The following is a 576,716-nucleotide window of genomic DNA, read 5'->3' on the forward strand; positions in this document are numbered from 1 at the left end:
ACATGTGCTGTGCAGGCCAGTTTTCTGTGCAGTCACACACAGTAGCTTTTTCGGCATTGGAGGCAGGAACAATGGATCAAAAATGGGGGTGCTACACAAAATGGGGATGGAAAAACATGGAGGGAGCTCAAAGCTACACTCATAACTACAGTGTACATTTGCTTCTACTCCAGGGTTTTAAGGGAGTTATTGCTCCCCCTTGAGATGCCCAGCACCTAGTCCAGCCATTCAGGCTGGGCACTGGAAATAGAATTTGGGGCTTACTATGCATTTTAAAAGGAAATCTGTGAGGGCCTGTTATATCTCTTTATTAATAGGTTTTGACTAATCCTCTATTCATTGATGTCCATTATGAGATTATGTAGCTAAAATGAGGTTAGCACATACAGTATGTCTGTAATGAATTAGATAATTGTGTGTTTATAAAGTAAAAAAAAAATGGTTCAGTTATTAGGGCTGAGACCAGCACCTGACATAATAGCCTTTGTTGGCTGAGGATTATTAGTTAAGTGTTGCAGCCTTGCTTTGTCTTTGCAAGTTAGAAAGGATCAAGATCGGAGGTCGTTCTGCTCTGTTGCAAGAAATATAAGTTCTGTGCGCAATGCACAAAACATACATTGTGAGAAGGAATCAAAAGCTCCAAGCTGGCATCAGTAACAAAACAAAACAAAAATAAGAGGCTCTATTCTTGGAGGGGAAGAGGACTTATTAGTTGTTACATGGTTTATTTCACTCAAAACAATTTGTATTATGGGACAATATGTTACATGTGTTAAACCCTTTTTCTAAACAATGATATAAGTAAGTGAATAACTGTATTTCTTTACATAATCAGACATATAGCATGTATTATTAAGCTTTCTTAACATACACATTTCCGTCAGGAAATATGACCATATCTAAAAGCCTGATAACATAAGTAATGAACATAAGACTGGCCATACTGAGTCAGATCAAAGGTCCATCTATCCCTGTAGCCTGTCTTCTGACAGTGGCCAATGCCGGGTGCCCCATAGGAAATAAACAGAACAAGTAACCATCAAGTAATCCATCCCTGTTGCCCACTTCCAGCTTCTGACAAACAGAGGCTAGGGACACCATTCCCACCCATCCTAGGTAATAGACAGTGATGGACCTAACCTCCATGAATGTATCTAGCTCTCTTTTGAATCCTGTTATAATCTTGGAATTCACAACATCCTCTGGCATGGAGTTCCACAGGTTGACTATGCATTGTGTGAAGAAATACTTACTTTTGTTTGTTTTAAGCCTGCTACTGATTTAATTACATTTGGTGTCCCCTCATTCTTGTATTATGGGAGCAAGTAAATAAGTTTTCCTTATTCACTTTCTCCACATCAGTCATGATTTTATAGACGTCTATCATATCCTTTCTTAGTCTTTTTTAAAAAATGAAAAATTCTTATGTTGTTAATCTCTTCTCATAAGGCAACCATTCTGCTTGCTTTTTTGACTGCTGTTACACATTGAGTGGAAGTTTTCAGAGAACTATCCACAATGACTCCAAGATAACTTTCTTGAGTGGTAATAGCTAATTTAGTCCCATTATTTTGTACATATAGTTGGGATTATGTTTTCCAATATGCATTACTTTGCATTTATCAGCATTAAATTCATCTCCCATTTTGTTGCCTAGTCATCTTGTTTTGTGAGATCCTTTTGAAGCTATTCACAGTCTGCTTTGGACTTAATTATCTTGAACAGTTTAGTACTGTTGGCACCACATTGTTTACCCCTTTCTCCAGATCATTTATGAATATGTTGAATAGTATTGGTCCCAGTATGGACTCTTGTGGGACACCACTAGTTCTCTATCTCCATTATAAAAACTGACCATTTATTCCTACCTTTTGTTTCCTATCTTATAACCAGTTACCAGTCCATGAGAGAACCTTCCCTTTTATCCCATGACCGCTTATTTTGCTTAAGAGCCTTTGGTGAGGGAACATCTCAAAGGCTTTCTTGAAATTTAAGTACACTATATGCACTGGATAGACCAGGTTTGGCAGAATATAGCTCTAATAATGGAAATCAACTTGCTGAAATAGTTCATATAAAATTAAAATATAATAGTAAATTCATCCCAATATTAAAACACAGGTGTTTCAGTAACACCAGGGTTTTGACACACTCCATGTGAAATAGTTTCACTGGGAGTTGTGGGCATTGTGCATAATTAAAGCATTTCATGTTACCAGGAATGCTACTTACTTTAGTACAAAAGTTCCTTGTGTTACGCACATACGCCTGCTGTCTCCTCACTTTTAACATTTGAAAAGTATATACAACAGACCCAAAGAATCATAAAATGGAGATTGAAAAAAAGAGCGGGTTACGTTAAAGAATTGAATCCCACGTATCTTAATTATGCTGCATAGATAATATTTTTTTATTGGTGAGCAGAGATGTCCCCAGTGTATGGCAAATCAGGATGACCCCATGCTTTGGGAGGCCCTGTGTTATAGGGTTGGAGCAGCCATCAGTAGCGCCCCTACCAGAACCTGTCCCTCTATCCAGAACTTCCTAACCACTGGTGGGACCTGCTGATACAGCGCCTTCTCCTTCTTCCTTATGTTTACTGCCTGGTGCGGATCAGCTGCTCAAAGCATCAGGAAGTGATGGGCGGGGAAGGGGGCAGAGCTGTCTGGGGAAGAGGTGGAGTGGGGGCCAGAAGGAGTGGGGCCTTGGGGGAAGGGATGGAGTGGGGGTAGGGCCTGGGCAGAACCAAGGGAAGCACCCTTAGCAGCATCTATATCCTGGGCTCTGAACCCCCTAAGGATGACCCTGTTGGAGGGTATCCCTTATTTTGGACCTTTCTCGGATCTTACATCCTACCTTTAGCCCCTGGTAGGTTGGAGGCAGAATACACTAACAGGTAAGGCATTGGACTGGACTGGAAGTCAGGTAGTTTGGGTTCTTTTTCTGGTTCTGCAATTGGCCTGATTTGTGATCTAGGGTTTTGTGGTCTTTCAGCTCTTTGTGCCTCTTTTCCCTCCTACTCTTTCTCTGTAAGCTCATCTGGGCACAGACTGGGTATGTCTACACTACAGCACTACAGAATTAGTTAATTCGAACTAAGCTAAGTCGAACTAGTGTATCTAGACCTAAAACTAGTTCGAATTAGCATTTTGCTAATTCGAACTAGCATGTCCACACTGAGTGGACCCTGAACTGAGGTGCCGGCAGGGCATCAGATTAGGACTTAGAGCGTGGAGCTGCTGTCTCAGGCTAGCCGAGGGCTGTGCTTAAAGAGACCCGACCCCCACCCCGGACAAACAGTTCTCAAGGGTTCCCCGCTCACTTGTCTAACTCGATGGAGGACAGCAAAGCAGTCCTGGCTTGGAGTGCCCTGAGTGCCCACACTTGGCACATCACAGCACTCGGCGATCAGCCCGGCTACACTTGCCGCAGGCTGCCATCCGGGAGGGGGGGGTTAATCAGGGGGCTGCAGGAGAGCTTCCACACCGAGGAGCCCGCAGAGCCACCCCAGTCCTCCCCATTGGGGGCTCGTACCCCATTCCTCCCTCATCTCCTTCCACTTACCCCTCCCTAGCCCCCCTTCCTGATGTACAAAATAAAGGATACGTGTGTTCAAAAATAGAAACTCTCTTTATTTAACAAAATGGTGAGGGGGGGGGTTAACCTCTGGGGAGACTGGGAAAAGGAGGTGGGAGAGGGGAAGAGAGAGGATGGGAGAGGGGAGGGCAACTAAAATGATCAGGGGTTTGGAACAGGTCCCATATGAAGAGAGGCTAAAGAGACTGGGACTTTTCAGCTTAGAAAAGAGGAGACTGAGGGGGGATATGATAGAGGTCTATAAAAGCATGAGTGGTGTGGAGAGGGTGCATAAAGAAAAGTTCTTCATTAGTTCCCATAATAGAAGGACTAGAGGACACCAAATGAAATGAATGGGTAGCAGGCTTCAAACTAGTAACAGAAAGTTCTTCTTCACAAAGCAAATAGTCAACCTGTGGAACTCCTTGCTGCAGGAGGCTGTGAAGGCTAGAACTAGAACAGAGTTTAAAGAGAAGTGAGATCAATTCATGGAGGCTCGGTCCATGGAGTGGTATTAGCCAGGGGGTAGAAGTGGTGTCCCTGGCCTCTGTTTGTGGGAGGCTGGAGATGGATGGCACAAGACAAATGGCTTGGTCATTGTTTCGGTCCATCTCCTCCAGGGTCCCTAGTGTTGGCCGCTGTTGGCAGACAGGCTACTGGGCTAGCTGGACCTTTGGTCTGACCCAGTACGGCCATTCTAAGCTCAGGGCTCAGGGCCAGGGGTCTCACTGGACCACCCTGATTTTCATGCAAACCTGCTCCTGGGTGGCCAGGCTGGCAGCTATCCTGCCCTAGATGGCCACTTTCCTGTGCCTAGTGCGGAAGTCGTCGATGAGGTCCACGATGTCTGCACTAGACCAGGTGGGCACCTGCCTCTTGCAGACCTGGACAGGCTCCCAGGAGCCGCCAGCCTGGTCCCGGGAAGAGGCGGAGGGCTGGGTGGCAGCAGGTGGCTGGCTCGAGCCGTGGCAGGTGCATGGTCTGGTGGCTTGGTGCTGGCAGGCTTGCACCTGGCATGGGCACCATAGCCAGCCTGTGCCCCTTTAAGGGCTCCGGGGCCGGGAGGGGGGAAGAAGAGTTTCCCTGGTGGTGCCCAGAGTGGCCACCAGGGCAAGCTGGGGAGGGCTAGCCTCCCACTAGTTCGAATTAAGTGGCTACACAGCCCTTAATTCGAACTACTTAATTCGAACTAGGCGTTAGTCCTCGTGGAATGAGGTTTACCTACTTCGAATTAAGCGCTCCGCTAGTTCGAATTAAGTTCGAACTAGCGGTTTGTATGTGTAGCGCCTATCAAAGTTAATTCGAACTAACCTTTGTTAGTTCGAATTAACTTTGTAATGTAGACATACCCACTGTGTGTTTGCAGAAAGGCCAAGACAATGGGACCCTGATGTGAGCTTGCTCCTCTAGGTACTGCCTTACACAGAGGTAGGCAATAATTTTTGGTAGGGCGCCACTCCAACATTTTGGAAAGTGGTCAAGGGCCGCACTTTTCTGTGCATAAGGGTGCATAGGGTAATGGACTAAGGTGCAGGAGACAGTGTGAGGTCTGAGAGGGAGTTTGGATGAAGGAGGGGGTTGTGACCTAAGGCAGCGGATTGGGGTGCAGTGTCAGGGAGGGAGTATGGGTACAGAAGAGGATTCCAGCCTGGGGGAGGGGCTCTAGGAGGAGGTGGAAAGTCTGGGAGGGAATTGTGACCTGGAAGAAGAGGAAAAGGGGGTGCAGACTGCAGAGGGTTTAGGCAGTGACCTGGGGCAGGGGATTGGGATACAGGGTCTGGGAGGGTGTTTGGGTGCAGGAGAAGATTCTGGCTTGGGGATGGATGTGGGGGGGAGGGGTACAGTGTCTGGGAGGAAGTTGTGACCTGGGGAGGGGGGTGCAGAGGATTTGGATGGTCACCTGGGGGAGGGAGTTGGGATGCAGGAGGGGCAGAGATGCCAGAGGGAGGCACTTACCTAAGCCAGTAGCCCTGCAGTACCCTCAAGGCAGGCTGGCCTCGCTACCTGCTGCAGATCACTTTAAAGTACAAGCTTGTTCCCTCCATATGGTGCTTAGCTCTGGGAAGGGAAAGAGGCTTGTGGTGCCCCCATCCCGCAGGCCAATCTCTCAGCTCCTATTGGCTGGTTGTTTCCAACCAATAGGAGCTGAGAGATTGGCTGGAGTCAATTCCTATTGGCCTGTTGTTTCCAGCATACAGGAGCTGAGGATTGGGCTGGGGACCAGGAGATCACACGAAGCCTCCCCCTTCCTGAAGAGCAGAGAGCCACATAGACTGTGCTTTAAACTTTGGCAGCTGAGTGCCGGAGGGTCCCGGCAGATTGGTCTGCAGGCCAGTACCGGTGGCTTAGTGGGCTGGATTCGAAATAACTTTGCTGTGTAGACATACCCTTTGTGCCATACTGAACCTCATGAGATCAACTCTTTGTGGGTATGTCTACAGAGCAAAGTTATTTCGAAATAACTTTCCTAGCGTCTACACAGCCAAACCACTATTTCGAAATAAATTTGAAATAGCGGAGCGCTTATTTCGAATTTGGTAATCTCATTCTACGAGGAATAACGCCAAATTCAAAATAGCTATTTTGAAATAAGTGCTGTATAGACACTTATTTCGAAATAGGGGACCTCCAGCCTTCCCAGAGAGCCCTGGTGGCCACTCCAGCCTCAACCAAGAATACTCCACACCCTCTCCCACTCCCCAGAGCCCTTAAAGGACTAGACTCTGGCCACAGTGCCTGTGCCAGCTCCAACCCTGCCAGCCCAGAGCCAGCAGTCACCCAGTGGCCCCAAAACATGAGACAGCAAGCCACTGGCAGCCAGCCCTCCACTGCTCCTCAGGAGCATTCTGCCAGATCCCAGGAGCCTGCTAGGGCCCGGAGAAGGTGGGCGCCTTCCTGGTCCAGGGTAGAGATCATGCACCTTATTCAGTTTTGGGGGGGATGCCCCCAACGTCCATGATCTCTGCACTAGATGGAGGAATGCGGCTGTCTACGGCAGGATAGCTGCCAGCCTGGCCATCAAACGCCACATGCAAACCCAGCATGAAAATCAAGTTTGTCGGGTGAGATGCCCACCCCGAGCCCTGAGCTTCCCCTCCCCTTTCTTCCCCTTTCTTCCCCCTTCCAGCTCCCTCCTCCCAGGTTTACCCCTCCCTTCTCCCACCCTCTCTTCTCACCTCTCCTGCCTCCTTTCCCTAGTCTCACCAGAATTTCATTCCCTCCCCCTCAGTGTTGTTAAATAAAGAGAGTTCGTGTTCATGAAAATACATGTATTTTATTTGACATCAGGAAGGGGGGTTTGGAAGGACGTGAAGGAGGAATGAGGCAGGTGGGGCAGACCAGGGAGGCTCTTAGTGCTCCTCAGGGTGGAAGCTCTCCTGCAGGGCCTCCTGGATACTGACAGCCCTCCAATGGACCTCCCGGATGGCAGCCTGCAGCAAGTGCAGCCAGGCTCACAGCAACGTGTCCAAGAGAAGCACCAGAGTGCCCATGGGCAGCTCTGGCTCCATGTTGCAGAGTGCTGTGGTGTCCCAAGTGAGGGCAACCAGCGCATACAGAGACAAAATGCTTTGCCGTCCCTTATCGATGTAGACAAGCAAGCATGGAAACATGAGAACTGTCTGTCTGGGGGGGGGGGGTCCCTTTAAGCACAGACCTCAGATAGCCTCAGGCAGCAGCCCCACACAGTAAGTCCTGACCTGGTGCCCTGTCGGAACTGGTTCCGGCCAGCCTTAAATGCGATTTAGAGTCCACTCAGTGTGGACACACTATTTCAAAATAGCAAAATATTATTTCGAAATGCATTTTGTGTCTAGATGTGTTATTTCAAATAAGCTATTTTGAAATAACACTGTAGTGTAGACATACTCTATGAGAGCAATGGTTTCTTCCACTATCCTTAACTCTACATTTAAGTTCAGGGCCGACTGGGAATTCTGTAATAAAGCTCAGCCCCTCCAGGGTCTACCATGCCTTTGACAATAAATAGAGGAGAAAATGTCCTGTTGTGTTACTGTGGTGCGCTACTGCTACGTATATACACAACATGGGTGAAATGGTGTATGAATCCAGAGGTGGCATTAGATGCATCCAGCAGGGAAAATAGCACAAAAATGAAAAGCTCAGGGTAAACTGCCAAGAGCACCCTTGCCTGGTATCCTTCACCTGCCAAGAGCACCCTTATCACTATAGGATAAATGCTGGTGAAAGTATAGCCTTACCGCCTGACTAGAGACTTTTGCTGTAGTAAGTTTGGTATCTTATCTCCAGTAATGCCCAATGCCTCATACTTCAAAAGAATATAGAGCTTTAATACACCTGAAATGGCATTGGCCTCCCATTCATTAAAGTCCACTATCCTCAGTACAGTGGCACCAAAAGTGAAAAATCAAGGAGGGGCAGGGGGAGTTCTGAGCTCATCTTTTAACATTAGAGAGTCAAAGATAAGCTTCCTGGCTCCTCCTAACCTCTGCCTGGCTCCTCCTAACCTGCCTGTGCTTTTGTAGATCCTGTTCCATCCTTTCCCAGAAGTGGGTCAACCCAAACATCCGTACAGGGTTCAATCCACCAGTCCTTTCTCAGGCAAAACTCCCATTCATGTAGGAGAATTTTTGTCTGAATGAGAGCTGCAGAATTTGAGTTTCATTATGTTTCTGGTCGCAGTGCAGGGATAGTCTCATAGGAAGGACAACCTGTTTACTGAAGAGAAGGATCATTGTAGAAGCAGAACACAATGGGACCAGCAGAGAGAAATCTAATCTCTCTCTGCACTCTTTTTCAGTGCAATCCTGGCCTCCTTGAAGTTAGCCAGAGTTTTCCTATTGATTTCAGTGCAACCAGATAGTCCACATGTAAATTGCCTTGACACCCCTTCTATGTGAGCCAGAAAGTTTGGCAAGCCAGTCATGCCTGGCTTCTTCTGTGTACGTTATATGGTAATCTCACTGGTGCCATTGGCAAGAATGCTCACCCACCCTGCCATTAGCAGATTTCTCTGCATTCTCTTTATTGCATTTCCTTTGCAGAAAGGCAAAAGGTCTGATTTTTATCTCTGTTAGATGGGTGGAAGTTGAAGCTAGACAAAGTCAGCCTGGACATATTGGATACTTATTTAACAGTGAATGTCATTAACCAGTTGAACAATTGACCAAAGTTAGTGGTAGATTCTCCATCACTGACACCTTTTGTAATCGGGGATGGGATATTTTTTTAAAAGATGCTACAAATTATTTTGAGGAAGTTCTATAGACTCGCCATGGCCTCTAGGCAAGGAGAGGGGAAGGCTCCATGCTCTTGGAAGGGGCAGGGCCTCAGATGGAAGGGGCAGGTCTGGAGGCAGCTAGTCCTCAGGACCACCCGTCCACCCTTCCAGGAGAACCACTGTGTGGCACTCTGGTGGCAATTTAAAGGGCCCACATCTCTGGCCACGGCTGCACCTTTTGAATCAGCAAGCCCTGGGGCAGATACCCCTTTTGCCTCTTCTGCCCTTCCTCCCCTCGGAAGATCTGCCAGCAAGTCCTCCAAATTGGATAGGACCAGCCAAAAATGGTGAAGAAAAAGGAAGGGCAGGAAATATGGTGATGGGAGTATTGTTGAAGGAGCTCATATGGAGCCCTAGTAAGAACCAGAAGATGTTTTCTTCTGAATGAACTCCTGTTGGATGGGGAACATCTGTCATCGCCAAAGAACAATGCCTTCTGTGAGTGCAGTTTGCAGCTTGTATGCCATAAGGATGCCTGGAGTCCACTGATAGCAGTAAATGATAGGTGACTGATGATAGTAACATCAGTAAAAGATGCCAGCACTTTCAGTCAATGCATTTTGGTTGATACAATTTAGAAATATTGTTGTACGTGGGACAGTACACGCTGCTTAACAATCACACAGCACCATGCACAGTGGTCTCAGATTCCCAGGTTAGATCCCTGGCACTAACAGTTCAACAAGACATGCAACTGATCTCAGCCATCTTACTGTGGCTTTATTTCTGTAGCAGTGACGTTTCAGATAAGGCCCGATTTAAGAGATATGGAATAATCAAGTTATTTAATGTTCTAAAAATTGCCTAATCTCAACAGCACACCTCCTCCTAACTCCAAAAAACTGCTCCCCCTTCCGCTTGTGATATTCCCAAGTCCATATGTGCTTGTCAATATCCTTCCCATCTTTGCTACAATTACACTCCTCCAATGAGGTGACAGAATCAATGCTATATGACTAAAGTGACCAGTCACACCGTGATAAAAATGAACAGCAAATACATGATAGATGCAGTTTACAAACAATAGTATACTAAAAAATTATTCTAGTGTGATGTTCACAAAATCACTAAATAACAAACATATGTAAGATGCATAATCTGTCAAAAACTAAAGAACTAAATTCCTCAACTAAAACTTTTTACTACAAATTTGTCCTAGTATAAAACATCCAACCGAGGTTTTAGTGTAAACATATGCAAATGGTGCATGCCATTGTTTGTGGAGAAATAGGACAGTTTTGTAACAGAAATACATCTAAGGGAAAAAATCCATTATTAAAATATTTTATACCATATCACCGTCTTCTTTTGTTAAGAAATAAGTAAAAGGTAGCAGAGCATGATATTAAGATGCCGCTACCTAATAATTTCTTGAAAATTGCCCTTTGAAAGGCAAATGACAATGAACTGTGTCAGATAGAGATTTGACCTCCTCATTCCTGATTAGAGAGTACACATGTCCTTTTGAGTAAACAGTGAAAGGCTTCATACAAATAGTTATAAGGGTTTAGTCTCCCATTGATGTACTAGGGATTTATGTAGGTGAGTCCCATTAATGCTAATGGTAGTTATATGTGTAATTCTCCTTTTTCAGCAATGAGAGAATAGACCTTTATGTTTCAAAAGTAATTATGGCCTTGGCACTGTTCTCATTTTCCACCTCTCTTCTTCCCGTCCCCCAGTAGGTTTTCTCCTTCCTTCCTCTTTGATACTGAGGGGTGGGGAAAGGGCTTTTTTTTCCAATTGAAGAAGAAAAATTAACAAAAAACTGAAAGGTGAAACAAATTTAACTAGATTCACTCATTATTAGAAAGAAATGCTAATGCAGAAAGACAGTTTTACATGTGCAGTGTACACAGTACTTCTTGGGAGCAGCAGTGGTTTGATTTTTCTGAAGACACATGTTGATTTTTTTTAACTTTTGCTTTGTTTATTTTACAGGGAGGGAAACAAATTTTCTGGACCATGTCATTTTAATTAATCTATCTTTAATAAATAAAATGTCTGTACTAGGTGACTGTTTTATAGAAAGTACTTAAAACATGGCTACCCCCTGAGACTTATAAAAAGTAGATAGTTAAGTAGAACGAAGACTTCTTTGAGTGAAGTAACTGGCAGAAAACGTTATAAACTGAGTGTTGCTATAATCATCCCTACAGTTTGTACATTGTGATGCATTGAAATAATCCAGACCTTCGTTACACCAGTGGAGTTTCTCAACATCAACAGGTTCTAACTGGATTTTGGTGGCTAATGACAGGCACCCCAGTTTGAAAAATTCCTTCTAAAACTGCCTCTGCAAGTCAAATACAACCTCTGTACCTTAATTTCCCCATCTATACAATGGAGCTGATAATATTTTCCTATCTGAAAATTTAGTTCATTAGTGTTTGTGAGGTGCATAGATAATAGAAGGATGTCTAATACTTCTAGCAGATAATGTCTACACTGCAGGCGAAAGTCAAGTTAAGATACTCAACTTCAGCTACATTAATTGTGGAGCTGAAGTTGAAGTCCCTTAACTCGACTTTTGGTGCTGTCTACACAACAGGAAGTCAAAAGAAGAACACTCTTCCTTCGACTTCCTCTCTTGAAATGAGGGCTACAGGAGCTGGAGTAAGAAGCCCATTATTTTGAAATTATTTTGCAATAACAGGCTTGCTGTGTAGATGCACACTCTGTTATTTCAAAATAACATGGATTATTTCAAAATAAGCATGCAGTGTAGCCATAGCCCTCGAGTTTACACCCAAAGTGACTGTGCTGTGTACAAAATTTGACACGGGTTATCTTTATTACTAATTTAGGGCTTGATTCTGTAGAGGTGTGGATGAAGAATCCCAGAAGCACTGAACCAACAGCAAGGCTATGGAGCATGGTGCTTGGTTGCAATCCAGATTAATGACATTAGGGGATGGAGGTAGGCACTGCACACTGGTGGGTCTGCAAGAAACCTGTATGTGTGTGTATACAAGGCATTGAGACCAGCTGTGACTATCCTTGCTTTCCATTTCTTTTAAATGTTACTGCTCAGTACACTCTGAGATATTATTACTTACTGACTGACTGTGGGGGCAACTGATGTATTTTTTTAAAAAAAAGAAACCTCCACTCTAACTAACTAAAGAATTTCACCCACTAATTCCTGCATCAAGCCCATAACATTCACTGGCTTGCAGCGGAGAGCAGGGCACCCATGCTCTCTTTATAGCTTCCCTCTCTCTGCATGTCTATCATGTTCACTTTTCTCCTCCTCCACCTAGGATACATCTAGACTGCAGTTTTTCTGGAATACCAGAGGTTTCCTGGAAAAACTCTGCCGCATCCAAGGAACACGCCTGCAGATGCATATTTTCAGCATCCCTGTAAACCTCGTTTTACAAGGAAGAAGGGATGTTCCGAAAAAGGGTTTTTTTCTGACAGTGTAGATGGGCCAAATGTCAGAAAAGCCTCTTCCGAAAAAAGAAGAAAAAGCCATGCAGATTGTGGTTCACAATTGCATATCTTTTTCTGGAAGAACTGTTTAGTCTAGACACAGCAAGAGTGTGGACATACTGTTATGCTCAGTTTGCAGAGCACCATATACCTCTCTCCATTATGGCTGAACACTTCTCTGCTCACATGCCAATCAGATATTAAGTGCAAAGTGCTTGTTCTTTGGCTTTATTTACTTTATCTAATCACATTAAGTCAATGGCAAACCTCTTCTTCATGTCAAGGGGCCAGGATTCCAGCTGCTTTTTTTTTCTGTAGCACCCATCACCCCAATATCTCAGATCAATTCGTTCAAAAGTTCTCAGAAGCCTGCAGGAACCACACGCTTATGTGTTTCTTTGATCTACCTAAAGGCAGGAAGACATAGTATTTCTCCCTTGCCCTTATGCTCTTTCCAACAGTGCCACAAAAGAGCCTTCTCCTCTGAATTATGGTTTCATTAAAGAGTAGTTTATCTATGGCAATAACATGTCACCCTTTAGGAAAATATAGAAAATAAGCGGGGATAAATATTATGCAACATGACATGTTTTTCTTGTTTTAAATGGTGTAAACTAATGAGATTATCACTTTGGAAATATGTATTCATCAATAACTAGCATTAGGCACAGTAATTAGCCTAGATGAACTGGAATCTGCTATTGGATGCATGGGGGCAGGTCCAAATGACATCCCAGAGAAGCTACATCTGCTCATTCAACAGTAGAAATGTTTTTCTAAAAATACACTATGACTCTGTGAGCAGGTGTTAGATTTTTCTTCTTGTACAACAGCACACAGACTGACCCATCCGTACAGTAGATGGGAAGATCGCTCACACACAGCATGTTACCTCAGCTTTTTCATTTAAACTAATGTATCTTTCTTTTTGTTGTGCACTCATGACATTTAGGGCAAAATCTTGTGACCAATTCTACCGGGGCCAAGAATTCTCATTCTCCGCTAAAGTTCATCTGCAGCATTGATACCTTTACTCTGGGCTTGAACAAAGACATTAACTGGTTGGCACATTACAAAGTCAATTTCCCCTGCCTTTAACGTCTGCATTTCCACTTCAAAAGCTATGTATGGGACACATCCGGCCACTTAATTAGCCTCATTAACACAGGTCCTACAATTGATAGGTACTACTTCTACAGTTATATATATATTGGTTTCTGTTAGTTCCACTCCAATTCATCTGAAGAAGTGGGTTTTACCCAGGAAAGCTCATGATTCTATATATTTTGGTGAGTCTGTAAGGCAGTATTTTTCAAAGTGGACTGAAAAACCACTTTGAAAAACTTGTTAACTGGCTGCACCAGTTTGTTTATTTACCGGCACCACAGCCACAGAGCCCTGCAGCTCCTATTGGATCCATTTTGCTGTTTGCAGCCAATAGGAGTCACAGGAAGCAATGTGGGCCAGGTCGTCACTTCCTGCGGCTCCCCTTGGCTGCAGATGGTGAAATGGAGCCAATAGGAGCCACAAGACTCTGTGGCCGCAGCACCTGTAAATAAACAAATTGGCACCGCCAGTTAACAGGTTTCTCAAAGTGGTTTCATGGACCACTTTGAGAAACACTGCTCTAAGGTGTCACAGGACTACTCGTTTTTAAAGTTACAGACTAACATGGTTACCTTTTCCACTGAAGTCAACAATTTTTGGTTGCACAATTGGTACACTTTAAACAAATTTGATTTTTCAGAGGTTTGGTGCTCAGCACTTCCTGAATAACTGCTCCCTTTAAAGTATCTCACGATGGGATGCCTGAGCATTAAAATCTTGACCTCTTGTGTCACTATTAATTTCTCCTTTTTTTTTTTTTTTTTTTTTTGGCCTTTATTTTCACCATCATTTAAAGAGTGAATTAAACAAGCCTCGGTCAGATGTCTTCCCGTAATGATTTCGATTGCTGGGCCAATAAAAGATATCACCTCACCTACCTTGTCTCTCTAATGTAAACATGTTGTAAAGATGGGCATTACAGGCTTTCTACCTGTGTGCTTAGTTTACAGCCAGGATTTGAGTTCTTGTAACTGTTCAGCTCCTAAGTGGGGATATATCCAGCTGGGGCACATTTTATTTGGCCCAGACTTGAAGGCTCTTTTGTGAAGTCATGTGGCTCTGCGTTTGTTTCTAAGACTGATCTTACATCAAAGCCCTTGAGCAGCTCTCCAGAAAAGGAAGTAATATAAAGTGTCAAAGCAGAAGTGGAGATGATGTTGTTGTTGTTGATGATTGTTATTGATTCATATTGAAGGTGCTCTTTGAGGTCACCGATCAAGGATTATTTCTACGTGCTGTATTTTTGTCTTTGAGATATAGAGATTAATATTTTAAGAACATAAAAATGACCAAAAAAATTCCCTCACGGTTCTTCCATTCACAAAGATTCATCATTAGAAAGTCATGAAACTGCAATGCATGGGCAGATGGATCATACATACTTACTGCATCCCTGATATTGTTTTTGTCTTACAGTAAAAATGCTACCATTTTTTTGGTCTTTGTTTCTAGTATCTAATTAAGCTATTGTTCTTTGAGCTGCGAGACTGCACTGGTGATGGGAATCTATTATTTTATACTTCAAATTCTTCCCGGACTGCAGACATTCATTAAAAAGAACATCGGAGCAGCTGTTCTTTGGTGCAAGAATTGTTACAGTATGTTCATAGCTGTCTTTTTGTGTACATTGATTTGCTATGGGAGCTTTTTCATTGGATTTTACATTCAACACCTTGAAATGTTTTCATGAAAGGCGGCTTCTAAGTGTTTTGCCCTTGCCTAGAGCAGTGTCTAATGAAAAATACTCACTATGAATAAATGCGAAGATGAAAATATCCAAGATGTAGTCTAGCTGAAAACTTGGCATTCAGAACGATTATAATAATACACACACTTTATATCTTTCTACTTTATCAGGCTGTGGGAGGCAAACTTCTTTGACCTATGAAGTTGATCTGTGAACTGTGTCAAAAAATTCAAAACCTCACAGTTGAGGTTTGTGCATTCTATTAGCATAATTTGCCACCCAAGCTGTAAATGTATGCTTTGTACAATGGCTTGCTGCACAGATAGTATTTTATAACTCCCTAAGGGAGAATGTGTTTATATCTAATGTTTCTTATGGACCTTTGATTATAAGTTTGTCAGAATAGCTATGCTTCCCCCCTTGCCCCCCTGCCCATCTACACTGACAGTATTTAATGAAAATGTCTTCTCTAATGCACATGCTGGACTTCATTTGCTAGAACAATAGACATGCAGAATAAACCCAGACGCATACTTTGAACTTATCCACTTCTGATTTAGCAAGATGAGAGAAGGGGTTTGTTTAGTTGTTTTGGTGTGTATGTGTAGGGGCGGGGGGTTCTTTTTGTTTTCTGATCCCCCTGCAAACCTTTGAGATATAGAGAAATGGCTTATAGGTTTAAATGGAGTATTTGAGAATCTGTATCTGAAACTGAAATGCATGCAGGCCTCTGCTCTTTGAATAGAGGGAATGTTTGTAGGGCTTCACTGTTACTAAAGCTTTGTATGACTTATTCAGAACCAGACCGGTGATGTGTCCCCTCCCCAGCCCCCCACCTCTCTAGCTACACCCTCCCCTTTTTAATTCCTGAAATTAAAATGTGTTGGAATGCTCAGTGCTGCTTTTCACTTTCTCTTGAATGGGCCCTTTAGTTTTTCACACCAAGGTGTCCTTTGGGGTGCCAGGTCAGGCTACCAAAACAGCTTCTAGGAGGGGATTAGGACCAATTAACATCTTTGTACACAAAAGCCACTGGCAGCTGAACAGGCGGCCTGGTGGCCTGCTCGGGAGCTGCATTTTAAATAGGGGCCTTCTGTACTTGAGCTCAAGTGGGAAGAGGCGGAGAAAGTTTTTATTTATAATTGAAAATGCTGCTCCTGGATAAAGTCTAATGAAAGGCAGAGTGGTGTTCAAAAGTATCTAACAAATACCATTTGAATATTGGCCTTTATTGTAAGATTTCCATCAAGGATACTATAACAATATCGCCGTTTTTCATTACATGTGAGATGAAGTGATTTTTTTTTCTTGTGAAGGAAAAACAGTTTCATCCACACATTGCATCCTCCCCTCTGTTTTTTAAAGGCAGCTATACTTTAAAGTCACCAGGTAGGGTTGTTGCCACCAAGTGACCTATAGTCTTAAAACCCTGTTGCTTTCTGAAGAGACTGCTATGCCAGAGACTCCTGATTTCCCTGAACCCATTGTTTACAGAAAAATGAGAGAATTTTGAGTGGGTGGAAGTAGGAATCAGTTTCTTATATTAGATGATGTTTTTATGCCCCTTCAGTTTGTTTATTTTTAAAAAAGGAAAGGAACTCAAAGACTGAACTGGTCAATTCAACTGAGCCACATCCACAACTGGTGTATATCAACAATGATCTGTTCTTGACCTTAATGGAGCTATACAGATATACATCAACAGAGGAGTTGACTAGATATGTTTACAGTGTTCCTCATTGTTTTTTCTCCATATAGCTTTAAGTCACACATCTGATCAGACACTAAAGGAAAGGAGAAAGTACAAAATATATGGTGTGTGCATTTTTATTGTAAAATGGCTAGTGATTTACAAGCAATTATGGGGGGTTTTCCCCCTGAAATTCTAGATTTATACTGTGTTATAAAGTTAGTGGTGAAGCCCTTCTGCATTTTGGGGATAAGCCCTTTTTCAAACACAACTGGTTTTAATCACATTGTAAACCTTTCCCCCTGGTTTCATCATCGTCCTAATAATGCAATTCATACATTATCAGAGAAGGAAGTCATTACAAGCTCTTCTTTAAACCAACATTTTTGATGGAAAAAAAGATTGTAGATAAGAGTAGTGCAGATTTAATTACTCCCCGAGGGAAACTGCAGTTGTTATCCTGATTAATATAAATTTAAAAGGAGGAATTGTAACGTGGAATGATAGGAAAATGGCGTAAAAAAGATTTAAACATACCAACAGCCAGTGCAAGTAAAGTACCTATCAAAGTAAATAAGAATGCAACGTGCCAGATCTTCAGCTGATGCAAATTGGCCAGCTTCAGTTGACATCAATGGAAGTTGGTCAAATTTACACCATTTGAGGATCTGGTCCCATTGATGTGCATTGTCTTTCATGTTCGGTAGTATTTATTCATTTATTTCACCTAAGTCAGTCAAATATGGATTTCCACCACAACTGAGGAGAACAGAAAAAACATAATTATGATCATTTCCAGCATCGTGTTTTTTATAAATAACTACAGATTCCACTTGGTGTGACATTTATAACAAACATTAATACATACTCTATGTGTGGCTTTACCCCTTCCAACCCCCTCTTTAGTTTCAGATACGGTATTGTATGTCTTCCAACATGTTGATTCTACCTCATGTTAAATGGTAATTGGCAGTAGTATAGGTGGGGATAGAAACATTGTTATATTTTGTTCATTTTTCACACTTCAGCAGTTATCCCTTTCTCTCCCTAGCTGTATGCTTATTAGTGTATGAAATGCAGGTGTGTGGGAAATGGCAAGCACACATTGACAGGTTATTTTGTTGGCCACTGCCTAATTAGTAGCATAGTGGATGCACCCTGCTAAGCTTTAGTGTGGTGCAGTAGAGCTGGTCTGTTCTAATTTCCTCACAGCTTTGATATTCACCAAGAGATTGACGGTTAGCACAAAAAGCCAAAGCGCGACGGAGGCCTGCAGAAACAATGGCCCTTCTTGCTTGTAGACACCACAGATGTGAGAGAAAGCTGACTAAAAACAATTGGCCAACACTGTCTAATTGTCTCCAATGTCAGCATCATTAATGTTTTCCCATGTAAAAAGTAAAAGGCCAAGGCTGTATCCTCCCTTTATTTTGAGTCACATGATTATGTAACTTACTGAGATTCATATTAAGTGTTAATTGTATTTGTGCAATAAAGAAACTGAAGCTACCTTGAATTTAATGAATATGTACTTAATTAATTTTGACAGCCTTTATCTTTATTACCTATTGAATAATCACAATCAGAATTAATAACATTTATAAGCAATTAAAATTACAGCCTATTTAATGATAATATATATTTACGTCTTTTGCTGAGATACAAATTATGAACACTTATTAGTGAAGAAGTTGTTTGCCTGCCAGGAGGCTTCTTGTCTGTGTTAATAGAAACAAACAACAATAATCAGTTCAGTGTGTAATAGTGCCTTTCACATCAGACAATCTCCCAAAGCGCGACACAGCAGAAAGGAGTTTACAGAATTTAAAGGCAATCACTAAATGGCAAGAATTATAATATGCCTGACACAAAAAGGCCCAAACTCTTCGAAATCACACACAAGGCAAGTACAGCAAATCACAATATTTTAACAGTTTCTTTAAGCAGTGGTTTTCAATCTGTGATCTGCAGACCCCCTGGAGGGGGGCAGACTGTGTCTGTTTTCCAAAGGGGTCTGAACCTCCATTTGAAAATAGTTAGGTGTCCACAAATGAGAGAGAGAGAGAGTTTACAACCACCATTTTAAAGCTTAATTTCCTATAGAAAGAAAAAAAAGTCCATGAAGGGTGCAAGCCACAGTCATTTAAAATAACTTCTCCTACGTGACTGGTGAAGCCAATAAGACTCAGACTTCGCTGAGGCATATCTAAACCAGTAATTCTTTACTTTAGTCAGCACAATAGATACAAACTAGCTCCTAGTTCACCTGTATTGACAGGCCACCACTGGGCATGCTCTCCCACCCCCAGGCCAATCAGAGCCTGGGGCGGGGGAGCGCGGGAAGCCTTCTCCGCGATGCCCCCGCTCCGTGAGCAACGCATGGCACTTCAAAGTTCCACATGGTCCTGGCAGGGCGGGAGGAGGCTTTCTGTGCTCCCCTGCCTCCAGGCCAATTAAGGCCTGGGGGCAGGGGAGTGCCCAAAGCCTTCTCCACTCTGCCCCCGTCCTGTGAGCAGTGGAACAGATGACAGAGGAAGGTATTTTGTGACAATTACATACCTATAAATTTTGAGATTCCTCCCCACCCCATAAAAATCTGACATTAAAGTTAAGAGCTTTTCATTTCCTAGTTATATCAGTGCGAATTATGAATGTCAGCTCAGCTTTTCCTTATATCTCTAGCAGGAAAGCTGATTGACCATAACCACAAACACAGAATTAATATGCAACGGATGCAATTTAGGGGCACCACTTTGACAAGAGATTGACTCTTTATCTTGGCCTCCCTGCATATTGTAGAAAAGGAGAAGCTCTTTTAGCAGATGTGGTTAAAATATAGAAGCAAAGGGTACTGTGAAACAGGAACCCATCATATACCCATTGGCACTAATACCAGCAAATCCAACCACCCACCCTTCCACTCCTGTCTTGAAATCGTGTTTGAGAGCTGGCTACATTTGGGATTTGTTGCTCTCTTCTTATACTCACACTGCTGGTTAGAGTTTCCATCTCTTCATCTGAAGTTGGTAGGAGAAGGATATGTGGGGAGGTGTTTGTTTGTTCGTTTGTTTGTTCGTTTGTTTGCTCTGTAGTGTGGAGCCCGCCATTTCCTGAAGACCACCTCATTTTGTCCCTCTTCATTTACATATACCCGTGTGCTTCACTTCAAAGCCACAGAGAAGCAATTGGGCTATGCAGCTTTTGAGGGGATTTTGTTGTGGCTGCTGCCTTGTTCCATGAGGTGCTGGATTAAATGAAGTGATAGAAATGACTCATTCAAAATGGAATCCTGTTCACTACACACATCAGAGTCTTAAAGACTGCCATGGTTGTTCAGTGGTGGCAGATTGCTCTGAAGTATCTTGTTATGCTTACTCTTGAGGGCAAACTGTCTGAAGACCTGCCCTTTCCCCTAGTTTGTTGAGCTGTAGCCAAGTACTGCAAGCACACGACTGACAATGGTAAGAATCACACACTAATTTTCAAAGCAATTGGAGCTTAGGAACATCAATACTACTTAGCCAGAAAGGGTAGGAATGGTGTCCCTAGCCTCTGTTTGTCTGGAAATGGATGACAGGAGAGAGATCATTTGATGATTCCCTGTTCTGACCACTCTCTCTGGAGCATCTGGCATTGGCCTCTGTTGGAAGACAGGACACTGGGCTAGCTGGACCTTTGGTCTGACTCAAGAACATAAGAACAGCCATACTAAGCAATACTTTTCATGTACAGTATTAGTTCCTTAACACATTAAGGCACAGCGCTCATCTCAAGGGAAGTCTAATGTCTTGTCCTACCTTGATAACCTAGCATTAAATAATATATATATATAGAGAGAGCACGCAGCTGGCAAGCGAGGCTTGCCACTGCTTGGCGAGCCCTGTATATGTATATAAATCTAAGATGTGAAGCAAATATTTTCAAAAAAAATGTGTAGTATTAAAAAAAGAGAGAACAAAACTTATTCTAAAATTTCAAAAATATAAATGAATTTTTGTTTCTTTTTTCAAATACCTGTATTTTAAGTGTGAAATATTAATTTTAAAATGGAATTATCATGGCAATCACAGGGAAACATTTTTTTATTTTATAGACATGACCTTCTTTTGATAGGTGCATTTGGGTGAATAGCTCCAAAAGTACTGTGAAACTTTGGCAGAATGGCACTGCTATATTAAAGCTCAGTCAACGTTCTCAGTGGCATGTCTTTAACAGTACATCCAAAAACCAATGGAATAGAAAAATTATATAATCAAGTCTCAATCTCAAATTGATCTCAATGTTATTTAAGTCTCTAAGGAAACCCCCCAAATTGAACCCAACCTTTTTTTTTTTTTTTTTTTTTTTTTTTTTTTGCTGCTGACAACACCTGTTGTAATGGTTACAGGTCCGTTGCTTCCATGGCTGCCTTACCAGTATTTGAGACACATAAACAAAGTGAACCCTGGTGAACATCAGCAGGTCTGTGAGAAAATGGACAAAAGGCCTGTAATATCATACACTCAGATAATGGCAGTCCATTGTAATGTCACTAGAAACAACAGTATTGACTTGTAGTCCATTATGAAGGAAGGTGTTAGCCTAGTTTGATGGTCTTGTTTTTCAAGACTTTCTAGTGGCTTTTAGGTGGTTTTTATTAATATCTTCATTAAGGATTTTAAAAGCAAAGGTCTTTTCTTAACATTTAAAATACTTTTCCAGAGCTCTGAAGCATCATAGCTTCTTGCTAATGGATTTCTGAATGCCATTTTCATTATTCAATTTTTTTACAAGACTCCTCTTTTCCTTTACATTATTACATTTGCTTTTGTTAAATGGCTGAGACTGTCACTTACATTAGATCTTTTTAAAATATTGTGCGTGTTTACCATTAATAGAGAGAGAGTGATTTATTTGTGTAAGAAAAATAAAGCTATATGCCAGTTTGCATTTGGCAACTATGTGTATGTAAGAAAGTTACTACATTTGTTACCAGCATTGATAACAGATGTATCTTTTCTTAGCATAAATCAATAATACAGTTATTGGCTTTGAAGCATTGATCCAATTAAAAGAGTGAGCTGCCTAATGTTTCATTGAGTTTTACACAAGTGTCCAAAGACTCCATCATGCGATAATAAATCGCTTCAAACACTTCTGATAAATCATTTTTAGGGAAAACTATTTCAAGCCTGATTCTCCTCTGCCCTTGTACCTTGTGTCGCATAAGATGAGAGTAAAATGCGGTTATATCCTACACTACAGATCAGTATATAAGCTGATGTAAATCTGTGCGTCATCTATAGCCTGTTACATCTCCTAGGTAGAGGACCTGGAATTGAGCAAAAGATGTAGAAGGCTATGCTTTAGCTCTGGAAGTTCCTAGTGCAATCCCCAATGTCAGTCAGGATAATGATTGTCACATTACCATACTGATTTAGCTCTCATATGCCATGGTGATGGATTTGGACTGAGGACAGAATAGAAGAGACCGAACAGTGGAAAATCAGTACTTTCATTTATTTATCTTATGCACAAAAACTTAAAACTGATTAGGGGGCCTGATTCATAATTGTGCTATTCTGGCTCAACTTTGGTATAATTCCACTGACTTCTGTGAAGTGGTGAATCAGGCCCTATAAACAGATACTGCCAGTTTTCCTTCTTTAGTGCTTGTGATGCCATTTTATGGTCTTGTATTAAGGCATAAGCATGGACAGCAATGATACTGGTAGAGAAAGTCACCTCCATCAATGAGGTGGTTTAAAACTGATATATGGGTAATTTCACATCCCTCTGATCTTGTTCCGTCTGGCAAGGGGGCTACTGGGGTGCTGTTTAGTACCAGCTGTTAGGTGGACACCTTTCCACTTAGAACTGGCATTCCCTAGTGGCCACACAGCAGCTATCAGATGGTAGTGGCTTTCAGTCAATCTTGAATGGCTTTGAAACCTCACGTCAGAGATGAAAAGTAGGGCTGGCTGGAAAGCAATAATTCTGTTTCATGAAAAAATGACCAGGTTTCGAAATTAGTTTTCATTCCAACACAAAATGGAAACGGGAACCTTCCAAATTTTTCATGGGAGGGTGGGGGAAATGGGTGAGACCTGCCCCAGAATAACCAGTAGCCTAATAGGTAGGCTATTGGGGCTGGTCTACTCTATGTGAGAAGGTTGAAGTAAGATATGCAACTCCAGCTACATACACAGCGAGAGGTCGATGGGAGCAAACATTCCCATTGGCTTCCTGTGCTCCTCACAAGGAGTAGGAGAACTCATGCCAATGGGGGTGCCCTTTGAGTTCAATGTAATGGGCCTATATTACACTCACAAAATCAAACCCTGGAAGATTGACCACAGGACTGTCGCTCTTCCATGTAGTGTAGACGTGCCCCTGGAAATCTACATCCAAATCATTGTTCCACATCAGGCAGAGTAGGGCCTGAATTTGAGCCTTTTATGGTCCAGGTGAGCGCCCTCCACTCCCCTGGGAATATTAGTTGTTGGGGTTCCCACTTTGTGATCAGAAATTACATCATGGTCCTAAGAGAGCCTCCTGCTGAAATTTCTCAAAACAGATAAGTTTCCATGGAACATTTTAGTTTTGACAAAATAACATTTTCAACAGAAAAAGAGATTGTTGAAAAATTTTCAGTCCATTCTAATGAAAGTTTCTGTCACCCATTAGCAATCCTCCAATGTTGTAACAACAGCAAAATCTGGATCCTTGTTCCTAACCAATATGGTGTTATGAATTAGTCCTGTGTATGATAGACTGATTAAGCTAATTTTCTTTCTCAGAACACCTGGGACACCCTAAATTCATCTCAGTGGGGTAGTATAAGTGTCACTGAAAACAGAATTCTGCACATAATTTAAATACAGATGTAATTTAAAATGTATGTGATTCCTATCTGTTCAGAATAAGATGCATTTTTAGTGGCACTAGTGATATTTGCTGGCATTCACTGTTTACAAACACATAGCACTTCATAAATATTTAACTGAACAATTCAGTGTTATTATGGCATTTTATTGATGTATTTTTCATTAATGTTTATTTCAATGATTTCAAATATGTCAATAAGCTGGCCTAGTATTCTGTGTTTATTTCTGTCAGTGTAAATCAAGAAGAAAGCAGTTCTCAGGGCTTGGTGAATTATGTTCACTAATTTTAAATATCTTTTAAAATACTTGATTGCTTTGAATTACTACTTTAAATACTCTAATTTCTTCTTTCACTTCAACAGGTTTTTAATTGCTTATGGCAGATCAGTTAAGCTGACTGTGGGATTCATAATTGATAGAGAAGAGTCAATGATAAGAATGAATTATAGAAGCCCGGCACATTTAAAAGCAGACTTAGCTGCTTTCAGGGTATTGTCTCTCAGACATTTAACATAGTCAATGTAACGGTACAGTGCCATGGGGATGGTGTTTGCTTTGGGGGTGAAGCAATGCAAAAGGGGCGTAAGAAAACAGCAAATGAGGTTGTCTAGAGACAGCACTGATGAATCACGATGATAATACTTAAATTTTATATAGGTTGTAAATTCTTCAGGCTGTCCCTCATATACATACATACACTACAGCGTTTAGTAGAGAGGGGCATCAAACTCCAGTAGGGGCTATAGATGCTATTTAATACAACAAATACTTAATCATAATAGCTAAAACCTGAACACAAACTTGATTTCAGGGACAGACTCTGGGAAACACCACTTGCATAATCATAATAAATCAGGAACATCAAAGAACCTGAAACTTAAAGTACAACAAGGCAGTAAAAGAGGAAATCAAATTGGGGATGTGTTTTCTGATAGGCTGAAAGGGCTGGAGGGGAGAAGAAAATTAAAACTTTCATTGTACTGCACCTGACCTAAAACTGCCCAGTTTAAGCTCTTGCCAAGCACAGGAATGGCTATGTTCTGTGGACGATTTCTTTTGTTGAAATCTGACTTTCTCCTTCAGTTCTTCATAAATCTTGTTTGTAAGTAGAGCACTTGAACCTTAGGGCCCAATCTTGTAAACACTCAGGAGCGTACTTAAACTTCATTTGCACTTGACTTCAATGGGACTGTGTTGAGTAAAGAGAGTGCTCACATGCATAAAGTTAAACCTCGGAGTCAGTGTCTTTTGGGATCAGAACCTTTGCATGTGCCGAGGAAAATTGCTGCACTATACTCTGGAAGAGAAGTCAACATTCTGATCTCTTGTGAGATGCAGGAGACATAATAATGGTACATATCCTGAAACACCTGGTTAAGATAACCGCTTCATTGGTGGAATAGCCATGAAGACTGCACCCACTAGGAACACAAGGAAAGCTAATATGGATCATGAGAATTAGCAGAAATAGGAAACTGACCATGCTTCCTAAACATAACCTGGGTTTACTAGTTCAGGAAGTTTGGGTATATATTTTGCAGTGACAGGAAGAAGAAGGACATATATAGTTATATCTTTCTCCTGCACATCACTAGTTCAAAGCTGGATCCAGATAAGTATTGGTTGGGTTAAGATATGGCTAGATATAGTTACAAAAGGTTGCCATCCGCTGACTCTTTACTTGATTCTGTAAAATGGGTTGATGGTCTCAAGCCAGCAAAAGTGACTTATCACTGTTGGTACTCACTGGAAGCCTTAGCTAAGGATTGGATGACTGTAGAGATTTACCTAACATCTTACTTATACAGGTGACTTTATTAAAACAGGTTGGACTCAGAAAACTTGAACTGCTAACCTTGATCTGTAGGTAAAAAAGCACTTAAGTGTACAGCATAATCAATCCAGCACCTTTCTTCAGCACTAAACTCACTTAAAATATTAAAACAAAAGGAAAAACTATGTAGCACTTTAAAGACTAACAAGATGGTTTAATAGGTGATGAGTTTTCGTGGGAAATGGTTCTGGCCATTTCCTATTAAACCATCTTGTTAATCTTTAAAGTGTTTCATAGTTTTTCCTTTTATTTTAGCAAGATCAAACTAACATGGCTGCCTCTCTACTACCATTACAATATTAAGAAATTGGCCCAGCAGAATCCAGGTGCAGCAAGGGACCCATGTGTTTGAGGTGGTTGTGGTTTCTTAAGCCAGCCCTACATTGGTACCTCAGCTGTTCCAGCACATGCTGGAAGAGATCATCTACTCCCTGAAAATAGTTGACATGTACGCTCTTTATGCTAGAGCTAGGAAAGCAAGGAGGCTTATAAGCCTGCTCTACTGGCTCCATGCCACCAGAAGACACATTGCAGGGAGTCTCAGCTGGGGAAGTGGCCCATTTCCAGACCTTTTGTGCCAATGCAGCAGCCTAGAAAATCTGTCCCCCGTTTAAGTGCAGATATTTGTTGTTTGAAAAGACAAAAGCCATTCTGTGGCGTAACAATACAGGTTGTTTTACGTCAGCTGTATGGGCCAAAATGTTAATTATTTTCCATCTAATGCACTGTTGTTTTTTCATCTGCTACTAGTCATGGCAGAATGCTTCTTACACCAGTCTGACAAGCATGTGCTAGCTATTTTGATGGAGGTAGGTTACTCTTATGGAGAGGTACTGCAAGAGATAAAATGGGAAAGCATTTTGCCAAGCACTTGTTCCAAAGAAAAGTCTCTGAGTACTTGGCTGCTTTATTGTCTCCAGAAAAGACTCAGAGAGACGTGTATGGATAGGCTGTTTCTCAAAAGCTTGTTTATAAGTCAATAGAGTCATAGATTATATGAAACTGGAGCCAGAATGCAAGTATTTATAACTGGTACAGGGTTAAATTGTGTAACACTTTTATTCTGATATATCAGTTTTTCTGGCAAATTATGCTTTAAGTGTTCAGAAACTGAGACTGAATTCTATAGGCTGCTAGCTAACTATTCTTTGAATGACCAGTCTCACTGAAGTCAGTTGGTCTACTCACAAGAGGAAGGTTTACTTGTGTGAGTAAAAAAAAAATTCAAGATTAGGTCTGAAACACTCAAATCAGATGCCAAAAAATGAAGTCAATAAGAATCTTTAATCAACTGAAAATCTGTGTTTTGTTAATCTGGAGTAATTGCCTTCACCTCATTGGAATCATTCTGGATTTACACCAATGTAACTGACAAGAGTAAGCTCCTTTGTTCTGAGTCTATGTAGTGCCCCAGTATTCAGGGGACCTGGTCCGCTGCTGGGCTTCTGATTCTTATACATCAAGAGCACCATTTAAAAAAATATGTAGACAGAAAAGCAATGTAAGACAATTTCCCCATCTAATATATGCAAAGTTAGCATTCAGCAGATAGATTGTTGCTTTCACATAATCTATAAGGAATATATGAATCTAAACATGGGAGAAGAATGGGTGAAGCATGAGCAAAAAATGCAAAAAACAACCCCAATAAGTAATAGACAGACACAACTGATAAAATCTGAACATTTTCTATCAAATCAGCAATGTGCTTAGCGAGTGCCACACAGCTTTAATTCACACAACCATGACTTTCATGCCGGAGACCTCTGGTCTCACATGCCTAGGCTTAAGAGCAATCTTTTGTGGAATTGTGAGCTCTTTGCAAACATTTTCCCCTAATGTATTAGGGGCAGTGATGTGTTTTCTTTAAGCAGCCAACAACAAAGTCATCTTGTTTCACCTCTCTGCTTTCTTGAGCTGACATACTTGTTTTGAACTATGCAAGGCACACTTATTTTTTTTCTCTTTGATTAAAAAAAAATACACGAATAAAGCCATATCATTTTTTTTCACTGGTGGGCATTCAAGTAACCCTTGAAATTAAGACAGCTGGGCAGACTAAATTTTCATGCCAAAAATAAAGGACACAGCTCCCCTAGGAATATACATTACTTTCCTTTCATAAATATTTGGTTGTTTTTTTTAACAACCTGTGACATCTGTGAACACTTGGAAGGATCTCCCCTATCCCAACTGAGGAAAGCTTACAGCACTCACTGCCCATGGCTATGTCTAGACTGGCATGATTTTCCACAAATGCTTTTAACGGAAAAGATTTCTGTTAAAAGCATTTGCGGAAAAAGCATCTAGATTGGCATGGACGCTTTTCTGCAAAAGCACTTTTTGCAGAAAAGCATCCATGCCAATCCAGACGTGTTTTTGCGCAAAACAATACTGCGTTGTCTACACTGGCCCTCTTGCGCAAAAGCATTTCCGCAAGAGGGCTTTTGCCCGAAAGGGAGCAGCATAGTATTTCCGCAAGAACACTGACAATCTTACATGAGATCATCAGTGTTCTTGCGGAAATTCAAGAGGCCAGTGTAGACAGCTGGCAAGTTTTTCCACAAAAGCAGCTGCTTTTGCGGAAAAACTTGCCAGTCTAAACGCAGCCCATGTGTTCCACCTGCCCCACTCAGTTTCTGCTGTCCTTAGGGTAAAAACATGTCGTGGCAGATTGTTAAAAGGAACAGAAAGCCTGGTGCATCTCAGACAATGGGGCACCAGAGATGAACTCCCACTGCAGTGGACATCAGCTCTTAAGACTCCTCGCTCCACTAATGTCTCCTACAGAAACATAGTAGGAGACTCTCTCCAACTAAGGATAAGGGGCATACATCACCACAAGTTGTTAGGAAATCTTCCCACTGCGAGAGATGGAATTCCAAACCTGGAAATGCCCCAGGAGCCACCAGCAGTGCAAAGGATCAGTTGAAGGGAAAGTGAGGCTCAGCCCCTGCAACCCGAGGATGGAGTGTGCTCAGTCACTCTTGAGCAAAGGCAGATGCTCAGTCTGGGTGTGTCTACACAGCAAAGTTATTTTGGAATAACAGCAAAAGTGTTTTGTTTATTTGACATGTTTATAATATTATATTCTTATTAGTGGTATTGTTATATATTCATATTTTATTGTGCTTTATCATTGGTAATAACAAAACTTTATTAAACGCATGGAAGAGAGTTTAAAATCGCTGAAGATTAAGTACCTTATAACAAGAGATGACTATTCCAAAGTCTTGAACTTTTAGCATGAAATTTGACACCGTTCCCATAGTGTTAATTAAAGAGCCAACAGTTTGATTTTCAAAGGTACCGAGCACCAGCAACATCCTGAAAAATCAGATATTATGTGAAACCAATCAGTGAGTGAAACATTGCATCTTTTATCCCCATCAAATTACCCATCAGGTAATTATTATTAAAATCAAAGTAACCTGTTTTATTTGAGTTCCCTTTTGTTCTGAATGCAGAATTTCAGGGCAGTAATGTAAAAACAGGTTAATTTTGTATCTTGTCTGCTTTTTTTTTAATGGTTCTTTCTTCTGAAGTCTTGTGCCACAGCACAATCTGCTCTTTATGTTGATCTTCTGCACCAGTAATTCTTTCCTTTCAGCTTTTAAAATCACGTTTCTTATCTTGGCATGTGATGATTCAGAGTTGAGCACTTGGCCCTTTGCCTAAGAATATGCAGTAGTAGCAGTACTAGTGGATGTGAAGGCAGCAGCTTCAGAACATAGTAAGTCAAAGCATCAAAAATCACAGCATGAATAGCGTGCTGCTCAACAAAGCAAGCAGGTTTAACATGCTGTTTTACAAAACTAACCATTCCCATGAACTCAGTGATGACTAAAAATACACAGCTGACATTAAATCTTGCACTGGCCCAAGGCCTGATCCAAAGGGCTCCCTCTCTCCCTGTTTGCAATGTGTGCTTAATTATGGGCTCAACAAACACAACTTGGGTGTCGCGTAGGATGCCAACACTTCAGGATTATCCAAGAATTAAACATTAATCCTCAATTAAAGATTGTGCCAAAACAGGCAACCCTAAAAAGGTGTCCTTGCACATGCTGCGTATTAAAGCCAGGCATGCTACATGTATGTCTTCTCCCTTTTGTGAGAGAAAATAAGAGAATATAGGACAGCAAGCCAGACATTTGATTTGGCATCTGAGCACGTGACTGCAAGTGGTTACCACAGTAATAGAGGGAGGTTGTAATGTTCTCTGTTGCATAGCATGTAATCTTGAGGGCTTGATAAATGAAACAATACAAGGAGTTGATTGCACAGAGAACAAAGAGAAATAAAGAAGTAGATCATGGGCGACAGTAAGAAGCTGTTGTGAATATGGAACCAAATCCTCAGTAGACATCATTGGTGTAAATTTGCAGAGCTCCAAGTTCAATTAAAATGACTGGTTTACACCAGCTAAGGATCTGGATCTCTGATCTGAATCACTGGACATCACAACAGCAGTACTTACTTTAGATTGCACCAGTGTAAATCAGATCACCAGCATCTGGCTCTTACCGTATGTCTACACTGCAGCATGGAGCAAGTGCCACAGACTTGCATGAACTAGTATGTATGAACATTGCATCTCGGGTTCTCAGACTTCCCTGACCCCTTGATTTGAGAGCCCAGCCCCACATGCAATGTCTACTTGTCTAGTTTTAGCAATGAGCGCAAGTCCTGCTAGGCAAGTCTGTCTGCCCAGGCTGGGAGGTTCTCTCTCAGGTGCAGTATAGACACACCATTTCTCATGGTAGTACAGTTGTCTTAGACATCTACAGTGGATGCTGCAATTGCTTGCCAGCTTTGTTCAGATTTCTCTTCTCCCACAATATTTTTGCCCTTCCTAATTTCTCCACCATAGCGTTCCTCTTGATTCTTCACATTTATTAACTTTTTCAGTAAATCTACAATGGTCTTCCATCTTCTCTTGATTTCAATGAGACAAGCTGGGGCAACGCATGGGGAGGGATGGGGGCATATGGTCCTCAAACACTGTGACTACGTCTAGACTGGCATGATTTTACACAAATGCTTTTAACGGAAAAGTTTTCCATTAAAAGCATTTGCAGAAAAGAGTGTCTAGATTGGCACGGATGCTTTTCCGCAAAAGCACTTTTTGCGGAAAAGCGTCCGTGCCAATCTAGACGCGCTTTTCCACAAAAAAGCCCCAATCGCCATTTTCAAGATCGGGGTTTTTTGCGCAAATCAAATCTGAGCTGTCTACACTGGCCCTTTTGCGCAAAAGTTTTGCGCAAAAGGACTTTTGCCCGAATGGGAGCAGCATAGTATTTCCGCAAGAAGCACTGATTTCAGACAGTAGGAAGTCAGTGTTCTTGCGGAAATTCAAGCCAGTGTAGACAGCTGGCAAGTTTTTCCTCAAAAGCAGCTGCTTTTGCGGAAAAACTTGCCAGTCTAGATGCAGCCTGTGTGTGTGTGGGGAGGGGCAAGAAGCCAGAGCCTCTAGGCATCCCTGGGAACTAGCAAGAGTCCTGGAGTCTGTAGCAGGAGTTGGGGTCCCCTGGATTCACCAGCAGTGGCAGGGAGAAGTGAAGCAACACAGTTGTGCGCCTCTGGCTGCTGACCATATCACTCTGGGGAGAGGCAAGCCTGCCGTTCATACTCACCCGCGGGAAGTGGAGTGATGCAGCTAGCAGCTGGGGGAGCAGGGCGAGTTGTGGTTGCGTCACTCCATTTCCCCAGCTCCCACTGCTGCCCATGAGTGTGGGGTGAGGGGCAACCCCAACTGCTGGTGCCAGACCCCCGCTAGTTCCCTGAATGGTACCACAGGGAAGAGGCAGGCAGAGGGTGGAGCAGGGACAGGGAGAGGTGGTGCCTAGGACAGAGGGGGTAGTTTTTCTCTTCTGGGCTGGGGGTAGCACAGAGACGAATCACATGGTGGGGCTGGTCATGTGGCTGGTGCCCCCTCCCCCATGTCCTTCCTCACCAGTCACCCCCTGAAGAAAAGAAAAGTTCAAAAAGCATAGCGTATGTCGTCTATCAGTCATTTCCCAGAGACATTACACAGCGTTTCATGCCCTTAGCTGATGTAACCTTTTGCCAGGTGGAGCCAGCTGCAACCAGGGCCTGGTTCAATAGCTAGAGGTTCCTTTACAACAATACAACACAGCACTGGCTTGAGCCCCCGCCCAGTAACCTAGGAAAAGTACACACCTGACCCAGGTGCGCCTGAGAGGCAATGCATCCTCACTTGCAAGCACAGAATCGGAGTGTAGAAAAGAAACTTTTATTAAAAGGGAAGGAAGTCACCTGACATTAATTAGGGAAAATGCCACAAGCAGGATTCATAATCATAAAACTATGAACAGAATACTCATGCCAGAGTGTGTGGGGCAGAGGGGTTGTCCTTGGTCAGTCCACACCCCAGGATTCAGAGGTGCATCTGTGTGAGTTCTCTTCCCACCTCAGGAAGAATGCACCTTGATTATTCTGCCATCTTAGCATTTGCTCTCACTGGCCACCCTGCCAGTTGCATGTCAACAAAACTATACCTGCGTCTACACTGCTGCCGAGTTCTGTTGACATAACGTCAACAGAACTCAGCAGTTTTGTTGATGGCGGCAAACCTCATTCTACGAGGAATAACACCTTTTGTCGACAGAGTTCTGTCGAAAGAAGGTGTTATTGCATCTACACTGTCCTTTGTGTCTACACTCTCATGTCGACAAAGCGGCTTGCTTTGTTGACAGAACTGGATGTAGTCTAGACACTCTTTGTCTACAGAAGCTTTGTCGACAGTATCTGTCGACAAGGCCTCTGTCGAATAAAGCCTGTAGTGTAGACATACCCAGGGCGTGGCAAAGCAAAATGCTGTTCTTGCATTTCTGATTCCCTCCCACACCGCCAAGGTTTCAGCAGCTGCCTCTCTGTAATAGTGCAGGTCAGCAAAATGGAAACTCCATTCTGGCAAAGTGTATGTCTGTATATTTTAGAAATGTGCATGTCTGTCCATCCATCTGTGAGTCAGTGTGTTCAAGAACTCCTCCTAAAAGGTAAGCACTAGGACCACCAAATTTGGTATTCAGCGTCCTCTTATCATAACTTAAAGCAAGGTCAGAGTTCGGTCAAGCCAGGATAATGGGATACGTATAGAATTCGATTGTTTCTCATAAATGGAAAGGGAGGGGTTTGGCAGGAGGGAGTTATACTGCAGAATTACCATGAGGGGGTAGAAAAGTCAAGAGGTGGAGAAAGGGTCAGCTATCTACTATATATTTCAGGGTTTGTCTGTTTGTGTGTCTGTCCTCCATCCAGGAAACATGCACTCCTCCCCCGGCTGTGCCCGCTGGAACTGCAGCAGCCATAAACAGGCACTTCTCACCTGGCCCCAAGCTCCTGCAGTGAGGGAGGACTGGGGTATTCCTCTCTCCCCAGGGAAGCCTGCACACTGAACCCCTCATCCCCAGCCCCACCCCAGAACAAAGATTTAAATGAAGAAAAACAAAACTTATATGAGGTAAGGACCCAAGCAATGCCAGGTAAATCTTCTAGTGATTCATATTGTTAGTACCTAGATGCCAGAATGTGGGTTGCATTAGAAATACCTTAACAGTTAGGTAGAAATATTTGTTATTGGTTGTCTTCATGGAAACCATCTTCCATATGTTTGTTCCTCCACCTCTTTTCTACCTCATTCTGGAAGGTTGCCCATATTTTCCAAAGGGAAAATGGGACACTGTGTGGAGCTGGCCCTAGCTCCTCCCTCCCCCCAAGAAAGACTGGCCCAAGTTGCTCATCAGACCTTGTGCCCCTCCCCTTGCTCCCCCCACCCCTGCCTCTGGCTGGCAAAAGCCACTTATCCAAGCCCCTTCCTCCCCACATAGGGGACAGGCAAGGCTCACAAAAGCAGCATGCTAGATAGTGACTATTTTTCCCAAAGGCTGGGGCTGGTGTCACTGTTTGCTCAAAGCCAGCCTACCTCCTGCCAGAGCCCTGCTCCCCCACCTGAAGCGTGGGGCTGGGATTGCAGCTTGTTCTCCCCGCTGCATGTTCCTTTGCGCGCGCGCACGCACACACACACACACACACACACACACACACACACACACACACACACACTTTTTTTTAATTAACAAAAGTGGCAATTTATCCCATTTGCTCTTGCTGACTTGAGCAGTTGGCAAAAGCAAGTGGGACAAATGCTCACTCTTGCCAAAGAAGTCAGGGCAGCCAGGACATGGCTGAATAAAGGGACTGTCCTGGCCAAAATGGGATGTATGGTCACCCTACATAAAGGGCCCAAACCAAATTCAATGTAATTCAATCAGTCTCTCTAGTGACTTCAGTGAGCTTTCAGTCAGACCCTGAGCTAATCTGGAGGGCCAGGTGCAAATGAGTGTAGTTTTCTTGAAGGCAAAGGGGCGATGGTGACTTATATCAGACGAGTATGGGGCATATGTATTTTTACTGATTGATTTTTGTCTTAGCAACTCCAAAACTGTCGTCAAGTGATATGCCAGCACAACCACATCCAGCTCCACATGACATGACCACTCTAATTTAAAGGAAACATAAATTTGTGAGAGGGAAAGACCAGGTGCCCTTCATTTCAAACAATAGGTAGGAGACCCTAATTATGTGCTAAACAGAGTATGGAAAATTCTGCAGCAGGGTCAAAAATGCCAAATATTGTTAGGCTGTAAGTAAAGTTCAATTCAAAGAGATAAACGAAGTGTGAAGATAGCTACAGTTGCACATAAATGCATTATAGAATATGTATTATGGAAGCAGGGCAACAGGTTATTGCTGATAAGCTGCAAAATAGCTAATATAAGTGGAGTGATGTGCCCTTCCTGTACAAATTAAATTGTGAAGGTAACTGTTACCTAGCTCTATCATAAAAATTCAGGCAAAGTAACTGTAGCATTGAATTCAATAAATATGCATAATGAATAGCCTATTAACATAATATGAACAATACCAATAGACCTTGACCATAGTCCAATCATGTATTTCAGTCTCCACTAAATTGGATTTACTAGTTTTTGCAACATTACATAAGTTGTTTATCAAAGAATAAGGTCTAAAACCACCTTGCATATTGGAGGGGTAAATTACTACAGGAATAGAACAAACTCTCTTTTTTCAGTGCCACTCATAATATCGCAGGATGAGTGTGTTCTTTTCAAAACAGCCCACAAGGTAAACATCCAGCCATGCAGAAGTCACTCTTAGCCCTGCTTCACAAAGAGACTAGTAGCATTGAGAGCTTGCTACCATGAGACCTAAATGATTAAGATACTTTGATTGGAACAGAGATGCATGTAATTTATTTTCCTTTCTCAAGATTAAAAAGATCTTCTCATTTCCCAAGGGAAAAACAGTGTATTTTTGTGGGGTTTTTTTTTTACAGTCTTTTGGGTGATATTACAATTGTTTAGAAAATATCAAAGCTGTGTCCATTGCTGGTAAGTGCTGCTACAGAAATGTTTCAATTAATTATTTATAAAAGAGCAATATGTAGGTCATTTTCTATTGATATGCAATTTATAAAAATCTCCTATGTTGCCAGAATAAGCTGAGCAGTTTTTGCATGTTAAGGGTCCTGTTCTTTGCTGGCCTAAATGAGTGTGATGTGCAAACACTCACCAAATCCCACCTCCTTTTTGTTTTTTACCTTTCCCCCCTGTGTTTGCATCCCTTTGCAATGTATCTCTGTAGGAGGGAGCACTACTGTACATACTGCATCTGTCTTTATCTTTCAGCACTTCCCCAGAGGGTGAGCATTTCTTTGGTACTCTCTGCATGAAGTCAACCAGTACCAAAGTAACAAAATACAGGACTGTGTAGCACTTTAAAGACGAACAAGATGGTTTATTAGGTGATGAGCTTTCGTGGGCCAGAGTAGTACCAGAGTAGTCTTTTCTAAAACATGATTTATTTAAAATAAAGAGAAAATAGTAGTAAATCACAGTTTGAGGAATAAGTCTGCCAATTTATTCGTTACTTCTGTGTTGTAAAATATTTAGAAGGTAGCCTGCAGTGGGATTAAAACTTCCATGTAGTATCTGAAACAGACTTTTGTCTGGGGAGATGGAACAGGTGACTGTCCACAAAGGAAAACAGCCAGAACTGTGACAAAAATCATGCAAAAAAAAAACCTAACAGGTGTAACAAATCTCATTTGAATATTTTGGAAAATCTGAAGTAAGGAATGTTGCTCTTAGCTTAGTTACAGAAAAAAGATCTTGCATCTCTAGAAATCTGCTCTCTGATGATTTCCTGATTACCCTAGATACAAACTCTGTGTGTGCATGTGTGTGTGTATCTCTCTCGTGTCCAGAGAAGTCTCTCCCTGTCCTCCATCCAATATGCTTATGATGATCCAGGGAGCTTTTTATCAGTTCAAGATGAGGATGCATCAATAATTCTACAGTTGAGTATTTGATGAGTAATACTGCCTGCAGGCAATGCAAAGTCTTTGACCCCTATATAAAGACAAAGATTTTTCCCCCATTAGTGATTTCCCTCCCCTTCTTGTCTCTAATACCAGTATTTCAAAGGCGACCTTGATCTCCGCTTCCTTAGATATAGAATAATAGAAATGTAGAGTCTCCAGCCTCCTGCCCTGAGACAGAAGTAAATAAACATAGATCATCCCTGACAGGTGTTTGTCCAACTTGTTCTTAAAAATCAGAATGGGATTCCACAACCTCCCTTAGAAGCCTATTTCAGAGCTTAACTACCCTTAAAAAGATTCCCCCGCCCCCCCCCAATAACTAATCTTAATCTCTCTTACTGCAGATTAATACCAATACTTCTTGTCCTACCTTCAGTGGACATGGCGAACAGTTAATCACTGAACAATTGAGCACAGGTGTGCTGGCAGCTATAGTGGGGTGAGGAGGCGGTCTAAGGGAGCATCGGGGTCATCATGCCTGCCTTGGATGCTGCTGTCTTGCACGGGGCTTTCATAGCTTGCCACATGGGAGTGTCCACACTAACACTATTTCGAAATAGCTATTTTAAAAATAGCATTATTCCCCAAGGAAAGCGGAAGTACAGATTTCTAAATAAGCAGCCCATCTTTTCGAAATAACGGGCTTGGTAATGTGGACGCTTCTCTTATAAATTCAAACTAAGGGGCGTTATTTTGAAATAACACCATAGTGTAGACCAGGGCAATCTGTCCACATCTTTCCTGAAGTGTGGTGCCCAGAATTGAGCATAGGACTCCAACTAATGCTCCACCAGAGGCAAGTGCAGCAGAACAATTACTTGTCACATCTAATATACAACATGTCTCCTTGATGCACCCCCAAATGGTATTAGCTTTTTCTACAGCTGCATCACATTCAGTTTGTGATCCATTATAAACCATCACCACCATCATCCCCAATCCTTTTCAGCAGTAGTACAGCGTAGCCAGTGATTTCCCATTTTGTTCATTTCCTTCCTAAGTGAATTAGTTTGCACTTGTCTTCATTGAATTTCATCTTGTTGAATTTAGACCAATTCTCCAATTTATAACAAGGTCCTGTTGAATTCTTTGCCTGAGTTCCAAAGTCTTTGAAGCCCCTCCCAGCTTGATGTCACCTGTAAATCTTATAAACATACTCTCTGCTGTATTATCCAAGTCACCAATGAAAATATTGCATAGTACCAGACTCAGGACTGACCCCTGTAGCATGAGATGCACATTCCCAGTCTGACAGCAAACTACTTTTTGTATAAGACATTGGCTGGCTAGCACACTACCTTCCACATCCTAATGACGTAACCAAATAAACAATGGGTACTTAGAGAAGGTGAAAATTATTCTTATCAGCTTCTTGTAACTTAAACACTCTAATTCACATCCCCGCCCCTTTCTCCTCCCCTTCCTCTATTTATTTTTGGATCTGGATTTTTAATACTCCATTCATCTGAAGAAGAGGGTTGTGCCCATGAAAGCTCATGATACCATCTACTGTACAGGTTTTGTTAATCATTAAGGTGCTGCTAGACTATTCATTGTTTTTTAAGTTTTTCCAGTTACAGACTAACTCGGCTACCCCTCTGATACTTTTTGAATATAATCTTTCAACCAGTTGTGCACGCACTTTATAATTATTTCATTTAATTTCATTTCCCTAGTTTGCTTATGAGGATGCCAAGTGTGTCAAAAGAATTGCAAAATCAAGATATATCATGTTTGCAGTTTCCTCTCATCTACTAAATCAGTAATCCAATAAAAAAGGAAATTAAGTTGGTTTCACATAATATGTTCTTGGCTGATCCATGCTGGATATTCCTATTGACCCTATTATCCTCTAGCTGATTACAAATTGAATCTTAGAATCATAGAACACTAGAACATGAAGGGACTTTGAGAGGTCATCAAGTCCAGTCCCTTGCCCTCATGGCAAGACCAAGTACCATCTACATCATCCCTGACAGATGTCTACCTAACCTACTCTAAAACATCTCCAGTGATGGAGATTCCACAGCCTCACTAGGCAATTCATACCAGTGTTTAACCACCCTGACAGTTAGGAAGTTTTTCTTAATGTCCAACGTAAACCTCTCTTACTGCAGTTTAAGACCATTGCTTCTTGTCCTGTCATCAGAGGCCAGGAGGAACACTTTTTCTCCCTCCTCCTTGAAACACCTTTTTAGATACTTAAAAATTTCTATTATGTCCCCTCTCAGTCTTTTCCTTTCTAAACTAAACAAACACAACTCTTTCAGTCTTCCCTCATAGGTCATGTTTTCTAGACCTTTAATCACTTTTGTTGCTCTTCTCTGGACCTTCTCCAATTTCTCCACATCTTCCTTGAAATATGGTGCCGGGTGCCCAGAACTGGACACAATACTCCCACTGAGGCCTGAGAATTGCTTCTCGTGTCTTGCTCATAACACTCCTGCTTAATGTGTCTCAGAATCATGTTTGCTTTTTTTGCAACAGAGTCACACTGTTGACTCATATTTAGCTTGTGGATAACTATGACCCCTAAATCCCTTTTTGCAGTACTCCTTCCTACACAATTGTTTCCCATTCTAGATATATGGAGCACTTTGCATTTGTCCTTATTAAACTTCATCCTATTTACCTCAGACCATTTTTCTAGTTTGTCCAGATCGTTTTGAATTATGACCCTATCCTCCAAAGCACTTGCAACCCCTCCCAGCTTGGTATCATCTGCAAATTTAGTAAGTGTGCTCTCTATGCCAATATCTAAATCCTTGATGAAGATATTGACCAGAACCGGTCCCAAAACAGACCCCTGCCTAATCCCACTTGTTATAATCTTCCAGCATGACTGTGAACCATTAATGACTACTCTCTGAGAATGGTTATCCTGCCAGTTATGCACCTATCTTATAGTAGCCCCATCTAAGTAGTATTTCCCTAGTTTATTGATAAGAAGGTTGTGCAAAACCATATCAAATGTTTTACTAAAGTCTACATATATCACATCCACCGCTTCTCTCTTATCCACAAGATTTGTTATACTATCAAAGAAAGCTATCAGATTGGTTTACAAATCCATGCTGGCAGTTACCTCTCATCTTATTATCTTCCAGATATTTGCAGATGAATTCCTTAATTATTTGTTTCATTATCTTTCCTGGCACAAAAGCTAAGCTGACTGGTCTGTAGTTTCCTGGGTTGTTCTTATTTCCCTTTTTATAGATGGGCACTATATTTGCCCTTTTCCAGTCTTCTGGAATCTCTCTCGACTTTCATGACTTTTCAGATATGATAGCTAATGGCACAGATACCTCATCTAACCGCTGCTCAAATATTCTAGGATGCATTTAATCAGCCCCTGGTGACTTGATTAACAACTTGTTCCAGTGTCTTTCCAAATATTGAAGTTAAGCTGACTGGTCTATAATTCTCAGAGTTCTCTTTGTTCCTCTTTTTAAAGATATTTACCCTTCTCCAGTCCTCAGGGACATTAACCAGTTCTTAGGGACTTTAACTTTTCCATGAGTTCTTGAAGAACTGATAACATGCCGATTTTCATTTCACATCCATCATTCTTGGAATTGTTGTCAGATCCACATCTTGTATTCAACTTCTATTGTAGCTAATCACAGATGCAGCACAGATTTGCATCTTTTAAAGTCTCTCATCAATTTTCCTTGGTCACAAAATAGAAATGATTGATAGCCCCTTTGTCAAAAGGTGAAATTCCACTGAAGTCCAGTTATATTGGTAGAAAATTTGACACTATGGACTCATTCCTGAAAGGTGATGAGCACTTCAACCCTGGTACAACAAAGCATTTAATCCCATTCTGAATTTAAGCATCTGTAGCCTCATTGATTTCACAAGAAAAACACATCCGAATTGGCTGAATCCATTAGTCTATGTTTGTCATAGAGCATAGAGTCTCACAGCAAATCTGGCCCAACATTTCGGATTTATAAGAGATCTATGGCTTCCAAATATGGTGTTATAAATCTGGGTCAAAGCCATTGTTTGACAAGGTTACAGGACTAATAGATGGAGGGAAGCAGTAGATGTGAGATCTTGATTTTAGTAGGGCTTTTGGTACAGTCCCATAGTACATTCTCCTAAGCAAACTGAGGAAATGTAATCCAGATAAAATTACTACAAGGTTACTGCACAACTGATCGACAGATTATTCTCAAAGAATAGTTACCAGGGATTTATTGTAAAACTGGAGGCCCCCTCCAGGGGGTCTCTCCTGGGTCCAGTACTATTCAACATTTTCATTAATGCCTTTTTCATTTTTAACAACACTAATGACATTTTCATTAATGACTTTGATAATGGCGGGTGGGTGTGCTTATAAAATTTGCAGATAACTACCAACCTAGGAGGGAGGTTACAAGCAAGGTAGAAGACAGGATTAGAAATCAAAACAACTGTGACAACTCAGACCATTGGTCTGAACTCTACAAAATGAAATGCAATAAAGACAAGCACAAAGGCAATTATGTACTTAAGCAGAAAAATCAAATGCATAAATAGAAAATGGGAGGAAATGACTACAAAAATATGACGCTGTTGCAAAAATGTCTTATACAGTACTAAGTTATATTAATAGAAGCCTTATATGCAAGAAAGGGGAGGTAATTGTCCTACTCTGCTTGCCATTGCTGAGGCCTCGGATAAAGTACTGTCTCCAGTTCTGGGTACTACACTTTAGGAAAGATGTGGACAAACTGACAACAATGATAATGGTATAAGAGGTTTAAAAAACATGACCTATGAGGAAAGGTTAAAAATAAGCCTTCAAATCTGTTAAGGGTTGTTAGAGAAAGGTGACCAATTTTTTTCCCAATGTCCACTGTAGGTAGAACAAGGAGTATAGGTCTTAATTTAGGTTAGATATTAGGGAAAAAATTCTAACTCTAAGCATTGTTACACTCTGAAATAGTCTTCCAAAGGAGGTTATGAAATCCTCATACATGGTGGTTTTATTAAGAACTGGGTAGACTAATACTGATCAGGGATGATACTATATACTTAATCCTGCCTCTGTGTACAATGCTGGACTATTAAGGTTGACTATTAAGGTTCCTTTGAGTCATACATTTCTAGGTTTCTCTGAAATCCATGAGTCTTTTCCACTGCCTTTGGATCAGGTCAATAGCAAGGGTGTAATGCAACTATGTATGCGCGTATATGTGTTTTTGTAATCCACTGGTGACTTGTATTGCAGATTCCCCTCTGTGCTTGATTCCAAAGAATATGTTTGTTTCAACCCTAGCTATGGATATTTGGGTCTTTAGCTCAGGAGGTCTCTAGCATGTTAGACAAAATGGTATCCATTACATATGCCTGGCTTTTTGTTGAATCACATAATATACTAGTGCTCACAAATGTTTCTTTTCTATTAGTTGTTCCAAATAATAGAAAAATATTAGAGTTGTGCAAATCTCAGCAGTCTCCACTCACAACCACTCTGGTCCTGTAGCTATGGAAATATATGTTTCACTTAAATTACAACACAGGAACATTAAAAATGTTCATAGAAATATGGTATACTGCTTTGAAAGGTAACTAGCTATAATTGTGACGGCACACATATTTTAGTTCTGCATTTAATATGCAGTATAATTAATTGCACTATAATTACAGTATTTTAAAATGCCATACCAACCGTGTTTAGTCTTTTTTAGTTTTATCTTCCAATCAGTGTTCCATCTTCGTTGTCCAGATGGATGAAGCATGCCATGGTAGGAGGGAATGACTCGGAAAGATCATGCCAAGGTCTCTAATCAAATGGTAAATTTTTTCAAATGAATCTGAATTATTTGTTTTTTATTATTAATCATAGTTGCAATCCGCTTATGAATGTGTGTTGATTAGTTAGTTGTCATCTTAGGGAAACAATGAGAGCTTCTATTTACCCAGATATACTGTGCTAGCATTATTATTTACTACTGATTTGATTTGATGGGGAAATTTACATTACCTCTGCAGATAGACCCACTTAATCTTATTCATGATGTTAATTATATACGCATATATTGCAATTTTATTTTTATGGTTATTATTAGGACTTGTTTATCTGTGTAGCAATTATGTATGCACATACACACCATGTCTGTTATGCAAATAATATCTTCAAACCATGACTTTAGTCAGACAGCCATGAGCTGTGATCTTGTCTACTCCTACAAGCCAGGCCTTATCAAATGTTAAATCTTCAAGGAAAAATTGAGGAGTTGCAAGGATTGGTATGGTGGATTCTGTAGGTGGTACTCTTCCATCCGAGATAGTACTGAGAACCTCTGGTGTGGATTTAATTAGATGTAAAACTGAACTCCTGACCATTTGTAACTATCAAAGATCCCATGACATTTCTAGCCAGTATAGAACTTAGCTAACCCTTGCTCATGTGGCAGCTGTATCCTGTCCATCAAAATTCTTCCTGAAATTTCAATTTGGTGAGAAAGTCTTTACTTCTTGCCTTTCACTATTGTGCAGTGTTGTCACATTCTTTTAAATTGCTGATGGAACCTCACCCCAGAAGATGGGTGTACTTCAAGAGAAATTCTCTATTCTGTGAAGAAAAAAACCCTCATCCACCACAGGATTCCCTATTTCATGACTCTGTGTTTCACATCAAATATTCTTAGTTTGCAAGATTTTTTTCTAATTGCCAATCCTTTAAACTCAGGCAAGCTGATTTCTTTCCTTCTTATTCATCACACCACCAAGAAAGGTTTTGTAGGCTAAATTACTGGTATTTCTTTAGTGACATCTACGCAGCCTCATTTTTCATCAGAAATAAATAAATAAATAAATAAATAAAAAGAGAAGATAGGCAGTGAAGGTCGAAGCGCTTGTTATAGCAACACAGAGCTCTGGCAATCAGTCGAGCTAGGCAAATTTTTCATAATGAATAATTTTAGACAAACTGCTTCTTTTTCTGTTTGTGAATTGTCTATGAGTAGATTGTTGTTTTCTCTCATTAAAACAATTTAAAGTACCTAATTTTTTCCGACAACAACTTTTTTATCTGCAAGCAATTTGTCCCAAGTAGTCTGTATTCAAAACTGGAGCTGTTTTTTATATGTGATATGGGTAATGCGTTGGATTCCTTTATTGATAACTTATTAGCTAGCTATGTTCCACCAAGTCTATTAAGTAAACAAGAGTATGTCTACACTACCACCCTAGTTCAAATTAGGGTGGTTAATGTAGTCAATCGAAGTTGCAAATGAAGCCCGGGATTTATATATCCCGGGCTTCATTTGCGTCTTGCGGGGTGCCGCCATTTTTAAATCCCCAGTAGCTCGGACTCCGTGCCTGCGGCTACACGCGGCACGGAGTAAGTAGTTCTAATTAGGCTTTCTAATTCAAACTACTGTTACACCTAAGTTCAAAATCCTAATTCGAACTACCTACTCCGTGCCGCGTGTAGCCGCGGGCATGGAGTCTGAACTACCGGGGATTTAAAAATGGCGGCGCCCGGCAAGATGCAAATGAAGCCCGGGATATTTAAATCCCGGGCTTCATTTGCAACTTCGATTGACTACATTAACCACCCTAGTTCGAACTAGGGTGGTAGTGTAGACATACCCCAATACAGACAGGCAAAGATTAATTTTATCTATTCCATTTAGTTTATCCCCTTCACCATCATTCTCACTTCTGTCTAACCCTTTTTCACATTCATTTAGTCCCTTGTTTATTGGTAGGAAGAAATCCCAAGAGGCCTCTGAATAGCCCTGGGTTTAAAAGGATTTCTGCATCACCATTCCCAGAGCTTTCACACCAATATCTGCAGCCTGCCACTTAGGATAGTGGTTATGTGCAGTTAAGGGCATAAATAGGAGTTATCAAAATCATACTCATGCAGCTGACACAGCTATCTTAACTGTGTTTATATGGAGAAGGAGGTGCAGAGAGGCTTGGTTCAGGTTTAAATGTCACATTTTGCCATCTGAAAACCCATCCATGTTCCTCTGTATTTCTTCTTCGGTTTATAAGTTACACTTTCTTTAAATTCATGCTCCTGAAGAACTCTGTAAGCACTCTTTATTTTTTGTGGTTTCCACTGTAACTTTTCAGTGTCAGCTGTTCTGACATTGTCTCAGCTTACAATTTATCTCTATCAAGCTACACAGGGTATCTTTCCGGAGAAATGCTATGCTACTACTCTCATTTATTAATCCAGAGTTTCTTTTCTGTGAAGATCACAAGTATTTCCTTACATTCAAAGTTTCCATGAACAATCATGTTAGCTAGCCCCCTCATTAGGATATTCATGGATCACAAGATAACCACAAACACAGAATGAACTCTTAAAAAATCTGGACAAGTATCTGCAATTTTTTTCTGTAAGTTGGCTACAATGGAGCTCTGTTCAGGAATAACAGTCCATTTGTGCACAATGAATTGCAGGATCACAGCATAAGATCTATTAATTGTAATTTGTCCTCAATTTCCATGATTTCATTGGGATTTGAGGGTGGTCAGCGCCTCTCAAGATTAGGCCCAATGACGGAAAAAAATAATGAAAAGCTCAGCTTCTCTTAGCTTTTTTACCCCACCATTTCAATATTTGGTTTTTGAGGTGGTTGTGCTTGCTAATCTGATTATAGAATTCACATTCTTATCAATTGTATGCAAAGTTCTGCATTCTTATTTTTGTAACTTGACTCCAAGTGCATGCATCTGCATATGCCCTACTTCTGGGTCTTATTCATTGTTTGTTACAGCTCTGTTCCTGTGGCAATTTCCAAGGGCACAGTTCTTGCAATCTCTAAACTGGGGTGGATGTACTTCCATCGTTGGGCCTCTTATTAGTGACCAGGGCCAGCTCTAGGCACCAGCAAATCAAGCACGTGCTTGGGGCGGCACATTTCCAGGGGCGGCATTTCCAGATAAGCAGCCACCCCCGGCAAAGCCTGGCCCCGTCCCTCCCCTCCCCTCCCTGCCAATTTTAAAAGGCCGTGGGAGACACCAGTACCCACTGTGCAGCGCTGGAACCATGCATGCCCAGAGCTTGCTGGCCACCCTCTGCCTCCTGCTGCTGCCCGGCTTCGCCACCTACTTCGAGTCAGCCCTGCCCACAGAGGGCTGGGGCGGGTTCGCAGGGGAATGGCCCCAGTGCAGGAAGTGCAGGCTCCCCTCTGGCCAGGGCCATGGTGGCTGCAGGGGGACAGGCACCTGCTAGGGCCCCTGCGCTCTGGGCATGGCCACATGGACCGTGCTGGACAAGGCCCTGCAGGCACTGGAGAAGCTGTAGATACTGGTGAAGCAGCCAGGCCTGGGGCTGAGGAACAACGCCCCCTGCCTGCCCCAGCTCCTGCCCCAGACACGCTAGCACCTGCTGCTGATCCGGGGCCAGCTCAGCCTGAACCTGAGCTGCCTCTGGGAGGCCGGCTACTTCCCCGTCTTCATCAGCAACCTCCAGCGCAAGGCCAAGCAGGCCACCAAGCTCTCCAAGGGAGACCCCGAGGGAATTTGTCAGGAGGGGTCGGCCTCCAGGGTGAGGTGGGGATGCCCAGAGCTGTGAGTTGGGAGTGAGGGACACTGGCAGGGCTGTGGGTCAGGTGTGAGGGTCACCGGCAGCTGGTGGGGGGATCCTATGGCTGGCCTGGCTGTGGGGGCTGTGGGTCAGGAGTGAGGGTCACTGGCAGCTGGGAGGGGGGGCAGGGCTGGGCTGGATGTGGGGACTGTGGATCGGGAGTGAGGGGTTCTTGTCCATAGGGAGGGGCTGGACAGGGGAAAGGCTATTGTGACCCAGCAGTGAATGAAAGGGGAGGGGGAGTTTACTTGAAGCGCCTTTGCCTCTATGGAAAAAAAATAATTAAAATTATATTTGTAGGATGAACTAATAGCTTTATCTGAGCTAATAAGTCTTAAAACATTTCCTCTAAAAGTATTAGAATATATAGCAAGAAATGATTTTTTCACTCCAAACACTGCTATAGCCTTATGCATTCTTTTAACATTACCAGTATCAGTGGCTTCTGGTGAGCACAGTTTCTCAAAACTGAAATTACTAACAAATTATTTGAGGTCCACCATGTCTCAAAATAGTTTGTCAGGACTCACATTAATTTCAGTTGAAAGTACCATTGCAAAAAAATTTAGATTTTATTGAATTATTAAAAGACTACGCAAGTATAAAAACCAGAAAAATGCAGTTCATATAAATTCTTTTTATTTATGAGAAACTGGGTGCACCGGAAGACACTAACATTTTTCATTACAGTGTATAGTTGAATACAAATTGTTTGTAATTGTGATTTTGTTAACATTAAATGAGTATACTAGTAGGAAATTGTTTTATTTCACTAACTACAAATTTTCTGTTTTCATTTTTTTTATTTTAAACAGTCAAAAAAAAAAAAAAACCAAAACCAAACCAAAAACATTGCAAAGTGCAAACGTGTAAAAGCCAACTAAAGAGGGCGGGGGAGGAGTGGCCAAAATTTTTTTTGCTTGGGATGACAAAAAACCTAGAGCCGGCCCTGTTAGTGACTTCTTTGAAATGTTTAATGACCCTTTTGAAAGTTTGTTATATTTTGTTCTACACTGAATTTGTGGCCCTGTTATAAAATGTCTATATGCATATGAAAGTTATTTTATAAAGGTACCTTGCAGGAAGGGGACCTGTATAAATAAATACAGGGTGATGTCATGCCAAGAGTCTACTACAAACACCTCCCCAGGAAGATGAGGTGGATAAGGCTTTTTTTTTTTTTTAATAGCTAACAATCATCCAAAGTGCAGGATTTGGTGGTGATGGGTGACTTCAACTATCCAGACATATGTTGGGAAACTAACATAGCAGGGCACAGACTATCCAATAAGTTCTTAGATTGCATTGGAGACAATTTTTTATTTCAGAAGGTTAAGAAAGCTACTGGGGGGAAGCTGTGCTAGATTTGATTTTAACAAATAGGAGGGAACTGGTTGAAAATTTGAAAGTGGGAGGTAGCTTGGGTGAAAATGATCATGAAATCATAGAGTTAATGATTCTAAGGAACGGTAAAAGGGAGAACAGCAAAATAGAGACAATGGATTTCAATAATTATTGGAGATTGATGCTGATTCTGGGAGAGTCCAGGCCGGTCCTGGAAGGTGGACAACTCTTCCTATAACCAGTAGCCAAGGCCTACTCAGTCCTCCTTGCTGCTGCTTCCCTGGGCTACTTCTTCCCGCAGGCTCTCTCTCCCACAACTGCTCTAGGCTCTCTTTCCTCTCAGCTCCAGGATTCTCAGGCCTGATCAACACTAGACAAAGCAGTTCAGCTTAAGATATGCCATCCAGCTACACAAAATGTGTACAGGCAGTCCCCGACTTACGCGGATCCGACTTATGTCGGATCCGCAGTTACGAACGGGGCTGCCCCAGAGTTACGAACGGTCCTGCCGCCCGTGTACTCTGAGGCTTTGCTCTGCGTCTCCCTGGTCTGCAGACCAGGAAGACGCAGAGCAAAGCCGCGGAGGGGCTCGGGCAGCGGGGCAGCCCCGCTGCCCGAGCCCCCCCTCCCCCGCGCGGCTTTGCAAAGCCGCGGGGAAGCCAGCGGCGGGGCAGCCCAGGCGCGCCTGGACTGCTCCGCTGCTGGCTTCCCCGCGGCTTTGCAAAGCAGCAGGGGGGCTCGGGCAGCGGGGCACCCCAGGCGCGCCTGGGCTGCTCCACCGCCGGCTTCCCCGCGGCTTTGCAAAGCTGCAGGGGGGCTCGGGCAGCGAGGCAGCCCAGGCTGCCTGGACTGCTCCGCTGCCGGCTTCCCCGAGGCTTTGCAAAGCGGCGGGGGGGCTCGGGCAGCGGGGCACCCCAGGCGCGCCTGGGCTGCTCCGCTGCCGGCTTCCCCGAGGCTTTGCAAAGCCGCGGGGGAAGCCGGCAGCGGGACAGCCCAGACGCCCCGCGGCTGTCCCGCTGCCGGCGTCCTCAGTGGCTTTGCTCCCCGTCTCCCTGGTCTGCTGGTCTCCAGCAGACCAGGGAGACGGGGAGCAAAGCCGCGGAGGACCCAGGCGGCGGGACCGCGGTGCGTCTCGGTCTGCCGCCCGTGTCTTCCTGGTCTGCTGGGGTGGGGGGGGGGGGGGCGAAGCTAATATGCCCCCCCCCCTGAGCAGACTAGGCTTTTCTCCGGACGCCTGTGGCAGAGCAGCTGGGGTGCTGCCGGTTGGTCCCGCAGCGCCGCTCTGGGCGCTACTGGTCCAACCCAGCAGCACCCCAGCTGCTCTGGTCCTGATTCAGCCACTGCTGGTCAGTTTCAGCAGCGGCTGAATCAGGATTCCTGGGGCAGAGCAGATGGGATGCTGCTGGGTTGGTCCAGTAGTGCCGAGGAGCGGCGCTACTGGAGCAACCCAGCAGCACCCCAGCTGCTCTGCCCCAGGCGTCCTGATTTAGCCGCTGCTGAAACTGACCAGTGCTGACTACAGGAAGCCCGAGGCAGAGTTGCTCTGCCCCGGGCTTCCTGGAATCAGCTGCTGATCAGTTTCAGCAGCAGCTGACTTGGGGACGCTTGGGGTTCTTAAGTTGATTCTGTATGTAAGTCAGAATTGGCGGTCAGTTTCAGCAGCGGCTGAATCTGGACGCTAGTTCCGACTTACATTCAGATTCAACTTAAGAACAAACCTACAGTCCCTATCTTGTACGTAACCCGGGGACTGCCTGTATTTGTATTCAGCTTACTGTAAGCCAAGCCACCACATTGCAGGAAGCTGATGGGAACACATGCTCCCATCACCTTCCCTTATTCCTCACAGAATGAGGAGTACAGGATGCCAGTGGGGGCTGTCCTCAGTGTTTGATTAGGGGAGTCTACACTAGACCCACTAAATCAAACACCTGAAGATCGATCTCCAGAGAGTCAATCTTCTCCACAGTGTGGACGTACCCTCAATGCCCTCCCTTTGGGATCCCCTAATAAATATCTTACACTAAAAGTATCTAGCAAGTATCCACATTCTGTCCTTTTTATCAGGGCTAGCACTAGAGCCTTCTCTAGGTTGCTCCTGGCTGCTTGCCAGACTTGTCTGGCTGTGATCACGGAACTTCCTCTTCACACTCCCAGATTCTATACAGCTCTCCACTCCCAGATTCTATACAGCTCCCTTCTGCTACAGGCTTCTTTTCTTTATACCAACCACTCAGCTCATGCTCACCCGGGTTTCACGAGCATTTAAACTTGGCTCTTCCTCCAGATCCAGCTTGGTATGTTAATTGGACTCATAGGCCCACATTAACCCATTCAGGGCTTGTGTTGGGGATGCATTCCATCACACAGAAAAAAGTGAACACTGAATCCCCGTGAGATGACGTTCATTGATATGTCACAGTGAATATTTCACGGGTAGAACCAAGTCAGTTATCTTAACCCCCAGAGAAGTTAATCAGATAAGCAGGCGTGTGGCTGTCAAATGCTGTTATCGGTGACTGCAATAAAAAGAGGTATTTAACAACATCCACGTTTAGAAAAGAATCTGGAAGATGGCCAGCAAATGTCTCCTATTACGTTGCTCTCGCTTTGAAATTCCAAAGGTTTACATGAGCTGGGAGGCGTGACTAAGGAGTGTCAGGATTAGCTAATGATTAAAGTAGTTCTTGTCGGTACATAAACTGCCATTTTAGGAATGGTGTTATTGAAAACTGCTGAGTCTAGTGCTGCTGCTAGCACTATGCTCTCCAGTCGCTGGACTCAGGGGCTACGTCTACACTGGCCCCTTTTCCGGAAGGGGCATGTTAATTTCAGCTATCGTTAATAGGGAAATCCGCGGGGGATTTAAATATCCCCCGCGGCATTTAAATAAAAATGTCCGCCACTTTTTTCCGGCTTTTAGAAAAGCCGGAAAAGAGCGTCTACACTGGCCCCGATCCTCCGGAAAAAGCGCTCTTTTCCGGAGGATCTTATTCCTACTTTTCTAAAAGCCGGAAAAAAGCGGCGGACATTTTTATTTAAATGCCGCGGGGGATATTTAAATCCCCCGCGGATTTCCCTATTACGATAGCTGAAATTAACATGCCCCTTCCGGAAAAGGGGCCAGTGTAGACGAGCCCAGGGAGTGCAAGGAATGGGAATGGGACTAGCCCTCATGCAAGGGGGTAGTTGGAGTGGGGATAGCTTCTTGGATTTTGCTTGCCCTTTCCCATAGTGGGTCACATGGAACTGGCACTTAATTTTCTTATAGAAATATTAATATATGAATAAAGCGTTTAGAGCTAGATTTTGATTTAAAGGTGAAGCGTGGGCTAGCATGAGCTGCACAGCATGGAAAGCTCCCAGCAGGAGTTTTTGCTCTGGTTGATATTCCTCCCAGGAGTACCCAAAGAGCAGTAACAACACCTGATGTTAACAGTACATCATTCACTTTAGTCCAGGAGTGGCAAGCTCTACTGGTCAATGCAAATGGAGAGGGAGGTCCCTGCTCCTTTTGAGTGCCACTGTTTATGTTAGCAGTGTGAAATTCCACATACCACTGTCTCCTGCACAAGAGTAGAAATTGGTTAGGGGATTGTTCCTTTCATCTCTTTGCTCTTTTTTGCTACTATGAATACTCCAGGCCTTTACACAGTGGTCCTTAAATCTGGTCATTCCAAATGCTGTAGGATTGCTCTACCACACTTCTACAGGATGATCCTAAGTAATTCTCACAACTGATAGAGAAACTGCAGATTATAAGAATATTCTTTCAATTATAAGTCTGTGTCTTGCTTCAAGGGAAGAAATAACAACAAAGATGTCTGAACAAATATAGAGTGTCTTTTTTTTTCTGATATACCTGTACTAAAGACATGTGGGAGCAAAGACCTCTGAACAGTTAATCATTCCTTAAAGAGAACAGACTTTGCAAATCCTTCAGAATATCCACTTCTTATAACCATGTTATTGGTCTTGACTGGAGGGAGACTGATTATTTAGTCCTAGCTTTTGCCCATATTTAAAAAGAATCCTAGATTATACTTTGGGTGCATCATTATGGAAGAAATACAAAATGAAGGACCAATATTCATTGATACAGTAGATGCCTCTTAGTTTATTTCTGCCAAAAGAGAGAGAGTGATATCAGGGGCAGCCCGTGGATGCAGGCAACCTTGGCAGTTGCCTAGGGCGCCATGTTTAATGCGGCGCCAATGATGACATCATGCCATTGAGGGCTATGCAGGCGGGGGCGCCGATTACGCATTCCGCATAGGGCGCCAGTTGCCAGCAGCTCTCCTCGAGCCGCTCCTGAGTGATATAGTTCATGTGGTTGTACATTCTTTCAATAAAGAATGTCACTTATTCGCAAGTTTCTATCAATGCTGATGATCAATAAAATGTATAGTTAAATAAAATGAGCAGCAACAGTTTTAACTAATTTAACATCAAAACCTTGCTCCTGAATTAACTGAAATCTGTCTGTACTGCAGCATCTTCATACTGTCAAAAGAAGAAGAATGGTCCAATGAATGAAGTTCTAGCCTTGGACTCAGGAGACTCTCAGTCAGGACCTTGTTTCCCACAAACTACCTGTGTGACCTTTAGCAAGTCACTTAGGGATAGATTTTTAAAAGCACTTAGATATCTAAAGATGCATATTGTTGCCTAGTAAGATCTTAGGTGCCTAAGTGTGCCTAGGTGCCTAAGTGTTTTTAAAAATCCTACTAGGTGTCTATCACATCTTTAGGCCTCTAAATACCTTTTAAAAAGCTGCCTCTCTGTGCCTCAGTTCCCCATCTGTAAAATGGGATAGTAGTAGTTCCCTCCCTCTTCAGGATGTGTAAGAATAAATTATGAGGCACTCAAATAATGGGGGCCATTCCTATCATAGGCTATTTTAAAAATACTTTGCTACCTTAACCAGAATAACTGAGCAAAATTCTCTCTATTGAATCTCTACTTTAAAAAAAAATGAAGACAATATATTGGGTTTTTCTCAGAAAATTGTTCATATGTATTGCGCTAAAGACAGAACAATGTCTGAAATCCAGGATGGGATATTTGGCCTTGATTTGATCCAAAGGGCTGCCAACAAACCAAATCTCCCATTCCATTCCTCATATAAGGTCTCCAAGTGAATGTGTACACTGCATGCTGGTCCATGTCAGTTGACTTTGACGCACGGGGCTGTAAAATTGTGGGGAAACATTCGGGCTCAAGCTGGAGTCCAGGATCTGGTACCCTCCCCCATCATAGGGTACTAGAGATTGGGCTCCAGAATCTACACTACAGTATAACAGCCCTGCAACCTAACCTCTGTGAGGCTGAGTCAGCTGACAGACAGTCTTCCCCCTCAATACAAACTTTGTGGTGTGTGCGCTACTTCCCACCAGGCCTGCTGACAGGGGTGAGGGGAAAACAGGGTAACCTCCCTGAGGCCTTGCAATTCTAACGGGCCCGGAGTTCTGGCCATCATACCACTGGCAGGGAGGGGCAGGGAGAACTGAGGTTCAAGGCTTCAGGCCAAATGAACTCTTCAGGGGTTCCAAGGTTAGTGGATTTTGTGGGCACTCCTAGGCTCTGGGGTAAAGTAAAAAATGAGGAATCATGCCAGTGCGTGGGATAGAGATGGGAGTGCATGATCTAGATGGGAGGTAGGGTGCTGGAGTAGGCTGAGTGTAGGGTGTCTGGCCAAAGGAGAGGGGGCAGGAGCAGGCTGGGGTAGGTGTCTGGCTAGAGGGAGGGGGCAGGAGGAAACTGGGGGTAGGTGTCTGGCCAGGGGGAGGGGGCAGGGGCAGGATGGGGGTGCAGGGTCTGTGTGGCACTTACTTGCTTTTGCGCACCACACTGTTCTCAGGCTCCCTGTCCCAGACACAGCTTCCCGTTGGTCCATTAGCTGGATTCTGGCCAATGGAGCAGTAGGAAAAGCCTCCAGGCACATGTCTGTGCACCGCTGTTCCCTCAGCTAGTGAAGGGGGAGTGCCTGTGAGTGTGTGTGGCTCCACTTTCTCCCCGATCATGCAGCAAGACTCAGGGCTTTCTCCACCCCTACCATCCCTCAATAGGATGTCGGTGTTGGCTCCAATCTTGCGGGAGGGTGCAAGGCTAGATTGCCAGCATGGGCTCCCCATTGTGAGGGGGCATCGAGCTCAAGCTGTAAACCATATTTGGTCGCTGACCTCTGCTCCAAGGGCAGTGTGTGTCGGGGGGGAGCACACTCTGGGCAATGTTGAGGGCTATGGGGAAGGGGACCAGCATGGTATGCTCGCTATCTTTCTTCTTCTACTTGACATCCTGCCCCTTCCAGGAGTAAGGAGGCCACCTCCCCCACTTTCCTTTCTCCTGCTTCCAACCCAAGGCTTCATAGAATCTCTCTTAAATCGTCCCTGTGAGGAGAGGGCTTCACAGAAAATGTAAAATGAGGTGTCATCAGAGGAGGTTTTGGAACAAATTGATAAACTTTACAGTAACAAGTCAGGTCTAGAGAACATGACCTATGAAGGAAGGCTGAAAGAACTGGGTTTGTTTAGTTTAGAAAAGAGAAGACTGAGGGGGGACATGATAGCCGTTTTCAGGTATCTAAAAGGGTGTTATAAGGAGGAGGGAGAAAACTTGTTCATCTTGGCCCCTGAGGACAGAACAAGAAGCAATGGGCTTAAACTGCAGCAAGGGAGGTTTAGATTGGATGTTAGGAAAAAGTTCCTAACCGTCAGGGTGGTCAAGCACTGGATTAAATTGCCCAGGGAGGTTGTGAAATCTTCACCTCTGGAGATACTTAAGAGTAGGTTAAATAAATGTCTATCAGGGATGGTCTAGACAGTACTTGGTCCTGCCATGAGGGCAGGGGACTGGACTCGATGACCTCCCAAGGTCCTTTCCAGTCCTAGTATTCTATGATTCTAAGTCACCGGGACCAAACAGCATTCAACCAAGAGTTCTGAAAGAACTCAAATGTGAAATTGCGGAACTATGAACTGTGGTCTATAATCTATGCTCTAAATCAGCTTCTGTACCTAATAACTGGAAGATAGCTAATGTGATGCCAATATTTAAAAAGGGCTCTAGAGGTGATCCTGGCAATTACAGAGCAGTAAGTCTATCGTCAGTACCGGGAAAATTAGTTGACACTATAGTAAAGAATAAAATTGTCAGACACATAGATGAACATAATTTGTTGAAGGAAAGTCAACATTGTTTCTGTAAAGGGAAATAATGCCTTACTAATCTACTAGGCTACATCTACACTGCAAGGTTTTTGCACAAAAACAGCTGTGAAAAACAAACAAAACAAAACAAACAAAAGGAAATTTTTCTTCACTCAGTGCACAGTCATCCTGTGGAACACTTTGACAGAGGATGTTGTGAAGACCATAACTTTAACAGGGTTCAAAAAAGATAAATTTATGGAGGTTAGGTCCATCAATACTTATTAGCCAGAATGGGTAGAAATGGTGTCCCTACCCTCTGTTTGTCTGGAAATGGATGACAGGAGAAGAATCACGTGATGATTACCTGTTGTGTTCCCTCCCTCTGGGGCATCTGATATTGGCCACTATTGGCAGACAGGATCCTGGGCTAGATGGAACTTTGGTCTGACCCAGTATGGCTGTTCTTATGTTCTATGTCCTTAAGGAGGTTGAATTATGCTCCCTCTCAGCCCCATTGCCCAGAGATATCTTCCGTGAGTAGATAGTCCCATGATCTGAGAGACTCCATGTGATTCGGGGGCCAATCTGTTGCCTATTCTGGGGAGGAGTATGTGAGTGTGGAACTCTACCTTAATTATCAGAATTCTCCTCCCTAAAGGGCTAATTACTACAGGATTTCCCATGGCAGGCCCCTGGTCCTGACTCTGTTACTGACTGCAGCGTGAACTAGGAAAGATTTTAACCATGCTGCGCCTCAGTTTTTCCGTCTATAAAATGGAGATAATATACACTTTTGCAGAGTTCTTTGGAAATGAAAATTGCTCAAAAGTACAGTGTAATTATTATTAGTCTTTTATGAAGTAATAACTATTTGTATAATTATTTAGGCCTTCTGAAACTCTGTGATGAATGTGAATTTGCTTTTACTCTTCATTTTCTGTTTAAATAGGCTATGACACTGTTTTTGTTTTTTTGCCAATTACAATACTGCCATCTTCTATCTCTTTTAAAAAAAATAACTGAAACAATAAAGTGTATTCATGTTACAGGCTAATATAATACATTCTTTTACAGTATTGGAAAATAATCAAGCTGTCTAGTAGGAGGTTATTTTCTCTTTTGTGTGTTCAATAAAAAGAAACTCTTACAGCAAAATCTCTTTTTGGAACACTTGGTTAATAAGAAACAATACTGAAGGCCTCTTCTGGCTATTATTTAAATGATGGATCTGTGAATGTTTTTGCAAAATGCTTTTTTTCCCAAAGAATTACAACTTGACATAGGTCCAGTTAATGAAGCTCTAATGTGGAATTACAGAAATTAAATATTTTGGCAGAATTCTGTAGTAGTGTCTTAATTTTGTACATATTTTAATGGAGGGGTTGACTGTGTATCTTGTTTCATAGTATCAGACCAGATTTTGTACCTACTCCTGGAGGCATATTACAGCCTCCCGAGGCATGCTGTAATTTATACTGAGGACTGTCATATTAGTTTTGAGATGGTAAAACAAAATGTGATTAAAAATTGATTTTGGATGCCTGAAATTGTGAGCTAGGCCTTGCGAGTTGCTGAGCACCTGCAGGCTATGTCTTCACTGGTAGGTTCTTGCGCAAGAACATCTTGCGCAAGGGTTCTTGTGCAAGAAGTTTTGCGCAAGAACATGTCCACACTGCCATGTGCAAGATCTGCTTTTGCGCAAGAGCATCCATGGCAGTATGGATGCTCTCTAGCGCAATAAAGCTCTGATGGCCATTTTAGCCATAGGGCTTTCTTGCACAAGAACCCCCTGCCGCGCGTCCACAGTGCCATCTTGCACAAGAACTCTTGCGCAAGAGAGCTTAAACCTGTTAGAAAAGAGCGTAGTTCTTGCACAAGAAGCTCTCTCTTACCACGCTCTACTGTAAACCTTCTTGCACAAGAGCAGGTGGGCAGTGTGGACACTCTGCGGAAGAACGGCCATTCTTGCGCAATAATCTGCCCAGAGTAGACATAGCCACAGATGCCTTTTGACTTTGGATTGATGTTCTAAGTGCTCAGTATCTGAAAATCAGGCCCACACGTGGGTTGGTTAATAAAACCAAGTGAAGGCAAGGGAACTTTCTGGTTCTTTACAATGAGGCTACGTCTACACTGGCCCCTCTTCCGGAAGGGGCATGTAAATTTCAGCAGTCGTCGTAGGGAAATGCGCGGGGGATTTAAATATCCCCCGCGGCATTTAAATAAAAATGTCCGCCGCTTTTTTCCGGCTTTTAAAAAAGCCGGAAAAGAGCGTCTAGACTGGCCCCGATCCTCCGGAAAAAGTGCCCTTTTCCGGAGGCTCTTATTCTTACTTTAAAGATTTTGCAGAAACCTCCACAAAGTTGCATTTTGCCTGCCCAGCCATAATGACACCTTACTTTAAAGTAAGAATAAGAGCCTCCGGAAAAGGGCACTTTTTCCGGAGGATCGGGGCCAGTCTAGACGCTCTTTTCCGGCTTTTTTAAAAGCCGGAAAAAAGCGGCGGACATTTTTATTTAAATGCCGCGGGGGATATTTAAATCCCCCGCGCATTTCCCTACGACGACTAGTGAAATTAACATGCCCCTTCCGGAAAAGGGGCCAGTGTAGACGTAGCCTGAGTGTGTAGTTTGGATCCAGAGACTTGGTAGCAGTTTGCAGGGTTTTGTTAAGTAAATATATATTAAATGTTTGAAAGGGAGGTTTACACTGTTGTGAAATGTCTATGTAAGGTTATTTATAGTCTATTGTTAGAAATTGTGAATGAAATATTTAAATATGAATCTGCTCTTTAAACAATGAAATTCCCCAAAGGAGGATTAAGACTTGCTTGTGCAATGGGGTGAGCACTCTTGGCACTAATCCAGTGAAGTGTACTTTTAAACTTAAGCACCTGCGTAGTCCCATAAGCTTTCAGGGTTAAGCCCTCGATGTGTGGCATGATTGGAACATAGCTTATATTTAGAATAATACATGGTTTCTTGTAGGACTTGTACAGTGCAGGTGTCATTATGGCTGGGCAGGCAAAATGCAACTTTGTGGAGGTTTCTGCAAAATCTAACCCGATCTGGAGGTATGCAATCCCTGGCTCTTTTGCAAGGGATGGCAAGTAAACATTGACCTTGATAGTTTTGGCAGCTAACTCCTAGAGCTTCCACCCCCATGACTATGTCATTACATCACTGGAGAGATGGTGGATATTAGTTTTTGTCATAATCTACCTTCATCCCTGATGGCATCAGTGACCTCACCGTATTTTCTTGCTTTAACTCTCCTGCTTCCACTCTCAAACACCTTGTGACTCAGCTACTATCCACCATGCAAACAATTTCTGTTTTCTTAAAAAAAAAAAAATTGTATTGTTTTCATAATTCAAACTATAATATCTTTTGTGTGTTGAGTTTTCATAATGACTAACATGACCAATATAGAGGTTGGCTCTTTGGCTGGCTCTCTTCAGCTCTTCAAATTCCTTTTAGTGTGTCACTGAGTGAATCTGTATTTTTAATGCAGAGCAAGCTTGGTAATTCAAGATAAGAAGCGAGGTAAACCCCAGGAATTTGTATGATAATCTTTTAGAACAAAAAAAAACCAAAATAGTTTATGGCTTTTCCTATTTCATTATAAACATTTTAACATAACATACAAAACATGCAAGTAATAGATATATAAAAGGGAAGGAAATATCTCAAGTTTACCTCAGGCTACCTCTACACTGCAGGCTTCTTGTGCAAGAACTGTTTTACACAAGAGTTCTTGTGCAAAAGGTCTTCCACAAGAGTGCATCCACACTGCCATGTGCTTTTGTGGAAGAGATTTGTTTTTGCGCAAGAGTGTCCATGGCAGTGTGGATGCTCTCTTGCACAAGAAAGCTCTGATAGCCATTTTAGCCATAAGGCTTTCTTGTGCAAGAAACCCCTGTTGCCTTTTTGTGGAAGGGCTCTTGCGCAAGAGGGCTTATTCCTCGTGGGGAGAGGAATAATTCTTGTGCAATAAGTCCTGTTTTCTGATGCTTTACTGTAAATTTACTTGTGCAAGAATGCACGTGCAGTGTAGATGCTCTGCAAATTTTTGCACAAGAACAGCTGTTCTTGCTCAAAACCCTGCAGTGTAGTCATAGCCTCAGAGTTTATTGCAAGCATAGGGGGTCCAGTTCTTTGGTGATATGTTTACTTGCAAGCTGTCATTCACCCACTAACTTTGGCATTCTAGGCTAAAACAGGATATGTTCCTTGATAAACAAGGAAGGAAAAATCTGTCTTTAGCTAGAATTATTAAATTCCTCCCCTGCAAGATGGACTGTGATTTCCTATAGAGTGATAATCCTACTCCCAGGTTAATCAGCCTGATTTTGAGCTTATTTATATTGGTGTAAATCTAGAGTAAGTCCATCAGTCGAGGAGTGAGTTCAGAATTGGGCCCTCTGAATTCAGTGGGAGCAGCCCTGGACTCGGTGTATTTTTAGATTTTGTATGAACATGTGGTTCATAATTTAAGTAAAATCAGACATGTTGGCTCTAGCTAATCTAAAATTTGCCAGGAAATTAATATGTTCTGTTCTTTTCACTTTATTTACAGTTTTAATAATCAGTTACTTATCTTTCTTGCATTTTAGGTGCAGGGTCATGTTCTTAATGGGTGATTGAATCAGTTCCTCGGTCATCTCTAATGTACTCTGCAAATGAAGGGATCAAACCAATATTTGCCCACATCACATTGGAGTTCAGAGAATTTCAGACATATAAAGAATAAATATGAATGTTCCAAGGTAGAAAACAAACTCGCTGCAAGTATAAGTTCATACAGATCTTTCACTTTCTTTTTCAGAATTTGGGCATTAGAACTATAACGGATTAGCTATGATACAGGAATTGGAAAAATACATTGTAGGTGTTTGATGTGCATGTGAACAAACTGAACATCTCACAGCAAGATATCTTACAAGACTGGGAAGAGATGACAAGAAAATGAAGAAGTGGGGAGGAAAAAGAAGCACAGAACAGGTCTTTATAGTTCACGTGTATGAGTTTTTTGTTTGTATTGTGGCTATCTTTATCTAATTGCACCTGCTATGTTTGTGAGCATATTTTTGTGAAACGACACGTATGCCTTAGTAAATTATGGGTCTAGCTAAGGAAGGGAAAGGGAGATGCAATTGATTGGTCAGCATGAGAATAAAGTTCAAATTGCTAGCTACGCCCCTAGTTTAATAGATATTCCTGGAGTGAACACAGAGCTGTAATTCACTTGAGAGCTTTTGCTGATACCATGAACCACAGGACCACAGCTCCAGCAGTTTATGACTGGCAGTTTGTCTCAAGCAAGTTCAACCTTAAATTCATTTTTGGGCTACGTGTTATGCATTATATATATACTACATTAACATCTGTATTTTATGCTGAAAGTGTAACACTTTAAACAGTAAATGTTTAGTTTCTAAACTAACCAAGCTCAATGAACTATGTACCACAGGGTGAACCGAATTTCTGCTACCTTAAATATCGGGAAACACGAACATTACAAGGTAAGCGGGGGTTTTTTCGCTACCTTCGGGTTCAGTGGTACCTTGTAAGGCATGGGCCTGCATTAGTGATAGGGTAGAAGTACACTCTCTCACAATGAGGCTATGTCTACACTAAAGAGTTTTTTTGGAAGAACTTCTCTTATGTCCACACTGGAATCATGTTCTTTTGAAACAAAATTGAAAGAACAGAGGGGGTTTTCCAACATTAATAAACCTCCTTCTACGAGGAAGATGCATTTTTCCAAAAGAGGTCTTTTGGAAAAAGGAGCATGTGGACGGGGAAGAGGGAGTTCTTTCGAAAGAAGAGGAAAGAGGATAAAGTACAGGTGCCCTGGTGGCCACTCCATTCACAGCTAAAATGAGAGAGAGTGTCAATTCAGTGTGGATGCAATCTTTCGAAAAAACAGATCACTTTTTCGATGCACTTTAGCAACGTGGATGCGTGCTCTTTCGTAAGAAGTTTTTTTGAAACATCTCTTCAGGAAAAACTTCTTCCGAAAGAAGCCTGCAGACTAAACGTAGCCTGTGACACTATACTTCAGGAAAGAACAGAGATAGCCCTGAACCAAAATTCTTAAACATCTTTCCAAGTTGTGGGAAGTTTTGAATGCTAGGAAGAATGTTGTGCAGCTGCTCCTCCTGGCCAGGATGTTCCACTGTTGCACTGCTTGTGGGTTTTATTACCATCTCCTCCTACTTTGCCGAGCTCGCTCAATTTTATGTCCTCTTCCTCGCACTATACAGGGGAAAATGTATTGATGATAAATGGAAGTTTGTTATATGTTAATTAGCTTATTAAATGTACACACAGCTGCACTATAGACTGGTATGGAGAGTTTCCTTCCCATCCTTTTCTAGCACAAGAGTAGGCTTGGAAAGGTTAGATTTTTATTGGTAAATGTCAATTTCACCAAACACCCAAACCAATGGAAAAGTATTTCCAATAATAATAATTGAAATGTACAGCTAGACAAAGTAACAAAAATGCTTTCTGAGTACTTACTGGTGTCAAAAATCCAGTTATTTAGATTTTTAAAATTAGGCTTCTCACAATGAATGAATAGTAAAGACAGGTATGATTTGTTGGTGTAAGGATAGTTATTTTGTATATTTTGACAAAGGATGAGGAAAGTTTGTTTTAATATTGACAAAGCTTCAACTTTTTGAATCTCAGCATCTACTGTTAGTAAATTGTCCGACCAGCCCCATAATTTCCATGGTGATATGGGTCACTTATAAAAAAAAAAAGCAAATTCTTCTAAATATACTTAACAAAAAATAGGTGTTTCCCAGGGGTGTGGATTCTGCTATTCTAAGAAATAACTGCACTAGGGAGATACTGTGTTTCTAGCCTACTTCTTCCTATGCCTGATTGAAGTGGTAAGGGGTGCGCGGGGTATGCGTAGCCCCACCCCGGGTGCGTGGCGCTCCTTACCACTTCAATCAGGCTTCCCCCATAGGTTGGTGTCCCGGGCAGCTGCCCAGCTAGCCCCCCCCTCACCTTATTCTGGCCCTGCTGGCACTAATGGGGATGATTATTAAGGCCAAGGGTATATTTAGATTCTCTGACACTTCAGTGTTTCTGTTCCTTTAATAAAAATCAAAATACTAAACTGTTTATATGGCTCCTGATTTCAACTAATCTCCACCCCTCTTCTGCCTTAACGTATGGCATTAAGATTGCCACTGCCCAAGATTACACTGATCTCCATCTGCTATATCTCCCTCTCACAGGCTAGATCTTCCTCCTGCAACCCCCCCCATCTGCTCTGTGCGAAGGCAGGCCACGCTTGTGCTGAAAGCACTGGACTTGGGAGCGCTGAGTGCAGTTCCTAGCTCTGCCTTAAACCCTAGTTAAGCAAGTCAGTCACGTCACCGCCCGGTGCCTCAGTTTCCCCCTCTGCCAGGCAGGGCTAATGCTTCCTTTCTCCCACCCTCTGGATTGCAAACTCTTTGGGGGGCAAGGGCTGCCTCATTCAGTACAACTGCAGAGGGGTGCCAGGCGCATCTCCCAGTAGCATCTTCTGATGACCTCCTCCCTTTGCTACCCACTCCCACTAGCTCTCCTGCTTCCCCAGCCTTGGCTCTTTCCCCCGGGCCCCATCCCCCCGCCGGAGCGTAGACACCTCGCACATGCTCACTGGGGCCGCGGCGGCGCTCTGAGCATGTGCAGGAGGGGGCCGGGCCGCCGCCGCTGCAGCGTGGGGCTGTGTCTGGCGCCCCTCCCGCCCAGGTCCCAGGTGAGGCTGCGCTGGGCGGGGTGAGGTGCGCAGCGGAGCCCCCTTCCCGCCTGGCGGCCGCGGCCTCTTTGCCCCGCGCTGCCCGCCCCGGGCGCTGCAGGCGGCATGAGCGGCTCCGAGGAGGAGCAGCGGCTGGAGCGGATCACCAGCCTGAAAGCGCAAGGTAAGGCAGCGGCGGCCGGCCTGCGGCGTGCGCCCGGGCCGCCAGGGGCTGGTGCGCTGCAGGGAGCGGCTGCTGGGGCAGGCTGGAGAGCCATTGCACCAGCCCGCGTGCGGCGGGACGTGCCCCAGCTGCTGGGCCAGCGGTTGCCAAGGGGGGGTCGGCGTTAGAGCGGTGAGGCTGGGCCAAGGGGTCCAGGCGCTGGCTAGGTGGATCTGGCGCCGCCTCCTTACCCATGTGTGACTCAGCTTGAGAAGAGGGGTGGGGACAAAGGCGCGCTACAACTGCTTACCTTGGCCTCAGCATCAGCCAGGGGAGGTGCGGCCGCACCTACCTGGTTTATTCTCCCTCTGCCACTTCCTTTTTGTTTCCATTTGAGATTTTCCTCTTGTTCCCTATTCTCTCGGTCAACTCCCCGTCGAGGTGTTTTATAGCTTTAATGGCTACACTCTTCCCTTTTCACTGGCTGTACATCAGTAAATCATCTTCCAGCACCCACCTATTTTTGCTTGATTGATTGTAGCCAGGGCTGCAGTTGGCATAGGGGATGATGGATGTGGGTTGATTTGGGCTGACGGGAGAGAGAATAAAATATTTCAAGATGTATGTGGTTTAACTTCTCTCTTTCTTGCTCCCAGCACTTGGGCAGAATAGCCTTTTAGTCGAATGAAAAATAATCCTGTGCAATAAACCCATTATCAGATCCCCAAATAAATTGCCTGAAATGGACCCTGGTGAACCCCAGACATATATCTTCCAAAAGGAGGCACATTAGGCAAAAGATTTCTGAGCAGAAGTGCCATTTGTTTCATGAGGTAAGACTGCAGCTACCCAGGAGTCTTGCAAGGGAAGCAAAAACTAGATACAGTTCCTTGCCATTTCTGAGCTAACTTTCAGAACCTTGTGTTCCCCTGAGGAATGCGGGACGTATTTAAAGTACTGAAGAAATAATAACAACTAAAAGTTTGTTCACTGCATAAGAATCATAGTCCACTCTTGATCTGGGTGCAAACCTCACATAGACATCAGTGAGACTTCTGTTGTGCCTAGAATGTGGTATGGAGTCCCTAGAATGTGGCATGGAGTCCTAAGTTCAACTGAAAATAAAATTTGGCCGTTGCTACCAATGAGTTTGCTACCCCTTCTTTAGTTGCTATCCTCTGCTTTTCATAAAGGCATTTGGTGTTTCAGCTCTGTGGATGTGGAGGTCTCTTGAATGCATGTTGTCACAGTTCAGGGCACCTGCACCTGGTATTTTCCCATTGTTGTGCAACAAGGGCACTTCCTCTCAGACTTCTAACTCCCCAGTTAGTGCAATCCAAGGGGCAGATCCACATGTCTCGCCCTGCTGATCCAGGTATTTGCAGGCTTCATAGTTCCTGCCCTTGCCTCTTTATTCCCAACACTGACAGATTGCCCAAGGACACCTGTTTGCTTTCTCCTCAGAGGTGGTTAATAGGTTTAATTGCTACAGTTTTAAAGTGCTTCCTAGGAAAGCCTGTTCTACTCTTTAGATAAAAAAGTGTAACAGAGAAGATCTATTAAAAACAAATAAACTACATGTATTCTAATGAGCTTATGAGAGTCCACCCCAACTCTATGGATTCTAGCAGGAGCAGTCCTTCAGTTGTGATTGCATTGTGATTGCAAGTGCACCAGTTTCAGCTCAGAACAAGCGCCTAGTCCTATGGGATATGGATAGATCCAGTCCTTTCAAACCTACCCTAAGGATTGGGGCCCTCTGTGGACCAATGATCCTGTCCCTTTGGTGAATCAAGAAGGCGGCCCTGAGCTAGTTTAAAACCAGGTTGTTTTCCAATCACCACCAACAACAAAACTGCCTTTCTTTGTCTCTTGGTCCCTGAAGAATGCATTTGGAACAAGAATTGTGTCTACCGCACCAAGGGAATGGCTTCAAACGGTTGATAATGGGGGAAATACATTAGCATCCACCTCCCTACCGGAGAAGAAACATACAATGCTAAAATAACATATACACACTTCACAACACTATTAATCCTAATTCATTGAGGCTTCTTAGTTCCATGAGGCTTTGTTCAGGATATGAAAGGGTATTGTTAGACTATCGCACTATTATACCATGATGTTTGGTTTAATCTCTAAGTAGAGAAATGACCTCCGAGAACTGGCTTTATCAAATACTTGCTTTACAAATATGCATTTTCTTGAGCATGGCAGCTCATGTCCTCACATACAAAGGATTTGTATCTGTGTAGTAGTCACATACAAAGAATTTGTAGCTTCACCTTTATTTTTTGCAGAAGACTTATGACTTGAGATGCATTTTGTTGGTGTATGTTACATCACATTTCCTTCAGCCATTCTTAAACTACCCTCTGCTGCAGTATGAAATTTTTGTTTCGAAAAGGAACTTTGCACCTACAGCTAGTAGTAGTTTGCATTGCTATATTAGAATAGTAGGATGCAATTTTCTCTTCTATCAAATAGGAATGATGTAGGTCTGGTGGTTGGCATGGGTGCTTATGTTGTGTATGAGTTTAGTCGGATATACATTTACCCCCTCTCCTTCATTGTATAGTAGAAGTTTTGCTATGTCTTTAACCAAAATTCACCTGAATTTTTCTACCATTAACTCTAAGACTTCAGAAAGTTTTAGAGGTGTGTGTTGTTGTTGTTGTTGTTTTAAATTTCCCAGTAACTACCCTAACTACTAGATCCACTACTGCTCTAATTTGTATTCTGGCCTGTGAACAGGTTCAATAAGTGTTTGTTCATGGTTCTTAAGTGGACACATTTTTCTAATTCAACACCAGATACACAAGTGCAAACAAAGTTATTCTAAACAACTAGTCTTCACTGCTTTCCATCAGCACTATTGGTTACAAAATACCAACAATCACTGAAATGATTACACAACTTGGAGTATTCCTGACAGGCACTGGAGGGAAAATCCTGATCTTATTGAAATCAGTTGGAATAGGGCCAGGATTTCACCCTTGGTGTCACGGGATTTCCAGCCAGACAGCCACAACACTGTTAAACATCTAATGGAGCTTACAGCATTCCAGAAAAGAGATCATAACTCAACTATGTGTTGTCCTAAATTCACATCTGTAACTGAATGGGACACTCTTACATGCAAAGTGGAGCCACATTTTAACCTAAATGATATAGTATCAGAGGGGTAGCCATGTTAGTCTGAATCTGCAAAAGCGACGAGGAGTCCTGTGGCACCTTATAGACTAACTGAAGTGTAGGAGCATAAGCTTTCGTGGGCAAAGACCCACTTCGTCAGATGCATGTAGTGGAAATTTCCAGAGGCAGGAATAAATATGCAGGCCAGGATCAGGCTGGAGATGACCAGGTGGATCCAATCAAGGAGGATGAGGCCCACTTCTAGCAGCTGATCTGGAGGTGTGAATTCCAAGAGAATAGAAGCTGCTTTTGTAGTTAGCAAGCCATTCACAGTCTTTGTTTAATCCAGAGTTGATTGTGTCAAACTTAAAGATGAACTGTAGCTCAGCAGTTTCTCTTTGAAGTCTGGTCCTGAAGTTTTTTTGCTGCAGGATGGCTACTTTTAGATCTGCAATTGTGTGTCCAGGAAGATTGAAGTGTTCCCCTACAGGTTTTTGTATGTTGCCATTCCTATCATCAGATTTGTGTCCATTGATTCTTTTACGTAGGGACTGTCCTGTTTGGCCGATGTATATAGCAGTGGGGCATTGTTGGCACATGATGGCATATTTACCTTGTGGTCCACTGTGATCCCTAGATCTCTTTCTGCAGTACTCCTGTATGTGTGAGACTGATTGTTCCTTCCTAAGTTAAGCACTTTGCATTTGTTCTTATTAAACTTCATCCTGTTTACCTCAGACCATTTATCCAGTTTGTCCAGATCATTTTGAATGATCACCCCTATCCTCCAAAGAGGTTGCAACCCCTCCCAGCTTGGTATCGTCTGCAAACTTAATAAGCGTACTCTCTCTGCCAATATCTAAATCACTGATGAAGATACTGAACAGAACCAGTCCCAAAACAGATTCTTGCAGAACCCCACTTGTTATGCCTCCCAGCAGGATTGTGAACCATTAGTAACTTCTCTCTGAGAATAGTTATCCAGCCAGTTATGCACCCACCTTATAGTACCCCAATCTAAGTTGTGTTTGCCTAGTTTATTGGTAAGAAGATCATGCGAGACCATATCAAATGCCTTACTAAAGTCTAGGTATGCCACGCCCACTACTTCTCCCTTATCCACAAGACTCATTATCCTATTAAAGAAAGCTATCAGATTGGTTTGACATGATTTGTTCTTTACATATCCATGCTGGCTGTCACCTATCACCTTATTATCTTCCAGGTGTTTGCAGATGAATTCCTTAATTACTTGCTCTATTATCTTTCCTTGCGCAGAAGCTGAATTGACTGGTCTGTAGTTTCCTGGATTGTTCTCATCTCCCTTTATAGATGGGCACTATATTTGCCCTTTTCCAGTCTTCTGAAATCTCTCTCGTCTTCCACGATTTTTCAGTGATGATAGCGAAAGGCTCAGATACCTCCTCTATCAGCTCCTTGAATATTCTAGGATGCATTTCATCAGGCCCTGGTGACTTGCAGACATCTAAGTTTTCTAAGTGATTTTTAATTTGTTCTGTTTTTATTTCATCTTCTAAACCAGTGGTTCTTAACCTTACTGCAGCCTGCACCCCTTATGTTCTCACACCCCTTATTAAAAATCATTGAAGTAGGTCAGTTCTTTAAGATATATCATAAAAATCTGGCATGTCTTGCACCCCCAGAAAGGGCATCTCACACCCCGAAGGGGTGTGTGCATCTCAGGTTAAGAACCACTGTTCTAAACCTACCTCCTTCCCACTAGCATTCACTCTGTTAGGCATTCCTTCATCATCAGAGTTCTTGGTGAAGACCAAAACAAAGAAGTCATTAAGCGCCTTTGCCATTTACAAGTTTCCTGTTACTGTTTCTCCTTCCTCACTGAGCACTACTCATAGTGGGCCTACTCTGTCCTTAGTCTTCCTCTTGCTACTAATATATTTATAGACACTCTTCTTGTTTCCCTTTGTCTGTAGCTAGTTTGAGCTTGTTTTGTGCTTTTGCCTTTCTAATATTACCCCTGCATACCTTTGTTTGTTTATATTCATCCTTTGTAATTTGTACTAGATTCCAATTTTATATGACTCCTTTTTTATTTTTAGATCATGCAAGATTGCCTGCTTAAGCCAAGGTTGCCTTTTACCATTCTTTCTATCTTTCCTATGCAGCGGAATAGTTTGCTTTTGGGCTCTTAATAATGTCCCTTTGAAAAACTACCTACTATTTTCAGTTGTTTTTCCCCTTAGTCTTGCTTCCCATGAGACCTTACCTACCAGCTCTTTGAGTTTACTAAAATCTACCTTCCTGAAATCCTTTGTCTCTATTTTGCTGTTCTCCCTTTTACCATTACTTAGCATCATGACCTCTATGATTTCATGATCACTTTCACCCAAGCTGCTTTCCACTTTCAAATTTTCAACCAGCTCTTCCCTATTTGTTAAAATCAAATCTAGAACAGCTCCCCTCCCCTCCTCCCCCGTTGCTTTCTTAACCTTCTGAAATAAAAAATTGTCTCCAGTGCAATCCAAGAACTCATTGAATAGTCTGTGCCCCGCTGTATTAGTTTCCCAACATATGTCTGGATAGTTGAAGACATACCAGCTTATGCTGAACTGCCTGTCCTCCGTGCTGCTGCCTCTAATAAATGACCTCCGTGAAGCTGGTGCTCATAGGGCGCAGGCTTTTAAGCCAACTTCCTCGATCACGGCGCCTGCCTGCATGCATACCTTCCTCCCTCCCACCCCCGGTTGCCTCTGTGGGAGGCAGCAAGGGGGGGAGGAAGCAGGTGGCTTGGCAGAGTTGACGTGCGCATTGAGTTGGCTTAAAAGCCAGGTCTCTATGTGTATTTGCTCCTGCCTGCTCCCCTGCTTACTGCCTCTGATAAAGAGGCAGCGGGAGTGTAGTCGTTTGGGTTAACCAACTCTTAATGCAATCTGACAAATTCATTATCATCCTTGTTAAAAGGATGTGTCTCTGAATCTGTAATGCTGTCTCATGATCAAGGTGCGGTGGCTGTTGGGCAGTTTCTTTTCCATATTGAGCATTGCAAACCTTGTTACAATCATTAAGGGGAGCCATTCACCAGTTGAAATCCTGCATGGATGTCTTCTGCGTTTATTGTAGTTTTAACACATTCTTTCATTTAAATTTAATGACTGGTTTTCAAGAACACACAAAGATAAATCTTTCTGCAAAGTCTTAATGGCTAAGCTTTATAATGTATCGATGCACTTAATATACTTCCCAGTGAAGAGACCTGCGAGACTGCAAGATGCTGTCTTGGGGCCTGATTCTGCAAGTGCTTTGCATTGACATACACAGGCACTCAGGTTCACATGCAAGTGAATTTATGCTTCTGCAGGCTGTTAGTCATAGTCTGCATGTATGTGTAAATATTTAAAAGTAACTTCAAATGCATGCGTACAGGATTTTTTAGAAGCACTTGATCCTTAAGGTGATATCAGTGCTTATTTTTCTGGTGATGACTTGGTTTCTAAATTGTACTCTCATCCATAATGTGTCATGAGAAACATTATTTCATGGTTCTCTCTGCACATATGGCTGCATAGGATCCTCTCCAACTCATTCTGATAATGTTCTCCTCCCTAACTTCTATTTCTGACAGGTTTTATTATATTTTTTTAAATTACCCTTTTAAGTCCAGGAGCCTTTTGTGCTGAATCTTTTCCACAAAAGCTACTGCCTCATGCACCATCACTTCTTTTCGAGGTGGTGTTTTTACCACTAGAAAGACTAAAAAACCAGTCCTTGGGGTGTTGTTAAGAGGTGTGACAGTACTTGTGATTCATTGAGAAATGTGTACATAGGATGAGAAATCCACTCAAATGTCAACCAAACATTTTTCTGTTATCTTGATAATTTTTCTTTGTAATGAAGCAAATTCATAGAGGAGTCATAAGTTTTCTCCATTCCAGGATTGTTAGGACAATAATCATATTCCATAAATGAAGTATGTTTGAGTTTTTTTTGTTTGTGGGGAATGGTCTATTGTCCACTTGAAGACTGACCATTCGTTCTAGCTGAAGCAGCTGATCATGTGGTAAGGCTAACAGACCATAACCAGTGAGTTTCTAATTACTTTTTTTCCTATAGAAATGTTCTCTAACTGGTTGGGCTGTGTGTTATACCTTCCTATGGTATAAACTATAGGGTAGGCTTGGACCCCAAGAAACTCCACAAGGTGAACCAGCATGGAAGCTCCCAATTAAAACTCCTCTCAGAGGATATATTGTGGAGTCTCTGGCCCTCCCAGCACCATGGATCCTGGAGAATGGTATAGAGCAGAAGATCAAGTCTTGTGGATGATTGACCACTTTATAGTGTATTCTCTGTGCTGCTTTTTCCTCTTTCTCTTATGAAAGTATGGCTACTGTTATGTCGTGGGGAGTTTCACAGCATAGGAAGAAATCAGTGGAAAGGCAGTGAGCTGGAGTAGGTGCAAGTGTCCATTTTATTGCATAGCACAGAACTCACCAGAACAAGCCCAGACTAGCTGAGCTGACCCCAGTGACCTACTCAGTTACCATAACAACAAGATCTAGATCTACAACCCAATATACAACAGCTACTACAGGAGTTGTGCTTATAAAGCTGCCCAGTGTGCACTTACACAAATCTACCCTCTCTGCCAGAGTGAATGTGGGGAGCATAACATTGTTTTTTTTTTCTGCCAGTCCTAAGTGTGAATCCAAGTTATCTGTGGCTCCAGTGGAGTCCACCCCTGTTCAATCTTACCTGAAACCCTTTAAGGTGTTGACATTGAAATTTGGAAAAGGAGAGGGAACATAAAGTAGAGCCTCAGTTATCCTCCTTTTATGCCCTACCAGCGATTAAGAGTTCTTATCTTTGCTACACTTGTTTTACTATGGTGGGGTAGTTTTGTTTGAGAAATGTGCTGTGTGACAGACCCAGTTTGATTTTTGGACCTAATCTCTTGCATTCCATGCTTGCAGGAACCGCAAGCACAACACCATCACCTCCTTATGGCAGGTCTGCACATAAAACTTCTGCTTATGTAATATTAGTTAAGGATGTGACTTATTTATTTAAATATAATTTCTGTACCAGCAAAAGCACTAGTGTTGATTAGGGATATTAAAATATGCGTTATTGTGTGAACATAAGAATGGCCATACTGAGTCAGACCAAAAGTCCATATAGCTCCAGTATCCTGTCTTCCGATAGTGAGCAATGCCAGATGCGCTAAAGGGAGTGAACAGAACAGGTAATCATCAAGTGACTCCTCTCCACTCATCTATTTCCAGCCTCTTACAAATAGAGGCTAGGGATGCCTTTCCTACCCATCCTGGCTAATAGCCATTGTAGGACCTATCCTCCATGAATTTATCTAGTTCTTTTTTGTACCCTATTAAGTCCTGGTCTTCACAACATTTTCTGGCAAGGAGTTCTACAGGTTGACTGTGTACTGCATGAAGATAAACCTCCTTTTGTTTGTTTTAAACCTGCTACATATTAATTTCATTTGGTGACCTCTAGTTCTTATGGGAAAAAGAAAATAACTTTTCCTTATTCACTTTTCTCCAGACCAGTCAAGATGTTATATACCTCCATCATATTCCCCCTCCCTTAGTCTCCTCTTTTTTAAGATGAAAAGTCCCAGTCTTTTTAATCTCTCTGTTCCAAATCCCTAATAATTTTTGTTGCCCTTTTCTGAACCTTTCCCAATGTCAAGATAGTTTTTTTGAGATGAGACAACCACATCTGTCCTCAGTATTCAAGATATGGGCGTACCATGGATTTATACAGAGGCAATAAGATATTCTCTGTCTTATTCTCTATCCCTTTTGTAATGATTCCTAACATTGTTTGCATTTTGACTGCTGCTGCACACTGAATGGATGTTTTCAGAGAACTATCCACAATGACTCCAAGATCTCTCTCTTGATGGATATAGATAAATTAGTCCCCATCATTTTGTATGTATAGTTGAGATTATTTTTTCCAATATGCATTACTTCCCATTTATCAGCATTAACATTCATTTGCCATTTTGTTGCCCAGTCACCTAGTTTTGTGAGATCCTTTTGAAGCTCTTTACAGTCTGCTTTGTTCTTAACTATCGTGAGCAGTTTGGTATAATCTGAAAATGTTGCCACCTCACTGATTACCCCTTTCTCCAGATCACTTATAAATAGGTTAAATAGGATTGGTCCCAGGCTGGACCTTTGGGGGACACCATTAGTTACCTCTCCCTATTCTGAAAACTGACCATTTATTCCTACCCTTTGTTTTCTGTCTTTTAACCAGTTATCAATCCATGAGAGGACCTTCCGTCTTATCCTGTGACAACTAACTTTACTTAAAAGCCTTTGGTGAGGGACCTTGTCAAAGGCTTTCTGGAAATCTAAGTACACTATATCCATTGGATCCCCCTTGTCCACATGCTTGTTTTGACCCCCCTCAAAGAACTCTAGTTAGAGTAGTAAGGAATGATTTCCCTTTACAGAATCCATGTTGACTTTCCTCCAGCAAATTATGTCCATCTATGTGTCTGACAATTTATTCTTTACTATAGTTTCAACTAATTTAACCAGTACTGATGTTAGACTGATTGGTCTGTAATTGCCAGGATCACCTCTAGAGCCCTTTTTAAATATTAACATCACATTAGCTATCTTCCAGTTATTAGGTACAGAAGCTGATTTAGAGGACAGGTTACAAACCACACTTCATAGTTCCACAATTTCACATTTGAGTTCTTTCAGAACTCTTGGGTGAATGCCGCCTAGTCCCAGTGACTTGTTACTGATTATCAGTTTGTTCCAAAATCTCCTCTGACACCTCAATCTGGGACAGTTCCTCTGATTAGTGATCTAAAAAGAATAGCTCAGGTTTGGAAATATCCCTAACATCCTTAGCTGTAACATGTCCACCATGATTTCAACAGCTTCCACCCCACCATCAACCTCAGCCTGGACCAATCTACACGGGAGGTCCACTTCCTGGACACCACCATACAAATAAGTGGCGGTCTCAAAAACACCACCCTATACTGAAAACCTACCGACTGCTGTGCCTACCTTAATACCTCCAGCTTCAATCCTGGACACACCACATGATCCATTGTCTACAGCCAAGCACTGAGATACAACCGCATTTGCTCCAACCCCTCAGACAGAGACCAACACCTACAAGATCTTCAACAAGCATTCTTGAAACTATGATACCAACATGAGGAAGTTAGGAAACAGATCAACAAAGCCAGAGGTGTACCCAGAAGCCTCCTGCTGTGGGACAAACCCAAAAAAGAAACCAACAGAATACCACTGGCCATCACCTACAGCCTCAGCTAAAACCTCTCCAATGGATCATCAGTGATCTACAACCCATCCTGGACAACAATCCTTCACTTTCACAGGCCTTGGGGGGCAGGCCAGTCCTCGCCCACAGACAACCTGCCAACCTGAAGCATGTTCTCACCAGCAACTATACACCACACCACAGTAACTCTAACTCAGGAACCAATCCCTGCAACAAACCTTGGTGCCAACTCTGCCCACATATCTGCATCAGCAACACCATCACAGGACCTAACCAGATCAGCCACACCATCACTGGTTCATTCACCTGCACATCTACCAATGTAATATATGCCATCATGTGCCAGCAATGCCCCTCTGCTATATACATTGGCGAAACTGGACAGTTCCTACGCAAAAGAATAAATGGACACAAATCAAATATTAGGAATGGCAATATACAAAAACCTATAGGAGAACATTTCAATCTCCCTGGACACACAATAGCAGATTTAAAGGTAGCCATCCGGCAGCAAAAAAACTTCAGGACCAGACTTCAGAGAGAAACTGCTGAGCTGCAGTTCATCTGCAAATTTGACACCATCAGCTCAGGATTAAACAAAGACTGTGAATGGCTAGCCAATTACAAAAGCAGTTTCTCCTCTCTTGGTGTTCACACCTCCAGATCAGCTGCTAGAAGTGGGCCTCATCCTCCCTGATTGAATTTACCTCATTATCTCTAGCCTGATTCTTGCCTGCATATTTATACCTGCCTCTGGAAATTTCCACTACATGCATCTGACGAAGTGGGTCTTTGCCCATGAAAGCTTAAGCTCCAATACATCTGTTAGTCTATAAGGTGCTACAGGACTCCTTGTCATTCTTAGCCGTGAAGACCAAAGTAAAGGATTTATTTAGTTTCTCCACAGTGACAGTACTTCAAACAGCTCAGTACATGGAACTCCAGACAAATAGACAAACTCAAACTCAGCATACAGTATGTTTCAGGCAACCAGCAAGTACCCCCAAACACACACACTACAGACAACCACTTACCTAAGGGTCCTGAAATCACTCCTCCTCCATCTGGAGAACTCCCTCACTAAACTCCCTGTTAGCTACTCCTGTTTGCTAAACCTGTAACCTCTGAAAAACTCCATGGTTGCACACACCTGCAGCCAGCTCCCCGGTAGCCAGTGTGCGCTGCTCCTGGGGCACCGACTACCATTCCCACTCTGTTGCCTCTGATATACAGACAGCAGTGTGAGGTGGCTGCCGGCTCCCCAGGAATGAGGCAGGAGCCTGTGTGTAATGGTGAATGTTATTGATAAGGCTAGGCTTATTGGTTAATGGTTTTCACATTTATACATTCATAATCTTATACTGGCCAAAGTGCTTTCGCCAGTGTAGCTTATTTCATTCAGGGAAACAGTTTAAGCTGTACTGGCAAAAGCACTCATGCCAGTGTATGCTAGAGCTGTTGCAAGACTTTTCTGATATAAATTAGGTATTCATCTGGAGGAGTAGATGATGGACTGAGCTTTGCTTTCCTTGACAGCTCTATTTACAAAGTGATCAAATGACCATTTCAACCCAGTAACACTGATTAAGTGGAGTCTTTGGTTGATTTGACATGGAAGGACACTCAACCATATTCTCTGGAGGTTACTCAGATCTCTTTAAAATAAAAATACAAAAATGTACACAAATGTAACACTGAAGCTACTTGAATGTTTGCAAGTTGGGAAATGTGAAACATTAGAAACACAAACATTGTAGCTTGTGATTTTTAGGTGGTTTTGGTCACTGCCACCTATTGTTAATGTTGCCCAGTAGTTTCCATGATTAGATCCTGTTTTTGCTATTTGTGAAGACTAAAACAAATGAACTGGAATTTAATACCAGGTGTCTGCTTTAGGCTGATTTTTTGGAAAATTTCAGCAATTTTTTTTCAGTTTTCCTTTTCAAAGGAAAAACATGATTTGTCCATTTAGACTCCCCTGCCTCCCCTCTTGCACAAGTGATTTCATTTTAAAGCTTTTGTGCCTCCACGGTCTGGAACAGGGACTTGAAATTTGGCAGTGTAGGGTGGTACAGTTAGTTGGGGTTTCAGAGCGGTGGGTTTTTTTGTTTTGCTGTCCCTGTGAAAATCCACCTGAATCTGGTCAACTAACAAGTCTCTGAAAATTGCAGTTCACACATGCTCAGAAGAGAATTGTTGGAGTTTGCCAGGTAGAGTTCTTGAAGATTCCATTGGTATTGGGTTCTCCATGCTGAGGCTGCAGGGACTGAGCAGAATTCTTCCTGCAGTTGCTTCTTCATTCATCAGGCACAGGAACTGAGGGAGACTGTCTTCTCTGCCCCCTTTGATTCCCATACTAGTGCTCAGGCTGCAAGGAGAAAATAGACTGACTTGAATTCAGATCCGTGAGAAGCCAGGCTTAGCAGGGTGCTGGTGGGGGAGCAGAGACTGGGATGAAGACAGGTTGGGGGCAGGTAGAGAGAGGGATGTACAGAATGGCCTGTAACCACTTGAGCACACTTTTCTCAAACTGGAATAGAACCCAGGAATCCTGCACCTCTCTATTCCATTTCTATGAGGAAATAGCGGTGAAATGTACTGCCAAAGGGTCTCATCCCCCGGACAGTGCTGGCCCACACAGAAAGCCACAGCCTGCTGTTGCTATCAGTTTGTTAGTTCATGTGACAGAGGTCTGCTGTGTGGACCTGAGAGGTCTAACTCTGCTGATGAGCTTTGAGAGAGTCAGTATGGTTCTACATGATATAATTTGTTTGTTTGATTTGTTTCATTAAATCTGAAAAATTACATACCAAACATATACTAATGGAATGTAAGGTGCAAGTCAAATAAGTAAGGAAATGCTGATATAAAGGTTGCCAGTGTATCCTTAAATTGGTCATCTTGAGCATCTTCGCAACCTTAACATTTTCAATGTTTTTTTGTGTGTAATATTAATATGTGATTGTATACTTACCCTATTAGAAGATTTTCATTGGCTTAGGCTTCCTGTATAACTTCTATGTTTTTATGATTATGCATGCACAATACACTTAAGTAGGCTATTTGTTGTCTTGTGTATTTGACGCTGTTACAATTGTTCAATGGTACGTCTTGTAAGCTGTCTCTCCAAGAAATGTTATAAGTTGCATTAACAGTATATATGGCTTATGATTTTTGTTTTACTCCATGTATAAGTTTTCATATGACATCCTTAAACATCAGAATCAACTGAATGGAGTTTGCTAAAACTGAAAATATTACACCTGTAGGTTGAATTTAAGCATGAGACTTTTGGCTCAAAAGATGTTCATTTCAAAAAGGTTATATGCAACTGCCAAAAAGGGTAATATCAAGAGCACTACTAGAGCACTTCATGTAATACATATAGACGTGTCTGTCTAGTGTTCGCTGTAAAGCAAACTTCATCATTGCAAACTTCTGCTTTTATGTTATTGTTCCAGCAGTAAGTCATCTTTTAGCATTTTGTAATAAATTAACATCAAATAATGGTCTGCTGGTAGCAGATTCAGCTCCGGGGAAAATGCATCTTTGTATCTTATCAACGAAACAGTGACCACCACATTTATATTTTCATCTTTTGCTTTAGTTGTTTGCTGAACTTCAGCATACCAGAGCGTCATTAATATAAGTTTCCTGGGGGACCCATTGGGAGCAATTGACTTGGGACCAAATGAACATCGTATCAGTGAACAAAGTACATTGAAGATTTTAATTTAATAATAATGATAATACAGTTACATAGGTGTTTTCAGCAGATGGGCCAGCATATCAGCACTCTTTTTATGGCCCCATGGGATTTTTGCAGACTTGAACAAAAGCAGTCATGTTCCAGAGTCCGCAAACAGCTAGCAGGAATAGTAGGCACCAGGGTCCCCTGTAATCTGTGGGTTTGTGAGACCACCCAGGGGAGGTTCAAATGCCGCCCACCTGATTAGCAGACTGACCACAGCTAGGGTTTTTTTTTTGTTTCTACTGGTGGGGCATGCTTACACATGCTTTGGGTGCACATAAAAAATTATTCTGCACGTGGATGGAAAAGATTAAATGGAACATTGGTATGCACCAGTCTCACTGATTTTTACACTAACTTAAATCCATTGACTTTAATAGTTAATCTTGATTTACATCAGTGTAACTGGAAGTAGAATGACAGTATCTGTGAGATATGTAATGTATCCCTGTTGTGTGTGAGGTGATGACTCTGACAGTTAGGGTATGTCTAGACTACATGGCTCCGTCGATGAAGCCATGTAGATGAGTTTACTAGACATAGGAAAATGAAGCGGTGATTTAAATAATCGCTGCTTCATTTATATCAAAATGGCCACCGCACTGTGCCGATCAGCTGTTTGGCGGCACATCAGGGCAGTCTGGATGCACCGTGGTCGACAAGGGAAACCTTTATCGACCGCCCTGGTATGCCTCGTGAAATGAGGCTTTCCGGGGCAGTCGACAAATTATGGGTATGTTTGCACTGCCACCCTAGTTCGAACTAGGGTGGCTAATGTAGGCATTCGAAGTTGCAAATGAAGCCTGGAATTTAAATATCCCAGGCTTCATTTGCATCTTGCTGGGCGCCGCCATTTTTAAATCCCCGTTAGTGCGGACTCCGTGTCTGCGGCTACACGTGGTACGGAGTAGGTAGTTCGAATTAGGCTCTCTAACTCTAACCCTAACCCCCCCTCCCCCCCCCCCGGCCTACTCCCTATCTCCGAGGCTGAATTCACCCTGGCCCTGCCTCTTTGCTCCCTGCACCTGGCTGCTGGGGATGAGGGCTGAGGCCTGCCTCATTGCTCCTCTCACCCCTTGTGGCTCCTGGATCTCTTCCTCCCCATGAGGGAGGAGGGGACACGACTCCCAGCCGCTCCCCAGAGCACTGGGGAAGCCAGGTGGCTGCCTGCCTGCACCCCAGGGTTCTGGGGAGACTGGGAAAGCTGTGTGGCTGCCGCTCGCCCCAGCACCAGGGAAGTTGGGCCCTCGGCACCAGGAAGGGAGGTAGAGAGGTGGCTGAGGGGGGGAGGGGCTGTGGGACAGAGAGTGACATGATGACATCACTCAGTCATCCAGCAGGAAAAACTTTTTTATATATATAGAAAGAGATGTATAAATTAAAAGATGGTTGATTCTAGTGGTTTGGACTCTGTCTTGAGACACTGAAGATCAGATTCCATGCCCTCCTTTTCCACTGACTTTTTGACCATGGGCAAGTCACTATGGATCAGATTTGTAAAGTTATTTATGTCCAACTCCCAATTTAAATCAATGGAAGTTAAGGCATTCTATAACTCTATTCCCCATCTGTGAATGTATTGTGAAGATAAATATGTTAAAAATTGTGAAGTACTCAGAGATTACAGTAATGGGGAGGAGTCGTAAAAGTATTTTAGATACTTTGAGTCACCAGTCCTAAGGCAGTATCTGATCTCTAATCTGTTCTAATTTGGATTTAAAACTAAACTTGTTGGAGAACACTTTAATCTTCCCGGACACTCATTAATGGAGCTCCAAGTTTCTGTTTTGTTTTAGACCAATTCCACAAGCCAAATACACAGAGAAGGATTGGAACTTAACTTCATTCACACAACTTGATTCACATAAGTTTAATTTTTATGCTAATAGCCATCCTCTATTGAGTTCAGACTATCTTCCACCTTTTAATGACTTAAACAACCAACCAAACAATGGAGATGCTAATGGTTCTTAATAGCCTCTTGTAACTGTTTGTACATTCTGCTCTCTTTTTCTTCCTCCCCTCCTCTTTTTCTCTTCCCCCACCCCCTTCCCTTATTTATTCTTGGTTCTGGACTTACTATACTCTGGTCATCTGAAGAAGTGGGTTTTGCCCATGAAAGCTTATGATACCATCTACGTGTTTTGTTAGTCTTTAAGGTGCTACTAGACTATTTGTTGTTTTTTAAGTTTTTCCTTTTATAGACTAACTCTGCTACCCCTCTGAAGCTTGTTAGTATGAGTCTGTCTAGCTCACTGTTGGTTGAAGAAGCTGATTTTTAAGACCCTGATGCTCCATAGGTTCCTGAAGTCTGATGAGTTGGTTTAATTCAACCACACATTATTGGGTTTAAGACAAGAGTTATTAGGTAAAGTTCTCTAAACTGTGTTACATAGGAGGTCAGATTAGATAACTTTGACAGCTTTAAAATGAATGACTATGGAAGTCAGTTGGATTTCTGTTCATGGAACAACTCATGAGAGTACTATTATACTATGTTAATATTGTTTTTTAATTCTTTTTTTTTGTAGCTATTGGTGAATATGAAGATCTTAGAGCAGCAAACAAGAAAACAAAAGAGGAGGTTTGTACTCTGCAATATGTTTCCTTAAACACCTAATGTACTAGATAGCTGAAGTAAGTAGACAAAGACTTCCAGTGAGTCAAAGTACATTGAGAGGATTTTTGTTGTCTCTTGTAGCAGCTGAAGGCTAACTATACACTAGAGGTGAAGAATAACATACAGCGATGCATATGATTATTGTGAGACAAACACATTCCTCAGTGATGTAGCAGCAAGTTCCTGCTTGGCCTTGTGGCTTGAATACATGGATTGTAAATTTAAAAACTAACAGTTACACAGCCTAGCCTTGTCTACCTTAGACATATTTTTTAACATGTTTTTAACCTTGGTCGCAGCAGCGCCCAGTGTAAAAGTGCTTAAAATGTGAATGTAGAGCAAGAGAGAATGTAGAAAATGTAAACCATTCAAACATGTCATGGGAAGACTTGCTTCCCCTAACTATGAATCTCATTTGTCAGAACCAATTTACCAAATGCATATTTATGATTTAAAAAAAATCTAAAAAGACCTTGTGAACGTAGGCATGCAATACAAAAAATACATTTGAAATCAGTCTTTCCTCCCAGATTTTCCATCCATTTTAATAGAAATAAAAATTATAGATGTGCCCGATCCCATAGGCATGATGAAGTTGAAACTCCCCTGGACTTCATATGGACCAGTCACAACTACAAGACTGGACCTCTTAAAGTAATAAGTAAAACATTGAGGATCTCAGAATCGCTGGTAATCCCCAAAATGACTCGGGTTTAGCCATGCTACTTCCATTGGAATCAGCTGATGGTTCTGCAGCCTTTCAGTGGAAATTCTTAATCATTAAATCCCTGAGTTAGTTTTGAAACCTCAGCCAGTGACTCTGGAAGTGTCATATTTGATGCTCAGGCTCTGAAGTCCTGCTCCCTATCCCCAGTGACAAAATCTGTCTCTGTCCAAGTTAGTTTTTTTTTTTTTAATTTCCATCCTGTTTCTTCTTTTGCTCTGAACTTACGTCTGCCACACCAAAACTCCAACCCTGGTCTCATAGTGATCCGTTCTATAGTCTAGGACAGAGATGGGCAAATTCTGGCCTGCAGGCTGGATGCAGTCTGCAGGGCTAATTTCTGGCAAGCCCCCACTTCTGTATTTACCTGTGCCTCTGCAGGTATCGGGTGGTTGCAGCTCTTATTGCCTGCAGATCGCTGTTCTCAACCAATTGGAGTGGTGGGAAGGGGCACGGACTGGGACACTGATTGCCACTGTTCCATTTGGCCATGAATGGCAATTCGCAGGCAAGAAGAGCTGTGAATGCCCGATACATGCTGAGGTGCAGGTAAATATAGCAGTGGTGCTCTGCCAGGGATTAACCCTGGAAGGACATCGTATTTTTATTGCCCACCCCTGGTCTCGACTCTAGGAGACCAGATCATATCTGCCTTCATAGAGCTTTCAGCAGGACTGATCAACATTTTTTGTCAAAGCTTTCCTCCCTCCCAGCAAAATTAATTTTTTTTGCAAATAAATAATTGTTCAGAATTTCCTCACATTTTAAACAAAAAAAGAAAACTTTGTTTTTTGCTGCCATTTTTTTGCCTACCTCTAGTGTTGAGCATTGAGGTCTTGGTCCTGCAAAATACCTAACCATGTTTAACTTTATTTCAATGGGATTGCTGATATGCTTAGTTATGCAAGTACTTATGTTCTTTGCAGGATAATGATCACAATGCTCTGGACTTTGCTGCATTGATCCCTGAGTGTGAATGGGAGGAAGTGTGGTCCTGTGGACTGGGTATAGAACTTGAAACCAGGCATTCTGATTTCTGTTCTTTGCTGTGCCTTTCTCTCACTGTGTAACCTTGAGAAAGTTGCATCACCTCTCTGCATCTCTGCCCATTTGTAGAAAGGGGATGATGATAGAAACCACTTTGCTTTGAGACCTACATGTGGAAAGCACAATGTAAGATCTAAATGGTGTGTGTGGTGTTCTACCACAGTTTATTGGCCATTTTCCCTAAATGAAGAGCTGTGTTTTTATGAATATGGAAGATGCCATGCCAGATACTTTTCTTTCTTGGGGAAAAAAGGAATTTGGTATATATTAGAAAGTAGAAAGTGCTACATAGTCCTGTTTTTTATTCAAAATGCAAGCAGAGTTCAGTACACAACAAATAGCTTGTTTCAAAAGTAACCTGAAAAGAAAAATGAAAAATAGATCTATGCTCTTTGTACATCTTTACTGCAGAAAGAAGGCTTTTTTGTTTTTGTTTTTGCTGCTTGTTTTTGTATTGGAAAATACCTCAATTTCTATCTTCTTTTCCCCTGGAAGATTCTATGAAGAACTAGACTATGATGTCAGAGAGATCAGGGAAAACTTGATTAAAAGAGGAACTGGTTTTAATAAGGCTATTAGCACAAAAATGTTTTTATATATTAAAACTCAAGTAACAGGAGGAAAGATATCGCAGTCAAAAATTCAACAATTCCCCCCTCCCATCCTACTAAGGTGTACACAGTCAACATTAAGTTCTCCAAGTGAGGTATTCAGCAAAACAAGACTGACATGGCTAATATGTGAAGACAAAAGCAAATAATCCTGACCACCTTTTTCCTCAAAAAATTCCTTTAAAGCATCGTTTATGTATCGTAATGGAGTGAAAAAGGTCCTTTTTATTTAAAAAACAAAACATAATAGAACTAAAGATGTCAAGGTAACTAAGTCATATGAAAATTTACCCTCTGCCCTCCAAGGTACTAAATATGCAGCTCTGAAGAATTCAGAGTCGGGGAATGAATAAATATTTATGAATACTTGCTATAGATAATCACACGGAAACTACTTTTTTGAATCAGCATTGGCAATGTTTTGTCAACCTGACAGTAGAAGAGGGAATAAGACCAATATCTTTCAAGAAATAGTATATACAGTATCTCTGAATCTGTTTTTTAATATTGTTAACGTTCTTTCCTTGTGTTGCTTTCACAGAGAAGGAATAGTTAATTTGGGATATTTTAAATGTCAGTAAAACTAGAATTTCTTAAAAAGAAGAAACAGTGTACATTTTCATTGTTTGCTTGTACGTATGCAGTTTCTTTGAGACCAAATGGCAAATAGTACTGCAGTGAGAAAAGGAAACTAATTACTTGGCTGTTAGAAAATTAATCTCCTATTAGCAACCCTCTATCTAGAAACAAAGAAAAGGATCCCTATGTTGATGACATGCTTCTTTTTGTCTGTATGTTGAATGTGGCAAGTGTCATGTGAGTCCTTCTTGGACAGTGCTTAAATTTTAATTTGATATTTCATTACATTTGTAACATTTTAAAATTCTTTGTAAAATGACCGTCTAAAAAAAAAAAAAGGAATGTTTGGCTATGTAGTTAGTAGCTTAATTCTCTGTACGATGATGTTGTATACTTTGATAAATCCAGACATTTAGGTTAAATAATCACCCGTGATTATTACAGTGAACAGTTAGAATGTACTAAGCCTTCATATCTAATACATGACTCAGAAAGATGGTTCTCTTATTTAAAGTGAAAAATAAGTTGTCTCTTCTTATTTAGGGCTGGATCTTGCACTATTGCAATTAATAGGAGCTCTGGCATTGATGTCAATGGGTACAGGATAACTGAGCTCATTATAAGGATCTAGGGATGAAATTCTGGCTTCATTCCCTCAATGAAAAATTCCCATTGACATCAGTGCATCTCAGATTTCACCCTACGGCTCCAGACTTCCAGTGTGCTTTGCCTGGTGGGCTCATGTGTCCATGCAGAGTCTCATTTAAGTCAGTGGCGTTTCATGTGGGTGCAAGAAACAGCTTAAATGTGTCACATGGCAAGATCAGCGCGTGGGATAGGCAATGACAGTTTTTATGCTATACTGACCCAAGATCCTGATCAAATTTGAAGTCTTTCATCCCTCTCCCAACATGCGCTATACTAAACTGCATGGGTATCTTCGGCATTCACATATTTTCACTTGTAATAATGCCTTCCCTCTTTCCTGGGTGTTGAGACAGAAAGCGTGTGACACTTTCCTACTCTTTGAAAGCGAACATTGGCATGCTAGCTGGCCGATTCCAGGGATACTAGCTAGCAAAACTGAAATTTCAGAAGACCTTTGAGATTACAGTTTTAGACTTGGCCAATGAAGAATTGCTTGGTAACTTGAATAGCCAGAAGGCAGAAATCTAAACTTTAGTATGAGCCACTAGGGATGTGAAAGTGTAATCGTGTACATGATTAACCAATGAGCCCGGGTTCATCGGTTAATGTTCACAGTTACATGCAGGCTCCTGGTATGTGCAGGGAACCAGCTTAAAAATTGGCTCCCCACCTGCACCGACTCATGAAGAGTTGCCTGCCACCCTAAGCTGCTGCCTCGGTATCAGAGTTAGCAGCGCGGGGCAGGAGGTGGGAGCCAGTATGTATGGGGAGCAGACTGCCACCCTATTTGTAACTGCTGACATTTTCAGTGGGTACATGGTTATTTAATTGCACATGTTTTTAACCTCCCTCTTAGCCATTCGCCACATCTCTTTAACATGATTTGTACCTGTACCAGCTTTTGAAAGATCAGGTCCTAGAGAAAAATTAACATAAAATTAATTCAGTAAATTGAACTAAAGTGATCTAATTCTTGAAAATAACAACAGATTTTTATTTGCTTGCTAAGAAATTCAGACTGAGTTGCTAAGCAACAATTATATAATATCATAACTTGCTGCAGTGCTTAATAAAAAACACAAAGACACTATAAATATTACACAACTGACGACATAAACACATATGCCTTAAAGTCATATTTTACTATAGCAAAGAAGCCTTATGCATGTTGGTGACTCATGCATGTTGGTGACTTCTTATGTATCCATTTTGATTTTAATATCTAAACATTTATCCTGTAATGGCTACTGTTAGGGTTGCCAGGTGTCCGGTATTTTCGCCTCCTTTCTGATTTAAAAAAAAAAAATTCAGAAAATACCGGACACCTAAGATGTCCGGTATTTTCTGATTCTTCCCCCCCCCCCAGCCAGGAGGCGAAAATGCCGGGCACCTGGCAACCCTACAAACACGCCTGGCACAAATTTAAACCCTACAAACTCAGCGCCCGGCTTCCCTCCTCCTCCCCCCGAGCCCTCCTGACCCCAGCCCCCATGCTTACCTGGTTCCTCAAGGCTGCTGGCACAAAATGGCTGCCGGCAAAAAGACCAAGGGGAAGCAATGACTCCCCTGGGTCTTAGTGCTCAACTTCTCCCCTATTCCTATCCCTGCACTCACTCTTAAAGGGGACATGCTGTTTTATTTTATTTTTTTTGTTTAACAACTTTGGTTTCTCCCCCCCTGCCCCTTTTTCCTTCAACAGAATTTTTTCCCAGTGTTTTTTTTTTTGGGGGGGGGGGGAAGGGGGGACAGGTGATCAGTATTTTTGCTTCAACCATCTGGCAGCCCTAACTGTTAAATGGGAAATGTTAGTTAATACTGACAGTGGAAAATTTGGTGAACTACTTTAAACTTGTTTCACAAGAATGTCTTATATAATTACAATTAGTGATAGACTTTACACATTAATGGTAATCTTATGTACTTCTGTTCTTGCATTTGATGCCTATTGATATGAACATAAAGTATGTATTTTTAATGTTTCTCTTTCAACAAGGTTATTGTGTTTTTTATTTTATTTTACTTTTTGTTTTGCTTACCCTGAAGAAACAATAGTAGTTTTGGAAGCAACTGTCAGTTTTAGATTTAATGTCCAAAATTAAGTGTGGTGTTCTTTTAAACACAAGGTTGATTAGCTAATTTAAATGTATTATAAGCAAGTAAATGAAGACAGTTTTTGTTCCTCATTTTAAGAAACGGAGTGGGGCAGGGGAGATGGAATGATCTACATAATAAATTCAATGGGACTTTGAGGGGATTGAATCTGGCTGTGGAGGGACTAACTGTGTAGATCTGGTTGCATGGTTGAAGTCAGTGTGCTCAATGCTGCACTCACTGAAATCAATGGTAAAACCTCCTTTGTCATGAGGCACAGCAGCAACAAATGAAATCTTGAGAGAATTATGACTTAGGATGGAAATTGTTTGCAAACTTAGGAGTCAAGCCTGCAGTCTCAATCCTGCAAACAGATATGACTAACAGCGCACATGAGTAATCCCATTGCGTTCAGTGGGACTACTTGTGTGTGTAAAGATTTGCCTTAGAACTACACACATATGAATATATATGTCTAAGTAGGCTTCAGTGGGACTGCGTATGCAAAGACCGGCCTTGTGAGAGAAAGTCTGGAGGACTGGGCCATTAGCTTCTCATTACAAGATTTGGAGGGTGTTTTATCTAGCAGTTAGAGCCAGAGACTGTATTGGGACTTCTGGGTCTTAATCTTGACTGGCAGTGACTCAGTGTGACCTTGGGCAAGTTATAAAGGATCCAAACCGCTTCCCCTTAAACTCGATTGCAAGACTTCCGTTGTTTTCACTAGGCTTTGGATCAGGCCCTTAATCTCTTTACATAGTTACAACTCCAGTAATAATGCTTCCCTGGGAGTTGAGGCAAACAGCTTGTGAAGCATTTTGCAATCCATGGATGAAGTGTGGCAGTACAATGTGCCGTTGCTCTACAGTATTAATCATTAGCTAAGAGTAGATCACACAGAATCCCTGTGCAAGGCAGTGTTGCTCTTCAATGAGGGTGACAAGTGAAACAGCAGTTTTAAAAAAAGATACAAAAATTTTGCTTTTCTCCACTTCCCTTCTCTAGGCCGCTCTCCTAAAGTGAGGTAGGACAGAAGCTTCCTGCTGCAAAAACTGAGAGGAGGGGAAGAAGCAACAAGATGTTAGATTAATTATTAGTAAATAGAAACTGAGGTGTTGCTTTCCTTTCCTTTCCCTTCCCTCCCTCTCTTCCTTTTTTGGGGAAAACATTCAGCCATTATCAGAGAAGTGAGTTTTATGGGCTCATGGTGTCGAGGAACCAGGAATATTCCTAGCCTGTGAGCCCTACTCTAGCAATGTTTAGTTCTGGGACTAGTGATGTAAACATTTAACCAGTTACCCAGTAAGTAGCCATACTGGCATGCTTACCCGGTAACTGGTTAACTGGTGGCCCAGCCTGGCTGGAGCAGCCTGCTGCCCATGTGACTTAAGGTACACAGACAGTGCTTCAGCCTTTTCCCCCTTGCTGGCTCTCCCTCTTTAGCTGCTTTGGGACTGGTTATTCTCTGCTTCCCTCCAACCAACAGTTACAAGAAGAAGGTACCAACCTCATCCTGACAGTCACTGCAGCTTGCTTTCTCCATTCCCTACCTGGCTTCACTACCTTCATCAGAAGCAGCTGACTGTGCTGCAAGAGGCGTCTGATCCCCTCCCCTGCAGCTACTCGCTGAGAGAGGCAATTGTTTGCTCAGTGCAGCTCCTATTCCTCATGGTTTTTCCTAGGATACCCCCAGATATAGTGTTTAACCAGTTAACTTTTTAACCAGGAATTTACATTCCTCGCTGGGTCTCTCCCTGGCTCCACCTGCCACCCCACGCAATCTAAAATGTCCCAGGGGGCCCCTGCCACCACCACCGGCAGCACAGCGGAGTTAGAGTGCCAGCTGCCAGCACATCCCTGCAGCTCCAGAGAGAGGTGGGTGTTCCTTGTGGCCAGTGGGAGCTGTGAACGCGGTGCGTGCAGGCAGCAGCACACATGGTAAGAGCCGCTGCCAGAGAGAGCGTCCCAGTTAAGTGCTGCACCCTCCCCCACTCCATCCCCTCCTACCTCCAAATTCCCTGCACCCCCATACTCTCTCCTGGGCACCCACTTCTGTCCTAAACTCCCTCCCAGAGCCTGGACCCCAATCCCGTGCCCAGCCCAAAGCGTAAACAAATCACGCAAACTCTGTGCCCAAGTCTGCACCCCAAACATTCTCCCATATCTAAACTCCCTCCTAAGGCCTTAGATAGGTGAGGGGGAGCTTGGGTGGGGAGGGGTACAGTCTGGGCATTCAGAGCACCACCAAAATTTCTATAAAACTGCCATCCCTGGACATTACGTATCAATAAAACCCCCTAAGGTACCCAGACAATGCTTCATCCATTTTCCCTCATTCCCTCTTTAGCTGCTTTAGGGCGGGTTATTCTCTCCCCTCTGCTTTTCTTCCAGCAACCTACAGTTACATGGAGAAACTGCCAACCCCACCCAGCTCTCTGCCAGTCCCTGCAGCTTGCTTTCTTCTTCCCCTTCATGGCTTCACTACTTTCCTCATCATCAGCTGACCCTGCTGCAAGAAGGGAGGGTAGGGGGAGGTGGGAGGCAGGATCTTATCCCCTCCCCACCCTGCAGCTACTTTCACTGAGATAGGCACTTGCTTGCTCATTGCAGCTCCTTTTCCTCATGTTTTTCATAGGATGCCCCCAAAAGTGGCTTCTGCAGCCTTTGCTGAGGCCTAGCTCCCTCCCTGGTTTCCCCCTCAGCTGAGTAGTGGGAATGGCCTGATCCATAGCCCATTGGAGTTAATGGAAAGATTCCAATTTTCTTTTGTCTGCTTTGGATCAGGCCCTTTGTTCCTGTGAGCTCCACGTTCAGTTGTCTGAAAGTGGGGTCCCCAGTGAGGAAATTGAAAATAGAAACACAATTTATTTTCAAAAATATATTTTTTTAATTTGGCAGGATCATCTGAAATGTTTAACATGAAATCTGGAGATGTAGTTACACTGTAAGGATACTGATTTGGTGAATCCGTTCCATCGTTAGTTACTGCAGTCCTACCTGTGAGATAGAATGTACTTACATTGAGCATTCAGGATGCAAGGTGGGTGGGTTATTGTTTTTTATTGGACCAACTTCTGTTGATGAGAGAGAGAAGCTTACACAGAGCTGTTCTGTCCCAAACCTAAAGAAGAGCTCTATATAAGCTCAAAAGGTTATGACTCTTGTCAGTAAAAGTTGGTCCAATAAAAAATATAACCTACTCACCTTGTGTCTCTAATCTTCTGGGACCAGCACAGCTATAAGAATGTTGCCTGCTTCCATTGGCCATGTAAGAGATGTTATGTGGAAAGATTTCATGAAGTTCTCTCTGTAATGGTGTCATTCTTCCTCATACAGTCATGTGTTTTCCATGATTTGGATGATCACTTACAGTGTGTGTCATATGAGCTGTGCTCATTATTTCTTGGAATTACATCTATTATATGGAGTTGTGAAAGCTGTAGTGGCAAGTTACCAATTAAGTGTTCATTTGATTCTTCTCCTTTTAAAAAGAATTTCCATCATAAGAATGACACTCAGAACACTCACATCTCTTCTGCTCTAAAACTGAAACAACCCCCAAAGAGAGATTTTAATTATTTCCGCAACCTCTCCACCGCCATGCCAATTTTGAATGGTTTTTCTACCAAAAAGAGAGAGGTGCCAAAGACTTTATGTAGTGCACTAGGGAATTCACTATTGCTGTTGAGTTTACATGGAAAGCACTCGGGTGCTGTGGGGATGGGCAGCAGTATAAATCCCCCAAGTGAGAGAGATTTGTACAGAAATCAAGGAAAAAGTGCAAAAAAGTAGATGGTGTTGCTGATAAATATACGGTATATTTCACATGCCATTAATGTTACTTCTATGATTGTAAAATGTGTGCTAGAATTTACTGACACCTGGTTCGGACAAAGTGACACTCCTAAAATAATTGCAGACTAGCTGTGCTCATTTCAGTAACACTACAGTATAGAAACAAGACTGATTGCACTCTAGTCAGCTGTGATGTCAAACATCTCAGGAAACAACTTACTTTTCACAGATCTTTAGGGGCTGAGGGCAAAACAGCTATGGGTGTATAGGTTCCTTGTCTTTCTTAACCCTCTTTCCTAGGGTTTTATATGAATATTACACATACAATTAATTATACAACTATGTTTGCAGCTCTTCTTGAATTCCTATTTTCTCTTCCCTTATGCAGTGTGACAAAATTAAACAAGAGCGAGATGAGGCATTCAGAAAACTTGAAGAGCTTCAAAAAAGTAAGTAGGCTTTTTCAATGGAAATGTTAACTCTTAGAGTAAGACCTACAAGAATAACACTTGGCTTCACAGTGCACCCTGGACAATGCAGCAGTTCAGGTTCAATTGCATTTTCTCCTTCAAAGCCCAGTTTTAAAGAGGTTTATCACACACCATTTCAGCTTGCATCAGGTTAAATGCTAGCACAGCAGTTGTTGACTCAATCCGTGAACTCAGTTAAGCCATCTTCAGGTGGGAAGCTCTCAAAACGTACTGGCCAAATTCTGCTTTGTCTCCCCAGTATAACGCAGTTGAATTACTCTGGAATTATACCCATGTAAACTGAATAGTTGTACCCATGTAAACTGAGTAGCGGTGGTGTGTGCGTGTGGTGTGTTTTTTTTTTTTTTTTTTTTTTTTGTGTGTGTGTGTAGAGGGAAGTGAGTCAAGCTGGTAAAAGAGAAATGGCATAAAAGCATTCTAGTACTATACACCACAGTCCCTTGGTAATTTTTATAGCAAGTCCTATTTTATCCTGTGAAAAATGTCACGATCCAATTTTACACTTTTTATGGTAATGGTTTTATTGACACTGTATAGTGTCGAGAACTAACAAAGCACAGCTAATGGGAGTGGAAGTATCCTAGTGGAATAGCTCCTCATAAGGGACCATTAAAATAGGATTTTGGTCTGTTACATCTGCTTTATGTCAATGCATGATGAGCATTAGGAATACAGGATTTGGAAAGCACACACACAAATATGCTGTGTGAGACTAAGTTTAATTTAAACTTTTTTTGGAGGGGGGGGCATAATTGCTCATAAATATATTATAGCAAATTAATCTAAAAATGATAACCTTTACTCACCTAAAATGATCTTGTATATTTGCTTCATAAGGGAAGGATGTTCTTAAATAATCATTCCTGTGGAAAAAACTGCAGACTCTTGCTTTTTTATTTTTTTACGATACTGTGAATACCAGAGAGTGGCAAAAATGTCAAGTAGTTAAGGCTTAAAATTCAAAGTAATACTGGATGTAAAAATTTTATAGGTTTCCTTTATCTTCCTTTTAGGTTTTTAAAGAACATACCTTGTAAACACAGTGATAAAATGCCAGGAATATTAGGATTTTAAGGCAATAATAGAGCCCATTATTTAAATGACAATATAAAAGGCAATTATATTGATGAAGAGCTACACCGGCTTTGTGTCTGTGAATAAACTTGGCCTGTACTCAGCTTCTATTTGTTCTCCTGGCATAAACACATATTGTGTGTGATTCCAGTTTAATGGGGCCCCGTTTGTATGCCAAGCAGCTGCATTTTAGGCCCTATTGCGTGATTTCATAGCTCTCTGAAAATTGGTTCTATTCAGCACAAGAGATAGAAGATGGTGGTGGGGGGGCAAGCTTCAACACACAATCATTTCTTTTCAATTGGAGCCAGCAAGGTTGATGACAACATGACCATTGTGTTATAATGATAAGACCACTAAGGATCTGTACCTCTCATCAAGGCTTTCACACAACAGCAGATACAATTTAATTCACTGCTCTGTCAGCAGTGCTGATACCATTATGCCGTCTGTCTCCACAGTTATAATCACTGTCCTCCGAGAAATGCAGTTGAAATGATCTTGAGCAGTCAAAGAAACTCTCAATTAAGGCTGCCACTTCCAATGTGTCAGATTGTGTCTTATGCACTTGGTACAATTTTCACTTCCAATCCTGTTTATTTACAATGTCTACCAGTAATTACGCTTAACGTGTCATTTAGTGAGGGTGCCCCTGCCAAGGAGATTGTTGGGTGCTGCTGTACCATTGAGTGGGAGTTTCTCGCAGTCAATGCCATCAGCAGCTTTTAGTCCCTGATGGGATGCAGTAGTAATGTTGATAATGCAAGTATCGTGCTCATCAAGTCATAATTAGATGCCACTCAAATGTGCCACTTGTAATAACAGTGTTGATTCATGTTTTCTCGGTGACTGCAACTACTAATTAGTTAAGTGGTTTTTGGCTGGCCTGCATTTGCTGCAGATTATTATTACCCCTGAAAAAACGTCAAGGTTAGAGATGTTTCTGGCCACTTAGTGCTGCTTTATGAATTTTAATATTAACATAATAAGAACTTTGGGCAGACTTAGGAAGTAATATATTTTTGTGTTTAATTTGGAGAGAATTTTTTCCCTGAGTTTAATCATAATTGCGGGTTAATTAAGCTTAAGTGAACCAAGAGTAATCTCTAGTTGTACTATCTGACCTGTTCCTTGTTCTCTAACTTTAACTAGTTTCGCATGCAGGATTTTAGCTAGGGTTCTTTCTGTCCTGATGGGTTTACAATATGTCCATCCGTCTCGATTTCTGAGTTTATGATGCAACAACAACAAAAGAAAAAGCACAAATAGTCAATTTCTTTAGTTTCCCTCTCTAAAATATGTTCCTCCACATCCTCCAGTGAAGGGCAGCTGTTTTGCTCCATATCAGTAGTGTAGTCTTTCTGTAAAGCAAGCATAACTAGCCACAAAAGATCACACCAGCATAGGCAGTTCCACAGGGACTGAGAGACTCGTGGTGTTCTTCTCTCTACTGCCAAGTTAGGGAATGTGATCTGAGGATAGGTAGAGGTTGTTGGACAGGTTTCCTCGATGTTTTGCAAATATCCAGCTGTTGTTCTGGCCTTTTCAGGCTGCTGGTGGTCAGTAGAAATTAGAGCAGACTAAGGGCAACTTTGATTTTTCCTGGAAAATGAACCCTGCACATATAGTGGTCCCAGAATCAGGGAATGTCGAGGTGACTTAAAACAGTCACCTTTGTCCCAGCTTGTGTGACCTGCCTTCCACCTGTAGCCACATACTTGGCCCATAATTTCCAAGTTACTTTACATTTCAAAACAAAATGTTCTTGTATTATTGACTCCATAGCATTATTAAAAGCACATTTGTAAAATAATGGTGAAACTTCTCAACTGACAGTGCTTTGCTGTCTTCCTAAACTGTTTAATCTGTGTAGTGTATGGTATCTGGGCACTGGTAGTGCCTGTTCCAATTTTTAACTTGTTTTATATCTGTGTAATGAGCTGCATGGCATGAAAATATGTTTCCAATCACTATTCTCAAGCTTGTTCTGGTGAGAAAATACCCCTATTTCTTTAGTGTATGAATCTGTAAGTTTTAACTCTCTGTCCCTCTGGCAATACATACTATGAATGGATTTTCCAGTTTTCCTCCCTTCAAGCTAAATTCTGCCACTCTAGCTGATGTTGTGTTCTGTGAGTGGTCCTGTTTTCTTATTGAAATCTTGATTCCTTTCTGTGCAAGGAAAGGAATAAGCCAGCATAGTCGGCTGCAGAGTCCCAGTACACTAGAAGGTGTCAAAATTAAGCCCTTAGAATAAAGATGGGACAGTTATTAGGATGCTAACCTGGGGACTAGAGAGACCCAGACTCAGTTCCCTATTCTGCCACAGAATTCCTGTGTGATCTTGGGCAACTCACTTAGAAGAGGGGATTTTCTAAGCCATAGATTATGGTTGAAACAAAATACAGGACTATGTAGCACTTTAAAGACTAACAAGATGGTTTATTAGATGATGAGCTTTCGTGGGCCAGACCCACTTCCTCAGATCAAATAATGGAAAAAAATTGTCACAACCAAATATACCAATTGTGACAATTTTCTTCCACTATTTGATCTGAGGAAGTGAAGTGGGTCTGGCCCACGAAAGCTCATCATCTAATAAACCATCTTGTTAGTCTTTAAAGTGCTACATAATCGTGTATTTTGTTTCAGCTACACTAGACTAACACGGCTACATTTCTATCACTAGATTATGGTTGGTATTTAACTCTCACTGAAGTCAATGGGAGTTAGGGACCTAACTGCCATCTGTGGTCTTTAATCACTCTGTGCTTCAGTTCCCCCTCTGTGAAACGAGGATCATATTACTTCCCTATTTGTGAGGTTTGAGGGTAAATACATTTATACATTGTGAGATGCTTAGATGCCAGGGTTCTGGGGACCATATAAGCATGTAAGAAACCAGATGATCTATTTCACAATCATTCTGAAATAATCTCAGCAGTTCTAATGTGGATCTTTCCAATGTGTGCTACTATCATCACTGTGTCTGATTTTAGGCTCTCCGGTCTCACCAAGGGATCTATGTGCCTGTTGGGGGTTTACCTACATATTAGGGATATTAAAAATCATGTATTTGTGAAACTGCTGAAATGTTTAGCAGTTATATGTTTACACGCAGGGGGCAGGCGAGAGCTGGTGCTCGTGGGGAGTTGGCTTCTAAGCCGGTTCTCCACCTGTATCGGCTCCCACCTGCCCTCCCACGCTGCTGCCTCTGATATAGAGGCCGTGAAGGGAGAGGGAGGAAGGACAACTCCATAGGAGCCGGTACACACAGGGAGCTGGCTTGAAAACCAGCTTTCTGCATGTACTGGCTCCCACCTGTGCCCTTCTCCCCAGTGCTGCTGTCTCTTCATCAGAGGCAGCAGTGCAGGGCGCAGGCAGCTACGCAGGAGTGCTATGTAACTGTTAGGAATAGCTGATAAGCCTGAGTACATGCTAACATCCCCACTATGTATATCTTTGCAGGACTAGGTGCACAGGTTGTAAAGTCTTTGTTTTGTTCTCTCTGTCCCTGGCACTGTACTAACTCCAGCCATAAATCTCTCTCTCTAAAAACAAACAAACAAAAAAAAAAACCACCACCGTTTCCTGTGGGATGACAGAGTGACGGCAGCATGTCACTCGGTGTCTACAGGCACTGTTCCCACCAACTGATCTTGTCCCTACTGTGGCAGGGAAAGTTTGAAGGAGTTTGGGGAGGCGGAGGCAGGAATCTTCGGCAGGGAGGGGAGCCGGCAAAAGGGATTTGTGGGCTTCCACTGCAGCCTGGAGGTGGGGGAAGGAACGAGGGAGGGGATTGTTGTCCCGAGAGAGGCAAAGGCTGTGGAGCCAGACCTTGGGGGGCATCGCTGTGTGCAACCTGGGGCTGGAGCTGCTGCCAGAGCGCAGAGTCACTGCTCTGAAATGCCAGGAGTGCAGAGTGGCTACTGCTCCTGCACGGCCTGGAGACATTTGGGATTTGACATGTGCAAAGGAAAATCAACCCCCCCAAAAAAGCCCAAGAGGAGGAAGGAAGCGTGGCCTAGGGAGGAAGAGGGGCAGGCTCCTGCCAATCCTGCCTGCTGCCTTCTCCTGCTAAGGTCGGGGTGGCAGGGCCACAGATTACCCCTCAGGACCTTCCATCCCACCTGAGGTCCTGCTTGCACCACTTTGGCAGCACAACCTCCTCACAAGTCTGTGTAGATAGGCCTGGAGCTTGGGGGCAGGGAGTGAGGAGCAGCTGGGGGGCTGAAGAGGCAGGACAGAGCCCATATGGTGGGCACATGTGTGGGCTCCCTCCAGAGGGGGGAGGGTAGAAAGCACTGAGGCTGCTGCTTCCCTTCCCGTATAGGAGAACAGCAGCGCAGGGATGTGCTCCAAGAGGCTGTCTGCAGGGCTCGGAGTGAGGAGGATGGGGGGTATGCGGTTTTGGCTTGGGGGGGCAGGCTGAAGTGCCAACGTGGCCCCAGCCCATTCATTCAACACCCTGCTGAGCCCCTGCACCCTGAGCCCCCCTCACACCCACTGCCAAGACCCTGCACCCCCAGCATCCTAACATACCTCCTCCACCAAGACCCCATGCCCCGAGCCTGCTCACTCACCACCCTGCTGAGAGTCTGCAACCCCAGCCCACTCCTGCACCCTTCCTGCTCCTGCATCCTCTTCCCCACTCCTGGGCAGACACCTACCCCTAAAGAGAGGACGGTTGGTGAGCATAGTTCTCTCACTTTCTGGCCGCAAAAGCCAATAGATCCGCGTGTGGGTGTGGGTGTTGGGGGGAGGGAGGAGGGGATTAATGAGCATAACAAACAAGGAGCGCAGCCCCCCAGTAATAATTAAAATATAAAAACCTTTGTTATTGCATCGTTCTGATTGCACAGATAAAATTAAGTCAGGAAATGCCAAAGTTAAAAGTTTCAACAGCAGTATTCATTATGCTGTGTTGCATGCCCATCCTATGGCTTTTATGGTGTATTGTTCATCCAGTAACAGAATTCTACATTATACCTTGAATGGTCTCATTGAATTTAGTGAGCATGCTTGTGGAGTAAGGTGCTACTCCATGTGAGTGCCCTGTGGTCTGAACAAACTCATACTTTGGGTCAGGGATGCACTCTCCCTCGCCTTCCCTTACTTTTCTTTGTACAGCACCTAGTATTATGAAGTTCTGGTTAGGGATGTAATAGTATAGTTGATTAAACAATTAACCAATAAGCAAAAGCTTATTGGTTAATGCTATCAACTACATACACTCCCTCTCCACCTCCCCAGTAAATTTTTTTAGAGGTCTGGCCAGCAGCCTGGCTCAATTTCAGCTTGCACCGGGTCCCAGGAGCTACCCCTGCTGCGGCTTTGCATTCAAAATATTTTAGGAGCTGGGCAGGCAGGCAGCCTGGTTTGCACTGCAGGGCAACTCCTGGGACTAAGCTGGGTTGCTCCCCGGCTGCCTGCCCAGTTCATAAAATACTTCTAATGCAGAGCTGCAGCAGAGGTATCTCCCAGGACCTGGCATGAGCCGGGACTGAGTGCTTGCAGGACTAACCCTTATCAATTAATCGTGTAGTTGACAAAAACTTTGTCAACTGCACAATTAATGAATTACACACTTCTTAACATTCCTGGTTCTGGTCCCATTAGAGCTCCTGTGTGCCATTACAATAAAATGAATACATAATGATCATTGCCAACATTTTCTCTTCTGGACTTAAAAATTCTATCCATTATATGACATGCTTTTTACTGATGAGTAGTTTCTATAATTTTATTGCTAGCATGATTGTTAATCTGAATGTTGCTTACAAAGTATATCTCTTATTCTGTTTTCATAATCTTTCCACTGTACATGCATTCATACAGGCTGTGCTTTTCGGAATTAGCAATACCATTTTTAAAAGTGAGTGATGTGTAGTCATAATCACAGGATGAGTGTGTCAATTACAGCTGACTAGTTTTTAAAAACTTTTAGTAAGAAACATTTTTCCTTTTTCTAGTTTCTCACATGGTTATCGAAGAAGTAAATTGTATGCAGAACCACCTTGAAATTGAAAAGACTTGTCGTGAAAGTGCTGAAACTTTGGCTTCTAAGGTAAGAACAATTAATACAGTTCAGTTGTATTTAAATTCTGATTTCATGATCTCATTCTGAAAGAAGGGTTTTTAGTCTCTGTTAGCACAGCAGATGTCTGTTTGCCTTCTTTTAGGACATGAAATAGCTTTAAGATAGATAAAACTGTAATTCATGTGTGAAATACTGTACAGTATATTTGTTGTTTTGATGGAAGGTGCCTTCTGTTTAGAAGTATGTGTAGTTATGTTTTTGGAACAGCAAGCAAGATAACAGTAATTCACTGAGCATTACTTTTTATAGCCCATTTTTATATGCATTTGGGCTAAATGGTAAACAAGTTTAAAACTATTCCACATCCGACATAAAGGAATAATGAGCATCTCGGTATCTGAATCAAATGAAAAAGTCAGCCAAAGCATTACATTTCAGGTGATTGTTCATGAAAGCTAACCGAGGGCAGGCAAAAGGTGACCTTCAGTGCTCTGTTGATTGCATCTAGTCTGATGAATTTACCAAGTGTGTAATTTTCTATATTCCATCTCATCAGAAGTACATTATTATTAAAGAATGTTTTTATCTCTGTGTTATGTATTTTTGGTTGTGCAAAATGCATCTGAGCCACTTCATCAGAAAATGGATTACAGCAATTTTGAACCAAATTTCATTAGCAATGCCAGCTGGGTTTTTTTGTCTGCCCAAAGTACTTCTTCGGATGTGGCAGAAATCACACCAACAAGAAATCTGTTTAATTTAGATGCATTAGCAATGTACTTTCCAGAGATATTTACTTAATTGTTTGCATAATGACACAGTATTAGAATTCATAAGGTAGTCAATCCGCATATAACTAAGAAAAGTAATTTGTGTCTGTAAGTTTCCTTTCCTCAGTTCATGATGTGTAACATACATAGTGACATATGGCTGGCCGAAGACGAGGACTGTCCAGTGGGGCTGATGTGCTTGTTAGTATGTGTTGATTAAAACATGGAAGGTTCCTTTTGCTTCCTTTATCTCAGTCTTTGGAAGGTAGATGTGTTTTGAAGAGGCTCAAAGCCAACCTCCCATTGTTATGGGTGGGAGTTTTGCTTGGATCCTGGGTTCTTTACCTTTTACCCAGTACAGTAACAGTAGGTAACATCCTTCTACTCAGAGGATGGATGGTCTCTGGCTGAATTTTCTCAGATTGTATAGGCCAGGGTGCGTTGTCCTTGGAGGCAGATCAGGGCCCAGTCTCCATAGGTACAGAGAGAGGTGCTTGGATGTTGTCACATGGGCATATGTCATCCTTTGTGCACCGTGGAACTTTGCTTTGGGGACCTGTGTGCATGCAGGCAGAGTACAGATGTGGAACAACCAAGGAAAGGCTGGGAGAGAGACTTAAGCTAATTTTTAGCTAGCTGGATCCTCCAGTTCTTCCAGTCACCACCAACTCACTTCATGGCAGGGTTCATGTAAGCTGCTTCATTGTGTTTGTCCAGTCATTCATCTGCTTAGCATACAGCCCAGCTACTGGGGACGGGCATAGACCTGTGGCAGTGGTTCTCAGACTTTTTGGCCTGTGGCCACCCTGCACAATGCAAACCCTTCCACGGACCACCAGCCAACTGCCTGTGATGACAAAATGGGTGCGGGGAGGACTGGCCTGGCTGGGTGGTAGGATGCAGGAGTGGGTTGGGAGTGAGGATCTGGGTGGAAGATTGGGTGCAGCGGAAGGCTGAAGGTGGGGGTATGGTTGGGAGGTTTGGTTTCAGGAGCCGCTTGAGGGTGGGAAGTCGGCTGCGAGAGCGGGGTGGAGATTCTGGGAGGGAAGGTGCAGTAGTAGGGTGGGGGAACTTGGTGGTGGAGGATGTGGGAGGGGAAGGGAGTCCAGGCTCTGGGCATGAGGTGGACGGGGGGTGCTTACCTGGCCCCATGCCTCCCATTGACTGTGATTCTGGCCAATGGGAGCAGTGGGAAAAGTCTCCAGGCAAGTGGAGGGGAACTGAAGCACACAGTTCCTTCCTGCACAAGCCAGACCCAGCCCGTGAGGCTTACTCCCCGCCTTGCAGCGGGAAGCCGGCACTGGTGCTCCAATGTTACTGGGGGCAGAGGGGGGGTAGTGGGGCTGGAGCATCAACGCAGGCTCCCTGCTGCATGTGGGGGTGGGGGTGATCCCTGAGCCCATAGGCCTGCCTGCAAGGTGGTCGTGGACCACTAGTGGTCTGTGGACTACACTTTGAGAACCACTGACCTGTGGCTATGACCTATAGTGCATTCAATGTTTTCAATTCTGTGTTATGACTGTCTTCTTACATATATATTATGTTAGGTCACTGGCATGAAAATAATTACACGCTAAGTATGACTTCTATAGGATTAGCACTTTCATTAATACCAATGTGAGGTTAAAGGCAGGAGCTGAGGCAGCTATCACAAAGAATATATAGGGTTTAAGTAAGCGTGTTAATTTGATTTGAGCCTATCTAGGATCTTCACTCACCAGAAGTACCAGAGAGAAACATTTCTTATATGAAGTAAGAAATGGACCTTACTGATCCAAATCACATCAGAGCAGTTGGTGGGGCCATTTTTAGTGTTACATGCTGTATTGTAAAGTAGTATCATTTTGTCTTGCTTTCTGCATGATTGACAAATCTTCTGGTTAAAAAGCAAAGAAGCAGAACACACTTAGTGAGGGTTTTCTTTTCTTTTCAATATGTTAATCTAACCTTAATTATAGCTACATACTGTGTGTATCTTTGCTTTTCAGTTGAATAAAGAAAATAAGACCCTGAAAAGAATTAGCATGTTGTATATGGCTAAATTGGGGCCAGATATCATTACAGAAGAAATTAACATTGATGACGATGATTCATCCACAGAAACTGAAGGTAGCTCAGATTCATGCAGCTCGGTGCATTGTCAACAGCAAATAAAAGGTGAGCTCTGGTTTTGAATAGACTGTGTTGTGAGGATAAGTTACCATATCAAACATATCTACCATAGAACAAATTACAGTGCAATGACCTAGTAATCCTACACACGGGGAAGAGATTTCAGTGTTGTTGACTCAATAAAGTAAACATTTGCATCAGTCTAGTAACTGTGATCGGTCAAACATTTGTTACTTTTTACGTACACAGGAAGACTGAGGGCAGGATCACTTGTGGCATTTTTCCAGTTGCTGTTTGCCTTGCATGCCTGTTCAGGAAACTTTACACACAGTTTGCTGCTAGCTTTCATTGTGTGTGTATCTATTTGTGTCCATCTAACTTCACTGGAGGTATTGTTAAAATGAATGTGCTAAACTGAGATGTTTGCAGCAGGATAAACAGCAAAGCTTGAGGGTGACATAAGGTGTTTGTTAGGGATGTGATGTATGTAAACGGTTTACATTCATGGTTATACACAGCCCCACTCCCCGCTCCTGCAGCAGGGCAGGGAGGAAGCAGGAGCCTGTGTGCGTGAGGAGTTGTCTGGTTCCCCACGAGCTGCCTTCTCTCTCCCCGCATGTGGTTACACTTTTACCTGATTAAATGCATTTTAACAGCCCTAGTGTACATTTTAGAGAACTCTTCTTTATTAATAAGTTTCTGGGTTCCCTTTTCTTTTCATGTAAGCCATCTGTACTGGAGTAAAAGCTTCCCTTCCAGCCCGATTCTGCTGTGAAGTCATAAGTCTGTGTTGACTATGATGGCATGGATTCTGACAAAGGGCATGCATGTATTTCCCAAATTCAGCATTATGAGACAGGGGAAAATGCTCCCTTCTTGAAAGAACCCCCCTCTACTGTTTCTAATCACAATAACTGTAATCCTACGACTTAGTGTTTTATGGTCCTGAGCTTTAATGGTGTTAATAACTCTGTTTAACTTGGGTGACCTCAATTACTGCTGCAGCTTATGTTAGTGAAAGAATGTGGATCTAAAAATCAGGCACTGTGCAGATATTAAACTAGTTAGTTGTGTAGTAGAGAAGTATGATTCTCCCCATTTTACCTATTGAAAAGATGAGGCACAGAACCGATAAATGCTACGCTGCCCAGCGAATCACTGTCAGAGCTGGGATCAAAACTCAAAAGTTCTAGTACAGGTTGAACTTCCCTTGTCCGGCACCCTCGGGACTGGAGAGGCTCTGAACAAGGTAATATGCTGCACCGGGGGAGGTCAGACATTCAGGCTATTCCAGGGCTTCCCTCTTGGCAGCTGCCCCAGGAGAACCCAGAGACCTGATCCCTTCCAGCTCACCTGCCTGGGTCTGCTGCCCCCAGCCTGCTTGTGAGGCTCTGCTCCCTATCCTCAGCCCTATGTGGGGCAGCAGCTGCTCCTGGGGTTATCTGACTCTGGTCCCATGCATGGTGGCGGCTGCTCGCAGGGCTCTCTACACCCAGGTCACTGCCCCTGCAGGCCGCCGTCAACCAAACCAGCTCCGCTCCCAGCTGCTCTCAACCTCTGCAGCTGGGCTCTCTGGTCTAGCAACATCTGTGGTCCTGCCAGACTAAGGGTGTTGCTGCCCAGGGAGTCCTGGACCAGAGAGGTTCAACCTGTACTTTTCTTTGGAGAAAGAAGCCAAGGATCCTGTTGGAGGTTGAGAAGAGAGGGAGTAGGGAAAAGTTGGGTTGCTGAGAAGCTAAGGACGCTGACGAGGACAGGGAGAAAATACACCTCCAAAGGTTCAGAAAAGCATGCCCACAGTGGGGGCCAGAGGGGAGAAGGGTGCATTGTATCTCTAGTCACTGCTGAAGATGCCATTATAAAGGGAAATGAGGTCTGTTGTCCAGAACTTAGAATATCTGGTTTCTGTTCCCTGTTCTGTCACTGACTCACTATTAGATCTTGAGCAAATTACAACCCTCAAGTGCCTCAGACTTTCCTTCTGTACAGTAGAAGAAGAATAAATAATTTTGCCTACGTCACATGGGCGTTGGGAGTCTTCCTTAATATTTGTTACATGATACTGGAACAAAAGTGCAAAGTATTTTAGCAGTGGCATAATAATCACTGTAGTAGGAGGGGATATATTGTGTGTCTGTCTGGAGGGAGATTACATTTGTTTAAAATGGGACATCTTTGCTAATTTGTCCCCAAAACAACACAGAGAAAACATCCCCAATCCTTGCCAATTTATTTGCAAGGATGCCTACATGGAAAGTTCTTTGGGTGCCTGTCTCAGAGCAGGATGGAGGCTCCTATTTGGACAAAAAGAAGAAATGTGAAAAGCCCAGTATTTCCAGGGATTTTAAATAATTTTAATCACCACTCCCAGTATGCAAGATGTCCAGCGATCTCTGCCCATTCTGCAATTGAAGAACAACAGATATTGAAGTTAATGGCTTGGCATTCAAAGAGCAGCAGTAGTATGAAGAATTGAGGGCAGGTGGGGAAGGAGAGGTTTCAATGAGAACGAATACATACCAGTAAAACTGTATCTTTGTATATTTTTTTTGTTTTTGTTTTTTTTAGTGCTAAGCAACTATTCTAAACTAAACCTTTATGCTCCCATTAAGTAGTGTTTGTAATCAAATGTTTTATTCCATTGTAATTTAATTATCAAAATATGAAGTAAATTAAGAAACAAATTCTGAGGAGAAAATTACTAGAATTAGCTCTTCTATCAATAAAAAAGGTTATATTCTGACTCCCGTCAAATTATGTCATAAGGGTTATAAAATTGGCAGCTATTCAGGAGAATTTTTTCACAGAAAACCTCCCAAAGTATTAAGTGCCTGTTGTTTGTTTATATCTTATTGTGACAAGAGATCATGATCTGAAAGGAATTAAAGTGCATTAATTTGTTTTACAGGGATCCTATAAAATTTATTTTTCTATTGCCACATGGCCTCATCTTGTGAGATGTTGAGCATCTTCTGAGAGCACAGAAGGTCTTCAGCAATTGGCAGCATTGGACCCATAGTAGAATATTGCCTTGCAAAGAGAGTTTACTGCAGAATGCAAAAAAAGAGAAGACAAAAGAACAGGATGAGGGAGTTTACCTTGGTAGAGCAAATCTGAAACTGTAGCCACCTTGCAGATCTGTTATATGACACTGAGGAGAAGCACACGTTTGCCTGTCTATTATGCTGTGTACTGTGACTGATATTTTGTCTTTGTAGCCTAGTGTTTCATGCTCAGCCTTAGCCACCTAATTGTTGGATTTCTTCCCCGCCCCAACCAAGCATAAGATGAAAAATATTTTTTTCCCTCTTGAAAATATAGAGCTGCGAGATCAAATTATATCTGATCAGGAGCAAAAGAAGACCATAACTGTTGAACTGGAAAACCTGAGGCGCAAACTTGTAGAAGTAATTGAAGAAGTATGTATTGTAGTGTGGGAAGTGAAGCCATTAGTGTGTATTCAGTACTTTCTGTATGTAGTGTGTTGGTTGAAAACAGTCAGTTGTGAAGTTAATTGAATACTGCCTAATCGGAGGGTTCATCAACCTTGTTGTGCTACGAAGGAGGGAAATATAATGTGAGGTGGGGAACTCCTTTTAACCCCTTTGAAAATTACAGCTTGAACCTGAAAGTATGTTCTCAAATCAGAAATTAACTATTAAAAGTAAATTTTAGCATGTTACGTAAGATGCAATAATATATTATGCTATTAAATAGATTCTCACTATTTTATTATTAATCTGTGTTTTATTTATACTCCTTTTAGGGAAATAAAATAAAGGAAGAAAAAGCTGTTCTTACAGCAGAAGTTCATGAGCAGAGAAAACTACTGGAAAAATGTAACCGAGGTGAGTGTTCTTAATATTGTTTTTCTCCATCTCCCTACCTTAAGCATCTTTTATCTCCAGATAATCAGCAGAGCTTTTTCTTAATTTGTCTTGTAATTTATCTCTGTAGTGACTGAAGTGACATTGGGGCCATTTTGGGCTAGGTACTGTGTAAACCAGGAGAACCTCATGCCTAGGGGCTGGATGCGGTCCCCGGCTTGCCTAAATCTGGCCCCTGAGGTTCAGAGACATCTCCAGCAGTGGGGAGCCCGTGCTGGCACACTAGCCCCTCACTGCCCCACCACAGGCCCTGAGCACACAATCTACTAGGCTGGGCCCCGACAGGCTCTGGTGTGGGAGGGGAATGTGGGGAGTGTCTTTATCCTCAGACGGGGGCCACATCAGTGAGGGGTTTCGGGTTTTTTGTTACTTAACTTCTCACTAGTGTGCGTCCCTTCCCCCCTCCATTTGGCTTTTCTGTAGGTCAGTGGCCCCTGTCCCAAAAAACGTTCCCCACCCCCTGTAAATACACAGTAGGAGACAGTCCCTTTTCTAAAAAAGTCCATTCTTTAAATAGTCAAGGCAGGTGGAGTTTGGTAGTGATGAGGAACCAAGGCACAAAGAGAATTAAATGACATTACCCAGAGTTTCACAGGGAGTCTGTGGCAGAGGTGGAAATTAAACCCAGGTCTCCTGAGGCCTAGTCTGTTGTCTTAACCACAAGGACCAACCTTCCTTTTTACGTAAATACTTAATTTTAAATATCTACAATTTCATATGCATGAGAGTTTTTCATTCAAAATGGCACACCTAAGGGGTTGCATCCAGAGAGCTAGAGCGATCGATCTCCCCCCACTGATAGAGCATTTCCTGTTTTAAGTCTTCTCTAACTCATTTCCTCACAATCATTCTCCACCAACTCCTATGGGAAAACAAGTAAGTAGATCCTGCAATATCCTCCCAAAATCTTCCAATTCAGGCTATTACCGACCAAAGGGCACAGTAAGTTTCAAAGGCCATGGTCGTCTCACAGAATATTCTCCAACCAACTCAGGACCGTTACATCATGAAGAGACTATTAAGTTTATCAGATGGCATGTGTCATACTGGTACATGGATGTGGTCTCCCAAGTAGCTAGGATTCCAGAAAATGTATGACATCATAGGAAGATGTACATAGGATCAGCATAGTCTGTGCCCTTGTGTGTTTGCCTTGTGGGTGTACCCTAAAATAGCGGCATGATGCACAGTACCTAGGAAGTATTTGCTGGTGTGTTGGAATGGATGAAAGCAATAGCTCTTCTTAAAACCTTCTACAATGTTTTGTTGAAATTTCTTCCTGTGCTTGAGCAAAAGGACAATCCGTCTTCCCATATTTGAAGTTTGTACTCAGAGTATCTAATGGAGTAGGCTACTAACAGCCCAAAGCCTAGCTCAGCGATATCTTTGAGTATATACAGTAGAAATGCCCTTCTACCTTTAAGATAGGATACGTAGGCAGACAAAATTACTTTATCATAGACTGATCCCTCTGTACTTTGAGTGAGCTAGCAAAGTGCTACAGATTACTGATTTGCTAGTTGTAATGTACTATATTCCTGTTAGCTTTTGAATACTGTACAACTCTGTTGCAGAGTTCTGTAGAGGTAAATCAATACATTATTTTGGCCAGGAATGGTGAATTATCTTAAGTTTTTCTCATTGTTTTGTTTAAGAATTTTCCTTTTTGTGTAATTTGAAAATCAGTTGGATTTTAGCAGCCTATAATCCACGTCACAAAGTACCACTGACAGTGCTTTGCTTTAGACACAGTTAAGCTTGTCTCCATAGAGGCAGGGGATTTACTGAGGGTGGTGTTAGAAATTGTATGTCATTACTCTTGGAAACTAGTCCTTAGTCAGTTAGAACTGAAGTGCATTGAGAGAACAATGTGTGCAAGTAGTCATTAAGAGACTTTTTTTTTAAAGAGTTTATTGATATTACCCGCAGGTCAGGATTGAGGTGGATGGGCAGAACAATATGAGGAAGCTTGCACACTGCCTGACTTCACTATGGCTAATTTTTTAGCCTGCAATATCAGTCTCATTTGCATGACCATTGTTTTAACATATTGCATTCAACTGTACTGATAATACTTTTTTGTGGCAATCTTATTGGTCTCTGATGTAAAGTGACTCTTTGATACAGAGCCACTAATGTCAGTTTTCTGGAAATACACGCTGCTTTACCAAATGCGCAACAATCTTTTATGGATTGTGTATTATGCTTATAGGGCTAGATTGTGGTGCATGCTGACGTGGGGAAATAGGGGCCCTGTGCTCGTTACCGGGTTATTTGAGTCCAAGTATGACAAAGTAAGTAGATACTGTGCACTTGCTTATTCCTTCAGTAATAAGTGAGTGGGGAAATGGGCGGAGCCTCAGCTTATCCTCTGCTCGCTGGCATGCAACAATGAAATGACCATCTCTGTCTAGAAATACTGCAGCATTGTTACCAGAGAAAGAGGGAGAGTGGAGAGGGGAAAACAAAACAAAACAGAAGCTCAGAAAAAAATCAGCCTAATAGCCTCATGGAAAATAGGAATTAAATTTAAGCCTGTAGCCTGTCATGGATTTGTTTTCAACTAGCTACAAAGATGGGTGCCATTATAAAAGCATGGCTGGATGGATGGTGTTAAGGGACAGCATACTAAGTAGGCCTTAACACTTGAAGAATTATTTTTGGAAATTGGAACAGTTAATTTATAGAATTCACTATGGTACGAAGTCAGCTTCACACCATGACCTATTTCATTGGCAGTACGTGAGACAAATAATAGAAATAATGACCTTTTTATTGTTTATATAACAAGAAACATCCCAAAGTACTTTCCCAACATTACAACGCATAGGGTGCATATGCATGCATGGGGAGCATTTGTGCACCTGTGTTCTAGGGATGTTAAAAATCATGTATTTGGGGAAATGTGTAACCACTGAAATTTTTAGTGGTTACACATTTTCATGCAGAGGGGCAGGTGAGAACTGGCTTTTAAGCCGGGTTTTAAGCTGGCTCCCTGCGAGCATTGGCTCCTGTCTCCTCGCCCCCTTTATGCCTCCACTGCTGCCTGTGTCGGAGGTGGCTTCCGGAGCCAGACTGTGCGGAGAGCCAGCTTAAAAAACAGCTTCCCATGAGCACCAGCTCTCACCTCCCTAATACAAAGGCAGCAAGGGAAGGTGGTGCATGTAACCATTAAGATTAATCGATAAATTTGGGCTTATCGGTTAATCCATGTAAATGGATACATGCTGACAACCCTACTGTGAACACACACAGATGTGCATAAAATGTAAGTAAATTGTGTGTGTCATTTCATCTGCCATTGAAAGGTAGCACTCGTTGTGTGGAATTTAGCTATATAACTGTCCGTAGCAACACTATACAACAGTTTAGGACCATAAGAAAATAATGCAGTACCTAATGGTTCCGTGTTATAAAGTTCAGTATCTAATGGTTCAATGGTATACGAAGGAACTTTTTGGGGAAGAAATCGAGGGCAAACCAAAGTCAGAGTAACACAAGTGGTTGAAAATGAATGCAGAAATATCAACCCATAGAACTGTTTTATATTTTTTGTAAGGACTCAAAATATACTGAGCAGTCTTGGCCTATGCCTTGTCCAGTAGGCTTTTAGCATTAATGTGTAGGAATAGTGTCCCTAGCCTATGTTTGTCGTGGGCTGGAAATGGAAAACAGGAGGGGCATCACTTGATGTTTACCTGTTTCTGTTCATTCCTTCTGTGGCATCTGGAATTGGTCACTGTTAGAAGACAGGATACTGGGTTAGATGGACCTTGGGTCTGACCCAGTACGGCCGTTATGTTCTTATAAAACAAACTGTGTTTTTGTTCATTTTTTTCCTAGCCTTTTAAAAATTCATTTTGTCCTTTTGTTTTGGTTTTTTAAATAGTGTCTGTACTGGCAGTGGAAGAATATGAAGAACTCCAGGAGAACTTTGAGTTGGAAAAGAATCTACGGAAGAAAGCAGAATCATTTGCACAAGAGGTGAGTAGCTCTTATAGAAATCCTGTAGATGAAGCAATTCCATACAATATGGATCTTGTAAAATACAAACAGGGTTTTGCCTGACTTATAGCTAAGGAGAACACGTTTAAGGAGAACACCAAATATTGCAAGAATCACAATAAAATAAGAATTGGCAAAACTGCAGTGTGGTCAACAGTAAAAGCATGTTAGGTCCGATTGGAAATGTCTGTTCCATTTTTAACACATGGGCTCAGGCAAATAGAATGTGCTATCCTGGGTGCAAAATTTCTTTTTATCTTTTTAATCAATTATTTCATGAAATTTCTGCTTGATTACTTCTGTGTATCTAACTACACCAACTGTGCTAGTGATCATATTGTGAGGGCATTTTTGATGGGAAAATATGGAAGGGAGTGGATATGTTTTCTGTATGGTGTGTTTGCCAATTACACCTTTTGTCTTGGCCCAGGTATTCATAACACTTCATAGATGAATAGAGTCATAGAAGAAATTATTTTAAAAGAGAGCCAAAAAAGCCCCCAAGCTTTGTTGGTCTGAGAGCCTTAGGTAGGCTATGAATGAACTTAAAGACCTGTGGGTTCTGTAGCAGAAGATGATGATACTGTGAATGTAACCCACAATCACATAGTTCTGTGTTGTCATCCTCTTGCTAGTGATTGGACCATATGCAGAGGTATACCCGTGGCTAGCAGAGCTGGATTTCTTAGCTCAGTTGGTGGAGGCACATGCTTGTAGAACCAGGAGTCCAAGGTTCAGTTTCCCCTCCCTGCAACCCATAAGTCTGGAGATCTGTGTTGAAAGCATGGAGGGCATTCCAGCTCCAAAACTAGTGTGCATTGCTGTTGTGCACAGCAAATGACTCTCTAGTTCCTGTTCATCTGTGTATTTGAATAATTGAACTAACTATTCATACATACAAATATTCAAGGAGAAAGAGAAGAGATTCAAAGACAAGGTTGCTATGTTCTGCCAGATTCATTAATTCATTCATCTAGGGCTAGATATTGAAGGGTAATGAGATTCCTTAAGACACAGATGGAAGCCTAGCAGGATTTTCAAGAGTATCTCGGCATTTAACTCTCAATGATTTCAATGATATAACAGTTTACTTCAGTGTAGGATATGTTCCATTGACTTCCATGCGATGGCTTCAGTGAATATGGAGTACTCATGTATTTAAGGCTTTGCAGGATTGAACTCTTTATGTATACATGAATGACCTTTAGTGCCTTTGAAAGCAGTATGGGAAAAAAAGGCTAGAGAAGGACACCAATGTTTACCAAAGAAGGGTCAATAGTAGCTTTGTTTAGTTAGGGATGTATCTTAACAACTTGCTGTGGGCTATTTTCGTGTATCTATCTCGGGTGTCAAGTATCAGAGGGGTAGCCATGTTAGTCTGAATCTGCAAAAGCTGTGAGGAGTCCTGTGGCATCTTCAGTTAGTCTATAAGGTGCCACAGGACTCCTCGCCGCTATCTTGGGTGGGCAATTATTTTTGATGGGGGAGCCACTCCAAGAATTTGGTAAGTAGCCAAGGGCCACACTTTTCCATTATATTAATGGAGGAGGTGGGGGTCTGGGATAGAGGTTGGATGCAGAACAGAAGTTGGAATAAGGGATTGGTGTGGAAGAGGGGGAGTGGGGTCTGAGATGGAATTTGTGTGAAGGAGGGGGTTGTGAGCTGGGGCAGTGGACTGGGGTACATGAAGAGAGTACAGAGGTTTCGATTTTGACTTGGCCCAGGAGATTGGGGTGCAGGTTCTGGGAGGGGGTATGGGTCCAGGAGCGGGGGTGCAGAGGGTTATGGGATATGTGAGGTGGGGAACCAGAGGGTTGGGGGAGGAAGGGACTGGGGTGCCAGAGTCTGGCCCTGGTGATAGAGGCTTACCTAGACAACTCCCAGCCAGGAGCCAAGCAGGTTCTTCAGTCAGGCTCCCTGCTTTTCATGCCCCCACCAGCTGCTCAGAGCAGCCAGCTGAAGGGGACGTGTGGTTCTCTGAAGGCTGCGAGCCTGAGACAGGGGGGAGGGGAAGCACTTTGCATGCTATCTGTTCTTCAAACAGGCAGCTCTGATTGGCCATAAATTGGCCAATGGGAACTGCGAGTTTGTGCTGGGGGCAGAGGCCCTTTTCCCCATGTTTGCAGCATTTAGAGATGCACGTGTTCCCGCAGCAAGCTTTTCTCAATGGTGTGTGGGAGTGGGGCAGTCAGGGAGGTTGGCTGAGGCTCCCACTGTCCATGGGTCAGATGTGGTGGCTTGGTGGTCCAGATGCTGCCCTCAACCCTTATTTTTTACCTCTCCTGGTTTATCAGTTTGGAGGTGGTTGGTCTGATTGAGGTTTTGGTTTTTTTTCATATATTTATAATGAAAATGAGCAAATGCAGGCATATGCCATCTCGTACATCACAATGAACTTACCAAGAACATGCTATGTTTGCATTCCTGTGCATCATATCCACATTGAAAACAGAAAAGTGAGAACAGGCTGACAGGGAAGCACTCTGAAAAGAAAAGCCTTCATTAGATAGCTGGCAGTTTATCAAGTGCCATTGGCTATAAATTTTTCAAGGCACAGTCCTAATGAATATGTTAAGAACAACCACATGCTGAACTAGATTTGCATCTCATCATACTCCAGGAAAGAGGTCTTAGGATGTTACTGTACTTTTTTTTGTAAGTTCTTCCCTCAGTCCCAGAAACTGTGGAACAATGTTTCAGACACTTAAACTAGTAACAATATAATATGTCTGAGCGCAACAGCAGAGACTTGTCTACATGGAGACTTTGTACACAGCAAGTTGGGGTGTGAATCTGTCACACTTATTTGCCACATGCTAACTGGCCATATGGACCCTGCTACTGTTCTGTAAAAGTTCCATGGTGTACTTTGCCATTATTGCTATTTTGAAATGGGAAACACCCTAATGTGCCATGCACAAAGGCCCAGATTTTTAAAGGTAATTTGGCATTGCTGTGTTGCAAGGATGACCTGAATTGAAGGCCTAAACTGCATTTTAAAATGGGACCTAGGTGGCTACAAACCTGAATCCAATTGACAGTGTGGACCTATGTCTCTATGAAGACAAGCCCATAATTGTGAACCTCTGCTCAGGGCATATTTCAGTCAAGTACCATTGACTTGCTAAACCCTTAATTATTTAATGAACCAGTTTGTAACGAAAGCAGATTTAGATTTAAGTAATAGCCATATGTTAAAAATGCTCTTGTATATGAATCAGTACCAACCAGTGTAAATCTGGCAGCCCCTCCAAAATGATGATGAAAGAACAGTCAAATGGAAAATAAAAATTATCCATTGAAGAAAACAAACATAATCCTTTCTTATATGTTCCTTACACCTTTCCAACCATAAGAACATACGGAAAGAGATTGTCTTTCACGCTTTTCCTTTGAGACAACAGCTTTGGGCTATTTTGGACCAAAAAGGGAAGTGTTTTCCGAAGTCCTGGATCTCTTGAACAAAATCTTGGTAGCAAACCCTCTTCTTTTAGTATCAAGGGACCTGGAGCTTGAATGCTTCAGTTGGTCACAACTATAGAAGCATGGCAAGGGAAGAGGGCCAGACTCAGGTAGTAGCCTCTCTGGTCATTTATGGTGAGTTGAAATCAATGGGAACATTTCCATTGGTTTATCTTTTCTTTAAATAATTTAGAATCAGGGCCTAATTGGTTTCTTATAGATCAAAAACCATACCTGAAACTTTACTTCAGATTACTCAAAACAAAAGCAACTGCAGATGTGTAAACCAAAGTGAATGCTTGCCTATATATATGTAATAAAAATATTTACCTCTAGATTGTGTTGTCTTGCTTTAAATAATTTGTTCTTAGGACATTTTAACTTACTCATCACATGTAAGAGGAAGTTCTTCTCCACACAGCGCATAGTCAATCTGTGGAACTCCTTGCCTGAGGAGGTTGTGAAGGCTAGGACTATAACCGTGTTTAAAAGAGAACCAGATAAATTCATGGATAAGTCCATTAATGGCTATTAGCCAGTACGTGCGGGTAAGGAATGGTGTCCCTAGCTTCTGTTTGTCAGAGGATGGAGGTGGATGGCAGGAGAGAGATCGCTTGATCATTACCTGTTCAGTTCACTCCCTCTGGGACACCTGGCATTGCCCACTGTCGGCAGACAGGATACTGGGCTGGATGGACCTTTGGTCTGACCCAGTATGGCCATTCTTATGTTCTTATGTACTACAGTTAAGTGGCAAGCATCAATTTTCCTCTTTTAAGTTGTCTTGGACTATACAGTTGCTGCTGTTTTATTTCCATTTTTTTTACCTGCCATTATGTCCATGTAATATTTATATCCTGATCAACATATAGGATTACTAATCATCACCCGACATACCCTACATTTTACCAGGTCTTTCACACTTCGTACCATTGCTTTAATTTTCCCTTCTGAAGTCCAGCACAGTTATTTACTTCTGAATACTGGATTATGCAGAGAGAGTTCCATCTAAGAGTTTTACCTCTGTCAGAGATAAGTAATGTGTGTCTACAGAGCTAGGGTATTTGCCAAAATGTACAAGGGCGTTGTCTGCTGTTATGGGCCCAGAATTTTGAACTGACTGAATAAAAGCAAAACAAATGTACCCACAGAACTGAGATTTTCATAATTAAAATAATTATATGTAAGCTGCTTTTATATAGATTCAAAGTTTGACCTGCAAAGTGTGTTAAACAAACACCGCAGGTATACCAGACCATAAAGGTGAAATTGATGGTAGAAGCTACCATAAAAGTGGAAGTGATTACTTTTTTGACTTAACTGAATTTTGACAATGAAGAGACTAAACAAAAAAAGGCAAAAAAATTATATTTATAAATTAATTTAGCTACTAAGAGTGATTATCATCTTAAAATCGCTTTATTAATTTTTAACCTAGTGTTACAAACGACACCTAATAATTTTCTTCTCCGATGTCTTTCAGATGTGAGGTTTTTTTTTTTTTTTTTTTTCAAGTTTGTTAGCATTTGACAGTATAACCCACTGGTCAGTTTGTATTGCATTTCCTCCTTTGTAGCGAACCCATAGAGAATATGGGTCTGTTACAGCTCTCATATGGAGAGCCTGACTCTCTAGCTCAAGTGCTATACTTAAGCTTTTCAGCACTGGAGGTCCCTGGTTCAATCCCTGATGTGCAAACCAAGATAGCAGCAATTAGTATGAAGTCCATTTTACTGTTACCCCTGTTGATAGTTTGGTTTGCACATAACCAGCAGAGAAAAGAAAAGCATTTTAAAGTATTGGAAAATGTGATCGCAAAATCAGCATTTTCAGATGGATTCAGGGACAGTAGGAGTATATGAAACTAGTTTTAATAATTTTGACATGGATTTCAAGCTGCTATTTCTTTAGTATTCTGAGGAGGTGTTTAATGCATGGGCTACAACCTGCAGTCGCATCCATGCAGGCAGACCTTTGCACTCGTGAAGTTCGGTGAAGCTTCATGTGAGTGCAAGAATCTACTCACACAGCTGATGGCAGAATTGGAATCCGAGAAGGAATATGTTTAACAAAATACAATTTTTAGCATGTTGGTTGGATACAATGTTATAATTACTGCATTATGTTAACTCTGGCATTTCTGACATCACTGATTTCCACAATACCCTAGTTTCCAAGGAATTGCACATGTGGACTTCTGTATTTGCCAGTACTCCTCTCTGTCCCCTCCCCATGGTGGGTGGGGAGGGGTGGAGAGGCCGAGCAGAGACAGAATGTGGGCAGGATTTTGGGGGTGGGGTGGAAGAGGCTGAGTGGGGGTGGAACAGAACAGCAGGTGAGGCTTTGAGGGGCAAAAGGTGGGGCAGAGTGGAGGGCGGGGCCACACTCTGGGCACTGGGGCCCATAAAAGGGTAATCCAGCCTTGTTGGTGCTGAGCCACCTATGGAGTTAGTGCTCAAGCCAGGAACATCTCTTTGGACGTTGTGAAGTACTCTGACATCTCATTTTGTAAGGCAAGTTGTTGGTTTTTTGTTTTTTGGTTTTTTGTTTAGAATTGTAGCATGTGTGTTAAGAAAAATGTTGCTAAATGGCATAGAACTTGCTTTTAGTTTACCAGGAATATACAGGCCAATGGATTCGTTGTGATGAACAGTATTAGGAGTGAGTGTAGACTCTGCTAAAGCCATTTTTTTAATTTTTTTTTCGCTCAAAGTTAATATTAACCATATTTATTGAGAGCTTCAGGGTAAAACCATTCAAAGCATTGGTGCTGGAAATGTAGCCTCAGAGTGTGGGGCTTGTCTCCACTTACAGAAGGGTCGATGCTCTGGGTTTGATTTAGCGGCTCTAGGAAAGATCCGCTAAATCGAATGCTTAGGATGCCCCCTTCAGCCGCAGTACTTCTTGCTGTCGCAGGGACTAAGGGAAGTCAACAGGAGGGTTTCTGCCGTTGTCCTCCTGCTGTGGGGCCGCCTAGGAAAGTCAGTGCAAGATATGTTGACTCTAGCTATACAATTCACATAGCTGGAGTTGTGTATCTTACACTGATTTTCTCTGCCAGTGTAGACCTGGCCTAACATGCATGCGTTGATGCTGAGCCATGAAATAGCATAGTAATGCCAGAATGTACATGTTATCACAGTGCATTTCGGTCTTCTGTATGACTATTTTGTGAGCCTAAAAATATTCTCCTGGCTTTTTATCAGGAGTGGGGATCCTTTTTTGGGTTGGTACTGCTAATCCACGGAAAAATCAGTTAGGAGCTGAACACAAGTGAGAATTGTGTTCAATAAACAAACAAAACCACCTCAGTCGGGTGAAAAGGAGAAAAAACTTAAACAATAACGAATAGTCTTGCAGCACTTTAGAGACTAAAAAAAATGTAGATGGTATCATGAGCTTTCATGGGCACAACCCACTTCTTCAGATGAAGGAGGAGAAGGACACTCCCTACATATTCCCCTTGCACACCAGAGCCCTAGGGGGCCCAGTCTAGTAGATTTTATGCTCCAGTCCCGTGAGGGAATTGGTGGGGGCTGGAATACAACATGGGTTCCCCAATGCTGGAGGAGAGCGCCGAACCTTGGCGGATGGATCTAGGCAAGCCAGCCCCTGGGCCTTAGGTTCCCCATCTCAGATTTAGTTAATAGGGGCTTTTTACCTAGAGGGTCCTTATTTACTTTTAAAAAGAGATTAAACATCTGCATCTCCTCTTAATTTTAGTGGGATATCCCATAGGTGGATATGGAGGACAGGGCCCACCATTTAAAATCTAATCCTCCGTGGTACAATTATGCATCTCCCAGATGACACTCTTAGGGTCTTAGGGTACCATTACTGCAGAGATGGCAGGAGTCAGTAAACCATGCAGGCAGCTGGAACAGAGTGCATTTATGTGTGATGCTCTTTGTGCCCTCTGCCTTTCCTATAAGGGATGAGGATCTGCCACTGAAGTGCAAGCAGTCGGGAGTGGAGTATGTATGCTATGTGCAGGTGAAAGAGAAAATGCGAGAGTGCACATGCATGGGAATGAGTGAACACTTAAAAATCAACGCTTTTGATTAAAAGAAAATCCAATGTAGCTTTAATTATAGTCGTTCTGTTAGCACCACCATAATATGTATTTAGTTAATCAAAAATGATGTAACTTCAAACATTAGAATTCATTCTCTTTAGAGGTTCTAAAGATACTGAGTAAATATTGTCAGCTGCGGTAGGGGGGGCAGGGGAGAAAGAAAAAGGGCTTAAAGTGAGTCATCCTTTGTGAAAGCTACTGGAATCTTCATAAAAGAACTAAATAAATGGCGGGAGTGCGGAGGTGGGGGAAGGGATGGGAGAATGGAAAAATCTGTATCCACCTGAATAAGCCAGGGCTGTTAACCTAGGGATCTTGGCAAACGTAATCAAAATGCTAGTGTCATATTTTAAGAAACATTTTAAGATTCATCAGTTCTTTGTGAAATGCTATACAAGGAAACAAAGGCACAAGGAGGGGATCTTGAAGGCCACAGCTGTAATGTAGAGGCTAGACCTGAAAAGCAGTATTCCACAAAGGAGAGCAAACTGTGTTAGGTACCATGAACACAAATGAAAAGGAAGATATGACAGTCATGGAAGGGGGCGAGGGGAAGGCAGAGCTAAGGATCTTAATGCTGCAGTCACATATGCTCGATAAAATATTTAATACAAAACACGTATTAAGCATATATCTTGCATTGCTGGCACACTTGTAAAGTACTTGTAGTCACTTGGTTAGTATACCTTGTTGGCTCTCATACAATACCTGCACCTGAAATTACTTTTGAAACCTTTCTGAGAAATGAGGAAGTATGTTTCTCCTGGTTAAGAGTACAAGGCTGCTTTATGTTGCCCGTGTCTAAGAAAAATGAGAAACAAGTGGGTTTGTTAGGGCTGCTCTTACTTTGCATATTAGAATGTCTGCTTAAACACATCACTTGGTGAAAGAAGCAGGCTTCTGTAAATGTTTACATTCTGAATAACAGAATGGTTTTCATTCAGCTGGTATATTTTAAGCCAGCGTAGGCTATATCCAGGAGCAAATACACATTTTATAGGCCTCTCTTTAATAGAGTTAAAATAAAACAACCTTGAACCGCACCCTGCATAGAGCTTGCTTTATTTTTCTCTAATTACAGATGAATTTAAGTGTGTGTGTGTGTGTGTGTGTGTGTGTGTGTATAAATCAACTGTACAGTACTGTGTGTGTGTGTGTGTGTGTATAAATCAACTGTACAGTACAGTGTCTGTATTTAACTTTGTTACCTTCAGGATGCCCCATCTCATTATGGGGCCCTGTGGAAGTGCTGGGTTGTCACTTTATTTACTCCAGGATTGAGCCGTTCTATATAAAAAAGGGCAGATGCTGTTGTTGTTTTTGTGACTCTTAAGAAGGACTATCATAATTGCTACAAATGATGAGGACCTATGCCCCTCATGAGATTGCATGCAATTGAGTCAGAGATCTCAGTGTGTTGCATTAGTGATGAGCTGCACAAAAACTCTTGTTTGGATCCATTAATAGCGTTTGAGTCACTTATAATGACCGTGTGGCATGTCTGCAAGTGGATACTGCAAGACCTCCGCTCCTAAAAAGACTTTTCTGTTATGCTTAAGCTGCATCTATGTATTACCAAGGACAGTTAACAAAAGCTGGTGTGTAATAATTATACTTTAATTTTTGATGGTTAATATCTGTTTATTTTTAACCTTTTTTTTTTTACTTTTATCTATTTAAATTTTCACAATTGCAGGGAATTATGGGGGGAAATCAGAAAAGAATTATTTAATGACAGATGTTGAGATTCAAAAAATTAAAGCTTTAAAACACAAATTGTCAACATCTCATGTCAAACTATACAAAGTAAATATTCTTACCTCAAACATTATTTTTTCCAGCTGCATTTTTCTTTGTAAATGTTGATGATCATCTAAGGACATATTTTGTGTGTGTGTGTGTATAAATATGTTGAAATCGACATTTACCAATACGCCTGGAAACAATAATTTAATTCACTGTCTAGCTAGTCAAACTGAAAAGAATTGAAATGGGGAAGGGATATATTTAGGTTGTAGACTCTAAGCTTGGATCTCTGCACCTTCAGAGCATGATACAAGACTAATCTCTCTGATCAAGCTTTCATCTAAGAACAGAGTAGTTAAATGGCCACAGCTGCATGCTAGGAAGTGTATCACCTAAATCTGATTCCTCTAACATCAGCCATTTAATCTGTAGGGAAGAGGGTTAAGAGATTTTTCTTGTGCCTTGCCAACCTTAGAGGGTCTTCAGTGACATGGCTGAATGACCTCTTTCTGCTGGGGTATTAGAATCCAGTAAACAAACCACCTCTCTACCCTTGCTAAGGTCTTCAGCCCTGGCTTGGGGACCTTTAAAATGCAGCCCCTTATTCAGAGTCTCAAATAAGCCCTGTTTCCTTCTTCAGGTTTACACCACTTTACCTATAGCAGTTAGGCCAGCTCAGTATTCCAGATTCCAATGCAGTTGCTACCTGCACAAAACTCTCTCCCTCCCTCCCTCCGGGGGCACCCACTTCCTAAGGCTCAAAGCATAAACCTGTTAATTTAAATACTATCCCCTTATCCAATTCCTAGAGCTCAGGACATAATTTCCTGTGGGTTTGTGGGGCCTTTTATCAGTGAAAGAGCTTTACACTGTAATATCCTTACTCTCTATTTATTAACAGTTATCAAGAAAGCAGGATACACATTGCTTAAAAAAAAAAAAAAAAAAAAAAAAAGCACCCATGGTCAATCTTAATCAAGGAGACAGACTTTCCCTGTTTGCCAAGCAAGGTTAGTCTCCTCATCTGGATTCTGGTTGCTATATGACATGGTCGTGCACAGAATCTTGAGCTGTGTCTTGGAGGTGAGATTGTCATCTTTTTTTTCCAGGTCTTTCCTTCTTATTATTCTGTTGCTTCTTTCTGCTGGTCATCTTCGACTCCAGCTTATATATTGAAACTTGAGAGTCCTGCTTAGCTATATCCTAACCAATTATTTTACCTAGATTTTACTAATCAGTCCCACCATATTATAACATAATTCCTTTACCAGTTATATCCTACCATCTTAAATGATTTGCACCTAGCAAAATAACTATACAGAAGACTTGGCAATTAAAAAAACAGATATACAGACAAACAATAGGGGAGTGGGACCGTAAGGATCAACCAATAAAGAAATGAGGATCATTACTTTCTACTGAAGCAATAGAACTGAGGCTTATAAGCATAAGAGACAATTTTCACATCAGTGGATCTTTTCATATGCTTAAAGTTAAGCATGAGTTTGTGTTTTGCTAACTTGAGGCCTGCATGCAGAACCCAATTATTAGCTTTCCCAGAATTATACTTTGTACATGTGCGCACCCGCTTAAAACTCAAAAAGTTCTGTAGCCCATGCTGGGCTGAGGAAAGTTGAGTTTTTTAATAGGTCAGTATCCAAACAATGAATTTCTTACTGTTTAAATTAAATGTTCCTTTCTAAATTCTTCCATTTAAAAAAAATGCTATGTGATTTGCTGCTGTAATATTTTTATGCAGTGTAGCAGGCAAAGTAGTCCAATTCTTGGTCTGTGCTACAAATGAACAGTTTCAAAGCACATTTTCATAAATATTCTCTTTAGGAAACATTGGACTAAATTGTATGGTACTTTACATCAGTGCAAATGCAAACTAACCTCACCATCATTAATGCTATATAATGCTCTTTTAGGCTTCAGTGTGGTGGGATCATAGTAGTGTCCAAACAATGCAAAACAGCATCCTCCAACCAGCCCATTCCCACTGTGGAGAAGTAGATGAAAGGTTCCTTTAAAATGTAAGATAAGGAGGTAAACCTCTTAGACCTAACTCTCACTAGATCCCACAGTCCCACTTGTTCATGGCCCCAGTGTTCACGTAAAACTATGAAGCCATAGTGTATTAACTGCAAAGGGCATCTGTAGCTCAGGGTTGTAACAAAGCATAGTTAAATGTTCCTACTCCATCAAGGTGACTTTTCAGTTCTTTGGGATCTGCAGTGAGTGGATCAAGTAGCGGTCCTGAGAGTTTGAAAACGGAGTCTATGAGTAGCTTGGCAGGGAGTTAGAATCTTGCTCTTGTTTTCTTATGGAGGTGTTATTTTTGAAAGTCTCCAAATTCTGGATGTTACCTAGATGCAGCTCAGAGTTCTCAGAGTTAAATTTTAACTCTTCTAACCAGCAAGAATTCCCAGTTCAAATTCAGCATCAGCATCAGCAACAAAAGCAAGTGCATGGGATGCAGCATTGTGTAATGGTCAGAGGAGTTGTCACCTCGGAGGAAATCCTAGTCCCACGGATGACTCTGGTAAAACTCCATTGATTCTTGTCTCAACTCTGCCATTGGATTGGTACTTGACCAAGTGGCAGTCTTTCTCTTCCACAGATTCTCTATTTATAAAATTGGAATAATGACATTTAGCATCTGTAATATAACAGGTGGCCTAGGGGCACCACTGTGAAGGTCAAATCAGGGCAAACTGCTTAAAACCAGGCCTGCTTGCAGCCCAAGACTGGGATCCTTCCTATAGGGCTCCAAACTAGTCACACACACAACTTCAGCTACAAGTCTAGCCAGCAAAAAGTTGTACAAGAAAATCCCCTTAGACGTTCCAGCTTTACATGTGCCACAACCAGCACCATTCCTTACACTGGTGAGAGGTTATAAAAACCAGTCTCACCAAATCTGAACTGGTTCTATCAGTCCTAAAGGACCACCCACAGTCCCCGGTCAGTTTATACCTCAGATCTTACCCAAAAGAGCATGCTGAGCCAATTCTTTAGCATCTAAAATCTAAAGTTTTATTGATTTTAAAAAAAGAAAGAAAAGGTTGAAAGTAGGATTGTTAAAGCACATTACATACACCAATCACACATATGTTCTTGATGCAGGCTCTTAGCAGAGAAGTAACAAACTACTAGCTTAAAGTCTCTGAAGTATATCCTGTGTTAGGCTGGGTCAACAAATCCTTCCTGGCCTTCTGTCCGTAGCAAGGATACTTCTGAAGTCAAAAGCAGGATTGAAGGCAAAGATGGAGGAACCATCAGGATCCCTCCCAAACTGGACCTGATCATATGTTCAAGTGACCTGTCCAAATCCTTTTAGGCAGGCAGCCATAGTGTGCCTGCTGGTCTGCAGGTTCCCAGCCGCACTCCTCAGGTGTTCATTGGCAACCTTCAGAGCCATTGTCCACGCAGCATCGTTTTTCAGCACAGTTATTCACTGAATAACCACTCCTCCCAATAGGTGGTCGACACCTATTGCTGTCTCCCAGACAGAACATTTAAAATATAAGTACAAAGCTCATATTCATAACTTCACATATAAACATTATACACGTATATGAGTAGCATGGACAGAATCATCTAAGCATAAGCTTTCATTAGACACTTCACTTGGCCCACTTGGTACAGAATTTGGGGCAAACGTACAACAGTGGGTGCAACAATGATCTGCATTTGCCTGTTACAACTGAATAACGTGACAGCGTCCTCCATAAAACACGTTTAAATCTTTGGATGATGTGCCTTTTATCTTTATCAATCTACTCTTCTCTGTAAATCTTCTTTAGCTGTAATAGTGGTTTCAGTAGATTCTCCCTAGTGCTGGCTTATGCTTCTAGTATTGATTGGGATGTTCTACAGATAATTGTCTGACAAGTGGTGAAGTCAGAACTAATCCATCAGTTACTTAAATTCCATCACAGATCACATAATCTCTTCAAGTAGATCTTTTGCTCTGTCAACAAACACGTTGATATTTTGGTGCTAAATACAGGATTTTGTGCAGTTGAAATTTGTTTTAACTAGCGGTTCCTGGGAACTTAATTTTTTATGTAATAAAAATGAATGTCTTTTATTTAGTGCAGATGAACTGACCTCCCAAGTTAGGGTAGAGTCATATTTTCCCCTCACTTATTCTGTTTTTTCCACCTTATCTATCCTATTCTGTTTTGTTCACTTAATTTAGGGCCTGATCTTGCAAATACTTATGCATAGCATGATATGGGACTACTCATGTTGAATAAATTACTCTCATTCATGATTACAGAGTCAGGCCCATACATGATAAGTATTTTTAAAATCTACATCTCCCTTTATCCATATTTTGTAAGCACTAGGCACAGCATTTATCATGCTAATAAAGTAGAATTAGTCAAAAAACCCAGGCAATTTTCTGTGAAACTTTTTGAACAAAATGTTTTCACTCATTTTTGTGTTTGAAAGTTTTTTTGATTTTCATAGGAAAACCTTGAGATAAAATTAATTGAAATTTTCTCCTCTCCTCCTCTCCCCCCAAACTTTGCTAAGTGGCTAAATTCTAATGTTTTATGTTTTGGATTTTTCAAAATCTGATATAGTCTGAAAAAGCTAGCATGCAAAAAGCAACCTTCCCTAAACTTATAGCCATCATTCATTCCTTTAAATTTGTTGGTAAAAAAGGAATGAAAGTAGAGAGGTGTGGAATTAAAAAAAAAAATCTAAAGTAAAAATTTTCATTTTGCTTTGAAACTTGTCAGGAAAATTTTGAAACATTTTTTTTCCACCTGTAAGCACTGTTGTATTTTGACAAAATCCTGTTTTTCATTAGGAAAATGTTTTGACTGAAAAACTGTGACCAGTTCTGTTAGTAATATATTGTAAGCACCTTAATTTGCATTGATAAACATTTTCCACAACAGAATTATAGAGAAATAGTTATGCTGTTTTCTCATGTTTCTGTCTTTTCAGAGAAGACTTAAATTCTCTGGGGGTAACTATTCTGTATGACTCAGGCCATGTCTTCACTTTCCAGATATCAATCTTCTGGCATTTGATTTAGCAGGCCTAATTAAGTCCCGCTAAATCAAATGCTGAGGGAGGCTCTGGTCGGCAGCAGTACTCCTTGTGACTGCGCCTGTCAGCCTCCCTCTGTGAAGATGGTGCCAAGCTCGGTTTAAGATAAGATAAGCCTACTTCAGCAACATATTTTTTATAGCTGGAACTGCATACCATAACTTGACCTTCTGGGTCTAATGTCGACTTAGACTTAGTGACTTTGTTCTGTGGAATTATTGGTTTCAAGTTTCCGTTTGCCAAATTGATATTGAGTCCTGATTCTTCTTTTACTTTCCTCTCCTTTAAACCACTAACACAAGTGCAAAGCAAGTGTTAAATGCTGCCATGTTTCTCATAGACTTTAGTAGAGCTGGATCAGATCCTAAAGCACAACTTGGGGTTTAGGGCAATTGAAATTCAGGGATCAATTTAATTCCATTACTCTACTTATAGGATACTAAGCTCCCGTTGGTAAAGAATTAAGTCATCTTGGGTTATGTAGCTTCTGAGTAAAGCGTACTCTCTTGTTCCAATAAATCAAGCTTGTAATTCTTACTGGAAATGTATTATCACAGTTTAAGGCTGTTGTCATGCTCTCCATTAATAACCTTTATTTCCATAGGTTTATGGAGGAATTCTAAAATGTTGATAGACTGAAATTAGCCGTAAATTATTTCAGTACAGAAACCATTTTAAATGCACACATTTGCAGTGTTGCTTCACACTAGTATAACTGAAAAATGACACCCTGCTAATGATTAGCCCATCATATAGTCTAATTGCTCTTATATTGTGCAAATCAAAATAACACGACACAGAAATTAAACCTTTTAAAAGTGGCTTCTGTTCATGTACAATAACTGCTTGCTGGATTTTCAGTAAGGCTTTTTTTGAGATCTTTACAGAAGTTTTCACTCTGCTTCTAATTTAGTGCCTGCAGTAAACTGCAGGTAGCATCAATTATAGGCACAAATGAAAGGATTCGGGCAACTAGCTACCAAGAAATCCCAGATGTAGAAATGTGGGTGTTAAATTCAAGCAGTTTTTCTAATCCTTTATTTTCCAAAATATGTGAGCAAGAGTGTCACCTCATTGGAGTCAGTAGGGACCAGCCTGGACAGACCACTGGGTCCATGCAGGACCTCATGAATGTCAGTGGGTGCCATATAGCAGCAGTTCCCAGCAGCCAGGCTGCAAACAGCTAGTTGCCAGGCTGTGGCGGCTGTTGGAGCTCAAGCCTGCTGTTCCTCCAGCAGCTGTGGTGGCTCAGGCGGGACTGCAGGAGGCAGAGAAGGAGGTGCCTCCCCACTCTGTGCTTGGGGAGGGAGGGGGCATGAAGGAGGAGGGAAGCACGCACGCTGCCAACAGCCGTTCCCCCCTGCCCGCATGGCTGCTTTTGTCAGTGGCAGCAGGAGCAGGTGGAGCAGGAGGCACCTCCCAGGTCTCGGCGCTTCCCCCCCCCCCCCCCCCCCCCGCACAGCTGCTTTTGCCGGTGGAGGCGCTGGGGCTGAGGCAGAGTAGATGGCGCCTTCTCCTCCTCCCCCGCTTGTGTGGCCACTTTTGTCAGAGGCAGCTCTGGGGCTGACGCAGCAGCAGGAGGAGGTAGAGCAGGAGGTGCCTCCTTCGCTCCTGCCCCCATATTGGTGGCTGGTCAGAGCTCCACACTCTCCTCCCTTTTATCTGATGGTAGAGGATGTTGATCAGCACGGGACCCCGCTGCCGCTGTGGCTTTGCTCCCGGTGTCCCTGGTCTCCTGGAGACGGTCCCCAGCAGACCAGGGACACCCGGAGCAAAGCCGGGGAGGCAGAGGGGTCCCGCGCCTCTGAGGCTTTGCTGTGGCAAAGCTGGGGAGGCACGGGACCCTGCCGCCTCTGCGGCTTTGCTTCCAGTGCCTCTGGTCTGCTGGGGACCATCTCCAGCAGACCAGGGACACCGGGAGCAAAGCTGCAGCGGCGGCGGAGTCCCGCGCCTCTGAGGCTTTGCCACAGCAAAGCCTCAGAGGCACGGGACCCCTCCGCCTCCCCGGCTTTGCTCCAGGTGTCCCTGGTCTGCTGGAGATGGTCCCCAGCAGACCAGGGGCACCCGGAGCAGCTTTTCTCGCCCCGGAGGTCGAGGTGGCGGGACCGCTGCGCTCTGGGCGGTCCCGCTGCCTGCGAGCTCCGGGGCGAGAGCCCTGGTCGTAAGTGCGGATCCGACATAAGTCGGATCCGCGTAACTCGGGGACTGCCTGTAGTCATAGTTTCTTCTTCACTGAATACTTTTAGTTCCTTAGTGCCTTTGTCCCTGCATAGCTGTACCCAATGAGATGTTCTTTGTTGGCTTTTTTAATATTAAGCCCACATTGCTTCTCTCTGTTCTTGCACTCAGATTGCATTTGTGAGTCATCTCGGGCCAGTCTACATAGAAGAGCTACAGCAATGCAGTTGTCTCAGTGTAGTTGTCACTGAAATGCTTTTGGTGAAGACGTTCTAAGCTGATGGGTAGAGCTCTGCAACTCTGCGGATATACTCTTTATATCTGCAACTTTCTGCATCTCTGGATATGGACGCGGATATATTTACAGATACAGATGTGGATGTGGATACAAATTTTATATCAAGAACCCTGCAAATTTGTGGATATCCACTTAATATCCATAGATATGGATGCAGACATCCACAGTTCATTTTTGTAGATGTGGATACAAATTTAGTATCCACACATTGCTCTAACGATGGCGAACATTCCCCGGTTGGCATAATAAAGCATCTCTGTGAGAATTAACAGCGACGTTGATGGCAGAAGCTCTTCTGCCAACATATTACTGTTGACATCGGCTCTTAAGTTTGTATAACTTACGTCACTCAATGAGATGGCTTATTCACGCCCTTAAAGTTATACCAAAGTAAGTAGTAGTGTAGATGAGCCTGTTAAGTTCAGCAGTTAGCTGAACTTAATAATAAAACATAATGTGAATGGTACCAATAGAGTGCTAGATAGAAACTTGCAGAAGTCAGTTAAATAAAAAATACAGACATCTGATTGCATTTTTTTTAATAACATACAGTTAAGTCCAATAATAATGGATTGGAAGAAATGGTTTGTCAGAATGTTGTGCTGATAACTTTGGCCGGGAAATAAGCAGTGAGGGAAACTGTCAAGATTTCATGGAGCTTGTATTTATAATAATTTGGTCATAAATCATTGTGCTGAACAATGGATCAATTTTTCAGCAATTTGGGGACAATCACTGTATGCAGGGTGTGTTTTTCATGAATGATTGAAAATGTCTCCTACAGGATAAACGATGGCTGTGCTACATTCAGTGTTCTTATAAGAGATCGCCTCTCTTAGTTATAGCTGTCTTTTCTCCTACAAAGTTCAGTACAGCCCTGTGCGGATAAAAATTGGTATCCTCGTCTGCAAAAAATGATCCACAGATAGCTACATCCCTAGCTTAAAGCAGATATCCGCAGATTTGCATCCACATCCCTAGCTTAAAGCAGATATCTGCAGATTTGCAGGGCTGTAAAGATCAGGTTTACTTGGACCATCTTAGATTCCTTGCACACCCAACCCCCCACTGACCTCAGAAACAGTCCCCATCTTAGTGGCTGCATAGAACAGCAGGGATAGCTCCTTGGAGAATTTTATTACAAGAGAGCAGAATTCTTCCTGGAGCTTTCCAGCAGACAAAGGGAAGTGCCCTCTACATTCGATCTATGTGAAGGCCTGTGCAGTGCTTTTCGAAGGCTCAGTGTCCTATTTAAAAGACCTGGAGTAGTGACACTTACCTGATAATTTTCCCAGCACTTGGGAATGGGAAAGAAGTGGATGGGGATTAAAAGGGGATCAATGGCTTTAAGGGTGAGTCGTAGAGCGTGTATGTGTTCCATTTGTGCTAGCCCTAAATCATGCTAAATGGCACCATCTTCCCAGCGGAGTAGGTATGATGACTGATTACATGGATTTGGGGAGAAATTCACCTTTCTCTTTCTCACAAACATGCAGATGTGCACGTGCACACATCACCCAGTAAATGTGCCTTTTGTTGGGAACTAAGCAAGGGATTGGGGGTGGTCTACCACCTGACCATGGTCACTGTTACAGACCCTCTGCTCTTCTGGCTCCTATCCCAGCGACTGAATTTCTCATTTAGTGAAGAACTGACTTTGTAAGTGCTTGTATACTCGGTGAGCTTTAATCTCTAAAGAGAATATTAATTTAAAGCATCTCAGAACTTAGAGTGTTGCAAACACACAATTTTAATAATAAATGACATCGTTCTCTTAAAAAGGAGGCACTTTATGCACTTAGCTATTGTAAACTTCCTTTTTTCACTCTCTGAGTTTCTTAATCAATGCCAGAGGATTTAGTGTGTTTTATTATTATATATCTGATTCAGGTTAAGTTCAAGTTTGCTTAACTATTCAGTTATTGGTGGAGGGTTTGTTTTTTGGCAGATGTATATTGAACAAAACAAGTTGAAAAGACAAAGTCATCTGCTTCTGCAAAATTCTGCTCCTGATCAGCAGCTTTTGAAAGCTTTAGATGAAAATGCCAAGTTGACCCAAACATTGGAAGAAGAGAGACTTCAGCACCAACAAAAGGTAGTGTAAGATTTTTCAACTGCTACAGGATTTTCGATAGTTTCTCAAACACATATTAATTACCACTTATTAAAAGTTATTAGCAGAGTTAAATGTAGAGATCCAGTCCTCTTCCTATACCCTGTCTCTTTGAGTCGTTGGTATGGTTTGAAAACAAAATCTTTAGTCTTATGACCTATTTCCTTTCTTCAAGACAGCAGGTAAGCACATGCTTAGTTTTAAGCATGTACTTAAAATTGCAGATTAGATTTCAGCATTTTCTTTCTTGAGTCAGTTCTGGAAAGCATGATCCTTGAACACTGAAGGTAAAGGAACGACCTCACTAGCTAGTAGTTATAGGAGGTGCTTAACTCTTATGAACTAGCCACTAAACACAAATCAGAGTATGTGCTAGTCTGGATTACCAAAGCACTAGGAAACCTCAATGGATGATAAATTAGAGTATTGTTTTTTAAATTAACATGGCTGATGTCACATTGACAAGTGTTAGTATGTATATACCATGGGGAAAGAGGTGATTTTTCAGGAAGAAATTAAATGAAGATAAAGTAGGATTCAGATATCTGTGATGGGGAGGTGATTCCAGAGATATAGGAAAATGAGAGCAATAGAAGGAAGTATAAATACCACAATATCGAGGAACTATTGAATAAGATAGAAATGGTACAAAACGCTGTGCATATGGGTGCTCTGGAAAACCCTATTGTTATGAATGGTCTGAGGGAGATGTCATCTTTGATCTTTACAGATCTCTGAAGTAAGACTGTGCAGTATATCACTGTATTTATTAGGGATGTAACAGTGCAGCCATTTAGTTAACCCAGGGGTAGTTAACCCAGGGGTGGCCAACCCATTTAACAAAGAGAGCTGAAACAGCTGCGGAAAAAATGCGAAGAAGCTGCACCAGAATTGTCAAGCAAAAAAAAAAAAAAAAAGGAGGCTACCTCTTTAAGGAGAAAGCAAGCTTAGGCTTTTTCAGCCATATCAGGCTCCTGTTGGTAGCCGTCATCTTGGGTGCCATTTTGAATCACTGACCCGGTGAGCACAGGGGAGCCGGGGGTCATGGGAGGGTGGGGTGCAGGAGCGGCTTCATGAGCTGCACTTTTGGTGGGGGAAGAGCTGCATGCAGCTCACAAGCTATGGGTTGGCCACGGCTGACTTAACCTATAAGCATGAGCTTATTGGTTATCATAATGGTTACACGCCACCTCCAAGCCTAGCTCCTAGGGAGCGGCTTAAAAGCTGGCTCCCAGCATGCACTGGCTCCCTGGGAGAAGGGCAGCAGGCAGGAGCCGATGCGCAGTGGGAGCCGGCTTAAAAACTGGCTTCAGGTGTGCACCAGATGCCAGGGATCCAGCTGCCGTCCTGCACTGTGGGCTTTGCAGTCTGATGTTCAAACTGCAGAGCCTGCAGTACAGCTGGCTCCCCAGAAGTGGGGCTGGGAGCCGGCTACCAGTTCACACTGGCTGCTGGTTCTGCTCCCAGGGAGCCGGCTACGCTGCAGTGTAGGCTTTATACGGCAATACCCATAGCACGTAACTGTGTATCCACTAACATTTTTAATGATTACACAGTTTTTAACATCCCTAGAGTTGATGATCATCTCTACCAGCTGAGGAGCTGCACCTAAAACTCACTGTAGTTCTCAGTGTGTGTATATACCATAGGGTAATAGTCCCCCAATTTTTTTGTCCATGAATTCCACCCCCCCTCCCAGAAGCCATGATGGAGTCGAGTCCATGGTCAGGAGTGGGGCTGGTGCTGCATCTGGGGACTCAGAGCCAGAAGCAAACCCCTGGAGGAGCTGGGAGCAGAGCAGGGGCCAGTGGCTGAGTCCGTGGCTGAAGAGAAAGAGACTGAGCATGGGGGCTGGCTGGGTCTTTGCTGCAACCCTCTGAATATGTCCCCTCACCTCCCACCCCATAGTTTGGGTATCACTGCCATAGGATGGTGTTCAGTAGCTGCGTACGCATGCACACACACAGAGAGAGCTTGGTAGTTCATCCATTGATAACTGCATGAACCCCTGAAGGAGTGAGTTTTAAAATTATAACCTTTAAACAGAACCAATTAATTTTAGAAAGCACATTAATATTTTCCTCGAATGAAGAAGCATTAAGAAACCATTCAAGTAAGACGATTAAATCTCGGCAAAGAGAAGAATGCCTTAGACATTGAGCATTGGCCTGCTAAACCCAGGGTTGTGAGTTCAATCCTTGCGGAGGCCATTTAGGGATTGGGGCAAAAATTCATCAGGCATGGTACTTGGTCCTGCTGTGAAGGCAGGGGACTGGACTCGATGACCTTGCAAGGTCCCTTCCAGTTCTAGGAGATAGGCAATCTCCATTATAAAACTATAAAACTTAGACATTCCTGGTCTGGAGATGTTTGCAAAACAAAATTGGGGTTAGATTAGAAAATTAACAATGAGGTCTTTGTGACTGTCTGTCAAAAATATTTGCTTAAAATAAAATATTTGCTTTTCATTTATTTTACTGCAGTTTACAGTATTCCTGCTAATCTGATATTTTGTAAGGTCTGTAGTGTCTGGTAAATTGCCCATCTATTCATCAAGGCAAAAGACAGACTGAACATTTATTTTTTTATTGTAATAATGTCTGGTGTTTGCCATCTGCAGGTTAAAGAATTAGAAGAGAAGCTAGAAAATGAAGCACTACGTAAGGAGATTGGCTGTCTTAAACAGCAGCTGGAACTTCTGGAAGAAGATAAAAAGGAGTTAGAACTAAAGTGTCAGAACTCTGAAGAAAAAGTTAAAAACCTAAAGCATTCAGGTAAAATCACATAATTAAATTAAGTTTAAAAGTGAAATTCTCTCCAGGGTTACTGGTGCACACTTAATAGATTTATACATAATACTCTTGAGATGAAGCCATGAACATCTGTGCATATCTGGTGTTTCACAGTACGAGCTTCAGCAAATCCACTCAACAAAATGTCCAGAATTTATTTAGTAGAAAAATGTCTAAAACTTTTGTGGCATTATTATGGGCATTCAAACCTTCCTGGAGAATAAGAAGTTAAAGGAACTGCTCTGGTTCAGGCAGCCCTGTCAAAGCCACACTTGTAAGGTCTGAAGAAAGTGGAGGTAGGACTTTAAAAAGGGAAGTAAAACAGCTCAGAGGTAGTGGGCAGTGGAAGGGAGCAGACAGTGGCTCTGAGGGAGAAGTGTCCAGGAACTCATTGTCTAAGACCTGACATTGCAGATCTGAGCAAACCCTGTAAAGGAGAGCCAAGTGACTTAGATTGATCTAGGGAGGCTAATGAGGGCAACCGAAATTGCAAATCAGGCCCGGGATTTAAATATCCTGCGCTTGATTTGCATGTTCCTGGCCGGTCGCCATTTTAGAAATTGACTAGTCTGAAGTAACTGCCCAAGTCTACATGTGGCAGTGAAACGGGATTCCGATTTAAAGCCCTAACTTGAATTAGCTGGTATTCCTCCTGCAGTGAGGTTTACCAGCTAATTTGATTTAGGGGCTTTAAATCGGAATCATAAATAGAACATGACTGTTCTTCCCTGAGACACACACGCGGCTTATCATATTGCAACCCTAGTATACAGATGATGGGGATGGCGGGAGAGGAGTTTCCATATGCAGAAAAGTTTCCATATGTGGAATAGGGATGTGAGCGACTAGTAGAGTAGTTGACTCATTTACAAAGTGGAAGTTAAATCCTAGTGAGGAAAATAGAAAGGAGCATAAACTGTGTCAAATTAAGTGTAAAAAATATAATAAAGCCAAAAAGGAGTTTGAAGAGCAGCTAGCCAAAAACTCAGAGAAATAGCAAAATGTTTTTAAATACATCAGAAACAGGAAGCCTGCCAAGCAACCAGTGGGACCCCTGAACAATAAAGAGGCTAAAGGAGCACTCAAAGGTGATAGTCATTGCAGAGAAACTACATGAATGATTGAGGATATTAGGGAGATTCCCAAAAATAAATATTCTCTGTAGGTGACAAATCTGAGGAATTGTCCCAGATTGAGGTGTCATTAGATGAGGATTTGGAACAAATTGATAAACTTAACAGTAACAAGTTACTGGGGCCAGACAGTATTCACCCAAGAGTTCTGAAAGAACTCAAATGTGAAACTATTAACTGTGGTTTGTAACCTGTCCTCTAAATCACCTTCTGTGCCTAATGACTGGAAGATAGCTAATGTGATGCCAATAATTAAAAAGAGCTCAAGAAGTGATGTTGGCAATTCCAAACCGGTAAGCCTAACGTCCGTACCAGGCAAATTAGTTGAAACTATAGTAAAGAATAAAATTGTCCAGACACATAGATGGACATAATTTATTGGGGAAAAGTCAACATGGATTCTGTAAAGGGAAATAATGCCTTACTAATCTACTAGAATTCCTTGAGGGGGTCAACAAGCATGTGGACAAGGGGGATCCAGTGGATATAGTGTACTTAGATTTCCGGAAAGCCATTGACAAGGACCCTCACCAAAGGCTTTTAAGTAAAGTTAGTTGTCCTGGGATAAGAGGGAAGGTCCTCTCATGGATTGATAACTGGTTAAAAAACAGAAAACAAAGGGTAGAAATTAATGGTCACTTTTCAGAATGGAGAGAGGTAACTAATGGTGTCCCCCAAAGGTCCATCCTGGGACCAATCCTATTTAACCTCTGTATAAAAGTGATCTGGAGAAAGGGGTAATCAGTGAAGTGGCAAAATTTGCAGATGATACTAAACTGCTCAATATAGTTAAGACCAAAGCAGACTGTGAAGAGCTTCAAAAGTGTCTCACAAAAGTAGGTGATTGGGTAACAAAATGGCAAATGAATATTAATGTTGATAAATGCAAAGTTAGGCATATTGGAAAAAAAAATCCCAACTATACATACAAATGATGGGGACTAATTTATCTATATCCACCCGAGAGAGATCTTGGAGTCATTGTGGCTAGTTCTCTGAAAACATCCATTCAGTATGCAGCAGCAGTCAAAAAGCAAAGAGAATGTTTGGAACTCCTTGTCAGAGGATGTTGTGAAGACCAGGACTTTAACAGGGTTCAAAAAAGAACTAGATAAATTCATGGAGGTTAGGTCCATCAATGGTTATTGGGTAGGATTGGTTTCCCAAGCCTTTTTTTGTCATCCTATCCCTTTGTAACCTATCCCTTAAATCGGCTTCCGTACCTAATGACTGGAAGATAGCCAACATGACACCAATATTTAAAAAGGGCTCTAGAGGCGATCCGAGCAACTATAGACCGGTAAGTCTAACTTCAGTACTGGGCAATTTAGTCAAAACAATAGTAAAGAATACAATTGTGAAGCATGTGGAAGAACATAATTTATTGGACAAAAGTCAACATGGTTTCTGTAAAGGGAAATCCTGTCTTACTAATCTATTAGAGTTCTTTGAAGGGGTTAACAAACATGCGGACAAGGGGATCCAGTAGATATAGTATACTTACATTTTCAGAAAGCCTTTGACAAGGTCCCTCACCAAAGGCTCTTGTGTAAATTACATGGCCATGGGATAAGAGGGAAGGTCCTTTCTTGGATTGAGAACTGGTTAAAAGACAGGAAACAAAGGGTAGGAATAAATGGTAAATTTTCAGAATGTAGAAGGGTAACTAGTGATGTCCCCCAAGGGTCAGTCTTGGGACCAATCCTGTTTAACTTATTCATAAATGATCTGGAGATAGGGGTAAGCAGTGAGGTGGTTAAGTTTGCAGATGATACCAAACTGTTTAGGATAGTCAAGACAGAAGCAGACTGTAAGGGACTCCAAGAAGATCTCATCAAACTGAGTGACTGGGCAACAAAATGGCAAATGAAATTTAATGTGGATAAGTGTAAAGTAATGCACATCAGGAAAAATAACCCCAACTATACGTACAGTATGATGGGGGCTAATTTGGCTACGACAAATCAGGGAAGAGATCTTGGCGTTATTGTGGACAGTTCTCTGAAAACTTCCACACAGTGTGCAGCGACGGTCAAAAAGGCAAATAGGATGCTAGGAATTATTAAGAAAGGGATAGAAAATAAGACCCAGAATATCTTACTGCCCCTGTATAAAACTATAGTACGCCCACATCTTGAATAGTGTGTACAGATGTGGTCTCCTCACCTCAAAAAAGATATTTTGGCGTTGGAAAGGGTTCAGAAAAGGACAACTAAAATGATTAGGGGTTTGGAATAGGTCCCATACAAAGAGAGGTTTAAGCGACTGGGACTTTTCAGTTTAGAAAAGAGGAGACTGAGGGGGGATATGATAGAGGTATATAAAATCATGAGTGGTGTGGAGAGGGCCGATAAAGAAAAGTTATTTATTAGTTCCCTAAATAGAAGAACTAGAGGACACCAAATGAAATTAATGGGTAGCAGGTTTAAAACTAATAAAAGAAAGTTCTTCTTCACACAGCGTGTAGTCAACCTGTGGAACTGCTTGCCAGAGGAGGCTGTGAAGGCTAGGACTATATTAGATTTTAAAGAGAAGCTAGATAATTTAATTGAGGTTAGGTCCATAAAAGGCTATTAGCCAGGGGATAAAATGGTGTCCCTGGCCTCTGTTTGTCAGAGGCTGGAGAGGGATGGCAGGAGACAAATCGCTTGATCATTGTCTTCGGTCCACCCTCTCTGGGGCACCTGGTGCTGGCCACCGTCGGCAGACAGGCTACTGGGCTAGATGGACCTTTGGTCTGACCCAGTATGGCCATTCATATGTTCTTATCCCTTTATCAGAAGCAGCAAGGGTAGGGGAGCTAGAGGTTGGGGGAAAACGGCTTAAAAGCCAGTTCCCCCAGCACCATCTCCGTAAGAAGCAAGGGACACAGAGGCACAGCAGGGACTGGGCATGAGCCGGAACAACTGAGTCCCAGCTTGCGCTAGTTCCTCGCTGCGGCTCTGCCTTTTAAATGTAGTAAGAGCAGTCTGGGGTTAGCTTATTACAGTTAAAAGGCATAGATGCAGTGGCTCTGCAGTTTCCCCATTTATTGAATAGTTGATGGAAATTCCATCAACTTCTCGATTAGCTGATTAAACGCTAATTAACATCCTTAATGTGGAAGTTATGAAGCAACTTAAGAAACCACACAGTCATTTAGTAGTCTTGATCTAGCAGTTATCAGTAAATTTGTGGGAATGATTTAGCCCTTCAGACTTTGTTGTGAGAAAACACCTCCTGCTGAAGTGTGGTTTTTTTCCTCATATTACAGGCTCTTCTGATACTGACATTTAAAAGGTAAATACTGTATTCAGAGCTCAGTACAGGGAATTAACAACACGACTCCTGTGGGTTTTAATGGCTGAAATCCATGGGAGTTGTGTGTCTTAATTCCTAGTGCATCATGCTAAACATTTACCCCCTTACTATCTGACTGAAAAAATTGTCTGGCTTTCTGACTGCTATTTGTCCAGTTCATAGGCTAAACCAAATCCTCAAGAACAGTGACAAAATTCACTTAAAGTATGTACAGTATGGAACAACTACTGTAATTTAATTATCAGAATCTTATAGGGTAGAATGGTGCCTGACCAGCTTACAGCATCATGCCTATTAAATGCTAAAAACTGTAATTTAATGCTTTTTATTTAAAATTGCCATTTCATAATAAATTCAAAATATAGTTAGCAGCAGGTGAACCACTGTTTAACTGTCCAAACACAGCTGGAATGTGTAGATGGAAAATGTCAGAGAGAAAAAAGCATCCCAGTGCGGTGGTGTGAGCTTCTGGAAAAAATGTTTCATAATTTTGTGTGTGTCAAATTAATCATAGACTCATAGAATTGAATGGAAAGACTTATTAGATCATGGTGTCCATCCCACAATCAACATGGGTTTGTTAGATGCTTGGCTTCCATGATAATAAGCAGGGCTCAACAATCTATGTAATCTACTCGCCCGTGGCAAGTAGGTTACATCCCGAAATAGCCGGGTTCAGGCGATCTGCGCATGCGCAGAACGCTGGACTGCGTGGCTGGCGAGCGGGGCTTGCCGCGGCTCAGCAAGCCCTGATGATAAGAAGGTAAAATTCCCTAAGGAAAAAATATATAATTTTTAGAGCTTGTTTGTTCTGTCTAATTTTAGAGGTCCCACGTAACCTGGTTGTCATGGTATTTTCCTGATAGTCATCCTAAACTTGGCATATAATTAAGTTTTTAAAAACAGAAAACTAAATTATTTATTTAGTTTTACATCTGTTGTATCATTATATTGCACTAGAGTTTCCCAGCATTGCTCAGCTCCTTAGCTCAATTAATTTTCATTTTTCCTCATTTAAATCATTCCTCTTGGATGAAGCTGGGGATGAGGAATTCACTATGCAGGCTGCCTCAGGGAGAGAGGACTACACCCCCCCTGTCCCCACCCCCCCGAAGTCTGTCCCCTCCCCATCCCCAAATTCTGTCCCCATCCCCATACTCTGTCCCCACTCCCCTGTCCCCAGCTGTAGAACTCCATCCCCATTCCCATCCCCACTGCCCGAACTCTGTCCCCATTCCCCTGTCCCCAGCTACAGAACTCGGTTCCTTCCCCATCCGCATCCCCACTCTCACTCCCCGAACTCTGTCCCCACTCCTCGTCCCCATCCCCAGAACTCTGTCCTCATTCCCCTGTCCCGAGCCACAGAACTGTCCCCACTGGCACCCTGTCCCCAGCTGCAGAAACCTGTCCTCTGCCCTCCCAGCACCCTGTTCCCTCTCCCCTGCCTTCAGCTGCAGAACTCTGTCCCTACTGGCACCCTGTCCCCTGCCAAAGCACCCACTAGCACCCTTCCCCAGTACTGTGTCCTCTGTTCCTACTAACACAGTTGGGGCCACATTAGTGAAGCTTGGGGGGTGGGGAGGTGGAGGAAGATTTTTTTGCATCTCATTTGTGTGGCCCAAACTGACTTTTCTTGGGTCAGTGACCCCTGGCTCAAGACAGGCTCCCTGCCCTTCTCAGAAATAAAGACAATTCAGAAACTTTTTGTTTGACACAGTATTTTATTTAAAAATGAATCCTGGCCAACAAACCCCAAATAGGGGCCAAGCTCCCACCTGGCCACAGCATCATAACACTCCTGCACTCCCTTTTCCCCCAGACCCTACATCTGAGCCTATCATACACTGGAACCCCCTGCCCTGAGCCCCTCACATACCCCAACCCAAATTCCTGAACCCTCACATCCAGAAGTCTGTGGCTTGCTTAGTACCCCAACCCTACATCTGACCCCAGCACTCCCCAGCCTGGCGCCCTCTCCCTGAACCAGTGCCCCTTGTTCATCTTCTCCTGCATCCAGATTTTCTCCCAGAGCTTGCACCTCTCACTCCTTCCCACACCCAAATCCCTCATTCCCACCCCAGACCCTACACATCCTGTCTCAACCCAGCAAGTTTACGACTAGACTGCAGAGGAGACTAGAGAGGGCGGAGCTTCAAGGAAGGGGCGGGGCAGTAGATCTTGGCTTGTTCTGTCATTTAAAAAGTCATCTTAGGTGTGAAAAGGTTGGAGACCACTGATCTAGCTGAAGCAGTCTTGGAAGTGATAGTAATCATCGTTGAGAACTCATAAGGGCAAACATGGTACCATTCTTCAAAATGGGAACAAAAAGGATTTGGGGAATTGATTAATCATCTGAATTTTGATACCTGGAAAGACACTAGAGCAAATTATTAAGCACTCATTTTGTAAGCATCTGGGTAGTAACCCTGTCAAAGAAGGAAATTGGTTTGGGATAATTTCTTTCTGACAAATCCTCACTGGCTATTCCTTAGAACCCTAATATCTGCCAGATGCTTACAAAATGAGTAGGGGGGAAGCAGTAGATGTGATATATCTTGACTGTAGTAAGGCTTCTAACCAAGTCCATCATGGCCCTTTTCTTTGATAAACTAGGGAAGTGTCATCTAGGTAAAATTACTTAACGTGAGTGCACAACTGGTTAAAAGTTCCTGCTCAAAGAGTTGTTATGCAGGGTTCACTGCCAAACTGTGAGGATGTGTCTAAGTGTAGTTCTGCAGGGGTCAGTCCGGCATCTGGTACGATTCAATAGTGTCATTAATGACTTGAATAATGAGGTGGGCAGTGTCCTTACAACATTTTCTGATGACACCAAGCTGGAAGGGGTGGCAAGCATGTTGAAGGACAGGATTACAATTTAAAAAGGCCTTGATAAATTGGAAAATTGATGTGAAATCAGCAAGATGAAATTTACTAAATTCAAACACAAAGAACTTCACTTAGGAAGGAAAAGAATCAAATGCTCAAATACAAAGTGGGGAGTAACTGGATAAGTGGTATTATAGTTGACAAGGATCTGAGGGTTACAGTGGATCACAAATTGAGAAATAGTCAACAACACGATGCAGCTGTGTAAAACTGTTGTTCTGGTGCGTATTAACAGGAATATGATATGGGAGATAATTGTTCTGTTCAACTGAGGCTGACCAGTGCTGAATAGAAGTACAGATTGCTCCTCTAAAATCCAGGATTCTCTGGTCTGGCAACATCCATGGTCTGGCATAACCACTGATGTTCCAGGACCAGAGAGTCCTGGTATGATGCAGAGGGGTGAGGATCCAGGGGCTAGTGTGTGGCACAGTTGAGCTGTGAGTGGGGAGCCAGGAGCTGGCTCGCGGCTCAGCTGGGCTGCTTTGGAGGTGGGGGGAAGAGCAGGAAGCCAGCGTGCTCTTTAGGAAGTAGGTGAACATATTGGAGAGAGTCCAGAAGAGAGCAACAAAAATGATACAAAGTTTATAAAACCTGACCTAGGAGGACAGGTTAAAAAAAAAACTGGGCATGTTTAGTTTTGAAAAAAGATGGGGGAAGGAGATTGATAACAGTCTACAGATATGTTAAGGCAGGGCTACTCAACTTCAGAAGCCCTGGGGGCCACAGTGATACAGCAAATACCGAGGGTCGCAACTTAAGTGTGGTTGCATATATATGCAAATAGCTTCTTTCACACTGACGGGCATGAATACAAAGACTAAGGCGAGACTGTACGACATGCAGGCCCCATTTAAGTCAGTTCTGCTGATATTAATAAAATGTAATATTTACCCAATTTCCACCCATATGACAGCACTTTTAATGAGCAATGACAGTCCAGGAATTTAACTACTAAAATTCATATCAACAGAAGATTATTATATGGAGTATTCCTTTGTTTTGGCTCCCACCCGTGGGCCACATGTTCAGCCCCACGTAAACCCAATCTGCACTGTGGGCCGCAAACTGTGGGGGGAGGGATAGCTCAGTGGTTTGAGCATTGGCCTGCTAAACCCAGTGTTGTAAGTTCAATCCTTGAGGAGGCCATTTAGGGATTTGGGGCAGAAATTTGTCAGGGATGTTACTTGGCCCTGCTGTGAAGGCAGGGGACTGGGCTTGATGACCTCTCAAGGTCCCTTCCAATTCTAGGAGATAGGCAAGAACTAATGGGCCAGCCGTATGTGGCCTGTGGGCCACATGCTGAGTAGTTCTGTGTTAATATCTATTATAAAGAGGATGGTAATCAATTGTTCTCCATATGCACTGAAGACAGAGCAAGAAATAATGGACCTAATCATCAGCAAGGGAACTTTAGATTAGATGATATGAAAAGGATAGTTCAGCACTGAAATAGACTTGGGAATCCACATCATTGGAGTTTTTTAAGAGCAGGTTGGACAAACCCCTATGAGGCATAGCCTAAGTTTCCTTGTTCCTGCCATGGAGCAGGTGTCTGGACTTGTTGACTCTTGAGGTTTCTTCCAACCCTACATTGCTATGATTCTATGGGGAACCCATAACTCAGGCTCTGATTCAGAATAGACCTTAAAAACATGCTGAAGTCCATCTGTGTTCAGGCCTAATTGCTTTCTTGAGCAATTCCCAAGCCTGGGCTTATCTGGAAATACTGAGTTGAAGTCATTTCAATTAGGGATGTGAGGACTGGTTGACTATTCTATGAGCAAATGCTTATGGGATATCCTGTTGACTAGTAGCTTTCCCCCCCTCCCCTTGCTGCTTCTATCGGAAAGAGGCAGCAAGAGGAGTGGGGGGGAAGAGGTGGGAGTACTTCAAAGCAGCAGCGCCATGTGGGAGCCTGGGGTCAGTGAGGGAATGATCCAGGGCTCCACGTGGCTCTTTTGCCTTTGTAGTGTAGCTACACCCCTAGGGCAAAATGCATCAACTATTTGATTAGTCAATTACTCGCAATTTCACATCCCTAATTTCAATAGCCTTTAGTGTTGAAGAAAGTTGTTTGGTGCAGTTAATATTGAACACGTTTCGCCTGCGAAGTTCACTTGACAGCACTTGTATATAGTCTTTTCACTGTTTCCCCTGTGTACTGAGCTAGCTTCCCCTAGTTTGTGTTTCCCCTGTGTACTGAGGTAGCTTCCCCTAGTTTCTCTCATGTAGCAAAAGAGAAAAACATGTTGTAAAGAATGTGACTGTAAAACCTGCAGCTCATTATCAAGGGGTTTCTATTTGTTGTGATGCCCCTTTGATAGCTATAAAAACCAGCAGTCATCTGGTTTCTCCTTAAGGCTCCATTCATGGTATGTGAAGAGTTTAATCTTATGCAGCTAGGTTTCAGTTCTCAGAAGCTGACTTGATTGTAGAAATTGTATTCTTCTAGATCAGTGGCGTTGGTACAGATGAATGCAAAGACTGTCACTGTCCCAGTGTGATAGCAGATCTGGCATTGAGACGTGCTGCCATTTTGCTTTTGAATGAATCAGTGGTTTTTCTTTACAGGCAGAACTTCTGTTCTAGTTTCTAAACCCAGTAGCAGATGGGGAAATGCTTTTACTGACAACTCATTCTGCTTTTCTGTTGCTATCATGCAGTTGATGAACTCCAGAAACGAATACTCAAGTCAGAAAATCCCGTACCGCCACCTCCCCCACCACCACCACCTCCACTGCCCCCTCCACCTCCCAATCCAATTCGGTAAGTGCTAGAAGTTGGTCTATTCTGTCATTGGACAACAGATACTGTAAAATATATTTCTGAACAGCCATATTTAGACTCGTGCTGCTTTTACCTTTTATTAGCTCATGCGACTTGCTTAATTCTATTACACAATCGAAATACAGGTTGAACCTCTCTAGTTTGGCATCCTCGGGACTTGACCAGTGCTGAACTAGAGAATTTGCCAAACCACAGAAGGTCAATATTGTCTAACAGCATTACTAACACTTCCTCTGCTTAATGGGATCTTAGAGGACATTTAGGGGTAAATTAGAGCTACATTACAGCACAGAACACTGAGCACCAGGACTGGAGGCTGTAAACAAAGTATATGGGACTGTGGGAAACATGGCTGCACATCCATGATAAGAGGACATCTGGCTAACTAAAATCATACCAGAACACAGATGTTGCTGGATCAGAGTGCCGGACTAGAGAGATTCAATCTGTATTTTATTCAGTTCCCCTGCAACTTATATACACATTTGAATAGAATGTTTAGAATATAAATTCATCCTATGCTATAAACCTCTTGAGAGACATTCCATAGCAAGTCAGGGTGGAAAAGACAATCCATTTTAAATGCCTGAATAACTTTTATATGTGTTCAGAAGCTCAGAAGGAATTTGAAGTGTTTGGAGTAATTATCATAGATAGCTACATTTACAGGACATATTTCATAGAGTGCTTTAAAAGTTGGGAGTTAGAGACATCATTTATTTAGGACAGGTTTCTGGATCTTCTGTTCAGAGAGATCTTTTTTCTTTCCAATAAGGTGTCATTATTTAAGATGGTACAGAAAATGTCAAGCCTAGGCCTTGGATTTGGTGATGAGAGAAATGTTGAAGAGTGTTCTAAAATAAGTAGTAGCTAAATTGTGATATAAACAGATTATTTTACAAACCTATGAACAATTAAACAGGAATTATTGCAACAGTTTATTTCAATCTGTCCTGAACACAATACTGTCTATAGAACCAAAAGAACTTGCATATTATGTAACATCACAAATTGCAAGAAAAATAAAAATCCATAATGACTAATGTGGGCATTTCAAAAGTTTATTTTTAATTGTATTAAACGACATGTATACAGTCCAGTTGCCGTAACAGGTAATCCAAAGAAAGACAGAAACAATAAAGTAAGTATATGCAATGTATTTATCATAAAATGTTATGTTTATGAAATGTAAATATAAATGGATATTTCAAAACCTGACATGAACCAGATGTAAATTATTTTACTTCAATAAGGAAGTAATATTATTAAATGAAAACATTTATTTTTACAACAGTCTCCTTGACTGGAAAAAAATGTTATTCTGAAGCATTCTTGGGATATTTCCTGATAGTGTAAAACAAATACACAAATGAAATGTAGCCATAAGATATTATGTTGCAGTGTAAACATCTCAACATTATTTTTGGCATAATGGTACTGTGCCAAGTTCAAATATATGATTTTTAAAGCAAAATTCCCTATTTGTGTTACTAATACATTTAAACTAAAAGATTTTCATTTGTTAGCATAATATTGAAGTGCTTGTACTGCTAACACTACAGAAGAATGTTTTTGTTTTTTTTTTTACAATCAATGGAATTAAACACATCTGTTGGTCGTAAGTTTTATAAACTTTTATTTTAAAAATAACCCCAAAATACTGCCACTTGAAAGTAATTATATTTCACAGTGCTTATCATGTTTTTTTATATTTTTTTTTTATCAAAACACACAAGCTCTGATTTTTTTCTGTTGATCTAGTAAACGTAGGTCAATATATATTCACTGAAGAATGAGGGAATAATATGCTTACCCTCTAGCAGTGTTCTCTGGTGAATAATGCTTGACATTAATATGTGCAATCTTTCATTCTTTTTATTCTGCGAGAGGGCTTTAATTTGTTGTGTCACAATGCCATGTTACCTTTTAATACTTAGCTCTTAAGTGTGCTACATGATGCCTGGCAACAGTAAAGGAAAAGTAAATAATATCTTTGTATTTTTAGGGTTGCTTCACCTCTGTCTCTGTATGGAAATAAAGATTAACACCTCTTTTGTAAATAGGAGAACTATAAATCAGTGATGCAAGCATTCAGTGCTGGCTTGTTTTATAATATATGACACATGTTCAGGGTCAGTTCTAAAGATACAGATGTTCATAAGAGAAAGCAGGGTGAATATCTTCATTTTAATTGTCCTGAAAAGGTCCCTTATGTCCATGATTCGTAAGAGATCTCATCCTAGCAGCAGTGTGACCAAAAAAGAAAAAGCTCCTCCGCAAGAATCAGGTATGGCTCATCCTATTTCAAACAAATGGGGGGGGAGTGTTAGGGGGGTGTCACTTGTTAGATAATTCAAAAATAAAATAGTTTTCAACACTTGCTTCCACCCGTTTTTGGAACCATTCAACCTTTGGTGTCAGTTTTAGTACAAAGCAGGTTAGTAAAGACTAATTATTGTTACTATCTGTCCATACTAATAGGATAGTAGCACATGAAGGACCAAATGTGCTAGGTGCTGTGCACCTTTGTTGAAGAACAAAGACCCCAGTCTTGTAAACAGTTATACCCAAGCATAATTTTATGCAGATGAGTAGTCCCATTCATACTTGTACACACGAATGTAATTATTTGATGGATTGTCACTGTTTTCTCATTGTGTGTAACTGTCTATAGGAATGTGGACTAAACAGACAAGCCCAAGTGAGAGAAGGGAAATATTATCCCCATTTTACAGATGTGGTAACTGAGGCACGGAGTTTAAGTGATTTTTGCCAAGGTGTCACAGAAAGTTTATGGCTGTTAGCCGTTTACCAGACCACGAGAAATGAGATTACCAGTTACTGGTCCAAGATCATCAGAGAAATGACCTTGTAACCGTGTTATAAAGAGCTAATTGTATTTTCCAGTAACTGTTCAATGATGCTAGACCTATGTTGTCTTCATTTATTGTGGGTTTTTTTAACGGAAAGCATTTTAGATGTTTTGATTACACCTTTTTGTTGACTTTTCCCAACTCTGATTGAAGGAAATACTGTGAATAGTACGCCTCCCTCTTCCATTATTTATTAGTAAACTATTTAACAGTACTGATCTTTTTTCAATCACACACAAATTGCTTCTTCCCCTCATAGTTGAATGGTCATAAAAAAGATTAGAAGAGGTTTCTCTTGATTTGGTTACTGTATCTAACTTCAGATTTAGGACTTACAAGGAGTGATTCCTATTCCTCACAGCCAATTAATCTTTAACATTTGAAACAGACTGGGAAATAAAATCCTGGCATTAAATTGAGGCACAGTGCAGGAACTGCACTTTTATGGATCTTTAGTGTTATTTGGAGAGAGGGTTTTCTTAAAATTCCTGTTCTGTTAGGCACAGCATCAGATTGGAATAGTGTTGACCATATTTCTCTATTTAGCTCTCCTAATAAGGTTGGCCTTTTTTGTATGGTACAATGAAATGGTTTTAGTCCTATCTTCCAGTGCATCAATATATTAGTTGGAAAAGCTGACCTTCATCAGATAAGACTTTCTGTTTTACATGAACATTTCACAGGTCTGTTGTTGGGTTCCTTGAAAGCTAGATCCCTTGATAGTGTTTAGGTGTTTTCATTTTTACAGTTAGTTCTATTGTTTTTCTTTTGAGACTTTTGGGGACAGATTCAGCAAGATTCATGAATACATGCATTACTTTCAGCATGTCGAGTAGCCCCTTTCCTTGAATTTAAACATGTGCTTAAGTTCCTTGCTGAATTAGGGGCTTGATACTTCCTCATCTGTAGGCATCATTGGTTTGACCATCTTGACCAACTCTAATCAAGCCAGTGAGATTATTTCCATTTACTGTGGTTTCAGTGAGATCAGAATATGACCTCCTGATTTAGTTAAGGTTACTATCTTCTTGGGATTTGAACCTAAAGACCTGCAATTCCGACTACTCCGAATAAGACCTGGTTCCCAGTAGGGATGTAAGTGACTAGTCAACTATCCAGTAAGCCAGCGTTTCCCAAACTATGGGCTGTGGCCCAGTACTGGGCTGCGGGAAAAAATACCGGGCCTCAGCATGCCTAGTGGCTGCCAGCAGGGCCAGCCTTAGGGCGATTCGGGCCCCGCGCCCCTGAACTCAGAAGTGCCAGCGAGTTATAGAGCCGGGGGCCCTGCTCCACCAATATGTGGAGCTGGGTCTCTCCCCCGGCTCTGCCTGGTGCTGGCGTGGGTCTCCCACGCAGGCGCATCTTCCCACCCCGCCCCCAGAGCATCCCCGCCGTGCGCGGCTCCTCCTCCCCGCCTGCTGCTGCCCATGTGCGGCATTGCACATGGGCGGGGTGGATGCCCGGGAGTGACATGACATCACGGCCCGGGATTTTAAAAGTCTTCGGAGGCACGTGGCGGGGCCACACTGGCTCCGGCGGCCTCCAGCCCCGCAATGTGGAAGGCAGAAGGTAGGGAACGGGCTTGGGCAGAGGCAAGGAGGTGGTGGCGGTCTTGCACGGAGGAGGAGGAGTGGAAGGAAAAGGGGCTTGGGAGAGGAAGGCACCAAGGGACAGGGTGCAGGAGAGAGAGACAAATGCCAGGGGGCCAAGTATAGACAATGAGGGAAAGGGCAGGAGGGGAGGTGTCAGTGGGAGGGGGGACAGGGTGATGCTGGGAGAGGAGAGGAGAGGAGAGGGGAAGGGCATTGGGGGCTGGAGGAGGAGGTGCTGGGAGAAGGCTTGAAAGAAGGGGTGGGCATGAGAGAGGTGGGGATGGAGCAAGTCATGTGTGAGGGCACAGGGGCAGGAGGGGATGGGGCAGAAAGTGCTGAGGGGGTGGGTATCAGGTAAAGAGAGGGCAAAGGGGGCAGGGACAATAAGGGAAGGGGGAGGCACCAGGAGGGTACAGGGCTAAGGGAAGGTGCAGGTGCCAGAGGATTCTGGGGTGAGGAGGAGGGGAGAGCTGGCCACCAGAAGCAGCACTGGGTGGGGGAATCGGGGCAGGCTGGGGAGATTGGGGGCCAGTGGAAGCAGGGCTGCCGGGGGGTGCGATGTTGGGGGCAGGGAGCTGGCCAGGGAAGATGCGGGGGGGGGGGGGGGGGGAGAGAAGTGGCCGCCGGAAGGAGGGCTGGATGCAGGCAGCGGGGCTGGCCAAGGGAGATTGGGAGGAGAAGCGGGGGGGGACCTGGCTGCCCAGGAGGGGGTTGGGGGAAGTGGGGCTGGCCAGAGGCGCAGCGGGGGGAGCAAAGGGGAGGAATGAATCGGCATGCGGGGAGTGGGACTGACCCGGCCATATGTAGATCTTGGGACGCTGCTCCTGTTCCCCCCCCCCCCCCCCACAAAGCATAAGATAGTCAACTAGTCGTTCTCCTTCCCCTCCCCCCCCCAGCCTTGTTGCCTGTGCCAGAGAGAGGCAGCAGGTGGAGGGAGCAGGAGCCAGTGCTGGGGGGAGCTGGCTTAAAAGCTTGTTCCCTCCAGAAGCATCTCGGGAGTGGGGGAGGAGAAGGAGCGCAGTGAGGAACTAGTAGCGCTTCTGCCTTCAGAATGTAGTGAGAGTGAAGGTCTTGCTTCACTTCAAAAGCAGAAGCGCCGTGGGGAGCATGGGGCCAGTGGGGGACTCAAGCAGTCCTCCACTCGCCTTGTGCTCCCTGCTTCTGAAATGTACAAGAGCCCCTCAGGGCTCATTTCAAAACTGAAGTGTGTGGGGAGCACAGGCTCAGTCGTGAGTCCCCCGCTGGCCCCGTGCTCCCCGTGGCGCTTCTGCCTTTGAAATGTAGCAGGAGCTGGCGGTGCTCTTGCTACATTACGAAGGTGGAGACGCCCTCATCGACTAATCGAGTAGTTGATGCAAATTTAATGGACTATTTGATTAGTTGATTAATGTAAATTTAACATCCCTACTTCCAAGTCTGAACTGGAATCTTGCACTAGCTTAACACACCACCTGGAGAAAATATTGTCTTGATTCATTAGTGGGCTCCTAGGTGCTGTGCTGTTACAATGATTATAATTAGTATAATTATCTGACTGTAAAAGAGCGGAAGGTTTGAAGCCAGATCAGCAACTTGTGTAAATTGATTTAGATCATTTGGAGGCAATGGGATTGTAACAATTTACAAATGAGGAACTGTGTAGGATCCTGCATATGGTTGTGAGGTTCCTGGATCACCCTAAATCCAGGTAGTACAACTCTGTAAAATGATACAAAGTAGATTCTTCTGATGTCGGCTAACATGTGGATCGTGTTATTTCCATCTTACCATACCTTAAGTGATGTAAGGGGTACCTCTCTGGGGAAGGGAGAAGCTAGGGGCTAGGACAGAGGCCATCCTGTGGGAAAACCCTATAAATAGCCAAGATCAGAGTTAGAAACAAAGCTTATGTTGAAGTTTAGTTCTCATTTTTATTAATAATACAGCCAAATCTGAGAGAGTTTGTATTCTATATTGCACCTGCTCACGCTGACATGAGGAATATTTTCAGGTATACAGTTATCCACATTGCATGTTAATTGTTCCTTGATCATTGCTTTTTGTGACTACATTCCTATCTATTTGTAACTTGGAGCATGTGGTGAATGTTACTTCTTTATATATAAAAAAGTTTTTCCTGTGGGACAACAGAGTGACGTCATCACGTCACTCTGCGTCCCACAGCTCCTCCCCCCCTCAGCCTCCCAGCCTCCTCCCTTCTTTACTGGTGCTGAGGGCCCGGTCTCCCTGGTGCTGGGACAAGCGACAGCCATGTGGCTTCCCTGGTGCTCCGGGGATGGTCTGGGAGTTGCGCCCCCCCATTGGTGGAGAGGGTCCAAGAGTCATGCGTCCTTCCCGGGGGGGGGGGGGGGCTGGGAGCCACGAGGCCTCCACCCTTGTGGCCAGAGTCACGGTCAGGCCTCATGCCCCGCTCCCTCCCCCCGGCAGCCAGATGAGGGGGCAAAGAGGCAGGGGCAGGGGGCAATGGCTGGGGTGGCTTTGGCCTCGGGGCAGGGAGGAAGAGCCAGGGTGGCCTTGGACCCTCCTCAGCAGCCGAGGGGTGGGGGAGGAAGGCCTGGGGCCAGGGTGGCCTTGGCCCTTGGCCCTCCCTGGCAGCTGGGAGTGGGAGGGGGAAAGCTGGGCCAGCCTCAGCCTGACCCAAGCCCCCCTAGCACCCAGTAAGCAGGGTGGGAGAGCTGGGGCTGGCCTGGCTTTGCGGGGTCCCAGTGACTGGTTGGAGAGAGCCAGGGTGTGCCAAGGCTGCCATGCCTCACCCTGGCCCTCCCCGGCCTCTGGTGTGGGGGTGGAGCTGGGCAGTGTTCCCTCAAAGCTGCGGGGCGGCACAGCTCCACAGGTGAATGATCAGCCCTGCTCAGTCAGAGACTCAGGGCTCCCTGCATGGAGTTAGCTGACTGGGCAGGGCTGATTAATCACCTGTGGAGCTGTGCTGCCCCACAGCTTGGAGGGAACACTAGAGCCAGGGCTGCCTACCCCCAGAGAGGAGGGTTGGTGAGCATAGTGAGCAGGGGGCACCACCCCCTAGAATTTTTAAAATGTAAAGTATTTTCTTGATCAGATATCTAGCATCTTTAACCTGATACTGTTTATCCCTTACAAACAGGGGAAGAAGTAAAAGATTTGAAGAGACAAGCGGTTGAAGAAATGATGGACAGAATTAAAAAGGGAGTTCACCTAAGGCCAGTTAATCAGTCAACCAGACCCAAGGCAAAGGTTTGGAATAATTAAACATTGGTTTCTTAGACTCCTAGAATACTGGGGCTGGAAGGAAACTCGAATGGTCAAGTCCTGTACCCTGAACTCATGGCACCATCTAGACCAGGGATGAGGAACCTCAGACCCAGGGGCCAGATGCAGCCTCTGACTTGCCTGGCTCCAATCCCCTGAAGCTCAGGGCCCCCACCCAGCATTGGGGAGCCCATGCTGGCATTCCAGCCCACCCCGTCCCCTGTTGGCCTGGTGCTCGGCGCGCACAAAATCTACTAGGCTGGATTTCCCTAGGCTTTAGTGTGCAAGGGGAACGTGAGGAATGTCTTTCTCCTCAGTTGGGGGCCACATCAGAGAGGGTTTTTTTTTTATTTTTGTTTTTTCTTCTCACTTGTGTGGCCCCAGACTGATTTTGTTTTGGGTCAGCAGTTTCTGACCCAAAAAAGGTTCCCCAGCCCTGATCTGGATCATCCCTGGCAGGTATTGTCTAACCTGCTCTTAAAAATCTTCCATGACGGAGATTCCACAACATCCTTAGGCAATTTATTCCAGTGTTTAACCACCATGACAGTTAGGAAGTTTTTCCTACCTAAACCTTCCTTGTTGCAATTTAAGCCCATTGTTTCTTGTCTTATCAGAGGTCAAGGAAAATATTTTTTTCTTGCTCCTCTGACTTTTAGGTACTTGAAAGTTATCATGTCCTCTCTATCTTCTTTTTTCCAGACTAAACAAACCCAGTTCTTTCAATCTTCCCTCATAGGTCATGTTTTTTAGACCTTCAGTCATTTTTATTGCTCTTCTCTGAACCTTCTCCAGTTTGTCTACACCTTTCCTGAAATGTGGCTCCCAGAACTGGACAAAACAGTCCAGTTGAGGCCTAATCAGTGCAGAGTAGAGGGAAAGAATTACTTCTCGTGCTTTGCTTACAACACTCCTGTTAATACTTCCCAGAATCATATTTGTTTTTTTCCAACAGTGTCACACTGTTGACTTATATTTAGCTTATGGTCCACTATAACCTCTAGATTCCTTTTTTCTGTACTTTTTCTTAGACAGTAATTTCCCATTTTGTATGTATGCAACTGATTGTTCTCTCCTAAGTGGAGTACTTTGCTTTTGTCTTAATTGAGTTTCATCCTATTTAGCTCAGACCAGACCATTTCTCCTATTGGCCCAGATCAATTTAAATTATAATCCTATCCTCCAAAGCATTTGCAACCCCTCCCAGGTAGGTATCATCTGCGAACTTTATAACCATACTCTCTACCATTATCTAAATCGTTGATGAAGGTATTGAACATAACTGGTCCCAAAAGGGATCTATATGAAATCCACTTGTTCTACCCATCCAGTGTGACTTTGAACCATTGATAACTATTCTCTGGGAATGATTATCCAACCAGTTATGCACCCACTTATAGATACACCATCTGGGTTGTATTTTCTTAGTTTATTTATAAGAAGGTCATGCAAAACTGTAACGAATGCTTTACTAAAGTTTAGGTATACCACATCTATCCACAAGTTTTGTTATCCTATCAAAGAAAACTATCAGGTTGGTTTGATATTATTTCTTCTTGACTAATCCATGCTATTTCTTACCACCATATTATCTTCTAGATGTTTGCAAATAGATTCCATAATTATTTGCTCCATTATCTTTCCTGGCACAGAAGTTAAACTGACTAATCTGTACTTTCCTGGGTTGTACTTTGTTCCGTTTTTGTAGCTGGATGTTTGCCTTTTTCCAGCATTCTGGAATTTTTCCCGTCTTCCATGACTTCTGAAAGATAATGCTAGTTGCTCAGATATCTCCTCTGTCAGCTTCTTGAGTATTCTAGGATGCATTTCATCAGGTCCTGGTGACTTACAGATATGTAACTTTTCTAAGTAATTTTTAACTTGATCTTTTCCTATTTTAACTTCTGAACCTACCCCATTTCCACTAGCATTCACCATGATATATGTTCAATAACAACCAACCTTCTTGGTGAAATCGTTTTATATTTAATCTTGAACTGGGAGAAATTAGAATACTGTTAGCCTCATATGTTAATATATGCTGGAAACAAATTGCATTTACCATAATGCATTTATCAGAGCACATTTTTTTCTTTTGCTTGTTGTTTGATTAGAATAAGGTAAAGTCGTGGATTGTCTGCTGGACAGTACACCATTCAGCCTGAAAGGTTGAAGGAGGAGAAAATAATTGGGATGTAGGCTGTAGTCATCATGTAGTCTAGCTATAATACTGCATTTTTGTCCTCATTCTAGCCATCTAGCCCTTAAGTAATTTTTGTTGATTCTCTTAGAACTTTATCCTTATTCACAAGGTCTTTTTGGTATGTGAGTATTCAGAAGGGTCTTGGGTGCATTTGCCTTGATTCACAGAGACACTAACAGAGAGCACCTTCTCAAGCGTCATAGTCCAATAGAGCAGCGAGGAGTCCTGTGGCACCTTATAGACTAACTGAAGTATTGTAGGAGCATAAGCTTTCATGGGCAAAGACCCACTTCGTCAGATGCATGTCCAATAGAGGACACACTTTTAGAAATCTCTAAGTAAACATAACTAATATGAAACAGAACTGAAAGACCAAGCTGAAGAAGAATGTGATTGGGTAATGTAAAGACATTCTGAAAGACTTGATCCTTAAACGACAGTCTAATATACTTTTCATCTCATCGGTATTTCTATTTTTTCCCTGTATGCAAGACATAGCAGTAATGTGTAAACCCATCTGCAGCAGCTGTCTGCACAAAAGCTTGAAATAGCCTGTAAACAAAGGGTAAGATAATAGAATATTGGATATGGAGAAAGTAGTGGATATGATAAACTTTGACTTTAGCAAAGCTTTTGATATAGTCTTGCACAGTATTCTTGCCAGCAAGATAAACAAGTAAGGCTTGGATGACTGGATAGAAAACTGGCTAAATCATCGGGCTCAATGAGTGGTTATCAATGGCTCAATGTCTAGTTGGCAGCTGGTATCAAATACAATGCCCGGGGTTACTCCTGGGTCTGGTTTTGTTCCACATCTTCATGAATGCTGTGGATGATGGGATGGTTTGCACCCTCAGCAAGTTGAGGATGACACTATGCTGGGGGGAGAGGTAGATATGATGGAGATAGGGTCCAGAGTGACTGCTCAAAGCAGCTGGCAGCTTCATGTGGCTCTCTGCACTGCATGTGGGAGGATTGAGCATGCTGCCTCCCTTCTCCTGGGATGGGGCGGTGCAGCACAACCTCTCAGCTCCCATTGGCCAGATTCTGGCCAATAGGAGCTGAGAAATTGTGCTGGGGGGTGGAGGCAATGTTCAATGTCTCTCTCCCTTCCGTTGGGCAGAGAGACACATTGAACAATCAGCTGCTCTATGTCCAGACTCCCAGTGGAGTAGGCTGTGGGCCAGATTAAAAGACTTGGCAGGCCAGATCCAGCCTGCGAGCTAAATCTTGCCTGCCTCGATTTATGCAGTGCCTCTAAAATATTGTTTAAAAACTTATTCCCAGCAGCCATTCATGACTCTTGGTACATAACCCATATATATGGGTTTTATTTATATATATGGGTTATCATACAATGCATTCCCGATCAGCATGTCACCAGTTTACACTTGATACCTTGCAAGATATCTTATTTACCAGGCTTTGCCAACAAACCCATTGCAGACTCATGTCTTGTGTTTTAGGACAAACAAAACAAATGCTTCTTCTACAGTCAGTATGTTCACAATCAGATTTGATTGTGTGTTTTGTTTAATTACAGCCAGAAACACCAAAAGCTTCTGAAGGTGCAGTGAAAGAACTAAAGGAGATACTGGTAAGTACACATGTTTACATTCTGTTGTTCTGTTTTCATTTGAGATGAGAGGGCCTTTTGAGGATGGGTAGATATAAATAGAGCCATAGAGATGTTTCTCTCACTACCTTCTTCTTACAGATATTTAAAGAACTAGAATGCCTTAATCTTTCTGTCCATATTTATTTATATAATACATATGCATTTGTTATTAAGTAAAGCATTTATATTTGGTATTTTGCTCAGCTTTGACAAAATGTGTTCAGCTTATTAGTGTTTTGTAAAGTACTTAGTCTGTACATTGTACATGTTCATTAGTTGCGTCTTTTGAGCAGGTGCTAAAATTGTGTTGAATAAAAATTAAATCAGCATCACTTCTTCTACTTGGCTTCTCTAGTCCTGAGAATTAATAGTTGAGGTGTAAGTTCAGCATAGGCATAGGATGAAATCCTGTCCTCATTGGAACCCAGGGGAGTTTGTTCTAGATTTCAGCAAGCCCAGGGTTTTATCGATATATTAATATTGCGCACATGCTTGATAGTCAGTGTCAATAAGCAAAGATTTAAATAACCTGTATTCATATATATTATAATATTGTACAGCAATGGTTTAAAATACTACAGCTGACAGCATTGCCACTGCAGTGTTAGGGGCCTTCACTATGCTATTTTAAAACTGAGAACAATATTTTATGCCATCATCTTTGGCTTACCTGGTTGCATTCTTTTCTAGTCCACGGGACTGAGTTCAAGCCTCTTCTTCCCACCTCTTCTCTCTCCCCCCAGGTGATATGCTGAGAAGAGAATTTGCAGTAAGTCTGCAGTCCTGGGGTAGTAATAGTCTGGTGGTAGTTCTGTCCATCTTTGGCAGAAATTATTCACTAGCTGTAAGTTAAAGATCCAGTAGTGCCTTTGTGAAGAAAGTAGAGGATTATCCTGAAGCTGTGGCTAGTGTTCCATCTGCTAGGAACTAACTTCAGTTGCCCAAGGCTGAGAGTTAGGTCAATGTATGAGATGGCTCTTTCATTTGCTGGAAAGGGCCAGTTCACGATTGAACTCAGCCTTTGCCGTTGACTTCAGTCTGAGCAAGAGGAGACCCCTGATCACCGTGCTATCAGTATCTAGCTCAAGGGTGGGCAATAATTTTTAAGAAGGGGCCACTTCCTAAATTTCTGAAGTGGCCCTGGGCCAGAGGACTTCTCGTGTCCTCCCTTCTTCCCCCAGCCTGGAGTGGGGGAGTACCTGAAGTTTAGTTCTGCAGCCCTCCTTCCCCGCCTCCCCCCGAGAATTGTCAGCTGTTTTAAAATAGCTGGTGGTTCCCTCTAAGTACTGCAATGGGAGGAGATCTTGCACGCTCCCTGGGCCGGGCCTGGGGGTTGTGGGAGCTCGTGATGTCTTTCACTCCCTGCCCCCACCCTGCCAGAGGCGTGCGGCAGCTAGAAAGAGCTGTTGGCAGTATTAAAACATGTGGCGGTTCCCTCTGATGCTGCGTGCACCTGACGGGGGGAGAAGACTTTGCAAGCTCCCCCCCCCCCCCCCCCCGGGCCAGTCAGGGCTGTTTTAAAACAGCTGGCGTTTCTCTCTAGCTGCCGTGTGCCCTTGGCAGAGGTGGGGGGAGAAGAGTTCACACGCTCTCCCATCCCCAGGTCTCGACTGGCTGGGGGCAAGGGAGTGGCAGGGTGACCACGGGACAGATCCAGTGCGCAGAGGCCCCTTTGCCCACCCTGGTCTAGCTCAATGCTCTTTTTGTAACTCTTCAGGCTATTTAAAGTATGAGAGGTGCTATTTAAACTAGACTCTAATCTGTTCTTGAGACTAATCATTATGCACAGTCAGATGACAAACATGGGGGTGGATGCTGAAGAAATAAATACTTACTTGTTTGTTGTTACTTTGCTAATTGTGCATTCCATGCAGACCTCCATATAATTGTGTTAAACACATTTATATTCATTCTGTAAATTGCAGAGTTCAAGGAAAGCAACTCATTTATTTGGTTTAGTTTTAGGTCTGTATGATTAATATACTCCTGAGGAATATTACTTGGTAATAATGCCCCAGCTCAATTAATTTCAGAATATCTAAAAGCTAAAATATATTAACTTATTGAGGGAAAAGCTTATGGAACGGGTACCATATGAGGAGAGGTTAAAGAGACTGGGACTTTTCAGTTTAGAAAAGAGGAGACTGAAGGGGAATATGATAGAGGTCTATAAAATCATGAGTGGTGTGGAGAGGGCCGATAAAGAAAAGTTATTTATTAGTTCCCTAAATAGAAGAACTAGAGGACACCAAATGAAATTAATGGGTAGCAGGTTTAAAACTAATAAAAGAAAGTTCTTCTTCACACAGCGTGTAGTCAACCTGTGGAACTGCTTGCCAGAGGAGGCTGTGAAGGCTAGGACTATAATAGAGTTTAAAGAGAAGCTAGATAATTTCATGGAGGTTAGGTCCATAAAAGGCTATTAGCCAGGGGATAAAATGGTGTTCTTGGCCTCTGTCTGTCAAAGGCTGGAGAGGGATGGCAGGAGACAAATTGCTTGATCATTGTCTTCAGTCTACCCTCTCTGGGGTACCTGGTGCTGGCCACTGTCGGTAGACAGGATACTGGGCTAGATGGACCTTTGGTCTGACCCAGTACGGCCATTCTTATGTTCTTATGTAAGCTGTTTTGATGGAGTCATGGAAATAGTGCTACCTCTGTGACTTAAAAGCTGCTGTTTACTTTTGTAATCTAGTACCCCATTCAAGAGTGTACAGGTGCAGCACTGTAGCTTGTCTCTCTTCACTGATTATTCTGACAAAATGTTCCACTTCCAGATTGCAAAATTTACTGTCACGGCTTCTAAGCTGCCAGGAAGTAATAATTGCTTGTGCCTGTCATGAAACTCTATAGGAGGGCAATACCATGTCAGAAAATAGCGCCAAGTGAGCAGTTGATCCACTGAAGAGAGTGAGTAGGACTGAGCGTTGAAGATACCAGTTGTGTGCTGTCTCAAAATGGTGATAAAACAACTCAAGGTCTGTAAGATGAGCTGGTTAGCAATGAGTTGCACCATGCAGGGCCTTGAAACAGGTGATATTGGTCATGTCCCAAAGATTAGAGCCTGGCCATTCCCCTTCCAGAACATTGCCTTCTAGACTCCAACAAGATTGTCTTCCCATGTGTTGTATCATGCAAGCAAGGTAGTAACAAACTTCAACAGGCCTTTATTTACCAAAGGTGAAACCTCTTTACAAAGCTGCTGCTGCTCCCCTTTGTAGCTCTTACTCAGGCCTGGCCCATCTCCTACCCCCGCCTTCCTGTTTCCTGTGCTTCCAGATTCCCAACAGCCAGTGCTCCCAGTTCTAATAGTTACAAGCAGCATCTAAAACACCACACTATGTCTCTTTAACTGGTTACATGATGCTTTTGGGGAGGAATTGTGAGACACTGACGTTATCAACTTCAATGTCGGTCTCATGACAGTGAGAGACCAGGCTTGTCTGGCAATAGGTCCAAGATTTTGCCTTCTTTACAGTAGGATACCTATGACCACCGATGACAAGGTCTTTGTAGACTCACTCTTTTGGCCTGGCTTTCTCACAGCCATAACTAGAATTAGCAAAGGAGACACAAGCAAGAAGAGTAGCAAAGGGAAGTATAAAGACAAGCAGGCGAGAGGGAAAATAAATTGGAGAAGATAAGAAGGAAATGGGTGAGAGTAGAGGAGAAAGAGTACCCCAAACTGTCAGAAGGAAATAGGGGAAAAAATTAAGGGTGCTCCCATCTGTGAATTTATTTTTAACTCACACAGAGTTAAAAAAGAAATTCACAGATGGAAGTGACCTTGATTTTTTTTTCCCCTCTGCTTCCTTCTGATAGAGTAGTTCTTATCTTATTTCTAGTCCTATATACATGTGTATAATGTTGCAAAGAATGCGCTAGACTGCCATGTTTTAGTAGTCATTTTTGACAGCCAATTCCCAATTATTAATGCAGTTCAACAGTGAATAAATACGTATTGCTGCTTTTATTCAAATGAACTTTATATTCTCATGGGCCTTACAGTAACCCCAATGTCTTAGATTGCTCACAACTCCCCTTGAGTGCATCCACCACTAAGGCCCGTGAACATACAAAAGGTTCTGTCAAACAGGAGGTTGTTGGTTGGGTTATTTGTTTGTTTGGTTTTTTTTAATAAGATCTTGAGGGATTGTTTGTTTGTTTGTTTGTTTGTTTTTAACACTGCATTTTTTACCTAAGCTGAGGTAAGTTTTCTTTTCAGTAACATGCTGTGTGGATCTCTAACTGGTTTTTTGCAACTGCTGGCAAACAGGCTTCACATAGGTCACAAACAATGGTGAGACTCAGAGACAACAATAAATATATGTCCCAGATTGTGAGCGCCATTTATAAACTTTTAGGACGATTTTACAGTCGATTTGGTACTGGACAAGATGGCAGTGTAACTCCAGCTAGACTGGAGGAGCATGCTGAGCATGCTTTGTGTCAGTTAAAATTCCAGTGGCAACCTTTTTAGAGGTTTCAGCTTAAGAAGCCTTTTTCTTAGGAGAGCTGTAAAATAAGGCCCTGCTTCTTGGCCTAAGCCAGAGGTTACAAAAGTGCTAGTCTCCGCATAAGGCAGCAATGGTGTTGGTCTGTGAAAGGAAGCTGTAACCAGACATCTGATACTGCCGCCAAAGGACACAGCCAAGAGTTTTTGGAGAGCAATGAAGATTTGTGAGGTCAGCACAAGGATAGTGAGCATTTCTTTTTGTAAATTAAATGAACCAGCCATAATCATGACTAGTCTGGTAGTGTAGTATGGTTTTGAAGCTTTGTTCAATTATCTTTTTGTAGCAGAAAAAAGAAACATTAATGCTTTCAGTACAGGCAGTCCCCGGGTTACGTGCATGTGACTTATGTCGGATCCCTACTTAAGAACGGGGTGAGGGAACCCCGAACTAGCTGCGCCCCCCCCCCCCAGCAGACCGCCGAGACACACTGCGGCGGTCCCGCCACCCATGTCCTCCGTGGCGAGAAAAGCTGCTCCACGTCTCCCTGGTCGGCTGGGGGGGCCCCCCAGCCGACCAGGAAGACGCGGAGCAAAGACGCGGAGGACGCGGGCGGCAGAACCGCGGTGCATCTGGGCGGTCCTGCCGCCTGCGTCCTCCGCGACGAGAAAAGCTGCTCCGCGTCTCCCTGGTCTGCTGGGGGGGCCCCCAGCAGACCAGGGAGACGTGGAGCAAAGCCGTGGAGGACATGAGCGTCGGGACCATGGCGCGTCTGGGCGGTCCCGCTGCCTGCATCTTCTGCGGCGAGAAAAGCCTCTCCGCGTCTCCCTGGTCTTCTGGGGGGGGGGGCTCCCCCAGCAGACTAGGGAGACGCGGAGCAAAGACGCGGAGGATGCGGGCGGCAGGACAGCGGCGCGTCTCGGCGGTCCCGCCGCCCGCGTCCTCTGCGGCGAGAAAAGCCGCTCCGCGTCTCCCTGGTCTGCTGGGGGCGGGGGCGCAGCCCAGGCTTTTCTCACCGCAGAGGACGCGCCGAGACGCGCCGCCTCCCCCGTCCTCCGCGGCGAGAAAAGCCTGGTCTGCTGGGGATTGGGGGGGGCACAGCTAGTGCGCCCCCTCCCCCCCCCCCCAGCAGACCAGGCTTTTCTCACCACTGGTCAGTTGCAGCAGTGGCTGAATTAGGACGCCTGGGGTAGAGCAGCTGGGGGGCTGTCGGGTTGGTCCCACAGCGCCGAGGTGCGGTGCTGCAGGGACCTACCCGGCAACACCCCAGCTGCTTTGTCCCAGGCGTCCAGATTCAGCCGCTGTTGAAACTGATCAGCGGCTGATTCCAGGAAGCCCGGGGCAGAGCAGCTCTGCCTCGGGCTTCCTGTAGTCAGCCGCTGGTCAGTTTCAGCAGCTGCTGAATCAGGAACTCCTGGGGTACAATATGTACCAGTTCCGACTTGCATACAAATTCAACTTAAGAACAAACCTACAGTCCCTATCTTGTACGTAACCCGGGGACTGCCTGTATACTGACTTGAGACACTATGGGTGTGTCTAGACTACAGGTTTTTTTTTTTTTTTTTCCCAAAGTGGCCTTTTTTCGAAAAAACTTCCTCTGCATCTAGACTGCTGCCACGTTCTTTCGAAAGTAAATCGAAAGAACGTGGCAGTTTTTTTGACAGCGGAAAACCTTATTTTATGAGGAAGAATGCCTTTTTTCAAAAGTGCTCTTTTGAAAAAGGTGCTATGTAATGCAAACTGTGCTTTTTCGAAAGAGAGCATCCACACTGCCTGGGTGCTTTTTTTTTCGAAAGTACCAGTTGTAGTCTAGACACTCTTTTTTGAAAGTATCTTTCAAAAAAGCCTCTTTTGAAAGAGGCTTGCAGTCTAGACATAGCCTATATGTCACCTATGAATGAACTTCATTTCGAAAAGGTAGTGTACTATAGCAATCAATTAAATGTGGTTCTTTGGCCTTCAGCTAATAGAGAAAGTTTGTTGTTAACAAGATATTCCTCTTGTGCAATCTTGTTAAGATGTTCACAGCTTTATCAGGGAAATGTTTTAGTATTTGTGTTAATAGTTGGATTTGTTTCATTAACGCTACTTAGCATATACATTGCTCTTTAGAAATACTCCACCAGATTTCACCCAGAGCCAGCTTGACTCTTTACTGCACAGTGGGATTCACCAAGAAGGAACTTCTTTAGCTTGATCTCAGGGCTTCCTGAAGTCTGTTCAGGGGAAGTACTAAACTGCATAGATATAATCTCTCCTGGGCCAGCACTACCCCCTGTTTGGACAATCCTGATCCCTCCAGGGATGGAATTTCTCCACGGATGGAATTTTCCACTGGCAGGTGCCTTCTTCTGGGCTTCATTATGGGCCAGTAAAGCTCACAAATGCTCTGTACTTACGGATCTCTCCCCATTTTGCCAGTAGATAAATTGGGGTAGAGAGGTTAAGTGACCTGCCAAGTGTCTTGCAAGGACTCTGTGAACATATTAGAATCTGCAGTTCCTGGTTTATAGTGCCGACCAAGCAGAACTGTTACTTGGTAACCGATACCATTTTAGATTAACTATCTCCAATATCTATTTTACTTGCTCAACCTTCTGCAAAGTTTTGGAAGGGCATGTGTTCTTATGATCTATGTTTTGGGAGGGCATATGTTCTTACATCTGTCAGGGATGGTCTAGATGGTACTGGGTTTTGCTGTGAGGGCAGCATTCTGGACTCGATGACCTCTTGAGGTCCCTTCCAGTTCTAGTGTTCTCTGATTCTATGAGCTTCTATGTATATTTCTTATTACAGGATACGCTCAACAAATCTACCAGTTCGAGAAGCTTAAAATCCCTTGAAACAGACAGCAGTGAAACTGAGTTAGAAAGAATTTTACGGCGCAGAAAGGTGACAGCCGAGCAAGACAGCAGCAGTGAGTTGGCTTGATCCTTTCGTAGTCCTGCTATTGAGTTTCAGAGAACTTGTGTTAAAGCTATTTAAACGCCAAATTGCTCTGTCTTTAAGACCTTTCCAGGTTCACCCAGTGTTATTGGGGAGAGCTCTAATTGCTTCCCAACTGATCCATTTCCCCTTAATAGCTGCACTCTGCCATCACGATTTTTTCTACTATAAATGTGTCTCAGTGCTCTCCGCCCACCCTTGTAAACCTTCTGCTCCCAAGCTCAGACAGCATTACTGAAGTCCTTGGGCTGTCTTTGCCTGTCTGTGTTTCCTGCAAAGGTGTACTTCATAAATTAATGTAAAATAGGAGAATGATAACCACCATATTGAATTTACTGTCTCTGAAGAAAGCAAGCACTTGTGGCAATATTTAACGGTTTTAAAGCTTTGTTCAAATATATTTTTATAGCAGAAAAGAAAAACATTAACACCTTCAATATACTTACCATTCCATGCCTCTCAGCTGAGTGAATTCAGACAGCAGCTGGGGTTCTGTAGTTCCCCTGGGACCCTTCTAAAGTCTAGGCTTTGTTGGATTGAGCCATGGCATTTTGACACTGTAGAGAAAAATAAGCTGATTCTAAATGGAATGCATTTCAACACTTTCTGTGAACTGGAAATTACTCTTTAAGGAAATGATTTGACCAAGCTAATTGACTGGAATTATATTGAGCTGGTCTGTGATTCAGTACTCCGGACAACTAGGGGTAACAAATATGCTAAGCTCGCTTTGGGTTTTAGGTCCAGCTGGAGTGTTGGCCACATCAGAATCCAAATCCATGCCAGTGTTAGGCTCAGACTCTACTACAGCAGTGAACAAGAAAACTCTAGAGGCACAATTCAGCTCCGAAACACCCGAGTCAGGCACAGGGGCTCTTCAAATGAAGGAAAGCACAAGTTCCAAGGTTACATTTCAGTAAGTAACGCTATTTATGAACCTCTAGTCCTATGGGAATGCCAGACCTGTTTCACTGGTGTATTTTTATGCCATTTACATCACTTTGTCAATCAGGAAACATGCAATATGTAACTGCCCGTACAAGTTGTCTCAGTCCTGCCTGGAGACTGAACTTTGCATTATAACAAACTTCTTCTCTGCCTAGAGTCAGTGAATGTACTGCCCAGAGAGATTCAGGATCTGTTGCTACAGAAAGATAGTGGGACTTTTTGAGGAACAGCAAAATGCTTCACTTGAGGTATTTTTCCCATTGTCAGTAAGAGGGAATACTGGTGGGCAGTGTAGTATTGAATTTATGAATTGTTTGGTTTTTTTAAACTAACGTTAGTAGTGAATAAACTTGACCAATTGAAAAGCATTTGTTTTGGGTATTTCCCCTCCGTGGGCCAAAATAAATGTACATTTTCACAATTTCATTTTCAGTTTTAAATAATATTTACCAGCAGGAAATGGAAATGTCGAACTATCTGGAAACTACAGGATTTAGCTGCTGAAAGAAAATGTAAAATTGGATACTATTTTGACATAACAGAGGATTCTTTTTGCACAACAGATTGAAGCTTCAAAGTGCCATTTAAGCATCAAAGAGTTAATCCTGCTTCAGAAATATACATTTCAGGCAGATCCGGTTGAAGATCAGTTTGTTTTATAACAATGCAAACCTCTTTTTGAAATTAGTCTGCAGATTTGCTTTAGTTCTCTTGCCAGGATGGTTGTCAGGTAGTCTGTCTTTTAAAGAAAAAGGAAATAGGTGAGACAAATCAGATCAGCAGAATATTATAATCATGGTTAATTAAACCTCTGATTTCCTGTTCCATCAGTAGAGAAAGAACACCTATTCTCGTAGGTCTCCATTGCTCAGTTCAAAGGGGCGAATCAGGACAAATGAACTGGAAATTCAATTCCGATATATTTTTTGTGAACTGGTATTTGCTTTATTGTCTTGTTGGTGCTTTTATCTCTTTCTCTTTGTGTTTTTTTGTTTTGTTTTAATGGAAGGCCTTATATCCTTTCTATGCCTTACAGTTTTATTTAACCCTGATTTGAATTTTAAAAGCAAATTTCCCTGTCTAATTAGGTGTCTTCCTCCACTGAAATATATTCAGTAAGTGTCCTTAACAGAAAGATGATCTATACTTACTCTTTATCTTTCTGATTTAAATTTGTTTAACAGCTAATTTGACCTCAATAATGTAGCTGTATTTTTTAACCAATACCCTGATATAGAGGCAATTTGGAAGAGGTGAGTTAGTTTTTGTGAAACACTGTATTGTTAGTCTATAGATTTTTACATTTTGAACAGATAATCTTAATCAGAAAATTCTGCAACTCCTACCACCTTTTGTCTACCTTTTATTCCAGCAAACTAAGTGGAAATTACATTTGCAAGAAAGGAAATGAAATAATTGCAGGCCCAAGGTCTTACAGAATGCGTGGTGAATTGACAGTGAAAAGGATCTTGTGTTGACAGTCACAGTTGTTATGTGCTGTAAAAGCATATGTGAAGCTTAATTTATTTTGCAGATTGCCTATTCTGTGAGAACCTAAAAGACACATTTAATTTTAATCTGTTAATGCGCCAATACAAATGCTGTGGGCCAGGTTCTCTAGTGAGGTGTGCTGTTCCATTGGTGTTAACAGATCTAACGGGAGGGTGAGGGGGGACACAATCCCAAAGCCATTTTCAAAGAGAGGTCTCCAAGGGAATACAGATGGTGTGCAGGGTTCTTGTGCTGTTCTCCCTTCATGATGCTGGACTGGGAGGGAAAAGAGGAAATGTCCAGGATACCTTACACCCTACTGATATCTAACGGCATTTTTGGTCCCTTGGGGTTATTTGCAATCAGGATCCCTTGAAGCAGCTGTAGGCCTTAGTATACGTTGCTTTAGACCGAGGATTGAAGTGAGGGCAAAGCCATTTTGCTGAACACAGCTGCCAACTTGACACTGTAATTAAGCAACATCCTAGACTTGGCTCTTAGTTAACCATACAGGTAAGAAACAAACAACACTCTGCTTTGAGCAGATACCTAAGCAAGAGGTACAAGTAAATTAACAATCACTGTCCTTCTGCCCAAAGTAAGGGGCTTTATCCATCTCATTGCCATTTAGATTTCTTTAAACTCTGACAAAGGTGTGACCTACGTTGTTGTTGTTGTTGTTCAGTGGTTTGTCAGACCACCTACAGTGAATCCTGTCTTGCAAGAGTATACTCCCTAATTATAGGAACTCTTTTCCAGTGTAATCTTTTTCTGTGATCAAATTTTGAATGTGAAGATCTATAGCATCTCTATCGAAAAATCATATAACCAGTCCTGCATGATATATTGTTTTTGCTTTATTGTCCATCTTCTATAGTCCATAGTCCGAATGGCGCTTAAACACTGTTAGCTATCAGTAAAGGCTCAATTTGACAACCTTTACTCATACTGATCACCTTATACTAATGAAGGGACTCATGTAATTTACTGACACTTGTAGACTCATGCCCACAGAACTCAATGAGAGTTTTGCTATTGACTTGAGTGGGGCCAAAATTTCACTCATTGCATGTGAATGAAGTTTCTTGTTTGCTTACAAGATGGTGACTTAAATAAAATAATTAAGCACTCCTTAATCTGAGCCAGGATTCTAGAACTGGGTCTTACATGAGTAGATGCAGGTCAGTTCTAAAATATCCCTGTAAAACAGAGACCATAACTGATCATATTTCAGAATTTGGAAAAAAAATTAGTTCAGAGGAAAATGTTTTGTTTTTGACCATCAGTTCAGTAATTGCAATACAAAACATTAATAAAATGAAAGGTAGAAGCTCGTGTGGAATCGGTGAATCTGCGTGGAGGGGGGGAGAGACAAAGGAAGGAATGGGTCACAAAACAGAAATTGAGGGCCTTCGCTTAACTTTAAGACAATTCCCCATACAACTGTCCTCCCAGACATTTATCCCAGCAGGAATCTAATTTAATGGCAATTCCTCAAGAGAGACTAGGTGATGTTTTGTTCGGTTGGAAGCCAGGGGAGTTCCCATGGCTCCTGTGGTGTGTACACAGAAAGGAAAGGTGTGCCTCCTTCTCCCACCCCCCCACCCCTCCTTTTTTTTCCACACTTAGTAAACACTTGTTTCCAGGGCTGTAGATGACTCGGTTAACAGAATGAACCACGCAGAGGGGAAGGTTTAATCTGATGATTTTATACAATTAAAGGATTTATTCTCCTTCTCTCAGCTGTAATCTTAGTACCACTGAATTGTCTACTGACACTGCAGGAAACAGCTCGGCCTCAGCGAGACACAACTACAAAGGTTTTCCGTGAGCAAGTTGAACATAGACAATTAAGCTTGAACAACAAAATGAGCAGGACAATGGGATGTTGAAAGTAGAGAATCTTCTTATTTTTAACAAATAGTTTTAAAAGTAACTAACAAAGTCTAGGGGCATCTGTGTGCATTGCGTATACCATGTATAAAAATATCTTAAATTACAATGCAGATAGTTGACACTGAAACAGTATTAAAAACCATTCAGTTTCAGTGACCTTCACTTATTCAGGCTGGTAATGAAAATGGCAATGCTTTTAGGTAGTTTGAAAATCCAACCTGCTATCTATGGGATATTTCTAAAAATTCAGTTCTGTTGAGTGTTCAGTTCTTTATAACAAATACCACCTGCCTAGAACTTTCAGCATGGGCAAGGTATTCCATGAGTCTCTATTGGAAGGTTTCTTTCTCCTGGTATGGGCCACAGTGAGAGATAGGGAAAAGGAACAGCTGGACCAGTGTTCTAATCCATTGTGGCAATTTCTACAACCCAAAACTCACATTTGAAAGGCACTAGAGCGTAAAGAAGTTTCTGTGAAAATTCATTGTTTCTATATACTGGTATAACAGGTGTTTGCCATCAGTTCTTGGCATTTTGTTCACTTCTCTGCTACTGGTTCTGATGTGCCTTTCTGCAGCAGTTGCTGTGTTCACACTCTAAGGTCACATCTAGCGGGTCTAGTTAAAGCGAATGCTGAGGACACCCTCATCAGTCAGTACTTCTGTTCCTCATGAGGAGTAAGGGAAGACAATGGGAGCATTTCTCCCATCAACCTCCTGCTGTGGGGAGGGTGCCAAAGTTCAAATTAAGGTACATCGACTCCAGCTACGCAATTATGGTAACATAGCTGGAGTTGCATTTTTAATTCAAACTTGGGCCAGATCTACACTAGGGCATAAGGGTGAATTTATTCGCCTGCTGATGTGTGCTACACCTCTATAGAGGGCCACTGTGTTGCTTATATGCTTAAATAGCCTAGTGAAGAAAGGAATTACTGGAGGTGGGTCTGGAGACAGGTTATTGATCTCTGATTTGGCCCAAATCCCCAGTTCAGGGAGCTGTAGAGGGCACACAATTTGGAGTAGTAGCCTCTGGAAAGTTGTATTCAGCCTTGTGGATTGAGGGGGATAAATGTCACACATGCTGACCCCTGTTCAGTTCTGTGAATAAAGCTCATTTACTGACATTTTCTAGTAGAGAAATGAATTTTGCCTTAGGTTGTGGGGAGGTTGTACAAGGAAATAACAAACCAAGTATGAGAGAGGCGCTGTGTAGCTGGAAATCATCTTTTTCGCTAACAGAAATTGGCCTGATGCAACCTGTTACCTAACCTAGCTTGCCTCTGGTTCACAACTGTCATAACGCTTCAAACCATATTTCATTTTAGACAAAGAGAGCGCTCTTTTCATGAGATTTTGCTTTGATGTGCTAAATTTAATAGGGAAATCCTGAAATTGTTGTTAATGTAGAATTGTGTTTAATGCCGTCAAAATGTAGAATCAAAACATGAATGTTTCAATAGTGGCTTTTTTTACTCCTTAATGTCCTTTTTGGCCTTGTGCATTTGCAAATGGTCATGGCTGTGTCCAGACATGTATTTAGCAATATTTGGCTTTTAATATCTATAACAAAATTATATTAACAGAAAACCAGATTGAAATAATCTTAAAATTGCAATGCAAACCAGTGTCAAAAAGGAAAATCCACATCAAAGCTGACCGAGTCAATCTTCTGTTTGTCCTGTTACACTGCACCTGCCCCCAAGGTCAGAATCATTGCAAAAGTAACAGTGGCGCTAGTTCTCAGATGCATAGTCAGTCATAACTCTTTGTTTTGCTGCTTTTGTTGGCTTGTGTCACGGTGCTAATGTGGGTATTTTAGGTTAAAATTACAAGCAATCCTACCCGTAACTGCATGGGAGCTGACATATTAGACTGTCAGTTACATTTTTACACGATAAACTGTAATGTATTTAGGTTTCATATCCTAGAAACACTGTCAGTTTTAAAATATTATATGTGTTGAATTAAGCACTATTATTATGTAAATATCAACTCAGAATATTTCAGCCTTCAACATATTTTTTCATAACTAATAATTTGAGTTTGACATCCAAAATAAAATTCTGAATGGAAAGAAGGTTGGTATAGAACTGGAAGTAAATATCTCAGTTGGATTTGTAGTTGTAGTAATAAAAAAAGGAAGCTAACCATACTATGCACTAATTGTTCTCTCAGGCTTTTTTGTGACAATAAAAGTTGATTTTTTTTTCCCCCCACAATGTGTGAGATTTTCTTCGCTTTTTAAAATGACTTTGTTTAGCCTTGGACTGACACTTTGCCATGCCAAATTTCAATTATATTTGAACCTTTAGGAGTGAGATATATACATGGGATTTATAATTTTTTAAACAATAACACTCCGTAGCAGCAGTCCTTCCAAACTGGTGTAGCTATGTAAAGGACTTGAAGAAGAAAATACTAGTAAAATGAACTGTGAATAGTAATTCTTTTACACCAAGAAGTGTAACATTGTATTTAATCACCGGATTTCTCCATTAAACTATTTTATATCGACAGATTTAAATCTTTCATTTTTCAGTACTTGAAGGTGGTAAATATGATTGCAGTTTTATCCATTTTTATTGTAAGTGAAACAGACTTCAGAGTGTTTGGCTGTGCATCAGTTGTTGGATGGCTGCCACACACTAATGCAGACTCCCCGCTGTGAGCCCAGTGAAGAATTATACTTTGATTCACCAGATTGTATTAAATAGTCCAGCTGTTGAGATTTGAAAGATAGTTACCTCCAAAGTGAAATAAAAATGAACGTGGCATTTATGGCTTTGACCATTTTTATAGTGTTGGGCAATCAGCTTTTCAGAGGTAGCACTTTCTAAAATAACCCTCTTGTAGTTACACTGCTTTGAAAAGTTTCATTTACTATAATGCTCAAAATATCCCACCTTGTATTTGCAGCAAAAATAAGCTTGAGTGAGGCAGAATTTGCATAAAATAAGTGTTATTTTCTGTTAATTTTGTGTGTTTTGATCGTATTCCGCATTGTCTGCAACTGCATCAATTAGTGCCAGTTTCAGAATTAATTAATTTGTTCTGAAGTTGTTACATTGCATATGATACTTGTGAAGGGCACTTGAACGTGGAATTTCACTAAATACAGCAGCGATGTGCCATTTGAAATGTAGATGCAAAATATCGCTCTTTTGCATAAACCAGATGAGAAATTTCACTTTTAGGATGTAGAATACAAACCTTCAGTGCAGCTTTCTATTTCTGTGACTTAACTTGCATAAGTTCATGTTGCAGGATTTACTACCTCTGTCAGTCAGGTGGGAGTCCATGAAATCTCATCACTTGAGTTGAGTTTCATTTGCTGAACTAGGAAACTGTACATGCTTGTCTTCTAAAAGGATGTAGCTGCTCCAGAGAAGCCCCTTCTTTCGTCGCCTTTAGGCTAAGCCATAGTAATGCTTGCCCTGTTCTACACCGGTACAGTTCATCGAGCAGTCCTGTGGCACCTTAGAGTGCCACAAATTTATTAAGTCATGAGCTTTCATGAGTATAACTCACTTCATCAAATGAGTTGTAATGGAAAGTACAGAATTTGGGGTATGCGTAACAGCAAAAGAAGTTACCTGTCAATTGTAGGAACAATGTTAATGAAGCTGATTAAGTCAGAATGGATGTGGAGATGCAAATATCAAAAGTGGGGAAATTGGCTTTGTAGCTCATTAATTTAGTTAAGATCTTTATTTAAGCCTAAAGTCACCCTCAGGGGTTGCACTCATGTAGCTGTACCAGTGCAAAACTCCTTACCGTAGCGAAGACCTTACAAACAATGAGGTGTCCTGTGGCACCTGAAAGACTAACAGATTTATTTGGGCACAAGCTTTCATGGATAAAACCCACTTTCTCAAATGCGTCTGAAGTGGTTTTTACCCACAAAAGCTTAAACACAAATAAATCCTTTAGTCTTTAAGGTGCCACAGGACTCCTCATTGTTTTTAGATACAGACTAACACGGCTTCTCCTCTGAGGCCTAATATATGTTGAGCTATAAGGTCAAACTTAAGATTGGTTTTGTAAAATAGAAGGCACATGTCCCCACAGTGGACAAGAATGTGATGTACGTCAATGTATTGTGGTCCCAGTCAGGTGACTGCCATCGACTTTCTGAGAGATTCACTGTGGATAGCTGTCCCTACAGTTCTTGCTGCCCCTTTGCATTGTGAGAGTCTGGGTACATGTCACCATAATGCACTTGTCTCCTACTCTCCCTCCCTGTTGGAAAGACTCCGATAACAGTCTTTTTGCACCTTCCTCCCTCCCCCCAGTTATCTGTGCAGATGCCATAGCAAGGTAAGCTTTAGGGATGTCAACGTGTAGTCAACTAATTAATCTGATCAGCTACACATTCCCCCGCCCCCTTGCTGCCTCTGTATTCGAAGCAGCAATGGTGCCTGTGAGGAGCTGGCTTTAAGCCTGCACCCTGATAGAGAGGCAGCAGCACAGAGGGTAAGAGGGGCAGGCTGGAGCCAATACGTGTGGGAAGCCAGCTTTCAAGCAGGCTCCCTGCACATGCTGGCTCCACAGACCCATATGCGCTCCCCACCCCCATCCCTCCGCTGCTTCCTACAGAGGCAGTGAGGTTGGGTAGGTAGGAACCGGTTTCCCCTAGCACCAGCTCCGCAATGTCGCCTACCAACCCCTCTACTGCCTCTACAGCACTGGAGGGGAGGGCAGGGTAAGCTGCTGCAAACATGGACAGAGGCTGTTCTGCAGCCCCTGTCTATGGGGATCTCATGGAGCAGCCTGTCTTTGGTGAGCTTTGGCCTGCAATCAGAGGCTATTCTGCAGCAGCAGCCCTTGTGCATAGGGGGTCTAGTTTTTAAACTTGCTCTCCTGGCAGCTTTCCACTCTGCGCTGCTGTCTCTGATACAGAGGCAGTGTGGCAGGGGACTCCCTGAAGCAGGCCGGGAGTGCACTGGCTGCCAGCTCTGTCCCCGACTCCCTCCCCCAAGACTATCGAATAGTCATATAACAGCTAAGATTTCATGCGGTTACATGACTATACAATTACACAATATCGAACATCCCTAGTAAGCATGGAATCCATTTTGGAACCTGTTCCGCAGCAAAGTGTTATGGCAATCATGATAACTGTGGTGGGCCTCAGTCTGGAGTATATCCAGGGTCCGCTGGAATGAGGGCAAATCGTGGGAGGCTGTGAACATACTCTTCCTCTTCAAGCACTTGCTCGTGTCTGTTCAGTATCGAGGTGTGTGCCTGCCTCATGCACCGGCGCGGAAGTTTTCCGTAAGCAGTACTTGTAGGGGCCAGGGTCAATTTGGAGTGGGGAAATTGACAGTGGGGTCTGTAAGGAAACGTGAAGGACAGACTTTACAGGAGATGTGTTGTCTTGTAGGGATGTAAAATCCTGTTAATCGGTTAATTGTTACATTCAACTGGTTAACTGCTTAAATCATAGAATAATAGGACTGGAAGGGACCTCGAGAGGTCATCGAGTCCAGCCCCCCGCCCTCAAGGCAGGACCAAGCTCCGTCTACACCATCCCTGACAGATGTCTATCTAACCTGTTCTTAAATATCTCCAGAGAGGGAGATTCCACCACCTCCCTTGGCAATTTATTCCAATATTTGACCACCCTGACAGTTAGGAATTTTTTCCTAATGTCCAATCTAAACCTCCCCTGCTGCACTTTAAGCCCATTACTCCTTGTCCTATCCTCAGAAACCAAGAGGAACAAATTTTCTCCTTCCTCCCTTGTGACACCCTTTTAGATATTTGAAAACCGCTCTCATGTCCCCCCTTAATCTTCTTTTTTTCCAAACTAAACAAGCCCAGTTCATGAAGCCTGGCTTCATAGGTCATGTTCTCTAAACCTTTAATCATTCTTGTCGCTCTTCTCTGTACCCTTTCCAATTTCTCCACATCTTTCTTGAAACTGCTGGGCATCCCTTTTGTGTCCTTTCTCCTCCTTTATGCATAGATATCTGCAGTTCTTTTGCTGGTTCATAGTTCTGTGAGAGCAGATTCCTCTCCTGCATGTTCCATGCTGGTGCTCGTGTGTGACCCTGAGCATTCATAGTCAGGTGTGTTGCTGAGGTGTGCTCCCTACTCTGATGTCTGCTCACCATGCTGTCCACACAGGAAATTAAATTCACATGTTCCCATGGCTTTCTTGTGCATGTGGAGAACAGCAGAGTTGTTGAAAGTCCTGGCCAGAATGGTCACAGCAGGATACCTGTAGGCCAAGAACATCAGCTTTCACAGTGTTGCGCCTCCACTATCCCAAAGTCGACCATGCAAGGTTGAATTTACTGTTACTTCCTGTGAAAAACAAGAGTCCTGAAATTCTCCTTTAATGGCCCTTAAAGTAGATGGAACAGGATTGGCGATAAGGCCTCCTTGGTTAGAAAATCAACCTAACATTGCTAAGTTCAACCTAAACTCTCAGTGTAAACCAGGCCTGAGACTTATAGTTTGCTTTGTGGCTGTCTCACTAGGCAAGTAAACACAACGATCTTTCTCCTTTAAGGATCTCCCCACTGCAAACAATCTGAATATAGTGCTATTACCCTCTGCATATTAGTGAATTTCTTGTGCCTGGAGTTTCAAAAGTGCCTTGCATTGAGAGTGATGCAGAGTGTGAGCACAGTTTAAAATCTGACAACCTAAGCCTACCTCTCTTGCATGGGGCAGAGGGACATCAGAGGTTCTGTTCATCCTCTTCAAGGGTGCAAAATGCAGATGTGGACAAGAATCCAGGTTTTTTTCTACTTTGTTACAGTATTGTGGTATGAACATCCTGAGTTTTATTTACTGCCACCTCCTTGGCTGACGTTTGGAATCTGAAACCTGGGGTCCAGCTATGAATTGTGTAGAAAAATCACAGAAAAGAGAATGCCACTTAAAAACTACTTTTTCCTTCATAGTCTGAACATCCTTGTTTGTTGCTATGTAACTTAATTTTTCCTGGTTTACTTCTTAATATACTACAAATACACTATGAACTGATTATTATACTGCTGTGAAATTGCCTATACCATGCAACTGTCTTGGTCATTCATGCTGTTAATAATTTAAATACATTTCTGCTCATAAATGTGGTGATAATTTCTTTTATCTGTCGATTTATTTATTCTATTTTTCTTTCCAGGTCACCTAGTTACTTGGGATTTGCAAGAAAAGCGATCAGCAGTGAAAATCAAGCAGAGTCCATTGTAGTTTTAGATCTTATTTCCACCAGTGAAGCACAAACGAAAGACAAGATGCCTGAAAATATTATAAATCAACACAAGATGAAAGAAGAAAAAACCAAACAATTATATGAAGAAACTAGTGTTGACAAAACAAAAGACTCAGACAGTTCTAATTGCTAATTGTGATGCTAAAAGACTGATAGTGAATTGGCTGCTTAGGTGAATTGGCAAGGTCTACATTCTGCACTCGGAACTATATTCAGTAATAGTTTACTGGAATGGCCTATTGTATGCAATTCTGTTATTTGCCTTTGTAGGTAACATAACTATACACAACTCAAAATCCATTTTAATTTTGGTCTCCTATGTGTATTTTCCTAGATAATAGATCACTCACAATTTTTCAACTTTATAAAAAAAAAAAATCCCTTCTTTAGTGTAAACACAAAGAAGAATTCTTCCTCATTTACACTGGATAATGTCAATAAAAATCAGTTTTAAACACTGCCTTAAATTTTTTTTTTTTATGCCTGTTTGATACAGGACTCCCACTGATCTTCTCCTCACTAACATCTCCACATGGGCTATTGTAAATAGTTTTAAAGCACAAACATGAAGTGGTTTCTTCAGTAACTGGTTGACATTAGCAGTGAAAATAGGCAATGCGGTGTGACAGTTTGGTACCAACTGTTTTGGTAACTGTTCCAACATATAGAATGCCAAACTGATGCTTCTTTGGCCTGTGGGAATTGAAACTTGTTACGTTCTGATCACACTCCCATTGAAATCAGTGGAAAGATTCTTGACTCCAGTGGATTGAGGCCCTCACTAGAGTGTGAATAGGAAGATAATGAACAAGGCCCTAACCTGCAAAACTGTGCCTACATGCACATTTCCACTCACACGTTACTGGATTGGAGTCTGACAATCCATTCCTGTACATCATTACACATGCAAATAATCCTTATGCATAAGAGTCCATTATAGTCTGATTTTAATGAGCCAACTCCCGCTGAAGTAAACGTAAATCCTTTTGAGCTGAGGGCAAGGGATGGTCCTCCTATATGTTGTTGAGCAAATCACTTAATTTCTCCGTGCCTCAGTTTCCCATCTTGTTCTCTCAACTTTTGTCTATCATCACTGTTTAGATTGTAAGCTCTTCCGAGCATGGATAGCACCCAGCACAATGGAGATTTGAAGTTGGTTGCAGCCTCTAGTGGGCTACTGGACTCCTGTGAAGTAAATTCAGGATCAGGGCTCTTTGTCATTTTGCAATTGAGCTGCCCTCCGCTCCCATTGACTTCAACAGCAGATCCAATATTACTCACATACAAACTTACAACGTGATCCTTGTAAGCTCTTTACTGTGGTGACATGAGTTGTGTTATGGGATAAAACAAATACCACATTTTATCATCACAGCCTTCCTTTCTAATGAACATAAAGAGTGATGGGCACACAACTTACCTTTCACTACCAATCCCCATTCCATAGAAAATTTTAAAAATCAGACCAATATTTCACACTAGTTGTCTATTACATTGAATAAGGCAAATGTAATCAGGGATTTGTTTTTTAACTTAAACTGAAGATTGGTGTTACTGATGTTGAGTGGTGATGTACTTGAATGCACTATTAGATTTTTTTTTATGTCCATAAGAAATAGTGGTGGTATTTTAACTATTGAATGAATGTGTTCAGTTTGTTAGCTTGGCTTTGCATGGATCTGTCTGGTGCTTCTCTTTTAGAAAGAAAATGATAGTCATGAATGTGGTAGTTGTGCCTTTTTGGGGTGGAGCATGTTTGCTAAGCAAATCTTGGTTGATCTAATTAGTCAACTAAATGTATTTCCTAAATTTGGGGAAATTTGTCATTTTATTGTATATCTACAGTTCTGTGAGGGTTTTTTTTTCTAATAGTTAATTTTACACTTTGATATCTGTTTGCTTACACTAAATTTAAAATGTAAAATTTTATAAATGTATTTTTCCTCAAGTTATTATTACTGATGTGTATGTTAACTGCAAGCTGTCCTAAAACAAGATTTTTTTTAAAAAAAATATTTCTTTCATGTAAACTGTTTCTGTTACACTGATGTAAATTATTTCTTTTTACTCTAGCTTATTAAAATATTACTGACAGTTTCCCAGACATTGTGAAATCTTGATATTGTTATTTCCTTCTTGAAAATGGTGTTACTTCTTTTACCTGTGCAAAGTGCAGCTCTTTTTGTCTACACTTGGGATTTACCCTTGTCATCAATTGTTAGAATAAATTCCTGATGTATATCAGGCTAATCAGAGGTGTTGTATGATGAAATGCTGAACAGTCAAGTTTCTTTTTTTCATAAATTGTCCTTAGTTGTTTGTTCTTATATATAAAGCTTAAGCATTATTTTAAAATGAGTAGACACTTATTGTTTAAAAAGTAAATATAGTTATACAGAAATTAGAGAAAATAACGCTAATGCCATTCAGTCCTCCAAAATCTTGGTTTAGACATGTAGAGTAAGATTTTCAAAACTTTTCACTACTATCCAAATTTTGTTTCCACTGAAATCAGTGGTCCACAGGAAGCAGAGATTGGCCAGTGTTGGACAGTTTTTGAAAATCCCATCCAAAGTATCTTCAGATAAATGTTGTGGAATATCTAAAATAGCAAACCACTTATTGTGTATGATTATTTTGTGTTGCAAATTTTCCGAGATTAAAATATACACAAAGACTTTAGTACAGGTTGCACCTCTATAAAGTGAAACTCTCTGGTCCAGCAACATCTGTGGTCCAGGAGGACCACAGATGTTCCAGGATCAGAGTGTTCTGGTGCGCTGCAGGGAGTAGAGGGCCCAATGCTGAGGGGGGGAAATGCATGGCCAAGCTGGGTTGCGGGGGGGAGGTGGGCATATAGCTCAACTGGGCTGGGATGAGTGGGAGCCAGCACATGGCTCTGCTGGGCTGCCGGGAGAGGGGCAGGAGCGAGCATGCGGTTCAGCTGGGCTATGTGGGGATGGTGGTGGCTTAGCTGGACTGGGGAGGGATTAAGGAAGCCCAGTGAGGGAGATAGGGCTAGCAGCAGGGTGGCCAGAAATGACCACTCCTATTCTGGTAAATCTTTCATCCAGGATCAGTCAGGCCCTGATTATGCTACTAGGGAGGTCCAACCTGTGCTACAGTGTCTTGTAACAGTTCTAGAGACAGAGCGAGTGAAGTAATACCTATTGAACCCACTTCTGTTGGTAAGACAGACAACTTTTTGAACTTACGCAGAGCTCTTTTTCAGTCTGGGAAAGATACACGGCATGTCAGAGCTAAGTACAAGATGGTACAGATACAGCAAAATTGGAGACGAATGCCCAGGTACAAAACCAGGACCAAGATAGGGTATGAATGAAAACAAAGTAATCGTTGAATTTCAGGCATTTAAAAATAGTTTATTGGCAGGCAGCTGTAACAAGGTAGAATTAATGGCAATCAAGCAACTGATGATTCATCCACCATGAGAATTCACTAGGGCTTTCGCCTTATTGTATACACTTGAGGGGACATCCCTTGTACTCAAGTGGAAACTTTAGTATGGTTCCATACAAGAATTTATTCCCTCCTCGCAAAACTAATGGCATCGTCAGAGCCTCACAATTCCAAATGTAGGATCTAAGCATAAGTGGTGCTGAGCACCCTCAACTCCTATAAACTTTAATGAGAACTGAGGACTCTCAGCACCTTGCAGGACTAAACCCCTGATGATATCGTAGTGCCAAACTGTCAGTAAGGAAACACTTATGGGTCCATTTTAGAAGCCTCGTTGAGGTGTGGGGCACTACTATGTGAGGAAACAGAGTGCTGGTCCTGGGCCAGCACAGACTGAGAGTGCTGTGAAGGCCAGGGGCCCTGCTCTATGGGAGGGAATGCATTGAAAAGTTCTTCCACTGTTTGTGCTTCTTCAGCAAAATCAACAAATTCATGGTTTTCTCCTGAACCTGCAGTGGGAAAAAAAAGTATGATTGTTTCAAACAAACTTGTAAATATTACACTAGATTTTTAAAATATAATCCTAAGTGATGCATGTATTATGTTTAATTTTAGGTACATTTATAATTTTAATATTAATAATCTCACTATTTCCCATGGTCCTAATCTGCAATTGACAGAGCAGCTATGCTAGACTGTTAAAGATATTAAGACACCTAGAGATGCTGACAGGTGCCTAATGAAATATCAAAAGTGGCATCTAACTCCCAGATGCCCTTTGCACTTTTGAAAATCCCACTAGACAACTATCTGCATCTTTAGGTGCCTAAATATTTTTAACAGTCTGGCCCTTAGAGCCTAATGGAGCTAAATGCAGATGTAGCAGCTCACCCCATACACTCTTGGTTGCAATATTGGATCAGAACCTGGGTCCATAGCAGCCCTAGTTTAACTTTCAGGGCATGTTGACAGGTCGCTCCCTTCTCTCTGATCTATGTAGAGATGGGAGTAATTGGTGAGTGATGGTGATTTTGCTACTGGGGTTTATTACTGCTAGAGCAGTGTTACCTGCAACAAAGTGCTAAAGTTTGGGGTGTATTTTTAAACATTTGTCAATGCTTGGCATCTTTAGTGTACTAAAATAATGCATTTACTTAAATGCCAGTTAAGTTTACACTGCTGTAGTTATCTGCTCTATCATTTGAAATCTACATAAGAAAGATTCATGCATGTTCAAGTAAGTTCCTTTCCTAGTAAAAGGGACATGGCCAACTTATATTTAGGCTATTATATTACTATATTTCTGTTGTTGTAATTTTTACTTATGTAAACTGTTTTTATTTTTGTATAGTCCCAACTAAGTCCAATGTGAGAAGTAATGATGTTGGGGAAAGCAAGTCATGTATTTTTTTAAGAATGTGAAGGGGTGTTAAACATTTTATCCCCCCCATTTACATTAACAGTGTTCCTTGAACTCCCTCACCCTCTGAATTGAATATAAGGAGGGCTATTACTTTTGTAAGGAACATTTTGGGCTCTGGAGCCCTATACATGTGTAAAAATGTATGCGGAGCCCCGGTGGTCCACTGATTGTGTTGTACCTATCGATGTTTCCAGTTTGTCAACCTTGCGGAGCCCTGGCGCTCCATGGAGCACAGTATGAGAAACACTGATGTAGAGTATATGGTTACTGACAGTTATCATCTTAGGCTACATCTACATTGCACTTTCTTATTATTTTCAGGACAGAATGGCTCTTGCACAAGAGGGGGGTTTTGCGCAAGAAGGAGCAGTGTAGATTGCTGCTTGTGCAAAAGCCCCTTGTGCAAAATGGTAGCTCATTAAGTATGCAAATGAGGCATAGTGATATTCATCATCACCATGCCTCATTTGCATATGTTCTTGAGCAAGAAAGCGCAATGTAGACTTACCCTTAGACTATAAGAAAAATCTACAGTTAGTGTAAGTATAAAAGAATGGAAATATACTACATGCTGCACATGTGAATATAAAGTGTGAAAAAACTGAGATATTCAAGAAATAATAGGTCTTTTTTCCTCTGTTACACAAGTATAAATCAAGACTCCACTGATAGTGACGTTATACTAGCATAAAAGTGGCATGAGAGAAGATGCAGGCCACATCATGCATCCTGGTACATACAAGGAGCACAGCTAAGGTTGCACATGTATCCTTAACATTAGAGTTTCCTGATTCTGAGTGCTTCCTCATGCAACATGAACGTTCTTAGCTTAGTTTTTTGTAAAGAATATTACTGTGAAATGGGATATAAACTGAAGCTTTGCAAAAGCATCTGCTTTTGGCTAAAATTTGTGTGGAGAAACCTTCATCTGAATTTAATTGAAATGTTTATCTTATTTTTGCCAACATGGGCTTACAGATTCTACCCAATTAATTCTGCTGAAAAATGTGATGTAGGTTATCCCTCAAGAATGGGACCTTTTTAACATTCAGGTAAACAGATAATCCATTAGAACAACAATATACGTTGTGGCAAGTGCCATCCTAGTTTTTTGTTGCTGCTTATTTATAGTCTTTTCATTCCCCTTCCCTCCTGTGGAGCAGTTTCAATCATTCCTCCTCCAATCTTTGTTCTCTTATTCATTGCATGCTGAAAACAAGTAAGAAAGAAGCTCATACACAGTATTCCGTTCTTGGCTAGTTCTTCCTCTATAGCAAGAAGGCGGTTGTATTTGGTCACTCTCTCTCCACGGGAAAGACCTCCCAACTTGATAAACCTGGCACCCAGGCCAACAGCCTTAGGGCAACAAAATGAATATTTTAAAATTCCACAGTTTAGAAGTTAAATAATTTTCTTCACAGTTATTTAATTTGATATCCTAAAGTAAACCTTACTCTCAACAGTACTTCTTATCTATGTGGAAATAAAATCTTCTTATCTATGTTGAAATAAAATCTTCCTTTAAGTAAAGATGTAGTTGGAGTTGCACACTAATTATCACGGTCATAGGAAATTAAATTTGCAAATGCAATGTCAATATAAACAGACTAACAGAGCTAAGACTTACTATGAAAAATTGTTATTAATACTCAAGAATAATTTAGTAATTCATCTGCATCTTTACAGAACAACATATGCAAATGGAGAACACATACTTTTAAGTAGGTTCTTTTTATCCTGTTTTGGCAATTTTCTTGCTTTTAGAAAAAAATAAAAGTTCAAAGATTAACTCCGTAAAAGGTGATTTTTCTAGGGAATAAATCCATTTAATAAATTATATGCTTTTCTCAAATACAGTTTTTCTCCTAAATACCAGTTCATGATAAAAACAATGGTTTAGCAATTCTGAAACTGAACAATTTTCAATACATACCAGATCCACAAGACTATCATCAGAAGATTCTCCAGCTGAAGTTCCTAATATGGCAATATGTCTTTGACCTATATAATATAATATTTTAGCCTTTATTAGTAATATTTTATATATTTTTTACAAACATGGCTCTCTGAGGTTAAATACAAACAGGGGAAAGATTAGTTAAATTCTCTGTTATAAAGGTACGCAAATATCAATTTAATTGTTGCAATACCGTCTGCATTTTAGGGCTCTCAAGCAATTTAAAAAATGGTGATTAATCGCACTCTTAAACAATAAAATACCAATTGAAAATTACTGTATATTTTGGATATCCTGCTTCTTGCTTACAATGTCACTTGAAAGTGAGAACAGGCATTTTCATAACATTGCAAGCAAGATATTTATGTGCCAGATCACTAAAGAGCCACGTGTCCCTTCATGCGTTAACCATCATTCCAGAGGATATGCATCCAGGCTGATGATGGCTTCTGCTTGATAATGATCCAAAACAGTCCAGACCAACACATGTTCAATTCCATCATGTTAACCAGATGCCACCAGCAAAAAAGGGATTTTATTTTTTTGGTCATTTGAGTTCTTTAATGTCTGCATGAGTGTTGCTCTTAAGACTTCTGAAACCATGCTCAGTAGCTCATCCCTCTGATTCTGGAAGGCACTTCAGATTCTTAAACTTTGGATCAAGTGCTGTAGCTATCTTTAGAAATATCACATTTGTACATTTGCATGTCATCAAAACTGCAGTGAAAATGTTCTTATAATAAACACGTGCTGGATCATCAGCCGAGACTGATATAACATGAAATACATGGCAGAATGCAGGTAAAACAGCATAAGCGGTATACAATTCTCCACGGAGTTCATTCACAAATTTAACTAACACATTATTTTTCTAATGAACCTCATCAGCATGGACACATGTCCTCTGGAATGGTGGTCAATGCATGACGGGGTATATGAATGTTTAGCGTATATGACATGTAAATACCTGTTTGTACTTTCAGGTGACATAAATGTAAACTAATTTGCTTCTTATAGTGACTGGCTGAACAAGAAGTAGGACGGAGTGGACTTGGAACATGGTTTTGTTTCTGAGTGCAGTTATGTTACTGCACAAGGTGAGTAACTTCTTTTTCACAGTCCTTTTCGCTAGTCCAAGGCCACTCGTGCACCAAGAGGGAAGGGAGACCTGGGCCCTCCCTCACTCCAGGTCTCAGCCCAGTACCTTAAGAACAGGGGATCCCCACACATGTGCATGCCGCGGCCTCAGAGCATGCCCTATAGTGCACTATAACACTATAACAAAAAAATTCTACAGTTAAAGTTGTGCTTTCATGATATAGTTCTTGTATGAGATGAATTAAAATACTATATTTTTTGTTTTTACAGTGCAAATACTTGTAATAAAAGTAATATAAAGTGAGCACTATACAACTGATATTCTGTTATTTAACTATGCAATTAGAACTGATTAATTGCGATTAATTTTTGAGTAAATTATGTGAGTTAACTGGGATTGACAACCCTCATTTTTATTATAGCTCCTTTTATCTTAAAACTTTTTTTTTCTTTCAGCATGGCTAAGGTCATGCCCAACATGTGCCCCCTAATTTTTATAATAATGCAGACCATGCTGATCATTCTGGCTATTCTTTAGGGATAAAAGTATAAAGTTCTAGGTTGTGTATTCTAATTCTAAATGTTTTCTCTAGCATAGCAGAAATGATTCCTGTTAACTATGAAAAGCAGCCTTTCCAACTTGTGTGATATAAATCCCAAAGATGAGAGATTTTTTTCTTAATTTGCTTTATTTTGGATAGGAGAGTAACAGTTACATATATAAAAATGTATTCATCAATAAAGTCTTTGGAAATATTTAAAGAACAAAATAACATTCACAGATGTAGACTCCCACAAGTATTACATATAGTAATCACCATGGATCAATAACAGAGAATCATTCATTTATCTGACTAAGCTACATTAGTGGACCAAACTAGTTTTGTTTGTTTATGGAAATGTGACGGGGTGGTAGGGTTTGAAAGGGAAAGCCCCGCTCCCCGCACTGAAACGGCACTTGGCTGGGCATGCTCGGAGGCTGCGGTACGCACATGTGTGAGGATTCCCTGTTCTTAAGGTACTGGGCTGAGACCTGGAGTGAGGGAGGGCCCAGGTCTCCCTTCCCTCTTGGCGCACGAGTGGCCTTGGACTAGCGAAAAGGACTGTGAAAAAGAAGTTACTCACCTTGTGCAGTAACAATGGTTCTTCGAGATGCGTGTCCCGTGGGTGCTCCAACTTGTCCAGACACAGCAGATCGGAGAACTTTTCCAGCCTTAGTCTGCCAGACTGCGCATGTGCGGAGTGCAGCTCGTGGCTTTTCGCGCCATTCGAATGCGCGTGGTCTGGTTCCCACCAGTTCCTCCTGCCTCTTGATCTGAAAACCATAAAATAGAGAAACTCTGAACAGGAGAGGTGGGCGGGTCGTGGAGCACCCACAGGACACGCATTTCGAAGAACCATCGTTACTGCACAAGGTGCGTAACTACTACCGTATTTTCCGGCGTATAGGGCGACTGGGCGTATAAGACGACCCCCTATCTTTTTAATTAAAAGATAGGGTTTCATCTTATACCCCAGCGCCCCTCCGCCTCCTTTGCTCCCGGTGTCCCTGGTCTGCTGGAGATGGTCCCCAGCAGACCAGAGGCACCGGGAGCAAAGCCGCAGCAGCTTTGAAAGCCTCGGGGGAAGCCGGCGGGGGGGCATCCCAGGCCTGGGATGCCCCCCCGCCGGCTTCCCCCGAGGCTTTCAAAGCCGCGGAGGGGCTCCGGCGGGGGAGCAGCCCAGGCGCGCCTGGGATGCCCCCCCGCCGGCTTCCCCCGAGGCTTTCAAAGCCGCGGAGGGGCTCCGGCGGGGGAGCAGCCCAGGCGCGCCTGGGATGCCCCCCCCGCCGGCTTCCCCCGAGGCTTTCAAAGCCGCGGAGGGGCTCTGGCGGTGGGGCATCCCAGGCGCGCCTGGGATGTATACCCGGCGTACAAGACGACCCCCGATTTTTGGGGGATGGTTTTTAACATCAGAGGTCGTCTTGTACGCCGGAATATACGGTACTACTTCGAGCTGTGTCCTGTGAGTGTTCCACTGTAGGTGAAATGTACAGCAGTAGCTCGCGAATGGAGGCGGGTTCGGAGCTAATGTGCCGTAACCATGGATAACATTGCTGACGCCACCGCTGAATCTGGTATTAGGAGATTGGGGATGGCATAATTTGTAGCAAAGGTTGGAAGACCACGTGGCAGCCCTACAAATATCTCTCAATGGAACTCCCTTGAGGAAAGCAGTGGACGTTGCAACAGCCCGAGTCGAGTGGGCCCTCAATGTCGACAGCAGTGGTTTGTTTCGCAGGTTATAGCAACTCCTTATACACTGCATAATAATGGAGGAGATGCGTTGTGCAGACAATGGACGGCCCTTAGAGCATTCCGCTATTGATGTTAGTAGTGAGTCCACGTTTCAAAAGGGTCTGGTTCTTTCGATATAGAAGGCCAGCGCTCATCTGACATCCCAAGTGTGTAGGCGCGCATGTTCGGGCGAAGGGTGTGGTTTAGGGTGGAAGATAGGCAAAACTATAGGCTCGTTGATTTGAAAACGGGAGTTCAGTTTGGGGAGAAAACGCGGCTGTGGTCGCAATATTACTCCTTGGTGCGTGAATATTGTATAGGGAGGTGAGGCTGATAGAGCAGCTAATTTGCTGACTCTCCTTGCGGAGGTAATTGCTAGCAAGAAAATGACCTTCATGGATAGGTTATGGAGGTTGCACATCGCTAATGGCTCAAAAGGTTTACTCGTCAAAGCATTCAGAACCATTTCGAGATCCCAAGGGTCCTTCAGGTTGGGTATAATGTGGATACAAGTTGGCCATTCCTTTCAGGAACCTTTTCATTATTGGATGGGAGAATACGGAGTATCCCTCAACAGGTTGGTGAAAGGCGGTTATTGCGGCGACATGTACTTTAATGGAAGCGCAGGTAAGGCCAGAATTCTTGAGATGCACCAGGTAGTCTACGAAGCACTGTATGGGTGCAGAAGTTGGGTTCAGGCCCATTTGGAAACACCATGACGAGAAGCGAGACCATTTTGAGAGGTAAGTAGTTCGCGTAGATAATTTTCTACTATTTTGTAATATGTGTTTGACAGATTGCGAACATGCTATTTCTGACTGTTGGAACCAACTAGGTACCACGCTATCAGTGTGAGATGGTCTACCTGCGGATGGAGTAGGGAGCGATGATTCTGTGAAAGAAGATCATGTTGTATCAGTAAAGGATATGGAGAACATATCGACATACGATGAAGGTAAGGCTACCATATTTGCCGTTACCAAGAGGGGGCTATTAGGATCACTGTGGCTCCCTCTCGGATAATTTTCTCCACGACCCTGGTTATCAAAGGTATGGGAGGGAACCCATATAGCAGGTGACGTCCTCAGTTGTATAGGAAAGCTTCCCCTTTCAAACCTCGCCCAATTCCCGCTCTTGAGCAATACTGAGGACATTTCGCGTTATGGTGAGTGGCATATAGGTCTACTGACGGAAATCCCCAACATTGAAATATCGCAGAAAGCACTTTGGGATGTAATTCCCACTCGTGCTTGAGAGAAAAATGTCTGCTCAGGGAATCGGCTGTGACATTGTGCTGGCCCGGGAGATATTCTGCAATTAGAGAGACATTGTGATTGTTGCACAGATTCCATAGATGTACCGCTTCTGCGCACAAGGAGTGGGGATCTGGCTCCACCTTACTTGTTTATATAATAAACGGTCGTCATATTGTCGGTGAGGATTCCCTTGAATAATGTGACTTGCCCTTGAATAATGGGAAGGAAATGTTGGCAGGCTTTGTACACTGCCCTGAGTTCCAGAAAGTTGATGTGCATCAACGATTCGTCAGGAGTCCATAGGTCTTGTACTTGCTCGTGCCCAAGGTGAGCGCCTCATCCAATGAGTGACGCATCGGTTGTAAGCTGTGCTGACGACTGTGGGCGATGAAAGGGTACACCCAACATTAGATTGCCTGGAACGGTCCACCAAGCTAGTGACGCTTTGATGTGGGTGGGAATCGTTACTTTCATATGTACGTCACGGACGTTTGGGGGGCATACCCTTGCCATCCAATGTTGAAGGGAGCGAAAACATAACCTTGCATGTTTGACTACATACATCGTGGAAGCCATGTGTCCCATGAGTTGTAGACACCGTAGTATGGGAACCGTTGGACTGATGAGCAAAATCTGGATCAAATCCTGTATTGCCTGGAACCTTTCTGTTGGCAAGAAAGCTCGCTCGTGTGTAGAGTCGAGATGAACTCCGATGAATTGTATTGATTGGTTCTCCAAGGACGACTTCAGGATATTGAGAATGAGAACCAGCACTTCAAAGACTATGTGTGTGGTATCTGTAGCATGGTGTGCTTCCTGCAATGATTGAGCTCTGATTAGGCAGTCATCGAGGTACAGAAAAATCATAATGTGTAGACGACGAAGATATGTAGTCACTACGGCAAGGGTCTTGGAGAAAACCTGTGGAGCCGACGAGAGACCAAACGGCAGGACCTTGTACTGGAAATGGTCTGTGCCAATTTGGAAGCGTAAGAATCTCCTGTGTGCCGGATGAATAGCAATGTGAAAATATGCGTCTTGGAGATCGAGGGATGTGAACCAGTCCCCGTTCTGAAGTGCTGGGATGATTGTAGCCAGGGTAACCATTCAGAATCGTTGTTTTCACAGGTAACAGTTGAGACTGCAGAAATCTCCATCCCCCCGATTTTTTTTCCATTAAGAAATATCGGGAGTAAAACCCTCTGCCCTTGAACTCGTTTGGAAGAGCCTCTATCGCACCAATGGTCTGAGTAACCTCTTGCCTGAGCAAGGACTCGTGAGATGGGTCCCTTGAAAGGGACAGGGCAGGGGTGATGGGGGAAGGCAACGGCATGAATGGAATGGTATAACCAAGCCTAATTGTTTGAAGGACCCATTTGTCGTTGGTGATGTAGGCCCATTGATGGAGATATGGTCTCAAGCGGTGGTGGAAGACTGTCATTGTAGCACACAGACCAGAGATAGTGGGAATGGTTCACAATCCCTCAACCTGCTGTATGTTACCCTGTTGGGTAGACGCTTTAGGTGGTGGATGTCTTTGTTGTTGGTGTTGTCTACTCCTTTGTTGTTCGTGCGGCCTGTATGGAGGAGGCTGCCAGAGAAGGGGTCTTTGCTTTTGGTAGGGAGTGAATTGTTTCCGGCAGTACGGTGGTGTGTACATGCCCAACATTTTTAAAGTGGTCCTGGAATCTTTCCCTGAGAGGAGGAATTGGTCCATCTTATCAGAAAAGAGATGTTGCCTGTTGAAAGGTAGATCCTCGACTTTTGATAAAGTTGGTCCTTAGGGACAGACGACTGCTGCAACCAGGATGCCCTGCGCATAACAACCGATGTAGCAGTCGTGCACACTGCAGTGTCGGCTGTATCCAGGGCAATATGTAAAGCTGTTCTTGAGGCTGCATATCCTTCCTGAATTACTGCCTTCAAGATGTCCCGTTTAGCCTCTGTTAAGTGCTGAAACAATTATACCAAATTTGGCAGGGACGAAATACTTTTTATCTGTCTTTTTATTCGTGGGCGGGGTGGATGCGGGCAACAGCCCACATATCATCAGATATCTGCGGGCAACTGCCAAATATCATCAGATATCTCTAGAATGGCTTCACCTAACAGCAATGAGATTTTTGGGCTGATGAGACTGCTTGATATTACGGAGAAGGTGATGTTGTTTCTGTTGCACATCCCCCATTTGCACCTTTTGGCTCTCTGCCACTCTTTTAAAAAGCTCTTGAAACTGGTGTAGGTCATCCGAAGGTGAGGTGTCTCCTTGAAAAACTGCGTCGTCTGGGGACGAGGAAGATTGGTCCGTAGGCGATCCATCAGGTTCAGGCTCTCGAGTGGAAAGAGATGGTTGTGTGGCTCGAGTGTGTGAAGGAGACCCTGATGGAGTTGGTGGTCTTGAAGATGGGGGAGGAGCAGGATGCTCCCCGGTGAGAGAGGAACGGGAGTGCGCATAAGGTGACCGGTGGTGATGAGACGACAACCTATGGTGATGATAGGGTGATGCAGAACACCGGTACCATCTATCCGTCAGAATGGGTCGAAAGCATGGGTGATCTTAGAGACCGTGTCCTCTCTCTATAATAGATGGTGTAGCTGGATGACGGATGATCATGACGGTAGAGCTGTCCTGATTGTGGAGAAGCATGGCCAGTACGAGAGTACCTAGAGTACGCTGGGGATGGTGACCATACTTCAGGTGAGAATTCTGGGTTTGGTGACAGAGAAAGTAGTTTCTTGGTTCTGTGATGGGTAGGTAATGCCAACAACTGTTCCAGTGGAGAGGAAGTTGGAGTGGAGAGTGCTGTATGAGGAATTATCTCCACTGGTACCAAAGAAGATGGTGCCGAAGTGCCCTCCGGTATCGAGGGGTGGGCCGATGTCGAGCATGTCGTTGCCGGCGATTGTGATGGGCCCGAGTGGCGTTTGGAGGGAGAGGATCGCCTCGGTTCTGGACAGCGTCTCAAAGGAGATGGACATCTTGGTGCCGGTGAGCGCCTTGATAGAGAGAGACGCCTCTGTGACGACGATCGGTCCGGTGCTGAAGGGCGACTCGGTGCTGGAAAACGTCTCGGCAGATAGAGACACTTCGACGCCGGTGAATGCCTCACCAGTGATCGGTGTCTCAGTGTCAGCGAGTGTAAAGGAGGCAAAAGACTCCTCGGCGTCAATGATCGACTCGGTGCCAGCCAGCTTGTAGGAGACGAAGGGCACTCATGTGTCACACAGCATTTGTGCGCCAGTGGTCTTGGTGCCGATTGCCTTGGAGGCGAGGAACGTCTCAGTGCCGCATGTGCTTGGGGCAAAGAGCAACTCTGAAATCGCGGTTGTGCTAGAGTATGCGTCGGTGCTAATGAGCGCTCCTGTGCCGAGGAGCGGCTCAGTGCCGGAGCCAGTGCCGGGGAGTGTCCTGCACCGGGAGAGGTTCTCAGAGCTGTGGAGGTCCTTGGAGGCAGTTTGGAGACTGAGGGAATGGCTGAGACCATGGATCCCGATACAGAAGGGCTTGGAGCTGACTTACTTCGGCTGTCTTTTGGCTCTGCAGCGCCGCATGTGACAGATGCCACTGAGGTCCCTGGCTTATCGCAAATACTCACCCGTGAAGGTGGAAGGGATCGCGCTGCAGATGGTCTCTTCTTCGTCTTCTTGGTTTGTTCTGCATGCCCCTTCGGTTGCCGGGCTTGGGGCTGCAGGTCTTTAGTAACTAAGAACTATAACTATAACTTCTAACTATATATGGGTATGTCTACACTACAATGTTAGTTCGAACTAACATTCATAGCCGCTACACTAGCGCTCCGCTAGTTCGAATTTGAATCGATCTAGCGGAGCACTTAGTTCGAACTAGGAAAACCTCATTTTACGAGGATTAAGCCTAGTTCGAACTTACTAGTTCGAATTAAGGGGTGTGTAGCCCCTTAATTCGAACTAGTGGGAGGCTAGCCCTCCCCAGGTTTCCCTGGTGGCCACTCTGGCCACCACCAGGGAAACTCTATGCCCCCCTCCCGGCCCCCTTAAAGGGGCACAGGCTGGCTACGGTGCCCGTGCCAGGTGCAAGCCTGCCAGCACCCAGCCAGCAGACCCTGCACCTGGCACGGCACAGAGCCACCCACCCGATGTCCCCCAGCCCACCCCCTCTTCCCGGGACCAGGCTGGTGGCTCCCGGGAGCTTGCCCTGGACCGCAAGAGGCAGGCACCTTCCTGGGCTAGTGCGGACATCGTGGACCTCGTCCACGATCTCCGCACTAGACACAGGAAAGTGGCCGGCTAGGGCAGGAGAGCTGCCAGCCTGGCCACCCAGGAGCAGGTGTGCATGAAAATCAAGGGGGTCCACTGAGACCCCCGACCCTGAGCCCTGAGCTTACAATGGCCGTCCTGGGTCAGACCAAAGGTCCATCTAGCCCAGTAGCCTGTCTGCCGACAGCGACCAACCCTAGGGACCCTGGAGGGGATGGACCGAAGACAGTGACCAAGCCATTTGTCTCGTGCCATCCCTCTCCAGCCTTCCACAAACTTTGGGCAGGGACACCACTCCTACCCCCTGGCTAAGACTACTCCATGGACCCAACCTCCATGACTTGATCTCACTTCCCTTTAAACTCTGTTCTAGTTGTAGCCTTCACAGCCTCCTGCAGCAAGGAGTTCCACAGGTTAACTATTTGCTTTGTGAAGAACAACAACTTTCTCTTACTAGTTTCAAGCCTGCTACCCATTCCTTTCCTTTGGTGTCCTATAGTCCTTCTTTAGGGGAACTCATGAAGAACTTTTCTGAATGCACCCTCTCCACCCAACCCTTGCTTTTAGAGACCTCTATCCTGTCCCCGCTCCATCTCCTCTTTTCTAAGCTGAACAGTCCCAGTCTCTGTAGCCTCTCTTCATCTGGGACCTGTTCCCAACCCCTGATCATGTTAGTTGCCCTCCCCTCTCCCAGCCTTTCTCTTCCCCTCTCCCACCTCCTTTTCCCAGTCTCCCCCAGTTTTGTTCAATAAAGACAGAGTCAATGTTGGAAGAAACGTTATCTTTATTTTGTACATCAATAAGAAGGGGGGCTAGGGAAGGGTAAGTGGAAGGAGGTGAGGGAGGAATGGGGTACGAGCCCCCGATGGGGAGGACTGGGCTGGCTCTGCGGGCTTCTGGGGGTGGAAGCTCTCCTGCAGCCCCCCGATTGTCCCCTCTCCCCAGATGACAGCCTGCGGCAAGTGCAGCCGGGCTGATGGCCGAGTGATGTGATGTGCCCAGTGTGGGTACTCCGGGCAATCCAAGCCAGGACTGCTTTGCAAGCGGGGCACCCCTTAGAACTGTCTGTCCAGGGTGGGGGTCGGGACCCTTTAAGCGCAGCCCTTGGCTAGCCTGAGACAGCAGCTCCACGCTCTAAGTCCTCCTCTCATGCCCTGCCGGCACTGCTTCTGGCCATCCTTAAGCCCTTTTCAGGGTCCACTCAATGTGGACTTGCTAGTTCGAATTAGCAAAACGCTAATTCGAACTAGTTTTTAGTTCTAGACGCGTTAGTTTGAATTAGCTTAGTTCGAATTAACTAATTCGAACTAAGTTAGTTCGAATTAACGTTGTAGTATAGACATACCCTATAAAAATTAAGAACAAGCTCTCTCTGTGTCTCTATGAAACAGGAGTTCACGAGAGAGTGATCAGTCCGTCCGTGGCTGAGGACAGTCAGGAGGAACCATGCACACTCAAACGGCGCGAAAAGCCATGAGCCACTCTCCGCGCATGCGCGGTCCGGCACACTACGGCTGGAAAAGATCTCCAATCTGTGGCACCGGGAAAAGCCCAACACCTACAGTGGAGCACCCACGGGACACTGCTTGAAGAAGAAAGGACTGGAGTTGGATGACAGCAAACTACAACAGAAAACATTTCAGTTTCCTCCACATCAGTTTTTGTTTGTTGTTTCAGTTCTGGTGTCTGAATATAACATTAGCCCTAGCTTGAAAATACATTCACATTGAGCACATGCACCCTGGTGCATCTGAAGCACTGGAACATATTATAAGGACTCCTTAAATATTTTCAGAATATATGAACTCCTATATACATATGGCTGGCAATCAAGCCATGAATTTTAAATTTCTTTTAACAAGCACTTCCTAAACTGTCAACTGCTATATTTAAATGTGCAACATTATATATATTCATGGATTACATAGGTGTAGCCATATTATGTATTTGTTATAAGATTCTTGAAAAGATTTTTCTGCCACTCACCATCGAGAAGTCTGGTAAGTTCTGTAAGGTCAGATATCTTAGTCTGATTTGTGTATTTTATTATCAGACCACTACATTTTGGTATATTTATATTTTGATCCTCTAGAAGTTTAGAAATATTTTTGGATGCATCTTCTGCAATCAAATAACATTTGGAACCAAGAGTATCACACATACTGCTCCACTGCTGGCCATCCTGTGTAAAGGAAATGATTAGATATTTAAAGGACAAATTCAGGAAAACAACTTAAAAAAATTGAGGCGTGAAAACAAGGTGTGTAGGGGGGTGGCAGGGAGAGGGGAGAAACACATCCAAGTGTAAAATCTTGACCTCACTAAAGTCAATGGATGTTTTGCCATTAACTTCAGTGGGACCAAGATTTCACCCCACGACTATCTTTCACACAGATAAATTATTTTAAATAAATACCGTCACAAATAAAATATTTCACTGCCACTTTGTTTGACTGTAGGGATTTTGCTAGGGGCAAGAAGAAACCTAGTCACTGGTAAAAAAGCATCAGCTAATATACTACAGGTTAGACCTCCCTGGTACAGCACTTTCAGAACCTGAGTGGTCCTGAAGGAGAGATTTTGCCAGACCAAGGGAGGTAGTTTCTGGTCCCCCTGTCACTGGCCCTCCCCCCGAGCCCAACTCTGCTCCAGGTCCAGCCTCCCGGCCAGTTGTCCACCTGCCACCAGCCCCACTGCCCTGCCATGGCAGCCCATGGTCCTGCTGCTGGGGCTTCCAGCTCCAATGCAGCAGACCACTAACCTGCCACCGGTGCTCCCAGTCCCACTGGCCCTGCCAGCCTGCAGTCCTGCCACCAGAACTCTGATTCCTCCCCCACTCCTGGTCCCACAGTAGATCACTGCTCAGCTGCCAGTATTCCCAACTCTGCCAGCCCTACCTGAGCAGCATTGGCCCCACTGCCAGCGCTCCTCTCCTCACCTTGCCAGCCCTGTTGCAGTAGCTGGTGGTCCCACTGCTGGGGGTTCTAGCCCTACCACAGCAGACTGCTCCCTCGCCCACAGAGCTTTTCTGCCAGAGCCCACTGGCATTCCAGCCACCCTACTACTGGACTCCTGTGGCAAAGCGCCCAGCCGCTGGCCTCCCTGCAACCAGCCTGGCTGGATTCCTGGCTCCTGCCTCTTGCCCTCCCACCAAGTGTCTCTGGTCCAGCAACATCTGTGATTTGGCAGGTGCTGGACCAGCAAGTCCAGGTTGAGAGAGGTTCAACCTATACTGCAAAATGAACTGAATATATAAGTCTGCTAGCCAGATTACTCTCCTGCAAATTTGATTAAAGGAAAACTAATGGAATATAAAATATTTTCCAGTCACTTGATCCAATGTAAAATATGGCTAAATAGCTAAACATTTATTTTAAAATCCACATTTCATTTAAATATGACAGTAGATTTCCCCAGCTCGCATTAGGTAAGTTCAGCATTATTTTTAGTGATCTTGGATTAGCATAGCATACATGTTATACTAAATTTCCTGCCTCTTCTCGCTACCCCAAATACCATTTACTGACAATAAAATGGATATTTTGGAATATATAATTTACCAATAAAGTTTGCCTTTTTTTGTTCATAAATTATCAATGAATAGATTGTAAAATTCTCAAATGTATAAGAGATTTATGAATTTCCTCCATGAATAATTCTTGCTGTACCAAACACAGAATTGTGGATATCTGTAATTAGAAATTTCCACTATGCAGGGCTCCAATTCAATGAAGCATTTAAGCACGTACTTCACTCACATCGAAGGTAATGGCATATAAGCACATGCTTAAAGTTAAGCACACAAAGTATTTTGCTGTGTAAGAATGGAATGATCAAATGGGACCAGATCAGTCATAATACATAAGTGTTCAAATGTTGTGTTGTGTTCAAACAATGTGTTGTGAATTTGCTTTGTATGTTTTTTAAAACTAAATTACTTTAAAATGCTCCATATTTTCAATTTTGATATTCTGCAGATTTCTGTATTGAAAGCACATGACTCCTTCATGGCTGCTGTCAAGGGAAGTTGGAAGTTTTGGCAGTTAGGAACAATTTGGACTTTTGGCACCTGGGGAAGAGCGAGAATCAGTTTAGGATTGTGACAAAAGCAAAGCTAGCTATACATTTCTGCTACGACGATCAGAAGTGAAATAGTTTAAAATGTTTATATTTAAATGATCACCTTTAGGTTTCAGAGTTAACGACTCATTGAGATGAATAGGGCAGTTCACTCTTCTCAGAACTATTGTTTCAGGCTATGCACAGATTCAGGAAGACAACATTGCATTGCATTTACCCTTAGTACAGATTTTTAAGCTTGTCTTCATAAAACATACTAGTTTAAAATAAGAGCTTAGGAATTAGATGCACAATTCTTCTCCAAGGGATGGATTCCACATTAAATTGTGTAGCTATAGAAAAGGAAGTTACCCAACTTGTGTAGTAACAATGGTTCTTCAAGGTATGTGCCCCGGGGGTGCTCCACTAGGTGACTTCATAGTAGTAATCAGGTAAAACAAAGGATGGTGGGCTTTGGAGTAACCGTTTATTGGAGGTGGATACTATCACAGTGGCTAGAGAGGCATCATTGGACAGATGTGGAAGAATGGCGTAGTGCTTCATGAAGGTGTGATTTGATGACCATGTAGCACACAGTAGATGTCCCGAAGGGAGATACACCTCATTAGGAAGGCTGTGGATGTTGATACCCGCTTTGGTGGAGTGTACTCTTGGTGGAGTAATGAGCTTTCTGTGTCAGAGTATAGCATTGTGTAATACAGGAGACAATGATGTTGGAGATATTATGCAATGAACAGGACATCCCCACTCTGGAGCAATACTGGGGGCACTTGGCATTGGTGTGGGAAGCAAAAAGATTGATATGAGGCTATCCCAGTTCCAAAATATGGGTTGGAGTACTTGATGGTTGATCTCTCATTCGTACTTGGTGAAGTGTCTTCTCAAGGTATCCATTGCAGCATTGCTAATTCCAGGCAGATTCGAAGCAGTCAGGGTTATATTGTTGCTGATGCATCAGTTCCACAGACAGTTTGCCTCTGCACACAGCAAGCAAGAACGTGCCCCATCTTGGCGACTGATATAATACATGGTTGTCATGTTGTCAGTGAGTATTCTCACTATGTGGTTGCTGATGTGTGCTCAGAAGTGCTTGCAAGCATTCGCAACCACTTGAAGTTGCAGGAGGTTTATATGGAAAGCTGTTTCATGGCTGGACCATCGATCCTCTGGGAAATGTCCATCTAGGTATGCCCCCCATCTGATCATGGACACATTGGTCATGATCTGTACTGATGGCTGCTCACACTGGAATGGTACTCACACTAAAAGGTTGTTTGGGGCAGTCTACCACTTGAGGAAGGCTAATACATTGGGAGGGGGAGAGACATGCTACAGAGAGAGATGTTTCGCTAGTCTGGTGTGAAGCACCGTAGCGCATGGAGAAGCATGTCATTAACGTCTAACATGACTTGGAGTGGTGTGCGCCAAGGAACCCTCTACCATGCCTGTGAATGCGGCACTGATGACGGTGACATCAGTGCCAGTAATCATATTGGTTCTGGGCAGCACCTCGTTGGACTTGGAGTAAGCGTTGGCCAGTACGGAAGGTTTTGTCGGTGCCGACAGTGCTGGCATGATGGACATTTTATCTGGTTTGCATGCCTTTGCCTGTGTCAGCGTTGTGACCGGCGCTGATGCAGATGATGTTACGTACCAGGACTTTGGTTCTGTCACTGTTGCAGTATGGATGGTTGTGGTGTCGGATGTTCCCAGCTTGTCCCTGGTGCTGACAAGGCTGGATTGCGAAACTCTCTTTTTAGCTGCCATTTTCGGTGTGGGGGAGCTCACTCATCATTTTTCAGCCCTAGGAGGGTCAGAATAGGAGGAAGATTCCCTGGACTCAGATGGTTGAAATGCCTTGTCAAAAAGGATGCAGATGCTTTTGCGCAAAAACTTGCCAGTTGTCTACACTGGCCGCTTGATTTTGCGCAAAAGCACTGACGTTCTACTGTCCGAAATCAGTGCTTCTTGCGCAAATGCTTTGACGTTCCCATTTGTGCAAAAGCCCTTTTCCGGAAATGTTTTTGTGCAAGAGGGCCAGTGGAGACAGCTAAAAACTGTTTTGTGCAAAAAAGCCCCAATGGCGAAAATGGCAATCGGGGCTTTCTTGCGCAAAACCATGTCTAGATTAGCACGGATGCTTTTCCGCAAAAAGTGCTTTAGCGGAAAAGCGTCCATGCCAATCTAGATGCTCTTTCCGCAAATGCTTTTAACGGAAAAACTTTTCCGTTAAAAGCATTTGCGGAAAATCATGCCAGTCTAGACGTAGCCTCAGAATGAGGATTAAGTAAGATATACAGGTGATATATAAGTGTTGTACTGGCTCTTTGGACAGGAGTGAATTTTACCCACAAGTGTTTGTTTATGGCTTTTTATTTACAGGTAGTCCCCGGGTTACATACAAGATAGGGACTGTAGGTTTGTTCTTAAGTTGAATTTGTATGTAAGTCGGAACTGGTACATATTGTAGGGGAAATTCTAGCCAAACATTTCTCCAGAGCTCAGTTTTATTCTCCCACACCTCACTTCCCTCAGTCCTTTATTCTCAAGCTGAGGTGTCTGCTGAGAGAAGCCGCTCCGCATCCCCCTGGTCTGTTGGGGGGAGTGCTAGCTTCGTGTCTCCCTGGTTTGCTGGGGGGAAGCCGCTAGTACGGAGTTGCCTCACCCCGTTTGTAAGTAGGGATCCGATGTAAGTCGGATGCATGTAACCCGGGGACTGCCTGTATTTTAGAAAATACATTTTCCAGAGCATTACTTCTAAGCATTATAGATACCTCTGTCTTACCTCTTTCCTCAGGGGATCTACTAGTGCAATAATAGAAGGATATTTGTTAATTAGGTCCACATACATATCAACCATTTCATCAGGACTCTTGTATGTTCCAGTTAATATTTCATATTTGCCTTTGGTCTAAAACATAAGTTAAATATGTAAAAGATAAAAATGGTGGCAATGTTGTGGTAAACAATTACTATTGCAATAATGAAGCCCAGTAACCACAAAACCCTCCTTTGGTGAGTGCAGGATACATAGCTGTTATTTCAGTACAGAGACCAATAGCTATTTACTCAGGCTTTGTGTGAGGTGGATGGAGTTAACCTCATGTTATTTTTAGACCTCTGCATTTCCTAAAGTTGCCAACTCCCATGATTTTATTGTGAGCTTTACAAAATTGGGGGGAGGGTATTTACTGAAAATTTCTGCTGCTGAATAAAGACACTGGCCAAAAACCTTTGTTTTCAAACAAACAAAGAAAAAACAGCTCCCTCAACCCTTCCCCCCCAAAACACATTTCTATCCCCAATGGCTGTAGAGAAAATCTTGAAATATGAAATGAGGGCAGCCTAAAAACTCAGAAACCAGAAGGCAAAGTAAAAAACAAAATATCTTTGGTTTTGTACCAATCTTATGATTTGTGGGACCAGACTCAGGATTTTTACACTTTTGAGGCTGGCAACACCACGGCTACGTCTACACTGGCCACAATTTCTGGAAAAGCCATGCAAATCAGGTAAGTCAGGTTAGGGAAATCCTACTTCGAAGTAGGAATAAGAGATCCTCCGGAAAAGGGCTTTATTCCGGAGGATCGTGCCAGTCTAGACGCTTTTTTTCCGGCTTTTCCCCAAGCCGGAAAAAAAGCGGCGGACATGTTTATTTAAATCCGCGGGGGATATTTAAATCCCCCGTGGATTTCCCTATACTGACTTACCTGATTTGCATGGCTTTTCCGGAAATTGTGGCCAGTGTAGACGTAGCTGTCACGTGTAGAATTAATGGTAGAATTCCAAACTATAGCCGAAAACTTTTTCATCACTTTTGCATGCCATTAATATTATGGCAGTTTCTGTTTAATCAATCAAGATTCTGTTCATCTTAAAATAGGATTTTTGGGTGTCCCAACTAGCCATTTCTGTTGCACACCACAAGCATCTTAAAAATGTTAAATATTAAAAATGAACATTTTCTGTTATTGACAGCCCTCAAAACACAAAGCCAGACAGACTAGCACTTGATCTTTTTCAAATAAAAAGTATACTGAGTGATTTCTGACCACAGAGTTTCCACACCATAAGGTGCAGGGAATGCAGGCCTGGGTGGCGAAGCCTGCTGAAGTCCCCGGGTAATCAGATCCGAGACCAGTGGAAGTGCACGACAGGCTTAGGTGGGTCGAGAACCAGTGCTGCTTGGGCACGCTGGAGCAATGAGGATAAGGGATGCCCTGAACTCCTGCACCCACAGGAGCACATTGTGGACTAGTGGAAACAGTGGGAATGTGTAGAGGAGACCCCTGGGCCAGGGTATGAGTAATCCATCTCCCTGGGAGTTCTGCCCCAGCCCCATGAGGGAGCAGCACCTTGGGCACTTCCTTTTCTGTCAAGTGGCGAACAGGTTCAGAAAGGGAAACCCCCACTTGCGGAAGATCCAGATGACCACATCCCCCCTGAGAGATTACTCGTGGCTGGAGAATGACCTGCTTAGCCGGTCTGCCATGGCGTCCTGCGAGATAGGAGGCCATTCGGTGAATATCTGCCTCAATGCAGACGTTCCACAGGTGAAGGGCTTCCTGACACAGGTGAGGAGGGTGGGCCCCGTCCTGTCTGTTGATGTATGAAACTGTCGACATATTGTCTGACAGGATGAGGACTGACTTGCTCCTGAGCCAAGGAAGGAAGGCCACACAGGCACAGCAGACCGCCTGCTGCTCCTTGACATTGATTTGCAGGGAGAGGTCATCCTGGAACTACATACCTTCAGTCTTCATGTCTCCAAGGTGGGCCCCCCCAACTGCTGTCTGAAACATCCATCATGAGCAAGAGGGTTGGTATGGGTCTGGAGAATGGGATTCCGGTACAAACCTCCTCCTCCTGGGTCCACCAGTCCAGGGAGTGAAGGACATCAGAGGTAACTGTCAACACCCTGTCCCGCAGTGAAAAGCTGGGGTGTGGGTCCACGCCAACCACATCCGGAGTGCTGCGTGACATAGGTACATGTGGTCATTAGACCCAGAAAGCACATGCAGTCCCTGGCTATGGTTATCGGGAACGCTTGCATGTCCAGAACCACTGATCTGATCACCAGGAAGTGGGACCTGGGGAGGGAGGCCCTGTCCGATGTGGAGTCTAGATTGGTGCCCACAAACTATCACCGAAGTAGGCACCAAAGTCAATCTGGCCACGTTCAGGAGCAGGTCCAACTCCCGAAAGAGGTCTTGGACCAAGGTGACGTGGCCCCATACTGGATTCATGGATCGCCCTCTCAAAAGCCAGTTGTCCAGATAGGGGAACTCCTGGATGCCTCTTTTTTCTCAGAGCAGCGGTGATGACAGCCATACACTTTGTGAAGACCCAGGGGGCCGTGAAAAAACCAAAGAGAAGGGTCGTAAACTGATAGTTGTCCCTGCCCACTGTAAAGCAGAGGAACCGGCGATGGTAGGGAGCAATGGAAATGTGAAAATGTGTCCTTTAGATTGAGGGCAGCGTACCAGTCTCCAGGACTAAAGAAGAAATGACGGATGCCAGAGTCATTATCTTGAATTTGGTCTTGACGATGAAGGCATTGAGATACCTGAGATCCAGGATGGGATGAAACCTACCCTTGGCTTTGGGGATGAGGAAGTATTGGGAATAGAAGTCCCTGCCCAAAACCATGGTGGAGGGGAGGACCAGCTCTACGGCCCCCAGGGTGAGGAACTGAAGAACCTCCTCCCAAAGTAGAAGCTCATGAGAGGAACAGGGGAGGGGAAGAGAGGACAAAATGGAAGGGGATGACATACCCCCTTCCCACCATTTCCAGGACCCAACGGTCGGAGGTAATGGACTGCCAGGCCCGATGGAAAGGGAATAGAGGGTTTTGGAAAGGGAAGGATAAGACTGGTAAGCTGTCCTTGGACGCACCCTCAAAACTCTTGATGGGGCCCCGAGGACTTGGTGGGTGGGCCCTGACCTTGATCCTGGGCCAGCTGGGGCCAGCGCCTGCCATTTCTCCCATTGCTGTTCCTACTGTGATGACGGGAGAAGTCAGGACATGTGCCCTGCTGGGGAAGTCTGGGGGTGTTCCTGCCTGAGAAGGAATGCCATTGGGTTGCTGGGGTGTGAATATCCAGGGACTTTAACGTGGCCTGGGTGTCCTTGAGACCATGCAGACGCTGGTCTGTCTGCTCGGAGAACAGAGACAGGCCCTCAAAGGAGAGGTCCTAGATGGTACTCTGGAGTTCCAGGGGCATGCCAGACCCTTGCAGCCAGGAGCTGCAGCGTAGCACCAGCCCTGTAGTCATAGCCTGTGCATCTGCATCAGCTGCATCAAGGGCTGCCCAGAGCACTGCCTTACAGATTGTTCTTCCTTCCTCTGAGAGGGCTCTAAATTTGGGCTGAGAGTCCCTGGGGAGCAGCTCAGTAAACTTGTCCATGGAGGCCTAGGTATTATAGGCATAGTGAGACAGCAGAACCTGCTGGTTCGCTATGTGAAATTGGAGGCCCCCGGATGTGTAAGCTTTCCTGCCCAACAGGTCCATCTTCTTGGCATCCCTGTTCCTGGGGGTGGCACTTGGCTGGTCCTGCCACTCCCTTTGGTTTACTGCCTGGATGACTGAGGACCCGGGAGGTGGATGGGAAAATAAGTATTTGTTGCCCTCCTGGGACACAAAGTACCGCTCTTGTCCGTCACTGGGATAGAGGCTGGGGTTTGCTAGAGAGACTTCAAGATCTTGGCCACCATTTTGTAGAAAGGAAGTGCCGCTCTCGTAGGGGTGTCAGACTGTAGGATGTTGACCGTAGAGTCAGAGTCCTCCAACACCGTCTCAGGCTGGACCCTGATGCCAGGTGGCAAAGAAGGTCCTGATGTGCTCTCAGATCCATGGAAGGCATAGAGGGAAGAGTATTGCCCAGGGCCTCATCCAGGGAGGAAGATGAGGACTCCTTTGGGCCCATCTCCTCAGGGGCCATGGCTTGTGAGGGGGCCTGAGAGGCCACAGATGAAGGCACTTTAGGTGACTGGGCCGCTGGGACCTCGCTCCCCGACGGCCGTGGGAACACCTGGCCCAGTGGAAGTGACTGCCCTGACATGGGGGACTGAGTCAGTGGAGTCTAGGGCACCTGCCCTAGACCCAGAGAAGACCAACTCCAGCCTAAAGGGGCTCCCACCCTAGCTCTGGTTGTAGGCCTAGGGGGTCCAAAATAGCCACTAACTGGGTGCTTGTGGGGGCCAGGACTGCTGCATCACTGGTATCGGAACCGGCTGCACCCACTGCTGTTGCTGCTGATGAGCGGAGGTACTACAGTGCCGTGTCTGATAGCAAGAACAGGACCAGTGCCGGGACTGGGATCTGTCTCCCCTAAATGACCATATAGATTCCACCTCCAAGTCAGTCAAATAGTCCGAGGCCGATCAGGTTGGAGCTGAAGTGGATGCAGACGGTGACCTTGCTGACTAGAGCTGCTGGGCCATCAATTCCGACTTGCCACAGTGCCGAGTAGGAGGAGGAGGCATGGCCAGGCCCGATGGGTCTTGAGTGGGGCTGGCAGCCACAGAGCTCGGTGCCACACCCGGTGCTGCTCGAGGGCCCTGCCGCTGGCTTCGGTGCCGAGTCACAGGTCGGGGTTGAAACTGCCACCAGTGCTGGTACTGCGGGCAGTGCTATACTTGGTGCCAGGACTGCATGTGGAGCATAGTGGTGTTTCCTCAGCTCCTGTGCCAGGGTGCTGGGTGCACTGGCTACTGATCAGTGCCAATCGGGGTCCTGATCAAGTGCCTAAGTAGGAGAGGTGGATAGTTCAATCGAGTTCCTGGCAGCTCGAAAGCCTCCGGAGTAGAAGGCTCTGGGAAGTCCCCCACTGGACTGAGATCCTGGTGTGGACTAAGTTGCTTGCCCGACCAAGATGGTCCAGGCTTAGCACCTGATGGTGCAATGTGCCCCACTTGAGGGTTAGTGGAGAGCACGCACTGTGGGGGTGACCTGCCCCTGCTCGACCTCTATTTCTGAAGCACTGGGGATTGAGACCAGTGCCGAGGTTTGCGTGGTGCCAGGGAAGGGCGTGAATGTCCTGACATCTCCTGCAGCAAGGCCAGTGCGCTTTGAGTCACCGGTGCCAGGTCAGACATGAGTGCCAGCTGTAAAGCTGCCTCCATCAGGATAATCTTGAGGCGTGACTCTCTCTCTCGCTTCATGCACACCTTGAACGCTTTGTAGATTTTTGCAGACCTCCGACAAGTGGATCTTGCCCAAGCACTTATAGCAGGCAGAGTGCGGGTCACTGCAGGCCAGAAGTCTTTGGCACTTCTTACAAGGCTTGAAGGCTTAGGGCCCGGGCATGCCCTGCCACTCGCACCAGGAGCAAAAACCGTGGTGGGTCCTTAGTGCAGGATAACACCACTTAACTTAAAAGGAAAAACTGATAAGAACGTAACTGAAACTAGAACAAAGAACTGTAACAGTGAGTAACTGCTAAAGGGTGCTTGCTGAGCAAGAGCAGAAGCACATTCCAATATCTGTCACGGGTGGTAAGAAGGAACCGAGGGGGTGGAGGGCCAGCAGGGCTATATATTGGCCGGTATACCACACCAGGGGGCTCCCCTGCAGGCTCGACGGGTACTAAGGGAAAAATTTCAGATGACGCATGCACTCTGCACACATATGCTTACATGGAATGGACATGAGCAGTCACTCGAAGAATATGAAGATATTAAGACACATTTTAAGACAGGGTGGGTGGCAGCTAGACATAAATTAATTTGCATATTGCTATGAAAGAAGGTGCTTTTATAACTTGGACTTGCATCTAGTTTAGTGAAATGTGAAATTAATCTGGCTTGCTCAATTTAATTAGCAATGAATATTTGTCCATGAAAGCAGTTTGCTACAATTAACAAGGATTAATCAGAAAAGTCTCAAAAATTGGAGTAGAGCTGCTTTCCACAATTAGCCTTTCAGTGTTGAAATTCTAAAATATAACGCGATAAAGGGATGGATGATGTTGCCACAACTATTCCAAGTGTCTTTAAAGAGAGCCACGGCTGCTATGCCAGGTCATAAGAAGAAATAGTTGCAGTGGAGCCATCGTGCCTTGCTCCACGCAAGATTTTATTCCCATGTATCCATTTTGTTAGTAGGTATGGGTATATTTTGTCACACTAGCTGCCCCTATCCCTTCTTCCCCATATTCACATGCAGAGAGTCACTACAGAGCTCTGCTGCACAGTACACAAAAGGATGAGAAAACAGTGGTCTCCATGCATTTTGCTTCCTTCCACTCACCTATAACATTTCGCTGTGTTGAATAGTGCATACCACTCGGGGCTACATGTTCAAAGCCTAGTGTAGCAGGGGAGGGAGATGTACTTTTGTTATATGTTTAACAGAAGTGTTGAAGCAAAAGCTTTCGTGGGCAAAGACTCACTTTGTCAGATGCATGACATGCATCTGACGAAGTGGGTCTTTGCCCATGAAAGCTTTTGCTTCAACACTTCTGTTAGTCTATAAGGTGCCACAGGACTCCTTGCCGCTTTTGCAGATTCAGACTAACACAGCTACCGCTCTGACACTTGTATGTTTGTACACTAACTATCACAAAACAAATAATAAATATTAACAATATGAAATTAGCAATCACTTTAAAATCAGTTAAAAAGAGCTTAAATAACTTACATAGTCCATCAATTCATGAGCAGCGCAATTTATTGCTAAATGTACATCTATTCCTAGTTCCAGACCTAGATTCTTGCAAGCTGTTTGCATTAAGATCAGAGGTTGTTCTAGACTATCGCACCCTGTTATTAAGCACCCCAAGTGGGATATTCTTTTTAAAGCAGGTGGCTGGAAATAAAACACAAAGAATGCTTGTATTAACATATGGTAGCTATATGACAGTAGGATTCTAGTCAACCTCAGCTCAGAAAAATATAACATTCTCTCACAAAATACAATTAAAAACCTTATAGACAATACACTACATAATAAGAGGTTCCCAAGAGTTGTTCCATGGAGGGCAAGCTTGTTTGTGAAACTATGGCTGGTCCCATGGTTCTGGCTCACCTGTTTCCCGATGCTACCATTCATTAAAAGACAGCAAACTTGCTGTAAAGGCTCTCTTAATATTGCCTTTCCACACAAGCAAATCCTGAAATTGCTAAAAAACACAGTTCCAAAATTATAAATGGGCTTGGTCTTCACATCTGCGATTACCTTATGGATCTTTTTCCTACACAATGTCCATTAAGAAGTGATGCATACTCTGAAAAAGTTTTCCTTGCTGTGTAGATCATGTCTTTTCTACAAAACTGGTTCCTTTTACTTTCAATGTCATTACTTTTTAAATTCACTTCTATTGTCTCAACACAACACCATTGCTACACTCAAGAAGTAGTACAGCTCACTCAAGCTCTCATGAGGAAACAAAATGTTGTAGGGAAACATAGTTATGATCTTTATCTTGTTGAACATTATGTAATGAACATATAATAATGTTTCTGATATGGGAATTGACTAGCCAGCCATAAGCAGATTTGCACTAAATCAAAAGTCTCAGCTTTGTTTTGGTGTTTAACCAGCTACAAAACTTGTGTTACTTTGTAGACTCTATTACTATGTATGTTATGTAATAAATTTGTTTTGTAGCCTGTTACTCCCAGGATATTAGAGATGAGGTAATATCTTTTGTTGGACCAACATCTGTTGGTGAGTCAGGCAAGCTTTCAAGTGTACAAAAACTCTTTGGGGAATCATTCTTAACACAAATATGTACCAATACTTTCAGAACTTCAGACTTCCTGTCTTCACCTCCATGTAGAGTCTTTTGTACCACAAATTCATTTGCGAGTGCTCTGTCCCACAATGGAAATTGGTCTGCTTCATGTGGGGTAGCCCATGTTTGTCAGGAGACAAGAGAGCATAGTATTTGTCATGACCATGAGGGTTAGCCAGCAACCTGGGGACCAGGGCTGGCCTTAAGCCGATTCGGCTATATCAGGCCCCGCACCTCAGGGGCCCCCGCACCCTACACCCGGAAATCAGCTCCCTCGGCTCAGCTGGCTGGGCTCCTCGCCCTTACTTACGCATGCTGCCAGCTGCTGCTGCTGCCATGCAGGTGAGCAGGGAGATTCCCAGGCATGTCGTGATGTCACGCCCGGGATTTTGAAACTGAAAAGGCGGAGGGGGCGGCACATGCGGTATGGCGTCTGGCCCAGCAGAACATTGGGGAGGGGAAAAACTAGGGGAAGGAGTGGGAGAAGAAAAGGCTTGTGCAGAGGGGGAAGAAAGAAGAAGGTACCAAGAGACAGGGGTGCAGGAAAGACAAATATCAGGGGGCCAAGTGCACAGGGGCATGAGGGGAATGGGGGCAGAGAGTGGTGAGGGGATGGTCATCAGGGAAAAAGAAGGCAGGGGCAGTGAGGGAGAGAGAGGCACGAAGAGGGTGCAGGGCTAAGGGAAGATGCAAGTGCTAGGGGATTCTGGGGGTGAGGCAGAAGGGGAGACACCTGCAAGGGAGGGACCAGCACCAGAGGAGAGAGGCAGGGCAGGTGTATAGCGGGAGGTGTTAGCAGAGAGGTAGCTCACATGATCAGAGTGGAGCTACTGAAGGAGTGGGCACAGGGGAGAGAGAAGGGCTGGTGGAGGGGGGTCGCAGGAGAGCTGAGGGCAGTGAGAAGGGCAGGAGTCAGGACAACAGAGGAGGGTGAGAAGTTTGGGGGCAGCAGGTCCCAGAGATGATGGAGCAAGGAGAGGAGACATGGCAGCAGAGAGAAAAGGGAAAGTTTTATAAAATATTTATTAATAACTTGGTATGCTGCCCACAACCAGTTTGTTTGCGCCCCACGGTACAGTTTGGGTTTATATGGGGATCAACACGTGGCTGGTGAGAGGGAGCCAAAACAAAAAAATAGTCAGTATAATGATCTTCTGTTAATATGTTTTAGTAGTTACATTCTTGGACTGTCATTGCTCATGAAAAATGCTGTCACATGGGTAGAAATCGGGTAAATATTGCATTTTATTAATATCAGCAGAGCTGACTTAAATGGGGCCTATGTATTGTGTAGTCTTCTCTTAATCTTTGTATTCATGCCTGTAACTGTGAGAGAAGCTATTTGTATATATTTGCTTGCATATGCAAACAAATTTAAGTTGAAGCCCTCAGCATGTTCTGTAAGTATCAGTATGGCCCCTGGGGCTTCCAAAGTTGAGTTGCCCTAGCTCATCCCTGACAGGTGTCTGTCTAACCTGGTCTTAAATATCTGCAATTTAAGCCCATTGCTTCTCATCCTAACCTCAGAGGCCAACCATAACAATTTTTCTTCCTTCTCCTTATGATACTCTTTTAGATACTTGAAAGCTGCTCTCATGTCCCTTTTTGGTCTTATCTTTTCCAAGGTAAACAAGGCCAATTTCTTCAGCCTTGCCTCACATCTCATGTTCTCTAGACCTTTCATCGTTTGTGTCGATAGTCTCTGGATTTTCTCCAGTTTTTCCACATTTCCTGAAATGTGGCACCCAGAACTTGACATGATACTCCAGCCGGGGCCTAATGTAGATAGCTCATTCCCTGCCTAGAGGATGTGAGACCGGGTAGGTTAATTTCCAATCCTCCTATTTATTCTTTTCCTAAGTTAGGAGGGCACAGTAGTTCTGATGGAGGTTGGAGAGGGGATGGAAGCCAGATCCAAGATCAATGAGCCCTGGGAAGTGGGCCCATTGAAAGGAGACTGGATCTGTGGATGCGTTGGGGGGTCTGCAACAAGGGCCTTCTTTGGGAAGCCCCCTCTTTGGAGGTGAATGTGGCAGCATTGAGACACCACCCAAAAGCAGGTGCCACAGACACTAACTGCAGATTCATGGGATGGCTCTCACAGATCTTGCACATGCATAAGATGATAGATCTGCCGGGGGGGGGGGGGGCAGTGGCGTAGTCAGGGGGCCGGAGGGGACAGTTCCCCTTGGGAGAAAAATAATATAAAATGTAGTTAAAAATAGATGTCATATATCTATCTCATCTTTACACACCTTTGAAAATCTGGTCATAAGTGTCCTAGTCAGTTCTGAACATGAGATGTAGGAGTCCAGGCCTAATTCCTTCAGGCTTTTTTTTTTTTTTTTGAACATTTATCTACACTCCTTTCTCTTTCACTATCCAATAAATGCATGGATCCAAATTATAGGTGCTTTGTGAATATGCTGACTTGAGAGTGGAAAGATTTCATATTGTCATGTATGATTCCTGGTAACCCATCTCAAATAAGAAAAACTAGGTTGATACCTGTTCAAATCAGGAGCTGTTGAATTCAGTTCACCATTTGCAGTATCTCATTAGGATGTTTAGTGGAGAAGACATTGTTTTGTTTTATTTATACTGTGGGCAAAGCATGGGCTCACAAGAATTCCTCCATTGTTTTACCATGAGTCTCAAAACATTTGGTATTTTTCTAAAGGCCTGCAGTCAATTGATTATGTAGGAATCTGTTTCATTTAAAAAAAAAGTTCTCTATACTTCTGGGCCTTACAGCTAAGAGGAAAGCTTTAAAACATGAACCCTAAATACTCAAGAAACAAAAGGCCAATAAAAATCCAACATGTTTTATTTTTAAAAAATCATATGATTTGTAGACCATTCTCATAACTTTGTGTAGGCGTTCCTTGTGATTTTTGGGTTGGCAATACTGCTCTTTGATTGGTGAATTTAGAGAGGTCTCTCCCTTCAGTTTCCCTTTCCACCCTCCTTTTTTGTCACAGGTCATCAGAGAATCATAGAGACAATGGAGAGGAGGGTGAGTCCATGACTATGGTTAATGACTGGTCCGGGTGACTAATTATTATCAGCCAGTAGTCTGAATGAGCTATCTACTGCCATCTGTTAATCAACTGTAGGAAAAGGCTTCACGAGCAGACCTTATTTATATAGACAACTTACTTTGCCACAGAGATCAGTAGACACACTTGCTGTCTCAAGGTTATCAATTTTGGCTCTTTTGGGTTGAAATTAACTTAAAACTTGGAGCTGGGAGAATTAAATGTTGTTATCCATATTGTATGATTAAAAGACCTGAACTTTATATGACCTGGCTTAGAGTCTACCATAACTTGGACACTAAGCAGAGGATAGTGAGTCACATCTAACTTAAAGTCACAGAAGATGGAAACAGGTTTTATTTCTGGTGGTATGGAGTCTATTTGAGAGTCCTCAATTATATCTGACACTTTACATCCAGAGTTTAAAGGCAGGACTGACTAGAATCAATTGAGAGTCCTTGTCTTGTCTCAGTGATCACTTGAGCAAAAATCATTGATAAAATCTTGTGTAGACTGACCTTGGACTCAACATGCAGGCAATATGTGTTGAAGGGCAGTGCAAAGGAGGCAATGGTGGTGAGGTACCATATTACCTAGTGAAATCATTGGTGCTGAAATAACTAAGGACTGGAATTTGACCACAGAACTGACACTTTCTTAACAAAGACTCCATTTTTGCTATTAAAAAATAAATCAATGTAAGAAAAAACTGCAACACTTGCTGGTAATTTTTAAAAATCAAACTTTAAACTTTATTGAAAAAATTGGATAGTTTGCAACTGAAAATATTTGACTTCCATTTAAGGCAACTGATTTAATTTTGTGTAAAATTTTGCATAATAAAGGATGTCATTTTTTAAAAAAATGTTCAATTATATAGTTACACATTCTGATCAGATCTACTTGATGTGATATTTGTGTGTGGTTGTGGTTTGTTGTGTATGTGTGGGTTTTTTTTTTTTTTTTGCTCCTCAACAAAAAATCCTGGGTGGGGTGGAAGTTGGGGGGTCCCGCTGTTACCTCAGTTTGCAGTTAAGAGTTATAAGGTTGTGTGAAAGAAACTTGTGAGATGTTATGAGTGCGGACCATATCAAACTAAGATATTGGTTCGAACTAAGGGTATTCGAACTAGTAGTTAATTCGGACTATCTACATTAGTCCGGACTAAGGAAAGGGACTAGATAGAGGCTTCCCACCTTTTTGCCCACTGCACATGGCACTAATGCTTTGCACTCAGCCCCAAACAGCTTTGCACTCAGCACCAAATGGCTTTGCACACGGCTCAAAATCTAAGCACACTACCCGCAAAATTGTGCACCCGGCACCCTTGAGGTTTTCCCGCCTCAGAGAGTTTATATACCTTGGCTAAACAGGAGTTCTGGTTCTGGATTCTTCACTCCACCTGAGAGCGACTACCTTGACTTTTGAACCAGTTCCATTTTCTTTTGGTTTCGTAGTTTTCCTTGTCAGTGTGTATGAGAGAGTGAAAGAGTGTGAGTGTAGACAGTCATGTGTTAGTGTGAGAGTGGTGGGTATTTTTGGGGTTTTGGTGACCTGTGGAGTATTCCTGGGTCTGAAGACCAATTGGTTCCCCACAGATTACATTCGGAGAGCGGAAGGCCTTCGATGATAATCTACAGCCTGCCTACCCTAACCCAGAGGGCTTGGTCCAGTGTCATCATGGGACTCCTCACAGTTCCTCTGCCAAGGCTTGCAATTAGCTGCGGCATTGAGGTCGTGAGCTCCTCATGTGTCTACACCACGTGATTGTAAAGTATACTCCTTGTGTATCTAGGGATCTTTTCTATCTTCTTAATTTTCAGGGATAGGGAGGGAACTGTTTAGGAAGTTATTACCTGCTGTTCTGTATTTCAAATTTTACAATATATGGTTGGGCTCCAAATTAAGTCTCTTGTGTCTTATTTCCAGGAAAATCCGTGCCGGTGATAGATACGGCCTTGAGTAATTGGCCTCAGGCAAGCTCTCTTCTGGGACTTGGGACATTTAACATCAATCTCAAGTTAGAGCGCGTCCAAATTAGGTTTCAAAATGAATCATTACTGCGTCCCAGGGTAACACCGCCAATACAGTTCGAATTGGGCCCCACACTTCCTAAAGCAAGCCCTGCTGGGGACTAAGAGGTCAACTGTACCTAGCCAGGTAGCAGGCATCAAATAGAAATGCAAGTACGAATTTCAAACTGGGACAGAGGAATTTTTGGTTTTTCCCTTCTTTGTCCTTGAGCAGTTTTCTCCAGATACTGAGGGGGACAGACAAAATGTCTCTATCCAAGAAAAGATTCTTCACTATATATCAGTAGGGTAAAGTTTAGATAAATCCATTAGGTTTTATTGTTTTATGGTTTGGGAATGGGAATCTGATGACGGTGAATTTAAAAATGGGTTTTCCTCTCCTTTGTAGCTAAGCTTTTGGCCCTTGGGGGTCCTCCATGAGTATATTAATTGGTGACTTTTCCATCTAGTCATTATGCTAGCAACAGGAATATTGTGGTGATAATAAAAGTTCTTTCTCTTCTTTTTTTTTTTACTAACCTGGTATTGGTTAATTTTTTTGTGTCCTGGTTTTAATTTAGGGCTGAGATTTCCTAAGTGATCTCTTCCCTAGTTTTCTTACCATTACTTGGGTGGTGGCAGTGGATTTTTATCCCTCAAAATCTAGGTTTTTAAAATTTTGGGGGGAAGTTTTATACCAAAACCTGGATAGACAAGGTTTTGGGGTACTTTTGTGGGTCCCCACTTCTGCATTCATTGTGCCAGAGTGGGGATTTAGCCTTTACAGTATTGAATATACTAACAAATATAGCTGAAGTCATATACTGGTAACCTGATGCTACCATTTAAACAGATTGAGAACAAGTTATGTGAATGACTATAATAGCTGTCCTGGGTTCTGTTGAGGAAGAATTTAGTTGGAAAGTGACACGCTGTGTCTGCTTAAACTCATGATGCACTAAAGAAGTAAGATCCAAAAGAAGGAGCAGAAGATTAGCTATAGAGACTGAGCTGAGGACTTTCTCTCATATACATTTGGAGAGATAGGTACAGTTCAGATTAATGTGAGAGAGTGTGTCTCATACTAGGTGGAAGAGGTGAAAAGACAATTTATTTCGCTCATAGTTATCTAGATACAGCATTAAGAAAGAATAAGATCCTGCAATGGAGAGTGTATTAGCGAAGCAGTCCACCTGAGTGCTATCAAATTCCCGGCAGAAGGCTTAAGTTTGTGTTTTCATGTGATTTCTCTAAGTTTCTTTTAGATTTCTTGATTTTTGCTTCCTCCTGACCTCTAGTTTACACCTAAAACTTAGCTTGACCTAGCTACATTGCTACAAGAATTAGTTAAGCTGACCTAAGCCCTGGTACAGATACTGTGAAGGTTATGTCTACTACACAGAAGTTAGATGCTTGCAGCTGGTCCTTGTCAGCTGACTTGGGCTCCTAGGGCTGTTTAAGGGCGGTATAGATTTTCAGGCTCAGATGGGAGCCTGAGCTCTCAGACACTTCAAAGGAGAAAGGTCCCAGAGCTCAGGCTCTAGTACAAGCCCAAACATCTACACCACAGTTACACAGTCCCTTACCCTAAACCCTACAAGCCTGACTCTGCTGACACAGGCCAGCCACTGAGTGCAAACATACCTTAAGAGTTGATGAAAAATTCTTCCTAGCTACCATCTCTTGTGGGGGTAGAATAATTCAGTGAGGGGAGAAAACCTTACTGTAATGTGTAGCTATACTTTTGGGCTACAGTACCACAGTGCCAAAGCTGTGCAGTTGTACCATCTGTAGCAGAGCCAAGCCCTTTGACACCAGTCTCTTATTTAATCCTTTTGACCTGTTTAAGTAAAGCAAATACAGTAGAGTCCCGATTATCTGACCTAAACGGGACCGACAGGTGGTCAGATTACCGAAAATGTTGGATAATAGGGAGTACAGGGAGGGAGGGATAGCTGCTGGCGCCGCTTGGTCCCCATCCCTGCCTGGCCTCTTCCCTCCCTGCAGCTCCCGGGCGCGGGCTGGGAGAATGTCTCCGCTCACTGCCCTATCGCTCTCCTGGCGCTGCTGATGCTGCTCCTGCCGGCACCACTTGGAACCCATCCTTGCTTGGCCCCTTCCCTCCCTGCAGCTCCCGGGTGTGGGGCCATTCTCCCAGCCCGCACCCGGGAGATGCAGAGAGGGAAGAGGCCTGGCAGGGATGGGGACCAAGCAGCTCTGGCAGGAGGCTCCAACCCATGGGAGGCTTCTGGAGCCTCTTCAACCGGGGAGGCTGCATGAGGCATAGCAGTGCAGGGTGGCTGGCCTTGAGGGCTGCATACTTGTGCTGCGCTTGGCTGACAATGGTCTGTGGCTATGTCGGATAAAGCGGAATGTCGGATTACCGAAGGTCGGACAATCCAGGCTCTACTGTAAGTAGTCTAAAATTGATCTGCCCTGGAAAACAGGTTGTCAGAACAAGATTATAACAGGGACTCAGTCTTGAATGGTTATACACTAATAGAGTGCCTGCTAGCATTGTGTTAACAAAACATAGAAGTCCCTTATATAGACTATTTACATTGCTAAAAATATATTTTTAGGCTGTATCTACATTGGTGCGATGTTGCGCCAAAGCGGCTGCTTTTGCACAAAAACATGCTGCCTGTCTACACTGGCGGGGAGTTCTTGCACAAGAACACTGACATTCTAATGTGTGAAATCAGTGCTTCTTGCGCAAGAACTATGATGCTCCCGCTCAGGAATAAGCCCTCTTGCGCAAGATGCCAGTGTGGACAGGCAACATGAATTTCTTGCTCAAGAAAGCCCGATGGTTAAAATGGCCATCAGAGCTTTCTTGCGCAAGAGAGCATCTACACTGGCACGGATGCTCTTGCGCAAAAGCGCATCTCTTGCACAAAGGCACATACCAGTGTAGATGCTCTTTTGCGCGAATACTTTAACGCAAGAACTCTTGTGTTAAAGAGTATTTGTGCAAGATCATGCCAATGTAGACGTAGCCTCAGATAAAATAGTATATTGACATTTCATTCATTATGGGGCTTTATATATTGCATAGCCAACTCTCAAAATATCATTTCATCAGCCTCTTCAGGCTAAAAAAGAATGTAACAAATAAAAAACCAACCCTTCTATATTAAGCAAAACTTCCAAAACTTCAGTAGCACATCATGCACCCTAAAATCCATTAAAATTTTTAATAGCTTTGGTTTTAATTATTTATAATACCTAAGTAGATGTTTGACAATAGAATTTACAGTTTCAGAGGGGTGTGGTAAGTCAAGTAGAGTGGTTCCCCATGCAGTTGTGCCACTGGGGTAGGAAGCAATACAGTGGGCATGCCTACACAGCAGGGCAAAAGTCAAATTAAGCTATGCAACTTGAGCTTCATCAAGTGTGTAGCTTAAGTTGAAATAGCTTAATTTGTCTTTTGGCGCTGTCTACACAGCAGGAAGTCAAAGGAAGGACACTCTTCCTTCAATTTCCCTTACTCTTCGTAAAATGAGGATTACAGGAGTCGGAATAAGAAGTCCTTCAGCTCACCTTTATATCAAAATAATGACTTGCAGTGTAGACATGCTCTTTGTTATTTCAGAATAATGTTGGTTATTTTGAAAAAACACTGCTGTACCAACATAGCCAATGGGTCACAAATCATGCATGCAATTGACTCAAGACACTATGTAGTGGGAGGATCACGCTCTCTGCTGCTTCACTGGCCTCCCAAAATCTTCCTCCTCAATGCATCAGGGTCTCCACAAGAAGAACCACATGGAGTTTCTTATCACATTTTGAGGGGTGAGGTTGGTGTTAGTAATATAATCGAAAAAACACTTCCTATTATGCAAAATGTAGAAGTCTTGGCTTTGACTTTTTAAAAGGGCCACTGTAAATGAACATTTTATAACATAGAATGTTTGAGCTTCCTGTTGTTCATCATAATCTTTTAGAAGTTTAAAACTAAAATCTTTTTTCTTACCGGAGTTTTTTTCACTGCACTACGTGCACTGCCTTTTTTATTGTCTGTTAGCTGAGGGCTGGACTGTTGGGGAAAAAGAGCAATGAAGCAGTGTGTTTGTGAAAATTCAAGGATTACACAGTTATTTCAGGGAGAGAAAAGAAAAAAGGAGTTGAACAAACTTTGATTTTGTAAAGTTAAATGTTTCTTTAGATTTGAAAACATTATTTTGGAAAACACACAAAAAAAAAAAGAGTATTCCATGAACAGTATGTTACAAAGAAAATGATATTGTTTTATTATCACACAATAATTCATCTCCAAATGTTCATTTCAAAGAAGAATGTGCATTGTTGCTTTTTCCAGATTTTCACTTGCTATGCCAGCTGCATATGTACTTTCCAATCCTTACGAAATGTATGCATGCATGTAACTTTATACACTTTGGGTGCAGCTATACAGCACCCTAAACTCGCAATAAGATACGCACTTTGCACTACGTAAATTGTGTATATTATTTTGAAAATATTTCTAAATTTGAAGTTTGGCATGTCCAGGGCTCAACAAATCATGTAATCTACTCGCCCATGGCAAGTAGATTACAAGCCGGCACAGCCAGCACCACACGATCTGCTCATGCGGAGCGCGATCTGCGCATGTGCAGCTCGGAGAACCGCGTGGCTGGCGAGCTCTGGGCATGTCTACACAGCATCAAATTTCAAAATAACATGCTATTTCAAGCCATCCCTTATACCTCACGCAACGAGGTTTACTGGGATGGCAAAATAGCGTGCCTATTATTTTGTAAAATATTTCAAAATAATGGGCAGCTTGTGTAGAGGCAAGGTAGCTATTTCGGGATACCTCCGGTATCCTGAAATAGCTGTGCAGTGTAGAAGTATCCTTGGTCAATAATCATATTGATAAATTTGTGTGTAAATTTAAACATGTGTTTGGAGAATCAGGGTCATTTCTTTTACACTGTACTTGGTGCTGTATTGTGGTTCCTTCTTGGAAATATAATGGAAGAGCTAATTGTCTTGTGTTTGTGAAAATGTTCTATCCTGATGAAAATTCAATGTCACCAAAGGTGTGTGTTTGAGAGACAGAGAGAGAGAGATAGAGAAGGCAAAAGACATTGTTAACCCACTTAAGTTTGCCTGTGTCATGCCCATCCAGTTCAACAAATTCAGTAAAACTAAAACTTCGTAAAGCCAGAAAATACAGATAGATACATTTCCCCTAGAGCTGGCAATAATCACTGAAAATTATCTGCATGCACTCCGTTCATTGTGTTGACTGTAGTAGGTGTACTAAATGATGGAGGAAAAAAGTGGAGCAGCTTGGAAGAACTGTGATTTTGATATGAAGAGGTCTGGGTCTGAGTCCCCTCATATATGTTATTAAAGGAGAGATATGTATGGGTGTCAGCATTAGTTCAATTCAGAACTGTGTAGGTTTTGTCAGTAGCAGGGAGTAGAGTTTTATTGCATGGGTATTGTCAGTAGAGAGGTGGGATATGAAAGAACTCTGTGGATTTAACGTTGGGTACGGGAAGGTCCCCATCCTCACCTCCTTGAATTCCAAGCCCTCTTCCCTTCTCTCCACCCATTTCCATGTATTTCCCTTCCCCATAAAACTTACATCCCTCACTGCATACCTGACCCTCTCTTCTCTTTTTACCACTTACTCTTGCAATCTTCACCCCTTCCCTCCCAGTGAGCACTCGGCATGTGTAATTTATTTTCCTTTCAAAAATAGTTACAGAACCTTCTATCTCAAAAATACCCTTGATATAGGCAGCTGTTTCCACAATTGTTTACAGTTCATTCATAGATTTCAGCCCAAGATTTCAAACGTCAAAATTGCTAAGATCTGTAAACTTCACAAAATACTATTTATTATTTTACTTTTCTGGAGCCTGTCTCTCAGATAACCATTTGTTAAATGGCCCCAAATTTGGATCACTGATTTTACCTCACCACCCTCTTAAGCAAACCAAATTTCAAGGCAATCTAATTACCTTACAGATTTTAGGCCACTTAGAACAGTCAAGCTTTAAACAGAAAGCTGGTCTTAATATTAACTATAATAGAACTATTGCTCTGCTATATTGTGTCTATAATATGTGAGCATGTGAAATAAATTCATTGGCTATATTGGACCTAGAGTGATCAGACAGTAAGTGTGAAAAATCAAGGACACTTCTTGAGCGGGGGAGATAGTTGCATATATAAGACAAAGCCACTAATATTAGGATGGTCCTGATAATATCCAGACATCTGGTCACCCTAATGCCATAGAAATGTAACACATGGCCCAATTTTTTCAATATACACAGGCAACAGATATGAATGTCAATACATCTTTTTTCCTGTATTAGAAAGGCCATGTTAAATATATCAGCAGTATTAGCTCAACAAATTGTTAAATTAGGATTAGTTTTTCTTACCCCTTTACCTACAGGATCCAGCAACCTCACCATTTGTTTCTGAATATCCAGAAGCCTTTCAATGCCCTTTAAATTAAATAATAATAGTCAACCAAACCAGATTATTTTGTATTAAGAATGTAAATAAAAACACGGGGAAATTTACTTTTATTTTAAAAAAGGTGTCCTAACGCACACATTCCAATGCAGTTTTTTATTTGGTAGGTCTGATTAGCAGAAAGGAAAAAAAAAATCACATGCTATCCACAGCCTTCTGATTGGGTAAATCTGTCCAATGTTAGAGAACCAGGAGCAGTGGAGCTAGCACCAATGATTCCTTGTCGTGGTGAATGTGAGTATGAAGAAAGATATCCTGTTCAACCCCAAGAAGAACCCTACTTCAATTAACAACGAGCAGACTGATTGGTCTATCCCCTTAAGATCTAAGAAGAGGAGGAAAGCTAGAATACTGCCCATCTCAAAAAGTGATGCAGGCACCAGGAAAGAAAGCCACCTATCTATGCGCCACCCCATGACATGTAATTTCAGCTAAGGGATGTTGTGGGAGAAGTCCCCAATGGATTGAGGAGATGATATTTAGGGGTCAAATATTATCTGTATATCAGACCATGTCTACTAATTAGCACTTTCCTAGCTCTATCTAAGTAAGGGCTTGTCTATACAAGGATACTCTGATAAATTAATCTGAATTAACTTTTAAAGGAGGTTAGTTAAACTGTATTAAATGTCTGAGTGGATTCTCTTATTCAGAATCCAGAATATGATTTAGAGTAATTCACTCCCAAAGTGAATTGTGCTAAAGTGAATTAAGGGCACGTTCTTTCTGAATCAAAGCGTCCACCCAGGATTTTAATGCAGTTTAACTAACCAACATTAAATTCACACATTTAGTTAATCTGGATTAATTTTTCTGAGTGTCTTTGTGCAGACAAGCTCTAAGAAATTGGCATCTGAACACCTCACAAGCACTTATGTTCATCTCCCACAACTCTGTGAAGAAGGAAAGTATTGTGATCTCAATTTTATAAGCAAGGAACAGAGGAACAGAGAAGTTAAGGTAACACAGAAAGGTGGCAATCAGAAACTGAACTCCAATATCGAGTCATAATCTACTGCTTAACCACAAGACCTCTTCATCTTCAACTGAATAAGGAAAAGATTAACTGTCCCTTCCTAAATCATATGCCTTCATATTATGTTAATCATGCCTACACAGGTGCACTAGTGGAAGCAGAGGTCACTGTCGATAACATAACTACACAGGGGGCATGATGTACTTGTAGCAAAGAATCTTCACTCCCCCACTCCAGCACCCAGGAGGTATTATGCCTTTGAAAGGCACAATGTCTGAAACTCCATCAATAGGTTATGGTGGCAATTATAAACAACAAGAGTTAAGATCAACTACTTTGTTCAGGTCACTGGCATACAAAACAGAAGCTACATGCATATGAGGCAGGCATTGTATGAAGATATATTCTGTAATGCCACATATAGTTAAGCAAATAAGGTGTTGACCCAGCCTGCTCTTATCTACCCTTTCTGCCCCTTTAATGGGTTTCTGTTCTTCTTTGCTTTCCCTTCTACACTGTTTCATTTTAAAAACAATTTGTTCCCAAAGATTTTGTATCTTATTGTGTACTTTTTTTAGGGTCATTCTTTTACTGTGTGCTATGCACTGAATGATATTATGATGTATTACCTATGAATGGCAAGTTGCATTTTATATAAGCCATTTTATATGCTTCCATTGTATTTCAGAACTCTGCTGCTGCTTTTAATTAAATTGATTCCTGTGATCCACTAGACACTCATACTTTACATTTGGAGAGCTGCAATATAAAACATTCCATATTCTAACCATTCAGTTCTGCAATAATATTTTGTTAAAGAAAATTTTGTCTCTCCTGCAAATAGAAATTTAAAAAATCACTTTTTTGGAACTGTATCTAAAAGATATGTGGTCAAAATTATTATATCAATTAAAGTGAAAATAGTAGCATACAGTACTTGTTTAACTGTTAACTCTGTGGGTGGGATGAGCATCACTTCTTTCATTAAGTTCAGTTTTCCAGATGATGATTTTCCACAGCTCAACAGAGTGACCATTGGCAGTGGCACAATAAATTTCTTAGGCAAATCCTGAAATTGAGAGAACCTTGTGAAAATAAACTCTTTAACTCTTATTGTTTAACCCAGTGTTTTCTTTATTTTCATTACAGACTGATCCAAAGCCCATTCAAGTGAGTGTAAAGATTCCCTCCATTCACCTCAATGAATTTTGGATTATGTAACATAAGGAGTCATCTGTCTATGGATATCAAACTATACAGCTTTCCGGAACATTGAACATTCCTGAAGTACACAACTTTGGAACAATGACTACAGCTGAGGAAAAATGAAAAGAAAATATAGACAAGTACCTGGTGTTTCATCAATGCAAGATGTAAGTACAAAGGTGTTTTGTTAATGCTGGCACCAGTTTTAGCAACAGCAAGTGATAATCCCCCAATGGCTATGCTACCACAGAGCACAGGTTCAATGGGTTCCGCAGGTGGAATTGGTTTCTCTGCAACAGAAGTCTTCTTCCCTAAGGTGATTAAGAATATTGACTAAATGTTTTCTTGGTTTAAAATTCAGTTATATACCTACAATCAGAATTCTAAAAAAAAGTAAAATATTTCCATTTAAGCATCATGCATATTATATGATGCACTAATACTATCTTAACTATTAATTTGATCTTTATTTCAATTAATGAATCTTTTTCATGTATCTTGCAGTCCTTACCGCTATCCATTCCAACTCCTTTCCGATTTTAAATCCCTCCTCAAAATTCACTTCCTTCAGCTTTTACCCACCAATCTCTATGTTATCTTTTGCCCTTCTCTGTATTTAGATGTAATAATCTAATCTCTCAAGCTCCATACACAAAGGGCTCGTCTACACTGGCCCCTTTTCCGAAAGGGGCATGCTAATTTCACAGGTCGTAATAGGGAAATCCGCGGGGGATTTAAATATCCCCCATGGCATTTAAATAAAAATGTCCGCCGCTTTTTTCCGGCTTTTAGAAAAGCCAGAAAAGAGCGTCTACACTGGCCCCGATCCTCCGGAAAAAAGCCCTTTTCCGGAGGATCGGGGCCAGTGTAGACACTCTTTTCCGGCTTTTCTAAAAGCCGGAAAAAAGCGGCGGACATTTTTATTTAAATGCCGCGGGGGATATTTAAATCCCCCGCAGATTTCCCTATTACGACCTGTGAAATTAGCATGCCCCTTTCGGAAAAGGGGTCAGTGTAGACGTAGCCAAAGTATTCTTTGCACGTTGTTGTAAACCTCATCCCTCCCTTTCTTTTTTGTTCTCATCATTTTCTACATTTATCTAGTTTACATTATAAGCTGATTGAGACAAAGTGCACCTTTTGTTTTCTGCAAAGCAACATGCACATTATGAAGAATAATATAGCACCCTTTAGTTATGAGCTCAGGGGACCTGATTTTCAAGTGTTCAACACCCACAATTTGGGCTAGATTTTTCAAAAGTCCTCAGCTTGCAATATACCTCCTTTGAAAATCCTATCATTATTTTGGTTTCTAAATACATGCTCTTTTGACAATCTGACCCTACATACAAGCATCCCAGAGTAATGTTCAATAACAAAAGAAAAATACAACAGAGTACATTTATAATACTGTAACTGAAGATTCAACCAAATAGGACCTTGACTACATTTACAGCATATGATAGATAACGCCACTTACACCCACAGAGTGAAGAGTCTCACAAATAGGATGGAGTAAGTGAATGATCAAAAGCTAAAGCAAACAGTTATTTTGTTCTGCAACCAGAGTACATTTTAAAACTCACTACTGGAAATTGAGTATCTGCCACGGCTTCACTGTGAGTCACAAGTGGTAGCTATTGACTTCTATAGCCAAAACTGTCTTAAATAAGTGTGAATTTGTCTATTTTTACATTCAGCAAGAAATCAATAATGACTAACTACATAGTCAATGACAGCTGGGTATCAAAACCCCCTAACTAAAACTACTGTGTGACACAAAAGATCACATCTGATGATGGATGTAACTGGGAATAAACATATCTAATAATCTAAGTTGGAAAGTATATGTATATTTGCATTAATGTACACGTTTATAACACAATCTCAAGACATTACACAGATATTACAAAATAAGCAGAAAGACAAGAAGAGAGAGTTACTCACCTTGTGCAGTAACGTCTATTCTTTGAGATGTGTGTCCCCCTGGCTGCTCCACTCAAGGTGCTGGGCTCGTCCTGGTGCTGGAAACCAGAGGATTTTTGGTAGCAGTAGCCCTACTGGACTGCACATGCGCGACTGCTGCCTTGCGCCGCTCAGCTGAGAGCAATCTGGTCTTGTCAGTTTCCCTCTCAACCGGAAGCATCTGAAAAAGAGAAAAACAGAAGCTCCGAAGCAAGGAGGAGGGAGGGACATGGAGCACCCACAGGGACACACATCTCGAAGAACAGACGTTACTGCACAAGGTGAGTAACTCTCTCTTCTTCGTTGAGTAGCGTCCCCGAGGGTGCTCCACTTGAGGTGAGTACACAGCCATGGTCCAATGCTACACGCGTGCTTCAGACTTACTGCCTCTGCACTGTGGACAGGACAGCTTGGGCCACTGCTGAATCGGTCTTCAGTATGTTCGCCAGGGCATAGTGTTTAGCGAAGGTAAGAGCAGACGACCAGGTTGCTGCACGGCATATATCTCACAATGGCACACCCTTAAGATAGGCAGTGGATGCGACCATGCCTCTGGTAGAATGGGCATGAGGTCACGTTGGAAGCGATTTGTTATGCAGAGCATAACATCGTGTGACGCATGTGACAGTCAAGCTGGAGATGTGTTGTGTGGAAAGTTGTTTGCCTTTGGAATGCTTGGCTGTAGACAAGAACAAGCGCTGAGACTTCCTAAAGGCACATGTCCTGTCGAGGTAAAAAGCCAACTCTTATCTGACATCTAGCATGTGCAGTCGTGACTCTTCCTGGGAGGAGTGAAGTTTGGGGTAGAATGTCGGTAGACTTATGGGTTTGTTTATATGGAAGGCAGAATTCACCTTCGGTAAAAAGGTGGGGTGTATGCGAAGAACCACAACCATGGTCATAAAATATTGTGTACGGCAGATCAGCAGAGAGAGCCACTAATTCACTCACTCGGCAAGCTGACATCATGGCAAGTAGGAACACTACCTTCATTGTGAGCATTCATAAGTCACATGTCGCATGTGGTTCAAAGGGGAGGTGAGTCAGAGTGTCCAAGACTAAAGGCAAGTCCCACTGTTCCGGTGGGGTCCTGTGAGGTGGATATAGGTTGTTTAGCCCCTTTAAAAACCATTTGGCGAGAGGATGTGCAAATACCGAATAACTGTCGCTAGAGAGATGGAAGGACAAAATTGCCGCCAAAAGCACTCTGAGGGAAGGAATCGCCAACCCCACCAACTTTTAGGTGCAGAATATAATCTAGCACCTGTTGGATAGGTAAGAAGAGAGGGTCGAAATCTCTTGCTGAACACCAGGACTGGAACCGATACCATTTCTGAAGGTAAGTCTTGCGAGTAGTGTGTTGCCTGCTGTTAATCAACACATGCCTCACCTCCTGAGAACAGATTAACTCATGCTCTTGGAGCCAGCTAGGAGCCACGCCGTCATGTGCATGCGCTTGATGTGCGGATGGATCATTGTACCATGTTGTTGAGACAGTAAACTGAACAGCCTCGGTAGTCATTGTGGCTGGGCCACCGACATTCTCGACAATTGTGTTAGCCACGTTTGTTGGAGCCAAAAGGGCACTATCAAAATTACTGTTGCCCCTTCTAATGTTATTTTATCCAGAACCTTTGGAATGAGAGGGAGAGGAAGAAAGGCATAAAGCAGTTGGTGATGACTCCAGTCAAGGAGGAAGGCAACCCCCAAGGAATCTGTGCTGATGCCCGTCTGTGAGCAATACTGATGGCACTTCCTGTTGTGACGGGTGGTGAAGAGGTCTATATCAGGAAAGCCCCAGAGATGGAACAGGTTGCGAATGACTGTGTTGTGCAACTCCCATTCGTGTTGAGGAAGGAAGTGCCTGCTGAGGGTATCGGCGATAACATTGTCCTTGCTGGGAAGGTAAGATGTGATCAGGGTAATACCCTGCCAATTCACCCAGTTCCATAAACGTACCACTTCTGCACAGAGGGGGCATGAATGTGCGCCTCCTTGCCGAATGATATAATACACCGTGCATATGTTGTCGGTGAGAATCTGGATCGTAAGGCCTCGAATGATGTGGAGAAAGTGTTTGCAAGCATTAAATACTGCTCGTATCTCAAGGAAATTTATGTGCAAGGATTCTTGGGGCGTCCAGAGACCCTGAGCTCGATGTTCCTGCAAATGGGCTCCTCAGCCAAGTAGGGAAGCATCCATTGTGATCTGCAGGGAAGGCCTCTGGCTGTGAAAGGGGACCCCGTTAACATATTTCTGGGGTTGTTCCACCATGCCAGCGAGGTCCTGACCTGTTTGGGAATAGAAAACTGTCCTGTTTGTGCCATGTGTACTGGGCTTGTAAACAATGAACAGCCAATGCTGAAGGCTGCGCAGGTGGAGTCTCGCGTACAGTACCACATATGTGGTGGCTGCCATATGGCCAAGCAGTTGCAGTCAAGTAAGTATGCGGGATCTGGGAGAAATTGAAACAGTCTGTACCAAATCCCGGATTAGTTGGAACCTCTTCATGGGTGAGTAGGCTCTTGTGGTCAGAGAATCGAGTCTTGCACCGATGAACTCTAACTCATAACTCGGTGTCAAGGAGGACTTCTCAAAATTGATTATGAGCCTAAGAGTCTCAAACATTGTCACGGTAGTGGTAACTGCCCATGTGGCTTCATTGAGCATGGGGGCCTTTATTAGGCAATTGTCCAAATACGGAAAGATCATGATGTCGCGGCGACGAAGGTAAGCCGCTTCCACCGCCTGGGTCTTGGAAAACACTCGTGGCGCTGCTGAAAGTCCGAAAGGTAACATTTGGTATTGGTAATGGTCGGCTCCTACTATGAAACGAGGGAACCGCTTGTGGGCAGGATGTATTGTTATATGAAAATAGGTGTCCTGTAGATCGAGGGATGCGAACCAATCCCCTTTGTCGAAAGCTGGGATGATAGATGCTAACGTGACCATCTTGAACTTTTGTTTCCGCAGGTGGCGGTTGAGCCAACGTAGGTCCAGGATAGCCTCCTTCCTCCCCCCCATTTCTTCTGGGTGAGGAAGTAACAAGAGTAAAAACCTCTCCCACAAAATTGAGTTGGCACCCTCTCCACTGTTCCTGTAGTAAGCAAATGAGAGACCTCTTGTTGTAGAAGTGTCTCGTGAGAGGGGTCCCTGAAAAGGGACGGGGAAGGGGGGAGGGAGAAGGGATGGAACTGAAAGGGATGACGTATCCTGAAGCAACTATGTCATAGACCAAATGATTGGTTGTTATGAGACCAACGTTGTTGATAAGGTCTCAGCCGATGATGGAACAAGCCTTGCACGTTGTCTGGAGTCTCCGTCAAAGGGGTGGTACACAGTCCCTTGATTAGCACATCAAACCTGCTGCCGACCTTGCTGGTGGACGGGTGCTTTGTTAGGTTGTTGTTGTCGCTTTTGCGGACGTTGTCTCAGCCTCTGTTGTTCATATGGTCTGGCTCGAGGTGTCGCATAAGAGAAGGGCCTCTGTTTGTTATATGGCAGGTATCTCTTGCGTATATAGGGAGGTGTGTACATCCCCAGCGTTCGCAAAGTAATGTGGGAAGCCTTGCCCGACTGGAATACCTGATCAGTTGACTGAGCGAAGAATGACTTGTGATCAAAGGGTAAGTCTTCTACCTTGTTTAGTAGATCTTTCGGGGAAGCAGCTTGATGTAACCAGGAAGCACGACGCACGACTACAGAAGTAGCTGTGGCATGAGTCGCTGCATCAGCAGTGTCAAGAGTGATCTGCAATCCTGTTCAGGCCGTTGTGTAGCCCTCCTGTATTACCGCCTTTAGAATTTGACGCTTTGAGTCTGGTAAATGTTCTAAAAGGGGAACTAATTTTGAATAATTGTCAAAATCATGATTTGCGAGGGGAGCCGCATAATTACACATTATCAGTGCTGAAGTGGTGGAAGAGTACACTTTCCTGCCCAAGAGGTCTAGGTGTTTGGCCTCTTTGTCATTTACAGTATTTTTAGCCTGTGCTGTCTTGGACCTTTGTTGTGAGGTGTCCATGACAAGGGAATTGGGCTGGGGGTGAATAAACAAGAACTCCATACCCTTCTGGTTTATGAAATACTTCTTATCCGATTGTTTGTTGGTTGGCAAGGACATAGCTGGAGTCTGCTAGATGTTGTTGGCAATTTCCAAAATGGCGTCATAAAACTTCAATTTCTTGGAAGGTTGCAAGTTCTTAAGTAAAGGATGCTGTTTTAGTTGAACATCCGTAGTTTGAGTGTTCTGAGATTGAGCAACCCTCTTAAAAAGTTCTTGAAATTGCTTATGGTCTTCAGTTGGAGATAAATCTCCGGGGAAACTGCGTCGTCTGGCGACAAAGATGAGTGGTCGGCAGGGGAATCCGGGCTCTGAGGTTCCCGGCTTGGAATGTGGTTGTCTTGCTGTTCCTCATGAGTTTGGATCGAGGCAATGTCCTCCTCAGGAGTTGGTAGAACTGTCAGAGGGTGCAAGACATAGAGACACCGGTCTACTGGAGCACGGGGATCACAAACACAGGTACTTCCTGCCAAGTGAGTAATGATGTTTATGGTAGTAACAGTCGTAATACCATCTGTGATTATATGAGCCCGGTGAGCATCTCGGAGAATATCCTAGTAGTGTTACATACCAACGCAAATATCTTGAGGGTCTTGAAGACCCCGGTGAAATAGATCTAATGGAGTAGCGGGAGGGAGATTGAGAGTAATGCGCTTGTTAATATTTTCATGGCAGTGAGTGATAAGGTGACCTGTAGTAATGGTCCCTGGTTGATCTATAACGAGGAGCACGGTGATGGCTGCCAGTGTATGATGAGGTTGGTGACAAAGATCCAGGAGAAGAAACAGAACGGTTTGGTGTGAGCTATGGTGTTCAGACTCGTCTTGACTTGCGCTGTGCCTCAGTCTGCATGGAGCAGTTGAGAGGGGAAGAGGGTGCCACCTGCAATGAGGTGGGTGGTAAAGAAACAGTCTCCATAGACTGGTTGTAGCTCAGCTGAAGCACCGGTGCCACTGGAGTAGGTGCCGCTAGACTAGTGTAGCCAGACAGGAACCCCCCCTTGTAACATCCATTTTTGCTTGCCTGGAGCATCCAGGGCACACAGAGCAGAAAGCCCAGGCTGTGTGACTGTGAATGGCTGTAAACAGAGATACGCCAATTGCTGACCAAGAGGCTGCCAAGGAGTGCCCTTGACTCAAACCCATATTGATACGAACACACATCCGTCCGCGGGGGAAGGAATCTCTCGCCCAGTAAAAAAATGTCTAGTATTCACAATTTAGTTATCTCTCTCTTGCAAGTGTAAATTAACTTGAAACTTGCTTGTAAGAATGGCGCCACAAAACGGACCAGTACAATTCGGCATCTTAGATAAGAAAGAGGATACGGGCCCCAGGGGCATATAGATGGGTCCAGCAGCACATTTTCTCTGAGTGTCAATCTACCATCTATCTGCTGGTCGGGTTAGGTGTTTGATCTCCCGAGGTTCCAGAGGGGACGCCCACCTCGTATTCGTCTTTCCTAGGAATTGAGAGACTGGCCCTGGCCTGACACGCTGGAGTCGAGAGGCACGGAAAGGGGTAAAAATTGTACCTGGTTGTGGTCCTTTGCTTAAGTATATATATACATAGTGTTAGAGCTCTTTAAAGATTAAGCTGTCACTTGGTACCATTATTTCTATTTTCTATCTTTACCTTTTTCCTGTGATCACTTTTTTCCTGTGATCATTTTTAAGACCTATATATATCTATATATATATAGATATACAGGCAGTCCCCGGGTTACGTACAAGATAGGGACTGTAGGTTTGTTCTTAAGTTGAATCTGTATGTAAGTCGGAACTGGCGTCCAGATTCAGACACTGCTGAAACTGACCGCCAGTTCTGACTTACATACAGAATCAACTTAAGAACCCCAGGCGTCCCCAAGTCAGCTGCTGCTGAAACTGATCAGCAGCTGATTCCAGGAAGCCCGGGGCAGAGCAACTCTGCCTGGGGCTTCCTGTAGTCAGCGCTGGTCAGTTTCAGCAGAAGCTGACTTGGGGACGCCTGGGGCAGAGCAGCTGGGGTGCTGCTGGGTTGCTCCAGTAGCACCGCTCCTGGGTGCTACTGGACCAACCTAGCAGCACCCCATCTGCTCTGCCCCAGGGTCCTGATTCAGCCGCTGCTGAAACTGACCAGCAGCGGCTGAATCAGGACCTGGGGCAGAGCAGCTGGGGTGCTGCCGGGTTGGTCCAGTAGTGCCCAGAGCGGGCGCTGCAGGACCAATGGGCAGCGCCCCAGCTGCTCTGCCCCAGAGTCCAAAACAAAAGCCTGGTCTGCTGGGGGGGGGGGGAAGCACACTAGCTGCGCCCCCCCCTCCCCAGCAGACCAGGGACACGGGGAGCAGAGCCTCTGAGGCTTTGCTCTGCCAAAGCCTCAGAGGGAGGGACCCTGCTGCTGCTGCCGCTTCAATCTGGGTGCCTGTGGTCTGCTGGGGACCGTCCCCAGCAGACCACAGGCTCCCGGACTGAAGCCGCAGCCGCGGGGGGGGGTCCCGCGCCTCTGAGGCTTTGCCAGAGCAAAGCCTCAGAGGCGCGGGGAACCGCCGCTGCTGCCGCTTCAATCTGGGTGCCTGTGGTCTGCTGGGGACCGTCCCCAGCAGACCACAGGCACCCAGATTGAAGCGGCAGCAGCGGCGGTTCCCCGCGCCTCTGAGGCTTTCCTCTGGCAAAGCCTCAGAGGCGCGGGAACCCGCCCGGTGCCCCTGGTCTGCTGGAGACGGTCTCCAGCAGACCAGGGGCACCGGAGCAGCTTACGAACGGGGCTTTCTTGCCCCGACTTCCGGGGCGAGAAAGCCCCGTTCGTAAGTGCGGATCCGACGTAAGTCGGATCTGCGTAAGTCGGGGACTGCCTGTATAGATATATATATATTTGCTAGCATTTAAGAAATAGAGCAATAGCCATTGTAACCATATGCTTTTATAAGTCTTTTAATAAACCTGTAACTGTTTAAGCTTTAACCTGACTCCTCCAGTTGCTGTAACAGAACCAAGCACAATTTAAAAGAACTTCAGCCGGTCATAAAGGGACAGACATAGGGAAAGCTTGGGCGTTTGGATCTGTGTCACTCCCAGGTGACAAGATCCGTTGGGGCACCTTTTCAGCCTTTCCTAGGCTGCCCGCTGTGAAGGAACCCCTGTGTTCTAGCAGCTAAAATCTAAGTTGTAATAAGCTCTTCCTATATAACGGGGCGTCTGTTGGCCTGCTGGCCACCCTCTGCGACGGGACCCCGGTCCTAGCAGTAAAGACACGGACGTTAAACCTTTTCTCGGAAACATACACACACACACTGCCCTGACCATCGGCTGAGAACTAGTTAGTTGCGGGACTGGAGGATGCAGTGTCGGTGCCAAGGGCTGTGGAGTAACAGTGCCTGCCTGTGGCACTGATGCCGATGCCTCTGGCACCGAGGAAAGCGGAGGTGCAGTTGCCGGCACCGCTGCTGTGGATGCTGGCACAATTGCACTCATCTGCACATGCGCTGGATAAGCCGGTGCCAGGGCAGCCATTGTTGGCTTCAAACTGGCCATTGTAGCTGTTGCCGGTGCCGAGTCAGCTCGCAGCCCTGTCAATGGGATGCCTTGACAAAACGTGAGAGGTGCCCGATCTGTCTCCGACACTCACCCTCTCAGAGGGGTTAGAGGTCCTGTGAGGAGACCCTTGAGCCGGTGCACGAGCTTCATGCGTCCCTGAGGCAGTGGAAGACAGCTCAGTCCTTTCAGAGGTCTGAAGGGCTTTGTTAAATAAAAGCATCCTCAGCCTCAGCTCCCGGTCATGCCTGGCACGGGCGGTTAATTAGACCCTCTCCAAGGCATTTTATACACCACGAGCGCCCGTCCATGGCATCCTGGCACTGGGTGCATTTCTTAAAGCCAGGTGATCCTGGCATAGTCTTTATCTATTGACTGAAACTTAAAACTTGAACTATGACAAGAAAAATTCTTTTCTTTTTTAATAGAACTGTAACTACCAAGAAAACAACTAAGCTAACTCTAATAAACAGTAAACTGAGGAAAAACTCTATTTCTAAAACTCATCTCCCGTTCTTCTCAGACAGGAGGGGGAGCATGTCCTAACTCCATCTGTGGCTGCGGACAGTTGAAGGGAAACTGACAAGACCGGACCGCGCTCAGCTGAGCGGCGCAAGGCAGCAGTCGTGCATGCGCGGTCCGATAGGGCTACTACTACCAAAAATCCTCCGGTTTGCTGCGCCGGGACAAGCCCAGCACCTCAAGTGGAACACCCACAGGGACACTACTTGACAAAGAACAAGATAAATATGATGGGGGTATCAAAGGTGTTGGGTCACTCTCCAATTCCACAGAAAGAAGATAATAGAAAGGAGGCCATTTCTTTGAGCAAGGGAGGATGGCAACATGTACTGCCTTTTGTCCATATGTTTATAATCATTGGTTTCTACCACCCATTTGCTTTTGCGTTCAGCGTTCTTTTTGTGTTTCCCAATTTCTCTTCTCTTTTCCCCATTGGTTGTTCTCCCCATCTTCATTCCACTCACATTTTCCTGTTTATACCTATGGCTCCCACTTCCTCCATCATTTTCTTTTCTATAATCCATTCAGATCCTCCTTAATCTCATTCCTCAAAATGAAGAATGGACCCCCCTGGCTAGGCCAATCACAACTTGGAAAGAGGCTCTGTTACACTATCCCATGTGGCTGACTGAGCATGCTTTGTTCTCTCCTTTCCCTACCCCAAGTTCTGCAGTGGAGATTACTTATTCTCACTGCAGACTGGTGCTCTAATAGCCTTGGTCTATAACTCCCGTTATTTTGAAATAAGGGGATGGTTATTTTGAAATACTAACTCCGCTTCCCACATAAAATGACTCTTATTCACAACAGGGGTAGTGTGGATGTTCCAGTACTACTATTTTGAAATAACTACTCCCCAGAGTCATTCAAAGTACAGTAAACTTCCGATAATCCGGCACCTTTGGGACCCAGGGGGTGCCGGATTATCAGATATGTCGGACTATCGGAAGGGGGGGCTATGAGGGGTCTGGCGTGGGGGGGTGCCACCCCAGACCTCTCATAGCCCCCCCTTCCAATAGTCCGGCTCTGCCCCAGGCATCCCTGATTCAGCTGCTGCTGAAACTGACCAGCAGCGGCTGAATTGGAGACGCCTGGGGCTGGACTGCTGCCGGGTTGGTCGGGGTAACGCCGACCCTCGGCACAGCAAGACCAACCAGGCAGCACCCCAGCTGCTCTTGGGGACGCCTGGGGCAGAGCAGCTGGGGTGCTGCTGGGTTGGTCCCGCAGCGCCGCTCCTTGGCGCTACTAGATCAACCCGGCAGTACCCCAGCTGCTCTGCCCCAGGCGTCCCCAAGTCAGCCGCTGCTGAAATTGACCAAGAGCTGACTCCGGGAAGCCTGAGGCAGAGCTGCTCTGCCCCGGGCTTCCCTGAGTCAGCCGCTGGTCAATTTCAGCAGTGGCTGACTTGGGGATGCCTGGGGCAGAGCAGCTGGGGTGCTGCCGGGTTGATCTAGTAGCACCGAGGAGCGGCGGTGCGGGACCAACCCAGCAGCACCCCAGCTGCTCTGCCCCAGGTGTCTCCAAGTCAGCAGCTGCTGAAATTGACCAAGAGCTGACTCCAGCAAGCCTGAGGCAGAGCAGCTCTGCCTCGGGCTTCCTGGAATCAGCTGTTGGTCAATTTCAGCAGCGGCTGAATCAAGACGCCTGGGGTGCTGCCGGGTTGGTCCCGAAGCCCCCAGGGGCAGCGCTAGGGGACCTACCCAGCAGCGCCCAGCTGCTCTGCCTCCGGCTTCCTCTATTCAGCCGCTGGTCAGTTTTAGCAGCGGCTGAATAGAGGAAACTGGGGGCAGAGCAGCTCCAATGGTCCGGCTGCGGAGCACTTCCAGGTTCCTGATGGTGCCGGACCATCAGGAATGTCAGACCATCAGATGCCGGACCAATGGAGTTTTACTGTAATTACTTCCCAGTATTTCCTGGGGCTCTAAGTCAAGGTAGTGTGTCTACATTAAGAGAGCCTGCCTCAGACTAATTTTGAGACTTCCCTGTGGTGTGGACATGCTATTTCAAAATAGTTATTTCCAGAGTTAATATTTCTAAATAAATTATTTTGAAATAATTTCCTAGTGTAGACATGCCTGTAGTGAGGAACTGCAGCTACAGGTAGTGGAATATAGTTACAAAAGCACTGTAGAGAAGCACAGCTACCTTCAATGCCCATTGGGAGCTACAGAATGCACGCTACCATCTTTGTTGACTATCTTTTTCAGGAAATATTAGAAGAAAATAAATTAAAACCTAATTTGGGTCCCTTTTTTTTGCCAGTTGGTGTTACAGTTGAAACAGCGGGAACACATGGAAGTGCAGAAATTGCTTCTTTTTGTTCTTCCCTTTCAATTTCCATTCTTTCTTTTTCTTCTTCTACCTTCTTTGCAAAGTATTCTCTAAGAGGAAAAGAAAAGGCACAATGATGGGTTGCTTAAGAATATTATTAGGTAAAAGAGGAGCAAGCATGGGCTACTGAGAAAAATGCATCTTAGGAGATGAAGTAAGATCTATTCATGAGTCTGCTTCTGAGTTCTCATGTAAACCTGGGAAAGTCAATACATGTACACTTTTCTGCCTTAGTCTAGCCAACTCTAAAATAGGTTTAATAATGCACAACACAAAGGGATGTTATAAAGCTAAGTAGATATGTACTTTGAAAACTTTGGACAAAAGAAGTAACAGAAGGGGAAAGTATACCTATCCAAATGAGAGTGCCAGTGCTGGTTAGTAATTACACTCCATTTTAAGCTATTTCAAATAGGAAGCCTAATCCGAACTACCTAGTCCGTGCCGTGTGTAGCTGCGGGCATAGAGTCCGAACTAGCAGACATTTAAAAATGGCGGCGCCCGGCAAGATGCAAATGAAGCCCGGGAAATTCAAATCCCGGGCTTCATTTGCAACTTCGGTTGCCTACATTAACCACCCTAGTTCAAACTAGGGTGGTAGTGTAGACATACCCTGAGGGTCCATGGAAGAACTTTAATGCTACTTATGTCCTGCAGGTCACTTGAAGAAGTAGCAGAGCTTCTGGCTGAGAAAGATTCCAACCTAAGCTCCATGAGCTGCTGAAGGAAAGACCCATGTATTGAAATCAATGGAAAGACTCCCATTGACTTCACTGGGCACTAGATCAATTCCATACATAGATCCAGTGTGTGAGGACTGTGGCTGATTTTCCAGATCATGACCAAAAATGGGGGAGGTACATATGTTGGCAGTATATTCTAAATCTCATCTTTGTATTCTGCACAATGTTGGTTTATTTGGATTTTGTACTTGCTGGAATTAGGGTTGCTAACTTTCTAATCACATAAAACCAAACCTCCTGCCTCGACCCTTCCCGTAGGCCCTGTCCAAGCTTCACCCACTGCTCACTCCATTGCCTGTCTGTCACTTGCTCTTCCTCTCCCTCACTCGCTTTCATTAGGCTGGACAGCGATGGGGTATAGGCTGTGGGCTGGAGGTGCAGGCTCTGAGAGGGCCCAGAAATTAGAGATTCAGAGTGTGAGAGGGCTCCAGTTGGGCAGGGAATACGGCATGGGGAAGCTCCAGCTGGGGGTGCAAGCTCTGGGATGGGGCTAGGGATGAAGGTTTGAAGTGCAAAAGGGGACTCTAGGTTAGGCAGGGGATTGAGGTGTGGAGGAAGTTTGGGGTGCAGGTCCCGGTGATGCTTGCCAGGGAATGGCACCCCTAGGCACATGGTCAGCCAGAGAAGCTCTTTGTGCTGCACTTTACACTCACAGGCATTGCCCCATACAGCTCCTGTTGGTCACAGTTCCTGGCCAATGGGAGCTACAGAGCCCTCACTCGGGGTAGGACCAGCTCTGAGAGCCTCTCAGTTCATGGCAACCCCTACACTTTGGGGTTGCAGAGATCTGGCAGCCACTTCTAGGAATAGCGCAGAGACAGGGCAGATAGGGATCCTGCCTTAGCCCTGGATACCCACTGCGCTGTCGACTGGAGATGCCAGGGTCCCTTTTCAACCAGAAAACTGGACACCTTGTAACCCTAGCTAGGATGAATTTCACATTATATAAACACAGCAGTGGGAAATAATATAGTGTACAGCTTCACGTGGCAGTAATATCCTAGAAATATTGTGTAGAAAGAATCAGGAATAACATTAGAAAAAAATACTGAGATTTTAAATATATTATTTTATTTACAACACAGTTATTTGCATGTCAAGTGCAAGAATTTGTTTTACTACTGTAAAAATCAATTAAATAAATATGCAGGACCTACCCAAGTAGCTCATCAACTTTACACTGGTCAGTAGGTTTCAAGTCTCTGAGCATTTCGTTCAGTGATCCATTTACCCATTCTAGGGCTCTATTAATAGAATCATTTATTTCTTTCTCATCAGCATCAATTGCTTCAGGGGAAGCATTTTCAAGGATTTCAGAGTGAGAAGAGACCATGATAGAACAAATGCTCTGCAAAATGATTGTGAAAAGCTTACAAACTATTCCAGTTCTAAATTTGAAATGTCACTTTAAAAGATTTCAAAGATACGGCCTTAAACATATCCCCTTGCCTGCAACTTAATTGATCCAATAGGCTTTTTCTTGGTTTCTTGTGCTCCTGCAATTATGGCTTTTCATCTAAGATTTTCAAACTATTAATGAGTATTACTTATGTGTTAATTTTCCTGTCACACATTTTTTATATTCATTTTATAGAACAGTAAGGTAAGATTTAGTGTGATTTAGCAACTGGCCCAAAATAAGGCCCTGAGCCTGCATATCTGATCCATGCCAACAGACCCTTAAACCTATGTGGCGTCTCCAATCCAATTCAGTGGGGCTCTGCATGAAAACAGGGATCAGACTGCACCTATGACATTGACAGCACTGGGAACAGAACCCAAGACTCCTAGTTTGTGTTTTAGCCACTAGAATATTGTTAAAACTCTGCTAGACAAGGTGGGGGAGGTAGTATCTTTTACTGGACAAACTTCTCTTAGTAAACGAGACAAGCTTTCAAGCTTTCTCATAAGTCTTTGGCAGGTCTGAAGTGTGAACTTCTTTGCGTAAGTTATTGCTTTTTCAGATCTTTCAGCAATGGAAATTCTTTACAAATATTAGTGAAAATAGACTGAAAAATATACAAAATAAATGTTTTAAAAAGATGACTAGAGGTAACTTTATTTAGGAAAAAATCAAAACATTGCATCTATTTCCTCTTATGAAATAAGCATCTGCACAAGTAAGTTTCATAAGTGCTATTTGCCTGGTAATATGTTTATAAATTGCATTAACAAATCAGACACAAAAAGGGTTAATGACAGTATCAAATATGTATAAATGCTGGTGAACCACAATTAAGGATACAATTCACAGTGGTCATCAATTCTGTGATTTTTCCTGGACCTCTGTGACGACTTCTGGGACAGCTGTCAGCCTTATGACTGCAAGCATAGCTGACTGGCAGTCAGCCCTAGCACAGTATCTCTCAGACTAGCTGGAGAACCCGCTGGAGCAGCGGCTCCCGGCCCGCTGGAGCAGCAGCTGAGGTTGGGTCAGTTCCTGTGGGGCTGGAGCAGCAGTAGCCAGCACCTGTCACAGGAGCAGTAGCTGGACTGGAGCAGCTGAAAGCCCCAGCAGCACTCTATTTGTCCCCCTCTATCCACCCCAGCCACTTTTAGTAAAAGTTGGAGACAGGTCATGGGCTTCTGTGAATTTGTTTACTTCTGCAATCACTATCTGACTTCTTATTAAAAATGCCCATAACAGAATCTTAACCATGTACAGGAATTGTCAACTGTTGCAGTAAAAAAAAAAAAGTCATATAATGGAAATGTGAATTTTAAAATGAACTCCATTTTGACTAGTCACTAATTACTGTGCATCCTTTACAGATTTCCTAAGGGAATGACTGCCTTAAGGAAGTTAAACAAAATGAACCTAAAACACTTTCCAATCTGGATTTTTTATTTATATATAAACACCATCTCCTTTTCTGAGCATCTTCAATTAAGTTAATTATAGTTATATTACTAGGAGGGTGTAAACAGCTACCATCTATAGTGCAATTGAGAGACAAAGTGGATGAGGTAATATCTTTTATTGGACTAACTTCTCTTGGTGAGAGAGAGAAGCTTTTAAGCTTATACAGAGCTCTTCTTCAGTTCTAGGCGTGTCACAGCTAAATATAAGATAGAACAGATTGTTTAGCATAAGCAGTTAACATGTGTTTCAGTGGACCATTCAAGTTGAAGGGTCTGTTAACATCATTCCAGTTGGGGGGGGAGGGAAAGTAGCTTGGATGGGAGGGGGTTGTTAATGGGTTACAGATTGTTGTACTGAGTCATAAACCCAGTGTTTCTATTCAGTCATCTATGGAACACCTTGGATGCTAATACAGAATAATGCTAATGTGAGAGGAATACAGCACTAGTCTTGAACTTCTGGAACACACAATATTTTTGAATAGAGTGAAACACACATTGCACTAAACTCTCAGGGTGAAAACCTGTTCTTTCACATGAACTGTGTTAATATTAGACAGTGTGCTTTTTTTCCCTGAAATACAATAGTGTAATAGGAATAAAAAGATATGTAACTAAAAAAAAATGAGAGAAAATAAATGTAGAGTAAAAATGTTTATACAAGCAGAATTGCCTCCAAGACCAGGAACAGTTCTAATGCCCTGATCCTGCAAATACATATGTATGTAAGTTTAAGCACATGTGTAGTAAGGCTGTGAATGTTTAACTGGTAAGTCTCACCCTTAATGGTTAAGGTTAACTGGTGGGGACTGGAATAGCTTCTCACCTGACACAGGCAGGAGGGTGATCCAGCTCCATGGAGGACCCTCCACGGACAGGGACCGCTCTAGTTTGGCTGATGCGGGGGAGGAGGGGGCCTGCAGCAGGCAGGGGGGACACGCCACTGGGCTGGAGGAGCCCCTCCATTCACCTTTCCCCTTTAATTGGTTAAACAGTTAAACAATATGTTTAACCGTTTAATTAATTAATTGGGATTTTACATCTCTAATGTGTAGTTCTGTTGACTTCAGTGGGATTATTGAGCACATGTGTGTGTGTTTATAGGATTGATGCCTCACTTAGCACATTACCAGTGAAAGAAGACTCAGAAAGGTGCCACTGAAACATTTTTAAAAAAAGAAAAGCAAGACACAAAACTCCAAAACTCGTGTTATGTAGGGAGGAGGAGTTAAATTAGGGTCCAAGTCTAAGAAGTGCTAAAAGCTATATTCTGCCACCAATGGAATCAAGAGTTTTTCATGTGGTTGCTTTGGCTGCATAACAGGATATTTTTTGTGAGATAAGCAAGAGGGTACAATTATATGACAAACAACAACATATATAAATGTAATTTCACATGTGGGTCACAAATTGAAATACAATCATTATTATTCCCAAAACAGTGAATTCTGTATAATATTTGGGGGTAGTGCAAATTAGTTAATTTTCATTTGAGTTTTGCTACTTCTGACTTACAAAAGTAATTATTTCAGGAACTTGATCTACACTTATCTCCTCCATCTTGTCTCAATAACTAAAATGACCCATCACTAACAATGGTGAAGATGAGCATCTCTCTGTAATAATGTCCTGTTTGGATATATAACAAAATAAGATGCAGCTCATACCTTCTCATGGTTTTTAACCGTGCAAAATATTTCCACTTCTAATGTTGGTCGACCAGCTCCATCAAAGACTTTTCTTCCAATTAATTTGCATATCACTGGAGGTTTTGAAAATTTAGAGAAGTAGTTAGCCTTGAAGAAGAGAAAAAGTTTGATTAAAAAAAATCAATTTTCTGTGTAAATTAGCCTTTCATTTTATTTTAGCATTAAATCAATCACTGGGTAAATCTATTTTTGTGCCTTGATAGTCATCAGGGTACTTCAGGTAATAGCATTCTTATTCCTGTGTTGTGTGCTTAAGAATCATTCTAAAACCTGGGCTTACACGACTGTTGACAATCTATATAATATTAATTTCTATTAATGTTCATATTGTGACAGATATTACAGCCCCATAGTGTTTAATTGGAGACTCTTATATTAAATTTATGAATGGTTTATGTATTATTGTGTCCTTCTACATGAGGGAAGGTTACCACAACTCCACCAGTAGTTTAAACATACAACTCTCTGGAGTAGTTTGAATATACTGCTTTAGGCTAGTTTTCCAGAGACTAGGAAAAAAAGAAAGGGCTTTTGGTATAAAATAATTGGTTTTAATTCATTTGTGACCTTCCTTTTGATTCAGCAAATGGACTGGACCATTGCTCCTAGGGAGAAACCAACTCTGGAGGGAGGGGATGGAAGAGTGTTGATCTATCAAGGCCCCCTAAGACTGATGAGTGATTTCTGGCATGTTTAATAAGCATGTTAGACCTTCCATTGTTTTTTTTTTGGGGGGGGGGGGTTCTGTGATGCTTTTATACTAAGAATAAATGTGCACAGCTCAGAAAAAGCAACATGGTAAACAATGTTCCCTCTAATCTTTTCCATCCATGTGTGGATTTTTTCCATCCATGTGCAGAATAGCATTTTAACGTACACTGAAGCATGTGTGAATGCGCACCCACAATAGAAAACACAAAATCTAGCTGTGGGTACTCTGTTAATCATCTGGGCGATAGGGATGCCCAGGCTGAAGCCTCCCAACACAGGTTGGGGGGTGGAGAGACGGGAGCTGCTCCAGCCTGGCTGGGCCAACTGCAATGTGCCATAGGTGCTCCAGACCAGCTGGCTTCACCGAACCATGACACAGAAGACCCAGGCAGGCCACAGCGGCCTCTAGCTTGTGGTGCGGTGGGATCCCTGCAGGCACCAGAGCTTGTCTAGCCAGCTAAGGGCCAAGCTGGAGGAGCCCCCACTGACTGCAGGCTATCCAGGCCCCAGTTAACCAGTTAAAATTATATCATTTAATCAGTTAACATTTTAAAGGAATATCTACATCCCGACAGTAGCATTTGAATGCCTCCTGAGGGGCAGCACAAGCAATAGCTTACAAGGAACAGTGATGGTAACTTGTAAATAGGCTTGGTAGGATTCAGTTTTAATCAGTAAATATCAATTTCAACTGACACGCTGCAAATGACTGAAAAAATATTAATTGGTACAAGACTGAATGTCACTGGCCCTGCAAAAGAGCAAGGAACCCTCTGCAACCATGCTGTCATGGGACTGAATGAGCTGGTGTTCAGCAGTGAAGATGCAGAGGGCTCCCTGAATGACTCTTGTGGCAGTACAGGAACCCCATAATAGATCTCCTGGCTCGGGAGTGCCAAGGGACTCTGCTGTACTCTGCCAGGAACACAGTCTTCCTCACATCTTACGGGGTGTCACCAGCCCTGCAGCTCTGTTATCACCATAGTGAGGAAACAGGGCTATGACACCAGAGCTGCAGAGGGCTTCTTGCCTGGCTGCATGACTGAACCAATCTCCACACGTGCAATATGTGAGGAGGCTGTGATTACTGTGATCTAGAAAATCAGAGACCACCAGCAAGAACCCCCAGCTATGAGGAAGGTCCTTGTAGGAACAGCTCCCACACTTCTGGCTGGTGAGTGAATGAGTCTAGCGACATCCAATTCCTGCAGACACAAGTCACAGAGGTCCCACCAAGGGGAGGAGACACCAATGATACTCTAATTTTTTCCACCCATATGCAGAATACATTTAATTATGTGCACAAAGGTATGACTAATGTGCACCACTGGTAGAAATACATGTTGCTGGCTGGAGGCAATCTACTAATCAGCTGGGCAGCATCTTGAAAGGAGAATGCAAAGTACTCTACTTAGGAAGGAATAATCAGTTTCACACATAAAGAAAGGGAAGTGACTGTCTAGGAAGGAGTACTGCAGAAAGGGATCTAAGGGTCATACTGGACCACAAGCTAAATATGTGTCAACAGTGTGATGCTGTTGCAAAATAAGCAACATGATTCTGGGATGCATTAACAGGAATGTTGTGAGCAAGATATGAGAAGTCATTCTTCTGCTCTACTCTGCACTGATTAGGTCTCAATTTGAGTATTGTGTCCAGTTCTTGGCACCGCATTTCAAGACAGATATGGAGAAATTGGAGAAAGTCCAAAGAAGAGCAACAAGAATGATTAAAGGCCCAGAGAACCATCCTGTGAAGGAAGACTGAAAGAATTGGTCTTGTTTAGTTTGGAAAGGAGAAGACTGAGAGGGGACATGATAGCGGTTTTCGGGTATCTAAAAAGGTGTCACGATGCGGGAGAAAAATTGTTCTCCTTGGCCTCTGAGGATAGGACAAGAAGCAATGTGCCTAAACTGCAGCAAAGGAGGTTTAGGTTGGACATTAGGAAAAACTTCCTGTCAGGATGGTTAAACACTGGAATAAGTTGCCTAGGGAGGTTGCGGAATCTCCATTAGTGGAAATATTTAAGAGCAGGTTAGACAGACATCTATCAGGGATGGTATAGACCAGGCATGTCAAACTGGTGATTGTCGGGGCGCATGCAGCCTGATCAAAATTTTTTCCAGCCCATCAGTACATTTTTATAAAGGAATAAAGTGCAGCCCGCTTGGCATTCACATGGCTGAGTGCAGATCACAGCCAGCCGGGCTGCTCTGCGCTGCAGTGACTGCTCACGAGGCCGCTCTGTGCACAGAACCCAGCACAGGCTCGCGGCCGGCCGGGCTGCTCTGTGCTGGGTGCTCTGCACACGTGCTCACAGCCAGCTGAGCCACTCTGCCCATGGCTCCCAGCACGCTCTCACAGCTGGCCACTGTGCTCATGCCGCCCCAGCGCATCTGAGGAAGAAATGTGTGGCGGCAGCAATAGCAACTCCGGAACCCAGATATTAGATAGGGGGACCTGGATGTGGGGGAGAGAGGCGGCATTAGGTTTGGGGGGCCTGGCTGTGAGGGAGAGAAGTTTATACTTGTTTTTATTTCAACAAAACAAGTTATGTATCATATAAAAATTAAAAAGTACCTTAAATGTATATGTAAATTAAAAATTATTTTATCTGAGCAAATAATTTCACAAATCAAATTATTGTAGTATATTAAAACAAGACATGAAAAAATATTATAAACTATACCTAAAACATAATCTATAACAATAAATAATTACGACTTTCTGATAAAGTACATTTTCTTTGGTGGCCTGAAAGCTATCAGTTTTTGTTTGTGCGGCCCTCAGTAGGCTTCGAGTTTAACATGCCTGGTCTAGATAGTACTGGGTCCTGCCATGAGGACAAGGGACTGGACTCGATGACTTCTCGAGGTCCCTTCTAGTTTTAGTTTTCAATGAGTCTATGAATCTCTCCTGGGTGATCACCCAAGCACATTGCTTAGAGCAGAGGTGGGCAATAAAATGGCGGCAGTTTACCAGGGTTAGCTCCAGGTAGGATGCAGATGCTATACTGTATTTACTTGCACTTCCACAGGTACGGGTGACTGTGACTCCCATTGGCCGTGGATCAGAAAGGAGTGGAAAATTGGTCCCTACCTAACGACAGGTGATGGCTACAAGACTGGGAATTTCTAAAGCAGACCATAGAGGAAGAATACAGATGCAGTTACTCCAAAAACTGACATGCATAACTCGCCTCTCAGGCTGTGTCTACACTACATGCCTCTGTCGGCAGAGGCATGTAGATTAGGGTTGTAGGCAAAAGTAAATGAAGCCACGATTTAAATGATCGCAGCTTCATTTACATTTACATGGCTGCCATGCTGAGCCAACAAACAGCTGATCATCTGTTTGTCGGCTCGCCGCTAGTCTGGATGTTCCCCCTGTTGACATCAAAGCCCTTTGTCGGCAGCCCCGTTATTCCTCATGGAATGAGGTTTACCGGGGCTGCCGACAAAGGGCTTTGATGTCGACAGGGGGAACGTCCAGACTAGCGGTGAGCCAACAAATAGCTGATCAACTGTTTGTCGGCTCAGCGCGGCAGCCATGTAAATGTAAATGAAGCCGCGATCATTTAAATTGCGGCTTCATTTACCTTTGCTGAACAAACAAATCTACATGCCTCTGCCAACAGAGGCATGTAGTGTAGACGTACCCTCACTGTCTGGGGGCCCATTCAGGAGTTCGTGATGCTGCAGGAGTATGGCGTTCTGTTCTTGAAAAAGACATGTAAAAAAAAACGGCACCAGCCTATCTCTAACTAGTACAGGGAAAAAGACAAAGGAGATAGCAGAGTTGTCCTGATTAGGATAACGCCATTTGGAGGATGACTCGTGAAATCTGGCATGTCTTAATTTATTAGTTAAAAAACTACTATCAAGCAATGCTGGAGGTTGAAAAAAGCCACCCTCTTTCAAAAAGAGGTTCTCATATGTGGTGCAATGTGTATACACTGCTGCTGAGTTCATAATGTCTGCCACTTTTGCCTTCACTTAGGCATATGTTAAGGATATTAGAGAAACAGCCTGGGTAAGATAATATCTTTTGTTGGACCAATTTTTCTTGGTCTCCTGTCTCTCTCACCCACAGAAGTTGGTCCAATAAAAGGTAACTAGGGGTCTGCACTTACTGCTCGCTACACTCGCCAACCCCTCTCTCGTGGGGGGTAGGCAACTCCGGTTAACCCGCAGCCACCAAGGAGGGCTACAGCAGCCTCTCTCCCCCCTTCCCCATCTTCAGCCGTGCCAACCTAGGTCCCTTCTCTTTCTCCCGGCCATGCCAGTGTGGGCCCCTTTCCCATCCCCAGCCATGCCAGCCCAGATCCCTTCTCTCTCCCCCGGCTGTGTCAGCTGGGCCCTTTCTCCCTCTCTGCCTACGCCAGCCCAGGCCTGTTTGCCCTCCCCTGGCCATGCTAGCCCAGGCCTTTTCTCCTTCTTTGTCTCCCCACCACCAACTGTGCCCCTCCAAGCCCTTTTAACCGCCCCCCCCCCCCAGCTGCACCCCCCTGGGCCCTTTCTCCCTCTCTGCCCCTACCCGTGGCCGCCCCAGCCCAGGCACTTTCTCTTTCTACCCCAGCCACACCAGCCTGGGACCCTTTTCCCCTCGCTGTACCCCCCAGTCCTTTTCTCTCTCCTGCTCCCAGCCATGCCCCCCGAGCTCTTTCTCTTACCTTCCACCCCCTCTTCAGCTGTGACCTAACCCTAATCCCATCCCTCTCAGCCACAGCGGGCCCAGCTCTCTCCCCCGGGGCTTCTGGGGGAGGGGATAGAGGGGGCCACTCACAGGCCCTACACTCTTCCCCCCCACCAACAGGGGGAGGGGGCCCACTCATAGGCCCCACACTTTTTCTCCTGGCTGCCAGGGGAGAGAAGGGGGACCGCTTGCAGGCCTCATGCTCCTCCCCCCGAACAACAGCTGAGCACCAGAGAGGACTGAGGCCCCACACAGCAGTTGAGAACTAGGGAAAGAAAGGAGGGAGGAAGGGGCTGCAGGAGGCAGAGTGATGTGATGACATCACACTGTCATCCTGCAGGAAAAGGTTTTTTATAGAGAGAAAGAGTTTACCAACCTCATCACTACTGACTTCAGTCACTAATCATATAAGTTAAAGGAAAAATATTTCTAAGTATTTAAAGAGAGGAAGCAAATAAGAGAGCTGACTACAAGACACAGCACAAAGAAAAAAGGATTGCTTGTAAATGTTTCTTTTACCCAACACAAGCACTTCATCTTCTCAGCTTTCTTCAGCTAAATATGTAGATAATGTGACAAGCTGACTAAGTCAAGTTGCTCATAGAGGAATCATTAATTATTTACAGTTGTTCAATCTGCGCTGATACAGTAAATGCCCCAGAGGGACATGCAGGTTGGATAGACATCTATCAGGGATGATCTAGGTTATGCTTGGTCCTGCCATGAGGGCAGGGGACTGAACGATCGCTCAAGGTTCTTTCCAGTTCTTTCCAAAGACAGCTGAAAAGAAACGATCACCAAATCCAGAGTGATTGTAAAGTAGGAAGTGAACTATAGCAGTTTGGAACTAAAGACACCAGTGTAACTATTGATGAAATCCTGATGAATGGAGTGTTGCACAGAGTAGAAAGCTACACTGAGGAGATAGAGGCACACCTAACTAAGAAGCAGAGTACAAAAAATTTCAAATATCACAAATTTTGTACGATTTACCATTTTAATAAAATATAGTCTGAAATTAGTGGTCACATCTTATCCTGGAGAGTAATTATACTTGAGGGCACATGGAACAATGTAATGAATAATGCATAAGTTTCAAGGCTTCATTAGCATAGAGACATTCTTGTAGGAGGAAGCATTGGAAGGTAATTTTTTAAAACAGCTTCTTGTTGGCCATTCCAATGGGTATTTTACTAGCGATGCTAGCTCCTGTGTCTGACTGTGCAGAGCTTTGCTGCAAGATGCTCAGAGACTCTCTGAAGGCAGGGAGGTGGAGTGGCCTAGCAGATACAGCATTTGCCCGGGGAGTGCAGAGTTGAGGGCTTGAGACCCTCTGCCCACCCTGGGAGCACCCAGACAGCCAATACTGACTGCTCACAAGAAGTCATTCTTCTGCTCTACTCTGCACTGATTAGGTCTCAATTGGAGTATTGTGTCCAGTTCTGGGCACCACATTTCAAGAAAGATGTGGAGAAATTGGAAAAGGTCCAGAGAAGAGCAACAAGAATGATTAAAGGTCTAGAGAACACGACGTATGAAGGAAGACTGAAATTACTGGTCTTGTTTAGTTTGGAAAGGCGAAGACTGAGAGGGGATATGATACCAGTTTTCAGGTATCTAAAAGGGTGTCACAACATGGGAGAAAAATGGTTCTCCTTGGCCTCTGAGGATCGAACAAGAAGCAGTGGGCTTAAACTGCAGCAAGGGAGATTTAGGTTGGACATTAAGAAAAACTTCCTAACTGTCAGGATGGTTAAATACTGGAATAAGTTGCCTAGGGAGGTTGTGGAATCTCCATCACTGGAGATATTTAAGTGCAGGTTAGCTAGACATCTATCAGGGATGGCCTAGATCAGTGTTTCTTAAACTTTTTAAGACTGAGGAACACCAAACAATATATATTTTTTTTAAATGGGGAACACCAAGGATTCTTTTTTCAAGAAAAAAAACCCCCGGCCCCCAGGGAAAATTTGTCGAGCAAAACAAAAATAACCACCGGACCAGGAGAGAAGGTAGAGGAGGGTCTCGGGGTAGGGTGTCAGGCCAGAAGGGAGAGTAGAGGAGGGGACTTGGGGCAGGGAGGGTGCAGAAGGAGACTTGGGCCAGGGTGTCAGTGTCAGAGCAAGCTGGGAATGCGGGGTTTTGGCAGGGGGAAGGGAGTGAGGGGGGTCTGGGCATCAGGGGGGATGCTTACCTGGCTTGGCACCCTGCTGCAGCAGGGAAAGCCTCCAGGGAGCATGCTCTTGTTCCTCAGGGGGGAGGTGGGGTGGGTTGTGGAGAGCTCAGTCAACACTCCCTTCCCCTCCTCCCCCCATGCAGTAGGGAGTCTAGCGCAGCTGCAGCACGAGGCCAGGCTTCCCGCTGGCAGGGGAAGAGTAGAAACTCCAACCGTCCCCACCAGATGAAACTCTGCCACTTCCCCAGCAGGCTGGGGAGGGGTGCAGGAGAGAAAGAGCAGCAGTGCATGGGGGGCAGCAGAGCCCAAGCGTGCCCCGTGGGGGGGTACGGGCAGCAGAGCCCGAATGCGACGCATGTGGGGGGGAAGGGCAGTAGAGCTTGAGCCAGGTTCCCTGGAGGCACCAGTTTTAAAACGCCGAGATCCGGAAGCAGCTCCTCATCTCCGGCCACCTTTCCCCCTCCCAGCGGCCGCTCCTCATCTCCGGCCACCGCTCCCCCTTCCAGCAGCAGTGGCCTCTGTAAAAGCAGCCGCCTGCACACGTGGAGGAGGAGGAGGCTGCGCAGCAGCAGAGGGCCGTCCTGAGGGCTAGGGGGAGACAGGACTCTGCAGGGGGTGAGGGAGCAGAATTTTTTCTGTTTTCTCCTCGGCACACCTCTGACTGTCTCTGTCGCGGAACACAGTTTAAGAAACGCTGGTCTAGATGATACTGGGTCCGCCATGAGGGCAGGGGACTGTACTCGATGACCTCTCAAGGTCTCTTCCAGTTCTAGTGTTCTATGATTCTGACAGAGGTGGGCTGATTGTCTGTTTCACCAAGGCCTAAGGGGATCTGATTACCACTAGCAGTGTGAAAACTAACCAGACTCCTTTTATCTTCATTCTGCTGCTGCTTGGCAGAGGTCTGCACAGCAGTTGTGGCTGTGAAAGCATCTCCCTACAGTCACAGAGTGAAATACTTTCCAGTCTTGTTATTCAATCAAGCTATCTTAGCATAACTGAATAGCTCTGTTAAAAGGGCCATCTCATGCTGTCATTCCAGCAGCTGACAAACTCAAACGTTCAAAAATCAAAAATCGTGTCCCTACCCTCACACTGTGACATCATGTTTTCAAATCCGTTTTAAGGTAAATTCAGCTCTGGTTTCTAGGCTAGGGCGCAGGCGGAGCCATTTTTAAAGCTTTGCTCCACTGCCCGAGGATTAAATGCTCTTTTGGTAGAAACTGGAATGGTCACAAAATCCCAAGAATCCAGGAGCTGGGGCTTCATGAAAATCAGCCAGGAGCCAAGCCTGATGCTAATATCACCTGAGCTGCACCCTTACACTGGGGCAGCATGGGGGGGGGGGGTCAGTCATGGGAAGCACCTTCTGAGTGATGCTGTGGCAGGGCCAGAGGCTGAATAACCCCTGGACTACCCCAGGCCTTCTGCCACGGGGGGAGGAGGGAGGGTTGAGCCTCATTCTCGCTCCCTCCAGCACCTAAGCACCCCCCCCTTTGGCCTCCACCTTTCCCACCCATTGCCCCTGCGCGCGCGGGATTATGGGAGCCGTCAAGTGGGGGGGGGGGGGTGAGATAGCGCTGTCCTGGCGCATTAGCCGGCCCCTCTCTGCCCTCCAGTTCGGCGCCTGCGCACTACCTCTCCCTCTGTAAGTACCAGGTGGCCATAGAGGTCCGCGGGACGCAGGTAAAATGTGGCGTTGAGCGCCTCCTCCAGCCGCTGCGGGACCTCGTTGCTGCGATAATACTCGGCCGCCTGGTGCCTGAGATCTGGGAGACACCGCTGCTGCCGCCGCCCGCCTTCCCCACCGGGCTCCATCGGGTTGAGAAGGCTGCTGCTGCTAGGAGACGGGGCGCGCGCGCCGACTTCTCGCGACAGCTGCCGCCGGCGGTTGCTTTCCGCGTGCTCTGTGCCAAGAGTCGACCGTTAGACCCCGCCCTCAATCCCTAATCGCCCCTCCCCCCGCGCGGTTTCCCTCCGGCTCGGGCCCTCCCCGCCTCTGCCAGCGAGCTGCTGCGTGACCCTGGGCAAGTCACTCGCCAGCTCTGAAGCCTTCAGTTTTGCCCGGGAGCCGCGGCGGCTGAGCGTGCTTCCCGCTCTTCCTCACACGCGGCCTTTGGGCTGCAGGTGATGTGCCGTTGCCATGGCTGTGTGAGCAGCTGGGAATTCATCGCGATGGGTGGCGTCGCCCTGGCTATAAACTGTACCACGTTGCTGGGCTGCTTCTGGCTGCCCAGAGAGTCAGATGTTCAAGGTGAGGGTAGGCGCTCGCTCTCCGCCTCTTCCAGGGCTTGGTTATGCACTTGAGGGCTAGACACTTCCAAGCGAGTTCCCGTCTTGTGTTAAAACTGTTTTTGAACAACAAAATTGCGCAAGATTAGCATCCTGAAAGAGAGACAGATTATAGCTTGTGAAATAGCTAGTGAGGACAAAGCTGCCAAGTGCCCCCAGCAACTTCACTTCTGCTTTTAAAAGCCCTTTACTTTCAATGGGGCGGGGGGGAGAAACATTTCACAACCTAAATGATCATTTTTAGTCTACAATTTCTCACCACAAAACTCTCTTCTCGCCCTGTACATTGGTTAAAGTGACTGAAAATGGAGACACTTTAAATGCTATTAGCTGAACACTTCCTCGCTTCTAAAACCAACTTGTGTAGACCTTGTGACTCATTTGTATGTTCACTTATCTGGGGTTGTTGGCAATCAAGAAAAATCCCTACACATTTTTTTCCCTATTGAGATATTCCAGTATTTCTCTGAAAACCTAATCCCTCTTTCTATGTCCGCTGCTTTCTCAGAATAATTTTCTGAACTGACACCTGGTATTCCTTAAGGAATTTGGCTTTCTCCGTCGTCGCAGTTTAGCAAATTTAAATAGTCATCTGAAACTGAGCTTGTGGAAATCTAAAATGTTAATTTCTTGCCTTATGCCTTTTATAAGGGTGTTGATAAAGCATTGATTAACTAAAGTTCTCAATCATATTCTGAGGCTACTTGTAATTGAATGAAAACTTTGAGATTTTTTTTCCAACACTGCTGGTCAACTGTAAGGAAGCAGTGACTAGAAGGCAGTTTTGACAATGATTGGTTCTTCTTGACTAACCCATCTAAAATAACAGTAAATAATCTCTTAGAAATATTTGTCATTTTAATTTATTGATAAAACTAACATGCGTATTTTCTTTAGTTGCTGATAATTTCCATTAACACTAATAAAAGCTGCAGGTATGTAGTAAAAGAAGGATTTATTCTACCTATTCTTGTGGTAACTCATTAATAAAGCCGTTTCATGCTATTAGTGATGTCTATGCAACCCTATTATTGTCAGTAGGCAAACACTGGTGTAATAAATGGGGATTCAGTGAACAGCTGTGTTAATTGAAAGGAATTCAACTCTTTCTCTTAGCTTTGTTAATTCCATCTGTTAAGAGGAGTAAAACACCATTTATAACTTGTATCTGTTTACTTTAGTAACAAATACAGGTTGAACGTCTGGCACTTTCGGGTCCGGTGTGATTTTAGTTAGCCAGATGCTCATATCCATGATTAGTTGACAAGTTTCTTGTGGCAACATAAAGTTTGTTTACAGCCCACAGTTCTGGCTCTCAGTTTTCTGTGCTGCTATTTACCCTAATTTACCCCTAAATGTCTTCTAAGAGTCAAGTCAGCAGTGGAAGTGGTGGTAATCCTACTAGACAATATTGACCTCTCGTGGTCTGGCAAATTCTCTGGTTCGTTACCAGTCAGGTCCCAAGGGTGCTGGACTAGAGAGGTTCAACCACTATGACTAAATATCTGCAAGGAACAGATAAGGATAGAGATGTCACTTGTACTAATTTATGCTGTAAGATATTACTATTGCTGAATGTCACCTCCTTCCTCAGTAGAATTTGGGTGGTGGTTTAACTTCGATGAATTTAGCCTATAGTTCTTTCTTGGTCTTCTGCAATAAGAATTCAAATTTCTGTAATTAAAAAAAAAAAAAAAAAGGATTAAAATTACAAAAAACACACCATGTAAGTTTGCCATCAGTACTATAGTGTGTAAAAATCCATTTACATTACAATAAAGATTATGCCTTAATAAACATGTAAGGTTAAAAAGGTTCACAAATCCTTGTCTTTGGATATGTAGAGTAGTGAAGGGCTGTGGTACAATTTCTTTGTTAGAATGTCTTCAATGCCTAAATAAGTCTAATAGGATTATCAGCTTCCCTCATATGTCACATAATTCAGAAGAATATCTAAAAAGATTTTTCACTTTACATTTCAGAAGTTGGTTGCATCATTCTTTAATGATTACCTAATACAGATAAAGAAGATGGTATGTGTAATTTGTATCATAGTGAAATAATATAAATAGAAAACAATATCCCAAAACCAGATACAGTATGTTTAGATGACACCATCCTTTTTCTTAAAATTGTAAAATAACTCTGTATATTTCTGTCTTATTTGAATTATATCTCTAGCTTCACTGGATATGTATTTCCTTTTTTGTTTATATTATAAGGCACACATATTGGGAAATATACATCATCAAGAACAGAGATGCATTGGTCTTTGTTTGCTTATTAGGGGTTATTAATATGCTTTCTGTCGTAAGTATTTTTATGGTGCCAGTCAACATAGTATAGATAGAGGCACTGTAATACCTATATTTCATATAGACCTGTAAGCAACGAATAACAGATTTATTTTTTGCAACATTATAATTGAGCGCTCAAGACATGAGCTCAGATCCTTAAATCTGCTAAGATCATAGTCTTTCTGTTGTCCATATTCTTGTCAGAGTTCACAATGGGGTACAATGTAATCACTTTCTACAAATAATAGGGTGGTCTTTGGAGTCAAGTCTGAGTATGAGAGAAATCCATGTATTTAGAAATGTAAAATCAGGGGTGCCTTTTCTGCTTTGCAATGCAAATGTTTTCAAAGTACAGTATTGCTCTTTAGTTTCATAAGCAAAGGCAACCTTTATCACATCCGTCAGTACTTTTGTAGAGTTCATCTTCACTTTCATCTTGAGGTAGTCTATTAATGACATGGGCTTGAATCATAAACTTAAGGTTAGTCTGACCTGATTTAGTCCTATATTTACATGGCCAGCCATGAAATTTAAGTTGAGATTCAAATCTACATCTAAACTTTCCCACATTTGGGATAAACTTAAAAACAACAAATAATCTGGTAGAACTTTAAAGACTAACAAAACATGTAGATGGTATCGTGAGCTTTCGTGGGCACAGCCCACTTCTTCAGATGACCATTTGGGAGATATTTGTGTTTGGGATAGTGATTCAGACAGATCCGTCCCAGACAGATCTGTTCCATCCACTTCATTCCCCCTCTCCCATGTTTCTCTTTTAGTTTCAGTATTACTCATATGAGTATTCATTCTCCCCTATAATTATCCAAAACTTTTATGATTTCTTCAAGTTGTGGCTTTCACAACCTCAGGGACACTTGTGGGTCTGTTAGGCTCTACCCAAGGCAGCTGTACCTCAGATTTTTCAAAAGACGGCTTTAGGACTAAAATGTGAGAGTTGGTAGCCTTTGATTTAGCATGCTCATTTTCCAAAGGAAGTTTTAAATAAAAATAGTTAAAAATAAAGAGGTGTTTTAAATTCTAATTTTGAGCTGCTCTAGAGCACTGGAATCCAAAAAGAAATATTCCACCAAATTGTTTAGGTCCCTGTATTGTCACCAACTTCTATGCTTATAGAAAACTGGCCTCAAATTTTTCTAAATCTATTTGTGGATTCTAATGTGTAGATTTTAATTTTCCTTAGTTTACAGGTTATTGAGAGAATAAAGAAGGAGCGGTTTCAGTTTATGCTTTCAAGGCCTACTTACAAGATTTCTTTGTACACAAGTTATGAAGGGGCTATTTATGAGCGATCATGTCAAGGCCTACTTAACGGCTTCTTAGTTCAAGGATCGTTGACACAATAAACCATGACTCTCTTGGCAATGTTATTGTCTGTTGAATTAGTGCACTTGTGAGCATTCACAAAGCCTATACATTAAAGATCCTTGTGAAATTTTCTGTTTCAAGCATATTACTAAGATAAGAAATATATATCTTTATTCATCAGTTATGCTTTTTATACCAAAGTAGCAATAAGATGTTATTTCAAAAATAAGAGCAAGATAGCATTAATAAACTATTTAAAGAGCATATATTAACAAAAAATAAAGAACAAAACCAAACCCCCACAACTAAGGTGAGAGCGCTGTAGAGCAGAGCCAGAGGATCATATATTTGAGTTTGTAAATGGAGGAGTCAGGTGAGCCTCCCTTCAGCTAATCAGCTTTTTACCTGGGAAAAATGGCTGAGAGACAGCTAATCCTTCTTTTTCAGAACACTTTTGAAATGGAGTCTAGACTCTGATATAGTCACCAAATTTTTCACTTCTACAAGCCTATGGTTCTAATTAATTATATGGCAATAGATCCAACACATGTAGATTTTGGGACCTAAAAGTAGTAAGTATCACTATGATTATCCTGACTGATGTCTGGTGTGACACAATTTCTCCTTGCCGTGGAGAGGAAATATACTTCCCTACACCTAAGTGAACTCTATTGACCTCAATGGCTTGTTGTTGAACTGAGGGTATCTTTAGTGAAGGGGACTTATATGTCATGTATGTCCATTGTAAGTCTCAGAGCTTCTGACCAGTGTGACTGAACATTAAACAATAGTCACTAGAAGTGAACAGGTGACCCGTGTAATAGTTATAAATAACTATTATCTATTGAATATAATTGGTTTTAAATTACAGATAACTTCAAGTATATTTTAAAATGAATATCATGATAAAGAAAAAAATATTTGCTCAGTATTCAGCTTTTGGAAATCACTGAAGGTTAAACAGTTTTTATCACCTCTTTTTTTCCTCCAGAGAACTGAAACTTCTGGATTCTAGAGTTCAAAAGGAAGATGATAATTTAGTATTGTTATTTTTACACTGTTTTGAGACAAAATGTGTAATTATGTTTTCTTCTGAAAAGACATTATTTCCCAGGGTACAGCTCTAACTTTTACACTCTTAATCACTTGGGACATGTCTTGAACTTTTAACCTTTTCTAAGCTCTGATGCTGCAAATGATGGTCTAGCCTACTTGACACACAACCAAATTGTAGTTCAAAGTGGATGTCACAAACACTATGGTACCATCTGGAGTAAATATTTGGCTATCACGTTGGGATGAGCCAATAAAATCATAAATTCAAAATGTACTATTTTCTCCATTCCGCTAATTCAGGTTTCTGCAGTATACACACATTTTAATTTTCACTTAACCCCTTTTCCACTGCAAATAATTTTCATATAACATGAATATAATTTTCAGACAAGATATGAAATTAATATCACATTACTATAATACAGTTCCACTCATGACCTGCTATAAGTCAGATGTAAATAGCTTCCCTTAGCCTAGGGAAATGATGTATAAGTCTTGGAGCAAAAGGGTCCTGAATTATGTATCCATTGCTTCCACCGTTGCTTGTGTTTAATCATATCCTGTACTTGATAACCCTTATTAAATGAAACCTGACAGAAGCATGACAAATATCATTAACCCCTTTTTAAAAATCTAGGAAAATCCACACACAAAGCTAAGTGAATGGTAAGATTGCACTGGTAAGCAGTCAGAGGTGAGGAAATGCCAATGTTAATGCTGCGTGTCTGATTTTTAACTGCCTTATTAATAAGAAACTTTAGGACACATGACACAAAAATAGTTACACTTCTACATACACTTAAATAATATACTTTATAAATGCAACTTTGTATGTATATTGCTTTAGTGACTGAGCTTCTAATACAAATGACTGTTCAAAGGCATATCTGTCTGCAAAGAGTCTGTTCAAGGAATAGTTAGTTCATAGGTACTGGTAACATTTATGTAATTACATAATTAATGTGTAAATTATCTCAAGGCAAAATCTTGAGAGGCATTGAGTACCTTCAACTTCCATTGAACTCAGCATGAAGTCAGCTCATGTCATCTCTTAGAAGATGGTTTGAAATCAAAGATATACTGGAATGCCACAACAGGTGAAATTAGCGGTGTATTACAAGATGTGTATACAGGCAGAGTCTAACAAATCAGCAGATATTCTCTTGATATTTGCTGATATGTAGATATCCATGGCTCATTTTTGCAGATACAGATGTGGATTTGGATATAAATTTTGTATCTAGAACCCCAAAAATGTGCAGATATCTGCTTTTGCACCTTGAAAGTTTCCTAAATTTTGAGGACGTAGTAGTGGCTGGTAATCATCCAGTTGGCAGGTGCTTCTCTCTTTTCCGGATTAAAACATTGACAACAATTAGAACACAAGAATCAGATATATGGATAGTTGTAGTAATAGAGAGATTAAAAAGACTTGGACTTTTCAGCTTAGAAAAGAGGAGATTGAGGGGGGATATGATAGAGGTCTATAAAATCATGGCTGGTATGGAAAAAATAACAAAGTTATTTACTTATTCCCACAATAAAAGAACTAGGAATCACCAAATGAAATTACTAGGCAGCAGGTTTAAAACCAACAAAAAGGAAGTTTTTCTTCACTCAGCACATAGTCAACCTGTAGAACTCCTTGCCAGAGGAAGTGGTGAAGGCTAGAACTTTAACAGGGTTCAAAAAAGAGCTAGATAGATTCATGGAGGTTAGGTCCATCAATGCTATTAGCTAGGATAGGTACGAATGGTATCCCTAGCCTCTGTTTCTCTGGAGGTGGGTGACAGGGGAGGGATCACATGAAGATTGACTGCTGTGAGTCGTCCCTCTGGGGCATCTGGTATTGGCCACTGTTGGCAGACAGGATACTGGGCTAGATGGACCTTTGGTCTGACCCAGTGTGGTGGTTCTTATGTTCTGTTGATTTTAGGCAAAGTACAACCTTGCTTTTGCTGCAAAGTAATGTGATTTTTACAGCATATTCTTCAGCATTACTATATAACAACTGAAAACTGCACCAGGAGAGTGAACACAAAATATGTAATACGGCAACTTGCAGGAAAAAATTCTATTGATTATTAACCTGATGCTTTAGTTTCCTAGAATAGTGAAGATATCAAAAGTATAAATTCACAAAATTTTTTCATAAGGACTTGATCTTTCTGTCCTTGGACTAGATAATGCAGTAAGTTGTAGTGGTATAAACCTGGAGTGACCCTCGTGATTTCTGTGCAAGAGATCAGAATCTGATCCAAAGAGTGTAGTAGAAATTTTTCCTGAGAAACAAATGATAGATCAAGCTTTGCATTTTCCGCTCTCAGTATTTATGTATTGTTTTAAAAACAACCATATGTAGCACATTAAAAAACTGTTGAAATGGGAAATATAATAATAGCACTTACAGTGATCTGCCCTGACATAGCGAAATAACTGTTTAAACTAGAGACAATATTTCAGCTTTCTAGTTGTCATTTTTTATGAATATCAACAGTAAACCAGAGTGGAAACACTTGAGAATGAAGCTAAATATGTTCTGACAGGAAACCTTTTTCCTGTAGTGATACAATGCATCTGGTCAGTATTCTGGGGTATATGTGGAGCAAACCAATCAGGCAGTCACAACTTCAGCCATAAAACAATTACACTGTACAGGCAGTCCCCGGGTTACGTACAAGATAGGGACTGTAGGTTTGTTCTTAAGTTGAATCTGTATGTAAGTCGGAACTGGCATCAGCCACTGCTGAAACTGATCAGTTTCAACCGCGGCTGAATCTGGATGCCAGTTCTGACTTACATACAGATTCAACTTAAGAAACCCAGGCGTCCCCAAGTCAGCTGCTGCTGAAACTGATCAGCGGCTGATTTCAGGAAGCCTGGGGCAGAGCAACTCTGCCTCGGGTTTCCTGTAGTCAGCCGCTGGTCAGTTTCAGCAGTGGCTGCCTTGGGGACGCCTGGGGCAGAGCAGCTGGGGTGCTGCTGGGTTGCTCCAGTAGCGCGGCTTCTCGGCGCTACTGGAGCAACCCAGAAGCACCCCAGCTGCTCTGCCCCAGGCATCCTGATTCAGCCGCTGCTGAAACTGACCAGCAGCGGCTGAATCAGGACGCCTGGGGCAGAGCAGCTGGGGTGCTGCCGGGTTGGTCCAGAGCGGCGCTGCGGGACCAACTCGGCAGCCCCCAGCTGCTCTACCCCAGGGGTAGGCAAGAAAAGCCTGGTCTGCTGGGGGGGGGCACTAGCTGCACCCCCTCCCCAGCAGACCAGGGAGACGGGGGTGGCGGGACCGCCCAAGTCCTCCACGGCTTTGCTCCGTCTCCCTGGTCTGCTGACCTGGGAGATGCAGAGCAAAGCCGCAGAGCACGCGGGCAGCGGGACAGTCCAGGCACGCCGCGGCTGTCCCACTGCTGGCGTGCTCCAAGGCTTTGCTCCCCATCTCCCTGGTCTGCTGGTCAGACCAGGGAGACGGGGAGCAAAGCCGCGGAGCACGCCCGCAGCGGGACAGCCCAAGCGCGCCTGGGCTGTCCCGCTGCGGGCGTGCTCCGCGGCTTTGCTCTCCGTCTCCCTGGTCTGCTGGGGGGGTGTCCAGCAAAGCTGCTGGACCCCCCCAGCAGACCAGGGGGACAGGAGCAAAGCCGCCCAGGCGGAGGGACTCCCGCTGCCTGGGCAGCTTTGCTCGGGTGTCCCTGGTCTGCTGGGGGGGTCCAGCGGCTTTGCTGGACCCCCCCCAGCAGACCAGGGAGACCGGGAGAAGCTTTTCTCGCCCCAGAGGACACGGGTGGCGATCCGCCGCCCGTGAGCTCCGGGGCGATAAAAGCCCCATTCGTAAGCACGGATCCGACATAAGTCGGATCCGCGTAAGTCGGGGACTGCCTGTACTTAATTATGACAGATGTTTGAATATTTTATCACAGACAGCAAAGAGAGAGGACAAATACACCGTTGATTTTTCATTACCAGACTGAGATAAGTAACAAATACACACAACTGTATTTACCAATGTACTATAAAACAATTATGTCAAATTGATGTTGCCACTGGTATTACCCACTCCTTTACAAAGTATATAAAAGTTAAAATTAGAATATTGCAACAGTTGGAAAGCAAGTGTAAACTAATTTCTTATGCTATTTACATTTTTATAGAAGTGCAAAGTGTTCATATATAAATGCAAACCTGATACTACTTCAGATCTACAAAATAATCTTTTTAAAGTTTTAACTCAAAATGAATTTGTATGTTCTTGAAGTAAACCACTTTATAATGCACAGCATATCTCTCAGATACTTTTGCCTTATGTTTATTTCTCTGTGATTCTTGTTTGGGTTCTTTCAGAGTATTTCCTATAATGAAGTCAAAATAAAGGCCAGAGGAGCAAATTATATTCTCTAGCTGTTGTCAATAATTTTTATGCTTTTGTTCCATAGGAGGTGGCTGGGCTTTTTCTTTGGTGTTTTCTCCCTGTAAATAATAAGTTCAAGGGTAGTCATGCAATGGTGATTAAAGTGCTCTTGTACCAGCTCAGCCTGTCATGGCAGTTGATTCAAAGGCCTTATAGGTTAAGGACAACCAAAAGTACCAGTTACCACCTCCACTCAAGATGTGTTGCATTTATATCAAGGGATCCAGAGCTAGTCTTCCCAGTTCTTCTGTCTACTCTCCAAACACAAGACTGAAATTAGGTGTTTGTTCTCAATTCCTTGTTTCTTCTGAGAAACATCAGACAGAATTATTTGTACGAGGGAAATGTATTCTCCAGCCCTGTTCTACTGAATCCTCTTTATCTCACCACTGCAAAGATTGAATTAAATTCATCCAATTATTGGCAATGCTACCATTACAGTACAGGCAGTCCCCGACTTACGCGGATCCAACTTATGTCGGATCCGCAGTTACGAACGGGGCTGCCCCAGAGTACACGGACTGTGGGACCTCGCGGTCCTGCTGCCCGTGTACTCTGGGGCTTTGCTCTGCGTCTCCCTGGTCTGCAGACCAGGAAGACGCAGAGCAAAGCCGCGGAGGGGCTCGGGCAGCGGGGCAGCCCCGCTGCCCGAGCCCCCCCCCTCGCGGCTTTGCAAAGCAGCGGAGAAGCCGGCGGCAGGGCAGTCCAGGCGCGCCTGGGGTGCCTCGCTGCCCGAGCCCCCCCCCCCCTCGCGGCTTTGCAAAGCAGCGGAGAAGCCGGCGGCGGGGCAGTCCAGGCGCGCCTGGGGTGCCCCGCTGCCCGAGCCCCCCCCCCCCTCGCGGCTTTGCAAAGCAGCGGAGAAGCCGGCGGCGGGGCAGTCCAGGCGCGCCTGGGGTGCCCCGCTGCCCGAGCCCCCCCCCCCCCCTCGCGGCTTTGCAAAGCAGCGGAGAAGCCGGCGGCGGGGCAGTCCAGGCGCGCCTGGGGTGCCTCGCTGCCCGAGCCCCCCCCCCCCCCACGGCTTTGCAAAGCGCGGGGAAGCCGGGGGCGGGGCAGTCCAGGCGCGCCTGGGGTGCCTCGCTGCCCGAGCCCCCCCCCCCCACGGCTTTGCAAAGCGTGGGGAAGCCGGCGGCGGGGCAGTCCAGGCGCGCCTGGGGTGCCTCGCTGCCCGAGCCCCCCCCCCCCCCCACGGCTTTGCAAAGCGCGGGGAAGCCGGGGGCGGGGCAGTCCAGGCGCGTCTGGGGTGCCTCGCTGCCCGAGCCCCCCCGCGCTTTGCAAAGCCGCGGGGGGGGGGTAGGGCTCGGGCAGCGGGGTACCCCAGGCGCGCCTGGACTGCCCCGCCGCCGGCTTCTCCGCTGCTTTGCAAAGCCGCGGGGGGGGGGGGGGAGTAGGGCTCCCTGAGGCTTTGCAAAGCCGCGGGCAAAGCCGGCAGCGGGACAGCCCAGACGTCCCGCGGCTGTCCCGCTGCCGGTGTCCTCAGAGGCTTTGCTCCCCGTCTCCCTGGTCTGCTGGTCTCCAGCAGACCAAGGAGACGGGGAGTAAAGCCGCGGAGGACCCAGGCGGCGGGACCGCGGTGCATCTCCGTCCGCCGCCCGTGTCTTCCTGGTCTGCTGGGGTGGGGGTGGGGGGCGCAGCTAGTATGCCCCCCCCCCCCCCGCAGCAGACTAGGCTTTTCTCCGGACGCCTGTGGCAGAGCAGCTGGGGTGCTGCCGGTTGGTCCCGCAGCGCCGCTCTGGGCGCTACTGGTCCAACCCAGCAGCACCCCAGCTGCTCTGGTCCTGATTCAGCCGCTGCTGGTCAGTTTCAGCAGCGGCTGAATCAGGATGCCTGGGGCAGAGCAGATGGGGTGCTGCTGGGTTGGTCCAGTAGTGCCGAGGAGCGGCGCTACTGGAGCAACCCAGCAGCACCCCAGCTGCTCTGTCCCAGGTGTCCTGATTTAGCCGCTGCTGAAACTGTCCAGCGCTGACTACAGGAAGCCCCAGGCAGAGTTGCTCTGCCCCGGGCTTCCTGGAATCAGCCACTGATCAGTTTCAGCAGCAGCTGACTTGGGGACGCTCGGGGTTCTTAAGTTGATTCTGTATAAGTCATAACTGGCGGTCAGTTTCAGCAGCGGCTGAATCTGGACGCCAGTTCCGACTTACATACAGATTTAACTTAAGAACAAACCTACAGTCCCTATCTTGTACGTAACCCGGGGACTGCCTGTATCTTAAAATTATTCATCATACTGAAGGATCAGATGTAGCTGGATATCTAAAGTGTGTTGTATATGATATATGTAATAGATGATATATTTAAAATGTTTATTTACAAGGATTTATCTGGGGTTTACTACAGTTTATCCTCATCTTCAGGAAGCTCCAGTTTCTTAACAATGTATGATAAACAATATACAATTTTTGAAATACACAGACCAACACTTTGTCAGCAGACTCCCCATAGAAGGAAAAAACACAAGGTGTATTACATCTTCCTGTTGTCTATGATCCCACCACCGAAAGAGCCACATCTTTCTTTAAGGCTTGCAAAAGGATGAGTTTTGCAATGTACCTGGAAAATTAACAATTTGAGACACTGGAGAACCAATTGTATTACTATCCTTATCATCACCCTATTCCTATTGTTTTATAGATATGATATAAGTGACTCCTAACAGCTATAATGAGTCTTTGTGTACATACTGTGGACTATGGGCCACTGCATTGAAGTCAATAGAGTTACTCTAGGACAAAAACGGATGTATTTAACCAAGATATGTTCAGACGTAGGACGTTTCTATAAGTCTGAGCATATTAAAACCGATCAGCTACTCCTGGGCTGTGTGCCATCAATCCACCTGATCACTTGATTGCCTTACTAAACGCTACAATTATCACTTACATATTTACATTATACATATGACAAAGTGGAGCCATATTGTAAATTACATTGTACTTCTGGCAGCCTCATCTGCACTCTGCCTTCTGATCAATTTTCCAATGATTTAGTCTAAAATTCTGAATGTCTAAGTAGCTACATTATACAGGAAATAGATTATATTTGCTGTGATATAAACGTTTGGGATAGCTATAGTACTCATGAATATAAATGATTGTGTGTATGTAATAGAAAATTAATAGGAAGAAATTATTTTTTGAGAGGGATAGCCAACGTTTTGAGTCATATTCTGAATAAACAAACACACAGATGTTTGCTCTCTCTCTCTCTCATTTAAACTTATCTGCAAGTAGTGATGGTAAAGATAATATCAAAAATCCCACTTATTGCCCACGTCTCTCTCCCTGCAAGATCTCTCAGGGCCAAAAATATATGTGTATGCATATGTCTATGCCCATCTTTCATTATAGACTATATATTTGTTAATAAACTAGGAATACAAAAGTATGTTTCTCCAGTAGGCATGCCCTTAAAATTGTGTAGTGTTACATCTATGCATATGTCTCTTACCAAAAACTCTTAGCAGAAATATATGCTGTCATGTATCGGGAGACAGAAAGCTGAATAAAATATTGGAAGTGAGTTATTTCTGTTCCTTTCATGATTTTATTCTAATTAGTTAAGAACAAGAGTTCTATTTTATTTCAGTAACCTGCTCTCTGCCATAGCATTTTTCTGGAAGTGGTCATTTGTTAAAACCATTGAGCAAAGCTTCCCAGAATGTGGACTTTCTCTAATCTGAACATTTTGTGTGTCACTGCTGCCGCCAAGTGACAGGTTTGGATGGCACAAAACTCAGAATATTTTGTAACTACAGTATACAAATAATCCTCTGCCCCCTTACCTCGTGCTAGACCCTCCCCTCTCACCACTTGCACAGAGACAGCCTTCCAAGGCTACATAGTCAGATCAGCCCTTTTGTGAGTAAATTGTTATTTTAGCAGCAGATCAGGCATCATTAAGAATATATAAATGCAATAGGCATCTATAGTTGTATCATATTCTCCTCCCAAGGTTCATATCCATTGGGGCCAAATGACATAAAGGACTGAAGTAACTGAAGAGAATATTTCCATATCTGGATTTGTGTATGTGTTTAACAACTTCTTTTAATCCCATGCAAATTGCTGATTTGTCAAAAGTGGTTCTCAGGAAGCAAGATTACATGCCAGGGGAACTGGGTCCCAGTAGGCTTATTACATATATAGATATAGATGCATCTACATGCATCAGTTGCTTCTCTTTTGCAACCTCATTGTTGAACTGCACTAAGAGCTTTTCAATTGCTGTGACATTTTCAGCCATAGATGTAGTTGTTTCAGCGCAGTGTTTTACAGGCAATTACTTTATCTGATCACTGGAGTAATACCCCCCAGAAAGGGACCAAAGCGATTAAATTACATCATTAAACAAAGGCAAGAGAAAGAGAGGGATACAGACACACAGAAAAAGAGTCTCATCTCATTAGCTGGTGTTTGTGCTGCAAGGTCCAGGGCTGTACACAACGAGGCTGGTCCTTTAAGACAATGCTGTGAAGTTGCCCCCTATAGCTGTTGACAGGTCTGAATCCTCCCTTCCAGTACCCATTGTGGCCACAGTGGGAGGCACCTACAAAATATGTGACAAAGCTTGGCAGGGAGCAAGAGCTTTTCAATGAGCTCCCCAGCTGGAGAGAAGAAGCCACATTGAACAGCTAAACTGGGAATGGGCATGTGAGGGAAAGGGGGTCAAACATGGCAGCTTAGCACTATCGACTTTCTAAGCACGGTATGGTTCAGGTTTCTGACATCTCTTAACATGCTTTTCTTCAGTTTGCTTAATATACTGAGGTATTTAGGTTAAAAGCACTAAATGCTCTATTATGATGGGCAAGTTGTCTTCCCCACTGATTATTGTCAGTAAGTAGGTCTTGCAGCACTTCATCTCCCTTTACACTACTAATCTGGGGAGGCAGTTAGGAATTTTTTCTCCTTCAGCTTCTTATTAATTATGAGCATTCTGAACATTAGTCAAAATAAGCTACCCGTATGATTACAAAGTGCAGACCAAACTAGACTAGCTGGGTCTGCCCCCAGAGAAGAATTCCCAGAGTTGCTTATTTTTTAAGAAATAGACATATACATTTTTTAGTATATATTTCCAGAGTGGCTTGAGGGGCCTATAAATATTGATTGATATATATACTGTTTATAATACTCAAAACATACAATTTATGTGTGAAATACCATTTTTATAAAGTGATGAGTGGATAAAAAGAGCAAAGGTGTGTGTGTATGTGTATAGATGTAGTAAACGGTATATGATTCCATATTCTGCATTCTGTAAATAAGTGTGGGAATCTCTTATTATTTTTGTATATATTGTAGTAGAGCCTATATTCTTCAGAATCTAAGAAAATTAGGCTTGATCCTGCAAACACTTCTTCACTTTATTAACTTTGCTTAATAAAGTTGGGCTTAGGACAGTGGGTCCTGACTGGGGACTTTAGACGGTATGATAATATAAAAAATAAGATTCCCAAACTTGATTTACATACTCAGGTAACAAATATAATAATAAAGAAGTGAGAGGAGAGGATTGTGGATAATTGGCAAGAAAATACAGTGATATAGTCTAGTTCTAGAATTTTGAATTGAATTCCATGTATATAGCCATTTTTTATATATATAAAATAAAATATGACATGTAGACAGTCCATGCAACATTTGTAGTGCTAGGACACCTAGACGTTCCGATCAGGAATTGGGGTCCCATGCTGTGCACGCATACAACTGAAAAGAACAAATACATATTTCTATGTATATTCCAGCTTGGGACACTGCCTTTGTGGTGTCACAGCAATGTTGGTTGTGTTTAGAGTTTAATTCTGCTTGTAAATTCTCCCCCCCCCCCCTTTCCTAGAAAAGGTAAGAGATTGCCTCATTTCAGGCCTTGTTTATGCTTTGAATGTATCTAGTTCCCTTGGAGAAACTTCCCTATATTCCCATCCCCCTTTAGAGAAAACAAGAGAACTATTCATGCAAAAAAGAGTGGGGGGTGTGGGTGTGGTATGGTGTGAGGGGGAGGATGCCACCGACAAACCCTATTGAGATGTACTGGCTGTTCATTTACATTCACACTATTTAAAATAAAAATGTTAACTAATGATGTTAAATGCTTTGCCAAAGGTCTTGGCGGGTCAGTTGCAGAAGTGCCATTTCTGCCTAATTAGGGCTCTTGTGTGAGCCTGGGGGCCTCCTAATACAGCGGGTGACAAGCCGGGAGCTGACAGCTTCAATCGGCTCCAACAGGAAGGTTGTGCCGGTCATGTTTTCCAACTCAGCCAGGTGTTAGTTGAATGTGGGGGGGTCTTGGTCAGACCTGAGCTCTTGTTTGATCTGCCTTTCTTTTACTCACTCTGTTTCGAGCTCTTCCCTTTGCCTGGCCCGTCTCGTGTCAAGGTCAAGAATGGGCTTGACTAAATCGGCAATTTCATTTATCTCTGGGAGGTGATTAGCAGCCCACCAAATAAATCTTGGGTATTGGTGCAGAAACAACACGGACTCCAGAAACCAGGCACTGCACAGACTAAATCTAAGAACAGGAGAGGAATGAAAGCAGATGTGTCCACACAAAAAATCTTTTACTGATCTGTCTTTATTAGACATGTCTTAGAAACCACAGATAAATTAATAATACCTGCACTTATTAAATACCTCTTCCAAGGCTCCCTACATGCTGTACTATTTAAAGGCTGTCACAATCATGAATAATCTTACAGTTATGTAACCTTTCATTTTGAGACCACACAAATAATTGCAACACAATATTACTTTCAGAATTCAAAATAAAACCTTCTCATCCTTTTGTCAACACTCATAGCCTTTTGTATCTCCCATTCTGTGTTATCCATATAAATTAGATTGTAAACTCATTTGAGGCATGGACTTCCTTACCTTTCGGAAAATCCTAAATTGGTATAAGTCACTGGAGCTTTGTGTTTAATAAAGCTACACTGATCTACAGTAGCTGAGAAACCTGCCTCTATATTTTGAAAACTCTGGGCACCACAGTGGTATTGTATAAATAATAATCCCAAAAGATACTGTTGACACAAAATATTTGAATATAACCCAGATTGTTCTAAATTTAATTCTCAAAATATGATCCATTTTCAGTTTTCTTAACAATTTCAATTAGAAACTTTTTCATTGAGACAGATGTTATTCACTCTTCTCCACTCTTTGAATAATCCAAACTTCACTGCATGTAGGAATCACTATGTATACTACTGAAACACAATCAGCTCTAGGATGAACTGTTTAGCAACACAAAGTGACACCACACAATAATTTAGCACAAGGAATTATTAATAAAACTATATCCTGTGTTGATAATTGCATGCATGATGCATACCTGCAGTGACCTTTTAATGGTAGGTAGGAAAAACATAACTGGAATTAAATAGAATATTGAGTTTCATATCTTTACTCTTTTAAAAAATGTCCCTTGAATTCTTTCTCCCATCGAAAAAACAAGTGTGCCAAATTCAGCACTGGGAAAAACAAATATAACTCCCTTGTAATAATAAGGCCTTGTTTACACTACAAGATGAGGTTGGATTTTTAGCACCTGATTTTGTAAAACTGAATGTGCACGTCCCCACTGCATGCAAGAATTCCACTTAGTTCAAAGTAGTACTTCCACAGTAGGGTGGCTACTATCAACTTTGAGAGTGATGTACTGTAGCTGTCCCACAGTTCCTGCTGCCCCTTTGCATTCTAGATTATGCTCCTATTGCCCACTGGTACCAAAACTGTACAGCGGGTGGTTTTGAGAACATGTTGTCAGCATCTCAGAATGCACTCACCTCTAGGGTTGTCAGATCGTTTAATACCAAACACCCCCGCCGACCAAAAAAAACCACCCAGGAAAAAATTCTGTTAAGAAAAAAGAAGGGGAGGGGGAGACCAAAGTTGTTGAGGGGGAAAAAAAAGGACCCAGAGAGTTGCTAAGCAATAAAAAATAAATTAAAAAAAAAACCAGTGTGGCTCCTTTAAGAAACACTTTTGAAGATTTTTGGCCCTAACAGGCTGCTGGCAGCCATCCGCCGTCTTGCCTCCATGCCCCGGGCCAGACAGCTCCCCTGCGGAGCCCAGGTAAGCACCTGGGATTTTCGCCTCCTAGCTGGGAAAAAATCAGAAAATACCAGACATTTTAGGTGTCCGGTATTTTCTGAATTTTTTTACTGGACAGGAGGTGAAAATACGGGACTCTCCAGTTCAGTACCAGACACCTGGCAACCCTACTCACCTCCTCCTTTCCTCCTACTTGAAAGCAATAGCAAACAGTCTTTTTGCATCCTTCTCCTCCAGTAATCCATGCAAATGCCATAGCAGGGTAAGCAAGGACCCATCATGGAACCTGTTGAGCAGCAAAGTATTATGGCAATCATATTTTTCTGGGGCTTTTGCTGTGCACTTAGAGAGCAGCAGAGTTGAAAGTCCTGGCCAGAGCGGTCACAATGGCGCATTGTGGGACACCTCCCAGAGGCCGAGGATATTGTCTTTAATACTGCTATGTCTGCATTTACTGATACCCCTCCTGAAAAGCAGGAGTACCAAAATTGACTTTCACAGCCTTTAAAGTCAATGGAAGGGGCTTGGTTGTGTGGATTCATTGTTTAAAAAGTCAACCTGATGTGGCTAAGTTCAACCTAAACTCCAAATGTAGACCAGGCCAAAATTGTACCTGTAAAACAGTGGGTAATTGAAGACTTTACCCTAAGTAGATTTGCAGGGCCAATGCCTTTTATAGCAACAATTTCTATGTAGTGAAGCACCAACATTCTGCTACTGAAAGTAATTCAGTTCTAGTGCCCTATGAAATGCTCTCTTCCAATAAGCAGCACTATCCTTAAGGCAGCAAGATAATTATAAATGAGGATAGCCAAAGGTTTATGTACTTTCATTATCTCGACTGTACGACAATCTCGGCAAGTGAGATGTTTATATTGTTATTAAAGTGAAAAGGTAACAACAAGATCTGCATATTTCAGGAGTTACATTATCCAGCCACATTAGGGAAAAAATCCGTCTGATTTACACTGTGGTTCTCTAGTGAATATCCAACATTAATTTCATTGTCATTAATGATCGTTTGTTCAGAACAGATATGGGTCAGGCAAGAAAGATCCACGGTGCAATTTGTGGAAGTTTTTTTACCCCTTTCAACTGGACTATGTTGAAAAAGTATTTTTGCATGTATTGTGAACATGAGAGTACATTGATAGTGCTCCAGTGTCTTGGAGGGCACTGAAATATAAGATACTGAAGCCGACAGCTCAATATTATTGTAATATTCATTGTTACAGCATCCTGAACAGTGGTTTATTTTTCCTACAATAAATTTAGACCTTTCTGGCCAGCTGATAAACATGGCATTGAACTGGTTATCTGCAAACTAATAGCAATGGATTCTAATCCATTAAATGTGCACTTAAATATAGTGGTGGTCACTAGTTTGAACACAACTAGCTGTATGTTCTCTGATTTCTTTACATGAAGTACCAATATCTAACCAACTACTGCAGGAGAAGCAGTAGCCTTGCAAATGGATTGGTTTTAATTTATGTATTTTTATTTAACAAAATACTGATAAACATCAATGTTATTTTTTACAAAATTATCTTTCATTCTTTCCTGTCTTATCTTCTTATCATCTACATACTGCTGCAGATATTAGAGCCTAAAGAACATGTATGATGCATGTATGGAGAGGTCAAGGAAACATGTTATCTTGACCCCAGGGCCCAGGGATCTGCACACATGGTCATAGAGCTGCAGCCTAGTCTCATATAGTTACGTTTTTGTAAAGTAATTACATGTAAAAATCTAATCACCATGTTTTAAGCTCAGAACCTTGGACAACTAGACCCAATGGGCTGAGTTAAGGACAGAGTGCTAGCCTTTAATTTAACTTCTTTTCCATTTGTGGGTTCAAAGCAGAACCTTCACATTATTTCAGCTATTTTCACTTTATATTTAACTGAACTTCCCAGCTGAATTTGAAAATTCTTAAATATATACTGTTCCAACATAGTAGAAAACTTACTTTCCTCTGTTGATAGCTATTTCATGGATACATTGTTCTGGGAAGTCATTTGATTATTTACTGTTGCTTTTCAGTAAAACAATTTCTCCTTCATTTATGCTGTGTACATTAAAAAGAAGCCCCTTTCTGTGAATATTTTTAAAGTAAGTTCTTTTGTAAATGAACACGTAACAAAGCAGACATGTAGGGTTAAATTATGCTATGTGGAGGAGAAGCTGTGCACAGCTGGGAGCATTCTCTGTCACAGGAATCTTTCTATACATGACAGATCCTTATTGCTGGAGGGCAGTGTAGTATTTTGTTTTTTCTCCAATATGGAGGTTGGAGCAGTCCAAGCCTGAGATTTGTCATAGACTTCATCATATGCAGTAGCTATCTGGTGGGGATGCAGTGTACATTATCCAATTTACCCATTACTCACTGTCTGGAATACTATGAAAAGGTTGTGCTAAGCTGCTTCTTTGCAGGAAAATAACCCCCTGTCCAGTATATACCAGAATTGAATGCTAAGGGCCTGATCCAATTTCTGCTGAAGTCAAGGGGATACTTCAATTGTTCTGATAGCAATGGTTCATATTCTTACTAAATTTACATATTTGTCATGTTTTAGACTTAATGTTCATTTTGATATGAAGTTAGCAGCATCTGTTTATTGCTGATATATGTTTACATGAGGTTCTGAAAAGGTCATAAGGGGAACAGATTTCTTTCTTCCAGATGGAAGCTTTAAAACAACAGGGAATAATTACATGGAAATGCAAGAATCCTCAGGTAACTGATTGAATTTTATCTGCCTGATCCTTGCATGATGTGAATAGAAGATCGACCTGGCCCTGAACTCTCTTGGCAGCTTCGCGGAATGACTTAAACAACATCAGCTAAAACAATTATGCTAGATGGGTTTTAATGATCGGGCAAACCAATTCATCAGCTTGTCTCCCATTGGTACTTTCATTCTATTGTGATACACAGTCTGATTTTATAGACTGTGTACAGGTACTTCTATTGTAGATTAAAGCACTAAAATAATTTTAAAAAAAGGCTTTAGAGCTCAACTGATAATTTGCCACATGAACTGAATATTAACACTTCAGCATTATACCATTATTAATAATAAGTTTTAGCTACTAGATTGTTATAATTGTTTTTTTAAGGAAAGATAAGATAATGATGTTCAGCAGTGTACAAGGCAAAATTAGACTGTTCCTGTCCCGAAGAGTATCTGATTTCATCCCTGACTTACACCTGCTGATTGTCTTGGACCAGGCCCTGAATCCCTAGTTGGACTCCTCCATGTCTGGTGTGCATGACTCCAAGGGCCTGTAGGCAGCTGCACACACTAATAAGGAGAAATCTCTTCTGGGCCTCAGAGATGTGCTTCCATACGACCCTTCTGTTCAGTCTGCCTTCAAGCTCTGTTGTTTATCTACCTGCTGAGGGCACAAACAATTGCATCTTGAAACCTGGTGTACACTACACACTGGTATCACTATGTCACTCTGAGGTGTGGAAAATCAACAAAACTGACATAGCTAATCCTAACCTTTTGTGTACAGTGTTATGTTGATGGGAGGGCTTCTGTCAACATAGCTACCACCTTTCAGGGAGGTGGAGTACCTATGCTGAGAGAAGAAACTCTCGTCAGTGTAGGTAGTGTGCTCACTGAGTGGTACTACAGTTATACCACTAGAGCACTGTAAATGTAGACAAGCCTTCAGAGGCAGACCGAAGATTATTTGAAAGACACATCTTCAAAAGATTTAGGTATGTATCATCATTGGTTGGGAAGAGTTGTAATTCAAGAATCTAAGATGGTACAGAAGTTTAGAGAACAGGTTTTTTTTGTTTTTTTTTTTTTTGTTTTTGTTTTTTTAGTGGGTAGGTGTATTTTTATAATTCAGATGTTATAATTTCTAACATTAAAATATCTTGTTTCATATGGTGGCAATACGATTTTTGACTGTTATGTTTTGGCCAATAGGTTAAAATGGTGTTTAAAAACAGTGAAACAAGCTATAACATTTTTCAAACCCTGCAAATCATCCACTGTATTGCAGAAAGTCACTGATACAGAAAATCGGTAATGAAATTATTCTACAACATTCTCACTCTATCTTAGATCATCTGACAAAATAAGCGTAGAAGCAGGACTTCTCATTGTCTTTATCTAAACTTTAGGAGGCATATTGTGAACATAGGGTATTCTAGCTGAACATAGTAGATCAAATTTCAGAATGATTAGAGTCTGTGTTGTCTAATTAATTAGATTCTATGGCAGTTAATTAAGTGATGACATGTGGTTGCAAATAGTATATGAGGCAATAAATGGCTGCTTTTAGCCTTTACAGAACTGAAAGTGATTTGTTGTAACAATATTAATGTTACTACATTGGGGAGAAATTACACATGAACATAGTAATGAATGTAGTTTAAGATTTTAATGTTTTTATTTTTCTGTTTAAACACTAAGGCCATTGATAATGTGTATATGATCAAATCTTGTAGACCTTACTCAAGCAAAATGCATGTTTAAGGAATATATTCTAGTGAATTTTATAAAAACATCCCCTTTGAGATTAACAGGACTACTTCACAAGAAGAATAAGACAGCAGAATCTAGCCCAAAGTCAACGGGAAATTTGCCTGGAAAAGGAATCAAGACTGTAGAATTTGTTGCGTTTATTTGGTTTCTTTCATGTTATACACTAGAATAAATAATAAAGAGTGAGCAAGCACTTCTCCTGAGTGTCTCCTTTCTTGCACACCAAAAATCAGATTTTAATTTTTTAAATTACTCCTAGACACTTATGGTTGCACAGATAATGTGAACCATGATTATAAACCAATGCAGTGATGTTTACAGGAGTCTGCAGAATGCTTGTTAGAATACTTATGAGATCTGTAAACTTCTCCCAATAATTTCAATGGGCTGTCGACTCCGAAGGTTGTTGGCAACATTTTAATGTGTCATCATTACCTATTTCACTGTAGATAAAAATCATGCAGAAAGAAAAGGATCATAGCATAAAGATTTGCACAATTTGCTGGGAGGGGTATCTAATTTTGCATCAAAAGCGGGCAGAGTATTGCTTGTGGGTGGTCTTTTTTCTAATCTGAGCCCTGTATGCCCTGGGGCCTAGCTATGAATCTGCTGGGACTAAATACTCTGCCAGTGTGTATGCAATGCTATAATCCCATTTTGCTTCCCATAATCCATTATATGGTTGCCCTTTAAGCAGTATGTTTGGGCCCTGCAGAGAAAAGCCATGAGACTACCAGGGGAAAAAACTGAACAAAACTGAAGTGGATGGAGTGAGAAAACCAGGCATCCAAATAGGCTGTCTTGTCAGCCTAAAACTGCTCCTATGGATGGAAAATCCTAGTAGGGGGCATCAACCCATAGCTGGTAAATCCGAACACCTTATTTTCTTCCAAAGACAGATGCATCTTCCCTTCCTCCCAGACAGTAACTATACTGTACATTGTTAACCTTTTCCACTTTTCTTTTTTTTGCATTGAAATCTACAGTGTTTTGTAGGAACGCGTTTTTCTTTTTCTATTACTCCTAGCTAAAGACATACTGTATCTCCAAACTGTTTTGATAGATTGCACTGAGAAGAAAATGATTCAGAGGGGAAAAAATCTTTGAATGTATTTTTTGAAATAGATTAGTACTAAAGCTACCTTTAAACTCCCTGCAGGTTTAATGAGTGCCTGTTAAATTTTCTGGATAGAGAAGAATAATTTGACAAACAAAATTCTCACTGTAATACATTGCTTGCTTAACTATCTTTTTTTAAAACTTCAGAATAAATGAAAAATTGATCTGTTTGGTCACTTAAGTATTAAATTGTGTCACATGTTCAGCAATGGCTTCTTAGAAGGGAAAACAACAATCACAATCAAGAGTTCTTCAGTGCCCACAAGAAAATAGAAGCTATAAATGGACAGATGAATTATGTGCTTCCAGTGGTTTTCAAGAGAAGCTTTTACCAAGGGAGAAAATTGTTTTAATCTTATAACAATCAACGAGTTAGAGTTTGTAAAACATGGAACACCTACACATACACTTATTTTTTGTTGCATAGGAACGACACAAAATAGCCTTCAACAAAAACGGATGGGGAAAAAAGGCTTTTTTGTTTGCTATGTTATTTTAAATCCTTAACAAATCTCTGTGAAACACTTGGGAGACCTAAACACATTGGACTAGCTGAATGTTCATCCTTTTACAGTATTCAAAACATGAAGCTATTTCTGGCATTTGCTGAACATTTTATTAAAAAGTGAATAAAAAGTGTAAACTTGAGACATTTGGGGGTTTAATTTTTCTTTATGTGGGCAGGGGGTGCAGATAGCCAAAGTAATGTCCCAAACCTGAGAGTTTGGAGGTGATTGTTGTGTTTACAGGCAGTCCCCGGGTTACGTACAAGATAGGGACTGTAGGTTTGTTCTTAAGTTGAATCTGTATGTAAGTCGGAACTGGCGTCCAGATTCAGCCGCTGCTGAAACTGACCAGCAGCTGACTACAGGAAGCCTGAGGCAGAGTTGCTCTGCCCCGGGCTTCCTGGAATCAGCCTCTGATCAGTTTCAACAGACTGAATCTGGACGCCAGTTCCGACTTACATACAGATTCAACTTAAGAACCCCAGGTATCCCCAAGTCAGCTGCTGCTGAAACTGATCAGCGGCTTATTCCAGGAAGCCCAGGGCAGAGCAACTCTGCTTCGGGCTTCCTGTAGTCAGCGCTGGTCAGTTTCAGCAGCGGCTGACTTGGGGACGCCTGGGGCAGAGCAGCTGGGGTGCTGCTGGGTTGCTCCAGTAGCGCCGCTCCTCAGCGCTACTGGACCAATCCACCAGCACCCCAGCTGCTCTGCCCCAGGCGTCCTGATTCAGCCGCTGCTGAAACTGACCAGCAGCGGCTGAATCAGGACGCCTGGGGCAGAGCAGCTGGGGTGCTGCCGGGTTGGTCCAGTAGCGCCCAGAGCGGCGCTGCGGGACCAACCGACAGCGCCCCAGCTGCTCTACCACAGGCGTCTGGAGAAAAGCCTGGACTGCTGGGGGGGGGCGTACTAGCTGCGCACCCCCACCCCCAACAGACCAGGGAGATGCAGGCGGTGGACCGAGACGCACCGCGGTCCCGCCGCCCGGGTCCTCCCCGGCTTTGCTCTGCGTCTCCCTGGTCTGTTGGTCTCCTGCAGACCAGGGAGACGGGGAGCAAAGCCGCGGAACACGCCGGCAGCGGGACAGCGGCGGCGCGTCTGGGCTGCCCGCGTGCTCCGCAGCTTTGCTCCCGGTGTCCCTGGTCTGCTGGAGACGGTCCCCAGCAGACCAGGGACACCTGGAGCAAAGCCGGGGAGGCGGAGGGGTCCCGCGCCTCTGAGCCTTTGCTTTGTCAGAGCAAAGCCTCAGAGGCGTGGGACCCCTCCGCCTCCCCGGCATTGCTCCAGGTGTCCCTGGTCTGCTGGATATGGTCCCCAGCAGACCAGGGGCACCCGGAGCAGCTTTTCACGCCCCGGAGGTCGAGGTGGCAGGACCGCTGTGCTCTGGGCGGTCCCGCTGCCTGCGAGCTCTGGGGCGAGAGAGCCCCGTTCGTAAGTGCGGATCCAACATAAGTCGGGGACTGCCTGTATTACTTTTCAGCAGAGGACAGAGTTTGTAGGTTTATTCCTATTTCTAGTTCTTTAGGTTTCACATCTTCCAGGGTTCGATTCAGATTTCTACTTTGCTGTCAATCTTCCAGGGATCAGATTAGCAGTTTAGTGAAGACACGCTAATTTGAACTGAGAGGCTCACTCTGGTCAACGCAGATAGTCCTGCTTCCACAAGGAGTAAGGGAAGTCAAAGGGACCGTGTGCGCCCTTCAACTTCCTTCAGTGTGGATAGCGCCAAAAGTTGAGTTAAGGTACTTCGACCTCAGCTATACAATTAACTTAGTTGAAGTTGCATATCTTAATTTGATCTTGTCCCGCAGCATAGACATACTCTTAGAGGAAAATACATGGTGGCAGATCTGCCAGTAGGAGGCATTTACAGCCTCCCAACTTCTGATTAATGAGTTCTGGTCAGAGGAAAGACCTGTATTTTTCCATGCATAGTCTCTTGTATAGTTATAATTGAATTGTATTACACAAAAGCTGCTTTTGCATTTAGAACAAGCATGTGCTAATAGTTAGAACGTTTTTCTCTTTACAATTTGAAAAGAAACAACAATTTTTGGGGAAAAAATCGACATTTTCATAATCAAAAGGATTTAATTCTCTTTTAGAGAAAAGTAAATAAAACCTTCTAACTTTAAATTGGTATCAATTATCGTATGTAAAAAAGGACAAAATATAATCTGTAATAACAATCATATTTAAATCCCTCATCGATTTCAACAGGATTTGACAGGAAAAGTAATAGAGATCTGTTCTATAAAGTATTAATCCAGTTCCTGAATGGATAGTTCAGAAGACTGAATTATTGGCAAGAAAATGAAGTTCTCCTCCTTTTGTTGTATTGTGCTGCAAATGTGACAATGAAATTTTCCTGCTACTGAAGTCCTCTTTGTTAAAGTTTATCAGAAGCCTTTAATTTACCCAAAAGTAGAGAGGGAAAAATGGATTGTCTTTCTGTGCAGTAGAATTACCCGATGAGGTTTAAGGGTTATTTTAGTTCCTGTGTGTATGAAATGGAGATTGCAAAGTTGGCCTTATAGAGCTGAGCCTAGAAATTAGTTCACAGTGTATGGCAGGCAAATATTGTAAGATAATTTTCCTCCAAAGAATTATGTACAACTGAGTATGTGCTTTGCTCATGAGAAAGATTGGAAATGTAGGGCCTGCTCCCTTTGAAGTATTTTGTCATTGTGCAGTATCTTGCTCTTAGTGCTATATGAAGAAAATGTTTGAGATGGGCTAAGAGAGGAGAAGAAAATGAGTAGGGAGGTTTCTAGAGTGAGGGTTCAGGACAACCATGGTGGGTTTGTCTCTGAGAGTTTAATCTTTGTTCCCTCAGCTATTTTCACTTATTCCCAGTAACTGGTAGATATCAACTCAGTACTTTCAGGTAGATGGTTATGGAGAATTCTAGTTGAATCACCACCTGAACAATATATCTGTGTTAAAGCTGGCCAATGTGCCTGGGTAGGTCCTTCTTCAGTTGTTCTAATAAGGCCATTCATTTTGGGGTACATATATACTGGCAAAAAATCCACTGGCTATCTTGTTCTTGGTTGTATGTTAATGCTGGTAGCAAGATAAAGTGTTTGGTGTTTTTTCTCCTGAAATGCTTTGGAATCAGGTTTAACAGAGCATAAGTCAACGTATTGCTAGTAAGCAGAAGGAAGATGCAGATTGTATTCACGTGTAAATACTCCTAGAAGAAGTTTATGAATCATTACCCCGGGTTTTTCTTCGAGTGATGTCCCCCCGGGTGCTCCACTGTAGGTGCTGGGCTTGTCCCTCAGGACGGAGATGTTCAAAGCTGTATCTGATTGGACTGCGCATACGTGGCAGGGTGTCTCACGACGTTTGCATTCTCCTGCACTGCGCGATCCGGTCCCAACCAGTTCCTCTTCAACTTCCTCAGGCTGGAGATGGAGCAGACCTTCTTTCCTCGTTATCCACTGTTTGTGAGACAAAACTGTTAATTCTTCAACTTATTTTTAGTTAATACCTGTTCCCGTTACTGTTCTTCTTCTTCGCCTAAAAAAAAAAAAAGAGTTTTTCTTCATATATCTTCTTTGAACTCTCTACGGCTAAGTTTCCGTTCTCTCCCCCTCCCCCTTACCATTCTTGTTTATAGTTAAAAAAAAAAAAACAGTAACAGAAGTCTTTCACTGTCTGCTGAGATGCCTGGATCACCTGGATTCAAAAAATGCTCCCAATGCCGCAACACCATGCCGGCCTCCGAAGGCCATGAGGACACGGAGAGAGACATGTGCCGCAGAAATGCACCAACCAGAGCCCCTCCAGCACCGGTACTGAACTCAGCACCGACTCGGGCATGGGAGCAAACAAGTGCGATAACCTGCCCCAGCACGAGACCACACAGCACTGTCTACCGTGTGGAATCGAGAGCTGCTAACTCCTCCGCGGCACCAACTGGCACAGTCGCACGCGGCCGTGATGCGGAGCGGAGATGAGATGCACCGTCTCGGCCTCATTACCACGCGTTCCCCCCCCTCCCCCCCCGGTGCCGGAACACACGGGACCAGCTTCAGCATGCTCGGTACCCTCGGCACCGCAAACATCCACACCGGCTAAGGCAAGAGCAAAGACCCATCACCTCTGTAATCCATCGCCACTTTTAACATTCTCGCCAGCTCCATCGCCCTCTCCACCATCACCATTGAGCAGAGGATCTCCATAGCTTTCCTGGAGATAAACTACCATCACCATTCCTAACACCTCCAAGGGCTGCCACAAGGGACTCTCGTTGTTTCTCTGCTTCTCCATCACCTCTTCCTAGACGATCTTATTATCCGTCTCCATCACTTCACTCTCAGAGATCTTACTCCACGCATGATTATACCAGCTACCACCCATATAGACGTTCTCCATCTGAGTCATCATACCATCATAGAGTCCGCTATGGCTATTATTGCCATCGTAGGGACTACTCACCTCGTTACCACCACTCATGTTATTTGCCCACATCCCCACTGAGATCCATGATGGGATATTCATCCGCCAGGCATTCTCCATTCTTGGCTCCTACAGTCTTTGAACAGGATCCACCTCCCACCTACCCTCCCACATCTGAACAGGGTGAGATCCAACTGAATACGGTGGATGTACAACCACTGAAGGGTATCCCCAATGGATCAGTCCTCCTCACTGGATGAGGCAGTTATACCTGGTGATGTTTCTCCACCAGATGATGCGAGGCAGTTTCAAGATCTTTTTAAAAGAGTTGCGGCCTCACAGCAAATACACTTACAAGAGATTAAAGAAAAACAGCATCTCCTGTTAAAGAATTTACAAACAACCCAGAGCTCCAAACTAGCTATACCTCTGGATGAGGCGATATTAGAAGTGGCTATGGAGTTGTGGCAGACACCTGCTTCGGCCCTCCCAACCAACAAGCGTGCCGATAGAAAGTACTTTGTCCCCCCTAAGGGCTCAGAGTTCTTGTTTTCTCACCCACAGCCCAACCCATCAGATGGCAAAGGCACCTCAATTTAAAACTAATCCATCAGACACAGAGGTGAAAATATTGGATTTATTCAGTAGAAAGGTATACACTTCCTCGACTCTACTACTAAGAACAACGAATTACCTTGCTCACCCATCCAACCATAATTTTGACAGTTATACTAAATTGACTCCATTAATTGAAGCATTGCCAGAGTCTAAAAGGCCACTTCTCAAATCCATCGTCCAAGAAGGCTACGCATCCACGTGAGCAAGCCTACAAATAGTGACAGATGTCGCCGACACCGCAGCTCGAACCACAACCACTGCTGTGGTGACGAGAAGGGCCTCTTTCCTGCAGTCAGCTGCAGTTCCTAGAGAATTACAAGCAAAAGTAGAGGATTTACCCTTTGATAAAGACAAATTATTCGGTGAGCAGACAGATTCTGTGTTACATTCCAGTAAGGACTCTAGAACTACACTTAGATCACTAGGAATGTACACCCCACTGTTCAGGAGAAGAAGTTATACTCCATTTCAAAGACGTTATGATTACTTTCCCACCAGACAGCAGTGGCAGCATCAGCCACGACAATTCGAGCAACCACGCCACCCCCAATATCAGGGACCTCTGAGATGTAGGAATTCGGCCAATCATGCACAAACTTAGTCGAGCAACAAGCAGCACGTTTGACGTGTTGGTCAAGAGCAGGCAAACAACCCTATCAAACAATATGTTTCACCATGGGCTGAGGCCTTTCTACCATCAATGGCTCAACATTACCACCGACAGATGGGTTCTCGAAATAATTCGGTCAGGATACACCATCCCATGCTTATCTCTACCTCCCACAAACCCACCATCCCCATCCCTTTTCAGGGACCCAGCTCACAAGGATTTATTACTCACCAAAATTATCCACCTGCTTCATATCGATGCCATAGAAAAGGTTCCTCCTCAATTCCAGGGGAGAGGATTCTACTCCTGCTACTTTGTAGTTCAAAAGAAAACCAATGGATGGAGACGTATATTGGACTTCCAGCAGCTAAACAAATACCTCCACAAACAGTGCTCCAAGATGGTAACTTTGGCCTCCGATCTGCCCACATTGGAGTGGGGCGATTGGTTTGCTGCTCTCGACCTCAAAGACGCTTGTTTCCATGTAACAATTCATCCCTCCCACAGGAGATTTCTATGATTCACAGTCAGTACAGATCACTTTCAGTACTGAGTCTTGCCCTTCAGCCTTGCTTCTGCACCCAGGGTCTTCACAAAGACATTAGCAGTGGTTGCTGCACATCTTCAATGCAAAGGGGTGATAATATACCCTTACCTAGATGATTGCCTCCTGAAAGGAGGCTCATCGACAGAAGCATCAGAAATGCTGCAAGTTATAATCGAAACCTTCCTTCTCTTAGGCTTCTTTATCAACAACGACAAATCCACTCTTCAACCAACTTAAAATATAGAATTCATAGGGGCTCGTCTGGACTCCATTTCAGCAAGAGCTTACCTGCCTACTGACAGATTTCAGGCAATACAAGCACTGTTGGACGAGCTCCTCTACAAACGATCCATCGAGGTTATAACAGTGCTCAGCCTGATGTGCCATATGTCCTCAATGACATACGTCGTACCCCATGCCAGGTTACACTTTCGACCACTACAGCACTGGCTTCTAAAGGTCTACAATCCGACAAGGCACAACATGCACAAAACAGTGACTATTCCTGAAACAGTCAAAGCTTCTCTCCACAACAGCTTGCTCTCCGGTACCCTGTTTCAACAGCCCCCACCTTGGTACCATATAACTACAGATGCGTCTCTTATCGGCTGGGGGCCCTATATGGGCAGTCTTTCCATTCAAGGCCACTGGTCTGTGCAGGAGCCTCTGCTACACATAAATCTCCTAGAGCTCAGAGCAGTTGCCAACGCCTACAGACATTTTCACGGACACCTCCGCAATTCTACGGTCGCTATCTTCACAGACAATATAGCGACCATGTACTACATAGTCAAGGCGGTGCGCAATCCGAATCGCTCTGCACGGAGTCAACCCGATTATGGAATTGGTGCATTGCCAATGGCATAGCCCTTGAAGCATCCTACTTACCTGGCATCACCAACACAATAGTGGATTCCCTCAGCAGGAATTTCGCAACAGACCACGAATGGGAAATTCACCAGGGAGTCCTTCATTCCATATTTCAGTGATGGGGCACCCCTCAAGTGGACTTATTCGTCACCAATACCAACAAAAAGTGACACCATTATTGCTCCAGAGACGGTCTCGGCCTCAATTCTCTGGGGGACGCCTTCCTATACGACTGGGGGGGAGGGGTCCCTTATGTACGCTTTTCCGCCTACGCCTCTTATCTCCAAAGTCCTCCAAAATATCAAAATGGACAAAGCTACCATGATACTAATAGCTCCTGCGTGGGCATGGCAACATTGGAATCCACTCCTCCTCTAACTAGTGCGATAGCCTCTGTACCATCTCCCGTTAATCCCGAACCTCCTCATGCAGGAGCATGGCTCTGTCCTGCACTCGCAGTTACACTCCCTGAACCTTGCAGCATGGTACATAGTTGGCTAAATGATTCTGAGACCCTTTGCTCTGACCAAGTTAAGAACATTTTCATTCACAGCAGAAAGCACAACACACGATCTACTTACCTTGCAAAGTGGACACAATTTACTTCTTGGTGTTCTCAGTGACATATGGATCCTCAGGCAGCCCTCATCCATGTTATCCTGGACCATTTAATGCACCTGAAACAGAGCAGACTAACCTTGGCATCTCTTAGAATTCATCTCGCGGCACTCACAGCCTTTCGGCACCTGATTGATGGGGCATCGGTGTTTGCTCATCCTCTCACAAAGAGATTTCTTAAGGGCCTAATGAACATAGATCCACCCACACGGGCTATCCCTCCCTTGTGGAGTCTAGACTTGGTCCTTTGGGCTCTTACAGCACCACCCTTTGAGCCCCTACCTATGATTTCTCTCCAGACTCTTACAATGAAGTTGGTCTTCCTCATAGCCATCAATTCTGCACAACGAGTGAGTGAGATTTCAGCTCTGATGGCAGTACTTCTGTATACCATCTTCAACAAAGACAGCATGATCCTCAGACATAACCCGTCATTCATCCATAAGGTGTCCTCAGAATTCCACCTTAATGAACCAGTGATACTACCTGCTTTTTTCCCGAAACCTCATGCATCACCACGTGAGACACTCTTGCACACACTTGACGTCTGTAGGGCCCTAGCCTTTTACATCGAATGCACTAAGACACTTAGGAAGATGGACGGATTAATAATCTCCCATGCTGAATGCTCTAAAGGGGAGCCCCTGTCTTCACAGCGTATTTCCAACATTATTGTTTCCTGCATCACCCAGTGCTATGCTTCACAAAACGTGCCACTCCCACAATGCCCTAGAGCTCACTCTACAAAGGAGTAGCTACCTCCACCACTTTCCTAAAGGGTCTCCCTCTTTCTGATATCTGTAGGGCAGCCACTTGGGCTTCTCATGACACGTTTGCTAAACTTTACGCCATTTAGCGCAGATGGCTCCCGGATACTTCTGTGGCATCAGCTGTCCTTTCTTCCATTAATAAATAAGTAGCCTCTGATCCCCACCTTCCTTTCCACGGGTAGGTACTGCTACTCAGTCACCTACAGTGGAGCACTCATGGGGACTTCACTTGAAGAAGAAAGCAAAGTTACTCACCTTGGTGCAGTAACTGTCGTTCTTCAAGATGTGTGTTCCCATGGGTGCTCTATTACCCGCCCGCCTCCCCACTTCAGAGTCTGTTTCTCTCTATTGCGGATCCTGAGGCAGGTCAGAGGAACTGGTTGGGACCGGATCACGCAGTGCAGGAGACTGCGAACGCCGTGAGACACCTTGCTGTGCATGCGTGGTCCAGTTGGGTACAGCTTTGAACATCTCCGTCCTGCAGCGCCGCGGCAAGCCCAGCACCTACAGTGGAGCACCCATGGGGGGGGGGGGACACATCTTGAACAATGACAGTTACTGCACCAAGGTGAGTAACTTCACTTTCTTGAATTCTGATAAGTTTTAGGACTGAATTCAGGTTCTTAAAGGTCAATGCAATACTAATAGAGAAAGTAATTGATGGTGGTGGGCAAGGAGAGGTAAACAAAACTGCGGAACTCTGGAACTTTGGAGAACCAGACCTCCTACTTTGTAACTGATAAATACAGAGGGATGTGGACAGCAGGTAGCCATGCCAGGTGTGCATGCAATGAATATCATGTCCTTGACGCACCTAATTTTGACTAGGACAGCCTATGTTCATTTGTTCATGCACAGAAGAGAAATGTGACCACAGATTCATTACAAGTGGTAGACATTCCACAGCTCTGATATGGAGGAGATAGACTGGTACAATCTATATGAAACTGAATTTAATTTGACAGATAAATGGAGACCTAGTGCAATTCAGTGGACATGAATTCTATTCTAAAATCTGCCATTAACATGCTGTGAGATTTTGGGCAAATCCTCCCACTTCTCTGTTCTTTGCTTTTATCATCTGCAGATTGTGGAAATTATATTTAATCTTTCTTTGAAAAGCACTTTTGAGATCATGATATGGGAGCTAAATATTCTTGATTCTGTTTTGTTGTTTTCAATGTGTATCTATGATATAAAGTAGCTGCCTTTGGGCAGCACTGGGATTTTCAGAGTTGGCAACATTTATATTTAGACTTTATTTACAAGAAGGCTTAGTCTGAATTATTACGTTAGATTTTCAGGCAGACTGGCTATTTGGACTGTTTACTGGACACTTTTATATTTATGATTATGAAAACATAATTCAGTGTTTACTTGACTGGAGGCAAGAGGGTAAGCCATGTATAGATCCAGATCCTTATACGTCACCATATGCAATCTCTTGGCTGAATGAAATTAAAATAATGTGGCAAGGTCACATTTTTCAGCCTTGCGAGTGCTCAGACACAGCACGAGTGCAGTCACAAGTTACTAATATAGAACTAGGCAGTATGCAGGAATACTTGAGGCCTGTAGTGGTACTGTAGCATACTCCAGCAGGGAAAGGGCTACCGACATGCCAGAGGAGGCTTGCCCAACCCTGGCCAATCCGGGCCAGTCAGAGCCTGGCTTGGCCCTATAAAAGGCTGGAGTCTGAAAGGAGCACATTCTTTTCTTGTCCAGGAAGGGAGTAGGAACCACTGGAGAGAGCAGTGCTGAGCAGATTCAGGGAAGCTGGAGAGGGAGGCTCTAGCCTGTTATCTCTCAGGCTGTGCCTTTGATTCAAGGGCCAAGAGGGGTCACAGGGAAGTGGGCCAAGGAATGGGACCAGTAAAGAGGCGAGAAGAAGAGCAGGAGATGGCTGCCACCAGAGAGTCACTGAGTTGGGACTCACAATAGTGGGTGAGCCCAAGTCCCTCTCTTCTCTCTTGCACTGCATCTAGCCACAAGAAGCATGGCCTATACAGACTGTGGCTTCTCCCGAGACATGGGGCTGCAGTTGGCCACAGTGGTAGGTTTATCAACTGAGGACTGCTGATACCCTAGAAGGGGGTGAGAATGGAGTGGTGGGCACTGCCAGAGGGCAGTGTCCTGCAGAGGATGCTGCAGTCCAGGAAGAGACATGGATCTGGAAGGTGGCTATATCAGAACTGAGAGCAACGATTAGCAAGACACCAACCAGAAGGCAGTAATTGGCCTAAACTGAGCTAATTCCCACTGTGACCAGCAGGAGATGCTGTGGCAATGAGTAGATCCGCTACAAGGCCCGATCCTCCATTCCTTACTCTGGCAAAACTCCCCTCTTGGATGTAAGGACTGCAGAGTTAGATTTGTGTTGGAAGGTGCACAGTTCCATTTGATGTAAGAGATTGTGCCTTAAACATCCATCTGTATGCTGCCATTTGTGATACTCTAAGGGTTAATTGTACAGATAAAATGACCTAATCTGTTGTTATATATGGGGATTCAAGTAAGGAAATTCTTTTGCTATGCTAAGCCTCAACACTTTAATTGTTTTCTTAGATCCTTATCTATAAAATGTTTCTCAGAGCTTTTTTAACCACTTTTTTTTTTTAGCTTGCAAAGAAACCCCCTAACATGTACCTATTTATTATGCTTATATTCACCTAGGATGACATTACCTTTTTCCAGAAAATCCACATGAGACCCCGTGCACAACTAGAATCCCATTTAGGCCTTGAAGTGTGATGTAAATGGTGCACAGCACCATGACGCAGGCACTATGCAAAAAGGGTGAATTTTACCCCTAGTGCATTGCTTCTCCGGGCTTCTGCTTGGCATAAGTCTAAATGAGGTGAAAAATCAAAAACAAAAGGAGTGTTGGGAATGAACAGAAGTATGGATAACATACCTACACATAGAGTGCCTGAGGGCAAGGGATTAAAGCATAGGAAAGAATCCAGAAAAGTGGGGTGCAGGAGTAATTGCAGTCCTAAGGCTTTATCAACTTAACTGCTTACCGTTTCTACATTGAATGGCTGGAGCATTTTATAGTGTTGTTCAGGTGGTTGGCATTAAATGCCTCAGCAATGAAGTTCTCATTCTTTCACTTTAGGTAACTATCTTCAAACACTTATTTTTAAATATTATTATTTAATATCCATAAAGAGAAACCAAACAGTAGGCAAAAACTGTATCACAAATATTGCCAATGAAAGAAGAAACAGAATCCCATTCTGTGAAGCATTCAATGCAAATCAAAGAGTCAGATAATTAAAAATGCCCATCAAGCATAGGCAGATAAGAGGGAAATAATTATTTGATTAAATTAATTGCTTACTGGGGAAAAAATGAGCCACGTCCCCAACTCTTTTCCAGTTTCTTAGTGCTACAAAAATTGGCTAGCAATGCTGATATAATGGGAATAAGATCTTGCAACATAAGGGATAAGAAGAGAAGTGCACTGTGCTCTGCCAGTCCTCCTGCCAACGGAACAGACCCTAAGAGATCATGTTTGCTAACTTAGCTGCCTATGGAGACTAGCATTGTTTACTCTAAGGCTTAAATTTGGCCCATGGATGGTATGGGAAGTACCTTATCCATTTTTTTTTAATCCATTACCTTTTTATTCTGTTGGGGGCTCTTTTTAAGTGTTCATATTTTAAGTCAATATAGAATGCTACATGTTTTGACAGGTCTTCAACTCTGTGTGTATTTGAAAAGTTTCTTTGTGTGCCTTCTAAATCGAGAGCTATAATTTGAGGAGAGAAAATTATGGTCCCTAAAGTGTTCCTCTTAAGTAACATGACTATGCTTGGACCACTACAGGATGGCCTACACTGAGAAATGCATATTTCCACACACATTCCAATATGCTGCAGTCAAGAGATCAATTAGAATGTCTGGAGACCAAGACTTCTCAAGTATCTCCATTTAGTCTGCCATTCAAACTAGATGAGAAATATTTCCAAATGGTGTAAAGAATTTGAATTTTCAGAGACTGTGTAGAGATGTTGGAAAGTAGCATTCCCTGCAGGTGGGACAGGCAGAGTCTATGAGATCCAGCAAGGAATTTGTAAGGATTCTACAACCTAACACTTTGTCTCCTGCCAAGAGAGAATTACAGAACCTGCTGCATATTGCAGAAAGCGTGATGGATTTTTCATTGGTCACCACTGTACAAGATTCTGTGTAACAAAGCTACTAGCTAAAACTCTTATATCAAGCAACATGATCAGTTTAAATCTATAGCACCTTTCAGTGGGAAAGAACCCAAAGCACTTCATAATTCAGTAATTGCTTCACCCTCATCTGAAATGCAGTCCATTTCTGGAGTGAAATACAGCAACTTTTTAACAGCATATAACATCATTACACAATTGATGACAGGAAGTGAATACTTTTAACAATCTGAAACTATACAGGGATATTTTCAAGGCAGCAGCATGGAATATCCCCTTTTGTTAAAATTGCAAAGAGATCTTTAAATAGCCAAAAGTTCTCAAGACTTCTGTTTGGCATCTGATCCAAAAAAGTGGTCATCTTGATGAAAGAGTAGCTAAGTTTCTTACCTTTGTACAGAGTCATGGGGCCCAGTCCTACACTTACTGTAATCAGTGGCAAAAATCTGGATATCTGTGGTGCCTGAGGCCTGAAAAGAACCCGACATGAGCAAGTTTAATTGAAAATCCTGCAGTGGAATTTGTGCTTCTGCTGTATCTCATTCAAACTAGATTGGGATTTTGAATGCCCTTGAAAATGAAAGGACAATTGTGAAAAATAGTATGCCGAACACCGAGCTTCTCTAGAGTAATCTGATAGGTTGGAAATATTGAAGGTTGGAAATATCACCTCTCCAAAGGAGAAAATTGGTAGAAGTTTTGAAAGACACCCTATGTAGAAAAGTTCTTCATGAGCATTAAGCCTACTTATTATGGGAGTATACAGTTAAACAAATGAATAAGAGATTGAAAGCAAATTCAGTTTACGAATTGCAAATGTCACTAAAATCAAATGAAACTGGACTTATAGCCAAGTCCTTATGGTTTTCTCTAATGAATGTAAACATTTTATATATATCAATTGCTTGAAATTCACCTCTATATCGTCATTTTTGACTGAAGCACTGAGTGACTTCAAGTATTGTTTTGCAATTTTTAGTAGAACAAACAATTTTCGCGGATGTTAGGAAAGCAGTCTTGACTAGTAAGATAGTATTTGTTCCCTTGCAAAGTAGTGCTTTAACATTAAAAAGTCTGTTAATTTAATAAAACAGAGCCTTGTAACTAAAAGTATTAATTAAAATGTAAAGACAAGGTTCCTTTTCATTTTTAATGATTTGTTATGCATTTGCCCAAAGGCAACATTAAAGAAGTCTCTTATAACTCCTTCAAAAAAGTACTAAACTTTTGGGAGCTTATAATTTGTTAATGGTGGAATGTTAATGCTGTCTGGGGGCACTGGAATTTCTTAACAATGTATAATGCATCTTCTTACAACATCTGTTGTGAAGGACCATCTGATCTTTATGGAAGTATAAGGGCCTGAGGACTAACCCTACAACATTTTTCTTGCATGAAGCATAGAGTTTTGTTCCCATGGAAGCAAGAGTAAGCTCTATAGTAAGCATGGGTTAGGTTTGTAATAAGGTAGACCAAGATTTTCAAAAGTGATTAGTAATTAATTGCTCAGGAAAATAGACCAGGGTGAGCTCTTCAGCCCCTTTACAACCTTGTAAAAGGGCTGGAGTGGCATAAAGGACCCTCAAAAAGTTTTGGTTCAAGCCCTGTGAGGATTCCCCCAGAGAAAGCACTGAGTAGATTAGTTGTAAAACTACCCCCAGGGATGTTCCTGACATGCTGTGAAACAGGGGATGGAAAATGTCAAGGCACCCAGCACAACAGAGATTTGAGGCAGCATGGGTCTGTATTAGGAAGCTTGCAGTAACTTAGTTCCCACAGCTGCATAATCATGCTTTGAGTTCTGTGTTGAGTCTCTTAGAGGCTTACCACAGAATCTCAACCTTGGGCATTGCTGTGGATAGGAAACAAAATCTTAAATGGTATCTGAAAAGAAATAAAGAATAACGCAAAGAATATACAGTGGCATTATATGAAACTATAATATGCCCTCTCCTAGAATAGTGTGATCTCTTTCAGCCACTCTGTCTCAGTACAGATATGGCAAAAATAGGAAAGGACCAGAGAAGAGTAATGAAAATAATTTAGAGACTTTGAAGGACTTCTATGTAAAGAGACTATAAAGATTATGATTATTTAATAGGAAATGACTAAACAGTGATTTGATACAAATACTGATATGCATCATAATGAATGATGGTTATCTAGGCATCCCTATGTATTCTTTTTCATAATCCAAGAACAAGGGATAGAAAGCAACACATTTAAAACCAAAGCAAGAACATTTTGTAATACAAAATGGAATTACTTTGTGGAATCCACTGCTAGGTTGAAACTCTTTTAACTGGGATTCTCTGGTCCGGCAACACCCAGGGTCCGGCAGGATGTTGCAGGACCGGTGAATCCCGGTAGTGGGGGCCAGCAGCATGAATTGGCAGGGCAGTGGGCTGCCCGCAAAGAGCTGATGGCGGGGCCATCCAGCGGATGGCAGTGGGGCTGCCCAGAGGGATTAGGAGTCCTGGTGTGAGGCTGCCTGGCAGGGTTGGAAGTTGCGGTAACTCAGTAGGGCAAGAAGCTGTGGTGCGCGGCTGCCTGGCAGATCCTGGAGCCCCAGCATGCGGCTGCCATTCAGGATCTGGAGTTCCAGCATGGCATGTGTGGTTGTTCTGTGGGTCCCGGAGCCTCGCCGTAGCATGAACAGCTACACGGTGGGTCCTGGAGCCACGGCAGCAATGGGGGTTGGCATGGCCAGCAGGAGGTAGGGAGCTGGCTGGGTGGCCAGTGGGCAGGCCAAGGGGGAAAGCGGCAGGGGTTCAGAAATGACCTCTTCTGATCCAGCAAAATCTTCATCCAGGACTGGTCAGGTCCTGTGGGTGCTGGACCAGGGAGGTCCAACCTGTAGTCAAGGAAGAACACAGGATGTGACATTTGTATAATAATTGTCTAGGGATTACACGGAGTACCAGTCTTGATTAATTGTCAGGAAGAAACTTCTCCCATAGTGTAGCCAGAGCCTTAAGAATACTTACTATGAAATGTTATTAATGTAATTTTTAATTTATTCTGATTATCCAGTGGGGTATTTTAGTTTTTTTCAGACATTCTTACTATATACAATTGCAGAATTCACTAATTTAGTTTTCATGAAGAATAAATCTTATGCCGATGCTTAAAATTTCAGCAAAGTGTATGTGATATTTAAATTTAGTTATACCCAGAAATTGAAGTTAGTCAAATTTTAAAACAAAATTTAAAAGTATAGACTAATTTTGCAATTTTAAAATCTTTACAAGAAGATAACATTGTGCTACTACTTTTTAGTGGGGAAAGTTTAGTATTAAAATAGAAGAATGGGAAGATTAATACAAATAAGACATGAAATTCCTATGAAAAGATATTAAGGCTGATCAATTGCTATTTTATGAGAATTCTGTAATTGATACATTGCACCACATGATGGCAGTGTATTGTAGGATATAGCCTAGTAGCCTGCTTCACAGTCTGAGATTTTGCAAAATGTGCTTTTATTAATTCCTGAGAAACTGCAACTCACAGCCACTGACTGTGTAATGAGGATTTTCACATTGAGGATGTAGTGTAATAGATGCACAAAGAACCTATAAATCCATGAGTATGAGATCAACGTCAAGGGGTTTAATCTACAGCTTCTTTTGAACTCCAGAATATCTGATACCATAACCACTAGAAGATTTTCTGGGACTGCCAAATATAGCTTTGTGTTTCCGCTTCCCGTGAAGCCAACAGCAAAACTCTAATTATCTTTATTGAGAGTTGGGCTGACCCATGATGGAATAGACTAAGGAAAGAGCTGAATTATGCTGTATCTTTACAATATCATTGGATGGGTCTATGTTCCTGTATATAATACTACTTCAACTGTTGGGAAGTCTGGGTGCTTCTATGGCAGGTGCAGTTCTGCTGAGGTGAAGAATAGAAGGAGCATTGATTACATCACAGCCAGACACAGGGATAGTGGTAAAAGACTGGCTGAGTGCTTGAAATATGATCTCTGTTAGCAATGATTAAATAATAATAACATCTGGGAAGAGCATTTCCTGGTAGCTGATGTCTAGTAGGTCACCCTTTACCTTGAACATCAACTGCCAGGAAATGCCTTCTTCATCTCCCACTATTCCTCTTCTAAATTAAACAAATATAAACAGGGGAAGAAGTTATATGGCATATTAGCAGCATTCCATATATTTATTTCAGTTTGTTTTCAAACATGTCTAGCTCCAGCTTGGCGCATTGGTCCATATCAATGAAATAGTGTAACAAATCAGGACAAGGGTTTATAATCAGAGATCCTACTAACCTCAAATTCTTCAGGAATCTTCTTCCATCCTGTTCAATCTACTCAGTCTATATTCCCAGAAAAAAAGTCTGGGATAAAAGATGAGCTTTGCATAAAATCAAAATCTCAATAAATTTGGGTTCTGGTACATAGAGCAAATTTCAGTACCAGGAATCCTTCAATAAGAACACCATGCCTCCAAATCTTTCCTGTTTAAACCCAGAGGTTATTAGAGCAAGAACCTTAACTGATTTCCATAATTATGATACTAAAAGGGGAAAGAGGTCATCTCTCGGGTAATCATAACTCCAAATACTTTAGACTGTGATTTTTTCAGAGGTTATCAAAGAAAGTTGGGCACTTCATTGCCATTGAACTCCAATGTGATTTTAGACCTTAACTCCCTTAGGCACTGGGGAAAAAAATCCCAGTTTAAAAGTTTCATAGGCTAAATGCAAGGCTCTTACTCCACTATAACCCTTTTGGTTAAAGATGAGATGAGGCGAAATCTTGGTCCCTAATTATGACCATAAAAGGGAAATTTACATAGAATTTGCTATGGTAACCCACTGTGCAGCCTCTATATGCAGGTTTTGGCCAAGAAACCATATACTTGAGGACCCACTGGCTGCATCCCCAAATTCCTACTTGAGATACTGAAGAGGTTACCATGAAACTCTGTTCCACAATATGTAAAGGGGTGTTCAGTCCCTTTGTACTATCTCTCAACATCCTGGCCCTTCCCTTGTAGTAGCATCCCACTGTTTCATTGTTATCAGGGCCTTCTACAGCTCTCCAGCACCCAAGAGGGGTTTGCCCCTCACCCCCAGTTTTCAGTCACTGTTACCAAATATTACTGTTCAGTCTCAAATTTTTAAAATGGGTAGTTCCTGTCAGCCAAAATAATGTTTTAATTTTATTTTGAGCATTCAGAGTTTGGCATCCAATTTATTATATTTCTAATCTGAATTAAATTGATTCCAAGGAGAAGGTGGAACCTCCATTTATTTAATAAGCAGTGTTTAAAATTTCCCTTTCCTTACATGCATGGGACTCAAACAATTTTTTTCTATCTTTTCCAGAGAATAATGGACAGAAAGCTCAGCTCGCAGTTAGTCACTAAAAGTGTTGACCAGATTTTCAAAAGAACTCAGCATGTTTGGTGTGGAACACTCCTGAAAATATGGCCATTTATCTTTGGTGAGGATAGCTGAGTTGAAAGTGACGAAATAAGTCTGCTGGAGAGATGATGAAGTTATCAGACATTAGGGTGCATCTCTCCTTCTGGATTTTACCCGTGTGGATTTTGGAAGGTGAGCAACTATTCTCATTAGTTTTTTTTAATATGTGCATATCAAAATACATAGTGCCATTGTGGTTATATTATTAATTTATCTAGCATTCATCAAGTGATTTAAATGCTTTATGATGATGAACAAAAAATACAAATTTTAAAAATTAATCCTGTGGCTGTTTTAGAAATACCTAGATTGTCTGCTGCATAAATATAAACCATAGGGATTCCCATTACAGGGAAACAAAGCAAATAAATGACCTGCAGTTGGAAATGCTACAAGAAGGGGCCAGGGATATAGGTTAATTAAGGAAGAATATTAAATATGAAAATTAAATGAATCTGAAAAAGGGCTCTAATTTACCTCCCAGTCTCTGTGAAGTCAATGGGATTCTTTGTGACTTCAACGTGTAAGAAGTCATCTGAAAAGTCCCTCAGATACTTAATGTTGTTATATTAGAATTGGTCAATTTCACCACTTCATTGACGCTATTGGACATAGAAGCTGAACTTCCATTAAGGCTACACTAAGGAACAATTAAATGTCCTTTTGTTTAGTGATAACTAAAACAATTAAAAACCATCACCCCAGGAATAGACTGCATGCAAGCTAAGCCAATGGCTGGGTCATTAGGGGGCTTTCTGGAGGTCTGATAAATGAAGGGGCAGGGGATTAATTTGATTGCAGCTGTGCGAGACAAAGAAGCAGCAAAAATACCACAGAAGCACCCAGACAAGGCAGCAAAGAAATCTGACAACCAGACAGAAATATATGTAGAATTATGCTGAAAGAGAGCTGAATGAGAAAAGTGCTGAAAAGAGGTTTTGAATTGTGAGCAAAGAAATTCTCATTTTTGATTCCCATTGTGTTCAGGGTAACAGAACTTTATGTACATTCTCTGTAAATAAATAGGATTGCATCTGTAAACTTTCTGCCAGGTAGCACCAGCAGCAGCCAGGGCCGCATTCAATAAGTTCCTTTCATCCATTTCATGCAGAACTGGCTCAAGCCTCCACCCAGTAGCCTGGGTGCCTCCGAGCGGCAATGCTTCCCCACTCGCAAGCACTGAGTCTGAGCACAGAAAAGAAACATTTAATGAAAGAAGAGAAGTAACATGGCATTAGCTTGGGAAAACACTACAAACAGAGTTCATAACCAAACCACGAGTAAATGTCCCAGCTCAAATGGATTGAGCAATGTCCTTTGCCTCTCAGGCTCACAAGTCCAGCAATGTAAGTGTCCCATTCACATACCCAGCCTTTCTCCATACCCCAGTCACAGTTGCTGCCCTTGGTTAGGGCAGACCAGAGCTCAGAGGTGATTTTCAGAGTTCACTTCCCACCCTTGGGGGAGGTGTGGATGAGAGCATCTCACTACTCCATTGGCCACCCGCCTGCTGCTCCCGTCTGCCGGCCGCCTGCTCCTGCCAGCCGCCCCACTGGCCACCTGCTGCTGCCAGCCACCCGCCACTGCTGCTACCAGATGCTCACCGGCTGCTCCTACCAGCCACCTGCTGGACGCTTTGTTGGCCACCTGCTGCTACTCCTGCCAGCTGCCTCCTGGCTGTTGGCTCCTGCCAGCTGCCCCACTGGCTGCTTGCTCCTGCCATCCACCCTGCTGGCCACCAGCTGCAGCTTCCATGGTGGGTCTGGCTCTGGGCCAATCCTAGTGATTTCAGCTCTTTGTCAGTTTCTCTGTGATTTCAGCTCTTGGCCAACCACCTAGGCTGGCCAAAAGATTCCAGCTTCCACTGGAATAATATTTCAAAATAATAAAGAGACTCCTTATGGAGTCTATTTAAGTCTATCTTTAGAATGGGAGGGAGAGGAGGGAAGGAAACAGGTTGAACCAGTCTTACAGCTCATGCCTCGAGGGCATGTAGCTGGCTGGTTCAAGCTCCTTCCCTTCAATTTAGTCTACTTGAATCTGTAAGGGGAAGGCTTCTTCTCCATCCGAGACTCTTTACAATGACAGTGTCTCTCCTGCAAGTGCTGGTGGTCATAGTTTACAATTCCTACATTTAGGATTAACATAGTTTGTGACCCCACTACAGCGAAATTAGTTAAAATACACAATTCCATTCCAACCATCAGGGCCAGCCTTAGGCCGATTCGGTTGAATCGGGCCCCGAGCCTAAGGGGGCCCCACGCCCCTGAACCTGGAAGTGCTGTCCAGCATTACAATTCAGAGCCAGGGGCCCTGTTCCACCAATATGTGGACCTGGGTCTCTCCCCCGGCTCTGCCTGGAGTGGGCCCCAAACCTCCCCACCAACCTCCCTGTGCATTCTCCCACCCCGGCCCCAGAGCGTCCCCCCTGGTCCCGGACCGTCCCATGCATGGCTCCCCCCTCGCCGCCTGCTGCTGCTACCCATGTGTGTTGTTGCAGATAGGCAGGGCATGCTCGGAGGTATGTTGCATGGCTGCCTCCGAGTTCGGACTCCAGGGCCTGAGCGCAGACTCTGGCCCTGCAACGTGGAAGGCAGAAGGAAGGGAAGGGGCTTGTGCAGTGGGGGAGGGACTGGGGAAGGGACTTAGGGGGGCTTGTGCAGCAGGGAGGGGGAGGGGAAGGGGCTTGTGCAGCGGGGGAGGGGATGGAGAGGGGAAGGAGAAGGGGCTTGTGGGGAGGGGAAGGGGGATGGAGAGGGGAAGGAGAAGGGGCTTGTGGGGAGGGGAAGGGGGAAAAAAGGGGAAGGCACCAAGAGACAAATGGCAGGGGGCCAAGTGCAGAAAATGAGGGTAAGGGTAGGAGGAGAGGTGTCAGCGGGAGGGGGGATAGGGTGATGCTGGGAGAGGAGAGGGGAAGGGCATTGGGGGCTAAAGGGGAGGAGGAGCTGCTGGAAAAAGGCTTGAAAGAAGGGGTGGGCATGAGAAATGTGGGGATGGAGCAAGTCATGTGTGAGGGCACAGAGGGGCAGGAGGGGAATGGGGCAGAGTGGTGAGGGGGTGGACATCAGGGAAAAAGAGGGGGAAGGGGCAGTAAGAGAAGGGGGAGGCACCAGGAGAGTGCAGGACTAAGGGCAAGTGCAGGTTCCAGGGGATTCTGGGGTGAAGCAGAAGGGAAGACACCTGCAGGGGAGGGAATATCACCAGAGGGGAGAAGCAGGGCAGGTGTGTAGACAGAGGTGTTGGAAGAGGGGATGAGGAGGCATAACTCACTTGATCAGAGTGGGGCTACTGAAGGAGTGGGCACAGGGGGAAGTGAAGGGCTGGTGGAGGGGAGCAGGTCGCAGGAGGGCTGAGGGCACTCAGAAGGGCAGGAGTAAGAACAGTAGAAGAGGGTGAGGAGTTGGGGGGCAGCAGGCACCAGGGGAGATGATGGAGCAAGGAGAGGAGACATGGCAGCAGAGAGAAAAAGTAAAGTTTTAAAAATATTTATTAATAACTTGGTATGCTGCCCCAGGCCAGTTTGTTTGCACCCCATGGTGCAGTTTGGGTTTATGTGGGGATCAACACGTGGCCAGCGAGTGGGAGCCAAAACAAAAAAGTAGTCAGTGTAATGATCTTCTGTTGAGATGCGTTTTAGTAGTTACATTCTTGGACTGTCATTGCTCATGAAAAGTGCTGTCACATGGGTAGAAATCGGGTAAATATTGCATTTTATTAATATCAGCAGAGCTGACTTAAATGAGGTCCGTGTGTTGTGTAGTCTTGCCTTAATCTTTGTATGCATGCCTGTCAGTGTGAGAGAAGCTATTTGTATATATTTGCTTGCATATACAACCACACTTAAGTTGAGGCCCTCAGCATGCTCTGTAAGTATCAGTGTGGCCCCTGGGGCTTCCAAAGTTGAGTTGTCCTAGCTCATCCCTGACAGGTGTCTGTCTAACCTGGTCTTAAATATTTCCGGTGATGGAGATTCCGCAATCTCACTAGGCAATTTATTCCAGCGTTTAACCACACTGACAGGCAGGAAGCTTTTCTTAATGTCCAACCTAAACCTCCCTTGCTGCAATTTAAGTCCATTGCTTCTCATCCTAACCAAGGAAAACAATTTTTCTTCCTCCTCCTTATGATACTCTTTTAGATACTTGAAAGCTGCTCTCATGTCCCTTTTCGGACTTCTCTTTTCCAAGGTAAACAAGGCCAATTCCTTCAGCCTTGCCTCATATCTCATTTTCTCTAGAACGTTCATCATTTGTGTTGATCTTCTCTGGACTTTCTCCAGTTTCTCCATGTTTCCTGAAATGTGGCGCCCAGAAATGAACATGATACTCCAGCTGGGGCCTAATGTAGATGGCTCAGTCCCTGCCTAGGGGACGTGAGACTGGGCAGGTTAATTTCCAATCCTCCTGTTTATTCTTTTCCTAAGCCAGGAGGGCATAGTAGTTCTGATGGGGGGGCTCTGCAGAAAGGCAGCCCGCACTGCTCCCTGCTTGAAACCTTGTGCAGGTGTTAAACAGTTGTCCAGCCCACCCTAGAGGTGACTGCATTTCAGCGTGCCTGAAGTAACACAGCACCAGCAACAGACAGGGGAATGGCTCCCGGGCATGGCTTGCTCATGACTGCTTCAGTCCCATTGGATGGGCCTCTGCCTCTTTTCTTTCCCTCCCCCGCTTTGCAGTGGGGTTGTAGACTCTGGGGGGAGAGGGGTGGACGCAGGCAGAGGTATCTCCTTGCAGCAGATGTGGACATTCTCTCATTGAAGTTTTTAGCTTTGTATTGAGTCTTTTTACATGGAAACTTTGTATTAAGTCTTGGTAGACTAGTCCATAGGACAAGTGAGGCAGAGACTGTCCCTGTGGGGTTAATAAGGTGGGAATGTATAAGGCGGAAGGTGAGCACCTCTGGGCAGTTGCAAAGATTAGAGACGGGATAGAAGCCAGACCAAAGATCAATGATCCCTGGGAAATGGGCCCATTGAAAAGAGACTGGATCTGTGGATGCTTTGGGGGTCAGCAGCAAGTGCCTGCTTTGGGAAGCCCCCTCTTTGGAGGTGAATGTGGCAGCATTGAGACACTACAGAGAAGCTGGCACCACAGACACTAACTGCAGATTCATGGGACGGCTCTCACAGATCTTGCACATGCATAAGATGATAGATCTGCAGGAGGGGGGGCTGTGGCGTAGTGAGGGGGCCGGAGTGGTCAGTTGCCCCTGAAAGAAAAATAATATAAAATTTAGCTAAAAATAGATGTCACGTTTTTAAAAGGAATACCATATCTCCTGCCTTTTGTCTATTTTTGTGTCTTTAGGCCCCCAGTTAAAATTTTCAAAAGCACTTGAGTGACTAAAGCCATTTTTGAAAATTGGACTTGGAAATCTAAGCTCAGATTTTCAAAGGTAATTAAGCTCCTAAAGAGACAGTTGCCAACTCGGATCTTCAAAGATATCTATCTGATCTTTACACACCTTTGAAAATCTGGTCATAAGTGTCCTAGTCAGTTCTGAATGTGAGGTGTAGGAGCCCAGTCCTAATTCCTTCAGGTTTTTTTTTTAATTTGAACATTTATCTACACTAATTCTCCTCCTTTCTCTTTCACCATCCAATAAAGGCATGGATCAAAATTATAGGTGCTCTGTGAATATGCTGACTTGAGAGTGGAAAGATTTCATATTCTCATGTATGATTCCTGGAAACCCATCTCAAATATGAAAATCTAGGTTGATACCTGTTCATATGAGGAGCTGTTGAATTCAGTTCACCATTTGCAGTATCTCATTAGGATGTTTAGTGGAGAAGATATTGGTTTTTTTAACATATACTGTGGGCAAAGCATGGGCTCACAAGAATTCCTCCATTGTTTTACCATGAGTCTCAAAACATTTGGTGTTTTTCTAAAGGCCTGGAGTCAATTGATTATGTAAGAATCTCAGCTTTAATTTTGAAAAAGTTCTCTACACTTCTGGACCTTATAGCTAAGGAGGAAAGTTTTAAAACATGAACCCTAAATACTCAAGAAACAAAAGGCCAATGAAAATCCAACATGTTTTATTTTAAAAAAATCTTATGATTTGTAGACCATTCTCATAACTTTGTGTAGGCGTTCCTTGTGATTTTGGGTTGGCAATACTGCTCTTTGATTGGTAAATTTAGAGAGGTATCTCCCTTCCGTTTCCGTTTCCACCCTTCTTTTTTGTCACAGGTGATCAGAGAATCATAGAGACAATGGAGAATAGAGTAAGTACATGACTATGGTTAATGACTGGTCAGGGTGCCTAACTATTATCAGCCAGTGGTCTGAATGAGGTATCTACTGGCATCTGTTAATCAACTGTAGGAAAAGGCCTTATTTATATAGACAACTTACTTTGCCACAGAGATCAGTAGTCACACTTGTGTGTCAAGGTGATCAATTTTGTTTTTTTGGGCTGAAATTCACTTAAAACTTGGAGCTGGGAGAATTAAATGTTGTTATCCATATTGTATGATTAAAAGGTAAAAGACTTGAACTTAATATGACCTGGCTTAGGGTCTACCATAACTTGAACACTAAGCAGAGGATAGTGAGTCACATTTAACTGAAAGTCACAGAAGATGGAAACAGGTTTTATTTCTGGTGGTATGGAGTCTATTTGGGAGTCCTCAATTATATCTGACACTTTACATCCAGTGTTTAAAGGCAGAGCTGACTAGAATCAATTGAGAGTCCTTGTCTTCTCTCAGTGATCGCTTAAGCAAAAATCATTGATAAAATCTTGTGTAGACTGACCTTGGACTCAACATGCAGGCAGTGTGTTGAAGGGCAGTGCAAAGGAGGCAGTGGTGGTGAGGTACCATATTATCTAGTGAAATCATTGATGCTGAAATCACTAAGGACTGGAATTTGACCACAGAACTGACACTTTTTGAACAAAGACTCCATTTTTGCTATTTAAAAAATAAATCAATGTAACAAAAAACTGCAACACTCTCTGCTAACTTTTTAAAAATCAAACTAAACTTTATTGAAAAGATTGAATAGTTTGCAATTGAAAATATTTGACCTGCACTTAAGGCAACTGATTTAATATTGTGTAAAATTTTGCATAAAGGATGGCATTTTTTTTGAAAATGTTCAACTATATTGATATACATTTTGATTAGATCTACTTCTGATGTGATATTTGTGTGTGGTTGTAGGGGCGTGGGTTGGTTTTTTGTTTTTTGTTTTTGTTTTTTCTTTTTAGCTCAACAAAAAATCCTGGGTGGTGGAGCCCTGCCAAAACTGTTCGTATTGGGCCCCACACTTCCTAAAGCCGGCCCTCCCAACCATTGACCATCCATCAGGCCTATAACACTAGCTGAACTGAATTTACATAACTACACCCCGGAGTCCTCTCCCATTGCAGCATGACCTATATTTACATATAAACAGTTGATTATCTTGCAGGGCTAAATGACTGAGTGAGTATAACCACACCCAGGGCTCCCTTCCCTTTTCAGCTGGCTGCATTGGAAACAGTGGTTCAGACCCTGCTTCCACATCAAAGAAATACTTGCATCCACTATCATTTTCTTCTCCTAATGGCTAGAACTCACAAGACTGTAGAGTTCTTAGGGCTAATTTCTCAAGCCAAAATGGGTAACAATACCATAAAGCCTTACAAAACAGTGAAGAGAGAGACCAATAAGGTTATTTAATACCCTGTCTTTGCCAGTGTTAGATTGTTTCTTACAAGGTATCTTCTAGTGGTTTGTTGTGATGACTTGTAACTGTACAAAAGCATCTTCTCCTTGAACAATCTCCTGGATCTTACTTTCTGGAAATATCCTGATAGTCACCATTAGTGTTCCCATGGGTGATGGGTGAAGGTCCAGCTCAGAAAGGCAAGTCCCAACTCCACCCCTTCTGCCCAAGTCCCTGCCCCTTCAGCAAACTCCCTTCCCTGCTGCCCCCTGACCTGGAGCCAAGCCCCGCCCAACCCCAGACCAATCCTTTCTAGTCACCTGGAGAGCTGGTGTTGCGGGGGAGTCAGGCTGCTATGCCATGGCCCCAGCCTTCCCTAATTGTCAGGAAGCAGGGCTGATACAGCCCTAGCCCTAGCCTTCCCAGTGGCCGGGCTGACATGGCCCTGACCCTAGTCTTCTCTGGTGGCCAGGACATATAGGCAGTTTTGGGAAGGCAACCCTTGCCTACGATACCAGCTGTCCATGAGTGTTTCCTTTAATTTTTTCCGTCCATGTGCAGAATAAAGTTTATGTGCACTGAGGCATGTGCGGATGTGCACCAGTAGTAGAAACCCATGCTGGTGGCTAGGGGTGTTCTGCTAATCAGCTGGGTGGCATTTGAATCTCTGCTGGGTGGCCGATGAAGAGCATAGCTTCTAGGGAACACTGGCCACCATAAATGTTCTTAATTTCACCCCATTATTCAATAGTTGTACCTCCTTGAAAGGCATGAAATAATTCCTTGGAGTTTATGAGCCAAACAAACACATTGATATCAATTGAGAAACCGTGTTGACTTATAATGGGGTGTCTGCCCCACATTGGTGGGGGAGTGTTCAAGAAGCCCTTGCAGAGGCTGTACAGGACCCTACCCAATGAGAAGAGTGCTTGTAGAGGAGAAGGCTTGCTGGAGCAGCCAATCAAGGCCAAGGAAGGCCATAAAAAAAGGTCTGCTCAGCAGAAGAGAGGACAGTCTGTCCCTGGAGGGCAAGAGAGGAGATCTGGCTGCCTAGAGTAGTGTTAGGGGACCAAGAGAGAACTCCAAGATGATGGCCTGATACTATGGTAGAGAAGAAGATTGGGCTACAGGGAAATGGCTCAGGGAAATGAACAGTAGGGGACTGAAGGAGATGCAGTGAGTGGCTGTTGCATATAGGGTCCTTGTTTTGGGACCTGGAGTAGTAGGTGGACCTGGGTCTCTCTGCACCACACTCTTTGCTCCACTTGCCACAGAGAAGAATGGCCAGTAAGGTTATTTCGGTATACCCCCTCAAAGTTATGTTGGTATACCCCCGCATCCTTTGAATGTGTCCGCTATTTTGCCATCCCTGTAGACCTTATTGTACAAGTAGTAGAAAGGATGGCTTGAAATAGTGCTGTATTTTGAAATTTGGCTCTGTGTAGACAGCACCAAATGTCAAAATAAGCTATTTCAAAATAAACTCGAAATAAGCTACGCAATTTGCATAGCGCAAACTGCGTATTTTATTTCAAGTTTTGGGTTCTGTGTAGAAGCACCCTAACTGAATAGCAGTTTGCCACTGAAGTGAGTGGCTAAGCTGGAAGCTGAAGTTTGCCACCAAGAAAATGGATGAACTAAGAACTGCTAGTCTCCCAGAAGTGGGGAAAGAACCAAGTAACGGCATGGCCAGAGGACTGTGCCCTGAAGAGGACACTACAAACCAGGGAGCAGTGCGGGTCCCAGCAATGGAGCAGACAGAAATGATAGCAGGAGAGACCACACTAGAGGAAGGCACACTGTTGGACTGTAAAGCTAATTCCCATAACAGTTAGTAGGAGGTGCCCCCACAGTGAGTTTGTACCCTGTTATGTAACTTTAATGAAAACATACTGATTTACGGTTACAAGAATCTGGCTCCACATTACTCAGATATTTGTAGATGGTATCTTCACACCACAACCCCACATTCTTTAGACACCACTAATGAAAAACAATTAACTATTTGTAGTTTAATTGTTCCTTGTAGATCAGTCCCTTCACCGCCTTACTCATTTTAGTTGCTCTCCCTTGTATTCCCTCCTATTTGTCATTAGTCTGTTACAATTTTAAAGATTAACATCAAGTATTTAGTTCTGTTTCTCCATTTCAAAGTCATCTTTATATGTAGAACAATTAATAGTTCATGAAAAAGACAATAGGCCCAGCAAGAGATTAAATAAGCAGCATGATTATAAATAAATCATAAGCCAAAAGAGCAGCAAAAAGACCATTGAAATAGTTAATCTGAGAAACAACAAAGCCAAATTCTAAAGCATTCAGAAGCAGAAAAAATCAAAGCATTTTAAATGAAAGATCATACAAGCCAACTAATGTGAAGAGTAAAAGATAAAAATATAAGTTAATTGAGATCCAGGTCTCCTAATTATAATTATAGACCTGTGGTTCTCAGCTTATTATACATTGTAGACTGTATATGCAGGACAGCAGCAACCAGGATCCCAACTCTGGACCCCAGACCTACACCCCATACGGTGATCGGGTGGCTTGATGGGCTGAGTGTCTTGATGGGCTGAATGGCTACTCCAGTCACGACTGTGTAGCTGCCCAGAACCTCGCCGCAATGGGTGGTAGGGCAGCCCTGACCCTGAACCTTCCATGCTGGATAGTACAGCAACCTGGACCCCACCATGCCAGGCAGTCAGGAACTAGTGGACCTCAGCACACAGCTATCCTTTAATACACAGCTGTGCACTAATTGGGCTAGGGCCCTAATTGTCTTAGTGTCTTTGAAAATCTTCCCCAATGAAATAATAGTGTCTGTGATGGGGCTTGGGATGTATGTTTGCTCAGGCACATAGCCACATATTAGAATTAAGGCTCTTCTAGGTTGGCCTAGCGAAGGGCAGAATGCTCTTTGAAAAGCACTGCCTATCATTAGTGGGAGTTACCTGAGGGATGACAAAAGCAGCAGATACCTCCTCATGTGTGGCTGACCTGCGACTGACCTATCAAGCGTGACAGAGAACATTTTCTATCACAGCTGTGTCCTGTGTTATTCCCCCAAAGACCTAGAAACCATTCGAATGTATAATTAGGACATCAAAGTTGAATTATCGCCACAGGCATAGGAAGCAATAAAAGATTAGAATAGCTAGCATGTGAGGGAGAGGGGATGATATGTAAGCCCAAGAATTAACTGTGATAAAGGTGTGAAACACAGAAATATGGATTATTACTATTACTCAGGCCTATGAATGCTAGGCATTACACAAATATATATGTATTTTTCCTCAATCCTAGTTTTTCCCTGAACTTAGTCACTATGGGTATGTCTACACTACAAAGTTAATTCGAACTAAAAGCCGTTAGTTCGAATTAACTTTCATATGCGCTACACAGGCAAACCGCTAGTTCGAACTTAATTTGAACTAGCGGAGCGCTTAATTCGAACTAGGTAAACGTCATTCTACGAGGACTAACGCCTAGTTTGAATTAAGTAGTTCGAATTAAGGGCTGTGTAGCCACTTAATTCGAACTTAATTCCAGCTTGTCCTGGTGGCCACTCTGGGCACCACCAGGGAAACTCGTCTGCCCCCCTCCTGGCCCCGGAGCCCTTTAAAGGAGCACGGTCTGGCTATGGTGCCCGTGCCAGGTGCAAGCCTGCCAACACCCAGCCAGCAGACCCTACACCTGGCACGGCACGAGCCAGCCACCTGCTGCCACCCAGCCCTCCGCCTCTTCCCGGGACCAGGCTGGCGGCTTCCTGGAGCCTGTCTGGGGCTGCAAGAGGCGGGCGCCCGCCTGCTCTAGTGCGGAGATCATGGACTTCATCCAGGTTTGGGGGGAGGCCTCCAACGTCCACGACCTCCGCACTAGACACAGGAAAGTGGCCATCTAGGGAAGGATAGCTGCCAGCCTGGCCACCAAAGGCCACATGTGAACCCAGGAGCAGGTTTGCATGAAAATCAAGGTGGGCCAGTGAGACCCCCGACCCTGAGCCCTGAGCTTAGAACATAAGAACGGTCGTAGTGGGTCAGACCAAAGGTCCATCTAACCCAGTAGCCTGTCTGCCGACAGCGGCCCACACTAGGTACCCTGGAGGGGATGGACCGAAGACAATGACCAAGCCATTTGTCTTGTGCCATCCATCTCCAGCCTTCCATAAACAGAGGCCAGGGACACCATTTCTACCCCCTGGCTAATACCACTCCATGGACCCAACCTCCATGATTTTATCTAACTTCTCTTTAAACTCTGTTATAGTTCTAGCCTTCACAGCCTCCTGTGGCAAGGAGTTCCACAGGTTGACTATTTGCTTTGTGAAGAAGAACTTTCCGTTATTAGTTTGAAGCCTGCTATCCATTCATTTCATTTGGTGTCCTCTAGTCCTTCTATTATGGGAACTAATGAAGAACTTTTCTTTATGCACCCTCTCCACACCACTCATGCTTTTATAGACCTCTATCATATCCCCTCTCAGTCTCCTCTTTTCTAAGCTGAAAAGTCCCAGTCTCTTTAGCCTCTCTTCATATGGGTTCTGTTCCAAACCCCTGATCATTTTAGTTGCCCTTTTCTGAACCCTTTCCAAGGCCAAAATATCTTTTCTGGGGTGAGGAGATCACATCTGTACACAGTACTGAAGATATGGCATACCATAGTTTTATACTTCCCCTCCTCCTTCTTCCCCTGGCTTCCCCCTTCCAGCTCCCTCCTCCCAGGTTTCCCCCTCCCCTCTCCCACCCTCTCTCTTCCCCTCTCCCACCTCCTTTTCCCAGTCTCCACAGAGGTTAATCCCCACCCCACCCTCAGTTTTGTTAAATAAAGAGAGTTTCTATTTTTGAACACGTGTCCTTTATTTTGTACATCAGGAAGGGGGGCTAGGAAGGGGTAAGTGGAAGGAGGTGAGGGAGGAATGCGGTACGAGCCCCCGATGGAGAGGACTGGGGTGGCTCTGCAGGCTCCTCGGGGTGGAAACTCTCCTGCAGCCTCCCGATTGATCTCCCCGGATGGCAGCCTGTGGCAAGTACAGCCGGGCTGATGGCCGAGTGCTGTGATTTGCCGAGTGTGGGCAGTCAGGGCACTCCAAGTCAGGACTGCTTTGCTGTCCCTCGTCGAGGTAGACTAGCAAGCAGGGAACCCTGAGAACTGTCTGTCGAGGGTGGGGGTTAGGTCCCTTTAAGCACAGCCCTCGGCTAGCCTGAGGCAGCAGCTCCACTCTCTAAGTCCTAACCTGATGCCCTGCCGGCTCTGCTTCTGGCCAGCCTTAACTTCGGTTCAGGGTCCACTCAATATGGACATGCTAGTTAGAATTAGCAAAACGCTAATTCGAACTAGTTTTTAGGTCTAGATGCACTAGTTCGAATTAGCTTAGTTCGAATTAACTAATTCGAATTAAGTTAGTTCGAATTAGTGCTGTAGTGTAGACATACCCTATCATAGTTGCAAATAAACATTATTGACAAGGATGGTATCCATACACTCCAGCAGCTACTGTTACATTGCCCAATTTAAAAAAATTCAGGCTATCGATTAATCATAGTTAACTCAAAAATCAATTGTGATTAAAAAATTGAATCACAGTTTTAATCATACTGTTAAACAATAGAATATCAATTTAAATGTATTTATTTCAGTTTTATTTATTAAATAATTTTGGATTTTTTCTATATTTTCAATTAAAAGGGTTTCAGTTATAACACAGAATACAAAGTATACAATACTCACTGAAATTAATATATTTGAAAATGTAAAAAACATCCAAAATATTTAAATGGTATTCTATTACTGTTTAATGGTACAACTAATAACACAATTTAATTGTGATTAAGTTTTAATCACTTGAGTGCCTTTAAAAAATTCAAATAGAAATGAAACAGAAATCATCTAACATCAATAATCTCAAACCATTTTATCAAGCACAGAAATTAAGAGTTCTAGAATGAAGGGCAGAATAGGCGATCTGAGCCTTCCAAACAGATGAGATCATTTTGGCTTTTTTGTCAATTGCTGCTGTCTCTGAACCTCAAGGATTTTCTGATTACATAGCTTCTTTTTGTTCCCAAAACCTTTTGCAGTGGCTGTTCAACTGCTATGGTGGATCCATCTTCTGAAGCCTATGTCTGCTTCTTCTGGTATTTTTCATTGTCTCTAAGTAAACACATATTACTCCTTCCAGCACAGGAATACTGCCAGTAGCATTTTGGATGGCCTCAAGAAACAGAGAGCCAGTGATCTCCTTCATTTCGTCTAGACATATTCTGTTTCTCTTACTGGACTGACCGTCAATGGTGGATTATAATGTATGAGCTTGATGTGTATTGTATAATTGTGAACTTGGCAGGTTGCAAGTCATTCACTCTGTTGACAATCTAACTTTCTTTCCCACTTGCAATGGGGATAATTGTTTGGAATTCTTATATAATTTTTTCTTTTCTAATTTCCTGGCTTTATGACTCTTCTGTAGTTACTTCAGGCGTATTTGTCTCTGAATCAATAAACTTTTTGGCATTAAGATTTTCTCCCTTCTGTTCACAAGTCTCTGTGCCAATGATTCTAATAAACCATTGAGAGGTGCGCTGTGATATTCTCACGGTAGAAATCCAATGACTCTGCCAGACTTTGGTTTTGTTCATAATCTACTATTTGTGTTTTTGCTAAGCCATTTGACTAAGTATAGTGTAGACTTGATGTGAGTTCCTTGCATTGATATACCAAATATGTTTGCTGCAATGAGGTACTCATGAATGGTAGTCCTTTATTTCTCATGAATGGTAGTCCTTTATTTATTATTAATTTAAAATTTGGGAACTCCCAAACTGTGATTTACAATAGATTACATTGCTGCTTGGTGTGGTGTTCATCATTTGAGCATTGTCCTTTAGTTTCATGTTACGTATTCTCTCTACATTCCCTATCTTTACAATCTATCCTAATATGGAAGACTCTCCATACCTCTATCACTATCCTCTGTATCTCCCCAGTTTCTAATATATCTTTTGAAATAGAGTGAGTGAAACCAAATAATATATTCCAGTTAGGTTGAACTCTTGATTCATGTAATGCCTTTATAATATTCTTTGTATTATTTTCTATTTCTTTATACTTTTAACATTTTGTTTGTTTGTTTCTTGTGATAGCTGATGAACATTTTTTATGCTTCTTTGATGGCTACTGCACATTTTGCTGTCCTCAATGACACTGAGGTCTTTTTTCCTGCATAATTGAACTTAATTTAGACTTCAGCAGCATGAGTGGTTCAAATTACACCTTCCAATGTTAGCCTTGGACGATCAAATTCTAAATTTTAGTATGTGGAGAAAGTGGGTCAAAGCTACTAATGCAAAAATATATTCTGCTGATGACTGCAGTGCCTCCTACTTTCGTCATTCACTACTTTAAGTTTGTATTAGTCTTGAAGATACCAACTAGAGATTCCCCATCTAACCTGGGTGGCTTTTGGAAAGACGGATTTTCTTAAGTTGGCTTGAATTCTCAGCAACCTGCACAGCTCTAACTACCAAAAGTTGTCTTCATACTGATGTAAATTTGGAGTCAATGAGACTGCTTCTGACTTACATCACTGTAGCAGTGTAATTGATAGCAGACTTGAGCCTATTCCCTCAATTAGATAAGCTTCCATCTTGATTTTGTCAAGGTAAAAAGGTATAACTAATTGAGCAAGATACTAGATAGCAACCACATATCTAGTGCATATCATAGGCCAGGAGTCACCAGCTTGTCAGTTAGGATTGACTGTTCAATCCTGGAGCCTCAACAAGTTGATCACGATCTCTGGGCTAGCGCAGAAGTGCTAAGGCTACGTACCGGCTGCAAGCTTGTCTCTGTGCTCTTCTTGTCCGGGAGAAGAATAGTGTGTCTCTGCAAGCTGCTCATGCCTGCAGCTCCCATTGTCTTGCTCCTAGCCAATGGATGCTCTAAGGACAGTTCTGGGGGCAGGGGACAGCATGCAGAGACATGCTGTTACCTTCCCCCCCACTCCTCCCAGGGAAGCACAGACAAGTCTGCAGCCAGCCAGCTCTGGAATTGGCATGGAGCAATGGCAGACAGGCAACCTCTTTGAGCCCTGCTGCACTGCCAGCTTGGAGCCACCTGCTCTCATCCAGAGCCTGCACCTTGCATCCCCTCCTCCACCCTTGTTCTAGTTCTGATCCCCTCCCACTACTAACAGCCACACAGTCTACTTGTACCCCAACACTCTTTCCTCAGCCTGCAGCTCCCTCCCAGAGCCAGCACTGCCTTCTCCACCTCTCCTGCACCCCAACATTCTGCCACTGCCTGAAGCCCGCTCCCAGAGCCAGCACCCCCTTCTTTATCCCCTTCTGCATCCCAACACTCTGCCCCAAACTGGACACCCCTCCTGCACCCAAATTGCCTGCCAGAGCTTGCACTCCTCACCCCATCCTCCTTCCAAACCTTTCCGCACCAGGGAAAAGCCTGCAGCCACTGCCCCAGCACAGTAAAATAAGTGAGGAGAGGAGAAAGCACGTGATGGAGAGAGGGGGAATGGAGTGGGTGGGGCCAGCATTCCCTCTAAGGTGCACAGCTTCACAGCTGATTAATCAGTAGGGTTGCCAGGTGTCCAGTATTGACCTGGACAGTCCAGTATTTTTGCGTCCTATCCGGTAAAAAAAAAAAAATCAGAAAATACTGGACACCAAAAATGTCTAGTATTTTCTGATTTTTTTTCCCTGCCAGGAGGCAAAAATACCAGACACCTGGGCAACCCTACACACACTCAACAACTGGGCCCATCCCCTGAACTCCCCCCCCCTCCCCCCCGCTTACCTTGTTCCGCAGGGAAGCTGTCTTCTGGCTCGATCAGGAAAACAAGATGGCCACTAGCAACAAGCTTCAAAGGCTTTTCTTAAAGGGGCCATGCTGTTTTATTTTTTATATTTTTTAATTTGTTTTGCTTAATGACTCTTGGGGTCCTCTTTTTTTTTTTTCTCAACAGAATTTTTTCCCCAGTACTTTTTTTGGGAGGAGGAGGGCAGTATTCAGTATTTTTAATTAAACCATCTGGCAACCCTATTAATCAGTCCCATCCAGTCAGTCAGGGCTAAGCAGGGCTACTTAATCACCTGTGAAGCTGTGCTGCTGTGCAGCTTAGAGGGAACACTGCGTGGAGACTCACGGAATGAGTGGAATCTTGGGGAAGGGGTAAGGAAGATTCCTGGTTGCCCTGAAATTTAAAAACTGATCTTGGACATAAAAAGTTGGAGACTACTGTCTTAGGCACTGCTTGCTTATCAGTTTTTTGATTTTCAGCTATTTCTGCTCCCATCATGAGCTGTTCCTCATGTGTCAGGTATAACCGGGGATGGTAATAAAATGGGCACTGTGACAAAAGAACTAACCATAGTATGTTATATACAGCAAGGAATTGATTGTCTGTTTTTGTTGTTTCACAGTCTGGAGGCAACTAAATGGTAACTAGAAATTAAGGTGCTGGCAGTTTTAGGTCCACAAGAGAACCAAAATCATCAGCAACTGGAGATATAAATCTAAACCATTCAGCAAAGTTTTGAACTGATTCAGATTTGACAGCCAAGTTTACAGTTACAGTAATTTGGTAATTAGTATATTTCCATTTCTTCCCTGGGTTGTGCACTTTTAATTCAGTTGAGTAATTGACAGTAAAGTGAGTTATGCAGGGTTATCTGCAGGCCAAATTGAGCATTCTGTGAACAAATAAGAGAGGAGAGGAGTTAGAGTTGGAGAGGAGTTTCTAAAGATGACATCATGTTATTCTGAAGATGTCCTTGGTTGCTTTGGAACGCTTAGATAGCAGCAGCAGCCACGATTGTTTTTATCATTTGTGTTTGTCCAAGAGGTTGCAATCTTTCCTTTTGTGTATGGACTTTGCCATAGTTTTCTCTGCCTCTGTTGCCTCCAGATTAGATTAGTGCAGTGCACTGTACATTGGCTTGTACTTCAAGATCATTTGGAAACTACATCTGGTATGGAATGTGGCTGCACACTTGTCAAAAGATGCTGATTTTATCCTATAAAGAGCTACATGATTTGAGTTTGGATTAATTCTGAAAGTATCTTTGTCCCATACTGCTGGAGGTAGGATAACCTGAGAGGTTTGGACTAACAGCTCTCTGGTTTAAAGAGAGGGAGCTGGAGCTGGAGTCTTTAGCAAAGGATTCTTGACTCGGCACTTGGTACCCCATTGATCCACCAGTATCTATTAATCTTTGGGTCATAATACAGAGTTTTTATGTTCTCCGAGGTTTTTCAAGGAAATGATTGAATGAGTGAAGGGAGTAATAGAGAGCTGTTGATGTGAGGATTTAGCAAGGATTTTAGTTTTACCTCTTGACCCAGTTGTACAGTGTATAGATTTTAATTAATTGTATATGTGTTCTCAAAGCTTTGGGTAGATGTATTTTAAATCAGATTCAGTGAATAAAGAGTATGTTTGAGATGTGCTGTCTGAGGGTTCCCCAGGGTGTCCTGGGCACCAGGTAGGTATATTTGCCAGCAGAGTAATGTAATGTGTTGAATGCACCAATTCAGAACTTTAGGGCTTCCCTGCACAGAGAGTGTGATCTGGCTCTGCCTTGGCAATTTATGCAGAACATACATGTGTGTTGTCTATGAAAGTACATATGGTCTTGCCTTGTATTATTCCTGTGGTAGATAGTGCTGTGTGGTGGCAGCTGTATGTGGCTCAGGCATCCATGGTGGCCAAAACATGAGATAAGAAGATGACAGGTATGGCCACAGTTGTTCTTACCATTGGTGGGGCAGTGGTCCATATGAGGTCCTTGCTGATCCCCGTTCCCTGAAAGGCCTCCTCTGGGTGGGTGAGGAATGTTGGAAGAGAAGCGGCAATCATGCTCATCTGCTTCAAACACACTATATGGTATGGAGGCGGTGGGGTACTGAAGTGGATGTTCCATTCTGTCAGTAGGATTAAGAGTAGTCAGTGCTGAGAAGTGGTGGTCATTGCCAAGAAGCAGTGACTGCAGAACTGAGTGGACATCTATATCAATGTGGTTCAGGAGCTGTGTTGGTGCAAAGAGGTTTTTTGGCGTTGTCTGTTTTGGTGTTGCTTTGGTAGCAGACGTCAGTGCCAGATGTCCCTCACTGGATAGTGCTGAGCTCTGTGCTGAGCCCAGCACTGGTGGTGGTGGCATCTCTGCACCAGTGTTGTTGGTGCCTTTGTGGAGACCTTGTGTTTCATCTCTGAGTAGGATCATTTGTGCACCATCAGTATGCATACCGGGGTGGTGCAGTAGATGCCAGGTTTGTCAACAGTGCTAACTCTAGAACAGTGTTTCTCAACCTTTTTTTATAAAGTACCTCTTTTTAAAAAAAATTATAAGTATCCCCAGTACATACAGTTTTAAGACACACAACATTTTTTTCTACCATTGCAACACATTTGTTTAAACAATTAAATTGTAACTGGGCAGGTGATGAAATTTTTGGGTGTAAAAAGTACAAAAATAATAAAGCACTGTAAAACTTAAAATAAAAAATCAGTTTTCTCCAACTTTCAGTTGTTTTGACGTACCCCCCAGACTTCTCTCGAGTACCTCTAAGGGTACTTGTCCCACTGGTTGAGAATCACTGCTCTAGCAGATCTCAGCACTGCAGGCCAAGATCTTACCTGCAATTTACAAGAGTCTTGATCTGAGGAAGATGCAGCTCTCTTCCTGGAAGCGATGAAAGTCTGAGCCTTGTTCTTGGATCCAGACTTCAAAGGGTCAGAGGCAGGGTCTTCCTGATTCAGCTGAAGGGATTTTTCTAGGAGAATAATTTTCAGGTATAGCTCCGTATCCCACCTGGTCCTGGCCTTCATGTTGCTACGGTGAGAGCTCTTTGGAGGAATATGGCTCTCTCCAAGACATCTAACACAGGAAGAATGTCTGTCAGAGAATGGCATTGTGTCTCTACAAGTGTCACACTTTTTTAATACCAGGAGAACTGGGCATGGCTCCAGTGGAGACTTTCATCATCTTCTTTCTTTGTGACAAAAAAACTCTTTTTTGAAAGAACACTTATTCCTGATAAAATGAAGTTTACAGGGTTCTTTGGGAAAAGGGTGAGTGTTTTCCCTAAAAGAACCCTGTCTAGACTCCTTTTTTTTCTGAAAAAATCTCTTAAAAAAAAAAAAAAGATCAGAAGAGATTATGCAAATGAAGCGTGATATTTGTAAATCAGCGCTTCATTTGCATTTTCAATTTCCCTCACTTGCTTTCCTCTTTTGAAAGAGGAATGTAGTCTAGACACATGCATAGTGTGTGAGCATCCTCACAATCTTTAATGTGCTCCCCCTCACAATGCTCCAGTGAGGTGGGGAAGTACTTGTTATCTCCATTATACAGATAGGAACTGAGGGTCAAAGAGACAAAGTGACTTGCCCCAGGTAGCACTGGACATCTTTGGCAGAGCAGAGAATTAAAGTAGGGATGTTAAATGGCGGTTAGGAAGCTAATAGAGTAGTCGATGGAATTGCCATCAACTACTTGATTAGTTGATAAGGGGGTTCACTGTGGCTCTAAATTTTAAATTTTGTAAGAGCTACAGAGACAGCAAGGAGGGAGGGGAAGTGACTAATCGAGTAGTGACTTGACTGCCTGATAAGCCTAGGCTCATCGGGTAGTCGACTAGTCACTTACATCCCTAAATTAAACCTAGGTTACCCAAGACTCAGACTTGTGTCCTGACCCATGTACCATACTTCCTCTCCAATTTTATATAGTCAGTGTAAAAACAAAATGAAAAACCTTACTAACTTCCAAGAATGGGGGGATTTGAGGTGGAAGTGAAAGGTGGAAGGTTCTTTGGGAGCCTGCCATAGCCCTGAATATCTTCTCTGTCAGGGCTAAACTCTAAGGTGTGCTGAGAATATGAAACTCTCAGTGAAGCTGTTAGGAGTCAAAGAGGTTCAGCACCTCCTAGGATTTGGCTTCCAAGACAAAGCTCTGTTATTAGGCTGCCAAATTGGCTGAACTAAAGTTCATTGGTTTCAACTGAGCCATTTCTACTCAGTGTTTGGGAGATGTATTGTATTCAAACATATTAACATAATTTACTCAATTTTAGGTAAGAAATCAATTATAAATAGTTGCAGTGAGTGATTGGGAAATACGAGGACTCAGGAGGCTTCTTTTGGACGGGGGATGGACGAGTCGGGAAAAGGGATGGTGAACTAGGCTTTGGTCAGGGGTCAGCAGCCATTGTGGTCAGGCTGCAGCCAAACAGTCTCTTTAGGCATTGTGGCTCTTCTGAGCTGTCTGAGAGCCTGGCAGCCAAGATACAGTTTGTCTTCTCCTGGCCCTGGAGTCCTCCAGGATCTCTCAGGCAGCCAGGAGGAAGAGGGAACGATAAGGGCATTCAAGCCTTCTCTCTCCACCAGGTCCCAGCCCATGGACTCAGGGGAGAGAGGTGAGATATGGCTCAGTCCTATCTTGCTGCCACTCCAGATCAGCATTCCCAAGGCCACTTCCTACCATTCTTGTTTCACTTGTGTATTTAGATCAGATTTGCTCAGATACAGCTAACAAATGGGTTTCAAATGTATACAAGAATACCCTTGATCCTTAAATGTGGTAGCAAACTCTATAAACTGCTGCCTAGCAGGGCAGATCTGACCACATAGGTGAACTAGGCAGTTGCCTAGGTCAGCAAGCTTTAAGGGGCACCAAATTAGATGGAAGAGAATTTTTTTCTTTAAAAATATATTAATATCTTATCTCTTATAAATGAAAGAATCAAATATTGTACATATAATACAATCCATCATTGCAATGTCAGAAGTTGTTATATTATTTGTTTCACAAATGTGAAAGAATGGCTGTGTATTTAAATACAGTTCAAATGCGTCATAGCATAGCTTCAAAAGAACAATTAAAATGTTTAAGGTGCTAAAGGGACTGATTTACAAGGAACAATTAAACTACATATATGTTTAAACTACATATATATTTAATCATTTTCTATAAGGGGTGTCTAAAGAAGGTGGGGTTGTGGTAACTTGTCAGGAAAGATTTCAATAGGCAGAGAGCTACCTGCTCTTTTGTCCCGTGGCACTGTAGTCTAATGGTGGCATAGCAAATTCATATTTTTCTCTTTCCATGCATTATTTATTCTACATGTAATCATTCTGACTAATCATTATTATTAATTTATCTTTTAGTTTAATGTAAATAGTATTCTACTTTACTATCATTGTTTTCTATATTTGATGAGTTAGCTGAAACAATTGCTTCAATATTTTCAAAAAATTAACACCATAACAGACAAAAAGAAACCATCTGAAGCTCAGTGACCTGGGAGTAAAGAGCCCTGGGAACAGCGGCCACCCAGCTACTTCTGTGGTTCCGGGGAGTACTTTGTTCTTGTCTTTATTGAATTTCATGTTGTTGATTTCAGACCAACTGTCCAATTTGTCAATTGTCAAGGTCGTCTTGTCCTGCAAAATACTTGCAACTACTCACCACTTGGGCTGTGTCTAGACTGGCAAGATTTTCCGGAAAATCAGCCACTTTTCCGGAAAAACTTGCCAGCTGTCTACACTGGCTGCTTGATTTTCCGCAAAAGCAATGACGATCTACTGTGCGAAATCAGCTGCTTTTCTGGAAAAGCTTTGCTGCTCCCGTTCGGGCAAAAGTCCTTTTTGCGCAAAAGGGCCAGTGTAGACAGCTAGCTAACGCTGTTCCGAAAAAGCAGAATAAACGGAAAAAAGCGGTTTGGATGCCTGGAGACCCCGTAGGAGCCCCGGACTTCCTAGTAACCCGAGCTCTTAAAGAACACGCAGGCTGCTGAGCGCATGTGGCAGGAGCGTGCCACAGAGCTCTTGGGCCTGAGGTCTGCCACAGCGCCCCTGTCCTGCTCAGCAGCCATCAGAGCCCAGCCATAGCAGCTCCGGGCGGTGAGCCACCTGCACCCCCAGCGCAGGAGGCCCCCAGTGGCCGCAAAAGACGGGCTCCCTCCTGGTCCCCCAGGGAGCTGGAGACCCTCCTTGACCTCTGGCAGGAGGAGGAGGGCCTCCATGATACAAGATCCCGGCGCCGCAATGCCGATATCTTCGGCCCAATGGCCGAGGCGCTGGCCCAGCAAGGACACCCTGCCCGGAACATTGACCAGGTCTGGGCGAAGGTCAAGGAGCTGCGGCTTAAGTATGTGTGGGCCAGCGAGGGCAGGGGGGCAGGACCAGACACCTGCCCCCACTATGACTGGCTGCATGCCATCCTGGGCCAGCCAGCCCCGCAAAGTCCAGACGTGCCTGTGGACACCTGCCAGCGCCCCCCTGTCATCCAAACCACCGAGGCGGGAGAAGGAGAGGAAAACAGCTTCGGGGGACGAGTCTAGCATTGCCACCCAGCAGGCCCCCTCCAGCAGCTCCTCTGAGGCCGGGGAATGATCCACCAGTGAGTCTTTGCAGTTTGCACTCACAAGGGCGGGGGGCGGTGGGGAGAGCCAGGCACCCGGAGGGGGGAGGGGGACAGCACATCACTCAGGCCATGTGAGCTGCACACTGTGTAGCATTAGGCAGCAAGCAGCACGTGCAACCACGTGCAGCCTGGTGATCGAGCGGCACATGGCCGCGGCAGGCAGCTGCAAGGCATGCCTGGGATCATGCTGCTCACACACATGTTGGCAGGACCATGGGGAAGGGTGGATGGCAGCTGGAACCGGCCAGGGCCCCAGGAACTCAGCCCAGAGCCCGCACCTCCGCCAAGGGTGCAGCATGGAGAACAGCACATTGTCCCATGCCTGGCTGTGAGGCACAGCCAGCTGCTCTTGGTTAAACCGCAGCGTCACAGCCCTGTGACCATGGCCCCCACCGAGCCCCTCGCCTGCTCCCGGTGCCTTGGCTGGCTCCCCAAGGGAAGTCCCCACTGTGATCACACATGTCCCTATGTGAGGGATAGTGGGAGGGAGAAGGGGGGGAAGCGCTCGGGCCGCCCTTAGGGCCGCCCTGAGTTTTGCTGCAAGGTTGGGACACCCCCCTCCGCAGTCACTCTTCTGGTTCCATCCAAGAGATATCCCACACGATGGGTATCTGAGATCCCAGACCACCTCTGCCAGATGTGCTCTCAGGCATTGTGTGGGGATGCATCTCGCTCCCTGTCAAACACCAGTGATTAGCCCAAAGCTTTCACAGTCTCCACCGGCAGGGAGTTTCACAAGCGCCCTCCCGCCCTCCACGGGGCCAGGACACAGACCGGTGGTTACAATACATGGAGGAGGACCCTACTCCTGGGACGGTCCTCCTTGCAAACATACAACACGGGGGACAGAGGGTGGGAACCGAGTGGGCCCAAGCCACACAACTGTGGGGTCACCTGGGCTCAGGGGTGGAGGGCATGAGGTGTGGGGACAGTGGCTGGCCTGCCTGACTGACCCATCCTTTCTTCTCTTCCCTGCAGTGGGACCGAGCACAAGCCGGGGACCCTCCAGTCTGGCAGCAGCAGCACCCCCAGTTGCCCAACCATGCAAGCGCAGGCTCCGCCACCGTGACCAGCTCCTTCGCCGGCACGTACAGGCGGTGGAGTTAATACAAGGCTCTATTCGAGAGTGTGTCCAGGGGGACCTGCAATGGCGCCAGGAGCCCTGGGGTGCCTTCCAGGCCCAGTGCACGAGGATGGCTGACTCCATGGCCATCCTCATTGCGCACGCTATTCACTACAGCATGGCCGTACCCCATGCCCCCACCATCCCTCCCGTAGCACTGCCCATGCCCCCTCCTGCCCCTGCAATGTTCCCTGCTCCAATGCCCCCTCCTGCCCCTGCAATGTCCCCTGCTCCAATGCCCCCTGCCGCCCCTGTAATGGCCCCTGCTCCTGCTGCCCCTACAATGTCCCCTGCTCCTGCCCACCTCCCCGTGCAGCCTGCCCTGATGCGGCCAGCCCTGCATGTGCAGGTCCGCCTCCGCAGAAGCGCTCACAGGGGCCACCCGTCCTAGTAGCTCCTCCCCCTCCCCATCCCAGTTGAAGGTCTCCTCCCCCTCCTCCTTGTAAATAAAAAGTCAATTTTTCTGTTGATTATTGTGTTGATTATTGTGTAACTCGAGGTAACTGTAAGAAATGATTTGAGATGCCCATTAGCCACCTAAATTTAAAAGGATTACAAAATGCGGACACCAAATTCTGTATTCTATCACCGGTGGTCCCTTTAAGTGGTCATTGGTTTGTGGCACATAAATAAATATTGAGACTTTTAAGTAAAATTTAAACCACAACTATATTAACATAGATAACAAACAAGCAAGAAAGGTTAAAAGATGCACACAAAAGAATATGTAACATAGTCTAGACGCAGGGGGATAATTGTAGTGTTGCTGGCATCCTCAATCCTTTGGTCCTTCCGGGCCTCGGGAGAGGAAAAGCCAGGAGATCCCTCGACGGAAGATGACGGCGAAGCTGGCAACCTCAATCCTTTGGTCCTTCCGGGCCTCGGGAGAGGAGCAGTCAGGAGATCCCTCGAAGACGACTGGAATCAGGTACGCTGACTCGAGCCTTCCGCGCGAACCACGAATCCTCTTCCTGTTCTTTGGGACAGCTCGGACAGGCGATGGTGGCCTAAACCCTAGCCTAAACTGAAAAGAAAAACCCTAAGTACGTCTGACGCACCTGACAAACAGTCACGATGACGGTCGATGTGCTTGGAACCGACGCTTTACAATTGGGGAGAGATATGGGGAGGGGGTGGGGAAGGGGAGGGGATGGGAGGGAGTCATATGGGGAGACCCAGGCGACCCTACTACGGGGCTTGTGCGAACATGTCCGTCAGGGCCTCTCTGATGCGCACCCCATCCTGGTGCGCCTGGTGGACGGCAGCTGTGTGGGGCTGTTCGAATGTCTGTGCCTCAGCTGCCATCCATGCAGGGAGGAAGGCCTCCCCACTCCACTTCACAATATTGTGGAGCACGCAGCACGTGGCCAGTACCTCCGTTGCATTCCGCTCACCCATCTCAAGATGGGTAAGCAAACAACGGAAGCGGGCTTTCAAATGTCCGAAGGCGAGCTCCACCTGATTTCGGACCCGGTTGAGGCGGTCGTTGAACCGGGCCCGGTTCTGGTCCAGCCGCCCCGTGTAGGGCCGCATTAGCCAGGGCAGCAGGGGGTATCCCCGATGACGCAGATGGGCATAGGCACATCCCCGACAATCAAGTCCCGCCAGGGGAATTAGGTGCCCGCCTCCAGCCTGCGAAAGAGTCCGGAGTTGCGGAGGATGCGGGCGTCATGTGCCCGGCCGGACCAGCCCCCGTAGATGTCCAGGAAGCGGCCCCGGTGGTCCACAAGGGCCTGGAGAACAATCGAGCAGTACCCCTTCCTGTTAATGAAATGGGCTGCTCGATGCTCCAGGGCCCGGACGGGGATGTGGGTTGCGTCCAGGGCTCCCCCGCAGTTGGGGTACCCGAGAGCAGCGAAGCCAGCTATGATACCATCCACGTCGCACAGGCGGATGACTCTTGGGAGCAGGACGTCGTTGATGGCGTGGACGACCTGCAAAAGGGTGCAGAAAAACAGAAGGGAACACATCACATTTGGCAGGGGTAAGTGTGCGCTCCCTTGGACCCCCCCTCCCCCCGGTGATTCCCTCTGTCCTCAAGCACACACACACACACACACACACACCAGGGCCCTCCTCATCCCATGCCCCCCCCCACCAGCAGGCCTGTGCAAGGGAGGGATGGTCCAAACCCCTGGGCGACCCAGCCTGGAGTCTTGGCTGCCCCTGGGCATGGAGTGCAGCACCCTCCCCCGACCACACTCCCCCTGGGACTTACCTCCATGACGATCACACCGACGGTTGATCTTTCCACCCTGAATTGCTGTGCCACCGAGCGGTAGCTGTCCGGGGTGGCCAGCTTCCACAGCATGATGGCGACCCTCTTGTCGACGGGGATGGGTGCACGCAGCCGGGTGGTGGCTCTCTGTAGCGCGGGGGTGAGCCAGGCGCACAGCTCCAGGAACGTCCGCTTTCGCATGCAGAAATTCCGGAGCCATTGCTGGTCATCCCATTGTCCGAGGACCAGCCGGTCCCACCAGTCGGTACTGATGTTCAATCTCCACACTGGCCTCTGCACCTTGGGGTGCTGATGCCACAGGGTCGCCATGGCCTCCCTGGTGAGGGAGTCGAAGGCGATCTCTGCCTCCTGGTCCTGGAACACCAGGGCACCGGCCTGCAGCATGAACTGCAGGCACTTGGACATGGCCGACAGGGGCCAGAGCAGGCACGTGGCCACTCACGGGTCCATGGCAGACAGAGCAGGGCACAAGAAAGAAAAATCAGAGAAAAGCAGTAGGGGGCAAAAGGGTGGTGTCCCCAAAAGTCAGAGGGCAACCACCAAACCTGCTATGTCTGTCAGTCCCTGCCAGAGGTCCCAACGCACGGAGCCGGAGACAAATGGCTATCCGGCGAGACCCCTTTAAGCACGTGTCTGAACAGAGCTCCGGCCCCGCCCCCGCAAAGGTCTGGTGGCCTTTTTCCTGCTTCAAAATGGTTCCGGGCTTCTGCTTTTGCGAAAAAGCACGCCGCCAATCTAGACGCGCTTTTCTGCAAAAGCGCATCGTTATAACGATAACTCTGGGACCAATCTAGATGCGCTTTTCCGGAAATACTTTTAACAGAAAACCTTTTCCGTTAAAAGTATTTCTGGAAAATCATGCCAGTGTAGACATAGCCTTGGTGTCATCTGCAGTTTTTATAAGCATACTCTCTACTACTCTGTTATCCAAGTCACTAATGAAAATGTTTAATAGTACTAGATCCAGGACTGACCCTTGTGAGACCCTATTAGATACATCCTCCCAGAGTGGCAGTGAACCACTGATAAATACTCTTTCAGTTCCATCTTTCAACCAGTAGTGCACCTACCTTATGGTAATTTCATCCAGACCATATAGCTCTAGTTTGCATATGAAAATGTATATAAAGCCTTACTGAAGTCAAGATGTATCACAGTTATTGTTTCCACCCTGTCCACTGGGCCAATAATCATATCCAAGAAGAAAATTAAGTTGGTTTTGCATGATATTTCTTGACAAACACATGCTGACTATTATTTATAATCCCATTATTATTTTGTTTACAAATTGATTATTTAATTTGTTCCAGTATCTTTCTAGGTATGGAAATTATGCTGACTGGTCTCTAATGCCCTGCATCCTCTTTGTTCCACTTTTTTTTTTATAGATAGGTACTGTTTGCCCTTCTCCAGTCATCTGGGACCTTAAGGGTACATCTACACAACAACATTATTTTGAAATTACTTATTCTGCATCTATGCAGCAGGCAGTTATTTCAAAATAATGTCGAAATACTGTCAAGCTGGAGAACTCCAACTCCTGTAATCCTCATTGTATGAGGAGTAATGGAAGTCAGAGGAAGAGTGCTCTGTTTCGAAATAAATGCTGTGTAAATGCTCCCAATTTCAATTTCAAAATAAGCTACGCAATTGACATAGCTCAATTTGCGTACCTTATTTTGAGTTAAGCCCTGCTGTGTAGATGCAACCTACCTGTCTTCCATGAGTTCTCAAAGATAATTTCTAGTAGTTCAGAAATTGCTTCAACTAGTTCTTAAATACCTAGAATAATATGTGATAACAATTGTTTCATTATTCATTGAAACAGCTGCATCACTCCCACACCCACACCCACAGTATCTGTATGTTCAGTTTGTAACTTGGAATATAATTTATAAAAAGTGTCTTTCCAGATTCATTTATCTAAGGAAAAAGCCCTTCAGAATTCACATTAGCGAGCAGAAAGCAGTATCAGACATAAGCAAACTTGTTTCCCTATAGCTATTTATTTCACATCTCATCAACATAATGTATCCATTTTGAAGTTTATAGTCCTCGACAAAGTAGCACCTCAGGGAGGAGAAAGGATGACAGATACAATTTACTTTTACAAAGTCAGTCCTTTTGGATCTGTTTTTGGACAGCTTGATACCAAAGGCTATAAACACAGACAGGAATCTGAAACCTTTTCTGCAGTGACCTTGTTTTGGAAAACAGTATTCTTATCTCCCAGCACTATTCTCTATGCAGTTATTTCTCACTGCATGTTCCTCAGCATGTGTGATTTCCATTTTCTTAAACAGTGATTGCTTTTGTATGTTTCTGTGCTGAACTTATGAATTTAATTTACATATGCTGGGAAACGTCTTCAGCTGGCAGCAGAAGGACTCTGTTTAAATTATTTGATTTCTTGTTGTTCGTTTTTTTTTCTCTTGACCATTTATATCACAGTTGTTCCTGAAGGCCTTATCCTAGTGACAGTCCCATTGTGCGAGGTACTGTATTAACACACTAAATGACTGGTTTTCTTACTTTGCCTCTGCAGTTATACTCTTGGGGTATGTCTACACTACAAAGTTAATTCGAACTAACGGACGTTAGTTCGAATTAACTTTGATAGGCGCTACACAAGCGCTCCGCTAGTTCGAACTTAATTCAAACTAGCGGAGCGCTTAGTTCGAACTAGGTAAACCTCATTCTACGAGGACTAAGCCTAGTTCGAACTTATTAGTTCGAATTAAGGGCTGTGTAGACCCTTAATTCGAACTAGTGGGAGGCTAGCCCTCCCCAGCTTTCCCTGGTGGCCACTCTGGCCAACACCAGGGAAACTCTATTGCCCCCCTCCCGGCCCCGGACCCCTTAAAGGGGCACGGGCTGGCTACGATGCCCATGCCAGGTGCAAGCCTGCCAGCACCCAGCTAGCAGACCCTGCACCTGGCACGGCTCGAGCCAGCCACCCGATGCCCCCCAGCCCTCCGCCTCTTCCCAGGACCAGGCTGGCGGCTCCCGGGAGCTTGCCCAGGACCGCAAGAGGCCGGCACCTGCCTGGTCTAGTGCGGACATCGTGGACCTTGTCCATGACCTCCGCACTAGGGACAGGAAAGCGGCCGTCTAGGGCAGGAGAGCTGCCAGCCTGGCCACCCAGGAGCAGGGGTGCATGAAAATCAAGGTGGTCCACAGAGACCCCCGATCCTGAGCTCTGAGCTTACAATGGCCATACTGGGTCAGACCAAAGGTCCATCTAGCCCAGTAGCCTGTCTGCCGACAGCGGCCAACCCTAGGGACCCTGGAGGGGATGGACCGAAGACAGTGACCAAGCCATTTGTCTCGTGCCATCCCTCTCCAGCCTTCCACAAACTTTGGGCAGGGACACCACTCCTACCCCCTGGATAATACCACTCCATGGACCCAACCTCCATCACTTGATCTCACTTCCCTTTCAACTCTGTTCTAGTTGTAGCCTTCACAGCCTCCTGCAGCAAGGAGTTCCGCAGGTTGACTCTTTGCTTTGTGAAGAACAACTTTCTGTTACTAGTTTGAAGCCTGCTACCCATTCCTTTCCTTTGGTGTCCTCTAGTCCTTCTATTATGGGAACTAATGAAGAACTTTTCTGTATACACCCTCTCCACCCCGCTCATGCTTTTATAGACCTCTATCATATCCCCCCCTCCATCTCCTCTTTTCTAAGCTGAAAAGTCCCAGTCTCTTTAGCCTCTCTTCATATGGGACCTGTTCCAAACCCCTCATCATTGTAGTTGCCCTCCCCCCTTCCACCCTCTCTCTTCCCCTCTCCTACCTCCTTTTCCCAGTCTCCCCCAGTTTTGTTCAATAAAGAGAGATTCTGTTTTTGAACACAATTGTCCTTTATTTTGTACATCAGGAAGGGGGGCTCGGGAGGGGTAAGTGGAAGGAGGTGAGGGAGGAATGGGGTACGAGCCCCCGATGGGGAGGACTGGGCTGGCTCTGCGGGCTTCTGGGGGTGGAAGCTCTCCTTCAGCCCCCCAATTGCCCCCTCTCCCCAGATGGTAGCCTGCGGCAAGTGCAGCTGGTCTGATGGCCGAGTGCTGTGATGTGCCCAGTGTGGGTACTCTGGGCACTCCAAGCCAGGACTGCTTTGCAAGCGGGGCACCCCTGATAACTGTCTGTCCGGGGTGGGGGTCGGGTCCCTTTAAGCACAGCCCTCGGCTAACCTGAGACAGCAGCTCCACGCTCTAAGTCCTCATCTGATGCCCTGCCGGCACTGCTTCCGGCCATCCTTAACCCCAGTTCAGGGTCCACTTAATGTGGACATGCTAATTCGAATTAGCAAAATGCTAATTCGAACTAGTTTTTTAGTCTGGATCCGTTAGTTCGAATTAGCTTAGTTCGAATTAACTAATTCAAACTAAGTTAGTTCGAATTAGCGCTGTAGTGTAGACATACCCTTGGAGCATGTGTACACTAGCAAATTATTTCAAAATAACTTATTTTGAAATAATAACTCCCGAAATAACTATTTTGAAAGAGTGTGTCCACACTACAGGGAAGCTACGAAATTAGTCTGAGGTAGCCTTCCTTAATGTGGATGTGCTACTTTGACTTAAAGCCACACAAAGTACTGGGGAGCAGTGTTCTCACTAAGAATTTCCATTGTTGGGTTCACTGAATTTTCTTTAGTCGCCCTACCCGGTGATCCTGGGGCGGGACTGGCCCGGGTTTAATGAATTACTGCAAGAAGGGAGTGGTCTAAAGGCAAATATTGTCCGGGCACGGCAGGCTTGTCGGGCTGCACTAAGCCCGCCCCTCGAGGTAGCGACGGGGGAAGGGGCCTCACAGCACGCTATGTCCGGAGCCCCAGCGGCGAGCATGGACAGCGACCCTACAGGTGCCCCACCTATCGACCTAGAGCTAGATGGGGACTTCCTGGAAGAGCAACGGAATAACCCCACGCTTAGCCGGGCCTGGGAGCAAGCGGTTACGTGCCCGGATGGGGAGGAGCCAGTGGCAGGTCAACCCCAAGGACCCCGCTTCAGGGTACAGCAGGACCGCCTTTACTGCCTTGTACGGGACCCCCAGAGCCAGGAGGAGATACACCAGCTGTTGGTCCCACACCGTTTCCGCCGGGGCCTGTTACAGGTGGCACACGCAAACCCCTGGGCGGGCCATTTGGGCTGAGAGAAGACCCTACAGCGAGTGGCGCGACGGTTCTTCTGGCCGGGAATTCACCACGAAGTGCGGGAGTACTATGCCTCATGCCCTGAGTGCCAGAAGGCTAACCCCGCCAACATTCCCCGGGCCCCGCTGGTGCCGCTGCCTATAGTGGGGACACCCTTCGAGCGTATCGGCCTAGACTTGTTGGGGCCATTGGAAAGAAGCCAGACAGGATATAAGTATATCCTCGTCGTGGTGGACTATGCTACACGGTACCCAGAGGCCGTCCCACTGCAGATGACTACTGCCCCCGTCATCGCTGGAGAGTTGCTGGAAATATTCTCCCAGGTGGGTCTACCCCGGGAGATCCTCACAGACGAGGGGACGAATTTGACATCACGACTTATGGCGGAGCTGTGTCGGTTACTGAACATCCAGGCGCTCCGGTCCTCGGTCTACCATCCCCAGACAAATGGGTTGGTAGAGCGCTTCAACCGCACCCTGAAGTCAATGCTGCACAAGTTTGTGGAGGACGACGCCCGTCATTGGGATAAGATGCTCCCAGCGCTGATGTTTGCAGTGCGAGAGGTCCCTCAAGCCTCTACAGGGTTCTCGCCCTTCGAGCTCCTGTATGGACGACAACCCCGAGGGGTTCTAGACCTCGTCCGTGAGGCCTGGGAGAAACAAGAAACCCCCGCCTGAGGCTCCGTACACTACATCCTGCGCTTAAGGGAGCAGCTCCGGGAGCTAGGGTGTTTGGCCCAAGAAAACCTACGCCGAGCCCAGGAGAGCCAGACCGCTCATTACAACCAGGAATCCAGGACCCGAACCTTCCAGCCAGGAGACCGGGTACTACTGTTGCTCCCTTCCTCAGAATCCAAGTTGCTAGCCAAATGGCAAGGCCCATTTGAGGTGGTGAGACAGGTGGGGCTGGTGGATTATGCAGTACGGCTACAGGGCAGAGGAAAGAAGTGTGGATATATCATGTAAACCTGCTCAAGGGGTGGAAGGAGCGAGAGGCCCTGATGATCACCCTTTACCCTATGGAACCAGAGTTGGGGCCATCCGCAGAGGCAGACCCCACACCCGCACTCCTGGACCTCAGTCCTGACCTCGAACACAGACAGCAGGAACAGCTCCGCCGGCTGCTGAGCGCCTTTCCCCAGGTCCTGTCGTCAAAACCTGGCCAGACGAATCTAACGAGACACCATATTGCCACCCCCCCAGGGCAGAGGGTACGTGACCACCATCGCCTGCTGCCCAGGAAGTTGTGGGACACGGTGCGAAGGGAACTGGACCAGATGCTAGCTCTGGGCGTGGTGGAAGAGTCCCGAATTGACTGGAGGAGACCCGTAGTGCTGGTGCCAAAAGTGGATGGGTCGGTCCGGTTCTGTGTGGACGTCAGGAAGGTAAATTCCATCTCCCGCTTCAACGCCTACCCAATGCCACGGGTGGATGAGCTGTTGGAACGATTGGGGCACACCAGAGTCATATCAACCCTTGATTTAACTAAGGGCTACTGGCAAATCCCCCTGACACCCGCATCTCGAGAGAAAACGGCCTTCCCAACCCCGTTTGGCCTCTTCCAATTTACAACAATGCCTTTTGGCCTCCACGGAGCAGCAGCCACTTTCCAGAGGCTCATGAATAAAGTACTGAAGCCACATAATGACTATGCAGCGGCGTATATCGATGCTATCGTGGTATACAGCCAGAACTGGACAGAACACCTCCAACATCTGTCCAAAGTGCTGCAGGCATTAGCGGAGGCTGGCCTCACCGCCAACCCAGCCAAGTGCCACTGGGGATATCCGGAGGTGAGCTATCTCAGCTATACAGTGGGAAAGAGGCAGCTCCGACCCTTGACAGACAAAGTCCAGGCTTTACAGGAAAGCCCTACGCCTACCATGAAAAGGCAAGTACGACAGTTCTTGGGGCTGGCAGGATACTACCGCCGCTTTATACCCGACTTTGCGACCATCGCAGCACCCCTGACAGACCTCACGAAGAATCCCCGAGAGTGCCGCATAGAGTGGACCCCGGAGTGCGAAGCTGCCTTCCAGACCTTGAGGAAGCGGCTGGCTCAGGGGCCGGTGCCCGTTCAGCCGGACTTCAACAAGCCATTCATTTTGCAAACAAATGCCTCCCGAGTAGGCCTAGGAGAGGTATTATCTCAGGTGGTAGAGGGGGAGGAGCACCCTATCCTATACCTTAGCCGCAAGTTGTTCCCGCGAGAGACTAAATACTCGACGATAGAGCAGGAGGCTCTGGCGGCGAAATGGGCCATAGAGTCCCTAAGATATTACGTATTGGGGAGCCCGTTTACTTTAGTGACTGACCATGCCCCCCTGAGATGGCTCCATGCCATGAAAGACTCAAATGCCCGGATCATGCGTTGGTACTTATCATTACAACCATTCGCTTTTCTGGTAGCGCATCGGCTGGGAAAAGCCCATACTAACGCAGACTTTTTTTCAAGGACGAATGAAGAGGGGTCGGCCAAAACCCCGTCGCCGACCCTCTTAAGGGGAAGGGTGTGTGACGGGGTGAGGCAGCCCCGCATTGAACCTACAGGGACCAGCCAGGGTTACCTGGCTGCAGAGGCCCCTCCTCCACAGTTCTACCGAGCATGCCCGGGCTGCAGCAGGGCTATAAAAGTCTGGGGAAAGACTCAGTCTGGAGAGACGGCCGGAGGAAAAGGACCGGGGCAGCTGTTGCTGGGGACGCCAGGAGAGGCGGAAAAGGACGCGGAGGCGAGTTGGGGCAACCCCGGGACTACCGACCAAGGGGACGCCGGCATGGAGCTCACAGTCGGCTGGGCAGGTACAGGGGAAGGCACCCCCGGGGACTGGGTAGGAAGTGGCCCAGGGCAGGAGCGGGAGCCGCCTCTCCCGCCCAGAGAACCTTGGTGCGTTTCGGCTGGACTGCCCCGCCAAGGGAGTGACCCGTTATCCGGTCGCTCACAGGGCCCTGTGCTGGGACCCGGTGGAGTAGGGTGGGCCCGGGTCCCCCTACCCGGTGGTGTGCCCCACTATAACCCCTGAACTGCATTGTGACTGCGCTGTGGACTCAGGCCAGAGGGCCTAGGCCTTGTTTAAAGGGCCAGCTATAGACTGTGGTGTGGACTCAGGCCGGAGGGCCTTGGCCTTGTTTAAAGGGCCAGCTACAAACTGCATCGTGACTGCACTGTGGACTCAGGCCAGAGGGCCTAGGCCTTGCTTAAAGGGCCAGCTATAAACTACATCGTACCGGTGTTGGGGACTCAGGCGGGTTGAAATTTCTCATATGCAACACCAATATTGAGGTGGTGTGTGAATGTGCACCCACCAGTACAAACAAAAACCATCAGTCTAAAAATATATTTTAAATAGTCTATAGGCATGGAAGAAAGTATATTGAAACAAGAGATAATTAACAAGGAGCAATGCTTATGATTATTTAATTTTAAATCAAATAAAAAGAAAATGAACACTACCCTTGGCTGAAGAAATGGGTTGTTCCCACAAAAGCTCATGATACTATTTATATATTTTTGTTAGCCAAAATTATAAATATATAAATCCAGGACCATTGTTGTTTTTAAAGTTTTTTTTAGTTACAGACTCCCTTTGAGGCCTTGGAGTACATGTATCATCATCCTTTCTAAAAGACAGATGCATGTTTCAAAGATCTTGCAAATAAGGTTTTATCCTACAAAACAGCTAGCATCACACCTAGTACTTGCTACTTCTGACTCATAAGAGCGAGAACTCTACCAGATAGCAAAGATCTGGCCTTAATGCAATATAGTTTACCATATAGTAATTAGTAACACAGGATTTTTAAAAAAATCCTTAAGATCAAAGTTTTAGATATCTGCAACACTAAAAATATTTGTTAAAAGAATCATTTTCTTTCTTATCTTAAGCCATTAACACAGAGGTGGGCAATAATTTTTGATGGGCTGCCATACCAAGAATTTGGTAAGTGGTTGAGGGTTGCACACTTCCACTATATTAATGGAGGAGGTGCGGGATGGAGGATGGGTGTAGAAGGGAGCTTGAGGTAATGGACTGTGGGATCTAGGAGGAAGTTGAGTGAAGTATAGGGGATTGTGACCTGGGGCAATGGACTGGGGTGAGGAGGGGGTGCTGGGCCTAGGAGGGGGTTGTGACCTGGGGTAGGAGTGCAGGAGGGGGTGCAGGAATTTGGGCTGTGACAGGGATAGCAGATTAGGGTGCAAGGTCTGAGACCGGGTTGTGAACTGATGAGGTGTGTAGGAGGGGAAACACTGTCTGGGAAGGTATATGGAGGCTAGAGCAGGGGTACAGAAGGTTTGGGTTAAATGGGGTAGGAAGGCAGAAGGGGAACAGAGAGTTGGGGATAGAGGGGCTGAGGTGCCAGAGAGAGATTCTGGCTGGGAGATCTTACCTGGCTCCCAGCCAGCAGCCCAGCAGATTCCGTAGCCAGAGTCCCTGCCTTCCAGCCACTGTACATGCTCAGGGGAAAGGGAGCTACAGGAGTCATGTTTATTGCTTTAAACCAGTGTTTCTCAACCAGTGCTACGAGTATCCTTAGGGTACTCGAGAGAAGTCTGGAGGGTACGTCAACACAACTGAAATTTGGAGAAAACTGAATTTTTGTTTTTAGTTTTATAGTGTTTTATTATTTTTGTACATTTTATACCCAAAAATATCATTGCCCGCCCGGATACAATTAAGTTGTTTAAACAAAATGTGTTGTAATGGTAGAAAAAAATTGTGAGTCTGAAAACTGTAGGTACTGGGGGTACTTATAATTTTTTAAAGGGGTATTTTATACAAAAAAGGTTGAGAAACATTGCTCTAAACTGAATGCTGTGAACCCGGGTGATAAAGGAGGAGGTCACTTCACATGCTGCCAGTCCAGCAAACAGGTAGTTGCTATTGATCAAAACCAGCCAATGGGAGCTACTGGGAATAGGGGCAGCATGAGAAACCTGTCTCCCCTCCCTCCAGGCTATCGGCATTTAGAAACATACACATGACCCTGCACCTGGCTTTCCTAAGTGCTGAGTGGGTGCAGAGCAGGCAGCGAGCTGGCTGAGGCTCTTGTGGCCAGATCCATCCCACGGATCATCTTTTGCCCAGCCCTAGAGTAGAGGCTGGAGCCAGCTTCTCCATTTATAGCAGGCAGCAGCAGCTGTTGCTGCTTCCGTTCCTCTGAGAGGGCGAGTGCCCCGCCTCCCTTCCCCAGCCGATCAGCTGATCTTCCTGCCTGTGTGGGGCTCAGAAAAGGACTGCTTACAGGGAATCTTGCTGGGGAGTAATTACTTTGAATGACTGCGGAGTAGTTATTTCAAAACAGCAGTAGAGCGTCCACACTACCACTATTTCAAAATAACCATTTCTAAATAAGCATTATTCTTCATGGGAAGCAGGAGTTCTTATTTTGAAATAACCAGCCTGCTATTTTGAAATAATGGGTTTGGTACTGTGTAGACGTTCCGCCTGTTACTTTTGAAATAGGGGGAGTTATTTCGAAATAACTCCCTACTGTAGACCAGAGCTCGATCTCAAACCCTGACATCCCCATTGAGAAATGTTCCCACTGAAATCAGATACTTCACATTTAATTGATGTTTACCAAAGTAAGAACTGCTTGGCTTCTGATGGGCATGAAGGGTATTTCTTTACTGCAGAGCTAACTTAGATGATTGGCCCTGAAAATAGCCTATCCCAGATGTGAGTAACCGCATTGCAAAGCTTTATCCAAGTTACTGTGCCCTCACTGGTTCTGCACTCACCTGTATGTGTTGCTAGGACTTCAGGGCACACATCCTAATGATTTTGCGTGGCAGTAAGCTGTAGCACTCTGATTCTTTTCCCATGGATAGTAGAATTCGCTTTCTTTGGGGCCCACATCTGGAGCAGTGGGAAGATATTGGAGGACTATCAGCAGTAAAGTGGTTTACCCTGCATTCTCAGTGCAAAATGAGCAGGCTCCAGCAAAGTGAAAGCCTCTTTTGGGTGTTAGCCTATACACCAGGATGGGCCAGATAGCCCTGGTTAAAAGCACCACATACAGTAAACATCCAATAATCCAGCACCTTTGGGACCCAGGGGGTGCCAGATTATCAAATATGCCGGACTATAGGAAGGGGGGGCTGTGAAGGGTCTGGGGTGGGAGGGGATGCCAACCCAGACCCCTCATAGCCCCCCCCTACCGATAGTCCGGCTCTGCCCCGGGGCTGCCGGGTTGGTCCCACAGCACTGAGGTGCGGCACTACTGGACCAACCCAGCAGTACCCCAGCTGCTCTGCCCCAGGCGTCCCCAAGTCAGCCGCTGCTGAAACTGACCAGCGGCTGACTCCATGAAGCCCGAGGCAGAGCTGCTCTGCCCCGGGCTTCCTGGAGTCAGCCGCTGGTCAGTTTCAACAGCAGCTGAATCTGGACGCCTGGGACAGAGCAGCTGGGGCGCTGCCGGGTTGGTCCCCGCAGCGCCGCACCTCGGCGCTGCAGGGACTAACCTGGCAGCACCCCAGCTGCTCTACCCCCGGTGTCTCCAAGTCAGCTGCTGCTGAAACTGATCAGTGGCTGATTCCAGGAAGCCCGGGGCAGAGCAGCTCTGCCTCGGGCTTCATGGAGTCAGCCGCTGGTCAGTTTCAGCAGCAGCTGAATTGGTGACACCTGGGGTGCTGCCCGGTTGGTCCCGCAGCCCCGAGGGGCAGTGCTAGGTAACCTACCTGGCAGCGCTCCAGCTGCTCTGCCTCCGGCTTCCCCGATTCAGCTGCTGGTCAGTTTTAGCAGCGGCTGAATAGGGGAAGCCCGGGGCAGAGCAGCTCCAATGGTCTGGCTGCCCGGAGCACTTCCGGGTTCCTGATGGTGCCGGACCATCAGAAGTGCCGGACCGTCAGATGCCGAACCATTGGAGTTTTACTGTACTTGGCTCAGATATTATATATTTGAGTGGGAAGGGGCCAATGGAACAGCATCGAAGTGAGAGCTAGGACTAACCCTTTTGCGAAGTTCTTCCTGGTATTTTTTAGTTGTAGCCTCTCTTTCCTAGAGTTCCCCCACTGTTTAAAATTATAATGTAAGATTGTGCCCATTATGCTTAGCATTCTAAAATCTCCTGAGACTGATTGATAATCCTTTTTTGGGGGGTGGGAGGAGACAGGCTCACATGCAATAAAATTGGTGTCATTGCTTTGAAGTACATGACTGTCATCAGCAATAGACTGAGAGATATCAAATGTATTGTTAAAATCATTTTATACACATCACTATTTATAAATAGTGTTAACTATTCCTCTTCCTGTGCTGAAAAAGCAGTTATCTTTGGAAACGATTTATTGATTGGACTTTCACCCTGTCTGCACATACATATTTTTTCCCTCAAATCAATTTTAACAAATACTATAAACTCACTTTCAATACATTTTCCTCTTGAGCGAGGTGACCTTATACTAGGTAGGAAAGTCTACAAGGACTGCTCACATAAATCTCCATGCTGTTGATCTGCTTGGGTTTCATAGTGTCCTTGCTAAGATCTGCTGGGCTTGCAAGATCCTGAATTCAGTCTTGTCTCTTTTTCAGCTTATGTTCCCTTTTAAACAATGACCTAGAACAATGTCCCACCAAGCAGCATACTTTAAATTAAAAAAAACCTTTGGTGAAATACAAACTGCATGGCCATTATTTTGACGATACAAAAAATTGCAGTTACTGTGTAATAATTCCCTTTATTAAAGTGATTGCTAAAATATAGCTGTATTGAAAACATATGCTTTTATGTTAACTCTGCCATATTTTGTCCTGATACCCATGCACTTGTAATACTACTGCCTTTGGGCCAAAGCCAAAGTTCATTGAAATCAACTGAAGCCCTTCCATTGCCTTAGGTAAATTTTGGATCAAGCCATGTATGAAAGTTGTGATTATAGTCCTGTGGATCTTGAACATAATAAGACATACGGTGTTTCTGAATAAGTCTATGAGTCTCAGTTTGATCTCAGACTTGTCCATAAAAAAATTATAAAATAATCAGAAGCATACTTTGCAAGAGAATAGCCTGCATAGTTGAAATAGGAAATAGATATTTTGTCATTTGTTGCAACTAGTCATGCCAATATGATGCACTTCTTTTATCAGTGAAAATGTGGATGCACTTTCTATAGGAACTTCAACATCATCTTTCTGATAGGAAAAAAAAGTAGTGGCAAATATTTTAAGGTGAGCATTGGTTTTTCTTTGGAATAAATTCTTGGTTTATTAAATTCACAAAGTAATGCAGGTTAAAGCAAAATGCAGGACAATGTAGCACTTTAAAGACTAACAAGATGGTTTATTAGATGATGAGCTTTCGTGGGCCAGACCCACTTCCTCAGATCAAATAGTGGAAGAAAGCAGTCACAACCATATATACCAAAGGATACAATTAAAAAAAATGAACAAATATGAAAAGGACAAATCATATGTGATTTGTCCTTTTCATATTTGTTCATTTTTTTTAATTGTATCCTTTGGTATATATGGTTGTGACTGCTTTCTTCCACTATTTGATCTAAGGAAGTGGGTCTGGCCCACGAAAGCTCATCATCTAATAAACCATCTTGTTAGTCTTTAAAGTGCTACATTGTCCTGCATTTTGCTTCAACTACCCCAGACTAACACGGCTACATTTCTATCACTATTCTAATGCAGGTTAGAGATAATGCAGGCTAAACATTAGAAGACACATTAACCACACTCTTTTCTGCTGGCATAGATGATAGAAATCAGAAATATTTATTGGGAGTAATGTGAGCACATCCAGTGTATTTAACAGTGTGGAAAGACATTTCTGGTCTTTAAATATTTTAGTGCAATTTTGCTATATTTAAATGATGATACATAAATAGCATACCTATCTTAATCATGCATTACCTACACACATTGTCAAAACAAGTATTTCAGAAATAAAGACCGATCTCAGTTACGCTTATGTAATTCCATTTGAGTGAATGCAGTTTCTCTGTGTTCACACTACTGTATCCAAGCACAGAATCTGTGATTCAATCTAGTAATTCTTTTGTGTTTAATAGTGTTAAAGAGAGAGAGAAAGAAAAAAGGTGTTTTTTCTGTTCTTTGCTTATGTAGCAAAAGCAGCAGTGGTGTCACATTCCAGTGTTCATTTTCAGGCAGACTTTATGTAAAGTTATATAAAAAGTTATTCTATTAAACTAATTCTAATACGGTGACTGGTGTTCCTTAGAGACAGGGTTGTCATGCCCCACTTCTCTTTGGGTATGTCTACACTACAGAGTTAGTTCGAACTAACGGACGTTAGTTCAAACTAACTTTAATAGGTGCTACACTAGCGCTCCGCTTGTTCGAACTAGGTAAACCTCATTTTACGAGGATTAAGCCTAATTCGAACTAGCTAGTTCGAATTAAGGGCTGTGTAGACCCTTAATTCAAACTAGTGGGAGGCTAAGGCTTCCCAGGTTTCCCTGGTGGCCACTCTGGCCAACACCAGGGAAACTCTATGCCCCTCTCCCGGCCCCGGACCCCTTAAAGGGGCACGGGCTGGCTACGGTGCCCGTGCCAGGTGCAAGCCTGCCAGCACCCAGCCAGCAGACCCTGCACCTGGCACGGATCGAGCCAGCCACCCGATGCCCCCCAGCCCTCCCCCTCCTCCCGGGACCAGGCTGGCGGCTCCCGGGAGCTTGCCCGGGACCGCAAGAGGCGGGAACCCGCCTGGGCTACTGTGGACATCGTGGACCTTGTCCACGATCTCCGCACTAGGCACAGGAAGGTGGCTATCTAGGGCAGGAGAGCTGCCAGCCTGGCCACCCAGGAGCAGGTGTGAAAATCAAGGTGGTCCACTGAGACCCCCGACCCTGAGCTTACAATGGCCATCCTGGGTCAGACCAAAGGTCCATCTAGCCCAGTAGCCTGTCTGCCGACAGCGGCCAACCCTAGGGACCCTGGAGGGGATGGACTGGAGACAGTGACCAAGCCATTTGTCTCGTGCCATCCCTCTCCAGCCTTCCACAAACTTTGGCCAGGGACACCACTCTTACCCCCTGGCTAATACCACTCCATGGACCCAACCTCCATCACTTGATCTCACTTCCCTTTCAACTCTGTTCTAGTTGTAGCCTTCACAGCCTCCTGCAGCAAGGAGTTCTGCAGGTTGACTCTTTGTTTTGTGAAGAACAACTTTCTGTTACTAGTTTGAAGTCTGCTACCCATTCCTTTCCTTTGGTGTCCTCTAGTCCTTCTTTATGGGAACTAATGAAGAACTTTTCTGTATGCACCCTCTCCACCCAACTCCTGCTTTTAGAGACCTCTATCCTGTCCCCCCTCCGTCTCCTCTTTTCTAAGCTGAAAAGTCCCAGTCTCTTTAGCCTCTCTTCATATGGGACCTGTTCCCAACCCCTGATCACTGTAGTTGCCCTCCCCTTTCCCAGCCTCTCTCTTCCCCTCTCCCACCTCCTTTTCCCAGTCTCCCCCAGTTTTGTTCAATAAAGACAGATTCCATTTTTGAACACAATTGTCCTTTATTTTGTACATCAAGAAAAGGGGCTAGGGAAGGGTAAGTGGAAGGAGGTGAGGGAGGAATGGGGCACAAGCCCCCGATGGGGAGGACTGGGCTGGCTCTGTGGGCTTCTGGGGGTGGAAGCTCTCCTGCAGCCCCCCAATTGCCCCCTCTCCCCAGATGGCACCCTGCGGCAAGTGCAGCCGGGCTGATGGCCGAGTGGTGTGATGTGCCCAGTGTGGGCACTCCGGGCACTCCAAGCCAGGACTGGTTTTCAAGCGGGGCACCCCTGAGAACTGTCTGTCCGGGGTGGGGGTCGGGACCCTTTAAGCACAGCCCTCGGCTAGCCTGAGACAGCATCTCCACGCTCTAAGTCCTCCTCTGATGCCCTGCCAGCACTGCTTCCGGCCATCCTTAAGCCCTGTTCAGGGTCCACTTAATGTGGACATGCTAGTTCGAATTAACAAAATGCTAATTCGAACTAGTTTTTAGTTCTAGACGCGTTAGTTCAAATTAGCTTAGTTCGAATTAACTAATTCGAACTAAGTTAGTTCGAATTAGCGCTGTAGTGTAGACATACCCTTGGACAGTATTGTTTCTGTTGTGGAAATTGGCTTTTGTGATTATTACTTGCAGTCTTTCATATTAAATTCTTAAATTCACAAGAAGGGACTGACTTTCTGGTTGGTGCAAGTTCTTCCATTTTAGTTCTAGACAGCTATATCTAGGGATCTCTGAAAACTGGCATTGATCTCTTCTTTCAGAAAGGCAGACTATTTGAGTTAGTGATGGAGTGATCTGGGGTTCTGTCTCTGCATGGTTTTAGCATTTCATCAAATACTATGCTCAAGGGAGAAGAAATCTACCAAGTGGTTCCAAAAGCTGACACAAAGTGACAGAAATTTAGATATGAAACAAAGCCTTAATATTTATTTTGGACTTGTTGAAATTGGAATCGGTATGTGTGAGGAAGATTTCAGGAAAGGAAATAAGTGGTCATTGGAAAAGACATGGCAGAAAGCCACATGTTAAGATCTTTGGAGAAACCCTGCTAACAATCATCAATACACTTTCCATTTCAGTATTTCAGAATACCATTGAGCAAATTATTTGTAGTTATTAATTTATAGATAATGGTAGCCCTTTATCTGTTGGCAAACTGTCCTTAATTCTGATTTTTTCAAATTTGTTCTTTTTGAAATTTGTTTTAATACTTTGAACATATTTCAATCCCAAATATTCACTTTTACTATTAGAGTAGTGTCTATTTTCTTTTTCCTGATTCATGGTGTATAATCGATCACTGTAGTCATGTGACAATATTTCCACTTCCTGACTGAATAAATAATACTTGTCATATGAAAACAGTCGTCTCAAATCTTTGTGCAAATAATATTCCACAAACAGCTGACCACCTTTCTGCAAACATTCTTACCAACACACATCACTGCCATAAATGTTAATAGAAAATACATCTTAAAATGCAAAGCCTGTTGACACCAATTCTTAATTTTTAGTCCAATTAATGTTGACAAATATTGCAAAGAAATATTTGCTCAATTCTGTTTCTGACCTGGGTGCTGGCTTTTGGTTGATTAGTCTCTGTCTTCATCTATAGACTACAAGAATTCTTCGAGTTGAAGCTGTATGACTGCCAAATGTCTGGTGGAGGTCAGTACAATTCATTATAAACTCCCTCTTCTTATTCCACGGTCTTTTTAATGAGCACTATCAGACTTTGGATCTTATTGATGTATTTTCTTTCCACACAAAAGAGTATTATTCTCCATCTTTTAGGTCAGTCACTTGGGAAATTTAGTGCTTCAGAATTAAAATGAGGGAGGTGTAGCCTTCATTGCAGTATGGAATGTTACTCATCACCAATTAATCTAGGGCTTGTCTATGCACTAACAATGTAAACAAAATAAATACATGAGAAGATTATATAGCATTAGTTAAACAAAAAAAATAGTAGTTCTGTAGCACCTTATGGTACATCTACACTACATGCTTATTTCAAAATAAGCTATTCCGGAGTAGTTATTCTGAAACAGCTTATTTCATAATAGCACATCTACACTGCAGTGAAGTCACATAATTAGTCTGAGGCAGGTTTCCCTAATGTAGACATGCTATCTCAATTTAGAGCCCTAGGAGGCACTGGGGAAGAATAACTTATAATGGCCCTGGAGAGGGGCTATTTCGAAATAGCAGTGGTAGAGTGTCTACACACACCTTATTTCGAAATAGCTATTTTGGAATAGGCGTTATTCCTCAGAGGTTTACAGATTTTGGAATAAGCTGTCCATTATTTTGAAATAACGGAATGGCTGTGTAGACGCTCACATTAATATTTCAAAATAATTCTAGTTATCTCGAAATAATGTACAGTGTAGATGCACCCTCAGAGACTAACAAATTATATATATAAAGTATCATAAGCTTTTGTGGGCAAAGCCTACTTCCTCAGATAAGAGTGGAGAAAAAAGCGGGAACCTCACAATTTATAACAGAAAAAGAAGGGAGGGGGAAAAATACCTGTCAATTGTAGTACCAGTCCTAATGAGGCTAATTGAATGGGCTGTAAGTGTGCCATACTTAGCTTTTGATGTCATTTGGGTATAGCAGCCCATCCAGTTCATGTCTTTGTTCAGGCCATGAGAGAGAGTGTCAAATTTGCATATGAAAACCAGTTCTGCAGTTTCTCTCTCTCTAGTTGGTTTCTGAAATTCCTTTGTAGAAGAATGGCTACTTTTAAATCCATCTTTTAGTACTCTGGTAGGTTAAAATGTGCTCCTACAGGTTTTTGTGTATTACCATTTCTGATGTCAGACTTGCGTCCATTTAATTTTTGTCATAGAGACTGTCCAGTTTGGCCAATATACATGGCAGAGGGCCATTGCTGGCACTTAATGGCATATATTACTAGAGGATGTGCAGTTGTATGAGCCTTTGATGATGTGGCTTATGTAGTTAGGTCCTGTGACGGTGTTGCTTGTGTACATGTATGGATAGAGTTGGCAACAGAGTTTATTACAGGGGTATGTTCCTGGGTGAGTATGTGTTGTGTGGTAGGGATGTTAGATATCGGGTAATTGAATAGTCAAGTAACTGCGTGAATTCTTATTGGTTACTCGACTATTCTATAGTCCCCGAGAGCAGGGCTGGCAGCCAGTCTCTGTCCACGGAGAATCCAAGCTCCTTGTGGACAGAGGCTGCTTTGCTTCCCATAGAGCAGCCTCTGTCTGCAGCAAGCCTGGGTTCACTGCAGACAGAGGCTGGTCCCCAGCAGCTCCTGTCCGTGGGGGATCCAAGCTCCCTGTGGAGAGACCGTGGATAGGGGCTGCTGCTGGAGCAGCCTCTGTCTGCGGCAGGCCCAGGTTTGCTGCAGACAGAGGCTGCTCTATGGGAGGCAGAGCAGCCTCTGTCCATAGGAAACTCGGACACCCCACGGACAGGGTCTGCTGCCATGGCCACAGGGTGCCAGGCGAGAGCTGGTCCACAAGGGGATCCAGTTTAAAAAACAGCTCCCTATGCAGACCAGCTGCCTGATACAGAGTCAGCAGCACGGGATGGCAGCAGTCTGTCCACAGGGGGTCCAAGCTCCCCGTACACAGAGGCTGCTCTGTCTCCCATAGAGCAGCCTCTGTCTGCAGTGAGCCTCGGCCCATCGTGGATAGAGGCTGCTCCATAGAAGGCAGAGCACCCTCTGTCCATGGGGAGCCCAGGCCTTCCATGGACGACTGCTTCGTGGCAGCCTCCCCTGTCCCCCATCCCTCTTACACTGCTGCCTCTGATAGAGACAGCAGCATGTGGGGGGGGAGGAGAGCAGGCAGCACCATGGCTCCTTCCAGCACCAGCTCCTGCTTCCCCCCTCACTTTTGCTGCCTTTGATACAGATGAAGCAAGGGGAGGGAATGCATGTAGTCAACAAGATTAACCAATAAGCCTAGGCTTATTCAGGTTAGGGGGTTGTCTGTAGGCAAGGATCGGCCTGTCTCCCAAGGCCTGTAAGAGTGAGTTATTGTTTTCCAGGATAAGTTGTAGATTGTTAATGATGCACTGAAGGGGTTTGTTGAGGGCTATAGGTGATGACTAGTGGTGCTTTGATATTTTCCTTGTTGAGCCTGTCTTGAAGAAGCAGATGCCTGGGTACTCATCTGGCTCTGTCAATCTGTTTTTAACTTCCCCGGTGGGTATTTAAGATTTAAGAATGCCTGATAGAGATCCTGAAGATCAAGGCTACTCAACTTTGGAAGCTTCGGGAGCCACAATGATACTCATATCACATGCTTAGGGTTGCAACTTAAGTGTGGATGCATATACATGCAAATATATATGCAAATATCTTATTTCACACTGACGGGCATGAATACAAAGATTAAGGCAAGACTACACAACACGCAGGCCCCATTTAAGTCAGTTCGGCTGATATTAATAAAATGCCATATTTACCCAATTTTCACCCATATATATGACAGCACTTTCAATGAGCAACAACAGTCCAGAAATTTAACTACTAAAACACAGATCAACAGAAGACCATTATACTGACTATGTTTTTGTTTTGGCTTTCACTGCAGGCCACGTGTTGAGCCCCGCATAAACCCAAATTGCACTGTGGGCCACAAACAAATGGGGGCCACATGTTGAGTAGCCCTTCTATAAATGTTTGTCTCTGTGGGACTGGAGCAAATACGGTTGTATATTAGGGCCTGGCTGTAAACAGTTGATCATGTGATGTGCCCTGGATGGAAGATAGAGGCATATAATTAAGTATAACGGTTGGTAGACTTCCGGTATAAGGTGGTGGAAATGTGGCCATTGCTAAATTGTGCTGTAGTGTCAAGAAAGTGGATCTCTTGTGTGGACTGGTCCAGGCTAAGGTTGATGGTGGGGTGAAAGTTATTGAAATCTCTGCAGAATTTTGCAAGGGTCTCCTTCCCATGGATCCATGTGATGAAGATGTTGTGAACGTTGCATTAGTAGAGTAAGAGTACTAGGGGACGAGAGCTGAGGAAATGTTCGAGGTCAACTTCAAGTTCTGTTTTCATGTTACTGGTATGGTCCCTAAAATTACTCTGGATTTTCACCAGTCCAAGAGCAACACTTGGCCCAATAGCTGTTCTCTTTCTCTCAGTGGGAATTGTAGAACTGTATGATTGGAAGAAACCTCAAGAGGTCATCCAGTCCAACCCTCTTTGCTGAGGCAGGACTAAGTAAACCTAGACCATCTCCTGTAGGTGTTTTGTCTATCCTTTACTTAAAATTTTCCAATAATGGAATTCTAGAACCTCCCTTGGAAGCCTGTTTCAGAGCATAGCCTCCATTATAGTTTGAAAGCTTTTCCTTATATCTAACTGAAATCTCCCTTCCTGCAGATTAATTCCACTACTTCTTGTCCTACTTCCAGTAGCTATGAAGAGCAATTGATCACAATTCTCTTTATCTTATTTATCCCATAAAACTTCTTGCTCTGAGAAACCCAAATTTGTAGTTCATCCTTATAAGAAAAGATATCCCTTATGCTCAGGGCTCGCCAAATGATGGTGAGCCCCGCTTGCCAGCCGCGTGGAACCACATGCTGCGCATGCGCTGACCGTGCTGCGCGGCCACACCGGGCTAAAATCTACTCGCCACGGGCGAGTAGATTACATTAACTGACGAGTCCTGCTTATACTTAGCCCAAGGAATGGTGAAATACAATTCAAATTCAAATCAGAAATAAACACCAAATTTTGTTCAGGAATATTCACCTCTGCACAGCTCCATTTTTTTAAACTGAAGGCTCCATTCCAACCAGAATGGTCTTAAAACCAGAGTAACAATGATGACTCAGATCCAAAATGTTTAATTACAAATGTCATTTCTAAGTTTAGTAGTTGTGAGCAACCATGTTGCTAAAAAGTATTACCCTTTCATAGAATGACAATATGGTAACCCTGTATAGAGCTTTTAAACTAGTTACAAACATGTTTTAATACCAGTTTAATTACAGTGTAAACTGCACAAAAGGCCACTCTCATTAAACATGATCAAATAGATTCTTACCTTTGTTAAAAGATCATCTCCATTAACTAAATGATTTGGTCAAACTTTGGTCAGAGGTGCAAGATTCACTGTATGGTGTTAATACCTTGTTTTAAAATTAATCATTTTGTTTCACATATTTATCCAATGCCACTATTGAATGTCACTTGCTTCTTTTTCAATTGACTTTTGAACTTATTTTATTCCTCCACACAAAATGTGTATCTCACTGTTATATCTGTCTTGCCTCCTACATAATCAGTGATACGGGCACCAAGAGAGAGATGGGGAAAGTGAAATTTAATGACCTTTGAAATGCACACTATAAAGCAATGACATACTATTCTCTTTTTTCTTCTATTAATCTAGAGACTCTGGTTGGATATATTCTTCTGTTGTTTTCTGTATTCTAAACATATCTTCTCAGATAATCTGAAAAAAATCTAACCAGACACATGCCTTTGGAAAATAGTTCTTGGGACCTAGATCTAGGACAATATTTTTATCTTATATTATTCAGTTTGTGGAAATTGTATATGCTTTTACTTGCAGATTTTCCAGTTTTATTCAAATTGTTTTGAGCATCATGTGAACCATGCTGATTAACTTGCAGCATTTCTGCTTTTTGTTCTGGTATTTAACATGGGAAATGTGCTTAGATTGAGTCAAATGCTTTATGTATTTCTGTTATGACAATTTTGTGCATATGGGGGAGAGGCCATTGTGTACCTAATATTTGTTGATGTTGCTCAGAGTCTGAATCCCCTCTCCTAAAACCATCCAATGTTACCTTTTTAAAGTCACTTCTTGTGGGGGATATTTTAAAAGATCAAATTCTGCTGCTCTTAATTACATCAGGTACACCTCTACAGCTTGAGTAGTCCTATTCCAATAGATGAGACTATTTGCAGACTAAAACATTGCACAGTGTCTCCTATTCAGCACAGCATTTACACACAAGCTTGAGAGCTTTCCTGAACTGAGGCCCTAGTAAGTATGAGTGCAGGAATCTGGCCTTATCTCTCTAGTGGCCTAATTTTCAGGGATGTTGAACACTCATAATTCCTGAGTTCAATGCGAGCTGCAGAGCTCACCCCCTCTATAATCAGGCTATACATTCTTTAGATATCCTGTAAACAAAACTACGTTTAGCTACTATACACAACACACACAGAGAGAGATTTGTTTAGTTAGGAGCCACAATAAGAAATGTGCTATAAAAGAAGTCACTCCAGAGACAAAATGAAATTGACCTTTTAAAGATCATATAAAACATCTGTTAATTTTTTTCTATATACAATAATGTGTATATACCATGGGTGGGCAATACTTTTTGATGGGGCAGGGGCACTCCAATATTTTGGTAAGTGGTCAAGGGCTGCACTTTTCTATGGAAGGCTGTGGGATCTGGGATGGAGATTGGGTGCAGAAAGGAGGTTGGGATAGGGGACTGGAGTTCAGGAAGCAATGGAGGGTCTCAGAAAGAATTTGGGTAAAGGAAGTGGTTGTGACCTAGGGCAGGGGATTGGGATGCAGGAGGTGGTGCAGGATCTGAGAGGGAGTTGTTACCAGGGGCAGGAATGTATTAAGGAGTGCAGATGGTTTGGAGTAACGACCTGGGGCAGGAGTTGGAATGCAGGATGCAGTGGGGTGCCAGGTGCAGACTCTGACTGGGAGGCACTCACCTATACAGCTCCCACCGAGCAGCCCAGAAGGACCCTCGGGCAGGTTCCATGCCTGTCATGCTCCACACCCTGCTCAAAGCAGCTAGATACTGGAGACATATGTGTGTCTGCAAAGCATACCATGGGCAGAGGGAGGTTCCATGAGCTGCTTGCTCCTGCAAACATGGCCCAGGCAGCTCCCATCGGCCAAAAGCTAACCCATGGAGCTGCGAGGATTGTGCTGAGGGTGGGGATGACATGTGGAGCTCATGCAGAGATGCATAGGCCTGTCTCAGCAGCAGGTTACTTCGAGCAGCGTGCAGGGCATGGTGCCATAGGATCCCACTGGGCTGAGAGATACTGGCTGCCCAGAGGATCGTGGTGGATCCAAAGCTTTGGCAGCCAGATCTGGCCCATGGGCTGTATTTTGCCCACCTCTGGTATATGCTTATAGAATAATGTGCTCACAGTAAGGGTGTGTCTAGACTACAGAGTTTTGTCGACAAAAGTGGACTTTTGTCGACAAAACTATACCTGCGTCTACACTACCGCTGAGTTCTGTCGACATAACGTCAACAGAACTCAGCAATTTTGTCGACGCTGCTAAACCTCATTTTACGAGGCATAACGCCTTTTGTCTTCTTTTATATAAGAAGAATGAAACTGACAACAAAATCTCCCCTCGGGGACTAAAACTCGCTTCAGACTCGCTTCTCTCTCGGCTCCTCAGCTGGAAAAACATATAAACCACATAAAAAGGAAAGGAAAGGACTATAACAACAGTCACAAATAAATAAAACACTGAAAATACCAACAGTTTAAAGAAATAAGAAGCTCCCAAAATATGTCTGCCTCCTCCTGACGGCCATACAAAATGTATTCAGTGCTTGGGGGAAACTCACTCACCCCACAGCTGCACACATTGTGCTTCCCTCACGGCGAGAGCTAGAAAGGACAGAGAGCTCTGCCTGAGGATGATTTTGTTTGAAAAGGCTCTGCAGCCTACAGAGCAGGGGGAACCGCAGCATGAAAACCCCCCGCCGCCAAAAACTACAGAGAGCCTCACCGTCGCGCTCTCTCCCACCTTCTTCCTCCCCAAAGACCCAGGGAGAGGGGCAAGGAAGTCCGAGGACCCCTGCTAGCAAAGCAGAGGGAAGATCCTCGCGTTCGGCACCGGGACTGGTGCGCGCTGCCTCCGAGCCATCCCGGGAACGTGCTAACCACCCGGGGCGGAAAGAAAACCCGGTGCTGCTTCAAACCGTGGCGCCGCTTCAAGCCCTGGCACTGCGGAAAACTCCGGCGCCGCTTAAAGGGACGGCGCCGCTCAAACTCTCGGCACCACAACAAAAGAAGCCCCATGCACAGCCGGCACCGGCTACAACTGGAAACCAAAGTTCTACACCGGCGCCGGCAGCAGACAGTGAAATGCACCCTCATGAGTCTGCTACAGAGCACTCTCAGACAGCGTCTGACACTTACAGCAGGCAACAGCATTCATGCCTGCCTCCCACTAACTGCTCACCTGGGAGATCCTTTACCAGGCATTCCCCTCCCAGATCTATGTCTCCAGTGTCCCTGCAAGACGCTCCCTTACCGGATGATGACCGTCATACGACATATTCTTCGCGACACACGTCGTCAAGGAGGTCTCGTTCCTACTTCCATAGGGCTGGGCCACAACAAAGCCTATGGCACCCTTATTGGTCTTACCCACCCCCACCTTTCCCACCCCAATGGAGGCCCTGGGATCATTGGGACCCATACAGACGTCGGTCCTCAGCCCACTCCACACCATCTCGAAGGAGTCTGCCTCATCTACAGCCCCTACCTCCTGTAACACACATGGAGGAGGAGGAGGAGAAACGAATTTCAGACAATGAATCCGATATTCAGTCAATAAACATCACACACCCAGATGACCTAAGTGCCCAACAGGACGATGCAGTTATACCATCAGATACAGTAGCGATTGACGACCTCAAACAGTTTCAAGAACTATTCAAGCGAGTAGCGACAAGTCAGCATGTCTCCCTACAAGAAGTGCAAAAGAAACATCACTTGTTAAAGAACCTGCATCCTACATTGCATAGTAAGATTGCCCTGCCAATTGACGAGGCAATCATGGAAACATCTGAGGATCTGTGGAAGACACCCGCATCCATCCAACCGACTAATAAAAAGATTGACAGAAAATACTTCGTTCCACCAAAAGACAACGATTTCCTCTTTACACATCCACAAGCAAACTCCTTAGTGGTTGAATCCGCACAGCAAAGAGCGAAGGTACCACAATACAAGAATGGCAATATGGACAAACACCATAAAAAGCTAGACTTCCACCATAAAAAGCTACGATCGCTCACACTCCTCTCCAAACGGCAATGGACGTCGCCGACACAGCAGCCAGGACTACAGCGATGGCGATAGTCATGCGCAGAACTTCCTGGCTACAGTCATCTGGAGTTCCCCGAGAACTTCAGCCCAAAGTAGAAGACTTACCATTCGATAAGCAAAAATTATTTGCAGCTTCTACAGACGAAATGCTACACAACAGTAAGAACTCGAAAACCACACTTCGCACATTGGGCATGTACACACCAACTTTCAAACGCAGACGATACACCCCATATAACACATACAATTGCTACAGATATGGGCAATACAACCGACCACAGAGACCCTATGAAGATACTAGGCCAAGACAACGACCTCAGAGAAGGCACCCTAATCAAGGCCGCTCACCCACTGCTCAGTCCTCCAAGCAGCAAATTTGAAGAGGTGGTCGAGGGTCTGCAATACCTTGCTCACGATCTAGCAACAACGCAACATGGCCATCTTTTTACCCAGCGTTTACGGCCGTTCCTTCCACAATGGGAATCTATAACATCGGACCGCTGGGTTCTAGACATAATTCGAGTAGGCTACACTATCCCATTTACCACTACCCTTCCTACCCTTCCCCCTACCCCATCACTTTTCAGGGACCCCTCTCACGAGACTCTACTAAAACAAGAGATCGATCAACTCCTTTCAATCGGAGCCATAGAAAGAGTACCAGTAGGTTTCACGGGAAAGGATTTTACTCGAACTATTTCTTGATCGAGAAAAAAACGGGGGGCTGGAGGCCCATATTAGACCTCCGCAAACTGAACAGGTTTCTCAGGAAACAACACTTCAAAATGGTCACACTTACAACAATCATTCCTGCGCTAGATCAAGGGGACTGGTTCGCAGCCCTCGACCTGCAAGATGCGTATTTCCATGTAACTATCCATCCTGCCCACAGACGCTATCTATGCTTTACTCTCGGCCCAGATCATTTCCAATACAATGTTCTCCCCTTCGGCCTCTCGTCAGCTCCGAGGGTATTTTCAAAGGTACTAGCAGTTGTCGCTGCGTACCTCAGACGTCAAAATGTCATCATATTCCCCTACCTAGACGACTGCCTTTTAAAGGGCTCGACACAGGACGAAACCGCCTCCATGATAAGTACGACCACATCCCTCCTCAATCGTCTAGGCCTTCTACTCAACGAAAACAAATCAACGCTGCACCCAGTTCAAGATATAGAGTTCATTGGTGCATGTCTGGACTCAATCACAGCTCGAGCATACCTACCTCGACAACGTTTCATAACTGTACACGAAATTATAAGCGTGATGTTTACAACTCCTACCACTACAGTACTTACTTGTCTCCGACTAATGGGTCACATGGCTTCCACCACCTACGTAGTACCCCACCACGCTCGTCTGCATTTTCGATGCTTCCAACTCTGGATAGCAAGTGTGTATATACCGTCACAACACTCCCTCAACAAGACGGTGACTATTCCACCAAACATTCTTGCATCCTTATGATGGTGGATGATACCGAACAACCTCCTGACAGATGTTCCATTCCAACAAATTGAATCCACTATACAGATTACCACAGATGCTTCCCTCCTTGGCTGGGGAGCACATATGAACGATCAAGGGGTTCAGGGAAGGTGGTCCCCATCCGAGGCACGACTACACATCAACCTCCTCGAACTGCAGGCAGTAAGGAATGCCTGTGCACACTTCACCTCCAACATTGCCAATCAGATGGTCCGCATCCTAACGGACAACATCTGCACAATGTTCTACATAAACAGGCAAGGCGGAGCCCGCTCCTGCTCCCGCTCCCTCTGTGCGGAAGCTATCCGCCTGTGGAACTCATGCATCCGCAACCATGTCACTCTGATAGCATCTTACCTGCCCGGGGTGAACAACACCAGAGCAGATTCACTCAGCTGCAACTTCACCTCAGATCACGAGTGGGAGTTACACACGGAGGTCGCAAACTCAATCTTCAACCAATGGGGATGGCCATCCATAGACCTCTTTGTGTCTACCCAGAATGCCAAGTGCCCCCAGTTCTGCTCACGCGCAGGACTTGGCAAACATTCCCTGGGGGATGCCTTTCTAATCAAATGGACAGCCCTCCTACACTATGCCTTCCCCCCCAATCCCAAAAATCCTACGCAAGATCTGCAGAGATGGAGCCCTAGTCATCCTGATAGCCCCGTTGTGGCCCCGCCAAACTTGGTACCCGTACCTGCACAGGCTAGCGGTTCACCCTCCTTACCTGCTACCACACCGTGTAGACCTGATATCTCAGAGCAATGGAACAATACTGCACCCACAGCTCCATACCCTACACCTTCAGGCTTGGCTGCTCTCTGGTTCTCGGAGATAGAAAATCACTGTTCCCAGCAAGTGAAGGACATCCTCCTCCACAGTAGGAGACAGTCCACTCAAAAAACTTACCTGCAAAAATGGACATGATTCTCTCACTGGTGCCAGCGAACCAAAGTAGAACCCCATGTCGCCCCGCTAAATACGATCTTGGACTACATTCTAGACCTTAAAGTGTCAGGACTGTCAATCTCTTCTTTAAGAGTCCATCTTTCTGCAATAGCGGCGTTCCATTCCTTCATTGATGGCTTCTCCATATTTGCCCATCCTATCACTAAAAGATTCCTTAAAGGGCTCCACAACGTATACACACCCTATAAGGCACCCCCCCCCCCTTGTGGGACCTAAATCTTGTTCTCCATCACCTCACCAGACCTCCTTTCGAGCCTCTGGCTACAGTACCACTCCCCTTTCTCTTTATGAAAGTCTGCTTCTTATTAGCTATCACGTCGGTCAGACGGGTGAGTGAAATTGGGGCATTAATGGCAGAACCCCCCTACACAGTTTTTACGAAGGACAGGGTCATACTTAGACCTCACCCAACATTCCTGCCAAAGGTCTGTACAGAATTCCATTTCAACGAACCGATCGTACTACCTACCTTTTCCCCAAAACCGCATGCTTCACAGAAGGACGCCACTCTGCATACTCTGGACATTCGGAGGGCTCTCGCCTTCTTCCTGGAAAGAACAAAACCATTTCGTAAATCCGAAAGGCTTTTTATATCCATCGCTGAGCGTTCTAAAGGAACACCTCTATCATCACAACGAATCTCAAAATGGATCTCGACATGTATAGTCAAGTGTCATACCTTGGGCAATAAGCCATTACGGTGCCCACCACGAGCGCATTCCACTCGAGCCACGGCCGCTTCTACAGCCTTTTTGAACAATGTCTCCTTAAGGGATATTTACCGAGCAGCAACGTGGTCTTCAGACCATACCTTTGCCAGACATTATGCAATCCTACCACAACTTAAACATGACTCAGCAGTAGCTACAGCGGTGCTCTCTACCACCGCTAAACATTGACTCCGGCTTCCTCCAGCCATATATTGAATACTGCTTTGTAGTCACCTAGAGTGGAGCACCCACGGGGACACTACTTGAAGAAGAAAAGGGAGTTACTCACCTCGTGCAGTAACGAGTGTTCTTCGAGATGTGTGTCCCCGTGGGTGCTCCACGTCCCTCCCTTGCTCCCCTCTGCACGGAGTCTAAATTACTCGGGTGGAGACGAGGAACTGAAAGGGAGGGGGTTGAGCTGCGCGCTGCAGAGGGCGGGAAGGGCTCAAGACTCCTTCTGAGCATGCGTGGCTCAACAGGGGGGAAACTGCTTTGCAAAGCTCTGATCTGCGGCTCAGGGCGACCCTTCACCTAGAGTGGAGCACCCACGGGGACACACATCTCGAAGAACACTCATTACTGTACAAGGTGAGTAACTCCCTTTTGCTAGATGGTGTCAACAAAAATACCAGACACACTTGACATTACATCATAATCTACATTACATCTTATTTAGAAAACACCGGACATTTATATTTTCTCATTTACATTTTCTCAATTCAGGGTCGGGGATGTGCACATGCCAGTGTGCCTGCTGGGGGATGCAGTCTACCCCCTACAGCTATGGTTCATGAAGCCCTACACGGGACACCTCAGCCTCTCCCGGCAGGCATTCAATGCCAGGCTCAGGAGGGCCCACACTGTGGTCGAGGGGGCCTTCGGCCGACTGAAAGCACGGTTTAGATGCCTCCTCACCCGCCTAGACCTCTCCCAGCACAATATTCACGTGGTGGCAGCATGCTGTGTGCTCCACAATTTGTGCGAGAGGAAGAGGGAAGCTTTCCTGCCAGCCTGGATGGCAGAGGCTGACCGCCTGGCTGGCCAGTATGCACAGTCCCGCATGGCTGCCAGCCGGGAGGCAGTTCAGGGGGCTGTCCGCATCTGGGAAGCCCTGTGGGAGAGCTTCCAGGCGGACAAGGACTGAAGTCCCCCCTGGCATGCCCCACTGGGGCCTGAGGCCTTATATTCATCCCCCACCTCGTTCTCCTTTCTCCTCCCTAACCCTCCTTCCTGATCTACAATAAAAACACCTGTGTGGCCACAAAAAAAGTCTTTATTTTACATAACTGGGGTGGGAGGAGGAGGGGAATGGGGGGGGGGAACCCTGGGAGGAGGAATCTGGAAGGGGGAGGAAGGGAGAGGGGAAGCTCAGGGTTGGGGGTCTTGCTGGCTCTCCTGTCTCGTAGCACCAGCCTGGTCCTCGGGAGCGGTGGAGGGCTGGGTGGCAGTGGGTGACTGGCTCATGGTGTGCCAGGTGCACAGTCTGCTGGCTGTGTGCTGGCAGGCTGGCAACTGGCACAGGCACTGTGGCTAGAGTCTGCCCCTTTAAGGACTCCAGGACTAGGGGGGGAGCAGACAAGTTTTCCTAGTTTGGCCCAGAGTGGCCACCAGGGGGAACTGGGAAGGGCTGGAGGCCCCCTAATTCGAAATAAGTGTCTACACAGCACTTATTTTGAATTAGCTATTTCGAATTAGGTGTTATTTCTCGTAGAATGAGGTTTACCTAATTCGAAATAAGGGCTCCGCTATTTCAATTTATTTCGAAAGAGCAGTTTGTATGTGTAGACAGCTATTAAAGTTAATTCAAAATAACATCTGTTATTTTGAATTAACTCTATAGTGTAGACATACCCTTAGAAACTAAAAAAAAAGTAGATTGTGTCATTAGTGTCATTACCTTTCATGAGCATAACCCACTTCTTCAGATGACTGGAGAAAAAAAAAAGACAGATCTCCTAAAAATATTACATCTTCCCAGCCCCAAATCAGGCTCAGTGAACTTCTGTGGATGTTAATTCCACTATTTTGATTTTTTTTTTTATTTGTTCACAAAGGAGAGAAACAGCAAAGGGAAAAGATCTTTCCTTCATCTCTTTATTTTCCTGTAACATACTTTTCTCTATACATAAACTCTCAAGAAAATATTAAGGTGTCACAGTCTTGTGTATGCTTTTTGCCCTGAATTGGAGTCCTATATTTTAGCTTTCTAACCAGCTTTTCAACTCATTCGATTTTTAGCAGCGATGCTAAGTGTACAAGAAAATATTTTATTTTTGTAACTACTAGCCACACATTTGGACATGCTCTTTCTGCATTATTCACAACACCTACAGCCGAATCTGTAACTTAGGCAACCTGGCTGGATACTGAGTAATGTCGTCACTGCCTTGACATTAAAAAAGATGTTTGCATCTAACAAAAGCTTGCGTTATGTGGGCATTTTGTTTGCTTCAAAGATAAAGGAAAAGCAGAAAACTAGCTTGTATGTCATATTTTCTCCACAATGGCAGATTTTTGTTTGTTATTATTTAAACACATAATTGTAAGGCCACAGATCTGTTGCAGTTAGTGTATTTAATTGTATGTGAATGTTTTAGCTTGTCAGGAAACCATAACATTACATGAAAGTTGTTTTGTTTCCTATTTCCTATGCTGATAAATAACAGTTCAAGTTTTGAGCCAGACTCTAAATATACAATTAAAGCAGACTGAAGGCCAGATGTTGCTCTCTGCTGCATGCATGGAGCAAAGGAAAGGAGGAGGAAAGATGCAGCTCTATGGCAACCTCCTCACTTCCCTGGGAGATCCCTATGTGAACCTGAAGCCCTTAGGGCTTCTGCAAGAATGTAGTCAGTGTAAGTGCTGGGGTGACATACTCTTTTGCTCCACTCCATTGCTTACGGCGAGAATACAGCATGCTTCCTTCCCCCTCTACTTCCTGCCACTGCCAGTGCGCCTTCTTACCTCTAAGGTGCAGAGAAAGAGTTCTCCCTAGCAACACAGTTGGGCTACGTCTAGACTGGCATGATTTTCCGGAAATGCTTTTAACGGAAAAGTTTTCCGTTAAAAGCATTTTTGGAAAAGCGCGTCTAGATTGGCAGGACGCTTTTCCGCAAAGGCGCTTTTTGCGGAAAAGCGTCCGTGGCCAATCTAGACGTGCTTTTCCGCAAAAAAGCCCCAATCGCCATTTTCGTGATTGGGGCTTTTTTGCGGAAAATAAATCTCTGCTGTCTACACTGGCCCTTTTGCGCAAAAGTTTTTCAGAAAAAGACTTTTGCCCGAATGGGAGCAGCATAGTATTTCCACAAGAACACTGATAATCTTACATGAGATCATCAATGCTTTTGCGGAAATTCAAGCGGCCAGTGTAGACAGCTGGCAAATTTTTCCGGAAAAGTGGCTGATTTTCTGGAAAAAGTGGCCAGTCTAGACACAGCCTTGATGTTTAATTTGAAATCTGCCTTTGTAGGTGCTTATAAAGGTCTCATCGCTGTAATATTTGTCAGATGCATGTTTAAAGCTTTTATTGTAAATCTGTAAGGCTACGTCTACACTGGCCCCTTTTCCGGAAGGGGCATGTAAATTTCACTAGTCGTCGTAGGGAAATCCGCGGGGGATTTAAATATCCCCCGCGGCATTTAAATAAAAATGTCCGCCGCTTTTTTCCGGCTTTTAAAAAAGCCGGAAAAGAGCGTCTAGACTGGCCCCGATCCTCCAGAAAAAGTGCCCTTTTCCGGAGGGTCTTATTCCTACTTTGAAGTAGGAATAAGACCCTCTGGAAAAGGGCGCTTTTTCCGGAGGATCGGGGCCAGTCTAGACGCTCTTTTCCGGCTTTTTTAAAAGCCGGAAAAAAGCGGCGGACATTTTTATTTATATGCCGCGGGGGATATTTAAATCCCCCGCGGATTTCCCTACGACTAGTGAAATTTACATGCCCCTTCCGGAAAAGGGGCCAGTGTAGACGTAGCCTCCATGTTCTGGACAGCTCCTCCTTCACAAAAGGGACTGAACATAGCCACATGGCTCAGAACTAATTGTATCAAGGCTCCTGCAACAGTTGCACCACAAGGAAGGTCTGGTAGATCTGGCACCAAAAAGGAGGGACAAGCATGATGAGTAGCCTAGGTGTCCTCCATATGTGTGGTTTGCCTAAGGAGACTCTGTCTTGCAGGGTTTCACAAGGATCTCTGAGGCAGCTTTAATGGGTGGAGTCAGTAGAAATGATTCGGTAGAAACTCTGGGTAGGATTTTCGAAAGCTCTCAGTCACTGACCTAAGTCAATGGGAGAGAGTTATCACAGCAGCAAAAGTGTTTCTGCAAATCCCACTCTCTAAGGTCAAGGTCCTAGGATCTGATTCTGCATTGCCTTGCAATTTTGTGGTCATTTATACCAATGCTAAGTGAAGAGAACTGAGACACAATCAGAATTGGTAGCATTAACACCCACTTTGGATTCACTTTCTATGGGTTTAAATAACACATTACCACACAGGACACAAGGTATTGGAGGACACAGCCTATGGAGTTCCAGGGGAACTTTTTCTTCTACGGTTTTTTTTTTTCATGGGAGGAAATAAGCTGTATTTTTATTGTTTTGCTTGCAAGGGAATTGAATCCAGTGCTAAAAATTCATGATTTTATCATGAAATATTTGACAGTTTTTCTTGAAACTTCAGCTCATGGAGGCATGTGATTATTTGAGATTCTTGTCTTTCATTAGGAAAAAAATAAAAGTAACATTCTAGCTTTTGTGGTGATGAAGTGTTTGAAGTAGGAATGTCATTGGTTAACTGGTGTAAGCCTAACTCTTACCATGTGATGCTTACCAGTTAACTGGTGGCCAGTCCAGGCCTGTTGTGGGCTGCGGGTGCTCTAGCCCAGCTGGCCCCATCATGCTAGGAGTGAGGGGCTCTCCAAGCCAACTACTGTCAGAGGAGCCACCAACTACAGCAGGCCCAGCCTGGCTGGAGCAGCCTGCAGCACTGCACCACATGCAGGAGGCTGCTCCATCTTAGCCAAACCCACTGTCCAGCTGGAGAGTCCTGCCAGCCATGCCAGAGCTGGAGTGGCCTCCTACAGGACCCCATTTAAGCAGTTAACTGGTTAAATGTTAGGTTTAAGTAGTTAACTGATTAAACGGGATTTTACACCCCTAGTTTGAAGATGTTTCAAACATGTTTCTAAAAGACTGAAAGAAAATGTTTTAATACGATTTTTGAACCTTCAGAGCTGGCCCTACTGTTCCTCTCAGTAAATGCAAAGCCGAATAACCAATGCACCTTTTGCAAATCATACTTGTCTTATTTCCACAGCTCCCTACTGCAGTGAGGTGTTTTTTCCTGTGTACAAAAGGCCCGACCACGCTATTAACACTATGCAGCATGCTCCAGTTTCCAACCATTCAGCCACGTGCAGGGTGCTGAGTCCTCATGACGTTGTCAGCTTCATTTGCCCACCGCCAACGATTACAAATGACAGCGAAACACACAAGGAAAGCTAGGCTGGGTCTGCGCCTCCCCTAAGCATCTCCGTCCTCTAGCAGCGCCACAAGCCGTCCTGTCAGTTGCAGCCGGGGTCCCCGCGTGAGGGGGAAGCGGAGGGCGAGCGCACGCTTGCAGGGGAGGGGCTCTGCAGCAATCTGAGCAGCCGGCGCCCTGCAGCCCGTAGGAAAAGCTTCTGAGCGCAGGGGTCAAACGCAGCCGCCCCTCTGGCTCCCTGCGCCGTCTGTAGGGAGGCGCTGAGAGCGTGGGGGAGGGGAGAAGGGAACGAAGCCTTGTCTGCGGCTCCAGCCTGCTCAGGAGGAAGCGGCAGCCGGCGATGGCTCAGGCTGCGGAGTGAGGGGCGCCCCGCGTGCGGCTGCCGGGCTCTGTCTGAAGGACCGAGGGATCGGCGGCTCCAGCCATGTCTGAGACGGAGGGCGGCGCGGCAGGTAAGAGGAGCCGCCTTCCCCTTCGCCTGCAGCCAGGAAGCCCCTGCCGGCCGGGCCCGGGCCAGCCCCTCCGCAATGCAGGAAACCCGGCCGGCCGGGCCCGGGCCAGCCCCTCCGCAATGCAGGAGACCCTGCCGGGAATGCGCACAGAGCTGCGGCTCGCCAGCACCTCAGCCTCTGCAGCAAGGGGGCCGGGCAGGGCTGGTGCAGCACCGTCCCGTCCGGGAGTGCACGGCCGCCAGCCTGCACCGCGTGCACTGGGCTCCCGGCTGCTGGGCGGAGGCGGGACGAGAGATGCAGGGGTTAGAAGTGGCTCTGTACCGGGCTTGAGCTGGCCCTGCCTCTGGCGAGCAGCGCTCCGGCCCCAGCTCAGGCTGCACGTTGCGGCTGGATCGAGCCCTCCGAGTGGCTCCGCGGCAGGGATGTGCCCAGCGCTCCGCTCCCGCGGGGGGAGGGGGCAGATATTGGCCTGGATGGGGTAGGGGTTCTGCTCAGTGGCGTATTGCATCAGCGAGCGGTTCCCAAGCGCAGCCGTTCTCTCCGGGCGTCCCCCCGCGCTGCTTCCAGGAGGGGGCCAGTGCGGCAGGGCGGGCGGGCGGGGCTGATGGTGAGAGCCAGGTGAGACAACAGTGCGGGGGGAAGTGATGCCCCCGCTGCCCGCATCTCCTCCCTGGCCCCGGGCTGCCCCGCAGAGCGGCTGCACGTGCGGCTGGGGCGGGACGCTGCTGAGTCAGCGGCGAAATCGCTTTCCCAAAGGCTAGTAGTGAATCCAACCAGCGCAGGCCTTTGTACCCGCCTTCGCCCCTGGCAGCTCTCCTCGCCCAGTATGGGTTCAGGCCCTGAGCAAGGGCTCGCTCTGTAGTTCAGGTTGGAACGCTATTGAAATAAAGGTAAAAGCAACTTAGACTTGTTGAGAGGCAGACCCGTCAGTGCATCAATCTGCCCCTGCGGCTGGTGATACCTCTGCCCTTTGGATCACATCATCTCCTTAGCATCCTGGAGCAGCCAGACAGCTCCTAACCTTAGGAGCCCGAGAGATCGCATACAAAGAGGCAATTTTGCAAAACCTTGTTCACGGGGGTTTTGACTACATAAAAGCAAAAGCTAGAATTGTTCTGGGCTCTGTTTTATCCAGCTCAGGAGGGTTCTATTTTTTTAAATTTGGTCCATTTGGAGGGAGGAATTGCATTGTCTATGCATATGTATATAAAGACTATCAGCATGCAAAAAATATAGCCAGCATAAGATACTTACTTCCTCTCTATGTGTGTGCAGGGGAGGTTTGCAAATGTTTGTAACTTTGAATTCCAGTCTCTGCACAAAAGGGCTGGGTTTATAAAGGGTCAGCATGTGATTAAGATGAGTATATTCCTGAATAAAATAATTCAACTGCAATGCACATGATACGGGAATGTCCAAGAGCATCCATTTTGAAAACTCTATTACAGAACATTGTTTGAAAAACTAGTTGAATCTTAAAAGATATTTGTTTTGGTTTGTATTTCTTTGCTTGCCAAGAGTTGCCGGGAACTCCAGTATTCTTCTTTTCCTCATATACATTTTTTTTTAAAAATAAAGTCTCTAATGATTTGTCTTTCTCGCTTGACAAAGTTAATTATAATGTTGTTATCGCTGACAGCTGACAAAAGGAAGAGTAGAAATCAGATTTTCCCATCTGTTAGATGACAGTATATTACATATTTTTCTGCATAGTTTATTGCAAATCTGGGGGGTTTAATGTTGAAATTATATGTTCCAAAGAAGAATCTAGGCAGGAAGGATTCTTCTGTAAGAAGGAATATGATGTAGCAAAATAACAATTTGTCATACCAGAAATGCTTACATCTTTTATAGTCTCTCTGGAACACTGAAACACTGGGAGGAAAAAAGGAATCTGAAAAAAACATACTGCCAAATGAGAGTACATATACCGGCAGTGCTAGGGCTGCAAAAACGTATCACTGTGTAGTGTGCTGCAAAAATGACACACACCTATGTAAAATAGCAAACTGCCGTATGCACCAGCTGTTAATCATTTTTATGGCTACAAGTAGCACAGCATTGCAGTATTTGCAGTTTGGCTAGCATAAGCATGACTAATTTTATTCATAGAAACTTAAATCTTTAATAATACTATCATAAGGAAATATAAACCACTGGCTAACATTTGAATTATACCAATTTAGCAGATATGTTTATTTTTTAATTTTTTACAGTACACAGTGAGATAAGATTTTAACCTGAATGTATAGCAAATTTTAGCCCCAATCCAGACCCTGTATTGCTTCTCCAATGATGCAAAATTTGCTTAAAGCCTAACAGGCTGCCAAAGGATCTGTCTACATTGGGTTTATGAGAAATAGGTCCTGTCAAACCAACTGAATTTTTTTATAAGGTTACAAGTTTGATTGATAAAAGTAATAGTGTTGATATATATTTAGACTTCTTAAGGTATTTGACTTAGTACAACATTTTGACTAAAAATGAGAGTGATGCAAAATTAACATGTCACTCATTAAATGGATTAAATACTGGCTAGCTGATAGGTCTTAATACGTAACTGTAAATATGGAATCATCATCAAGCAGGTGTGTTTCTAGTGGGGTCCCTCAGAGATTGGTTCTTAGCTCTAACCAATTAAACATTTTTATCAATGATCTAGAAGAGAATATAAAATCACCACTAATAAAGTTTGCAGATGACACAAGGATTAGAGAGAGATAAGTAATGAAGAGGACAGGTCACTGATACAGAGCAATCAGGATCCCTTTGTAAATTGGGTATGAGCAAACAATATGCATTTGTATCTATGAAGAAAATGGTAAACCATACTTACAGGATAGGGGACTTTATCCTGGGAATCATTTGGGCGTTGTGGGGGACTGTCAGCTGAACATGAATGAGCTCCCAGTGTGCCACTGTGGCCAGAATGCCTAATGGTATCCTTTGATGCATAAATGGGAATTTTAAATAGGAATAGAGATTATTTTACCTAAATATTTGGTGCTGCTGGGATATTGTGTCCAGTTCTGGAGTTCAGAGGTCAAGACCGTTGCTAAATTGGAGAAGGTTTGGAGAAGAGTAACAAGAATGATGAAAACATGCCTTATAGTGGGGCCAGGGAATCTTTTTTTTTCTATCAGGTGCTATTGACCCACAGAAAAAGTCAGTCAGGGCCACACACAGATCTGCAGGGGGCGTGGAGGCTAAAGACTTTCCCTAGGCCAGCAATGGGCAATCTCAAGGGTGAGCAAAGGGCCTCCTCAGGTAGGATCTGGCCTGCCCCTTCTGGGGCGGTCCAGGGCCACTTAAAAAAATTCTGAAGTGGCCTCAGTCAAAAATTATTGCCCACCTCTGGGCAATCTAGACTAGTGAGTAGGCCACATGAGTGGTTCTCCTTCATTTTAGTGGGCTGCAAGATTTTCATAATAAGATGGTCTCACGGAAGATGGTCTCACTGTGTTTGCGTACCTGGAATTTGTACAGTGTAACAATTGAACTATAGCAGCACTTTGGATGCAGAAGGAGCACATGGCTCTCTCAGTTAGTGGTGTGTGCAATGAGCAGGCACCTCACCTCATGTACCCTTGCTGTATATGCTGGCATGACTTCTTTGGAAATGGACAGTCAGTGCAAGCTAGAACAGCCTTTATGCTGCTCAGTTTTATGTAGGAAGACAGGACTGTTGCCTCAGGTGCATCAAATCTGTCCCAGTTAATGTAAAAATTGGCATTTGAATCCATTCAGTTCTCTCTCTCTGTCATTTTTATTTTTTATTTAAGTATAATACATTTTGGAAGATTTTAATGGACTCCATCATCCCCATATTTTGATCTTGAGTTTTTGTTTTGCATGATTTCAGGTTTCTGCAGATGAAGTCCTTGCCAGAGTTAGCTTCTGCTTATTGTTTTGAGTATGTGGTAGGGATGTTAACTAACGATTAATTTACTAGTCGAGTAGTTGATGGAATTTCCATCCACTACTCGAGTAGTCGATAGGCACTTTTGCATTCCTCCTTCGAAATGTACAAGAGCCCCCACTGGGTTCTGCTAGAGTTCTTTGTGGGGGTCAACAAACATGTGGACAAGGGGTTTCCAGTGGATATAGTGTACTTAGATTTCCAGAAAGCCTTTGACAAGGTCCCTAACCAAAGGCTCTTAAGTAAAGTAAGTAGTCATGAGATAAGAGGGAAGTTCCTTTTGTGGATTGATAACTGGTTAAAAGACATGAAACAAAGGGTAGGAATAAATGGTAAGTTTTCTGAGTGGAGAGAGGTAACTAGTGGGGTCTCCCAAGGGTCTGTCCTGGGGCCCATCCTATTCAACTTATTTATAAATGATCTAGAGAAAGGGGTTAACAGTGAGATGGAAAAATTTGCAGATGATACCAAACTGCTCAAGATAGTTAAGACCAAAGCAAACTGAAAAGCTTCAGAAAGATCTCACCAAACTAAGGGTATGTCTACACTACCCCGCTAGTTCGAACTAGCGGGGTAATGTAGGCATACCGCAATTGCAAATGAAGCCCGGGATTTGAATTTCCCGGGCTTCATTTGCATAAGCGGGGAGCGCCATTTTTAAATCCCCGCTCGTTCGAACCCCGTGCCGCGCGGCTACACGCGGCACGAACTAGGTAGTTTGAACTAGGAAGCCTAGTTCGAACTACCTAGTTCCCGCAGCACGGGGTTCGAACGAGCGGGGATTTAAAAATGGCGGCGCCCCGCTTATGCAAATGAAGCCCAGGAAATTCAAATCCCGGGCTTCATTTGCAATTGCGGTATGCCTACATTACACCGCTAGTTCGAACTAGCGGGGTAGTGTAGACATACCCTAAGTGATTGGGCAACAAAATGGCAACTGAAATTTAATGTTGATAAATGTAAAGTAATGCACATTGGAAAAAGAATCTCAACTATACATACAATATGATGGGAACTACCCTGGCTACAACAACTCAAGAGATAGCTCTTGGAATCATTGTGGATAGTTCTCTGAAAACATTCACTCGGTATATCTAGACTACATCCCTCTTTCGACAGAAGGATGTAAATTAGGCACTTTGAAATTGCAAATGAAGCCAGGATTTGAATTTCATGTGCTTCATTTGCATAATCACATCATGGCACTCTTTTGGAAAAGCACTATTTCAAAAGTAAAACCACAGTCCAGATGCAGTTCTTTCAAAAAGGAAAGGCTTTCTCGAAAGATCTTGTAAACCTCAGAAAATGAGGAGTACAGGATCTTTCAAAATGGGGCATTTCTGTCAAAAATGCCCTTCTAAACTGCCTGGTTTTTTTCCCAAAAGCCCCGTTTCAAAAAAAGCAGCTGCTGCCATTATGCAAATGAAGCACAGGATATTTAAATCCCCGCTTCATTTGCACATTCGATATGTCTAATTTACATCTCTTTATCGAAAAAGGGATGTAGTCTAGACATTCCCTCAGTGTTCAGCGGCAGTCAAAAAAGCAAATAAAATGTTAGGAGTCATTAAAAAAGGGATAGAGAATAAGACAGAAAATATCTTAGGGTATGTCTACACTGCCACCCTAGTTTGGACTAGAGTGGCTAATGTACTCATTCGAAGTTGCAAATGAAGCCCAGGATTTAAATATCCCGGGCTTCATTTGCATCTTGCCGGGTGCCGCCATTTTTAAATCCCCGTTAGTGCAGACTCTGTGCCTGCGCTACACGCGGCACGGAGTAGGTAGTTTGAATTAGGCTTTCTAATTCAAACTACCGTTACTCCTTGTGGAACGAGGTGTACCGGTAGTTCGAATTAGCCTAATGCAAACTACCTACTCCGTGCCGCGTGTAGCCGCGGGCACAGAGTCTGCACTAACGGGGATTTAAAAATGGCGGCACCCGGCAAGATGCAAATGAAGCCCGGGATATTTAAATCCTGGGCTTCATTTGCAACTTCGAATGAGTACATTAGCCACTCTAGTCCGAACTAGGGTGGCAGTGTAGACATACCCTTATTGCCTCTATATAAAACCATGGTGCAACCACATCTTGAATACTGTGTACAGATGTGCTCACCTCATGTCAAAAAAGATATATTGGCATTGGAAAAGGTTCAGAAAAGGTCAACAAAAATGATTAAGGCTTTGGAATGGGTCTCATCTGAAGAGAGAGAAAAAGACTTTGACTTTTCAGCTTAGAAAAGAGGAGACTACGAGGGGATATGATAGAGGTCTATAAAATTATGACTGGTATGGAAAAAATGAATAAGGAAAAGTTATTTACTTATTCCCACAATAAAAGAACTAGGTGTCACCAAATGAAATTTTTAGGCAGCATGTTTGAAACAGACAGAAGGAAGTTTTTCTTCACTCAGCGTACAGTCAGTCAACCTTTGGAACTCCTTATCGGAGGATGAGATGAAGGCTAAAACTTTAACAGGGTTCAAAAAAGAGCTAGATAGATTCATGGAGGTTAGGCCCATGAATGGCTATTAGCCAGGATCAGTAGGAATGGTATTCCTAGTCTCTGTTTCTCTGGAGGTGGGTGACAGGGGAGGGATCACATGAGGATTCCCTATTGTGATCCCTCCCTCTGGGGCATCTGGTATTGTCTGCTGTCAGTGGACAGTATACTGGGCTAGATGGACTTTTGGTCTGACCCAGTATGGCCTTTCTTATGGGGAAGTCCCACGTGGGCGTGCCAGCTTTGAAATGCATTTCAAAGCTGAAGCGCTCTCATGGAGCCTGGGGTCAGTGTAGCATTTCCCTAGAACATGGGGCAGCTGGAGAGTCCCCAGCTGATCCCGGGTTTCGTGGAAATGCCTCACGGAGCCCGGGATCAGCTGAGGAGTCCCCAGCTGACCCCGGGCTCCGCATGGTATTTCAAAGCAGCAACGAAGCATGGAGTCCCGGATCAGATGGGGACTCTGAGTCTCTCATTGATTCCAGGTTCCATAAGGGCGCTTCCGCTTTGAAATGCCATGCTCCCGAGGCGGCGTTTCAAACGACAGCATCACACAGAGCGGGTATGGGCTCCGTGCGGCGCTGCTGCTTTGAACTATGCCCGCCCCCCCCCCCCTTCTGCCTCTGTCTGATAGAGGCAGTGGGTAGGGGAGGAGGAATTGACTAGTCGACTCGACTGTCCAATAAGCATTTGCTTATCGGATAGTCGACTAGTCCTTAACATCCTTAGTATGTGGCTGTCAACTTTGATTCCAGTTAGGGGTTCTGCTGCTGCATTAAGTTCAGTATTCTGGTCTTTTCCTTCAGGGCTGTGCACAGCACCTCTCCTGGCCACATTACTGAATTATTTTCCACAGTTCCCTATGCCAAATTAAACCTCTCTCACAACCACTCCCTTTACGTACTCCCACTTTTTTTTAAAATCTTGCTTGCTGTTCCTTATTTTCTCTCCGGCTACGTCTAGACTGGCATGATTTTCCGGAAATGCTTTTAACAGAAAAGTTTTCCGTTAAAAGCATTTTCGGAACAGAGCATCTAGATTGGCACAGACGCTTTTCCGCAAAAGCACTTTTTGCGGAAAAGCGTCCGTGGCCAATCTAGACGCACTTTTCCGCAAAAAAGCCCCAATTGCCATTTTCGGAATCAGGGCTTTTTTGCGGAAAGCAAATCTCAGCTGTCTACACTGGCCCTTTTGCGCAAAAGGACTTTTGCCCGAACGGGAGCAGCATAGTATTTCCGCAAGAACATTGACAATCTTACATGAGATCGTCAGTGCTTTTGCGGAAATTCAAGCGGCCAGTGTAGACAGCTGGCAAGTTTTTCCGGAAAAGCGGCTGATTTTTCGGAAAAACTGGCCAGTCTAGACACAGCCTCCATGTTCACCAGTCAACCCCCCTCTGCCCATTCAAATCCACTCTTAAAACAGTTTTCTGCAAAGGGTTGCAGAGTGCTCTTTGAATGGTTCCAGCATTTTCTTACTAACACACCAGTATCCAGTCCATCTTCAGTACATTTGTCTAGACTCTTCTCATGAAATATGAGCTAAACTCATTACTGACATTACTCCAGCTTTGGTGAAGGAACACCAGGCAGGAAATCAGCCCGATAGATGGGGTTTCCAAAAATGGTTTTGCCTATCTTTGCCAGTTTTACCATTGGCTTCAATGAAAGGTAACATTAGTCAGCTAAGTGTTTTTGAGTTTCCTTCCTTGTCTATATTAGATTGCATGTGTGACATTCCCCTCCCACGTTTATGAAAATTGGCTTATGAATATAAGATACATAACTTGAAGATGCTTTGGACAAAATACCTTATGTAACCTATGAATTTTAATGTTGCATTCGGCATCATCTGTATATCTTATTGGTGCATGTGTTTATACTTTTAAACCGGTTGATGAACTTAATGACTTGTAAACAGCCTTGTCCTATAAGGTCTTACTAGTCCAATTATCTTTGGCATGTGACTACACTAGCATGTACTGGGATTCTAGTTTGACCAGGTAATTTTCCAGGGAAGAGGGAATGGAGAACAAAAGATTCCCATCCCCAAGAGAAAGTCTGTTTAAGCAAGGAAAGGTCATCAGATCTTTGTTTTCAGCTGGATTGGAAACAAAGAACTGGAGAACCAAGTTAGAGTGAAAGATGGTCTTTGACTTGAAGACTTGCCTGAAATAAGAACAGCTCTTTAGGTTAAGAATCTGCTTGCAATAAGTCTTTTAGTGAATTAGAACTTTATTCAGTTAACTTAATTGGTCAGGGGGCTGGACTCAATGACCTCCTGAAGTCTCTTCCAGCCCTAGGATTCTATGATTAATATGCATTTTCTTTTCATTGTGGCAAGGTCCTTGCTCAGGCCCCATGCTCTGGATCCCCTTCTTTGGCCACAAATCACCCAGAGAACCTAGTTTGTGCAGTCACCCGGGTCTTTTTATTGTCTGTGCCAACTTCCTACCACCTTCTATTTACAGAGCTTTGTTTTTCCAGGAGCTAAGTCACCTACCCTATCTAGCTGGCTGGGGAGCACACTCAGCTACTCTCTGGCTCCTTCCTTTCCACTTCCCCTCTGGCTGCCTTATCTAGTCCTCTGGCTAATGAGGCTCACAGCTGCTTCCTATTAGCCCCTCAGGCATGGGCTTGCTCAGCTGGCTTCAGTTGCCCTTTCAGCCAGGCTGTAGTAGCAGAGCTCTGGCTTAGCCAGCAGTCTGTCACATAATTTTTTTAGTAACTTACTTTGACCTGTCTGTTTTCACTTGCAACCACTTAAATCCTACTGTTTGTATATAATAAAAACACTTTTGTTTACTATCAGGGCTAGTGTAAATAGTTATTATGGGAGGAGGCAATCAGTGTACATATTCCTCTTTCATTGATAAAGGAGGTTTATGAATGAGCTTTCATCATGTAAAACTTTTTACACAAAGAAGGATTTATGTGGGATTTTGATCCCTTTTGGGGTTTGGTTTCATAGGTGCTGTGACCTAGAACTGCATCTTCCCAGAGCTGAAGTGGTTCAGTGTCTGCATTGCTCCTCAGAGGGATGGTAACCCCAACTCTGTGCAATGTCTGGGGGAGACCAGAGAATCTGGCCCAGCACGACCGGGTGGTGGGGAGCCCAAGAGAGCAAGAAGGCGCATGTTAGTGTCATGATCAGCACGCTAGAAAACAATCCCAAGGAGTCTATGGTGACTGCACCCCATCACAGTATGTTCTGTAGAACAGGAGCTGTGAATATTTGTTTTAGCTGTTTTCAGTGTGCTGAAATCACTCTTGGTCTAAATAAATAATTATGGAAAGCATGAATAAAAGAAAAGTTTCATGTAAATGTACTTTTATAAGTTTAGAAGAGGAAAGAGCTTAATCTGCTGTCCATCAATATGCTGTTCTATAAACATAAGAACATAAGAACGGACGTACTGGGTCAGACCAAAGATCCATCTAGCCCCGTATCCTGTCTACCGACAGTGGCCAGCACCAGGTGCCCCAGAGAGGGTGGACCGAAGACAATGATCAAGTGATTTGTCTCCTGCCATCCCTCTCCAGCCTCTGACAAACAGAGGCCAAAGACACCATTTTATCCCCTGGCTAATAGCCTTTAAACTATTAGCAAACTTTGTGAGGTAATTGTTTGGCTGTATTTCTTTTTTTTAATATAAATTTAATTTGACAATCTCCACAAGTTTGCAAGTGAGTACCTTATACCTCTTTGTTAAGTACTAAGTTTTGAGCCATTTGCCTCTTCATAATTATTTTCTTTATTTACATATTAGGCATGTGCATAGCCTTCATCAGCTTTCCATCTAACAGCCTCATTAAATTTAAGAATTTGAAGTAGTAGGAAAGAATGAAGGTTATTGAGTGACACTTAGGTCTGTTCAGCTTGAATTCACCAGCAGGAAAGAGGGTAGAGCAGCAGACAGAACTAATGTGAGAGAGTTCTAAAGCTCTTAAATATACAGGCCCTGAGCACACTGGTGTACCCAAATAATGGGGATATGACTCTTGGGGTAGAGGTGTCATCATCACATAGTGGAAATTAGGTCTGTAAAGCAATTTAAAAAAATAATTGCAATTAATCACGTGCTGCCTCTTTGAAACGCAGTAACAGTGTTTCAAAGGGGCAGCACCGCGTTTCAAAGGGGCAATGGTGCAGAAGCTTGGGATCAGCTGGAGGGCCGGTGCAAAGGGCCAGTGCAGCATTAATGCCTGCGATTAACGTGTTAAAAGGATTAATGCGTTAATTCTGTCCTGCATTAATCGCAGGCGTTAACGCAGGTCAATTGACAGCCGTAATGGAAATCTGAACGGGTATTGGGCCTCTTTAATGATGTAAGCTAGTAGTCAACTACTTGACTACCTGATAAACATAAACTTATTGGATAGTCGAGTGGAGTATTCACTACTTGCTTCCCCCCACCACACACACACACTTGTTGCTGCTGTACGAGAGGCAGCAAGTGGAGGGGAACAGGAGCCGGTGCTGGGGGCTCTTACTACATTTGAAATGCAGAGCCACAGCGGGATAGAGCCAGCGTGAATGTTAATCAGGTGCATAGTCTGCTCAGTCCCAGTTCGAGCCAGCTCCAGGAGCTACCCCATCTCTGGCTCTGCAGAGCGGCCCTTATTGACTAATCGTGTAGTCGATACAAATGGTATCGACTACATGATTAGCCAAATAACCGCTCTATAACATCTTCAGCCTCTGTAGCATTCCTGTGGCTGGTATATTTGTCTCCTGATGACTACCAACTGCCGTAAGTGCTCCCGGGCACTTTAATTCTATTCTCCTCTGTGTCAGGGCAGTCTCAGAATGGGGTGGATACAATGGACAGTTTGAGTCTGTCCCTCAGATGCGTTGAGTGCTCCACTGTCATAGCTGAGGCTATTCCTACAAGCTGTACTCCTAGGAGTACATTTTACTCAGTGCCACTGAAGTGAGCTGAACTGTGCACCTGATTAACATTTACCCTCATGAGCAAAATCAATGAGTAGACCAAACTCATAGTTTGGTTAGAAATAAATAATACTGTGTTTCTTAATGACAAGATATGAGTGCTGATACTTTGCACATTTGCTGTGGTGGTGAGTGGCATAGTAATGCATATGTAACATAGATAAATAAATACATGGAATCTTTTCATCAAACCACAAGGTATTTTTAAAACAGAGAATGCAGTGTTTTAAAAGTAAAATTGCCACAGTGAACTGGTAAAGGATAAATAGATATTTTAACAGGAAATTCCTCCCAAGTCTGGTTCAGAGGGTTTTAAAAAATGTTATCACATAACAGAAGAGTAAAATGTAGTCAGTCTAAAAATAGAATGCACTAAAATACTCTCTTTTTCCTTCTTTTACAAATTGAATCTAAAAGACAGGAGAGAGAATTCTCAGCACAGAGGGCCTTTGTTCTTATCTCCTGAGTGTCACTATTTAGGACTGCAGAAGGGTGGGTAAAGGACATATGAGAATTGCTTTAGGAAGTTGCTGGGTATGAGTCTCCACTGCCTTGTACCCTGTGTACAATTTGGGTCTGGCAGTGTGTTGACATAGCCACTTCACATTGCTTGTCAAGATCCTTGGCTTCGTTATGGCTGATTCGCATTGCGGTAGTGTCACAGCAGCTTTAATCCCAGTTAAACTGGCAAGTGGAGGAGGAGTCCTATGAAAAAGAATTGTCCATAAGCATAAGTCTGCAGTATCAGCTTCTATGCCACAGGTGGCATGTCCCAGAAAAGGCTGTAGTTGGGTGTCCCTGCACTCTGGCAATCCCTGGCTGTCTGAACATCTGCTTGGGGACACAAGCAATCAAGAATAACTTTGATCAACCTTGAGGCTGTCATAAATTACACCAGAGTCTAGATAGACTCTGCAGTTCCAGGATCCCACAGCCACAAAAGTTTAGAACTATTTGTCCCTCCCCAGTTCTCAACTTTGCGCCCCCAGGACCAAGGCCAGGAAGACAGCTTTATTGGCCCTTTATAGCCACTATGACACCTCAAAGGCTCTAGATGTGGAGCAGAATCTGATTTAAAGGTTATGCAAAACAGAGTTACACAGAGCTACAGGAAATTCCTAATCACAGCTACATTTAAGGGAGAATCCTTAATAGTACCACTCCACGTGTTGAATATCAGTTCTGTTCCTTTTCTCTCTTCCATTGTTGATCTGGGAGCCAAGGCCCACGCACTCTATGGATTGTTCTCTATATTTAGTGAACTTTTAAGTTATTTTAAAATTGCTAGAAAGATCTTTACAAGGTTTGAGGCTCAGATAAGCATCGAGAACTGTACATACTTAACTGAACCTGTGGATGTCATCATCCCACCCATGTAGACCAATGTTGCTCTATCCCTAAATCTCCCTCAGTGAACTTCCCTACCTGCAGTTGCCTTTCTGGACAAGGAGACCTAGAGCCCAGCATTTATTACTTTCCAATGCAGAATCAACGTGGGGAAATCTGTACCACACTGCACATCCCACATCATCTTCTGGAAGCATTGCCTGCATTCTTTCACCTTCTGGGTGTTTAGATCAGCTATCCACACTTCTCTCTCTGCTGGGGTCTGGACATCACCCGCACCCTCTCTCTACTGGAAGTTGTGTGTGTATAGAGCAGGTCATTTGCCTGCTCTTTCCTCATTGGGAGGATCTCCAGTTCCTTGTGCCATACAGGAATCCCCATGCTGCCCTCTCCTTCATGGCCTTGTCATGTGATACCAGATATTGGCATCCTTTATCTTGGGATCTGGTGAAGAATTGTGCTTATCCCTGTTCTGTGAGAGGAACAGGCTGGTTGTCTATAACAGCAAGTAATGAGAGCTTAAATATCACAATTTCTTTAAAGTATTCTTAATGTCTTATGCTACTGGGTTGGGTGAGAAATACATTCCTGGTCTGTCTAACAGTTTGATCCATTAGATTTCATCTTAGCTCTCTCCACTTTTAAAAATTTAAATAGCTGTGGTTGTATCAGACAGACTGGCAATTAGCCCCTTTTCCCTGTGCCAAATAAATAACAAATCCAGCACCTCTTTCTTAAGTTTCCATGGATACCTTCGAAGAGTGCACACACTGTAATCAAAACAGTAGGGAGTACAGTTTACAAATGCTTCCAGTATTGTCAAAATGGAACTGTTGCGTTCAAGAAATAGCTCTTTGAAATAGCTCTTCCACTTTGTCAGCTCTGTTTCCCTTATATTTATAGCCTTATCAAGTCCTTTTGCAACTGCAGAGATGTAACTTTCATCTGAGTACTCAGTGTTTAGTTGATAACTTTTGCAGGATTCAAAAATCAATGCCTAACTTAGCTAAGGCACTTGGATATTACAGTGATGGGCTAATACAAGAATCTACCTAGCCGTGTCTTGGGTCTTGTCTACACTACCACTTAAGTTAATGTAAGATACATCACTCAAAAGTATGAAAAAAAACATCCTGAGGGTAACTTAATGTGCATCTACACTGCACTATGTTGGCAGGAGATGCTCTCCCATGACACACATCTGCCTCTCTTTGAGGTGTATTAATTACATCAACTGGAGCTCATGCTCCCATCATCATAGAGCACCTTCAGCAGATGTACTAAATCACCACCACTACATAGATTGCAGCAGCACTGGTTTCGTGCTGATTAGGAAGCGAAGACAAGCCCTTAATTTGTATTATATGACTTCTCGGAGTCACAGCATTTTCATGGAGTATCCTAGCTATTTTAAAGGTCTGATGTCTTGTTTTCTCATGCCCCTGAGCGAGAAGTTTCAGCACAGTAAAGTGGCAATATAGCCACAGCTTCAGATACTAGGGATTAACATGCATTCAATTAAGAAACTGTGCAACCACTGAAATTCAGCTGGTACATGCAGGGCAGGACAATTGGCTCCAGGGGAGCCGATGCTTTAGGCCATCTCCCCATGTGTGTGTGTGCTGTGCCCCAACCCCCTGCGCTGCTGTGCGCTATGAACCTACGTGTAACCATGTACAGTAAATTTCTGATAATCTGGCACCTTTAGGACCCAGGGGATGCCGGATTATCAAATATGCCGGACTATCAGAAGGGGGGGTGATGAGGGGTCTGGGGTGGAGTCGGGGGGGTGCGCCCCTTGGCGCTGCAGGACCAACCCAGCAGCACTCCAGCTGCTCTGCCCTGGGCTTCCCGGCGTCAGCCGTTAGTCAGTTTCATCAGCAGCTGACTTGGGGACGTCTGGGGCAGAGCAGCTGGGGTGCTGCCAGGTTGGTCCCACAGCGCCAAGGGGCGGCGCTTTGGGACCAACCAGGCAGCACCCCAGCTGCTCTGCCCCAAGCGTCCCCAAGTCAGCCGCTGCTGAAACTGACCAGCGGCTGACTCAGGGAAGCCGGGGACAGAGCAGCTCGTATTGTCCGGCTGCCCAGAGCACTTCCGGGTTCCAGATGGTGCCGGACCATTGGATGCCGGACCACTGGAGTTTTACATTACATAGTTACACTTTCACATCCCTATCAGATACTAATTCATGAATCCTAGTCTGTAGCTCACTGTTGGCTCTGCCAATGTATTTTGAAATTTGATATCATCAGTGTGGTTCTGCAATTGCCCACGTTCTTTTATTTCCACATCTGTGAGCAAATGTAGGACGTTTAGCCTTGTAGAATATCAAGGGCTTTACTGAGAACATTCATTACCATGTGACCTTCTGTTATTTATTTACATCCTGCTTTTCACAATCAGACATTTTCATATTAGTCTGTTCTATCATTTTCCTAGAATTTTTTTGCTTTTGTTTGTAGTCAAGAGCATCTTTGGGATACCCAAACATTGTGAAAGGCATTTTTTCCCTAATATAATACACTGTTAAAAAACAAATGTCACTGAAGTCGTCTTGTTTAGTGAATAACAAAAACTTTTGTGTGAATCTTAACAATCATGGTGAAAGCTGAGCAAATAACTGATCAACAAAAGATAGTAAACAAAATATCCCAAATGGTTTCCTGTTTATTCACATTATATATATTTTCTATACCTAACCTTTAAACCAGGTGCAGGCAAAATAGGGTTCACGGGCCAGATCTGGCCTGCCACGGCTTTGGATTTGGCCCACAGCCCACCGGGAACCTCAGGCAGGCTTCCTACTTGCCACAGACCCAGGCTGCTCAAAGTGGCCAGCTGCTGCAGCCATGTGCCTCTACGCACCACCTGCCCCTTGCTGGCAATGAGAGCTGAGATGATTGTGCTAGAGAAAGCAGCATGTGAAGTCTGCTGTTCCCAGGGAGCGTGGCACAAAGAAGCACACGGCCCCATTTGCTGGCCGCTTTGAGAAGCCTGTGGCTACATCAGGCATAGAGCCCATCTGAGGGTCCCACTGGGTTGTTGACTAGGAGCCACCTAGGTAAGCACCTAAGCACCTCCGAGCCAGACCCTGCATCTGACACCCAACCTCCTCCCGTATTCCAACTCCCTGTTCCAGGTCACCATCCCCTCCTGCTCCAGGTTATCACCCAAACCCTATGCACTCCTTCTTGCTCCCCCCCCCCCCATTCAAGGTCACAACTCCCTCCCAGAACCTGCACACCCTCCTACATCCCTCCACCAGAATTCTTTCCTCCATCCGTACCTTCTCCCCAATCTTGCATCCTCTGCTGCACCCTAGTCCCCTATCCCTTCTCCCCCTGCCTCAGGTCACAACTCCCTCCCAAACTCTCTGGACCCCCTTCTGCACCACCTATATCTCCTCCCTAACCCCACATCTCCAGCTGCATCCCAATCCCCTTTCCTAGTTACAACCCTCTCATTCACCCAAACTTAGTCAGACTCCACACCTTCTCCTGTACCCCAGTCCCCTAACTCAAGTTCCCTTCTGCACCCATCCTCCATCTCAGACCTTGGGTTGCCAGGTGTCTGTTATTGACCCGGACAGACTGGTATTTTCACCTCCTGTCCAGTAAAAAAAAATCAGAAAATACTGGACACCTAAAATGTTCCGTATTTTCTGATTCTTCTTCGAGTAGCAACCCCCATGAGTGCTCCACTTCAGGTGTCAGGTTCATCCTGGCACTGCAGGTCAGTGAGTTGTCAGCCATAGTCCAGCTGGACCACGCATGCACAGCAGGCATCGTGTGCCTTTTGCACCATTTCTGAGCGTGTGCATAGTCCAGTTCCTCCTAACCATCCATGGTCACAGGCGGAGTGAACTGCATCTCCTCAGACCTGAGGAAAAAGTTATATTAGAATTAGTTATATAGATAGCTGTAGTCATAGTTTAGTCTAGTTCTTAAGTATAGTTTGTTATAGTTCGTTAAAACAAACAAACAAAAAATCTATGTGTGTAATAATTTAATATATATATTCTCCGTAACAACATCAACGATGCCAGGATCTCCGGGTTTTAAAAAGTGTGTGGAGTTCCGAGACCCAATGCCCACGTCTGCCAGACACGTGAGTTGCATTAAGTGCTTGGGCGAGGGGCACATCCCTCAAAAATGCCCACATTACACTGAACTCATGGCACTGGCCAGAAGAGATAGCAAAATGCAGCTAAAAATGCTGCTCTTCAATAAGGCCCTGCAGCCTCTGCAGACAAGTACTCCCAGACCGGGATCAACAGACCGGGTGAGACACAGTGACCCACCCACGACCAAAAGAAAGCCTTCCTCTCCCTGCCACTCATCATCCAAGAGACTGTGTGTGGGAGATAAGCCCGGCATATCAGGAACAGCCCCTGTTCACCATATGGAAAAGCGTCTCTCGAGCCGAAGTACATCGGCGCCAAGTCCGGCGCTTTCTAAAGAAGCGTCACCAGCTATTTCATCAGTGCCCAGGGCTGACTCAGCACCGGCACCAAGAAGACAAGCCCTAACAATGGCACCGCCTATCGCAGCACCAATTCATCTGGCACTGCAAACTGCAGCACCGAGCCCTTCGACACCAGCAGCGGCACCAAGCCCGCCGTCATCACCTGGTAGATCGGCACTGAGTCCTGCGGCACCAGTGTCCCCTGCCGCTGCACCAGCATTCCAAACAATGGCTCCAGCACAAACACTACCAGCGGCACTGAGACAAGACGTAGCCTTGCAGCTCCGGAAATCTTCTCCGATACCTCAGAAGGCTAGGCACAGGTCTAGGAGAATGATAACACCATCTCCTAGCCCGGCTCTGGCAGCTTTCTCCCCACAGCCTCAATCTTCATCTCCTCTCCTCTCGCTGCATTCAGATCAAGATATTTGCTCCAGACCAGTTGAGCAACATCACAGCTACTCACGCCAATAGTCGCCTTGTCTTATCGGCACTACAGGAGATCCCGATACCTATCTCATTCAAGGAGCAGATCTTGTTCACTGAGATCATCAACCAGATCTCCATGCTCCAGCCACTACCATTCAGCCAGGAGAACATACTCTCCCTACTATTCTCTAAGACACCATTACAAACACAGACATTGTTTGTGTACCACAGGCGACATCACTATTTCACAGAACATTCACGCTCCAGATCGCCTAATCACCATGATGGCCAACATTCTCATAGCAGGCTGCGCACACCCTCAGAGGCGCCTACACGACCTCCTACCCCATCAAGAGATACACTGTTACCAGCTCGCCAATCTGCACCACAGGAGACTCAGGCAATCGAACAACAGCAATCGAATGCAGAGTTACCCACGGACCAGTCCTCCTCTTCGCCGGATGATGCAGTTTTTCCGGGAGACTCATCACCAACAGATGACATCCGGCAGTTTCACAAGTTCTTTAAACGAGTTGCCGAGTCACAAGAGGTACAACTCCTCCAAGTGCAGCAAAAACAACACTGGCAATTGAAAAACCTTCAGCCATTGCAAAAGTCCAAGATGGCTTTACTGCTAGATGACACAATCCTCAAGATTGCCAGTGAGATATGGCAGATTCCAGCCTTCTCTCAACCAACAAATAAGAGGGCAGATAAGAAGTACTTCGTGCCATTGAAAGGCATGGAGTTTCTTTTCACGCATCCTCAACCCAACTCGCTAGTTGTGGATGCCGCCCAACATAGAGCAAAAGCGCCCCAATACAAGAATCCAGTGTCCGACAAAGAAGGGAAACGACTGGACCTGTTTGGAAGGAAGGTTTATACCTCCGCAACATTAACCCTCAGGATAGCAAATTACGCAGCTCTTTTGTCCAACCAGAATTTCGATAATTATACGAAATTGGTAACGCTTATTGAACACCCTCCTGAGGACAAACAACAACTATTAAATTCCATAGTACAAGAAGGCTATATATCGTCTAGAGTGGTGTTACAAATTGCCCTAGAAATAGCAGATGCAGCAGCATGTACTACAGCTGCTACTGTAGTGATGCACAGATCATCATGGCTCCATATGGCTGCGGTCCCCAAGGAATTACAGACCGAAATAGAGGATCTGCCTTTCGACAGACAGAGCTTGTTCGCGGAAAAGACAGATCAAGTACTGCATTCCGGGAAAGACACAAGAACAACGCTCAGGACCCTCAGGTTGTACACACCACCATGCCACAGAAAACGATACACCCCATATACCAGACAGAGACCCTTCTCTTATGCCACACTGAGATTTAGACAATACAAACCTCAACAACGGGGGAAACCAAGACAACAAAAACGATTCCCTCAGACCAACAGATCAACCAATTCCCAGAACAACCGGCAGCCAGTTTTACAGGATCGTCGAGGGACTGCAGACCATTTCCCCCACCACCCACTGTTGAGGAATCTATTTCATCACAGACTACGACTTTACCAACACAGGTGGCTCGCCATCACCACCGACCATTGGTTCCTGGAGCTAGTGACATCAGGCTATACAATTCCTTTCCTTTCTTTCCCCCCAAACTCCCCTCTTTCCCCGTCCCTCTTCAGGGTCCCATCTAACGAGGCCCTCCTAATGCAAGCGGTCCTGTGATTAATACATATCGGCGCTGTGGAGAGAGTGTCACACCAATTTCACGGCAAGGGGTTCTATTTTCGTTATTTCCTAACAGAGAAAAAATCAGGGGGATGGAGACCTATCCTGGACCTCCAAAGACTCAACCGATATCTTCGACAAACAGATTCAAGATGGTGACACTAGCTTCCATTATCCCAGCACTCGACAATGGGGATTGGTTTACATCCCTTGACTTACAAGACACGTATTTTCATGTGACAATACACCCAGCGCACAGACGTTTCCTGAGATTTCTTGTAGTACGGACCACTTCCAGTACAAGGTCCTCCCATTTGGCCTATCATCAGTGCCCAGAGTCTTTTTGAAGACTCTTTCAGTAGTGGCAGGACATCTATGCAGACACAGCATCATGATATTTCCGTATCTAGATGACTGCCTGATCAAGGTGCACTCCCTCGAACAGGCAATACGTGCCACAAACATTACAAGAACGCTACTCGAGACCCTTGAGCTCATGATCAACTTCCCAAAGTTGTCTCTTACACCTCAGAAGTCCCTTGAATTCATTGGGGCTCGGTTAGATTTTACAATGGCCAGAGCTTATCTCCCACTAACCAGATTCCATACCATACAGAGCCTCGTTCAAACTGTTCCTATCAGCCCAAAGGTATCCATACTCACCTGCTTGCCGCTCATGGGGCACATGGCAGTGACCACTTACGTAGTCCAACATGCAAGATTACATCTCAGGTGCCTTCAACATTGGGTAGCTTCCATCTATCGCCCAGGCAATCATGACATACGCTGAAAAGTGTCAGTGCCTATAACAGTAAAAGACTCCCTGGCGTGGTGGGCATTCCCTGACAATATGCTCAAGGGTGTTCCCTTTCACCGACCACAGCCTACAGTACAAGTTACTGCAGACACTTCCGTCCTCGGATGGGGAGCCCATTGCAGGGAATCCCACGCTCAAAGCAAATGGAGTCTACAAGAATCTCTCCCAACACATAAATTTATTGGAACTAAGGGCAGTATTCAACACATGCAAATGATTCACAGCCATCATTCACGGTCGCGCTATTCAAGTCTTGACCGACAACATAACTACAGTTTACTATATCAACTGTCAAGCTGGAGCGCGATCCAAAACTCTATGCACAGAGGTGATGAAACTATGGAACTGGTGCATTCACCATGAGATCATACCTCCCTGGCAGGGATAAGATGATTGCTGATACTCTCAGCAGACTGTTTTTTCCACAACATTAATGGCCACTCAACCAAGATATAGTGAGGCATATCTTCCAACGGTGGGGGTGCACCACTATAGACTTATTCACAACGCACCACAATGCCAAATGTCCCAAATACTGCTCCAGAGCGAGAATCAGACCGAAGTCCCTTGGAGATGCATTGCTGTTGGATTGGAGCCACGAGCTTTATGCCTTTCCTCCCATTCCCCTTCTCCCAAAGGTGCTGGAAAAGATCTTAACAGACAAAGCCTCAGTCATTCTGATAGCCCCATTTTGGCCCAGACAGTCGTGGTTTACGATACTCGTTCAAATGTCTTTGTGTCCTCTGTATCATCTCCCAGAGCGCTCCGACCTTCTGACACAAGGAATGCTAGCAAAGGTACATCTACAAATCGATCTCCTACACCTCACAGCATGGCTCATAGCCAGTTACAACATGCAGAACTAATTTATTCCCAGGAGATACAACATATACACAGTAGACACGATTCCACACAAACGTCTTACCTGCATAAATGGCGGCGCTTCTACTCATGATGTACTTATAAAGGCCTGGACTCACTGGACTGTCCTATCCATCACATCCTTAATTACCTCCTGCATCGTGGCATTATCATCAATAAGAGTGCATCTGGCAGCAATTTCTGCCTCCAGACAGTCGATAGATGGTTATTGCATATTTGCCCATCCATGGTCAAGCGCTTTTTAAAAGACCTACATATCCTCCAAGGAGAGAACCCACACCTGTATGGGAACTCGGGCTAATTCTTGATACTCGTACCTACCCCCCATTCGAACCGTTGGCGACCTGTGACTTGGCATCACTCACCATAAATCTTACCTTCTTGCTAGCAATCACTTCTGCTCACCAAGTAGGTGAGCACATACACACACTTTTTTTTCCTCAACAGTGTTTTTTTGGTGGGGGAGGGAGAGTGTTCGGAATTTTTGGTTAAACCATCTGGCAACCCTATCCAGACCCTGAATTTCCTCCATTAATATCATGGAAGAGTGTGGCCCTTCACTACTTACCAAAATCTTGGAGTGCACCCTCATCAAAAATTATTGCTCATCCCTGGTGTAACTGGACTGAATTCTGTTTTCCTCCAAGAAGACAAGATCTTGGAGACAGTGCAGTTCACTACCGAGCAGCAGGCCAAGACAAACTCAGTGGCCCACTTAAACTCTGATTGGTAGCTGTCTGCAGAGGGCTATCGCCCATAGCAATTAAAAGAGGTTGTACTAATCCAGAGTTCTTTTTGGTAATGACAGTGTAGAACTGAAGAAATCTTGAGAATCCTTGATGAAGGAACACAGATATGGCTCTCTGGTTGACTCAGAAAAGTGATTTGAAACAGAGTAGCTATAAGAAACCAGAAAATACATTAGTTCTGCTTGGACAAATTTTATTTGTAGATGTTTGCTTCAGCTGTGGCAGTGCAGATATCTTTGCCTTTATCAAACTATTACTGAGTTCTGAATGCTATCAGTGAGATTACATTGCAGCATTCTGCCTGATTGATTATTATGAACAGGTAATAGAAAACCTAGACTTGGAAATGAAGGATATTTCACTCTTCAAGAAATAAGCTGGTAAATCAGCTGATGTTTAAAATAAAGTATCTTACCCTACTTTCATTGGAGGTAATAGCAATACTCTTGTTGACTGCACTGGGAGCAGGAGATATTTATTTTTTATGTTGGTATGGGGTTCTTTCCATGTATATATTGAATGTTTTAAAATAAGTATTTTTTAATTTTTCTATTTCTGTTTCTTTTTGTTTCTTTTTTTTCCCTTTGAAAACATTAAAGCCATCCGGACATCATAGTCTATCAGGTTTCTGTGACACTTTGGGGATCTCTGATATTTTTCTTTTCAGTCTTGTACCTAAGTAGAGAGGTAGTATGCCAGCAATACTTTACTTCAGTGTAACCAAATAAAGCTATCTGCCTCAGTACAGTTTCTGCCAGCTGTGTTGCTTCTCAAACAGTCATGTAATAAATCCTGCATTTCCTGTTGTGCAAACATCACTGACAATATGAAATATGCAGACCACCAGCCTTTGCTTTCAGAAAAATTCTCTTTAATGTTAAAATGTGTGTGAAGAGTTTTGAAGTGCATTTTGGATTTACTGTACTGTGAGACCTAGGGATGTTAGAATATAATGGGTTAAATGATTAACCTTTAAGCCTGGGCTTATCGGTTAATTCAAATGACTACACATGTCTTCTTCCCCCCTCCCCCTCACTGCCTCTGTAGCAGAGGCAGCAAGTGAGGAGAGGTGGGAGCTGGTGCCCATGTAAAAAAAATGACACGGACAGAAACCTGTGGAATCTGGCCACGCTGTGCATGGGCGACAGAAAACAACATTTTGCAGCCACGAATAGAACACTGATGGGCTGCAGGTTGCCCACCATAGCATAGGATTGAATGCTGAACTTGGAAGTTTGGCACAACCTAAGTTCTGTTCTTGGCATTTTCACTGACTACTGTTTGATATTGTGCAAGTCATTTGAACTCTCTAGGCTTCTGTTTCTACTCCCATTTTTTTTATCTTACTGTCTTTTTATATCTATCTATTTGCTGGAACAGTTTATCTCCATCACCTGAAGTTTTTGAATATGATAGTCTGTCTTTCTAAAAAAGTACTTTAGCTCAACCAGAAGTTATGAGTTTCATGCAGCAAGCTATTGGGTCAAATTATATGGCCTGTTTTATGAGGGAAGTCAGACGAGATTACCATAATGATCCCTTCAGTCTTTAAAATCTCTTCAGTCTTCATGAAATCTATTTAGATTATAAAATTTCAGGGCAAAGATAGTCTCTCAGTATATGCTTGTACAGAACCTCTCATAATGAGGCCTGTAGGCCCTAAAGCAATGCTAATAATAATAATTGTTTATAAATCTTTCAGTGTTTATCCTTGATAAAAGCCTAGTGGGAATACAGAGGACACTATTAACATTTATATGGAATAAGAAAAAAAACAAGAGTGAGTGCAGATACATTATACAAATGTATTAAAAAGAGTAGAGTAGCTGTTCCAAACATTCTATAGTATTGTCAAACCAGCCAGATCGATGCAGTAGCAGATTGGAGTGCTTTAACCCAACTAAACACTGGGCCTTTATTGAACAAGAAAATTGCAGCACTGTAAACATTGCTAGACTAACACAGATTAATAAAAAAATCATGTCACCCAGAAATTTACATATCTCCTTTAGCAAAGGCTACTTTATATATTTTTGACAGAAATAGTGTTTAGTTCTTTTTCCTCACCAGTGATAGTCCAGCAACATTTCTAGTCCGGCAACATCCATGCTCTGGCATGGTTTTAGTTAGCCTCATGTCCATTTATCATATGCATGTCCAAGTTTCCTGTGGTCTCATAAAGTTTGTTTACAGCTTCCAGTCATGGCTCTCATGCTGTTATTTAGCTCTAATTTACCCTTAAATATCTTATAAGAGCCCAGTAAACTGTGTAAGTGTTAGTAATGCTGCTAGACAATATTGATTTCCCATGGTTTGGCAAATTCTCTAGTTCAGCACCAGTCAGGTTCCGAGGGTGGTGGACTAGAGCAGTGTTTCTGAAAGTGTTCTGCGAGAACACTTTGAGAAACACATTAACTGGCCGCCCCGGGTTGTTTATTTACCTGCACCGCGCCCATGGAGCCTCGCGGCTCCCATTGGCTCCATTTTGCTCTTTGCAGCCAAGGGGAGCCGCAAGAAGCAGCATGGGCTGGGCTACCACTTCGCATTGCTTTGCTTGGCTGCAGAGAGTGAAATGGAGCCAATGGGAGTCACGAGGTTACGTGGCTCTGGCACCAGTAAATAAACAACCCGAGATGGCCAGTTAATGTGTTTCTCAAAGTGATTTTGCGGAACACGTTCAGAAACACTTGACTAGAGAGGTTCAACCTGTACCCTTGTAAATAATCCAGATCTTAAATCAAATCATGAACTAAAGAGCATCAAAGATCAAATATACTTGAAATACATCTGGATAGCTAGCTGTTCACTAGAGGAAGTTTTCTAATTTATTTAGAAAGGAAAAGCTACTGTAACTGGCCCTCTCTCCCCTGGTATCAGTATTTAAAGTCAGGCATTATGTATCTCATCTTTCTAGACAATTTTCTGTATAAAATAAGTCAACTCTTAATAGAAGTTATGGCATATGGTCAATTAGGAAACAAAAATATTAACTAATTTATATAAATGTTTCTATACAACTCTCCTAAGAAAAAAAACTTCCATATATGACACTCTAGTGAAAGGACCAAGGCAAATTACCCCAGATGAATGGGGTTTGAGCAAGAAAAGAATACAAGCAACCTCAGTCTATAGCATAATGAAATAAAATTTCTTTAAGATTCTTTTGGATGGTACTTCACACCAGTCAGGTGAAAAATACATTGAGATTGAATGGGGATGCATGTGGGAGAAACTGGTGACAGAGCAGCTTTTATGCATTTATGGTGAACATTTCTAGCTATTAGGAAGTATTGTTTGCAGTGGACAGGATTGCCTGCTGCAAATAGGGTTGCTAGATTCAGCACTAGCCGGGACCGAGCAGTCCTGGCTCCTGCTGGTCGAGGATGCTGCGCCTCTGCATTTTAAATGTAGTATGAGCCCAGGAGCTCTTACTACTTTTAAAATGCAGAGCCACAGCACAGGTGGCACCCGGAGCTGGCACGAGCCAGGACTGCTCAGTTCTGGGGCGAGCCAGTTCTAGGAGCTACTCCCCTGAAGCTCTGCAGAGTGTTCCTTATCAACTAATTGTGTACAATCGATACCATTTGTATCAACTACACGATTAGCCAGATAACCACAATTTAACATCCTTAGTCAGCATCTAATAAAAATGCAACATTTATTCATGTTTTTAACTTGTTTCTTCATATCTCTGTTAGCTGGTGACATGAAGCACGTTCAATCATGTTCCTAAACTTGTTCTGATTGTAATACATTGTGCTAGTTAGCAACATGTCCCACCAGCTGAGTTGCTGCGTACGTTTGGAGAAATACTTATTTAGAAGCCTTTATGCACTTGCAAAAACTTCAGCTTATCTGTTGTCTAAATTTGAGGTTGTGGGGAATTTCCTGCTGGGATTGAATGCACTGTTATGGCATGCTACTTTGCTGTTGAAATGAGCAATTTCTCTGATATGTCAAGCAGAAAATCTGCCACTAGTGCCTCATGAATTTAAAAAAAGATAAAATGAGAAAACAAGAAGAAATTGAATCTAATAAAGGAGGAAAGAATCTGTGCACGCAGTTAAAATAATTTATACTTAGCATTAGCTTAATTGCCATTATTTATGAGTATAAAGTTATCAGTCATTTTTCTGACAGCATTTACAAGCTTACTGCCTTGAATCATGGAGGGGAAAATTCCTAAATAATTCAGAGATTAACTTAAATTGAATCCCATCATACTGAAATGATAGTCATCTATATAGAGTTTCATTTATGGAACACTACAAGATTGACAGATGTCAAAGAAGCAGAGTGATACAGTTATGGGTCCTCTAAAATCTGCTTTGATAGAGAGTCCTGTGGAATACATGGGATAATGTTACCTTACCTCTAGCATTGTATTTATATATTTAATTTTTGTTTGAATCATTTTATAGTTTAATCAAAAACTGTTCTCTAGAAAATTACCATTGTCAAATTCTATAGGATGGTTAAAAATACAGTAGAAAGGATATTATTTTCCATTACATTCTGTACACTATTCAAATAGTTTCTATAGAACCTTTTATATTTCAGGGGGCTTTTCCTAAAGGCAAGCACAATACTCTAATACTCAGGAAGTTAAGGAAAATACTGTAGAACTCAGATACAAGAGATGGTTAATTCTGAAATTCTTAGCTTTTCTCATTTCCTCTTAGAGCAATTTTTTTTTTCTTATGTAGTTGTCATTGGATACAGTTTAAGAGACAACGAGACTATGACTGTGCTTGTGGTGACTAGTTCTTTTGGAATCAATCATTACAAATAATAAAACTTGTAGTAGAAAGAGTACTACTGTACTATTTAACCTCTGCCACTTTCAACTCCACAAGTTGCTACTGACCCATCCGCATGATGGTACTGACCCATCCGCATGATCCAGCTGAAGTAGATGGCCTATTATTGAAATAGCTCATGTTAATCCTCTCCAACAGGTCCCAGAGAGTAAGAGATCCTTCTCATTTAAAAAATCCTTCACCTTCAGAATCCTTCAGGGATCCATCCTCTCTCTCTTGTCAATATCCATATGAGACCATTTCATAGAATCATAGAACTGGAAGGGACCTCGAGAGGTCATCGAGTCCCATCTCCTGCCCTCACTGCAGGATGAAGCACTGTCTAGACCATCCCTGACAGGTGCCTGTCTAACCTGCTCTTAAATATCTTCAGTGATGAAGATTCCATCCTCCCTGGGCAATTTATTCTAGTGTCTAACCACCCTGATAAGAAGTTTTTCCTGATGTCCAACCTAAACCTCCCTTGTTGCAATTTAAGCCCATTGCTTCTTGTCCTATTCTCAGAAGCCAAGGAGAACATTTTTTCTTCCTCCTCCTTATAACACCGTTTTAGATACTCGAAAAGGTGATTTGAAGAGGTGGACGGAGGCCACAGGTTTCCGGGACAGTTCTGTATTATTTGCACCAAGTTCTGTATTTCACTTTCCACAGATATCAGAATGCCTACAGGAGATCAGTTCCTAGAATAACAGCTGGTTCAAACTGAGGTGATGCTGGTAAAAAGGGAAATAGCTAGCTATGACTCTTCTTCCCTGTATGTCCTGCCCTTTGTCAAAGAAATCAAAGAATCATGTCCAGCTCCCCATTAAGCCTAGAGGATGAGGTATTACTCGTGGGGAAAAAAGCCTTCTCCTGTGTACAGCTTGGTAGGCAAATCTACCTGTAACTCCCATATGAAGATCTGATCATAGTGATCCATGTGTCACTCACTTTTTGATCAAATTATTGGAACCTGATGTGTATGTGAGAGGGAAAAGCAATTCATGGGCAACAGCTTATGAAGGATGTGGCTGTTCATCTTCAGTACTGCCATGGACACATCTCTCTTATATACTGATCCCGCTGCTGACTTGGCAGAGAGTTTTGTCCTGTCTGAATTCCAAAGCCATCTTTGAGTCAGGATCAAGCTACATCAGTGACTATGTTTCATCTTTATCTGGCCAAGAGATTGTGAGAGTTTCTTTCAGATATGGACTTTACAGTTGTAATTTGTACCTTGGTCACCTCAAGATTAAACAACTGCATTGGTCAGCACCTTAAGTCAAGTCTGAAACGGATGCTTGTACAGAATGGTCCACCACTTACCTCGTGGTTTCTCTCTCAAGGGACACACAATACTAGTGCTCTGCAATACACATTGGCTGCCTCTTATTTTCCAGGTAGAGATTAAGATGTTGGTTTCGTTTGATAACTGACTTGCAAGTTATTCTGTCACTGTTGCAGTCAGCTGAGGCTCTGAAGGTAGATACCCAAAGTAAAGGCAAGTTTCTTTTTATATGTATTATGCCTCTAAAGATATAAATATGAATATTAAAAATTGGGCTTCAGTGCCGGGGCAAAATACTTTCCTCTTGTCATGTTCACAGCAAACATGCAAAGAAATTATATGAAAACATAAAATTGTCTTGCTGAAAGCTTTAATTGAACATTACCTTATTTCTTAGAATTCAGAACACGCTGCAAAAATGGAGAGAGAAAAAACCAGGCTACTCCCTAAAACAGAGAAACACAACTAATTCAAACTTACTGTAAGCTGGCTCTTCTGAAGATTGTGTATGCTAGGTGCAGATCTCATTGTTCCCTACAGAGCCCCCTAACCTTTAAGCAGGACCAGCATTTAAAGTGACAGCTTATATTTTTTACAGTTTTCAATACACCCACCACATTTCTGAGTAGACCCAAAGGCCCCACAAAAAGATCTCTGAGCCACTAAAGGTCCCATATGACATATACTCAGGTACTTGGGGAATTTTGGTAAAAGGATGTGGTGATTTAAATCCACTAAGATATATTCTAGGTTATGAGCTCTCATTTTTATGGTCTACAAACTATTTATTTATTGATTGATGTTTGAGTCTTCTCCTTCCATGTATGCATTAAACTTCCATTTACAATTCTGAGAGATTCTATAGTGCTGCTTTCTTTCCGTTGTATCTTTTGCTCTTTACGCAAGACAATGAAGAAAACACCTAGGCACAGCTCAGTCTCAGATAGCCAGGTTTACTTCGTATACACAAACATGCAAGGCCTTAGCAATACCCATTTTGGTGTTGACTGATTTCTGGTAGCTTTACTAAGTTTTACCCAGATTTTGAAGCAGTGTGGAACAAATTGTGGAAATTAGATGTGCATCTGTAGGTAGAGTTTCTCTGGGAACTATGGCTTCCAAATCCTTCAACAAAATCACTTTTTGAAGCTTCTGGAATCTCACAGAAATTGCACTGGTATGGTCAAATCATTTTCTAAATAGTTTTAGCTAAATCAATGCAAACCACTTGTGTTGATGTTCTTAACTCATTTTGAGAGAGGCAAATGCTGATAAAGGTCAATTGATTTTAGACACCCTTTAAAATTGAGTTTAAAAAGTCCCTGCAAGAAGGTTGCACCAATTTAACTAAATTACTTTTTTATTTTAAACGTTAATAGTTTGTTTCTGGGACTTGTAATATTCCAGATTTCAATCTGTACTTATGATCAAACTCTTTCAACTGCCTTAGGTGAGCAATTTACAAGCTATCAGTGATTAAATATTTGTTTACCATATATCATTCAGCCACTAGTTGTCTGTGTTATGTAGCTTGATAAAGGATATTATTTTAAAGATGGTGCACCTGCTGGAGATAGAACATAAAGCATGACAACAGCCATATTGGGTCAGAACAAAGGTTCATCTAGCTCAGTATTCTGTCTTCTGACAGTGAACAATGCCAGATCTCCCAGAGGAAAGAAAAGAACTGGTAATCATTAAGTGATCCCTCCCTTGTTGCCCATTCCCAACTTTTGATAAACAGAGGCGAGGGATGCCATCCCTTCCCATCCTGGCTAACAGCCATTGATGGACCTATCCTCCGTGAATTTAGTATCTAGCTCTTATTTGAACTCTGTTATAGTCTTGGCTTTCACAACATAATCTGGGAAGGGGTTCCAAAGGTTTACAGGGCATCGTGTGAAGAAGTACTTCCTTTTGTTTGTTTTAAATTTGCTGTCTATTAATTTCATTTGGTGACCCCTAGTTCTTATGTTATGGGAAGGAGTAAGTTACTTTTCTTTATTTATTTTCTCTACACCAGACATGATTTTATAGATCTCTGTCATATCACCCTTAATCATCTCTTTTCCAAGCTGAAAAGTCCCAGTCTTAATTTCTCCTGCTATAGTAACCTCTCCATACCCCTAATCATTTTTTGTTGCCCTTTTCTGAACTTTTTTTAGTGCTAAGGTGTTTTTTTTTTCAGATGAAATGACTACATCTGCACACAGTGTTCAAGATGTGGGCATATTGTGGATTTATATATAGGCAATAAGATATTCTCTGTTTTAGTCTCTCTCGCTTTCTTAATGATTCCCAACATTCTGTTTGCTGTTTTTTACTCCCACTGCACATTGAGTGGATGTTGAGAACTATCCACAGTAATTCCAAGATCTCTCTCTTGAGTAGTAACAGCTAATTTAGTTCCTATTATTTATACATACAGTTGGGGTTGTATTTTCCAATATGAATTATTGTGTTTATCCACATTGAATTATCTGCCATTTTGTTGCCCAGTCACCCAGTTTTGTGAGATCCTTTTGAAGCACTTCACAGTCTGCTTTGGACTTTGGTCCCTGATAAACAAGGGAGATGAAGCTGGAACTTGAACTGTGTGTCTGTGTGTTTTGGTTGGTTCTATAAGAGGAGTGGGCTATAAGTGGCCCACAGGCCAAATATGGTTTGCCAGGGTTAGCACTGGCAGGCCAGAAGATGTTTATTTACCAGAGTGTCCAGAGGTATGGCGGCTTGCAGCTTCTGTTATCCACAGTTTGATGTTCCCAATCACAGGGATCTGTGGGAAGTAGTGGCCCAGCCTGTGGGAAGCCACTGACCTTGCTCAGGTAAAGAAAGTAACCTAATGAGTCAGGTACAGCTTGCAGGCCACTTATTGCTCACCTCAGTCTATAATTTAACATTTTCTATGATAAATATCCTCTTTTTAAAAGGACTGTTATTCTCTATATCATGACACTATCTAGAATAAGGTTTTGTTTTTTTGAAACTTTCCCCCAAGTTCTGGCTTTATACAGGCAGTCCCCGACTTACACGGATCCGACTTATGTTGGATCCGCAGTTATGAACGGGGCTTTTCTCGCCCTGGAGGACGCGGGTGGCGGGACCGCTCAGACGCACCGCGGTCCCGCGGCCCGCGTCCTCTGGGGCGAGAAAAGCTGCTCCGCGTCTCCCTGGTCTGCTGGGACCCCCCGCCCCCAGCAGACCAGGGAGACGCGGAGCAAAGCCGCGGAGGATGTGGACAGCGGGACCGCGGCATGTCTCGGCGGTCCCACCGCCTGCGTCTCCCTGGTCTGCTGGGGAGGGGTGCAGCTAGTGCGCGCCCTCCCCCCCCCCCAGCAGACCAGGTTTTTCTCACCGACGCCTGGGGTAGAGCTGCTGGGTTGGTCCAGTAGCGCCAAGGAACAGTGCTACTGGACCAACCCGGCAGCACCCCAGCTGCTCTGCCCCAGGTGTCCCCCAAGTCAGCCGCTGCTGAAACTGACCAGCGGCTGACTACAGGAAGTCGGGGACTGCCTGAATGAGATTAAAAATTAAAAGTAAAAATATGCACCCAATAGATCTTTAAAAATTTCAGGAGAGTCCTTTTGCTAGATGAAATCTTGTGCTACAGAGTGCCTACATATAATTAATCATTCACTGGTTAGTAAATCATTTCCTTACTTATGATGAAAACACTATTAATCCAAAGATGAATGGAGTGTGAGAAACTGGATTCCCACAGCCTCTTTCTATAAACACCTTTCTGGCTCCCAAGCATCATAAACTTCATTCATTCATTCATTCATTCATTCATGCATTCATTCATTCATTCATTCATTCACATACATGGCAACTCTCTGATAATATCAATGCCACTTTGTTAGTCCATAACTCAGATATTGAAGTTTTCTTCATCATTGCAAATTAGTTGTCAGTAGCATTGGGAAATGTCACCAAATTATTTATTCAATGTGTAAATGACATGATGAAACTGCTGTCTCCGGCCTTTTATGCTGCAATTACACAATAAATAATAAGTTTTGATTAAAAGTTCAGTTTGCTATGTTTGAGCTGAGTTCTCCAAGGTGATTCCATGCTCTGGAATTCTCTCCTTCTCTTGGTTCAGTAAAATCCAAGGCTCAATTCCTCTATTTATTCAGATATTTGCAAACCTGAGGTGTTGGTGGGATGAATCCATGTTGTGGTCATAGGAGACTGGGAGCTGATATTTGTTAATCTGTTTTTGTTTGTGGGTGTTTTTAAACATGCTCAAATATAGTAGAGATGCAAAATTGCATTTAACTGACCAGTTAAACATTGTTTAACTGGTTAACCAATTAAACTGGGGAAGAAGTGGGGGGGGCTGCTCCCACATAGTTGGGCTGGAGCGCCTCTACCCCCTCCACAGCCAGGTGGGCGGGGGGCTGCTCTAGCCCCCGCCAGTTAATCATAACCTGTAAGCATTAGCCCATTAAGGGTGATGCTTACTGGTTAACCAGTCACGTCTAAGATACAGTGGTGGGTTTGGTTTTGCAGGTTTAAAATGACCAACGGCCTGGTTTTTCAGCAGTCCTGAGCATGTTCATTTCCCATACTTTAACTGGTATTGTGGTTTCTTGACACATCTGTAGATCAGGTCGTTACAAAGACGTTCTAAAAGATCATTCTGTGACAGAGGCTCATGGGCAGTTGATTTTAAACATTTTGGTAAATGAAAGCATATAAAAATAGATTTTAAATGTATGCAAAACCAAATAATTCCCGGATAATTCATTAATGGTGTTTTCCTGCCTCCCAGCTGGGATCACTACTGCAGCACTACCAACAGCTGTACCATGTGTTTCACTGTGGAGTGTTTAAAGAGAATAAACAGAACATTAAGAGTTTTTAAGAATAAATGTTCATGACAAAGTAACTGCAATTTGCGCCTATGGATTTATCAAATTGATTTAAACTGCTTTTTTTCTATTGAAATTAGCCTTTTTGATCTTACATCTTGTATTCATTTGCTGTGTTTGCAGGAATTCTCAAATTTTAACCATAAGCGGCTGGCAGAAGTGTATGCCTGTTATTCTGAAATAACTATGCAAGTGTCTACACAGCTAGCCCGTTATTTTGAAATAATTTCAAAGTACCAGGCAGCTGATTTCAGCATTTGTGAACCTCATTCTATGAGGAAAAACGCCTCTTCCGAAATAGCTGTTTTGGAATAGCAGTAGTGTGGACACTCCACTGCTGCTATTTTGAAAGTGCTCCTCCCCCAGGCCATTCAAAGTAATTACTCCCCAGGGCTTCCTGGGGTTCAAACTTGAGGTAGCACAGCCACATTTGGGGAGCCTGCCTCGGACTAATTTCCAGGCTTCCCTGTAGTGTAAACGTCATATTTCAAAATAAGCTATTTTGGAGTATTTCTTCTAGAATAGCTTATTCTGAAATAATCGTGCAGTGTAGACATAGCCTTAGAGACTAATAAAAATGTAGACAGTATCATGAGCTTTCATGGGCACATTTTTGTTAGTCTCTAAGGTGCTGCAGGACCATTTGTTGTGTTTTACTTTTTTTCAGTTGCAGCCTAACACGGCTACCTCTCTGAGACTTTTTATCATTACAGACTCCACCTGACTTGGAACATGTCAACTAGAAAATCTTCAAAAGAATCAGCAATATTTGTAATAGTTTTAAAAACCAAAATAATATACCATAATTTATAAGAGAGCTTGATTTTGTGAATTTACCTTCTTTATGGCTGCTTTAATGGTAGGATTGTCACAAAAAACAAATTGTACACTGGTAGAGAAAGTAAATTATTCTAAAACTCATCTGCTTGTTCTGATGCAAAGACATTTTTGTATATTCTTGTTGTTGAAGAGTTTTTGTTTTCTTTCAGATGTAGTTTCCACATCTGCTTACTCATCCCCGGCTAAAAGTTTAGGAGACCCTGGAATAACACCTTTGTCTCCATCACATATTGCGGTAAGAAATATAGGGTATATGTCGTATGATATATTGTCATTATTTTCTCCTGTCTTTCTCATCTATAAGAACTCAGAACTCCTGACTCCTTAGCCTGCCGAGCATCAGTTACAGAACTCACAGCATATGTGAAAAAAGCTAATGGAACAATTTCATTAGCTCAATCAGAAGAGATAAAGAATATAATCCTGGCCCAATTGAAGTCACTGGTGGTTTTGCCATTGTCTCCAAGAGGGCCAGAATTCCATCCAAAATATATAACGACAGATGTAGAGGAAAGTGACACCCATCTACATAAGTCAGTCTACTATCACCCTACATAATAGTCCCTTCTGTGACCATCTTTGTCATTCTCTTGCTGTCATCTTGGCAGTCCCTGAAATATTCCCTGTTCTCTGAAAGTGATAATATTGGTATCTCAACACATATGTATCATTCTCTTTGTCCTATCTCTTTCTTCCTTTTTCATCACAATGAAAAATAATACATTTTCAGTTGTCTAAGGAGAACATCCTAAGAAGTAAGGAAAAGGTCCCATTAAAAGCTGCTTCTTTAACCTATCTTAACTATCCCTCTTCCTCCCCCCATCTCATTAATTTCTTTGGCATCCTCCACCCATTATAGCTAAGTTCCTGACATTGCCAAATCAAATATCACAGAGTTATGAACACCGCTGGAATGGTGGTTGTTAATAACTCTGAAATATTTAAAAACGAATAGTCCTGTGGCACCTTAGAGATTAACAGAAATACATAGCATCATGAGCTTTTGTGGGTAAGACCCACTTCATCAGATGAGTTGGAATGGAAATAACAGAATCCAAGATATGTATAATAGCAAAAAAAAGTGTCAGTCAATTGTAGGACCCATTTTAATGAAGCTAATTAAGTGGACTGGATGTGTCCCATTCATAGCTTTTGCTGTGAAAATGAGGATGTCAGTGGCAGGGGAAATTGGCGTTGTAAAGCATTTGTAGAGAGATTCAACCTGTAGTCAGTTTTGACAATTTAGGGCAAGAACTTCTATGGGTGATCACCTTCCAGGTTTTTCAAACTGAACAAGATAAGTGTTAATGTCCCTTTAAGATGTAATAAAAACATAGGCTGTGTCAAAAAGTGTTTTGACATCTCTCAGATAAAGGCATTAAAAAATGCAAGATGTGTTATGTATTCTGGATAGGTATGTGAACTAGTCGCTTCTCCCCGCCTTGCTGCCTCTATTATAAAGAGGCAGTAAGGGGTGGGGAAAGAGGAGGGGGTGCTTCAAAGCATGAGTGCCATATTGAGCCTGGGGCCAGATCTTGGGTTCTAGCCAGTGCAGCCACTTTGAAATGCCATGTGCAGCCCGAAGCCAGCTGGGAGTCCCCAGCTGGCCTGGGCTGAACATGATGTTTCACAGAGGCAGCGCTGTGTGGAGCTTCCCAGCTGACCCCGGAATCCATGTGGCACTGTCACTTTGAAACGCCACAGAGAGCACGGGGCCAGCAGGGTACTCAAGCAGTCCCTGACTGGCCCCATGCTCCGTGCAGCTCTTTCACCTTTGAAGTGTAGCAACAGCCCTGGGGCTACACTTCAAAGGCGGAGGTGCCCTTATCGAGTAATCGAATAGTCAATGCAAATTGCATTGACTATAGATAGGTAATTTAAATTTTACATCTCTAATTCTGGAGGCATTGGTTGCAATTGCATAGTTCAGGTTGAATTAAGTTTTGCATATGATACAGTTTTTTCCATGTCCATGGTGGCAAAATCCAAAAATGGGCTATGTGATAAATGATAGAAACATGAAATAAGTACAATTTTATCATGCATCACTTATACTCTTTTCACTAATCTATCTCTGCCAGGATTTATTCCATCAGTCCAGCTTCCTGAGCAGCTTCAAATAATTGTCTTTGTCTTAAAAAAAAAATTGAACCGCCACAAAATATTCCTTCCTGTTTCCTACAAATGATAGTGGCACAGGACTCAGAACAAACAGTATTTAGTTTTAAGCCAGTAATTAGTTAAAGGACAGTTATTTCATACGTGCACATAGCTAGAAATGGGGGAGCGTGTGCCTGAGTAATGGAGAAAATCATGGTTTTCCTGTTGGATCTTCAGCATATGCTTCTGTGGATAGAAATGCTGGTTAAAGATGTTTTTAGAGATGTATTCTATTCATTAAAATTTTTCTTTCTCTGGGTCCTGTCAAATTAAACTGATTGTAACTATGGTCCACAGATTTACAGGAAGGGGGATAGGCAGCAGGATACCAGAATTAGTCCCAGGACAATCTGTAGAATGTTTCCAGAATAGGTTTTCCGTAAAAGATACTGCATATGCAGTGCTGTTGTGTGATATAAAGCTTTATTGGCAGTTATTGGAGTAATCTGCATACTTCAACTTAGCTTCACCAATTCTAAGCAGTCTGACTACCTCCCATGCTGATATAACTTTTATAAACTTCCATATATCATATCACTGTCATGTATTCCATATTAGATACACACAGGTATAATATGTTTTTCAATTAATGCAATTCTAATTTAGTAGCTAACCTTATAGGTCTCAGCTATTACTGGAAGTAAAACAAAAGGAATTTTGATTCATTTAGATTTGTGTTAAAGGTACCAAAATTAATTGTTAACTTGGTTGTCTGTTGCATTTCCATGCCCATTAATGGATATAGCCTAATGACATGATTCTCAAGGACCACATTTCTCTGCAGGAGTCAGAGGAATGCTTTCTTTGCTGCAGTTCAGAGCCACTGAGAGGTAGGATAGATTACAATTCTTTTTCTAAACAGTGACGCAAAATCTGTTCTGTTTCTGTTATTTTAACAGAAGGACCCTGATGCAAATGACACTATAGAGCAGTCGTTTCTTGTTGTTGTGGCTATTGATTTTGGCACAACATCCAGTGGTTACGCCTACAGCTTCACCAAGGAGCCAGAATGTATTCATGTAATGAGGTAAGGGCTGCATTGCAGCACTGAGCACTTGATGATGACAATGCATATTGTCTGCAATTGCTACATCTGAGGTCAGCATAGGTTTGGAATGGCTGGATTTGTATACAGCCAACACTGCAAAACCATCCCTTCATGGCCTCTTCTGTCCCTATCTTATTTTAGTTGCTTTAATAATAAACATAAATATGTGCTGTGTGTCTTATTGCTCAGTTTTATAAAATGATGGGAATTAAAGGAAGAATCTGCTAAGTATTCAGAAGCATTCAGGGAGCAGTTATAACTGTGGAGGTCTTGACTTTCTTATCCACATTAACATAATGAACAATGCATATTTATAACAATAATAATGACATTTCTTAAAGTGCCTAATAAAGAAATCACTGCACATGGGGTGGCCCCCTGACCTTTTGCCTGTTATCATACAGAACTTGGCAGATACAAGCTGAGATATTTCCACATCTTATTACTTAGAAACTTGGGGTAAAATTTCCATGGTCCCATTTCCAGGCTCCTAAGTCACTTTTGGCCAGATTTGTCTATTTAAATTTGTTACCTTTTTTAAAAACTTTTTGGCTATAAAGCTCTGGTTAATGTTAAAGTTGTTAAGCGTTCAAAAGTCAGAAAATGTGAAATTGAGACCTATTGCACAAGTGTAACTCTCACTTTTATGAATGTATGTAATACAAGATAGCCATTAGTTATGTGATTACATATAATTTTTCAAATAATATAATGCAATACCACTTTCCCCCCAACAAATTTAATACATATACATCTAATAATATGATCACAAATTTGAAGACTACTGTGATAGATATATAAAAGGAAAAGAACACTGAGAATGAGTTATTTGGGAAAAGCTTTATTTTTTTTCTTTGAGTTGTTCCATGTTCTTTAGTTAGTCTGCTAAAGCACTCTTTCCAATGCGAACATTTAGTTCTTCATCCAGTGACAGTGGTCACTGAAGAACCTAAAAATAGATGAATTGTTGGACTACTTCTGGATGGTTTGCACTTAAGGTAATTGAAGGATTTTAAATCCACCATTCAAGAGTACTGAAAAGAAGATTCCAAAGAGCATAGGGAAGAACATGTCCTTAAAGATGTCTGAAGGGAAGCCATCAAACTGGATAGTTACTTCCATGTTGTTGTGGAACGAATATATAAGACTTTACAGGATTAGTAGGCATCCTATGTTTTCTAGTATTACAAACAAATGTGCTCTGCTGACTGCATCAAATGCTTTGGTTAGATCCACAAAGGCAATGTACAATGGTTGGTTTTGCTCTTTTCACTTTTCTTGGAGTTGACAGAGAAAATACGTCTATAATTGATCTTCCAGCCCTGAATTGGGACTGTGATTCAGGGTAGACATGATTCTCCAGCTGTCGTAGACACACTGAGATGACTTTTCTGCTACACTTAGTACTGAGATATCTCACGTGAAATCCATGCCTGCAATAACTGCAGAGATATTTCAGTACTAAGTGTAGCAGGAAAAGTCATCTTAGTGTGTCTGATGAAGTTTGCATCACATATCTGTTGTGGTACCTTACCCTTTTTCCAGTATTTAAGTAGCAGCTGATGAATATATGGTAATGAGCCATGTTTCCTGTACTTGAGGATTTCCGGTAGCATGCCATCTTTTTCCAGGAGCCTTCCACCTTGATAGCAGATTAATTACCTTGCTTATTTCTTTGACAATGGGCTCCACATCTAGCTCTGGCATGATCTGTAGAGTTGGTATTTGGTCAAGTGATTTGCTGGTGATATTTGTTTCTTGTGTGTATTGCTTTGAATAGCATTCAACCACAAAGGAGTAAGAAAGGGAACCAAAAGTTAAATATGAGTCAGCAGTATAACACTGTTGCAGATAAAAGCAAACAGCATTCTGGGATCCATTATCAGGAGCAATGAGCACAACATGAGAAGTAATTCCTCCACTCTACTCTTCACTGATTAGGCTTCAACTGGAGTATTGTGTCCAATTCTAGGCACCACATTTCAGGAAAGATGTGGACAAATTGGGAAAAGTGCAGAGAAGAGCAACAAAAATTATTAGTGATCTATAAAACATGACCTATAAGAGAAGATCGAAAGAATAGGGTTTGTTTAGTCTGGAAAATTGAAGACTTAGAGGGGTCATGATAATACTTTTCCAATAGGTAAAATGTTGTTACAAGGAGGAGGGAGAAAAAATATTCTTCTGAACCTCTGATAATAGGACAAGAAGCATTGGGCTTAAATTATAGAAAGGGTGGTAGGACATAAGGAAAAATTTTCCTAACTCTCGCAGCAGTTAAGCACCAGAATAAATTGCTTAGGGAACTTGTAGAATCGCCAGCATTGGAGATTTTTAACTGCGGATTAGACAAAATCCTGTGTGGCATGGTCTAGATGGTGCTTGGTCCTGCAATGGGTGCAGGAGACTGGACTTGATAACCTATTAAGGTTCCTTCCAGTTCTATGATTGCATGGTACACTCTGAATTCTCATGGGTGTTGCTAGGAGCTTTATCCACTTGTTTCTCACAGCAAAACCCACACTGTGCATAGTTTTCTTCGCTTTTACCCTGCCACCAGAAGGTCTCATTGCCCTCTTGGAAAGAACCAGAATCTGCAAGTCTTATTTTCTGAAGTACTGCAGTGTCTACATTGAGTTTGTACATCTCATGGTCTATCAAAGCTGACTGTCATATGCTGCTTGTGTATTATAGGTCACTATCAGTCACATGGTCCTGACATTCCATCTTCCCAACTTGAAAGTCCTTGGGTTTTTATTTGTGCCAGGTGCAAGGTTTCTGTCTGCCTTTCAACTTCCACACACCCCATGAGGTGGACAGACCATGACAGATCAGCTCCTGACTATCCGAACGCTGCCCAGCTTTGTGTTGGTTGGTGGATGGCCAGTAGAACATAGTGATTCCTCCCATCATTGAAGGTGACTTGTGGCGTCATCCTCTATGCCACTCAAGTGAGAGCTTATAACATGGAATATCCTCTCCATGTGATGTGGCTGCAATAGCCTGGGCAGTTGGTATGGAGGCATTGCTTTGTTCACCTGTCAGAGCCCCCCCTCCCCTTCCCTTGACTTCACTGGTTCAGACCAAAGGAAGGAGAGGAGTCAAAACATTTGGAACCAGCTATGCTGCAGGAGTCATCAGTGCAGAGATCTTCCATCTGTGTGCCTTTTGGGGCTTCACTCTTCGATTGGTTATCAGCCAGATCTGAATGGCCTAATCTGACCTGTGTTGATGTCATTCGCATCAACACTGTGTGAATTTGCTTATCTGCCTGTTCATGGCTTTATTTCCATCAAGGGTTCCACTACCCTCCTCTGGCGCTTATCAGCTCAGAGCCATTGACGTTTCTTGAGGTTGCTGGGTTAATTAACTGCTGACCAGCACTTATCATCGATAGTTAGGTATAGAAAGCAGAACTGAATCCATATTCAGGAGTAAGTTTGCATATCCAATTTTGACAAATGAGTTTTAAAATGAAAAATAAAATTCTTGATTTTAATTGTTAAAATAAGGTACCCGAATGAAATATTGAGGATGAAGAAGGAATGGCATCTCTGTGTTTCTGTGATCCCAAACTATAGTGCCATTCTTACAAAGCCTTAACATCTTTAACAAAGTCTGTAACTAATTGTAGATAGTGATGCCATCCAAGCTTTTAGGCTGTAGTATCTTAAATCCTCAATTTGCAATTGGATCCACACCCTCTACTTGTGCAGAAATCAGTTAAACGCATAGGACTCCATGCAGCTGCATAAGTCTGCCAGTGCCAATATTATTGCAGGATTAGGTAAATAAAAATTAGTTGCTGTATAATTGATGGAAAATAGTCTCCAAATCCTAATTATCACTTTACCACTCACTTGTTGAGAATTATTTCACATAGAACCTAGGCAAAGCCAATGCCAATAAAGGGAACAACATGGTGTTATGATGACATGAACCTGTGTAGACATTATGTTAGATCCTAGTGCAAACCAAGAAATAAAAGACGAAGGTTTATTTCTTTCAAGCTAGAAAGAGAAAATTTAAAAATATACCAAATTGGAAGGACATTTGAAGGAAAATGAATGTGGTTCTCAAATTTCCAATGTGGCATAACAACCATTTTAGTAACAAGAACATTTACAAAATTACTGACTCTGTGTCATGAAGCTGTATACACAAAGTTCATGGAATATGGTTTTGGCAGTAACACACATTAATAAATTTTTACTTTCATTGTCTATTAATTACCATAGAGAACACTGGAGGAAGTGTTTCATGTGGAAGTGGATCCTATTCCAGCTATAACATGTTTATGCAATTATTAAATTCAAAGAATAAATGTAATTTTAAAATTTTAAGAAGTTTGACAACCAGTAGTTCTAAGGGTATTAGAAGCTCAAAATATTTACACAATTATGGTTACATGTAGGATAATTTACAAATATTTGCGCACAGGAAATGTCACTTCCAGCTGAACCATTTTTGAGCATGCTTACATTAAAATGTAACACACCCCAGTGCTACATTGTCCTCTTTCCTTGCTAACAAATCTTGGTTCTGTGCCTGACTAACATTGATCTTTTCCAGGCACTTGGATTTTTGGCCACATTGTAACAAAGCTGCTTCTCTGTAAAATGTCTCATAGTAGCGTCATTTTGACTTTCAGCTAAAAATCCCTCCATCTGTATAAAAGCAGATCTCACAATTTCAGTGATATAGATTAGTAGGCTATTGAGTCTCAGAAGCATATTAGCATGCTATATGCGAGGAAAATATATTTGGTAGGCAAACCAAAATGATCGTTTTGACTCCGGTTGTTATTTGTTGTGAGTCTTAGTACTTGCAAACAAAGGAAGACTTTTAGGCATTGATCCAGAAAAACACTTTAAGCCTGTGGTTAATTTTAAGTATGTAAGCAGTCCCATTGATCTCAGTGTTTTGAATTGAGCATGTGCTTAAAGTGCTTTGCTAGATCAGTGTCTAATTAATTTTGATTGCATAGTTTTAGTTTTGGTTACACCATTTACAATATTCAGGCCCGTGCACAGGAATTTCTGTGTGTGGGGTGTGTGTGTGTGTGTGTGTGTGTGCTTTTTTTTGTAAATGTGGACCACAAGGGTGTGAATGCACCCCTCGTTGGTCCCCCAAGTAAGTGGGGAAATCAGCCCCAGCCTTTTCCCAGCTGGTCAGAGCATGGGGGAAAGAGGCTCTGGCAGCACGCTGTCTTCCCCAGCCGGCTAGAGCATGTTTACTTGGGGGATAATGGGGGTGCTTTTGCACTCTTCACACAAATACCCTGCATATGGGCCTGATACTTCATGCCGATAAAGTCCCATAAACTCCTCCATGTTTCTATCAGGATATTTGTTATTCATGTCATGAGTTAGGAAGAAATACCCTGCATGCTCTGAAGAAGTTCTGTCATTGGATAGTGATTTACTCAAAGCTCTCAGTATTTAAGCTGTTTTTTAAATAGCAAATACTTGAATTTGTCTTAAGTATTTTAGTGGGGGGGGGAAGAGACATAAATTCATAAAAACTGGATGCAATTTTAAAAGAAATGCTAAGTGCATGATCTCCTCTGGGTCCACAAATAGAACTAGTCCCATTTATGTCCGTGGGCATTCCACACATGGGGGAGAAAAGACTGTCCTCTTGCTTCAGTGTTGCCGCTGTACTTCTGTCTCTAGTTTCCCCCTTCTCCTTCCTTGTGGACTGTGATTGGTAGTGCTCGCTTTCTCCCTCATCTCTCCACTGCTGTCTTAGAGACTCCAACTCCTTCTCAAGACCCTACCAATTCTGCTATGTCTTGTTTCTTGGCTTAATTTGCTGCTTTAGATCCACCTCCCTTATCCCACTAGGATCACTCCCTTAACTGCATCTTTGTCAGCCAGAAGTGTGTGTAGAGAAAAAGCAATCATGTGATCTTTACAGGAGCCCTTGTGCTCCCTCTTCCTATCAACACTTTCTTTCTCTCTCATTGTCCCTTGTAACATAGGGCCAGATCCCATGCTTCTGAAAACTGACTACGATAGTCAGAGGAGCTGCACCAGTTTAGACGGCTGATGATCTGGCATGTTATGTCTTAAAGCTAAGATCCTTCAGTGAGTCTGCAGGGACAAATCCCTAGCTCTCTCCAGCTCCCCTGATTCCATACATGCGGGTAGAATGCTATTACTTTGCATTTATATTGTTCTTTTCATAGGCATCGCAAACTGTATGATAAAGAAAAGTAAGTATTATTACTGTCACATTGCAGATGGGCTAATTTAGGTGCAAAGACGATAAGTGATGTGCCTAAAGGGACTGAAATCCTGATGCCATTGAAGTTAATGGCAAGCTCCAATTACAGGCTTCAACAGAGCCAGAATTTCCCGTAGGGTGTGTCTAGACTACAGAGTTTTGTCGACATAAGTTTTGTCGACAGATTCTGTCGACAAAACTTATGTCGACATAGAGCGTCCAGACTACATCGCTTTGTCGACAAAGCGATCAGCTTTGTCGACATAAGAGCGTCCAGACTGCAGGACGCTCTAGCAACAGAAGAAGGCACCTGGAAGTGCTTCTGAAAGGTCACAGGGGCAGCCATAAAGCCCTGGCACTGCTGCATGCTCTCTGCAGAGAAGCGTGCTTAAAGGGATACTCCTGGATAGCCGTTCCTCTGCTCCTGCTTCTAGCTTGCCAACGTTTACAGGGAAAGCAAAGCTGCTGCAGTTTTCCTGGCTCTGGTTGCCTTGCTTTGTCGGACACCACAGCTGTGTATTATCTGGTTTGTCTGTTTGTTTGTGTGTTTGCTTGGGTTTTGACTTTTTTGGTTTTTGGTTTGTTTGTTTGTATTGTTCTTTTGTTTGTGTGTTATTTTGGCTTTTTTTGCCATGGAGCCTGAGCTGCCCCTGGGCAGGCGATGGCCCCACACCGTGCTGCTGGAAGCTCTGCTTCATGCTCAGGAGAGCATGATGACCTTGGCAGCAGAGCTGGATCCTGAGCCCAGCTTTGAGCCCCTCGCTCAGCATCCAGCTGCAGCCCTGCTGCCCTTGCTCCCCAACTTTTTCCTGGAGAGGCGGGTTTGGAGGCTGGACACCAGTTCGGACTGGTGGGACCGGCTAGTGCTGCAGCAGTGGGACGACGATCAGTGGCTGAGAAACTTCCGGATGAGGAAGGCCACCTTCCGGGAGCTCTGTACCTGGCTCGCCCCTGCTCTGCAACGCCAGGGCACCCACTTGCAGCCTGCCATCCCTGTGGAGAAGCGCATCGCCATTGCGCTCTGGAAGCTGGCCACCCCCGACAGCTACCGCTCTGTGGGGCATCAGTTTGGTGTGGGGAAGTCTACCGTCGGGGCCGTCTTGATGGAGGTAAGTCACTCTCGGGGGACAGTCCAGAGGGGCAGTCAGGACCAGGCACAGGGAATTGGGGATAGGGTGGCAGAGGTAGAAGCCCTCTCAGCCTCACCCTGCCATGGTGCTGAGTCAGGGAAGGGATTGTCTGGGAGACAAAGGGGGGAGCACTTCTCATCAGGTGAGCCAATCCCTCTAAAGTCCTGTGCTGTGTGTTTCTATTTGTCCCATTCTGCAGGTGGTGACGGCCATCAATGCGGAGCTGCTCCACAGGACCGTTCGCCTCGGAGACCTGCAGACCATCCTGGCCGGATTTGCAGGGCTTGGGTTCCCAAACTGCGGTGGAGCACTGGATGGGACCCCATCCATGCCCCGCCCCATCGAGCGGCACAGAATATCAATAGGAAGGGCTACTTCTCTATGGTGCTGCAGGCTCTGGTCGACCACAGGGGACAGTTCACGGATGTTTGCGTCGGGTGGTCAGGCCGGGCACACGATGCCCGTGTGTTCAGGAACTCATACCTGTACCGCAGGCTGCAGACTGGGGCATTCTTCCCCGAGAGGAACCTGGCAGTCGGGGATGTGCAGATGCCTACGTGCATTGTGGCCGATGCGGCCTACCCTCTCATGCCCTAGCTCATGAAGCCCTACACTGGCTCGCTTGCAGGTGGAGTGCGCCTTCGGCCGTTTGAAGGGCAGGTTTAGGTGCCTGCTGACGCAGCTGGGCATGGGGGAACACAACATCCCTGATGTGGTTGCAGCATGCTGTGTGCTGCACAACCTCCTAGAGAGAAAAGGGGAGGCCTTCCTCCCAGCGTAGAGGACACAGACGGAGATGGAGGGAAGGTAGTTTGGGCAGCCCCGGACAGCTGCCACCCGGCAAGCCCACCAGCTGGGCCTACACATTCGGGAAGCCCTGAGGGAGCAGTTCTCACAGGGAGGCCCCTGATTGTCCCCAGGGCCTTCCACATGTGGGATTGCCCCATACCCCTGGGGCCTTCCTCCCTGCAACCCCTCCCTGCCCCACCTTCACCCATTCTACTCAGTCCCCACTCACTGAGAATGGAGACAGGCGATGGTGAACAACAGAGTATACTTTATTTAACTGTTTTTTTTAAACAAATGAAAATAAATAACTCTTGGATTCAGAGAAAAAATAAAAATAAACATCTTTGTTTTAGAAAATAAAGTGCTTAAAAAAAATGCATCCCTCAGTTTGTGTCACTGGTGGGAAGGGGGAATGTGAACTTGGAAGGGGGGAGAGAGGCTCAGGGCTGAGGGGGCTGCCTGGAGGCCGAACTCCTGCTGCTTTGGCTCTGGCGGCCTTGCCGCGCCCGGCTGCGCGTGCGGGATGCCACAGAAGGGGGCTGAGCAGGAGATGGGGCTGGGGCTGGGATGGCAGGGCAGAGGAGGGGGCAGGCTGAGGAGGAGGGGCAAGAGCAGGCAAAGGACCGGGGAAGGCCATGGCCTCCCGGATCACTGCGCAGATGTCCCTGCGCTGCTGGGTAAATTTGCACAGCAACTGGCGGCGCTACTCGGCGTCTGCCTCCAGCCCTCTTTCCATGGAGTCCTTCATCTCTTGAAGGCCTCCAACGTGCTGGCGCACCAGCTCTAAGTAGCTGCGCCAGTGCCTACGGGTGCCCTGCAGCCGCCTGGGTGGTCGGGCAGGTGGGGCATCCCCCTCCTGGTCAGCTGCTCCGGCTGTGGAGGACAAGAGGGAAAAGTCGTCAGTCATGCATGCTCACCCTTTCCCTGAGAGGGCATGCCCTCCTTCTTCTCAGCAGGCAGTGCCTATGCTAGGGTCAGAGGCTGCTCATGTGTGTCTCAGTAAGGCATGGTGCAGCCAGGCCCAGGCGGTGTGCAGACCACCATCGTACCCCCGCACCCCCACGCATCCCCCATGGCTGAGGAGCACGGATGAGTGTCGGGCCACGGTCAGGGTTCCCACTGAGTGCTGAGAGGCCTGCAGCTGTGAGGCTGTCCCAGCGTCTCCAGCCCATGCCTGCATGTGGCATCCCTGCCTGCAGGAACAGGCGGTGCCTAGCAGCCATGTGGGTGCAGGGGGATAGCACGGTCCTCCCTGAGGGCAGCCATGGGTGTGCCCCCTCTCTCCCCCCGGGCCTTGCTCAGCATGACATGTCACAGCACTGCACCGTCCCCTTTGCTCCCGCCTGCCCTGCCCTGCCCTGCCCTGCCCTGCGTGTTTATTTTGGACCCTTACAGCACTCACCTGATGTTCCCTCCCCGGGGTCCGAGGTGGTCTGGGAGGCCTCCTGTGTCTGGGTGCCTGGTTCCTGGGTACCATCCTCCTCCTCTTCTTCTTCCTCCTGGTCCTCCAGCAGGTGTTCCAGCCGCGGTAGAACCGGGGTCTCCAGGCCAGACTCCACGAGCCTCTCAGGAGGCAGAGGATCTCTTGCCCCCAGGATTCTGTCCAGGTCCTCATAGTGCTCAAAGGAGTGCGGCCTTTCCCCAGAGCAGGAGCTCTGCTCACGGGCCCAGACATACCCCTGCCTCAGCTCCTTTACTTTGGCTCTGACCTGCTCCAGTGTGCGGTGATGGTGGCCTTGTTTGGCCAGCTCTTCTGCCATTCGGGCATAGATGTCTGCATTCCGCCTCTTCGTGGAGTGCATGGCCTGTAGGGAGTCCTCCTCAGCCCAGAGGCCCAGGAGGGCTTTTATCTCTGGCCCTGACCAGTAGGGTGCCCGGCGCTTGGTGCCCCGGGGTTCCCAGGGGGATGATTCCCTGGAAGGGCCAGAGGAGTCTTGGGGGGCTTGTCCCTGCGACATAGCTCGACCTGAACTGAACAGTACAGCCCTGGTCTGCTCTGGAGCTCGCTTGCTGCCAGAGTGCTGCTCCTGGGTGCCTGTGCCTTTTAAAGATGGCTACGGCCAGGAACAATAGAGTTGCAAGCTGTGGCAAGAGTGTCCACCAGGGGTTCTCCCTGGAGGCCTTTTATGTCGACATAACTTTTCCCCTGCATCCACACTGCTGTTTTGTCAACAGAACTACGTTGACAAATGAGTTATTCCTCGTAGAATGAGGTTTACATACATCGACAAAACTGCTGAGTTTTGTCGACGTTATGTCGACATAACTCAAAGGCAGTGTGGATGCAGGTATAGTTTTGTCGACAAAAGTCCACTTTTGTCGACAAAACTCTGTAGTCTAGACACACAGTTAGTGAGCTAGTGGCAGAATCATGAGTAGAACATGAGTAGGTTACTTAATTAAGTCCACAGGACCATAGCTTCCCTACCCTAGAAGAGAACAGATGCCATATGAGTCTTTGGTCTATATTATTATTAAAACTAAAGTCATACTTTCTGTTGCATTTTATTGCTCTTTTATGTCTGCACAGAGATATAAATTGAGATTTTAAAATCTGTCTAAGGGATTTGGAGACCAGATTTCCATTAGAAACAATTAAGAATTGGGCATGTAAATCACTTAGGTGATTTGGAAATCTCTGCACTTATGTCCAGTATGTGGGACTTCAACATTTTGATTGAACAATGTTTCATTTGGTCTGCATCCCTATATTGGTTCCTTATCTCTTCAGTTCTTTCAGACATTGGAGTCTTTTAATATCTAATCCAAGATTTTTAAATTAATCAGAAAAGCCCCAAGTGGCAAGTTACAAACGATAAAATTAAAAATCAGAACAGATCAATTTGATACTTGACATTTTCTATTGCCGGGGCCAGTTAGCTGAGTGGCAAATCAAATGTTTTGAGCAAAGTCTCTCCTAATTGAGGGACATTGAAAACATTCCATTGCCCATCATAACTGTTCTTTCAGACTAGTGGGAGCGTCCCTTGAACTTTGCAGTGTGTTTATATACTGCAGTATTTCTCGACTTCGCAGGGCACAGGTGAAGTGAAGAAGAGTGACTCCACGCTCTCTTTCCCTAAACTGCTCATGGAGTGATACGTCAATAAGAACTGAATTGTCATTGATCCATTTTTTAAAAAGTCTTACCTGGGAAAATATTATAATTTGTTTTATATTTATTCATTTTCCTAGGATCAGTATTGCAACTCATATAAAGTATGTAATAGGTAAAACAAAGCATGATAAATTAAATATCCAATGTTATATGCTGAGGAAATAGCTCAGCCTGTAGTTAACATTGTCCAAAACTCCTATTATATGGTCCTGTTCTCAGTGGCTTATAACTTTGCCAAATGCTAACTGTTCAGGCTGAAGTTTTCCATATTGTGTTTGCCTTAAGCTGGATTTTAGCCCAGTTCAGCAAAAGTAGTTCATCTGTCTGAGGATAAGATTAAGGGGTAATACGTTGTTTTGCTCTGTTAACATTTTTTACAACCTTTTGGTTGAAATCTCTAGTGTCCCCATGCTCAGAGCCCTGCAGATCCACAGACATCTACTTTATATTTGTAGGTATTCACATTTACAGATCATTTTTTGGATAATATGCAGATATAGATTTTCTATCCGTCCAGGCCTCTACACATGCTTTGGAGCAGGGACTTAAAAATTCAAAGTGGGAGAGACTGTGTTATCAGGGATGGGCCTTTTTCTGCCCCCATGAAAATTTGCCCAAAATTTGGCTAGTTATAAGAAAAATTGAAAAATTTCAGTTTCCAGTTGATCAGTAGAAACGGCTTGAATTTGTTAGCTCCATTCTCCTAAGATTCCATCTACAGTCCCTGTGTGTGGCTGGATTGCACCTCTGCTGCTGCCCATCATAGAACAGGTACACATGTTTCATCCTAGGCCGAACAGGACTTCCCCTTAAATTGTTTCTCTAAGTTGCAGGGGGATGAGGAACCGAGAGCAAGGGAACTGTCTCTCTGTTGCTCTCTAAAGCTGACCATTCTGTGCATCTGAGACAGTCAAGTCTGGTGCTTGATGATGATGATGAGAAGAAGAAAGGCAGAGAGACGATTGTAGAAGGGAAAGTTAGTCAGGAACGTGAGCATAGCATTGACATAGGGTACGTCTAGACTACATGCCTCTGGCGACAGAGGCATGTAGATTATGCTACCCGACAGAGTAAAATGAAGCGGCGATTTAAATAATCGCCGCTTCATTTAAATTTACATGGCTGCCGCGTTGAGCCGACAAACAGCTGATCAGCTGTTTGTCGGCTCAGCGCGATAGTCTGGACGCTCCCCTGCCGACATCAAAGAGAGTTGTCGACAGCCCAGGTATGCCTCATCCCAGGAGGCATACCTGGGTTGTCGACAACTCCCTTTGATGTCGGCAGGGGAGCGTCCAGACTATCGCGCTGAGCCGACAAACAGCTGATCAGCTGTTTGTCGGCTCAACTCGGCAGCCATGTAAATTTAAATGAAGCGGCGATTATTTAAATCGCCGCTTCATTTTACTCTGTCGGGTAGCCTAATCTACATGCCTCTGTCGCCAGAGGCATGTAGTCTAGACGTACCCATAGAGTACTGCTGATTCTTCTGAAAGGGAGAGGCCTTCTTTACATAACTGTAAAGTTACACAGAAACCCTGTCCCCCCAACATTATAGTCACAAAATCATGCACTCAAAAATTAGGAAATACCAGAAATGACCCCTTGTTTGTATACATTATGATTATGGCTGCTGGAAATTTTTCTACTTAAACTGTTTTTGACTGAACTTTGAATTTTTAACTAAGTAAAATCCAAAACCAGAAATACTCACCAGGTGCTTCACAAATATTAATGAATTTATCTTCATAATCCCCTTTGAGGTAGGGATTTATTATTATTCTCATTTTGTAGAGGAAGATGTATACAAAATTTGGTGGGTCTTAATGTTTAAAAGTAGTTCTTGAACAAATGAACAGTCAGACAAACTTGCTCATTCACAGGCAAACTCTCAAATATATAGTAGCTATTTCATTTGTTCATTATTTTATTGACTTTCAATTATCTTACTACTTTTGTCCCCTTGTTACTCTTTTGTAGCTCACATTGTGGGAGTTATATACATATCAAGGATAGGATTGAAAATTTCATGTTGAAAATTTGTTGACTGCTGAAAATTTCATGACTGTGTGAAGGCTGTTAAAAGTTATCTGGAACAAAGTTTTCTTGGATGTGAATAAACATTCACTTTTGGCCTAAACAGGATTCAAATCCAGTTCTGCTCGTGAAATTCTTATGTGCAATCCACTGCCAGATACAGCTTGTTTACACAATGCATTAATAAGCATATCATTGTGAATGTCAGTTATCACTAAATTGAAGCTTGTTAACCTTTTTCATAGGCGTTGGGAAGGTGGTGATCCTGGTGTATCCAATCAGAAGACTCCAACTACTATCCTTTTAACACCAGAAAGAAAGTTTCATAGTTTTGGTTATGCAGCCAGAGATTTCTATCATGACCTGGATCCCAATGAATCCAAGCATTGGTTATACTTTGAAAAGTTTAAGATGAAGCTACACACCACTAGTGTAAGTAATAACTGAGCTCTACTTCAATTATTTTGATTTGTAATTAAACATATTTCTGTAAGTGTCATATCAGATTTCATTAGAAATTATGAGTCAGGTGTGGAGCCACTAGCGTTCATACTCATACAAACATTTGTACAAGTATGAATAAAGGGTATATTAAATTAAATTTGGAACATTATACACATTGTTTTATTTTATTTCCCTCTGCCAACAACAAACATTTTAATTAATACCATTCTACACATCGGGCAGTTGCCTCTCCTGGCCCATCCTGTTTTGTCTGTTCTTTTTGGCTATATCTACACTACCAGGTTATTTTGAAATAAGTTATTTAGAAATAATAACTCCTGAAATAACTATTTTGAAATAAACTTATTCCTCTTCACAGGCAGGAATTATTATTTCAAAATAACCAGCCCATTATTTCTAAATAACAGGCTTGGGTAGTTTGGATGCTTATCTCATTATTTTGAAATAAGGGAAGTTGTATTGAAATAATTTCCCGGTGTAGACATGCTCTTTGGAATTTAAAAATATACTGTATGATTTTTTTCATCCTTACCTTGGATTTTGAGGTTTTTTGCATGCAATTTCATGGCTGCAGTTATTGCAGGGGAAATTTATGCAAATGAGGTGTTTAAATATCCATAAGCTCTGCCTACAATTATTTGTAGTTACAGCTGCTGGGTACAAAAAAATTCTCTTTTAACAAATAACAAAATATCGTAATTCAGAAAATCCCTGTGGTTTGTTAGCTCCTCTCCAAAAGATAACTCAGGAAAAAATACCTCAAAACAATGTATGTCAGTTTTTCCTAAGCTGGTAGGGCCCAGCAAGGAAGAATTCCCTTCCCTCAAGCAATGGGAAATGAATTTAACATTTACCTCTTATTTTCTTCCTTCAGAATCTCACCATGGAAACAGATCTGACAGCTGCAAATGGCAAAAAAGTCAAAGCACTTGAAATATTTGCTTACGCCCTGCAGTTCTTTAAGGAACAGGCATTAAAGGTAGGAAAAATGCTTCCTTATCCAGTTCTTTATATTTATAACTAGCACAAACGCTGTCCCATCAATTTAAACCATGCCAAGCTTCAGCCTCCAGCAGTGTTTGATATAAACAAAGTGGGGCAGCTGTAAAACTCCAGTAAAGTTGGGGGCTGTAAAAGGTCCTGCATAGCCTCAAGTGATTTCCTTCCTTGCAGGGACAGCAAGAGGAGGTATTGGTATTACCACAATGCAGAGACTGAATGTTCTCTCAATCAAATGTTGATTTTATACCTATTAATTTCTTGTCAAGGAAAATCTTTGTATTTAGTATTTGCCTTTGCAAAATAAGATATAAAATCTGAGTACAGAAAACTCAGTGCTTGGCACTATGTGCACATGTAAGTCTCTAGAAGTAATACATCTGAGACCCTTCTCTGGGTCTGTTCATTATGCTTCTCCTGCTGCTGGGGTATTCCATATTCTGTACTCATTTAAAGGTTCTCGACTGTCTAGGAAATTGTACTCTAATCTCCCAGGGCTGACTCCTGCTGATCTTTTGTCACACAAATCTCCAACGGTTTGCAGGGAGTAGGCAGAAGTCAGTCAGGTGAGCAGAATTTGTTCCTTAATGGAGATGAATTTTCAGAGCTTTGCTAGCTTTTAGCTGTAAGAGTCTTAGAGTCAAATAGCTAAACCTCTTTGTACTCGTTGGGTGAAATTCACTCCAATACAGATTCTAGTCAAGTTCCCGTTAGGTCCTGTTTTGCAGGTAAATATGGTGTCTTGACTTTGTGCCAGTTCTCTACATAGGGTAGACTTCACCCAGTTGTGAACTGAAAGCAGATGTTGTTTTTTGTTCCTTATACAAAATGATTGCCTATAAAAATCTCACCTGCATTAGGGAGATACAAAATAGACAACATCTGTTATAATTTATTCTAGTGTCATTCCTCCCCAGCATCACTTCTGTTTTAAAAGTGAAAATCCACCCTTTTGGATTTTGGCTTTTCAAGTAACATGGCTGCTGTTTATTGATAAGAGAGATGAAAGTGGCCTGGTTTCTTTGTAATAAAGAAAACAAAATTCATAACATAAGCATCACAAATTAGAGAGCATGGAATCATATTTTCCCCTAACACATACTGAAAAGTTGCAATACTTCACACTTTCTGTAACTGCTTCCTAGACCATGGTGAGCTATATGGCATGTATTATCCTATAAAAGACATTTCTATTTCTTAGGTAAACAGTTCATGCTGCTGTAATCCTCTCTTGGGTTGCCCAAGACCGTGAGTCACTTTGTCACCCTCCAGTCTCTGGAGAGAGAGAGTTGTTTGTGCTTAACTGGGTGTCAGGTCCCTAACACCACCAGTCTGTTAGCCACCCAAACCATCTCACCCAGGCTCTGCCAACCTGTACCTTATCTTGTAGCCCCTCTGAAAGTATCTTCTATAGTATCCAGCCTGTGCTGGACACTCACAGAAATTACCAGGTTTGCTGTCCCTAAGGGAACATTATACACACAGCTTGAATTGGTACAGCTCAGGATTGTGATGACTTAAGAATTGAATTCTGGATTCACATACACCCATGCTATATAAATAGGGTTTGCTATTGCAGTATTTGTCCCTAAAACTTCATTTGGACACATTGCACTTAAACAACTTCATTGTTAGATAGCTAACCTACTTTTTTCTTTGACTGGGATTTATTTATTCTCTTTGACTGGTTATCTCACTTCTTTATGGCTGACATGAGAGAAGACACCAGCCTACCTCTACATTTCCAAGGCCATATTTAGGACTCCTAACTATTTTGTTTTGCTTTGTCTCCACACTTGAGTGTTAGTGAGTTACAGAACGGAAACCCTTCACAGTCCAGGGAAATTCTGCAACAAATGGGCATGTTGTGGGGCACTGTTGCACAGACACATTTACAGTTTTGCTCCATTGCATCCTCTGGATCTGAACTGGTTTAAAATAAGCAGAGTTCTGTGATGTGATGTTATGTGTATAAAATAATTAGATATATATAAAATAAGCAGTATAAATGGATCATAACTTTGTGTGTATAATGATCAGATCAAACAAAATGCCTTGTGATAAAAGATGTCTACTTTTCTACCACAGGATTTGAATTGTATTGTAGCTAAGTGAACCCAGTACCTTGGGGAAATGCATATATAAAAATATTTTATATTCTAAAGGAGGCTGTTGTTTACCCTGTTTGAATGGAGATTTAAATGGGCCATATAATAATGACATTTCAGTTGGAGCTTCTCCAAAAGATATCACAAATATTACCTAATCTGCAAATGGACTACAAGCTTTTTTTTTTTTTAAAGAAAAAAATGCTACTACATGTTTGTTCAACAACAATTTTTTTCAAGTCCTCAACAGTCAAATTTTTTAAAAAATTTTATTAAGAGGGAATTTTATTGGCTCAATTTTTAAAAAATGGATTGATTTGAAGACGAGCCATAAATAAAGCAACCATTGATAAACACAGATTGTACAATGAAGTGTTTGTCAGTGCTACAGCAAATAATTTGCTATACATTAATCAGGGTGTAAGTGTGAATTCTTTAAAGTGGCAACAAAGATCAGACTTTTACCATGAACACACATAAATATGCTATTACATTCAGCAAAACCTGAACTTCATGTTGGAAAAAGTAACTCCACCAAATCTTTCTGTAGGCCTCCTAGAGAAGGCATGCTGTAACCCCAGAGTTGGTATTATGAGCATTCTTGACATCGGCTAGTGATTTAAACATTCTGACTTGTAATGTAGACATAACATTAAAAATTACAAAAAGTGAAAGTTACCTTCACCGGAGCCAGCCGAAAACCATATGTACTTGCAAAACAGCTGGTGTCAATTTTACATCTCTCTCTGTGTTTTCATTTGGTTTAGGAGCTAAGTGATCAAGCTGGCTCAGACTTTGAAAACTCTGAGGTAAGATGGGTCATTACAGTGCCTGCTATTTGGAAACAGCCAGCAAAGCAGTTTATGAGACAAGCCGCATACAAGGTAAGACTGCAAAATGAAAGAGAAGAAATAACCCCCTTAAATCCTTAGTAATCATTCTAAAGCATTTGTCCTGTATCAGTAGGAAGAATATATTCTGCATAAAAGCATGTCAAAGAGAAAGGAAATGGACTGAGTTAAAAACATTGGAGTTAGCCACCCAAAAATAGTGTGTACCAAATTGTATGTTTTCACTGCAGGCTCTGATCCTTCAGTCATTCTGTGTCCTGGACTGCCACTGTACTCAGTGAAAGCTCTGCATGTGGAACAGATGCAGAATTGAGGCTCGAGAACCAGACACTTTAAATACGAGTTATATCTTTTTCTTAACTGTCATCACTGGCATCTTAATTTAAAAAAATAGGATAAGAGGGCAGAACTCATCTTTGTGGAATTATTTCTATTTTGCCAATATTCCCACAATAGGAATAACTTGGACAGCCTGGATAGAAAATTAAATGCAAACATGGATTTCACTTGAGAAACGGATTATATTCATTTAAAAACCCTGAAATCCTTCTAGAAAATTCATACAATGTCTATCTGTCCTTTCAGACTCAGTTTGTGTCTTTGGTATGTGAGATGTACATATCCTTCTTTTTGTTAGTATACACAGTGCTGGAATATTGTGTATAGTGGGAGTGCTGAAAGTCATTGAACCATGTGCAAGGCTGCCAGATTCCACTGGTTTCCATTTGCGTAGTTTTTTCCTACCGGTTTTAATAATGCGACACACATGTAAAGCAGGGGCACATGAAATGAGGTGAATGCTGATTGTATACAGCCTTGACAGTGAGAGCCATGGACTCTCTCTGCATTCAAGAGTGCTGCTATGGTTCAATCAGCATGCCCCATGAATTCCATGTACGTAGGCACTGTTAGCAGAACTACCCTACCCCGGGAGGCTGTCTTGGATACAGCAACCTTGTGGCCCACTGAGATGAAGTTATACTACTCATATGGCCCACTCACTAGCCTACGTTGTCCATTGCTGCTATATATATGGAAACTATTTCAAGCACCCCTAATTCCAACACCTATATTAGGGTATTCATTTTGTATTTTTGATTTTTCTGGCCATTAAGAACTACATGTCCCAGTAGCAGTATGTATTCAGTGCATAGTTTGTAAGATTTCTAGGGGTTCACAAGTAACCCCCCAAAGCATTATAAGGAGACACCCAAGTTTTTTGGATTCTGTTCTTCCTATCTCTAATGTTGAGCAACATTTTTCTTAACAGTCTGTATTGTGGGATTGCTATTGATAGTGCCAGAAGCAAAACACACTTAAAGTTCTGATGGAAGAACACAGTTATAGGTAAATCTGAAATGCAAGAGACCCATCTGTTATCTATGTATATTGTTGTCTGCCTGCTGTCTATGTGCATGTGTGCTCATGAAATGCGAGCTATGAAAGGAGAAAGATAGAGTAGTTCTACTGACATTTCTCATTTGTGGCACAGTGGAATGTTGTTGAATAGTGTCTATGTCTGTGACTGTGTTTTTTTTTATCAACAAGCTTGATAAATAGTGAGGACTTACAGGGCTTTAAAGGAGGATGCGTGAATAGTTGAAGAAAAATGAAAAGAAATGGAGAAATAATCAGATATATACTTGAAATACAAATTGACTCTTAAAAATGTAAATATAACAGCAAAAGAAGAAAACTGATTCTTTTGGTTCGTAGTCTTATGTATTCCAACTGTCAGATCCACCCTGTTGCTCAAACCAACACTTGCAACATTTTTTTAAAAATTGAGCCTTTGCCACTAAATATTTGAACATGCAAGCATCTAAAAAATGAAGATTTGCTGCCACAAGAATATCAGGGTATAGAAACAAGTAGAGGAAAGTATGAAGAGATAACAAGTGATCACTTTGTAATTGTAAATATTCTGCATTTTGGTTAGTCTAATCTGGTTGATGGTGGCTTGAATCTATGAGTTCGGGATAGGGGGGAATCTGTCTGAGAGAGCTGGGGCAGGCAGTATAACATAAGAAGGGTGAATATCTTGGGCAAAGAATAAACATGTTCAGTCATTAATTTATAGTGTACAGCTTTTGGGACAAACTACTGAAAAGGATTTTGCAGTCTGTGGTGAAAGGTTCTTCCACCCATGTCAGATGGGTTTCCAAGTAGAAGCCAAATATCTCCTGGAACTATGAAAACTGAGAGGATATAACCCTGCTATGTCATGGCCAGTATTGCTGATTCCCGTGTCACAGGGAGTCAGTAGAGATCCCCCTATTTCCTGGCCTCTGCTTATTCTCCCCTACCATTAGATGGCGCATTATAGTGATGTGGTTATATATTCAGGGGATTGATTTGCCCAACACTCTTGCACTGAAATCAGCAAGATTTTGTGATTAACTTCAATAGGTATTGAGCTAGAGCAGGCGTGGGCAAAAACCTTTCAGCAGGCTGGATCCAGCCCACATTGGGCTTTGATCCAGCCTGCGAGGGGGGAAGGAGCTCAGCCCTGCTGCTCCACCCCCCACGCTGTCGCTGGAGAAGAGGAAGCACTGGGGCTGAGGTTCCTTAACAGGGCCAGCCCCGGATGGGCTGCTTCCGCAACCACATGGTCTGGGGCTAACCCCAGAGGCTGGAGGCACCGCTGCCTTGGGCACCTCTGGGGGCGGCCCCAGGCCACAGTGGCTGCGCTCCTGGTGCCTCTGGGGCTGGCCCCGGGCTGCGGTAGCAGTGTCTTCGGGGCCGTCCATGGTAGCGGTGCCTCTGGGGCTGGCCCTGGGCCGCAGTGCCTCCGGAGCACTCTTTGGCGACAGTGCCTCTGGGGATAGCTCCAAGCTGCATGGCCGCAGTGCCTCTGGGGGCAGCCTGTGGCCTCAGGGCCAACCCTGGATCTCGTGGCCATGGCAGCAGTGTCTCCGGCCTCCAGGACTGCATAGCCGTGGCAACGGGGACTCCCTCTGGGGCAGCTGGGACCTCGTGACTGCAACCATGCTGCAAGGGAGCACAAAGCCAGGTATGGTTTCCCTTCATGTTCAGACCCCCTATTCTCCTCTCCTCTCCGATCCCATCACTTCCCTTCCCCAACCTCCCCCCCAAGACCCAGCATGCCCAGATTACTCTGACACCCTCCCTTGTTCTTGCACCCTCTCTCCTGGCTACATACTGCATCCTCCCTTGTTCCACCTGGCCAGACACCCTACTCCCAGCCTGCTTCTGCACCCAGATCTCCCCCAAATCCTGCACCTCATCCCTATCCTACTTGCTGGCAACCTTGTCTCATGCACTATACCCCTCATTTTTGTCCCTACCCCAGAACCTAAGAAGGTTCCATAAAATCCACTAACTCCAGAACTCCACAGAAGTAAATCTGATCTATGGGACGCCCTGAACCTCAGTTTCTCATTTCCCTTCACCCCATGAGGTTGGGGCACCAGAAGAGTGAGGTGTCTCAGTTGGGGCCACATCAGAGAGTGTTGGGGACATTTGGAGGAGTTTTTTGCTTTTCACTTGTGTGGTCCCCAACTGATTTTTTTTTGTAGGTCAGTGACCCCAGACCCAAAAAGGGTTCCCCACTCTCCCATAAATAAAGAAAACATTGAAACCTTTCGTGGAGGACACAATATTTTACTTTATTTAAAATGAAGTTTGATAAACTAACATGAGAAAGTTAAAACGCGTAATCTGTTTCATAATTTAAATTAAACTGTTCTTACTCACTGCAGCTGGTTCCGAAAATAAGGTCACTGTACCCAACAGGGCAGTTCTCAGCCCCACCCCTTTCACCCGAGGTCCCACCCCTTCCGGATTGGCTCAAAGCCACTTCCAAAATATGTTAAGTGGCTCCCCTTCCAAAATTATTGCTCATCCCTCATCTGGAGAATGGAAGTAATATGAATAGACTTTCTCAGAATTTTGTAAATCTTATGCTATGTATGCCAGAAAGAGGTCTTTGTATTGCAGTGTAAGAAAGGGATCTGATGAAAAGATGAAAGCTGTCCAAACTGTTCAATAGCATTTATGGTAAATTTCTAGAAGTGTGTTGTGTGTAGTTAAAAGAGAAATAGTGGCCAAATCTTATAGACATAAAATACTAAAATTGGAGGGAACCTCGAGAGGTCATCAAGTCCAGTTCCCTGCACTCCTGGCGGGACCAAGCACCAGGTAGATCATTCCTGATAGATGTTTATCTAACCTGCTCTTAAATATCTCCAATAATAGAGATTCCACAACCTCCCTAGGCAATTTATTCCAGTGCTTAACCACCTGACAGGAAGTTTTTCCTAATTTCCAGCCTAAACCTCCTTTGCTACAATGTAAGTCCATTGCTTCTTGTCCTTTCATCATATGTTAAGGAGAATAATTTCTGTCCCTCCGCCTTGTAACATCCTTTTAGGTATTTGAAAGCTGTTCTTATGTTCCCTTTCAGTCTTCTCTTTTCCAAATTATACAAATCCAGTTCTTTCAGCCTTCCCTCATAGGACATGTTTTCTAGATCTTTAATCATTTTTATTGCATTTCTCTGGACCTTCTCCAATCTTTCCTGAAATGTGGTGCCCAGAACTGGACACAATATTCCAACTAAGGCTTAATCAGCACAGGATACAGTGGAAGAATTACTTCTTCGGGTAGTGTCCCCGTGGGTGCTCCACTGTAGGTGTTGGGTCACATCCCGGTGCCGCAGATCGGAGGTCTCTTAGCTGTTGTTTGCCGGACCGCGCATGCGCGGCAGCCATCTTGCGGCTTTTTGCGCCGTTTCTGTATTGCGCGGTCCAGCTCATTAGTTCCTCTCAACTGTCCACAGATGCAGATGGAGAAACTGCTCCATCTCCTGTCAACTTCATTTCTGTTAGAAGAGAAACACCAGCTTAGTTATAATTATAGTTTCAATACAGTTATATCATAGTTACAGTTGTAGTTGTTAACAAAATAAAAATTTCCTCATAGTTGTAGTTCGTTAGTAGTTAAAATGCCTGGATCCCCCGGATTTAAGAGGTGTGCACTTTGCAAAGACTCTATACCCACTTCAGACGGGCATTCGGCCTGTATTAAGTGCTTAGGTGAGGGGCACATCCCGCAGAAGTGCCCTCACTGCTGTAAGCTAACGGCCTGCGCCCGCAGAGACCGCAAAATGCGGCTTAAAATACTGCTCTTTGACAAGGCTCTTGCTCCACAGACAGACCTGCCATCAGAGTCCGCTCCTGTTTTAACAAAAGCAGCATACAAGAAAAGGCCTTCCTCTCCGTCTCACTCATTACCAATGAAAATTAGTTCAGCGGACAAGCTGGGTACCTCAGGGTCATCGGCATCCCGCAGGCCGGAGAAGGATAAACATACCCATAGTGCGTCGGCACCGAGTCCATCAGAGCAACTTTCTCATCGGGAAAAGACAGCACTGCCAACACCAGCACCAGAACGCACGGTGCCAAGACCCTTAGACTCGGCGACAGTCAGGGCGCCGTCCTCGCCCCCGGCACCGAGAAGCTCGGCACCGACATCACCGTCGGCACCATGAGCCTCGGTGCCTACAGTATCGTCAGCACCGAGACACAAGACGCCGACATCACCTTTGGCATCAAAAACCCGCGCACCGACACCACTTCCGGTGCCAAGAGCCAGGGCACCAGCGAGAGAGCTCAACGCCTCGCATCCCTGTCTCCTAGTCCGGGACCAGAGGCATTCTCACCGGAGCCTCCATCCCCCCACGCTCTCCCAGGGTTCCTCACCACCAGTCACCAACTGTGAGACGTTCTGGATACACACTGCCCTCACAGTACTACTACCAGCGTTATTACTCCCCATTGCCATCATGCTCCATGCGGCGCTCCAGATCGCCCCCGGTCACCATCGTACCACAGATCATCGCGCCATGAATACCGCTACGTGAGGTACTACGACTACAGACCTTATCACAACGACAGATGGTACCATACGTATCACACCAGAACCCGATTGCCTTGCTTCCATTCTCATTCAGTGGCTAGATCGGTATCACCAGCCCCATCGTCTCCTCCTCCACCTACAGCGGTATCTCTCGCTCCACAACCTGAGAGACCACCGACGCCTACAGATGAGCAATGAATGCCGCTTGCCTCTGGGCAACAATAGGTGATTCTTCCTCCGGATACAGAGGAATCTCACCCTCAGTCCCCGACAGAGGTTGCATCATCATCCCCTGATGACGCCATTTTCCAGGGCGATGCCTCCCCTACCGATGACATAAAAGACTTTTAGGGCTTCTTCAAGAGGGTTGCTGAATCCCAAAATGCTAACCTAGGCGAAGTACAGCATAAACAGCACCATTTGCTCAGGAATTTACACCTGTCTCAGTCTACGAAAATAGCATTGCCACTGGACAAGGCCATATTCGAAATAGACGATTCCATCAGGCAGGCACCAGCCTCTGCTCCACCCATGAACAAAAAAGTGGACAGGAAGTACTATGTTCCTGCTTTGGGCATGGAAGTCCTTTTTAACCATCCTGGGCCCAACTCTTTGTTCTGGACACAGCTCAACAGAGAGCTAAAGCGCCCCAGTATGAGACCACAGCAACAGATAAGGACGTAAAGTGCTTAGACCTTTTCAGTAGAAAAGTCTACTCCTCCACCACTCTGTCGCTCTGCATGGCTAATTACTCTGCTTTATTAGCGAACCACTCATTCGATAACTATGCAAAGTTGGTCCTTCTCCTTGAACACCTGCCGGAATCGAAACGTCAGGTTTTAAAGGCCATCATCCAAGAGGGCTTTACATCATCGCACTCAGCGCTTCATATCGCACTCAATACAATAGACACAGCCGCGCGCACCACAGCAATGGCTGTAGTAATTAGGCGAGCATCATGGCTCCACATGTCGGCAACTTCCAAAGAGCTCCAGTCAAAAGTGAAGGATTTGCCCTTTGACCGGCAAAATCTATTTGCAGATTCCACTGACCAGGTCCTGCACTCTGGAAAGAACATGCACACCACATTAAGAACTCTGGGGATGTATACACAACCTTTTAAGCGCAAGCGTTTTTATACTTTCCCAGAGACAACCTTTCCCTACCCGCCATATCAGAGCAGGCATTATGAATCCCACAGAGGTCGTCAACGACCCCAGAAACGTTGCCCTCAGCAACACAAGCCAGCTCAGCAACAGGCAGCCAAACAGCAAGTTTGACGGGAATATCAAGGGATTATGTGCCATTACACTGATACCTGAGGCCAATGTCAAGAAACTACTGTTCCACCACCGTTTGAGGCCCTTCCAACATCGCTGGGCCGCCATTACCTCAGATCGATGGGTCACACAGCCAATAACATCTGGTTATGTGATACCATTTCTTTCCCTTCCGCCAACCTCCCTCCCCCTTCCCTCCCTTTTCAGGGACGCTTCTCACGAGCCTCTACTCACGCAAGAGGTATCCCATCTGCTGGCACTGGGGGCTATAGAGGAGGTTCCGCACCCTTTCCGCGGCAAAGGCTTCTATTCCCGGTACTTTCTGACAGAAAATAAGTCAGGCGGATGGAGACCCATACTCGCCCTGCACCAACTGAATCGTTATCTCAGATGGCAACGTTTCCATGTGGTCACATTGGCAAAAATTATTCCAGCACTCGAGCAACACGATTGGTTCTCATCCCTTGATCTCCAAGATGGCTATTTCCACATCACTATACATCCAGCTCATCGGCATTTTCTTCGCTTCGTAGTGGGAAACAATCACTACCAATACAAGGTACTCCCGTTCGGACTTTCGTCCGCTCCGAGAGTCTTCTCAAAGACCCTCGTGGTAGTAGCCGCTTACCTTTGCCGCCTTGGGATTATCATAGTCCCGTATTTGGACGACTGCCTTCTGAGAGCGCAGTCGCTCACCGAAGCCTCTCACGCTGTCATGACTGCTACCCAACTGTTCGATCTCCTATGGCTTATATTCAACATTCAAAAGTCCACTCTGACTCCGCGACAATCCATAGAATTTATTGGAGCTCACCTAGATTCCACGACAGTGCATGCATACCTACCTCTCTCCAGGTTCCGTGCTATTCAAGACTTAGTCCAACTTCTATCCATGAGCCCTACCGTGCCGGTCCTTACATGCCTAAAATTGCTCGGTCATATGGCCGCCACTACTTTCGTCATACCCAATGCGAGACTTCATCTACGAGCGCTTCAACACTGGGTGTCCAAGATATACGCACCTGGCAAACGCGACCTCCGCAGGCCCATAGTAGTACCCATCACGGTCAAGCGTTCTCTCCCCTGGTGGACAGAATCAAGCAATATCATGATGGGCATGCCTTTCCACAAATTACAGCCCACAGTGCAGCTTACTACGGATGCCTCTCTGATCGGCTGGGGAGCGCATATTCAGGACAAACAGGTCCAAGGTCAGTGGTCTCCAGAGGAGTCCCTCCTTCACATAAATCTGCTGGAATTGCGAGCTGTGTTGAATGCATGCAGACATTTCCTTCCTTATCTCCGCAATCGTGTCACCTTAGTTCTCACAGACAGTATTACCACTGTTTACTAATAAACAAACAAGGCAGCGCTCGGTCTCATTCCTTTTGCATGGAGGCCTTTCATTTCTGGAACTTCTGCAATCGTCACAGCATAACTCCGGTTACCGCTTACTTACCTGGGAAGGACAGTATTACAGCTGATGCGCTCAGCAGGCACTTTGTGAACCACCACGAGTGGGAGGTACATCCCCGAGTGCTCTGCGACATCTTTAACTTGTGGGGCCACCCATCAGTCGACCTCTTCGCCACGCACAATGTGAAATGTCCTCAATACTGCTCCAGAGCAGGCATAGGCCATGCTTCTCTAGGCAACACCTTCCTTTACAAATGGACAGGCAAGTTGCTATACGTTTTTCCCCCATACCTTTAATACCAAGGGTCTTGGAAAAAGTACTATTGGACAAAGCAACAATAATTCTGATAGCACCATTCTGGCCCAGACAGACTTGGTTTCCTTACCTCTCTCGGATGTCTCTTCGTCACCCCTTACATCTTCCGGATCTTCCGGACATCCTCACACAGAATCACGGTCGCACTATTCACCCGCAACCGCGACATCTCGCTCTCACGGCTTGGCTCCTATTTGGTTCAAACAAACAGAAATGACTTGTTCTAGAGAGGTGCAGGAGGTACTCCTACAGAGTAGGAAGCCATCAACACGCAATACTTACCTCCACAAATGGCGCAGATTCCAACAATGGTGCTCAGCTAATGCATTACATCCTGCTACCTCACAGCTGTAGTCTATATTGGACTACATTTTACATCTTAAGCAAACAGAGTTAGCTAACTCCTCCCTCAGAGTTCATCTGGCTGCTATCTTGGCCTTCCACGAGCCTATAGACAGACTTACCCCCTTTTCTCATCCAGTGACTAAGAGGTTTCTACAAAGGATCACTAACCTTTTCCCTGAGCACAAGCAACCGGCAGATCCCTGGAACTTAGAGCTTGTACTAGATATGCTAATGCGTCCACCGCTTGAACTCTTGGCTACATGTGACTTTAATACTCTTACCATGAAAGTCACTTTCCTCTTGGTTGGCAGCTTTATCCACCAAACCTCCATATACTGTCTTTACTCCTCAGGCAGTACTTCTTCGCCCGCAATCATCCTTCCTACCAAAGGTTAACTCTCCATTTCATATTAATGAACCTATTGTCCTACCTGTGTTCTACCCAAAACCTCACACCTCAGAGCGGCAAGCAAGATTGCACTGTTTGGACGTACGCAGGGCCCTCGCTTTTTACATTGAACGAACCAAGGAAATACCACGCTCCCATAACTTACTCATCTCAACGGACACCCGTTCTAAGGGGTCCCCTCTCTCTTTGCAAAGAATTTCCAAAATAATCATTGCCTGCATAACTCGGTGCTACGAATTGAGAAACAAACCACTCCCGAGTACCATTACAGCCCATTCCACCAGAGCAATGTCAACCTCAACTGCCTTACTTAAGGGGGTTCCCCTTAAAGACATCTGCCGAGCAGCAACCTGGTCTTCGAACTCCACATTTGCAAGGCACTATGCACTACAAAATATTATGGTGACGGACACATCAGTAGCCACAGTGGTGTTAACATCAGCACAGAATCATTAATTCCGAACCCGCCGCCTCGATTAGGCTACTGCTGTGAAGGCACCCATGGGGACACTACCTGAAGAAGAAAAAGAAGTTGCTCACCCTGTGCAGTAATGATGGTTCTTTGAGGTGTGTGTCCCTGTGGGTGCTCCACGACCCACCCTTCTCCCCACTTCAGAGTCTTTCTTGATTATGTCTTTCAGGCTTCAACGGTCTCGAGGAACTGGTGAGCTGGACCGCACGATGCAGAAACGGCGTGAAAAGTTGCAAGATGGCCGCCGCGCATGCGTGGTCCTGCAAACAACAGCTAAGAGATCTCTGATCTATGGTGCCAGGATGGGACCCAACACCCACAGTGGAGCACCCATGGGGACACACTTTTTCTCGTGTCTTGCTCACAACACTCCTGGTAATGCATCCAAAAATCATGTTTGCTTTTTTTGCAACAGTGTCACACTGTTGGCTCATATTTAGCTTGTGGTCCACTATGACCCCTCGATCCCTTTCTGCAATACTCCATCCTAGACAGTCGCTTCCCATTCTGTATGTGTGAAACTCATTGTTCCTTCCTAGGTGCGATATTTCACATTTGTCATTATTGAACTTCATCCTATTTATGTCAGACCATTTCTCCAGTTTATCCAGATGATTTTGAATTATGACTCTATCCTCCAAAGCACTTGCAAGCCCTCCCAGCTTAGTATCATCTGCACACTTAATAAGTATACTCTCTATGCCAATATCTAAATTGTTGATGAAGATACTGAACACAAACAGTCCCAAAACTGATCCCCGTGGAACTCCACTTGTTATACCCTTCCAGCATGACTATGAGCCACTAATAACTACTCTCTGAGAACAGTTACCCAACCAGTTATGCACTCACCTTATAATAGTCCCATTTATGTTGTATTCCCTTTATTGATAAGCAGATCTTCTAGAAATTTGTCGTCATCATATGTTGTTTTGCGTGATACTTGTAAACTCTGATTGTGTCCCCTCATACAAATGAAATTTGGTGCAGTAGCCTGTTTATCACGAGACCTTAATATTTCTAGTCAAGTGTCTCTTTTTAATAGTGGCATTCTTGCAGCTCATGTTTCACTACAACTTCTGCAAGCTCAGCAAGGAAGGAGTGGGATCTGCAGACTGGAATTTCTTTAATATGCCAGTAGAAATAAGGGTTAGGTAATGGGTTGGGTTGTGACAGGAATATGTGAATGCTGAAGCTGTAAAGAAAGGAAGTAAAGCATAGCATGTGAAATATGACCAGTACGGAGCAAACTAGCCTGCAGATTTATAAATGTCAGTTAACTGAGCAGTTATTTAGCGATGTTGTAAACATTGTTTCATTATAGGTTCTATGAATCTCAATATTGTGCATGCAAGTCTCTCAAATAGATTTATAGCTTGATGACATATAACAGGGGATACCATAAATTACACAGAGAGAAGACTAGAAGAATAAAGGACTAAACACAGAGCCAGGAATTCCAGTGGGTTAACCTTTGGCTCTTTTTTTTTAATATCATATCTGTCTCAGTTCTTCTTCGAGCAGTGTCCCGTGGGTGCTCCACTGTAGGTGTCGGCTTGTCCCGGCGCCGCAGATCGGAGATCTTTCTAGCCGTAGTCTGCCGGACCACGCATGCGCGAAGTACGGCTCGTGGCTTTTCGTGCCGTTTGAGCAGTGCTGGTCCGGCTCCCGCCAGTTCGTCCTGACCGTCCTCGGCCGCGAACGGAATAACGTCTCTCTGGCAATTACTGTTTCTTACAGAGACAGAGAGACTATAAATGTTATTGTATATAGTTCCTATATAGAGTTTTCCAAGTTATAGTTATATTCTAGTCGTTAGTCGTTAAAAAAAAAAAAAGTTTTTTCTTCAATAGTTAGTTATCCCAATGCCGGGTTTTAAGAAATGTGGCGAATGCCACGAGGCAATGCCTGCCTCTGAAGGCCACTCTCTATGTATTAGGTGCCTCAGGGAAGGACATATACCCCAAAAATGTCCCCACTGCTCCAAACTAACAGCTAGGGCTAGACGGGAAAGAGACATGCGTCTAAAAGTCCTTCTGTTCGACAAAGCCTTACAACTGGACGTCAAACAGTCAAAAGGACACTCGGAACAATCTAAGAAAGTTAAAAGAAAACCGTCTCCGACACGATCCCTCCCGCCCTCAAGATCGGCAGACGATCAGCCAGGGATGTCAATGGCACCGCCCGCAAAAGTAGCGAGGCTGCCGAAAGACAGCCGGAGTAAGTCGGCCCCGAGCCCTTCTATATCGGGCTCGACCGTCTCAGCCGTTTCCTCGGTCTCTTAAGCCGCCTACGACTCCGAGAACCGCTCCCGGCACCGAGCGTCCCCCTGCACCGGTACGTTCCCCGGCGCCGAGACGTAGCCGCTCCCTGGCACCGAGACGCAGCCACTCCCCGGCACCGAGCCGTAGCCCGGCACCGAGCCGTAGCCCGGCACCGAGCCATAGCCGCTCACCGGCACCGAGGGCCCCGGCACCGAGGCGCTCCCTGGCACTGAGACGTTCTCAGGCACGAAGCCACTCTCCGGCACCGAGCCGCTCCCCAGTGCCGAGACGATCACCTAACCTAAGACGCTCTCCGGTACCTAGGTGCTCACCTGCACCGGAACAACTACCGACGCCGAAGACCGCAACCAAACGTTCGGTGGAAGTTAGCCGCCCTTCAATGCATGCGGCTCCATCGGCACCGAAGCGTCCACCGCCCCCCACCAAACAACAGGAGCCCCAACGATCATCGGCACCGAGACACTCCCCGGCTTCGACCGCGCCGGCACCGAGTCGCCCTTCGGCACCGAAAGACCCGTCTCACCACAGACGCTCACCGACAATGCGACGGCCTTCTCCTCTGCATACATCTCGGGAGCGCAGTCAGTCACCGGTGCCGAGTCGATCAGCGACGTCGACGGGGCCCACCTCGGCACGGATTCCCCCAATGCCAGTCAAAGTGATTCCGCATTCAGTTATCTCTACCCCGGCATCCTCTCCACCGGAGCATTTACTAGCCCCAACGGCCCACGCAACCAGGGGATTATCCTCCCTATCCCCGAGCCCTGAGTTTTCTCCAGAGCTGCGATCCCCGTCTCCACAGTACTCCTAGTACTCTCGTACTGGCCATATATCACCACGTTCTGGTCATTCTTACCGCCGTGACCTGCGTTCACCCAGTCGCAGCACTTATTATAGAGACAGGTCACGATCACCAAGATCAACCCACTCGGAATACTCAATGGGATCCCGTCGCTCCGCATCTCCTCATTATCGCCATACTTCGTCCTATCAACGCCGGTCCCCGCAATCCCATCCAGGGCAGAAATACCAGTCCTCTTCTGCTCCCTCAAGACCACCAACTCCCTCCGGGTCTACCTCTCATGTCGAACAACCTCCTCCCGTTCGGGATGTCGAACCTGACCAGTCACCAGCACAACAGTCCTCATCGTCCCCCAACGATGCAGTGTTTCAGGGTGACACTTCACCTTCTGACGACCTCCGTCAGTTTCAGGAGTTGTTCAAAAGGGTGGCGGAGAGTCAAAGCGTACAGTTGGGTGATGTGGAGCAAAAGCAACATCATCTCCTTCGTAATATCAAACACACTCATCAACCAAAGATCTCCCTACCATTGGACGCAGCCATTCTTGAAATTGCTGATGACATCTGGCAATCCCCAGCATGCGTTCCACCGACAAATAAAAAGGCGGATAAAAAGTATTTTGTCCCTGCCAAAGGGATGGAATTCCTCTTCATGCATCCGCAACCGAACTCCTTGGTTGTGGATGCAGTTCAGCAAAGAGCGAAGATGCCACAGTACAAGCCTACTGCTGCGGACCGGGATAGTAAACGTCTCTATCTATTCGGACGTAAAGTCTATTCCTTGGCAACCCTAACACTTAGAATGGCCAATTACTCCGCACTGTTGGCGAATCATAACTTTGATAACTACGCCAAGCTTGTACCTTTGCTTCAGCACATTCCAGAGTCAAAGCGGGACATCCTAAATGCTGTGATAAAAGAGGGCTACGCAGCCTCAGGAACAGCCTTGCATATTGCTCTGGACACAGCCGACGCAGCAGCGCGCACGACAGCCACATCAGTCGTTATGCGCAGAGCATCCTGGCTGCACAGTCTTCTGCTCCCAAGGACCTGTTTTCGAAGGTCAAGGACTTACCTTTTGACAGGCAGAACCTCTTCTCCGAGAAGACTGACCAACTCCTACACTCGGGGAAGGATTCCAGAACCACTCTGAAAACACTCGGAATGTACACCCCTCCATACCGCAAAAAGCAATATACGACGTACCAGAGACAGAGGCCCTCCTTCCGGCAATCCCCTCAGTATAGACCTCAGGACCAACAGAGGGGTAGGCAGCGGCAACAACGCAGACGCCCGCCGCCCAAAACGACTTCCCAACAGGGTACCAGGCAGCAAGTTTGACGCGTCCCTCGAGGGGTTGAGAACCATTCCCGTCAATACCATTCCGAGTGCTTCGAAGGCGATATTTCACCACTGCCTCAGACTGTACCTCCATCGATGGGCTTACATCACCACCGACAAATGGGTCCTCGAAACAATTCGTCTCGGTTATACCATTCCATTCACGTCGCTACCTCATTCATCCCCCCCTGCCCCGTCCCTTTTCAGGGACCCATCTCACGAGATACTGCTCAGACAGGAAGTCGCCCGTCTTCTTACTGTCGGGACGATAGAGCATGTTCCGGACGAATTCAAGGGCAGAGGGTTCTACTCCCACTACTTCGTAACGGAAAAGGAATCAGGGGGATGGAGACCGATACTAGATCTCCGCGACCTCAACCGTTTCTTGCGAAAACAACGCTTTCGAATGGTTACCTTAACTACAATCATCCCAGCACTTCAGAATGAGGATTGGTTCACATCCCTCGATCTTCAGGATGCATACTTTCACATTGCGATCCACCCAGCACACAGACGATTTCTGCGCTTCCAAATCGGTACAGACCATTTCCAGTACAAGGTCCTGCCGTTCGGTCTCTCGTCGGCTCCGCGGGTTTTCTCCAAGACCCTGGCTGTGGTGACCGCATACCTACGTCGCCTACACATAATGATTTTTCCATACCTCGACGATTGCCTAATAAGAGCCCAATCATTGCAGGAGTCGATCAGTGCCACTCAGATAACACGCAGGCTCTTTCACGAGCTGGGCCTCCTTCTCAACGTTCCAAAGTCATCACTGGAACCACGCCAAACAATACAATTCATAGGCGCCCATCTAGACTCTACGACCGAACGCGCATCATTACTGATGGAAAGGTTCTCCACGATGCAAGACTTGATTCAGATATTACTCATCAGTCCAAAGGTTCCCATACTACTGTGCCTGCAGCTCATGGGTCACATGGCCTCCACAACGTATGTAGTGAAACACGCAAGGATACATTTGCGATGCATTCAACATTGGATGGCTCGAATTTGCCCCCCCAACGTACGCGACATCCACAGGACAATAACAGTCCCCATCCACGTCAAGAAATCACTTGCTTGGTGGACAGTACCAAACAATCTGCTGTTGGGAGTGCCCTTTCATCGTCCCCAACCGTCGATGCAATTGACAACGGATGTGTCACTCATCGGATGGGGTGCGCACCTCGGGCGCGAACAAATACAAGGCCTATGGTCACCAGACGAGTCGCTGATGCACATCAACTTTCTGGAGCTCAGGGCAGTGTACAAGGCATGTCAATACTTCCTTCCTGTCATTCACGACCAGGTCATACGAGTCCTGACGGACAATATAACGACTGTTTATTATATAAACAAGCAAGGGGGTGCCAGGTCCCACTCCCTGTGCGCGGAGGCGGTTCGTCTATGGAACATGTGCAATCGCAACAATGTCTTTCTAGTCGCAGAATACCTCCCGGGCCAGCACAATGTAAGGGCAGACGCCCTCAGCAGACATTTCTCTCTCAATCACGAATGGGAGCTGCACCCGACCGTGACTGCGACGATATTCCAATGCTGGGGTTTCCCAATAGTGGACCTCTTTGCAACTTCTCACAATACGAAATGTCCTCGGTATTGCTTGAGAGCGGGGATCGGACAGAATTCAGAGAGCGACGCTTTCCTATACAACTGGGGGCGTCACCTACTCTATGCATTCCCACCCACATCTCTAATTCCAAGGGTGGTAGAGAAAATAATTCGAGACAGGGCTACAGTAATCCTAATAGCCCCAGCCTGGTCCAGGCAAACATGGTACCCATACTTACATCGCATGTCGAAGCATCCTCCATTTTCTCTGCCACCTCGACACGATCTCCTATCCCAGGATCATCGCTCCCTGCTTCACCCGCAGGTGAATCATCTTGCGCTCACGGCATGGTACCTAGTTGGTTCCAACAATCAGAAGTGCTATGCTCACAGTCTGTCAAGCACATTCTACTGAACAGTAGAAAACTATCTACACGGACTACTTACCTTTCTAAATGGTCGCGTTTCTCATCGTGGTGTTCACAAAAGGACCTGGACCCAGTCTCCTCACCTTTACAGTGTATCCTAGACTATCTCGTACACCTTAAGGATTCAGGCCTCACCTGTACCTCCATCAGGGTTCATGTCGCTGCAATTGCAGCCTTTCACCAGCGGATTAACGGATGCTCAGTATTCTCTCATCCAACAACTAAAAGGTTCTTGAAGGGAATGTCCAACCTTTACCCGCACTATACTCAACCAGTGGATCCTTGGGACCTCGAATTGGTTCTCAATTCCCTAATGGCCAGACCCTTTGAACCGCTAGCGACATGTACGTTATACAACCTGTCCATGAAGGTCATTTTCTTACTCGCCATCACTTCCGCGAGGAGAGTGAGTGAACTAGCTGCATTATCAGCCTCTCCCCCATATACGATTTTTACGCACCAAGCAGTAATACTCCGAACATTACCACGCTTTCGCCCCAAAGTGATCTCTCAATTTCACATTAACGAATCTATAATCCTCCCTGTATTCCATCCTAAACCGCATGCCTCACCAGAGCATGCACTCCTGCACACTTTGGACGTCAGACGGGCTCTCGCCTTTTACATCAAGAGGACCAGAACGTTCCGTGTGTCGGATGCGTTATTAATATCAATGACAGACCGTTCCAAGGGTCGCCCACTGTCCGCCCAACGCATCTCTTCTTCCATCGTACAGTGCATAAGGTCATGCTATGAACTACGTAAGAAACCATTGCCTTCAACTATGAGGGCTCATTCAACTTGGGCGGTCGCTACATCCACTGCTTTTCTCAAGGGAGTCCCCTTGATAGATATCTGTAGAGCTGCTACGTGGTCTTCCAACTTAACCTTCGCCACGCATTACGCTATCCTGAACTTGTTAATACCTGATTTCACGGTGGCGACAGCAGTGTTATCTTCAGCTATGGCACGATAGCTCCGCTGCCGGCTTTCCCGAGACTTTGCAAAGCCGCGGCGGGGGGGGCTCGGGCAGCGAGGCAGCCCAGGCGCGCCTGGGCTGCCCCACTGCCCGAGCCTTTCCGTGGCTTTGCTCCGCGTCTTCCTGGCCTGCAGACCAGGGAGACGCGGAGCAGCAGCTTTTCTCGCCCGAAGTACACGGGCGGCGGGACTGCGAGGTCCCGCAGTCCGTGTACTCCGGGGCAGCCCCGTTCGTAACTGCGGATCCGACGTAAGTCGGGGACTGCCTGTATTTAATATCTAAAGACAAAGATGACCTTTTGAACATGTGGAGTCCTCATACTGCAGCCAGCTGCATTGTAGCAAGCCTTTGAAGTAAACTTCATAGAAGAGAAAATGGATTTAGATGTATTAGGGAGACTGAAAAGTTTTCTTTAATGGTACTTGCTAGCAGAGACAGAATTGTGTTAAGTGAATTGATTGTCCTGATTATCAGAGGCTCATGGAGTTAGTTACCTTGCTCTGGTCATGGAGTGAAAATTTGCATAAGGGAAATGTGCGCTAACAAAACTCATTTTAAACCTGTTAATAACTGCAAGTAGTCTGACATGAAATCATTAGGCAGTGGACTAGATAAGCCATTTTATCAGGCTTTGCGAAATTCTATTCATCCACTTGTCTGGGGCAAGGTTTGTTTAGTTTGACTTGTTAAAGGCAAGGTAAATGAAAGGCTTTTTATTATGTTTTTTGTTTCATTATGACATCAGCTCTTGCCACCTCGTATTCAGTGATGGTACAGTGCCCCAGTATGGAGTTGATAGTCATACACCAAATTGGTGGCTAAACAGTTATATGCCATCATGTACAACATCTTCAGCACCCTGTGTCTGTGTCCACTCCCATGGATTTCCGTTTTTAGCAAAATTGCTCCTTCTCATATCAGATGAGAGGTTGTCACTGGCAAGTTACTGGAGAACATATGTGGCAACCCAAGCCTGCTGCTGCACAATGACCTTTTAAAGCTGCTAGCCGCATGTTTTCCATCATGTCGCCCATTATGGCCTCATCCACCATGCCAGGATATTAGGACAGAAACACTCTGCAAGAGGATTGAATATCTGTTATAAACCCCAGGCAGTCCCTCATCATTGACCCTACAATCTGCTTGTCTGGTTTTGACCTGCCCTGTTGTCAGTGATCCCTGTTGAACAGGTTCCAGGCTGAACATGGTTTCTCTGCAACCAACCAGTATTACTGTGGCCTTTGTGAGCGCTTTATATGCAGCTGCAGCCCAACACAGATGATGATGCACATCAACGGTGGTCTAGTATAACTGCAGCATGCCAATGAATATGCCATTGTTTGACTAGATGACCTGCAAATGCTAAATAAATAATGATCCTGGTTAAAAAGCAGATGGATATCATTCTGTGCTTAGGTAGTAAATATGCACAATTTCACAAGTGTAAATCCATGTGTATCTTCCTTGAAATGCATTTGGAATCTCTTCCATAGTAACTGTTTCACTTCAGTGATGTCTATTGTACATTTTATGTAGAAAGATGAGCATCTGTACTTAGAAGTGGAATTGTTAACAGAGAGTATCAATGTAGCATAGAAAGGCGTATGAGACAAATGAAAACAGTAGAACTAATAGAAAAATGTGAATGTCTGTCCTGCCTGAGGGAAAATCACAGTACATGATGGGATACCCGTCCGTAGAGGGTAAAGGGGCAAGCAGGCAACAAAATAACAGCTTCCCTGTGGCACCGGAGCAGTTTAGGTGGATGCAGATTAATGTCAGCCTGGCCTAGAACAAACATTTTAATTTGGTTCATCAAGCCAACATTTTAGGGTGGAATTTGAAGTGACACCACCCAAAACTAAATATTTCATTTAAACTTTCCCAACAAAAAAAAAAAAAATAGCAAAATCAAAATGTCCTCCACAAAAGTCTTTTTAACAAAGTTTGCATAGATCTCTTTATAGAACTAGTCTGATCCACAAGAACATATGACAAAGAAGTAAGGGGGAAGCTTGATGAACATTGTAACGTTCAGAAGGGACATGAGTGAAGAGAAGCACTCTGGTATACCTTCCACCATGGCAGTTTGTATGCATGTATAGTGCACAGGGATATTCCTGCAAAAATGGAGAGCTCATGAGAATCTAATAGGCTATAAAACTACAAGTACTAGGCATAAAATTCCCATCAGCCCATGGCTGGTGGCTTCCTGCACCCTGTAAAATGTAATATGATGTAGGGATGTTAGCAATCATGTAATTGAATAGTCACGTAACCACATAAAATGTTAGTGGTTACTTGTCTATTTGATAGTCCCCGGGGGCAATGTCAGCAGCCAGTGTGCTTCCAGCCCCACTTCTGGGGAGTCCCCTGCTACGCTGCTGCCTCTGTATCAGAGGCAGCAGTGTGGGGTGCTAGGAGGGAGCTGGTCTGTGAGAGGAGCAAGTATAAAAACCAGCTCCCCATGCAGACTGGCTGCCTGTTGCCCCACACTTCTGCCTCATAGCGTGTGTCTAGACTACATGGCTCCGTCAATTTTAAGCCAGCTCCCCCAGTACTGGCATCTGCCTTCCCTTCCCCCCACTGCCTCTATAGGAGGCAGCAAGGGGGGGCAGACGGGTCCGCGCTAGCCTCCACATGGGGAGCTGGCTTGAAAGCTGGCACCTTGCACATATAGGCTCCAGGCTACCCCTCTCACCCTCTAGAAGAGGCACCAAGAGGGTGAGGAATGCTTGCAGTTGACAGGATTAACCAATAAACCAGTCTTATGTCAACACGTTGACATCTCTAATATAATGCAGTCCATAATTATGGTAATGCCACTTTTTGCTATGACTTCATCTGCTGCATAAATGCATCCTTCCACAACAGTCATTTTAGAACTAGCTGCAACAGAATGACCATTGTGGGAGAACAGCTCTGTGCTAGTGCAGTCCTGTTTCTACCTGAAGACCTGCCAGCACAGCCCGTCACGTTAGCCAGCTTTTCTATCCACAAGGGCTAGAAACTTTAATTTGTAAATGAGGAGCTGAGATTTCACATAATTACATGATTCCAGAAGCTGGAGCTTTTGAGAAAAATGTCCAGTATTGTGAGACGTATGATAAAATCATGAGAGTTGTCAACACTGTTCTTCCTATTGTACATAATTGAAGTTCTAGAAATGTATAGGAAGAAACTATTTTATCTTACTCAGTCTCTCTAAGGGTGCATCTACACTGCACTGTTTTTCTGGAATAATGGCTGTTATTCCGGAAAAATAATACTAGCATCCACACTGCAATCAGGGCCGGATGGGGGGAAGAGGGGGCTAGCCGAGATGCCAACCTATGGAGGGAGCCTGATTGAAGTGGTAAGGGGTGCCATGCGCCCGCTGCCCATGGCACAACTATGGCCCGGTCCAGCACTGGCTGCAATTACGTTATTTCGACAGAAAGTTGAAATAACGGACGGCTTTTTCCAAACGTGATAAACCTCATTCCACAAGGAATAAGCCCTTTTCCAAAAAAGCTTTTTTGTAAGAGGGTGTGTATAGTTGCTACACTGCTGCTATGTCGAAATAGCTCCTCACCAGGGCCATTCTAAAGTTATTCCTCCCCGGTGCCTTCTGGGATTCTAAGTTGAAATAGCGCATCCACATTAGGTGAGCCTGTCTCAGAGTAATTTTGAGGCTTCCCTGTCGTGTGGACACTTTATTTCAAAATAAGCTTTTCCAGAAGATATCTTCCAGAAAAGCTTATTCTGAAAAGAGCTTGCAGTGTAGACATCCCCTAAGTGAACGAAAATACCACAAGCAAAACTATTAAATGGATATCTTGATCCCACCAAGATCCAAGATGTGTCCATTTGTTATGATGACCCAGAAGGATTGTGACTGATCTGCATGTGAGAAGTAGAAGCCCCTGGTCAGCTCTCCATATATGCTTTTAAAGATTAACTGATGAGAAAAGGCAAAACTAATCCACACATCACACAATCCAAATTATTTCAACTCTGTTCTAGCTGCTGGTGACTTCTCCAGGCATGTTCATCTCATCTTTCCCCAATGTGCATTCCTCTCAAATATCTGCTGTTGGCTTCAGTAGCTAGCAGTAATCTGCCAATGCCCATTGCCAGCAAGCTGCATAACTCCCCTTCCCTAGAGAAATGAAGTCTCATTGAAACAAAAATCTTCGGAAGGCATGTCTGGATCCTAAGAGGACTGTAGGAAATGATCTCCCCATCCTAAGACACAGTGATGGGGAAGAAATAGAGGTACTGCCACATCCAGCCTCTGGATCTGAGGTGGTTCCCACCAGCAGTTTCATTCCTGTGAGGCTCTCTTAGAGGCAGCATGAAACAGATGCTGCTGTACTTCTCCAAGAACAATCTTCAGTGACTCCCTGAAGGGTTGTAAATCATAATCTCAGGAGTTGGATAAAGGAGGCAACAGAATCCCCATCTGCTGCATGGGGAAAGCTGGTAGCAGCAGAATATTACACTCTGGTGTGCCATGTGTGTTGGCAGCAGACTCATCACAAACACACCATCAGCAGGGAGCAGGCAGCAAGGCTGTCACCCTTTCGCACACACAACAGTCAGGGTGCAGCATCTCCCATGGTGACTGAACTACAATGCCAATTTGGGGGAGAGCAAAGGAAGTTCCTGGGGCTCAAGTGAAGGCTATAGAACTTAGTGTTTTATGACTTCTGTAAGCATTGGTACCAAATTACTGCTCTGTTCATGCAAATTACCCTGTTTATGCAAGGGAAGGGTGCTTTGGATTTAGAATGTGCTGTCATGTACACAAGTGAATGAGGGAGGTGACAGCCATCAGAAGCGGATCCCAATACAGGCAGCTGGATCCCAAGTTCCCCTGGCTCTATCAGTTCCTGCAACCCTACAAAGTCTTCAGGCTTCCCTGGAGCTAGTGGTAGTGGACCTTTGGGTCTCTTGCTTTCCAAAGTTATCTCCTATATACTGATAATCCATGCATCAATTCCTGCCCCAGTTTTGGCTTCCTGTGAACAATCTGCCCTGGCCCATTGTTCCTGCTGAACTGCTAGGATCTGTAAGGGTATGTCTACACTACAAAGTTAATTCGAACTAACGGATGTTAGTTCGAATTAACTTTGATAGGCGCTACACTAGCGCTCCGCTAGTTCGAACTTAGTTCGAACTAGCAGAGCGCTTAGTTCGAACTAGGTAAACCTCATTCCACGAGGACTAAGCCTAGTTCGAACTTATTAGTTCGAATTAAGGGGTGTGTAGCCCCTTAATTCGAACTAGTGGGAGGCTAGCCCTCCCCAGCTTTCCCTGGTGGCCACTCTGGCCAACACCAGGGAAACTCTATTGCCCCCCTCCCAGCCCCGGACCCCCTAAAGGGGCACGGGCTGGCTACGGTGCCCGTGCCAGGTGCAAGCCTGCCAGCACCCATCCAGCAGAACCTGCACCTGGCATGGCTCGAGCCAGCCACCCGATGCCCCCCAGCCCTCCCCCTCTTCCCGGGACCAGGCTGGCGGCTCCCGGGAGCTTGCCTGGGACTGCAAGAGGTGGGCATCCGCCTGGTCTAGTGCAGATATCGTGGACCTCATCCACGACCTCCGCACTAGGCACAGGAAAGTGGCCGTCTAGGGCAGGAGAGCTGCCAGCCTGGCGACCCAGGAGCAGGTGTGCATGAAAATCAAGGTGGTCCACTGAGATCCCCGACCCTGAGCCCTGATCTTACAATGGCCGTACTGGGTCAGACCAAAGGTCCAGGTAGCCCAGTAGCCTGTCTGCCGACAGCGGCCAACTCTAGGGACCCTGGAGGGGATGGACCGAAGACAGTGACCAAGCCATTTGTCACGTGCCATCCCTCTCTAGCCTTCCACAAACTTTGGGCAGGGACACTACTCCTACCCCCTGGCTAATACCACTCCTTGGACCCAACCTCCATGAATTGATCTCACTTCTCTTTAAACTCTGTTCTAGTTCTAGCCTTCACAGCCTCCTGCAGCAAGGAGTTCCACAGGTTGACTCTTTGCTTTGTGAAGAACAACTTTCTGTAACTAGTTTGAAGCCTGCTACCTATTCCTTTCCTTTGGTGTCCTCTAGTCCTTCTATTATGGGAACTAATGAAGAACTTTTCTGTATGCACCCTCTCCACCCCACTCATGCTTTTATAGACCTCTATCCTATCCCCCCTCAGTCTCCTCTTTTCTAAGCTGAGAAGTCCCAGTCTCTTTAGCCTCTCTTCATATGGGACCTGTTCCAAACCTCTGATCATTTTAGTTGCCCTCCCCTCTCCCACCCTCTCTCTTCCCCTCTCCCACCTCCTTTTCCCAGTCTCCCCGAGTTTTGTTCAACAAAGAGAGATTCTATTTTTGACCACACGTTTTATTAACTAATTCGAACTAAGTTAGTTTGAATTAGCACTGTAGTGTAGACATACCCTAACTGGTCTGTGAGCTTTGGAACAACTGCAGAAACCAAAAGTCTTGATGGGGAGCAGGAGATAAAGATATGAATGAAAGCTGGGGAGAATAGGTGAAACCAGGCCACAATTCCATCTGACTTCATTGGGTGCTTCAATGCATATAATTCCTATAAACCAATCCCTATATGTCTCAAGTTGGATACTCAGGCATACACAGATTTCTGGGCTCTCTTGCAAATTTAGGCCTGAAGGATGTGCAAAGAGATCACAGAGGAAGTTTGTAGCACAGGCAAGAATAGAGGAATCAAATCCAGGTCTCCTGACTTGTTGTCTCAGGCTTTAATCACAAAATCACCTTTTACTCTTTAAATAAAAACAGAAAAATTATTTTACTAGGAAGGGAAAAAATTCCCCAGTGCCTCCTTGTATTAAATAAAAGCTTTTTATGCAGGTTGAATTCTTATTTTAAACTCAGCTTGTGACAAGGTACCAGTGCAGTTTTCAGTCTGACAGTGTACTTAGTGGAAATATTTGGTATTTAAATAGATCCTTTTTGTATTTAAATAGATCTTTTCTATATTGATTTACTGAGTTAAAAGTTCTGATTACCACTAGTGGTGCAAGAGTGGTACACTGCTACACTTTTTACCCACTCAGATTAAAGAATCAGCTCTTCCCTTCAAAATCAGAAGGATAAAGTGGAAATTCTAACTGGAAAGATCATTGAACTCTTTAAATAGTCCTGTGAGCACTTGAATAACTTCAGCCTTTTCTCAGTGAGTCTGATGGTGCTGTCATGTTGTCAGATAAGATTTGCTCCTTCTCACTGATATACCAAGACAAGCTCTTAACACAACGGTCACAGAGGGGAGACATTAAGGACGTCATGTGAATTTGGCTGATGGAAAAGACGCTGGATAGTAACAGATTCCTTATCAGCTTTTATAAAGTATTCTGGTCCTTTTCCTTCACCTATAATGTTATCTGTGCCCGCTTACGATCCATTTTGCAACCCTTACTGTCAGTGAATAATATTCATAAATACTTGCAAGCAGAAGTACTACCCAATATAACAATAGTTTATACTTTGATAGCTCCATTCATCCCAGGATTTCAAAGGTATTAAACATTAGTTAAATGTCAAGACAACCTTGAGAGAGAGGCAGTTGTGTTGCTCTGTTACAAGTGAGTATGCTGGGGCATAGAGATGCATCCTTCCTCCTCCGTGTCGTCCAGTTGGGAATGAAAAGCAGAAATCCTTATCCCCAGTCCCCCACTACACAGCATTTACCACTGTGTTCCAGAAGTTGTCTTGTACATCTGTCTTCCTTGTATTATTAGTCATAGAGATAGCTTAAAGAACATGTCTTACTGCCTCTGTAATGTCTTGCAGTGTTAAGTGTCAAGGCAAGACTCAGAACTATAGTTCTGGAAAGGAAGGGTAGGGAGACTGACTGGAGGAGAGAAATTAGGAAATGGTCCTGATAGAAATGGGCTTGAAAGAGAAGAGAGAGAATATTTGGAGAAATGGGAAGTGTTTTGCATTTAGAGGACAGCATGTTGGAAAAGGCACACAGCCAGGGATGGCTACTTTAATCTCCCGCAGATGGTAGCAGTCCCCCAGGGCTGTCTGCTCGTTGAGAATACCAACCCCCATGTTTCTCTGACATGTCCCCTACTCCAGGGTCAGAGTGGAGATTGCAGCATAGGAGCCAGCTACAGTAGTTCCACACAAGCTAAGGACCCCTCACATTGGGGAAATCCTTAGCTGGTAAGGTCCAGCCAGTTTCAGTCATTTTTGCTCCTCCAAAGCAGCCCAAAGAGGAAGATAAATCCGAGGATCTGGCCCCATGGCAGCAATAAACCGAAAGGACTGAGAGAACCCTAGGAACCAGGAGAAAGAAAGTAGGAAGAAGTGAAAGCAGGTATCTAGGATTGTAGTGGACTTGCTCTAGGGTCTTGGTGTTGGAGGGAAGGAGGGAGCTATGAAACTAGCTAGAAGCAAGGGAAACATTGTTCAAGAAGGGACATGTGTTATATGATTCCAGAGGGTGATATCACGCACTATGAAAATATGGGCAACAGCAGCCATTCTCAAACTGGGGTCCACAGCCATTCAAAAACTGGGGGACGTGCCCCCCCTTGGGGGTCTGTGAGCCATATCCGGGGCCACAGGCCTCACTGATCAGCTCCTCTCCCTCCCTTCTAATGCCTCCTGCATGCCATGGAACCTCTATTCAGCGGCATGGAGGAGGCAGGTGGTGTGAGGGCGGGCAAGGAGCAGGGATAGGGTGCGCTTAGGAGAACAGGAGAGGTGGAGTAGGACAGGAAGGAGTTGGGGTGAAGCCTCTGACTGAGTAGGAGTAGAGCATCCTCAGGGAAAATTAGAAGCTGGATTGGGGGCCCCCAAAAGATTTTTTAAATCAAGATGGAGGTCTTTGAGAACTGCTAGGCTAGCATATTGACCTATTGGTTAGATCAGTGGTTCCAAAACTTTTTGGCATCACACCCCCCTTTTTGATTTTTGGAAAACCCTCACGCCCCCCCCCCCCGCCCTGGACGGGAGGTTGGGTTGCCTCACCCCGCCCTGGAATTTCTTCATGCCCCCCAGGGGGGCACGTCCCCCAGTTTGGGAACCCATGGGTTAGATAAAGGGTCTAGACAGAATAACTGCTGAAATGCCATTAGTGAAGGAGAGAACCCTTAGATAGAAGCTTGACATGAATTGTTGATGTTTCAAACTACACCGTCTGGACCAAACAGGATTTATCATCAGTAGAAATTCATATGATTATAACTGAGCATCTGGTCAGGCTTAACATAGAGGCAGTACTGCAAGAAAAAACAGTCCCCAGTCCTTTGAGTAGATGCCAAAATGTGGGAGTTTGTGCATTCAGTTCCTGACAGTTTCATGCAAGTTCCAGCTTCTGAAATTGTCTCGGTACTTCATCTGCTTCTGCTAAAGATCAGGTCCTAACAAACACAGCCAGTCATGCTGCCAAACACAGTATTTACTCTCCATTGATTTCACCTTCAGGTTGGTGACGTGCATGTGCCTTAGTACAGTTGATTCCCTACCCAGGCCTACACTTGATCACTTTTCCCCACATGGATCTGAGGTCATGCCTATATGCTGTGGAGGGGAAAATGACTTCCTAGAAGATGAGGACAACATTCTGCTGTATCATTGCCCTATCTACACTGCCCCACTTACAGTTTTCTCTTCTGATTTGCTTCTTCCACAATATGTCTGAGTAAGTAGGTTACTGTATCTATGCAAAATGCCTCTAGTAGTAAGCATTTTAGATGAGATTAGTGAATAATATGCTGGTACTGACCTCAGAACTCTATAATCACTTATGTGAATATTTAAAATGCCTAATTTAATTCTACTGAAAAATACTTCTTGAGAGATTATGCAAAATGTGTGTAAAATCATTAAAATAAGAGGCTCTGAAAAACCAAGGAAAACTGTTGTAGTAATCTTGACTATTATCTATCCTGTTTCTATCTCACTACCGAACCACCACTCAGCAAGGGTGCTGAACTTAGGGGATATAATTAATGATAGATGTTAAGTGGTTAAACTTGGATTTTGACTCTCCATTGCATTATTTTTTTTAGGGATGTTAAAAAGGTGAGCTGGTTAACTTAGGGCCTGCTACCCAGTCTGCTGCAGCCATGGGTTTTAGCCGCAGCTGTGGGGTCCTGCTGGCCTTTCTGCTGGTCCATTCACAGCCAAACTGCTCCAGTCCAGCACAGCTGGCCACCACCAGAGTTCACCGGGAGGGACCGGTTAACCAATAAGCATACCAGTAATGCTTATCAGTATGCTTACTAGTTAACTGTTTAACATCCCTAATTTGTTTGTGCTGTTTGTGTTACTGATTTACTAGAATTTTTGGCTTCTGTCTTGGGGACAGTTGTGTTCCATAAAGATGACTATTGAGCCACCAACCATGTTTCTGAGTCTGAACTCTTCTGAAGTTCAGCGATGTTTAGGACATCCGTAGGTTGTAGGTGTTGTGGGGTAACCATGTATAAGATTGCAAGTGACTGTGTCTACTAGGAATGGTTCAAGAAGCAATTAGTTCAGTGGATGTCACTTTAAACTGTAAGAGTGTTTAGAAATGAAAAATGCAATGATGGTAAAAGATGTGAAGTAAAAAATATAAGAAGACAGAGGCCACTGGAAGAACCGGTGGAGTCTTAGGGAGATAATTGGGGAGCATAGCAATAGCTGTCTGTGCTCACCAGGAAGAGTGAAAGGAACATGCCAGACACAGAGCTATTTCCTAGAGGAGGTGATTGTCAGGAAGAATCTAAGTAAACTAGGGATGGCTCCAACATGGAGGACAAGGAGAAGGAATATATTAACAAAGGGCAAACAAGGCTAGACGACTGGACAGTCAGCACACAAGCATTTTTAAAACAATTATAAATGTTATGTAAATATATGGTAGCAGTTTATACTTATCACCAGGAAAATGGGAGATAAGAGAGGTTTCCAAGAAAGCTAACAGGACAGTTATAAAACTAAGGGCTATTAATCTTGCCCAAATTACATAGGGGCTAATTCTCCCATGTCTTTCATATTACATAGCCATTAAATGAAAGTAAATAAATGAGATTAGAAAAATGAGAGTAGTGATAATAACCAGTGCATTTACATTTGTATATACAAAGTGTTATGTGCAGTGAGTAGCATAGATGGGAACAGAGTCCAATCTCATTCTTAGTCCACCATAGTAAACGTTTCTTAGGGCACGTCAACACACCAGGGCTAGGGCTGAAATAAGCTATGCAACTTGAGCTACGTCAATTGCGTAGCTTATGTTGAAATCGCTTATTTCAGCTTTTGGTGCTGTCTGTACAGCAGGAAGTCTGAGTTAGAGCATTCTTCCTCCGGCTTCCCTTACTCCTCGTAAAATGAGGGTTACGGGAGTCAGCGTAAGAAGTCCTTCAGCTCAACATTATTTCAGCGTGATGTAGAAATAACTGTTGTGTAGACGCAGACTGTGTTATTTCGGAATAACTTGACATTATTCTGAAATAATGCTGCTGTGTAGACATAGCCTTATAGGTTACCTTGCCTATTGCTCCTCCAGGTCTTTCTAATTTACAAATGTGAATTTTCTAATGAAAATACCTTTTTTATTTTTCACAAATATCCAGAATGTTGGCTTGGTTATTGTTTCTTGGAAAGCACTTAAATTCTCAGGTGATGGGCGCCACAATTAGAGGACAGATAAAAGTATTTTGGTAAGAGCAAATAATTTATAGTTTTGGCCAAAAGTAAAGACAGCAATAGAAGCTGCAGCCAATGAATGTATTTAAAAGACAATTATGGGATATCTTTGATATTGCAAAGTGCTTAGTGTCTTTGATTCCTCTTGACTTCTGTAGGAGTGGAGAAGCACAGGACTGAAACCTGCAAACACTCAGGGTCAAATTTTAAAAAATTCAGCATTTCTCATTCCCACTGAGGCACCTACACAACGTGTCTGGAATGGATTTTCAAAAGAATTCAGCACCCAACAGCTCTCATTATTCTCTCACGTCATTGAGGTGTCTAAATCTGAACTCTTTTGAAAATTCAGCTCCAGTTGTGAGGGCTAAACACTTTTGGAAGTCTGTCTGAAAGCAGTTAAGTGGTCTGAGTTAACTTGGCTATCTGACCTCATTCTGTTCTGTTCATATATTACTTACTGTACTGTGAGTCTCAGATTATTCTGAACACAAATCATAACGTATGTGTGAGGATGTCATGATTTTAAAACATTTTGGGAAAATCAAACCTAGAGATTTAACAATATGGTGTTAAGCATGTTGTTGAAGTAGCCTTCTGAAATACATTACCCCTTTGCAAGTCTCTTTGTGCTAATGCAGAAAGTCTTTTTTCTTGTTGCTCTTCTATAATGGCATGCTCCAGTGTGCAATGAGATCTCAGTTGTTTATTTATGACATCTCAGTTTGATGTCATGGGCCCAGAAAAACTGCTAGCTAGTAAGAAAAAACGGATTAAAGAAGAGTTCACTTACTGACACACTAAGTAGGAGATAACAATGAGGAGTTCTGTGGCACCTTAGAGTCTAACCCACAAAATCTTATGCCCTGATAAATCTCTTAGGGCAGTCTACACTAGGAAATTATTTTGAAATAACTTACTTTGAAATAACTCCTGAAATAACTGTTTTGGAATAGCGCGTCCACACTACATGGCAGAATCGAAATAGCACAGAATTATTTCAAAATAGCATGTCCACGCTGATTGAAGCCTGCACTGGATTTAAACCCCCGGAAGCACTCCAGGGAGGGCATGAGGAAGGCAGACACGTCCCGTGACTACTTTTTGAAGCTAGCTGAGACATGTTTTATAGGGGCTCCTCTCTATAGTGGCGGACCACAAGGGATGGTTCGTGGACATTAATGTCGGCACTTTTTCTCCTGACTGCACCATCAGGGTTGGGGTGGTGGACGCGCCCACATGCATCCTGGGCGACGCAGCCTCCCCTGGCTGATGAAACCCTACATGGGCAAACTGGACCCCACTAAAGAGCACTTCAGTGTCAGGTTCAGCAGGTGCCACATGGTGGTCAAGTGTGTCTTCAGCTGCCTAAAGGGGAGGTTCAGGAGTTCCTCACCCATCTGGACTTCGGTGAGCGAAACATCCCCTACATCAGTGGTCCCCAACCTTTTCAGGTTGTCGGGCGCCAGGGGGCGTGGCCGTTTGCCCACCGGGCGCCAGGGGGCGGGGACACTTGCCCGCCCGGGGGCAGCCCCCCCCAGCTGCATGCCTGGGGCCGGCGCTCCCCCCGTAAGCGCCGCGCGTCTGGGGGCGGGGGTGGGGCCAGGGCACGCGCGGCGCCCCCGGGGGCGGGGCCAAGGCCGGTGCCGGGGCCAGGGCACGCGCAGCGCACCCATGGGCGGGGGTCAGGGTCGGCAACGGCACGCGCGGCACACCCGGGGCCGGGACCGGCCATGCACCCAGGGCTGGCACCTGCCACACGCCCAGGGGCAGGGCCAGCCCAGATTGCTCCGCGGGCGCATGTAAAGAGCCCGGCGGGCGCCATGGCGCCCGCGGGCACCGGGTTGGGGACCACGGCCCTACATGGTGGTGGCCTGATGTGTGCTCCACAATATATGTGAGAGCAAGGGGGAGACTTTCCTGCCAGGGTGGGGGGCAGAGGCTGATTGGCTGGACAGGGCTTACTAGTGCTATCAGGAGAGCACATCACAGCTTTTGCTCATCTGGGAGGCCTTGAGGGAGAGTTTCAGCCAAGGCCAGCTGTGAGACTCTCCCATGGGCTCCTCCACAAGGGGGCACTGCATTGACCCTGTGTGCCTTTCTTTCCCACCTCCCCTTCCCCCACCTTCCCTTTCTACCTTCCCCCCCTGCAGACCAAATAAAAAAGACTTTTTGTTTTGAAAACACAACTCTGACTTTTATATGGGGGATATACAACAGAGGAGGGACTGGGGAAAGAATCTGGAATGGGGAGGGGGCGTGAGGGGAGACGGGGGGCGAGGGCATGAGGAGAGACTAGCACCTGCCTCAAGTAGCTCAGGAGGTTTTGGCTGCTGAGAGGTCCCACCATCACATGTTTGAGGGCACTGGTGGCTCCTGGAGTGAGGGGGCTAGGAGGAGAAACCAAGGGGCAGGGAGTTGGGGGATGGGGAGGTGGCTGGTGGCAAACATGCACGCCATGACAGATGTTATGGAGGAGCACATGGCCTCTTGATAGTATGCCAGCTGTTCCCACATGGCCTTCTACTGTTCCTGTTCAGCCTGATGCTTGCTGTTGGTGGCCTGCTCCTGGTGCTCCTCATTGAACCCCTGGATGAGGGATTGGAGGCAGGTCATCTGGTCCCTGGTACGCTTTCTACGGTGGATCCCACACAGTCAGGAAGATGGCATGGGAGGTGGTGGACCTTCCGGGTTCACAGCTGGCCTAGCTGTGAAGAAAAATTAAAAGGGCAGTCAACTGAGGAAATTCTGTACATGAAGTTTAGCTCTAATCTCTGTGCCAATGCCGAAGTTCTCAGTTCAGAGGATGGCAGTGTGCTTCGAGCAAGGCTATCTTTTGCTTAGACAGTGGGCACTTTCCTGCAGGGGCATGGACATCCCAGAGGAGCATCACTACTTCCATGTCCTGGGACAAGCAGGAATGGGGATGTTCTGGATAGGCCAGGAGCCAGGGGATGGAGTAGCTCAGCTTCCTTCTGTGTCCCACACGTGCTGGTTGTGGCACTGGTGGTGTCCTGAAGAGAGAGAACTTGTATTCCTGTCTGCTGAAGGAGGAGGTTGGGGAAAGTGTGTGTGAGTGGGAGATGCTGCTTGCCAGAGAGAGTGTTACTGGAGTCCCCTTCTCTTCCTCCGTCCATCGGGTTCTCATGCAGGGGATCAGTCTCTGCATCATTGCGCTTGACCCGGAATGGATGCTGACCAAGTGTGGGCATGAGCCTGTGCCATATGTGGCACTGTTGGCTTGTCATGGGAAGGTGTTACACCATGGAGTCCAGAGTAAGGCAGGCCTCTCCAGGAACCTTGTTAGAAGGAGTGAGGGGTTCCTGTGTGAGAGCGTCATGGAACTAAGTGCTCTGGACTGGTGCTGTATGTGCACAGGCTGTTGTGTGGTCCCCAGGCTGAGAAGGCTGAGTGAGGAGCATGCAGCCCCTCACAGCCCATTGCCTGCCCCCACATGTGTATAGAGAAAGTGATGGAACTCACCTATAGTGCCTTCACCTGTTCAAGCCCTGGGAGACATCCTGGGAGGGGGTGACTGGCTCCAGGGTGAGGAATATCCTGGCAGGTGAGCATGTAGTTGTGGCTGGCCTGCTCGTCCTCCTCCTCCTCTTCCTTGTCCTCCTCCTCCACAAACCTGTCCTCATGGAGGCTGATTCCGGGCATCTCCTGGCTGGAGTTGATGATGGTGGTGGGAGATGACTGGCCCCCCTCTCGGGATCGCATCCTCCTCTCAAGAGGAGCCTCTCCAGAGCATCTACTTTCTTCTATGGCCTTAGTGTAGGGTTGCCGGAGTTCTTTTATTTTCATGCAATCTTGTTTGAGGGTCCGCATGTGTCCCTTCTCGGCCAGGCTGGTAGCTATAAGGCCATAGACATCGGCATTCCTCCTTCTGGTGCAAAGATCCTGGAGGTTGGACTCCTCCCCCTACACTTCGATGAGGTCCAGGATCTCTGAACCAGTCCAGGCTGATATCCTCTTTCATCACTGGGAAGGGGCATCAGAGGGTGCTGTGGAAGTGCTGGCAGCTGTGGTGGGTGTAAAGGGAGCACTGGGGTTGGCCATGACTCCAAAAAATGCTGTATGGCATAGGGCTGGCAAAGCTCTCCTTGTTTCACAAGCCCTTTCCTTCTGCCTGCAGCTTTAAACTCTGAAGAACAGGAATATTGGAGTTGTCAGAAGTGTGGCCAAAGCAGACACAGATGCAGCTGTAAGAGGCCTCTGAAGGACAATTATTTCGAAATAGCAGCAGTGGAGTGACCACACTAATGCTGTTTTGAAATTTTTTTGAAATAAGCATTATTCCTCCTGGAAAGCAGGAGTTGTTATTTCAAAATAACCATCCCGTTATTTCGAAATAACGGGCTTGGTAGTGTGGATGCTCCGCTTGTTATTTTGAAATAAGGGGAGTTCTTTCAAAATAGCTCCCTAGCGTAGACCAGGATTTCTTCTCTAAGCATTATTCCTCCTGGAAAGCAGGAGTTGTTATTTCAAAATAACCAACCCGTTATTTCGAAATAACGGGCTTGGTAGTGTGGATGCTCTGCTTGTTATTTTGAAATAAGGGGAGTTCTTTCAAAATAGCTCCCTAGCGTAGACCAGGATTTCTTCTCTAAGGTGCCACAAAACTCCTTGTTGTTTTTGCAGATACAGATTAATTCAGCTACCGTATTTTCGGGCGTATAAGACGACTTTTGATGTTAAAAAACATCCCCCAAAAATCGGGGTTGTCTTATACGCCGGGTATACAGCTTTGCGGCTTTGCAAAGCCTCGGGGGAAGCCGGCGGCGGGGCATCCCAGGCGCACCTGGGCTGCCCCGCCGCCGGAGCCCCTCCGCGGCTTTACAAAGCCTCGGGGGAAGCCGGCGGCGGGGCAGCCCAGGCGTGCAGGGGCTGTCCCGCTGCCGGGGCGTCCTCAGAGGCTTTGCTCCCGGTGGCCCTGGTCTGCTGGAGAGGGTCCCCAGCAGACCAGAGGCACCGGGAGCAAAGCCGAAGCGGCGGCGGGGTGCCACACTTCTGAGGCTTTGCTCTGGCAAAGACTCAGAGGCGCGAGACCCCGCCGCTGCTGTGGCTTTGCTCCCGGTGCCTCTGGTCTGCTGGGGACCATCTCCAGCAGACCAGGGACACTGGAAGCAAAGCCGGGGAGGCGGAAGGGCGCTGGGGTATAAGACGAAACCCTATCTTTTAACTAAAAAATTAGGGGGTCGTCTTATACGCCCAGTAGCCTTATACACCGGAAAATACGGTACCCCTCTGAGACGATAAGACAGTGATGTTATCAGAAATCTGTTAACCCAATGAACCAATTAGTTTTAACAGTGTACATTTCACAAGGCACTTAATTTCCAGCTGCAGTCTTAGTTCAGCTACAGAATAATTTTCCTACAAATGTTATGCTGTGCACTACTTGCTATCACAGCTTTCCTGTTGTTCATAATTATAGTAAATATTCTGATAAAACACAAATTTGCCATTTATTCATAGCTGCTGTTTATTTGGAATAACAGTTGGGTGAATGGTATCAACCTGTAGAACTCAGTTCCGTAATAACCCATATCAACTTTATTTATATCGATATTGTATCAGCCAGCTTTATAGCTGCCCCTGCAGATTTTGCACATACCAACTAGCATTTATATGCACCAGTAAAATAGATGCCTAATTGCCCGTGAGAAAAAAATTAGGCTTGTAGCTTAGGCACTGGACTAGAACTCAGGAGTTGTGGAATTAGAATGCCCTTTTCTGCCACAGACTTCCTATGTGACCTTGAGCAAGTCATTTAATCCCTCGTGTCAGTTCCCCATCTGTGAAATGGGGATAACAGTACTTCTTTTCTCCCATCCTTTGTCTTGTCTAATTAAACTAAGCTCTTTGGGGAAGGAACTCTTTCTTCCTACATGTGTGTTAAGTATCCATGATGATGCCTTTACTGGAGTATTACCCTAGCTGTGCCTATTTGGAGTTGGTTCTGCAGCAGTCTGTCCAAGACCTAGTTGTAGGAAAGTAAGTTACTTCGATTCATACTCACTGTGCTTTCCAGCTTGCAAAGTGGCTGTTTGTCAATGCATTAAATAAAACTCCATGCATACTTTATTTCTCTTTATGTCCCCAGTGCAGCAAAACTCTGGAGCATCTACATTCCTTTTAAGCACACAAACAGTCCCCAGGAAACTACACTGCACCCTTAGCTCGAAATAAGCTATGCAATTTGAGCTATGCAAATTGCGTAGCTCAAATTGCGTAACTTATTTTGAGTTAATTTTGAAATAGCTTATTTTGAAATTTGACGCTGTCTACATAGCGCCATATTTCAAAATAAACTGCTATTCTGAAATGTCCCTTAATCCTCGTGGAACAAGGTTTACAGGGACATCGGAATAGTGCGTCCATTATTTCAAAAGATATTTTGAAATAATGGGCTTGCTTAAAATACACAGAATAGCTATTTTGGGATACCCTTTGTGGGCTACTGTCAGCTCAGATTACAAGTGGTATTACTATGCTCCCTGGAGCACATATTGGTATGTATTGGGTGATTCCTTGACTCTGTCCCTTTACCTCTCCCTGTGCTCTCTCTCACCATGGAGTCAATAGTGGGAAGTAAGCTCTGCCAGGTAAAGGACTGGTGGAGTTTACTTTCCTTCTGAATCAAGAGTGAACTAGGGACTAACATTTGCCTCTCTTCAGCAGCACATCTACCATGAGCCTGGTTTAGGCCTTCTGCTGTCTCTTCTGTACATTGACTGCTACACATCAGTGAGATTCTGTACAGGTATAAGAGTCTGTCTCCGTGGATCTGATGGTAGGAATTGAGTCCTAGAAGGAGCTGCTCTATCTATTAATTCTGTGGCTGCCTCCTGCAGTTCCACACCATCCATGTCCGGGGGTTAATTGTCTTTTATCTAATGACCCATTGGCTTCATCACATCTTGTGAAAACACATTTTCCCTCTATTTTTGCCAGCAGGGTAATGCTGTTTCTACATCACATTATTTAAATTCTTGTTTTTAAATATCAAGGCATTTTTGCCTACAATAAAATAACACTCAGGTATCAGAAGACTTCTATAACTCATTCTCTGAGGCAAGGGGGAAGAAACATCTCTTTTCTTCTTTTTCTCACCTTTTATGTGTAGATAGAACTGTCATTGAGGTAGGAACATGCCTTGAAGCCAGTGAATTTAGAGTCTCAGCTGATGTAATTCACTGTAATTCACTGATGTAATTCCAGTGATGTTACCCAGGGGGTATATTTGTTTTTCCCAACAAGTTTATAAATTTAAAATACAGTAATTTCTACAATCCAGGAAAAATCTCCCCTAGTCCTACTCCCTCATGTATCTTCCAGAGGGAGGCATGATCCTATATTGCTGTACCAATCACAAACCTGGATCCTTTGCAGATACAGGCATTCCCTGTGCCCTATCAGCATATACCAAATCCTCAGCATCATGTGCTTTGATTTTGTGTGAAATGTCACAGTCTTGCAGAGACCTGGCCTTTCTTCTGTTGCCCATTATATACAAAAGTGGTGCTTAGCCATGTCACCAGGATGAACCAAAACATTCTCAAACTGTCCATAGACATGCAGAGTGGTGCATGGACACCTTAACTCTACCTGGTGCTGCCCGCAGGGCCACTCAAATATTTGTGGATTTGAGAAGTGAGCCATATCTTGGCACTCCATTACAGTGCTTGATGTGACACTATCAATGGTGGTCACTGGCTAGCATGATAGTCCTCTGTAGACTCAGCATGTTCAGTGATAATGATCACAAAAGTCTAGAGCGGGGTGGGCAATAAGTGGCCTGTAGGCTAGATGTAGTTTGCTAGGGTTAGTGTCTGGTGGGCCGCTGGGTGCTTTATTTACCTGTGTCCCTACTAGTATGGCTGCTCGCAGCTCCTGTTGGCCATGGATCACCATTCCTGGCCATTGGAAGCTGCAGGAAGTGGTGTCCCAGTCTGTTCTTCTTCCCACAGTGTCCATTGGCCGGGAATGACAATCCATAGCCACCCGGAACTGCAAACAGCTTTACCTGTGGGTGCGCAGGTAAATCATCTGACAGCCCATCAGGGACTAACCCTGATAAACCGTATCCAGCCCATGGGCTGCTTATTCCCCACCCATGGTCTAGAGGGTAATAAAATAACTACACTAATCTGAAGAAAGTGTGATATCCTTTCACTAGTTCTTACTGTGGTAGCATTAGGAGGCTTCAACCAGGTTTTGCATAGTGAAGAATAATTCCCACACCTGTACTGGCTATTTTCACATCTGTCTAGCTCACATGGCTGATATCACTGTAGTATCTAGTTGGGTCGTTAATAGATTCAATAATCCTACAAGGCAGGAAATAATTATCCCAGGTTTATGGAGGGATAACTGAGGCACATGGTGGATAAATAATTTGTTCAAGGTTTCCCAGGATATCCAGGGCTGACCTAAAAATTGGACACTATTTTTTCAGGTCCAGTCAAGTGCCTTCCCCATTTGGTCACCGTTTCTACATGCCAAAGGCACAAAACAGCCATCTCTCTTGTGTGAATTTGGATTTATACAAATATTTCCCTTGTAAATAGGGTAGAATTCTTTGGAGATCTGCACAAGATGATGAGGCGATGCTTTCTATCACCTCAGTGGTGGTATTTATAATCTAGGTTTGAGTATTAGCTATTTCATAATCTAGGTTTGAGTACTAGCTGTGGGTGGGTAGAAAGCGGGGGATGCATGGAGAGGGGGTTCCAGAAAGGCGTGGTCATCTGTGTCTGTGGAGGCAGAGAGGGAAGAGTTTATATAAAGAGCCATGGGACTGATTCCAGTTAACATCTTATTCTAATAATAGGTCAGGACAGTCAATTTAACAGATGAAGCACAATGGGTTTTTTGGGGGGGGGTTGCACTAATTGAGCCCTCTGTGACAGTTCTGCTCCTCAGTTTTAAAGTCTAAAGATCTTGATATGCATCATAGATAAGCTATATTATTTAGCACTGTGGATTTTAGGGCTGATTTTAGTTATCCTGCCTGCCAAGGTGCCTAATGTGTCCTTTGAAATAGGAAGCATAACTATGGTCTTCAATAGTTTAAACAGATAGTATTAGGAGCTTCATTTAAACCTGGTGAATGACTATGTATTTCTTACTACAACATTCATTTTGAGTAGGTCACTGTGAGATAAAGCCTAACAGAGTGGAGTGAACAATAGCATGATGCATGGCTTTGTGAAATACAGAAGTCAAGCATGGTACGAGTTGATGGTGCTAATTATAGGTTTTTGGAGATGGGAGCCATTCAAACAGGTTGGTGCTGAGCTTTGCACATGTTCCTTTCTTAAAAGCTCCAGTTATGCCAAATACTTCTCTATAGTGCTGGCTGCATTTTATCACGTTTTAAAAAACTAAAATCAAAATGGTATTTCATTGTGACCTGAAATATGGCACACTAGTCTAGGGAGAACAAGGTTAATTCTTGAGACCACTGTGGTGATGATAATTCTGCATTTCAAATGACTGAGAACTACTTAGTGATATGGAGCTATCATGAGACAAAATGCAGACCTAAATGTTTGCTAATTTGCAGCCAGTCTAACACTTTCCAAGCCTTAGGTTTGTTGGTCATTAGATTTGTTGGTCATAAGAAATTATTGCTAGCATATGTTGTAGGTGTCATGCACTCCAGTGGTCCCAGTTTCTACAGAGCCTGCCTGCCAAGCAAAAGATGTATCTGTATCAGCAAGCTAACACCTTATCCCTATTCGGTTATCTATGCTACAGTGCACAATAGATCTTGAGCTGCTTCTGCAATCCTGAGACTAGAGCCTTTTCTATGCAATTTGAACTCTTGGACTACTAAGTATTGGAGCTTCCGGTGGTCCTTTGAAGATAGAGTGTGCACAACTGAATGGGGGTGAGGTAGGGAGAGAGGCAGTGGCACACAGAGGCTGATCTTTAGTGGCTGACATTCTCTAAATAAGAAATACAAGTACTGATACAAGTATTAGCAGTGCAGCACTGTTGATGACATGCTGTCCTAAAGGAATTATCCGTTTTTATGGCTAGCGTAACCTCTTTTCACTTGGTGCTACCTGGCATTTAATCATGTGGCCATTTTCCAGACATACTATATATCGATTTTTTAAGAACATTTTTAGCATCTTCTCCGGTATGCACACATCCCAGGAGGCACTGGGACCCTAGCCCAGAATTCCAATCTGCTGCAGAGATTATGGAATAGCTACCCACTGTGCATCTCTCCTTGAGTTGATGCAACCTCTGGTAGTAAGAATTTGCTCCGTTGACCATAGCCACCCAGTGGGGACATGCAAAATGTCATTTGTTAAATCAAATGTTCAAAGCTAAATTAAATAAAAGCGACCTAATTTTGTAGTATAGACATACAATAAGAAACAAATTACCCTTGTCCTTGTGTTGGCATGGGTTGGCTTTTATGCATTTATACAGTAGAAAAAACACAGATTCTCTTCTGTGGTGTCACATGGGTAGCTGAGCTTTATGCAAATTGAGTGGACTAGGGAGGGGAAATCCACCCCTCCAGTCTTGAGTCAGGATGTGAGGCTGTAGTGCTGTGTCCCATGGCCTAGCTGGAGAGGAGCCACAGCATCTCCATGGTGGTCTACATAGAGTCAAATCCTATGGCCTGTTGAGCAGTCCAGAGGCTGGGGCCTATCCCTGCCCCTCTCTCTCTATCTCCCCCCTACACACAATGGCTCTTTAAGGGCTCCCAGTGGAGATGGTTACTGTTTGCTCTCAGTAAAAAAGGTCAAACCAAAGAATTTAACCCAGGCCTGCCAGGCAAGTTCATTGAGAAGGAAATCTACCAGCAGTAAACAGGTTACATCAAGCACACAACTCCTATGTTAGACATAGCAATACATTAGAAACTGTACATTCCCTTAAGCAAGCCTCTCATTCACAAACATTCATGGACAGTTCCTGTGCTGGCCCCACACTAGGGATGTGAAAGGTTAATTGGTTAACCAATTAAACAGGATTTTGCATCCCTACCCCACACAGTGCCTGCCTGCCTGGCAAAGAGGGAAGGTGGTTATCAATCTATAGATTGCTACTTTTCTCTTTGTTCCTTCTTCCCAGTTTTCTGGCCTGAAGCAAGGCCTTGGTTGCCTTAAAAGCCTTCTGGTTCACTGTCCCATAATCCACAAAACAGAGTGTCATTGGCATCTTCAGGAGCTTGAATTAAGAAATTCTCACAGCCAGTAATTTATTTTGCTTAATTCTTGTACTTTCTTTCCTCAAAGGAGTCACATGTCTTAAAAGCCTTTCCCAGAAAGTGTGTTGTTACTTATTTGTACTTAATTAGTATTTTTGGAATGGGCTAAACAGGGTGATACCCAAAATCCCCCCATTTTTACTCACTCATCAATTATTTCCTCTGGCTTATGCATGATCTTTTGCTGTTAGGTTATGATGACCAAGTCAGCTTGTGCTTTGTACTGGAATTTCAGTCATACATTTACTTTTGTATGGGCCCATATTTATCGACCAATACATCCAGTATGATTATACGTGCAGCTGAGTTCACAATCCTTGCCAATTTCACTTATTAAGTTTACTTCGGTTCATGTATGCTTAGAGAGGACCTGCTCCAAGAATCCTCTGTTTAAATGTTTAAATCCATGTTTAAATTATGTCGGGTTCTGCTCACATTGTTCTTTTAGTATGGTCACACCAATTTGGCCCCATCCCAAGGCCCTTTTCCTGATCCATCCCTATTACAACCCTCTAATGCCTAAATCTCCCCTTTTAATAGTGCACATGTATATGTGTGCATACATCTGAGAGCATGAAAAAGGCAGAAAGAAAGACATAAAGACAAAAATTACACTTAGTCCCGGAGAGCGAGGCCTTAACATCTTTAGCAGCCACAATCTGATATTCCTGTTTCTTTGTCTAGCTCTTTTGTATGCTCTGTACTTGACCATGATCCTTGAGTATGTGTCCTCCACTTATATCATAAACTTCATGAGATAACGACACTCTTTTATGTGTATGTACCATTCACACTGAGGGTGCTATTGCAAGGGAAGTTTCAGCACCACATTCCTTGCCACAAATCAACACATTCTGTTTCTACATACATGTGTTTCTGTGTTTCTACATACATGTGTTTCAATGTTACATTGTACAAAAGTGTTTAATCTGTTTTTGGGAGAGCTGGTAGGGACCCCTAGATTTAGGTTGCATACTACTTTTCAGGGTTAAAAATTCTTGCAATTTCTTTTTTTGTGTGTGTTTTATTTTTTGAGACATACTGACACCTCTGTTGTTTGCAGCTGGCCTTTGAAATTTGCAGGGAGAAAGCTCTTGGGTTAGAAAAATACCTTTTTTTTTCTCCTCATGAAATTCCATTCAGGCTTAGTTGAGTTATCAACTGTTAAAATTGCCATATGCCTTCTCCTGCATGTATTCCCCAGGATATTGTTTTGTGTATGTCAAAATGCATTCTAAAGAGCAAGTCTTGGGTCACTGCTTCTGCAGCAGCAGCAACATACACTGTACTGGGAATGCCAAAGGGCAGTGGGAGCGACACAGAGGAAAGAGGTAGAGCAGGCTGGATTGCTGTCACCAGGCATATCCCTGGGACACAGTACATGACCTTAGAGTCCTATCTCCCCTCTAAAAGGCACTGTCTGTGGCAGGAACCACTCTGGGGAGGAGAGACAGTGCATCAGGTCAGGCCTTGACTACCCACTGGCTCCAACACATGGCATCAACAGCTCATCCAGTCCCCAAGAGGCTAACAGACTACTACTGCTTGCTGATGTAGTTAGTCCTATAGCTCAAAGAGTGTAAGTCTGTACTAAAATGCTGAAAGTTCTGGTTCAAACCTTGCTGGTGATGTATTGTATGGAGAGGCAGTTATTATAGTTGCACATAGAATTAGTTTCTACCTTTTTCTTTTAGAAAACAATACACTTAGGAATTTGAATGTAAAAAGCTACACCAAAAAATGTATTTTGGTTGCAAAGTCACATTTCAATGTTAGGAAATGCCTAATTGACAATTGAACATGCAACCTTCATTCTGACCTCTTGTGCATCTGCTGTTTGTTACTGTTTTTAGTTATATTATCACATACTGTTTTTACATAGCTTTTTTCACAGGAATCTTGCCTCCTTCAATGCATAGGTTAGACACAAAATGGGGTAATAGTGAGTTTGCATGGGCAACTGTATGCTTGTCATTTCCTTTCTTTTAACATAGGATTTTTTAGTATATATAATATGAGTTAAGTGGTCAGATATGATACCCATACTCATGTTGAACAGTACCTTACTCCATAAATAGCCTGACTGAATTCAATGAGATGACTTGTGAAGTAAAATGCCACTCAGAGTGAGTAAAATTATCCAAATTTGGTCCATAATGTATTGATCACAGTCCACAAAGTTTCATGGTTTGTGTGCTTTGAAATCAGTGAACAGTTCTTGTTAGTTTACTCCTACTTTGTGGAGTGGGAATTTACTTACCATATAGTTTCTCCTTTTCGACTTTCCCGGTAGCTGTAGGGGGAAAGATGCTTTTGTTGTAAATACAGGTTTTTTTATGGTTACAAGTGAGAGGGAAACAGCAAGGTGGCAAGAAGACAAATGGTGAAAAATATCACTTTCTTTGTGCTGAGCACTGTTTTAAGAACAAGCTTTATTTGCAGTTATACTTTCTCATACAAACTAAATTCTTTCCCAGCACACACAACCAACAGGTGTCCTGTTACTTTAGTGTGAAGTGTAACTATGTGAACTCTTTTGGTTTCCGGTTCAAATCTGCTGTTTTTTCATCTGAGCCTCTTTTGTTTGTTTTTTGTACTTTTAAAGGCTTGCTTACATCTTGAGTAATTATGTCTTTTTTGGAAAGCTCTCAACCAGAGTTGCCTGGGAGATTGACAATGAAAACAAATACACCAAAAGCCTATTCTCTTCCTTACTAAAATGTTTTAACACTAAGGAATATAGTTTACTAATAAACAATATTAGCAGGAAAACCTCAACTTCAGTTGGAACTGAAGGAACTTGGAAATGTCAGTGTTGCCTGTTATAAGAAAAAATCAGAGTCTAGGGGAACACACAGGAGCTTGTAGGAGAAGAGAAAAGTAGGACAAAATTGCAGATACCAATAAGGATGTAAAGGGTAAAGCTGTTATCCAGTAAGCATTAGCCTTACTGGCATGCTTTTACTGGGGTAATCAGTCAACCAGCAGCATGGCTTGGCCTGGCTGGAGCAGTCTGTGGCATTGTGCAGCAGCATCTGCCCAGCCCAGCTGGAGATGGCCACTGCCCATAGCCTGGTGCAGCGAGCCCTGCCTGGGTCACCCAGACCAGTCCCCAGCCATGGTGCAGTGAAACGGGCCCATCCCAGCCTGAGCAGCCCCCATCTGCAGTGCAATGGGCTTGGCTCGGCCTGGCCTGGCCGAAACAACCTGTGGTATGGTGGGCCTGGCCGGGCTGGAGCAGCTCCCCGCTGCAGGATTCCAGTTAACTGGTTAATGGTGAACTTTTTAAATGGGATTTTACATCTCTGGTTGTCAAGTTACGTGATATTTGGTATTTTGTTTTAAAGCCCCAACATTTGCAGGCATGTGATTACATAAGAATCTTAACTTCCATGGGGAGTAAGGGGAGAAGTACATTTGCAGCCCTTACAGTTGTAGAGAAAATCTTGAGTAATTATATTGAGTAAGATTGACCCCCTAAATACTCACAAACTGGAAGGCAAATAAAAAGAACTGTAAATGTTTTTACAAATTTTCTTGATTTTTAAGCCAATCTCATGATGTTTTGCAGGTCTAAGACGTGATTTGAAATGCATGGGTTGGCAATACTGAACATTTTAAAATTCTTGCAGAATATGGATGTGTGTTAAAGTGACAGGAATAGGAAAAGTCAGCCCTAAATCAAAAGAGTTTCATACAGAGTTGCTTGTGGAAATTCTTCACTCATACCACAGATGTGAACAAAATTTGCTGGGCTGATACAATAAGCACTGAATCATCCACTTTGTTTTGTGCAGTGATAGGATATAAAACAAGTGGTGAATTCATGTTATTGTTACAATGAAAGCAGGGCAAAGGTATTTCTCCGTTTCTTGACAGACAGTTGGGACTCTTGAAAAGTTTAGATTCAGATGACAACGATTTTAGCCAGGTCACTCTGGATTTCAATATGTCTTCTCTTGCTCACTCTCTCTGCCTATCATATACAGCGATCACCTCATTAACTAGATACTAAGCATGGGAAGTGCATGCATCTTACCCAGTTACAACCTGCAAAGTTGTGGAAAGTGAAGACATAATTTTTTCCAAGCCAAGCTCCTTAGCCAGTGGTTTAGCAGCTTTCTAGTGGCATTTAACTTAGAAAAAAAATGCAGAGCTGGTTTAAATGTTCGTTGTTCACCTTCCAAACCAGTCTAAGGTGAAGACTGTTTGGTTACATTTTTTCCCACCCCACTTCACTGAATTATTCTGTCTCGCAGGCAGGAATGGCAACTCCTGAAAACCCGGAGCAGCTGATAATTGCCTTGGAACCCGAAGCTGCTTCCATCTACTGCAGAAAGCTGCGCCTTCACCAGATGATAGACCTGAGCAGCAAAGCACCCGTCAATGGTTTTAACTCTAGTGACACCGTAGGAGCTGGATTTACACAGGGTACCTTTTCTACTAACTGACTTGAGATTTAGTGCCTTTGGCCTGCATTAGATTTAGTCATGAGGACAGTTTTCTTACCATTTCCTGAAGGTTATCATTGCCTCTTTCTGTTAGTGGAACATTACGGGCTCTTATGGGAAAACTTCACTAGTTTGCTCTTTTGGGCACTGATCTGGCAAAAGGATGTGCACAGTGCTTAACCTTAAGGGTAGATCTAAACTATGCTTTATTTTCGAAAGAGGATATGCAATTCTTCAGGAATTTGCGTATCGTCTTCCGATCTCACTTTCAAAAGCAGAGCTTTTGAAAGTGAAAGTAGTCTAGACGCATTTTTTTTCCGGGAAAACTCCCCTTTTTGCGAAAAAAATCACATAAACCTCATTTTTTAAGAAAGAGCATTTTTGTTGTTGTTTTATTTTTGAAAAAGCGGTTTTTTTTCCCAGAAAAAAAACCTGCGTCCAAACTACTTTCACTTTTGAAAGATCGGAATTTGCATATTCTCTTTCAAAAATAGAGCATAGTCTAGACATAGCCTTAGTGTGCAGGTAGCACTATTGACTTTACTGAGACATGAGGAACTGCTCACAGGTTTGAAGTTAAGCAAAGGCATAGTGTGTGCAGGATTGGAGCCTTACTCCTCTGTTTTAATGTGATAGCTAATTGTTTCCTAGTGCAGATTTAAGGTTATTATTGTGAGCTAACCATGATGTGTTAAACTAGCTGTATTAATTTAATAACAGATTACACCTTAATTTGCCATTGATGTTTCTGGAATTTATGTCACGAGTTGGGCACTTAATAATTTTTGGTTCATAATTACATTAGTTACCAAGAAATTGTCAGCAATCACCAGTAGTTAGCAAAGTTGTGTTGTGTGATATGGCACGGCATTTTCTCCAAACTTAGAAACTACGTATTTATTGTATTTCAGATATCATGGTGTGTTATCTATTGTGACTGTGAACGTGGAGTTTTTACTTGCTCATGTGGTAGGTTTGGTGCAGACCAGTATCCCCTCTAAGCTGAGGGGCAGCACAGCTTCACAGGTGATTAATCAGCCCTGCCCAGTCAGGCTCAGGGCTCTTTGCAGGAGCTGACTGGGGGAGGGGTCTGATTAATCATCTGTGAGTCTGTGCTGCCATGCAGTTTAGAGGGAACATTGGTGCAGATTCATTTACATTGAGAGGCAGACATTGTGAGTGTAATTTAACTAGTTTGCAGATGGATCATCTTTCACTGCAGAAGTTTTTGAAAATTGCCATTCTGATTGAGTTAGAATCTCCACAGTGAGTAAGGGACAATGAAGGTCCAAATTATCTGCTATTTTAAACTGGTGCAGCTACATTGACAGCTGGGGAATTGTGCTTACAGCAAAATGTGTTTACAGCAGCATAGAATTTGGTAAAAGATCTCTGTCATGTTTTCCAGCTCAAAACAGCAAACACAAATGGAAGATTCAGCTAATAAACTCATTCAAGACATTTTATATCTCCTGGTACTTAATGGAAGCCATTCTTTTAGTTAACAGGATGTGATGACCCAGTTTGCCCCCAGAAAATTCATAATTAGTAAAATTGATTGAGTCCTTTTAATAAAACAGCATCTTATTTATCTAAATGAAATAATATTTAGCCACCACAATTTTAGTTCTGTCCATACCACAAAGAACCTAATGCTGGTTTTCAATAGTACCACAGGTAAAATCCTCACCCCTGCACAAAGCCTATGTTAAGTGGTTCAGAGGGGTAGCCGAGTTAGTCTGTAACAGGAAAAGCTTAAAAAACAACAAACAGTCTGGTAGCATTTTAAAGACTAACAAAATATGTAGATACTATCAAGAGCTTTTGTGGACACAGCCCACTTCTTCAGATAACCAGAATGTTGGATATGATTTTGGTTCTGGTCATCTGAAGAAGTGGGCTGTGCCCACGAAAGCTCATGATACCATCTACATATTTTATTATCTTTAAAGTGCTACCAGACTATTTGTTGTTTTTTATGTTACGTGGGTTTGCCCAAGGGTGTCTCTTAATGGGCAGGAGGATAACAGCCTCCCTCCAGTGCCTAGACCACAGAATTTCTTTACAGTTGGAGTCTAAGCAGTGGTGCACCCCTAAAAAAGTGATTTTTGGCTAGTGCAACCATATATTTGTAGATGTTCTAGTCATGCCTCTGCCCCTGTCATATGGCTGCCATCCTGATTCTAGCTGATGTAGCCCCTGCTGAGCATAGTTCTTACAGAACATAGGGGTTCACACATTCTGCCCCATCCTCTGTATAGCTGAGCCACACCGATTCCACATGCTCAAAACCTTCCGTGACCCCTTACTTGGGCTCCCAGGAAATTTGTCTCTATGAAAATAAAACTATTTTTTTCTCTTTGTTTGGTTAAAGGGGTCTACAGGACTGGGCTGTTGAACAAAATCTATTCACCATGTTGTAGGATTCTGTTAAAAGTCAGTTATTTTTCTTGACTTTATAAGGTAAAAGTTGGTGTAGATAAAAAAGGATTTAATTCAGTCAGAATTAATAGAAACAAGGCTTTGAGTGAATTAATTTAGTCTTCAGTCTAAAATTCAATGAAGGCATGGGCAGGGACCCAAGCAAAGCTGAGAAGAGACCAAGAAGGAAAACTCTTTAAACATAAACAGAGAGAAGCACTTGAAGGACTGTTTTAGTGTAGTCAAAACAAAAGTTGTACTTTTCATAATACTGAGAATAAATTTGTATTAGGAGGGGAAGCATAAGCTAATAGGCAAAGGGTAGTATTATCATTATCTTGCAAAATATAATTGGCCTCTTAGGTATATATATTGTAAATGTACTTTTTTCTAGTTTTATATAATATTTTTTCAGACAAAACAGTGTTTTGCTATATCATGGAATGTGTCTGCATTTTTTCTTTAGTATACCATAGATTAACTTTAAAGATGAATGAAAGTTAGATTAGAAATTATTTAGTAATCAGTTGCACAAACTGAATTTAGAACGACATTAATAGAGACACTAGCAAATCACATTAAATATTTTTAATGTCTGGGTGGATTTTCATAGCGTGAATTAATGATATAACTATGTCAGAGAGGTAGCTGTGTTAGTCTGATCTTGGTAAAACAAAAAAAGCAGTCATGTAGCACTTTAAAGACTAACAAGATGGTTTATTAGGTGATGAGCTTTCGTGGGGCAGACCCACAATGGGTCTGGTCTGCCCCACAATTGTGGGTCTGCCCCATGAAAGCTCATCACCTAATAAACCATCTTGTTAGTCTTTAAAGTGCTACATGACTGCTTTTTGCATGTCTTACTAGATTTGTATTTCATTTTTAAATCATATATATATAAATTGATCTATGCTGGTATGTGCATACATGTTAATGAGTCAAATCTTACAGTCCTCCATTAAGTAAAACTGGAATCCAGTGGGAGGTTTGCCTGAGTAAAATAGCCAGGATTTGTTCCTACAACCCATGCCATAGCACAAAACTGACAAAGGCCAAGATATTCAGAAGTAATTAAGGATTGTGGGTGTTCAGCTGAAGATATTCTGAAGGGTACTAATTTCAGAAGGTGCTGAGCACCCACCCTCTGAAAGCCAGGCCCCCTTAAGGGAGCTCAGCCTGAGCCACCAAAAATAGGGGCACCCAGAATCGACAATCACTTTTGAAAATCTTGGCTGAAGTGTCTTTAATTCCTTGATTATTGTATTATGCATCAAGTGTGCCACCTACTGGCAAAAATGCCTCTTGGCATTTCTAGAATCTAGTTTTCATTTTATGTATTAAAAGTATAATGCGTAAGTACTACAAAGAATGCTTTTAAAATCTTAGAGCATTATTTGAAATGCAGTTGTTATAACTAAATAACAGAATATCTGGGTTTTTTTCCTTTTCAAGAATTCAATTTAATTCCTAGTTTTAATGTAGGTTCATTTGTTTTGTTAGAACTTATCAAATGATACATAGAAAGCTTTCTTTCTGATTGCATGTGCTTCTTGCATTGTACTTCATCAGCTTGTTCCTGTTTCCTTATACTTAGTAATTTTCTCTCTGTCAATGATTAGCCAAGGAACACGTACGTCGTAATCGGCAAAGCCGCACCTTTTTGGTGGAAAATGTCATAGGAGAGATCTGGTCTGAGTTGGAGGAAGGTAGTGTCCTTTCCTGAATTATCTTTGCTCTCGCTTTTTTCATATTGCTGGCAAAAAAAAAAAACCAAATGTTTCCCACAAATTTTTTATGTGTTTTTGTGTTTTCAAAATGACTATAATTTAAAGGCAAATACAAGTGCCTGCACTGCTCTTTGTCTACAAGGCTGAGTTAGAATTTTGCATGGTCTAGAAAAGCACTTATTGTTAAATTGATGGATTATAAGAAGGACAAACTTGAGATTTAAAAATACAAGCCAGAGTATAGAGTCCTTAGAGTGCAATTCGTAAGAAGGGTGACACTGTAACTAGAGATGTGAAGGACTAGTTGACTAGTTGCTTTCCCCGCACCTCCACCTTGCTGTCTCTTATCAGAAAGAGGCAGAAAGGGTGGGGGGGAAGAGGAGAGGGTACTTCAAAGTAACAGTGCTGTGTGAAGCCTGGGGCTAGACCCTGGGCTCCATGCGGCGTTATCGCTTTGAAAAGCTGCGTGCAGCCTGGCGGCAGCTGGGATATCCCCAGACTGCATGCAGTGTTTCAAAGCGGCAGCGCTGCATGGAGCCTGGGATCAACAGGGCCTCTCTTGCTGACCCCAGGCTCCGTGTGGTACTGCCACTTTGAAACGCCATGGGGAGCCCGGTGTCAGGCTCCTCGCGGCATTTCAAAGCGGCAGCACTGCATGGAGCCCGAGATCAGCTGGGGACTCCCCAGCTGATCTCGGGCTCCATGCAGTGCTGCCGCTTTGAAATGCCATGAGGAGCCTGACACCGGGCTCCCCATGGCGTTTCAAAGTGGGGAGCTCCATGCGGCACTGAGCTCCATGCGGCACTTTTGCTTTTGAAATGTAGCAACAGCCCTAGGGCTGTTGTTGCAGTCCACACTGTTGGCTGTGGACTGCTGCAAAATGCATCGACTATTTGATTAGTCAATTAGTCGATATTTAACATCCTTAGCTGTAACATTTCTGCAGAACTGTTAACACAATGGAATGTACACAGATGGTGTGGACAACTCTATTGATTGTAAATGTACATTCTTCAACCATGGGTGCTTAAATCTGTAGCATTCCATATACAAGTTTTACTTCCAAATGAAATAATTTGCAGTGATTTATAAGGGAAGTGTTAATTATCAAGCCAGTTGTCCTAAGTACTGATATTTGTGGCTTTGTGCTTGGAATGATGACAGTGTTGCCTGTGGACTGCTGTGTTGATGCTGATGAAAGTGATGAGTACTTGTTTCTGTTGCTTAACAGGTGACCGTTATATAGTTGTTGACAGTGGAGGAGGCACAGTGGATCTCACTGTCCATCAGATCAGGCTGCCTGAAGGACACCTAAAGGAATTGTACAAGGCAACTGGTAAAATTACATTATTCCTTGCTCAGTGCACTTGTGTAGTATTTTGAGTTGATCTTACTCTATGGCCAGTAAGGATGCTGTGATGTTTTACATTTTGCGTAGTTTAGTTAATACAGGTTGAACCTCCCTTGTCCGGTACCTTCGGAAGCAGAGTGGTCTCGAACAAGGGAACTTGCCAGACCAGGGGAGGTCAGGTATCCGGGAGAAGCTGGAGACCTGACCTCCTTCGGCTCATCTGCCTGAGTCTGCTGCCAGCTCACTTAGAATCATAGAATCATAGAATAATAGGACTGGAAGGGACCTCAAGAGGTCATCGAGTCCAGCCCCCCGCCCTCAAGGCAGGACCAAGCTCCACCTACACCATCCCTGACAGATGTCTATCTAACCTGTTCTTAAATATCTCCAGAGAGGGAGATTCCACCACCTCCCTTGGCAATTTATTCCAATATTTGACCACCCTGACAGTTAGGAATTTTTTCCTAATGTCCAATCTAAACCTCCCCTGCTGCACTTTAAGCCCATTACTCCTTGTCCTGTCCTCAGAAACCAAGAGGAACAAATTTTCTCCTTCCTCCTTGTGACACCCTTTTAGATATTTGAAAACCGCTATCATGTCCCCCCTTAATCTTCTTTTTTCCAAACTAAACAAGCCCAGTTCATGAAGCCTGGCTTCATAGGTCATGTTCTCTAGACCTTTAATCATTCTTGTCGCTCTTCTCTGTACCCTTTCCAATTTCTCCACATCTTTCTTGAAATGTGGCGCCCAGAACTGGACACAGTACTCCAACTGAGGCCTAACTAGTGCAGAGTAGAGCGGCAGAATGACTTCACGAGTTTTGCTTACAACACACCTGTTGATACAACCTAGAATCATATTTGCTTTTTTTGCAACAGCATCACACTGTTGACTCCTATTCAACTTGTGGTCCACTATGACCCCTAGATCCCTTTCCGCCATGCTCCTTCCTAGACAGTCGCTTCCCATCTTGTATGTATGGAACTGATTGTTCCTTCCTAAGTGGAGCACTTTGCATTTCTCTTTATTAAACCTCATCCTGTTTACCTCTGACCATTTCTCTAACTTGCTAAGGTCATTTTGAATTATGTCCCTATCCTCCAAAGAAGTCGCAACCCCACCCAGTTTGGTATCATCTGCAAACTTAATAAGCGTACTCTCTATCCCAATATCTACATCATTGATGAAGATATTGAACAGTACGGGTCCCAAAACAGACCCTTGAGGAACTCCACTTGTTATCCCTTTCCAGCAGGATTTAGAACCGTTAACAACAACTCTCTGACTATGGTTATCCAGCCAATTATGCACCTACCTTATCGTGGCCTTATCTAAGTTATATTTGCCTAGTTTATCAATAAGAATATCATGCGAGACAGTATCAAATGCCTTACTAAAGTCTAGGTATATGACATCCACCGCTTCTCCCTTATCCACAAGGCTCGTTATCTTATCAAAGAAAGCTATCAGATTAGTTTGGCATGACTTGTTCTTCACAAACCCATGCTGGCTATTCCCTATCACTTTATTACCTTCCAAGTGTTTGCATAGGATTTCCTTAATTACCTGCTCCATTATCTTCCCTGGGACAGACGTTAAACTGACCGGTCTATAGTTTCCTGGGTTGTTCTTATTCCCCTTTTTATAGATGGGCACAATATTTGCCCTTTTCCAGTCTTCTGGAATCTCCCCTGTCTGCCATGATTTTTCAAAGATCATAGCTAAAGGCTCAGATACCTCCTCTATCAGCTCCTTGAGTATCCTGGGATGCATTTCATCAGGACCTGGTGACTTGCTGACATCTAACTTTCCTAAGTGACTTTTAACTTGTTCTTTGTGTATCCTATCTTCTAAACTTACCCTCTCTCTGCTTGTATTCACTACGTTAGGCACACCTCCAGACTTCTCGGTGAAGACCGAAACAAAGAAGTCATTGAGCATCTCCGCCATTTCCAAGTTTCCTGTTACTGCTTCTTCCTCCTCACTAAGCAGCGGGCCTACCCTGTCCTTGGTCTTCCTCTTGCTTTTAATGTATTTATAAAAAGTCTTCTTGTTTCCCTTTATGCCTGTAGCTAGTTTGATCTCATTTTGTGCCTTTGCCTTTCTAATCTTGCCCCTGCATTCCCGTGTTGCTTGCCTATATTCATCCTTTGTTAGTTGTCCTAGTTTCCATTTTTTATATGACTCCTTTTTTATTTTGAGATCGTGCAAGATCTCCTTGTTAAGCCAAGCTGGTCTTTTGCCATATTTTCTATCTTTCCTACACAGCGGAATTGTTTGCTTTTGGGCCCTTAACAACGTCCCTTTGAAATACTTCCAACTCTCCTCAGTTGTTTTTCCCTTCAGTCTTGCTTCCCATGGGACCTTACCTACAAGTTCTCTGAGCTTATCAAAATCTGCCTTCCTGAAATCCATTACCTCAATTGTGCTGGTCTCCCTTCTACCTTTCCTTAAGATCATGAATTCTATTATTTCGTGATCACTGTCCCCTATACTGTCTTCCACTTTCAAGTTCTCAACTAGTTCCTCCCTATTTGTTAAAACCAAATCCAGAACAGCTTCTCCTCTGGTAGCTTTTTCAACCTTCTGAAACAGAAAGTTGTCTCCAATGCAGTCCAGAAACTTATTGGATAGCCTGTGCCTCGCTGTGTTAGTTTCCCAACATATGTCTGGATAGTTTAAGTCCCCCATCACCACCAAATCTTGGGCTTTGGATAGTTTTGTTAATTGTTTAAAAAAGGCCTCATCCACCTCTTCCACCTGGCTAGGTGGCCTGTAGTAGACTCCTAGCATGATATCACCCTCGTTTTTTACCCCTTTTAGCTTAACCCAGAGACTCTCTACAATCTCCTACATTCATCTCCACTTCAGTCCAAGTGTGTACATTTTTAATATACAAGGCAACCCCTCCTCCCTTTTTTCCCTGTCTGTCCTTCCTGAGCAAGTCGTACCCTTCCATACCAACATTCCAATCATGCGTCCCATCCCACCAGGTTTCTGTAATACCAATGATATCATAGTTGTATTTATTGGTTAGCAATTCCAGTTCTTCCTGCTTATTACCCATACTTCTCGCATTTGTATATAGGCATCTAAGATACTGATTTGATCTTGCCTCCCTGTTGTGCCCTGACCCTCCTTTCTCCTTGCCATTATAGGCCGTAGTCCCCCCCATTTCCAACCCATCTCCCAGTCCCGCACATGCAGCACTTACCTGTGGGCTTTGCTCACCTGCCCCCAACAAACCTAGTTTAAAGCCCTCCTTACAAGGTTAGCCAGTCTGTGTCCAAACAGAACAGAACTTGCAGGGCTCTGCTCCCTACACTGAGCCCACGCAGGGCAGCAGCTGCTCCCAGGGTTCCCTGTCTTGTTTTAACAGCTCCGTGTCTTGTTTTAACAGCTCCATGTGTGGCAGCAGCAGCTGCTTCTGCTTCCAAGATTCCCCAGCCCCGCACGCGATGGCGACTGCTCCTGGGGCTCTCTGGGCCTGCACACTGGGCACCAGCTGCTCCCGAAGTTCCCCAGCCCCACACACAGTGGCAGCACCTGCTCCCGGGGTTTCCCAGCCCAGTGCATGGCAGCAGCTGCTCCCGGGGTTCCCCAGGCCTGTACGCTGTGGCGGCAGCTGCTCCCAGGGCTCTCTACCCTCAGGTCACTGCCCTTCACTGCCCCAGCTGCTCTCAACCTCTGTGGCTGGGCTCTCTGATCTAGCAACATCTGTGGTCCTGCAGGACCAAGGATATTGCCAGATCAGGGACTCCCAAACAAGAGAGGTTCAACCTGTAGTTCATCCTTTATTAACATCAACATTCAAAAGGCCTTATTAATTTTGTGCAATGTCTGACTGCTAGTCAAGAGATAGAGTTAAATAATGTTATGTATATGTTTACTTGAGGAAAAGTAAAACTTCCTTTGACAAGATGAGAGACAATATCAAACTCTACCTCATTCTGGCTCACTGCCAGTGTTGGTCTGAGTTCCACCATTAGCAGTCTAGCCACCTCCTCTCCCATTTTATCTCTCGTAGGCCTTCTGTAAATTGTGGTAACATGCACAGGCACTTAGGGGGTCACTATACAACAGGCTGATAGAACAAAAATTGTTGTGAAGTCCCACCAGGCTATGAACTGAGTGAGTTGTTAGCTGACTAGTATTCTTCATTTTCATGTAGAAGCCCCATTAACTTTCAAAGGTAGAGAGCACCAAGACGGGTTAAGCACCTTGATGATAAAGTCTCAAATCAAATGTGGTGATTGGTTTATGGCAAGGAAGTAAAATTCAGCCCCTCAAATTACTTTCCTATCCCAGATTCAGATTCCCAGAATCTTGTGAGTTTTGTCATTAGCCACCTGAAACAATCTCTTAATTTTCAGAGCGCTCATGAAATCCTGAGTTAGTCCTGAATATTCAGCCTTGGTGACTCCAGTGTCATCACGGATGAACCCAGCGTATGTGTTTATCTGTGTAGTAAGTAGGGAAACCTTTTCCTGAACACATGCTCCTTCTTGTCCTCCTCATACTCAAGATGGAACCATCCATATTTTTTTGTCTTTTCCTGTCAGCAAAACTACTTAGCAATGTCAGTATGAGCTGGATTTGCATATGATGGTCTCACATTCTAATAAGCAATACACTATTGTTCACAGTGTGTTCTGTTTCTAACACAGGTGGGCCATACGGTTCTGTAGGCGTGGACTATGAGTTTGAAAGACTTCTATGTAAAATATTTGGAGAGGATTTTATTGAACAATTTAAAATCAAGCGTCCTGCTGCTTGGGTCGATCTGATGATAGCATTTGAGTCTCGTAAAAGGGCAGCAGCCCCAGACAGAACCAATCCACTGAATATCACTCTGCCTTTCTCCTTCATTGACTATTATAAGAAGTTTCGAGGTCACAGTGTGGAACACGCCTTAAGGAAAAGCAAGTAAGTAGACAATTGAACCCATAGATTTGTAATTAACTACTCAGTGCTGGAAAGAATAATAATTAAAATAGTCTAATTGTGAGTAGAATAATAGTGTGAAAGTGAAGTCTAATGGTGGGATAATCATAATGCCTCAGATAGAGTTATTAGAAAATAAAGTTATATTCAAGCTTTTCTTAAGAGTTTTCTCCATAACACTTGCATCCTACTGTAGACTTTTCTGAGAGTTTCAATTAACCTATCTTCATTTACATAGTACCATTTCCAGTGTTTTCACAGTGAGGCAGTCTCCTGTATTTCTAGCTACATGGTTAGGACTAAATTATTAACAGCACTGAGTTTATATTTCACACAACCACATCTATATTCAGAACATTCCCACACAACTCTGTCTTCTAAGAAGACTTGAGTATGATTTTTTTCCAATTTTGGAAAAAGTATAAACAATTCTATTTCTCAATTATTTATTTAAACTGGAGTACCCATTTTGCAGATAGAGATGGAGGCAGTGTGGAAACCATGAATAAAATTTTACAAACCACTTAAATTATTTAGGAACCTAAATCCTATTGTAATTCCATTCTAAGACAAAATAACTTTTGAAAATGGGTCTTAGGCTCTTAAGTCTAAGACCCATTTCAAAAAGTTACCCTTCTACTTACTATATACCCTTTTTCCTTTCATCATTCATAATGGTGCCTTTTGGAAGTAATGTAAATGCCAAAAAATGTAGAAGGCAAGAAAAGGGGACGAAAAGCACTTATAAAGTTGACACGGTAAATATTTGTGAATGAAAAGGAGAAAATGACCCAGATGTAACTAGCTCATTTTAGAGTGTCAGCAGTGGAATAACTTATCCCTGTATTCATTTAACAAAATTTCCTTGCCATGTTACCTGCACCTCACAACCCACTGCTAAGGACAGAATTGCCTCCCTAGAGTTCCCAAGCCTGTTAATCTTTTTTGCTTACTTGCAGTAGTCTTGAGATCTACTGCTGCTTGAATTGAAAGGATCAACTTTTTTTGGGGGGGGGGGAGGGTAATGCATTAGCTTTGTTTCAGGTGAGCAGACGTTAGAGGAAACATAAATTGTATTTCTTATCCACATGCACTACATCTCAGCTACCAGCTTACTCTTAAAATTAGAACTTGTTTTAACAGCCTCCTTTGCTCTTTTGTTGCAGCGTGGACTTTGTCAAATGGTCTTCCCAAGGAATGCTCAGGATGAGTCCAGATGCAATGAATGCCCTTTTCAAACCTACAATTGACCAGATCATTCAACATCTTAGTATGTATCAAGGGGTGTAATGAATTTCCGACCAGATGTAAACTCAAGGATGATTTATCCAAATCTCATTTATCACAGCCCCTAACTGGGAATTATGTTTAATTTGGTAATTTGACCCCACAAATAGTGGATAAGGAATTTAATTTCTAGGTATTCTGTAGCTGTTGAGCAAGCAAGCATAAACTTTATTTCCTCTTGAGCTTTCATGAATACAAGTGACTAAAACCTGATGATTAGTCAAAATTCTTTCCTTCCTTCCTCCCTTTTTCCCTCCCTCCTTTCCTTTCTTCCTTCTCTCTCCAAATTAATGCTTGGGAGATAATAATAGAAAGAATCAAAGACATATTAGGACATCTGGTTCATTCTTGTGCCAATGCAGGATTGTCCCCCACAACATATTCTGCATTGTTTTGATTTCCAGTTCAGTATTACACAAAAAATAACTGATCTACCTGGGTAAAAATAATTCCAAGCTTTGTGTAGACATCACTGGATTTATTAATATAATCATGGAAGATGATGTGGCCAGACTGAGAAACCCAGTGTCTAAATTCTTAGTCCAAAAGAATTTAAGGCTTGTATCAAGTGGTTTGTATTCTGTACAATAAACATGACAATATTATTTTAACATTCTACAAGACACTGCATTGATTGTATTTGGAATATAATGTCCAATTTGGTGCATCCTTTATGAAAAAATGTATAATTATTTAGAGCAGAGCTTAATAAGGCAATTAATATGAATGAAATAAAATAGCTTATATATAAAGAAAGAAAGAGAGAACTAGGATTATTTTGTTTTGACAGATAATCGAGGCAACATGACTGACACCTTTAAACTAGTCTCAGAGAGATAGCTCTGTTAGTCGGTAACGTTAAAAACAAGTAGTCCGGTGGCACCGTAGACACTAACAAATATATTATCTTTGTTAGTCTGTAAGGTGCTACAGGACTGCTCGTTACCTTTAAACTAGGTTCACTTAACTGTCACATTAAACTTGATTTGGATAGACCAGAACTAGAGAACATAGATTTAAATTAAGAGGGTACATATATAAGAAGGGTGATATTATGGAGTGTATAGTTAACATTAGTCAGTTTTGTCTAGGCATACCTAGCTGCTGTCTAGGAGATCCTGAGGGATATTCCATATAGCAGGGTTCCCTGTCCGCCTCCAAGATGGCTGTTGGATTGTTTCGTGCAGAAATGTGCCTGCTTTTATCTAGCAGAGAAAAACAAATAAAAATGTGACTTAAGATAAAAATAAATTTTAAAATGTGAATCTAGACTGTACTACTTTAAAATTTTCTTCTGTTTTGTGGGATATGCTCCATTCAGGTACATCCTCTGTGTTAAATACAGGACATTTGTCTCTCAGACCAATAGAATCAGAACAAAAGACACTTTGGAAGTGTGACTACCATGTGATAGCAGTGGCAGAGTTCATTGAGCCATTTCAGACCTACTCACTCTCTCTGGTTCTATGCATGGATATATGTGATGGTGTACCCAGCATGTCTCTTAGGAGATTATTCCACAGTCTAATGGATTTTGCCATTAGGAAGTTTTCCCAGCTGAGCAGGCTTTGTCTCTCTGTTTAGGTGACCTGTTTGAAAAGCCAGAAGTAACCAATGTCAAGTTTCTGTTCCTGGTGGGTGGATTTGCTGAAGCCCCTTTACTCCAACAAGCTGTCCAGAATGCTTTTGGTTCAAAATGTCGAATCATCATTCCTCAGGATGTGGGCCTTACTATCCTCAAGGGAGCTGTCCTTTTTGGCCTAGACCCTGCTGTCATCAAAGTGCGACGTTCCCCTCTGACCTATGGTGTGGGAGTCCTGAATCGGTTTGTAGAAGGAAAGCATCCGCCGGAGAAGCTGCTGGTTAAAGATGGCACACGCTGGTGCACTGATGTCTTCGACAAATTTATCTCAGCCGACCAATCTGTAGCTCTTGGAGAAACAGTGTCACGCAGTTACACACCTGCCAAGCCTTCTCAGTTGGTAATAGTGATCAATATCTACAGCTCGGAGCAAGATAATGTCAGTTTCATCACTGAACCCGGGGTGAAAAAGTGTGGCACTCTTCGTCTGGATCTCACAGGCACTGAGACTTTGGTGCCAACTCGGAGAGAGATCAAAACACTAATGCAATTTGGGGACACAGAGATTAAAGCCATGGCCATTGATGTTGCCACTTCTAAGAGTGTCAAAGCTGGTATTGATTTCTTAAATTATTAAGAGTCCCCTCTCCACTACAACCCATCTGCACGTCTGTTTCATTGTTCCATTTTCTGACTTTCATATACGACACAAATCACTTGAATTTAAGCAGGCTAGATGAGAACAGCCAATTGGTAGAAATATATCAAAGGACTTTTTTTTCTTTTGAATAATCAAGTGAGATTTTCCAAAAGTCCCAAGAGATTTAGGGACACAAGTTCCATTGAAAGCCAGTGTTCCTAAGTCACTTAGGTGTGTTTGAAAATCCCACCTCTATTAAATAGTACAGGGGTGGGCAATAATTTTTGTTGGGGGGGCCACTCCAAGATTTTGGAAAGTGGTCAAGGGCCACACTTTTTTTGTAGAGGGGATGTGGGCTCTAGGATGGAGGCTGGGTACAGAAGGGCACATGGGGTAAGGGACTGGGGTGCAGGAAACAGTCTCAGTGTGAGGCCTGAGAGGGTGTTTGGGCGAAGGAGGGGGTTTTGACCTGTGTGCAGGGATTGGGGGTTCAGGGTTAGGGAGGGAAAATGGGTGCAAGAGAGGATTCCTGCCTGGGGGAGGGGCTCTAGGAGGAGGTGGAAAGTCTGGGAGGGAATTGTGACCTGGGAGAAGGGGAAAAGGAGGTGCAGATTGCAGAGGGTTTGGGTGGTGACTTGGGGCAGGAGATTGGGGTGCAGGGTCCAGGGTAGGGTCTGGGTGCAGGAGAGGATTCTGGCCTGGAGGAAAAGTGTAGGAGGGAGTACAGCGTCTGGGAGGAAGTTGTGACCTGGGGCAGGGGGGTACAGAGGGTTTGGATGGTGACCTGAGGGTGGGGGAGGGAGTTGGGATGCAGGAGGAGCAGGGGTGCCAGAGGCAGGCTCTGCCTGGGAGGCGCTTTCCTAAGTCTGCAGCACCCTCAAGGCAGGCCGGGCTCCCTGCCTGCTGCAGCCCCAGATCACTTTAAACTACAGGCTTGTTCCCTCCACATATCTGTCAGCTCCGGGAAAGAAAAGAGGCTTGTGCTGCCCACATCCCTTAGCCAATCTCTCAGCTCCTATTGGTTGATTGTTACCAGCCAATAGGAGCTGAGAGATTGGCTGGGGTCAATTTCTTTTGCCCTGTTGTTTCCAGCCTATAAGAGCTGAGGATTGGGCTGGGGGCCGGGAGATCACATGAAGCCTCCCCCTTCCTGTAGAGCAGAGAGCCACACAGACTGCGCTTTAAACTGTGGCAGCTGAGTGCCTGTAAGGGTCCTGGTAGAGTAGTCCACAGGCTAGATCCGGCGGCTCAGTGGGCCAGATCCAGCCCCCAGGCTGTATTTTGCCCAACACTGAAATAGTATGAACTCTTGCCAGCGGAAGATCCCAAAATGGTTTTAAAAATTTTCCTACAGGATTGTTGTGGGCATTGGTTATTTAATCAGCATTGTCTTCTGCAAATCACCTTTTTGCAGTGTTCATTTGTTCTTGATATTTTGGTCAATTTTTTCCAAATATGGATGCCTAATGTTAGGCTTCTAAATCTGTATTTAGGCACATAAAGAACAGAGGCCTGATTTTCAAAGATACTGACCACCACAGCTCCCACTGACGTCTAGGACTGGAGTATACTCAGCAGTCTGGAAAAATCAGGACTCTTCTGTGCTAGGTGCCTATCTATCAATTTAGGAGCCAGGTTTGAAAATGTCTGCCTTTATTTCTGAAGCTCTCATTTGGATAAAAACATTACTGTACTGTTACTCTGATTTACATTTGAAATTTCTCAAATAACAAGGATCTTTCCATTTTAGGTTTTTTAGTATTAATCTGAAATCTCTGATTTCATTTTGTGATTGTTAAAATCCACTGTTTTATCATTTTGGAAGAGTGCTCAGTAGAGGACTTGTCCAGAAGCATGTATAAGTGAAAAAGGGAAACTTTTCTGCAACAGTAATGTTACAAATTTTAAAGTAAACATTTTTGTTGAGCAAAATATATTTTGGAGGCATGCTGAACAGGCAGTAAGGTGGGAGACAGAAGACAAAAACCTCAGTCTATCAGGGAGCTCACCAACCAGATACTAGAGTCCAATGCACGATCAGGGATCTATATCTGTAATGCAGGACAAATACAGCACTGTCCATGGTGTCACCATGATTTCCAAATGATACTGCTTTCCTGAAATGTCTTCTAGCACTCACACGTCTAGAGCACCTCATCGCCAGACAGGGCAGTTTTCATTTTATACATTTTTATAAATGATGAGCCATTCCTAGATCCCTGCAACACCCATGGACTAGGAATTTCAGACTCAAATCCAAATCCCTGTCCAATCTTGAGGGCTTCAACAAAACTGTAGCATTGGCTGAAAAATGCTGATATTTTTAATACTTTTAGCATTTTTATTTTAAGTAAGGCTGCCTTTTCACCTGCTGCAATGCACTTTCAAGATATGGAAAGATCAGTTGTTAACCTAGCTGAACACTTTTCCTTTAGTTAGGTATAGGTTAAAACCATAGAAGACATTACTGATTTTTTTTTTAAAAGGAAACTTTATCAATCACTTCAGTAATTTATGCCCCCTTGCTACACTACGGTACTTACTGGAGGATATTGCTTAATTGAGATTTTGCCTAAGAAAAGAGTGCAGGATTGGGCCCTTGTATTCTGTCCTTGAATTTGTTATATCTCCTGCAAAATTCCCTACTAGAATGTGAAAAAAAAATACTGAATTAAATAAAAAGGGTCTGGAGGATGCTAGTCACATTATCTGGCTAGATATTTCTTATATAATTAAAAACTGTGCTTGCTAGCATTGTTTCCTGCAGCTTGCTATGCTTAAAATGTTAAATGTAAGATTTTTTTGATTGCCTTTCCTGGTTTACAAATAAGAGAAACTTTAAGATGAGTTGTGAACAATATAAGTTTATGTATATACAATATTTAAATACTGTACAGACTCTTTCTTTCTACAGTGCTATTTTCTTGCATAAAAATGCTCTTTGCCTCTGTTGATTGCATTCAGCTATTAATTTTAAATAACACAGTCTTCTCAGCTTTTGTAATTATAGGCTTTTAAAGATGGCAAGATGTGGAATGTGCAGGGCTGATCTTATAATAATGAGAGAGCAATGTTGGTATGCCAGATAACACAACAGTCTTCCTGCAATGCAAGTCACAGCAGTTGAACATACTGTACAGACATACTGTCTTTTGCTGGGGTTTTTCATTCTTGTTTTAAATGGTCGCCATTTCATTTTCAAGAATGCATAATAATAACGAATGAATTCTCCTGTAAATTATGTAAAAATTTAGAACTTCTGCCCTGAGCCTTCAAATACTGCAATAGGTTCTTACATAGCCTTCTCTAGGTAGCTGGGTATCATGACTATGCCAAACTATATGAGTTGAGGATCTGGCCCAATACTTTGTTTAATAGTACCAAAATATGACTTGCTTTCAAAAAGCAGGTTTAAGATCCTTACGTCTAATGTTAAATTATGTGAATTCAGTTTTGTGTAGATGTATACCCCATCCAATTCTGCTGATATTAAAGTATTTACACGGCCTCAAGTCAGTGCAGAATTAATTTTAGTAATGCTTTATGTGGATGCAATGCCCGCTGAATGAAGGTTCAGCAGGGTTGATTTTGTCCCCTTATTTGTGAGTGTTAATTTCAAGCATGTCGCTGGTGAATGGAGCTTCTGCAGCTTTTCAGAAGCATTGCTCCAGAGCAGCAGTGATTCTCTGCACTTTTCATAGTCACCTTTTGAAAGATTCAAACTTGATCCAGGGTTTTAGTTGTTTAAAAGGTTCTGTTGTTGTGACACAAGAAGAGTGTCCACAGTTTTGCACCTCACACTTCTCTTTCAATCTAATGAGAGCACTATAAAACTGGATTGCTGAGCAAATGACCACTCAATTCCCAATCCATCTTCTGTCCCCCCAAAATAGAAAGCCTAGCCTTTTAGAATTACAATAGTACACTGCAACAACATGTTGTTATTTGTAGCCCCTTTAAACAACTTCAGAATGCAAGTGGCATGTGGAAGACCATTTTAGCCTCATATGTTGAGCCAGCTGTTGGACTTGCAAAACTGGTAGGAACTTCAATAGGACACAAGTTTCTAATTGAGTTATTTATGGAATAGACATTCCATTGTATTCTGCAGCAAATTCCCTGCAGAACACTTATCAATAGGCATTTCAGATCACATTGTGCTATTTACATCTTAAGGGGATAAACCCTGCAGTCCTTAGGCAAAACTTCCAAGATTTCAATGGGAGTTCTGCTTGGGTGACAGCTGGAGAGTTTGACCCAAAGTTGCTTAGCTCTAGTTTAGAAGTTAGCAACTTTTCGTGGTTGAGTCTGATCAATGTACAATAATGGTAAAGATGGCATGTATCAGTATTCTTAAACTGATTTTTATATATAGGAGAATGAATGCATTATTACAAGAAGGCCTAATTACATATTTCAGAGATTTAATAGCTGAGATAAGCTGCATATTTATGCTACAAAGTGGCTTAAGTGGATGAATAGCATAAAAGTTGTTGGGCATAACATTACAGTACTCACCTGCTTGGAGTATTCTTAAACTATATTATAAAATATCAGTAATTGTGGTGTTCACCTCCCTGTGCAAGATAAATTCAAATTTCACTGACCTTTGGAGCAGTTCACCACTAGTTAGGATTGTACCTGAGTACTCTTGTGTCTTCAAAAGTGTCAAATAAAATACAATTAAGCTCTGAATGTTGTGTGGTGGAGTGTTTTATTACCATTCATCTTTGGGTTTTATGTAAAAATTGTTATAGAAAGTAAATGTTTTTAGAAAGTAGCGGGTTTAAGTATATAGTTAAATTTACTTCTCCTGTATTTGCTTACTTCCTAACGTGATACAGAGTGAAGATGGAACAGTTACATACGTTGTAGATTATTCGGAGGGTTGTACAGATTGATCCAGCTCTCTCCATATTGGAAACTATAGCTAAGACTTAAATGGCTTTGTAATATTATGTTTGCCAAAAAGCAGATTATGACTCTTGTATACTGAGGATTCAGGATTTTATGAAAAATAAGGAGAGAGCTGAGAAATTGCTGGAACTCCAATAACAGAATATACAGCCTTTGATTCTCTGTTGGAGCTGAGATGAGCTGAGGTAAGACATAATGGAGCATAAAAGCTTCAAGTACCTTATTGTAGCTCCCTGACCTTTGGCCATCCTTCAAAGTTAGAGCAACAGGGGCTATTCTAACTTCTACCACTGGGATAAATTCCATAATGAAGCTCACAACAACAGAGAAACAAGCATAGCACCGTGGGATCCACCACATCTTCTGTTTCTGACCCCATCAGATTGCCCAAAACCTGCCTCCTCCTCCTCATGCCGAGGGATGGGAATGCAACCAACCTGAAAAAATGAGGAGTACAGGTTCTTTCAAAAAAGGGTGTTTTTTTTCCGAAAGAACCTCGTCTAGACTGCGCTTTTACTTTTGAAAAAACTTTTTTCCAAAAAGCTCTCGGACGGGAATATGCAAATGAAGTGTGAGATATTTAAATCCACGCTTCATTTGCACTTTTGATTTGCCTCATTTACATTCCTCTTTCAAAAGAGGAATGAAGTTTAGACATAGCCTGAGATAGCTAGAAAACACCCCAGTGTTGGAAAAGGTGCAAGCCCCAAAGTATTGCATCTACTAATGTTAAATGATTCTATAGATTCACTGTCACCTTCTTGATTGTCTGGGTCCATGTAAGAGTTTACAGGGATTAGATAGAAAATGGAAATTTTAGATGTTTGCATTTGGCCCAGTTATAAAATTAACTGGGTTAAAAGAGAAATGTTGACATTCAAGCTTTTGTCAATGGAGGACTTTAAATATTTGTTCAACCCCTTGCTTGTGGAGCTCTTTAAATTCAAATAAATCATTGTATAGGATACATTTAATAAAATATATTGGACTGTCAACACTTTAGGCTACCATGAACTATGTCTACAATATTTATGCTGTAATTTATTTTAGTGTTTATATTGCGGACTGTACCTTTGAAACAGTGAATATCGAAAGTTACCATGACTCATTTAATTTTAGTTTTGTCTGCAGCTGTATTAAAAGATTTTGAAAAAGAATCCATTACAGAAGGCCCCCGCTTTACGATGGTCCGATTTACGACACTCTGCATTTATGATCTTTTCCATAAGTGCGGAAGGGACCGAAATCCTCAGCCTTGCATTTACGACGGTGTATGACGCCTGTTGTAAATGTGGGCTCAAGTTACAATGCCCCTGACTTGCGACACTATTCCCGGAACCGATCGCGTCGCAAGTCGGGGGCATCTTATAGTTAACAAAATTCACCGATAATGACCCTTTCTTTCCTGTGAGGCATACCAAAATGACAATGTAATGACACCACCACACACACACAGTTGAAGGATATCTTATATTTTTCTTCCTGGCTACAACAAAAGAAAGTGCAGGCTCAGACTCTGAGGGTTAGTGTAATAATGTGTATGTGTAGCACGGGTTGTGTGCTTGCTAGGAGGTGTAGCACAGACTGTGAGTGGGGTATGAGTGCTGACTGTGGGATACAAGTGTGTGTGTAGCCAGACTGAGTGTTCATTGGGGTGTAACAGGCCATGAGTGAGTGGAGTGTGCTATGCAGGCTGTTGTTAGATGAAGGGTGTGTGCTGTCCCAGATAGGGTGTAGCACACTAACAGGTTGTGTGATCAGTGGAGGAGTGGGTGTTACAGTGGCAGTTGCCAGTCCCAGGCACAAATACTGACTTCTTTTCCTGGTGCTCCCCTGCTCACCAGCTTGGGGCAAGGTCCTATTGGGTCACTTCCTAGCACAGCTGTGTTCCCAGCCACTGCTCTCCCACTCCAGCTGGCTGATGTCACAATGCCCTGGCTGTGTGCAGAGACTGTGGGTGGTAGCTGCCTTAGCAGAGCCTGTCCAACTGTGGAGCTTATCCAGCAGCAGGAGCCACGTGGCACACTGGGGCATAGGGGAGGGCTCTGGGTAAGGATCCGTGGACCTAGTGCCCATGCCCAGCCCACAGTCTGTTCTGAGTCCAAAACTGCCAGCTGACCCTTATAGCGTAGGGCCCAAGCCTGCTCCCAGTTGACCCTGGGAGCTTTGCAGGGACTTCAACAGCAGGAAGCCTCAGCACCCCCACCGCAGGGCTGGCAAACTTCAGCTGCCAGAGAAATCAATAACAATGCCCCACTCTGCCAGCAGTGGGAGTGTCTTCACCATGGCCAGCGGTGAATGTTCAGTTCCAGCCAGTGCTTTTAATCAGGCTCCTGAGCTGTGACTTCCTGTGTGTGGCACACCTGAATTTCTCTGATCTTTTTTATGCCCATAGCATAATCTGCACTATAGTATCTTATATTGACTTCCAGAGGCTACTAGCCACATTGTACTAGATAGCAGCTAAGAATAAATTCCTGGCTGTGATATCCTTAAAAACCTCTTCAAAGTAGATTTGCCCCCTAAGTATAATGCCATTTTTACCTGCACCCTTGTGGCTAGTGAATGAAAGTCCAAGAAAAGGTGTGATGGATGGGAGGAGTCAGTTTCAGTTACAGTGCACAGGGAGGTTTAGCACAGAGGAGTTTAACCAAAGGAAAAACCGAAACAGGCAAAACTTGTTTCATTTCAGAGTTCTTTCCCTCTCTTCTCATTGGCTCTCCTTGCTCCCTGCCAACACTTCCTGGATACCCATTGTTCTGGTTTTATCGTTTAGTTACTGAATACTGGGATGTTTAGAAATGAGTAGTACCCTTCTCATCCATTACATGCCTCCCAAATCACAGATGGTGCTGGGTAGGCTGGTCCACATTCGCTGTGATTTCTTCCTGGAGTTATAGGAGAAATCATAGCTCATAAGATACACGCACATCCTAAATTAACGCTAGAATACATGATAACTAAACAAGATTTCCCACATTCAAGGAATACAATGACTTAGATTACAGAGATAGTTTTAACTAGATGAGTCTCGGAAACTCTCATGGGAGAGTGCGTCAGCCACTTTTTCAGAAGCTATAGCCTTGATAAAAGGTAATTTAATGACATAGAAGAATCCTAAATTAAAAATTGTGGGCTGAGCTAAGACCTTGGTTCCTGCAAACAATTCCTCCTAGACATCTCAGATTGGCAAGGACTCTTTTACTATGTGTACTGTGCTTAGCACAATGCAGCCCATGTCTAGCCATGACTGCTAGGCATTACCACAATGATAATGTGTGAGTCTGCAGGACTCTGTTAACTATTATTATAAACTTTTATTGCCCTAACTTACTCCTGCAGTTTAACTCAAATGAGTTTTTGAACTTCTTTGAAATCGTTACCTAAGGCACACAAAATGATTTTTGTATAATCTGACTCATTACAACAAGCTACAATCCACTGCTTCTCCTTTGTTCTATAGCTATCGAGTGTTAACAGGGGCGGCCCGTGGATGTAGGCAACCTCAGCAGCTGCCTAGGGTGCCACATTTAACGCAGCACCCAATGATGACATCACAACATTGAGGGCTATGGAGGCGGGGGCGCTGATCTTGCATTCCGCCTAGCGCGCCAGTTGCCAGCAGCTCTCCTCGAGCCGCTCCTGAGTGTTAACTATCCATTTCACCTTGCATGGCTTCTTGCAACATGTTAAATCTTTAGGCTAAACAATCTGTTCCACCTTTTATTTAGCTGTGACAAGCTGAGTACTTTTCCCAAACTTAAGGTCTGGTCTAGCCTAAAGAGGAAGGTCGAATCAAGATACTCAACTCCAGGTACATTAATTATGTAGCTGGAGTTGACATACTTTGATTTGAGTTTCCCTGCCATCCCCACAGTGGGAGGCCAACAGAAGCAAATACTCCTGTTGGCTTCCCTTATTCCTCACAGGAGCAGAAGTACCAGCCGTCGATGGGGGCACCCTCTGATCAATATAGTGGGTCTTTACTAGACCTGCTAAATCAAACTCTGGAAGATTGATCATGGCATCATCCATCTTCCTCAGAGTGAAGATGGGTCTTAAGAATGAGTCAGTGCCTTCCATCCATACACAGAATATGCAGTTGCGTAGGGCACTGAACATTTGGGGAACTGCTGGGTCTCAATGTCCACCCAACCACCTCTTCCTAGCCCTGTTCAGTGCTTCTGCTGCCTATAGGATCTAGTTAACTTAAAAGGGAAAAAGCCTGCCAGACCTAATAGCAATAGAGAGGTAGCCATGTTAGTCTGATCTTGCTAAAACAAAAGGAAAAACTATGTAGCACTTTAAAGTCTAACAAGATGGTTTAATAGGTGATGAGTTTTCGTGGGCCAGACCCATTTCCTCAGATCATATTCTGGAAGAGAATTGGCATGACCATATATACCAAAGGAATGCAATGAAAAAAAGTGAACACATTATTAAACTGACTAATCAGATTTAGTACAGAAGGTGGGATGAGGGAGAGGGAGGGAGGGAATAAAAAGAGTGTTCACTTTTTTCATTGTATTCCTTTGGTATATATGGTCATGCCAATTCTCTTCCAGAATATGATCTGAGGAAATGGGTCTGGCCCACGAAAACTCATCACCTATTAAACCATCTTGTTAGACTTTAAAGTGCTACATAGTTTTTCCTTTTGTTTTAGACCTAATAGCAGACATTGAAACTGTGAAAGAGCCATTCAAGTGATAATGAAGCTATTTAGCAGGCATTTTCCAACCCAAGATACATACTGTGAATTTCTGAATTTACTGTATATTTTATATTATATGCTGTATACTGTATATATATATATATTGGCCAGACTGGTCTGTCTGTACGAGAAAGAATTAATGGACGCAAATCAGATATCAGAAAAGGCAACACAGAAACCTGTTGGGGAACATTTTAACTTGCCCAGGCACTCATTAATGGATCTCAAAGTCACTGTACTGTTTCAGGCCAATTTCACAAGCCAACTCCACAGAGAAGCCTTAGAACTTAACTTCATTTACAAGTTTGGTTCTTATAACAGAGGCATGAATAAAGACTTTGGCTGGATGGCCCACTACATTCCACATCCTAATCACATAAAAAACCAAACAATGGGTACTTAAGAACAGTTAGTAGCTTCTCTAACAGCTTCATGTAGCAAAGACACTCCAACTGACTATTTCTTTCCCCTTTTTTCTTTTTTTTCCTTTTTTTCCTTGTCTCCCCCCTCCTCCTCCCATCCCCTTTTTAGTTAGAAACTGGACCTTTAATAACTCCATTCATCTGCAGAAGTGGGTTGTGCCCATAAAAGCTTATGATACCATCTGCATGTTTTGTTAGTCTCTAAGGGTATGTCTACACTAGCTCGTTAATTCGAGCTAGGTAGGCAAATCAGACAACCGGAGTTGCAAATGAAGCCCGGGATTTAAATATCCCGGACTTTATTGGTATGTTCCCGTCCGGCTGCCATTTTTAAATCCCTCTTAGTTCGAACAAACTGCCCGCGGCTACACGTGGCAGTTGAAAGTTAATCTGAACTAAGTCCTTAGTTCGGATAAACTGTTACTCCTCGTGGAATGAGGTGTAACAATTAATCCGAACTAAGAACTTAGTTCGGATTAACTTTAAACTGCCGCGTGTAGCCGTGGCCATATCGTTCGAACTAAGGGGGATTTAAAAATGGCGGCCGGACGGGAACATGCAAATAAAGTCCGGGATATTTAAATCCCGGGCTTCATTTGCAACTCCGGTTGTCTGATTTGCCTACCTAGCTTGAATTAACGAGCTAGTGTAGACATACCCTAAGGCTATGTCTAGACTGTAGAGCTTTTCCAGGATACCTGTACTCCTCTCAGTGAGAGGAAAAAGGGATGTTCCGAAAGAGGACCTTTTTTCCAAAATTTGGCCCCGTGTAGATGGGCCAAATTTTGGAAAAGCCTCTTTCGGAAAAAGATACACAAATTGCGGTTTGCAACTTGCATATCTTTTTCCGACTTTTCTCTGCAGTCTAGACATAACCTAAGGTGCTGCTACAAGACTATTAGTTGTTTTTCAAGTTTTTCTAGTTACAGACTAACTTCACTACCCCTCTGAAGCTTTTGAATTTTACTGTGTTAGTCAATAGGACTTTAGTTTAAAATTTGCTTGAAAACTATTTCATTAGTTTGTTGTTGAAGATCATAAAATCACATCTTTCTAAAACCATCATTCCCTCCCCCCACCAAGCTCTCATTGGGCATAGGAGTATCAGTTTAATAGTACTGTGTAGAGGGCCCCATAAATCTTTGGGATGGTCCTGGAAGGAGTTTTCGAGTAGCTCAAAAGTTTGTCTCACTTAGCAACAGAAGCTGGTCCAGTAAAAGAGATCACCTCACCCACCTTGTCTCTGTAATATCCTGGGACCAACATGGCTATAACATCGCTGGAAATTTAATACAACGTCCAACTTAGTTTCATGTCGTATTGGGTCACTACAGTGGAACACAGCTGCCGTTTACAACCAGCTTTGAACACCTCACAGAAGCAGCCTACGACACTTGGGGCCATGAAGAGATGAAGGATGTATTGTCCCATAGAAAAGAACAAGAGCAATATGTTGATATATTAAAATTTAATTCCCGACTCTTGCTGGCTCGGAATCCCTTCCTCTTTCTTTCCTCAGGGCTTGGGTAAGGTTGCTGTGCCACAGCAGAGCTGCACTTCAGAGTTGGACAGAACCGCAGTGACTCCAGATGCATAATTCATAAAGTACCTTTGGGATTACAAGAATCATGAACAAGTAAGTTCTTGCTCAACATGGGAAAGTTGGTGTATTTCCTTTGTCTTTAGTAAACTTACTTCTGATATACACCAGCACCAGTGAAGTCACAAGAAGGCCCATCTATCTTTATAACATGTCTGCACTGATGTCTCTGCAATACATTATGTGCTCATAGAGTTCTGTGCTCGGGACAGCACTGTTCCAGCACAGATACTTGTATTTAAGGGAATTACTCTCATGGTGGTAGAGTTAGGTCCTGTTTTTTCACTTCAACGTCCATCCTTATTTGTGGCATAAGGTACTAGTGAGCATATATATGGGTGGCAGAAACAGCCTTTATTGAATAACTGCAATGCTGGTGCTTTTTAGTGTATACCCTGACCCTACGGCTCTTACTGCTAAGTAGTCATTCCTAATATGTAGCTGGTACTTCAATTTTTGAGGCTGTAGCTCTTTTCGTACTTGCTTATTGAGGCAGTTCCTTTGCTTCATTTATGTTATTATCTTAAAGGTTTTTTTTTTTTTTACACTGTGATCATACCCTTCCCATGAATTGTAGATTGTATTTTCAAGACTGTAACATGTTAGCTTCTGCCATCTCTTCTCCTGCTTTATTCTCCATTATTTGTCATCTTTATTGCTTTTTAAATTTTCTTTATTTCTCAATGCAATCTGTAAATTTTTCAGATAGACCATTAGAACATAAAACTGGCCATACTGGTCAGGCCACTGGTCCATCTAACCCAATGTACTGTCTTCTGACGGTAGCCAGTGCCAGATGCTCCAGAGGAAATGAACAGAACAGATGACAGAACAAAGAGCAACAGTCTCAAGTTACAATGAGGGAGTTGTAGGTTGGATATTAGGAAAAACTATTTCACTACAAGTATGGTGAAGCACTAGAATGGGTTGCCTAGGGAGGTGGTGGCATCTCCATCCTTAGAGGTTTTTAATTCCTCGCTTGACAAAGCCGTGGATGGGATGATTTAGTTGGGATTGGCCCTGTTTTTAGCAGATGGTTACAGTCTCTTCCAACTCTATGATTCTATGAACAGAACAAATTTTGAGTGAACCATCCTTTGTCGTCCCGTCGCAGCTTCAGTCAGTCAGTGAGTTAGGACCATCAAGAGCATGGATTGTGTCTCTGACAATCTTGGCTAATCACTATTCATGGACCTATCCTCCCTAAACTTAATTAAATATTTTTGAATACAGCGTTATTTTTGACCTTTGCAACAAGTTCCACCAGGTGACTGTGCATTGTGTGAAGTACTTCCCAGTGTTTGTTTAAACCTGCTGCCTATTCATTTAATTGAGTGATCCCTGGTACCTCTCTTATGTAATAGAATAAATAACACTTTCCTATTCATTTTCTCTATCGTTTATAACTTTATAGACCTTTTTCCAGGCTCATACACAGGAATTTCTGTGTGGGGAGGATGCTTTTTTTGTAAATATGGGCTGCAATTTGTTTAAATAGAAAAGAGTTCAAAATAGTCAAGCAATGAGTGTGCACAAGAGAGGTTAATGAAAAATTGGAGTGGAAACAGTGATTGATAAAATGATTTTGTTATAACATACTAAAAATGTATGTAAAAAGGTTTTATAGAGATTTCCTTTGCAAATCTTGCTGAAATATCATAAGTGAAAAACAATATTCCAAAATATTCTAGTGTTCATCTTCAAGGTTTTTCAGTTCAGACTATATATAGGCTAAAACAAAATACAGGACTATGTAGCACTTTAAAGACTAACAAGATGGTTTATTAAATGATGAGCTTTCGTGGGCCAGACCCACTTCCTCAGATGAAACCGGTTTGATCTGAGGAAGTAGGTCTAGCCCACGAAAGCTCATCATCTAATAAACCATCTTGTTGGTCTTTAAAGTGCTACATAGTCCTGTATTTTGTTTCAGCTACACCATATTAACACGGCTACATTTCTATCACTATATATAGGCTAGTAGGAGTGAAATAGATTTTAGGTTGCCCAACACCTGTGAAATGCCCAGCAGGGCCCAATTATATCCTATATCTGGGGTGCCCAAGAAGTCGATTGCGGTCGATTGCGAGCGGTCCACCACTGGATCATGAAGCAGACCAATATCCTGCTTCCCCAGCTGCCAGGAAGAGCTGAGGCAGAATCAGCCTGTCTGGTTGGGCTGTGGCTGTGGTAGCCCAGCCTGAGCCGTGGGAGGGGCTGGTGGCTGCCCCGCTCGTGCCACGGCAGCCCAGCCCCACTCCTGGCCTCACTCCTGGAGGAAGGGGTAGAGAAGTCACCCCCAGCCTTCCACTGGCCAGAGCACGGAGGGGCAACACGCCACCCTAGTCTTCCCCAGACTGGCCAGAATTGGCCCCTTGGGGAACTATACGGGGGAGGGAGAAGGTAGTCACCCCCTCCATCATCTTTTCTTCTAAGCTAAACAGTCCCAGTCTTTTTAATCCTCCCTCATAGGTTGCCATTTCCAATTTTACCCTATACCTTTTCCAATTTTACAATATATGTTTTTGACATGGGGAGACCAGAACTGCATGCAGTCATCAAGAAGTCGGTGTATCATAGATTTATATAGTGGCATGATACTGTCTGTGTTGTTATCTTTTCTCTAATGGTTCTTAACATTTTATATTTTTTGAAAGCCTCTACACTTTAAGCAGGTGGTTTGAGAGAACTATCCACGATGACTCGGAGCTCTGTTCCTTGAGTGGTAATTCTGAACCCATTGTTATGGATTATGTTTTCCAAGTGCATTACTTCACACTTAAAACATTGAATTTCACCTGCCATTTTGCTGCTCATTCAGTTTTTAGGATCTCGACTCTTCACAGCCAGCTTCAGACTTAATTATTTTGAATAATTTCACATCAGCTGCAAACTTTGCCATCTCACTGTTTTCCCCTTTTCCTGAATTATTATTAAATACATTAAACAGTCCCGGTCCCTGTACAAATCCCATATTGCAAGTATAATTCCATCTATCCCAAGAGGTGAGACTTTTCCCTGGTGTATAGTTTCTTCTGGCATTTCATTGCAGTTTGTTGTTCCATTTTTTTCAGGTTATTCTATAGTCAGGAATTTAATTATGGTGAACATTTCACTCTGATCTAGATTTTCCTTTATGGCACGTCTAGACTACATGCCTCCATCGATGGAGCCATGTAGTCTAGATGTGCCCTTAGAAAACTAATTGAGGCACTGTGATCACCTTTATAACCTTGCTGATTTTGCCTGATGTAAACAGAGATGGTTACCTCAGTGCGGTATTTGTAACTAATAGGAAATACTTAGAATGCTGCAAATACAGAAGCAATAGTAACTTTGGCATGATCTAAAGCCTAAATATAATTGAGCAAGGGCATTATCTCAAACAGTGGGCTAAGGCATAAGAGGGCTTATGTATGTTTTTCAGTAATGTGAAAATAATGTATGCATATCTGACACGTGTTTTCCCTGGTTATAACATTAATACATCATATAGAACTTAATGTTTCTTTCTGGGTATCTTCTTATAACTATACAAAAAAACCCACCCTTGTTATTTAGGTGTGTATTTAGAAAAAAATCTATTGCATGGTATTGCGTCATAGAAAAAGTGACAATTAAAACAGAAATATAGTACATGCTCTTCTTGATTCCACTGGCATAACATAGTTCACATGGCTGCAGTGATGTTACTCTGAGTTAACACTGCTGTCATAGAGAAATTTGGCCCATGAGCTGAGTTCTATGAGTGGTTAATATTGATTCTTAGAAATGTAGCAGATATTAGACATGAACCAGTTAACCAATATTGTTATATAAGTTCACACAGATGTTCAGTTTCTTTCAAACAGGTACAGAGAAAGCATGCAACCAAATCAAAACACTGTGGATGTATGGAACAGTCTGATACCTGGATACACAGGTAAACAATATATTTTGCCAAATTCTGACCTTCTTTCTCAGGATGGAGGAGAACATCTTTTCCTGCCTCAGCAGCTCCAGGGATGGGGACAGGGGAGAGGCGCCTCTCCTTGACACAGCCCTGGGGCTAGGGGAGTGCTCTCTCCCTGCTGCAACCCTGGAACGGAGAAGTAGAGATGGCTTTTCCTATCACAGTGCCGAAGCTGTGCCGCAACCCTGGAGTTGGGGAGTTAAGTGCATGGCCCTTGGTGGCCTCCTGGGCAGCCACATAGCCTCACACCTTAGAGGGAATGTAGGCTCACACCCCATCTGATTTACATCAGATTCTTACTTCTATTTCTTTAGCATTTAAAATAGCCATAGATTCAAGTTTAAAGAAATACATAGTTGTGCTCTACACATCTAGTTTTTATAAAGGAAATAAGTTATTACATGGTAAAAGTCAGTTTCGAGGGTTGGTCTCCTATATAAAAGACCTTCATCTACTTCTTATAATGCAGAAGTTCATTTTAATTGCAGTCCAAATTTCCTTCCAAATGAAATGAAGGATCTGAAACTGCATTTTCAAACCATCTTTGTAAAAGAAGGACTATAAACAGAAAAGCATTTCATACTACTGTTCAGATTGACTTTTTGGGACAATAAAGGGAGTAGTTGCTAGCAGAATTAATATGTCATAAGAGGATTGTACTTGCATAGCCCTTGTCAAAATGTGGTTTGTATCTAAGGTCACATGAGATCATTGTTGTGACCATCTATATAATAGTGTGTGTGTAATTTGAAGAACTAAGAATGTCAGTTAACGTTCTATGTTTGTTTGATAATTTCACTCTGTAAATGCTTGCAATATGTCCCATTCAGTCTTATGAACAATTAGAATGTATTCTGCTTACTCTTTTAGGCTACATCCCCCAAAGATTCTACAGAATTGGTACTACTTATGGAGATGACTCAATGGCATGTATGACCTCCTTCCATAGTGCTACTCAAAGAAACAAAGAAACGGTGGATGAGCTGAAACACATAGCAGCCACTACACCCAAACTTCCACCTATTTGCTCCAATGAAGATGTTTTACAAGCACTTTATGAGTATAATTATAAACACCATCCTCATGTGCTAGGTACTGTATTTAAGTTGTAATGAATTTGATTTCAGCCAAACATTCAATTAATGTTACTCGTACAATGTGAATTATAATTACAGTGTTCAGGGACATAGGAAGAGCCAAATTTTGTCTTCAGTTGCTAGCACATTGCTCTGAATTCAGTGGGAGTTACACACACATGCATTCAGTGACAGAATTTGACCCTCTGTGTTATTCATTTTTCTGCTATATCTTGGGTATTTCTCTAATAAGAATAGGTGTGTGTATCTATATATTTAAGGGTATAGACTCATTGTGATGTCGAATGATTTACATTGAGGCTTGCATCAGTTGTAATTGTTATCCAGAAATCCTTCCATTAATGGGGTTCTGAATACACTCATGCAATAGTATGCTCTCAACTTGTACTACTTTCTAAAAATCTGAAGCCAATGTTTTCAAACCTGGCAAACTAAACTTAGAGTAAAACTGGTCTGCTGTTTAGAGGAGCTGAGCACCTGTTTCTCAGACTGACTATAGTAGGAACTACAAATGCTCACCATCCCTGAAAAACTCAGCTTGTCTGGGAATCTAATGTTAGTCACTCAGATTTGAAAATTTTGGCCTCCTTTTCTGAATCTTGATTCTGCCACCTTCACTCATGCTGATGGCTAACTTCTCCTGCAAGTGGTCTCACGCTTTCTCTCAGTGATACTGTGCTACTCAGTGTGACAGAGGCTGGCACCAAACCCCAAAGCCTGAACATGACTCCAAATGCTGTGACCCAGTCTGAGTTCAAACCTCGTTGCCCATCCTAGATTCCTGATTACCAGCTGCCACGAGCTACCATTTCTCATCTGATCAGAAGTGTTTTGGGACTGTAAAAGATGTTCAGAACTTCCTCCTGCAGTTACCTTAGAAAGCCCTTAATGTCATCAGATAGAATGTTCCTGAGTGACAGTTCTGAACTGTCACTTGCACCTTTCTTCCGAAGTCCTGTCATAGCATCAGGAAGGATTGATTCAAGAGTGAGGAAGAATTACAGGATATGGCCCCATAAAGAAGAAAAATCACCTCTAGGCCGCACTAAGGGGCATGTCAAAAGTTGTGAGACCCACTCTCAGTGATACAAAGTGGCCATTGAGCATTTTATGAACCAAGTCAACTGGGAACATTTGTTCCAAGGCATTTATTGTATATAACATTTAAATTATTTCTTATACAGCCTCTCCCCGAGTTACGAACGAGTTACGGACCAAACACTTGGCTATAACTCGATCTGTTCGTAACTCGGACCCCATTGAGTTACATAGCGACCTTGCTGTTTGTAAGCGCGGGTTGTGTTCGTAACTGAGGGACCACCTTTATGACCGCTCCATGGGAGCATTGGTCGTAAATGTGAACGGTCGTAATTCGACCATTCGCAACTCGGGGATCGGCTGTACTCTACAGCATCAGTTCTCAAACTTCAATACACCCTGACCTTCTTCTGACAACAAAAATTATTCAGTGACCCCAGGAAGGGAAACTGAAACCTGAGACTGCCTAAGCCCCATTGTTGCATGTGAGGGGCCAAAGCTGAAGCCCCTCACCTGACCTTAAGCCTGCCACCCAGGGCCGATGCCCTTAAACTTTGGCCCTCAGCAATGGGATTTGGCTGCAGCAAGTCTAATGCCAGCCCTGGTAGCCCCATTAACAGGGGGTCATGGCCTGCTTTGGGGTCCCACTCACTGAGAGTTTGAGAACTGCTGCACTATGGTTGATATAAGCAGGTATTTTCTTAGACAGTGAGATGTAATTTTGAGGTGGTATCTATTCAATCATTTTGCAGGTACTATAGAAACTAAGAGACATTTCCTAGAGCCTCCTATTCCTGGCTGGACTGGGTTTGTGCCTAGAGCAAGGGTCACTGAACTGGGATATGGAATTCGTTACCATGAAATGGCAAAAAAGTGTTTTCAGGATTTTAAGAACATAGTAAATAAGGTCCACTGCGATCCATCCAACAATTTACACAAGTAAGTTTTTACTAAAATATATCAACTGAAAAGTGCAATATAAGATGGTGATGATGATCAATTGTATGGTGAAGTAGAGCCAGAAATAAATGTAACCTCACCAACTACTAAAGCAATCAAAGGGAGCAGGACAAGTAACAGGTTTATGTAGACTGTAGGTGCTCTCCTGGGGTACATCTAAACTACATGCCTCCGTCGACGGAGGCATGTAGATTAGCCAGATCGGCAGAGGGAAATGAAGCCGCGATTAAAATAATCGCGGCTTCATTTAAATTTAAATGGCTGCCCCGCTCTGCCGATCAGCTGTTTGTCGGCAGATCGGGGCAGTCTGGACGCGCCGCGCTGACAAAGAAGCCTTTCTTGATCGGCACAGGTATGCCTCGTGAAACCAGACTGCCCCTATCTGTCGACAAACAGCTGCGCGTCCAGACTGCCCCGATCTGCCGACAAACAGCTGATCGGCAGAGCGGGGCAGCCATTTAAATTTAAATGAAGCCGCGATTATTTTAATCGCGGCTTCATTTCCCTCTGCCGATCTGGCTAATCTACATGCCTCCGTCGACGGAGGCATGTAGTCTAGACACACCCCTGGGGCATGAGTGGTAGGAATCTGTGTAGTAGAGCATAGGTACTATAAAGCATATGTTTTTTGAAAATGACTACAGCATACAGTGTATTATTCATAATAGAATTTTAAAACCTTCCTTATCTAGAGGAGGCACTGAACAGAGACAGCGCATGAGACCTACTGTACACAGGAGCACATTGTCATATTTTGGCTATGCTGATATTTAGACCTTTTGGCTATGTCTACACTGGCACCCTTTTCCGGAAATGCTTAAAACGGAACAGTTTTCCGTTATAAGTATTTCCGGAAAAAGCGCATCTACATTGGCAGGATGCTTTTCCGGAAAAGCACTTTTTCCGGAAAAGCATCCGTGCCAATGTAGACGCGCTTTTCCGCAAAAAAGCCCCGATCGTCGTTTTCGTGATCGGGGCTTTTTTGCAGAAAAGAAATCTGTGCTGTCTACACTGGCCCTTTTTCGGAACAGTTATCCAGAAAAGGACTTTTGCCCGAACGGGAGCAGCATAGTTTTTCCGGAAAAGCACTAATGATTTTACAGTAGATCGTAAGTGCTTTTCCGGAAATTCAAGGGGCCAGTGTAGGCAGCTGGCAAGTTATTCCGGAAAAGCGGCTGATTTTCCGGAATAAGTGGCCAGTGTAGACACAGTCTTTCTGTTCACCACTAGAACCACAAACATTTAAAAGAAATTGTATGAAACCCTGTGGGTAATCCTTCTTCAAGTACTTCCAGTACTTCCTGCTGTATTCTGGATCTACGGCCTTCCTGACAGTGGTATCAGGTACTGGTGTAGCTGAACTGGCACAAACATCTAGTCAATTTTCATCATTGTTTCCACCAATGCCGCGTATACCAGTAGCTGAAATGTTAGTGTGGAAAGGGTTTATATTCTGCAGCCTGGAGTGTTCTGACAATTCATTGTTGCTGTGAGGAAAACCTCTTGGGAAAGTAGCTTTTTAATCCAGAAAAAGCACAGAAAGTGACTACTCATTTGGATATTTAATAAAAAATCTCTGATTCTTTTTCTACGTACCTGACACTTGCATTGCCACTGCAATTTCAGTTTTGCCTCTGAATTAAGAGTAGACAAAGCCTTAGTAGCTGTCAGCAAGAAGCAGGCCAAGTGAGTCTGTTTTTTTTTTCGCAAGGTGGGCAGGAGAGTTTGTCTGTACCACTAGAAGCAGAATGGGCCAGGTCTCTTACTGACTAGGAAAGTATTTTGGAGTTGAGCAGGGAGAAGTGTGTGACTATGAAAATTTGGGAGTTTGAATTGCCACCGAGAGGTGTTCAAGGCATCTGAAATGGGGTTTTCTTTCCCTTTGGGAGAGGGAGTATTTCCCTTCTTCACTCATCTCGCTGAGTGACAGATGCTACAACTCTGCAGAAACTTCCGTTATCACCAGGAGGCAGAAGGAACCCCGTGGATTCAATACATCCATTTCATTCCCAGTACAATGCACAACCCTAATTATGACATGTTGCTGCCTATACATACTTGCATGCGTCCCGATACATCATTGCTGAGCATGTGCTCACAACATGAGGCTGTAACTGATGTTTTATGTTAAACTGTAAGGGGGTATAGTGTGTACTGAGTTCTGATTCATCAATTGAAAACATTAAGGGACTTATATTTGCAGTCCCCTCCCCCCTCACTCTCAGCCATGCACCCCATTTTCCTCACAGGTATACCCATGCACCCAATGAAGTTGATTTAGTGGGTGAAATCCTGGCCCCACTGAAATCTATAGGAGTTTGCCATTGACTTCAGCAAGTTCAGGATTTCAGCCAATTATTCTAACTAAAGTTCCTGTGTTACTTCAGTGGCGATCTGCTGTTGATATCAGGTGGAGCCCATATGCCATGTGTAACCGCCACCAGGCAGATTTGAACCTGGGACATGCACACACAGATCTTCCAGGAAAGGCAGTGGGTGTTTGGCATGTGCAAGGAACACCTAAGTGTTGAAGACATGTGGGGAGCACTTACTGAGCAGAACACATGCAGTAGGAAGTCAACTAAGGCCAAGAGAGTTAAAAATTAAGTCTGACAATTATGTAAAACATGGGGACGTATAAACAAATTCTGAAATGTTGCAAGTGAGACAAGATACTTTTGAATTGCAGTTTTGTTTTATTTTAGAGGCAAAAAGGATGAAGTTAAAGTGAGCAAAGGTCCCAGTATAGACCGAAGATTCTACAGGCCAGAAGGGATGCTGCCAAAATACAGTGGTCATATTCCACGTAAGAATTTAGAATTTCTCTCCTTCAAAAACATAAATTTGCTATTGACATGCTGCAGTCCAGCACTGATTTATTATTTATTTGGAATGTTATTACTGTAGCTAATAAGATTGTCTGTTCAATGCTCTGGGAGTCCTTGACAGTCTTTTAAAAGTGTATCTAAATAAACCCATCATATCAAAATTAAATAATGCCGCAACACCATAAATATAATAGAAATGAATGAATCACCTCACACTGTCACTAGTCTACCTCACCCCATCATCCATCTCTTTATAAGAAAGGTAGAAAAGATAAGCCTTCCAGGATTTTCTGAAAGCTGACAAACTTGATCTGTTGCAAAGTGGGGAACTGAATTTAGAGGTTCAGGACTGTAAGGCAGACCAGCCTGCCAGGTCTCCCCTGCCCTCCTTTCTGTTCGACCAGTGAAGCACAGGCAACTTTCACTGACTGTGAGCGCAGAAGTATCTCATTGGACTTCAGGGATTAAACAGTGGGTATTTGTTGCTTGCAGATGAACGTCTTGTCATAGGGAAAACCTTTGGAAACCTGTGCCGAAGCTGCTCTGTATGTTCGCACATGGAGGAGTCCTATGGCGTATATCTCACTAAGAAACATAATGCTGCACTGAAGCTCCAGAAGAACTTGAAATGTAACGTGAGAAGTTGAAATGTGCAATGATGAGGACTTTAGCGACTGATTAAAAACTACTGAAATATCTGAAATGCGCATGTTTTAACTTTTTAGGCTTGATCTTGGTGCTTAATGCTATGTTATCTGAGATGTACAATGTTTGGGAGATACTTCACTTGTGAGGTAAATATGAAGATATGCTTATATACCAGTGTGTTTCAATAGCTATGAAACTAGCACATGCCCAATGTGCCTCAGGTGGAGCATGATCAGGATTCATCACTGAATATGATCTGCTGGTTTCAGGGCTGTGATTAAGTCATCTGGATCAGCTTTGCTAAAGCATTTCCCCTGATGCATCTTAGCATTATTGCTTACAGTTCTCAGAATCATTCATTTTTACTGCAAGGAGGGTATTGAGTTTTTGGCCTGAAGTTGAAAACAGTGGAATGAAAAATGCCAAAGAGCAAAAGGAATCATAAACGTCCAGAACAATAAGCTGGGAAGGGGGAGGGGGCGCGGCAGGGCTCACTTGGGCTACGTCTAGACTGCAAGCCTCTTTCAAAAGAGGCTTTTTCGAAAGATACTTTTGAAAAAGCCTCTTTCGAAAAAGAGCGTCTAGACTGCAAGCAGTACTTTCGAAAAAGCAAGCCGCTTTTTCGAAAGAGAGCACCCAGGCAGTCTGGATGCTCTCTTTCGAAGAAGCCCTGTTTGCATTCAAGAACGCCTTTTTTCGAAAGAGCACTTTCGAAAAAAGGCGTTCTTCCTCGTGAAATGAGGTTTTCCGCCGTTGAAAGAAAAGCCGCGTTCTTTCGATTTAATTTTGAAAGAACGCAGCTGTAGTCTAGACGCAGGGGAAGTTTTTTCAAAAAAAGGCTACTTTTTTCGAAAAAACCCTCGAGTCTGGACACAGCCTTGGTTACAACATTTTAAGTAGGACATAAAATGCAATTTGAGACAGCATTTTGCAAACTTTTGGAATCTGAGTCCAAAGTTTTTGAGGAAAACGGAAGTCATTACATCCTTTAATCAAACCCATGTCTTCATTTATATAGCTTCCGCACTCTTCCCCACCCCAGCATGTCCTTCTGCTCCTTTATGGAAGCCCTACCTTTTGAGAAACATGACCTTAAAATGAGAAAGGTGGTGGTGGGGAAATAGATCAGCAGATTGTATTAGAGCCAATCAGTTGAACTTCATTGTATTCAGAGTCAGGGGCGGGGATCATATGATTTTTTATCAGAACCTCTCAGAATTCCCATTTATCCTCAACTTCAGGCCCCAAAAGCTCACTATTTTTCTGATTCAGCTGTAATGAGCATCTTCTTTAAAATGGTATCAAAAGCTAGTGACCAATCTACACTTGTGTTCCAGGAAGACCAACACACAAGTGGAACTGAACCATTGTTAGGAACAGTGATACATGTCTGCCTAATGTAATTAGTGAGCTGAATCCTGATTGCTGTCCCATGGGAATGCTTTGCACTCCTCCCCCAGAAATTCTTGCTCCCTGGTCCTCTTAGCAAGGACTTTCACTTGGACAGACCTCCAGAAGCCTGATATGCATAAAAAGACTGGGAAAGAATATCTAGATCATAACACATGCTCTGCTAATATCTGTTGATATGTTTCCTGTTCAGAACCATGTTGGTCAAATAGAGCTGTTTAGAAACTAAATCAAAGAAGGGGCAAAGCAAGGAATGAAGTGCCCCAACTTCATTCAACTCCATTATCCTTTTGGTATTCTCATTTGGTAAGTGAGGCATATCTACAATATAAATAATTAGCTTGCATATTATATATTGAACTTTGACAATTTGTTCTGTCAAACTTGTCAAAATCTGTGACCCAGTAGGGTTATGAGGGGACGGTAGATTTAGATTTGCTAATCAATTCTATAATATCTAATTCTTTACAAATGCATAATTTAATAGCTCTAATTTCTGCCTTCACATCTTTGACTTCCTTGTTAAGCATTTAAGTTTCAATTCTTTTTTAAAAATCTTTTAACCTTTATCCCTTTGATTTTTTTCTCAGCCTATAATTTATTATAGTCTCCTGTCAGAGGGGGAGGTAGACTAGGTGACTTTTAAAGTATTGCAAATTATAATTATTAGCGTTATTTGCATTAGTAATGGATTCATTCTTACCACTGAAAACAATTCCATTATCTGATCAGACAATTATCTTCACACATGGTTCAGATTGTCCGTGATCATATATTTTTACTAGGCACCTCTTCATCAGTGGGTCAAAAGGAGAATTATTCTTCAGTGGCGTAAGTGGTCTTTCTGGTCCCAACACATCCCTGAGTAAAGATGCTAACAGGGAAGTAGAACAAGACCATCTCCTTTACCTCAATGGTTTCATAGTATAGACTGAAACACCCTAGTCCAGCACTCTCTGGTCTGGCAACATCTGTGGTCCAGCATGAATTTAATTAGCTGGATGTCCTCTTATGGTTATGGCCAAGTTTCCATGATCCCATAAAGATTGTTTACAGCTAACAGTCCTGGCTCTCGGTGCTCTGTGCTGTTATGTAGCTCTAATTTACTCCTAAATGTCTTCTAAGAGCCCAGTAAGCAGTCAAGGTGTTGGTAATACTGCTGGACAATATTGACCTCCCACGGCTCGGCAAATTCTCTGGTTCAATATTGGTCAGGTCCCGAGGGTGCTGGACTAGAGAGGTTCAACGTGTATGTGGCAAGTATAGCGAGACATGTTTTCATGAGATCTCAAGGGAAAGCTCTGTGACAACCATGAAAAGACGCCCATGGTTCTCAGTAGGTATTTGATCTGGCTTGTTATTCCAGTTCAATGAGAGACACAGTGAGGATGATTCTCCCTTGACAGTTTGAGTGCTGTACATTCCAACAGGTGTGTGCACACCACATGCATGATCACTGGTAGGTTCCCGTTGGGCTAGCTGTGCAGCCCCCTGGAGTGGTGCAGTATATAAATCACTCCTGACCTGCTGCCCCTTCAGTTCCTTGTTGCCAGTGACGGTTGTTGGAGCTTCCTCGTGCTCCTGCTTTGCAAGCGCTGTTAGTGATATCCATAGTTAGTTGTATTTGTACATAATTAGGTTCTCTAGTTGTAGTACTTAGATTCAGTTAGTTCAGGGGTCTTCCCCCCACTTTCAGTTCTCCTGACCAGGACATGCTGCAGTCTCAGGATTTTAAATCCCGTGAGAGCTGCGGGGAGCCTATGCTCAAGGGCTATCTGCACACTTCATGCCTCAAATGCCTCACAAAAGGCCCTCAAACTGCTAAGTGCCCTATTTGCAAGAGCTTCCGGCCTAGGACACAGAGAGAACATGACCATCACCTAAAGTTCATACAAATGGATGCAGCACTTCACCCTCAAACGCCACTGGCCTCAGCACTGGCAACAGTGGTGAGCAGCGCACCAGGCTCAGTACGGGACCTCTTGGCACCAAGGAAAAATTCTGTGAGGGGGCACCAACACCAGTCCCCACACTGCAGGTGAGTTTGAGGGTGCAGCACCGTTCTCACTCCCCAGTGCCGCGTAAGAAACCGAAAACAGACAGAGGTCGGTCCCCAGCCAAACAGCCACAGAAGGATCCTAGTAGGGTAGGCCCTAAGTCAGGGCATCAAATCCTGTCACCATCGACTCTGGTCCCACTGCAGGGCTTGTTGAGTCCAGTGCTGGTGGGCTTCCCAGGCAGGGAGGACCTGGAGGAAGAGTTGCACCTCCCCTCCACACCAAACACCTTAGAGGCTGTCAAGGATCTAACCAGTAGGACAGCATAAGGGCACTGATGCTGGCTCCAGCACCAGCACCGCTACAGATGTAAACCTGGGCACAGATCCCTAGTTGATGTGGTTCCCGGTGACCTCTGTGGCATCTTCAGGGGCACCGGCAGTCCAGCGCAGGGCAAGCCTATAATGATACCGCGCTTATCTCCAATGCTGGGTACCACCATGGTCAGACTTGGCCTATTCATCAGACTTGGGTATACAGATTTTGACTTGTAGGTGTGGACAGTACCAATCCCAGCACTGCTCCTAGAACTGTAGATCACAGGACATGCTGGCTTTGATGCCATCATGGCTGCAGTGGTGGCAAGCGCTCATCCAGTAGCCCTTCTGGATGCCATCAGGCTCAGGGGCAAGCCTTGAGGGCCATGTCTCTGGCATCCATGCCCTATGTTCCCCCCTTCCACCACCTCTGACTGGCATCAGACTCAAAGGGTGGAGGAGAACCCATCCATGCAAAGGGAATGGGGTTCAGCACTGAAGACCCCTATTACAGCACTACTACTTAGTGCTACGCCAGCACCTGAGACTGCCATAGAGCCAATGACAATGCCAGGGCCAACTTCCAGGGAGCTGTACAGACCAAGAGGAGCCTCATGCTCGTCCCTGGACAAGGTGATAGCCAGCACCTCTGCCACGATGCTCCCAGCAATGGGCAGCAAGAGTCACCAAGACCTCCTCAGGTAAGTGGCACAGAACCTGCATCTTCAGAATGAGGAGGCCATTCAAGATGCAGACATCCTAGCCCAGGAAGCCCCCTCCAAAGTGGCTTTACCCCTGTTAAAGAGCATTCAAAACAATACAAAAATGCTCTGGCAAAGTACGGCATCCCTACTGCTCATGGCCAAAGGCTTTGAATAGAGGTACTTCATGCCACACAAAAGGTAGGAGCACCTCTTCACGCACCGCAAACTTAATACTCTTGTGGCTGATGAAGTGAACCATATCAGCGCTTAAAACCACCATTCCCTCTCCCCTCTGTTCCTGCCTCGTGTAAGAACGCAACTGAGCAGGAGGTTGAAAAAAAAGAGGTTATGTTTAGCAAGAACAATGTATATTGTAAACCTTGTCATCTAATCTGTGTTACTATGAGTGGTTATAAAGTTGAAAATCAGTGGCTTGTGTTTAACAACGTAGAGTTGACAATCTTTGATTCCAGGACTCCATCTTGGGCTTTGCCCCCTTTGGAACATTCAGTGACTGTTAGGGTATGTCTAGACTGCGGGTTTCTTTCAGAAGAAGCTATTCTGGAAGGGTATGTCTACACTACCCCGCTAGTGCGAACTAGCGGGGTAATGTATGCATACCGAACGTGCAAATGAAGCCCGGGATTTGAATTTCCCGGGCTTTATTTGCATAAGCCGGCCGGCGCCATTTTTAAATGCCGGCTTGTTCGAACCCCGTGCCGCGTTAAACGCCTAACCTTCTCAGTGGCATCCACAATCTGTCATCAGATCAGGTAAACTTTGTATTGGAGTTTACTTACCTGTTATTCACAGGCTGAGATTTCTTAGTTGGGGCCTGGGCTTCATACCCCTGTGATAAGTCACTGTATCACAGTTTCTTTCATGTTATTCATTGTTGTGTTTCTGCTTCTACTCTCCCTCCCCCTCATTTTCTCTCTAGCATTGTACTCAATCTCTAATACATATTTCCTTGGTTTATCCCATAAGCTCCTCTCCTTGGTATTTGGTGGAAGGGGTAACCTGAATGGTTAACCACAAGTGATAAACCCTGCTCAAAGGAACAGGTCGGCACCTTGGCTGTGTCCAGACTCCATGCCTCCGTCGACGGAGGCATGTAGATTAGCCAGCTCGGAAGAGGGAAATGAAGCCGCGATTAAAATAATCGCGGCTTCATTTAAATTTAAATGGCTGCCCCGATCTGCCGATCAGCTGTTTGTCGGCAGATCGGGAGAGTCTGGACGCGATGCCCCGACAAAGAAGCCTTTCTTCATCGACACAGGTAAACCTGGTTTCACGAGGCTTACCTGTGTCGATGAAGAAAGGCTTCTTTGTCGGGGCATCGCGTCCAGACTCTCCCGATCTGCCGACAAACAGCTGATCGGCAGATCGGGGCAGCCATTTAAATTTAAATGAAGCCGCGATTATTTTAATCGCGGCTTCATTTCCCTCTTCCGAGCTGGCTAATCTACATGCCTCCGTCGACGGAGGCATGGAGTCTGGACACAGCCCTTCAGCGCAGGACAGGCTGGTCAGATTCCACTTTGTTAACATCACAATCCCTGATTTTAATTTCCCCGTGCTAACAATGTGGCTCACCACTTTCTAATTATAAAGCCCTGACTTCAGAAAATCACTTTAAACATGTTTAACTTCAAGCAGATGCTTATATTTAATTAATTTCAATGGCAATTAAGCACATTCATAAGTGCTTTGCTGAATTATGGCCTCTGTGTTCATATTACCACGCTGGTGCTGACGGTTTATAAACCTGGGTGGATTGATTTAGAGATTGTTCTTTCTTCTGCTCCCTTCTGAAAGTGAGCCCATCACAACACAAAGAAAAGGACAGATTTAATGAATGCCAGAGAACTTCTTTTTACTAGAATCTTGGCTTAACACTGCTCCTGCTTCCCAAAGGAATAGCCCCTCTTTAGTATTACAGAGCAGAAGACACATTCCTTCATTTACAGAATACAGTATATGCCATGAGGCTTACTCTAGCCCAATATTTAAAAAAAAATACCTGACAGCTGAAAATACAGCACTATTGTATATGTGAGAGAGACTGCATAGCCCAGGACGAGGACAATCTAAAATGTAATGAAAATACATAAGCTGTTTTGTCTCCAATATTTGAAATTCTAATGATAATACTGCACACCAACAAAATAATAGTAATTTCTAGCAGAGATTATAAAAGGTAAACTACAGTGTAAGGTGTTAGTCATCAAATAACTCCCCACACACAACCGTGTGTTTTCTTATGTTGATAACAAAAGAGATATTTGCAGGTCCAAGTTGTATTTCTCTTCTTTTGCTGAACAAAGTCACTTTTTAAAATGCAGTAAAATACTTTGCTGAAATGATGCCAGTAAACCCAAAACATTTCTGCATTTAAAGATTCAGTCAAAGATTTGCCATGAACGGTGTGATATTAAAGTTTAAAAAAATCAATCCAGTATGTATTTTGAACATAAGTTGTCACAAACAGCATTTCTAATAGATAAGAGTGATTATATGGTAAAGAGCGTAATTTATATATCTCAAGCACTATGCTTTTGTCACTGACATCATTACAGAATTTGACACGTTTGCAAGAGAACAATATATGTCAACTGAAATATATACCAATTAGCTATAAATGGGACACTGAAATGAATGATGCATGCACATGCTATACTTAGAAGTAATAACATGTGGTTTAAAGTCACTTGCGTTTTCAAACAAGAATTCTTTTTATGTTGTCATTTTAAAAATCTTAATATTTCAAAAGGTCAGGAATAAATAGCACCATTAGCTTTAAAAGCAAGCAAAAAGGAGAGTAATTTGTTGTTCATTTAACAATGCACTTTATGTAACAGCTTTGTAAAGTATTTTTGTTCTGCTTTCAGTTTTGTTCTGCTAAAACAAGGTAAAAGCTACTCCAGTTCATTATTGAAGAAGGACTTTTTATTATCCTATTGTCAATGTTAATGTCCTGATTCTGTTAGGTACTTGTTAAAATTATATGGTCTGCTGGATGGCTATGGCAGAGGATAATGCTGAGAATATCACCACTGTCAAAACAAAAGTGTAGGCAAGTATCTGCTTATATCAGGCCATGAGGAATGAAAAACAAAGGAGAAAATCTCCCTCTATGTTAGGAAGTTAATAACCCAGTAGAAGGTACTGCAGGAGGAGTCGCTGAAGGAAGATAGTCCCTTTGTGATTAAAAAGGAGCAGGTGCTGCAATACCAAGAGGATGCAATGAACCCTGACATCAAGCTGCAGATTACAGTGTTCATGTAACCAAGCTATGGCTACTGGTGATTGATTATAGACGGAGTGGCAGCCACTCTGCTGCTGCATGTGCTATGGATGTCTCACATGTACGTATCTCTCTTCCTGTTATCTTGGGGAGGTCACATGCTCAGTAGGCAAGTGAATAGAGTGTCCTGTGGAAGGGCCCTGGGTTTTTAGACTCCCCCCAACACTCATACTACTTAAGTCCCTGCCTGCATAAACCAAGTAAGTATTGGAACCTATGTGACTGCCCATAGCAAGCAGGATCATAAGAGTAATTAAAAATTATGTTTTCACAAACATCCTTTTCCTTTGCTTCTTCATCTACAGTCTGTCCATGTTCACTTGCTTCTGTCTGACTTCTACTTTAATAGGGTTTCATAGGAGTAACTGAAGTTAGGATTTACTTCAGTATGTCTTCTGATTTGAAAGAACTAATTCACTTCCTTAACAGTTAATAACCTCCCTGATCTCTGTGCTTATATATCATAAACTTGTACCCTTCACCCCATATGTTTGCCTCTTTGAACATTGTAAGCCCTTCCACACAGGGACCATTTCTTCTTGTACATTTGGATAGTAGCTAGCAGTACAAATAATGACGATAAAACATTACATCTAACCATTGAGGCTGTTATGTATGATTAACTTTTATTAATATTAACATACAGAGCTGACATCTTTGTATGTTGTTAGCAAGATGTAAGAGTTAGCAGAACATTCTCTCGCACAGTTTCACTGCTACAAAAATTAAACCTGTGGAGAAAAACAAAGTATGTAAGGTCTTTTAATTGTCTAGATTTATTTTTTGTAACTGTGCCAGTGATTTTGCAATAGAATAAGCCAACCTAATTTATTTTTTGACAAAGCTGTGGTAGAATATTGTTACATTGGCACAAAAGAACATGCAAATGCTTTGGATTGCTAGCTGTGAAATATCATTTCCTACTAAAACACCAAACTATTCACCATGATTGGTGAGCCTCTTTCCTTCAGTTTTATACCTTTCTTGTTGAATTTGCATGTCATCAGCACTAGAGAGATGCCAGGACATGAGTATATAGAATAGCTGATGGGTACATTTATGGGATTAGCATCCATCAACATGTTGATCTGTTAAATGTAAAAACCAGAAGTGGACTTGTACACTCTGCTTTACCATAGTTCATGATGCTGTGGACATTTTTGTCAGCTTGAGATTTCCTCATTTCTATTCCAAGTGAATCTCTTCCCACATATCTATTTCAAGTGAATGGGCTTCAGCTATGTGATCTTAATTATATCCATGACCCATTTAATGTACCTCCCCCTTCATTGTGTCTTCATTCAGGAGGACAGGAAAGGTTAAAAAAAACCATTTGTGGATAACTGATTGAAATATACTGTTTTAAAAAAAGTAACAAGTATCTTCCAGTTAGTAACTGTCATGCAGTACATTGTTTTTCCAGTCTACAGATGTGGGGCTTGATCCAAAACCAATTGAAGTCACTGGGAATCTTTCAGTGGAGTTTCCTGGGCTTTGGATCAGGCCTTTAAAACATAAATCATAACTACTAGTAGGTCTGTGAGAACTGAGCTATGCAAATTGCATATCTTATTTTGATGCTATTTCAAAATAGCTTATTTTGTCATTTGGTGCTGTCTATGCAGCACCAAATTTCAAAATAAAGCACTATTCCGAAACATCCCTTACTCCTCACAGAATGAGGTTTACAGGGACATTGGATAGCGAGCCTAAAATAACAGGCTTGCTGTGAAGATGTAGGATAGCTATTTTGGGATACTCCAGTATCCTGAAATAGCATTGCAGTGTAGACATAGCCCCAGATTCTGATCCAACACCCATTAAAATCAGTGGAAAGACTCCCAAAGTCTTCAATGGCTAATGGATCAGACCCCCACTGGTGGCCATCTCAGTATAAAACTTGCAGTACCCAATAGCCTGATACCTGTGAACTTAGCAAAGAGCTAGTTAGGCCTCAGCTGGAGTACTGTGTCCAGTTCTGGGTGCCACATTTCAAGAAAGATGTGGAGAAACTGGAAAGGGTACAGAGAAGAGCTACAAGAATGATTAAAGGTCTAGAGAACATGACCTATGAAGCCAGGCTTCATGAACTGGGCTTGTTTAGTTTGGAAAAAAGAAGATTAAGAGGGGACATGATAGCGGTTTTCAAATATCTAAAAGGGTGTCACAAGGAGGAAGGAGAAAATTTGTTCCTCTTGGTTTCTGAGGACAGGACAAGGAGTAATGGGCTTAAAGTGCAGCAGGGGAGGTTTAGATTGGACATTAGGAAAAAATTCCTAACTGTCAGGGTGGTCAAATATTGAAATAAACTGCCAAGGGAGGTGGTGGAATCTCCCTCTCTGGAGATATTTAAGAACAGGTTAGATAGACATCTGTCAGGGATGGTGTAGGTGGAGCTTGGTCCTGCCTTGAGGGCGGGGGGCTGGACTCGATGACCTCTTGAGGTCCCTTCCAGTCCTATGATTCTATGATTCTATGCTGATTACCTAAACCACGGTCAGGAGTGGCCTGAGACTGGCTATGGCAGCTGGCGCCCCAGGCGGAATGTGCAATCGGTGCCCCCGCCTGCAGGGCCATCAATGGACTGACGTAATCGGCAGGCGCCCCGACCACCTCCGTGACATCATCATCGGGCACCCCGGGCAGGGGCCGAGTCCACCTATAGCCATAGGCCACCCCTGACCACAGTTAATCAATCTTTCCTACCCAAAGCACAGAGGCTTATATAAAAACTTTGTTCTTGTTGAAGCCAAACACTGAAGTGTTTATAATTATTTCTTGACAATATCTGACAAATATTTAATGTACCAGTAAGCTAAATTGATATCTTGTGGGAAAGGAAATTAAAACTTTCCCTCTTGTTTTTATTTTAATGCTCTAAATACTTATTCTTGTGCAGTCATTGTTACCCTCATATGTCATACTCACCTTGTATCAACTAAATAATTTTAGATTTTCACAATAAATATACATACACATTTCTAGTTTCTCCAGCTTGTACTGTGACCTTTGCTGCTCCCAGTGTGGGTAGGGTTGGGTTTAGGATATGGTTGTTCCAAAGAAATTTAACTTTACTAATCGTCCCAACATTAATTTCAGTGTCAATGAAGCTGGTATGTTTATCACCTGGTTTGAGGGATCCCCTTCAAGAAAAGGTATAAACAGATGAAGTTTAATATTAATGACCAATACAGTGTAAGTGTTTGAGTAGCTATAGTAGCATGTTGATCGTGAACTTGATCTTCAGCTTGTGAAACAGCAAGGATCTTATTTTCCAACTTACCTGCATGTAATATAAATGTTCATGTTACATAAAAATGTATAAAATTGTCCTGTCCCCATGTGAAATCAATGTTCATCCAAATGCATTACCTGCTGACCAAAGAGATATTTACCTGGTACACTTATGTTCTACAGTGCCTCACCTATATTAAAATATAGTGGTCTAATGATTCCAGTTATGACATACTGCTCCAAGGCTTGGCTTCAGCATGGTTTCATTTGGTAGTGTAGGGAGGGTCTTGGCCATGTTTTGCACATATATTAGACCTGCTTTATAACTTTAATTCAGTTTCAGGCAATAGGCATGGCCACATATCTGCTACAAAATGTAGGCATGTAAACTCAAAGTCAGGAGACACTTGTATTTTCACTGAGCCTCTGACATGGTTGGATTGGTAATGCAGAGAAAGCCTTAGGAAAAGGGGAGAGTCTAGCAAGAACAAAAAAAAATCTACTTGAATGACAAAACACTCCGGCTGTGTCTAGACTGGCCAATTTTTCTGGAAAATCAGCCACTTTTCCGGAAAAACTTGCCAGCTGTCTCCACTGGCCACTTGAATTTCCACAAAAGCACTGACTTCCTACTGTAAGAAATCAGTGCTTCTTGCGGAAATACTATTCTGCTCTCGTTCAGGCAAAAGTCCCTTTTGCACAAAGCTTTTATGCAAAAGGGCCAGTGTAGACAGCTCAGATTTGTTTTCTGCAAAAAAGCCCCGATCACGAAAATGGCGATCAGGGCTTTTTTGCGGAAAAGCGCGTCTGGATTGGCACTGATGCTTTTCCTCAAAAAGTGCTTTTGCAGAAAAGCGTCTGTGCCAATCTAGACGCTCTATTCCGAAAATGCTTTTAACGGAAAACTTTTCCGTTAAAAGCATTTCCAGAAAATCATGCCAATCTAGATGCAGCCTTCATGTATTGTTGGAAAATGATAGGCGGAGAAGACAAGGCTGCCCCAAAGAGCTTTGGGATTAGGATTCTAGGGTAGTCTGTGCTGTGAATCTCTTCTCTGACTGCTCTTTGCTCACCAGGCCAATTCTCCCACTAGAGACCAAGGGATAATTTCTGCTCTCATGTTTAGAGACAAAAATCTGTAGCAGCTCCCTTTACTTGCACAAAGGATTCATTAAAGAAATGGGTTTTGAGAATGGATTTACAGCTCCTGGCACAGTGAATGCATGGGAGTGGGCATGGGGAAAGGATATAAGGAGAGACACATATTGACAAAGTGTATGTGTGGGTTGCCCATCAAGCAGAATTCATTGGGTAGGTGTTTTGCATCAAACCTGTGCCTTTTGTTAGCATCCCTTGGGAATCTAAAGCCAATCTAGTTGAATATAATTTATAATGAAAATCATCTTCCCATTAAAGATGCTTTCCCTCCATATTTCCATGACAGCATAATATATTACTAAGCATGTTATATAAATAATAATCCAGCACTAACATATTTGCATTGCCAGCTTAAAAAAATGAGCAGGATTGTTAACACAGAAAATGAAAAGAAACTTCAGTTTCAGCAGAAAATGGCAGTGCTTTGCAGTGCATAGCTTTATTCACTGTACTTTACAGCTGGGATTTTTAAAAGATCCTAAGGGAGCAAAGCACTTAGTTCCCACTGAATTTCCAGGGGATTTGGGTAACTTCAACTTCAATAGGGAATTTAGGCTCTTTGAAAAAGCTCAGCTTGCTAATGCTAAATCCTTTAGCAGCGTACATATAAGGGTATGTCTAGACTACATGGCTCCGTTGATGGAGCCATGTAGATGAGTTTACTGGAGATAGGAAAATGAAACGGCGATTTAAATAATCACTGCTTCATTTACATCAAAATGGCCATCGCGCTGTGCCGATCAGCTGTTTGGCGGCACAGCACAGTAGTCTGGACGCACCATGGTCGACAAGGGCTTCCCTTGTCGACCACTCCATTATGCCTCGTGAAATGAGGTTTACCGAAGCGGTCAACAAATCTTCCCTTGTCGACCATGGCGCGTCCAGACTACTGTGCTGTGCCGCCAAACAGCTGATCGGCACAGTGCGGCGGGCATTTTGATGTAATTGAAGCGGCGATTATTTAAATCGCTGCTTCATTTTCCTATGTTTAGTAAACTCATCTACATGGCTCCATTAATGGAGCCATGTAGTCTAGACATACCCCAAGGGCTCGTCTACATTGGCCCCTTTTCCGGAAGGGGCATGGTAATTTTTGAAATCGCAATAGGGAAATGCGCGGGGGATATTTAAATCTCCCGCGGCATTTAAATAAAAATGTCCGCCGCTTTTTTCCGGCTTTTAGAAAAGCCGGAAAAGAGCATCTACACTGGCCCCGATCCCCCGGAAAAAGCGCCCTTTTCCGGAGGATCTTATTCCTACTTTGAAGTACTTTTCCCTATTGCATTTCCCACGCATTTCCCTATTGCAATTTCAAAAATTACCATGCCCCTTCCAGAAAAGGGGCCAATGTAGACGTAGCCTTAGTGTATAGATAATTACATTAAAAAAATTAAAAATTCATTGTTAAAGTCAAGCTCTCATAAGTTCAAAAATACCAGGCCTTTGTGTGTATATGCATTATGACACAGTCTCAAATTACACAGTTGCATATTACCTCTAACTTACTTGGTCACATATTATACATCTTCCTCTGCTCCTGCCCTACCACACCCAAACTCCACTCTCTGGCTCCTGCTCCCTCCCCTTTTGTTTCTCTCTGCACCCCCAGCTCCTGTATTTTGGCCCCAACAACCATCTCTCTCCACTAGTTCTGTTATCTCTTAGTTCCTTGCACTTCCTCACATCTCTGCATTCCCATCAGGTCATATCCACCTCACTGCCAGGCATGGGAGAGCATTGAGGGTACAACAGGTACAGTGATCCTACTCTCAATTCCTGTGCCTGGTACCATAGCGGCCCCTGACTGCCTAGAGAAACCTCTGCAGGTAAAGTCTTGCTAAGCCCCTGCTGCCATGGGATAACTTTGTTGGGATGGTCCATGCACAGTCTGGTTGCAGATAGCAGCTGCGAGGCACTGCGAGGCACTGGAGTATATTCAATGCAGATGGACTCTTCAGAAACTTTAAATGTCAGACTCTAATATCAGCTCTTTACTAAGCATGTCAAGCTGAGATTGTTCATAGGCTCAGCACTTAACAAATGTGGATGAATATTTACTGAGATGGCAAAAGGCACATTCTTGACACCAGGAAGAGCTCACTAGTAAGTTTAAAGTTCCTGCTCTAAAGCATGGAGGCAGTACAACTACTTAGTGAAATAGTTATAAGAAAATGCTGTGTTTACCCCAATCTCTCTCTCAGAAACTTATCTATCACTTTGCTGAACTTTTATGTCTGCCTCTCTGTCTGTGTAAGGCAGAATTCCTGACATTGAACATTTCTGCATAAATGATTAAAGTTTTGCAAAGTTATGAGCACATGAAAATAGGGTTTTGTGAAAGAAAATGTTGGACAATCTTAATTATAAGCAGCACTGGTAGCACAGCCTATAATAAAGGACGCAACATTTTTACAAACATCCAAAAGGAAAAGGATCACTATTGCACTAGTGTAAATCCATAGTATCATTTTTTAATTCAGTTAAGTTACATGGCATAACAGATCACAAACTAGCCCAAGCATAGCCAATAAGTGCCCTATGGACTGGACGCGATTCGCCTCGCTTAACACTTGGTGGTCTCCAGAAGCTTTATTTACCTGTGCATCTGCAGGTATAGCTTCTTGCAGATTTTGGCCATAGTTGACCATTCCTGGCCAATGGGATTTGTGGGAAGTAGCATGGTCCTGCAGCCATTGGCTGGGAATGGTTAAATATAGCCAACAGGAGCTGTGGATGGCTGTATCTGTGGATATGTAGATAAATAAAGCATTTGTCGGCCCATCAGGGACTAACCCTAGCAAATTGTCTACCCCTGAACTAAATTCAGGTTCTTGTAGCCTCACAGTTATGACTAAATTCAAAGTCGTCTTCTGACATAAATCCAGAGTCAATACAGTTAATATGGATTTACACCCCATATGTGAAAGCAGAATTTCGCCTATAGTTTAGAAAGAAGCATTAATTAAAAAGATTAAATTTTCTAATAGCAGAGAAACTAATTTTCCATTATAATACTGAACTTACTTAGCAATTTGATATTGCCTTGTGTTTCCTCCTGTTCCATACAGGGCGATATTTGCATACCCGCTTACTTTACTCTTTCCAGATATTGTCACAGATACTTCATACCTCCAACCTACACAGTAGAAATGAGATGAAAGCTATCAGATTGGTTTGACATGATTTGTTCTTTACAAATCCATGCTGGCTGTTACCTATCACCTTATCTTCCAGGTGCTTGCAGATGAATTCCTTAATTACTTGCTCCATTATCTTTTCTGGCACAGAAGTTAAATTGACTGGTCTGTAGTTTCCTGGGTTGTTCTTATCTCCCTTTTTATAAATGGGCACTATATTTGCCCTTTTCCAGTCTTCTGGAATCTCTCCTGTCTTCCATGATTTTTCAAAGATGATAGCTAAAGGCTCAGATACCTCCTCTATCAGCTCTTTGAGTATTCTAGGATACATTTCATCAGGCTCTGGTGATTTGCAGACATCTAACTTTTCTAAGTGATTTTTAACTTGTTCTTTTTAATTTTATCTTTTAAATCTACCCTCTTTCCCACTAGTATTCACTATGTTAGCATTCCTTCATCATAAGACTTCCTGATGAAGACCAAAACAAAGAAGTCATTAAGCACCTCTGCCATTTTCAAGTTTCCTGTTACTGTTTCTCCCTCCTCACTGAGCAGTGGACCTACCCTGAGCAGTGGGTCTTCCTCTTGCTTCTAATATATTTATAAAATGTCTTCTTGTTTCCCTTTATGTCTGCAGGTAGTTTGAGTTCATTTTGTGCCTTTGCTGTTCTAATCTTGCCCCTACATACCTGTATTGTTTGCTTATATTCATCCTTTGTAATTTGTCCTAGTTTCCACTTTTTATATGATGCCTTTTTTATTTGTAGATCATGCAAGATATCCTGGTTAAGCCAAGCTGGTCTTTTGCCATACTATCTATCTTTCCTACACAGCAGAATAGCTTGATTTTGGGCCCTTAATAATGTCCCTTTGAAAAACTGCCAACTCTCTTCAGTTGTTTTTCCCCTTAGTCTTGCTTCCCATGGGACCTTACCTACCAGCTCTCTGAGCTTACCAAAATCTGCCTTCCTGAAATCCATTGTCTCTGTTTTACTGTTCTCCCATTCCTTAGAATCATGAACTCTATGATTTCATGATCAGTTTCACCCAAGCTGCCTTCCACTTTAAAATTCTCAACCAGTTCCTCCCTATTTGTTAAAATCAAATCTAGAACAGCTTTCCCCCAGTAGCTTTTTCAACCTTCTGAAATAAAAAGTTGTCTTCAATGCAGTTAGTTTCCCAACATATGTCTGGATAATTGAAGTCCCCCTAATCCTGCACTTTCGAAGATTTTATTAGTTGTTTAAAAAAAGCCTCAACCACTTCTTCCACCTGGATATGTGGTCTGAAGTAAGTCCCTAGCATGACATCACCCTTGTTTTTGACCCTTTTTAGCCTAACCCAGAGACTCTCAGTACATCTGTCTCCTATGTCCATCTCCACTTCAGTCAAAGTGTATACATTTTTACTATATAAGGCAACACCTCCTCCCTTTCCCCCACCTATCCTTCCTGAGCAAGCTGTATCCTTTTATACCACTATTCCAATCATGTATATTATCCCACCAAGTCTCTGTGATACCAACAATATCATAGTTGTGTTTATTAGCATTTCAAGTTCTTCCTGCTTTTTACCCGTACTTCTTGCATTTGTATATAGGCATCTAAGATACTGATTTGATCTTGCTTCCCGGTTCTACCTTGTCCCTCCTTTTTCTTTACTATTATAGCCCATAATACCTGCATGGTTCCCTCCTAGGCTATGTCTACACTGAAGGCTTCTTGTGCAAGAACATCTTGCGCAAAGGTTCTTGTGCAAGAAGTCTTACACAAGAAAACATCCACACTGCCGTGTGCGAGCTGTGCTTTTGCACAAGAGCACCCATGGCAATGTGGACGCTCTCTTGTGCAAGAAAGCTCTGATGGCCATTTTAGCCCTTGCACAAGAAATCCCTGCCTGGCGTCCACACTGCCCTGTTGCGCAAGAGCTCCTGTGCAAGAGGGCTTACACCTGATAAAAAAAGAGCATAGTGCTTGTGCGAGAAGCTCTCTATTACCACACCATACTGTAAATTTCCTTATGCAAGAGCAGGCAGGCAGTGTGGACGCTCTGCAGATTCTTGCAGAAGAACAGCTGTACTTAAGCAAGAAGCCGTGAGTGTAGACATAGCCCAAGTGTCTACCAGTATCTCTACAGTGCCTCATCTCCAAAACCACATCCTACTCCTGGCATTCCACTAAACTGACTAACAGAGAGGCTTTTAACCAATTCCAGCTAGTAGTCCTTGATTGGCTGCAGGTGTCCCAATCAAATATGTCTCAACTGGTTCCAGCAGGTTCTTCTAAATTTCTTCCAGGTGCCTTAATTAACCTAAGTGCCTCTTAATTGACTCCAGGTGTCTTAATTAACCCAGTAACTGCTGTTTGGTTGCCATAGCAACAGGGAGTTGTTCAGCCTAGGGCTAATATATCTGTCTTTTATTACTTTCTGGCTTTCCCCCATTACGCTTGTTATAGTGTTGGTTTTCACAATAGCCTCTGACAAGGAGTTCCACAGGTTGATTGTGTGATGAAATACTTCCTTTTGTTTTAAACCTGTTCTATTAATTTCACTTGATGACTCATCGTTTCAGTATCAGTGGAAGGAGAAGTAGCATGATAATACAAAGCTCTGCTACATATGATCCTTCATTTATTAAAATTAATTTAAAGCAAGAGGGAAATATTTTAAATTATGTTGTTACTCATGTATAAGTAGAAACAATTAAAAAAGAGGAACTTACGAGCAAAATTTTTGGCCTCTCCAGTGTTCAGATAAAGTTTATTAATCCCAGAAGTAAATTTGTCCTTATATTTATCTGCATAGTGACCCATTTGTGGGCATCCACCTTGAGGGCATGGGAAGCAGTTTTCCTAATTGAAATACATGTACCCATTAATGAAGATCTATCCCAATGAGACAGGAAACAATTATTTGGTCACAGAAACTCTAAAAATGTAATTGTTTCTCTAGCTCTCTGGTAGAATCCTATAAAATGCTTCATTCTCTGTCCCCTCACAGTCCCTCTACCCCTCCCCACCATTTGAATGTCAACCCTCAGTACTATCCAGCTGATGCCATGCAGTTCACTCTAGCCCTTCTGGTAAATAGCCTTGTGTAGTCATGAGCTGTGCAGAAATATGGTGCTGAACCATGTCTATGGGACAACTCTAAAAAACTCTCAATTTGAAATGACCCTCCCTAGAGAGGGCAGCAAGAGGAAGAGCCCTGTCTGGCACCTCACGGCTTTGGAGGCATGGATGTCTCCTTTATACTTCATCATTTGATTGTTGCTTGCTAGGACAGTGTTTCTTAAATTGTGTTCCACACCATGTCGGTGTGCTGCGAGGCAGTCGGAGGTGTGCCGTGGAGAAAAACAGAATTCAAAATGGGTGCCCTTAAAGAGACAGGCAACTTTTTTTTTTCTTAATAACTTTCCCCCAACCCTTTTTTTCCCTCAATAAATTTTCCCCCAACCCTTTCCCCCCCCCCCCCCCGAACCTTTTTTTTCCCCTCAACAAAAATCCTTGGTGTTCCTTGTTAAAAAAAAAAATTGTTTGGTGTTCCTTGGTCTTAAAAAGTTTAAGAAACACTGTGCTAGGAGGAGGCATCTACATTTCTCTATGTTCCCTCTGAAACTCAGTGCTTTAGAATGGGGGTAGGAGACAGAGCTCAGGCTCTTCCTGGCTCAGGTGTGGCTGCAAAGTGCTTTGGTGATGCAAAGGTTTAGGTATTGTTATTTTCCCCTTGCGTGTGGAGCTCTGGTCCCTTCTATTGGTAGCTGGGCCACATAGCAAAGCTGACGAGCCTGCTACAGGGCTGGCTAACAGAGCTGGGTCATATACAGAATTATGGGACAGAGCTTTAGGCTACATTCCATCTGTATTTGTTCCTTGAGGCCAAGAGTTCATCAGGGAATGCGCTGAGCATTTACTGAACCTTAAAGGTAAATTATTTCATTTCAAAATTATTTGAAAGGCAAAATGCTAAAATACAGGGGCTTGTTCCCTTCTCCTTGGATGTGCCCAATAAATAATTACTGGGGCAGATTCTTCCCCCAGTCTGAGACCCTCTTTGACACAGCAAGGTAAGAGGTTTCAGGAGCACCTCTGATTTATGCCACTGGCATGAATTCTCCCAGGAAACTTAGACCACTGATGAGGCAGGTGTAACTCTGCTCCCCCTTACCCTTTCCGTGCCTCAACCCCCACCCCTCTTCCCCAGTTCCCCAGCACACCCCTTCATGCCCCTTATGCCTAGACTCACGCAGCGCAAAGTGGTGTAGGCTAGCAAGGCTCTATTTCTACTGCATGCAGATATACAGACAAGAGCTACTCATTTTGTAATTGACCTAAGATGTGAGAATGACTTACTTTTGTCTCAAAAATGTCATATGAAGCACAGATGTATCCTAGAAAACCATCAGGGAAGACGATGCTGTCAGAATAGTACTTGTAGCTTCGCAAATGATTACAAGCAACAAAGTCACGAGTTCCTGTGGAAAGAAGCTCTTATTAAATATCATACTACAAAGCTTCTGGTTCATTTTTCTTTTCTGTAAACTATGCAGGATAGAATTGTGGTATTGGACTCATCATGTCATTTGCATGATTAATAAATTCCTCGTTACATTGTCACAATTCTGGGCAGCACCTGAGTTGCAGTTTGAGTCTTATTTCTTCAGTGACTATTTACCTTTGGTGAACTGCCCAAAGTACAGAATGTGTAAAATGCAGATGGGTACCAAATGCAGGGGTGGATTGTGGAAGCCTTGTACATGCTGGTGAATGCTTACATGAGTAGCCCCCTATTGTGTATGAACTTCATTAATTCTCACCAGTATGAAAAAAGGGCCCCTGTAGAAAACAGCTCATCTTCTCATTATATGAAAGGAAACAAAATGCAGTGTGTTAAGTATTATGTCCTCTTCAACACTGATTGTCCTGCAGCAATGCTGATTTACACAGACAGAGGTCACCTCAGGAGGAGGGGCATGTTGTTATTTTATATATATTATTTTGCACTCCAATTTCCTAAATCCTGAGTAAAAGTGGCAATTAAGTGGAAGGGGTTTTGTGTAACATTATTAATAGAGAGCTTCATCCTGCAGTACTGACACATGCCAGAATTTCTGAGTAAAGACTACATAAATAGGCCAGTAATTGCAAAAAAGAGCTTCATAGACTCATACATTTTAAGGTGTTCATGGTGATGAGCTAGAAATAAAATCCACACAAAATTTCAGATTTTTATGAGAGAGAAAGCAAGTGTTTGCTGTAGCTGAGGTGTTATCTTTCCAGTATATCATGATTTATCAATGAAATTCCCCAAAGAATAAAGGTTCGTGCATGCTAATCCCAGTGCAGTTTCAGGATTTTAAACTGCAAGTTTTTGGGGTCAAGGTATGTGCTTTGTTTATGTTCTGTCAAATACAATGTACATTTATGGCATTATATACAGATTCTTAACAATAATAGTTGGAAAGAGTTTGGCATATTTGTATTTGTTCCTTATTTTGCACATGCCAAATAAATGCTGCCTAATAATTTATTGATCCAGTGCCAACTCACACTGCTAACTGGTAACGACAGAACAGAACACACTTGAATTTAGCAGCTATTGATCACAAAACAATTGAAGCCAGAGATCCCATTGCAGAAATAGATGTGAATGTTGTTCCATTCCCAGCCAGGGCAGCTGCCAGGTTAGTATGTAAGAGAAAGCTGAATAATGCTGTCCTGGAGCTAAACTTTCTGGCACGGTTTGAGTAGGGTTTGTTTAGCTGATTAGCTAACTGGCAGCAGTTGCAGATGAGAGAGAGCAATTAATGAATGTTTGTTTCTATTGTGGCATTACCAAGGAACAGTGTAAAGAGCACTGGAACAATTACACAAAAGTTTGTTCCTGTTATTTGGCAGCATGATGTACTATTTACAGTCAAGTGAATGTTGCTCCATTAGGTATGAAGCTGAATAGTTTGACTAGTGGGTCACCCAAAAATCCTTGAAGAAACAAGGCTGGTGGGATCTGGGATTTTGCAGACTCATGGAGCCCAAACAGACATGGAAAGGCAGCAGGCTGTTATTGCTCCTTGGCCCTCACCTTGTTCTGATACCCACAGCTTGACAGTTCAGACACTCTAGCTGGTTGGAGGTGAAAGCTCCAAACCTTGATGCCATCATATTTTTCACAAAGCAGAGTTCTTGTGCAACTCCTTCTTTGATCCCTCTACTATACCATGTTCCCCACTATACATAAGAGCTGTACTATCAGTTTCACTGTTGTATGTGGCAGTAGTGGTTGGCAGACAAAAATAATATCTAAAATAACTGAAATACGAAGACTGCTACTGTGTTAGGTCAATTCAGTTTGATGTTAACTCTTAACAGAAGTCGTCATCTGCTTAACATATTTACCTTCCCAGATGCCATCAATGTCAACAATCTGTGAAATAGGATTCTTCTTGCATCCTGGCATTTGTATGCCTCCATTTGGGTAAAAATCAAGATGTCCAACCGCCTGGCTCATTCCAAAACCTGCAATGTTTGTAAGAAAGATAAGCAAATTTCAATTTAAATTCTGTCATGTATTTCCTGGCAGCAGCTGTACATACCACTATATGGCTATAGATGGTAGGCTCTTTGGGGCAAGGACTTTTTGGTTTGTTTGTTTGTTTCTGGCAGTTTACTTTATTTTAGTTATTTTTCCTGTGTTTGTACAACACCTAGCACAATGGGGTCAAAATTTGACTCGGACTTGTAGATTGTAGATTGCCAAGTGCTCCACTTAGGAAGGAACAATCAAGTTTTACACATGCAGAATGGGAAGCGACTGTCTGGGAAGGAGTATGGCAGAAAGGGATCTAGGGGTTATCGTGGACCACAAGTTGAATATGAGTCAGCAGTGTGATGCTGTTGCAAAAAAAGCAAACATGATTCTGGGATGCATTAACAGGTGTGTTGTGTGCAAGACACGAGAAGTCATTCTTCTGCTCTACTCTGCGCTGGTTAGGCCTCAGTTGGAGTATTGTGTCCAGTTCTGGGCACCGCATTTCAAGAAAGATGTGGAGAAATTGGAGAGGGTCCAGAGAAGAGCAACGAGAATGATTAAAGTTCTAGAGAACATGACCTATGAGGAAAGACTGAAGGAATTGGGTTTGTTTAGTTTAGAAAAGAGAAGACTGAGGGGGGACATGATAGCAGTTTTCAGATATCTAAGAGGGTGTTATAAAGAGGAGGGAGAAAACTTGTTCATCTTGGCCTCTGAGGATAGAACAAGAAGCAATGGGCTTAAACTGCAGCAAGGGAGGGTTAGGTTGGACATTAGGAAAAACTTCCTAACTGTCAGGGTAGTTAAACACTGGAATAAATTGCCCAGGGAGGTTGTGGAATCCCCATCTCTGGAGATATTTAAGAGTAGGTTAGATAAATGTCTATCAGGGATGGTCTAGACAGTACTTGGTCCTGCCATGAGGGCAGGGGACTGGACTCGATGACTTCTCGAGGTCCCTTCCAGTCCTAGTGTTCTATGATTCTATGATTGTACCACAGGACAAATTAATAATAACAATACACAACAGCTGCAAACTTACCCAGGTATGGAATTGTAGGAGCTGAATCAGTATGAATAACGTCAACAAAAGCTGCATCAGTTGTATCCAGTCTGACTTCAATTGGTGTACCTTGGAAATAGGGCTGAGCAGGATCCAGTCCTTAAGGAAATATATGCACAATTGTGCACTTATGTGTATATATAAATATAGATTGCTATACTGCTATATATAATTGAAAATGGATCTATAGAGACAACATAGTTTTATTCACTTCAAAATTAGAGTCGCTAATATATGGTATGATCAAACATATGGTATGATCTATCTGTGGTAAATGCCACATGTGTGACCAGAGAAGGGTGACTCAGGCAAATGCCAAGGAAGTAAAGCAGTGCATGTGGAAAACGGGTGGAAAAATGATGAAAAAAATGGTAGGAGATGCAAATGTGTTTGCTGTCTGGGCACTAAAATGTTTAATTACTGCACTGGTAAATGCTGTGGTCAGAGTCATGGGATGAATCAAGGAGGTCATCCCAGACCCCACATTTTTGGGGGCTCCACAGCAGTGGATCCAACTGTCCTATGGATGGGAGGGACTTGGGATTATGGAGGCCTGGTGTGGGAGGACAGCACGGGTCCTTCCCACTCACCAGGCAGGCAGCAGGAGCTGGTGCAGCCCGGCAGCTTGCTCCATCCTACTATGCTGCCCTCCCAAGCCACTGCATTTGGCTCCTCCGTGGTGGTGGGAAGCAGAGAGCCCTGGCCTCAGGGTGCTCCCCTTCCCATTGCTGTGGAGAAGCTGAGCACAGCAGGCTGGGAGGGTGACATGGGGTGGGGTGGACCCAGCTTCCAGGCTGCCCCCACTCTTGCCACCCACGTGGTAGTGGGAAGGGACGACCCCATCTCCCACCATGGCAGGCTCATAATCCTCCGTACCGTGTTGCTCAGAGAAGGGGAAAAGGGGTGGAGCAGCAGCAGGGCGGGGCTTGAGGATGAGATGGAGCGGGGTGGGCCTGTGATGGAATAGGAGGGTTGCCCCAGACCCTGTGCCCACCTTGGAATGGCCCTGACTTATACATTTTTATGCTTCAATGGCAACTGCTGCAACATAGATTTTTTTTAAAAGAGCACCTAAAGTGATACACTGTTAGCCAAGATTAGCCCCAAAGAGGCACCACAAGTACAGCACTCGCAGCTCTCATTGGCCATGGATTGGTGTTCTTGGCCAATGGGAGAGGTGGGAAGCAGTGTCCCAGTTCACGCCACTTCCAACAGCTCTCATTGGCCGGGAACGCCGATCTGCAGCCAATGAGAGCTGCAAGCACCCACACCTGCTGTGGCACATGTCAATAAAGATGCAGCAGCCTGCCAGAGGCTAACCCTAGTGAACCATTCACAGCTTATTGCCCACCCCTGGACTCCATACAGATATCGGAGCCTAATTTTAGACACATAGTTTTGATATTAGCATAAAACTGAGACTCATTCTTTTTCATTCTCTGCATCTGTCTCAGATGTGTGTAAAATCTTGTAAATTGCAAAGCCTTTATTATCCTGTGTAGTATATTATGCTTTCCCAGGGAATTTTTCAGATTACTAGTCCAAGGGGTCCAGACTCTTTGGAAGATGCTATGATGGAACAGAGTGAAGTTAACGTCTGAAATTGGCTACTGTGCGTGAAGGGTAGCTTCTCTGTCTAATGCACATGCCCCTTGGCCTGGCCTGTGTGCTGAATGAGAAGTTCAAACACGCAACTTGTTCTGGGTGAGTACAGAATATGTCAGTAAACCAGCCTGACACTGGCATCTGTATCTTCAGAAAAAGCAACTCAACGTGTATTCATGTGGTGAGTTGAACTGCTATGCCGGAGCTCTCCTAGCACAGTGAAAACACACACTACTAAAAACAGTCAAGTTGCAGCTTGTCTGGGCTATACTCAAAAAGGGCAAACTCCACAGCCATGCACTAAAGGAGCCATATGAGTCGTCATTCAACTCAGAGCCAGGGCAAGGAACACTCTGTCTGCACTTCTTACTCTGGCCCCATGAGCTGTAGCAGTGGCCACGGGCTGTTGTGCACTCGCTCTCACTCAATCTCTTAATTCAAAGGTTTTGCTGTCTTTGAATCTGTGCAGTTGTCACATCCAGTGGCCATGCTGGTGTCACTCTCTGCACCTACTTATGAACCCCTTGCACAATCTCCCGGATATGGCCAATGTGGAGAATTGTGCTGGAGTGGGTTGGTGCAATCCTCGCGCACATTCTGTTATGCTGCTTGTTCTCCGCTGCACAACAGAACAAAGGCATTTCTACTGCTATTCAAGCCTGGTGCATCCAAGGGGCTTATGGGAGAGGGGTTTAGGATTTCCCCATATACATTACTGATCCTGCAAGATGTTAAGGGCTCTGTCTATGTGCCAGAAAAACTCATTAGCACGTGCTTAACTTTAAGCATTGGAGTTGGGTTTTTTAGACCAATAGGCCCACTCATATCCCATAAGTTAAACACATGCTAAAATAGTTGGCAGTACTGGGCCCAGAGTGCTGAGCATCTTGCAGGATCAAGCCCTGAAACAGTTGCTATGGTCAGTTTCACTGAACATTTTTGAGTTGTTGTTGTTGTTGTTGTTTTGTTATAAATCTAAGAAGTTAAGCAGAAAAATATCTGATGGAAAATGAACAAAAATGAAAATGTAATGTGAGTAAATACATGGACCAGGTGTGAAAGATTTGATGTAAACCCAGCAAAAAGCAGGGAGATTAAAGGGTTACATTTGAAGGTTCAGCCTTCTGTTTTGCTACATCAATTTCAATCAGTCCTTTTCTGTAGCAGATATTGGGACAGTAAAACCATGGCACCAATTAACTCTGCTCAAAACTGTGCTGCCTTTAGCTCACTTTGCTGGGTGTGGCGGGGTAGCCCCGCCCCTCCCGGAAGCCGCCGGGACGCCGCGTCCGCGGGGGAGAAGCTCACCCCCCCACGCGGCTTGCAGAGCCGTCTGTCTTCCCCGAGTGGGGGGGCCGGCACGCCAGCCGGGTGACAAGCCGGGGCCGGCAAACGATGCCGTCAAGGGACAGGGGGAGGAGGCGGGGGAAATGACGTCATGGGGAGGCCGGCCCGAAGGGGGGCCGGAGGATGACAAGTTTGCAGATGACACTAAGCTAGGGGGAGAGGTAGATACGCTTAAGGGCAGAGATAGGGTCCAGAGTGACTTGGACAAATTGGAGGATTGGGCCACTAGAAATCTCATGAGATTCAACAAAGACAAGTGTAGAGTCCTGCACTTGGGACGGAAGAATCCCAAGCATAGTTACAGGCTGGGGACCAACCAGTTAAGTAGTAGTTCTGCAGAAAAGGACCTGGGGGTTACAGTGGATGAGAAGCTAGATATGAGTCAACAGTGTGCCCTTGTAGCCAAGAAGGCTAATGGCATATTAGGATGCATTAAGAGGAGCATTGCCAGCAGATCCAGAGATGTCATTATTCCCCTTTATTCGGCTTTGGTGAGGCCACATCTGGAGTACTGTGTCCAGTTCTGGGCCCCCCACTACAAAAAGGATGCGGACACATTGGAGAGGGTCCAGCGGAGGGCAACCAAAATGATTAGGGGTCTGGAGCATATGACCTACGAGGAGAGGCTGAGGGACTTGGGTCTGTTTAGTCTGCAGAAGCGAAGAGTGAGGGGGGACTTGATAGCAGCCTTCAACTTCCTGAAGGGAGGTTCCAAAGAGGATGGAGAGAGGCTGTTCTCAGTAGTGACAGATGGCAGAACAAGGAGCAATGGTCTCAAGTTGTGGTGGGAGAGGTCCAGATTGGATATTAGGAAAAACTATTTTACTAGGAGGGTAGTGAAGCATTGGAATGGGTTACCTAGGGAAGTAGTGGAGTCTCCATCCCTAGAGGTGTTTAAGTCTCGGCTTGACAAAGCCCTGGCCGGGTTGATTTAGATGGGATTGGTCCTGCCTAGAGCGGAGGGCTGGACTTGACGACCTTCTGAGGTCTCTTCCAGTTCTGATTCTATGATAAGGGGATGGTTGGATGAAATAACATGATCTTGGTAACTAATTGACCATTCATTTCCAGTTGGAAATAGGTCAATGGAGGGATGATAGGAGTTGCTATAGGGAACTTTCTGGGTGTCTGGCTGGTGAGTCTTGCCCACATGCTCAGGGTTTAGCTGATCGCCATATTTGGGGTCAGGAAGGAATTTTCCTCCAGGGTAGATTGGCAGAGGCCCTGGAGGTTTTTCGCCTTCCTCTGTAGCATTGGGCACAGATCACAGCTGAAGGACTCTCTGCATGTTGGGGCCTTCAAAGTATTGGAAGGCTTCAATATCTGAGACATAGGTGAGAGGATTATTCTAAGAGGGGTGGGCGAGATTCTGTGGCCTGCACGGTGCAGGGGGTCAGACTAGATGATCATAATGGTCCCTTCTGACCTTAAAGTCTATGAGTCTAAGTCTATGAGTCTATGATGACGAGGGGACTGACGTCATTTGCCTGCGACCGGCGGGCAATTCAAAAGGCCGCAACGGACCAGCAAGAAGGGGGAACGCCGAGGAGACGGATCCCCCCCGGGAGCAAGCGCTCGGATCCAGGTATTGGCGACTCTGGGCGGGACCAGAGCGGGAGCCTGGTGGTGGAACGTGCTGACGCGGGGGAAGAAGTGGCCCAGGGCGGGGACGTGGACCCTGAGAGCGGGGGAGTTTAGGGTTCTCGACCCCCTCCGCTAGGTGGGGAACCTTTCCCTTACCTTAGGGCCCTGGGTCGGGGTCCTGAGTGAGGGCGGGCCCGGACCCCCTTCCCCAACCGGGCAAGCTGAGCCGAGTAAAGCCGGCGCATTGAGTCACTAACGACTGGAGAAACCGAGGGGGGGCGGACGTAAGCCCCTCCGCACGGGGGGGGGAACCCCTACACGTGGTGGAGAATGTGGGTACGGTAGACCCCGAGACGGGGGTCTGGATAGGGAGAAAGCGTTAACGAGGTATTGATTGCCAGGATATGATGGAGGCGAACAAGATCCTGGAGTGGTGGACGGAGACTCAAAAGGTGCAGCAGCAGCAGCAGATGCAGGCGCTGCAGCAGCTCCTCAAACAGCTCCAGGAGCGACAGGAGCAGATGGCGCGAGGGGCGCCAGTGACGGTACCCGGGGCGGCCGTAGGGTCCAGAGGAGGAGAGGGGGTCGGCACCCAACTGCCCATATGGCTAACGAAATTGGGGCCGGAGGACGACCCAGAGGCCTTCCTGGTGACGTTCGAGAGGGTGGCCACCGCTGCGAAATGGCCGCCAGAACATTGGGCTACCCTCCTCGTGCCCTACTTGTCAGGGTCGACCCAGCTGGCCTACCGGGGGATGTCCGCCAGTGATGCCTTGGGCTATTTCAAAGTTAAAGAGGCAATTCTGGACCAACTGGGAGTGACCCCAGAGACCCACCACCGGCGGTTCCGCGAGGCCAAGTACGACCCCCGCGAGCGATCACGAGCCGTGGCACAGCGGGTAAAGGAAGTGGGGATGAGATGGCTCGAGCCGGAGACTAAGACTGGGGTCCAGGTGGCCGACCTAGTGATATTGGAGCAATACGTCCATATCCTCCCCGCGGAGGGGCAGCAGTGGGTACAGCGACATCTTCCGGAGACCTTAGACGAAGCAGTGACCCTTATGAAACACTACTTAGCCGCGGAGGGGCCGGAGGGGAAAGGAGCTACGGGGCCCCCGAGAGAACCCCGGAGGAGTGAGGACGGGGCGATAAAGCCGGCGGGAGCCCAGCGTGCTGGGGAAGTATCCGGGAGCTCCCTGGGCCCCCTCCCGGCGAGGAGGCTGGCACCCCGGTGGAACCGGCCGGGCGGTGAAGCCAAGATGGATCGGGCGACCGAGATGGGGCCAGGCACCCCTTCGCCCGAAGGGGCCCCGAAGGTGGTCTGTTATCAGTGCGGCCAGGAGGGCCACTACAAGAGGGACTGCACCCTGATGGACTGCCCCTTTGGGCAGAGGCGCGCTGAGGGCATGGACAGGAGGGCAGCAAGCGCAGCTCAGGTAATTAAACGGCTGTGGATTAATGGGAACCCGGTGGAGGCCATACTCGACTCGGGATGTGGGCAAACCATTGTCCGAAGGGACGTGATACATCCGGTGCGAGCCCGGGGCGCGCCCGTAGCCCTCCGGTGCGTCCACGGAGACATTCACTACTACCTCACGACCCGGGTACGGATAGGGGACAGGGAGTTGGAAGGGGAATGCGTAGTCGCCGTCAGCCCTAAATTAGCATCCCCCCTCCTGCTGGGACGGGACTGGCCCGGCCTGAAACGACTCCTGGGGCAGTGGGACAGTGGGAGGAGCCCCGGACAGGAGCCAGAAGCAGGGCCTGGGACCCTAGTAGCCCAAGGAGAGCAGGATGGGGGGGGGTCATGCCAGCTACAGCCCCATCGGCAGGGACGCCGGCCGCTGCCCACTTCGACGTAAAGGAAGGGGACTTCCTCAGACAGCAATGCGAGGATCTCACCTTACGGGCATCCTGGGAGCAGGTGCGCACCACGAGCGAGCAGCCGGGAGGGGACCCGCTCAACCAGCCGGACGGGCCCCAATTTGAGGTGAGGGACGACCACCTGTATCGAGTGTCCCCAGGGGAACTTCCTGGGGAGGAAAGATGGCAGCTGCTGGTTCCGAGGCCGTACAGGTGGAAGGTCCTGGAATTGGCCCATGAGCACCCGTGGGCCGGACACCTGGGCACGGAGAAAACCCAGCAGAAGGTACTCCAGAGATTCTATTGGCCTGGGGTGTACCAGGAAATTAAAAATTTCTGTAGCTCCTGCCCACAGTGCCAAAGAACGTCCGGGACCCGGGTCCCGCCAGCTCCCCTGGTTCCCCTGCCCATGGTTGGGACCCCCTTTGAGCGGGTGGCATTGGACCTAGTAGGATCGCTCGAGAAATCGGGGCGCGGGCACAGTTACATCCTGGTCATCGTGGCCTACGCCACCCGTTGCCCAGAGGCGGTGGCCCTGAAAAGAGCCACGGCACCCGCCATAGCAGAGGCGTTGGTCAAGCTGTTCTCGTGGGTCGGGCTGCCCAGAGAGTTGCTGACGGATCAGGGGATGAACTTAACTTCTAAGGTTATGACGGAACTGTGTAAGATCTTGCAGATTAGGAAGCTCCGGACGTCGGTATACCATCCCCAAACCGACGGGCTTGTGGAGCGCTTCAACCGCACGCTGAAAGGGATGCTCCGGAAGTTTGCACAGGACAACCCCCGGGAATGGGATAAGCTGCTCCCTGCACTGATGTTCGCCGTCAGAGAGGTACCGCAGGCATCGCTCGGGTATTCTCCCTTTGAGTTGTTATACGGGCGGCGACCGCGGGGGATCTTGGACCTCGTAAAGGAGGGATGGGAAACGTTGGTCTCTCCCGCCCTGGGGGCCGCCCAGTACGTGCAGAAGCTGAGGGGGACCCTCCATGCCCTGATGGGCCGGGCCCGAGAGAACCTGGAAAAGGCGCAAGAAGGGCAGAAGGCCTACTACGATAAAAAGGCGCAGGTGAGGGAGTTCGAACCAGGCGAGCAAGTCCAACTGTTGCTGCCTAGTGGGGAGTCCAAGCTGTTAGCCCACTGGCAGGAGCCCTTCCGGGTAATAAGGAAACTCGGCCCGGTAGACTATGAGGTGCGGGTGGATGGTAACCGACGGGAAACTCAAATTTACCATGTAAACCTCTTGAAGAAGTGGCACCTGCGGGAGGCCCTCCTGATCGACCCTCGGGACACCGATATCGAGTTGGGTCTGTGGGGGGAGTCGGAGGTGAAGATCGAGGGAATACGGATCGGAGAAGAGCTCCCCGGGCTGAAGCAAGAGCAGCTGTACCACCTCCTCGACCGGTTCAGGCCGGTATTGACCAGCTGACCCGGACAGACCTCGCTAGTACAGCACGAGATCGAAATGGAACCCGGCAGAGTGGTGAGAGATAACATGCGCCCCCTCCCCTGGAAGCTATGGGGTACGGTGAAAGAGGAACTCCAAGCCATGTTGGAGTGGGGGGTCATACAAGAATCCCGCAGCGAGTGGCGAAGCCCCATTGTTTTAGTGCCCAAAGCAAACAGGTCAACGAGGTTCTGCATCGACTTCCGCAAAGTCAACGCGATCTCGCGATTTGACGCGTACCCCATGCCGCGTATAGACGAGTTACTGGGGCGCCTTGGAACGGCGGCCTATTTGTCAACCCTCGATTTGACTAAAGGGTATTGGCAGATCCCGCTCTCGCCAGAGGCCCAGGCAAAAACAGCGTTCGCCACCCCCTTTGGGTTGTATCAATTCAGGAACATGCCGTTTTGGCTGCACGCGGCCGCTGCTACGTTTCAAAGACTCATGAACCAGGTCTTAAGGGACCATCAGGACTATGCAGTGGCGTATATCGACAATATCGTGATATTCAGCAAGTCCTGGGAAAAACATTTAGACCACATTGCGAACATATTAGAGGCCCTGAGAGAAGCGGGACTCACGGCTAACCCAAAGAAATGTCAATTCGGGAGGGCCGAAGTGTCGTATTTGGGGTACACAGTGGGGAGAGGGAAGCGCAAGCCCTTAGTGGACAAGGTCCAGGCCGTACGGGAACACCCTACCCCAACCACAAAAAGGAAAGTACGGCAGTTTTTGGGATTGGCGGGCTATTATAGACGGTTCATCCCTAACTTTTCTTCTTTAGCCACGCCTCTTACAGATCTCACACGGAAAGGACAACCCGAAAGGGTGAGGTGGACCCCAGTGAGCGACGACGCGTTTCGGGAGCTGAAAGACCGATTGGTCTGCGCCCCAGTGCTGGCTCAGCCCGATTTTAACAAGCCGTTCACCTTACAGACTGACACGTCGGAGGTGGGGCTAGGGGCGGTACTGACGCAAGAGGAGGAGGGACAGGAGCACCCCATCCTCTATCTTAGTCGTAAACTTTTTCCCCGGGAGAGGGGATACGCGACGATTGAAAAGGAGGCCTTGGCCCTCAAATGGGCTATTGATTCACTGCGATACTTTCTTTTAGGCGATAAATTTACCGTGGTGACGGACCATGCCCCATTACAATGGATGCAGCAGATGAAGGACACTAACCCACGGATTTTGCGATGGTACCTCAGCCTACAGCCATACCAGTTCCAAGTCACGCACCGCCCCGGGGCCAACAACGGGAACGCGGACTGGCTATCCTGTGTAGCAGAAACCCCAGGGACAGGGACGGCGAGTATGACGCCAGACTTAAGGGGGAAGGTGTGTGGCGGGGTAGCCCCGCCCCTTCTGGAAGCCGCCGGGATGCCGCGTCCGCAGGGGAGAAGCTCACCCCCCCGCGCGGCTTGCAGAGCCGTCTGTCTTCCCCGAGTGGGGGGGCCGGCGCGCCAGCCGGGTGATGAGCCGGGGCCAGCAAACGACGCCGTCAAGGGGCAGGGGGAGGAAGCGGGGGAAATGACGTCACGGGGAGGCCGGCCCGAGGGGGGGCCGGAGGATGACGAGGGGACTGACGTCATTTGCCTGCGACCGGCGGGCAATTCAAAAGGCCACAACGGACCAGCAAGAAGGGGGAACGCCGAGGAGACGGATCCCCCCCGGGAGCAAGCGCTCGGATCCAGGTATTGGCGACTCTGGGCGGGACCGGAGCGGGAGCCTGCTGGTGGAACGTGCTGACGTGGGGGAAGAAGTAGCCCAGGGCGGGGACGTGGACCCTGAGAGCGGGGGAGTTTAGGGTTCTCGACCCCCTCCGCTAGGTGGGGAACCTTTCCCTTACCTTAGGGCCCTGGGTCGGGGTCCGGAGTGAGGGCGGGCCCGGACCCCCTTCCCCAACTGGGCAAGCTGAGCCGAGTAAAGCCGGCGCATTGAGTCACTAACGACTGGAGAAACCGAGGGGGGGCGGACGTAAGCCCCTCCGCACGGGGGGGGGGAACCCCTACACTGGGCCTCTAAATAGTTGGTGATCTGAAATACTGGACATACTGCTGCACCTGCACAACAAACTGGATTAATGAGAGAAGGGAACAGTCGGAGTAAAACTGCCAGGATTAGGAATGTGGGACTAGCCACATCAAACTGGAATTGTTATAATGGGCGAATGCTTCGGAAACAATCAGACCCATTAAAACTGGCTCAGGCAACATCTGCCAAATAAATTTTGGTTGTTGTGCACTTGCACTGAGCAGTGTTAGTGGCAGGTGGTATGCCACAGAGTCATGATGTACCAAGCCAGAATAAAAGCCTCAGGGGGTAGCCGTGTTAGTCTGTTACTTAACAGTCCATGCCCCTTGGGATCATCCTTATAGCACAGGTGAAAAAAGATAACCTGCTGTATGGATCAGAGAACAGTCATATCTTAGAGATGAGATGCTAGGAGAGATCACTGTTCCATGCAGCTTACCATCTCCTGCCCAATTTGTCCCCAAGAATCCACTTCATGCAGGGATTCTTAGGGAAAAATTCAGCCCTGAATTCTTGGGGATATTGTGCAGGGGGCCTAAAGGAACACCACACTGAAGGAATCCTTATGTGTAATCCCTTCCTGAGGGTGGCATGGTGTTACTGGAAAAGAGCGCAATTTGATTGTTAGCAATATAAGGCTATGATAGATTTGTATTGCTCTTACTCCATCCTGTAGAGGGCAAGGGCACACACACCACACACTCATGCACAAGTGCACACCCCCAATTCATTACAGTTTTCCGTCAGTCAGATACTGTAGTAGTTCCTAAAAAATGCAAGGTAACGTTAAGATTTAATACTGTTCTCTTGAAATTCTTCATTGCTATAGACTGAGGAGTAATTCATTAACCTACCAGTTATTCTTCCAATGCCTGGCCTTCTTCTTCCTGTCTCCCCAGCAGCATGTGCTCCAAGACTATGGGCTATGAAATGGACTTTGGAAGGAGAGTATCCGTATTGTTCCTGAGGAAAAACACCAATTGTAACAAAAAGGAAGCTGTTTTTACTGATATGAGGCCTAGATAGAAGCTCTAGATTACAAGAAAAGTCAGAAATGGGCTGCACAGAGTGGAAGTTCATGGAATTGGACAGAGAAGTAACAGGACCATTCAGTAGCTGTTACTACAGCCTCAGGGCATTGTTAACCTCTGCAATGCACTCATGGGATTTTGTCAGTGGATAGTTATGATTTCAGCAGCCAGATCCCTTATTCCCAGCTCCACTGTGAATGGAAGCGTATCTGGCATCCTCTTGACATTGTATTAGTTGACTCATGAATGTCAAGGGAAAAAATTCATGGCCATTCTGATGTAGGGCACCCATGCTCTGCTGAAGCTTGATTCTTCATTGCTTTGCACCTCCTGCTGAACTTAGCACCAGTGCAATGGGAATGTTAAACATTATCATTCCGATTTGTAATTTACAACACAGGCTGCAATGCACTGGTGAGCTAGCTCCTAGTACTTACACTAGCCAGAGGCAAGCTAGTTCAGAAAATATTAGGAGTTATCCTTTTCCTTTTGCTTCACTCATGCCTCGTTTTAAGTCCTTAGATTTAGGGACAGAGGGAGAAATTTTCAAAGATGGTAGTTAGGTGCCTACTTCACACTTACTTTTAACTGGAATTATGTCTGTAAAGACCCTTTGTGCTTTTGAAAATACCCCTCCTTCCCCAAGCACCTCATCTGGTGTAAAATGGTGAGTTACAATGATCTCAATGGAACTATGAGCTTTTCTGAGCTGAACATCTGGCCTTTTGTTTGATTACAGGCCCACACCCTATCTTTCTGTGCTGGAGCAGCTGGGAAGATCCCACATGTCCCCAAACACTCACATATAGCTATGTCTACACTGCAGATTTTTTCCGGGATACCTCTGGGATTCTGGAAAACCCCCATGGCATCCAGGAAACGCGTTTGCTCTTCCGCTTTTTTTGTGGAAAAGCAAACGCGCTCTTTCAGGAAGTCCTGTATTCTTAATTCCACAAGGAATAAGGGCTCCTCCGAAAGAGGAGGCTTTTCTGAAATTTGCCCTAGTGTAGATGGGCCACATTTTGGAAAAGCCCCTTCCGAAAAAAGTATCAGAAAAAGCTATACAAATATCGGAATGTAATTTGCGTAGCTTTTTCCGATAGATCCCTGCAGTGTAGACATAGCCAAACTTAGGTAACACTTCTAAAGGGGTTGGGAAAAGAGCCCTGCCCTCTCCTCCTGGGAGGTGGTTTTTGCTATCTGATGACCAGTTGCTTTAGGGTTTTGTATATGTATCCCTTAAGATGGATCCGATAGCTTTAGTGGTTAAAAAAGGGTAAATGTGCTGTGTTCTTTACTTATCTGTCTTTATAACTACCCAACCCTTGCATCCACAAGAGTACGTAAAAGTAATTGCAGAATACAGGCAGTCCCCGGGTTACGTACAAGATAGGGACTGTAGGTTTGTTCTGAAGTTGAATCTGTATGTAAGTCGGAACTGGCGTCCAGATTCAGCCGCTGCTGAAACTGACCACCAGTTCTGACTTACATACAGATTCAACTTAAGAACCCCAAGTCAGCTGCTGCTGAAACTGATCAGCGGCTGATTCCAGGAAGCCTGGGGCAGAGCAACTCTGCCTCAGGCTTCCTGTAGTCAGCGCTGGTCAGTTTCAGCAGCGGCTGACTTGGGGACGCCTGGGGCAGAGCAGCTGGGGTGCTGCTGGGTTGCTCCAGTAGCACCGCTCCTCGCTCCTTGACGCTACTGGACCAACCCAGCAGCACCCAGCTGCTCTGCCCCAGGTGTCCCCAAGTCAGCCGCTGCTGAAACTGACCAGCAGCGGCTGAATCAGGACCTGGGGCAGAGCAGCTGGAGTGCTGCCGGGTTGGTCCAGTAGTGTCCAGAGCGGCGCTGCAGGACCAATCGTCAGCGCCCCAGCTGCTCTGCCCCAGGGTCCACAACAAAAGCCTGGTCTGCTGGGGGGGGGCACACTAGCTGCGCTCCCCCCCCCCCCCAGCAGACCAGGGACACAGGGAGCAGAGCCGCAGCAGCAGCGGGGTGCTGCGCCTCTGAGGCTTTGCTCTGGCAAAGTCTCAGAGGCGAGGGACCCCGCCGCGGCTGCGGCTTCAGTCCCGGTGCCCCTGGTCTGCTGGAGACGGTCTCCAGCAGACCAGGGGCACCGGGAGCAGCTTACGAACGGGGCTTTCTCGCCCCGGAGCTCGCAGGCAGCAATCCGCCACCTCGACCTCTGGTGCGAGAAAGCCCCGTTCGTAAGTGCGGATCCGACATAAGTCGGATCCGCGTAAGTCGGGGACTGCCTGTACACATATTTAAACTTTATGTATTTTTAGGGGAGTTGATAGGACTTTTGCATCTTTTTCTGGGAGGAATCTTTTGCTGGATACATGAAAATTCATTGTTATTGGCTGTTTAGATTAGAATAATTTTCAGCAGCTCTGTGATTATAAATTTACTTTGTAGGGAGAAGAAGATCCCTTACCATAAGCACATTGATAAAATAAGCCACTTCAGCACCCACAACACGGATATTGTTTGATGCCTGAGTATATGGGCATCTTGATCCACTGCTCCAGTCTATGCAGATACAGTTTACGTCTTCCACTTCAAACATCCTCTGGTGAAAATATATATTTTAAAAGAACAGAAGCAAAGATTATCAACTACCAGGTCAGCTCACTGATTAAACAAAACAGACAGACTTATAACTGCCATATAAATTCCCTGTATAGGTTTTCAAGTACAGCCCCTATGCTACATCAGGGCTGTCCTCATGTCTTGATTCTTTAATTAAATGATGCAGAGAAACAGCCTTTACAATTTCAGTTAGAAGCTTTTATTTTTTTTCCATAATAATTAACAGGTGGGATAATTAAAAACTTATGGGTGACCTGTGTCAACCACCAGCTGGTGATAAATTTTCTAGAGGATGGATACATTTCTGCTGCCATTTTAGTTGGTTTCAAATTTATGGTTGTGTTTAGATGAGTAGATACTTTACTATTTGTCACATAATACTAGATTTTACTTTTCTCTGACCTGTGGAATGGTTTGCTAAAGACACCGTCCTTTAGCAGTTGTGACGTGCTTTGTATTGTGTTATGTATTATGCTACACCCAGGGCTGTGTGTCAGTAATGCCAATGAAAACAAGGGAACTACTTGCCAGTAAAGCACTTCTTACTGTGAATAAGGATGGCAGAATCTGGCTGTACATCACAGTGGGTTTGAAACTGATGAATGGATCGCTAGCCTCTTTGGAGAACTGGAGATGAGGTCATTTAGAACCAAGTACAGTAGAACCAAGTACAGTAGACTTCCGATAATCCTGCACCTTTGGGACCTAGGTGGTGCCGGATTATCGGATATGCCGGCATATTGGGAGGTACTCCGGCGGGGGGCTGTGACGGGTCTGCCGGGACCCGTACTGCGTCCAGTGGGTGGGCGAGGAATGGCGTGATGAGGGGAGAACCCTCTGCCGTTTTGCAGGAAGGCGGAAACTGTCCACGGCTGCGCGGGGCTTCATCCACCTTCCTACAAAATGGTGGAGGCTTCGCCCCTCGCCGCGCCGTTCCCCACCCACCTCCTGGCCAGACACAGTGCAGGTCCCAGCAGACCTGTCATGGGTATAATCCCCTTCCCCTCTTCTCCCCTTCCCTTTCCCAGTTGCGAGCACCCATGGGGCTCACAGCAGCTCCAATTGTCCAGCTGGCCGGAGCACTTCGTGTTCCAGTTGGTGCCAGACTATCAGGAGTGCTGGACCACTGGATGCCGGACAATTGGAGTTTTACTGTAATGGGAGGAAGGGAAGAAAGCTGGAGCAAGGAGAAGGATTCTCCACAGTGAGAAGGTTGGAGAAGCTCTGGGGTTGTGTGTTGCTGCTTCCAGAGCTGCAAATGGGTGGTTTTGTGCAGAGCTGCCTACTAGAGGGCTCCTTTGGCATCACAAAGATGAATAGCAGAATTTTACTGTTAGAACAGAGCCAAAGAAGTGCCACATCTCCTCTGCACTGGGCTAAATCCTGGCAGTTGGGGAATACTGGCCAATCAGCACCCTTCTCCCCTATCTGGCCTATGACTGATTCCTGGGAAAGAGCTGCCTATCTCTTGGCAAGTGTCTCCCTCCCTTGGCACTGTCACTTTGCCCCATTAGCCACCTGCCCCATCATTTCCTCCACCTATTGACATATGTGGGTCATGGCTGCCTCCACCCATTGACACAGGTGGGTCATAAAGAAGATTAGGAAGCAAAATTTTACCAGATAGCAAGTCAGCTTTCCCAGAAGATTGTTTTTTTTTTAATTTTTAAAAATTAGGGTGGATAATATTAATGCCTATTTAGGAACAGAGGGAATATAACCAGTCATAGCAGCATCCCTGTCTAGATCGATATAAGATGTAATTAAAACATTAAGTATTAAGTGCCCCATAATGAATAAACTTGTGGAACAAAGACAAGGATGTGATTTTCAAATATAAAACTCTCGGATTCCCTAGAATTACCTACTGATTCAAGACAAAGGAATAAACTGCACAACTTTGACCTGACAGCACAGCCATTCTGATTGCAAATGCTCATTCCCAGAAACAATGTTAAAAGAGGAGATCGTTCTGAAGTTGAGTTAGAATGTGTCAGAGGGGCAGAAGGTTGGGATAGAAATGCTAGGGGCACTTGGCCTTACTCCTGACTATGCTATCTCTCCAGCAGTCATAGCCACATTCAATTTTGTGGACCATCCCACCACTCCTTAGGGGACCTTCCAACCTCAGAGCCTTCCTGTAATAATACCATACCCTGCACATGTCCGACAGCCAGTTTTCTTCTCCTTGGTCTACAAATCCATGGGTAATAAAACGGGTTATTTTGCTGGGACTGAAATTCGAGTAACCGATCGTTGATGGATTTATTGCAGTAATCTCCTGTTGTAGATATTAAAATAGCAAATATTTAGATTATTTCCTATGAAAAGCTTATCAGAACAGCAATATGAACAGAAAACAAGACTTATTATGTTAGCCTGGATTCTAGAAGCATTTACACATGCAAATAACTTCACATGTATGACATTAAGTCAATATATCTTTGTAGGATAGGTACTGAGGGATTTTGCACATGATTTCAGTAAAGCCAGGATTTCACCTTTATCATGTCCTTTCAATTTCGCACCAAACAACTTGCAGTGCTATAGATTTTTCTTCATCTCTCACTATATACAGGAAAAACGGAAAATGTACCTACGGGTGACTTATGTGCTCTTTTCTGGGGAGGGACAGACTTCACTTTGCATAAGGCTGGTAAAGAATTACTGGCTCTATTCAAAGAATCATCTGTCATATCCGCCTGTGAGAATTCTGTCCATCAAGACTTATGAAACTCATGAAAGGCTGGACAGGAAATTTCTGAGAGGCTGGAAAATGCTACCTCCTGACCACATTTCAGAGTTGGCCATTTCTCTCTTTGGCTTTGGGAGTGCCAGGAGCACTAATAGATGATGATTTTATGTTCTATATATATGCACCACTGGTAAGATTTAACAGAAATAGGTCTTACTTCAAAGTTATTTGGATTATTTTTTGTGTAAAGAAGGAAGCGGGTGTTTATCTTTTCTGGACTCCAGGGTAACTTCGCCACTGGTCTTTCTACAGTTCCAGACCATGGTATGTCATCTGTGAAGCATCCAAGCCTTTCAAAGCAAACTTCCTTTCCTATAGCACAGAGATCAAATGATTAGGGTGTGAATGAACATAAGTTCTAATTGTCACGCACTGTCCTGACAGCACTTTTCCTCCAATGGCCTCTCAATGCTTTCTGGACACATCAACCTGCATTCAGGCCAGCTACATCTGCAGGCATTGCTCTTGGCAGAGCACAGCAACAGCTCCCCTTGGACCACAATCCACCCTAGGTTGCAAGGAGAGGGTGGCCATTCCACCTTCTGCACAGGCCCACAGAATAGGGCCAGCATGCAGGGAGGAGTATGTGTCCCCCCTTCCTCCCACAATGAGGTTTGATCGCCTACTCTCTGGGGAATATTCCTCCACAGGCTCCCTCTGGGTCTGTGCAAATTGCCCATGACAAGGGATAGCACAGTGTGAACCAGCCAGATTGTGCCCATGATAGTCTGGATTTGGGATGTGAATGGATAACTGGTAACCCGGTAAGCTTTACCCTTAACGGGTGATGTTTACTGGGTAATGATTAACCGGTATCCAGAATCAGGATCCCTCCTGCGGCTCACCATGGGTGAAAGGCATTCCTGTGCAGGCCAGCAGTCCCGCACTGGGATTGGGAACAGCTGCTGCCTACAATGGGTGTGCCACTCCAGCTTGACCACAGAGGGCAGGGGAGCTGCTCCAGCCCAGCAGGGTTAGATCAGCCCCTCCACCCACCTACCCTTTAACCAGTTAACTGGTTAAATACTATGTTTAACTGTTAAGCAATTAAATGGGATTTTACAGGCCTACTCTGGATGCACCAGGGAGCAAGTAGGTACAAAGATGCTTTCCTTTTACCTAGTGGCCCTGTGGAGAAGACCAGGATACCAGCACTCTTTGGGGAAAGCAATTTCCCCTTATTTTCTGCTTTGTAAACCCAGGTTGGGACTTCCTGGGGGGATGGGAAATCATACCTCTTACCCTTCTTACAAATGAGCTGCAAATTCAAATAATCATGATGCATAGAACCTTCATCACAAAGAACAAAATCCGGACTAAAGAAAATGATTGTGATCAGAACAGAAATGCTGTACTGAAATTGACAAAAATCCTATGCCTTACCTCTGGCTGTCCCAAGCAGAAAAAGTGCAAGAATCCAAATTCCAAGCATCTAGAACAAGTCAAAAGAAAAAGCTTAGACTGGCTAATCCAGGTGATAAACAAAGCTTTGTGTCGATTGGTAGTATGTGGTAATAGTTACAGATTTAACTGAGAAAAAGCAATGTCTTAGAAACAACTTTTACTCAGTAAGATTATCAGTGACTTACTGTGCAATGCTTTACCTGGACTCCCGGGGAATGGTTGAATAAACTTTGCATGAGCTTTTTATAACCTGGTTTATCCTTGAGGCTTTTCTTCAAACAGTAACTCCCAGAAAGATAGAAAATGGCACATGTGTACTTCAGATACAGATTATCATGAACACACAAAGGAGTGTCAGCATATATATCCGGTAATGAGTTTTTATTATATAATGTTTCTGGAGCAGAAGAATTTATTTTGATGGAAAAAGCTGCTGTTAAATGTGCATTTTAGAAGAGCACATGACAATGCTCGATGCTTTCAAAGTACTTAAAGATAAAAAACTACTAAATAAAAATAAACCTGAACTGGATTCAGTTGCCTTTTTTCACATTGCTTTGCAGTAGTCCCATTGAGGAAAAGGATATTATGTATAGTTGTATAGATTTTAAATCCATATAGGACCATTGTCATAATCTAGTCTGAAATCTTGCATAAAACAGGCCAGAAATTTCATCTAGTGACACAGTTCAGAGTAAGGTACATACAGTGAGTAAAGGTCATAACCTTAATTATAAAAAAATCCATATAGTAACTAGCAGTTCTCAACCTTTCCAGATGAATGTATCCCTTTCAGAAGACTGATTTGTTTTCGCTACACCAAGTTTCATCTCACTTAAAAACCACTTGCTTAAAAAACAGACATAAGAATACAAGAGTCCCAGAACACACTAGTACTAAAAATTGCTTATATTCTCACTTTTATCATATCAAATAAATTAATTGGAATATAAATATTGTACTTACATTTCAATGTGATAATTGAGCTTGTTTTTCACTTGTGAGCCTGACATTTTGCAAGGCAGTGAAGCGACAGCAACAATTAAGTTTTTCTCCACATTGAGTCTATTTTTGCTTTTTAGCATGATAGCAGTCATAGCAGAAAATGAGACTTCACAAAGATATGTTGACCCAAAAGGTTACAGACACCCAAAGGATGGTTCTCAAGGTCAGTGTGTGCTTTCTATACTAAACATCCAAACTGCATTAGTGTGGAGTCATTAAACTTGATTTGCAGACCACCATCTGAAGACAGCTTGAGATTATCATGCTCAGTGGCAGAGAGGTTACTGCTGCCAACATCTGACAAAATGAATGGTTTCTTACCTAGTTGAGTTAAGCTAAATGTTGGGGAAATATGACTTGCTGCCAAGAGGGCCAAATAATCTGTATGTGAAGCCTACATGCTTTGTAGAAGTAGTTGAAGCTCTTTTCATTTTAAGCTGATAAGTCTGGAATTCAGAAAGCTTTCTTTGAAAAAATTCCACTGGCTTACGTGCATGCTCAGAGTATTTGTACTCTTCAGATGTTGTTGCAAACACAATAGCTTCCTGCTGTTATTTGATAGTTTCCCTGCAAAGAAAATCCAAAGTTTAGGTTGGATTGCTATTTTTAGATGCAAATCCAAAGGCAATATATTCCTTTCAGAACCGACAATGTTTTTCCCCATTTTCAATTCTTTACGATTTTCACAGTTGCCATTACTGCTATTTTCAGCTCTTCATTTTAAAAAGCTATCCGTTTTTACATCACAACCACATATATACCATGACAACTTCAATGTAATGAATGTGCTTGCACACATCAATAAATGATATACAATATGAGTGTAATATCATGTATACATGCATTTTACTTTATCATATAATATAGAGAACAGTATAAACAAGTTACAGACTGTAGGAAATTTTAGTTTGTACTAAGTTAGCTAGTGCTTTTGGTGTGCCTGTTGTAAAACTAGGGAAATATCTAAATGAGTTGATATGCCCTTTGGAAGACCTCTACACTGGCTCCCCAACATAGGGGAGGCAAAAGAGGCAACTGCCCCGGAGCCTGGCGATTCAAGAGGGCCCAGAGCTCCTGGCCACTGCTGCTGCTATTGGGGCAGCTGCAGTAGCTAGAATCCCAGGTCTTTTAAGTTGCTGACAGAGCCCTGAATGGCAGACCCAGGCAGTGCACCCCCAGCAACACTGAAGGGCTGGCAAGTCCCAGCATAGACCCTTTTGTCTGAGGCCACACCCCTTTCAGGAGTGCGGACCTGCCCCTCCTCCCCCCACCTGGACCAGGGGTGACTCTGATGCTTATATATACCCCCAGAGTTACATATAACCCTAGTTGAGAAGTACTGCTCTGAATTGTTAATGTTATTTCTTTTGGTGGTGAAATTTAAAATATAAAAACTTCAGATCTGGAATGTGTCAGAAATAGTTTAATGTTTGACATATTTTCTAATTCAAAGGACATTAATCCTTTCAGACATATTTACATACTTAGAAATGACCTGATCCTGTATTCCTTAAGCATCAACACATCTATTGAAGGGACTTTTGAGCGTGTAAAGAATGGATTACCAGATCAGGTTTATAATGTAGTTTGGTTCACTGATGAAGAAAATTTACTCACCTGATCGGGGAATGCCTGTCACACAATGAGCTTTTTAGCTAATGTCTGCATCACACATTCATCCTCAACCCTTATCTACAACTGCTGCTGTAGAAGTAGTTACTGAAGTTATAGAAATAGGGAAGAATTGTGTGACCTGTCTCTAACCCAGACATAAAGATCTGTGTAGGATCAATATTTTTGTCAAAGCGGTGGCACAGAGAAAAAGTAGTGTGAGGAACGTGGGAATTATAAAAAATGGCACAACATTTATGTGATAAAAAACCATATGGGCCATTGGAAAGGAAACTGTGGGGATATGACCCAAGTTCCCATAATTCCCGAAGTACTTTCCTGGCATCCCACAATCCAATGGGAAAAAGATCCACAATGCACTGAGCTCCAGATGGTGCTGCAGAAGCTGTATTCTGGTGAAAGTTTTGTTTGCCAAACTTTCTGGTGTAGCTATGCCTTTATAATGCTGTTTTTATTATTTTATTATTTTATTATTTTATACTAGCAGTGCTATGATGATAATAATAATGATAACACATAAGCTTATGCTGGCATCATTCTTGAATATAAATTAAAAACTTTAACTCCATCTGTCTTCACTTGCTTATCTCTAATGGTCTGGGTATATGTAGCAGAATTGAAATTTAGATCCAGTTACTAATCTTTTGTTGCAAATAATACCTGACACCATTAAGTTGCTGTATACCAATGATAAGTAGCATATAGCATGTTTAACTGCTAATTTTGGTGTCATTTTTATTAAAAATAAAACCTGCTTCTTTCCCTGCCTTGTGGCTGTTGTCATCTGGAGCAGTTTGAATCCTCGCTGTGGAATTCTGTAATTCTACCTGTAAAAGACATAAGTTTCAGAAGATGACATTAATGTTTGTGCAAAGGGCCAGCACCAGGGTTTTATACCACATGAGTCTCAGGGCTTTGTCTACACTACAAGATAAAGTTGAGTTTATTAAGGTTGATTTATTTTTAGCACTTGATTTCGTAAAGTCAAAGGTGGATGTCCCCCCCCTTTATGCAAGAGTTCAACTCAGTTCGATATAGTGCGTCCACAGTGGAATGGTGACCAGCGACATTGACAACGATGCAGTGTGGGTAGCTATCCCACAGTTCCTGTTGTTCCTGTGCATTCTTGGATAGACTCCCAATGCCTGATGAGACAAAAATAGTAGAGCAGTGGTTCTGGGTACGTCATCAGCATCTCATAATGCACTCATCTCCTCCCTCCCCCTCGCAATCCCCTGCTTGGGTATGTCTACATGTCATTCCTCTCTTGAGAGAGAAATGCAAATTCAGACACCCGAAATTGCAAATGAAGCGGGGATTTAAATATCCCACGCTTCATTTGCATAATCACATTATGGCGCTATTGCGAAATAGCGCTATTTCGAGAGATAAAATGGGGTTATTTCGAGATAAAACCCTTCACTCAAAATAACCCTTACTCCTAATTATGAGCATCCAGACACAAGGGCAATAAGGACAGCATATTGAGGGGCACTGCACATCAGAGAGGCTTTGGAAAACAACTTTGTGAACGATCAGTCATGTACGTTGCTCTTAATGAGGTGCCCCCAGCATTAAGTGTCCTGGCTTGTAACAACTTCTCCACCCCATATAACACAAGCAATAAAGGTACTGTTGTGGACAAACGATACATTTTTATTTAGGGAATACAAGACCGCACAGACAAAAAAGAAGTCCAACGGGAGAGGTTCGGGAGGGGGGGGGCAGAGCAAGGGCAAGCAGCATATTACAGTCCCCCTGTTCAGCAGTCACAGGAGTGGGAATGATAGCTTACTTTGACAGGAGGCATCCCTGGGGGGTTGAGAGGAAGGCTGCCCTTGACCCCCTATAACTGCATTCTAGGGCACCTGGGATGGGAGATTATGGAAGTTGGTGAGGTGGGTATGTAGTGCAGCAAGGAGTGTAGAGTGGCTCTGTGCTCCCCCTGCCTCTCTATGCCTCTACCAGGCATGTCAGCAACTGTGTTTAATACCCCAGACACCTCAAGATCTCCTCCTAGGGCTTTACATTGCATTCCCGGCATGCTCTCCTCTCCGCACGCTCCGTTTGCATCTCCTGCAGCATCAGTCTCCTCCAAGCATGTAATTGTACCCTGTCCGTGCATTTGCTCATGGCACATCTCATCCTGATTATGTTTTTGCCTTTGGAGCTGTGCCAGCCAAACAGCTGGAGGAGTTGGGAGAGTGGGCAACAGGCTCATTGTTGCACGAACTGTAATGAAAAAAGTGACGGGCAGACTGCAGAGGAGATACGTGGTAGAATGCAGAACGTAATTTCTTAGCACACAAGTGTCGGTGCAACACAACAGGCGTGTGTTATGTATAAGGTCGAAGCTGTGCTTTTAAGTGGCTACTATGCAGCAAGTACAGCACAGAGATCTTCAGGGAGCAGCTGGACTCAGTTTGGTGGCAGGCATGGTAAGAAGCAGGTTGGGGGCTCACTCTTTTGCTTCCGCTTTGAAAGCATGTGCGACACAGCGGCTGCAAATAGCTCCTAAGCTGGTGTTAGTTTGATTGCCTGTGCCTACCTGGTATTATTTCCAGTCATTAAGATCACTGTCGGGTGGGAACTTCGATGTGCACAATGGTAATACTCACACTCCATTTTCCACTAGCTGCGCAATCCACATGCTAAAACTCAGAGGCCCTGCGCCCTCATGCTAATTACTTTTACAGGGTGTAGGCCTGTATGTTTCTTGTATCCCTGTTAAATAAAATATCATTAAAATTAGCACTCTGGGTTACAAGAGGAGGGGGCTGAAGTGGGCTCAAGAAATGCACAGACCTTGTGTTGGTCCTCCGAATCAGACTGACTTGGAGCAAGGAGGGCTTGCCAGCCTCTTTATGCCCATGAAGTATATTCTTAGTGCTGCCCGTCCTTCCAGGGGCTGATATTTCCCAATCTCTACCTGTGAGAAGGAATGAAAGGACACCAGCTGTACACACGTATCGAGCTGACAGAAGCAAGAGGTTGGGTTTTTAATGGCTTTAAGCCTTCATTCAGGACTTGATTCTACCAGTCATACTCTGAGTAATACCTTAACCTTTGGGCAGGACCATATGGGTGGTGAGGGCGAGGTTTCAAACAGGGAGCTGTTGGGACTTGGGCAAGTCCCTAATAAATGGTCATATGAATGATAAGAGGGATCAACAGCCCTCCCCCCCACCCATCCATTTTATGAGTCAGTGAGAGAACATGTGCATTGGCTCTCATGTTAATTGAGCCTATTCTCCCAATCTGAGTAATCATAAACAATGCTCATTAGCAAATGGAGTAACTGGCCTAATCCTTGTCCAGTTCAAGCTGCTCATCCACCCTCCATTCAGGTGGTGTTTTGGGAGCTGGAATGCTTAGGAATCTGGATGAGGCTGAGTTAGATGCGCTGTCCCTATGAGACTACTCCAGCTGGCTTAACTTAGAGTAGCCCAGAGATGGCTCTCTGTTACATCAAGAGCTATTTTGGTTCTTAAAACAGAATAAAGGTGCCATAGAACAGTGATTCCCAAACTTAGGGTGGTGATCCAGTACTGGGCTGCAGGATGTGGAGCACTGGGTCAGCTGCTAGAGCTTCGCGTGTGTGTATGGGGGGGGGGGGGACTCTAAAAAGATATAATTATTGGATCACGGGCATAATTTTTTTTCCCAAGTGGGCCACAAGAAAAAGAGTTTGAAACCACTGCCTTAGACCTGTCTTACCCTACCTTCCTTCCCCCAAATTGTTTTGAATGTACGTGTTGCGTGGCTGAGGATTTGGGCTACTCTGTTTAGCTCCAGCAGCCGATTAGAGCCTGAGAACATTAGAATCATAGAATTCTAGGGCTGGAAGAGACCTCAGGAAATCATCGTGTCCAGCCCCCTGCCCAAAGCAGGACCAATCCCAACTAAATCATCCCAGCCAGGGCTTTGTCAAGCCGGGACTTAAAAACCTCTGGCTTTGTCTACACTATGGCTTTTGCCGGCAGAGAGTATGCAAAGGAAGCACTGATTAGCATTTTGTCATGCTTCATTTGCATAATCTATTCCAAGATGTTTTTGCGCAAGAGGTTTTTGCGCAAAAACAAGCAGTGTGGCTGTTTCTTTTTTGCACAAAAAACACATTGGCTACGTCTACACTGGCCCCTTTTCCGGAAGGGGCATGTAAATTTCACCAGTCGTCGTAGGGAAATCCGCGGGGGATATTTAAATAAAAATGTCCGCCGCTTTTTTCCGGCTTTTAAAAAAGCCGGAAAAGAGCGTCTACACTGGCCCCGATCCTCCGGAAAAAGTGCCCTTTTCCGGAGGGTCTTATTCCTACTTCAAAGTAGGGGGGGGGAGCTAGCCAGGCAGCTGCCCGGGGCACCAACCTATGGGGGGCATCTGATGGCAGCTGTAAGGGGTGCTGCGCGGCCCCTGACTCTGGGTGCGTGGTGCCTGATGGCAGCTCTAAGCGGCGCAGCGCGGGGGGGCAGGGCCGCACATGCGCCGTGCATCCGGGGGCGGAGCCGTGCATGCGTTGTGCGCTGCCCGGGGCGCAGGAATGGCTCGAGCCGGCCCTGCCTGGACTTGAAATTTAGATGTTGATCAGCAAAGACTCACCTATGCTTACATTTAATTGTGTGAGTGGCTCCTCTGATCTCACTAGGACTATTCCTATGTATGAAGCTAAGAGGTGTGATAGTCTCAGGCCAGGTCTACACCCCAGAGTTTTGCCAGCACAGCTATGTCTATGAGGAGGTGTGAAGAGCCTAGTGCTGTGAGTTTAGTGTAGACACAGTTATACCCTGAAAATTGTGCTTTGGACATGTTAGCTTACTTGGTGAGGCAGTTTTATTGGTACAAGTTGTGGCCATACTAGGAGTACTTTTCCAGTATATTACACCAGTACAGCTATACAGTAATTCCTCATTTAACACTATAGATATGCGTCAGAAAATGATCGTGTTAAGTGAAAACGTGTTATACGGGGTCAATTTTCTCATTGAAAATAATGGAAAAGGTGGGGGTTGCGTTTCAAGCGATGGTGTCTGTTGGGACCAGGACATAAGGTTGGGGGAGAAAGAGGACTGGGTTACAGCAGGGAGGGGAGGTGTTTGGCTCTGGGGAAGGGAAGAGGAGGAGAGTGGAGGGGGACTGGGTTGGGAGTATGCCCCTGTGACGGGTCTGCTGGGACTTGCACTGCGTCCAGTGGGGGGGGGGGGTCACCGGGGAACGGCTCAGCAAGCAGCGAACCCTCCGCCACTTTGCAGGAAGGTGGGGGAAGCCCTGCACAGCCGCTGCTGCTGGGAAAACCCAGCCACCGGCCTGCAAGCAGGGGCAGAGGAGAGGGTACAAGGCGTCTGGCAAGAGGGGTCAGCAAAATACTTTTAGCATAGACTGTCTTAGCTAACCAGTCTTCTGCTAATGCATGAGCCAGGAAAGACTCCAGCTCATACTCCGATCATCCTATAGTTCTGCAAAGCTAGGAGGAATTAAAAAGAAGTTGTAAAAGTACATTTGTGTCATTATTGTTAATGGATCTGATTTTTCAGACACTCTGGGAGTAGAAGGAACTGTGGCGACAGAATGGATTTCTAAAGTAGAACGACACTTTAAGAAACATTTTTAAAAAAGAGCATCCTCTAATAAAAATAAAGAAATCAAATCAATATTGCAGAGACCTGAAAATAGTAGGGAAATGCAGGAAATTTTTAAAGAGGAAGGAAATAAATATGGGACCAACCCGAAACAGAATTTAAAAAGGAAAAAAGTTCTAAAGTTGTTCAAGTAAAAGAGATAGGGGCGGGGCAAGGTGGACTGACATGGATGTGAGAGGATTCCACACACTAGTACCCACCGCAGGAATTACGTCTGCGTTGTTATGCTTTCTTCACATTCCTTCACACTGGCCTTTATAAGCTGAGGCTGAGGGCTGGTCTGACTGTGTGGTGAATTTTGTATGACCTTTATTGATGGACTTTAGTTTGGCTCACTGGGTTTATTTTTTCAAATAATTTTATTTACATTTTTTCCAGTGAATTTGAAAAGGTTTGAAATGCACCATTTTCCTTGCTATCTAATAGAAGTTAGTCATAAATAAATGCTTGCAGGTTGGTTACGAGGTGTAAGAAAACGATGCAAGCAGGTAGAAAATTAATATGGTTGGGATTATATTGTGTACATTAGCAGTTTATTTACTTTGAGTAAGTCCACTTCCTTGAACTCTAACAGAACAATCCATTAACAGCTACAAGCAGATCACTCATGACAAGCTGTGCAGATTTGAAAGAAACAGAGTTAGTTTAAAATGTGTACAAACACATTAAGAGCCTACCACCAATAGCAATTTGTCCAAGTTAATTTGTTTTAAAAATACAAATTAAAGCCATTATACTTTTTTTTTGTATGACTGGATACCTTTCTGGGAGATACAAGTTTTTGGGATCAGTTCAGAAGTAATTGGGTGAAAGAATAAGATCTATGTTATACAGGATTTTAAACTAGATGACCTAATATATGCCTTGGAAATAAACATCAGAACCCCCAATAGTGTTGTATTGACACTATGTTCCTGTAAAACTTATGCACAAGTTTAACCTGATGTATGGGAGCCTAGATTTTTATATAGGGATGTAATGCATAGAAATACCTGGATGGCTTCATGAGTCAGAGAGACAGGACTAGTCAAGTTGATTTCAATGGAAAAGCTGATGTGTGTGAAGTTAAGCAGATGCTCAAGAGTTTGCAGGACTGGGGCCTAACAGACTTAAATAAGTGGGGTGCATTGTGAGACCAAGAGCAGGAAGTGAATATTGAGCGTGGTGGAGTTTTTATATGTAACACTGGGTTAGATAGAAGTATTGCCAACCTGAAATGCTAACAAACGAGGCCCAGGAAAACCATCAGGCCAGCTTAAATATCAAGAGGTAGAAAATCTGAAAATTAAATAATAAACATTTACAATTAATCTCCAGTTTGTATTTAACTTCTGGAATTGGAATGCTTGGAATTCATATTTTCAACCTTTTCTCTGCAATCATGATGTCTGGGAAACAAACTTTGAAAGAGAAAAATGAAAGGGAAGATGGAGTTCAGCAGCTGAGCTCTAACAAAGTCACCAAATATCTTTAGACACATAATAAAATCAAAAGAGTTGGCAATATTTGAGAGAGGGCGGTCTATGTAGATCATCAGGCCTGTCAATACAAGAGGACGAAGGGGCCAGTTGTCCCAGGGCTTGGTAATTTAAAAGGACCTAGGGCTCTCAGCCACCAGCACTTTTACTGGAGCCCAGGCCTCTTAAATCACTGCCAGAGCCCCAGGCAGTGCACTAGAGCTGAAGGGCTCTAGCCCCCGTGTTTTAGGGGTGCAAAGCCAAGGCCTCTCCCAATCCTGTCTGCTGCCTAGTAGATTAGTGTTTCTGGTCTTTCTGGAAAATGAGAGTGATCACAGCTCTGACCTCAGCTTAACCACATGTTTTTCCTGGCAATTTCTTATTTTAAAATCAATTTTGTAGGAACACCTGTGGTATTTTTTACTCATGTTAGGTTTGTAAAAGGTGTTTGTGTTCAGCTGGATATCTCAGCCTTGCTGATATGGTATGAACAAAATAAATAAGAATCCGGTAACCAAGCACAACACAGCAGAGTAATTTGCAATCTTATTGCCCATAGCTGTGAAGGTATCAACGCTAGACTGGGAGTCTTCAGCCAGGAGACACAGGCTGTGGGAGGCTGTAGTGTAACACTCCTGCCACCATGTGGTGCTGTGAGTCTGCAGCGGGTGCCAGGCCCACACACCCATTGTTCCAAAATGGTGTCCCCCCCTTTCAGTGTGCAATGGCTGCTGGTTTGTTCTATGCTTCCCGGATCCTGAGGAGATACTGAGCAGCAGAGGACATGTGCCCGTGGGGTGAGAAAGTTCCTTGGTTTCTTTCTGTTCTGTACTGTGGCAGGGGAAGGGAGCAGGTGTGCTGCATGCACCTGTCCTGTGCTGATTGCATCTGTGGGTTCTGTAGCAGCTTTGATGGAAAGGTTGTGAGGTATTTAGGGTGCTTATTGGGGGTACCTCTTTGAAGGTCCTTCACCTCAGGCTTTCATTGCCTATCAGGTAGAATGTTCCAGCACAAATTCTTTGATGTGCTAGGACTGCCCTTTGTCTGTCTGATTCCTTGGAAGTGTTGTATTCTCAGGCATGGATGTGCCCACAATGCTCATGAACAACAGCAGGAAAATCCAGGAGCTTTCCTCCTCCCCACTTCCGGTGTTCGGTTAACAGGGGATTAGGGTAATGTAGTAATTGTCACAGCTCAAGGCAACTGCATTTGTACTCCCCCTCTATGGGCCAGTAATGGCTGAACCTTAGGCTTCTGGCTGCCCCACCATTACCTTTATTTGGCACATGCCCACACACACACGTGTCTCCCCCTCCAGATTGGGCTGTTTCCAGGCTGTGCCTCCAACTAAGGCTCTGGCCAGGGAACAGTCTTTCAAACCCTCCAAAAGGTTTTTCTGTGGTTGCAGGTTTGTAACTTCTTTTGTCAAAACTGTGAGCCATTCCTTTATTTAGTTGGGTTTCTAATCTTTTTTTAATGTAACAGGTGATGAGCAAAGGTCCCCTTTTGAGGGGGAAATTTCAAGAATGGGGTCTGGGGAAATTTGCATTCCTTCTGCCCAGGTATTTCCTAGCGAACCCCCTCAGTCTTGCCTATCCCAGAAGTTCTGTCTCATCTGAGCCATTATTTTAAAATAGATCTGTGAAGTTCTCATAGTATTTAAATTAGTCATGTATCCCTCCTTCATTCAAATTGCATTCTGTCTGTCTTTTAAGGGTTGTATTCTCAGGTCCTGAGGGGCCCAAATGCTCATGAACAACCAGATGAAAACCTGTTACATACAGTCTCATCAAAATAGAGAAATATTTGATTTTTTAATACTCCTAAAATATTTAAAACTTACTTCATACGGTTTAATTTAATTCAGCAAGGTTTGTCCAGTATTTGCAAGAAGTGATCATGTCTGTCACAGTATGAAGTTAGATAAGTTTGGCTATATCTGATGAGCTTTTCTGGAGGCATGTGGTGGCTTAAAGAAGAATTCTCATTTAAATGCAAATCAGGGACAGAATTCTGGGCCCTTGCTTAGAACTTACATAGAGTTCTCTTGTACCCCTAACCCACTCCATTGTGTAGAACCTTGTGTAATGGTACGTTTTCCCATCAGGACTTCACGGGCTAGTACCCCTGTGCTATAAGCCTGTGCAAATGGAGGAGTAAGGACCACGGCCCTGCTTCTTCTCCTCAATAGCTAGCAGGGCTACCCAGGCCATTTAAGAGCAGCAGAGCAGCTGTGCCATCAAAAGCTTGACAAGGCACAGTCCAAAGTGACTTCTGATTCTTCTCCTAGGTTGGTGCATCTCAGTACTACCATTAATGCAGATATGTGGCTTACTGCTACAGCTTAGCTCTGTCATTCTCCTGTCAAAGGCGCGTTTTATTTTACAATGTATTTGTGTGAGATTGCAGTGTATAGTGGGTAATTTTGACTTCCACTGAAATGGTGATTTGTTTTTGTGTGTGTCTGCTCTTACCTTGTACATATTGTGTGTAAGTGTAATAATTTATTTTAATGCATTAATACAGTAAGGCAAACTGCAGAGAGGTTTTCTGCATGTACTCCCGGCATGTGTTTAGGGCTGTTTTGAGATTGTGTGCCATCTAACACATTAAAGGGGGAGCCTGCAACACAGTGGAAAATATCTGTATTTGACAGTGAATCTGTTTAAATAGACTGTGTCAATGTTACAGTGTTAATCAATGCTCCTACATATGTACTCCAGTGTGTACTGCCTGTCTCTTACAAAGGAAATGGACTAGGATAAATTAAACAATGACTTCTTGTTTGAAAGCCATCCATGTGTTTGCACAGAGCTGAGAAGACAAAGGAAACAACCTATTTAATATCTTTTTTCTATCTATAGCTTTGTGTGAAAACAACCCAAAAAAGAGGACAGATAATACAGCAACTAGTAGTGGATGTAATTTAATTTAGCAAGGTGCAAGTAATTGTGGAATTCCATATTTCACATTTCCATTGCCACAATATGTAGACCTGAGGGGGGAAAACAGCTAAATCAATATTTCCTACATATGGTTTTTCTAAAGGCTTGTAGAAACATTGGTTACATTTATTGGCTCAACAGATGCTGCCAGCCAGGACCTTGATAGTTTAAGGCCATGTCCATACTTACCTGCAGATCGATCTTTTGGTGTTCAATTTATTGGGTCTAATAAGGATTTAAGCAAGTAGTCGACTACTTGCATTTCCCACCCCCACTGCCTCTGTATCAGAGGCAGCAAGGGGAGGGGGAAGCAGAAGCTCCTACTAAGGGGAGCTGGTTTAAAGCAGGTTTCCCCCAGCACCGTCTTTGCGGTGCCCCCTGCTCCCCTATCAGAGGAAGCAGCACCGGGGGGAGGCAGGGGAGGCTGCCGTGAAGCACCCTCTGTCTTTGGCAGGCTGAGGCTTGCTGAAGGCAAAGGGGAAGCTGGGCCTGCCATGGGCAGAGGCTGCTCCAGCAGCAGCCCCTGTCTGCGGCAACCTGGGCTGGCTGTGAGCAGAGACTGCTTCTGCAGCAGCCCGTGTGTGTGTGTGTGGGGGGGGGGGGGTCACAGTGTGGAGCTGAGACCCCACGCAGATAGGGGCTGCTGGACCCAGTGCAAGCTGGGACTGGGTAATCCTGGCTCAGATATGGCTTGCGCCGGGTCAGGGAGCTACACCTGTTGCAGCTCTGCATTTTAAATGTAGTAAGAGCTTGGTGCGCAGGATCCGGATCCAGTGTGAGCTGGGACTAAGTGCACAATTAGTGAAATACCCACTTCTTAACATCCTAGTAAGGACCCGCTAAATTGAATGGTGATGGTGCCCCCGTCGGCGCTAGTACTCCTCCTCCTCACGAAGAGTAAGGGGAGTCAACGGGAGTATTTCTCCTATCGACTTCCTGCTGCAGGGATGGCGCCAAAGTTCGAATCAAGGTGCATTGACTCCAGCTACACAGTTAATATAGCCTGAGTTGCGTATCTTAATTTGAACTTACCCCGAGTGTAGACTTGGCCTAAGAGATTCTGTTTTTCTGGGAGGAGGAGTTATACTTATATACAAGTAGTTCAGCCAAATAGTGTAAAGGGGCGATAGGAATTGCTAGGACGCTATATTTATCCACCAGTGTGAATCGCCATCTTCAGTTTTGTTGCATGCACTCCATGTGCATATAGTGCCACAGTGTATGATAATCTTGTTAGAAATGGGTTTATCTGAGTACTTCCAAACACGGAGGAGTCTGTGAGTACCCACTAATAAATCTGTTTATGTTGATGTCCTGACCTATCTCTTTGAACAAAAGTATGGTGGTAGTTCTGTTTCTCTGATGTCACTCCTGGAAATATTTTCCTTGAAAATGACACATCTGGGCATGGTCTGCACTAACTGGTTAACAGCCTCTTGAAATGCTGCCTGTAGGGTGGTCCTTATGGAAATTCATGTATCAGACACTGTAACCTAAGGGTTAATTTTTTAATCGTAAAAATTTTTTAATCGTAACCTAGGGGTTAATTTTTTAAAAAATTAACCAACATGTATAATAAAGGTGCATCCCTTCAATGCTCTGGGCTCCCTTGTCCATTTATAGGCCAAGCCAGGTGAAATCTAACACTCAGCCCTTTTGCATTTTCCTGTCTGCCTGGAATGTGATCTCACTGAAACATCATGGCTATGTCTACGCTGGTGGCTTCTTGCGCAAGAACTCTTTTGCGGAAGAGTTCTCGTACAAAAAATCTTCCACAAAAGCATGTCCACACTGCCATGTGCTTTTGCGCAAGAGCATCCATGCAGTGTGAACGCTCTCTTGCACAAGAAAGCTCTGATGGTCATTTTAACCATAGGGGCTTCTTACGCAAGAAATTCATGTTGCCTGTCTACACTGCCCTCTTGTAGAAGAGCTCTTGCGCAAGAGGGCTTATTCCTCATGGGGAGAGGAATAACTCTTCTGGAAGAAGCCCTGTTTTACAATGCTATACTGTAAATTTACTTGTGCAAGAACGCATGTGCAGTGTAGACAGCAGGCAAGTTTTTACGCAAGAACGTCTGTTCTTGAGCAAGAAGCTGCCAGTGTAGACATACATGTCTGACAATTCCAAAACTTCAGGACACATGTCAGGCATTAACCCTGTTGATTTTGCTATAAATCAGAGTGCCAGAAAAGCCTGATTGAATGGAAAATTGGTGCTCCAAGACTGTCTGGCACTGCAGGCAGAAGAATCTCTCTGCCACCTTGTGCTGCTCCTGCCTAGACATATCAGAGGCCAGCAGCTTACCTTGTATGAGTTGATTGTAACATGAGCTTTACCAGCAATGAGAACTTTTCAGGGCAGGGGCTGCAGGTTTGTATAATTTTGGCAATGCCTAAAAAGGGTCCAAGTCCTCCCTTCCCCTCCCCTCACCTAAGGTTCTAGGAGGGAGTTTGGATGCGGTTTTTGGAGTGTGGGCTATGGACTGGGGTACGGGATTCAGGACATGAGGCTTGGCCAAGGATGAGGACTTTGGGGTACAGCAGGCAAGAGCTGAGGTGCGGGGGGGGGGCAGAGAGGAGGACTCCTCCGAGCCCTATCCCCACTGACAGCAGCGAGCTCTGAGGTAGGGACCCTTCAGTTTCTCTTCTCCCCAACAACACTCCCCCAGGCCTCTTTCCCAGGAGGTCAAGCCAGGATACGCTCCCTCCTCCCCCAACCATTCAGACAGTGCCTGGGGGAGCGCTTCCATGCACCGTCTCCCTTCCTCCTCCACAGGCACAGCAGCTGTCCCAGCCTGCCCTGGGCATGACTCCCTTGTAGTTGACCATGGCAGTGGCTGGTGAGGGAGCACAGCAAGGAGCTGCAGGTGACAACCAACTGGGACACTTGAGGGTGGCAGGCGGGGCCAGGGGATGCAGTCAGTAGGTGCGGGGAATGCCAGGTAGGGCTGGGGGTGAGTTCTGGCTCCAAACATTGATGGAGCTGGGCCTCTGGGCCTGGAATATTCCAGGAGCCCAGGTATCATGGGCCCACATAACTTGCTGCCCCTGTTACAAGAAGGGCTGCCACTCCTGCCCTTGAGCTCCCATTTAAGTTCTGTTGGTGGGATTTAAGTGGGACTGAAGTAGGCCTCGCCCGAGGATGTGAGCACTTTCCTTAGGGGTATACAGTCTTTATCAAATATGACTCTAAAATGAAGTGTAAAACACATGTACTTACACATGTCTATTTGCTTCATTGACGATGTAAACAATCTCTGCTCCCAATTGGGCCCAAAGCAGGGTCAATATATTCTTGTTCCAGAGAAATTCCACTTTTCTAATATTTGTAGGGTCAATTTCAATATCGATATACTTTGTATAAATGCTACCTTGATGAAGGAGTCCACTGCAAATAGGAATATGAGAAGAGTGATGCTATCCGTTGTGGTCCATAGGCAGGAGTTCTCAACCCTCTCCTTTCTGAGCCTCCCCTACACTCCAATATGTTATAAAAATGGCACAGTCCAGCTGTGCCCCAACAGCTGCTTTTCTGTATATAAAAGCCAGGGCCAGTGTTAGAACGTAGCAAACAGATCAATTCCCAGAGGCACCAGGAAGCTAAGTTGCTCAAACTTTGGCTTCAGCCTTTGGTGGTGGGGCTCAATTCCTTGAGCTGCAGTCCTGTAAAGGAAGGCTTTCAACTCTCTGTTCTGGGTCCTTGGTGGACTCGCTGAAACCTGCACATGCCCTCTTCGCCTCCCCCGATGCCCTCAGACTTCTGCTTGAGAACCACAGCTCCAGGGGGCTGCTGAGCTAAGGTTGGTTCTAAAGAACTTTCAGCATGTTGTCATTATTGTATAACACTTTGTTCCTTTTTTATTAATTATTTGCATATTTGTAGCTCTTCTGAGGAGCCCCAGTCGTGGGCCAGGAACCCAGTGCTAGGCATTGCATCTATAAAACATTGGCCTCTGTCCTAAACGGCTTGCATTCTAAGATAAAACAAGAGACCACAGACAGTGACAAATGGGGGAGTGAGGGGTGAGGATGCATAAGGAAACAATGAGACAGTATTGGTCAACTCAGTGGGTTGTGGTCTCAGCATACTATGAGCTTAACCATTGTCAAGGTTTTTTGTAGACATTGGGAAAGGAGAGTTTGAAGGAGGATAATGACATAGTTCTGTGGATGTTTATAGGGAGCTCCTCCCAAGCATGAAGGGCAGCATGACAGAAAATATGAAGGTTAAAATTTAGCAAGTGGGAGATGGAGGCTGACATTGTGGGCTGAACATTGGGGAGAGTTAAGTTGTGAAGGGTCATATACTACTTGCACCCTTCATCCGAATGTCTCTGTATGGTTCTCATATTAATAAAGTCTTTTAATGTAGTCAAGGTAGGTAGTAGACCCATTTTACAGACTGGGTAAACCGAGGGGGAAAGAGGTGAAGCAGCTTGTGAGAATCAATATGAGAAGATACCACAGTGCTAGCATGGAAGTGGCTAGACTAATCCATGTGGTAAAGCTGTTCTCCATACTTGGTGAGACCTGGATGTTTTCTGGAAGTATGAACAATCCCAGAGCTGGCTGTTACAGAGCTCAGGAAAAGGAGTTGACTTCCATGTGCCTGCTCTAATCATTATCCCACACTTGCAAGCTCTGACTGCTTTAAAATGTGTTAACTAACGTGATTGCAATGTTAAAACATGATTTGTAAGCAGAGGTGTGAATGACTGCGTAAACTGAATGGCACACTACAAACGCGAGTATTAGGCCAATTAACTTACCAGATAATTTGGTACTGTTTTGTGAACCCGTTTGCATCATGGAAAACTATGTTTAGTTCCCCCCTCACTTGCTTTGTGCCCGATAGCTTGAGAGAGATACTGTGGCTCCAACCTACACAAGAAAAGCCAAATAAAATCAGATTGCTGGCATCCATCACCATTCAGCTCATCCAAGGTTTATCACATCACAGAGAATTTACAGTTTCATATCTCATTTCAGACCCTCCACCTCTCCCCTCCCTTTCCCCCATGTCCATATGGCTAATTAATTAATTGTCTACACTTACTAGTAAAGGGTGGATCAGCTCCTGTGTTTAAAAAATATTTTTGGTTTATTTTCTCCAGTTTAGCTGGAAATTGATCAGCATAATGACCCATCATTGGGCAGCCTTCGCTGGGACATGGGAAGCAGAGTCCCTAGGGAAAATAAGAGCATCTGGGTAATGTGGGATATTTTGATTTTTCATGCTAAAACTAAGGCTGATGAGGATGTCCTGATGCACCAAAGTCTTGGATATTCCCTTGCTTTAACCCACTGCATTTCAGCTTCTTGTTTCTGATGTCAATTTCTTTGCTGATTCTATGCTTGTCCACCTGAGGATGAAACAAACTGCTTAACCATAAAAACGAGAGGTGCACTTACCTTTTAGGTTGTGATGAGCTGAAACATTTAATTTTAACCACTCTTTTTTTCAGCCTGAGATTTGTAGAAGCTTATGCTAGATGTACACCTCCAGTGGAAAATGTAGCACAGAGTTTCACAGAGGAGCAGCTGGTGTGAGAGTCAGGATATATTCATCTCATTCCTGCCAGATTGCTTGCTCTCTACCACCTGACATTACTGTTGTTGGAGCTTCATTCCCCCCAAGCCCTGATCTCAGCCAAGCACAGGGAGAGCAGAGACATCCGAGCACCCGACTCAGTGTGTGATATGTGCATGTGATTTTTGTAGCTCACCCATTTTGGGGCTATTATGCTTACCAACTGGAAGAAGTCATATCTACTGCAGGGATAGGCAAGAAATCCTTTGGGATGGAGGATACTTTGGAAATAAAACTGATGGCTGCGTGAATGATGGCATGAATTAGAAGCACCTGTGAAAACAAAATTATGAATGTCTGTGAAACCATCTTCGATTACATTTGGCAATGGCAGCATTTTCAATAAGAATAATAAAAATGATGGGTAGGAGGGTAGCATGATCCTGTAGCATTTCTTAATGTGAATGTTACAGGTTCCTGCTTTTCAATAGCAGATGAGAAGTTCGCTGCTTTAATTAACCAGTGCATTGACTCATAGCTGGAAAACTGGGTTCCCACCTGCCTAAGATCTGTGGCTATTGATCCAAGTTCCATTACAGCTACACAAAACAATATCATTTTCTGCATTACAACATGCCATAAAGAATGCAACTGAGATGAAGGGATGCACAAGTGTATCCACCATTTCAAGCTATGTGGAGTGGGGATTCTTTCCCCTTCTCCTTGGAGATGCTCGGCCCAGCTCTTTGCATCATGCTACTATAGGGAGGGGAGTTGTATTAAGATCTGTGCCTTTAGAACAGAAGAATGGCCATACTGGATCAGACCAAAGTTCCATCTAGCCCAATATCCTGTCTTCTGACAGTAGCCAGTGTCCTAGAGGGAGTGAACAGAAACAGGTAAGCATCAAGTAATCCCTCTCCTGTCATCCATTTCCAGCCCCTGACAGAGGCTAGAGACACTATTTCTACTCATTCTGGCTAATAAGTATTGATGGACCTAACCTCCATGAATGTATCTAGTTCTCTTTTGAACCCTGTTAAAGTCCTGGTCTTCATGACATCCTCTGTCAAGGAGTTCCACAGGTTGACTGTATGAAGAAAAACTTTGTTTTGTTTGTTTTAAACCTGCTACCTATTAATTTCATTTGGTGCTCCCCTCCCCCAGTTCTTATGTTATGGGAACAAGTAAATAACTTTTCCTTATTCACTTTCTCCATACCTGTCATGATTTTAAAGACCTCTGTCACCTTTAGTCTCCTCTTTTCTGAGCTGGAAAGTCTCAGTCTTTTTAATCTCTCTTTGTATGGGACCTGTTCCAAAACCCTAATAACTTTTGTTGCCCTTTTCTGAACCTTTTCCAATACCAATATATCTTTTTTGAGATATCATGATTTTAAATAGAGGCAATATTCTCTGTCTTATTCTCTATCCCTTTTTAAATGATTCCTAACATTCTGTATGCTTTTTTGACTGCTGCTGCACAGTGAGTGAATGTTTACAGAGAACTATCCACAATGACGCCAAAATCTCTCTCTTGACTGGTTATAGATAAATTAGTGCCCATCATTTTATATGTGTAGTTGGGATTATTTTTTTCAACATGCATTACTTTGCATTTATCAACATTAAAATTCATTTGCCATTTTGTTGATCAATCACCTAGTTTTGTGAGATCATTTGGAAGCTCTTCAAAGTCTGCTTTTTTGTTAACTATCTTGAGCAGTTTAGTGTTATCTTCAAATTTTGCCACCTCACTGTTTACCCCTTTCTCCAGAGCCTTTATATATAGGTGAAATAGGATTGGTCTCAGTACGGACCTTTGGGGGACACCACTAGTTACCTGTCTCCATTCCGAAAACTCACCATTTATTACTACCCTTGTGTTTCCTGTCTTTTAACCAGTTATCAGTCCATGAAAGGATCTTTCCTCTTATCCCTTGACAAATAACAGGGACCTTGTCAAAGGCTTTCTGAAAATCTAAGTACACTATATCCTTTGTATTCTCCTTGTTCACATACTTGCTGACCCCCTCAAAGAACTCTAGTATATTAGTAAGGCATGATTTCCCTTTATGGAATCCATGTTGACTTTTCCCAACCAATTATGTTCTTCTATGTGTCTGACAATTCTTTTCTTAACTACAGTTTCAACTAATTTTCCCAGTACTGAGGCTAGAAATTGCCAGGATCATCTCTTAGAACCCTTTTAAAATATTGGTGTCATATTAGCTATTTTCATGTCATTGGGTACAGAAGCTGATTTAAAGGATAGGTTACAAACCATAGTGAATAGTTCCACGGTTTCACATTTGAGTTCTTTCAGTACTATTGGGTGAATGCAAATCTGGTCCCAATGACCTGTTACTGTTAAATGTATCAGTTTGTTCCAAAACCTGTTCCAATGACACCTCAATCTGTGACAATTCCTCAGATTGTGGACTCAGGTTTGGGAATCTCTGCAACGTCCTCTGCCATGAAGACTGAAGCAAAGAATTTATTTAGTTTCTCCTCAGTGACATTCTCATCTTTTGAGTGCTTCTTTAGCATCTTGATTGTCCAGGGGTGCCAATGGTTGTTTAGCAGAATTCCTGCTTCTGATGTACTTTGCTGGATGCCTTGTGGGTGCAGGATGCAGCATGGTCATCACTTGCAGCCTTGATACCAAAATGGGAGCAGTGCTGCCCCAATAAGTCATGAGATTGTCCTCACCCTAGACAAACACTTCCCATTACAACTGACACACTAAGTGATCTCTGCCCCTTTGAGCTCCACAAATCCTCAGTCAAATCGTGGAAATTAAGGCTGATCCCACATCTTCTGTGTGACCATTTTCCTCCCCCCCCCCCCCCCCACATCCCAAACTTCAGGCTATCATGGCTGTAATCTGGCCCTCATTGGTTCATGCTTTTTTCCACCTATCACCAAATATGAAAAAACATTTATTTCTTAAAAAATTAACCCCTCCCCCCAGAAAGGTTCACTTTCCGTGCTCAGAATTATACTATGAACGGACACTGTGAATTAGTGCTGCAAATGCTTGAAGGAGATTTACATTTAAATAAGGCTTTCGGGTCTCTCTTTTCCACTGGAGTTCTTCTATCATTGCATCCAGGCATAATAGTTCCTCCATTTGGGTAGAAGTCAAGGTGGCCAGTGGTATTAACCATTCCAAACCCTGAAATACATACATGACATGGTGAATGACTTGATTAATTCAGTGTCATGATTGTTGCTGCAAATGTTTGCTTGTATCTGGGACCTTACCTACAACCGGTAAGTGGGCAGCATTACTGTGAATAACATCAACAAATCTTGCATCCGAAGGGTCCAATCTGACTTTAGGCGGAGTGCCTTCAAAAAGGGGACCAGCAGGATCCAAGCCTAAAAAGAAACAAACGATTCACTGTTTTATGAGAGCATCAGTTTGAAATGAAGTGAGTAGTACTATAAACATGTATTAGAAATCCATGGCAAAGCCCTGAACATTTTAATGAAATAAACATTTGTACAGTGTCAAAACACCTACACAAGTCAAAATATTTCCTACAATTTAGTACTCCAATGATAATGAAGCCTCATTTTCTCTTGGTGGTCTACTTGTTTTTTCCCAAGTATTCTCAGAACAAGTCTCAACTTCTAGCAGGCAGCCTTTCTGCAAACTCATCCCAGTGCAAGCACATTTCTATCAGTTAGTGTATAATGGTGTCATATGGACAACGATAAGAAGGGATTTTAATACGATTGAGTTTTCTATATTATGTGTTGGCGTGGGGTGAGAGACTAAGGATTTTTCATCAGTTATATATTTGTAGTACCCATTGGGCCCAACTGTATCAGGCACAATACAAATGTAAAGTAAGAGAAAGTCTGTGTGCAAAGGATCTTGCAATCAAATTGGAGAAAGGAACTATTATTACTATCTCCTCTTTAGAGATGAAAGATTGAATGAAGCACAGTGATCAAGTGACTTGCCCACGGTCACATAAGAAGCTTGTCATGTAGCCAGGAACTAATCTATTCTAGTCCAGTGCCTTGATTACTCACCTCCTGCCACTAGCAGCACTAACTACTATAAATGAATCTGGGGAAGTGTGGGAAGATAACCACAAATACAATACAGGAACGCAGTTATAGCACATCTGGCTTTCTAGCATCAGCTGCATTGCACTTAGGTTTGTGGATTGAGTGTCCCCTAGCACTCCCATAGGCAGCTCATAAAGGGTGTGGGTCCTCCCAGTTGAGAGGAACCCCTGCCTCAGTACATGATTTCAAAAGTGTGCCTGTCTTCCAGCCTCACAGAGAATGAAACTCTTTGGCTGCTTCAACACTGGCATGATTTTGCGCAAATACTTTTAACAGAAAAGTTTTTCCATTAAAAGTATTTGCGCAAGAGAGCGTATATACTGGCATGTGCCTTTGCGCAAAAGATTTGCTTTTGCGCAAAAGCATCCGTGCCACTGTAGATGCTCTCTTGCACAAGAAAGTGTCAATGGCCATTTTAGCCATTGGGCTTTCTTGCGCAAGAAATTAACGTGGCTGTCTACACTGGCCCTCTTGCGCAACAATACTTGCGCAAGAGGGCTTATCCCTGAGCAGGACCGTCAGAGTATTTGCGCAAGAACCACTGATTTTGTACATTACAAAGTCAGTGTTTTTGCGCAAATACTCGCGGCCAATGTAGACAGGCGGCAAGATTTTGCACAAAAGCGGCCACTTTTGCGCAAAATCTTGCCAGTCTAGATGCACCCTTTAATAGCAGTAGCTGTAATAGACTGTATTCTTCAACTTGCATGGACTCTTACAATATGTGTTAACTATTTGTGCTAAACAATCTGATCCATCTTGTATTTAGCTATGAAGCTCTGAGTACCTTACCTAGAACTGAAGAGCTCTGTGTAGCTTGAAAGCTTGTCTCTTTCTGGTTGTGCCCACAAACCTAAGGAGAACCATCTTCTCCCAATACTTAAGACCTTCATCATGGCTTACAGCAAGGGGCTCCCGCCAGAGTGGAGTATCTTGCACTGTATGTTGCTGTAAGAGAATGTGGGAACTGTGCCACAGGCTTCTGCTGCCCTAGGCAGAGCTAGTTTGGTATGGAAAGGAGGCAAGGCTAGTGTGGTATGGGAAGGAGGTGACTGTCCCCTTCCTATACTTTTCTACAGCAGAGCTTGTGCTTTTGGCATGCAGGGATTGCTGTCATGCTCTATTGCTAGGCAGGTGCATGTAGGGATGGAGAAAATCAAGAGGAATCACGGAAAAGTCTTCAGGGGACTTGTGGTTATTTCCTCCCCATGGCCTGGGGAAAGATCATTTAGTGAGATTCACATCCGTGTTCCCACCTCATCCCTTAAACTCATTCGGAGCAAGACATATGTCTTAACAGTATATCAATTTTTTCCCACTATTTGATCTGAGGACGTGGGTCTGGCCCACGAAAGCTCATCACCTAATAAACCATCTTGTTAGTCTTTAAAGTGCTACATAGACCTGTTTTTTGTTTCAGCTACCCCAGACTAACACGGCTACATTTCTATCACTATTCTGCCTTGTTAGTAAGTCCAGCCCAATTCTCACTTCCATGGAGAGTATGTTGAGGAGAAACGTAAACTTTACTTGGCAGATGGATTATAAGATATTGAAAGGTATGTTTGTAGAGAAACTTACGGTATGATTTTCATTATTTGCTTGAGGCCACGAAAAATACAGATCAGCATAAGAATTGGCACTGTTGATATTTTAAAACTATTACAAAAACAATAATGATTGCATTTGCAGCTGACACACACGGTGATAAATGCTGAATATCTACCAGTATGCAGAGGCACTATTGTTTTATTTAAGAATTTTGCTTACCCATGTTTACACCATAAACAATGCATAGTTATATCTATAGGAACAACCCATATAATGGACTAAATTCTGCTCTAGCATAAGCAAGCACCACAGCTCATTGATGTTGTTGGAGACATATCCATTTATGCCCATCTGGCTCAATGTGTCCAGCTTTGCAAATTTCGTAAAGAACATACCATGTAATCTTCCATTTTCGTGATTAACCTACCAGTTATTCTTTTGATGCCTCGTATTCTTCTTCCTGCCTCTCCTGCAGCATGTGCCCCCAGACTATGGCCAATGATATGGATTTGAGAAGGGCTGTATCGAAACATTGTCTGATGAGTTTTGAAAAAGAAAATACAAGATATGTATTTAAATGTCAAGCACAGAAGATATATCTTATTTTCATAGATTATACAGCCAGAAGGTTCCATGGTCATAATCTAGTCTGATCACCTGCACAACACAGACCATAGGGTTTACCAGTATTAATTCCTGTTTGGACTAGAACATTTTTTAGAAAACAAACAAACCAACCTTCCCATCTGGATTTAAAGAGTTTCAGCAATGCTTAGTTATTCCAATTTGATTACCTTCTCTGTTAAGTGAGCATCTTATTTCTAGTATGAATTTGTCTCGCTTCAGATTGTAGCCACTGGATCTTGAAATACCTTTGCCTGCTAGACTGAAGAGCCCTCTATCAAAATTTCTTCCTCATATAAGTACTTATGGACTGTGATGAAGCCATTCCTTAAGTATCTCTTTGATAAGCTTGTATGCTGCTGTGCTGTGTGTTTGTACAAGGCCTCTCCAGCCCTTACAAATACAGTATTCTCACAGATACAGTGCTCAAGGAAAACATATACTTTATATTGTACAGACCTACGACATTTACACTGGAGATCTAGTTTTAATACAGTAGCTTCATATTCAGTTAGGCACAAAGAGAAAATATCTGGCTGTGTAGCATTCCTGCTGTAAGGTAGCCAAGAATTTGGCCTGGATTGGATTCAATTTTGTGCCCAAGCTTGGGCAATAGAATTAGGCTATGCAACTGATGGAGGAGAAATGCTTAAACTACACGTTAAACAAATCAGTTTACAGCTTTGTAAAGGTCTCCGAGGAAGACTCCAATCAGGGAGTAGAAATGGTATGCAGAGATTTTACTATGGCAGTATTTTTGTAGTGGAGAAGCCTGGGTCTGGAGAAAAAACACTCCATAAAACAACAATAGCAAATGGACAGAGGGAGACAGAGATCTCATGAGGAGCTGGCATCTCCTTGTCCAAGGAAAGGAGAGAGCTCTTCCTGGAAGGCAGGATAGTTCATAACTGCATAGGAAGAAGACTAGAGGCATAGGAACAAAGCCACCAGGCTGGAAATAATAGCAGTCAACAAGATCAGAGGGTACTCCTTTGTGATGCTAGTGTTTGCAAAAATCAGTATTGCCAGGTGGAGCCTTAAGCATGTTGGCCAAAACTTTTAGACATAGACATCTAATGTTTCGCATCTAACTGTATATATTTAGATAAATAGGTGGCCGAGTTCACAGAGGTACTGAGCATCAACAACTCTATTTAAAATCAATAGAGAGTGGGCAGGTGTCGGCACTTTTGTAAATCAGCCACTTTGATTTAGGTTCTTAAGTAAGAAATTCTCTGCTCTTGTGTCAGACAGAGTCTGGGGACTGGCAGCAGAGGCAGGGCAGGTCATTGCTAAAACCACAGAAAAACGAGTTAAAAACTGCAGAAATGGGGCCTGTTTCAGGCTCAATTGGTTTGTGTTATTTAGCTTGAAGCTTGCTGCTTCTTTTTTTGTGATTGGCTCCTGGTAAGTAGGGTAAGAGGGGGGCAAGCAGGAAGTTGGGGGTGAGGAGGGGACAAGTGGGGGCAAGAGGGGCAAGCAGGGGCAGTAAGGGGAAAGAGAGTTAAGGGATGCATAGCAGGTCTACTGCAGTCCCAGAATGCATGATGGGGGTGGGGGGGAGGGAATGAAGTCACATAGAATGTTGGGGTTCTTTTATCAATTGGCTTGTTTTGGCCTTGTTTTTAAATGAATTTTGCTTGTTTTTTCTGGCTTACTGTGAAAGTTGGGCACCTATTTATAGTATATGAAAGTTGATAACAGGGAACTTCTGGGATAATGCTGTTGATCTGTTGTACAGGAAGTAACAACATTAGAACTAGAGGATTTAAGAGTGTATACATACTGCAGCCGGACATTAGAACCAGAAATCCATCAGTATTAATTAAGCCTCTGGATTGCTGCAGCCGGACATTAGAACCAGAAATCCATCAGTATTAATTAAGCCTCTGTATTGCTCCAAGCCTCTGTTTGCTTTGGGAGTGAATTAAGACTGAAACTCTCTCTCAAGCATAAATATGTATTCCTAACAACTATTTCCTATTTGCTTTTAAGAGTTATGTTGGTGTATCCCTGGAAGAGGATATATAAATACAGTTGAGAAAGTAAAGAAATATTGCCACCTACTGGTCTTTTAAATTAATTAGTCGCTTCTATCAAATTACTGTACTACCGGCATATGTCAATACTCTTTGTGAATGTGTGGGTATCCCAATTTTGGTGATTCTCAACTATCAGCTATGTTTACCATTTCAAAAAACATTAAATTTTTGAATTATACTTTTCTGGCTACATAAAACAAGATCAGAGCAGAAAGACACCACTCACGTAAACCCATTATGCTTATGCGAATTTAGCTTTAAAAACATAACTGAAATTCATCTTTTTTTTTTTTTTTACCTTAAGAGTCTTTATAAAATAAGCAATCTCAGCTCCAACAACACGGAGGTTGTTCACTGAACTAATGTATGTGCCTTTTGCACCATCTTTCCAGTCCACAGCAATGCAGTTCACATCTTCCACTTCCACCAGCAGCTAGTGTGTAAACAGAAAACACTTAAGAAAGCACACAGTAAAATGCAGGTTTAGCTTATCAAAATTAATCAATTGGGTAAATTGAGCATTTGAGTTCTGTGTTGTTTACAAAGGACAGCACTTTCCTGCAGCATGTATGCACTTCTAATGAAACACAAAATGAGGAAAACTTTGACATTTATACAGGCAGTGCCAGAGTTATGCGGATCCGACTTATGTCGGATCCGCAGTTACGAACAGGGCCCATGTGCTGCCCGTGTGTTCCGCCACTTTGCTCCCCGTCCCCCTGGTCTGCAGACCAGGGAGACAGGGAGCAAAGCAGAGCAAAGCCGCGGAGCCCAAGGGCAGCAGGACAGCCACGGCGCGTCTGGGCTGTCCCGCTGCCCCCGTGCTCCGCGGCTTTGCTCCGTACGCCTGTGGTACAGCAGCTGGGGCGCTGCCGGTTGGTCCTGTAGTGGTCCAGCTGCTCTGCCCCAGGCATCCTGATTCAGCCACTGCTGGTCAGTTTCAGCAGCGGCTGAATCAGGACACCTGGGACAGAGCAGCTTGGGTGCTGCTGGGTTCGTCCAGTAGCGCCGAGGAGCGGCAGCGCTACTGGACTAACCCAGCAGCACCCCAGCTGCTCTGCCCCAGGCGTCCCCAAGTCAGCCGCTGCTGAAACTGACCAGTGGCTGGCTACAGGAAGCCCCTGCCCTGGGCTTCCTGGAATCAGCCGCTGATCAGTTTCAGCAGCAGCTGACTTGGGGATGCCTGGGGTTCTTAAGTTGAATCTGTGTGTAAGTCAGAACTGGCGTCCAGATTCAGCCACTGTTGAAACTGATCAGTTTCAGCAGCGGCTGAATCTGGACGCCAGTTCCGACTTACATACAGATTCAACTTAAGAACAAACCTACAGTCCCTATCTTGTACGTAACCTGGGGACTGCCTGTAGACACAAATATCCAAGCTATAAAAGAGCACAATCAAGATCTTTTTCAGTGTTTGTCACCATGACCACTTCAAATCAGAACAATAAACTTATTTCTTGCTGTATACAACATCTGGCTATTTATTTAATCTCCTCTGCAAACAATTTAGTAAAACTATTGATTTTAAAGCTAACGCTGCAGTTCTGAAGAGAAGCAAAGGAGAGCTCAGATCTGAGTGGGAGGTTTCTACAACAGCAGGTAAAGCTAAAGACCAATGACTTCTACATTGGAGGTTTACAAAAGTCAAGAATGTTCACCAGAAGAAATCACAAAGGCAAGCTGCCATTTCTGCAGGAATGTATCAGCTGGCTAAGGCCTAAGTATGGACTAAAGAAAAAGCAGATTGTTTACCACTTTATGCTTAGACCACTGTTTGGGGAGGAGGTGCAGAGGTGCATGGGGTTCTTACCCTCTTATTCCACAGAGCAGGTACATGGATCACATTATAGCCTAGTTTTTTTTATGTTCAATGGATGAAGGTAAATTTGGGTCACACCCCATATAACATGAGACAGTGAGAGATACTATGTGGTGGTCTTTTTATTTTTTAAGTTAATTTCTCTGCGGTGTATTGACTTTTCATATTTTTGATCTTGGGTTGTTTATCTGTACTCCATGTCTATGATGAGTCCAGTAATTGTGAGTAAAGCTAGTAGGAATATTTTTTCTCTGGAAAATTTCAAATTGTCATTGAAAAACTGACCATTTTAATTCAAAAGTTTTATTTTCTAAAAACCCAAAATAACCCGTGGGAAACTGACACTTTTTACAAAAAGTCACTCTGTCAAAAGCCCAATTTTCTGTATTTGCAACCTGCCTTAATTAAGAGTTCTGGGTAGGGAAAAAAAAAATTGTGTGCTATATTAGGCCAGCACATTGGTATTACTGTAGCTTTTAGCCTTCATGTGTTATTCTTTTGGAACAATGAGAAGTCCCTTGGCACCTTATAGACTAACAGAAAGCTCATGCTCCAATAAATCTGTTAGGCTATGTCTAGACTGCAAGCCTCTTTCGAAAGAGAGCATCTAGACTGCACGTTGAACTTTCGAAAAAGCCGCTTGCTTTTTCGAAAGAAAGCATCCAGTGAGTCTGGATGCTCTCTTTCGAAGAAGCCCTATTTACATTGAAGAACGCCTTCTTTCGAAAGAGGAACTTTCGAAAGAAGGCGTTCTTCCTCGTGAAATGAGGTTTACCGCCATCGAAAGAAAAGCCGCGTTCTTTCGATTTAATTTCGAAAGAACGTGGCTTGAGTCTGGACGCAGGTGAGGTTTTTTCGAAAAAGGCTACTTTTTTCGAAAAAACCCCTGAGTCTGGACACAGCCCAAGTCTATAAGGTACCAAAGGACTTCTCGTTGTTCTTGAAGATTCAGACTCACACGGCTACCCATCTGATTCTTTTAGGAAAATCTCAAGGGCAGAGTTTTGGGAGGGCTAGTGGGGTAGCAGCCATCCGCACCAGAACGTGGTTTGCTTTTCATCCCATCCTTGGTGTATCAGGGAGTGAGGGGAAAGTACTTGCATGTCGTGATTTACTCCTCTGCCCTCTCCCTTCACCAGCCAGGAGTGAGAGGCATGCAAGTACTTTTTCCTTGCTCCCTTATAGTCCGGGGAATGGGATGAAAAGCAATCTGTGCCCTGGTGTACATGGCTGCTATCCCCCCTACCCTCCCGAAACCCTGCCCTTGGAGGTTCTATTCAACAACTAACTAACCTTTGCATAAAGATTTTTTTTCCTTTTAAATTTAAGTTGTGAGTTTTACAAACAATGATAAGAACACAACAGCCATAGTGGGTCAGGCCAAAGATCCATCTAGTGCAGTATCCTGTCTTCCAACTGTGGTCAGTGCCAGGTGCGCAGAGGGAATGAACAGAACAGGTACTCATCAAATGATCTATTTCCCCATCCTGGAATGTACAGGCCAATTCACTCCCACACCCAATTCTCGAAGAGGGCAAGGTGATTATTAAAGTTGTTACATATTAGTTAGCACCTCTCATCCATTAGTAACACCAGGTGGTTGTCAAAATGCAGACTTGATACTAGCATTTAAAAACCAGTGATCGAATGCGGCTGCAGTTAAAGTTGGAAATTGGAGGATATTCTCTCATACCAAGCACATCTCTGCCACCCAGCCATATTTTCCGGTGCTTCTGAATCCATGAACAATGAAGCGTGTTTTCCTATGTGAGTTGAAATGCGAGTCCTTAATAGTTGAGGAATGTATTGCAGAGATCACCTGTTTTGAGTAAAAACAACAGTAATAATCATCATCTTCCAGCTCTTCTTAACTAAGGAACAAAAATAAAATGTGGCCTAGATGGTCCCTTGGATAAGAGTAATGAATAAATACTATCTTTAATCCTGGAAATCCGTAGGTCTCATTGGCTTTCTACCTCTCCAGCTCCAGTGACAGCAACACTCCTAAAGGAGCCATTCTCCTGTACTGTCCCTACCACTGCTTTTGTATGCAAACACCTCTTTATACAGAGGGCCAGCCAGTATAAGATAATGACAGTACCCACTGAGTAGCCTCCCATGCCAGCCTACACACTGACGTGGCTCCCCAGTTCTGCAGTGTACCCAAAGAGCGGCTTTGGGAAACCACAGGGGATGGAATGACTGCTGTCACTTCTCTGTTGAAATAGGCTGATACAACCCCATGCTAGGTGCAATAGTAGAAGCCTGTTGTGTGTTAATTTAATGGGGTCCTTTCTTCTGCTGCCTGATTGACATCTAACCTGCCGTGTAACTGTTTAAACAAATAGTGGGTCTGTGTTCTGGGTGAGGGGAGAGGGTGGGACTCTGAAGCACTCCGGAGCAATGCCTCTGTGGCAGTGGTGGGCAACTTGCAGTCTGCTGCCCCCCTGGTTATTCCCCTCCCCCACGCGCCTCTGGCACACTGGGGCACTGGACTCCTGTACTTCCTGCTCCTCCCCCTCTTTCCCAGCGCTTTTGGAGGAGCACTCCATCCCTAGCTTCCCCCCAGAGTTGGAATGCCACCAACAGCTGATTGGTGGTGTTCCAGCTCTGATAGGGATGAGGAGCAGTGTGATGCAGTGCAGATCTGGTGATTCACAGACTCCAAAAGTGCTGGGATGGAGTGGAACGTGCAGGTAAGTGTGGGGCTCCGGTGCCCTAGTGCGCAAGAGGTGCATGGGGAAGGAGGGGCAGATAGGGGGCCCCCAGGTGGAACCCCAGTGGCCCATGGGCTGCTGTGGCTCACTGAGGTGAAGGAGGGCCACTCGTGGCCGACCCACCATTCTTGGTTGCCCATCCCTGCTCTATGAGCTAAGTTTGAGACATTTGTATTCAATGCAAATTAAGCTGCTGGACAACAATACAAGAGATGTGCTAACAGATTTAATTTGCTGGAGAGCAGTAATGTTTTGTGTATGCCACTGCTGAGTGTGTTACATGTCCTCATATGCTCTCTCATAGCCCTGGCAAGGGAACTTTAATAGCTCCTTTTGAGGTGCCCAGTTGGATCCCTATTGTGTTGGTCACATGGTGGCTGTCACATTTACACAGTCATAGCTTGTGATGGGTGCATTTTTGATGTTCATGCATAACACAAAGGGCAAAATTTTCAAAAGTTCCTACGTCCCATTTTTTAGAAGAGTCTTAGGCTCCTAAGTCTCAGTGCACGTCAATAGGACTTAGGCTCCTAAAAGCCTACATCACTTCATCATGGAACCTAGACATCTAAGTCACTTCCACCCCCAAAGTGACAGTGTTCTGGCTCTGTGGGATGGTACTAATATTGTAGAGTCTAAGGGGCAGCAAACCTGCAGGGATGAGATCATAGAATGGAGTTAATTCTCCATGCACGTTTTGTCCTTTGCAGTATGATGAGGGCAGACATGCTTTTTGGAAATGGACTGAGATGGACAAATTCAACTAGGCCACCCCAGAAGAACAGCCTTCATTTGAAGGTGAACTAGACTACATTGGCACTGTGAAATGCTCCTTTTTCCCTTGCAATTTCCATTCAATTCTAGATATGTTAATGTGTAGACAACTACATGACTAACCCATAAGTCTGGGCTAATCCTGTCAACTATATACATTCATCCCCCTCCTCCTTGCTGCCTCTGTATCTGAGGCAGTGAAAAGGGGAGGCAGGAGCCCGTACCCATGGAAAGCCAGCTTTAAGCCGGCTCCTCATGTGCACCAGATCCACTTGCACCCCCAAAAGGGTTACCAGATGTTTTAAAAAAATATTGGACATACTTGATCTCAGATGGGGGGGCAGCTGGGAGGGGAACGGGGCTGGCTGGGAGGAGGTCGGGGGGAGTGGGGCTGGCCAGGGGAGGGAGGGGAGAACGGCTGGCGGGAAGCAGGGCTGGCCGGGAGGGGATTGAGGGGAGCAGGGCTGGCCAGGGGGGGACTGGCCGGCGGGGAGCAGGGCTGGCCGGGAAGGGGTCGCGGGGAGCGGGGCTGGCCAGGGCAAGAGTGGGGGGGGGGGGAGGAGGAGGGAGGAAATGGCTGGCGGGAAGCGGGGCTGGCCTGGGTGCATGCAGATCCCAGGGTGCTGCCCGTCCCGCGCATGGTCCCGGCGGGGCACATGGGCGAGTCTGGCCCCGGGGATTCCATCCCTCCCCGCCCCCACCCCCCTCCTCTCTACTGTGTAATTGTGTAGATGCAGCATGAGCGCGTCTACCAGCCAGGCAGTACGCAACTATGTACTGATACTCGTGATAATAATAAAAAAACTTACTTACTTAATTAGAAAATACCGGACATTTATATTTTCTCAATTTGTTTCCTGGACAGAAAGCTCAAATACCGGAGTGTCCGGTTCAAAACCGGAAACCTGGCAACCCTAACCCCCACCCCTGCGCTGCGGCCTCTGATAGAGCTCCCCACTGCACCACCCACGTGCCTGACATGGGACTCCTGGCCGAGTCGCAAGCCCAGCTACTGAGCTCCTACCCTGCCGCCAGATCTCCCTATTCCTAGGCTATGTGGTCCAGGAACATCCATAGTCTGCCAGACCAGAGAGTCCCAGATTAGGGAGATACAACCTATATTAAAATAGAAATAGGTTCTCACTTCAGAATTATTTCTAGTTTCTTTAGTGTAAAGAATAAAGCTGATCTTCATACTCTCTGGAGGGTTGGGTAAACCGGCCAGAAATCTCCCTGGCATTCGAGCCCATGGCGGTTCATTTGAAAAGCAGCCAATTCTTTTGTAGCAGACTTCTTTGCCTGTAGCATATAAAGCAAATAATTAGTATTTTGGAATCCATTACAGCTTGGTGGTACATTTGAAGCTACAGAAACTTTAAAAGAAGCAGACACTAGACTTTTGGTTTTATGATCAATTTTGAAGTCCAGATTCTGTTCTATACGTCAGTATTAGCTAATGCAGATAATACAGTACAAATGTTAGTTATTAATAGATAAACAGAATGAAAAACCAGGACACTTCTGTGGCAGCGTTTTTCCTTAACATAGTAGAAAATAGAGAGTGGACTTGTAAAAAATGTGTAATGGTGTCATTGCTGCCAGCTCCTGACTCAAAGCAACATGTGTGTATTTCACAGTTCCCAGATGAACTGCATCTCTGACCCTTTCTGATCTTCACGAGGGCATCCAACCTAGGTCTCAGGCTCTAGCTGTTATCTTCCTTGGATTGGGATCTTCCCTCTGGCCCAGGAAAGTAGGTTGCAGATTCCTGCAGTTTTCTATCATCTCCTTCACTGAATTGCTTTCCGCCAGCACCTGTTCTTTCAGGTGCAGTGGCAGGGGTAAGCAGTGAACAGCTAGCTTGCATGGAGCACGCTGTTGTTTAAGCATTTAAGAGAAAACGTAAAAACAATATACTGCTTCAACACATGGCTAGCTTACCAGCTCTCACCCATCTTCCACATGGAGACCCTGATAGGACAAAGTACTGAATTCAGGACCTTTCACGGCACCCGTCTCTCATGAGCACTGTCTAGCGTCAGTCCTTGAACTGGGTGAGAACGACCCTCCCCTCCATTCAGGGCTGTCGCTTGGTGCGCTTTCAAGTCTTTTGAATTAGCTGTCTTGAACCAGGCCAACCAGTATAAACTGTTTCCCATGAGCTAAAACTTCAGAAATCTGGTTACCTGCATTTTTTTAAGCATTGGAAATTGCATTAATCACTCCCTATTGAGTTTAGCTCCTGCAGGATGTACCTTTCAGTTCACCTGTTGAGCCACCCCGCCTAGCCATCCCATAAAGATGCAACAATCTTATAAAGTTGATACAGCATCGAACGATTATACTTGTTGGATATTCCATATTTCTAAAGCATAGCATCTCTTAGCCCTAGTCTACACGAGGGTGTTATGTCAAAATAACTCCCCTTATTTTGAAATAACAAGCAGCGCGTCCACACTACCAAGCCTGTTATTTCAAAATAATGGGCTGGTTATTTCAAAATAATAGCTCCTGCTTTTCACGAGGAATAACGCTTATTTAGAAATAGTTATTTCAAAATAGCGATAGTGTGGATGTCATTCGTCCACTCACCACCATCATTTGAAGTAATGTGCTTCCTGGAGCTCTAAGTCGAGGTAGCGTGTCCACATTAAGGGAGCCTGCCTCGGACTAATTTTGAGGCTTCCCTGTAGAGTGGACACACTTTCCAAAATAACTTATTTTGAAATAATTTCCTAGTGTAGACATGCCCTCATAGAATATGTGTAGGAGTGGAGGATTTCTTTCCTCCTAAGAATGCGGAAGGAATTTATCACAAAATTCTGAGCATTATTTCCTTTGCTCAAAAGAATAGCTTTGACCTCTTACACAAAAAAGTCAAATGAATGTATCTCAGACATTGCATCACATTGAATGCTCATTCCACTGGGCTGTTCCTAATAAACAGTGCACACATGTGTACTAAGTATGTACAGTACATAGGACTTTGCTGACTCGGGCTCAAAGGTGAACAAGAGGTTTTTATGCATCGCTGGAGCCCTTACAATAAAACTTAAGTGCTGCACAGGCCTTTTGCTAGTTCCCAGTACCAAGTGAACTGCATCTTAAAGTCTCATATAGTATAAAATGAGTTCAGAGGTAAACAAATTTTCATTGTACCCATATTCATTTTTTATTCCATTTGAAGATGACTACTGTAAATCCAACATGTGGTATAGTCATTTATAAATACCATATCTCACCTGCTGTTAGGTTGAGCAGATAAAGTGCAGCAATCCAAATTCCAATCATCTAAAATAAATTAAATAAACACGTGAAGTAACAGATTTTTTTATTTGGATACTTATTGATTTAGATTTATCCATCATGTAAAAAGTGTATAATACACCAGTGTTTTCCCAGCAACCAATATAGCAAGCAATCTAACATCAATTTTCTATGCATTTATTCCTTATGTCCTGCAAAATAAAGGCAACGTGTCCTAAGGGTGCATTTTAATCTATTCCTGTTTCAAAGCAAGGTAGATTAAAATACACCACAGAGCATTTAGGGCATGGCAGCAGGGTGCCTATGGATGCTCCTGCATGGCAGGTTAGTGCAGGGTAGATTTACACCCCAGCTTTCTGCAGCCTAAGTGATCATGAAGACAGGCTTTAGTGGAAAGTGCTGTTTTCTTGGTGTGGCTCCTTTTGAGTTCACCATTTAATTTCTCTGTTTTTTGCAACGTCATATTTTGAAGGGTTAAAAAAATCAAACTTTAGTCTATACACTTATCCTGGCCCTGCATTCTATGGATGCTCAGTCTTCCACTGCCTTCCCTGGAAGGTTGGCAGCCTCTTGAAGGAATAAATTCTGTCTGAAGTAGATCTTGGAAAATTTCAGACAAAACATTTGAGTTCTTCCCCTTGTCATTCTGCTTTATTTCCGCATTCCCCAGGTACTGCACAAGCCTGGGCTACATGGGCCATTGGTCTGACCTACCATTCCCCTACAAGCTCTCCATGTGGCCTTTCATCCTCTTTTATTTCAGGTACTCTCTGCAAACTCCCCACCCCTTTCTTCATGCCAGGTTTAGCGCACCATGCTTTAGGATTAATACACAAGACCAAATCATCAATTGGTGCTTATTCACTAAGCAATATGGACTTTGATACAACAGTTTATCCCTGCTGAGGGTATGCCTAAGAAAGACACAAGATCAACAGTTGCTAGCTCCTTTCTTTGGCCTACTTCAGTTCCACTCCTTCCAATCCACATAAAATAGCTACAGGAGAACAGCAATGCAGATGAATTTTCCTTTGTAGGCTCCTCTAAAAGAGACAGTAAAAATCACAAATCCTCTCCTGCCAATTCCATCACGTCACACCCCTAGCAAATGCATATGCAGGCTGACCCTGTCCCGTATGTTTTAAGCTCCTTAAGTTCTGATGAAGTTTCTCAACTTTGCCTGTTTATAATTCTGCTTTCTTTTTTCAGACTTGCGAGGCACTGCACAACCCAAATCCCTTTATCTCCTCTAGCATCGTGCCTCAAACTTAGAATGCCCTTTAGTTTTTCAGACCTCTTTTTATGGCCTCTCTGCACTTCATCCCCATGGTATTGCCTAGCATTTAATTAATAAATGAAGTGTCACCGGGGTTTCCACTCTTGTAGTGCAGTTATTAATTAAGTGCCATGCCAAATAGAGAGGATGGAATGTCTTAGAGCAGGGGTGGGCAATAATTTTTTGCCGGGGGCCACGTAAAACATTTTTGAAGTGGCCCCCAGCAAAAAATTATTGCCCAGTCCTGCTCTAAGATTCCATTCTCTCTATTTTTCAGTGGTCCCAGGCCGCATTGGAAGGGGCAGGGCTTCAGGTGGAAGTGGTGGGGCCAGGATACTTGCCTGCTTCCCCACCCGCAGACCATGATTGGGCGGTGAGGGAGTGCATGAAGTCTTTGTGTCCCCCTCCCCCCAAAGGTTCTCCCTAGGCACCCATGTCCTTGGCAGTGGGAGGACACTTCATGCACTCCCTGCTTCTGCCCCCAGGCCAATCAGGGCTGGGGGCGGGGGAGAGCGCGCAAAATCTCCTCCTGCACCGTCAGGAACGTGTGGTGCTTTTAAGACAAGTTTCTAAGGAAACTCTGTGCGCTCCCCCCGCCCAGGACAATCAGGGTTGGGGGAGCGCATGAAGTCTCCTCCCGCCCTGCGAAGAGCGCATGGCTAGAGACATAAGAACATAAGAACAGCCATATTGCATCAGACCAAAGGTCCATTTAGCTCACCACACTGTCTTCCAACAGTGGCCAATGCCAGGTGCCCCAGAGGGAATGAACAAAACAGGTAATCATCAAATGATCCATCCCCTATCACCCATTCCCAGCTTCTGACTAATAGAGGCTAGGGATGCCATTCCTGCCCATCTTAGCTAATAGCCCTTGATGACCATGAATTTATCTAGCTCTGTTTTTGAACCCTCTTACAGTCTTGGCCTTCACAACCTCCTCTGGTAAGGAGTTCTACAGGTTGACTGCACTGTGTGAAGAAGTACTCCCTTTGGTTTGTTTTAAACCTGCTACTTATTAATTTAATTTGATGATCCCTAGTTCTTACGTTGTGGGAGGAGTAAATAACTCTTCTTTATTCACTTTTTCCACCCCAGTGATAATTTTATAGACTGCTATCATATTCCCTCTTAGTCACCTCTTTTCCATGCTGAAAAGTCCCAATTTTATTATTCTCTCCTCAAATGGCAGCCATTCCACGCCCCTAATAATTTTTGTTCCCCTTTTCTGTTTCCAATGGCAAGATACCTTTTTTTGAGGTGAGGCAACCACATCTGCACACAGTATTCTTAGACGGGCTTACCATGGATTTATACAGAGGCATTATGATAGTCTGTCTTATTCTACATCCCTTTCTTAATGATTCCTAACATTCGGTTTTTGTTTTTTTTTCTCTTTTGACTGCTGCTACACACTGAGTGGATGTTTTCAGAGAACTATCCACAATGGCTCCAAGATCTCTCTCTCTTAAGTGGTATTAGCTAATTTAGTCCCTATTATATTATACATGTAGTAGGGATGTGAGTGGGTAACCAGTTACCCGGTAAGCAGCCTATGTGAGGTTGCTGCTTTCGGCCCCACACAGGGCCAGCAGAGTCCCCCCGCCCACCTGCCCTTTAGTCGGTTAACCAGTTAAATGTGTTTAACATGATGTTTAATCGGTTAACTAATTAAACAGAATTTTATATCCCTAACATATCGCTAGGATTATGTTTTCCAATATGCATTACTTCGCATTTATTAACATTAAAATTTCTCTGCCATTTTCTTGTCCAGTTTTGTGAGATCCTTTTGAAGCTTTTCACAGCCTGCTTGGGACATAACTCCCTTGAGCATTTTAGTATCATCCTGCAAATTTTGCCACCTCACTGTTTACCCCTTTTTCCAGATCATTTATGAATATATTGAATAGGATTGGTCCCAGTACAGACCTCTGGAAGCCACTACTAATTATCTCTCTCCATTCTGAAAACTGACCCAAGTTTAATTCCTTTCTCTGCCACAAATGTCCTGGGTGACCTTGGATAAGTCACTTAGTCTTTCTTTCTCATCTGTATAATGGGTTTAATAGTCTTATCAGGATAAACACATAAAAGATTGTGAAGTGCTCATTTATTACAGTAATGGGGGTTATATAAGTACCTAAGAGAGAGAGAACTAGATCTTTTCCATGCTATATCTTTGTTCCTATCTTAGGCTGCTGTCCTGGAATGGTTTATGTCAGCTGCTGTGGTGCTGTTTTCTGCTCTTTCTGTACAGATCATATTACAAATTCTCCAAAGCAGGAAAGATGTTTCTTTAATGTGTCACAGTCACCAGATCAATACAGTATGTCTAAGTGTTCACCTGTTGTCTGTTATACTTCAATTTAAAGCCAAGGATCAGGTTCATTGGAAGGAAACAAGTAGATAAAAGCATGCCAGGTGATTACAGTTAATATTATTGCAAACTCAAAACAAAACCCTTGATGATGGAAATACTCAAAAGTACAAAGTTCTGTGCAGAATAACATGGCTCTTGAATGCCATACGTCCCCTCTTACCTATGTGATCACCCAGTTCACCTCTAAAAATAATTACTTGGAAACATGCCTGAAAAAGAAACTGATAGTGGCCTCTTCTCTAGGCACATCCACCCCCAGTAGCTCAGATTGGAGATGGCACAGTAGGTTCCTAGTTAGCTGCCCAGGCTCTTCTAGACACTGAAAGCTGTTGCACAAAGAATTGTATGATTTGCTGGTGATGTGAAGAGTGAAGTAATCTGTGTAGGAAGTGAAGGATTTCATCCTGCCTACTCCTCCCACATATTTGCAAAGTAATCTCTAACTGCTATTCAAAATACATCTCAGAGGGGAGCATCTTGACATTGGTCAGTAGGAATTCTATGGGTGAAATTCTCCAAGATGCAAACTGACTTTTTAAATAAAGGCTAAACATGATAAAAACTTTAAATTTAGGCATATCAGCATTCCAGTGGAGCAAAGGTCCTTGGAACGTCTTGTGGACTCTCCTCAAACTCAGCAGACATAGCAAAAGCAATAATTAGGTCAGGGTAGAGCAGAGCATTCATCACATCACTTTGTCTGGCATACGTAAGAATGAAGGCTCTCTAATATCCACTGATCTCCTAAATTATATAGGAATCTCTGCATTGAAACAGTGACCCAGAATAGTTGCTAGGGGATGTTTTTCAAAGGTAATGAATGTGGGGAATGAGGATGCTAAGTACAGACATATTTGCTCATAGTTGGAGACCATGCATCAGGACTTGTGATTTCATAATGTTAATGCTATAGCCTGATGAACAATCAACTGCAATTAATATGATAGTAATGTAGGGTAGGCGAGAAGGCGACATTAATCCATAGCCACTTGTTTGGGCATAGATCATAGTCTAATGGACTCAGAAAACATAGTGATGAAAAAAACAAAACAACCCATTCAACCCAGTTTTTCATCTTGCCAATGTAACATTGTTCCATGCAGCATTGTGTCTAGTCTAAACCCAAGTCTACACTCAACCTGGAAGGTCAGCCTAAGGTACGCAACTTGAGCTATGTAGAATATGTAGCTGGAGTCGGCTTACCTTAAACTGAGTTTGCTGGCATCACAGCGGAAGTCTGATGGGATCAAACACTCCCATTGGCTTCCCTTACTCCTTGAGACTGCGAGGAGTACAGGCTCCAGCTGGAGCTGCCCTCCATATTCTATTTAGTGGGTCTACACTATACCTGCTAAATCAAACATTAGAACATTGATCTCTGTTGCAGCGAGTGAAGACATGCCCTCTTAGAGGATTCCACCACTTTCCTGCACTGGGATTCCAAGGTAAAAAAGGACCATTATGATCTTCTAGTCTTGACCTCTACGTAGCAAAAATCATCAAAGAGTTGGGCAAGTGTCTATGCTATCTGTGGATTCTTCCTCTGTTTTATAGTCATTGCCTAAAATGTCTTGCTGTTTCTTACTTTCTATTGGCGCTTTTTCTCCTTGCTTCTTTGTCAGTAGCTAGGCTCCTGTTCTCAGCCTGATCCTACTTGTCAACTAGCCAGCCTCAAAAAAATGCAGGATCATTTTTGCTGGCAATCTGCCTGAGTGTCTTCATAGATGATTGCATAATCGATTTTTTTTCCCTGGTTGCCACATTCTTCCTTCTAATATCTCCATAGTAATCCCATTGATTCTTTAATCTTCTGATGCCTCTGACTTTTCTTTGTACTCCATTTAATTTTGTATCCTTGGTGACTTCAAATATTAGTCATTGCTAGAGCAGATCGTGAAAAGGTTTTCCCGTCCAGCAAAGTTTTTTGAGATTTCAAATATGTTCCTCTTTTGCACTGGGATGAAATTTTTCATAGGGACACACACACAGCCCCAACCCAGAATAGCTAATATCACGATGCTCCAAATCAGACAAAGCTGGGGCTTAACCAGGGCTCTCCTATATCTCTATAGGAGTGCTCCAGTGGCTAGGCGGACGGTGATGGATCTTTCGCAGTGTCTCCTGTTGGACCTATTCCACTTTGTATAAATAATTAATTAGTCATTGAGCTAGAGTACAAGCAGATATAGAGTACACTATTGCACAGTTATTTGGACACTGATGTGGGAAACCAGGGTTCAAGTCCTTGCCCTAGAGCAGGGATTTGAACCTGTGTGCCCCATTTCCCAGGTGATGTGCTAATCTAGAGGCAGATGGACAGAGATTCACAATTCTAGATCTGAGAGACCTTTCTGACCAACATTTGGTTGACTGTGACCCTTTTCCATGAAAAGCTTTGGTTCTGATAAATCGATATTCTCTCACAAAAACCTGTTTCATCAAAAAATTCCCTACCAGTTCTACTTGTGCCCCTATATATTTGCCTCTGGAAAGGAATCCAGATTCCACTTACTGCAGAGACAGCTTTTCTGATTTTCTTTCAAATTGGGACCACATACGCCCACCACCCTCAATCCCAGTTACCTTACATTCTCTCTCCAACGGCGTCTCATCACTTGTTGGGATGTGTCTGTGTAGACACTGTAACCTCTTTCTTTCAGAGTTTCCACAGGTAGTCCTCAGGACTTGTTTGTTTGCTTCTCACATGTTGGCTGAGTCACTTCACTGTCCTGCCTCAGATACATTCCTTGGTTAGCAGTAATGGATCCCACTGCCCCTGCATGGAAACAATCGAACACAACACACTTCCCTTCTTATTTGTAGTCACTTACCACTCTAAATCCAGCATTTGTGGTTGCTTTGTGGCCTCTGTTCTGCTCACTTCCTCTGCTTCCTGCTCTCTTTCCTTTAGACTGTGTCTCGTCTGTTTGGGTATGGATCCACCCCTAAAATGCCTAATTATGTATTTAGTGTGGGGGAGTGTGAATCTTTGTGATGATCACATTCTCATTGTATCCTTGTTCCACCCTTTCCTGCATTTTCTTTTCTTAACATCTGCTTATCTTACACCTATTAACATTTCACCATTTACCTAATTAAATGAAGGGTCAGGCCTTTTAATCTTTGGGGTAGAGACTGTGACTTTTTTGTGTAAAGTGCTGTGCTAACTATGACATTATATACATAGTCATAAAAAATGTAGGAGTTGAGAGCATACTACTGCCACTTCTGTTCAATGACCATCTTGGACCTGATACTGCTTCAATTAAGTCAATGGCCAAACTTCAGTGGACATAGACCAGTGCATGTTAGTAATGAACAGTATATACTCCAGTAATTGGGCATTGATTTGAATTAGAAATGAAGCACCATTGATAGCTTCACATCTTGCCAGACTGATGTTGGTGTCTGATAAGGAGGGGATTAGGTCCTGAGAATGTTAGAGATTGAAGGAGGAAGGGGTTTGTGCCAGATTTTTTAAAATGAAGTCATTTGCCAACATTTTTGAAAGAGACTGGTGATCTTTGGGTCCTTTTATTTATAGTGCTCAATTTATGATGCCTTAAAGTGGTAGGCACATGCCCTCTGAAATCAGGCCCCTTTACGATGTCTTAAATTAAGAACCCCAAATCACTGGATACTCTTCAAAATCTCACTTGCTGCCTGCACAGTGTATGTACTCACTCTCACCACAGATCATTAGACAGAGGCATAGTTACAAATCTTCTGAAACAGCAACTTTACCATACTAAGAAATAAAAGGAACTTTTCAGGCTCTGCTATGAACGAGAACAAATTTGGTCAAATGAATCCAACTGATGCCTGGTTTTCACCTGATCTAAATTTCTGGAAGGGCCATATATAGAAAAGCCTGTTTGACAAGATCATGGATATTTTGAGCATTGAAAGGAGTTTTATTGATGGGGTATCGGAGGAGAACCTGACATCATATATATTTAATAAAATACCACCGAGGATAACTGGGATGAGTCAATAAACCAATGGCTTTGTTCTCTAGCCCAAACAGCAGAATTTTTGTGAAGTCTGCGTTAAGAAGGAGCTTGGACAACTGGACAACAGGATCTAGATTTAAATTAGTCTTGGTCTATTTTTATGGATCAGAAAGATTACTTTAGAGGAAGCGACTGGTTTTCGTATAAATATCTCTGATGTCTTGTGTTGATTGGAGGGGAGAGGTATGGCCTTGGCTTCATGCATTCTTTAAGGATAGCCCACCAGCAGTTAAAGATTTATTAACTCCCAGTTAATATACACTATATGAAACCAAATATTTTATCTAGGACCATGGGTAGCCTTCAGACCAGACTCTGGACTGCCCTACTGTAAACCAGCTAAAAAAACCAAGAGGGCGACTTGCATTAACATAAACACTAGATTGTTACACAATGCCTCGGCTTCCTGTGTTGTAACATGACTGATTCTTTGGCCCCAAACATTCTTGCACTAATTGGAATGAAAGAGGTGTGTTTCATTCAGTGGAGCAATGTAGACGTGTGCTGTTTGCAGAGAAAATAATCATCCTTTAGCAGGAGTTTTGAGAGAGAGAAAATGCCAGATCTTCTAGAAATCTGGCTTAAACAGCCACCTGGGACTTCCCAATTACTCCTACTCTCACAAACTCCACTAATCGTGGAAAAGATATCCTGTTTCTAGTCAGCACTGTGTAGAACCCAGTGATGAGGTATATAAATCCCTCCCTGGCCCCAAAGGCATTAACAGGCAAAACTGGGCCCAGGTAGCTTCACTTCTCCAGGCATGCCGAGCATATGCCAACCAGGGAAGCAGGTTAAGAGAGAGCTCAAAAATCCAGAGCAGGAGTGATGGATGGGCTGCATGAATGGGAAACCTTTCTCCAGGAAGCCATGCAGGAGGCTGAGAGGGGACCCCAGAGTGAGAACGGCCCACAGGAAATGCCTTCTTTTCCACCACGCTTTTGAGAACCAAAGGCTCCTTTGGATTCCTTTTTTTAAAAACTGAATTGGAGGGGCTGTGCTCTAAAAAAGGGGATCGAGAGGTAGGCAGTAGCTCTCAGAAGCAAACTTAGACTTGCTGAAAGGAGGATGAGTTGGTCCATGGCACCCTGGGTAGTGACTCAGTAGAGAGAAAGAGCCTGATTCCCCTAGCGCTCCCCCTTACAGGTTGAGGCTTAGCTGTGGGTGGAAAGCTGAAGATTCATGTATGGTAGGTTGCTGTAATTTGTGTCCCAAGGGGATGTGTGTGTGTATCTTTTTCACACCCCTAAGTTACATAAATTAAATCGACTTAAGCAGTAGTATACGCCTGCCCTTAGTAAAGAAATGGTGTGTATTGTTTATAGAGCACAACATGGGGAACATGATGCTAGGTAGTAGGTGAACATAGTACAGGCAGTCCCCGACTTACGCGGATCCGACTTACGTCGGATCTGCACTTACGAACGGAGCTTTCTCGCCCCGGAAGTCTGGGCGAGAAAGCCCCGTTTGTAAGCTGCTCCGGTGCCCCTGGTCTGCTGGAGACGTCTCCAGCAGACCAGGGGCACCGGGCGGGTTCCCGCGCTTCTGAGGCTTTGCAGCTAGTGTGCTCCCCCCCCCAGCAGACCAGGCTTTTGTTTTGGACTCTGGGGCAGAGCAGCTGGGGCGCTGCCGATTGGTCCTGCAGCGCCCGTGGGCACTACTGGACCAACCCGGCAGCACCCCAGCTGCTCTGCCCCAGGTCCTGATTCAGCCGCTGCTGGTCAGTTTCAGCAGCGGCTGAATCAGGACGTCTGGGGCAGAGCAGATGGGGTGCTGCTGGGTTGGTCCAGTAGCACCCCAGCTGCTCTGCCCCAGGCATCCCCAAGTCAGCTTCTGCTGAAACTGACCAGCGCTGACTACAGGAAGCCCCAGGCAGAGTTGCTCTGCCCCGGGCTTCCTGGAATCAGCTGCTGATCAGTTTCAGCAGCAGCTGACTTGGGGACGCTTGGGGTTCTTAAGTTGATTCTGTATGTAAGTCAGAACTGGCGGTCAGTTTCAGCAGTGTCTGAATCTGGATGCCAGTTCCGACTTACATACAGATTCAACTTAAGAACAAACCTACAGTCCCTATCTTGTACGTAACCCGGGGACTGCCTGTAATCCAGAAGCAACTAATAGACTCAAATGGCTTGGCTTAAAAACTGGGGAGCAGCAAAGCGAAAATTAAAGAAGTACACTGAATGCCGCACTGATTCTTACTTATTGTTCTAGGATGATGGGAAGGCAATATTGAGGGATTTAGGGATAATGAAACTGCCCAGGAGGAGTCAGAGTCCTGGCGAACTGAAATAGGCCCTATGCTGAGCAGCAGTAAACACTTTTTTCTCCCGAAGGCTAGGTATTGGAGGAATCTCCTGGTAGAGCGGGGGTTCTCAAACGAGGGGTTGGGACCCTGTGGGGATAGTGAGCTTGCAACCTCCATCCGAAAGCCTTCTTTGCCTGCAGCATTTAGAATTGTGTAAAATATATTTAAAAGTGTTTTAATTTATAAGAGGGGGCCATACTCAGATGCTTGCTGTGTGAAAGAGGTCACCGTTATTAGTTTGAAAACAGTTAAAAATCGACAGAAATATACAATTGTAGTACTAATGGAGGAGGATAGAGACAAGCTCCCAGAAGGGGAGGGGGGTGGAGATATATCTCTTTTGCTGCCACTACTGTGTATAATTGATGTCACATAGATTCTGTCTGAAAAAGGCAAAAAGGAACTTTGGCTCCCAATTGCCTCATCCAAGCCATGAGCCTCACCCGCATGAACTGACCTCTCACTCCCTTTGCAACCTCTGTGTTTTCTCCCAATTCTAGTGTCCTGGGACAAAAATGTGAAGGGAGTATTATTTGCCTTCCTGCTCCACTATCAGATAAGTTATATGAACTACACTTTTCCATCTGTAGGCTCAATGGTGGAAACTCTCCCTCCAACCTAGGGAGAGAATGAAGCAGTTCAAAATGAAATGATATTGAAACACAGTACATATTTTTCTTTGTGCAGAAATCAGTTGGGAGCAAATAATATAGAGATCCTGGGGAGTTATCTGGTGAAGCAGGAACAAACCTAATGCATTTCATGAAGACTTTCTTATCACAAGTGCTGAACGGGGGGGTGTATGTGTGTGGCATATGATTGTGATATTAACTGATAATAGGAAAGGATAGATTTTTACAGGCATTTGTGTGGATGAGTGAGGAAATGTATTTGTTTATTTGTCAAGGCTTTAGTTCTCTAACACAACATTGAAGAACATGACTCTAGCAAGATGTCAGTTTTGAATGATCTGATGATGAAGCTGTATTTTCTGCAAAATTCTTGTCAAAGTTATGTTGTTTTATTGTGGGATGTTAGATGTGCATGAAAGCATCTAAATACTGCACAATGGGAAAAGAGATTATGAGGATCAGAAGGGGATTACTAAGGTTAGAAAGATAATATCCTGTACATTGACTTCACCTAGGTCGGATGTAATTTAGTTAATTAGTTGGTTGATTTGTTTATTTCAGGCTGCTTTTATGCTATTGTTTACTCAGGCATCAGTACACTATAGCCTCCATATTCCGGATATCCCTAATTTGGGAACATCCGTGGCATGGACCCTGGCAGGCGGAACGGTTGTGCGCACTGCCAGTCCCCCTCCTTCCCAGCCAGGGGAACGGCTGTACAGCGACGGCAGTACAGTACAGAAGCTTTTCTCTGCTGCTCCCATAGCGGCATGGACAGTGCCTGCGAGGACAGTGCCTGCGAGCAGTGAGGGACATGGAGCACCAGGTAAGTGACCCACTTCCATCCTCCTCACTCCCTCCCTGGCCTGGCAAAATCTTCGGTCCAGCAAATCCTGTTTCCCAGGGTTGCTGGATTAGAGAGGTGCAAGTGTATTTATATTTATGGACTATCTATTTCCCCCCCCCCCCCCCACCCTTTTTTTGGGGAAGGAAGAAAATGTGTTGTGGCATGCAATTAAACATTCCTGCTAATGGAGACTACTGACGTTCATCTTTCTTGCTATCCAAGCAGAGCACTTTTATGCATCATTATGTGTAAAGTGCATCCTTCCTCCTAAAATTGTCCCTCTGGGGACACTCACATTGAAGGCAGTTAGATAAGTGGCTCTAAAACATGATTGTATTTTGGTACTATAATTTAATATTCTGGATTATTTATTTATGTATTGGTCACTTCTGGGAATCACAGCCAAATGGGAGCTATCAGGCAGTGTCTGCAGGTGAGGGCAGCATGTGGAGCCACCTGGAGTCTGTGCCCAGGGCACTGGGCCAATTTGGGGGCCCTCATAGGAGTGCTGGAAACTGTATAGAAGTTGGGGGAGGGGCAATGGTGCCATAACTATGGCTCTGCTCCTGCTCCTCCTCTTCCCTCCAGGTCTCTGCCCCTGGCTAGGCCAGAAGCTAGAGCCAGGCCATGACAAGACCAGTCCCTGGCTTGTGTTTCCATCCCCTGGGCGCATTGTCCAGGGCGGATGGAGAGTCCAGAGCTCCTGGCAGCGGCCGGGGCTCCCTGAGCAGTTCTTACTATGGCCCAGCTCTGGCTTCTAGCCTGGCTAGGGGGCAGGACTTTTGGTGGAAAAGAAGTAGAATCAGGGCCCCATAGTGGGGGAGAGCAAAGGCCCACCTGAAACTGTCTGCTGAGAAGACCCTGGCTCTACTTGCAGGAGAGCTGATTCCCCACTGCAAAGTGCAGTCCCTGCAGCGCAATGCTTGCCTGAGGCGATTACACTCTCATTAAAAAGTGAGCAGGCATGGCAACCTTCCCTCCCTCCCCCCACTCTGCCCCGGTTCTGACATACCTGTTGTATGGGGGGGCCCAATGTTATTTGTGCTCAGAGCCCAAGTAAATCTGAATCCTCCTCTGCCTGGTCCAAACACTGAATGGGTGAAATTTGCATCTGAGTCTTAATTTCATGGATGTGGCCTATTTCTTGTCATGAGCAAATCACAATGGATGTAAAATTTGTAACTTTAACCATTATTATCACTGCAAAAGAAACTATAGAACTATGGGTGGTAAGTGTACTCACAGTAATCCGTCTTTTCTGGATACCGCTGTAATGTTTTTTGCTCCAAGATTTCCAGCAAATCACAATTTATTTTGAGTTAGCACAACACCCTTGTGGGACTATAGATATGGCATACAGGCCCTTGTGTCATCTCTCCATGTCCTGGGTAAATTTCATACTCAGAAAATAAAACTATCTGAATATGTAGTTTGGGGAATTTTCGTCACTTTTCAGTTTTTTATTACTAATGTAAATGATCAGTAATACAAACAAGAACATGGCTGAACAGAAATTAAAGTTGCCACCTGTACATTATTGGCAGAGTTCTTTTCTTCCAAAGCAATGTTAAACTTACTTGGCAATTGTATACTTCCTTTTGAACCCATTCATTCCAATCAAGGGTATCTCTATATTCCCTACATTATCTGTGGTCCCGATACTTTGACAAATATTTTCTCCCTAAAACCTATGCGAAAGCAAAATAAATAAAGTTGTACTGCTTAAAATTAGTTGAAACAACAGTAAAGAATAAAATTGTTAGACACATAGAAGAACATAATTTGTTGGGCAAAAGTCAACATGGTTTCTGTAAAGGGAAATCATGTCTTACTAATCTATTAGAGTTTTTTGAAGGTGTCAACAAACATGTGGACAAGGGGGATCCAGTAGATATAGTATACTTAGATTTCCAGAAATCCTTTGACAAGGTCCCTCACCAAAGGCTCTTACGTAAATTAAGTTGTCATGGGATAAGAGGGAAGATCCTTTCATGGACTGAGAACTCGTTAAAAGACAGGAAACAAAGGGTAGGAATAAATGGTAAATTTTCAGAATGGAGCGGGGTAACTAGTGGTGTTCCCCAAGGGTCAGTCCTAGGACCAATCCTATTCAACCTATTCATAAATGATCTGGAGAAAGGGGTAAACAGTGAGGTGGCAAAGTTTGCAGACGATAGATACTAAACTACTCAAGATAGTTAAGATCAAAGCAGACTGTGAAGAACTTCAAAAAGATCTCACCAAACTAAGTGACTGGGCAACAAATGGCAAATGAAATTTAACCTGGATAAATGTAAAGTAATGCACATTGGAAAAAAAATAACTCTACATAAAATATGATGGGGGCTAATTTAGCTACAGCTAATCAGGAAAGAGATCTTGGAGTCATCGTGGATAGTTCTCTGAAGATGTCCACGCAGTGTGCAGTGGCAGTCAAAAAAGCAAACAGGATGTTAGGAATCATTAAAAAGGGATAGAGAATAAGATGGAGAGTATCTTATTGCTATTATATAAATCCATGGTACACCCATATCTTGAATATTGCGTACAGATGTGGTCTCCTCATCTCAAAAAAGATATACTGGCATTAGAAAATGTTCAGAGAAGGGCAACGAAAATGATTAAGGGTTTGGAATGGGTCCCATATGAGGAGAGATTAAAGAAACTGGGACTTTTCAGCTTGGGAAAAAAGGAGACTAAGGGGGGATATGATAGAGGTCTATAAAATCATGAGTGGTGTGGAGAAAGTGAATAAGGAAAAGTTATGTACTTGTTCCCATAATATAAGAACTAGGGGCCACCAAATGAAACTAATGGGCAGCAGGTTTAAAACAAATAAAAGGAAGTTCTTCTTCACATAGCACATAGTCAATCTGTGGAACTCCTTGCCTGAGGAGGTTGTGAAGGCTAGGACTATAACAAAGTTTAAAAGAGAACTAGATAAATTCATGGAGGTGAAGTCCATAAATGGCTATTAGCCAGTATGGGTAAGGAATGGTGTCCCTAGCTTCTGTTTGTCAGAGGGTGGAGATAGATGGCAGGAGAGAGATCGCTTGATCATTATCTGTTTGATTCACTCCCTCTGGGACACCTGGCATTGGCCAATGTTGGCAGACAGGGTACTGGGCTGGACGGACCTTTGGTCTGACACAGTATGGCCATTCTTATGTTCTTATGCTCTTAAGATAAAGGTATTTTTAAGTGGTAAAAAGTTGTATCTTTTTTGTGTGTACAAACAATATATTACTGTTTTCTCTTCAAAAACATTAGCTCTAAAAAATTAACTAAAATGAATTTACAGTACCACAGTCTAAATTGTAAATAGAAATGTCCAAAAGCTTTCACGGGTGTGAGTGAAAGCAGAAGCATTCGCTGTCCTACAAACCAAATCCATGCCTCTATATCTCAGCACCTATGCAGAGTTCCATACAAGCCAGGAGATCTTTGCATGGAGATATTACTGTAGCATCAGGGTCTAAAACGATAATGGTTCTATATACATAATAGATTTCAAGTGCTCTAAAGCAGGGGTGTGGACCCTTTCTTGGGTCAGAGGCCACTGACCCACAGAAAAATCAGTTGAGGGCTGCACAAAAGCGAGAAGCAAAAAAACAAAACAAACCCCTCGCTGATTGGTCCCGACTGAGAAGTAGAAAGACGCTCCCCACATTCCCCTCACACACCAGAGCCTACAGAGGTCCAGGCTAGTAGATTTTGTTTGCTTCAGCCTTGTGGGAGAGTGGCAGGGGGGATGGAGCATGAACTGGTGTGCTGGTGGCGGGGGTGAATCTCAAGCCTCGGGGGCTAGATTCAGCTAAGCTGGGAACTGCATCCGGCCCTTGGGCCTTAGGTTCCCCAACCCTGCTCTAAGGGATAAGCCATCTCCAATCAGAGACTATTGACATGGATTTCACTATGCATGCACCAGTGCTACTTGAAGAACAACAACCTTGCTCCTACCTCTATGCACATGTAGTCCACTAGGGCAGTGACTGACTTTACAGCATTCCTTCAAAATGTGCCAATACTAGACATGTGCAGAGCAGCCACATGTGCTTCAACACGCACATTTACCTAATATTATCCCATAGAAAAACCACATAGGACACACAATTTGGTCTGGCTGTCCTCTCTTATATTCATATGCAACTTCTGAAGCCCCTCCTTCCAGAAAAATAAGGTATTGCTCCTTAGTCACCTACAGTGGAAGAAGAGGTACTGCTCCTTAGTCACCTAGGCTGTGTCTAGACTGCAGGGTTTTTTCAAAAAAAGGAGCCTTTTTTCGAAAAAACTTCTTTTGAAAAAAGGCGTTCTTGAATGCAAACAGGGCTTTTTCGAAACAGAGCATCCAGACTGCCTGGGTGCTCTCTTTCGAAAAAGTGGCTCACTTTTTTGAAAGAAGAGGTTGCAGTCTAGACGCTCTCTTTTGAAAGAGGCTTGCAATCTAGACGTAGCCCTACAGAAGAAGAGGTGGTTACCTTGTGTAGTAACTGACACTCTTCAAGATGATTATCCCTGTGGAAGCTCCACAACCTTCCCTCCTCCCCTCTGCTTCCGAGTCTCAATATACCTCTCTGTGATAGAGAAAGAATGGAGAGACACCACGCAGGGTACGACTGCTGTGAATCTCTGACTATAAGTGCAGTGCGCTGAAAGACATAGAGTGGAGCACCCAGAGAGACAATCATCTTGAAGAATCTCAGTTACTGCACAAGGTGACTAACCACCTCATCTGGAATGGGATGAAAATTTTTATCACCTCCACAATTCAGTGTTCAAAATAAGATCTTTCTTCAGATTTACGAAATAGCCAACTTCTGTGTTTACCAAATGCGTTCCTTTCAGAGTGTTTTGCTCTTAAAAAGTTGTGAGATGGTGTACATTATCCCTAATTTCTCTTTCACGTTCTACTGCTTAGTGAGTAGGTGTCATTATTTCTTCTCTAATTTATTTTCCATGATGCCCAATATGAAACAGCATTAATAATGCTTTCATTTATGAATGTCCTCCTTGATGAGCTCCATGCAGGTTCTATGTTTATCACAAATGGAACTATTCCTTCTTACTAAGTCTTATAATTATGACAATGTGCTTTGCAAAAATGTAATGATATGACCTGATCTCATACAGTTGTTCCAAGCTCTACAATACAATAAAGACTTATTTGCTTCAAAATTTTGAAGAAGTCTAAAGTGGATATTTTCCCGTACCTTGTAGAAATTCTGAAACCATGAAATAGTTCATAGAATTCAGTAGCAATATTGACTTGAAAATGTCCTTTACCAATTGAATTGATTCTACAAGATTTCCCAACCTCAAGATAAATTAGAGCACATTGCTGACAGATTCTCTTTAGAGATGCATAAAGGCCTAAATCTTATTATGAGTACAGGCAGTCCCCGGGTTACGTACAAGATAGGGACTGTAGGTTTGTTCTTAAGTTGAATCTGTATGTAAGTCGGAACTGGCGTCCAGATTCAGCCGCTGCTGAAACTGACCGCCAGTTCTGACTTACGTACAGAATCAACTTAAGAACCCCAAGCGTCCCCAAGTCAGCTGCTGCTGAAACTGATCAGCAGCTGATTCCAGGAAGCCTGGGGCAGAGCAACTCTGCCTCGGGCTTCCTGTAGTCTGCGCTGGTCAGTTTCAGCAGCGGCTAAATCAGGACGCCTGGGACAGAGCAGCTGGGGTGCTGCTGGGTTGCTCCAGTAGCGCCGCTCCTCGGCACTACTGGAGCAACCCAGCAGCACCCCATCTGCTCTGCCCCAGGTGTCCTGATTCAGCCGCTGCTGAAACTGACCAGCAGCGGCTGAATCAGGACCAGAGCAGCTGGGGTGCTGCTGGGTTGCACCAGTAGCGCCCAGAGCGGCGTTGCGGGACCAACCGGCAGCACCCCAGCTGCTCTGCCACAGGCGTCCGGAGAAAAGCCTAGTCTGCTGGGGGGGGGGGGGGGGCGTACTAGCTGCGCCCCCCCCCCCACCCCAGCAGACCAGGAAGACTCGGGCGGCGGACCGAGATGCACCGCGGTCCCGACGCCTGGGTCCTCCGCGGCTTTGCTCCCCATCTCCCTGGTCTGCTGGAGACCAGCAGACCAGGGAGACGGGTAGCGTCTCTGAGGACGCCGGCAGCGGAGCAGCCCAGGCGTGCCTGGGGTACCTCGCTGCCCGAGCCCCCCCCCCCCCCCCCGCGGCTTTGCAAAGCGCGGGGAAGCCGGCGGCGGGGCAGTCCAGGCGCGCCTGGGGTGCCTCGCTGCCCGAGCCCCCTCCCCCCCCCCGCGGCTTTGCAAAGCGCGGAGAAGCCGGCGGCGGGGCAGTCCAGGCGCACCTGGGGTGCCTCGCTGCCCGAGCCCCCCCCCCCCCGCGGCTTTGCAAAGCCGCCGGGCGGGGGGGGGGGGCCCGCTGCCCGAGCCCCTCTGCGGCTTTGCAAAGCCGCGGGGGGGGGGGCTCGGGCAGCGAGGCACCCCAGGCGTGCCTGGACTGCTCCGCCGCCGGCTTCCCCGCGGCTTTGCAAAGCCGCGCGGGTGGGGAGGGAGGGGGGCTCGGGCAGCGGGGCTGCCCCGCTGCCCGAGCCCCACCGCGGCTTTGCTCTGCGTCTTCCTGGTCTGCAGACCAGGGAGACGCAGAGCAAAGCCCCAGAGTACACGGGCGGCAGGACCGCGAGGTCCCGCAGTCCGTGTACTCTGGGGCAGCCCCGTTCGTAACTGTGTTCGTAACGTCGGATCCGCGTAAGTCGGGGACTGCCTGTACTGTGCAAGCCAATCCGTGGACACACTGACTTGAATGGAACTTAAAACAAATTTACAAGGGGCTGTCCCCACAGAACTCATTGGCAGAAAGGGGTCTAATAATGATAAAACCACACCAGAGAGGGTATTTAAACCCATCTTAATTAAGCAGAGAGAGCACTCACAGGCAAATGGTGGCAGAGGTCCTTGTGCTAATTTTTGTATGTGTGTGTTCTTCCTTAGTTCTGCTAGGAAACTTATTTGCATAGTGACTCATCATTGGGCAATCTTCTTTGGGATATGGGAAATAGGAACCCTAATTTGATGTAAGAACATGTATTATTGTCTTTTCATTTCAACCCTTATGACATTCGGGGTCAGGATACATTGGTTCAGTACTTCTTTCCAATTTGGAGGTGCTGTTTACAAATTAGGACAGGTGGAAGTTCTTGCTTCTGAGATAAAATAATTTCCCTACTATTTGTGGCTCTAGTAGACCTGTGACACAAGCTGGTCTGGTTAAGTCACTGAAGAGGAATTTTAAAGACACGAGTATAATTCCTTGAGCTGCCACAGGCTTTTTGGGTGACATTGGATGAATCATTTAATCTATCCTGTACCTCAGTTCTCTGCCTATAAAATGAGGATAATACTTTTTTAATTTCCTAGAGGTGTTGAGAGGCTCAAACTCATTAATAGTTGTGAGGCCCTTAGATACTACAGTGATGAGGGGCTGTGTAAGTACCTAGGTAGAAAACAGAACAGATAATGGTGATTAACCTTTTTGGTCAATCTTGATATCTGCTCTGTATGCATGTAGGCCTTCTGCTCACGCAGAGTCCAAATGAAGGCAGCAGGGCTCTGAGGTCTGCCCATGTTGATCAGGACATCATCGCTGCCCATAACTAAACATGAGTGCACATAAGCTGAGTTAGTTTTTAAGTATTTACATTTAATTTTCAGAAGGAAAACGTTGCCACTTTCAGAGAGTACAATTTTGTTGTTCATGACTTATTGTGAGTAGTGTTCTTGCAACAATAGCTATTTAGACATTAAAATGATAACAGAGCTAATTTGGGCATTATGATAATTTCTATTATTTAGTCTGACATTCATGGAATTATTTTCCCCTCCGAAGTAAATTGCATAGAGTAGGAAAGAACACTGTTTTTATTCTAATGCTGAATTATATCAAATTTCCGAGTTATTCTTTAAAATTGCTGCAAGGAACAATAAAGCTTCTTGTTGATCAGTAGTGCGGTAGTCATTCCTTTTGTGAAGAAATGAGGCAAAGGATTACAGGCTGCATTCCCTATATAATCATCCCTCAGTTGCATTACCAGAGTTCATTAATTAATGGCCCAATCCTGCCAAGTGCTGAACATCAACAGCTCCCATTGACTTCCCAGTTTTCAGCACTTTGAAACATGAGTGTTTGTATCCTGTATAAATGTTGATCCCATTCTGTGAATTTGTGGGTGTATTTTTATCTATATAAATACCTAATCAACCAAGACATCCAATTAAGGCCTTGGCCTCACTGATACTTGTTGGCCATGAGTTCTGTTGGGATTGGGTCTACAAATTGACCTGAAATATGAACTCAACTTTAAAAAGCATGTAAAGTTCATAAGATGTTACAGTAACATGATGGTGAGCAAAGGCACGAAAACTTGACAGAATAACTGAGCGAGTTTTCAAACAAAAAGGCCTACTGATATGATTTAAGAACTGTGTTGAAATTATGCTTGTTAAAAATAAGAGAGGGGGAGGTGGAAATTAATGAGTTATAATTAGTATATTAAGCCTAATTGGAAGACAAAATAATGAGGATCTGGGCTATTCCACTCATCACTCCTTTTTTGGGACCTCAAAAGAAAGAGAGATTAAGGAGAATGATAAAACAGCAGCAGCGAAAAGAACCCCCAAAACCAACATCAGATGGCAAGAACAGAGGCTATTGGAGCAAGTGTCACCATCATTGCTGCCACCCCACCATTTCCTGAGACTGTAGCTCTTCCTCATTCTGATCTGGAGACATGTACTGGCCAGAATGGGCCAGAGAGAGAAGGACCCAGATGATATCACCACCCTATTAGCTCCATCTGAATCCAAAACACTTTTTGGAATGATAGTTACTGCTACCTTTGATATCATTTAAAAGACTTTGATGGGATTCACACACTCCCCCTGTGTCAGGATTCTCTCACCCTTTCACACCATCAAACGAGGGAACTTTTCCCTTCTGAATCTGGACTTTAATAAGTGCCACAATGACATCTCCAGACCATCTCAACTAACTTCTCTTTCCCCAAAAACAAGACTTATTACCATCTAAGACTGCTAACCAAGAGGGGATTTCTCCTTTTAAAAACTTGCTCCCGCTAAGGGGACAGGAAACAAGGGATGACATTAAAATGAAAGCCTTAAATGCTTTAATTGTTTTTTTTTCTTTTTTATATCTCTAATACAAGGTTAAAAGGATGTTTAATTGTGTGTTTTCATAACGCAAAACAGGCCGAGGTCTCTGGATACCAAGCATTGGACCCTTTTTTACCCTTGTTTATGTTGAACAGTGTCTCGGTTATGTTAACATCATTAGCCCATTTATTCCATCTAAATTAATCCAACAGTTTCATTGATTAATTATGCATTTTAAATAAACCTAATAATTTCCTTTTATCAGTTTTAAATGTACTTTCAACTAAATGCTCTCTTGTTCCTGTATTATATGAGAAGGTAACAATAGGAGCGCGTGACTTCCTTTCTCTGTGCATTCATTATATTTCCGTTCCTATTATTCACCCTTATACTCATCTCTTTAAACAGTGCTGAGTCTTTAATCTCGCTTCAGGTGGATCTCTTTCTTTGCCTTTAGTCGTTGTCCTCATCGTCTTCTGAACTTTTCAGTTTCTGCTCTTGATCCTTGCTTGGGTCTGATACTTATTGATTTAAAGGCATTATATGTTTTACACTGATACCGAAGAAATCCACTGGGCATGATAATTAGAGCCCTGCATGGCTATGAAAGTTGTATCTGCACTGGTATCTGTATCCACAAAAGTGACCGTGGATATTCACATCCATATCTGTCAATGCTCGTACCTGTGAATATAAAGCAGATAACCACAGATAGATAGCCACAGCTTTGCAGAACCCTAATAATAATAATTTCAGAAATACTGGTGCAGACAGCAAACCTCTTATTGTCTAATAACTTGTGGATATGGTTGATTGGAAAAGATCACAATCTGAAGTACTGAAGGAAATTGTGTTCAGTTGAACTTTTCAGAATAAATATAGATTTTGAATGATTAATGTGTAAAAATCTGTAACGGCAACCACAACAGCTTTACCTTAAATATTTTGCAAACGTTAATTAATATTCTTAGCAGAATTTCCCTGTGATTTGTAGAACCCTGTGCAAAGTGACATGTGTGGAGTCCCACCCATTGGTGACTGCCTCCCTCCTGCCTCTATGTACACTTGACACTTCCAAGATGTTTGGTACCTCTCACTTTATACACTAGGAAGCTAGAGGTGCAGCACAATCTTCCTAGCATGGAACAGGTGAGGGACAGTTAAGAATTTCACTCTGTTTTGTAAGCTGGTCTTCCTGGATTCAGACGTGGCTAAGCAGGGGAATTTGGGGTAATAGTATGGCTGGCAGGTCAGACATATATATGCAGGTTATGTGGGGTGTCTGGAAAGATAAGGCCATCTCTGTATCTGATCACTAGGCTTAATGCTATCGCTTGCAGTCTATGTTGTGGATTCACCAGCGCCAAGTCCCATCTGATGAAGTAGTAGCCTATGGTACCTGTTATTCTTCTGATGCCCAATTTCCTTCTCCCAACCTTCTCATCAGCATGTACTCTGACTATGGCCAATGAAATGGGGATTGGCAGGAGAGTATCCAAGTTCCTTCTGTTCATGTATGAAAATGAAAACAGAACATGCACATGTTTGTACTGACAAAGAGAGTGCCAGGGAGAGGACTGTGTTGGGAGCTAGGTCTTCTAACACAGTTCCCTACAACTATCTGTCATGTCTGTGTCAAAAATGTGCAGTGTGTGAAAATGTTAGAATATACATGAGACCTGAAAATTAGAGCTACAAGCCTGGTGCAGTGGCCTCATGTGCAGGGCCCAATCCTGTGAGGTGGATATATGTCTTTCCCCAGCATGGACTTTATTACCAATTTACCCCCCCCCCCCCCCCAA

The 576,716-nt window shown here is 43.9% G+C and overlaps 7 protein-coding genes across 21 annotated transcripts; 4 read left to right on the forward strand and 3 right to left on the reverse strand.

Moving 5' to 3' along the window:
• The first annotated feature begins 61,602 nt into the window (after positions 1 to 61,602).
• Positions 61,603 to 170,919, forward strand: SHTN1 (shootin 1). Of its 2 annotated transcripts, XM_075935385.2 has the most exons (18): positions 61,603 to 61,850; positions 78,528 to 78,580; positions 88,500 to 88,560; positions 95,649 to 95,743; positions 98,475 to 98,643; positions 101,920 to 102,017; positions 102,365 to 102,446; positions 106,375 to 106,469; positions 125,271 to 125,417; positions 128,056 to 128,209; positions 138,213 to 138,315; positions 140,541 to 140,623; positions 145,902 to 146,011; positions 149,773 to 149,826; positions 157,101 to 157,221; positions 157,992 to 158,166; positions 158,354 to 158,446; positions 168,726 to 168,863. In XM_075935385.2, exons 1-17 carry the CDS (start codon positions 61,793 to 61,795, stop codon positions 158,406 to 158,408), a joined length of 1,713 nt encoding a protein of 570 aa, XP_075791500.2. In that variant the 5' UTR covers positions 61,603 to 61,792; the 3' UTR covers positions 158,409 to 158,446; positions 168,726 to 168,863. The 2 variants fall into 2 exon arrangements, with proteins under 2 accessions (XP_075791500.2, XP_075791499.2); XM_075935384.2 differs by lacking the exon at positions 158,354 to 158,446 and having other exon boundaries at positions 61,604 to 61,850; positions 168,726 to 170,919.
• Positions 170,920 to 172,177: 1,258 nt separating this feature from the next.
• ENO4 (enolase 4) lies at positions 172,178 to 240,273 on the reverse strand. Of its 4 annotated transcripts, none has more exons than XM_075935394.2 (14): positions 239,981 to 240,273; positions 230,701 to 230,829; positions 227,329 to 227,519; positions 225,333 to 225,478; positions 213,182 to 213,348; positions 212,769 to 212,900; positions 210,759 to 210,824; positions 208,328 to 208,390; positions 198,203 to 198,370; positions 191,347 to 191,472; positions 186,468 to 186,663; positions 175,592 to 175,659; positions 174,897 to 175,014; positions 172,178 to 172,744 (listed from the first exon to the last, which is right to left on the reverse strand). In XM_075935394.2, exons 1-14 carry the CDS (start codon positions 240,140 to 240,142, stop codon positions 172,545 to 172,547), a joined length of 1,932 nt encoding a protein of 643 aa, XP_075791509.2. In that variant the 5' UTR covers positions 240,143 to 240,273; the 3' UTR covers positions 172,178 to 172,544. The 4 variants fall into 4 exon arrangements, with proteins under 4 accessions (XP_075791509.2, XP_075791507.2, XP_075791510.1 ...); XM_075935392.2 differs by having other exon boundaries at positions 239,963 to 240,273; XM_075935395.2 differs by lacking the exon at positions 208,328 to 208,390 and having other exon boundaries at positions 239,963 to 240,273.
• Positions 240,274 to 240,347: 74 nt separating this feature from the next.
• Positions 240,348 to 461,233, forward strand: HSPA12A (heat shock protein family A (Hsp70) member 12A). 6 transcript variants are annotated; one of them, XM_075935390.2, is made up of 14 exons: positions 240,348 to 240,578; positions 281,865 to 282,095; positions 325,654 to 325,706; positions 376,940 to 377,025; positions 379,850 to 379,977; positions 393,543 to 393,729; positions 394,637 to 394,741; positions 397,637 to 397,753; positions 442,394 to 442,565; positions 446,626 to 446,712; positions 447,965 to 448,069; positions 452,753 to 453,011; positions 454,196 to 454,299; positions 455,901 to 461,233. In XM_075935390.2, exons 3-14 carry the CDS (start codon positions 325,694 to 325,696, stop codon positions 456,533 to 456,535), a joined length of 1,998 nt encoding a protein of 665 aa, XP_075791505.1. In that variant the 5' UTR covers positions 240,348 to 240,578; positions 281,865 to 282,095; positions 325,654 to 325,693; the 3' UTR covers positions 456,536 to 461,233. The 6 variants fall into 6 exon arrangements, with proteins under 6 accessions (XP_075791505.1, XP_075791506.1, XP_075791501.1 ...); XM_075935391.2 differs by having other exon boundaries at positions 379,853 to 379,977; XM_075935386.2 differs by lacking the exon at positions 325,654 to 325,706.
• LOC142830452 (uncharacterized) lies at positions 379,989 to 388,754 on the forward strand. The gene is made up of 2 exons (XM_075935398.2): positions 379,989 to 387,335; positions 387,556 to 388,754. Exons 1-2 carry the CDS (start codon positions 386,859 to 386,861, stop codon positions 387,958 to 387,960), a joined length of 882 nt encoding a protein of 293 aa, XP_075791513.2. The 5' UTR covers positions 379,989 to 386,858; the 3' UTR covers positions 387,961 to 388,754.
• Positions 461,234 to 463,429: 2,196 nt separating the features above from the next.
• SPMIP5 (sperm microtubule inner protein 5) lies at positions 463,430 to 478,763 on the forward strand. 3 transcript variants are annotated; one of them, XM_075935400.2, is made up of 7 exons: positions 463,430 to 463,504; positions 467,788 to 468,227; positions 472,029 to 472,113; positions 473,014 to 473,235; positions 475,031 to 475,217; positions 477,944 to 478,044; positions 478,559 to 478,763. In XM_075935400.2, exons 3-7 carry the CDS (start codon positions 472,056 to 472,058, stop codon positions 478,711 to 478,713), a joined length of 723 nt encoding a protein of 240 aa, XP_075791515.1. In that variant the 5' UTR covers positions 463,430 to 463,504; positions 467,788 to 468,227; positions 472,029 to 472,055; the 3' UTR covers positions 478,714 to 478,763. The 3 variants fall into 3 exon arrangements, with proteins under 3 accessions (XP_075791515.1, XP_075791514.1, XP_025039363.1); XM_075935399.2 differs by having other exon boundaries at positions 472,043 to 472,113; XM_025183578.2 differs by lacking the exons at positions 463,430 to 463,504; positions 467,788 to 468,227 and adding an exon at positions 468,424 to 468,507 and having other exon boundaries at positions 472,043 to 472,113.
• An 8,284-nt stretch (positions 478,764 to 487,047) lies between these two features.
• Positions 487,048 to 520,809, reverse strand: LOC102453980 (inactive pancreatic lipase-related protein 1). Its single transcript, XM_025183583.3, has 13 exons — positions 519,415 to 520,809; positions 519,209 to 519,257; positions 517,983 to 518,137; positions 517,226 to 517,351; positions 514,916 to 515,050; positions 512,301 to 512,409; positions 501,549 to 501,668; positions 500,374 to 500,493; positions 498,331 to 498,452; positions 496,701 to 496,830; positions 493,866 to 493,977; positions 489,425 to 489,592; positions 487,048 to 487,180 (listed from the first exon to the last, which is right to left on the reverse strand). The coding sequence occupies exons 1-13, from the start codon at positions 519,463 to 519,465 to the stop codon at positions 487,117 to 487,119; spliced, it is 1,461 nt and encodes a 486-aa protein (XP_025039368.3). The 5' UTR covers positions 519,466 to 520,809; the 3' UTR covers positions 487,048 to 487,116.
• Positions 520,810 to 522,628: 1,819 nt separating this feature from the next.
• LOC102454456 (pancreatic lipase-related protein 2) lies at positions 522,629 to 560,879 on the reverse strand. 4 transcript variants are annotated; one of them, XR_016350192.1, is made up of 14 exons: positions 560,561 to 560,711; positions 554,289 to 554,337; positions 552,191 to 552,345; positions 549,249 to 549,374; positions 546,035 to 546,169; positions 543,498 to 543,606; positions 540,701 to 540,817; positions 540,489 to 540,611; positions 537,655 to 537,767; positions 536,961 to 537,090; positions 536,674 to 536,785; positions 535,125 to 535,292; positions 524,672 to 524,795; positions 522,629 to 524,590 (listed from the first exon to the last, which is right to left on the reverse strand). XR_016350192.1 is itself a non-coding variant. In XM_075935403.2 (13 exons), the coding sequence occupies exons 2-13, from the start codon at positions 554,335 to 554,337 to the stop codon at positions 531,888 to 531,890; spliced, it is 1,401 nt and encodes a 466-aa protein (XP_075791518.2). In that variant the 5' UTR covers positions 560,804 to 560,879; the 3' UTR covers positions 531,871 to 531,887. The 4 variants fall into 4 exon arrangements, 3 of the variants coding, with proteins under 3 accessions (XP_075791518.2, XP_089636327.1, XP_025039369.3); XM_075935403.2 differs by lacking the exons at positions 522,629 to 524,590; positions 524,672 to 524,795; positions 560,561 to 560,711 and adding exons at positions 531,871 to 531,951; positions 560,804 to 560,879; XM_089780201.1 differs by lacking the exons at positions 522,629 to 524,590; positions 524,672 to 524,795 and adding an exon at positions 531,871 to 531,951 and having other exon boundaries at positions 560,561 to 560,712.
• Between the last annotated feature and the right edge of the window lie 15,837 nt (positions 560,880 to 576,716).

This window comes from Pelodiscus sinensis, chromosome 8 (genome assembly GCF_052426305.1).
Source record: "Pelodiscus sinensis isolate ZL-2025 chromosome 8, ASM5242630v1, whole genome shotgun sequence".
NCBI classification, from domain to species: domain Eukaryota; kingdom Metazoa; phylum Chordata; order Testudines; family Trionychidae; genus Pelodiscus; species Pelodiscus sinensis.

Bases quoted from the DNA above. Each gene is read 5' to 3' on its own strand.
- LOC102453980 (XM_025183583.3), bottom strand. From the start codon at position 519,465: ATGCAAAGTTTATTCAACCATTCCCCGGGAGTCCAGGTAAAGCATTGC. The intron at 517,352-517,982 runs GTAAGACCTATT...TATCTACAACAG, and splicing joins ATAATCCAAATAACTTTGAA to GAGATTACTGCAATAAATCC. The intron at 501,669-512,300 runs GTAGGTTAATGA...TATTTCCTTAAG, and splicing joins AGGCATTGGAAGAATAACTG to GACTGGATCCTGCTCAGCCC.
- ENO4 (XM_075935392.2), bottom strand. From the start codon at position 240,142: ATGGAGCCCGGTGGGGAAGGCGGGCGGCGGCAGCAGCGGTGTCTCCCA. The intron at 213,349-225,332 runs GTTTTAATTTAT...TAATCACCTTAG, and splicing joins AAAAAAGGGACCCAAATTAG to GGAAGAAGACTTCTGTTGCA. The intron at 210,825-212,768 runs GTACTGTATGCT...TTTAATTTAAAG, and splicing joins CAGAGTTAACAGTTAAACAA to GGCATTGAAAGGCTTCTGGA.
- SPMIP5 (XM_075935399.2), top strand. The intron at 472,114-473,013 runs GTAAACAATATA...TTACTCTTTTAG, and splicing joins TCTGATACCTGGATACACAG to GCTACATCCCCCAAAGATTC. The intron at 478,045-478,558 runs GTAAGAATTTAG...TGTTGCTTGCAG, and splicing joins ATACAGTGGTCATATTCCAC to ATGAACGTCTTGTCATAGGG.
- LOC142830452 (XM_075935398.2), top strand. From the start codon at position 386,859: ATGGAGCCTGAGCTGCCCCTGGGCAGGCGATGGCCCCACACCGTGCTG. The intron at 387,336-387,555 runs GTAAGTCACTCT...CCCATTCTGCAG, and splicing joins TCGGGGCCGTCTTGATGGAG to GTGGTGACGGCCATCAATGC.
- SHTN1 (XM_075935384.2), top strand. From the start codon at position 61,793: ATGAGCGGCTCCGAGGAGGAGCAGCGGCTGGAGCGGATCACCAGCCTG. The intron at 102,447-106,374 runs GTGAGTGTTCTT...TTTTTTAAATAG, and splicing joins ACTGGAAAAATGTAACCGAG to TGTCTGTACTGGCAGTGGAA. The intron at 158,167-168,725 runs GTAAGTAACGCT...TTTTCTTTCCAG, and splicing joins AGTTCCAAGGTTACATTTCA to GTCACCTAGTTACTTGGGAT.
- LOC102454456 (XM_089780201.1), bottom strand. From the start codon at position 560,584: ATGAGACGCCGTTGGAGAGAGAAT. The intron at 552,346-554,288 runs GTGAGATATGGT...TATATGCTACAG, and splicing joins TCTGCTCAACCTAACAGCAG to GCAAAGAAGTCTGCTACAAA. The intron at 536,786-536,960 runs GTAAGTGTAGAC...TTTCTTGTGTAG, and splicing joins AGCTGATCCACCCTTTACTA to GTTGGAGCCACAGTATCTCT.
- HSPA12A (XM_075935386.2), top strand. From the start codon at position 282,029: ATGATGAAGTTATCAGACATTAGGGTGCATCTCTCCTTCTGGATTTTA. The intron at 377,026-379,849 runs GTAAGAAATATA...TTATTTTAACAG, and splicing joins TGTCTCCATCACATATTGCG to AAGGACCCTGATGCAAATGA. The intron at 379,978-393,542 runs GTAAGGGCTGCA...CCTTTTTCATAG, and splicing joins GAATGTATTCATGTAATGAG to GCGTTGGGAAGGTGGTGATC.